Source organism: Stegodyphus dumicola, chromosome 8 (assembly GCF_044657685.1).
Source record: "Stegodyphus dumicola isolate Sdum_Otavi_A_Nest chromosome 8, ASM4465768v1".
NCBI classification, from domain to species: Eukaryota; Metazoa; Arthropoda; class Arachnida; order Araneae; family Eresidae; genus Stegodyphus; species Stegodyphus dumicola.
In genome coordinates, this window is record NC_140775.1 from 155,023,335 (window position 1) to 155,515,779 (window position 492,445).

The 492,445-nt window shown below is 32.8% G+C and overlaps 3 protein-coding genes and 1 long non-coding RNA gene across 5 annotated transcripts in view; 3 read left to right on the plus strand and 1 right to left on the minus strand.

The window, feature by feature from the left end:
* LOC146996006 (uncharacterized) overlaps positions 1-7,029 on the plus strand; it is a 10,165-nt gene extending 3,136 nt beyond the window's left edge. The window contains exon 2 of the mRNA XM_035358033.2: positions 5,636-7,029. Within this exon, the coding sequence (XP_035213924.1) occupies positions 5,657-6,736 (1,080 nt within the window). The 5' untranslated portion in view covers positions 5,636-5,656 and the 3' untranslated portion in view covers positions 6,737-7,029. The remainder of the gene's footprint in view (positions 1-5,635) is intronic.
* Positions 7,030-15,458: 8,429 nt separating this feature from the next.
* LOC118187759 (uncharacterized) lies at positions 15,459-22,427 on the plus strand. 2 transcript variants are annotated; one of them, XM_035358032.2, is made up of 2 exons: positions 15,459-15,561; positions 20,281-22,427. In XM_035358032.2, the coding sequence occupies exon 2, from the start codon at positions 20,303-20,305 to the stop codon at positions 21,380-21,382; it is 1,080 nt and encodes a 359-aa protein (XP_035213923.1). In that variant the 5' UTR covers positions 15,459-15,561; positions 20,281-20,302; the 3' UTR covers positions 21,383-22,427. The 2 variants fall into 2 exon arrangements, with proteins under 2 accessions (XP_035213923.1, XP_035213925.1); XM_035358034.2 differs by lacking the exon at positions 15,459-15,561 and adding an exon at positions 15,896-16,340.
* A 66,923-nt stretch (positions 22,428-89,350) lies between these two features.
* On the minus strand, positions 89,351-369,843 carry LOC118187761 (dual oxidase-like). Its single transcript, XM_085822620.1, has 30 exons — positions 369,441-369,843; positions 181,111-181,206; positions 168,259-168,420; positions 167,192-167,379; positions 160,051-160,255; positions 154,826-154,992; positions 145,465-145,525; positions 141,328-141,424; positions 140,178-140,347; positions 136,492-136,664; positions 133,641-133,819; positions 131,732-131,850; positions 128,296-128,433; positions 124,047-124,151; positions 119,589-119,794; positions 116,662-116,847; positions 115,125-115,347; positions 111,523-111,795; positions 109,441-109,483; positions 109,162-109,325; positions 107,401-107,631; positions 103,426-103,519; positions 103,284-103,333; positions 102,803-102,963; positions 100,933-101,053; positions 100,572-100,801; positions 98,347-98,523; positions 97,538-97,693; positions 94,887-95,015; positions 89,351-92,594 (listed from the first exon to the last, which is right to left on the minus strand). Exons 1-30 carry the CDS (start codon positions 369,520-369,522, stop codon positions 92,469-92,471), a joined length of 4,512 nt encoding a protein of 1,503 aa, XP_085678746.1. The 5' UTR covers positions 369,523-369,843; the 3' UTR covers positions 89,351-92,468.
* Positions 308,599-383,966, plus strand: LOC118190976 (uncharacterized). Its single transcript, XR_015042770.1, has 3 exons — positions 308,599-308,736; positions 361,112-361,202; positions 382,907-383,966. It is a non-coding gene; the product is annotated as an uncharacterized LOC118190976 (long non-coding RNA).
* Positions 383,967-492,445: the final 108,479 nt, after the last annotated feature.

Below are 492,445 nucleotides of genomic sequence, written 5' to 3' on the forward strand. Positions count from 1 at the left end.
CACTATCCAATTAATTGAGGTTGTTATCAAATTCCGTTATGTCGAATAATTCAGGTTAATTTACAATTTTCAGCAGTCTCTCAACTCTTTTGAAATCTTTGATTCTGTTTCAAAATTGTTCTTTAATAAAACAAAAAAATTTTGAAATAGTTGAGTAGTTGACAGTAGTTTTTTTCAAAAATGGTGTTTTATCTAAAAAAAAAAAAAAAGTTCAAATTTTTAAAGATTTTTCACATTCAGTATCTGTAGAAAAATATCTAATTAACATTAAAACCATACACAACCTCAAACGCTTTTCTATGGCTTTGCAATTTTTTATTAAGTTTATTTAAATGTAATGTTATTTTCGTGAAAAGCAATAATTTTGTCAAATATTCTGTATTATACATTTTTTAAAATCATCCTTTATTTAATCAAACCATCTTAAAAAAAAAAAAAAAAAAAAAAAAAAAAAGGGCGTATTTTTTCTCGGCAATTCACAAATATTTCTAAGGATGTAGCTCGGCTTAGCCAACACATGTTATTTATTACACATTTAGCGAGTTTCATATTCGAAGTCAACATTATATAAAAGTGTTTTTAATTGCCTTTTATGCATGACACGTTCAACTATAAAATTTATGATTTGATTATTTCTTCCTGATATTTCTTTGAAATCGCTAGTTCTGAATTTTTTTACACAGCATTTGTTGGTAAATAAATGCAATGAAAGTCTGTTATTGTATGATCAACATCACAAATCTTTCTAAATTCGATTCATAAATTCAACAGTTCACTTCACAAATGTTTCCAAAGATATGGCTCGGATTAGCCAAGGCACGCTATTACACATTAAAAAAAAAAGCATTCTGATCCCCTTCAACATCATTTAAAAGCTTTTTTAAATGATGTTGTCTTTCATGCATGTCACGTGAAACTGCAAAATTTATTTTTTGATTAACTTTTCCTGACATTTCTTTGAAATCACTAGTTCTAAGTTTTGCATACGGCACTTGTTGGTGAATAATGATATGAAAGCATATTAATGGATGACGAACTTATTTTGAAATCAGTTAACAAAATCTATCTTTGGTCCAGTAATATTAAGAGTTCCATATATTGTAATGGAAGTAATTTTAAGAAATCCATTTTGAATATTTTTTATTCCTTGACTGCAACTTCAAAAACATCCTGCCGTTCTTTCTCGCATATTTGCTAATTTTGAAATTTCCTGGTATACTTCTTTCTGCTTCGCCAAATGTGAAATAATTACTAATCTGGTAAATGACTTAATGTGAGTTGTTTCATCGAGACAAATTGAGATATAGTCATAGCTACTAATATTTTTGTAAAGTTAATAAGAAATATTAGCACTCATTTTTAAAATCCTATCTTTAACAGTATTTCTACTTAGTTGTAATTCTTGAATTCTTTGAATAATCTTTTCTTTATTGTTGAAATCTTGAAACAAACTATGGGTAGCTTTTATATCAGCAATCTCTTTGAGTTCCAAAATATCGCTTGACAGATGCAGTGCAGGATTTGCGTATAGATTACACAAGCAATAGCTTAGGGCCCCCGCTTTCTTAGCCAACCCCAAACCCTCTAGGTGTCCGAAAATAATATTTGGCACTGACATGTAATATCGAGAACTACTCACTATATCTCAAGTAGCTTACGATCTTATCAATTGTAAATCCTGCCGTGGATATATGACGTTCAGCATACAATAATTTCGAACACCGCAATGGCTATATATCTCCATGTTTAATAAAGCCGTATTCAAGAGTTCAAGCAGTTACAAAGTTCCGTACTTATTGCACGTTCTGCATTTTAATCGAGCGAATATTAAATTTTTAGCCAAAAAGGGCTATTAGTCTCGAAATGCGATTTTACGTTGTTTCTGTTCAAGTCGCTCATTCAAATCTGTTACTATTCGGCAAAATGTAAGATATTTTTTATCGTCCAAATATAATCTGTCTGCTACTGATGAACGAACTATGCTATTTAAAAGCAAAATAGATGCCTTTCTTAAGAATATTATTTCTTTGTTTTTGAGACAGATTCGGTTAAATATAAATACGCTTAATTCATGATAAAGCTAATTAACAGCATTAAATATTTAAAAAAAGTTACGTTATATATTTTTTTTTCCTTAGTCCAAGAGGTTATTAGTCTCGAAACACGATTTTGCGTCGTTTAACTTTTTACTACTGTTGCCATTCGTCAAAATGTAAGACTTTTTTTTTTTTTTTTTTTTTTTAGCCCAAAGGGGCAATTTTCCCAGAAGAGCTATCAATTTTGTTTCGGCATTTTGCGTCGTCTACTATAAAACGGCGTTTTACTTTTCAAATTGTTGCCACCAAATGTTAGAGCCCTGCATTATATTTAAAGAAATTAAACAATGAAGAACCTGCATGAATATACCTGCATTTGATTAAGAAACTCAATGATTTCAAAGCGAGCAATGGCAACACTGTAAGGGGGGGACAAAAAGACATTTTTATCTCCAGCGCGCGAGACTGTGTATCGGAAATTCCAAAGATATGCTCTTTTAAATGTTTTGTGATATTACTGTTGAATTTTATGGTTTAAGCGCGAAGAACATGATATTTACTAAATAAAGGTAAAACACAAAATGTTAAAAAAGTGCCCCTTTGGGCATAATATAAAATCTGAAAGATTTAAGATTTTTTTGTTTATTTTATAATAATTTGATCCTATTAGCAGCATTGTCTTTCAAATTTAATCTGTCTGTTATTGATTAACAGATTAGGTCTTTAAACACAATACATGTGTTCTTAAGAATATTACTTTTTGTTCTTTTTTAATTTGATTGATTTAAATAAAAATGTATTTTATTTCATGTTGTATCTAATTAAACTTATTAAATATCTTTTAAGAATTTCGTTATAGATTTTTTCATTTTACAAATATTAAGAAAATATTTAGCGTTCCCATGTTATTATCAATGCATTTTCATCTGGTAGCCTGTAAAAATGATTCTCTTTTACACCTGGGCAATCTCAGTTGATAATCTATACTAATAAACAATGTTAAACTTTAAAAGAACCTTTTTGGGCAACCGTTAAAATCTGAACCCTTTCAGATTATTTCCTGCGTATGTTTTTCTTTAATATTTAAATTCAAACACAGACTTTATAGTATGCATTAGTAAAATTCCATTTCAGCACATACACAGTGCCCTAAATAAACAAAACATAACATAGCTGCAGCAGCCTGAATAGAAATAGTGTTATATAATGTTTCCAGATCTACTAAACCCAGCTTCGTACAGATTTGGCAAAAACCCGAAGTGAGTAAATATGCTACTCAATGAAATTTATGCTACTAAATCACCATAACATCATTTCGTGACAGAAAAAGAATATTAACCGAATTACTTTTTTTGTTTATTTGGCATTTTTTTATTGATATTTTTAATTTTTTTGGCATTTTGCGGAAAATGCAGGGAAGTACCATGTAATTGTCATCTCTGCTTTAAGGCTATATTTACGTACACTGGTTATCATTAAGGAAAAATCCCAAAAATGACAATCACTTGAAAATTTACATGTAGAATTTAATGAAACTGAACCATGGTATGTTGGAACTATATGTTGTATATAGTAAGGTATAAAATTACATGAAAAGAAATTATAGTGTTAAAGAAATTAGGATATGTATAAAATGAAGAAATCACCTGTGTCAGTTTGGTATAGGAAAATTACCTTCATTATGGAGTTTGATCTCCCCTAGACGCAATACAACATATTCAGCGATGTATGATGCTGTTAATTATACGATCCATCAGTTCATAGGAAGTGAGAGCCATTGTTCTTGAAAAGCAACTGCAAGCGTGTCAGAGAGGATTGAAAGCAGCTGTATGTCTTCCTAAAGCATCCGAAGCATGCTTGATAGGATTCAGGTATTTGCGATCAAGCTGCCCACTCCATGCGCTGAATTGTTTACTGATGAAGATAATCCTCCACTATGCGAGCCCTGTGTGGTCTAGCGTTGTCGTTCTGTAGCAGGAAATCATGATCTATTGACCCGGCATAAGAGGGCATATAAACGTCAAAGATGTCATGTCTATAGGCCTGAGCATTCATGGTTCCACATGGAAAGACATGGAAGTCTGTACGTCTTCTTATAGAGATACCACCCAAAACACAGACACTGCCTCTTCCGTATGCATCTCTTTCACGGATATTTGGTGGTTGATAATGGGTTCTATTTCGTCTCCAAATCAAATATCATCTACTATCGCTTTGGAGGACAAACCTGAACTCATCCGTAAAGAGAACAACCCTCCACTAATCAGCGGTTCAGTGGATATGTTGATGTGACCACCTCAAACGTTTGTTTCTATGATATAACGTGAGCGGCACACAAATGGCTGGTCCCCCTCGCGTACATCCCATTCATTGATCACGACCAGAAAAGGTGCACCGTTCGTTCTTCCAAATAAATTTAGCAAAGTGCGTAAAGCACGTTTGTCATTATTATCGCTTATAACAAACATGCCAAATTTCAAAACGTATATAAATGCACGTATATCTTTTGACATTTTGAATAAAATCTGTAATTTTTTGCCTGGTAATACATCTATCTGCTTTAAGGTGATGGAAAAATTTTATAGGTTATAATTCAAAACATTTTTCGAAAAATTTATAAAAATAAAATAAAAAGTATAAATTTAAAAAATAAATCGGAAAATATCTGCGAATTTTATTGAATTCAAATTTCAAACTGTGAAAGTACGTTTAATAAAAAAGAGATATTAATAAATATATATCAAATTGGAGGAGCTAAAATTTTGAGGGCTAATTTTTTAAAAACAACTCGTGCGACTTTTACAAAATTCATTTTACCATAATTTGAGTCGTAGAATTGAAATATGGAAAAAAAATGTATGTTATTTTAGACAAAATAGAATTTTATGTCAGAATACCTATGTTAGAACAACACAGTTTATAAATATAATAAATAACTTAAGTCGCGCTTTCGAAGCATGAAAAACACAAATTAAATTTCGTCAATCGTCCAGTAGAACGAGAGATATAGAATTGTCCCCCCCCTTTTTACTGTGAAAAGTGTACGTAAACATTTTGTTTTTCCTGTGATGTAAACAGTTTTTGTAAATTCATTTCATAGTTTTTAATGTTAACAAACTAAATAATTATTGTCTATTCTTTTCGTAATTCAAAATCTTTCGTTTATATTGAATTTCTAAATATATTTCTTTCTTTGCTCATAGCATGAATGTAATTATTTTTACCAGCCCACTGTGAATACATAATCAAAATTATTTTATAGACAACGTACTTCAGTTGCATTCATACTATAACCTTTTGATATTATGCTATGAAATTATTATCTAAGGAATGCTTGTTGTCACATTTATTAGAAACCAATTTTGTATGGATTTGGAATTTTGAAACCCATCGTTTTTCATTATCGTGCAATTCAAAGCTCCAAATCAAAGCTTAAAACTATATAGTTCTTCTCTAATAATATCTCTAATAATCTCTAATAATATGGTTTTGAATGACAGAAATATATACTACAGAAATATATGCTACAAATATATGCAACAGAATTATCTTTCTAATGAATATATGTGTCTTATTTTATCTATTTTTTTCTTCCATAGGTTCTTGAACAAGCACCGGCAATGCCTAAAATTTCTATCCGTAATGCTGACATCTCAGATATTCCAGGTATCCTTGAGTTAGTTCGAATCATTGGTCGTTATGTAAGCTTTGAGGATGAACTTTTTTCCTGGATGGCATTAGACCCTCAAGCTGTAGTTATTGCCGAGAGCAGCCAACCTAAACAGATTGTTGGTGCATGTTCAGGTATGGCCTATGGACCAGGTCGTGGTTTTATGGGACTTTACATGGTGAGAGAAGAATACAGAGGTCTCGGAATCGGGTCACAGTTATGGAATAAAGCCATGAAACATTTAGAAGGACGTAATATCGGCGTTCGAGGCAAAGAATTTATGTTCAGTGAGTATAGAGATAAACGTGGATTCGTCCATCAACCGAACTATGTCATGTGCTTCTACAAATGTTCTGAAAGTTCGCTAGTTTTACCAAAACTGAATATTGATGGACTTGGAATCGTTTCATTGACAGGTAAGGGAGTGTGGCCAAGAAAACCTGAACTGATGGCAAATATTCAGGATGTGAAAAGTAGTCTTGCACAAAACACAAGTGAGTATGCTTTGAAAGACATGACAATTTCTTATCTAGACACAGTTGAAAATATAATAGTTCAAGAATGGAAAGATACCACGAAATATAGAACATCCGTTGAAAATTTACTAACTGAAGTGGTAAATTATGACAGATTGTTACATGGCTATGATAGGTCTTTTATAGTTGCACAGACTCTATCCTGGCGTTCCTGCAAAACGAAAATCGCAATAATTAATGAAAAAGTCGTAGGTTACATATGTTTAAGACCAACGGTTGTAGGATTTTGGATGATTTCTCCATTCTATGCTGACTCAGAAGATATTGCAGAATTATTATTAGTTTCTTTACTGTCCGATGTGAACTTTTCGGAAATAACTGACGGAATTCAAATTCGAGTTCCTGATAAAAATCCTTACTGCCTGAAGCTTATTCAAAAATATGGATTTCGGGACCAAAACCTTCGAATTTCTACGGGGTATAACAAATCCTGTATCGATATTGATGTCTCAAGATTTTATTCCTTCCATTCTACAATATTTTGCACTGAATGATTTTAAATCGCGCCAGACTCCTTTTACATCAAATGACAATATATGCTATTTTTCTTTAAAAATTTTTTAAAGACAGTTATAAAATTTATAAAATACTTGTTGGTAAAAGTTTCTTTAATTGCTTATCGTGAAAAAAGTATTTTTGTATAAGATTGTTATAAATTCTTGTGCAGATTTGAAAAATAACAGTTTTATTTCTATGCGCGATTAAATCTGTTTGTCAGGATTAGGTAGGACTAGTATTCATGTAGTTTATTGAAAATGAGAGTAAATATACAATTTATTAAATTTTAGTTATTCGTTATTTTTTCATTAATATATTAATTTATTCGGTACTTTTTTTTTAGAATTATAATCGAAGTTTTCCAGTGGATGGTAAATTAAATACTGAGCAATACATTTGAAAATCTTTCATCGTTGATTGAACTTTTTACAGTGGAGTTGTTCATCTAATTAATTATGAAAGTTTTTGTTTGTATTCATCCAATTATTATAATTCCAAATTTTTTTCGGATTTCAAATAATGGGGTTTAATTTGGATGTCGTCAATGTTACAGTACACATAAAAAAAAAGCTAATTATGAAAATTTCGTTTTCACATTATACTTGTAAAGTTTAAAACTATTAACAGTTTAAGTGACTAAATATTTGTAAGTAGTTAATGTTTTAAAGGAACAGAGGACTCGGAGAAACATATAAAATGATTTTTAGTAAGCACTATTAATAGGAGTACTATTGTGAGTATGGAGCTGGGGTGAAACTACTTGCATAGCAAATATAAAAGATTCATGAAAGATCACTGGAAGTATCAAGGGGGAAATAGCAGTATTGAAAAAATAAATAAATGACGCACCGTTACGATAAAATATTCTATCGTATTCCAAGCATGTCTTTCTGAATTCACACCAGTTTTTCATTATCTATGCATATAATAAAAAAAGTTAAATTTCAGAAGTATCATTTGAAATTCCTGTTTAGATGTTAATATCAGTGTAAAATGAAATACAAATTTAAGGTTTATTTTAATACCTAATCCCTGTTTCTGTACTTAATTCTTTCAGGTTTATTTCCATAGATACGTTTAGTTTTTTTAGTCCCGAATTGGATATTAGTCTCGAAACGGCATTTTGCGTTGAATCACTATTAACGGCGTAACACTTTTCAAATTGTTGCCATCAAATGATATCGACCTGTACTATATTTAAAGGAATCTGTATGAATGTATGTATGCTTCTGGCATTGTGAAAAAACAACGGTACTTAGAGCCATCCAGTTTTTAATAATGCAGTTGCCCACCCGAACATGGGCACCGGGAAGCTCGAATTTTGGATTTCGAATTTCTTTTATTATGTTTTATATTTTATAAAACTTTAAGGAATTTTCGATAATTTCAAAGCGAGCAACGGCAACACTGTACGGAGTAAAACATTTTTTTTCCTCCAGCTTCGAGACTGTCTTTCAGAAATTCTAAAGATAAGAATCAAAATTATAAATCTTTTATAATTTTTGCATTTGAAGCGAATTTTATGTGGCGTAAACTCCAAGAATGGGATATTTAATAAATAAACACACAAAGCGTTAATATTAAAAAGACAAAAAAAAAAAAAGAAAACTTTTGAAAAGCCATTTTAGAAAGAAAACTGAGCATTCATGTGATGAATTGAAAAAAGACTGCAAAACACTGAAAAATGTTATTTTAGCATTTAACACTGCATCGTGAATTTTAAACGTATACTGCTCTGCTGCTTTTAAAATTTTTGTAATTTTTGTTGTTGAATTGTACATGGCGTAAGTGCGAAGAAAATTATTCTTATTAATAAACGTTAAAAGACGAAAAAAAAAAAAAAAAAAAAAGGGTTAGTAGGAGTGAGTGGAATAGCAGAGGGTAAAATTGCGAGCTCAGCGAGAGCGTGAAAAACCTTAACAAAACCCCTTGGACGACCGTTAGATCTGAAACCCTTAAGATATCCCCCTCTTTTTTTTGTACGGGCACGATATAAATTAATTATTCCCTTACCGGGAGCTGAACACGGATCTTCCAACTGCCAACTGGGCGCGCTAATCTCTTATATCAGAAAATGTGGAATATCTCACAAGGAAATCTAGTAATTCCGCATATATTCCCCCCATTTCAAAGACGACTGGAAAAAAGCATGAAATCCAGTCGACAAATCCCAGATGACGAACATTAAACCACATTTCTTATTTCGAGCACCACTGTAAATACTATTAGACATTTCAAAAACTCGCCGAGTTTGGAACCTACTATCTGAATATAAGAGTGTGCATTAGGAATTGCAATAAATCCTTATAAACTTGATCGATATATACACTAAATGGCAGAAGAATAGCATGTCAAATTTTATAGTAAGTAATTTTTAGTATAAATTTATGTTTTTTTCCTTATCCTTCTAATATGTACGTTTAAACGGAAGTAAATAAAATAGCGAAAAGAAATGAAATCAATAAAAGAATTCAATGCTAAATATGAACTAAAAGGCCATTAAACAATTTTTAACAAAAATATAAAAATAGTATTCCGTCTATTTATATGAGGTTTTTTAATGTGCTATGTTCCTAAGTCTTCAAAAATGGTGCACTTCTGTCATTTTAAAAGAAGTAAAATTAGTAAAAAAAAAAAAAAAGTGAGGATATATGAATATATACGTATGTATAATAATAAAATTAAGTCAATTTTTAAAGGGAAATGTTGTGAAAAATATATATAATTTTATAAAATGGTAAAAGAACAGAATTTAATTAATAATAGATTTCATCGGAAATAGTTCTATTTGCCAATAGTTCTTACGTTTGCATTATACATCAAATTGTAAAAAAAAAAAAAAAAAAAAAAAAAATATAACAAGAAGTATAAGTAATTCGGGTTTGATGGCTCTTAGTCTTAAAAATGGAGAGAGGTTGATAGCACTATTGTAGTGTTTCTATGGCGAAATTCGTTTATGATAAAAATACTACTGCCGAGTGAAAAACCTTCCAAGAGATTATAATTTATGAAGTGTTATTAAGCCTAGTTTTACATCATATGTTGTTTACAAATCTAGGAATATGATATTTTTTGGTAATTTCTGCGCAAAAATAAGAACTATTCAGAATAATTTTAATAAAAATAAATGACATTGTACTTTTCTAGATAGAAACTGGAGTCATTTTTAATCTTAATACTTTGTTTCTTTGAAACCTTTAGCGACTACATTTCAGAAGATGCCAATAATATATTTTATGAAATTCTTCTTTTTCAATATGTCATGATTGTTAAATTTGCTTAAAATATCTTCTGACGTAAGGTCCACACAGATACGAAACTGTGACTTTTACATTTATATTGAAGTATTGTTATCTTCTTAGGCAAGAATAACTTAAATCTGAATTGTGCGCATAAAAATTTCGACTATGAAAACTCTGGCAGTCTTCTGCCTCAAAGAATTAAACACTTGGAGTGATAAAACATTCCGCGTATGAATTTTGGATCACTTTTTTACATTTTAAAGTAGGTGAAATTTTAACTACTCTTTATAACTCTGGCTCGAGCTGCAATTAAATTATATAGTTTTGTGTATGCTACAGTAAAATCTTACATTCAAAAACCGCTATGAATAATTAAAAAGTTTGAAACATTTAAATATTACATTTTAAATTTAAAATGCCGTGCATTGTAAATAAATAATTACTTCATCACACTGTGCGTATTGTTTTCTAAGACTTGTGAGGATGAAACTACTAGATCTTTATATGGGTGGGTCAACATGTGACTGACCCTCTGAGGACTCCTCGAGAAGTAAAAGCCAAAATTTTGCATTGAAGAGGCTGCATGAAACGAAGAGTCATGTTAGAATCTTAGAAAAGGAATTTCTATTCGCTTTGCAAATTTCTTAGTAGGCAGAACTGAACTAAAACGACAGTTTTCTTTTTAATAGTGGAATCTGTAGTCTGTGAATTTTCCCGGTAATCCATCTGACTGTTACAAAACCCATTTCATCCTTGTTAAAGTAACATAGACAAGCCCCTATCGGAACACAACTGCAAGATGGGATATTAGGTAGGAAAAATCTGTTTTCCAGCTTTTGCTGCAAGTTCAGTCATTATCGAATGGAATTATTTAGTGTTGGTTTATTCCTGGCGCCTTAGATGCAGTGATAGTTCTTAAGTAAGTGACTTTATAAAGGGTGTCCCAAAATTAACGCAAGATTTGAATTCAATATAAAAGAGAGTTTTTAGTCTTTAGATATTTATTTTTTAAGTGAATTATAACGTACATAGGATAGGTTATTTATGGAATAACACATCGAGCAAATGGCCTCCACGGCTTTGCTGGCACCCTTCCGTCGAAATTTTTCATGACCTTTCTGCATAATTGCTGCTAATGCAATTGATGCAGCGTTTAATTTCCTTTTGTAATGCACGTGTAGTTGTGGGATTGTTGACCTTTGACTTCAAATAACCCCATAAGAAGAAATCTAATGGTGTTAAATCACATGATCTAGGGGGCCAATTCTGATCACCGAAACGAGAGATTACAAAGATCAGGAAATGTCTCATGCAGTAATTAAATTGTTTCTTTGGCTGTATGGCATGTGGCAGTGAGAATGAGCAGCCTCATTCTCAAAAAAGTATGGTCCAGTGATGCCTCCTGCCCAAAATCCGCACCAAACAATGATACGTTGTAGGTGCATTTGTTTTTCGCTAATCAGACGTAGGTTCACCAAACCCCAAACACGGCAATTTTGGCGATTAACAAAGCCATCGTGGTGAAAATGTGCTTCATCGCTTAGGATTATTTTGCTCGAAAAAACAGCATCCACTTTTTGATGATTAATAATCCATTCCACGAACTCTCTTCGATGTTCAAGGTCATTAGGCTTCAGTTGTTGTGTTAATTGTGTGTGTGTGTGATTATGGCAAAGCCTCGAGGGCTATCTGCCTAAGGGGAGGGATGCCTTCGTGGAGGACTTTCTAAGGGAAACTGGCTCGTATACACGTTACACATGGGGAAAACCACGAAAACACCCATGCAGCCAGCCCGTTCGCGGGATTCGAACCTCGGACCGAACTACCAGTGTTCAGCGACTTTACCGCTCAGCCGCTGGTGGGCTGTTGTGTTAATTGAATTTTGTAAGCATGAAGACAGAGATCTTTTGTGAGTATATGCTGTAGAGAGCTTCTTGAAATATGCAATTCTTGTCCACGACGCTGAATTGATGTTCCTGGGTTTTCGCCAACAGTCTCACGCACTGCTTCAATATTGACATTTGAACGGCTTGTTTTTGGACGACCGGTGTCTTTAGCGTCTCCAACTGATCCAGTCTCCACGAATTTTTCAATTAATCTTTTCACAGTTGACGACGTTAAAACACTATTTTTACCATATTTTGTATAAAAATTTCGAACTGCGGTCGCCAAACTTTCAATATTTTAAAAATATTGTTTAATAATGAAGGCACGTTTCAGAACGCTCCATTTTCACTAACCCTAAACTCTCGGCTTTCAAACTGTTCTTTTTTCAGGGTTGCCAACAACTTAATGCAAAAATGACGCCGAATTCAAATCTTGCGTTAATTTTGAGACACCCTTTACATCCCAGGCAGGACGCATTCGTAAACTGCACGCGAAATGTCCCTTGGTACAAAAAAGCGTACATGTTGAACGTAAAAATATACATAAAAAGATGTCCGGGAAAAAATAACAGTTACTTACGTATATTTTTATGTTACAATATACGTAAGATATACGTCAAATTTAGGGACATTCATGTGAATGCGCTTTATTCACAGCTTTTTCACAAAATATGCGCAAATTTCAAGGATTTACTTATATCTTTTTCAAAAAAGTTATGTATATTTATGCATATACGTAAAACTTCCCAATTGTTTGCTTCGTATATTTTTAATGAAAATTTGCGTAAATATGCGCAATATTTTTACTTAGCATAGAAATTTGCGTTTCTATGCTAAGTAATATATGCTATTTCTATTTTCCATATAATTTTGGAAAAACTTCAGGTAAATCCTCTGTACTTTTTAATACGTTTTAACGCGTTTTTAGGAAAAATAAATAAATAAATAAATAAATAAAAAATTTTTAAAAAAAGTAAATCAACTACATTATTATTAAATGTACTACTGCGTTTACAGGAGCATTTTTGGTAAAATCTGCATATATTTAGTATCATATTTCTTCTAATGTTTGTAAATTACGAACGTAAAAAAATGGTTTGCTTGAAGGATTTCCATTGACCGTATCTCATTACTGCAATTTTGCATAAATAACATTGTTAAAGATTGGATGGGTAAGGCACAAAAAGACATATTAAGGTGAGTCTTCAAAAAGGCAGAAAGGTAAGAAGATGAGGTTTAGTATTATAATAGTATATAGTTTCCCTGAGATTATCTATGAGGTCTGAGAGACTCCCTCATTATGGGCTTTTTAGATTTCATCAAGTCTTCCAATGTCACTAGAAAGCAAAGCGAACAAGTAATAAGTCGTTTCTTCAACATCGTAAACGCATTTAAGCCGAAAGAGATAGAAGCATTTCTGAAGGACATTACCACACGTTCTTGTAACGCGTTCAAATTTGGAAGAAATGGGGTTCGGATCCATTCAGTAGCATGTTTGGTAGAGCGAAGAGGTGTAAATTTTGTTTCGGTAAGCACATCTTCCATTGTCATGGTCTTTCAAGAAGAATACAGCGAGAGAAGCAGAAGATTACATATATATATATAAATAAAAAAATAAAATATCGGAATGAAAAAGAATGAAATTTCGTACTTAAAATTTATTAGGTCCAACCTAATTTCTGCGGGTTACATTATAAACTGGTAGAACGCAAATTGAAGAAAATGACAAAAATGGAATCATAAAATGTACATTTCAAGGAGAAAAATCATTTAAAATACAGGAAATTTATATAGATATAAATGGATGATTTTCAAAATATGTTGATGTCTTATCGAGTCGGCTGGAAACTCTCTCCGAGTCTTAGAGAGAATCTCACTGAGAAAGTTAAAAAGAAAAAAAAAAGAAAAAGAAAAAAAAATCTTCCTTGTTCTTTCTTTTGAACGATGTCCTTTAGGGCATTATTCATAAAGGAACTCTTTACCTTTAGAATCTTGCTACCTTCCATTGGAAGAATACCAGTTCTTAGAATAGAGTCTATCCAATTCTTAGACTAGATCGTATCCAAACTCTAAAGGTAGAGAGTTCCATTTGAATGATGCCTCACAGGGCATCGTTCAAAGAAGAGAAAGAAAAAAAAAAAAAAAAAAAAAAAAAAATTAATTTCTCACTGAGATTTTTTCTGAGACTCTGATAGAGTTCCAGCTCGCTCGATCGACGCTAAGAATCTTTTTAGAATGAGCTGTTACATATCTTTAGATGTAATCTTCTTCAAAGTCAATCTCTGTAGAATTTTGTAGAGCAATATTAATAAAAAAGTGCTTCTATGTGACAATAAAAAGCACCCAAGATCTAAAAATGAATACCTTGCATTCAAATTATTTTACTGTACTTCAACGGAAAAGGAATGACGTAATTTTATAAACTTCTAGAATATCATCGACAATCTAAGAGAAATCAAGCAAAATAGTATTTAAGAATTTTTGGAACTAAAATTGTACTTCAAAAATAAACACAGATCTTTTATTTATTTTATATTTATGGCGTTTTGCTATTTCATAGATTTTTTTTTTTTTTTTTGTATGTGTACTGAGAAGGGTAGTAAACGGACAGTGTCCAGCAGGAAAATCTCTAGACAAGCCACTGAGGTCTCAATTATTTGCCATTATTAATGATTATGCCACTTAATATTTTGAAAATGGTTTCCATAGATGGCGATTATTAATGATCATGCATTTAATATTTTCGCATTGGATTCCATAGATTCGCAGTATCATGCGTAAATGGTGACACTTTTAGAGGCGAGGCTTCGAAAGAGCAACGTTTATCGATTCAAGCAGAAAAGAACAAAAAACAAACAAACAAAAAATATTATCGAACAAAAAAGAATACCTGTTGACTGATGCATATGTTCATTGCTTTAAATAAGGTTTCGCTTAATTGTTTTATTAAAGCAAAGAACACATATATTCAATTTTTTAATATATATCCCCTCTTTTTCTAATTAGTAGTTTTGAGAACGCGAAATACAAATTAGCAAAAGCTTCCAGCCCTCTTTCACAAACACACCCTACTTAAATCGTTCCCTAGTTGTGAACAGGCCTTCTGCCCCCCAAAAAATTTCGAATTTAATATTAAATAGAAAATCCGCGATCTATAGCCAACGTAAAGTTCACGTGAGAACACTAGATGATATGGAATGCCTTACGAAAGTAGTAATAATTTAAATACACATAAGCAATATTTAGAATTGATAAAAATGAAGAAAAGTAATCTTTTTTACAACAGATGGCCGTTGATAAAGAAAAAAAGAACCTTTTCTACTATAGCTAGTCTTCGGTAAAGAATATTAAACTTCTTATTAAAGCCTTTATATTTTATTTACAATTATTATTTTCTTCTGCGAAGGAAATATTCTATAATTTTAGGCCTGAATGAAAAGTAAAAGCAATAAAATAAACATTTATTTAAACACGAATAATTTAGAAAACAAATTTCCTAACAAAAACCTTAAAAATAACGATTATTTTCAAATAATAAAAATTGCACGTAACAGATGGAGCCACATCATTAGAATTTTCACTGCGTGGTACGAAGTTCATGTAGTTCAAGTTTGATAAAATAGGTAAGATTTGTAAAATCATATCTTAAGAGAGTTTTCGATCAAGTCTCGATAGCTGATTACTGTTTTAAAGGTAAAATGTTATTTGATCTCTTGATTGTATTTAAAGGTCTCTTTAATTTAATATTTCTTAATATTTTTGTTAAAATGTAATCTCGATGCCATTATTTCAAAAAATGATAAAATGTTATTTTAGCTTTTATCATTGTGCTTGATTCCGATATCATGGTGATAAAACAAGCCTATTATATGCGGTTTATCGCTTTCAGAAGGGTTTTAGAGGTAATGGAATCTTTCATTCAGTGGATTTACAGCCCCTCCATTATCTTATGTAGCCTGCTGTTACAGATACTATCATATTTACGGTCAAGTATGGAAGCGATTTTGTAGTGAAACTAATTTTGTTTGGAAAACTAATGAGAACCCTTTCAGAGTTTACAGCATGTGAGACAGTCTGTAGTTTTAATGCCGTTTCCCACTTTTGATTTTCCTGTAAGATTTTACTAAATAATCCTCAATTTCATATAGATTCCCATGCGAGCTTGGTTTTGGCTCTTTTGTTAAGCGGGAGACACCTTTTGCGCAGAACTAAAGTCAGAACAGAGGCAGATGCAATAAAAACTGATACATGAAAAGAAAGGAAATTCAAATTTTACATCCACTTTACAAATGCTTTATGTATACCTCGTTACTAAGATAACACACTTCTAAGATGTAGTCGACTTCAGTCTATACCTTTTGTAAAATATCTCTCCACCTCAGCTCTCAAGAACTAATGCTATGTAACTTCTTTCTTTGAGGATACTTTAGGGGGGATGACAAAGAGGATTTTACCAAAGTACCAAAATTAAAGTAAGTTAGAATGAAATTTTGTTCAAGTGCCTGTATCTCATGTTTCTATGCCATGTCTTTATAATATGAATTTTATTGTGATAAATAATAAACATATATTAAATGCAAAAAAGTTACAAAAATAATTACACTTTAATAAATAATTTTAATTGATATAAACTATTCTTACTATTTGTTAGAAGTTTTATACTTCATATTCCTTGCAAGATTTTTAATATTAGGCTGCTACGTTGTAGACTGCAAGATAATATATGTCGATGAATCTTCCTCTGTCAACTTCTTGAAAGTCTATGATTTAGATCAGAAAAAGACTTTCACAACAGTAAGCGGACAAAAGAATCCTTATCCAGACGGTATAGTGGTTAGGGAAGATACTGCGATACCGAAAAACTCAGGTTCGAATACCGGAGAAGGCATGGATGTTTGTAAACCTATAATGTCTATGTGGCATATCTATGTGGCAAATCTCTCTATGCGGCGAGCCAAAATTCCTCTCGAGAGGTTAATTTACCATTAACCTCTCGAGAGGAATTTTCGAGAGGAAGAGGGGTGGGAGAACCTTGGACACGCCCCCTACAAAATTGGGGCGGACCTGAGTGAAGTCGTACTGGCATTTGTATGCATGGACCTTATAAGATATACCTTTCTTATAAGGTCCATGTTTGTATGGTGCAAACGACAGGCGCAATCTTGCTTTCTTTACTACGAGGGATGTATTGAGTTTAATTCGATAACGCTCCAATTTTTCGATGTATTTTCACATATCTTCAAATTTTTGTGTACGGATAGGCTTACATTGCCAGATAGGCTACAGTCTGCATTTCTAAATTTTCTAATTCCGTCTAATTAATAAGGTTGTTATCGAAATCCTTTATGTCGAATAGGTCCGGATAATCTACAGTTTTCAGTAGCTTTTCAATCCTTTTCTAATCTTGAAATCTGTTTGAAAATGTTTTCTTTAATAGAATACAGACTTTTTAAAAGTTCGTATTTAAAATTCCATTCAGTTTTTTTGAAGACCGTTATTTCATCCAAATAAGGTTTTAAGTATTGAAAGATGATAAGTTTTTTAGATTCACTATCTGTAGAAAAATATCTAATTACTAGTCCAAACATAATCGCAGTTGTTTTTCCACGGCCTTGTAAATCTGTATGAAATTCATTTAAATGTAATGTTATAATCCGTGAAAAACATAATTTTGTTAAGTATTCTGCATTAAACAGTTCTTTAAAATCATCTTTGTTCAAACCATCTAAAAAAATCTGATGTGTGCACCACATGACTTCTTTGTACGGAATATTAAATTGTACGCATTTTTTTTTTTCATTTTTTTTATTGGATTTCATTTAAACTTATTAGATTGAATTAAATCTACCTTGTCGATACCGCATAAACCACAATAGAATAAATGAACTCTTTAAAATTCACTATATTTGTTTACCATAGCGACACTCTGGCCCTTGGTTCACTTAACAGCGTTACATTTCATTCATAACTAATGTAATCTAATCTAATGATGCTGGCTTGGGCAGCCTTTAGTCGGTCTCCGACTTTTACTGTCTATCTTGGATATTGCCCATAGGGCTTGGCAAACAAAAATACGAAGGAGATACATCCACACCTAAAAAGGTGAAGCTGGTACTTGTACTTTTGGTACGATACTTGGAAAGATGTAAAATTTAGAAAGCAACTGGGCTGCGCGGAAAAGTGAGGTGGACGGAGTTAGCCGACGAGCGGTCGAGTGATGGTGAAAAGATGCGATTCTTTGAGGCCAGTCACATGGGTGGTCACCCTCCCAAGTACTGACCCCGTTAGATGCTGCTTGAAAACTGAGTTAAAGATGAGAATGAAAAAGAATTCTTCTGGATAAGTCCCTTAATCCTGAATTTCGGCAATTTCCATCAGATACTGTATAGCAGAATTCATTTTAAATTAGTTTTACAATTTTTTTTGGGGGGGGAAGAGTCCTTTATTCTGTCCTTACGTACAGATATCAGGCAAAATGATCGTTAAATTGCTTTTGATAGCGGTGAAAATTAATATTTGCGTTGAAATATGATGCCCGAAATTTTTCGCCGTTACAATACTTCCATTTTACTTCGTACAAAAAAGGCCGTATTTCTTCAGTAAAAAAGGCCGTATTTCTTCCATGCATATCGCAAATGTTTCTAAAGATATAATCTGGCTTAGTAAGGCACGTTATGATTCATTAATAGATTATCGTATTCACAGTTAGCATCATTTAAAAGTTTTTTGATCATTTAAAATATCATTAAAAGTGTTTTATGCATGTCACGTGCAACTATAAAATTTATGATTCGATTAAGTCTTCCTGATATTTCTTTGAAATCGCTAGTTCCGAGTTTAGCACATAGCACTTGCTGGTGAATAATGCAATAATAACTAAAAATTGCAATTGAATAACTTTATTTTGAAATTATTAAACAAAACCTATCTCTGGCCCAATCATACCAAGAGCTCTTTTCTTTCCTAATGACAATATTTTTTTAAAATCTCTATTAAATATTTTTAGTTCATTGACTGCAATTTCATAAATATAAATACTTTTCGTTCTTTCCGGTATATTTGCTAATTTTAAGTTCCTCGTACATTACATTCTCTTTCAGGAAACGTGAAATAGTTACTAATCTGGTAAATGACTTTACGTGAGTTGTTTCATTGAGACAAATTGAGATATAGTCATAGCTATTAATATCGCTCTAAAGTTAATGGGAAATATTAGAACTCATTTTTAAAGTCGTATATTTAACATTACGAGGTATTTCTCCCGCCTTTTAATTGGGATTGCACGATGTACCATAACAAGTAAAATCTAGATCCTTCGAAAAGCTTCAATTGCGCCTTAAATCCTTAACCTTTCTTTATAAATTCTTATAAAGCTTGCAGTTTATTATTATTATTTTTTTAATGGTTAGTTAGTATGGAAAGGCACTGCCAGTTGAACTAGGGTACATTGCTGGTGTTCCCCATACCTATAATATTACTTAATGCTAGATATTACTTACCTATACCTATACCATTACTTAATGATACGTTATGTTAAGTTAAACTACTACGTGCCTATAATTCTTTCGCTTGGTAAGCTTTGCCACGACACAAAATATAAGGCCTTTAATTTATCTGCTAAGCGACCTCACACTTAATAGGTTCTGTTTATTTATAACCGTTCACACAATATTGCCATTCATCAAAAGGTAAGATATTTGATTTACCTTTCAAATTTAAAAAATATGTAAATGCCTAAGAAACTGAGCAATTTAGGAGCAATAACTGCATTTCTTATTAATTTAGCTATTTATTTTATATTTTATATCGAACTGCTATATTACTGAAATACTTACAGCGTTATTTTTATTTCTACAAGATGTTTCTAACGCTGTATATACTAAGTACTGGTGCATAATCCTTTGGTCTTTTCTGTGATGTAGAGAGTTTTTCTAAATTCAGTTGATAGTTTTTAATGAAAACTAATTATTCTTATCTATTCTTTTCCTAATTCAAAATCTCTCGTTTATGTTTGATTTTTACTTACATTTCTTTCTTTGTTCATATCATGAATGTAATTCTTTTATCAGTCCACAATGAATACGATTAAGCATACGTAGTCATAACTATTTTTCAGATAACATATTTGATTTGCTTTCATAATATAATCTTTTAACATTACGTTATGAAACGTTACGTAAAGAATACTTGTTGTTACATATATTGGAAAAAAAATTATAATGGATTTGGAATTTTGATTGTTACTGCTCTCATTACCGGGCTTTTCAAAATTCCTAATAGCTTAAAACTATGTAATTCTTTAATCTCGAATAATAAGGTTTTGAAAGACGCAAAACCAGTTAAATATATACTAGAGAATGATCTTTCTAATAAATATATGTATCTTATTTTATCTACTTTTTTCTTCCATAGGTTCTTGAAACAAGCAATCGCAATGCCTGAAATTTCTGTCCGTAATGCTGACTTCTCAGATATTCCAAGTATCCTTGAGCTAGTTCGAATCATTGGTCGCTACGTAAGCTTTGAGGATGAACTTTTTTCCTGGATGGCATTAGACCCTCAAGCTGTAGTTATTGCCGAGAGCAGCCAATCTAAACAGATTGTTGGTGCGTGTTCAGGTATGGCCTATGGGCCAGGTCGTGGTTTTATGGGACTTTACATGGTGAGAGAAGAATACAGAGGTCGCGGAATCGGGACACAGTTATGGAATAAGGCCATGAAACATTTAGAAGATCGAAATATAGGCGTTCGAGGCTTGGAGAGTATGTTCAGTGAGTACAGAGATAAACGCGGTTTCCTCCACCAACCAGATTATGTCATTTGCTACTACAAGTGTTCTGAAAGTTCGCTGATATCACCAAAACTGAATCTTGATAGCTTTGGAATCGTTTCATTGGTGGGTAAAGGAGTATGGCCAGGGAAACCTGAACTGGTGGCAAACATTCGGGATCTGAAAAGTAATCTTGCAGAAAGCACAACTGAGTGTACTTTGAGAGACATCAAAATTTCTTATCTAGACACTGTTGAAAATATAATAGTTCAAGAAAGGAAAGATACCATGGAATCTGGAAGATCCGTTGAAAATTTACTAACTGAAGTGGTAAGTTATGACAGATTGTTGCATGGCTACGATAGGTCTTTTATAGTTGCACAGACTCTATCTTGGCGTTCCTGCAAAACGAAAATCGCAATAATTAACGAGAAAGTCGTAGGTTACATATGCTTGAGACCAACAGTGGTAGGATTTTGGATGATTTCCCCATTCTACGCTGACTCAGAAGATATTGCAGAATTATTATTGTTTTCTGTACTATCCGATGTGAACTTTTCGGAAATAACTGATGGAATTGAAATTCGATTTCCCGATAAAAATCCTTACTGTCTGAAGCTTATTCAAAAATATGGATTTCGGGATGAAAGTCTTCCAATTTCTACCGGTTATAACAAAACCTGTATTGAGGTTGATGTCTCAAGAATATATTCCTTCCACGCTACAATATTTTGCACTGAATGATTTTAAATCGCCCCAAACTCATTTTACACTAAATAATAATATGTGTTATTTTTCTTTGAAAAATGTTTAAAGATCGTTATAAAATTTATAAAGTGCTTTTTTGTAATTGTTTTGTTGTTTATCAGGAAAAAAGTTTTTTTTTTATTAGATAATTTTAAATCCTTGTGCAGATTTGTATAATCATTGTTTTATTTCTATGCATGATTAAATCTATCTGTCAGGATTACGCAGAAGTAGACTTAATGTATTTTATTGATATGACAATAAATTTGCAATTTATTAAATTTTAGTTTTTCATTAATTTTAAAATAATATATTTATTTGTTCGCTACGTAGATTTTAGAATTAGTGGATTAGTAGTTTTTAGTAAATGGGAACGTAAATACTGAGTGATCAAAATAAAAATCTCTTGTCGTTGAATGAACTTTTTTCAGTGCATCTGTTCATTCCATTAATTATGAAATTGTTGTATGCTTGTATGCATCTGTATTATAATTCCAATTTTTTTTTCGTATTTTAAATTATGGGGTTAATTTGACTAACTTCAAGATACAGTACATATAAAAAAAGCAAAAAGCTTATTATGAAAATTTCGTTTTCACATTATACTTCTAAAGTTTAAAATTATTAACAGTTTAAGTGACTAAATATTTGTAAGTAGTTAATGTTTTAAAGGTACAGAGGACTCAATGAATCAAGTAAAAGTTAATATTGCAGGTAATCTCACAACTAACGTGATTTCAAACAGGATTCGATTAATGATGATCATTTTCACACATTATCAGTCTAACAGTTCTACGGGCACGTCTGCCCTAATATGGCTAACTCGATGTAAGCATCTTGGAGGGTTTGCAGGCCGTCTGCCTTCTTTCATTCCTTTCGCATCTTGAAACTGTCCGCCTCTGTGCGTGGAGCACGTCTTCTTCTCAGCACTTCCAATTGTCGTCTGCCGCTCTGCAAGCTGTGATGACGTCATGCCTTGCTGGGTAGAAGTAGAAGTAGTCGAAGAATATGCCTCCACATCTATGCATATTTATAAGACCTGGAGAATTTTGAACATCCAGATTTAATGGCTATTAGAAATGGAGCAGCAAATTATGAGATAATTAACAATATTTTGTTTTATACTAAAAACCAAATGAGCATAATGAATTAAGACCTGTCATCATAGCCAGTTTAAGGCTCAGCATTTTGAGAGAATTACATGACATACCTATCTTAGCAGGCTATTTTGGCTTCAGAAAATCGGTGCAAAGAGTCCGTAAGGCAGTTTATTTTCTGCAACTTCAAAAATTTGTTATGGAATATGTTGACATGCTTGTCAACTAGTTAACGATACAAATTACAACCCGACCGGGCACATAAATAGAAGCTACTTTTCCAAATGAATTAATAAGAATTCTAGGTTCATACCCACACAGTGACATTATAAAAACAGATACTTGAGAGGTATTGTCTATAATTTTTCGAAGCGGGTAGAAATAGCTCACCTTACAAGAGCCTCAGCTGTTTTCTAAATGAATACATCTATGTGCAGGGCTTGGATTACGCCAGTTAAATATATTGCCTTATCGGTCACGATCAAAAATTGAGCAGTGCGTGACCAGTCATATAGTTAAAATTATTCGTAGCTATGTTAAAGGTTATCACCGCTGCTGGGATGGCTGCATCAACGAATTAGCTTTTGCCCTAAAACAGCCAAACATGACATTACCGAAAAAACGCTAGCAGAATTATTTTTGGGGAGGAAGATAATTATCCCCTTTGATAAATTGTTCTTCTCTTGTTGTTATTGTTGAGGTAAAATTTAAACTCCCAGATGTTCAGAAACTGATTAACAAGACGGTGATAAATTCACACATGGCAAGAGCAAGGTGAAAATTATATTATAATAAAAAAGGAAAGATTTCAGTCTTAAATTCGGAAGACAAAGTGTTAAAGATTAGACATTCGTTGTTTTGTGCCCCTCGAGATAGAACTGAAAAATTCTGCCCAAAATTTAAAGGCCATTCGCTACACAAAGGAATTTTAGATCTGTTTGTTACTTAGAAGGACATAACGGGGTGATTAGTACTGCCAACATGGATCAAGTTAAAAATTATTACGACCACGCTGATATGATAGTCTTTCAAGATATTTTGCAGGAATCACTTATGGCAGAAGGAAAGCACCAGCTCCAAGGACAAGAGAGAGGCCTCCGGCTTTAGAAATAATAGTTCTAGAAGAGAAAAAAAAGGAGATCAGAGTGGGCGAAATAGAAGTTAAAAGACACAAGCATGAAGAGCCAAAAGGAAACATCGCGGTAAAACTGGGTCCAGCACATAAGAGTAGCAATTCGGTGAGAAAAGGAGGCAGCCGGAGACCGCATATGAGATTCAGCAAGCGGCTAATGGAAAAGCAATGCAGCTAAGGAAACAGCGATCCAGATTTCAAATGACGAGGAAGAAGGTCACTGATCGCACGCCTACGCAAATTCTACGCCCGAAAGGAGCGTTCGAAAAACTTCTCCAGAGGAAGAAACTCCTCAGCAACCAGCGGACTCCACCGATTGACCAAGTCAGCATTCCCGGACCAGAGCAAGGAACCCTGACGGCTAGATCCCACAAGCCACCAGGAGCTCCAGACTTTGGTCAACGTTGAAAAGGTTTTCAAGGGAAAAAGAAGCGGCGTACAAGTGGAAAACAACGATGGGGATGGACGACAATAGCAGAACGCATCGACGGTTGAGGGTCCAGCAGATAGCCTAATTGCCTTACTTGAATGAATTCGTCGAACGGAGGATATTGGACTTCAACAAATGAAAAAAAAATCTGATGTCTACACCACATGACTTCCTTGTATTGGAATATTAAATTATACGCATTTTTTCTTGCATTTCATTTAAACTTATTGGATTGAATTAAAACTACTTCGCCGACAGCGCATAAACCACAATAGAATAAATGCATTCTTTAAAATTCACTCTAGCATTTTTTACCATAGCGACACTTTGGCGCTAGATTCACTTAACAGTATTAATAATTATATAACAGTTAACTTATATAATAATTATATAACGGAAACTAAGTTAACTGTTATATAATCCAATAATTATATAACAGTTCGTTCATATTATAACTCAAAATGCACAAAATTTATATCATTTAAAGAATAGAATTATCTAATCGTTGCCACATGTTCTATTCAAATACTATAATAAAGTTAGAATGATGTATAAAAGAAATTAAACAAAACAAAAAAAAAAAAAAAAAAAAGAAACTGTTTTTCACAGACGATTGAGTATTTCTCATTTAATTAATTCAGTTCTCACTTCGCGAGAAGGCAAAAATACATAAAAACTCAAAATATCTATATTAAAAATTACGAAGTAAATCTTAAGCACTTATTTCCTCGAAAAAATTCTAGAAAGAATTAAGCATGATTTAATTGGCAATAATAAATGAATGCGTTATCTTTGTTGTTGCGAAGCTAAGTTTCTCTAGACTGGCAACAAATCCACTAGTCTCCTGTTTCAAATGTAAACATGAATGGCCGCCATTAAAAAAAAGGCTTAGCGGCACTTAGACAACTTTAAAATTGTTGATAATTCTAAAAATATTGCACACAGATTTACTAAAGGCATAAAAACCTTAACCGGAAGATAAAAACAACATAATACAATCATTTTAAAGCAAAAAATGTACAATTTACAAACATATAAGAGTAAAGAAACTGAGATCACTGAACCGGGTAATAGAGTGGATATATATATAAATATATTTATATACGTTTGGTGCGGCCGATTGCAACCAAAATACGAGTTGCACATTTACATGTTATAGCAGTCCTATATACAAAATTTCAACGTTCTGAGGCTACTCGTTTTTCAGTTATGCGAGATACGTACGTACATACGTTCGTACAGACGCCACGAAAAATTCTCTTCAGAATTAATTTTAAAGCAGTTTTATAATTTTTTTGAAGGAAAAGAGTATTTTATTCTGTCCTTACCTACAGATATCATGCAAAAACATCGTTAAATTGCATTCGATAGCGGTCAAAATGGATATTTTCGTTGAAATATGCTGCCTGAAACTTTTCGCGATTACAATACTTCCTTTTTACTTCGTACAAGGAAGTAATAAGTAAGAATTACTTTTATCAAGTATTCAGTTTTACGACTGAAAGAAAATGTTTCAGCAAATTTCATACTTAAAACTAAGTATTTAGTTTTACTTAATTTTAAGTATGAAATTTGCTGAAAAATTTTCTTTCAGTCGTACTTAAAACTAAGTATTCAGTTTTACTTACACTGGTGTGCAAAAATTAAGGATGAGACGGTTTTTTCAATATAACTTTGTACAAAAGCTTTCCAAATGAACACATTTAATACCGTAAGATCCCCAATACGTAAGGACATGAGTAATGTAAGCAACACTTACTAAAAGAGAAATCAGAGGGATAAAAGAAGCTTTCTTGAAAAAGTAGCATGGAGCGCAATGCGACTGAAGGCCGAAACATCCCTGTGATGGGTGTCCAGCAAGAAACATCCGGTCTTTAATAGGGGATATGATTTCCCCTGACTGCTAGGCAGGTTTCACAGCGTCTGCCCATGCTGAGAATGAGGGTGTCAATGAGTTGTTGAGACATTGCTGCCCATTCGTCTTGCAGTGCCAATCGAAGCTCCGGAATCGTTACTGGTGGTAAGGTACGAGCTGCCAAGCGTCTGCCTCGATGGGATTGAGATCCGGAGATCGTGCCGGCCAATCCATACGTTCAATATCCTCACTCTCTAAGAGCTGTTCGGCAGCTACTGTGCGATGACATGGTGCATTGTCGTCCATGAAAAGGAACTGCGACCCATAGTGCCTCTAGAAAGACGCACGTATGGAAGAAGAATCTCGTTACAATAACGGGTCCCGTTGACTGAACCTGCGTCGAAGATGTGAAGGTCTGTACGACTACCAAGCATGATGCCTCCCCAAACGAGAACACCGCTACCTCCATACCTGTCCCTTTCAATGATGTTCGAGGGATGATTGCGGCTGCCCCGCTCTCTCCAGATGAGTATGCGATGAGAATCGCTACTCAGATTGAATCTGCTCTCATCTGTAAAGAGTACTCGTCCCCATTCATTGTCTCTCCAATTCCGGTGTTCCCGGCACCACAGAGAACGCCTTCTCAGATGGGCAGGCGTTAGAGGTACACACCGCACAGGGCGTCGTGCAAACAGACCACCACCGTGCAGTCTTCTGGCCACGGTAAAACGCGATATCGGTCGTCCAGTCGCCTGTGTCGTGTGTCTAGTGATTTCTCCCGCTGTCTGCCGCCTGTTTCTTCTAGCCTGTAAGGCAATATACCGATCATCTGAGGGTGTGGTTCCTCGTGGACGACCATTACTAAACCCCCGGATAGCTGTTCCTGTAGTTTGAAATTGTCTCTAAAGTCGTGAAAAGATGCTGTGAGCAATTCCGAACTCTGCAGCCCCACTTGTCACGCTGCGGCCTTCCTCCAACTTCCCAATGATTCGACCGCTGGTAAAAGCATCCAGATGTCGTCTGACAGATTGATTATTCGCCATTTCTCGCTGAGGCAGCAACTCGGTGTGATTTTAACTGCTATACGGCGTGCAATCTCTTTGCCAGAAATACTGATCTTACACCGACAACATGCTTTATACTACTCAGACACTTCCCCATTACGTCTACTTGCATATCTGTGCATGTGCTACCGTACATCACCTTACTTAATCTCCTGAATCGTCTTTCTGTTCGCTCTGCCTCTTCGTTCAGCTGATATGCTAATTTTTCGACTTCGTCCTTAATTTTTGCACACCAGTGTATATATAATTATATTTATATACGTTTGGTGCGGCCGATTGCAACCAAAATACGAGGTTCACATCTACATGTTATAGCAGTCCTATATACAAAATTTCAACGTTCTGAGGCTACTCGTTTTTAAGTTATGCGAGATACGTACGTACATACGTTCGTACAGACGCCACGAAAAATTCTCTTCAGAAGTAATTTTAAAGCAGTTTTATAATTTTTTTGAAGGAAAAGAGTATTTTATTCTGTCCTTACGTACAGATATCACGCAAAAACATCGTTGAATTGCATTCGATAGCGGTCAAAATGGATATTTTCGTTGAAATATGCTGCCTGAAACTTTTCGCGATTACAATACTTCCTTTTTACTTCGTACAAGGAAGTAATAAGTAAGAATTACTCTTTTTAAGTATTCAGTTTTACGACTACTTACTAAGTAAAACTGAATACTTAGTTTTAAGTATGAAATTTGCTGAAAAATTTTCTTTCAGTCGTTGCCTCGATCGAGGGCAGTTTTTATTTTAGAACTGTACCGAGCAAGGCACTTTTTAATTTAGTTATTTAGTAATTATCAGAATATTTTAAGTTTACAATGAGAACGAGATGTTCATTTTTAGTCTGAGAGACTGTGTTTAGGAAACTTGGGCGTATTTTTCAATTGAGTGAAGCAATATTCGTGATTCCATAAACTAAAACATTTTGCTGAATATAAATGACTTGAAACTATTTTCAGGATTCTCAAGTAAAGTAATTGTAAATCTAAAAATATTTGTTTGTGTTAAAACTAAAAGTAATTTTGTGCATGCTTGTAAAACGAAAAATAGGTGTATGTATGAAAGAGTTAAAACCAAGCTATGTTATGTTAAAAGTGAAAACTAACTTGAGAATGCAGGCAATTTAAAGTTAGGCTCTCCAGTAAATGCCAAGTTAATTTTTTTTTTACTAAGTTAAATTTTTCACTTAAATTAGCACCTCAGGGTTTAGTATTTTTGTAGGGTATTTTTCTGAGGTCTTGTTCATGAAAATTTTAACTTGCATGCTGTCAGTTAGGCGGTAGTTTTAACATTTTTTACATGAGCACACGCTTTCATTTCGGTACAGCTCGCTAGGGAGCAGAGGGGAGATTTAAAAGTGGGAAAGATTTTTACGAATAAAAGTTCCACCATATGATTTCAAATGAAAATAAATCTACTTTTGTAAAACCCTTGAAAGTTAAGTGAATATGTTAATTACATGAAGCTTGTTCCAAATTATTTTATTTTCTTTCCAGATATTGGAAGGAGACAAGATGAAAACGTACTAAGAAGAATGCTGAGTTTGTTATGGAAGTGGTAAGTTATTTCGTCTGTGAAAACTAGTTTAAGAAATTTTAAGACTTAAAGGTTTTTTTAAGGACTTAAAGGAAATTTTAAGACTTTTAAGACAGTGTTGGAGTTAGAATTTAATTATCTTTATCAAGGTCATTAAAGCTCTGTTATTGACGATAGGTAATTTCAGGCGGGGAAAGATGTGATGATGTGTATTATTTTTGCTAATAGTTATTTTAATTTGCTAGCGTTTTCTGTCATTTTTTGATTCTCTCACGTTTCCTCCCAGGATGTAAATGAGTTACGGTAAACGAGAGTGTACTTAAATATCAAAGTAGCGAAAAGGTTAGACAAAGCTTGTTTGGCTACTGAGTACGCACGCTGTTGTTTTTACCAGCTGTTTGAATTCTGAATCTCGGCCTTGCATTCTTGCCGCTGACGTTTAATATCACGCCGGTGTAGGTTTCTGAGTCAACCTGCTAGGTTAAATCAATCTGTGTAGTCTTGAACTAATAGCTTATCTTTAGTTTAGTTTACCTTTATCTTAAGGTTTATCGCCACAAGTGTATGGTGAATTCGTAAGCACAAAGCCTGTGCCGTCTGTATATTTGAGTTCAATAAAAGGGTCTTTCACACACTTTCCCTGTTCTATTCATATTCTAGTATTAGCTGTATACCCCAAAAACCAGATCTTACAAGTTTAAAATTAAATTTTACGAAATTTAACATAATTCAGAGCAAATACTCTATTAATTATTGGTCTCGCTAATAAATTTTACAAAAGTTAGTTTCATATTCATTTTAAGCATTTAAAGCATTTTATAAGAATTTGAATTCTGTTGAGAAATTCACTCTTTCCTGGAATCACTCTTCCCCCGATATTCGAATATTTAAATAATTCCATTTAATTTAATACTGTAACAGACCTATTTAAGTGTAATTGAACTATTTTATTCACGCCATGAACTCATGAACTGTAACCGAACTATTTTATTTAAACGCCATCTCGTGGCGATATGAAAAAACGTCAGTCGACCTCCAGCCGCCATGATGATAGCTTACTATGTTATGTTATTCTCAATGTTTGATGTTCCATTTTGTTTATGTTTCATTTTTATATATATTTCTTTTGTTTGTAACCGTTCCTGTGTGCTCTGTTAATAAATCCTTTTAAAGCTAGCCGGCATTTGTGTCTATTGAGGAACGGCTACATCACATTGGCGCCCAATTAAATTTGAATCCAAAATGGCGCAACAAAATGTTTAGAATTTCTGTTTGGCTTTAACAAGCTCTTACTCCCGAATTTAACTTTTAGTTGCTGGAGATCGGCTCAGTTTCTTTTCAGGTGTGGACTACTGGTCAAATATTCTGGAAACCAATTCTGGAATTAAAATTGTCATACCGTGCTGCTAGCACATCGAATCATCAACTGGACAATTTCAACGGAAAAGATAAGTTTCGTTTACATTATCGTTTAATCTGAGTTTAAAGTTCTTTTAAACTGATTATTTATTATAAGCTGCTTCTTAAAGCAAATGTAAATTCTTTACTGAAATCTCATTTATTGATACTACATAAGAGTATTAAACGAAAGCAAACAGCTTTCTGTTAACCAAACGTTATTTCTTGAATTGTAATTTGTTATTTTAAAATGTTAATTCGTATAGTAAATTAATTTGTGAATAATATTGTTTCACTGAATACATGTTTTGATGTTAAAGTTTGAATATATTCATGGACGTTGTTCATTAGAATTTATTAGTTTCGCTTCTGCATACAGCAGCAGATGTTTTCCCCCCCGCGGAAATGTTTAGACTAGCGATGATTTATGATGTGTTTACGTCAAATCTTTTATTATTTTTATTTCCTTTGAGTGCTGTTGTTCCTTATTAAATGTTTTATTCTACATAAAATAAAATATTCTACTTGTTGATTTATCTTTCGACGAACATTTTGAGAAGATGATTATAGTATAAAACTTTAAGAAAATACGATTGTTTTCCTTTAATGAATGCATGTCTTAAAAAAATATTTCTTGAAGCGAAAGAAAATAATTATGAATAAAATCGAATGACTGTTTAAATAAAGTAAAAGAGTTACTAAGTGTGTGTTGCTTAATCAGCTTAATATTTTGTTAAGATTAAGATTTCGAAGAATTCAGCTTAAATATAAAAGCTTATGGTAAGACATTTATGTATGTTTTGTATGTTTTGCTAACTAGTAAACAATTTTTGAGCAATTTATTATATGTTATTTTCTTGATACAAGTTGAATTTATGAGGGCATTTTATGATATTTTTACGACTTCGAAATAATAAACTTTGTGAGTATTATTGTTTACATTTATAAATACTGTTTAATAGTGGTATATAAATGTACGAGTAACATTGTTTACATTCATACATGCTGTTTAATAGGGGTATATACATTTTACTTAAAGGTATAATTATTAATTCTAAAATACTGTATTGTGAATAAAATCGAAATAACAACAAATTCAACTTCATCTTTACCCTCCCCCCTGACCTCTCATATAATTATGGCTTACCTTGCCAAAGCACGAAAAGAGGATTTAAAAACTCTCGCTGCAGAACTGGGTTTCACTGTAAACGACACTATGCGAGTAATAGATCTTAAAGATCTTATTGTCAATTCTGACACTTATGATGAGGCTTTTACCAGGAATCTTCTGGAAACTTTAATCAAAACTAGACAACAAAAACAACGTGAAAGCAACGATCTAGAGACACGTCAAAGAAAAGAACAAGAACTTTTATTAGAATTGGAACGTTTAAAATTAAACCTGGCAGCTGCTAGCTCAAACCCTAACTATGCCGCCTTTGCTTCAAATGCAGCTATTGGAACAAATATTCAACACCTAATCCCTAAATTTACAGGAACTTCTGACATTGCAACCTACCTGCAAATTTTTGAAAGACAATGTGAGAAAGTTAATATAAAACAAATAGATTACATCACTCATCTCCTACCTCTTCTGCCTATAGACATTTCGCAAATTATTTTAAGAGAACCAAAAGACAAATTAGAAGGTTATTCTTACATCAAGAAGATTCTGCTACAAAGATTCAAATTAAATGCTGAATCATTTCGAATTAAACTTACTACACACCAAAAACACCCTGGGTCTTTATGGAAAGATTTTACTTACGAATTAAACAATTATCTGGAAGAGTGGCTCCATAGTCTCGATGTTACAGACTTTGAATCACTCAAAGACTTGGTCCTGACGGATCAGCTTAAAAGAAGAGTCAGTAGTGACGTTAAGGAGCATTTTATTGATACTTGGGGAAAAATAAAGAGTTCATCTGAATTAGTACAGAAATTGGATGATTATGAAGCTGTACGTGTTAAAAATACGAACTATAAAACTCAACTTCCTAGCAGGCGAAACTATTCTTACAAACCGACTAATCCATCCAAACACAAAGTAGAAAATCGAAAAGGTGACATACAAGAAACTCATAAAACCTTTTCAAATCGTGTTCAGCAACAAACAGAGGAAAAGCGACCTCCTTTAACATGCTATGGGTGCGGAAAAACTGGTTTTATCAAGTCTAAATGTCCAGACTGTAACCCCCCAAAGACTTCAAATTCATCAAATTTTGGCACTATCCAAATCCGATCCTGTTTATCTTCTACTCGGACTGCTGTATTTCCAATTAGTATTGGTGGTGTTTCCGGTACAGCTTTCGCCGACACTGGTGCTAGTCACTCAATTGCAAATGAATCCCTCTATCATATTCTGCAAAAACAAGATGCAGTATTTGAAAAGATAACACTACAGGTGTCTTTCGCTGATGGTTTGGTATCTGAAAAAGAGGTATTTCGCACCGAACAAATCATTCTTCTCGAAGGCAGAGAGTTAAAACTCCCCTTCTTGTGTTGCCTGATGCCAAAAATAACTCGACTCTGTTAGGAACTGACTTTCTTCAAAAAGCTAAAATTGTTTTAAATCTTGCTGAAAATAAGTGGAACTTTTCTGATGAACCTCGAAGAAAATATAGCTTCGTGAAACCTCATCAATCCCAAGTACTGGAAGAAACCCCAGTTGTTGTAAACAACTGCCGACTACGAGAAAATGAAGGACAGCAATTAACTACAGCCGAATGGCTTGCAACTGATGCATTGCTTAACAAATATCACACTGTCTTCAAAGTAGGGGGAGAAACCACTAATCAAAAGCCATCTGGCTTACTTTAAATTCCAGTCTATGCTCAACGTTTTGAAACCTTGTCAATTGATCTTTTCGGTCCCCTTCCTGACACACCGTCTGGTGAAAAATGGATTTTTATTGTGCAGGACTGTGCTACGAAGTGGACAGAACTATTTGCTTTAAAGGAAGCCACGGCCAGAGAATGTGCCACTATTCTTTTGGAGGAAGTCGCCCTTCGATTTGGGTTACCCAGGAAAATAATAAGTGATAATGGTACCCAGTTTACTAGTGCTGTTATGCAACAACTATACTATATCTTGAACATTGATCAAAGTCTTACTCCTGTCTATCACCCACAATCTAACCCAGTTGAAAGGAAGAATAGAGATCTGAAACCACGTTTAGCAATACTTGTTGGTAACGACCATCAGTCATGGAAGGATAAACTGCCATTAATAAGGTTTGCTTTGAATACAGCCAAATGTGATTCAACTGGACATTCTGCTTCTTTTCTTCAATTTGCACGAGAGTTACAAACCTTAGATGATGTAAAGCATGATATAAAAGCCGTAATTGAGAACGATAATTTTGTTCCCGAAATTACTCCATATTTGAAACGTTTTGCAAGAAATGTACAACAGGTACGAGAAAGAGTCGAAATGCATCAAGATAAGCAGAAACGATATGCTGACAAAAAACGAAGAGAAACACCGAAATTCGTTCCTGGAGATAAAGTTTGGGTCACCCTCCACCCAATCAGCAAAGGTCCATTGAAGAAAACTGCTAAATTCATGCCGAAGAGAGATGGTCCTTATGTGATAGTGACTACAAGATCTCCAACCACTTATGATATTGCCGATCCTCATGAACCAGACAAAATTCTCGGCAAGTATCATGTTTCAGCCTTGAAACCTTATCAAGATCGAAATAAGCAAAACTGAGCTCGTGTAATTCCAGTGGTTCCCTTAAAGAAAAGAGGACGCCCGAAACGTGTAATACCATCCGAATCTGCACCTGTTGCACAAGTTGCTGGTGACGCAAAATCTACTCCTCGTCAAACTGGAGCCCGTCCATCTGATTCTCCGCCCGCTGCACAAAGTAGACAAATGTCAGTTCCTGACTTCTTGCCGAGACGTCTACGAAGTCAGAGGGGGAGGATGTAACAGACCTATTTAAGTGTAATTGAACTATTTTATTCACGCCATGAACTCATGAACTGTAACCGAACTATTTTATTTAAACGCCATCTCGTGGCGATATGAAAAAACGTCAGTCGACCTCCAGCCGCCATGATGATAGCTTACTATGTTATGTTATTCTCAATGTTTGATGTTCCATTTTGTTTATGTTTCATTTTTATATATATTTCTTTTGTTTGTAACCGTTCCTGTGTGCTCTGTTAATAAATCCTTTTAAAGCTAGCCGGCATTTGTGTCTATTGAGGAACGGCTACATCACAATACTTAAATAATTCCATTTAATTACCTAGTATGAGCTGCTCATGAATATTAAAATACGTATTACTCAGAAGAGCTTTACCATATAATAGCGTAGTTAAATTTCCTGTAAAGCAATACTTCGTATATGCCCATCCATACAGACTCTCAAAACCCAGCTGCATCAGAGGAGGATTGGTAACATACAGTGTCTGAAAAGAAAATTTATGGCCTGGTCTCTCTTAAAATTCGTGGTAGGCGGAACTAAACTATAAACTAAAACGGCAGTTTTCTTTTTGAATCTGTAATCTATGGATCTGTAACCTATGGATTTCCCCCGTAATCCATCTGACCGTTGCGAAGTCCAGTTCATCCTTGTTAAAGTAACACCAGATGAGCACCTGTGGGAAGACAGCTGCAAGATGGGATGTAAGGCAGGAAAAATCTGTTGTCCAGCTTTTGCTGCATGTTCAACTATTATCGAATGGAATTATTGAACGTTGGTATAGTTGCTGCGCCTTAGATAACAGTGTTAGTTCGCAAGTAAGTACGCTTCACACATCCCAGGTAGCATGCATTCGTAAACTATACATGAAAAATACGTATGTGCAATTTACGAATGTCTCATCAACGAATCTCTTACGAATGTTCAAAATGTAAGTATAAAAAACGTATATGTTGAACGTAGAAATATCATAAAAAGTGTCCGAAAAAAATAACAGTTATTTACATAGATTTTAAGCTTATTTTACGTAAGATATACATCAAATTTAGATAATCATTCATAATAAAATAATAATAATAATAGTAAGCTAATTCATGAGAAAGATTGCGCTTTATTCGTAGCTTTTACGTATAATATATGCAAATTGCAAGGATTTATTTATATTTTTAAACAATTTAAGTCTATTTGTCGTTATATAGGTACATCTTCCCGTTTGTGTATTTTGTATATTTTGAGTGAAAATTTACGTAAATCTGCGTAATATATCTACTTAGCATAGAAATTTACTTTTTTTTACTTCGCATATAATTTTGGTAAAAACTCAGGTGTTCATGAGATTGTTTATACTTTAGGAATTGTTCTCCTGAAGAATGATATTCTTCTGTGTTACCGACGAATTACTGTTACCCTGGCTTTCCCGGTGTGAGGTATATAATACGATACTACTAGACTCCCATCTTTGATAAATTTTATTGCAAAGTTTCATAAAATAATTTTTCAGATGTGTTTCAGTTGAGTTCATTGAAATTACTGTAATTGGCAGGTATTAGAACGAGAAATCTAATCAGCCATTTTCTTTGTTTTTCTGTCGGGTCCTTATATGCTTTTTCATGTTGGCGGTTCAGCGACTTCGTAACCTGCACGGAAGCCACGAAACCTTATTCTTAACAATGTGGTGTGTTTCCATACGAGAAACAAAATTTCGATTGGAAAAACCTATTTACTGAAGACATATAGAGAAGATACTTTATTATTGCTGATTAATTTTCTTCCTATAGTAAATTTTATTTTACAGTGTGATCTTAAATGTTTTCAAATAGTCAATTATATCAGTGGTTTCAAACACTCAGCCTGCGAGCCTCACGCAGCCCCGAAGCAATTTTATGCGACTTGCAAATACATTTTAATTATGTATTTTTTGAAAATACGTGCTTATAGTTTTAGAGACATAAGGCTATGGTGAGTTTATGTGCACGACTGCTGTGAAAAAAAAAAGTTAGAATGAGCAGAAGGGGGCTTTATTACTGTCTTGTACGGGAGGTCAGGCGACTGGGATAAGGTAGAAATTCCCATGTTGAAACAGTCATAAAATTCAGCTGATTGTGAATTCAGCTGATTGTGATTCAGCATGAAGCGTCACCAGCTGACAGCTGGTGACGCTTCATAATTGTGAAATTTCTGGTTAACGTGAAAGTATGTTATTAAGTGATGAATTCCGCATATTAGAATCACCAGAAATAAATACAGTCTGCAGTTCAATATTTAAGTTATAAAAGGGTTTGAATTATTTATTAAGTATAATCAACAGAAATTTCTCGCTGGTCAACCTTCAGACATCAGGTAGATAATTAATGCAAATTAATTGTTGTTAATGTATGGTTTGATAAATATTCGTTGAGTACAAAATTTCTTTATTTTTAGCCCAAAGGGCGTTGTCCAGAAGGGCTATTAATTTTGTTTTGTCATTTTACGTCGAAAACTTTAAAAAGGTGTATCACATTTCAAACTGCTGCCGCCAAATATTATCGTCCTGTGTTACATTTAAAGAAATTAAATAATGAAGAATCTGCATAAATGTATGTATGTTTCTTGCATTGTAATAAAACAAAGGTAAGTAGAGCCGTCAAATTTTTAATAACGTAATCCTCCTCCGGATATGGGCATCTGGAAGCCCTATTTTATAATTTGTTTTATTATCAATTTCATATTTTGTAACACTTTAACGAATTTCTGACTAACAAATTTAACGATTTCAAAGCGTGCAATGGCAACACTGTACGAAAAAAAAAAAACATTTTTATCTCAAGCGCGCGAGACTGTGTGTCAGAAATTCTAAAGGTATGCTCTTTTTAAATTATTTTGTGATATTGCTGTTGAACTGAATTTTATGGTTTAAGTGCGAAGAACATGATATTTAATAAATAAAGGTAACATACAAAATGTTAAAAAAAAAAAGGCACCTTTGGGCGTAAGTAAAATCTGATAATTTTCAGATTTTTTTCTATAGTTTTCTTTTCTTTCTTTCTTTTTTTTTTTTTAATAATTATTTCTTTTCTTTTTCTTTTCTTTCCTTTATGCTTTGTTTTATTAAAAATGTTTTAAATTGTGTTAAAATGTGTTCTGGTTCGTGAGTTTTTTGATTAACAAACTCAACGATTATAAAGCGAGCAACGACAACGAGGGGGGGGGCCTTTTTTTCTCCAAATATGTATCGGCAATTCTAAAGATATGCACATTTTAAAATTATTTTGCGACATTTCTGTTGAACTGAATTTTATGGTTTAAGTGCAAAGAACATGATATTTAATAAATAAATGTAACACAAAAACGTTAAAAAAAACGCCCCTTTGGACGTAATTTAATATCTAAAACCTTTCAGATATTATTTATTTATTTATTTGTTTTTTCATATCACGCATTCGCTGTGCGTGCAATTTCGGTGTACTACCAGTAAATTGCGTGATACGAAAATAATTGAATGATTAAAGATACTTTCGAGTCAAAAGCTTTAAAGTACTTCGCATACAATGAATGATGTAAAACTCTCATTTTAGAGATCGGAGTAAGAAGGCATCTAATTTTAGCATAAGCATAGCTCTCTCGCAGTACTAACTTACAGAATCAGGACTGATCTATCATCAGAAGAAAAATACCTCATCGATAACGAAATAAAATTACATTTCCAATAGTCTTAATTTAGTGCTGTAAAATTATAAGTTTTATTTGATTTGCCTTATCGTAACGTGAATAATGTTGATATGCAAAATTATACTTTCGGATATTTCAGTGCAATATTTCAATTTTTTAAAAAATCACTTTCTATGCGGATTACTCGTAAATGTTTGTTCAATATAAAATTTTTTCGTTGATTGGAGCATAGACAGATTTTCTTCTTAACAGTTCTGCTCAGGAATGAACATTTTATATGTTTTCACCTTTTATGATTTGTTTATTTATTAAATAATTATTTATTCTAACAAGCTTTCCTAAATATTCTTAAGTTATCGAAAATAATGCGATTATCGATATGTTTGAGAAAGACAAGAGAAATGTTTGCACTGACATTTATTTTTCACATAAAACAGTACTAAAACCTCAATTATCGGAACTAATTAAAACACAGAAGGATTTTGGATAATTGAGATTTTAAAAAATGATCCCACGAGTGTCCCATTGTGAAATTGTTAACAGTACTTTTATTGTCTGATAATAATTAAGTATCGGACAAGACATCCAATCACATTTTTAAATCAATTTAGTAAAAATAATATAAATTAGTATAGGAAGTTTAAAATAGGAGTTTATGCAGTTCTGTTTGACTTTGTTTAGCATTTGGTAAGGCGAATGTTTTTAAATTTGGATCAAAATCGGCTTGCTCTTCGTAACATTCCATGTAAATATAGTGAAGTGCATCGTAAGTTTCAGAACAGATAATGCAATTGCAGTTTCTTCTTCTTCTCCATCATCTTCATTATCACCAGGATCTTCCTAAATGTAATCCTGATATTTCCAACAACTTGATTATGGGTCAGAACATAGAACCTAACATCTATAACTTTAAATCATTCACCATTCTGCAATAACTTCTAAGTTATAGCCTTCACACACACACACACAAAGACCGAACCCGAAGACCGCATTAAAAGTTAGATTTCTTAATTTGTTTAAATAATTACTTTTTTTATTTGACTTTACCAAAACATGAATCGGAATGTATATGACTATGGTGAGCGCACGCAGAATTTCGTTTCGGTTAGGGATACGAGGTCGGATATTCTAGAAGGGGAGGAATATAAAAAAAAATATTAAAAAAAATATGAAAGTTTTCGGATTATATATTACACCCAAGGTTTTTTTTTTTAACAGTTCTTGTGTTATCTTTATTTATTAAATATCATGTTCTTCCCACTTAAATTATAAAATTCAATTCAACAGCAGTATCGCAAAATAACTTTAGAATGAGCATATCTTTAAAATTTGCGATACACAGTCTCGAGCGTTGGAGATAATTTTGTTTTGTACAGTGTTGCCATTGCTCGCTTTGAAATCATGGACTTTGTTAGTCAAAAATTCGTTAAAGTTTTACAAAATATGAAATCGATAGTAAAACAAATTCCAGATTTCAAATTTGGGCTTTCAGATGCCCATATTCGCAGTAGGATTACGTCATTCAAAATTTTATGGCTCTAGGTACCGTTGTTTTATCACAATGAGAGAAAATATATACATTTATGCAGATTCCTCATTATTTAATTTCTTTAACTGTAACACAGGGCGATAATATGTGGTGGGAACAGTTTGAAAAGTGATACGAACATTTAGAACGAATGGTCGCAAAATGCCAAAACGAAATTAATTAAATAATAAACGAATTATTTTCAGCTAACGTTCCTTTGGGCTAAAAATAGACTTATTTTATATAAGATTTCAGTAAATGTTTATGAATATGAATAAATGTGCAGACACCTGAACCTTTCTCTCCTTGCATAAGGCTTTGCTGTTGAAATTAATACTCTTTTTCGATATGCTGTTTAATATGTAAGTTACATACACTTGTTTTATAAAATTTTCTTTGTATTTTTTTCGGTGGGTGACAAAAGCCGCCTTAATTTTGAAAACTCTAATGATTTCAACATGGTAAACAGATCAATAGAATATGTAAGAATGTTAAATGTTATTTAAAAATTTATCCATTCGAGTTTGTTGCATATTTCTTGTTAGCAGCTTTTCAAAGGTGGTCTCCAAGACACGACATTGCTTGTAACTTTCCGTATCTCCACCTTTAAATTCGAGCGTTCTTCTAAAAAATTTTAATGCTTCTCGAGACTCTGCTGCTTCTGGTACAGGATCAGGAATTTTATCTTGGGAATCATTTTCATTAATCCCTTTGTTTTCTCTGATATCATTTTCTCTTCTTCGCTCTTATCGTGGTAATTCTGGATAATTTTATCTATTACAAATATTAGAGGAAAGTCTCATCATGCATTTCTTCATCATCACCCTTGTCTTCTGGCACATCTTGAGAGTTTCCAGAAATTTGCTTTGAACGGAAGCCGGTTTTTTTAAAGCAGTATGAAATCGTTTCCGAAGTTACTTCATCGCACGCATTTAAAATAACATTCATGGCATCAAAAAGAGAAATCGACTTAACAGTTCCCCTAGAAGAACAAACTACGTCATTCGCATTAGTTTCATTAATAACATTTTGAACCACTTGCTTCCTGTAATGACTCTTAAATGCTTTTATATAACCAACACTTTTGTGATTTCTGTTGCCTTTTTGATACGGGATTTCTCGGGATATTGCGGGCATTCTTGTTTCTGGTATTTGGAAACCACTTCAAGAGAGCAGTTTCTACATCGGTACACTTTCCACTTCGCTTCCGCTTATGTGCGACATTTGCATTTGCCATCAATTCATCCAAAGTTCGCTCCCTTCTTACCCCATAAGGCAGATTGTGAAATTCCGAGTTGTACAGATGCTTCCCGTTGGCTGCATTTTGGTAAAGCATCATATTGCTTCGGTTTATGCGTTTGGGCATTTTGAAACACGACCAAACAACAAAAGCACGATGTAGATGGGTGAACTGAACGGAACTGTGTGAGCAAAATAAGACAATTTATATACAGATTCTCCTTTACGTTTTTTTCTAGCATTTGCACCTGTGCGTGCGAAAATGAACTGATTTGAACGAAATCACAAAACATAAAACACAAACTTGGGGTTTTGACTTAACGATTTTAAAAGCTATTTGATTTTGATAAGCGGTAGCGTTGATTTTATTAAACTATTATTTTATAATGATATTGTATTCATTTGAATTCGTTGTTTCGGTTTTGATAAACGGTTGATTTTATTAAGGGAGGTACACAGCTAGATGCTATAGCAGTCCAATGTACATAATTTCAACATTCTACGGTGTTTCTGAGTTAGGTACATAGGTACGTATGTACGTACGCAAAGTTCGTCAAGCTAATTTTCATGATTCTGTCACTTCAATTTTCCTCAATTTTTCCTGATGAAGTATTACTTTCTGAATCCTTTTTGGAAAAAAAAATCCCTTTATTTTGTGAGTACGTACAGACGTCACGCAAAAAATATCATCCAAATGGATTCAGGAACGGTCAAAATAGATATTTCCGTTGAAATATGATACCCTAATTTTTTCGCGATAACATTACCTCCTTTACTTTGTACAAGGAGGTAAAAAGAAAAATTTCAATATTTTAATGACAATTTTAAAGTTCTTTTAATTTCATGACGAAATAGCTTTAAAATCAGCAAAACAAGAACTCTTTTTCGACAGAAATTTGTTGATTTCGCAAAATAATAAAATATTTTGAAATTTTTTCTCTGGAGATTTAAACATTTGACTTTTCAGAAATTGTAAAATTTTTGTATAGAAATTTCGTTAATGAGATGTTCGCTTCTTCGTTAGTGAGAATAAGTATTTTTAACCTTTTCTGTATAACTTGACGCTGATCGAAGAAGAGGTTTTTAAATCTTGGATCCAAAATTCAGTGAACTCTTTCTAGGGCGGCCACCCACGTTGCTAGGTTAACATTGCTAGGTTTTCTCTTTTCCCGCGAGCGGGTAGACATTAATTGTTACTCATTAATTAGTACTGATCGTTAATTTTAACATAATTTTGTATGCAACTTGATTAAAATAAACTGTACAATCGGCAACTAGGTAACCGAACATACATAAGAATAAATCAGTTTACACAAAAGAGAATAGCAGAAAGTGTTCCTAATATTTATGATATGTAGATACATAAATCAAATAATCATTATCATCTATTAATCCGTCATCATATATTGGTGTTCAAATTAAGAAAATCTTAACATTTGGTTCATTATCTTCAAAACTGATGGACAGTTTATTGAAATTAGTATGGACACTCGTCAACCATCTCGTTTATTTGCATTTCTTTCATTTCTGCCGACAAGAAACATTAGCGTTAACGCAAAGAATATTGACTTTGGACCAAAGATAAGTGGGAAAGCACGCTCGTGAGTGCTAATTTTGCCTAATCACAGTGTAGAAACATAAGATTATTTCGAAGCAGGAGAGATGAAAAATGAGCAATGCCCTCGCCGGCACTCGAACCATGGACGTCTCGAATACGCGCCGAAAGTGCTGACCACTACACCAAAGACATGCAAAGACGGCGGGAGAAATAGCACATAACAGAATTCTGCCGTTTTGGAAGTAGGTCTCTACAGAGAACCAGAGACCGACTTCCTATCTCCCCCCACACCCAAGAAAGATGTTTGGTTTAGTTTATGTGATTACGGCAAAGCCTCGAGCCTGTCTAAGGAAAGGGATGCTTTCGCGGAGGACTTACGAAGGAAAACTGACTCGTATACATGTTACACGTGGAGCAAATGCCTATGCAGCCACCCCGTTTGCGGGATTCGAAGCTCGGACCGAACTATCAGTGTTCAGCGACTTAACGCTTTTCTCGTGGGTAACCCCGAGAAAGGAGTGAGCCTGGCAGTAGATGTTTAAGCCGACATTATGTTTCAATAACGTTCGGCCTTTCAGTTCTTTGAATAGGGGCTTTCTGAGGGTTATAAGGTAAAGTGGTCAGTATATACGGGACATTCCTCGTATTTCCCTATGTAGTCCCGTATAATTATTTGTCCCATTTGCGACCCGTTTACGGAGTGGATATGTTGCTGTAGTTGACAAAAACTTATTATCCTGCGTTGGGAATAGATGGGTATTGCCTTTATACGCAATCGAAGGACTGTTTTTAACTATGGCAATCCATTAAAAGATACCTTCGCCAGCGAAGTGAGCCCGCCAAAAGTTATTAAAGGTTTTTTGGATGATCCAATGATAAGGCTTATCATTGTTCCACATATATCAATAAGTTTGAATCTCAAATTAAGAAAATAGAAAATCAAGCACCGCAGTTCTGGAAAAAAAAGGTCTGTATTATTGGAAACAAAATAGAATATGATAGAAAGAAAAAAAAGCCCAGTTTGTTTGGAATGGTAATGTATGGTCTTGAATCTCTTAAAGCTTAATTCCAAAAGCAGCACCAAAGACTATCGATTTCTTTAATAATATTGGGAAATATATGGATCACAATCACTCCAAACTTTTCAATGCGTTCAAATGGAGAACTTTCAAAAAGTTCCTGAATGGGAAGAAACACAACGTGCTATTACGTAATTACAACTAAGAAGCATCAATATTGGCAATACTGGAGATTCTATTCAACCAATCTGTATATCTAAGAAAATATTTAGAGATAAACAATATCAACAAAAACTGAGAAGCATTTGTGAGATTGGGCTGAAGTTATTTTCAAATACAAAGTATATTGATCAGAAGACATGCACAATAAAGCTGTAAGAATCCATATTTGCCATTTCAGCCCACAATACAGATGTGGAGAGAATATATTCTTTAATGTCAATTCAATGGCCAGAATAAAAAATCGAGTTTTTAATGTAAACACCTGAAGTAGTTTTGATTTGTCATTATAATTTTAAAATGACTTGCAAGCAATTTGCAGTTTTATAATTATGTAAAAGAAGAAAATGATACAATTATGTAATCAGTAAAATCGATTTGACTGGGCTAGAAAGACTTCGAATAGCAAATATTTTTTTATTCTACGTGTTAATTTCATTAGATTGCTTTGTTAATTTTTTATCGAAGTAAAGTAAACCTGTACTTACATACGTTTTTCATGTTTTATTTACTCAGCGTTTAAGAGTCCCATATCAGTGCTTGGCAACTTTGGCAACTTTACAGTAGGAAAGATCATGGAGCTCTATGTTCGCCTTATCAGGGGTTTGATTGACCCCCAGTTGATTTTATAGACGGCAAGGCTCGTGAATATAGAGCGAATCTAGTAGATTATTTTTTGGAAAGTGAGGATATTAACCGGATGGATCGACAAGCCGGATCTCCAAGCCTAAACCTTATAGACTATGTCTGGGACGCTTGTAGGTCTCTTGCTTCTTCCCAGAACACTTTAACCCTTCGTTTTCTTGGTTTAAATTATTTAAGTATTTCCTCTTTTGATGACAGATATATCTTTAAAATAATTTTTGCGCAGTTTTTGTACCATATCCTCATTATGTTAAGCTATGCTACTATGTACATAATATCCTTTTGTTTAATTTAGAAGTCAAACAACAAAAATAAGCGTGATATTTGAAATTTTCACAGCACTAGTTTCGATGGTTTTGCAGCTACAAAAGCAGTCAGCTGCAAAAGTGCGTTTGAGCTTTTGCAGCTGAGGATGATGGTTCGGTAAAATCATCGAAACTAGTCCTGTGAAAATTTGAAAATATAACGCTGATTTTTGTCGTTTGACTTCTAAGTTAATATTTGTTCGGCGTATTATTATGTAATTTTTGTTTAGTTAAATTTTGTCACAAAGAAAAACATGCGGTTTTTAATTTACTGGTTAATCGCCATACTCTTAACCACTTTTCATAGTAATGCCATTTAGGAAAAGCTAAGATGTTTGATTTACTTTTCAAATTTAATTAATGAATATTTGCTTAAGAAAGTGGCATTTCTTATTAATTTTGCTATTTATTTTATGTTATGTATCTAATTGCTGTATATTAAAATGCTTGCAACGTTATTGTTTTTATTAAAACGTGTCTATATTGTTACGTTTTTCCTTTTCTGACACCAGTTGTTACTTTATTTTCTTCGTTCACGTTCGTACGGGGTTTGTGGATTTGGAGAGAATAACGACGACACTTGATGAAGTATCGAAACACACTTCATTTAGCCAATGTTAATCAGGCAGCTTCAATAATAGTTTTTACAGTCGTCGGAGATCTACTATAAACACGTTGGAACAATCAGTGACACAGCCTTCACACTGTCAGGCAATAACGGTGGAGACAGCTTCACTGCAAAGCACCCGAGTGCAGCTCCCTGCTTGGTTGTTCTCAGAACTCCACGTACTCTCGAGACTCTCCACACGATGCATTCGATGATACACAAGAGTATAGCTCTCGACTCAGCACTGTCTAAGACAAAACTCGACGATGTACTAATTTGCGATACACTAAAATACTCTCTCGATGCACTCGACGACCACCTCGGTGCTGGACTTCGAGACACTCGCTCAATGACTGACTATCAGCTCGCTAGACGAGGCACACACACTGAGACACACCAACTGACTGAGGACCAGCAGGGTTTATATAGCTTTCGGTCTGTGTTCGAGAACATTCTGTGCTAAACCGGTAAGAATTCCTTCCAGAAGGTTCTCCAACCGTCCATTGTATATCGCCAATTTTGTCACCAAATGGGCGACATAATCGTTTGGATTTTGCTGTGTTATCGACAGTTTTTCTTTTCTAAATCTCACTTTATAGTTTTTAATGAAAACGAATTCTTATCACATGTGCTGGCTTTAATTCAGCATCTTTTGTTTATATTCAATTTTTAGATATTCTTTCTTTGTTGATATCATGAATGTAATTCTTCGTCCTAGTCCACTGTGAATACGATTAAGAATACATAAAAGTATTTCGAAATAACATATCTCAGATGCATTCACACTATAATATTTTAATATTACGCTATGAAATTATTAGTCAAGAATGCTTGTTGTCCCACTTATTGGAAACAAATTTTGTATGGATTTGGAATTTTGAATTCTAGGGTTTTCAATGCCTTGCACTTCAAAGCTCCAAATCTTACCTCAACGCTACCTAATTCTTTAATCTCGAATAATATAATTTTGAATAACATAAAACAAAATAGAATATGATAGAAAACTCTCTGAACTTTATATGTACAAGAAAATTATCTTTATAATGAATACCTATATCTTATTTCATATATATATATATATATATATATTTTTTATTTCTCGTAGATTCTTGAAGCAAACAACGGCAATGTCTCAGATTTCCATCCGTAATGCTATCCTCACAGATGTTCCAGGTATCCTTGAGCTAGCTCGAATCATTGGTCGTTACGTAACGTTTGAAGATGAACTTTTTTCTTGGATGACATTGGACTCTCAAGCTATAGTTGTTGCTGAGAACATCCAGCTTAAGCAGATTGTTGGTACATGTTCAGGTATGGCTTATGGACCAGGTCGTGGTTTTATGGGATTCTACATGGTGAGAGAAGAATACAGAGGTCGCGGAATCGGAACACAGTTATGGAATAAGGCCATGAAACATCTAGAAGGTCGAAATATCGGCGTTCGAGGATTAGAGAATATGTTTAGTCTGTATACAGATAAGCGGGGCTTCGTCCGCCAACCAAACTATGTCATTTGCTTCTACAAATGTTCTGGAAGTTCTCTAATTTTACCCAAACTGAATCTTGATAGTATTGGAATCGTTTCATTGATGGGTAAAGGAGTACGGCTAAGAAACGCTGAACTGCTAGCAGTCATTCGTGATTTGAAACGTAATCTTGCACAAAACTCAAGTCAGCATGCTTCGAAAGACCCGGAAATTTCTTATATAGACACTGTTGAAAATATTATAGTTGAAGAATGGAAAAATACCCCGAAATTTGGAAGATCCATCGAAAATTTACTAAATAAAGTAGTAAATTATGACCGCCTGTTTCATGGTTATGATAGGTCTTTTATAGTTGCTCAGACTCTGTCCTGGCGTTCCTGCAAGACGAAAATCGCAGTAATTAACGAAAGAGTTGTAGGTTATTTATGTTTAAGACCAACCGTGTTAGGAGTTTGGATGATTTCTCCATTCTACGCTGACTCAGAATATATTGCAGAGTTGTTATTAGTTTCTTTACTGTCCGATGTAAAATTTTCGGAAATAACTGATGGAATTCAAATTCAATTTCCCGATAAAAATCCTTATTGTCTGAAGCTTATTCAAAAATATGAGTTTCGGGAGGAAGGTCTTCGAATTTCTACTGGTTATAACAGGACCTGTACCGAGGTTGATGTCTCAAGATTATATTCCTTCCACTCTACAATGTTCTGCACTGAATGACATTAAATTACACCAGACGTACTTTACACTAAATGGTAATATATGTTACTTTTCTTTCAAAAAATATTAAGGCCTTTATGAAATCGACAAAATACATTTTAATAATTTTTATTGGTCTAAGGAAAAAAGCGTTTTTATCAGATTATAATTGATCCTTGTGTAGGTTCAAATATACTCAGTTTTATTTATGTGATTAATCTATCCGTTAAAGTTGCACAGTAATTGTATTCATGTATTTTATTGAGACTGAGTAATAAATCTGGAATATATTTAATTTGATGTTTTTTAATTATAAATTTTTATTTAATTGGTTCTATTATTCTAGCATGTTGTTCTGTAAAAATCACTGAACGATTATTTGCAGTAGCTTTAGATGTTGACAGCAAATTACATTTTAATTCCGGAACACATAACACATTTTTGAGCGTAAGTTTAATTGTCTTATTTCCGTTAGGTACTGTTATAAGGACAGTTCCAATTCCTGTAATTTTTGCTGTTTTGTCAACTGCTAACTTTATGGTTGAATTCGTTCGAGGGTGAAATTCTGAAAATAACATTCTGTCATTGCACATGTGAGATGTACAGCCACTATCTAAGCACCATGAAGAGGTCTTCTGATAAGCATTGTTTACTGCTAAACTAATCTGCTCTTCATAATTAGAAGCCATCATAGAACCTTGATTTCCCTTATTTGATTGCGCATATTTTCTATCAGCTATTTTCTTTCTGCATTCAGATGCCTTGTGCCCAATTTTCGAACAGTAATTACACTTCAAATTTCGAAAATTTCTTGCAAGAAAATTTTTGTTTGAATTTACCTTCCATTTTTCATTTTTCTTCTATTCTTGGTTTCGTCTTTTATAATCAGTATAGTATGCATTCTGTGAATCTTGAGATGATTTCCCTTTTCTTGCTTCCCATTCTTCTAACATTTTGATTTTCAAAGATTCGGGACTAGGTAACTGATCTCTTGATTCGATGGCGCATCTAAAATTTTCAAAATTTTCTGGAATACTATACTATAGAGCAGAAGAATCGATAATAAATCATCAGCTTTGTGAATTTCCATTTGTTTAAGCTTATCAACTATTTCGAAGAAATTATTCAAATGTTCAGACATCGTTTCGCTTTCCACCATTTTTCTAAATAAAAGCTGTTTTAATAATGTAGCCTTCTTCGCAGGTCCTTTCGATTCATATACGGATTTGACTTTATTCCACACAGCATTTGATGTCACACAATGCTTTATATGACACAGTTCGCTAGGATTAATAGCAAGAATTATATCTGCGCGAGGTTTTTGATCAGCTTGGAGCCATTTCTTTTCGTCTTCGGTTCCTTCAGCAGGTTTTAGCGCTTTACCGGTTACATAATCCCAATGGTCGTTTTTAATCAATACTGCTTCTATTTGTAATTTCCAACTGTCAAAATTATCTTTTCCGAGCTTTTCTATAGTAGTCAAATGCGACATAATGTAATACAGTCTCTCACAGCCAAAAACCAAGATTGAGCGCTATAAAAATAGTCTTAACTGAACGCTGATCAGTTCTTACCGTTGATTAGACGTAACAGTTCTTGCACTGAATTAGGCTTAAGAGTTCAATGCTCGAAAACTTCAAAATGTTCATTCTAAAATAAGTATTTTGCTAATTAGGCACAGTTGAAACGTTCCTGGGCCCATAACCATTGAAGAAATAAATAAGCCTAAATAGATTGTAATATCAATGAACATTTTTAATGACAAAAATTAACTTAAACATAGTTGCGTACAGCAGAGAAAAAAGGCGAAGAAGTAAGAATGATATACATATACATACATACGTAATAAACAGTTACGTCATCATCACCGCGCGGATAAACGCGAACGGCGCATGCGTCAGGAGAAGCTCTCTTAAGCTAAACGTCGTATTATAATTTATGATACAACAAACATCAAATGAAATTCTCGGTGTAGCATTGTTATTACATTCAATATTCGAAACTGAATTTCAAAGTGATTCCTTCCTTCTCTGAATGACGTTCAATTATTTTTCTTTACAGTCAAAAGTCGTTAATCCGGACTCGTCGGGACTTGGCGATTCCGGATTATCGATTTTTCCGGATTATAGATCATCAGTTTAAATCTGGTAAGATGGCATGCAGAAATTATAAAATTAAAAATATGAAACCGTAATTTATGAAATAAAGAACAATTATGATCTAAAGGGTATCAAAATTTACAAAAAAAAAAAAAAAAAAAAAAAAAAAAGCTTAATATTTATTTGTTTACTTTATTAAACATTTCTTCCAATGTAAGTTGTTTAAGTTGCTTCGTTTTTTATGTGATAATACATTCTCTTTAATTCTTTAAACAGACATAATTTCTTGTTCAGTTACAAAGTTTCGCTGTTCAAGTTCTATAATTGTTGTGTCGAGAATACCGACTAATTTGTCTTTCGTTTTCAATAACCTCTGTCACTTTCTTCGCTATCAGAAGCGAATTATAATGACGAGGAATTTGATTTAAATCAAAGATGGAGTACATCGAGATGAAATACTACATTTAATAAGGAATTATAAGCCAAATAAAATAAAAACATCTGCCCTGAAAATAAAATTTCAGGGCACATCAACTTCCAATTCACATCAACTTCCAATTCATTGCGCGGCGCCGCGGCGTTAAAGAAGTTTATCTTTAACTTTTAATTCTTACCATTAAACCACATGATAAATTATTTTTCTGATTTTAATGCATAAGTTATCAGATGTATTTTAAATAAAAGCTTATTGTCTAAAAGCCTTTTTTATAATTATATTTTTCTTGAAATAATGTATTCATTTGTTCACTACTTTGTTTTCAGAATTACATTGGAATCTCTTCCAGTGGATGCGATAGTAAACATTGTGAGACCCAATTAAAAATCTATCATCGTTGATTTAACCTGTAACAGGCCAGATTTCATCAGGAATAATTTTTAGTGTAAATTTGTGCTGTTTTCTTAAGCTTCTACTCATATGAATACTTAAATGAAAGTAAAAAATACAACGAAAAAAATGATATTCTTAAAAAGAAATGAATACAAGATGTGAAGTAAAAGATATGTAATGTTACTGCATATACCCGCATATTTCCCCTCTTTGTATATCCGCAGTGCTTTAAGCTTATTTGTGTATCCGCAGTGCTTTCAGCTTTAGAATTTAAAACAACTTAAAATATACACGCAGATACGAATGTGCGATGTGTAAACCATAGGTTCACAAACTTTTCCATGTGCCGCACCTGTAGAAAATTTTAACACATTCTTACGCTCCCTAAAGCAGTTTTTTCTAAAAAAAAAAAAAAAAAAAAAAAAAAAAGAGAGAGAATAGAAAGTTGTATAATCAAATTTTAATAATAAACAAAGCATAGAAACATGGAAATAACAAAATAATTACTAAAATTAACATTTGCATAAATCTTTCAAAATAAATTAATGACTTATTTATGGGATAAGAAATTGTGAAATTATGGTAATTTGCGGTTAATAGAAATTCTCGTATCTGCTTGGGCATCGAAGTGATTTCTGAATTTTGTTTTGATTGACAAAAGGACATTAAATATAGACTCGCATAAGTATGTGTCATGGGATGAGCACAATTACTGCTTTTTCACTACGTTTTGAGAACATATTCATTGCCGTACACTAGTATTGTTTTCAAATTCAAACTGAACACGATTTGTGAGCAGTTTTGAAAGACCTTTTGTCAGACCTTCATTATAAAAACTAACTGGACACAAGACCTAACAGGCAGGTGACAGGTGAAAGCGGGTCCTGACACCCGGGCAGCTTATATAGATTAATCGGGTATTGTTCGGATCCCGCAGCTTTTTAGTGCAACATCCCCGGCGCCAATCACTGAATTTTTTTTTTCCTTTGTTCATCAATGAAATATTGAAATCATTGAAATATTTTCCTTTGTTGAATTGGGCGTGGCCTGTTATGATCATGAGATAAACTTGTTTGGTTAGGTGGGTCGAGCCAACACCTCCTAACAGAAGAGGTGTCGGTCGAGCCTGCACCAACTTTTGATAATCTCGGAGCCCCACAAGGAACGCAGATAGAGCTAACTGACAGGAGGACATTTAACTTCTCTCGATGCCGTCAAGGTAATTAACCACTACAGGCAGAGCAATGACGTATTTTCTGACGGCGCATGGCCCTTTTGCAGCCTATCTGTTTCGCTTCGGGTTGCACTACACAGATTTATGCATACGCGGCTCAACAGGTACCATCGATCTCTACATGTTCGAGTGCGAAGTAACCAAAGACCTACATTTCTGACCGTATACAGCTGAAAATGTTCAGGTATGGCTGAAACAACCCCAAAAGTGTAAACCACCACGGAAACAAATTTAAAGCTATCATAGACTGCCTAGCAATGAACTGCGAAAATCTAAAAGCAATCTATAATTGAAAAAAAAAGAAAAAATAAAACTTTCAGCACAGATCTAGTGGCTGAGTGGTAGTATATTGAACTTAATATTTTCTAGTTCCATTTTCAAATGTTCTGTACGAGGAACCTGTACAAAATGCCAAGCACATATAAAATGGTGCTCTGTGTATATGTGAACCGCACATGTTTCTTCAATGAACATGTGAATTTTCTACTTTACACACTGATTTGTATTTCTCAGCGTCACCTTTAGTTATTAGGCAGACTATATGTAAGTGAATTGTAAGAGAACTGTAAATAAGCGAATAACACAAATGACTACTATGAATGTGACAAGCAAATATTACTCAGGAACTCTGCAAATATGTGAACAACACATATGATGTACATTAATATGCCCAGTTGATATTGTTCAGTATAAATGCATTTGAATAACTTCTTATATCCAAGTTACCACTGATTTCTAGAGAAAACATTCCCTGTAAACTCAGAATCACAATGCATAAAACATTGCTAAAATCCTCATTCAGCACAGTCAAAGTCTTGACAGGGTCTCTTTAATAACCACAGGTCACAGTTACCGATAAATAACCACATGTCACAAATACCGATAATTTATAAATTCCGCTACAAATTTTAATATTCTGAAGAGACTTTTGGCTGGGTCTAGCGACAATAGAGTGCTCCATCAATTGAGTACAAATGCTGATAGTCATATAACAGGCGGTTTAGCAACTTGGCTGGTGGTAAGTAAGTCCTTCATTATCCGACATATTGTCCAACTTAAACGGATAGAGGCAGTTAAATACGGATTTATAAATAATATTTCTGAATCTCCGAGTTCTCCTTTTTTAAAATACCTATAAAATACCCTTTGTTAATATTTTCAAATGATCTACAATTTCTCCATACTTGGAATAAGAGAATTATTGGTATCAATTATTTCTTCGAGTGATAGAAAATTACAAAGATTCCCTGTTCTAATTTGTCGACACAAAAGTGTCAACTTTTCTTTTTAACCTTTTCGCACTACGTTGAAACCTTCTCGCACGTTCTCTCACACCATGTCCGTTAATTATTTCATGAGTTTCAAATCGATATTAATTTGATAAAACATATTTTCACATTTTTACATTTATCTTTTCATTTTAATGGCACATTAGCAATCATGTTATTGAAAAAAAAATCATTTTTTCAACAGTAAACAATTTCTAATAAATCTGTTACATCAAATGATTAAAAAAGACAATCCAGTTTGTCGAAAAATTAGAAATTACGTTAGAAATTTCATTTAAACTTATTTTAACAGATTTTTTCCCTTTTATTGGGGTAGAATTCAGCAAATTCTGAAAGTTTTAGTTTGTTCCTCAAATAAAAATATAGGCGAAAAAATGTTTTAACTTTCAGTTTTAAAAAACCTAAATCAAATTTAGAAAACATATCTCTTCACCACATTATATTGTCATCTGCAATAAGTATGTGTGCAAAATGTCAGATCGTAAGATTATTAGGGAAGAGTTTAAAAAGGAATGACGAAATTTTTTACCATAGTGAAAAAAATAAGCAAGTTAAATCAAAGCTTATTAAGAACGCTGGTAGTTTAATAAAATTCTAGAAACTTACCTAATTAATAATTTTTCTTTCTGGTTTTAAAGAAAGGTGAGGAGTTTCTTTCATAACTTTTGGAAATTCTAAACTTCTGACGCAGGTATATTTTTGGCTGTTAGGATTTTAACATCTCATAAAAGAATACAATATTAAGTACTGCAATAAATGCTGACAAATAAAATGCTGACAAAAGTGTACATAAACTTTTTTACGAAGTAGAATATCTGAAATGAAAAAAATTAAGAAAACTAGGTTTCATTATGACGCAGTCAAAAAAAAAAATCTTAACCTTGAAAGTATTTTTTACAGAAGTCTCGAAAAAGCCCTTTTACTGCTGATTACAAAAATGTAATCAGTCGCTCCAGCTTAACAATTCTGGTTTTTAGACGCAACGGAAAGTAAACAGTGAGTCGTATTGAATGCTACAGCGCACTGTGTAATTTCTTTAAAAATATTACTTTTAATTTTATTCCAAAGAGATCTGGAACGAAAAAAAAAAAAAAAAATGTTGTTGCATATGGCTTCATTGGAAAGATCAATCCAAACATATAAAACAGCTCAAGTATCACACAAGAAAAATTATAAATAATGAAAAAGTACAAACATTTATAATCTCCAACGCTCTCCAACGTTTTAAAACGTGCGCCGTTAACTACCTGAGCCAACTTAAGTAGTCTATTTTATTCGTAGTCTCAGACTACGTTAACGAATTGGAATTCCAGTTTCCGTTATGTTAACCTAAATACCCTTCAGTTTCCGTTATGCTAATATAAATACCTTTCAGTTTCCGTTATGCTAATATAAATACTGCAAATCGCATATGTTCGTCTGTTGCACAAGCTGTGCCTTTTTGTTCATTTAAGAATTAAAAAATAAAGGTTGTTTTAACCTTCTTTTAGACTTTGTGATTTGTATCAGACTAAGTGACATTTCGCAGTCTCTCTAGTAGGGTCTGCAGGACTTTGACACAAGCTTCTAGATAAAGCAGGACTCTTTAAATTAAACATAGAAGAATTAAATATAGCTCAGATTGTATTTCACTTCTTCATTATTCATTTTAATCTGTATTTATATATATCTTCTGATCTATATTTATATTATTTTTGGTATAATTTTCTATTTTTTAGCATGTAATAGCAGTGTTGATGGTAACTTAAATATCGGTTATTTCACTTTTTTTTTTTTTTTTTTGGTTTTGTTTTTACTGAAGGATTAATGATAGGAAACATGAAAGTCTTTCTATAGCAGATTTCATTTACATTCTATCCGGGGCAGAATTGCTTTTTTCCCCTCTTTTCCTATGCGACGAAGATGATGAAGCTTACTAAGTGCACACCGAAATATATCAAGAAAGTAGCTTGAAGATAATATCAAAAGATACAGGATAGACTGAACCTACTAAACATGACGGATTCTGAAGAATTTCCACACGAATTATTAACACTGGTTCAGCTAGATAACACAATTGCATCCGAAGACTTCGGATTGCAGAAGGTGTTTACACATTTTTAGAAGAATTTCGATAAAAGAAAAAAAATGTTTTGCTATAAACGTTTCTGGCAACAGCCTTTTACTAAAAATGAAATTGTGTGCTACTTTTAAATTAATTCTTCTTTCAAAATCTCGCTTGTAAATAAGTTGGGGCTGGAAGATTTTTTTTTTCGTGCTTTCCGAGCAAAAATATTCCTATTCCATAATTTAAAAGCATTGGGAAATGCATGGTATTAATATTTCTCAACGCATAAGGAGCAACATTATTAACCGGAAAGGGGGAAAACCGTCAATTATTACTTTTACGTGGAAAGAAGATTCCAAAAAATAACCTAAGAAAGGTACGTACTGTTTCTAATGTTTCCAAAGTTAAACCATTGCTACGCAAAGAAAATCCGCCGACGCAGAAAAAAAAGCAAAGTCTTTAAATGAGCAACAATAAATGAAATAAAAAAGTAAGATTTAAAACGTGGAAATGTTCACCAACATTTCTCGAACAATTGTCAGGAGCCTGTATAGAAACTATTTAGCAAGAGATAAGTGGCAATACGTTGCGATCCTTCATAAAGCATAGGTTTACCTTACTGTTTGCAACAAAACAACAACAAACAAAAGGTTTATTACAGAAAACGAAGAGAAAAATATGTACATACTTGGATGCATCAGTGCAAAGAAAGTTTTGCTGAGGGATTTATAATTGTCGCAGAATTCGGTACCATTGGGAAATTAAAAGCAAGAAGACCGAAGAAACGTCTTAAAATTAGTCAACGAAACTATTGGGAACTTTTCCGTCGGGTATTTGCAGAAATCGTTATATTTCTTTATCTGAGTGATTTTCAAAGAGAGAAATTTCAAAGCAAATCAACAAGTCTTACTTCGGAAAGTATTATTGCATTCATTCAAAAATGAAGCCTGAAATATGTATTGCATGTATACCTCTTAAATGTATTCTTATGAAGCTTCGTAACTTTATAATGATACTTCATAAGAATACTTTTGATAGGTATATAGGTCCATAGGCGAAGTTTAACCTATGAACTATTATGCGTTTAGTCTTTTGAAAAGAGCTTTTCCTAAGTAGAAACCTACCACCAATTCATGTGCTCTGGTAAGTAGAGAAAGAAGAATGAAAATCAATATCTCTGGAAATTTTACTGAAAGCCTATCTATCATGGAAATTACGACGCAAACGTATAGTCCAGAAAAAAGGCAACCAGATCGCATATTTAAAAAAAAAATGCGTTTTAAACAATAAACCTTTAAAAGTCTTTACGTTTTAAATATTAATTAAACGGCTAAGAAATCGTTTTAAAAATTTCATTTAATGAAAAATTTCTTTATTAGTCCAAAGGGACTTGAGTCCCGAAGGACTATTACTTTCGTTTTGTCATTTTGCGTCGGACGGATAAATGTCGGTTCACTTTTCAAACTGTTGTCATAAAATGTTAGAGTCCTGCATTATATTTGAAGAAATTAAATAATGAAAATCTGCGTAAATGTATGTATATTTCTCACATTGTCATAAAATAACGGTACATAGAGTCATCGAATTTTGAATAACGTAATCCTCCAACGAATATGAGCATGTGGAAGACCAAATTTGAAATTTGAAATTTGTTTTATGAGCGATTTCCTATTTTTTAAAACTTTGACGAATTTTTGATTAACAAACTCAAGGATTTCAAAGCGAGCAATGGCAACGTTGTGCAGAAAAAACATTTTTATCTCCAGCGCGTGAGTCTCTGTATCGGAAATTCTAAAGATATGCTCGTTTTAAAACTATTTTGTGATATTGCTGTTGCACTGGATCTTATGGTTTAAGTGCGAGGAGCATGATATTTAATAAAGAAAGGTAACACACAAAATGTTAAAAAACGCCCCTTTGGACGTAATTTAAAATCTGAAACATTTCAGATTTTTTTTTTTTTATTTATTCTTTTTTTATTTTTAAGTCTTTAAATTTTAGCAAATAAAATCAAAGAATCATCAAACGTTTTTCAGCCGAGTCTATTGAAGTTACTATAATTGGCATATATTAGAACCAGAAGTCTAATCTGCCATTTCCTTTTCTTTACTATCAGGTCCTTTCAGGATTCTTCATGTCGGCAGTTCAGCTACTTTTTAATCAGCTGAAGATGTGAAAACTCATTCTTAATATCGTGATCTGCTTCCATTCAGTACTAGAACAAAGTCGCCCAACCGGCGTAGTAGTGGGCGACGCTGGCTGTCGCATCGAAGGGCTCGGGTTCGAATTCTGGAGATAACATGAATGTTTCTCAATGAATATCATCTGTGTGGCAAGCAAGTCCTCTGGAGAGGTTGGCGGTAGGGAAAGAGGGGAGGGGTGGGAGATTCTCAGAGCTTTCTCCATCAAAATTGGGGGAGGAACTGAGCAAAGTCCTTACTGTCACCAGTATGGAGCTGAAGGCTCTTGCCAACGACAGGTGAAGTCTTGTACTCCTTGCATCGATGCATTTCGTGGGCTTATTCTGATGTTACCGTGAGACAAGTGATGTAAGTCACAACGAGAACAACGCTTCGACTGGAAAATTCTTGTAATCCCATAGTTTTTCCTCGATTAAAACTTTAAACCTATGCAATTAATTTTGATATTTACTCAAGACATGTAGACAAGATTCTTTGTTATTGGAGGTTCATTTTCATCTTATTATAAATTTTATTTTACAGCGTAAAATTAATTGTTTTCAAATAGTCAATTGCACCAGTGGTCTCAAACACGTCGCTTGCCGCTCCGAAACAGCATCATGCTGCCACACGAATATATTTCAATGATGTATATGTCGCAAATATCGTGCTTATAGTTTTAGAGACATAAAGCTATGGAGAGCTTAATGTGCGGGACTGCTGAAGAAAAAAAGACAGAATGATTAGAATGTATCCTTGCCACTGTATGTTTGTACATCAGGCCAGGTGATTAACATATTCTAATTACTCAGCCGACAGCTCGTGACGCTTCACTACTGTAGAATCTTCGATTAAGGTAAAAGTTCGTCATTTAGCTATGAGATCAAGATATAAAATCACCTAAAATAAATGTTGGTCTAAAATTTATATTTAACTGTTAGTGGGTTTGGATAATTAAGTATAACCAATAAAAATTTCTCGCAGATATCAACCATCCGGCCTCAGGTAGAAAATGGATGTAAATTTTCATTTTTAATTTTTGTTGTTATTATTGTTGTTTATGTATGTTTCGATACAAATTCAGTAAGTTAAATTTAAAATTTCTTTTCTTTTTTATTATTGCTTATCTTTTTTTTTAATTATATTTTGTTAAAAATTATTTAAAATTTTGTTAAAAATTCTATCTGGTCCATCAGCTTCTTAGATCGAGCATTCGACCCACATGCACTTTTATGTTTGAGACCACCGAATTATGTGATACGAAACTAGATGAATAATTAAAGACACTTTCGAGTCCCGAGTTCAAAGTTTTAAAGCGCTTACTTATCAGTTACAATGAATAATGTAAAACTCTCATTTTAGTGATCAGAGCGAGCATATCTCTAATTTTAGCTTTCTTTCTTAACAATTTAGCCTAGGAATAAACTGTAATATTTCATACTTTTTTTATAGTTTTTTTACTTCTTAAATAATAATTTAAGCAAAATGCACTTCTAGCAACCCTTCCTAAATATTCTTAAGCGTTCGCAAATAGTGTCATTATCGATATGTTTGAGAAAGACAAGGGAAATCTTTGCATTCGCAATTATTTTTTACATGATACAATAATAAAACCTCGATTATCCGAACTAATTAAAAGCGAGGATTGCTTCTGATAATTGAGATTTTGAAAAACTAAAAAAAAATTTCCTTACGAATACTCCTTGTAATGACAATAGTTTTAATTGACTGGTTTTATTATTAATCGTATTTATACAGTCTGAGAACAATTAAGGATCGGTATAAGCAATCAATCACATTTTCAATTATATTTGTAAAAATAATATAAATTAGTATGAAGTTTAACTACTAACGGGATATTTATGTCTCACTAAAAGTTTAGAAATTTCTGCTGGGTTTAAAAGTACTTAAAATCTCCTGAATTTTGGGGACCATATTCCAATAGTTGGAAAATCAAGATGCTGCTGTTGTCGTTGTACACAAATGAATATAGAAAAAAGAACAAATAAGAGTTGCCCAATGTGTAATGTTGGGTTACGCAAAGAATACTTTTACCCTGTATCATACGATATAAATTCTGTTTCATATAATAACGTTTTCCAGAACAATAGGGTTTGCCTATATTACGTCGATCGCTATGTGTGGACATTTGTATCCTACCATTAACTATATCTGGGACATATGTGTCCCAGCCTCTGGCTTGAAAACCATATGTCAAAAAAATCCCAAATGCTATATTTACCTTATTTATGATATATTTTGTTCACCTGGATAGAAATTAGGGTAAAATATTTTTAAAAAAAACTTCGTAATCAAAGTATTAAAATAAGAGCTTATGCAGGATTTGTTGGACTGAGTTTTCGCGTTTGGTAATGGCGAATGGTTGTAGATTTGGATGACAATCGGGTTGTTTTCTATAATATTCCATATAAACAGCCTGAAGTGCATCGTAAGCTTCTGAAGAGATTGTAAGGATTATGTTAATTTCATTAACAGTTAAATTTTAAGTTCCTTTCCTGTCGATTCTTAACTTCAACTTTCTACTTCCGGCCAAAACGTAGTTTTAGAATCACATCTGAATACATAATGAGGAAGAATACATAATTTAATAAATTACATAAACTAATCTGAATACATAATTTAACCGCGAAGTTCTTACTTGCTGAGTTAGAGAGAATCAGAGTTTCTGATTAGCGCGCGTTTACCTTTTGGGCTACTCTCTCTCAAAGCTGTTATTACGCTCGGGCGTACTCAGGCACTCGACAGCTTCGCAGTCAATTAAAGTTAAGGGCCAACTCGGTTAGAATCTTTATAGCTTCAGCTATATATCTTTAGTTTAAATTAGTTTTAGTTTACTTCTTTGCCTCTTAAGTTCAAGTCCAAGTGTTGGCTTTTATTGTACACTTCAAGACGGAGTTCTGGAGTTCTGTTAAATCTTATTTGAATAATAAAGGGTATTTACAATTCCATCTTTTTGTTTCTAGCCACAAGAACTCAAGCGATTATTCGCTTAACTGTTCTTAAGATTCTTCACGTTCAAAAATAACTTACCATTTACAAAGGGAGGAACCCCTTAAGATAATGCAGTTTCACTTGCCTCTTCTTCTTCATCATCTTCATTATCACTAGCATTTGCATAAATATAATCCTGATAATTCAGCAATTCAATTCTCAGCCAGAAAATACGACCTGACATCGATAACCTTAAATCCTAAACCATTCTACAATAACTTCCAAGCCGCAGTTTTCACAAAAATATCTGGTGCAGATTTTTTTTTTTCCTTTTAAAGAAAACAGACCTATGTCTTTATAGTTAGAGTCCTCAAAATAGCTACCCTCAAAATAGTTAGCGTTTGTTAAAATCTACGCCAAATTAAGGTTGTTATTTTACTCAGTTTTATATTTAAGACTTAATAAAGTGTAGTTTTGATCGTAAATTACAAACCGCCTACACGTTAAGCGTGTAGATTTGCTATATGTGTGCTATATGTAGCTTGTGTGTTGTGGCTGTCTGGTTAAGAGGGGAGACATCAGTGAAAGATTTTCTAAGGAAGTATGACTCGTATCTATATTACATGCGAGGAAACCAAACCAGTCGTGCAGCCAACTTGTTCGCCTAAGTTCGTACCCGAGGCGAAATCCCAGTATTTAGCAGCCTTAGCCTCTCGAGCATTGGTAAGAATTTTGCCCAGAGATTTGAAACTCCAGGTATCACTATTTCGATCCACTTCTAAATTTTGAGTCACTGCCATAACTTTTTTGCCCAAATTTTTTGACTTTGACACTTAAACTCACTGCCTAAATTTTGCGTCATTAAAACTTCGTGGTGTGGTGGTCTGCACGCTGGGCGCGTATTCCAGAGGTTCGCGGTTAGATTCCCGGCGAAAACGTTCCTCAATTTTCATCTTGCCTGCTTCCGAATTACCTTATGTCCCTACAATGGCGCCCGAACTAAAAGGGTTGTGGATGATTATTCTCCTCACCCAAGATTTTCCGACTGGGTCTCCTATAAACACCAGTCGTCCTTTAAAAGGGGGGAGGTATTTCTCCCGCCTTCTCGGCATGCCTTCGTGGTGTGGTGGTCTGCATGCAGAGGTCCGCGGTTCGATTCGCGACGAAGGCGGTTGCTCATTTTTCATCTTGCCTGCTTCCAAATTACCTAATGTGTCTACAATAGAAACAAATTTTTCTCTCTCATTTGAAACAAGAGGGATAAAAATATACTAATTGAACGTTTTTCTCTCTCTATATTTTTTAATTTGTTGCAGCCCGAAGCAGACTGCGATAACAGAGTTTTGAGTTTGCCATCTTAACGCAATGACGAATTGGAAGTATTGGTTTTATCTTCAAATAAAATGCTCGTTGCAACGTTGTTATTGCATGCAATTTTCGAAAGAATTTCAGTGATTTCTTCATTCCCTAAAGGGTCTTCAGTTATTTTTTTTATTTCAAAATTTTCTATAATTTATTTCTTGTGTTTTATCATTGACTAAAAATTTCATTATTGACAACATGTTATTAAGACTAAAAAACCGAAAATAAAATAGTCAAAAAGGTTTTTAGACAATAAGCTTTTATTTAAAATAGATGTGATAATTAATGCACTAAAAAGAGAAAAATAATATGTCATATATTTTAATGGGTTTAATATATTAAATAATAATTCTTACAGAATTCATCTACGATTTTATACGAAAAAGGGGCTTCCAAAGCATGAAATCCATTAATTGAACTGCACTGTCAAATGTATAAGCCATCGTCTTTTTTAATTTATCATGAGATCCCCATGAATTTATTCTTCGCAATATAAAATTATACATAAATTATGTAAATAGAGTTCTGTAACTTATTATTTCAATTATACTATATTTACCATATAGTATTAATTTTCATCTTTTAGTGCATAAATTATTATATCCATTTAAAAAACAGCTTATTGTATAGAAACTATATATACCAGATATAAACTACATACTAGATATAAAAGAGTGTTGAAAGATTCATGGAATTATCAGGGGCGAAATAGCAATATTTAAAAAATAATAATCCACTCACAATAACAACGAAATACATGATGCTATTTTGTAGACAAAGCAGATTTTTCTGAAATCGCACCAATTTGTTCATTACGTAGTTTAAACACGTGTTTAAATAAATTAAATCTGAAATCTGTCATTTGAAATGCTCGTTTCTGATTTTAATATCAGTGTAAAATGAAGTAAAATTTTATGTTTCATTTTAATATCTAATTACATCTTCTTTAGTTACTTTTTCGCCTCTACGTCCCTCGATATGTGTAAAGATATTTATTTTATTAACCCAAAAGAGCGTTAGCTCAGAAGGGCTCTCAGTCTCTAAACGGCATTTTGCGTCGGTTCGTTATAAATGTCCGTTCCAGTTTTCAAATTTTCGCTACCAAATATGATCGCCCTGTATTATATTTAAAGCATTTAAATAATGAAGAATATGCATGTTTTTCGCTTTTTAAAAAATCACCGGTACTTAGAGCCATAAAATTCTGAATAACGTGGCCCTCCATCCGAATGTGGGCACCTGGAAGCCCGACATTATAATTAGTTTTATTGTTCGCCAAACTTCATGTCAGTAAGAGCCGCACGTTTGAATTCAGGAATGTTCGAGACTCACATCTAGATTTTCTAAAAGCCACAAGTTCATATTTACATCATTAAAGAAGTAGTGGAGGAGGTTTTAAACAGAAAGAAATCCCTGATAAATTTGTAGAAAGAGTCTACTCTAATTAGCTACTTCCTTTTGGACACTGAATATTTTCAGTTTACCATATTTCATACATATATTTTATATGCATGAGCCGCACAAATTGCCTGCGAGAGCCGTATTAGCAGTAACAAAAATCAGCGTTATATTTTCAAATTTTCACAGGACTAGTTTCGATGGTTTTACCGAACCATTATCCTCAGCTTTTGTAGCTGAGGATGATGGTTTGCCACAGTTTTGCCATGTCTAGTATAGCCATGAAGATGACAGCCGTAGTTTGGCCATGTCTGGCATATACTCTCATATTTCTCCGTTTCACGTATCCGCAGCGTTTTTAGCAAATGACATAACGTTTTCACGTGCCGCACCCATGGAAGGTTTTAATACATTCTTGCACAAAGCAGTTTCTAAAAAGAAAAGAATAGAAAGCCATACAATCAAATTTTAATAATAAACAAAACATGGAAACATAGAAATTGGAAAATATTGAACATTATTAAACGTTTTAAAATAAATTAATGACTTATATATTGGATAATAGATTTTTCAAATCGTGGTACTTTACAACTAATAGCAATTCTCATATCTGCTTGTTTATCGAAGCGATTTCTGAATTTTGTTTTGATTGTCAAAAGGACATTAAGTCCAAACTCGCACAAGTACATTATCGCAAATGGGAAGAGTATAGTTAGTACCTTTTCGCAAAGTTTTGAGAACATATTCATTGCCGCATTTCAATATTGTTCCAAAGTATTTCTTTCAAACTACATTTTAAGAATACGATCTGTGTACAGGAGTGAAAGATCTTCCTTTATTATCCGACATATTATCCAAATGAAAGGATATGGGTTTATAAACCATGTGTAAAGAATATTTTAATTTTATAACAGTTATTTTAATTTTAGGGTCCCTTTCCTATCAATTCTTGTTTTTACTTACAGCTCATAACGAGAAGGAGTTTTTAGAATCGCGTTGAATGCAAATGAGTTAGAAGAAGTATTTAAGGAAGGTTGAACTTACTTCGTGAGAGTCTCCTTTCGGATGTACCTCTGCCTGAGAAAATCACTCTACGGAATCACAATCACCAGGTTCAACTTGGGATACATCAAGGAACTGGCAAGAGCAGGCTAATATATCGCTTGCTGAAAACCAGTATAGCTCCAAAGTTCCGAAGTTTCTTCGTGATAGAGAGCTAGTAGCAATCCTGAGTAGGGCGTTCCCAACTTGCCTTCGGGCTAAATCTCTGATGCTGTTACTCTCGGCCGTATTATTACTTGCCTTTTATATTCGCCGGCTAGTCTAGATTAAAGGCCAACTACGTTAGATACTTGTGTTTAGCTTCGGCTAAGTTTCCGTTAGTTGGTTATAGTTTAGTATTCTTATTTTTTATTCTGAGTTAAAGCCCGAGTAGAGGCTTTGTTGTAAGTGCAAGAAAGAAGCCAACTGTTATTTGAGGAAATAAAGTGTAGTTTAACTCTTTTTGAGTCTACATCTTTTAGTTATTTGAACTCAGCGATAAGTCTCGAAACAGTTCACTATGTTCCTCAACGTTGATCTTAGCCAAAAAGAGGAAGGAACCCTACACCTGTTTCCAAAATTTTCAGTTTTTTAAAATACTCCTAAAGTGTCTTTGCTACCGTCTTTTTCTGAAAATAAGACATCCTCCAAAAATAAGTGCTATCGTGATTTTCGGAACTTTTTGTAAAATAAGACATCCACCGAAAATAATCGCTAGTTAAAATAATGTGACAAAAAGGATTCGTTAAAAAATGCTGTTGATTTATTAAGTATAAGTAATAATATGTTTAGCTTTCCTAATACTCGTATTTCAGAGAAACGTTTGAAACAAAATATTCCGAGAAATTGTTTACCTCTACAGTTCGTTTCAAATTAATTCTTGGAATTTATCTTAATCAGTTCACCGTTTGTCCCCAGAGAGATACGTTCACAGGAAAGGCATCGTCATCCGTCAGACTCTCGTCGGCGTGAAATTTGGGCTGAACCGTAACCCCCGAGACACATACGACGCAGCGACCTTTTTCCAACCCCCACAGAATGAGTCGAAAATCAAAAGGGGTGTTTGATGGGTAAAAAAATTCATGGGACAAAATAACTGATAGTGATGTTTCCAATGCACTACGAACAGGCTACTTAGACAAAAAGTATTCATTTAACGATAGCTATATCGCGAGACATGAGAGATTTGGACCAATGATTCAACAGGAAATGGATTTGGAAGAAAATCAGAATATAATTCAGAATGTTATTTATGACGATGTTCCAGAAGAAGATGACATGACTGTAATTGAATAAATTAAAATTTCTGTATTCTATGTAAAATAAATATTAAATAAAAATATATAAATATACTTTTATTTTTGCCCTTCCCCGAAAATAAGCCCTAGCGCGTATTTTGGACAAAAAAAAAAAAAAAAAAAAAAATTAAGACAGTGTCCTATTTTCGGAAAAAGACGGTAATTTTTCCAAATGATTCACACTTTCTTCACACATGAAATTAGAGAATGAATTATTTCTTCGGGTGATGGGAAATTAGAAACATTCTCTCTTCTAACTTGTTGACACACAGGTTGTTAACTTTTCTTTGAAACCTTTTGTCAGCATGTCAGTATATTTGCGTTTTCTTCTTGGATAGATGCATTAAGGTCATTCATACCAGTGAAAGTATCACTCAAACAGGCTGAAATTTGGTTGAGATTTTGTGATTTCATTTCTCCAACTCCCGTTTCTCCCCTCATCAATCATTATTCCACTTTCTTATCTCTGACATCATGAACGTTAATAATCATTTAAGAAATATACTCTAAATATATATATCAATCTTATTAAAGGGAAAATAACAATATGTATGTAATAGAACAGGGGTGGCCATACCGAAGCTCGCGGACCGCGTGCGGCCCTGGTAGGCGATTGGTACGGCATTTATGCAAATAACTTACGTGTATGAAATACGGGAAAATAAAACTTTTCAATGTCCAAAAGAAAGAAATTAATTTATTTCATTTCTTTTTACAAAGTCATAAAAAGTTGCTTTCCATTTGAAATCTGTCTCAATAGCTTTAAAATTATGGATTCGTAGCTTTAAGAAAATTTAGTTACTGCTCTCGAACTTTCTTGAATTCCAACAGGCGACTCTTTACGGCAGCGGCAACATGTGGTGGCATGGGGAACTTTGTAACCTAACGTAAGTATAGTTTATGATTGGTTTATTAGATTACGGCAAAGCACTCGAGTGCTACACTGACTACCAATAAGTATTTGGACACCTGTGATAGAAAAGAAAAACTAATTTTATTCAAAATCAATAGTCGGTAGAGCCTCTACAAGAGGTAATTACAGCGTGGACCCTCCGGGATATACTTTCCACAAGTCTTTGTATGACAGCTAGTGGTATTTTCTTCCACTCGGCTTGGAGAAGACATAGAAGTTCCTTCACTGATTTTGCACGGGTAGTGCACCCCTGAATTCGGCGATGCAACTCGTCCCAGAGGTTCTCGATAGGGTTCAGGTCTGGACTCTGGGAACGCCAGTCCATTCGATGAACTCTATTGGCACGATACCAAGCCTTGGTTAACGTCGAAACATGACAACTGGCATTGTCGTGCTGAAAGTAACAGGGGTCCAACCCGTAAAACTGCCACAACGTAGGAAGCACATTGTCATCCAAAATAGTGCAGTAGGCATCGGAGTTGAGCTTACCATGAATGGGGGCCAAGGATCCCAGCCCATACCAGGAGAAACACCCCCAGACCATAATTCCACCTTCGCCGAACTTGACTGTTGGCACAATGCATTCTGGCAGGAGACGTTCTCCAGGTAGACGTCAGACCCAGACCCTGCCATCCGAACGGTAAAGGGTGAACCTTGATTCGTCACTCCAAAGAACCCGTTTCCACTGATCTACGGTCCAATTTCGATGTGCTTTGCACCACATTAACCGAGCAGCGTGGTTGGACTTTGTGATAAAGGCTTATGGGCACCAGCACGACCATGAAAACCAAGCAGATGTGCTTCCTTATGAATGGTATTCGTTGAAACAATACTCCCGGATGCCTGTTGAAACTCCTCGCGGATGAGGGCCATCGGTTGGGTGCGGTTCTTCCGAATTTCTCTGGACAGCACTCGTCGGTCTCTATCTCCCAATTTCGTTGGTCTGCCGACTCGGGGCACATTCCGACAATCACCACTCCCCTTCCATTTCTTAATCACATAGGCCACTGTCGATTTTGTGTACTTCAGATCTCTAGATATGTCCCTTAAGGATCGGCCACATTTGTGAAACCCGATAATTATACCTTTCTCGAAATCAGAGAACTCCGAACTGCGAGGCATCTTGCATGCCACTAAAGCCGATGTTGTTTCCTACACGATATATACCGGCGGAGTACGTGACGTACTTTAGGATCGCAGATATCGTCATTTGCATAGGTGTCCAAATACTTATTGGTAGTCGGTGTATCTGCCTTAAGGGAGCAGTGCCTTCGTGAAGGACTATTTAAGGGAAACTGGCTCATATACACGTTACACATGGGAAAAACCACGAAAACACCCATGCAGCCAGCCAGCCCGTTCGCGGGATTCGAACCTCGAACCGAAGTACCAGTGTAACGTAAGTATAACAACTAGTTAGCAGAGAGAGAGAGAGAAGATTACTAAGCTTAATAAAAAGAAATCTATACTAAATGTGAATTAAAAGGCAAATAATTTTGTTGGATGTACTCGCATACTTCTCTAATTCGCATATCCCCACCGTTTTCAGCGTATCATTTAGAAACTTCTGATTTAAGATAACAACATGAAACATATGCGCAGATGCGAACATCCATTGTATAAATGAAAAGAATACTATTCATTCGGAGCGGGGACACGGTGGATGAAGGTTCGCCGTCAGAGGTTGTGTCTGCCACCCAGATCCGGTTCAGCAAGTACGTCCGTTTCGCGTGGTTTGCCTGAGCGACCACGTGCAATTGGAAATTCGACTGCATCAGCTTTTTTAATGCTGTTTTGTGGTTTGTATGATTTGTGAGATGCTGATACGCTTTCGCTATTTAATTATTTTCAATTATTTTTGGATTATTGAGTATATTAATGAAATTAATTACCGCGTGTCTTGCAAAATAGCCTGATTGCTGGTTGGTGATTATTTCTGCCATTTTACATTAAATTACACATAACTGCGCGATTTAAGCAATTAATTAGATAAACTAAAATATTTATTTTGCGCGTCTGACATCGGATTATTGGATTTGATAACGCACGAAGTTACCGCCAAGCTTTCACTTCAGGTGACTGTCAGAGGCCTCGTGTGTTCTTCGCCTGCACATCCGTCTGTGGAGAAGACTGTCGACCCAGGGCTCCATTCCGGGATGCAGGACCTTTATGGGCGCTGGATTTCTGGATTTTTTTGCGTTTTGCTTTTGCTTAGCGTGACCATGGAGTGGCTCGTAGAAAGCTACAAGTTACAAATACAGCAGTTGGAGCAACTCAAATTAGATAAAGGTGAACTAACGGAAATTGAAGTTAAATTCTTAAATTTTTTGTTAAGTTCATTAGAAATTGTCAATGCATAATTAATCAAAGTAAAACCGACACAGTTTTAAATCAGAACATAGCACAACCACAAATTCAGTCAACTAGTAAAAGTTATGAAGACGATGAGAGGGCAAGAAGCCCAATTAGTTTACATGGTAGCGCAACTATCACAGATGATGAAAAAACTTTAGATAAGGATTCTAGCTCAGAAGACGACTTCCCACAACGTTTTGGAGACAAAACAGTCCGAAAAAAATCCCAGACAGGTGTAAAGAAGATTAAATTAGATAATTATACACAAATCATTTATCCAGTCATAATTAATAAGGATAATAATGGTACTACTGTGTGGCAGGAAAACACACAAAATACCAACCAAGAGTCAGTTATTCCTGAACAACACACTACCTCTGATAATAATGATATGGATCGCACTAATGCTGAGGATCAGCAAAGTATCGAATGATAAAAATGCACAGGTTAATACACCTAAAAAAATAAATTACCCCCGATAATTCTCAAAGAAACACAATTCAAATATAAGGCGTTAACAGGGTTATTCCATCAACATAAGTATAAGTTTATAGGAGAGAACATAAAAGATGGAATAAAAGTTATAACATCACATCTGGAAAGCTATAAAGGGATTGTTAGGATTTTGAAAGAGATGAAAGTGAAGCATCATTCATACATTCTGCCGTAGGATAAGAATCTGAAGGTGGTAATTAATGGACTACTACTCACGACTGAAATTGATGAAATTAAGGAAAATTTAACAGAATTAAACTATCAGGTTCTCGAAATCAAGCAAATGTCACGACGTAGGGGCGGGGAAGTTCAGAGACTCCCATTATACCTTGTTATCTTAACTTAGAATGATAAATCAAAACAAATTTATAACGAACACTATTTATTCGACCTCAAAGTTAAAATTGTAGAATACAGAGGCCGACAAGGGCCATTACAATGTTTTAGATGCCAGGGTTTTGGCCATACTCAGGCGGGCTGTAATTACGAACCAAAATGCGTCAGATGCAGTAAAAATCATTACATAAAAGATTGTCCTGACAAGAATAATAAAGATGTTCCATTAGTTTGTGTAAATTGCGTTATCAACCCCACATCGAGTTTCAAAGGGTGTGAAAAATTCCCCAAAAATAAGACAGAAAATCCTAAAACTTATTCTAGTAGAATAGTTGAAGGAAAATCATTTGCTGCAGCACTTTCAACAGGTATCTACACAGATACAATTAACGAGGCCAAAAATGTTTGCACAGATTTAGCTGAATTTGTTTCAGTAATAAAATCTGCTGGTTTTTTCAGCTCACACAACAAGTTAAGGACATGAACAAAAACAATCAAAAAAGCACTCAACCCAACAATACAGATAATGGGCCCACCCAAAATGAATAAAGCGCCTATCCAGATCATGATATGGAATGCGCGTAGCATTCTTAATAAATTCCAGGAATTTCATAATTTCTTACTCACATATGATATTGATGTTGCATTAGTTACAGAAACGTTTGCGAGTCCATGTTTCAATATTAAGATCGCAATCTACAATTGTTACAGGTGCGACAGATTGAGTCACCGACGGGGGGGGTCGCTATTTACGTAAAGCACTCTTTACAGTCTTGTCTGATAAGCGAAGACAGAGAAAATAGCTATGAAGCTGTCACAGCTTCAGCTTGTTACCACACTACGGTATAGTTTATTTTATTGCATTGTAGAATCCTCCACAATCTCGATGAGCATAAACTCGCACAGTTATTGCCTAATACTGAAGACATTATTCTAGCTGGCGACCTGAACGCAAAGAATGCAGAATGAGGGTGCAGACGCACCAATAGAAACGGAGAAATCGTATTTGATATCATAATTAATTATCTCATCTATTTCTATGCTCCAACAGAATATTCTTATCTCCCTGACGATCCGAGAAAAGGAGACATCTTTCTCGGATCATCAGGCATTCTGGTCATTTCCACGTAATCTTCGTGGCAAGAAGCCTAATAATAAACCGATTTATGGGGACAATAATATTGCTGTCACGAATAAAGACAAAGCTAATGTAATGGCTGAGTACTTAGAAAAACAATTTGTTCCGAATCAGGATCCGAGCGACCCTTTATTTTCATATGACATGAGGTACTTCATACAAGATTGGAGGAACGGCCCGGGTGCCAAAAATAAAACTAACTATACATCACCCAAGGAAGTTAAAGATATTATTACAAGAATGAAAAAGAGAAAAGCTCCCGGTTTGATAATATTACCGATGTCGCTATCAAAAACATGCCATTAAACGTTATTACTAGGTATGTTAGCATTTTAAATGCATGCTGGAACGCAACTACTTTCCTGACAAACGGAAAATTGCTAAAGTGATTTTGTTACCTAAGCCAGGAAAATATGCTACTTTCCCAGAGGGTTACAGGCCTATAAGCTTACTGCTTGGCTTGGGCAAAATTTTTGAGCGCGTCAGTTATAAAAGAATTGAGACCTACATGGAAAAATTTCCTCCTGAACAGTTCGGTTTTCGAAAATATATGTCTACGACTAAGCAACTTGTTAGGCTATGTGAATATATCGGCTCTGCCCTCTTTAAACATCAGAGTGTCGCCTTACTCATGCTAGACGTGGCGAAAGCTTTCCACCGCGTCTGGCATTGAAGGGCCGATTTTCAAGCTAATCTCCCTGAACTTCGACAGAGACTTGATTTTGTTCAAGTCTCTGTCTTCTATTCGTTCATCAAAAACAGAAAATTTTTGTTAATATAGGAAATGATAACTCTGATCCAAGAAGACGTAACGCTGGAGTAGCACAGGGATCAATTTTAGGGGCCATCTTATATTTATTTTATGTTGCGGACTTTCCAAAAATCTGCACAGACTCAAATTTTTTTATTTAGGATGCTACGCCGATGACACGGCTCTTGCATATAAGTCACACGACCAAGAACTTGCCATTTCCAAACTTCAAGAGAAAGTACCAGAAATTGAGCACTGGTGTACGAAGTGGCGTATTGCCATGAATGCGCAACAATCTCAGTTATTCATAGTAGTGAAAAACATTCTAGAAGTCCTTTCGAAAACAAACTGAAAATTTTTAATGTGGAAGTGCCGGTAGTAAAAAAGGCTACTTATCTGGGAGTAGTTTTAAATAATACATTTGCATGGAAAGATCACATTAATAAGGCCAGGACTGCGGCTGCTATGAGAGATCTCATTCCAGTGATTGGGAAAAATTCGAAACTTGATTTAAGGAAAAAAAGGCGTATTTATACAGCTAATAGGTAAGACCAATTTTTTCTTACGCGTCTCCAGCTTGGGCGACATACTCAAAAAATGACGTCAAGAAATTGCAGATTGCACAAAATAAATTTTTAATCCTTATCACGAATGCCTATTTTTACGTATCTAATGACACACTTCACAGGGTTTTGAAATGCCGAGAAGTTCCTTCACAATGCAAATCGTAAATTTTTTGATAAAGCAAGAAACTGCTCGCACTTTTCTTGAGGATGCTAAGATCAGACCATTAGCGAGCTTCCTCACTCGGGACTCTACACTGGTGTGCAAAAATTAAGGACGAGACAGTTTTTTCAATATAACTTTGTACAAAAGCTTTCCAAATCAACACATTTAATACCGTAAGATCCCCAATACGTAAGGACATGAGTAATGTAAGCAACACTTACTAAAAGAGAAATCAGAGGGATAAAAAGAAGCTTTATTGAAAAAGTAGCATGGAGCGCAATGCGACTGAAGGCCGAAACATCCCTGTGATGGGTGTCCAGCAAGAAACATCCGGTCTTTAATACGGGATATGATCTCCCCTGACTGCTAGGCAGGTTTCACAGCGTCTGCCCATGCTGAGAATGAGGGTGTCAATGAGTTGTTGAGACATTGCTGACCATTCGTCTTGCAGTGCCAATCGAAGCTCCGGAATCGTTACTGGTGGTAAGGTACGAGCTGCCAAGCGTCTGCCTAGAAAATCCCATACATGCTCGATGGGATTGAGATCTGGAGATCTTGCCGGCCAATCCATACGTTCAATATCCTCACTCTCTAAGAGCTGTTCGGCAGCTACTGTGCGATGACATGGTGCATTGTCGTCCATGAAAAGGAACTGCGGACCGATAGCACCTCTAAAAAGACGCACATATGGAAGAAGAATCTCGTTACAATAACGGGTCCCGTTGACTGAACCTGCGTCGAAGATGTGAAGGTCTGTACGACTACCAAGCATGATGCCTCCCCAAACGAGAACACCGCCACCTCCATACCTGTCCCTTTCAATGATGTTCGAAGAATGATTGCGGCTTTCCCGCTCTCTCCAGATGAGTATGCGATGGGAATCAGACTGAATCTGCTCTCATCTGAAAAGAGTACTCATCCCCATTCATTGTCTCTCCAATTCCGGTGTTCCCGGCACCACAGAGAACGCCTTCTCCGATGGGCAGGCGTTAGAGGTACACACTGTACAGGGCGTCGTGCAAACAGACCACCACCGTGCAGTCTTCTGGCCACGGTAAAACGCGATGTCGGTCGTCCAGTCGCCTGTTTGCTTTAAAATGCCTTTTTTGCTTTAAAAATGATTGTATTATGTTGTTTTTATCTTCGGGTTAAGGGTTTTATGTCTTTAGTAGATCTGTATGCAATATTTTTAGAATTATCAACAATTTTAAAGTTGTCTATGTGCCGCTAAGACTTTTTTTTTTATGGCGGCCATTGATGTTTACATTTGAAACAGGAGACTAGTGGAATCCCAATCTATAGAAACTTAGCTTCGCAACAACAAAGATAACGCATTCATTTATTATTGCGAATTAAATCATGCTTAATTCTTTCTGGAATTTTTTCTAGGAAATAAGTGTTTAAGATTTACTTCGTAAATTTAATATAGATATTTTGAGTTTTTATGTATTTTTGACTTTTCGCGAAGTGCGAAATGAATTAAATAATACTCAATCGTCTGTGAAAAAGTGTTTCTTTTTTGTTTTGTTTGCTTAATTTCTTTTATACATCATTCTAGCTTTATTATAGTATTTGAATAGGACATGTGGCAACGATTAGATAATTCTATTCTTTAAATGATATAAATTTTGTGTATTATGAGTTATAATATGAACGAAATATATAAGTTAACCGTTATATAATTATTAATACTGTTTAGTGAATCTAGCGCCAGAGTGTCGCTATGGTAAACAAATACTAGAGTAAATTTTAAAGAATGCATTTATTCTATTGTGATTTATGCGCTGTCGGCGAAGTAGATTTTATTCAATCCAATAACTTTAAATGAAATGCAAGAAAAAATGCGTATAATTTAATATTCCGTACAAGGAAGTCATGTGGTGTACATATCTGATTTTTTTATAATTCGTTTTCAAAAATAAGAAATTATTCAGAATAACTTTAATCAAAATAAATGAACGGTTACCTTTTCTAGATAGAAATTAAAGCCATTTGCAGCCAGAACCCTTAAAAGTTTCGAAAATCCTTCATTTGGATGAATATTTCTCTGTGTATCACATTATATAAATAATTTAACGATAATTAATTAATCTGAAAGTTTAATAAGGATTTTTGAGAAAAATCCAGTACCAGATTAAAAAGCATCTATGCGGAAATTTAAAAAACAATTCTCTGGAATATTGCATTGCGGTCGAAAACAGGTAAAATCGGGTATAGAGAAGATAAATCTATTATTTACATTTCAAATTAAAATTAATTAAAAAAATTATCTCACACAAACGGAATAGAAGTTAAGTAGAACTATATGACAATAATATAGCTGTGAAAATTTTAAAAGAGGAGTCCTCAAATGAAAATCCAGCGATAAAAATAGGGTTTTTCCAGCGTTATTGACAGTTCTTATTTTTCTAAATTTCACTTTACAGTTTTTATTGAAAACAAATTCTTATCTCATATTCTTTTCTTATTTCAAAATCTTTTCTACCTTTCTTTTATGCCGAAATCTCAAATACATTTGTTTCTTTAAACCATGCATTTCTTTTCCTTTCCTTTTTTGTTTATCATGAATGTAATTTTTCATATTAGTCCATTGTGAATACGTTTAAGAATCCATAATCAAAGTCATTTTCCAGATAACATATTTCAGTTCATTTCATGTTATAATGTTTTACCTTTGCGCTCTGAAATTATTAGTGAAGAATGCTTGTTGTACACTTACTGGAAGCCAAAATATATGGGTTTGAAGTTTTGAATTCTATTGCTTAGAATACGTCGCAGTTCAAAACTCCAAATCATAACTTAAAGCTACATAATTCTTTAATCTCGAATAATATGGTTTTGAATGATGTAAAAACCAACTGATGTATATTACAAAGATATTTTTTCTAATCAATATATGTATCTTATTTCATATATCTTTTTTTTTTTTTTTTTCTTTTTTTTCCATAGATTCCTGAAATAAGTAGCGACAATGTCTGAAATTTCTATCCGGCAAGCTGTCTTCTCAGATATTCCAGATATCCTTGAGCTAGTTCGAATCATTGGTCGTCGTGTAAGCTTTGAGGACGAAATTTTCTCTTGGATGATATTAGACCCTGAAGCTATATTTATTGCCGAGAGCATTCAGCCTAAGCAGATTGTTGGTGCATGCTCAGCTATGGCTTATGGGCCAGGTCGGGGTTTCATAGGCCTTTATATGGTGTGAGAAGAATACAGAGGTCGTGGAATCGGAACACAGTTATGGAATAAGACCATGAAGCATTTAAAAGGACGCAATATCGGCGTTCTAAGCAAAGAGAGTATGTTCAGTCTGTTTAGAAATAAACGTGTATTCGTCCATCAACCGAACTATGTCATTTGCTTCTACAGATGTTATGAAAGTTCGCTGGTTTTACCAAAACTGAATATTGATGGCCTTGGAATGGTTTCATTGACAGGTAAGGGAGTATGGCCAAGAAATCCTGAACTGGTGGCAAATATTCGGTATCTGAAAAGTAATCTTGCACAAAATGCAAGTGAGTATGCTTTGAAAACATGAAAATTTCTTATCTAGACACTGTTGAAAATATAATAGTTCACGAATGGGAAGATAGCACGAAATTTGGAAGATCCGTTGAAAATTTACTAACTGAAGTGGTAAGTTATGACAGATTGTTGCATGGCTACGATAGGTCTTTTATAGTTGCACAGACTCTATCCTGGCGTTCCTGCAAAACTAAAATCGCAATAATTAGCAAGAAAGTCGTAGGTTACATATGTTTAAGACCAACGGTTGCAGAGGATTGGCTGATTTCTCGATTCTACGCTGACTCGGAAGATATTGCAGAATTATTATTATTTTCTTTACTGTCCGAGGTGAACTTTTCGGAATTAACTGATGGAATTCAAATTCGAGTTCCCGATAAAAATCCTTACTGTCTGAAGCTTATTCCAAAATATGGATTTCGGAAGGAAAGCCTTCGAATTTCTACGCGTTATAACAAAACCTGCATCGAGATTGATGTCTCAAGATTATATTCCTTCCACTCTGGAACATTTTGCACTGAATGACCTTAAATCGCGCCAGAATCAGACAGTAAATGGCAACACGTGTTATATTTCTGTTAAGAATTTTAAGGGCCTTGATAAAATTCACAAAATGCTTTCTGATAAAATTTTTATTTCTGTGTCAGGAAATAATGTTTTTATATTATTATAAATCTTTGTACAAATTTAAATAATTACAGTTTTACTTTTACACGCAATTAAATCAATGTATCAAGTTTATATTTTAGTGGTTTTTATCTATTTTATTGAAGAATTTAGTGGTTTTTATCTATTTTATTGAAGATTTTTATCTATTCTATTTTATTTACTCAATAAAACTGCAATTTATAAAGTTTTATTTATTTCGTTTTAATTGTAAGTTTTTATTTAGTTGGTTGGAGAAGGGTCTGCGGGTAAAATTTGAAAACAGTATTTTAACCTTCTTCCTAATTAGCTATCGAGTTCAGATTCTGTAGACACTTTGTTTATTGATGACAATGCAATACAGAGAAGCTATTTTTTCAAAATTCGATTTAAATTTTAAAAATAAATATTTACTTAATAAATGTTATCAACTAAAATATATCAGATATGAATCTTTGAAATTTTCAAAGATAATGAAACAAATGTTTCGAACTCTTTTAAAACAAGATAAAAATATATTAATTGAGCGATTTTCTACATTTTTTTAGAAAATGTGTTGCAGCCCGAAGCAGATGGCGATAGCAGCGTTTTCAGTTTGCCATATTGACGCACGTAACGTCGAATTGGAGATATTTTATTCAACATTTTCTTTACTTAAACGTAGTTATGAAGTGGTAACGTGCTTAGCCTTCATTAAAGTTCTGTACCCGTTTCTCCAGCAACTTCCGACATTGTGAACTTAAGTTTATTCGGTGTCTGCCAAAAACATAGCGGCAAACTCATCGCGGATGAAAACGTTGTGGAGAAAACAACGGGAGGCAAACCGTCATTATGGAAACCCCCGTGGGAAAAAACAACCGCTCAATTCTAAAAAAAACTTCTGTCTGTAAAAAACATCGTCATCGGAAATAAAGCAGTTAAAAAAATTTGGAGTTTAAAATCATCCTCGTCGAAGATATCGAGGGAAAAAATAAGGCACCTACAAATCACATAACATCGTAGGTATGCCCTTTTTCAGGAGCGCAGGAATATTTTTAATTTTATAATTCATATTTTTTGCATTAACTAAAACATTTTTGTTGAAAAATAACAAGGAAATTCAAAAACAGAAAATGTGTTGAAAAATAATGCTAGTATAACAGTTAATACAATTTCAAACTTATATATTTAACTAATGTGTGCCATTAATTAATGAATGAATCTCTTTTATAAAGTTTTACTGGCAATTTTTCATGCAAAATAAATCTTAAAAAGATTAGAAAAGGAAGATGAGTAACTACAGGACAGAAACAAGTACAGGGGTAACCATATCATCACTATAAGCAAAAATGGTATTCCTCCGGTGTACTAAATGAGTAACTACATGTAGTTACATTTGTTAAAATTATTTATAAGGTATTTCTCCGACCTTCTTAGCATGCTTTCGTGATGTAGTGGTCAGCACACTTGGCGTATATTCGAGAGGTCTGAGGCTGGAGTCCCGGCGAGAGCATTGCTTATTTCTTCAGTTTCGTGATTCGAAAAAAAAAACCTAATGTCTCTACAGTAGTGCCAAAACTAAAAAAAAGGTGATGGATAATGATTCTCCACCACCACCGATTGGGTCCCTAAACCCCAGTCGCCATTTAAAAGGGGGAATATATAAGGTATTTCTTCCACCTTCTTAGCCAGCCTTCGTGGTGTAACGGTCAGCACACTCAGTGTGTATTTGAGAGGTCCGAGGTTCGAGTCCCCGCAAGGGCATTGCACATTTTTCATGTCTCCTGCTTCTAAATAACTTAATGTCTGTACCTATTTAATAAATCATCAAGTTACAAAATGCTATTGCTTGGTATAAGCACGCTTTTTCCTCATGGGAAAAGCCAGTTTAGGGACTTGAGAGTTATCCCACAAGATGTTTCCGGGTTAAATAATTTTTCCTACATTTGCTGAAACTCTGCACAAAACTCATCACATACATTGCGACTGAGAAATGAAATGGGAATGACAATGGACTACAACTATTGCGTAAAATATGCAAGTAAAAATTTAGAAAAATAAGTAGAAATTCTCACTGGAACATTACTTTAATTTCTCGAAATCAAAATTGTCAATCGCTAAAACCACGACGACTTAGCTACTCGCAGTTTCCTTGCTAGTTAGTATTCCAGTAACAACTGTTGTCCTTTCTGTCGGTCTGGGATACATTTGTTTATTTATTTTGAACACTAGGAGGACGTTTCAGGTAATTTCCAGAGTCGTAAACAGAAGAATGGGTATATATGGCCGCAGATGGACCCGCTTGAGGAGAAGCTCTCAAGTGTCCTATTTTAATTTCCAATGAAATATCCATTACGAAAAGAAAGGGGGGAATTTCACTCTTTTGAGATAAGAGCTGTGTGTTTCAGTCAAAAACAACCATCTTGGAATATAATAGCTTTGCATGTATGTTTTATTTCTTCAGAGCTAGTTAAAAAAACCGGAATCCTTTCAAAACCAAGGAATTCTTTGTTCTAAATCGGAACCATGATCGAACATGATAGTCGGTACCATAATAGAGAGTTTCATTAATTGGCAGTCTGGCTAGATGGGTGCTATATGAAAACTTGTATTTTTTTATATACACAACCAGTATGCAAAAAACGTTTTCCCATAATTATGTGTCTTTTTTGAGATATTTTGTAATTGGATATATAATGCTAGAGTTTATCTTTAGGAACATAAACTAATAGAGTCCTTTTATCGAGGACACTTCATTAAAAAAAAATTCAAATTAAGTTTCATTCTTTTCAAATATTCATACAAAACTCTCGAACGAAATGATAATTTATACTAAGTTTACTTTCAAGATTGCCATAATTCATAATAGATATATGTGAAAAACGTTTTTCTTATGAAAATTAGATACATGCAAAAAAGAATAAACATCTATGCCTTCAAGTTTTTGTTTATCTGAAATGGAGCGTACGATATAATTAGGAATTTTCAGAACAGAAGTTTAATTGGCCTGCCATCAATAGTTATGCTACTACTAGTTTATAAATTACATGATTTGAACAAAACATTTCGCTTAATATTAATTTATGTTAAATTTTATCCAGTCTTGTCACTATTACGCACTGAAATTCAGAAGAAATCTCATTCAAAGATTTGAACACACGGATTTTATAAACTTTTATTTTCACTTGTCGAAAAGTAAATACACGCAGTCACGAAATTTTGCACAAGAATAATCGTTTTGTTTGCAAATGCATTAATGTATTAATAGCCTCTTTTTCACAGTTAAAAACTAATAAAAAATTCTAAGGACTGATGAAAATCAACAATGCATGACGAAGAAAACTTATAGTAATTTCTCCCCAGGGATGCAGTCTTCAGAATCGAAATGCCATCAACTGTCACGTTGTACGAAGAAACAGAGAAATTTATAATTATTTGCATAATAAAAGGTGTGCTTTCATTTATGCATGGAACAAAAATTTAGTAAATAATAAATATGGAAATCCTGTTGACAAATGTGTTTATAAAACTATTTAACAGAGCTTAAATTGCGCCGGGGCCCAGCTCCGATACTTCTTAGTTTTGGGGACATATTCTAATTCTAGCCGGAGCGCACCGGAGCCCTAAATAGGAAAGCTCCGGCACTTTTTTTATGTAACTGAACAATTAATTGTATTTCGGTAGAAATTTGGTCTTGAAAATTTTATTTTTGGCAATATTATTAAATTTTATCTCTTTACATTTGACTTAATTGTAATTATTTTATTACTTTATTCTTTAATTATTTTAATAAATAATAACAAATTAATTATTAATTAATTAAATAATGATTATAAATTAAATAATAACTAATTAATTTGATACTCATTAACTATTTAATTTTAAAATTAACTCAGTGGCGTAACAACCCTAATGGCCCAAGGCCTGCAGAGCCGAAATCTGCTTTCTTGACCGTGGGCCCTAGGGTGAGTAAGCATACGTCCTGAACAAGAGGTCAGCTTGTCGCAGGACCCCCAGTGTTTAGTCCCCAAGCGAACATGGTACTCATTTTATCCACCCAAGTGATAATTTCAAAATTACTATTGATTTTAATAGTCAATTTATTTATTTATTTACTCCAGTTACGCTTCTCTGACGGTCTTCCATAGGGTTCCGGCACTCAATCAGCAACCTAAAAAAACTTGTGACGTCATTGGCCTAGCCTCTGGAGTGATGTCATTGATGACGTTGCACAATGCACCTGACCCACTGACCCTCTGATGCAAAACTCTCATTACAATATTACTAGTATATTTCTGTGACGAGGAGATCTTTTTGATTGTACAAACTATTTTACATTTATATGCGCCGAATAAGTTTATTCGGTATTTTATGTAATTCTGCAATAATTTGTAATTCTTATATTTTTGTAAGTATAAATTTAAATTTAATTTTTTAAAGATTAAATTTATTTTTTAATGATTATTGTTTTAAAGATTTAATTGAATTATTTTAAATATTAAATGTAACATTTTTTAAAGATTAAATTAAACTTTTTTAAAAGATGATTTTATTAGTCAGATTAATTTCACTAACACTATTTCGAACTGTCTATATTTTGTAAGTACAAATGGATGATTTCTATGTTATTATCATAAGTAGAAAGCGAACTTTATTTGAAATCATACAACAATTTACTTGAGAAAAAGCTTTCTCACAATCTTTCCTTTCGTGGGTGCAATCACCAGGTGGTTCTGCGTCGCCGTTGCTGAAGCAGGGGCGGGGGGATCAATCTTCATTTATATTAGATTTCTAGCAGACAGCAAAAAGGACGACTTTCACTGTCCAGAGAATCATAGAAACCGGAATAAATGTTACAGTCAGAATACCTTTTGAAAGACAGGAAGGTCAATTGAACAAAGGAAAACATGCTTAACAATTGAAGATGCTTAAAGAGCATGATACGGGTAAGTCAACAAAACAAGAACATTAAAACTCAGTTTCAGGTGCGTCAACTGCATTCCAAAGCGCAAAACTTTTGGAATGTATATTCTTTTGCTGTTCAAGTTCCTTCCTGAGAGAGATTTAATAGCAAGATGAGCACGCTACATTTAAAGTAATAAGTTTTTAAAAGCACCATGAAATTTTCCCTGCATTTAAGAGGCGTTCGTAACATTTTCCTTAACCTAAACAGAGATTTTACTGCATTTAAAACTGTGGCTTCTGTAAAATGTTTTTGCAGTGTAAACGTTATCGATTCGAATGTTTATTTCGAAAATTTAATACACGTAGTTTGTATTTAACAATGTTTGATTAAAATCCTTAAAATAAAAATCATTTAGGATCTGATGAGAAAGATTATTTGTCTAATTTGGCAAAGGGAAGTTACTTGGTCTTTGATATTTTTAAAACACAAAGCCAGCAGTAATCAATCGAACATATCAAAATCTATAATTTCTATTATTTCTATAAAATTCATGGATATTTTATTAAAATAAAATTTTCTCCTTTTATTTTATGCGGATTTTTACCTAATTAGATTATATATAATATAAGACCTAGAATTTAAGCTCCGCAAGGTGTACAACAAAATCTAAATTTCTATTACTTATAATAAAAATTGCGAAGCAAAATTTATCTTTCAAGTAAAGGCAGAAGAAATTTCAATACACTTTCATTTCAACATCCAACAGATTTATAAAATATTCGATAAAGATTAAAAAAAATAATAAATAAATAAAAAAAAATAAATAAATAAAAAAAAAAAATCTGAAATGTTTCAGATTTTAAATTACGTCCAAATTGGCGTTTTTCTAACATTTTGTGTGTTACCTTTCTTTATTAAATATCATGTTCCTCGCACTTAAACCATAAGATCCAGTGCAACAGCAATATCGCAAAATAGTTTTAAAACGAGCATATCTTTAGAATTTCCGATACAGAGACTCACGCGCTGGAGATAAAAATGTTTTTTCTGCACAACGTTGCCATTGCTCGCTTTGAAATCCTTGAGTTTGTTAATCAAAAATTCGTCAAAGTTTTAAAAAATAGGAAATCGCTCATAAAACAAATTTCAAATTTCAAATTTGGTCTTCCACATGCTCATATTCGTTGGAGGATTACGTTATTCAAAATTCGATGACTCTATGTACCGTTGTTTTATCACAATACGAGAAATATACATACATTTATGCAGATTTTTCATTATTTAATTTCTTCAAATATAATGCAGGACTCTAACATTTTGTGGCAACAGTTTGAAAAGTGAACCGACATTTATGAGTCCGACGCAAAATGCCAAAACGAAACTAATAGTCCTTCGGGATTCAAATCCCTTTGGACTAAAAATTGTCGACAAAGATCATAAAAATAAAATCGTCAGCACGTGCCTTAAAGTTAAAATATTCGTTAAATTGAAATGTCATAAGCTTAATTTTCCGCGATTTCAGTCCTTCGATTTCTTACTGTAGATCCGTGCAAGAAATTATTCTGTACGAAAGTACGTCGTGTAAGATACTAAGAATATATTTTAATAACTACAATAATTATGCAAATGTTATGAAAACTATGAGTTAAATATTTCGGAAATTACATAAATCAGATACATAATGAACTGCAGCGACTAAAATATTTCATTGTAAATGAAATAAGGATGTAGTGAATAATTTGCAAACTATGAACAATATGATTCAGGGTATTATACATTGTACAATTTTAATTTGGAAGACAAATTACAGATCGTATGTCATATCCATTGACAACAATGCAAAAAAGTGTCCTGCTTGAATCGATGATAAATACTTCAGACACGTAACGGAATTTGACGTAATATGACACCTAAAACAAAAAGGATAAAATAAGTGTTTCTAGCATCAATATTTATTATTCGCATTAAGCCATCCTTCTATTTTTAGATAATAATAAAATCTCTGCATGCTACCTATGCGGACCAAAATCAAGTATGCCTTTCTCATTCTTGTGGCCATCCGAAAGTATCAGCATATTATTAAAAAGTATATATCGTTTTAAAAGTTAACATGATTTAAATTTATCATTAAAAATGATATTCTGTTAGATCTAACTATGTTATTAACACATCTGACCTCAGTGGGGTGGGGGAAATGTCCAGTCACCGGGATTATGTAAAGTCGGCGTGCTGTGGTTTCATTTGATTCAGATAACTTTAGTTCTTCCGTATGGCGTAAATTTAGAATAAAAAAAAAAAAAAAAAAAAAAAAAAAAAAAAAAAAAAAAAAAAAAAAAAATCTTTATTGTATTTTTAATAACATTTCTGAATGATTTACTTTCAAAATCTGACGGGTTGATTGCACGGTTCGGTTTCCCCGGGTGTAACGTGAATCCTACATAACTTCCCCTAGGAACTGTTCCACGAATACACATTCTTTATGCAGATAGTCTGCATGTGCTTACCTTAATTCGTTATTAATATTATTCTAACACTATATATATTGTATGTCGGGGCCAGAATAAGTAATAGCCTGATGCCTAGCATAACATTTACTAAATTGACAAATGTTTTTATTTTATTATCATCAAAAACTCCATCAAATCTAATATTATACATGAAAGAATGTTGTCTGTTTAATTTTTGTGTGGTAAGAATTACCGCGTATTTTTAGAACTCATAAATCAAGGAAACAGAAGCTGACTTTACTGAAATCTCAGAACAACCAAAATCCGCACCACCCAATATTTCCATTAAAAGCTAAAATGACGAAATATTTTAAACTAAGTCTGATCACAATATAAAAAAAATGTTTGACACATGCACACACACATATATATATATATAATTGAATTTTCATCACGTATAGGAGGCTAAATCAAAACATACGAATTACACAAAATAATTCGATGTTTTTAAAATAATAATTCGGCACATGCACGAAAAATCGCCTACCCCAAATCGCGGACTCTTATCTTAATTGTGAAGCTAAATGATGAATTACCAGTAACTTAAAATGGCAATAAAAGATATTCACAGGATTTCTAAGCACTAAACGTGTAATTAGGCATGTGGAATTAGAGTGATATATAATGTATTTTAAAGTTTTATCGTATATATAATGATTTTGATTAAATGCAAATAAGTGGAAATAATAAAATAGTTGAAAAATGGCGGAACATAGCAACATCTTTTCCTGACAAGATATGCTTTTGATCGCAAAACAAAGCTTCTGATTCCCTCATGAGCTTAAAGAAATGTTGAAAAGATTGCGTTAATGGGCGAAAGTAAGTCTTTTGATGAGACACAATAGCATTCTAAGGTGACCTGAAAGCTGATCTCTTCTGATAAATAAACTCACCCACCCCAGGCACAAAGGAACAATCTTTGCTGTGGATTCCTTTCATTGGAGGGCCCACCAGCGGCCGAGCGGTAAAGTCGCTGAACACTGGTAGTTCGGTCCGAGGTTCGAATCCCGCGAACGGGCTGGCTGCATGGGCGTTTTCGTGGTTTTCCCCATGTGTAACGTGTATACGAGCCAGTTTCCCTTAGAAAGTCCTCCACGAAAGGCATCCCTCCCCTTAGGCAGATAGCCCTAGTGTGCTTTGCCATAATTGAATACACCACCTTTCATTGGCAAGCAAATTTCTCAGAAAGCTGTTCCATTAAAATTGTTAACTGTATTTCAGTGGTATTTCAGTGGTATTCCACTGTGTATTTCAGTGGTAATAATTAACAAAGTGAAATCCAACCCCGTCTTGCTTTCTTCCTATTGGGGAACTAAGTCGGCTTCATGTGACTCCTACGTGCATGGTCAAAGTACTGGCGAGGTGCAAACGGCAGCGGCACAGCGGCAGTTAAACACATTATCGGATTTTTAAAAATCGTTACACGTGTCTTCTCTAGGATTTCTTTAACTTTTTATAAATAGGATCTGTAACTGTTCCTTCAGTTTAGGAATTTTACACGTGCATTTCCAAAATGTTTTTTTGGTTGACTGAAACATCATCGTTGTCTCGCTTAGACATATGTGTTTCTGAGGTTCGTGAGAAAAAATTAACAGATTTGCTTACCGTTCTGGATTTGGCTGAAGTACGAGATAGATCTGCTACTTTCTTCTTTCCTTCTAATGTTAAATATGCGCGAATATTAAGATCATCAGAAGAAATGAGTTGCGCTAAATCGGCTGCGTCAACTACATTTTTCATGGATTATCAAAGAATTTCGTTGGAAAAGTTAGAGCAAAAGATGGATAGGAAAAGAATGAGACGTTTCTTAAAGCACCTCCGAAATTATATTTATTATGTAAAAAAATATTTTCATCCTGTCTATTATTCGGAGGTGTCTGGAGCTTTATACAATGTTGACGACACTGTTGAAGTTGTACTTGAGTTTCAAGAGTGGCTAATGTTAGGAATAGCCTGCAAGTTAATTAAAATACTCTACGATAATAGATATCCAGACTCTAGCCTAGTGGCTGAAGCTTTTCATACGGTCTGCGTCTCATGGAAAGTCGAAGCAAAATTGTTACTTTGTATTGAATCAGAAATAACCGAATACCTTTTGCTTCATCTTAAAAAAGCTGGGTATAATGCTACAAACTACTGGATGTGTCACCTCTTTCCTAGACTTGAAGTACAACATTTAATACGGCGGAGACTGCACAATTTGTTAGTGTTATTGAATTACGGATTAACGGATATTTACATAGCTATCGGAGACTTATGGCTCCTAGGGTATACATATTGGATATCTGTGAATGATGATGGAAATGCTCATCCGTACAGCGGGTAAGTTTTAATTTTGTTTCCTTCTCCATCATTTTAATACAGGTTTATAATGAGCACGTTTTTAATTTGTAACTGAAAAAAAAAACCCACTTAAAAATAGATTTCATGATAAATTAAGGAGTAAGATATTGCAGTTACCTATATAAATATTATTTGTAAAGTAATTATTGTAATTACAAACTGCCATGAAATTAACATTAAGCGGAGTTTAGTTGTTTCTAATTTTAAGATCATAGGTATCATATCTAAAGAATTTTTATTTATTTTTAAGAATAAGTAAATTCTTATTTTTACTTTCAGTTACAACACTGATATTTTTTTAATAGCTGCATATCAACAGTATCACAGGTCTTTTAATTAAATAAATGTCTGCGCCTAAATACATGATATAATTTTATTATTCAAATGCATACTTATATATTATTCTGCATGTTTACATTATTTGTACTAATTATCACTTTTTGTGCATTTTTATGAGCACTTTGTTCTATTTAGTGTATTTTATACGAGTGGATTTCGAATTCTTTTATGTTAGCTACCTTACAGTTTCAGAATACATATGCAGTGTCGTATGAACCAATAGACAAATGAGATAAATGGCTTGTATCCATAATGTCTAGGGGTTAACCTCCAGTACAGCGGGAAGGGGGAGGAGGAAATAATAATATTAATCTCTGCTATAAGGTAATAGAGAATAAATTATGTTTGTTTGTTCGTTCCTCGAGCTGCGGAAAATTTCTCTGTGTATCAGATTCTATACACAAATGCACACGAATATGTGCACCTCGAAGGCCAGCATTTTGAATTTCGAATTTGTTTTTGGTTTTTATTATATTTTATGCGAACTTAAAGAATTTTTGATTAAAATACTGAGCAGTCTGAAAGCCAGGAGTGGTGACATGTTCGAAATGAAGCATATTTATCGCTAAATCTCGAGACTATTGCTATTTCGTAAAATGCAGTATGTTAATGTTTCAGATTTCTTTTACATATATATAACAAAGGATAGCTGTGTAGCCCAGGAACTAGAATCTACTCACGCGTTCACATATATATATATATATATATATATATATATATATATATATATATATATATTCTGGTTCCTGGGCTACACAGAGCTATCCTTTCTTGAAAACGTATAAGATGTAAGCGTTTTCAATTACTAACACTGTTTTGTTAGTGAAGATGGAACAGGCCGAAGCCTAATCCCGAGCAATAAGTGAGTAAAATTTTAAAGTCACATGTGAGGTCGCCTTTAAAAATTCACATGTTTCTTACAGTGTTCTCGTTTGCGGAATGCATGAGATAAAGGTCCTTGTAATTTTTTTTCCGATTCGGGGGAAAAAAAAACAATTTCCATTTTATTCAACAAACTCAGCTATTCAAAAGTAATGTATAGCCCTTGTCTAAAATTAAATTCTGTCAACTTCCTCACTCCAGCCTTTTTTCATTCAATAAAGGAGGAGTATTTAATTTTATATTTATTCAGTCTGATAATCAATAACCAACTACGAGATTTCAAAGCAAAAAACACAGTTTTTAAGAATATTTTTTTCTGCTTTCTAGCCTGATTGGTTTTGAATAAAAAATGCATTCAAATAATGAGAGACATTATTGCAAATTAAAGTATTTTTATAAAATTACTCTAGTTGAACTCAATACAATTATACTTTTTTTCCTTCTTTATGACTATCTTAGGCGCTCTCAGCTATAGTATTTTAAAAATAATAATAAATATAAGGATTAAAAACTAATAAATTGCTAAAATAATAAGGATTAAAAATTCGTTTCACAAATACATCACAGTTTTATACCTCGGATAATAAAACCGTGGGGCGTCTTTGATAAATTAATAAGGATGATGGCTTATATATTTCAAAATGCTTTCAATTATTCGATTTCGTTTTTCATAAATGACTATTCGGAATAGTAAATTCTAGGTGAATTTTGTAAAGAAAATTATTTAATCTCTTGTTAAAATTAAACTGTACGATAAATTATATTTATCCTTTTAGTTCATTAATTATTTAAGGAGTTTTAAATAGAAATTTGTTTTGTAAAACCATTCTTTTTTACTTCTTTATTCTTATCTTTTTATCTTAATGTCACGTCAGCAGTCTAATTATTGAAATGAAAAGTTATTTTTACAACAGTAAACAGTTTGCAACAATTCTCTTATGTCAAATGTCTAAAACGTTAAACAAGTTTGCCGAAAAAAATTGGAGATTTTGTTAAAAATGTCGTTTAAACTTCATTTAAAACATTTATTTTTGCTCTGTGAGATAGTAAAAACAAACAAACGAAAAAAAAAAAAAAAATTCTGGGAGTTTTGTTTTGCACTTCAAATAAAAATACAGATGAAAATTGCTTCAACATTCAATATTAAAAGAACCTCTTAACCATATTCTAGTCACATTGGCAATGAGTGAGTGTGGAAAATGCGGGGTCGATATAGTTCTTCCGGCAGCAGTTTGAGTAGCAATAGCAAAGTTTCAACCATAGTGAATTCATAAGCATAAAAATATTTCTAAGCATCATGCTTCGTATCTTGTGATATTCTGTAAATCTGCACTTTTATTCAGCAAGGTTTCTCACTTAGTGTGACACCAAAGTGTGTAACAATGTTGATACAGATATCGTCTTTGTACTCTGAGTGTTTCGCACAATTAATATTTTACAAAAACTAAAAGATGATACTTACTTATTTTAACTACGGCTTTGTTGCAATCGCAAGTCACCAGCTCGACACTTTTAATCTTACGATTTAATTCTCGTGCCGGAATTGAATTTTTTCTTGTAAAATTATCTTTTTTGCTTTTTCTTAAAACACATTTCTTAGATACCGAAAAGAGTTGCTGTTGTGAGGTGATCCGGAAATAAGAATCTTTGTTCGATTTGGGGTGCTGGCTTGTAGCCCAGATACCCAATTGCGTACAAAACTTCACTAAATGAAATTAAATCATTTGTGAGTTAGGAAATAGTAGTGAGGAGCTATAATAGCGGGCGAGATTCAAGCAACAGGAAGTGGAAATGAAGATATCTTGTTAGATATCGGTAGTGCTACTTTTAATATATATTCATATTGGAATGTAGATATCGTTTGAATAGATAATATTCCGACAGTTAAGAATAGTTTGCAAATTAATACTTTTCATTTGTTATGGTTTTATTGTGACCGCATCCTTCGCAAATTAAATTAACTGCGTAATTATTCTCTCCCGATTTTCAGAAAAAATTAGCGCAAAAGGGGGAAAATATGCAAATAAATCCAATGCATGCTTTTTTAATGCTATTCATTCTTCTACTCTTCAAATCAAAATACAAATAACTTGACTGCTAACACAATTATTTATTCTTAATATATTTATTTATTCTTGTCTAAATCAATATTTCTTTTCAGGGTAATACGCCATCCTCTTCTTCCACAAGTGCGGAACAATCATACACAACGAGATCTCTTCATTCTGGAAGTATTTGAAAGGTTCTTTGAGGTCATCAGTGGACATTACGTTTAATCCGGAGACCCTACGGATTCTGTGGAGATCCATTCCGGATGCCTACATTTCATTTGACGAGATGCGAAATGTTTTGCTCCAAGAAACCAGGAGTAGAGAATTCGTGGAAATTATTTGCGACCAATTTGAGGAATATGAACATGAAGGATTCCAGGCCATTCCAGAACCCAGAAGTCTACAGCATTTATCCCGTTGTGCTATAAGAAGTGCTCTGATTTCCAGTTCCCAGCTGCCGGATGGTATTGGACTTTTAGGTCTTCCCAACCGACTACAGAGATATTTGAGACTGGAATTTTAATTTTGTTTTTATATGTAAAGATATATTGTGCATGCTTTCATAAACACGCATAAGGGGAGTGCTTTTTCTGTATATAATGTAAAATATGTTTTAAATCCTTAGAGATAAAAATAAACCATTTTTAGTAGATAATTTTTTGTTTTTTGCCAAAATGCACTAAAGCAGAGTTTTTAATTTGAAATATTATTGATAAACGCTTCATTTCAAATTTGCAGATAATGACCTTATTTATCTTTAGTGTCAAAATAGTTAGAAAACTGTATTGCAGTGAACTCTGTGGTGATAATTATAGTAAATTACAAAATTTGATAATTACTTACATTGTAAAATATAATAGATATTTTAATATATTTGAATAGACGTATAATTTGAAGAGTGAGAAGCATGAGTGAGAGTAATAATACAGAAGTAGGCACTTTGGCTGTAAAATTTCATTTATTTATACACTGGCTGTCATTCATTTAACTATTTGTTCATATAAATATACAATAAAATGTGTTAACATTCGAATTACTTTTTTAGCAGCTTTTCACAAAGAATGCATCTAGGAAAAAAAAACCTGCACATTTGTTTCCTTTTCATTACTAGAATGATAATATAAGATCAACTCTCATACATTCTGCGCGGTATTTACAAACATCGTTTAAAAGAAAAAGGTGAATGGGGCAGACTTCATTTTGAGGAAGTGTGTAATAGTTCGGACTCGTTTCGAAAGCTCTCATTTTTCTCTTTTATGGCTAGGAGTAAAAAACATAATTTTCTTTGTGTGTTACTCGTGTTTCAATTATGATAAAATTAAAGGAGTGTTATATATTTCCGAGGGAAAAGCTTTCATATTCTTCTTATAAGGAATGAAAAAAACTAAAATTTAAAAACCATTATGGATAGATGGAAGATCTTAAGAAATATTTCTGGAAAGCTATAAAAAGTAAAATCGTATTTTCCCCCGGTTTGTTGAAGACATAAAGAAACAAATTTAAAAACTTAAAAACAAGCCAGTTAGAAGTAGTTTGTTCGTTTGCTCAAAAGGGCTAAAGATTAAAACATGATTTTACGTTTTTTCACTTTTCATTTGAGCCTGCTGCCATTTGGAAAAAGGTAAGATATTATTCTTTCATATGTAATCTGACTGATATTAAATTACAAATTAAACCATTTAAAAGTTATGCATTAAGTTCTTTAAATTATTAGTTTTAAATTTCTAATCTGATTGATTTATATTCACGATGTGTTATTTTTAAAACATCGAATATTTTCATGGAATTACATTACGTTTTTTTTTCACGTTTCAAATGGACAGAAAATATATGACGTTCTTATGTTAGTCTAAAGCATATTCTTCTAATATCCTATAAATACAAGAAAAGGAGGATTTAACTTGAGCCATATCTATTGGCAATCTCTATGGATAGACTGCATTAAACTTTAAAAGAGCCCTTTTAGGAGATCGTTAAAATCTCAACTCTTCCAGAATAATTTATTTATTTATTTACTTTTTTTTGAAGGCGGAGGTAAAGGGAAAAAATACTATTTATCAGAACTGTTTCAGACGCCTGCCATTTAACTTTGTAAGTTATCTTTCCATTAGTAATAACATACATTAGTAATATATGTCAGTATTTCGTAATATAAATTTAAAAAAAGTAATATTAAAAGTTAATTTTGTTATTTTGCATAGAAAAATTGACGCTTCAATTCGTTGCCATTTTTTTTTTTAAATTTTTGTTTTTTGTAATGGCAAAATTTTGTCTATTCTTTTCAGTTCTTGTCATTTTTCTCTCTTGTAAATAAGTCCATTGTTTCGGCATGCAGAAAGTACATATCGTTCCAATTTTTATATTTATGAGACGAATCGGAAACCTGAGATCATATACCAGATATCACCTACACAAAGTTGCAAAACCAAGAAAATAAGGGGAACTAACTGATGGTATACTTATAAATGCAGATATTTTATTAGCCTAGGAAAGATGGCAATTTTTTCTTTAAGAGTGTTGAAGCTGTTCCGAGGGGAGAAAAAGCATATTCAAAGAATATTAAGTAACTTTCCAAAGCTATACACTGACTAGAAAACGATTTATAATATGAACTATGAAATTTTGGTCAACTCTTGAAAATGCACAAAAATTTTGTTTTGTTTCGTATGTTTTGAAAACTATATCCTCCACTTTGGAAATAACTTTCTAATTAATTTTTAACAGTATTCATGAATATAAGGCCCTTTAAACACACGTTAAGCTTTTAAATTTTGAGCAAAAGTAAAATTTCTTTCTATAATTAAGTCAAATTGTGTCTGACTAAAGTATATCTGAAAAGAGGCAGACAAAGGTGCTCATCCCGAAGAAGTTAACAGTAACATTATAATAAGCAAATAACTTTTTAATAAAATTCTTTTTTATGGAAACGATAGTACATACTAAACAATGCTATTGAACATTCAGAAAAACATTTTTCTCTATTGCGCATTCTTTGTGATAAGGAACGTATTCTAAAACGTTCTTCTTAGGAGTATTAATTGATTCCTCTCTAGTTTGAAACTGCTGGGTGATACCAATAAAATAGTCGATAGTATTTTCCAACAGAAACAATTTATAGCACATATTATATATAGAGCTCTTTAAAATTTGCTTATATAGCTTGACTCATCATTATAATGTTCTATTCTTGCTTCAGTGTTGAAGCAAAACTCTTAAAGCCTATATCGCACACTGAAGTACTCGAACAACGAACGACATACAAGTGCTCATGTGTTATTAGGTTGAGGAACACAAATATTGCATAGTTCCTAAAAGTGAACCTTACTTAACGGGATAATTTTCAGTTATTATAACTGACTGATGGAAGACTTTACGGTTTACATTTTCCGAATTACTGCAAGTATGGTTCTTTATTTTTAATTTCAAGATTATAGGCTGCACGAAAGAGAATTGGTTATTCCATAATGCTTCATCGTGCAATAAAGGCTTTAAAGCTTAATGCAATTTCGATTATTTCGTGAAACGTCTTTGCACAGAGGCTTTCTTAACTTTGCTTTCGAAACCTGGAGGGATGTAATAATGGTCCTCCTTTTTTTCCTTCTCTTAATTCCAAATATTTGGCGATCATAAATAACAGAAATAGTGTACGCAAGTTTTCCTTTTTGTCACAAGTGTCACGGATATTTTTCATCACTAGTAGTTCAGAACCAGAAGTTAAGCAAATGAATAAATAATAATAAAGTTACAATACTAACATAAAGTACAAAATGCGAATATGCACAATAAATATGCACATCTAACCCTTATTAAAATTTCTCATCGGTAGTAAAAGTTTGTTGAAGATATCAAGTTCATATAAGTTCATCAGCTATACTGAACTGAATATCACAGCGAAAGCAACAATTTTCCGACCAGAGTTCAACTCGAAATGCGCCGGAGGAAGGCATCCGACTGTAAATTCTTTTTTTTCTGGAACTGAAATTGCTTTCTAGGACCTTCGTGGCACTATCATGTTCTAAGGCACAAGTAACTAGCCTGCAGAAAAGGCCAGTTTTTATTAAAAGTTCTCATAGTGGTGGATGAAATACGGCAGCTTCCTGTGGTTGTTGACTGTTTCGCATGAGACGCTGATGCTCTTCGTGAGAGCTGATGGACCACAGCTAAAAACTCCAACTTTGCTCACCTGCAGGACAGAGAAAAATATTTGTGAGAGTAGAAATTGAATAAAATAAAGCTGTAAATATCATGTCAAATAAAAGAAATTCTATTCATTTCTAATTTGTATGATGCATTTGCAACGTTTTATTATTTGATTAAGAGGTGACTATTTGCTTTCCTTCCTTTTTATTGATGACTTCCTTTATCATTACAGAAATAGGTATTTGAAAAGTTAAATGTAACAGTATATAAAAAGACGAGGGTGTAGTATAAGCTGATTCCAATCAGATTCTCAGCCGATATCTCTCAGGAAACGAGTGATGCTTTTCTTACACATATAGAGGTAGAAACTGATAAAAGCGTAAACAATGTACAATGAGAAAAAAAGTTTAGCTACACTAATTAAATAATAAATTAAAATTTTACAGGTAATTTTATAGGACCTTCCGCTGCAATTTCGATTTTATTCAAAGCATGAAAAGCGCAAAAGCCGAGATTAGGCTGCATTTAAGCCCTGTACTGTGTAGTCGAGAAACACTGCTACAAGGATTGCTTCCTTAAATATTGATTCTAGACTTGTGACTTCAATTACGAAGTTTTTCACAACAGTTTACTTTCACAAAAACGTTCTGGATTTAATTTAAGTAAAACATTTAACTTCTTACACTGCATTTGCAAATCAAAAATGTCGTAAAATAATAACCGTTGTTTGAGGAATTACACATAAAATGTTTCATATGCTGAAACACGGAATTCGCAGAGAGATTAGTGAAAGAACTGGCTCACTGAAATCTTAACCCTTATTCGATAACTATAGGAAAATTTATTATTGAAAGTCTTTAAACTCTTTCATATTTGACTCGTTGCTTTGATATATGTTTCTGATTTACAAAACGGCAAACGGGGCATCCGCCCCCTTGCTGCACACTCAGGGGCTCCAAATCATTCTCTGATATTTTAATATTTTAAAATAAAAAATATAAAATTAGAAGCAGAAAAATTTAAACTTGGTATTTCTTTGTACCAATATATACCTTTATACCTCAATTCAAAAAATAAGACACTGGATCTATTTGACGATTTTTATTTGTTTTTTTAAAGCCTCAACTTATAAACTAGCTGCTCTAACTTGCAGACCCAATATCTTCTATTTATGACCATCACATTTGAAATTCATAGTATCATGTGAAGGGTGGGCGCTGAAAACTGTAGTTTGGTTCAGTGCTTGAATCCCGCGAGCGGGCTGATAATATTATTGTTTTTGTGGTTTTCCCTATGTGTTACGTGTATACTAACCAGTTTCTCTTAAAAAGTCCTCTACGAAGGCATACCTCCACTTAGGCAGATAGCCTTCGAGTGCTTTGTCATTATTAAATAAAACCAAACCAAAATATCACGTGAACGTGAAGGAAGCGAGAAGGTCTTTTAATCACTGTAAGCTTGATGAACTACTTTATCCTTTAAGTTGATACATTATTGGTTTAAATTATTTTGGTCATGTATCTAATCTATATTATTTGGTTATTTAATTAATTAAACTGTAGGGAACCGCTCACTCACTAAACTGAAAACTGGATTTCTAGTGAGATATGCAGGCAACCGTTCCCCCTCGTTTACTAAAACTACTCCAAACAGAAGAGGGATTAAGTAATCTTTTTATAAAACTTTAAAATTAGCAGTTTGCTTCGGTTGTGCTTACAATTTAATCTCCACTATTTCACGGAATTTAAGCTAACATAAAATGCAAATTCAAAGTTAAAGTAATTATTTCTGAAATTTTGCAAACCAAAATCCTAACAAGCTTAGGCTTAGATTTTTCTAATCACAGGAAAAAACTCGGCAAGCAAAAGGCCAACGCCGGTCTGTTGATTTGCTATTGATAGAAGCTGACTATAGTACAGACAAATTAATTAGATAATGAGTTAATAAATAGACACCTTACAAAATTCTGTAATGTTATCAAGACGAATAAGACGACTTTTCAGACGAATCTTTTCAAGCAAAAGCAACATCTAGTTTAAAATGTATTTGCTTAAATCACTTTGAATAAAAATTGATAAATTACCAAATTATTTCATGAAACACTTCGCATAATTCACATCAGAGATATGTACTATTGTTAGAGGAGAAACGGCCTGCATAAGATGCTTTACCGCAGGCTTTTTTAACGATAACTTGCACAAATGGTCGGATTAAAAAGTGTTCTCTGAATTTTTTTCAAGTACAAGATAAATGCATGGAATATGAGGATAATTTTCACATTTCATACCTCTATCGAAATATCTAAATATTCACAGACATGGAAAACGATACTTACGTAAGAGTGTTGGTGCTGTACAAATTTTAGAAAAGACGTCATATCAGGTCTTCCAAAGTGATTGACGGCTTTGAGGCCAGTGAACATGCTCCTGTTGGAGATCCTCTGGAAGTGATTCTCACATATATACTGGAAAAAAAATCATAATTAATTAATGATGCACAAAAAAACTAGTTTAATTTTTGAAGTTGGAATATATAAAAGATCCCATATCAGATATTAACATTTCAGGAAATTATACGGTTCCTTAACAATACGATTTAACGCCATCCAGTCTAATTAAGAGAGCTTTAAAATTTTGCATTATGTAAAAAAGCTGATGTGTACACCACATGACTTCATTGTGCGCAATATTAAATCATACGCATTTTTTCCTGAATTTGATTTAAACTTATTTCGTCGAATTTCATTAGGAACACATTTCTCATTCAATTAGTTCATTTCTTACTTCGCGGCAAGGCAAAAATACTTAAAAACTCAAAATACCTTCATTAAAAACTGAAAGATATAGAAAAAACATAAAACATCAAATACAGTTAAAAGAATAATAATAATAATAAATTAAAATGAAAGTTTCTACGCAAAAACAAGCAATTTGACCGGAGGGGAAGAAAGCAGATTTTCGGTGCACAAAACTAAAAATTTCCTTTTGGCCCCACTCGGCAAAAAGAAACTGAAGCTGTAGAAAGAATTACTAAACTATTTTGCTAAGTTTCAAACGTAAACAAATATGTCTGCTATGGTAAAATAATTATTAGGTTTAGCAGCACTTAAGCAACTTTTAAACTGTTGATAATTCTACAAATATTGCATGCAGAGTAACTAAAGGCATAAAAATCTTAACCGGAAGATAAAAACAACATAATTCAATCATTTTTAAAGCAAAATATGCACGAATAAAAAACCTGAGTTCACTGAGCAGAGTAACAAAGTGGCTAAATACCCACTCTGCCGCACAAATCGGCCGCACCAAAAGTATATATATATATATATTTGGTACTGCCGATTGCCACCAAAATCGGAGGTTCACAACTACATGCTATAGCAGACCTATATACAAAATTTCAACGTTCTGATGCTAATCATTTTTGAGTTATGAGAGGTACATACATACATATATACGTACGTATAGACGCCAAAAAATTCTCTTCGGAATCCGTTTTAAATCAGTTTTATGATTCGCTTGGGGAAAGAGTCCTTTATCCTGCCCTTAAGTACAGATGTCACGCAAAAATATCGTTAAATTGCGTTTGATAGCGGTCAAAATGGATATTTTCGTTGAAATATCATACCCGGAATTTTTCGTGATTACAATACTGCCTTTACTTCGTACAGGAAGTAATGATATGAATCTTTTGTCCTAAGGATTCGTGTTATTTGGGGCAAAATAAAGGTCCGAAAACTAGAATTTGATAAGTTTTTATTAATGATAAGAATAATATTCTTTCTTTAACCAATTTGTTAATATTTGTGCTGCTAAAATTATCTCAAAGAACTCTTCAGTTTGTGAAGTGGGACATTTACTTGGAGTCTTCAGCGTTCATAATAATTCGAGTCACATTTTATTACTGATTTTAATTTCGAATATTTTTTTTTCCAAAAATGTTCGAAATCTTGTCATTTGAATTTTTTTAAAAATTTTATTTATTTATTTATTCTTTTATTTATGTTTTGTGAATAGATACCAGTGCGTTCACCGACAAACGGTATGTCGTGAAATTTAGACAGCTCTTTTCTAAAATTAATTAGCTCTATTTATTGCTTTTCTATTTTCATTGATTTGTCTAGCCCTTTCAGATAGGCAGGTTTTAAGTAACTCCTCCTTCCACAAAATAATTTGAATTATACATGTTCATGTTGACGCAGTAATTTCAGGCTAATTATCACCTTATCTTAGCGAATAAAGCTGTAAAGTGTTAAAAATACAATTGTTTTCAAACAAACCTCAAAAGTACTTTAAATTCTTTCTAAGTGGGTTATTGTTTAAGATATTAAGATTATCCATTATTTACTTATTTATGGGCTTATTTGGGAAAAACCTGTATGTAGTGAATTTAATGCAAAAGCATTTTATAAGGTATTTCTCCTGCCTTCTTAGCATGCCTTCGAGGTGCAATGGTCAGCACACTCGACGCGTATGCGAGTGGTTCGAGTCCCAGCGAGGGCATTTGCTCATTTTTCATGTTTAATGCTTCTCTACAATTGTAGCAAATAAATGTGAAATAACGTAACTGCAACGTCATAATTTAAGGACAGAAATTTTGAGAATGATTGCATGCAACAAAGCAGAATCCTTCAAACATAGCAAGTCTTTGCATTTTGGAATTCTTTTATTTGAGATATTAAATTGCCATCACTACATGTTATCCATTCATATTTAACATAAGCGAAAATGACAGTATGCACATCAGTTAAGTAAGTGTCTGGTCATTGGAGGAGAAAATTTAACTGTTAGTAGCGAAGCAGAAATTGTGTGAAGTTAGGCATAAAATATAGCACTAAGAGGAACATGAAAAACAATAAAAACCTAGTCAAAAAATTAAATCGTTCTTAGTATTGATATATTGGTAAATATGAGTGCTATATACATTCCCGCATTTTTCTCTTGAACTCATATGAGATCAGTTTTATGAGCAAAGAAAAATTCTTACGAGCATGGTCGTCCTCAGGTCAAACTTATGGAAGAACTGCGTGATGAAAATGTGAACTTCTAGGACGTTAGTAACGTCTTTTCTCTCGACGTCCCTAAGTACGTCGATGAACCACTCGAAGTGCCGGTGAGATGGACAGATCCACAAAAAGTAGACCTGAAATGAGAAAAGAATCTTAGTTTAACTAAGCAGATGCTAATGATCTTCTTAATGAAAAATTTCCAAACAGTCTGTCAATAACAGAAAGAGAATTACTGCCAAGGTGTACAACTCGAAATACATTTAATACAATAATTTATGATTGCATTAGTTAAGGAAAGCTTCCATCCCAAAAGTAGGAAACCAAATTGTCCTTGGACCAGACAGATTTCTGAGGGTATGCAATTTTTGTTTAAAAGTTATAATTAATAGAAAAATAACAAAATACAAAAATAAAATTTACCTTTCATTAGATGTTTAAAATTATCTTAACTCTCTTTTGTTTAAATTATGTAATAATATTTTTATCATAAACTTATCTTTAAACTTTGTTCCACTTGTCTGTTAATGCATTTACTAGAAAATTATGTTATGATTATTAAGAATACAGCAAAACAAAAAATTTTTAATAATTTATTTTAAAGTTTAATTTTCGTACCCATTTATGACTTTAATTAGTTCGGATGAAAGAAATTCCACTACACATACTTAAAACGATGATATTAAATTCTACTGTTCAAAAATTTTTTGATTATTTCATTATTTAGAATTAGAAATTAAGAAAGGTTTTAAGAATTAAGAAAAACATTTGCTGACTAGGAAATACTTACTTTTTTACAAGCCACCCCCGAATATCTGTTAGTGGAGGTGCCGAAAACGAGATCGTTGAGAATGGAGGCATAAGGTGTGACGCCAATTCCTCCTCCTACCATCACAGCTACCTCAAACTTGTACCAGTCTTGGTTACCCCCTCCATAAGGGCCTTCTAACCGTACTTTATGAGGTATCTAAAATAAAAGAAATACAAACTTAAAATGCTGATACACAACGTAACACAGTTATCCCAGTGTTACGTTGTGTATCAGCATTTTATTATCAGTTATTTTTTATTATCAGTTACTCGCAGAAATTTTTTTAGTCGGAAGTATTTAACATTGTAATTATTTGTATTCAGTTAATCAATCAAACAACCTGTTAAATAATTATAAGCTGACACAGCTTAGTGGCTATAAATAAATAATCATCCATTACTTTTTTTCGATAATTATTCAGTTGTTAGCACAATGAAAATTAACGATCTACCTGATGGTGAATAAAGAATACAAATGAATTGTTTTATAACTTTAAGCTAGGAACTAACAGTATAATGATTCCGTCTTTCTTTACATATAAAATTGTATAAAAATTCACCTGCTGGTTAAATATAATCTTCAACAGCAGCTGTCGTTTGATGAAATTCCTCACCTTCACATTAGTGAAAAGTCGAATAACGTGAACGCGTAGTAAAAGAACCTGTATAAATAAATCATTTCGCAAAACAAATAAAACAAGGCCTGAATAGCTAGATTGTAAGAAATTCTTCTTTCGTACGAGACTAGTTCGTCTTACAGCATGCTCTTATCAAACATGGGATGGAGCATTAGAAAAAATTGCTACTGCGTTTTTTTCGCGAACTTATAACAGACATCAAATGCAGTTGATTTTCATTCAGTAGTTATCATGGATTTCGAAAGGCATACTAGTTAATTAACAGAATGTTTCTTAGATTAAAAATCTTTTGATTGGCACTCGAAAATTTATTTTATTCTGACTCACCGTGTGTATTAATAAATATGCAAATTTTAAAAGTTGTTATGGGCATCTATATAAAGAAACTTCATTATTTATATTTCAGTTGAAAGGTTAGTCTTCTGCAGAAACCAAAAATTATATATTTCCGAAATGAAGTTATAAGGTATATTTCCCATCTTCTTAGCATGTCTTCGTGGTGCAATGCTTAGCACGCTCGGCGCGTATTCGACAGGTCCGTGGTTTACGTTCCGGTGAAGAAACTGTTAACGTCTTTTGCTTGGAAAATTGCCTAATGTCTCTACAAAGTGACTAGCAAAATAAAAATTGATGTAAATAAGGAAGATCGTTTGCACTTTATTTAAAGGATTTTGATAATTAATTTTATACATAAAGGGCATATATTTCGTACCGATTTGCTTTCCTGGTTAATGCTCTAGCTCAAATTATGTGTAAAAGTAAATTTTTCGTAGCATCCTCACGTCAGTTTCATCCTATTCCTCTCGGATCGTTTTCCAAAGTCTATCCAGTATGCTTGGATGCCATTTACCTAAGATTAATTTAACAAACCGAAAGTGCTTAAGTTCACAAGGGAAGCATCAAGTGATTTTACGGACATTTAGTTCTTTTTCTGGTTCTTTATTTGTAAAAAAGATGCAGATGATTTAGAAGTGTGATTAGAAGTTTTGCCCATATGAATCTCATCTTTATTGATGTCCTTTCCATAAAAGGCTGGAATTTCTGCGTCGAAAATTGGTTCTAGGATATTTTGCCGATAATACAGTGAATTGAATTCAGCCTTACTTGACATTCTTTTGAGTTTTAATTTACCTCTGCAACAAAATTGTTGAGAACGAAACGTCAAAATTAGTTCTTGGGTTAGCATGCACTTCGTATTTGAAAGCCAGAAGTGGCTATATTATACGGGAGAAATCTTTTTTTATCTCCAGGACGCGAGGTCTATTGGAAATTCTAAAAATAAATACTGTTTTTAATATTTTCTGATTTTGCTGTTGAGAGACGAGTATATTGAAAATGCCACATCTTTACCTCAGAATGTTTCCGAAAGAAAACATTTAAATAGAAAATTATTTCCAAAAGTGCAAACACCTTCTGTGTATTTTTCTTACATTACTATTTTTTACACATAGAGCATTTTTAGAAATAGTTTATAAATGTTAAATACTTTAATAACTGCAATTTATTACTTAGAATATGATAGCAAAACTGAAATAAAGACGACAGGATGATTTCATTTTTGTCTAACCTTTGGCACTTCATTGATCTGCATGTTGTTAGGATCGAAGAAATTTCTCAGTTTCCATGTCCACGGTCCTTGTGCCTTCACGTGTACGGATAAGTAGTTTTCATGCGGGGCAGAAGTTAGCGTCAGGGAGTGGTACTCGTTAGGTTGGAAAGCGGTGAATCCCAGTCGTACCCATTGGCCGGATAGGTACTTGAAATTTGGTGGACGAGAGAACTTTACTTTCGTGACATCTGGAAATGAAGAATGATATGTTGAATTTGCATAGCTATTCTGTTTACAAAAATGCTGAATTTGAATGTTTTAACTTTGGTACTAAATGCACCTGTTCTTTGGAAAAGAAGCAAATAATTCTGCAACTTACCTGAAGGTAAAAGTTCAGTGTCAAGAATATCTAGTTCAACAAATTTAGTTTGAAGACTAACAACTTTATCCAATGCAAAGATGATAGCTGGTCCGACAAAAAAGATCCAAAATCGAGGCGTCTGAAAGAATTTTAAGGCTAAATTAGGAAAGACATCCTAGCATTATATTTTAAATTTACATTTAACGCTTGGGATTAATAATTAGCGTATATCTGTCAGTGAATTTGGAATCAAATACATTACATATTTATCTATATAAATACACATATAAAAATGTTCCTTATAAATATGTATATGAATGTTTTAAAGAGTAAAATAGTTCTTCCTTAAATGTTCAACAGATATGACTTGTCATTCATTAAACTGTTTGGTTGAGGAACATACGTGTACAATTTCACAAAATCAAGTAACTGAAGCAGAAGGTTCAAAATCACTGTACTGAGGACAAAAGTAATAAGTGTTGGAAAGTTTTAATTTGGCTATCTTCATTTGCTTACATAAAGACAATTTCCCTTACAAACATATGACATTGCCACCTAAAATCTATAATCATTTTCAAATGATTATAAAATTGAGAATTAGAGAGCAGCAAATTTTGAAGAATTCAAAAATAGCTGCCAATGAATAGTAGGGAGTTTCTACACACATGCTTAAAAATGAAGCACGACGAATATTATTTTTTATTTTAATACATTCGGGCTTAGAAAGGGTATCTTCGTACAATATGTTCTAAGAGAAAATGGTTTATATATATGCTATGCACAAAGTTACCATAAAAATACACACGATTAAGCCAGGAACTGAAGACCAGGATACAAATACTAGTGCCCAGTTCTTCAAATCAATCAGCCAATGCTAGACAGAAATGATTGCGTAAATGAGAGTACGTACGAAGAAAAGTCTGTCATCCTCAGAGATTTCGCCTAAGGGACAGGATTACTTATTTGTTAGCACCGAAGGTTATCGCTGTTAGGGTGATACGATCATGGAGAGTTTTCTAAGGAAAACAACATGTATTCTTGTTGCACATGGAAAAAAAAATCAAGAAGAGCTCATGCAGTCAGCTTATTTATCTGAAAATTTAGCCCAGCACGAAATGTCGAAATGTTGCTCAGTTTTCCAATAAAGTGGTTGCATGTGTTCTGTTCAGCTACATGATACCCAATTTGTTTAGCTTAACGACTTATCCACTAGTGGGTTTTGTTTGGGGAAGAAGCAGGGAAGAAAAAATATTTAAAATTTATTTTGTAAAGCAATAAATACACCCAGATAAAAGCGAGGGAAAAAATATTTAGCAAAAATGCCAAAGCAATTAAAATTATGATTAATCATGTAGTATGTGATATAGTGCTTTTAGTTATTTCTTGCTTGGAAAGTGCTTATAATGCGTGAAAGACCTTTTACGCTTTCAATCATTCTCGCCATAGCCGAATCACAAAGTGCGATAACTTACAAAGTATGAGATATTTAATTTATGTTTTAAAATCAGATTGTTTTTAATTAAAAAGCCGAACGATTTAAAAACAATAAATGCCCTTCTTAATAACTGATATTTTATTTTTTAATCATGTAGCTGATTGACGTAAATTAAAATACAATATAATAAATATAGCTAGCTATTAAAAATTTTTATGAACATTTGTGGCTTTGTTGTGATTAGTGAACTAAGTTTCTTACCTGATACTCAGGCTTTATTATTTTTATTTTACATTTTTTTATTTATATATATTTTTAAATAAAAATAATTTAATAGTAAATTACTTTTTGAGATGTTAGGGTGTAATCTGAAGCTTTAGGACTGGATTCATTTTATTATTTTTTATAGTTGTTTGTTTACATTGAGGAACGGTTATTAATATCCTTACTCACCCCAGTAATTTTTGCCAGACCATGAACAAGGCACAAAATATATAGCAGAATGTACAGACTATGAGTTGACCAAAAGTATTTGTATGCTTTTTGGCGGATTCTGGGATGTGCAAATATGAAGATGATACACATGATTGCATATAGTAAGATTCCAGATACTCCTAAGAAAAAGAAAGATTTATTATTAACTTTCGGACACCTATAATTAAATATTTACAAGTTTACAGAGCATATTGTAATACCTATTCTTAAAAAAAGTTTACTCCTCAGTAATGATATCATTAAAGTATAATAAATAAACATAATTCTCTGCAGAGAATGTTTTTTAGCATTTAGTATCCCCAATTTAAGAACTTTTCTATGCATAGCAAATTCATGCACAGATGACTGAATTTTAGTTTTCCCCGATAACTAACCACGCATGTAATCCACTCTAAATATAAATTTAGAAAGAATATTAACGAAAGTGCGTTTAACTTACCAGTGACAGTTTGGAAAAGCCAATATGAGATCGTTGGTTTGAAATCAGAACTAGAAAATAAAAACATAAATTAATTCGTTTCCCGAGACTACAAATATTTTAAATGAATTGTAGGAGAAAGAAATATATATGCAAAGCTTACTCAAAATGCACTTCTTTGGTTAGACAACGTAGATTGTCAATCGGTTGAGTAGACACGTGATAGAAGTTGATACAATGCCCTATTGTGTGAATCACTGGAAAAGAACGTTTTTAAAAATTAATCGTTTAAATTCTATAAATGATACTCAGTGCACTTACAGAGTTTCAAAGTTACAGAGCGAATTATTAGAAAATAGCTTCCAATTCTATTAATGTGAAATTATAATTAATTAATAATAATTTCGAGGTAATTATCAGATTCACAAAATTAGTTAAAATTTGTAATTTGTAAGCAAAGCTCAGGATATTGCTAGAAAATAAGAAATGCCTTCACGTTGGGCTTCTGCAGAGAATTGCGTAAGGTTTTATGGAAGAAATTAGGTTTGTATTAACATTACGCAGAAAAAACAACAAGAATTCTGTATAATCGATTCATTTAATACTGAGCACAAATTCGCAATGTTGAGTGGTTTTGCCCACTCCATATTGCGATCGACTGATCGATTGATATTTGTAAGACCGAACAAAGTTAAGTGGAAATGTTCTCATTTGTTGACGAAGAATATCTTAGAAGTCGCGTGATTGTTATCTTTAGCCAAAAGTCCCAGGTGACTTGAGCTCCCGACCCGCCTAACCAAACAAGTTGGTCTTATGGTCATGACAGGCCACGCCATTTCAACAAAGAAATAAATGAAGCGGTTATAAGGTATTTTCTCCTTTCTTCCAGCATGCCTTTATGGTGTAACGGTTGCACACTTGGTGCGTATTCGAGAGGTCCATGTTTGAGTTCTGGCGGGACCATTGCACATTCTTTACGTCTCCAGCATTAAAAAAACTAAAGACCATATAGTGGCACACGAACTAAAAGGCGGTGGACAATAATTCGCAATCACCAGGATTTGGCGATTGGGTCCTCTAATCCCCATTTGCCCTTTAAAAAGGGAAGTATATAAGGTAACGAAATGTACTCTCTTCTTCCAGAAAGCACATTTTGTGCAAAGGTCTTATGGTACACTCGGCGCGTATTCAGAGGTCTAGGTTCGAGCCCAGGCGAGGCAATGCTTATTTTTCACGTCTCCAGCAACAATAAGCCTAATGACAGTACACCGTCATATACACCAGCTTGAGAGGTGCCCCACAAGATGGTTCCGAGTTAAATGATTTTTCATATATTTACTGAAAATCTGCACAATACTCATCAAATACATTGCGACTTAGAAATGAAATGGGAATGACAATGGACTAGAACCACTGCAAAATAAACAGCACTGCCACCAGATATAGAACGCGGCATCTTCGTTACGTCAGACTGATAGGCTGGACTGATGAAGATATATAAATTTATTAGACAAATTGTCATGATCAATGTTCGATATTTTATATTTCTGTTCCATGTTTGGTATGGAACATGTGCCACCAAGGCATTAGGCAGGAGGAATTTCAGCCTCCTAACGGAACAATTTCATAGTTTCAAGAATGATTTGCTTAACTTAATTCAAATTGTAAATAATTAAAAGCTCACGATAGAAATCAATGAAAAAGCTGTTGAAATCACGTGATAAAAAGAGGTAGAAAGTTACTCGCAGGTCTTACGAAAGCGTAGAAAAAACAAGAATTCCTCCTTATTTATATTTCATAAATGTAATAACACTATATATTAATAAATGACAAGTATATATTGTGTAAGATTACGTGTCTTACCAGAGCTTAAGTCGTACTTTTAAGTAGTAGGCGTAATATTACGCCAACTGCGCCTATTTCGGAAAAACGAGTTTTATTCTTTAGGTTAACCTTATTGCTTCACGCCGTGTTCGTCTCCCTGTTATATTTGTGAGAAAGACCGCAAAGAGAATATTATTCAGTGCCTAAAATGCAAAGGATGGGTACCACTTATATGCTGGAGTTGACAAGAAAATGAAAAATTATCTTTATGATCAATGCTGCAATTAGTTGTATAAATAAAATAATTGAGAAAAAGAAAGTTTTATTATGATTGCCTAATTTTAAACGTAGTACGACTTAGACTACTCGTTGTCTAAGTCGTATTAAGTTCCTGTTCAGAAATGTTATTTATTTTATCCAAGATATTAGACTAATATTAGACGGAATTTTATTGGAGAAAATATCAGCAACAACAAAACAAAATATTACAACACATAATTATTATTTTTTTCATAGATCTTACCATTTAAACCTATTACTTCCTTGTACGAAGTAAAAAGGAAGTATTGTAATCGCGAAAAGCTTCAGGCAGCATATTTCAACAAAAATATCCACTTTGACCGCTTTCGAATGCAATTTAACGATGTTTTTGCGTGATATCTGTACGTAAGGACAGAATAAAAGACTCTTTTCCTCCCCAAAAAAAAAAAAAAAAAACTAAAAAACTGCTTTAAAATGAATTCTGAAGAGAATTTTTCGTGGCGTCTGTACGAACGTATATACGTACGTGCGTTCGTACGCACGTACGTATCTCGCATAACTCAAAAATGAGTAGCCTCAGAACGTTGAAATTTTGTATATAGGACTAGTATAACATGTAGATGTGCACCTCGTATTTTGGTTTCAATCGGCCATGCTAAACATATATAAATATATTTATAAATATATCCACTCTGTTACCCGGCTCAGTAATCTCAGTTTCTTTACTCTTATATGTTTGTAAATTGTAAATTTTTTTCTTTAAAAATGATTGAATTATGTTGTTTTTATCTTCCGGTTAAGGGTTTTATGCCTTTAGTAAATCTGTACGCAATATGCTTAGAATTATCAACAATTTAAAAGTTGTTTAAGTGTCGCTAAGCCTGTTTTGATGGCGGCCATTGCTTGTTTACATTTGAAACAGCTGAGAAGTGAATTTGTTGCCAATCTAGAGAAACGTAGCTTCGCAACAACAAAGATAAACGCCTTATTTATTATTGCGATTTAAATCATACTTAATCCTCTCTGGAATTTTTTCGAGGAAATAAGTGTTTAAGATTTACTTAATTTTTAATAATTTAATTTTTAATAATTAGTAATTTTTAGTAGAGATATTTTGAGTTTTTATGTATTTTTGCCTTGTCGCGAAGTGAGAACTGAATTAATTGAATGAGAAATATTAAATCGTCTGTGAAAAACTGTTTCTTTTTTTATTTTGTTTGCTTAATTTCTTTTATACATCGTTCTAGATTTATTATAGTACTTGAATAGAACATGTGGCAACGATTAGATAATTCTTTAAATGATACAAATTTTGTGCATTCTGAGTTATAATATGAACGAAATATAATACTGTTAAGTGAACCTAGCGCCAGAGTGTCGCTATGGTAAACAAATAGAGTGAATTTTAAAGAATGCACTTATTCTATTGTGGTTTATGCGGGGAGGTAGATATAATTAAATCCAATGAGTTTAGACAAAATGCAAGAAAAAATGCGTATAATTTAATATTTCGTACAAAGAAGTCATGTGGTGTACGCATCAGATTTTTTTTTCTTAAGGGATACGACTTACGCAAAATTACCCTACAGCTAACCTTTCACAATAAACATTTCTCTAATATGACCATTCTGAAAAATATAGTATGAGTGGAAACTTATTTAAATAACAGTTAACACCAAGAGTTACGTTCTCTAAGGCGACAACCAGCATAGAAAACTAAAATTATCTGGAATCATAGCTCGAGGAATTTTTAAGTCTTAAATTTGTGTTTAAGTTTTATATATCTAAAAGTACTTTATTTTCAATTTTATTTGTAAGGCATCATTTGAATAAAAGCACTGTTACTAGAGAATAGAGTCTGATACATTGCAAAGAGCGGGGGGGGGCGGCAAGAAATAGAAAACTTTAGTAGCTATTGCTTTCTTCTATGAGAGACGAAATGATGCCGTTTAGGTGCTACAGGCGATCTTTCAGTATTTCTGATTTAAAGTTTGCTTCAGTAATAGATTAGCGAACTATACTGTTTGAATCACTGAAACAAACAGATACTCACTTGAAAAGAAAAGAGCTGTCAGGGCCACTACCTTGTGGAACTGGACATGGGAGTCCAAGGGAATATACTGATGAATAGGCAGCTCTCGCAGCTTCGTGATGAGGTTCCTGCACATAGTTAGTAGAAGCAAGGAGTAGCAGAAGGAGAGTGCAGCCGCTGATCCTCTCGTTACAGCAATCCCAAGTCCCATCACATGACGCAGATCAGTGTGCTCCGCAAAATAGGAGTAAACTGTAAAGAACGCATCATTAAATTCCATTTTTTTTTGCAATAACATTCAAAATAAACAACACAGAAACTTTAGCAGTCATAGTAGGTAAATAAATAATTTAGAAAATAAAAGTGGCAATTAAAAAATATGTTAATCGTTTTCGTATTTTCTTTAATTTTACTATTCAAAAATAGAGAAAGGTAAGTAATTGGCATAAATGAGTTCTGAGAGATATGCTAAAAGAAAAGCTTATGTGACTTAAAATCGCATATGAATTAGGTATATTATCAATTATTACTTCAATATATTTTATTGTTGTACAGTATGTTGTTAACAGTACCTTGGACAATGGTTAAAAAAAGTAACCTTCCTAATTTAAATCTGAAGACTCAAATTACCGATAAAAGCTTACAACAATAAATATTAATGGGATGCAAAGAATGAGAGAACAACTGAATGTATCTTCAGTACCCATACCATCTATTATAATGTGGACCGCAGAAAGAAGGGCAATAAGTTGTCATTCCACTGTTGCAACTACTTTATTTTTTTCGGAAAAGAACACATTAAATATATTAATATGTAATATGATTTATGAGGATATATGAACTCAGGCAAAATATCATGAGCAACGTTCGATATTTTGGACAAACCATCTCTTCGATATTTTGTATCTACTCCTGTCGAGTGTAAAGATATGTATTTTCCGATCTCCTTGTTTTCCAAGGATTAAATTTTTGAGAGTTGTATCTTTATAATCTATGATATTTTTCTTTCCTTCTCTACATGTCCACCAGAAGGAAGGATAAATATTTCTTGACTAGAATTGTGTACTGTTCAATGAATGGCCTCGGAATTCGTGTACAAGAAACAACACACACAGAAATTTCAGGGAGCTAGTTCATTTTGTATAGATGTTCACTCCATGAATTTAGGGAGTAAGAGGGAATATGTTAACGAATCAGAGTTCTATATTACACTTTAAAAGTGCTTGTGTTAAAATTAATACTGAGAGGAAGTATAGGAGTAAAATGGTATACCAAAACATAAATTCCTGTCATTATCAGAGAAAAGAATTTGCATACATTTTCAATTAGAAATTTGGTTACAATTACATATTTGTAATCATTACCTTTTCCTGGAAGCAGCATTTAATACCTTTAGTTTTACTCAATAACTTTCGTTGGAAATAACCTTTTTTAATGTATTCACATATTTTTACTCAATAACGTTTCTGAAAAGCAACATTCAATAACTTTTTAAAAAATCCTTCTCTGATTAAATTTTTCGAAGTGTTGCAAGTTACCTAATTGAGACCAATTTGGAATAGCATTCGTTTCCATTAAACTTTCAATCATAACTTAAAACAACTTAGCATAATATTTGGTTCTAGTCACATAATTTTTCTAAAACCAATCATTTGTAATTTCACTCTAATGTTAAAGAAAAACATTTCAGCGTAGAAAGATATTGAGTTGAATCGAATAATATTTGATTAGTAAACATAAAGTACAAGATTTAAAGTAAAATAAGATTTTAGATGTACTCACAGACAAATCGTTCTAAAAATAAGACGCAAGTAATGACGTAGAATACGAATAAATAAAAGATATGTTGTCTGTATTCTTCTAAGAAAGTAGCCAAGTGGTTCCATTTTTTCTTCCAGTACCCAGGAGGATCTTCGGGAGGTCGACTAATCTGAAAACTTGTCATTCTAAAATACAGAAAACAGGGAACCATCAGCACTAAGAACATAAATTGGCAGATCCTCAAGCAGTCCGAAAAAGAAAAGAAAATTTAATGAGTAGAATATTTATGTGATTTCTTACCTCGCAACATTAGTTGACGTATCTAGAAAGTTTTGCTTAGCCCCTGCAAGCAGAAAGAAACAACATTAAACCATCTGTTATTGGTCACAAAACTATTTAGCGATTAATTTCAGTGCATTTAAAAAGAATCTGAAAGTAAATATGAAAGAGAAAAGAAAATTATCATACAAAATCTTTCTTACGTTTTATTTACACTTAGTATTACTATAAATTTACATATAGTATTTGAGTACATTTATTTTCATTTGTACATTAGTTTTTATTTATTTAATGTCACTGAGTATTTTTTTTTTTATTTATTTTGTTTTATTGCATTTAAGTTATATCTTTGCACAATTTTGACTAAATTTAAATTTGCGGGCATTTATTGTACATTTTTTATCCGTGTAATGGGTTTATGATACAATATTTGTAAGTCTGTGTGAAATATATAGTATTTATGAGTCAGACTGTATAAATAGCTTGAATAGAACGAATGAGTACCCTTTTTTTGGTGTCAAAAATATTTTAATAATTTAGAAAGCCTAAGGAATATTTTTCTAGAATATTCTAAGGATGCAATTGTCCTTCGCCTCCTCTGCTTTGGCAAGAACATTCCTTAACCCTTTGCGGATACTGAATTTAAAAAAAATTCCTTCTGTACGCACACAAAAATTAAATGAAAAAGGATTTATAGGTTATTATACTCTGAATCTTCTTTATTTATAGTAGATGGCAGGTCAACACAAAACAATCCATATATTTTAGCCATGTTTAGTTTTAAGACTCTCATTTTTCAAAGAAACCTTCCATATTTTTTAAGGTATAAAGGGAATTGTTTGAAAAGAAATTTCTATGTTATTTTTTTGGCTGTATGCTAATCTTCTTATTCTATATTAGTTTTAAATTTTTACCTTGAAATCTTGCCTAAAATCAAACGGCGAACCCTAGGTGTGCCCAGACCGGGCTCACTGATAATCTAGAACAACTGAGAGTCTGTATTCTTTGTTTATTTGCATCTCATCGGTCAGTTCATTGACAACAATGCTCGTTTCAGCACTCTTTTCGAAGCTCTATTCAATCAGTGTGCCCACTTTGGGCACAACACAGAATTAAAAGATAAGTGCTATCTTCACAAAATTTTACTTGTGTACTCCTCTAGGCCTATCTTTTTTTTTTAATCTAAATTCCAACTTTAAAAGCTAGCGTGCCGGAAAGAGTTAAATGTATATAAATAATTTGAGTTACTCAATGATTTTTGTACTCAATGATTTTTATCTGTTGCTCAATGAATCAATAGCAGTTGTTTGTCTTTTATTCAGAAATTATGGATGTTTTTATCACTGTTATTATGAATTTTTAAGATAGAATGTGTGATATTCATTTCTTGTTAAAAAGACTTTGAACAATATCTTAAAATTCTGAGTGAGCTATTTGTAAAGTCATTAGGTTTATTGATGCAGAAGACGTGAAAAATGTGCAGTGCCCCGCCGGGAGAAAATACGTTGTATATACTCTTCCTTTTAAAGGGCGACTGGGAATGGGCACTACTCGTAGATTCTTTCAGAATTCTTCGATGTCAGGAAACTGAAGAAATCCGCAATGACCTCACCGGAATTCGAACTCTACTCCTGATAACACACTGGGCATACTATCCAGTTACACCACGAAGACACGTGGAAAGAAGGGAGGAAATACTTCATAATCTCAGCTGGTTTAGTTATTTGTAAAAATAAGCTTACCTTTTCCTTTGACCTGATTTTCCTGATTATTCAGGAGATATAAATAATCTGTTGACCTGCAATAATATATTTGAGGTTTGAGAAATTAGATTTTATTTTAAAATCACAATTTTTATGAACTTCTAAATTCTTGCATGAACTGAAATTCGTATGCGAAAAAATGGATTTTTTTTCGGATTATAAACAAACACATACTTCCAATGGCAAGAATTACAAAAGCTAGGAAAATTAAATGTAAAAAATCAGTGTTCAAAAGAGTTTTAGAAAAGTGTGGTAAGGCTTGGGAATATTAAAGTTACACATTTATTTATAACAGAGTGGCGAATCATTACGAATGAATTTCTTTGGCATTTCAAGTTACCTTTGCAGTCCAGTCCAATTGCTATAAAATCGCCTTTGTATTCTTTCATCATCAGTTTGAAGTCATCGTAGTTAAGCTCTTCCTTGTCGTGAAGTCCCGAAGCGGCAAACATTCCATGAATGAGTTCCATGACTTGAGCTTCATCCATGGAATTGGTCTTCGCAATGTCGACCAAAGAGCGGAGCATCTTCGTCAATTCTTGCTTATCGATGACGCCATTGCCATCATCATCGCACATGTCAAACACGATGCGGAGTTTGTCTTCCGTCTTACCTATCATGAGAAAACATACGGTTACTATGTAAAAAAATGGAATTATGAAGTAAATTGCTATGTGGCAACACGAACGTTTGATGTGCTATCACTTTAAAATGCAAGACACCATTACTTGATCTACTAACTACTTGTGAGAAAGTTCTGCGTATAGAAAAGCTTCATAGAAAATACTGCATAATTTTTCATTCGAAAGCAAGTGATTGATTGAATGAAAGTTTTTTTTTAAATTTCCTTCTGATGATAATAACTGAAAGTAGTACTCGATTGTTATTAAGGGTTAAGATTGTATACCCCAGCGTCTGCAATTATCAGACTTGCTACTTTAATTTTGACTGAGAGTCGAAAATCTTTTAGCCTTCGTCTCTTGCCACCAGTCACAGGAAAATAACAAGCGATGTACTTAAGCACACAAAGGCCTCCTACAAAGCTTGGCTGCACTCAGGTACAGCCAGATCTCGCTTTACTCCAGTGTTACGTTTTTATTGTTAAAGCATAAAAAATCTAGTAAAAGAATAATTGCATAATATAAATGTAGAAATACGTTCTATACATCTAAAATCGCATTTTTATAAAATTAAACGATGTTAACATGAATTTTTAAATTTCATTAATTAATGTAAAACATGATAAATAACAATTATTATTAATTTTACTTGCATTTCAAATATACTCTTCAGTTGAAGCATTGTCACATATATAGCAAATTTTTAAGTTCTCATTATTATCGTGATTCCCTCAGTTCATCTACTAAAACTGGTTGTATTCATGGTTCAGCACTCAATAATGCTTAAAATTTTTGTCTTTACTTTTCTTATCTTTAAATTTTTTAAATATATTTAATTAATTTCCACCTGATTTTGAAATTATTTTGGCCTGAACTGTCGTATAAGGAAGTTTAGCTACATTTGCCACGTAGAAACGAGGATAAAATTCGAAGCCATGTCAGGCCATCATAGGCACTACAGCCACTGAATTTTTTGTGACTTAATCATGCTGCAATATTTATATTAAATTGAAAAATTATTTATTGCTTTAGCAGATAACAAATCTCTGTCAAAGTAGAGAAGTAGAAACAAATTTGCTGAATATGCTTTCTCCTGACGAAAAGGAATGTTAATACCATCGGTGACTCAAAAATCTACTCCAGAATAATTTTTTGAAGGGGGGGGATTTTGCACCAAAATGTTTTTCTTAATACTTGTTTATCAAAGAAAATTATCTGTTTTTAAAAAGACATTATTATACTTTTTATACTATGCATATTTCTTTTATTATTGGGATTTTCATAATGAAGTAAATGCACAATTTTTGTTTCTCATTGTGTAACTCTATATGTTTCAATATCCATTGATTTAAAGAATAAATTCGATTTAGAGAGTTATACTGCCAATCATGGAAAACATTCGTAACTGAGTTTCGTTCGCATTCACGCAATATCAAAATACAAAATAATTCAAATAATGATTATATATTTAAACCAGAGGCAGATTTATGAGGTCGCGAATAGTTCGACGTTCCAAAGAGCCTCTAAATCATTCTTTTTTTTTTTTTTTTTTTTTTTTTTTTTTTTTTTTAATAGTAAACCTATTTTGTCTGTCAAGAAGATGGACTCCCAAAAATTCAGGCAAGATGGGCCTCTTCTTTTATAAACCGACCCTTGATCTAGTATGTACCTTAGTTAGAAATGATAATATTATATTGCAGAGGACAATTTAAGAAATATATTCAGAAGGATTTAGTAATTTGAGATCCATTTTTACTTCCTTGTACGAAGTAAAAAGGAAGTATTGTAATCGCAAAAAATTTCAGGTATCATATTTCAACGAAAATATCCATTTCACCGCTATCGAATGCAATTTAACGATGTTTTTATGTGACATATGTAAACATATGTTTTATGTGACACATGACATATTATGGTTGCAATCGGCCGCATATATATATATTATAGCAATCCCATATAAAATTTCAACTTTCTGAGGCTACCCGTTTATGAGTTATGCGAGATACGTATGTGCGTACGCACAAACGCCACGAAACGTTATTTTCAGAATTCATTTTAAATCAGTTTTATAATTTTTTTGGAGAAAAGAATCCTTTATTCTGTCCTTATGTACAGATGTCACGTAAAAACATCGTTAAATTGCATTCGATAGCGGCGAAAACGGATATTTTCGTTGAAATATGATACCTGAAAATTTTCGCGATTACAATATTTCCTTTTTACTTCGTACAAGTAATATAGAGTGGATAGCCACTCTGTTACTCGGCTCAGTAATCTCAGTTTCTTTATTCCTTTATGTTTGTAAATTGTGCATTTTTTGCTTTAAAAATGATTAAATTATATTGTTCATATCTTCCGGTTAAGCTTTTTATGTCTAAATCTGCATGCAATATTTTTAGAATTATCAATAATTTAAAAGTTATTTAAGTGCGGCTAAGCCTAATTATTTTTGCCGTGGTGGCCCTGTTTGTTTACATTTGAAGCAGCAAATTAGTATATTTTTTTCCAATCTAGAGAAAGTAAGCTTCGCAATAACAAAGATAACGCCTTCTTTTATTATTGCGAATTAAATCATGCTTAATCTATTCTGGAATTTATTCGAGGAAGTAAGTGTTTAAGATATACTTCATAATTTTCAATGCAGATATCTTGAGTTTTTATGTATTTTTGCCTTGTCGCGAAGTGAAATCTGAAATAATTGAATGAAAAATATTGAATTGTCTGCAAAAAACTGCTGTTTCCTTCTTTTTCTTTTCTTTCTTTTTCTTTTTTCTTTCTTTTTTTTTTTTTTTTTTTTTTGGTTGTTGTTTGCTTAATTTCTTTTATGCATCTTTTTAGATTTATTAAAGTATTTGAATAGAACATGTGGCAATGATTAGATAATTCTTAAGATGATATAAATTTTGTGCATTCTGAGTTAAAAAATGAATGAAATATAACGCTGTGAAGTGAACCTAGAGAATGTCGCCTTGGTAAACAAATATAGTGAATTTTACAGAGTGCATTTATTCTATTGTGGTTTATGCGCTATCGACGAAGTAAATTTAATTCAATAAGTTTAAATGAAATTCAAGAAAAATGCGTATAATTTAATATTACGTACAAGGAAGTCATGTGGTGCACACATCAGATTTTTTTTTTAAGTCTTGAAAAGTGCCTTTTTTTAGGTATTTTTTATCACTTTACATTTACGATTTAAAGACCACTGCTATATAAAAGTCTTAACATATCAATAACTGTAGTGTTTGTGAATTATGGTGCATATAAAGGCGCCAAAATTCTTTGAAAATTTTTATAAACTGTAAATATAAAGGCAACCGACCTCTTGAAAAGAGCACAACCGTATCCAGAAATTCTTGAAAACTAATTCTTCCATCCTTATCTTTGTCCACGCAATTGAACATTTGCTTCACGAATAAAGATTCTGGCCTCATACCCAAGGCTTCAGCAAACTCTTTCTTTGATAGGGAAGTTCTCATGACCATGATGACGTCGCTGCTTACGTCTTCCAAGTGCCTCTTCTCACCTGGTCGAAGACCGAAAGTCTGAAAAAATGAGTATATTTTGAGAATGGCTTTAGCCTTTTGACTACTGCTGTTGTATTATTATTGCAAACGATTTTCTTTGATTAAAATATAATAATAATCTGCTTAGTCATGGCTCCAAAAAAATTTAAACCAGCTGAAGTTAAACTGGCTTTATTTCATTTTATTGCTGGATTATTTTATAGTAATGCATTATTATACAACCATTATAAAGTGCAGCCATAATTCTCTTTTAGATGGATCTTTTTTTTTTTTTTTTTTTTTTTTTTCTGACAAATATTTTATTTCGGTACAACTCAAAATAAATTTTAAGAAACATTGATAGACCGGTAAAATTTAATTAAAATTTGAGGGTAATCGAAACTTACGTTATGTTAAATTACGATTATGCACCTAAGTGATCATAAATTAAAACTTCCTCAATTTTACAGGAGAAACTAGAGTCTAAAGATAACCAAATTTTTAGAAATTACCAGAATTTCAGTACTCCGAGGGATGCCTAATTGACTATTAAAAGCAGATTAATTAAGATTTAATGATCGATCAAACTGTAGATGTAGACCATTAAGATTTTTTGGTGCTGGGAACGTGAAAAATGTGCCATGCCCTCGCCGGGACTGTAACTCTGGACCTCTCGAATACTCACTGAGTCTGCTATCGTTACATCAGGAAGACATGCTCGAAATAAAACTAATTATTATTATTATTATTATTATTATATATTAGCAGTTATTTGAACAACATTGGTCAATGTGTCTGTGAATATTACTTCACACGTTGCTGTGCATTCTTGACGAAGGACTTCTGGCACAAATGATTTTCCTTCCTACAGGAGGTCTTTCAACGTCCTCAAAGCCGCCAGTTTGATTCATTATCATACGTCATATGTCCCATATTACCATCATGAAAGTACCAACATATATCGAGTAAATACTGTACTATATATTGTGATGGTAATTCAATTTAAGTTCGAAACCAATACCATCTGTTAAGTGTTTACTGACGAATACATTATATCAATAAATTTTGCGATCTTAGATGAAATAATCTATGCAAGAACAATTAAAATTTAACGTTTAATGTCATTGTACACAATAGTGTAGGAAAAATCGATTAGAATAACTGTTCCTTTCTTAGCTAGTTTCTTAGGATGTCATTTAAGTACTATTTTATATAAAGTTGAGAATACATATTTAGCATTTAAGTACATCTAGAGTGAAACAATTAAAAAAAGACTAGCAGGATGCCTAAATAACAACAGCAATTTTCATTGTAATATCCAGTTTCTTATCACGAGTAAGAAAATACAAATACCAAAGCATATGCTTCTCGGAAGAAATGTTCTAGTCTCTTCTGCCTTTTTTCTTTGGTCTCTGCATTCGCCAGCATGACATCTCGGTATGTGGGAAGAATATCCAAACTTTTCTTACTGCTGGTGAGGAACGACTCCAGCTTGCTCAAGAACTTCTTGCGAGATGGCTCATTGCTAAATTGAAGTACCTAAAAAGAAAACAGATACTTTTGAAAGTGCTAAAAGAAGCTACTATTTAAGAAAATGTTCTCTGAACTGTTTTTTAAATGTGATTGTAACAGTCATTGGACGAGACAGACTTATAAGCTCTTTGTAATAACATTGTGTTAAATGAAGAACACGTTAGCACTTTCATTTTTCACCGGCCTCATCCATCACCGAATACATCAAAATGTAAACTCTGAAATTTGCATTAGAATATTAGAACGTACCTAACATACGTTTCCTTCTTTCGCATCATGTTTTGTTGGGACAACAAATCGCAGTTAACTTCTTCATCAGTCAAGTGACTTAGAAAACCAATAATTCAAATTGGTAGTTCTGAAAACTATTGCCATCCCATACGGCATAAGTTTTTTGTTTGATTTTGTTTTAAAGTACAATACAGCATTGCTTATAGCAAGTTTTGTGACATAAAAACTATACACATACATTTCAACAATATTATTAACGTTTATATCATTGATACAATCAAGAAAAATGCTTATAATTCGAGAACTGCATGAAAGAAATTTATAAATTTTACGTTCTTTTATGTAACGCTTTCAATTTCAGGACATGGTTTAACAATTTTCCTTTAACCTTGCAGATATGTACACATCATTAAGTTAAATTAAACAATGGAGAATAATTCATGCCATAAATTTTGAGCAAATAAAATTTGAATATAATCATAATTTTATTTTATTTATGATTGTCTGGCTGTCTAGAGATATTGTTTCAGCAAAGAATAGAAAATATCCTTGAAACACAAAACACAATTTGAAGCAGCTATTAATGACAGTAATATAGAAAAAGTAGCCTAATTTATTATTTTACGGTTTAACTAATTTAAATTAAATGTATTATATTCGAAAATTGCAATGTATTAAATTTAAAATCAGAATAATTAGGTAGAAATTATTTTTAAAATGTAAAATTATGGAACTAAATTAGTCACGGTTTTATTTAAATAATAATTAGCATTTTGGTATTAGATTAATTAATAGATTCTGTTGGGTAAATAACTCATTAATAAGTAATTTTGAATGCATCAGGTTGAAATCAAAAATGCTTTATTCTGAGTTCTTCATTACTAAATGTTTTACCTCAGTAATGAGAAGATCATTCTTAATACGCGTAATGAGCCTAAATCTTGACTATAGGATCGTAATTCACAGCTGTTATTTCTTTTCCACACCTAACATTACATCATTGTTTTTCATTTCTTGATGATATCGTAATCATAGCTCCAGGGCTGTGTATCCAGCTGGGAACTAACTGACTAGGCATCTGAAATCTCCTTATAGCAAAGCCGTCAAATGCTGTTTCACAATAAGTGAAACACGTTGGAAGGATTTTCATCACTTTCCTTTTCATGACTTTGACTGGGTGAGTTACGACACGATTATTAGCAAAGAATGATGTTACGCGAAGAACTGAAATCAGCAGTTCCCTCTCCCTCTTCATTTCAGACAGAAAAGTAATATATTCGAAATTATATCATCAGGCTAAGTATCACAGGCATTTCGAATTTCCTAATTGTCAGCTATCTGTGGCATGCTCGCAGAACAGAAAACTAGTAAAATATGAATATTACGAAAACTTCTACTCACTACAAGCGGAGACTGCATATCGATATAAATACATCTCAGGCTTTTTTAATCATTAAAATATTAATTTTTCTAAATCAACATCATAAGAAGAGCATCATTTTATTAAATAAAAGTATATTAGTTAAAAAATCACGAGGCTTTTAATCTTGAGACATTCAAATCACGGGTTCAAATCCTATATTAGGAAACATTACGATTTTTTTATGAATGAAACCTGAAATTTCTTACTAGCTAGATCGCTGCAGGTTTCCGTAAATTTCACTAAAGTCTTTCATTTTAGATTTTCAGTCTAGGATTCGCGTGTATTCTTGCTGCATGAAGTTGCCTCTGATATTGTGATGAATACGGTAAATTCTTCGATAACATAAATATAGAGAATCCATACTTTAAAGAATATTCGCATAGGAATTCTGATGCGCCATCGAGAAGACAATATGCGCGCAGATGTAAGCCAAGCTTGAAAGCCAAGTAAAGTGTGGATGAGAGGTTTCTATGGTCAAGTAAGTTATTTTAGTTCTTACAACGTCAAAGACAAACCCACGAAGCAAGAGGAACCTATAGAAAATTGATGCCCAGGTTGAAGATTCATATCTGAAGTTGTCAGAGTAATTTATTTAAATTCCATCACTCAGGCAACACGATGTACCAAATTTTAATCCGCTAGCGAAGAAGTAATAAAACATGACTTCAAGAATTATTTAAGTATTTAATTTGGTTTTAAGAAGAGGATAAATATTTAATTGAGCAATAACTACCTAAATTCGTAATTCGCTTAAGAAAATTTTCTCGGCATTTGCTAGTGTAACAGATGATTGCCATTTCATGGACAGCTATTACCATAATATTCATTATTGGGGGAGGGGAGACAAGGCGTTGAAAAATGATAAAAAAATTGACAAATCAAATATATTCTCACAGCCTAATTATAAATGATGGTAAACCGACTAATTTGCTAGTCAGTTAGATCTTTTAAAGCTCAATTGCTGTTCGATAACTTGATCAACATGATATGCGAAACTTGACAACCATCTCAGTTTAATAATTTGTGGCTTAGAGTTTTCCTTTTAGCAGAGCGTAATGGATTTTAATGAGCTCCTTGCCATTAAATAACTTACCAGGTCATGATCCCTAGGTGATCGTACTAGAACCATGGGCTTTTTGTTGAGATCTTCGGTAACTTCGACGACGACATTAGTCGAAGATTGAAAGTCCACTTTCCGAAGCACTTCCCCTTTTCGATTTAGGGTGCAGATAGAATCATCTGGTCCTATCTTTACTTTAACACAGCGCTTGTGATTGTTGTGAAGCCACTCTTTTACATCTGAATGAAAAGTTTATAAATATTGTTAGTCGAAAAATATAATTAGAAAATTAACATGTATGGTGATCATTTCAGTAGCGCATTACAGGCAGACAGTATAGGTTTGGGAAAAGACTATTTTTCTGTAATTGAGAAATTATTTAAAAAAAAAGTTTATGCTATATATATACATAAATTGGTTTAAGAGTTAAGTTTTCTGAAATTTTTAATTTGAATTTCAATGGGTAGGGAAAGTAAAGAAAAAAAAACTTCTATAAATAGAAGCGGAAAATTATTGAATATCGCGTAATTATTTGAAAACATATTAATTACTATAAAATAATGTTATTTTAATTACACTATTACTAAACTACATTGTTTGCTATTATCGCTACGCTTTAAAACGTTACATTATGAAATTTAACTACAGTAGATTTTTAAGGCTGGAATTACATGCATTAAGAACAAGCCACATCGATAAGCTCTGGCTCTTTCAGTAAATATTCCTGTGTGTTATCGGGAACACAATCATAAAAGTAAAACTTTACAAGCTGCAAATCCGAGGCAGAATAAGACTAATACTAACAGCGAGATTAGAAATGTTTGGGTATATATAGAAGCGGAAACTAAAAAATATAGCTCATAATATAGTCAGTCTAGATATAGAATATTAGTGCAAAAATCGTTCACACAGACGTTGTAAATTCCGAGTTTCTGAAGCTTTTGATTCAAGTTCAATAAATTATGAGTAAGAAAAAGCAATCATTTTTCTTTTTTATTTTATGTGTTATTTTGTGTGTCAAACAGGAAGAAATGCTCTGAAGATTATTTCTAAGCTCTTAAAAATATCCAAAAGATTATTTTCCGAACAACTACCACTATATAATCAACTGTTTCCATTATATAACGAAAACAAGAGTCCTTCTCTCAAATAATTTTCACGAGCTATTTGGACTATTTTTCACAAACATTTTACACCAGTCCTTCATTCAACTTATTTTTCGACTGACGGCAAAAGAAAAGGAAGCGGATTAATCTTCTCGATTCCTTCAGAAGAAAGTTGTCGTCTTTTATTTCACCAACCGTACATTATTGCAAGGAATGATGGTTACATAACTGAATACAGCTGGTGAATATTTGAATATAAGCAGCTGACAGCCGTCAAACACATTTTTCAAAAGAAGCGCGAAAATGAAGGACAAACGCAATGAGGATAGCTAAGATCGTTTTAACGACTTGACCTCGAATCTAGCTGGCATTCGAAGCATGCTGCCTATTCCGAACACCATTGCTTCAAAAAACGTGTCTTCATTATCGCCTTAAATTCTTTGGAACAAAGTTTTGGTGAATTTGTATCCCTTAATCCTGTCCTGCTTTTATGAGAGAAGACTGCGCAAATTACTGGTAGACAGCGATTTAGGAATTAGACAAGGAATTCAAAATATTTTCAACGCTAAAACTGGTCGCACCAAACATGCATAATTAGGCAGTAATTTGCTGAAAATGCAATAAAGTTAAATTCTACAGTTAGATGAAAAAAAAAAAAAGGACATTAGTTATATGCCCTGTAGTACATGCATTAATTGCTACATTGCATAAATTGATTTGGAAATGAGAATGCATCCATTTTCTCGAAAGATGTTTATTATCGACTGATATTTATGACATTCCGTAATATCGGTAACATTGTTTTAGGGCTCAGTAGTGACAGGTAATACTGTAATTAAAAATTGTGTGTAATTAAAAAGGTTTATATGCATGAGAGCAGTAAGTAGTCACACTACGGTATAGAAAATGGAAAAAGACAAACAAATTAAGATTTCCACAACACGTTTTTACTACTTTTAGAATGATGTCTGTCTCTCTGCGAATTACTATTTTTTCGTTTACTATAACTCTTATATGAAACTTCCAAAAATTTCTATTTTTAGTGTTTAAGCTACATGCGCATTGATTGGATTTTGGGTAAAATTGGACAACCGAAAGTAGTACTGCACTTGAAGCCCATAAAGGTCTATTTACGCAAGCGCATGGGTTCTCAACTAGAGAGGAATTCCCCCGGGGGGGATTTCATACTTTCAAGGGGGAATGAGGTCAACCTTTTCTGCACCTATTAACTATTTAGTTTAAACTTATTGAAAACTATTTTTGAATATTTTCCATATCTTCTCGTTTAATTCATACATATAGATAAGGAATGTAATATTTTCGGTGATTTTTCTTGGAAGATTTTTTTATACAAAAGTACATTACAATACAATCCTAAACTTTTCAGTTTTATTATTCAAGACTTTTATATCAATGGCAGCAATATATTATATTTTGCCTAATTTTGATAAACCGAAAGTGATATTTTACTTGAAGCTCTGAAGAGACATTCGTAAAAAACGTATATAATGAGAAACTCCCAAACTTTTAAATTTTGCTATTTAAAATAGGTATGTGATTGAGAACAGCATATTACATTTATAAGCATGAAACGTATTCCTAAAGTTATGCTAAATGAGACAATAAGTTCATTACGTACACGATCACGATCTCTCGTTATAAAGTAATTAAATGGATTAGTTTTCAATGCATATATATCCTAGTGCCCAATTTTATGTTCATTTTTCAAATAAAAGGATGTTGACATCAAATGTTATCGTTAATTATTGTTTTTAAAGAAATAACACAGAAACTATGAATAGTATAGTGAAAATATGTATAATATAAAAATATATGGCAATACTTTGTCCAAAATTATAAAGATATCCTTTTAAAATTTTTGTGATTGTTACGTCATTGATTCGAGAATCCGAAATATTATATGCCCAGATGATGTACTATGATCGACGCAATGTTTTTAAATCAAAGCATGAGAACTGATGTTTACAAGAGCATCTATTGTTATCAATATCCATTATAAAGAATGGAATAAACGATGGAAAGAACAGAATGGAGAGAATAAAATGAAGAGAAATGAAAATGGGAAAATAGAATAAAAAATGAATAGTGTTTATAATTAACACTGATTCATAAGAATTAGATTTTATTTACAAAGAGTCCACCGCCGATGATAGTTTACATCAAGTCCGTTGTTATTCCGCCATTTTGGCTTAACATGGATCATGTGCTGGCCCCATCAAATTTTTTGTGAAGTTATTCAGAATATCAGCAATCAAATTAAGCAAGTTTTACGTTCTACGTCAAGCTTTATTTACAAATCAACTTCCCGTATTCCATCGCAGCGTGTTTTAATGTACCTCACCTCATGATCTGCGTGATCAGTTAGGCGAAGGGACCACACTCTGTTAAAGAAGACAAACTATTTGAAGTCTTTCAAATTACAATCAGCTGTTTATAATTTTATAGTTATGAAATAACATGTGACGGTACTCTTGTTTACTATCTTATACTTTGACGTCATATTTTGTGTTAAAAAATCTCATAAATTACTATATCTGTCAATGTTCGTATCATATAGTGAATCAGGTAACAGAAAAGAAAAATTGTCCGGACTTTAATTACAATGTGATTTTGCATTAATTTTTTGCTACTGATTTTCTCTCTTTTTTAAAGAAAAAGTTTCGTAGCGTGACGCTTTGTTAAAATGAAAGTGGTAAATTCATAATATTGGGCCAGATCATTGAAGAAGAATGCCAGGTTATAAAAATATTAGAAAACAGTGGACATATCGTAATGATTCAAGCAACATATTGAAAAGAAATGTTTTAACAGGTGTGGGGTAAAGACTGAGTAATTCCTTCAGATGTTAGACTAAAGTTCTGAGACTGAGAGTTCTAAAGACTTAAACTAGGTTAGACTGGGGTAAAGACTGAAGAGGTTCTTCAGAGGTAATCCAGAGGTTAGCTCATTTGACCTTCACGATTTTCCTCTAATCTTCAGGACACTACACAATAAGGTTTGAAGAAGCCATGACATTTATAACTAAATAATTCACAGGATTTGAAAAGAAAGGAATTCTAGTTTTCAAAGTCTAGTTGTGTCGAATTCACTAAGGCAAACTGTTAGTAGTTACAATAGTGGGTAGAGAAAACTATTGCAATAAAATGAAAACTTTAGGCATTTATTGACATTTGAACATTCGCATCATTGCGATATGTTTAACAATTTTTTGATAACATATTTTTGTAGTCTCGGTCTTTCTTCTTATATCGAAAATTATATACGTTTCAATCATGCACAGAGTATATAATTCACAAAATTTGGCCATACAAATCTCTGTATTAACTGCACCGTTATTTAATTCCTGAAAATAGATCGCACTTACCAAGTTTCTCACAGTGCTTTCCTATGATCATTTCTTGCCTCAGTTTAATTTTCCTTCTTCTGCTGTTTTGCAGTTTGATAACTCCATAACCCAAGCCCGCACAGACTGGAAGAAAAAAGAGCATGTTAACTATAATATACTTGAATATTTTTTTAAAGCAAACAGTAGCAACTGTAGTAACGTTAAAACCATGCTACCATTAATCAAGGCTATACGAAATGCCAGTTCACTATATAGAGTTCGAATCCCAGAACAATTTTTTGTTATCTGTATACTTACATGGAAACATATCAGGAAAATGAATACGTGTATCAGGAAACATAGCTTTCTACTGTATACTAGACATTACAGAGACCATTTACTGCATTAATTTCTAAACTGTTATATGATAACGCTAATTACTTTTCCATTGAGATAAAAGAATGTCCATTATACAGAGCAAGGATTCCTAACCATTTTCTTGCATTGCACCATTTCAAAGAATGGTTTTCGTCAAAGACCGCTTACATTTTCCTTTTACAATATACAACATAATAATAGTGCAAACAAATGCATATAAATAGCCTGAAGATAGCAGTTAGATTAAAAATGTGAGTACAAGTTTTGAGAAAAATTGCTGTTTAGATTTATGCATTATTAGTTTTTTGCATTATTACAATTTTTAATTTTACAAAGATATATAAGTTTTCAGAAAGAAAAATCACAGATTTTAATTGCACAAAAGTTCACTTTTAATTAATGTGATTTGCGAGCTTGATGTAGTGATGCAATTTTATTTTAATATTTAGCACAAAATGATTTAACTTATTTTTTAAATCACATCGTTAAAACCGTTTCTTGTTTTTTTTTCTTTCTTTTTTAAGGGGAGGGGGTATGTTTGCTTGCGTTCTTGCGTTTTGCAATTATTTTATTGAACTTATTCGACGCAAAATCGAATAAATAAATAACGTTTTAAAATATTTATATATTTATATAACGTTTTAAAAGTCTAGTGGATTTTTAAATGTATCAAATAATTTCAGTGTATTTTTCCCTTGCATTTATTTTATATAATTTCTTCCTTAAGCATGATGTAGTACTACATCAATAAACAATTAATTATTAGTCCAAACGGGCTTTGCCGCTGAGAGACAATTGTTTTCGTTTTGCGATTTTGCGTCGAATCACTCTTGTCCGTTTCACTTTTCAAACTGTTGCCACCAAATAGTATAATCCTGCACTATATTTGAATATAATAATAATGAAGAATCTGCATAAATGTATTTATGTTTCTCGCATTGTGATAAAGCAACGGTACCTAGAGCCATCAAATTTTAAATGACGTAAATGTACTGCGAATATGGGCATCTGGAAGCCCAAATTTGAAATATGGAATTTGTTTTATTATTGATTTCATATTTTGTAAAACTTAACGAGTTTTTGATTAACAAACTCAAGGATTTCAAAGCGAGCAATGCAATGGCAACGTTGCAGGGAAAGAAACATTTTTATCTCCAGTGCGTGAGACTGTGTATCGGAAATTCTAAAGTTTCGCTCAATTTAAAATTACTTCGCAATATTGCTCTCGAACTGAATTTTATAGTTTAAGTGCGAAGAATATAATATTGAATAAATAGAGGTAACACACAAAATGTTAAAAAACGCCCTTTGGACGTAATTTAATTTCTGAAACCTTTCAGATTTTACTTTTGTTCTTAATTTTTAGTTTTATTATTATTATTATTATTATTATTATTATTTTTGTAATTAATTGGATCAAGATGATCAGTTGCCAGCGAAAATTCGGCCGTCATCATTTACCTTCTTTAAAATGTTATCGACCCAAAAGGGCTCAATACCGACCCCGCTGGGAATCGCTGATTTAAACTAAGACATGAAAATATCGATAGGGGAATGATACAAGACTGTGAGGAAAAAGAACTATTTGTGTTTCATTTCGCTAATTGTAACTTATAACAATAGTTTTTGGTCAAATGAGTACTGATATACCACATCATTTCTTTGAGTAGTAGAATCTCGGATACTTTGAAATGTAAATTTCAATGGTATTTGGTTTTAATAATGTTTGTAACTTTATTAAAGGTTTTTAATAACAATTATTGAATTACAAATACCATTTTAATCAAACTTAATTAAAGTAAGCATTTATAAGTTTTCCATTCCTCCGAATTCACCAGAGTTATTTTAATTATACAATTGGTAGAAATTCAGCTTTTTCTACGTATTAAATCTTGGTTTCACTTCTGAACTAATGCGAGGATTTCACACCAACTTGCATGTTAAATAATTAAAAAAGGAAAAGAAATAAAAAGTATTCTTTGCTTCTTTTATAGAAACATTTTCCTTTTTCTTTAAAAATCTTAAACATTATATAATAGAAATGTATTATAATATCTGTTAAAAGATTTTAATTGCTTACTAATGAAGAATATGGATTTCTCTTACTGATTTTCTCTCTTCTTATTTTGCTCAACGGAGGGCGCTATGTATCTGGATTGAAAAACATGATTGACCATATTTACTGCTTCTTCGGAATAAAAATTCGTTTCCTGAACAGAAATTTCAAATTTTTCTTACTCATTATAGTTTCTTAGCATGAAATTCGTCGTTCGGCTCTTAAAAACTGTATATTACATTTTAAGTTTTAGTGAATGTAATCGTAACTCTGACTGCCGGAGTTTCATTATATTTTAAGTTTTAGTGAATGTAATCGTAACCCCTGACTGCCGGAGTTTTTATGAAAAGCAGAAATAACGTAATCAATACTGAGCAATTAAAATTAGACAAAATAATGAGCAATTAAAATTAGACAAAGAAAGTAAAAACTGATACATAATTAATAAACAATAAGTCAAATTAATGAAAATAGTGAAATTTAAAATCAAAACACCAGAGCTCATTTTATCTTAGGCTCCGACTTGAATTACAATTTCGCTCAAAAACTGAGAAGCGCCTCATCCGGGGTCAGATGTGTTGAGTTAAAAACCTTGACCCTTATGATTTAATACCTTATGTCAACAAAAACAGAAGCTTGGTGCAGCCACATTTGTTTTGCTTGCACAAATGCCCGAAAATAATACCTACAAATAATTATAATTTATTTATTCTAAAACTGAAAAAAAAAAAAAAAATATGATTACGAGGCTACTTATTCTGTAGTATATTTCCTTTGTAAAAGGAAATGTCCCGGTGTACGCCTTCGAAATTTCGAAAACGCTTTGGAGCTGAACTTTTGGCCGCAAATGAAATGCATTATACTAAAAATTATCATTATATAATTTTTTTATTATTATTATGTTCATATCCACAATTTTTTCTTTGCTAAAATTTGGAATGAAAAGTCAGCTTAAAATAAAATGAAAATACCTGAAAAGAAGTAAAAAATTATTGTCATCTAAAACCAAAATCCAATAAACAAATAAACAATTAATTTTAAAAATCCTCGTTACAATTTGCTACGTCTCCTTCCTGGAATCTAAACTGCGTCACTTGAAAATTAATCCGCATTATGTGATTTTTAATCCTACAATGCGGTTAGCTCTTGTCCAATCACCGTTCAAAATTTTTACAAAGGATTCCATTCTATAAATACGCTTTGCAAAAATGTGCGGCCACGCTGACAAACAACGATTATTACAAAGCGGCGATAAATGCAGTACTCAGGGCCGGATTTACGTATAAGCTACACAAGCTATAGCTTAGGGCCCCCACTTTATTGAGAGCCCTCCCCCAAAATTTAAATATAGTATAAATAGTATTAAAATATATTATAAAGAGCTCCATATCTCCAATAGCTTAGGGCCTTATGATGTCTAAATCTGGCTCTGCCAGTACTTCATTAGAGCTGATAACGTCGAGCTTAGAGCGATAAGTTAGTCATAATTGAGTATCGGTACCGGTTGCGAGCTCACCTTTTCTCTGCCTTCCTCTCCCTACGATGTACTGTTCCATTGCTTTGTTCTCTATGTTGTCCGTTGTCTGAAAACTGTGATATGTTACCAAAAACTATGGGGTGCTTATCGCACTCATAGTGATGTGTAAACGAGAATATGTGTGCTCAGAATTAGTCACCAAGAAATAAAATTATATAGCTAATTTTTATCTCCAAATAATACATATGATTAAAACAACAAAATATTCCTGATATGCGAGAAAAATCTAATTCAAGGAATATTTCTTGAATTAGACCGTCTTCATCACCGTCTTCATATTGATTCTTGGAAAAGTGGGCGTAAATCGATGAACTTACCAATGGGTATGAATGCAAGCACTATGCAGGAGTAGATGTACGTCACTTCGTTGCCATGGAAATAGTCGTACCCACTCAGCATAACACATGGTTCCAGATCTCTGCTGACGAGTTGCTGCGGCTGCGGACAAGGATCTCCTGCGAAAAGAGAAGAAAAACAATAAATAAATAAATAAGATATATATTTTTGAAAAATTACAGAAGTCTGCTCATTTATATTAATTTATCTCTCATTACTTTTTCTAAATAATTACTGTCCTACTATTCCGCAAAATTTTTCCGCAGCATGTCACTTGAAATATTCAAAATGTTCTTGGAAGGGTCGATAATAGCATATAATTAAACATGCTCAGCAATATTAGAGTGAATTGTTGATAATTAGACGGTTTAATGAGAGCACTAACAAAAGAGTTCGAAAATGAGATACGTAACCTAATTACATACCTTTGTCGAAAGCGCTCCATGAAATCAAATATCTTTTGCAATTTCTAGCACATTTTTTTTTTATTCTTAGAGTACAGTGAACAAAAATACAAATAATGATCTGAATTAATTTACAGATTACAAAAACTACTAAATAATAATAAAATTAAGATTTTATTCATTTGTACAAACATTCTAAACTTAAGTATAATTATTTACTTATTATTATTTATTTTTATTTGATGCTGATAGATTTGCTGCCACGGACTTTGCCTGTTACTTATAGTAATAATAATAATAAAAATAAAAATAAAAATCTGAAATATTTCAGATTTTAAATTATGTCCAAAGAGGCGTTTTTAGAAAGTATAAAGTAGTCCAAAGTATAGAAAATGTTGATTAATACCACAGTTTGAATAAAAAAAGTTTTTTCTAATCATAAAAACTTTAATAAAAGTCTGACCGCATCCCCTTAAAACTATGAAATTCCCCCCTCCCCGGTTGAACCCCGTGCCTTAGATGCATGCATCTTTTACTAGGAAAAGCGAAAAGCAAAGATTTTCATGATTAAATATTTCAGGTGGAGAGGACAAATATTCTATTTTACTCATAAAAACGAGAATAAAACAGGAAATGCAATTTTGTTATCAGCAGCAGCCAAACTATGATAACAAATAGGATTCACGCATAATGATGATATTCTATAATGAAAAATGAAACTTCAAGGACTCGCGCTTACAAACATCGCATTGAAAGAGTTTTATGCATAATGCTTTTTCTGATATTATAAGTCAACAATTGATGATGATTTCATACATGTGAGAAAGACTGCTCGTTTTCTATCAGTCTAAACTTTATACTAGTCTAAACTGGTATTTGTTAAACTATACGTGATTTATGGAGAGAGCTTAAATTGCGCCGGAGCCCAACGGAGCTTGTCTCCGGTACATTTTAGTTGAGATAAATCGTAATTTTAGCCTCAGTGCATCGGAGCTCTAAACGAAAGGGCACCGTTCCTTCTTTTCTGTAAAATAACCCCATTTTCCACAGGCAAATTTAATTTTAATAATAATATGTCTTAAAAATCTATTCTAACATCTGAATGTAAGCCTGCCCTTCCCTCAGACATAAACCTTGGAGAGGCTGAATCTTTTAAGGAATGAAACACCCCGCCCACGTGTCAAAGGCTTATATCTCCAGGAAAGTGCAAAGAATTTATGAGAGTGAGTCAATTTTTCGTTCCTGAAAAACTGAAAGTGATGCTCTGATCATGCACGCGCACGCTAGTGATTTCCTACTGCAGACTTTTTAAATAATGTAATTCAACGCAAGGATCACTACTGTCCTTGTACAGAGGAGTCTTACATTTATTCTCTCGAATCGTATTCAGGGAAAATTCCGCTTGATGGCTAGAATTATATTGACAGCGTATATAATTCTAGCCATCAAGCGGTTGCCATCAGTCTTGCTCTTCACTCTTAATTTCCAAAGCTACATTTTCCATTAAAATTTTCTTCCATAGTCAAATACTCTTTTTAGAATTCACTATTCTTCTTAGAGACGCTTTAACGGTTGTTTCTTTTTTCATTTATGTGCTGCAAAAAAAGAGTAATTTTTGTATTTATCATCTCTTTAAATAGGACATTGTATGTTTAAGGAGGGCTTAAATGGAGATTTGTTGCACTACTTCTTACCTTCTGACAGGAATTGTAATTACAACCGGAGCGCCAAATTAGCCGAAGCCCGATAATTTATTTTTTTATTTAATTATTTGTAATTAATTTAATAATTTATTAAATTTATATTTATCTCTTTACATTTCTTTTTAATTTGGTTGAATTATTTAGTTATTTTAATTTTTAATTGTTGCCACCAAATGTTAGAGATCTGTATTATATTTAATGAAATTAAGTAATGAAGAATCTGCACAAATAAATGTACGTTTCTCGCACTTTGATAAAACAATGGTGACTAGAGCCAATTTTATCAGTTTTAAATTTTGAATAACGTACGTCTCCACCCGAATATGGGCAGCCGGAAGCCCAGATTTGGAATATGTTTTATCATATATTTCATATTTTGTGAAGCATTTATGAGCTTTTGATTAAAAAACTCAATGATTTCAAAGTGAGCAAAGGCAACACTGTACGGATTTTTTTTTTTTTTTTTAAATCTCCAACGCGCGAGATTGTGTATCGTAAATTCTAAAGATATGCTCTTTTAAATATTTTGTGATATTGCTGTTGAAACGAATTTCATGGTTTAAGTGGAAAGAACATGATATTTAATAGATAAAGATAACACACAAAACGTTAAAACACACCCTATTAATTTCGTTTTGGCATTTTGCGTCAATTCACTACAAGCGTTGTTTCACTTTCAAATTGTTGCCACCAAATATTATCGTCTTGTATTATATTTAAAAAATAAAATAATGAAGAATCTGCGTAAATGTATGTATGTTTCTCGCATTGTGATAAAATAACTGTATCTAGAGAGTGGACCTAGAGAACGGTTATTTTGAATAACGTAATTCTCCTTCGAGTATGGGCATCTGGAAGCTCAAATTTGAAATTTGGAATTTGTTTTATTATCGATTTCATATTTTGTAAAACTTAAAGAATTTTTGATTAACAAACTTAACGATTTCAAAGCGAAGAGTGGCAACACTGTACGAGAAAAAAAAAAATTATCTCCAGCGCGCGAGACTCTGTATCGGAAATTCTAAAGATATGTTCATTTTAAAATTATTTTGCAATATTGCTGTTGAACTGAATTTTATGGTTTGATTACGTAGAACATGATATTTAATAAATAAAGGTAGCACGCAAAACGTTAAAAAAACTCCCCTTTGAACGTAATTTAAAATCTGAAACCTTTCAGATTTTTTTTAATGTATTTTATTTCTTTACTTATTATTTCTTTTTTCTTTCCTGAGAGTTTTCCATAGGGCTCCGGCACTTCTAATTTTAGAAATTAAGCCCTGTGTATGGCAGAACAATAATTTACATACCTTCCTTCCATATGAAAACTGATTTCTGAATAGCGTCAGGATCTATGTCCGTTGTATTGACCAATATATCCCACAGTGTGATTTTCCTAATTTCTTCAATTTCTTCTTCTGTAAAAATACTGCATAGGAGGAGGAAAAGGAATCATCAGACAAAAGGGAGGTTTGTAAACAAAGTAAAGAAACAAAAAAGGAGAATGCATTCTGAATTCTATTTTAACACCTAAAACAAATCACTGACGTGGAGCCTTACAGTGGACCATCAAAAAACTGCATCCCATCTCTCCCTTCATTTATTTATTTATTTATTTTAATAATGAAGATTGATTGTTTTATATTCGTACAATGTGTAAACTGAAAAAAAAAAAAAAAAAAAAAATCGAAATCAATTTTTGTTGAAGAAATACTGAACTTATGCAGTCATAATACTTAAAGAGGGGGAAAGAATCCTAAATTTTCTCAATTTCGAATTCTGAAAGGCCCTCGAGCCTTAATACATTGATAATAAACAAATAAAAATATAAAATATTTAATATCAAAATTAATGTAAAATGTTTTAAATAAAATCCAAAATCCGAAATCTGCTTTTAATTAAAAACAACTTTAAAAACGGTTTTCAAAATGCGTCTTTAGTTATTAAGCGGATGCAAATGAAATTTCATTTTAAATCGAAGCAAATGCAGAAAAAGGGGAACGGTTATTTCAAGAGTTAACATGTATAAAACACTGCTGCTGTTGAGACTTATTTCACTTGTCCTACAATAACATAGTCCAGGTTAACATAGTCTACAGAGTTAACATAGTCTACAGAACAAGTCCAGTAATTTTAACGTGGCAAGGAGTATCTCTGCTGTAGGCATGGACCTTATGAATTTTGTAGGTGGTAGTATGTCTTTAATCGACAGTCCAGACGGGAAAGTGGTTAGTGACTCTGACTGCTATAACGAAGGGCCAGGGTTCGATTCCATTAGAAGGTATGGATGTAAATTATCTGCTCTTTCTTAAGAGGAAACGGTGGTCCCCATATCAGGTGCCCCCATAATAAAGTGACCACCGCTTACCCCATAATAAAGTGACGGCCCTAGTAGTGCTCCTATAATGGCTGGTGTCCACTACTGAAAAAAAAAAAAAAAAAAAATGTCTTTAACCAGCAGCGTTCCAGTTTTGAGGGGCACAGATCCTAGGATCTCCCGGACCATTTTCCTATACCACCAAGCCCAAAAGTTTCGACTCGCCTCACACACTCTGTGCCGCACACTCGCCTCACACTCTGTGCGCAAACACACTGTATTCTTACAAATATCCAAGCCTTTTCCGGGCCCATCGATGCAACTGCCTACATCGCAACCACTATACCGACTAATGCGGTACAGATAAAACATCAAACATGAAACACTAAACATGAAACACTAAACATGAAATGCAAAATTCTCTGCTGAAAATTAAGAAAAAATCAAAAATGTTTTTATTCTAAAAGTCCATAACAGTGCTCTTGCATTACAATACACATTGTACATAGTATAATAATAGGTAGTGTTTGTATTTGATTTTTAAAGCAAGGAATTATTTTGAAAGAAATATCATGGTAGTCGTATTATGATATGATTGATAAGAATTCAGAGTTAATTCTTGAATTTTGGAAACAGGCTTCAAATACTAAATCCAAAATTAAATCTTCATTATTAACAATAAATTTATACTTCTTTTTATTTTTTTCGCAACTGTTTTATGAAATCTTTTACATTTGCTGAGTAAACGAGTTCAAAGAACATAGTCATCTGCACAAACTTCAGTACCATACTCGAATCACATATATCGGTATGAATCATATCACACTGATAAATTAAATTCTCCTTTATTTAATAAAAAATAGCATATAGAAACTTATTAAATTAACAACATGCTTTCTTACCCGTTTTGTGGATTTTCAAACCAAAACCTATCAGCGTCTCGAATCCTTTCGAATTGTTGCCGAATGATTTTCCTGAAAAGTTCGCCCGGACGACCTTGTACGTCTGTTTCGAGCATACCTCCGATGTAAAGGTCGACATTATCCAAGTTTCCGTACAGATCGCTCATTAGCTGGAACAGCTAGGAAAAAAAAAGAGGCCATTTTTAATAACGATTTGCTTGAATTATTGTAAGGTCTCACTCCTCTTTAATGACTCAAGTAATCAGAACTATAGGAATATCAATTAGTATTCAGCGCAAGAACAGTTTCCTTGTCTCCACTTATGAAGCTCGATAGGATGCAGCTGAGAATCATGGCCATTAAACGAATCATGCTTTAGGTTGCGAGACGTAACACACTTATCATGCAAAATGGTCTCTGAAAACGCAAAAGAAGAAATCTAAATGATTCTCCGAGGAAATTTGACTTCAATTCTCGGTTGCTGAGAACACGTTATCCTAATGGGATTCTCCAAACCGGAATTTTAAAGTTTTATATCATTATTTTAGAGATAAAAATCTAACACATGTTTTGATGAAAAAATTAGGCAAAATTCTAATTTTTAAGTAGAGTTAGCTTTAGAGATAATTCTATCGAATTCGAGGGAGACAAGAAACGACGTTTAGTCTCTTCAAGAACCAAAAGTAATTTCATTTTACTACTGTAAATTTTATAATTACAAGCATTTATATTCCAGTATGTCTTTAATCAACCAGATAATTTAAATTTTGGTAATGCGAAATCGCTCCCGCCTTTTTTTGGTACTTGGAGAATCAATCGCAGTAATTATGCCTTTTAAAAGAAAGTTAGGCAACGAAACTTAAAGCACAATCAGTAATTTAATAGGTAAATTAAGTTTACGCAACTCAAATCAAAGTAATGATAATAATAATAACAAAGATTTTGACTGCAACTTTCTAACTAAAATTTATTTCAAATGCTAAATAACGCATCTAATTAGAGGTACAGAATGTAACTTAAAATTTACCAGCAATGACTACGATGCTGTTATTGAAATATTGCAATGTCGATTCATGCGTAGTGACCACGATACTAATGTTGAGATTCTAATTTGTTCTCTTCTACTGAAATTCAAATTATTAGGCTTATTTCTCTAACGTGTCAGTGGGATGCGTTTGCAAAAGCTCAATACATACTATAAAGCGAAGCAATCCCCAAACTTGTCTTGTTCAGCTTTGGCTGGGAATTTCGTTTTGATACTGTGAAGTTTCGCAAAGAGAATTATAAGGTAACACTTGACCCGGAAGTATATATAAATGCCACAAAAGCACACTGCACGTAACTTACTAACTAAAATTTTATTTAGTTAACGATTTAAATTTTTTCGAAATACCAGTCACGCAATCACTGCCTTTATTATGTGATTATATCTCTCCCAAGTGAAGTTCAAGGTCAGGAGTCTGATATACACGTGCCAGACTGGAAGACAAGGAAGTATTTGTGAACATTTTTGCTGGTTTTCGACGTATTGCATCCGAAAATGCAACTTATGAGCATACATTACGCATACCTTTATGATTTAGTTCCTTTTTCGTGATAAAGACAGGCTGTATTCTTTAATTTTTTATTTCATACAAAGCCGAGATTTATTTTTCCCCCTCAATTGGCAGAACAATTAACGACTGGTGACTGAAAACAACTTGAATGGAAACGTCTTTTGTTATATAACGCGAACCATTTCTTAAAACTTTCTAACAAGAAGTCTTCTAAAAGGATTAAATTTTCTTGAAACAGATCTTATTTTTGGTTTTGAAGCGAAAACGTAGATTTAGTGTTTTTAGAAATATAATAATCTTATGTACAGTACTAAATTTTTATACTCAACTAACATTTTCTGACTAAAAGCTGATGCTGATTTAGTACACACTTAAATCCAAGAACCTTTATAGTAAATTATATTCAGTGTTTAGAAATATTTGTATTGTAATTAACTTCATCACTGCCACTATCAACAGAAATTTTTGTTTCAGATTCGATAAAGAAACTGCTATTGATGATGGAAGTGATGAAGTTAATTTAGATATTTCTTGGCTAGTGCCCACAATTAAAAAAAGTTTCAAATTTAATTTCACTTTCACTATCAGTTGAGAATTCAACACCTAAAAATTCACCAAGTCAAGTTGTTGAAACCGCTGAACAATGTCAATTCGACTTAGATTCAAACTCTGAAGGCTACATAGGCACTTTTATAAATTTCCTTATGCGTAACGTGCATACCAGCTATTTTTCCTTGAAAAGTTCTTCATGAAAGCATTCTTGTCTTATGTACATAGCCTTAACGGCCTTTACCATAATCCAATAAATTCGAAACTAATAGATCAAAGAATTTTTCCCCTCTAGAAATTTACTATTCTTCCACTTTAGAGTTAGGTTAGCCAAACTGAAGTTCATCGTAACTAACAACTGCATCATATAACGATATTTTCTATTTTCCTGTTATGGACAAAAAAGAGTTTTATAGCATAAATTTAATCCATACTGAAACTTTATGAAACTAATAATCTTATAAGTTTGCATAAGTTTTCAAGTTCCTAATCTTGCTTGCATAAGTCTGCTGGGGAAAGCGCAGTTGTATGAATACATAATGTATGAGATCAAAGCTCTTATAACGATTTTTTCAACAAAGTGGGTAGTTTTTGATGAATTGGTTAATATGTGAACTAAAGACGCGCGTCTATTTTTGGAATTTTACCCCTGAACTGTATTTCGTACATATATTAGAAAATGTAAGAACTCATATAGTAGTAGAGCAAACAAGAGGAAACAAGTCCGTAAGTGACGTCATACATACTTCTGGCTTCCTCTGGAACAGTTCGGGATTAATTTGAGACCAGTTCCGTATTTCTGGTAGCTGGAAATACCTCCGTACTGTATTGTAATCGGGCAATCCGTTATCTCGCCCTCGCATGATATTCAGAGCAGCCAAATCTCGACGGGAGAATTCCATCGGACCGAATAATTTATCTGAAATATGAACACCAGCATTACTACAAATAAAGTTAAAAATACTGTAGAAATATAAGCAGATTACGATCGTTAAAAAATCAGTTTTAATAGCTTAGCACGTTTTTCAAGAAAAATTTAATTGAAGTCTAATACAAAATGCATAATCTGTCTTTATATGCTTAAGTTATGAAGCTTATCGTTTTAAATGAGCAGGAACATTATAATACTGACAAGGGGGAAAAAAGGAAAGCTTTTGTTCTTAAAATACTCAACCTTTTCTGTTACCATTCTTTGAACCGTTGCGTACCTTGTTTTACATATTATACCAATCTAAAATACCAAGACTTTAAGTACTAAGGTTTTTCTTCTAATAGCAGGAAAAATAATAAGAATAATCTACATCTCGAACTTGTGTTTATGGTTTTTAAATAATTCTGTTGCATAAAAACACGCGAATATCAAACACACGCAATATAATGAATTCCTTCTATCAAACATACGCAATATAATGAATTCCTATGTGTCATTCTCGATACTCTAAATGTTTTTAAATCTATAGAAGGACTTCTCTTTCTAGGCTTTTAATGGTTTCAATAAGAAGATTTAGCGTCCTGATAAAATAAAAGGTATGGCCACTTAAGGAAAATACAGTGGTACCTTGATATACATCCGTTCTGAAATACTACCAACTTAGCTCCCAACTTAGCATATGTCCGGTTTACATGCGAAAATTTGTATTTAGTGTAAACATTTGTCTAGAATACGATTCGAGTGCGATGAGTCCTTACATTTGTTTAACTGTTTCGAGACAATGCTCCGAACGTCCGCCCCCCGGGGTCGACGCAGGTAAAACCTATGATGAAGCTACTAGTTATGATCTGCAACTAGGTAGTCTCGGCCACGAAGGCATAAAATCAGTCTTCACATTACTAGCGCTGGCGATGGATCAGGCTCGGTCCTGAGCTGCGTGTCTGGATGCTTGCTTGGCGATCTTCGGTGTTTGGTTCCATTCAGTTCTCTCACTGTGGGAGTGTGAGTATCTGTGAATATTCACTTTTTATCTATGAATTTTGCGAATGGAATGGTAACTCGTGTCGCAAGGTGGCCTAGCATTCCAGATATATTGACAAGACGAGGTAGTCAACTGCGAAGACTGCGCCCATGGGGATTGCCTTTCGGGGGTTGTGCAGTATTCATATAAAGGGCGGAATGCCTAGGAAATGATTCCTCCCCGTGAGTTTTAATAATGTTACGAATGCCCTTGAATGTGAATATGCCTGTTGTATTTAGTAAACAATATTTAGTAAACAACTCGTGCTGTAGCCGTGAATTTTCAAGTGACGTTTTTTTTCACGTAATTTTTTTTGTTTTTTTGTTTTTTTGTTTTGTTAATTCATCAACAATGTGTTTTAATGAGAAGAGTTGAGCTACGAAGAAAATAGGTAGGATCACGATGATGGGGAAAAAAAAAAGAGATTGTTGAGAAGTATTAAGATGGCATGTCTATCCGGGGCTTAGCAATTTCATACTGTGTACCGAGTACCATGATGTCTATGATTGTGAAAAACAAAGGCGCTATTAAAGCAGTTAAAGCTGCGAAGAAGGCTGAAATCTATTTCAAAAGAAAAAAATTGCTTTTGATCTGTATAGCAGAAAAACATTTATGTACAGTATCACGTGTAGTGTTTCATTTATGCATAGGTGTATATTTCACGCACTAAATTTATATTTTAGTATTAAACAATGTTATAGTAGTAACAACTTAATTTTTATAAGAACGGACTTATTATTTTCCTTTATTTCTAATTAGGAAAAAAATGTTTGTTATAATTCGAAGGATCTGGAATGGATTAATGACGTATGCCAAGGTACCACTGTACTTATCGCAAGCCGTACACACAAGCGATTTAGTGAAATACATGTAAACTGCATCTTGAATAATTGAATCATCTGTTTTAAATTATCTTGTAAATCTCTATGCAGTGATAGATGATGATGGAATAATATCTCAGTAAGTTTATTTTTTCCTACTACTTGTCTTTGCTATTTTTGTATGTGATTTAAATATATGATTTTACGTCTATATTTCGGAAGGGTTAATTTCATTAATTTAAAGAAGCTAATCGAAACTGTTTAGTTTGAAAATGTTTTAGGCGTTAAACTGGAATCAGGCGAACCAAAGTCAGTTGGCAATTGCTTTTTAATTTTATAATTTTTATATTTCTTAAATTAAAAAAAAAATTTTTGAAGATTGTCATTTAATTTTTCCCCTTTAAAAATTGGTATTAACAAAAACTAGATGAATAAATTGATTTAATCACAGCGAAAATAAGAACTTCCAGGTTTCAGCATGACATGCTAACTATTCGCAAGAAACTATAAACACATTCATCGCGCTCCAGGATATTTTTAACTAAAAGAAAAGTTCTTAGCTAAGTGTTTCAAAAGTCACAAAAGGTCTGAAAGAATGAAACGATTTCCGAACTTCTTAAGAAAAGTGAAGCAGCTTCCATCTGCTGCACTTAAATTTCAATCATTCAAAAGGCACCTCTTCTCTTTCGAAAGAAATCAAAAATACGTTTTTTATAAGTACTTGTAAAAGGTAACGATTAAATCCAGCATTTATCAAAAAGACGTTTGCTGAAAAAAATATATCATGACACTCGAAATATCGGAAGTTTTACCCATAAGAACTATTTATATTCTCTTTAGTATAGAACGGATCCCGAGGACTCGGATCTTAAGTAAACCTGCTGAATGAAAGACCAGAGAATAAAGCACACTTCCCTTTCTGGTGACTTAAGAGAAAAAATGAAAACAACCGTGCATATTTTGTGCTATGGGTTATAGCTCAATATAGTTCGAGAAAAGAAAAGACATTCTTAAGTTTGTTAGTATGATCATTCTTATGATGCAGCTGTATGAAGCTAGCAATATGAATGATAACAATCATTTCAAAAGTCGTATACAAGGAAATATGAAACTACTAAAAAACGTATTATATCTAAATTAAAAAGAAGAGTTAAAAACAAAATAAATATTCGTATGCATGATCAGTTTATAAATATTTATAAATGATCGATATTAAGTTAAATGACTGATAATGTGAATGACCAGTTTCATGACGATTGTCATCGATAACTTTCCTTGCGAGCACATAAACCAGTAGATAGCAATTTAGCTATCTACTGGTTAAATCTTAAACGTTTAAAAAAATTGTCCCATATAAATTACTGATAGGATTTTCTTCGCTTCATGTCATTTTGGCACATAAAATCCCTCTTTTCCAAACCACCACACACATGAATGCTATACTTTCATAAAGCGAGGGAAAACGTGATGACTTTTTTGGAAATTATTAATTACGTAATAAAGATTATTTTGAAATATTTCACTGTGTTAAAAACCAACGGCTCCCGTGGAATTGAAAAAGGCTTAATATAATGAAAAATTAAAATGATATTTTGTGAATGACGCAGGAAAAGAGTTTTGAATGATAAAATGTTTACATTATAGATCGAATAATCTTACCTCTCACATCCGAACAAAGGACATTATCTTCCCTCTCTGCAATCTGGGAAGACATACCCATCAAAAGCTCTTCAATGCCGGGCTCGATCTCCTCTGAATCCCACCAAGAAGAGCACAAGCGAATTGCTGGATATCCAGTAACAGTTTTGCGGAATTCACATTGGGCATTCCTGAATGAAGAACCAATGATTTTAAGTGTCTTGTATTTATATTGTATAAACTAATATAGGAGGAACATGAATCAATAAGTTCAATATTTATTACAGAAGTTTAAATTAGACTTTGATTCTAATACTATTACTTAGATTTAGAAAGACACCTAACTGTGAAAAGCTATGCTTCCAGGAAGTCTTCACACTTGATCATCATACGGAGCTGCTATGAGTTTAAACACTTTTTGTGTTTCATTCATTCTCATGGAAAGATAGGCTATTATTTTAGAAAAATTATACCACTTTAATATATATTTTTAGTAAACAGAAGTAATTTGATTGCATTTGCAGAAATAATATGAGATGTTCGGAAGAGGATGTTATATGATGGCTACCAAACTGATAGATTTCCTTAATGTTTAATATTAGCTAAATACATTTAATGAAAATTGACTTCGCGGTTGAGTACAGCCAATGTTTTTGCTAGATGCGTTGTAGAATTGGATTACTCGGTTAAAGCACATCATATTTGTCTACGAGGAGCTATATCTTCGCGGGGAGATTCCTAAGTCAGAAGTTGCCAAACTTAGGAGGACTTTTGAGTCATTACTCTATCTACTACCAGTTTGCGATAACTAAAATGGATGCAAACATTTTCTATGTGTGTGGAGCATTAAAAAGTTTGTGAACCACAATTTAAAAAAAAATGGTTCTCATATTTGTGTTCATATGAAAAAAAAATTGACTCTCATAAAACTAACCCACTCAGTTGCCAAGAATAGACTTGGAGAGAACTGCCAATGCTACACAAATGCAGGATTGTTCACTGTGACACAAACACACATTTATTGTATCACAATTCTGTAGATCAGTTGTGATACATTAATGCATATTTGTGTGTGATATATGATATTTAAAAACTTATTTCTGCACAATATTTTATTTTTGAATATAAGATCATTCAAAAACATTTTGAATATTTCTGAAATGATCTTTACCTTCTATAAAGACCAGGAGGAATCATAGTATGTCCGAAACGAAATGCAGCAGACTGAAAGACGTGGCAGACACCTGGATGGAGATCAGGTTGGTAACCTAGAAGAAAATTAGGTTTATTTTAAGCTACAAGATTAATTAAGATTTCTAATAATTTCGCAAGCACAATAAAAGCTTGCATTTTTTATGCAGTTTATTAGTAATGTAAAAGTAAGTGGCAATACAAATTCAATACTTGTGATATATGCAATACTGGATGAAAACAGGTTTGATTTTTTTTTGGGGGGGAGCATTCTTGATACTGTTTTCTAGCATCGTACCAGATAAAAAGCATTCTCAAATTAATTTTCAAAGCATTTTTAATTTTTATCAGCATTAAGTTTATCACGTGCGCTGAGCTTCCGTAATCTGAAGTTGAATTTGAAAAATGATGGCATACTTGTGGAAATACTTCTCTTGTTTCTTTCTTCATTGAGTGAGTATTAAAATAGTTGTCAATGAATGACCCAATAATCAGGTCTGTATCCAGGCATATAAAAGCAGATTTCAAAGCCACATAAATTCTTCTTTAACTTCTCGTAGTCTTGTTCTACGCTCATGGAAACTAGCAATGTAGGCATTGGGGGGTACCTACAGAATAATGTGCCTAGGGCTTCACAATTTTCTCAAACCTTTCTACTTGAATAGCTGTTAAATTCACAAAACACATAAGGAATTTTAAAACAGACTACTACCTGGAAATTAACTACTAGCATTTTTAAGGCTTAGCTTTGGTAAGTGATCTCGATGCATATGAATCTTCTGCGTTCTGCCATAATATTAAACAGAATTTTTGCGTTTTATCGTTCAGTACGTCTTCGCGAATATTGCTCCATTTTTATTGCTTATATTTATATTATTTTTTTGTTCTTTCAGTAGGAATTTTCCATAAGATTTTTCTTAGCCTACTCTTTGGTATCTTTGCCGCAGTTAACATTTTATAACATAATTATTGATGCTTTCATAATTTTTAACAGTTCTTATGCATGAATTTAAACCTTAAATAGCAAGAATATGGTTGCCTTCGGCTTTGTTTTGGCAACCCTATGTTTTGAAACTTAGGAACACATCAGTGGTCATTATAGCACTGTTATATGAATCTTTGTGTGCCTGAAAATACGAAAATTTAGCTTCCTGACATACAAGATACGCAATAGCACTTTATAGAGTAATTTTTAAAGTATTTCACACAACGCAAATGTTATTCAAAGAAGTTAGAAATCATTAAAATTTAGTACTTATAACACTACTTGAAACGAACACATGAAACTTTAACTATCGTAACTTTACTATGTTTTTTCGCAAATTTATGAAATGTTTGCTCGTTCAAATCAGTCACCTAAATGAAATAACAAGAGTGACTATTAAATAGAGATTATCTAGAACATATTTTCTGGCCGGAATTTCAACGTAGGGCCTTCCTATTCATAAGCAGATGCTCTTACATTCCAATAGAGAACAGGATTTATGAACGGAATGGAAAGATTTTAAAGATTCTGATTTATCATATCAGGACACTGGTCTATCAGATTCAAGGACTATTGCCGAAACTCTGAGCCACTGGTAACATTTTCTAGTATCCCTTTTATGCAATTTAATTATCATCTTAAATGGATGTCTTGAGTTGGATATCAACCAGAAATTTATCACTGCTTTCTGTAGAGAAAGAGCATACTATCATCCTTAATCTTTTATCTGATTGGCAAAGTTACAACCAACACTATGCTCGGGCAAAACTTTGAATCTGCGAATAAAACATTTTTAAAAATCAGTCATCCAAAATGGTTTTACAAGAGTGAGAGTGTAGGAAATATCTCTGACTCAGCAACAATACTTCAGGCTGTTCAGAAGTAAAGAAAAAAATTGAACAAGGCCTCTAAAATTTTGAGTTCCGAATACAGGGACTGATAAACACGTTCAACAAAACTAACATAAAAGCATGGATACAAACGAGATATTTTGATTTAGAAAGCATTTTCGTCTTTACTAATGCTTATTAATTGGATGATTTCTTTTTAAAAATTTATGTTTAACTCTGCAATGCTTGAAGAATAATCTTAAGAAAGAAAGACTTTTTTTTGTAAATATGCAGTTAAAAAATGAATTTCTAACCACCATTTTCAGGCGCATCATAGTGGGCCCACCAGCGGCCGAGCGGTAAAGTCGCTGAACACTGGTAGTTCGGTCTGAAGCTCGAATCCCGCGAACGGGCTGGCTGCATGGGCGTTTTCGTGGTTTTCCCCATGTGTAACGTGTATACGAGCCAGTTTCCCTTAGAAAGTCCTCCACGAAGGCATCCCTCCCCTTAGGCAAATAGCCCTTGTGTGCTTTGCCGTAATTAAATACACACACACAGGCGCATCATATAAAATATGCATGGAAACTTTTCAACAATCACTTACTTACCAATCTTTGTGTTTATGTAATAGAATTTTCTGAATAAATATGCTCCAGTCTCTTTTCTTTCCGCAAAGAATTTTATGCTTTCGAAATGCTGTAGTGAACCTAGTTTAAAATTCCGCAATTTTCCTAAACTATATTTTGCTAATAATGATAGCATTTAACACTGTATTTCTTTCTGATTTCGAGGAAAGTAGCAAACAAACAACATCAGAAATAAATTAAAGACTATACTTAGAGTAGAATAATACTGCGAAATTTGTTTAGAGAACGTAATAATGGCTATTTAATTGTTAATGAAATAGTTTTAAACAATCAACATTAGAAATAAAAAATTTCTAACGACGTCGTTTAGAAACAGAATTAATTTGGAAAATAATGCAAAAACGAATGAACAACAGCATTACTCAGCCTGAGAAATATTTGTTATCCAGTTTAATAGCAAAACATCCTGTTAGACAGCTGGAGAAGCTTGATTATTTTTTACGCAGTGTTGAAAACTTTTAAGAAAATTAAAATGAACTAGAAATTAAGAAATAGGTTTTTAAGACAACCATAGATTATCAAAGCCGCAGGAAAGACACAGGATGTAGACTCTTCATTCGTTTGTGCATCTGACGTATATTTTCATTTAATCAAAGGTAGCCACCTTTTATACGCGTTTATTTCGTGCATTGTGTTACAAATCTTGTAATTCTGAATTGATCATTTTTTTTTAAAATTTTGATTGAAAGATAGCTCATTTAGAGCTTGAGATATGGGTAGAAACCCTCCATATGAGTTTAGCGACTATACGGATATTTGGTAATTTTTGGCCAACTTGAAGACATTCTGGAAGTTTTTTGAAAACTTCATTTTTGATGTAACAATGATTGTTCTTAAAGCTTCCAGAATTGCTTAGGCAACCCTATATATAATATACTATATATATATACCGATTAACCCTCTGAACGGCCAGGGTTTTCGCTAAGAAAGCACAAATTTCCCAAAACTACTATGAGAACAAATTATTTTTTTTTATTTTAAAGTAAAAGCTCTGCTGGTTTTTCATACCTGTATTTGTTTTCTTTTGATATATCGCCTTAATTTCTTTGACATATTTTAATATACACGTATATATACGTTCTTACGGATATCACAAAAAATATTCTAGGCCGTATATATATACGGCCTAGAATATTTTTTGTATATATATAAAATTGTAAAATATTCTGGCCAATATTTACAATAACATAATTATTGATTATGTTAATATTATAATAATAATATTTACAAATATTTACAATATATAATAATAATATTTACAAATATTTACAATATATAATATTGTAAAATATTCTAGGCCTAGAATATTTTGGCCTAGAATATTTACGGACTTGCCGCTTAGAAGGTTTTAATAATCATGTGACAGTATTGAACTCCTACTAGATGCTTACTAGTTTAGACTTAGAGGGTCGTTTTGGTGATCTGTAATATACTTTGTGCGCTAAGGAGAATTTGCGTTATTTATCACTGTTTATCTTGCTGTATTAGCTATTATTTATTTCAATAATGTGTCAATTTCTTCCTGTTCATTTGGTACATTCATTTGGTTCATTTGTTAATAAGTTCTCTACAAATTTGTAGGATGCCAAAACTTTTTTTAAAACTTTTGTTTTATATTTTAGATGTAAAGGAAAAGAAGCTTTAAAATATCTTACCTTGATAGGGCGTTATTTCTTCCATTAAAAGAATCGGCAAATATTCGTATAAAATGATATTCTGAAAAAGAAAAAGATAAAATTCAATAATCCAGATTTTAACAGAATTTAGATCTTTTTTTGGGGGGGGGGAGGTGGAAGGAGAAGAAAAGAAAAGAATGTATACGGGAAACTGTTACACATTTTAGCAAATAAATAACATTTGCTGTTTTCAACATGAATACACTAAGTTAAACTGCTTTTTAACAAAACAATCGTCTTTAGTCTTTTGTTTCTTGACTGAAATTTTCCTCAGCCGAAACAAGAGATTTTCACGGCATGAAATTCCTTCCAATTTGCTTTGCCCATATAAACCCGATTTAACTTGGCTTTAAATGGCTCCGTGAAATTTAGCACAATAACATGTTTACTTTTATATTCTTCGATACTCTTACTAGATTCAGATTGAACACTAATTACGAAATTCCTAAAAACTAGCATGAATAAACTGAATTAAGATCTCTTGATGACACCCTAAATAAAATCTATATTACTTACAAAAAATGCCTATTAGAGATTTTATGTGAATGAGGGCACTTCTCAAAAACTGAAGGGGGATGAGTGATTGTTTCTTTTTTAATTATTATTATAAATTATAGTGACTAAGTTAAGTGAGATATTTATTTAAATTCGAGATGGACTCGTTTTTATAAGAACCAAAACACTTTCAATATTCACACGCGCCACAATGTCATTTTTTCATATAAAATGTCTGATGTTCCCCATAGAAAATGTAAGATTAAAGAGCTAAATGGGGTTTCTCGTTATTAAAGTGTTAAGATAAAGTATTACTACCAGTTGAAGATAATAACTGATATATGCGAATCATTAACTATATAAAGAATTATTTCCTTCTTTGAAATAAAATATGCTGCATTATTCTTAAAAATAGGCCAAAATGTAAATAATGAAATAATAGATAGTTTTATTATATCATTGAGAGCAGAATATCCATTTTTCGTCCTCGCAACAATCATATACATTCGTGTAATATTTGGTATAAATTAAATTCTATATAAATAACTCATTTATTTTCTATTTATCGCACTCATAATTTATTTCTTTGAACTGCGTTTTTACGCATTAAACGTTTGTGAATCACGCTCCTGGCGTCACATTTCTTGCATGGAACTTTTGAAAAAAGCTTTGTGTTAATTATTTGTGAACTTGCTTCTGTGCGAAGAATAAATCTGGCTACGCAATTATGCAGTAACTCTACCCAAGTGGCTTTCAGCTTGACGTCTGTGTTAGCCTAATTTTCGAATGCTATTTCTTTGTTAGTTGCATTAAATTATTTTTGTTAGTTTTCGTCTGCTTATTCTTGCTGGTTTTCAGGGATTTCAGAGTTAATTATGGGATTATCACATCCAGCGATGCGTGATCGTAGAAGAAACTTCTCCGAAAATAGTGTTCTTCTACCATTGGAAGATCCTAACAGAAACAGCCTTGCTGCAACCGATGTCTCGGCTATGTTTGCGGGACATTTTACGACTGAGATGAAAGTGTTTTGCTTGCAGATCTGTCCCGCCTAGGTATTCCCAAAAGAACAGGATTTCTGTATCAAGTCAGCCAATCAGATGTCCCAAAAGCGGAGATTCCTGAAAATGCGTCTTGCGACGCGCTGTCAAGGATAGCTTTCAGGTCTAATAACGGTTTTAGGTTTCAGGGTTCAATCAACACAGAACAGGAGGAAGACCATAAAAATGAATAAGAGAATATGGCGAGCTTCAAAAGACTGACAAAACTTTACAAAATATTAAAGGGTCCTTTTTATGTGCGAAGCGCATTTTGTAAACATTTCAGGCTTCTAGAAGTTGTGTTTTTATTTGAGACAAATCCAGTTGAAATGCAAAGAACAATGCACAACTTTTTTTGTATACAAGTAGTTCCTTTTTATTACAGTGTATTCATATTAAATGTAATAAACAATATATTTTTTAAATGCTACTTATTTATAAACTGTAGCAGTTTCCCATTTCAATAATTTTTCCTTGCATTCATCGATTTTTCGTTCCCTTCCATTTATTGAAAAACTTTCTATCGTTGTTCTACTGTACATCAAACCAGTAGACGGCCATATATACCAGATTTACAGCATGCCATCTTATTTGTTGAATTAACTGCCATTACTCACTAATAAAAAATACAAACCCAGGGAAAATCATGCATTTCAAATATATTTATAGATGATTTATAGAAAATGAAAGGTCGCTTCTTTTTCATATTTTGAACCTGTTTCCCGACCTTAAAAAACGTTGATGGGCTGTCGTGATTTCTCTGAACGAAAGCAATTCAGTTGGTTTCACATTTCATTTAGAAGTTCGGTCATGAAGAATCATTATTATTTTATTTATTTATTTATTCCCTTCGCAGCCGTTTAATTCATTTTTTTTTCTCGTTTTGTAACCAAAACGTCATTCTTTTTACAACCGAAGCCACCTTACAGGTTAAAGACATTTTGAAGTGGGCACTTTTCAAGGCTACAACACGCGGTGGTTTTTCCTCTTCTAAATGTCCATTGAGGGAGAGGGAACACAAAGCCACAGATAAAAAAAAAGTAGAGGAGAAGAAGAAAGCAGTAACAATAAAACTTTTTTTCCAACAGAAATACTTAAGTGTATTTTTTCCAGAGCAAAATCAACAACAATCAAGGATGAATGCTGAAGAGCTCTTGCAGACTCGTGAATGATATTCTAGATAATTCCACTTGCGCATAAATTCTAGGATTAATCCTTCGGTGTCACAATATAATTCAATATAAACAAAAGCTAGCTTAATAGCATATAGTATTTTAATTAAAATGATATTTATAATTGAACTTCTGGAAACAATAATTCAGTTAAATGATTGCCAGTTAGCTTAGATACAGGAACACGTGCACATATTTTATTCAGCTCCTATAAATTATATCCAGTAATATGTTTTTACTTGACACGAGAAAAACATAAAAAGAAAATTGATACAGAAATGAAAGGTGGTTTTTATAATGCCAGTGAGTTAGTTTTTTTTTAATTCAAATGCTGGAGATCAAAGCACTCAGGGCTGTAACTGAAAGCAAAAGTTGAACTTTTCTATATATAATTTTTCTGTATTTTGACCAAGAATAAGGGTATTTTGTTCTTGAATAATTCACCTCAATATTCCAAATCACGGTGAAAAATTCAGAGCAAAGAGTAGACACTAATAAAATATCTTAATCTGTGTAATTTAGTTTTCCATTTGCTACGAAATCCTTTATCAATAAAACAAAACTTGCATTTTGATATAATAATGTACACGATAATATCTTTTGATATATTTGATGTCATTTTTACCTCAAAGGAGCGTTAACCAGAAGGGTTATTAGTCTCGAAACGGCATTTTGCGTCGGTTCACAATAAACGGCATATAACTGTTGAAACTGTTTCCACCAAATATTATCGCCCTGTATTATATTTAAAGAAATTAAATAGTGAAGAATCTGCATAAATTTGTGTATGCTTCTCGCATTGTGAAAAAATGACAGTACCTAGAGCCATCAAATTTTGAATAACGTAATCTTCCACAAGAACATGGGCAATTGGAAGCCCATATTTTGAATTTCGAATTTGCTTTATCATCTATTTCAGATTTTGTACAACTTAAAACAAATTTTTGAATAACAAACTCAACGATTTCAAAGCGAGCAATTTCAATACTGTATGGGAACCTGTAGCGGGCGGAACTGTCTATCAGAAATTATAAATATATGCTGTTTATCATTTTTTTATACTGCTGTTGAATTGAATTTTATGTGGTTTAAGCGAGACGACTATGATATTTAATAAATAAAAGTAACACACAAAACGTTAAGTTTCAGATTACGCCCCCTGGGTGTAATATAAGATCTAATTAGCTTTCCGATTTTTTTTTTTTTTTTTTTTTTTTTTAAAGCCCAAAGGGTTGTTAGTCTCAAAGCAGTATTTTGCGTCGTTTCACTGTCCGCGTTGATTCACTTTTCAAACTCTTGCCACCAAATATTTTTCGTATATTATATTTAAAGAAACTAAATAATGATGAATCTACATGAATGCATGAATATAATATCTCAAAAAAAAAAATGATGGTACTTAGAGCCATCAAAAACGTAGTCCTCCAAACGAACATGGGCACTTGGAAGCCCGAATTCTGAATTTCGAATTAGTTTTATTATCTAATTAAAATTTTATAAAACATTAACGAATTTTTGATTAACAAACTCAGATTTCAGAGCGAGCAATAGCAATAGTGTAAGGAAAAAAAAAAAAAAAAAAAAATTCTATCTTCAGAGGGCGAGACTGTGAATCGGAAATTCTAAAGATATGCTGTTTTGCTGTTTTTAAATATTTTGTGATATTTGTATTGAATTCAATTTTATGTGGGTGAAGTGCGAAGAGCATTAAAAAAAGGTAAAAAAATATATAATATTAATACCATATAATACCATAAATAAAGGTAACAAACCAAACTTTAAAAAAACACCCCTTTTAGGCGTAATATAAAATCTGAAAGTTTTCAGATTTTTATTTATTTATTTATTTATTTATTTATTTGGCTGATTTAATTTTACATAGTAGGTGTAAAATATTCCGGCAGCTAATATCGAAATGAACCTTGGTACTCACAAATATTCGAATTAACTCGTTATTTCGAACATTAAATCACTTAGTTATAACTAAAAACCTATAACAGTTTTTTTTTTTTAACTTGCTCAAATGTTACAATGAAACTGTCCAAATTGATTTTACAGTTCGACACCTTTTGATTAGAATGTTTTTAGGAATTTCTCAGATGATTTTACTCTCTGTTTTCCAAGTACGAAACGCCACTGGAATAGAAATATGGACATTCTTTCTCAAACCGGTCTTCCTGTAGATCTCATAAGATCCTTGCAGAGATAAGAATTACTTGAATATTGATTACATTTCTGACCTTACAAAAACATTTCTTGATCATGTGTCACTAACAAAATTCATAGCAGTTAAGTCTTACATTAAGCCTTAAGTTATATTAAGTCCTTTCCTTAGATAGATAACCCTCGAGTGCTTTGCCATAATTAAATAAACGAATTTATTTGTCCGGAAAGGAACCTCTAACAGTAGAATATTCTATCTACTAATTCACTGGTAAGCACATGGCAGAAGATTTGAAAACATCTTACTATTCCAATTACATAACTCAGAATATTCTCAAAACCTTTATTCACAGAACGTATTTTGAAGCGGGATACTGCGTTTATGTGCTAGATTATAATCCTCAGTCTGAGATATCTGGTCACATTATCTTGACTGTATATACTTCTTCATGAGTTTTTAACATTCGTTAATGATAAGCTGTTCATTTTCGTTTTATTAATGAAAATCATTTTAAAGAATGTTTGCTTAAAAAGGGTCTTGCAACAATAAGAGGAAAATAACTAAGAGATAAGTGTGCTGTTGTTAATATTTTGAAGCTATGTGAGATATGTCATTAAGTATATTTCTTGCATTTTGCAACTAAATGAACTATCCGGAAAAATCTCTCAGTGCTAAATTTGGTGAATTCCCAATTCTTATGTCTCTTTATTTTTGGCATTAAAATATCTGTAACTTACTCGTCCCATTTTTTGAATTATGCGACTTTAACTTACCTTAGTTACGCCCTGACATCATTAATCATCTACGCGGCTATTTCTGAGAGCTCTTGCCTTCACAGAGGATATAAGATCTTTAATTTATTCAGTGCACTGCGTTTGAGGTTAACAAAATAAGCGATTTAAAAAATCGCTCGTACTTTTTAATATTTTCTTTTCTTTATTTATTTTTATCTTTAAAATTGTTATGAGTTTGTTATGTTATTGTTATGAGTTTGTTATGTTATTGTTATGAGTTTGTTATGTCTTTAAATCGTTATGTTATTGTTTTATCTTTAAATTTATTATATCTTTAAAATATTTATGAGTGTAAAAATGAGTTACTTTATATGTGTTTCTTAATATTAGTAAAGATGAGTATTTATATATTGGTAAAGATTTGTATAAATATATTAGTGAAGAAGTATTTACAAATAAATATAAATATTTTTGAAGTATTTACAAATGTTAGTATAAATATTAGTAAAGAAGTATTTACAAATATTAGAATAAATGTTAGTAAAGAAGTATTTACAAATTAGTAAAGAAGTATTTATAAATAATAATAAGCGGCCTTCAACCACTTGGCTTCCTCGAAAGATTTTTCATCACTCGAACCCTAATATCGCTTCCTTTTTAAGCGAAGGCTTCACACGTAACCAAAATATTGAGTGCTATAAATAACAAGAAACCACTGCACAGAAGTTACTGTTCAAATGAAAAAATATTTTTATTGCCACTGAGAAATATCAAAATATTATCAAGAAACATAATGGCAGCACTAATAAACGATATGCTGTTGCAATTTGAAAGATACATTAATGTTGTTACGTGATTTACAATGAATCATCAATACTCCGGGGTTATTATTTATTTATTTACTTATTAAAGTAATTAAAGACTTTTCGTAGCTGCATACTCAAGTACCGAAGATCGTATTCTTGTATGAATAGTGCATATATAAATCATGTTCTGTTGTTTCCGCGGGATCAAGCAAATAGTTGATACTGTTAATAAGAACTCCGCTTAGTTTTACCGACCCTTTTGTCTTGCAGTGTTAACTGACTTCGTTTATTGATAGGTACTGCGTTTTTAATGAAGGGATTAAAGCTATTTCTGCTTTCGCTCTGGATCTGAAATCATTGATCTCACTGTTCTGGAATGAAAGCTATTTCATGGTCACCGCCCATCATATCTACGTGTGAAGCGAAATGAAGTGACTTCTACAAGGACAAAGCACAGTGAAAAAAACCTACTCTGTGGCAGATGATATAATTGCGCTAGGCTTCCAAAATGTAGTTTTTTTTTCCCCTTCTGGTCTGTATTCCAGTTATTTGATCAATGTGTCTTTGGAAATTCCCTACCCATTTCAAGGTGGAACGGGTAATCAGTCCAATCAATATTAATGAAAGAACTAATTCAATGACTAGTTGTTTATGCTGCTTTTTTTTTGGAAGAGGATGAAGGAATGTTGCTGGTGATAAAACTTGCCATTTTTATCTTTTGATAAATAAAACACAAGGATAAGCTTATTTGATCAAAATTTGTGCGATTATGATAAGGTAATTTGTGAAGAAAGAATAGATGAATGAAAGTTAAAATTGAATTCATTGTTTAGCATAATTTCAAGTTAAAATCTGTTGAAAAACGAAGCCTGCACGTTTTGCGTACTCTATTTACGTATACTCTTATAATGCAAATATATGTATTTATTATACCAAAATTAGTGGCATAACTCAATAATAAGACTGTAAATTTTAAAGTTTAACTAAAGTATTGAAAAAACGTTAATATATTTTAAACAATAAACAACAGCCTGTACTCTAATCTAAAATTTCGCCGCGTTATTACTGCAAAAAAATTCGAGTACTGCATCAAAATGCATAGCATTTGTGAAGAACTTTCTAGGGGAAACTGATACCGACAACTCAAGGAAAACTGTAAAAATCCATAAGCAGATCGATAACTTTGGTGAATTTCGTTTGTAAACCAGTTAAATTATAATTCAATAAAAATTAATCACCTACGAATCTCAGACTGGATTTTATTGTCAAAGTATTGAGCCGAAATCTGTTCTGAATTAGATCTATTGTAATTCTTTACATCAAGATGTATTTAGATCTATAGTACAAAAGTCAGATCATAATATAGAATTATTAGATTTTTTTTCGTAGGCAGGAATCTTGAAAATTATCAGACATGCTATTGCCGGGAATCCACATAGAGATCTTTAAATTTCTAGCAAGGTGTCCTAACTACTACATTACAAAGACATACGGAAGAATTCTTTCAATTCATTGCAAATCTACTTCTATAGTTGAAATTGCAAGACATTGATCTTTGCAATATTTGTTTCTGTCTATCCATTTAGCTAATAAACTGCAAGTTCTTTTATAACTTTATTTCTCATGTATCTATGCTATCAAGTTTTCCTTTCCTATCACAGGACAATTTTTTTATGTGGTAATTTCGCTAAGTTAGATTTTTTAACATTTAGTTTAACGTTAAGTTAACGTTAATTTAGCATTTAGTTTAAAGTTAACCTTAACTTAATGTTTAGTTTAAAGTTAAGTTAACGTTAATTTAACTTTTAGTTTAACGTAACGTTAAATCTTTGGTAACTTATCCGTAATTTTGGTCACATCAAACTGACTTTATTTTAAAACCCAGACAAGATGTTAAAAAATTTATATCAAATAACAGATTTTGGAACCGCATTTTATAGAATGTGCTTTTTACATTAGCTGGTAAAATTAAAGCTGGGTAAACACATGGATAGTGAGTTCTCAAGAGTTCTCATGGGGATATATATAGATCGAATAATTTCATATAAACTTACTACTTTGAAATATTGTTTAAAGGCAGAAACTACTATGCACATCGAAAGCCTCAAAACTATGTAGAAATATAAATGGGTATAATATAAGGTATTTCTCCCACATTCCTAGCATGCCTTCGTGGTGTGGTGGTCTGCATGCTGGGTGCGTATTCCAGAGGTCCGTGGTTTCCTTCCCGGCGAATGCGTTGCTCATTTTTCATCTTTCCTGCTTTCAAAAATTACCTAATGTGTCTGCAATAGTACTGAAGAAAAGTAGCCAGAAGGACCCCAATTTAAAAAGGAGTTAAATTTTTTAAAGAAAGTTATTAAAATTGATGATATTAATTCCAGTCTAGTCCTTGAATGCTTTCGACATACTGCTACTTAAGTCTTTCACTTTTCACGGTTACTTTCCTTGTTATATGGAGTTACGTTCGCGTTCGCTTTCACCATCCCGCTAATTTCTGTATAAAAAAAAGATGGTCGCTCCTCCTATTTTTCAAAACATTTTATACTTCTAAAGAAGAGGAAACTGTGTCTAATCGCCCTCCAAATCGTAGAGCTCAGTTCAAAAGTTATGACAAATTAAGACAGCATTTTTTGCGTGATTTAAAATTTTATATTATCGCGTTTCTTTCCAATTTATCTTGAGTTTATATTCATTTCATCGAACACAATTATAGTTATTAGGTTCATCTTTATTTGTTTTACTTCTATCTGTATCCATTTATATTTGTATCGTGCTACTATGAACTATAGTTTATACTATAAATTATACTTTATAGTAGTAATTTCTAATCACACGCTATGTAAATTTGCGAGGTAAAAATGCTACTGGTATTAAATGTGATGCGCAATTCTACGCACATTTAGGTATAAATAAAAATTCACCATACCTGAAGACTGGCAATGACCCATCGTCTGGCTCTCTGGAAAATATCTTCATCGGACCAATCCGGATGCTGAGCTTGAACACGCTCAGCCATCACATTATGCCACTTGTAGAAAAGAACCCCTAGTGATAGAAGAGCTGGATTCTGGTTGATTCTGGGATCGCCCAAAACTGAGAGAAAGAAATACACAAGTTTAAATTAATACCACAAAATAAAAAAATTCTTGTTTAGTAGTCTGTTACAATACACTCAGAAATTTTTTTTATCTTACTTTACCATACCAGCTAAAGATCGAATGGGGAAAGCCTACCTAAACTAAAAGAATTCTAAATATTTTAGCATTTCCTCCCTCCCCATTTCAGTTTTATTTCAACTCTCAGCAATAATAATTTCTTTCTAGAATCGTGTTCATCAGCAAAACAAAATACACTGCAATGCATAATATTATTTTGATCTTTCGGCGGTTGTGAGATTAAGCAAGCCTTTCTTCCCAAGTACACGCGATATCTATCAATCGTAAATTTGTAATGCGAATTGTGGTCGTTTGCGTCCAGTGCGATGCGTAACTGGAATGCAAGTTGAACTTGCTGATGACGATCTAAAGGTTAAGCGTTGTTAGAACTCAAATGAAATGCAACAATACTGTATGAATCATATACTTGTCAAAACGATTGCATTATAATTTAAATGCTTCAGTACTAAAATGACAGTAATGATATACATATTTCATCCTTTTATGCTGTTCATTGATTTAAAAACTATCGGATTAAATTACCCACAGAAATCTCAGATTTTAAAAGGACCAATGTCATTATGTAATTGTTACATCAACAGAATATATGCTACTAGCTTATAAGTTCTAAAAAGCGTTTTCAGGAAAACTGATATTTCTTGAAGTTTCTCTAAAGTAACATTGCATTCTTCTATACAAAATTTATTTTGAAAATAGCATCTCTTTGAGAGAAGATTTGCCCGTTTCATTACTAAGATGATAAGTTGAAGCATGTTATTTATTCTAACAAGAGCTTTCCTGCTATAGTAGTTTAAAGACCCAATTCCGTGTCGAAGAAACATTTTAATGTTTGGATTTAAATGTCACGACAGAATTTGAAAATGTATTTAGTTTAGAGTTTATTATCAGATTAGGAAATACTGAAAAGAAATGAAGTTTTGTGCAAAATAGAACTGAACAACTGTGTATAAAAATGCGAAATCTAAAACAATTACGTTCAATCAATATTAGATTCGGATTAATTTTAAAGAAGTTGTTTATGCACTTAGAAACAATCTTTAACAGGCTTCTTTCCTCCAAGGAAAGAAATTATTCTATCGAATCGCTATAATTTGAAGGTAACAATGATAATGCACAGCACATCATACTGGCAATAATGATTCTGGCAATGAAATTCCAAATGTATTAACAAAATAAATTTACGACGAGCAATCAAATGAAGGATGACACATTTAAAGGATGACAAGGATTCAAGGATGACACATTTAAATCTAAATGAATTATTTAAATAATACCAAGAAACTAATTAATTAAGAGAGCATTTTGGGCCCAATTTCAACAAGGAAATTCAGTGACATACAATAATTTTCAGAACTGCTTTTATGTTGTTTCAAGAAGATTGTACTAAATTATTTCATAGAAAACAAACCTACATTTGAAACAATTATTTCCTGTATTAGTACTGAAGCGCAAGAAAATTGGGACTAGTTTAACATTAAAAGCTTTCATTACTAAATGCTTATTTCATTTTCTGCTACAGAAACTGACTAAGCAAATCTTGCAACAGTTCTCGAAAAAAGATGCTTTGCTCTTTAACTTGTTCTAAACCAGCGGTCGCCAACCAGTGGTCCGTGATAACTTTTTGCTGGTCCGCAGAAAAATGGGGACATTATTTATATTTTTATGAAGATTCAGTTTAAAAAATGACGACTAACAAAATCTATTATAGAATATGGATTATACTTTTTTTAAATTTTAGCCACTGCGACATTTTAGCTACTTTTGCAGATACACCTAGCGACATTTGAAAGTGAGAGTTGGCATCCATGGATATGCTGCTGTTATTAATATTAGCGCGAACTGGAATTCTCTTTCCTTTTGAATTACACACATATGCTATTGTAGTCGTTAATAACACAGTTTTACTCTGCGTCAATAGGCAACTTGATGGATTTTTATGAGAACCAACTGCATTCTTGTTTATCCATCACTGGAAGTTTCCGTTTTTGTTTTGTCTAACTGTTGATAGATGGTGCCATTGCTGAGTAAGCGATGATTTATTATTATGTTTACAATAATTCAAAATTGGGGGCATAATTGATATTGCTTTGTGTTTGCCGATTTGTTCTTGGTTTTCGTGAAGTTCCTTTTCAGAGATAAGAAACATGTGTAGTTTGCTGATTATTATATCGTATAAATGTATTTACCTTTTTTTAATTCATATTAGTGGTTCGCCAAATATAATATTATATATATAGTGGTCCGTGAAGTTCTAAGGGTTCGACCGCTGTTCTAAACTGTCTAGAAATGCACTGAGAATTCGTTCTACAATAAAGCCAATCTTATATTGTATTTTCCTAATTAAAAAAATGGTTATTGTTTTTTTAGATTACAGAATAAGGCAAATGATACACAAAACGCAATAAAATTGATTATTAACTTGCAAAGGCAACCAATTTCTCTTCGTAATTGCAACAATGCGTCTTCCAAGTCAGAATTTCTATTTAAACATGTGCTTGAGAGTAAATTGCTGTCATTGACTCAATAAAAGCGTGATCAACGTGTTCAGAAAAACATATGAGTTTGTAATTAATAGCTCCGTCTAACAACTGATGTCATCATCACTCGACCTCTAATAAACTCCTTGCTAAGCCAGTTAGTGCTCCAGCAAACCTTTTGGAAAGGCGTTGGAAGTCAAGTAAATAATCTGTCAAATCGAGCATTTGCAACAGTAATTAATGCTTAGGTTCCCAAGGTTGATAGCAATATTGGTGTCATTCATCAAAAACTTGAAAGGGGTAGATTTTGTTTGTCCGCACTTGAATACGAGCATGATGTTCAAGATGAGCACGAGAATCTTCTTGAAAGGTGAATTAATTCACACAATACGTTTTGCCTTGTGCAGTGTAAATGAATCTCCAGAAAGCGGGAAATTCTTTATTGGTTTTTAAGCGCTCTTTTCCTTTCATGAAGGCTGTTCGATGGGTTAATTAATTTCCAAAGATGAAGAAATACAAAGCGGTTATACCAGAATATCTAAACGGTTGTTATTAGCATCATGGAGAAATTTCCCAATTATTATTATTTTAACATACGCACTTACTTCTTGATGTTCGAAAAAAATATATACAAGCTGATGAATGTTTAATGCTTGAACACAATATAGCCCAAGTTATTTTCGACATAAATAGGATGAAATGCTGGCTGGGTTAGACAACCAGATATGTCGGATAATAGAGTATGGCAGAAAGAATAATTATTAAAATAAAGTTGCTGAACAAATGAATATTTTATTACAAACTTAGAGCAATAAAAGACAAATAAAATTATTAATCAATAAAATCGCTACGTAATATTATTATTTTTATGCCTTAAAAATGAAAGCAAATTCGTTGAAAGAAGTATGGTCATTATGATGAGTAGCGCATAGCATAAAAATACTTAGCATAATAGGAAAAAAATACAAAATTATCAGTGTTAAAGGAAATTAAAATCAATAAGTTATTTTATGTTTGTTTATTTTACAAAATGCTACTTAACTTGGTTTATTTTTCTATATTATTACTTTTATTAATGACATAAGTATTAATTTCTAGTATGACTTCTGCTTTTATGGTGTGTTTTATAAAATGAAATGACGAATAACCGAACCCTGGAGAAGAGAGACTATACTGTAATTCTACATTTTTTTTTTTACTACAACGTACAAAACCATCTCAGCAAATCATTTTTCTAATGAACTTGATATTTTCTTTCCTAAATCCTTAAAAATAAATAGAATTGCAACACTTTTTAAAATCTATGATATTTTTATTTGTTAAATTTAAATTCAATATTTTAAACATATTCACCCAAATAAACAAAAACTTTTAATTTTAACAAGCAGTAGATGAAACACGTTTGCAATTTATTTTCCAGCTAACACATTTTAAATGTATAATTAAAAGCATAATTAAACTGTAACGCCAGAAATTGAATTGCAGTATTTAATTTATCCCAACAAGGCAACAAACTTTATCAGAATCGAAACGCCGTCAAATGTCAAGCTATAGCAAGAAATAAAGACATTTATAATCATTTACATACAAATATATGTATTTTCATTTATGCATCGAAAAAAATGAAAAAACTAAGAGAAAAAACACTAAAATTATTAATTTTTACTCTCAAGTTTTGAACCACATGGAAAATTTACTCTGAAAAATTAGAAAAGTTTTCATGATTTGTTTATTTTTAGTTTAAATTAAAGTAAGTTATTGAATAATTAATTAAACTTGTTGGAATTATTTGAAAGAACTGTCAGCATAAGAATTTAATATTTAGCTGTCAAGATATATTAATTACAAACTGTAACAAACAAAAATGTCTTAAAGCTACCAAACTCCAGATTTCAGATAGAAAATAAATATGAATTTGATTTTTTTTCTTTTGAGATATTTTTATCATTGTTTATATATGTTCTGTTATATATTTAGCAAGCGAAATTTTAAATTTACTTGAAATATTTTTTAGTTTATCAATAAACTTTTACATTTTGTTAAAAATAAATTTAAAAACATCTGACCCATCAGCTGTTTTCAGATCGAGCATTCCGCTCTGAAGTCTGAGACCACTGGTTTAAACCTTTTTCTGTGCACATTTATTTTTATAAGATGAGGCGATAAATCTCCGACTGTCGTACACGGAACTGAGATTAGTTGAGTGAGTGAATGGTTGGTTCTCTACGAAATGACAGCGCCATTGTATTTTTTTCTTCCCTTCTCCCCATAAAAGAATAATTCTCTTTTTAATGTCCGAAGATTTAATATAGATCCTTAAGCCACATTTTCTTGTTTAAACGTTTATCTTAAAAAAACTCATCAGCATGATAAGTCATTTTGAGCATTTCGATACAAACCTATGCTGCCATTTCATTATGAATGATTTAATTCAACAGTATTGAGGCATTATTATTCGCTTATTTCCATACAATATAAAGAAATTCTTTGAAACTTACGATACATCCTTTCAGGATTCAGCATGCCCAGGTACTTAGCTGGAGGATAATTGATGAGAGGCACACGATCGTGGTTCTTTGGAGGGAATTTGCCTCCAGGGGCTGTTCTGAAGGTCCCATTCTCGAATGTTCTCATGCTATTTACCCAGGCTTCACTGGTGCTATATACGAAACTGCCATCGATCCAACTAGTCATCTGGTTTAGCTGCAAAAGAAAGGAACTTTACAGATATGCTCATAATAAGTAAAAGACTGAGAATATGCTTAGGTTTGTATGAAGTCGTAAGTCAATGAAAGCTTTGAAGTATTAAAGGATGTGGCAACAATTAGAAGTATTTAAGCGTAGTAATTCAAATGGTTTTGGTAAATCTAATAGAAGTACACTTGATAAGTTGTGGCTGTAGTTGTGCTTTCATCTTGTTAATAATGTATATTTGATGTTAAATTATAATGATGAAAATTTTGCATTTTGGAGGATTTTCGCCACAAACATTTATATAGCATTTTGCTAGTAAAACTTCTTTTTATTTGTATTCCATGACAACTGCTTTTTTTAAAAGTCTCAAATGGTTTTCTAGCGCTCAAACGATAAATTACTTTTGTGTAAAATCGTAATCGTATATTTTAGTCGTAGAACACGACTTAATTTCCAATATACCTAAAAATGCATGAATTATAGTTATGTATAAATGAGTAGTATGAATAGATATGAGTAGGATATGCATGAATTATAATTCCGAATCATAAATAAGCATAACTATTTTATAAACTTCTTTTACATTTTGTATATATGTGTGCCCAGATACATATGTTATATGTGTTTTACACGTAATAAAAAGTATAAATATAAGAATATAAGGATGTATAGGTAAATTCAGTGAGAAATTCTCCACTCTAAACATGCATCTGTTGCATAGTTAAGTTTTTTTCTTGTAGTTGGTTTGAGTTTGTCTTTTAGTTTAGAAGCTAATTTCTGATTTTTTATTTAGTTTATATTTAAAATACTATTTAAGAAAGGACGAGAAAAGCTTGGAAAGACAGAGTACGTTCACTGTCTTGAAGAAAATGAAATGAAATTTTGGTATAAATTTTCACAATTCTGAAAATATGCAAGCCTACAGTAACCTAAAAAATGGTGAAAAAGAGAGAAAATAAATGAAAATCATACACAGGTTTTTCTACCAGCTTCAAGTCAATGGAAATTGAAACGCATTCAAAAAAGGGGTCAAATATTTGAAAGAAAGAGTTGATTATGATTTCTGTATTTCCAAGTTCAGGAGAAGCTGTGAACTGTCATTAGCAAACAAATTAATAAACATAGTTTTTTTCTTTTTTTCATCTCGAAGTTCAAAGCCCTTTTCTACATCAGAACCGGATTTCAAATGAGTACGAATTCCTATGCATTTTCACTTTTTTAGAATCGAGTTAACATTTAGCCTAAAGACACTCGATTATCTCGAAGTCGCACAATAATGAAGCATTTGTATTCTACTAACCTTTTCATGGCTTTTGTAATTTATCGGAATTCCCTTGCTGCATTACAGCTTCATTGCATTAGTGTTGTTGAGTTGCTGGCAGAATATGGAATGTAAGTACCATAAACATAAACCACAAGCAAAGGTATCTGAGGTATTTGAAAGAAACAGCAAAAGAAGTTACTCGGAGTTATAACTTCCAACTGCATGTGGTATTGTGCCAGCACTTTAAAGCATTCGGATATGCATAATGCGATTGCTAATAAATTAATAAAAGAGTAATAGCTTGAAGCACATTCCATCCTCTGTATTTTCAGCACAAGAAAGATAACAGATTAATTGGCAAGCTAATGTCTACGAGTTCTATCCTAGGTGCAACTCTAAAGAGGGCACCATTTTGATATGTATAAAAAAATTACTTTTTTTTTAGGAAGCGGTGGTCATTTTATTATGGACTCACTTAATAGGCAGCCACCGTTACCTCCTAGGAAGGGACAGCCAACATACATACACGCGTTCTCCGGGATTCGAACCCGGGTCTTTGGTACCGTAGCAGCCTTCCCTAATCATTATATCGTCTGGGTGGCCAAAGAATTACATTACTTAATAGATAATTTGTTATACATTCCTATTGTTTTTTCCTCCTCCAATTTATAGCTTGAAATGCTGTAAAGGAACTGTAGATATTTTCCTACTCTTATAGTAGTATCTGCACTGAATAAGAGAGTTACATAGTTATAGCTGCTTAGTCATGCCTGCATAGTTTATATAGACAGTGAAAATCATACAATTGTTTACATAAAAATGTACTATCTCGCAGAAAGAAGCTTGTTCTAAAAATACCTATACATTTTATGTTTCAAAAACAATTTTTTAAACATTTTCTGGGTACAGTTTAACAATGATATCTATGATATATACACGTATATCCTCTCCGATTAATCACAAAAATCTTCATTTACATTTTTATATTGCATGTAAATACTACTACTTCGAATTCAGAAAAACTTAAATTTTCATAATGATTATACACACGAACATACACTGTGTACACTCACAAACGTACATTGTGTACACATAAAATATGAACACTGTGTAATATATAAAATATGAAAAAAAGCTGTTAATTTTAATTTAGCAATACTCCTTTTTATTCCTCATTTTAATTTGGCTATCTCCTTTTTCTGGTCTAAAAATAGAAATTAAGACGTTTCGTGCTTTCTTATGTCATCTTATGAATCCTAAAATACGCTCAGCTCTTGTTCAATCATCGTTCAAAATTTAACTAAAGAAATCAACTTTTAAAAAGCATGCCTCTGCTGAAATACGCACTCACTTGCCTGCTTTCCTCTCGCTGTGCTAAAGTGTACTGCTTATTTCTCCGCTTCGTCCACTGTCCCGAGTTGTGAATAAAATTGTGGAAGTGCTTCCCGGACCCATAAATGATGATGTGTGAGTCTATTTATGTCTATCAACGCTTGCTCTGTCATGAAACTAAAACTATTTTGAATCAACGGCCAAATATGGACGCTTTTCTTCTCCGTTATGTTATCTCAGGTATACAGGCAGCTGCTTTTTTAACCTCAAGATATCTACAGAATTATATATATATATATATATATGTGTGTGTGTGTGTGTGTTTGTGTATATATATATTTATCATATATGTGTATATATATACTTCTTAATATATGTGTGTATATATATGTATATGTAAGATATAACAAAATATGACAGCTGTTTCAAAAAATAATTGGCGACCTCAAAATTAACATTCTAAATTTGGTGATCTGCCCCTAAATTAATCTCTTCTTACAGGTTCCAGATTATTCTAATTTACGTAACGTTTTAATGCAGTTACCTCTTGTTCAATCAAATTAATTGTAAACCAAAACTCTGAACTGAAACGTTTCCGCTTCCCAACCTTCTTCCTCTGAAGTGCTGTGACACTCTTCCCTTTTCCGCATAAGCTTTCCTGCCGGCAAGACGCTTTTCATGTATGCATGCTTAAGATGACGTCGTACTTCAAATTGGAACTTACTGTATTCATATATAACTAGGAAACATCTTATCTGCAAAAGGATGGTTTGATATACGTAAAAAAAATAAAGATTGGGATTTTTCAAGATCCGTTGTGCTAACTTGCGTCATCATGCTTTTCCACTCTTCCATCTTCAAGCCACTACGGTCTTCTCGGTCATCAAAGCAGTTATCGTAAGCTGTTAAAGTTCCAGCGCCTTCATCTACACATTTTAAAATCAATTCATATATATACACATATTAAGAAATAAAGTCTGTTTCCTATCTAAGATATCTAAGCTACGTTCTTTTCTCAAGATAGTGATTCGTGATTTTCTAAATGGCAAAAAATATTTACATTTCGAATTCGTGTCATTAAAATATTTTTTTTTATTTTCCTTTTTCCCTGGTGTTGCTTGCACAAATATGGCTCTGTTTAATTGGAAAAACCAGTTAATTCATTATTCCGCTCCATGCTTATAAAGTGATATCATGTGTAGATTTATTATGGAAAAAAAAGGTTGCAGTTCTTAAAGGACAGAAAGGACAACAAAAACCACTCAGCGACATTTCCGGTGATGTCATACCGAAGGGACCATGGACCTTATAAGAAATAGACTAACCCAGTGGGCGGGGCGCGCGTCACCGACATGTTCGCAAGAAAGAGTAGGGACGATCTGGTTTACTTTAACATTGAAACCTATGGCGTTTGTTCACATAGCTGTTTTTAATTATTAAATGTAATACATAAAAATTGCAAGAGAAAATTGCTTGTTTGAAATTTTCTATTAGTTCAGATTTAAAATATTATTTTCTAAAAGAAGTAGTTACAAATTGCCTTACAGCATAGGAAAAGCTAAAATAATATCCAGCCCTGAAAGCATGCAATAGCTTTATAATTATTTGGAACGCTAATTATGCTTGATAAATATGATAAATTTTTAAAAATCAATCTCAGTTCAAAAGTAAAAATATGGAGAAATTCTGATTTGTGAAATAGGGCGCTATAACCAGAATTTTCTTAACAATTATACTCGCTGCAATACGCAACCACTGTTAAATTTCTGCAAGTCGTCCCTACTCCTCCGGATTTGATCAAGGTGACAGCCGGGAACGCGTCAGACAAGGGAGAAAACCCGTTTGGGTTGGTCTGTTTCTTATAAGGCCTATGGAAGGGACGCGGCTTGTGGTTCTGAAATCACATTGTGAAATTGCTGCAATTATTATTTAAAATATACTACTATTTAAATATTATATACTACTATTTAAAATGTTAAAAATTATAGCTTCTTTGTTGTAATATTTAGGACAATCTGGATTACATTTTCACGGCTGTCCTGTAACCAAATCTTACGTTGTATTCTTTAGAGCACGGATATTCAACCTGAGGGGGTTATTTAAGCCGATTTAATGGTGGATGGTAGAGGCTTTTGTCTATCCCCATGAAGTCCACTCTCCTGTGCACAGCTCTCTCCTGTTCCCATATATTTATAAGGCTTTGCCACGTCTCTTAGGTGTTGTTCTGTGGCTCTATTGTGCATAATGGGATTATCCCATCTTTTGACAAACCGTGAGGTTAGGAGAAATTTTTCCGAGAAATTAACTTTTCTTTCACGAAATAATTTCTTTCAATAATTTGAAGCATGTCATCGCTGCATCTCGGTTTACATTTTACTGATCGATTGAACTGGCAGGATTTTTTATTGAAAACCCTCTATTTTGAACTCCTTTTTATGATACCAGAAGTTAGATAATAACTTCTACAACATTTAATGAATGGCGTACTATGTTAATAACACCTAAAATATTTAAAAATAGACATATCAAGCAATACATCCTTCTAAATGCACTATATGATATAGAAGCCGTTTTTATATATGCATACAAATTATACACTATGCACTAATAAAGCAAATTATGCACTAATAATGAAAACGATTTCTTTTAGATTTTTATTTACGTTTTTAACCATACAAATAAGTTGCGCATGTTTACATACACTGTATTTAATTTACTATGACGTAATACAATACTGTGATTATTTCTTTGAATGCAGGATTTCTATGCAAGTATTTTGTGAATTTAATATTCATGCTTGATTACCTGGAATGTTCAAAAAAGAAAGAATAATAAATTTGTATTTTGAAAATTTACCTACAAAACCAGTATTTAGAGAAACTGATTTTAAATTTTTCGATGACATTGTGGATAACGTGTAATGTTTTATTCAAACAATAGCTCGAGCTTTTTGCAACTACCAACCATCTACATGGCGATATGTATCGAATCTGTATGCAGAAGGTTAAACTTTGAAGGATTGTTCTTATCATAAAGACAACAGTTAGACCGTGAAAAGTCTTCGCTTTTCCTACAAAATACCTAAAACTGTGAAATGAAACATTAAACATTCTGTTTCGTTAAAAATAATGATTTACACTTATTAGTTTTTATTCCACATGAAAAATTGGGCGCTGCTTTCGTCGTTAAATTTTGCCATTTGAAATCTCGTTCTTTGACATTTAAGTAAAGCATGATGAAAGGACATTTCAATATTTTTGAATTTAACTTTTAACTCGTCTCTGAAGAAAATTATTACAGTTTTGGAAAAGAAGAAAAAGGTTTGCATCAACCTATTTTTTTTTGTACGTATATAAGACTAAAGACAAATTTGGAAAGATCTTTCAGAAGGCATTAGGTTTCATGCAGGAACGGGAAGTGCCCAATCCCGGCGAACCGGCTGGCTGAATGGGCGTTTTCGTGGTTTTCCCATGGGTAACGTGTATACCAGCAAGTTTCTCTTAAAAAGTCCTCCACAAAGGCATCTCACTTCTTGAGCAGACGCTCTCGAGTGCTTTGTCGTAATTAAATAAACCAACCAGAAGTGTCTATGTTTCTACATAAACTTAATGAATAATTAAGTCACCTAGGTGGTGGCCCATAGGATCCACATCTATTTGCATCCTCATACTGGATATGCAGATTTATATATCTTCAAGTTCTTTGAATATTCTTTTGCAGCTTTCTTGCCAGAGATCTTCCGTACTACATGTTACATTTGAATGAGACGGTTCCATTTGAATAATTCCATATCAACAAGGGGGTAATGTGTTTTATTTTGGAGCCTCTGGATATTGCATGGCACATAGCAATGCTTCGAGAAGTGTTTAACGTGCTTCAAAATGTCGTTACATACCATTATGTGATAATGCATTCTCGAAAGTTCAGGGGGAGGGGTCCTGCTGCAGAAATAAATCCTTTGTCATTCAGTACTACATAGCTGTTCCTGACACATCGCCTAACCATTTGCAAATGGACCTCAGTGGGTATTGTTTGTTCAACTACTGCAAATTGCTTTAAAGCGTCACATCTTGTGAAAATGTAGATGAAAAACTAGGACTTCCTAGTTGCGCTGTAATTCATACTTAATTACAAGAGATAAGCTCTTCAACTCAAACACTGAATACAACACGCAAACTATATGTCAGAGAATTGCTAATTCAGGTAAAATTTAACTTTAATTTGATTTTGGTCTTGTATACGTGGCAACGTATTTGTCTCAACAAAAATTTCGAGTTGATTTGCCCAGATAGAGTGACAAAATCATAAACATTTGCATTGAAAACTGAAGGACACATGGATGTTCTTACCTGTTCTCTAGGACTGTTGGGTGACTGTCCAGTCTTTGAGTCATAAAGTGCCCTGTGAAAGGGCATCATTTTGGTACCTTTGCATTCTTTGTCATACGCGTCATCACATTCCTGTACTTCTATCTTATGTACCTCAATGGGACATCCAGACTCACTAGCCATCAGGATTTCTGAAGCAGCTACTTGGCCTAAATAAGGATCGAAGGTAATCAACAAGAGAAGAAAATAAGAATAGATTTATATTAGAAGATACGGAAATTCATAAATGTATGTTTAGGGCTGAAAGCGGTTAAAAAACTCCTATCAAGTTGCGTACAAGGCCCGCTAGCGGCCGAGCGATCAGAGCCGCTAAACACAGATAGTTCGATTCGGGCTCGAGACCCTGCAAGCACGGGCTGGCTGCATGGGCGTTTTTGTGATTTTTCCCATGTATAAACAGGATACGAGCCAATTTTCCTTAAAATGTCCTCCACAGTGCATCTCTCCTTTACGTGAAGTACCTAATGACGAAGTATGTAATAAAGGGAAAAAAAGTTTTGTACTATATATAGAGCATATTTTGTAAAGTATTTTCCATTTTAAATATTGACATTCCTGAAGGGGATTATATTTCCAGGAAACTTGCACGGCTTCATGCCAAGAATAAAGAATTATGTGTTTTACTGCTACGTTGATTTTTTTTACTTGATTAAAACTATGTAATAATTATCTATTACCTCTTTAAAAGAAGTAAATTACTATTCAAGAGTTACACAAGACAATTCTGTTAAGCATTTCTCCTTTAAAAGTTGAAAACTGCAGGAGTAAATCAGCATTTTGCAGTCTGCTTTTTTCTCATATATTACACACACACTGCATGGAGAAACATGGTACTCAGTGAGCACGTATCCTTCACCACAGATTTTTCATATTTTCCATCATCATTTAATTCAATGATTATGCAAGCGCTAACAATTTATTATTGTACATTTTCTAATATATACAATTACAAACGTATGTTACGTTGCATTAATAAAACTAGATATAGTTCTTTTATGGAGAATACAAGAAATAGGCAAATACCTTACCGAAAAACGTGAAGAGCACTGTGAGGTTTCTGACAGAAGAAAGGCCATCTGCACCTTTCATAAGAGCTTGACTGAGCGCTCGTGCACTGGGCCTGTCCATACCGGCCATCTGGTAAACACCATCTGCGTAAGATGGCGGTGCTTTTCTTGTTAACTGGCTATCTATATATGAAAAGAGAAAAAAAGAATACATTTTTACTTTTGGATATTTGAAACCACTTTCTGTATTTTTCCGAACAATAAACGCCCTTTTTTTTCTAATGTCCGAATTGTGTGACAACAATATTTTATCCCGCTTAGCCTTCACCCTCTCATAACTGCAATTTGACATCCGCCTTTAGCAGTGGTACAGCAGTGACCATATGCGGAGTATTGAAATCCAGATTATAGAAAACTGTTGCATTTGCAGTACGTAATAATGCAGTTTAGTACTTTTTTCTGCAGTTAATTCTACCTTTTAAAATTGAAAATACGTACCTACTTAGTAAATTTTTATGGATTATTATATACATTTGCAACTTTTATCTTTTAAAACTCTTGGTGATTTTTAAGTTGTTTCATTAACATTCTTTAAACTTTCCTTCTCAATAACGCTTCTAGCTTAAGTCTCTAACAGCCTAATACCAAGACTTTAAAAAATATTTTTATAGGGTCTACTGCGTTGATTAATTAAAAAAGCAGAATTTGCAAAATGAGTAAATAATAATATAATTTTTGATTAATAGTTTATAGAAAATATTTTTTGTATAAACTTCTGATTAAAAGCTTCGAACAATTGATCTTAGCATTGAAAACATATATGATCCAATTTACTGAAACGCCGAAACGAAGAGTAATTTTTCTCTTATTTTTATTAAGCTCTATAAAAGCTTAAGAACATTTAACGCATTAAAATACATTCATGCTTCATAACTTACTTAATAACTGAAAAATGCATATTTTCTGTTATATTAATACATTATATTAATGATTTTTCAGCAATCAAAGAGATATTTGGTTAGTCTTACCATTATTCAACATATCTGTTTGTTTATTATGCGAAATGAATTCTTTAGTTGAATGTTAATAATATAGTTAAAGTTATTCTGCAATTTAAATACAAGTGGTTAAAATAGAAACCATTAATCCTAAGGCAAGTTAATTGATATCAGGTGAAGATTGGATCATTGCTGCTCTAAATCGTTCTCTGGAATCGAACAGCGTGCCCTTCCATGGCAGCCTCATAAATAAGTGAAATTTCATAATTCTAGTTCCATTCATTAGAGCAAAGCATAGAAAGCAGCAACAAGTACAGGTAAAAGTGAGCGAGACGCCAGAAATTCACCGTTGGTCGTAGATGTATAATCGTCTACATTAAAGTGTGCTCATACAATCAGTATTACCATGATTGGTAGAAATCACAGATTTGGATAACCAGGATCAATAATAAAATGTGCTATCATTCTTGTTTTTGTTAGAGATGGAAGCATTAATTTTACCTTATAATCTATAAATGGGCTAGCACATTCTTAACGTTTTTAAAGAAAATATTGCTGTATAAAGACCATTTCGAGAGTCCTTTCTAGCATTCGAGGTTTCATGTACATCTGGATATTGGGTAAAATTCCAGTTTTTATTAATATATTATAATCACATACTTTTGGTTTTCTTTGGATGAACCGAGAGCCGCAGAAAAATAAGTCAAGATTCGCGCGTTTCACATGCTAGCTCTAAAGGATTGCGGATGAATTCGAAATTAATCTCAAATATCTTTTATTTTGTAAACTGTAAATTGCGTATCACTCTGCATTGGTAAACTTCCAGAAAAAATGTAGACTTCTAAACCTGGATGAATCATTTTGAGCAACAATTAAAAACCAACTAAGACACTTCAACGAGTAATTGATTTTTTAACCCTTCATTTAATATAATCGTAATTAATGTAAGATGTCTTCCCTTTCGGGGAATTAAAAAAGAAAACCACAACATTTGCTAAAAAGCATTCATTTTGCATTCTAGGTTTACCAAAACAAAAGGTTTAGAAATAAAAGAACATGATGATATACTTGCCACTCTTCTCGAAGATTAAGCGACCTTGGAGAGGCGGAAGTTCTGAAATAATTTACTCTTGCAAGGGAGTAGTGGGATTTAATAGGAAAATCTATACACAGCCAATGCTCTCAGTCGCCTTTCATCTAATCCAGAATAGGGCTTAAGTAGTGATCAAGTAGAAGCTAGTAGAAATGTGTGTAGTTCCTAATTTTAGACATTACTTAATTATACTGTATTTTAAAATACAGATTTGTATTTTGAGCGAGCTGTTTACACTAATTTTAAATTTTAACTGAAATATTTATTTTTGTTCATGCAAATTTTAAATTAGATCAGATGAAATTCAGATATGTCTTAAGGTATTCCATGTCAGGTACTGGTTATTAAGATTTAAACTGAACAGAACAATAACAAAGTTAGCTATGTATATTTTTTGGTTCATATTGCAATTATGTTTTAATTGCTCATACTGTAGAACAGTACTTCCCGTTTTTTTCCGGCCATACATCACAAGCATAAATAATATCACAACACTCTGAAGAGAGTTTTTTTTATTAACATGGTTATTTTCTTCTGCTTCATTCTAGGGATACGATTCATAAGATCTTTTTACAAATATTTATGAATAAGCATTCCAGTTAGATCGTTTTAGATAAGTCCCCTTATGCAGCCTCAAGCACGAAATAACTGAAATAAAAGGATGAAAATACTTCTAACTATACATCGTCATTGACTGATCTTTGAGATTGTTTTTATATCGCATATATGAAATAAAATATCAGATTTGGCTGAACGATTCTGTAATTATGTACTTAAAACACTTATTTGATAAAATTATGATTTGAAAATATAATAATAAATAAGTAAAATTTTTCTTACAGAAAACAGTTACTGATTATACAAAAAACAATAATTTTAATGGACTGCTCAGACAGGAATGAGGTTAGTGACTGTGACTGTCGTACCGAAGGACTCGACATCGAATGCCAGAGAAGGCATGGATGTAAATTGTCTGTCTCTTCGTAGAAAACAATCGACGTAGAAGGTGGCCACCTCCATATTAAAGCCACCACAGCACCGCTTCCGGCTTCAGTAGTGGCTGCCCGCCATTGAAAAAAAAATAACTTAATTGCAAAAATAAATAAATATTATTATAAATATTGTAGAATCGGTACTTACTGTCTAGGAATATGATGTTCGTAAACTTACATCCGATGTGGCTGTCTAGGGGCTAATAAACTAGTCCGATTTATGTAAAACTTGAATATTTAATGAAACATGAATAGTTGCTACAAACTACAAAGTAATTACATACGTAGAAGGAAATAGATGAGATTATTTACAAACGAAGAGAAGGAATCGTATTTTATAAGCAAACATCTTTGAATCGCGTCATCGTCTTAATGGCGGAATCGTCTGACTTCTATTATCGGAAAAGTAAAAGATTTATTCTCACAGCTTGTCGCGTCATCTGATTATAATGAACGATGCCATCCCACAACTGCTCGTCCATCCTGATGGAATGCGGCCTCGCATTCTCGTAGCACCACCATCTCATCTAGGGATTTCTCTTCTTTTGTAATATTCATAATGCTTCTTCCTAGGCTCATACCGGCCTGAGCGCCCAAATCTGTAGAATCGGTACTTACTGTCTAGGAATATGATGTTCGTAAACTTACATCCGATGTGGCTGTCTAGGGGCTAATAAACTAGTCCGATTTATGTAAAACTTGAATATTTAATGAAACATGAATAGTTGCTACAAACTACAAAGTAATTACATACGTAGAAGGAAATAGATGAGATTATTTACAAACGAAGAGAAGGAATCATCTTTACATTCAAACATCTTTGAATCGCGTCATCGTCTTAATGGCGGAATCGTCTGACTTCTATTATCGGAAAAGTAAAAGATTTATTCTCACAGCTTGTCGCGTCATCTGATTATAATGAACGATGCCATCCCACAATATTTACATTTTTTGGGCCCTGGTAATACATATATTAATTCTTATTGCGATGAGATATGTGGGCTTGTTTCTGTAATACATTTTTTTATATTTATGTCTATGGGCGAAAAAGCTACACATAGTTCATTTCAAAGATAATTTATATAAGTTCTTAATAGTGGGCATAAAAGAATTTGTTCACAGATATATATTATTTCAAATGGAGAAATTTATAGCTTTTCTCCGAGGAATGCAAAGTACATTTTTGAAGTTACTCAAACTTTAGGTAATGGAAATCCTTAAATTCAACCTCAAGGATACGCGATCACTTTTTGAGTCTCATTAAGCCCTCATTTTTTCACACCCTGTGATATTTTTAGATGCAAATGAGATGAAATGTTTTTTCAAGTACCCACATAAGTTGATCTACAAGCTATTTTTTAAGATTCGAAATACAACATCAACTACATATTTCAAAGGAACCATTTTTCATCACAATTTTTAAAGCTGATTTTTTAATTTGAATACATTAATATTGTTTCATTCTCAAGTTTTGCTTTTTTAAAATTAATTTAGGTATTCAAATATGTAAACTAAACAGGTTATTTTTTGCAATCAGTAATTTTCTTCTAGCTTAGCTGAACCAGCTTAATAACATTTCTGATGTTAGCTCTGATGCCGAGGGTTCCCCTCAAAAATACTTTTAATTTTTCTTTCAACTTGCGAACACTGTAGGAAATGCAATCTCTCGACAATCAACGAACTTCAGTATGGGAAAACAAAGCTCTGATATCATTTCATCATATAAAATTGAAGAAAGATTGGATTGAAGTCGCCTACTTTTATCACATTCACCATACCTTTATAATGTTAATAAATGTAGACTTTAATTCTAGAGGTAAGGATCTAGACTTCAATTCTAGAGGATCTGGAGAATAAGCGAATTTTGCGCTATCAAGTAGTTGACAAAATTCCGCAAATCATCCAGTGTAATAGTGCCACAAACCTTCGTTTCGTAGAAAAATGGAACAAAATTTGATGTACCTGTATTAATACTTTGAAACTCAGGATAAAAAATAAAGAAAATTTCAATACGCATTTTTTAAAATCACTATCTGTTAACGATGAACAGAAATGATCATTTGGCAATTTGCTGAATTATTGAAGTGATAAGCGAATTATTTTGTTATTACAACCAAGAAAAGGGTACGATGTGACTTTGATACACTTCCAATGTTGTATATATAGTGTGTGTGAAATCCACTACAAAAATGAACCGATAAAAAAGGCTTTTTAAAGCCACCTAGCATGGTAATTTAAATAAAATTAATAAAGAGCATAGTTTAATTCATTCGCAAATAATGACCTATTGTCTTCATCCTTCTTCCCTGTTTTGTTAGACAATTTTGACGAATATGTAAATTATTTTAATATTTAAAGGTTTTTCGAACTTTTTAGTAATGCAAAAATGCTTGCTACATCTAAAATTGCTACAAATGTTTGTTTTATGGACAACAACGGCAGTTTAAGCTTCAGCGTCCAATCTTCCACGTGATTAATTCGCTTGTGTACCTTTTGTTGTTTCCAGAATTTTCTCCTTTTGTATGTTAAGCAGTTCCTTTTTGGAGAAGGTAAACAACAACATTCAGCGTAATATCTGTAAATTCTCCAGAGTAGTTTCGATGGTTTTACTATAGTAAGCATCTGTCTCGGCTGTCTAAATGCAAGTGCCAGCTGCCTAAGTGCCATTTGCACTTAGACAGCAGAGGAAAATAGTTTTATAGCTAAACCATCGAAACTAGACCTACAAAATTTACAAATATTATGCTGATTCTTGTTATTTGACTTCTCCAATAATTATTATTCGGCTTGTTATTTTAATCTAAATTTTAAACAGGTGTTATTATCTATCATATAAATAATTTTGCATGACCATAACATAAATTACAAGTGGTATGCGTATTTTTTTTTTACTTGCTTATATTATTTTGATATTAAGAAATGTTCTACCATTTTAAAGAAACCTCTTGTGAAAACAAAATAGCTCTTGTTTTACATATTTACCATTTTTACATATTTACATATTTGTATTCCTGATTTAATTAGCTCGCAAAACAAAAATTGCTATTTACAATTTTCAGTTACTTTCGGAAAAAGGGTTTAAGGAAAACATTATATTAAACAACTAAATTTCTGAATAATACATTGTTAAAGAAAATGAAGAGCAATTATAGCGATTTTAAGTTAAGAATAAATAATAAATGTTTTGGTAAAAATATTTCCATATATTTAGACAATCTTCAATAAGCAGTTTCGGCTTTTGATATTGCTAGTTCCAGCTTATGGGCATTGGATGCAAAAGCTGCTTTCTTTGCAATCCTCTTAGAGGCAATATTTAATTTTATAATTATTTTTAAGGACCGTTTTAATTTCTCAACACAGTTTAAAATTTATCACTTAAAGAGGATTATGTTTTGAAAAGTGTTATTTTTCTATCAATTATTTCTGCACTATAACTGTCAAGGTTGCTTTGGTTGACTGATTAATTACATCAAAGGGGGTGAGGATTTTTCAAGAACAAAAACATGTCAAGAACAAGATGCCAAAAAGAATTTTTTCGTGAAAAATCAAATGTAGACACTGTCGCATTTACTTTACTTTAAAGAAAAACCAAGAAAAGTCTGTAGCAATGGCTGTTACAGTTTTTGGTAGATTGGGCGGTTTGGATCTGCAATTTCGAGAGATACTTTTTACACTAAAATTCATTTCTTTATTCAGAAGAATTTTCAAGACAAGAGCTTTTCCTCCAGAATATTAGAATCGAAATCCAAGACAAGAAAATTTAAGGTTTTCTACAACTGCAACCAATAATTTAACTTCAAAGGAAATTCCTTTTTTACTGACTATACTGTAAGACTAGATGATTTTTTTTTCATTTATGCTTTATCACAAATATTGTTAAACAAACATATTTCTTAACTTTCGCATATGGCATAATATTTCGTTTCCAACTTAACATTTTCTTTCGGTCTCAGTGAAGTTTCTCTTCAAAATGACAGTATATTCAAATCATAACCGTAATTAGGTACAATGTCCAAACAATAGACGTGTATTAGATACAGTGAGATCTCTCATAATGAAACCCTGGAAAATAATAATTTTAAACATCACCTGTCGAAGACGATCACCTATATAGAAGACCAAAATTGTTTGAAGTCATCGGTGTTCATCTTAATGAGATTTCACGGTTGCTCTACCCCAGTGGTTTAAATAATCTGATTGTTGTTTAAATAGAATTTTCCCCTTCATATTTGCCTGTTTTTTCCTCCTTCCCCCGGCAAAAAAGCTATCTTTCTGTTAGGTACTATCGTTTTTCAGGTATAGAAAAGGTAGTATCTTTTCTGTAAAACATTCCAAACAGTGTTTTATGGCTAGTCTATTTTGTGCCTATTACGAATAAAAATATCATGAGAATTAATAGCAAAATGTTTTTAATTTTAGAAAAATTTAACGTCAGTTTAAAAAAATATCATTTAAATTATACTTCAAATGAGATTCTTATGTAAGAAGAATCAATTTTGCGAATGAGTTATGAAAGTATGAACCATGATTAAGAAATAATACCTTCTATCGAAAGCAAATGGTTCAGGTACCATTTTGTTTCATACGATTGTATGTCAATCATATTCTTCAGAATTGCGAAAGAACGATTAGTTTCATTGATAACAAGTTTAAAAAATGTCACTTTAAATGCTAGAAAATTTGTTTAAATATGTGTTATACTGGCCAGAGCATAAGAAGACTCGAGCTTTCTGAGGCAACAAGATCTTTATCAAAAAGGAAGAAATCAGTAAAAGGAGAAAAAATTTTCTAAGGAAAAGAAAGATAAATTTTAAAACGGAAAAGTGAAAAAAATCTTTAATTATGCAAACAAAAACCGCACTGAAAGTTTAAATCTGAAAGGAAATAAACATATTAAACAACTAACAAATCCTGGTCAGCTATGAAGAATTCCGCTAAGGCTTAGCTCGGAAGAAACAATGTGAACAAAGCAAGGATCAAAGAAAAAATGTACGTCTCAATTAGGAAAACCCACAAAAGAGAATACTTTGAGAAAATCGAGGGAAAAACTTATAACGACGTGCGAGAAACCCTGAAGTTTTAATCTTAAAGAAATAAAAGTGAAACAACGGAAAAAATCATGGTCAGATAAGAAAAATTTCCTGCAAGCTTAATTCAGAGAGAACAGTGTGAACAAAAAAGGGACAAAACGGGAGAAATAATCCCTTAAAATCTCTAAATCAGTGTCAGATATATTTCAGAATTTTTTTCTTTCTCCATCATGTCTATATTGTTTTAAGATAATATGTAGAAAATACACTTTTATCTTAAAGGAAATATAAACAATGAAAGAACATGGTCACTCGGATTTGAAATGTTCAATTAATTTTCAAAGATTTTCAGTCGTCTAATAACGAACAGTATAATTTAAAATGACTACATATTTATTTTTGAGTAAAATATGTTTTTCTTATAATTCTATTAAACAAATTACAAATAGTAAGAAAAAACTAGGTCAGAGATAATGTTAAATTGTCACAGGTATTGATTCGTTAATTAGGCATTACTAGTGAATTGCCTTCCCGAAGGCCGCTTAAACGGCGAAAAGTAATTCGAAATTCCCGCTCAAGAGCTCAAGGAAGAAAATGTTATTTATTTGGGTTTATGAAAAAATCGACCTCTCCTTTTACAGTGGAACATAATTTGCTAAAATATTTAAGGTTTCATAAATTTGAACCTTAATGTGTCATTTGCACTTAGCAAATTTTGTGGAAATAACAAGAAGAGAAATATTATTTAGTAAAGTTATTTATCATCGCTATTATTTAAGATAATTTATAACTTTGCGTACACACCGAATAAATATCTGGCGCATTATTTTGTAATTTTGAAATCATTATTTTTGAATTGTTCTAAAGTAAGAGTTATCGTTTTCGTCAACATTTTTTTCCAAAGTCTCCAAATCATCTTCTGAATGGGGTTTAAAGTTTAATTGTTCTTTTTTTTAATCGTTTCGAGTTGATTTTAAACGTAAGTACTTCATTCAGACATAATGAATGAAAACTTTTACTGCAGAAGTTTTGAGTTGTGTTCAAAATTCCCAGAATAAATTATATATTATTACTACTTTTGTTTTAAAACACTTGTAGAGACATTAGGTATTTTTTTTGGAAGCAGGAGAAGTGAAAAATGAGCAACGTCTTCGCCGGGAATCGAACCACGGACATCTAGAATACGCGCCCAGTGTGCAGGCCACCGCAATACGAAGGCGTTAGAAATACCTAATATACTTCCTCTTTTAAAGGGCGACTGGAGTTTTTAGGGGACCCAGTCGCCAAATTCTGGGTGTGGAGAATCATCATCCACCACCCTTTTAGTTCGGGCGCCACTGTAGAGACATTAGGTATTTTGGAAGAGGAAAGATGAAAAATGAGCAACGCCTTCGTCGAGAATCGAAACATGGACCTCTGGAATACACGTCCAGCGTGCAAACCACAACACCATGAAGGCACGCTAAGAAAGCGTGAGAAATACCTTATACACTGCTGTATGTGCAGTCTTTAAAGTTGGAAATTTTTTTCCTGTGAAGGATAAATTAATTGCTATTAATCAATTGTTCATTTACATACAGTTTGCTGGCTTTATACCCAGATTGCGAAATTACCCTATATTTGTGAACTACGACTCAACATCAATTTGGGAAGAAGCATCGTACGTCCTTTATGCAGAGAAATTATTTGCATGAGTTTTTCCTGCGAATTTAAATACTTCAGTTGAATAAAATATGCGCACTAGCTTCCAAATAAAACAAAATTCAATATTTTCTTAGAGTTTTGGAGCACTCAACTAATAAAGCAATTAAAAATAAGTGATAAAACCAAAAGCTTCTGTACGAAGTACGCAAAATATGACATTAGAAACGTCTTTTATTAGTTACAATTAAGTACTTTAATTGACATCAGCTACATATGTTGTTAAAAATAAAACAAAGATTTAAACTATTCAGAAATGGGTTTATTGGTTTTAAATCGCTTACCTTGTTAAGAATTACAAACTGAGTAAATTAAAAAGATAAATTAAAGATCTTAACTTTTGCCGAATGGTAATAGTTTCAGATCTGGTTATGCTCTAGGTGGTTGTAAGACAAATTTAATATGGTATGCTTCACATAGTGTTAACACTTGGCAAGAGAAAAGAACGAATTGTCCATGGTAGCGCAATGCAACATAAAACAGCATTCAAACAATTAGGAAAGATTCCACTAAATATGTTTTTAACGTCAAAAATGAACGATCATGCAGTCACGAACCCACAGGAAGAAAGAATTTCTGCATCTGCTATTTCAGAAAAAGTTATTTATTTAGATACATGTGAGTGTGAATGAAATTTTAAAAATTCTGTTTTTTCAAAACATACCTAGTGTTTAAATTCAGCGATAGGTTTACTAGAAAACATTTTAAAATTTTTAAATATTGTAACGTTTATTTTATGTTGTTAAACATTCCTTTATTGACTGTTAGATCCTTTAAGATTTAATAATCCTTTTTAAATACACCATTTTTAAATACACAAAAGTACCTTTTTAAATACCCCCACCACCGAAGTAACTGCATTTCCTTGAAATAGAAAAAAGGAACATTTTTCATTTTAGCTAATTAATTTACACAATCTACACATGTGTTGGTAAAGTGCAATCAACAATTTATGCACCATCCTTGCAAGTATGCTCAAAAGAAAAAGAATTTATAATTCAGTGAGTAGTAAATGTGTAGCTATTTCATAGTTGGAGAACTATGCAGTATTATTCTCAAATCCTCATAATTATCAGTAGATTACGTTTCTAAGTACGAATATGGTGTAGTTGTGGTTTAGTTTACTATTGATAAATGCATAATTTTTTGTAGCCATTGAGTTTCTCGTAACACTGTACTCGTTTCTCAATAAATGAATATTCACTTCAACTACCTTAATGCGTTATCTGAATTTATTAGCAATGACTTGCGGCAATTTCCAAAACAAGGAGAATCCGATTATTTAAAAGAAATTTAGGTGAGGAGGTTTCTTCACCAGTCGTTGTAGATTTATTATTTTAAGAGTGCGAGGTATTGCGAATGTTTAGTTTCTAGGTGCTACTTTGGTAGACGGTTGCACGGATTTTGGCGATTTTTTGGCGATTTTTTTGGCGAGCGATGCGACTTATGGTAAACCCATTGCTGGACAAGTTATTTATGGTAACCGATACTTTGTTGTCATTTTATTTAAAAGATAATGCTTTTAATTATGCATAAATTCCGTGTTTTAAATATTATTTATGACTTCAAAATAATAAAAATGAATTTAATTTTGCATTTTTATTTGAAATAAAAATTTTATTGTTTATGATATTTTATGGAATTTTATGTTGTGAATGATGTAATGAATGACGTCACATTATTTTAAAAGTAATTGGTTTTAATATCTATAAATTTAATCTAATGTTTTAAACATTACTTATGGCTGTTAAATATTAAAATACAATTTAATTTTGCAATTTTTTAAATATGATTTTATTATGAATGATTATTTAAATAATTTTAATTCTATGCGTGATGTAATCAGCTCCCTGATTGGTTACTGAATATTTGTGCATTACCGCGCAATTTTAAAATTTTATTATTCATCTCTTCGAATTCCTCAGATTTCAAAGCGAATGGATGTCTCCGTTTCGAAGATAAATGTTGTTATTGGTAATTACCAAGAATTATTGGTATCGGCATAAAAAATTGCCTCTTGAGACCTTATTTTGGTCAACCTGGATTTCCTAATCAAAGATTTATTTATTGTTACAAGGGTCAGAGAAAATTTATTAAAATTTTTTGGAGGAAACCTCGCTAATTGCTTCTTCAATGAAGTGCGAGAGATGGGGATAACAGATGAAGATCGTTTTTTTTCTGGTACTTATCAATATACTTAAGGTAAAATGCTTAAAAAAATGTAAGTACATATTTTTCTTTTACTTTATTATTGTATACTTCAATTTTTATTAAAAAATTAATACACTTTTTTTTTCGGGCCCACCAGCGGCCGAGCGGTAAAGTCACTGAACACTGGTAGTTCGGTCCGAGGTTCGAATCCCGCGAACGGGCTGGCTGCATGGGCGTTTTCGTGGTTTTCCCCATGTGTAACGTGTATACGAGCCAGTTTCCCTTAGAAAGTCCTCCACGAAGGCATCCCTCCCCTTAGGCAGATAGCCCTCGAGGCTTTGCCATAATCACACACACACATAATACACTTTTTTCAAAAATTTCTGAGATATTTATTGCCACATATGTTTTAATGTTAAATAATTATATCCTATAAAACTTATTTTAAAGTATTTGAATTTAACTAATATTTTAATTCTTTTAAACGTTGGTATGATGTTTTTAATTCAATATTCAATTTAAGTAATATTTTATTCCAATTAAATGTTGGCGCGATGTTTTTATAGCGGTGTTTTTATTCTATTATATGAAAGTAATAATTTAACTTTACTTTAGCATTTTATACTCTTAGTAAATGTATTTATTTACATTTACCAGCCATCTTAAAAAAACGTTTTCAACAAAAAATTAATCCATTATTTTTAACGATATTTATTTTTTAAAGTTTCGAATACTTTACTATGCGTGAAATACCTAAAAACAGCATTTTTCAAGATGGCTGACGACTGTAAAAACCGCGCCAATAATTGAGCCAATGTAAATCGCCAAAAATCCGTGCAACCGTCTACTAAAGTAGTACCAGTTTCTAAATTCCTATTATCATAATCATAATGAGGGAGTTTTCTTACCGATGGATCCCCAGTCCGGGTGTGCAAGATTGTTGTACCATCCATCGTACCTCTGCTTCTCCGTCTGTGTGAACATACGCAACCTTTCATCGCCACCTGAAAAACAGAAAATTAATGAGAACACCGCAATAAATGTGTAATAAATTTTATTAAAAGTTTTCTGAACATTATAAACTTATAAAATTAGAATATAAAACATTATAACACTTATAAAATTAGGATTATAGTAGAAATGTAAGCTCTTTGAATATATTTTCAAAAATCAAGACTTCCGTATTTGGTTAGTTGGACTACTACGGATCTGCCAAAGCTTATAACCGGCGTCTGATAACTTCTTGAAGTGATAATGTCAATCTATGAGGTATTATCCTCGATCCTGTATTTGACCAGGCCCACCAGCGGCCGAGCGGTAAAGACGCTGAACACTGGTAGTTCGGTCTGAGGTTCGAATCCCGCGAACGGGCTGGCTGCATGGGCGTTTTCGTGGTTTTCCCCATGTGTAACGTGTATACGAGCCAGTTTCCCTTAGAAAGTCCTCCACGAAAGGCATCCCTCCCTTTAGGCAGATAGCCCTCGTGTGCTTTGCCATAACTGAATAATCCAATCCAATCCAATCCTGTATTTGACCATAGCCTAACCGGATATGCTCTTAACATAAAAGCGTGATCTTTATGTAAAAGCATAATGTGTTTTTCACATAAAAGCAGTTGGCTTATACATTATTAGTCCAAAGGAGCTTTGTTCCTGAAACACTATTGTTTTCGTTTTGCGATTTTGCGTTGGTTCACTATAAATGTCCGTTTCACTTTTCAAACTGTTGCCACCAAATGTTAGAGTCCTGCATTATATTTGAAGAAATTAAATAATGAAAAACTGCATAAACCTATGTATATTTCTCGCATTGTGATAAAACAACGTAGAGCCATCTAATTTTGAATGATGTAATCCTACTGCGAATATGGCATGTGGAAGCCCAAATTTGAAATTTGTTTTATAATCGATTTCATATTTCGTAAAACTTTAACGAATTTTTAGTCCAAAGGGATTTGAATCCCGAAGGACTATTAGTTTCGTTTTGGCATTTTGCGTCGGACTCATAAATGTCGGTTCACTTTTCAAACTGTTGCCACAAAATGTTAGAGTCCTGCATTATATTTGAAGAAATTAAATAATGAAAAATCTGCATAAATGTATGTATATTTCTCGTATTGTGATAAAACAACGGTACATAGAGTCATCGAATTTTGAATAACGTAATCCTCCAACGAATATGAGCATGTGGAAGACCAAATTTGAAATTTGAAATTTGTTTTATGATCGATTTCCTATTTTTTAAAACTTTGACGAATTTTTGATTAACAAACTCAAGGATTTCAAAGCGAGCAATGGCAACGTTGTGCAGAAAAAACATTTTTATCTCCAGCGCGTGAGTCTCTGTATCGGAAATTCTAAAGATATGCTCGTTTTAAAACTATTTTGCGATATTGCTGTTGCACTGGATCTTATGGTTTAAGTGCGAAGAACATGATATTTAATAAAGAAAGGTAACACACAAAATGTTAAAAAACGCCCCTTTGGACGTAATTTAAAATCTGAAACATTTCAGATTTTTTTTTTTAAAAAATTTTTTTATTAATAAAATCAAGGATTTCAAAGCGAGCGATGGTAACGCTGTACAGAAAAAACATTTCTATCTCCAGCTCGTGAGACTGCATATCGGAAATTCTAAAGATATGCTCAATTTAAAACTATTTTGCGATATCGCTCTTGAACTGAATTTTATGGTTTAAGTGGGAAGAACGTGATATTTAATAAATAAAGGTAACAGACAAAATGTTAAAAAAATACCCCTTGGGACGTAATTTAAAATCTGAAACCTTTCATATTTTTTTTTGTTTTGTTTTTAAAGTATTTTGTTAATTGTTTTTAATTGTTCATAGCCTGTGAGCTAGCTACACAAGCAGCCGCTGATTATTGTTTCGGTGGATGACGTTCATACCTTAGATTTTTAAAATGTACGTATATTATCCTTTTTCTCTCAAAAACAAGGAACGTAGGTCCTCAAAAGTACATTGTGCTTAAGATCTCATACCAAAAGTCGAGCCTTGGGCATATATGTGTTCATACGCTAAAAGAATAAATCCTTTTTAATGAAGATAGGCGTCCTTTTTTAAAACATATATTAGGATTGAAGGATAGTTTAACAGGATTGAACTCAATGTTAAATTATCATCAGATTTCCTTTACCCAACAGGAAGACTTGAAAACCATGTATGGATTTCACAGAGTCCATATAATCCAGGCCAAAATATCCCGTTTAAACAGGCTATTTGTTATCAGTATTCACTGTGATATTAATAAAAACTATTGTAATATTTTTACAGGAATTTAAACAAAGCTTTAAACAGTTTCTTTTTCATAAAGAACTCAGAAATACTTATAGATGATTTTTCATTGCTCACAGAAACGAAACTTTTCTCGTCAAATGATATGATAAAAATAAACGACTAGACTATATTATTTAATAATTCGAGCAATTAAATGAGTACCAAAGAAAAAGAAGCAAAATTTAAAATATGACATATCAATTAAACATTTAGGTAATCAGCGTAATGTGTCTATAACTTATCTAAGTCAACCAGACATGTCCAGGAGACATACCTTTCTTTTCCAATTACTCCAATCATCGATAAGAGACATTCCATGGAACAATGAAGTTTGAGCAGTATAATCTCAAATACAATCTCTTTCTGTCCAATTAGACAACCCAGGCATTTGATTCTGGAGTCACTTAATTGCGCTTTTATCGGATCATTAACGATCCGTGACATAAGTTCTCGATTTCAATCTAACGATTAATGTATAAAAACACGGCACTTCTAACAGGAAATGCAGTGAAATATGTTTAGCTAGCCTTGATCTTTATTTCATATTTAGTATAGCAATTGAGAACAATTTTGTTTGCATAGATATAGATTAGATGGAAACACCTGCAACAAAAGCTTCTTAATTCAAAATCCCTTATTTCAACACATTAGTTTTATCTTCTTTACATAATTCTTCTTCACATAAATATGAAAAAATATGTAGGGTTTTGGAATTCGGCAAATGATTGTGTATTCTTTTCATTGATGAAATAAAAGGTACACGTATTCTTGTGATGTCTAGATTAAACGCTGTAAAATTTAGATTTAGTAGAACCACATGATATGGGAAATTAATACAGAATGCTGTACTGTTTGCTTGCATTTAAAATATTAACTATTGCTAGCAATGGGACATTCGAATCGTTGAATCCTATAAAGCATGAGTGTAACTAAATTAATTTTCTTTCAAATTTACATCATTTTCTTAATTATAAACTTTGGCGTTGCCATTATGTATAGTATATAGTATTTCCAACTGATGTACTTTGAAACAACATCTTGGCTCCTGAACTTTATTATTCAAGTTGCTGGTTCCGTAATTCCAATTTCTACCAAGAATTATAGATAAATTACAAGAGAAAAAACTGTGTTTATTAACATGCTTTCGAAGCTGCTGTAACAATCAATAATATTCTACGGTAGGGTAATTATGTTTTCTACATTTAATAGAACTTCATAACAAAGAACTTGCTGTAGAAAATCATTAAATTCAAATATAAACTCGAACATCGCAGTACTGCAATTTGAAAATATGTAAACAAATAAAATTTAATCCGTTCCTCACTGCAGATATTTCAATTTTTGTTTAAACTATGTGATGATGCCTTCTTTGACTCAGCATTCTTGCTTAAAGCTGAATCTAGTTTAAATGTGATTTAAATATTCCTCCTTTATTAAGTTTTTTATTTTTTAGCCCAAAGGGACAATTTACCCAGAAGGGATATTAATTTCGTTTTGGCATTTTGCGTCGTCCATTTTAAAACGGCGAAATACCTTTTTAAATTGTTGCCACAAAATATTAGAGCTTTGCTTTATATTTAAATAAATTAAATAATGAAGAATCTGCATGAATGTGTATATGCTTCTCGCACTGTTAAAAAACAACGGTACCTAGAGACATCAAATTTTGAATAACGTAATCCTTCACTTGAATGTGGGCCTCTGGGAACCCCAAATTTAGAATTTGTTTTATTATCTATTTCATATTTGGCAAAACTCTGGCAAATTTTTAATTAAAAAATTCAACGATTTCAAAGCGAGCAGTGGCAACACTGTAGGGGGGGATATTTTTGTCTCCCTCGCGCGGGACTGTGTATCGGAAATTCTAAAGATATACTTTTTTTAAAAATATTTTGTGATATTGCTGTTGAAATGGATTTTATGGTTTATGTGCGAAGAAAATTATATGTAATTAATAAAAGTAACACACGAAATGTTCAAAAAAACGCTCCTATGGGGGTAATATAAAAGTTGAAAGCTTTTTTTCTTTTATTTTCATGATCTTAAGATATTTTTTTTTCTGTTATTTTCAAATTTAATTCTGTGCCCCATTTATCCTCAATGAACTCCCCGTCTCTCATAATATTTTCAAACTTACTATATTAAATATAAATACAAATAAAATATTGAATATATTAAACGCAATAGATGCAAGATGTCGGCAGAATACATTGATTGTTTTTTTTTCAGTTCCTTCAAAGTAAATTCTTTGTGTCTATAACATGCATGTAATCTTCTAAATACAAATATGTATCATGATAGAGCATGGTACGGGTGTGGTAAACGGATCACATTTTTCGAGGTCACTTTAAAACAGATGAACACACCTCTCTGCTGAATCTTTTTGTTCCATCCACCTGACTCTGCAAGGTCGCAAAACAGCAAGTAATCTCGCAAGAAATAAAGTTCTTTATTATAGTTGTTTGATAGTTCTTAGTTTTTAAAAACTAAGCGTGCTTGGAAAATGACTAGATATGAGATGAATTTTCTTACTTAATGCTCTTAATGATTTTTGTTTATCATCGTAGGCGCGTTTTCTCAGTTTTGAATGTAATTTTTGAATAACCGATAGCGAAATTTTTCAGCATTTTCGAGGAAACAGTACTGCGTACTGTCACGTATAGGAATGAGAGGTAAAAGTCGTATAAAGCTATAAAACTATGAAATCTGAGAATCGTAATAAAACTGCTGTTTACTTTAATTCTCCGCTTTATATCATTTTAGTGGAAAGAAACATCCAAATATATAGTGGCTCACCTTTGTTTCCGGATACTTGTATTTTTGCAATTTATCTACGTAAATCTTGTATTAAATATTGAGACTTAAACTTCAATTCACTTTCTAGTATATAATTTCTTCTTTATTTTAAGCCTTGCTTGTTGCAAAATAAATATCATCAAAATATTCTGAGCAATAAAATAATTTTATCAAAACGTGTTAATTAGTAACTCACATAATAATTCAGACACTCGAAATTTTCTTGAGGTAATTTGGAACACGATGTTTCTTATTTTAATTTTTTTAAATCCTTGTACGAAGTAAATGAAGTATTGATATCGCGAAAGATTTCAGGTATCATACTTCAAGGAAATGTCCATTTTGACCGCTTGCAATTGAATCCGTTTGAACTATGATTTTGCGTGACTTCTGCGCGTAAGAACAGAGTAAGTTTCTTTTTTATCAAAAGGGATTGTAAAAAGGATTTAAAATGGATTCAGAAAAGATTTTTTTCGTGACATCTATACGTATATATCTAACATAACTCAAAAACTAGTAATTTCAGAAAGTTGAAATTTTGTGTACTTAACATGTAGGTGTGCACCTTACTTCTAGGTTGCAACAGGCTGCACCAAACACACACACACACACATATATATATATATATATATATATATATATATATATATATACATATTCTACATCCCACCTCGGTGAGCGCAGTACTTTTAGTCTTATATTTTGGCAAACTGTGAATTTTTTGCTTTTAAAGTGACTGAATTATGTTTTTCTTATGTTCCGGTTAAGGTTTTTATGCTTTTAGTTAATCTGCATTCAATAGTTATAGAATTATTAACAATTTAAAAGTGATGCTAAGCCTAACGAGGCTGCCATTTGTTTACATTTGAAACTCTTAGTAGAATAGTGAATTAAGTCAGTTTGTGCACTAAGTTCAGTGTCTTTTTGCAGAGTGAGACCTTAACTTAAAGTTAACTTTCTGTTTTATACACCGAAAAATCTGTCTTAATGCCGGCTGAAGAATTTGCTCGTTTTCGCATAGAAATCTAATTTTAATTGTAAAAATTATTTTTGTAACTGTTTTTAACTGTATTCAGTGTTTTATGTTTTTCTATATTTTATAATATTTAGTGAAGATGCTTTGAGATTTATGTATTTTTGCCTTGAAGCGAAGTGAGAAATGAATTAATTGAATGAGAAGTATATCTCTAATGAAATTCAAGGAAACAAGTTTAAATGAAAAATGTATATAATTTAAATATTTTAATATTAAATTAAAATATTTAATTTAATGTTAAGGCCTTACAAGGAAGTCTTGTGGTACCTACATTAGATGATTTATTTTAAATGAAATTACATTATAAGAGGTATGGTTTGCATTTAAAAATTGTTACTTGTTTAGCAGAATATATTAACATCTGAAGTGAACATGGCAAAATGCTACAAAGTAATGAAAAATTTGTTAGGAATTAAAACTATTTATAGTTTAATTTCATTTTAAAAACATTCTAAATGTACAAAATATTCTTGGCATAGTGTGCGCGCGTAACTATATTTGATGTTATTAAAACGAATTATCAGTTGCAGAAACAATATGGAATTGCCCAAAATGCACCGAAGTTTGAAGCACATTCCAAAATAACCCCAAGGAATTGGAGATTTATCCTATGAAAATTCAAACAAAATCCTAAAATTAGTACTGTAAAACTTTCAGGGGATTTATAAGAACTGTTTTCAATAAGAGTTAACTCTGCAACTAACAGGGATGTCAAACTCATAGGTACACTTAGGCCAAACAAACAAGGTTTAACTTTAGGCGGGCCGCAAAAAAAAAAAATCAATATTCATAGAAACGTAGATTTATTTCGAATAATACAATAATAAACATATATATATATATATTTATATAGAAAAGAACAAGAAAAATTTAATGTTTACGTCCTAATACTTGACATCTCTTCTTTGCTATTATCTGAACTATTTCGGGAGAAATTTTGTTTGCAGTGATAACTTTCAACGCTGACCCAAGGTGAGCATCATTAATACGGTTTCTAATAGGAGACTTATTACCTTTCATGACTGAAAATAACTGCTCGCATCGATAAGTGCTACCAAACATGGAAATAATTTCATATCCGAATTATGAAGAATTATGGCCGGGCCGCAAAAATATTTGTTGTGGGCCGCATGCGGCCCGCGGGCCGCAAGTTTGACATCCTTGCTTTAGAACGTTCTTTCATTGACGGAACAGCTGGCTCCCTGGGTTAGGTGCTTTAACTATAGAACTCTTTGAAGAGTTAATAGAGCAAATGGATGCAATGGGCGATCTGCAAGAATGAAATCCATCGTCAACAAGAAAACAAGGAAAGTACACCTGGCCTTCGCAAAATACACAGTAAGCAAATATTTATCATATCGAGAAAATGTTATGTTTGCAAACGAGCCAAAATTTAGTATATCTGGATCGAATGGACGAATTTTTATAGGACGAAACCCAACCGAAGACTTGAATCCGAACTATTGCTAAGCAGGGAGACGGAGATCGAATGGTTTGGGAAAGTTTCACTGTCCCTTGTATGGAAGATTTTTGTTCTCATAGAACATAATACTACGCTTCATATTCTTCTGAAAGCATCTACTAGAAAAACTAAAATGCAAAATACATTCAAGTTCTATCGGGATAACGTTCGAAAAATACAGTTGTAAATGTTCACTTGGGGTTATCTTACGATTGTGCTAAAATAATCAAATCGCCTCTATGTTTGTTCTCCGTGCTTTTAAATCCTATCGAACATGTACGGAGTGAGTTAGAGAGAATGATAAGGAAACACGATTTCTTCGAAATGTATGCTAAAAGTAATTCTTAGGAGAAATGAAAAAAATGAAACTTTCTTACACGGACAAGTTTAGTCGAATTCTTGCCAAAACGAGTGAAAAGCGTAATTTTAGCTAAAATATTATCCAATGAAATACCAAATGCCTTGTTACTTTCATATTTTTATTAAATATAAACTGTTTGCTCAAAGTTGCTGGATACTTATGCAAGTTACTTTTCAGACTTTCTGAATAAATTATATTTTTTACCCAAAATTGTACTGAAAACATTTTTTCAAAACAAGCAGGTTTTAAAAAAGATGAAAACAAAAGTACATGAGAGAGAAAAATAAAGCAAATTCACTAACAAAAACAAATTTGAGCCATTATGTATCTGATCGAAGTTCTATTTTTATATATCTCTACAATGCTGGGAAAATATATTGTTTTTAATAATACCGTTCATTTCTCTTAAAAGGTATAAACAAGTATAATATTCTCAACAAATGGTGTAAGTACGCTTTAAATGTTTACAATAGACTGAAGATAATATCAGTTACATTATTTAGAGATATTTTTAATGCTAACAAATGTTATTTTTTTCCAAACCTGAATTACTTAATTATAATATATTTTAGAAATACAAATAAACCGAATAATATCTTAAAAATACAAATTATGATCGAAGGGAAATATGTCAAATGTATTGAAAATTCATTTGACATATTTTCCTTCGATCATTATTTGTATTTCTAAGATATTACCAGCAGATACAATATACTATACAAATGTCAAACTTCTAAGAGACAGTTCAATAGCGGCAAGTACACAAAAGAGACTATTAAAGCATGGAAAAGGGAATTCTAGCTTGGGAAGAAAATAAAATTACCTTTCCCCTCTTTTTTTGCTTTGGAATTTTAAATTTTCTTTAGGTTAACTCTACAGTATTAACCATTCGTTAAAATAATGCATACCAAAGTAACAATATACTACGTCTTTTTCATTTAAGTGACATGTAAATTTGTATATGAAATTTTTAATTAAAATATTTCATTGTTTTCGTGTAAGATAAAAAGATGTTGCGTAGTATAAAAAAATTAAAAAATGATTGGTTAACTGAATATAACAAAGTAGTCTGGTGTTAAGGGAAACTGGCTCGTACTTGCGTTTTGGGGGTAGGGTGATTTTGAAAATATCCTACAACCTATTGGTCAGTATTTGAACTCAAACGAACTATGATTTAAAAATTCCATCTTATCCATTTAAAAATGCAATGAGGTTATTTACTTTGGATATAAAGATTTATGAGAAGTTAAAATTAATAGTCTCAAATTGTGCTATTGCTTTAAGGTTAATTATGAAAAATCCTTTTCATATGATAAAATCTCACAATATTTTATCGATAGGACATTTTTGTAGTGTTATCGGATCTGTTTAATAGTCGTATATATTTAGGACAGTTATGGTCAACGGCTATTACGCAAACTACCGTATACTTTCTAGATCAGTGCATTGATGCGTCTTCAAACGAAAACCAAATCTCTTTTATTGTTCACACAGGGATGCGTGATTATTTCGCACAGGACACATTTATTACAAATACTGCAAATTAATAGACTCGTTGACGTGCTAAATCATAGTTTTAAAATGTTGATGAACAATCGGATCAGAAATACGGATGTAAGAAATCTCAGCAATGACAAATTAAGGCTCAGTTTTACTTATTTTTAAAGCCGATCGTAATTTTCAATATCCCTGATGAGAAAAGACTGATGCCTTTCACAGCTTGTGAACCGTATAGTACGTTTGTGAACCATATACTATGCTTTTTCACTATTACGGCTGATTTTTAGATTAGAATGAATGATATAGCACCTTCTGAATGGTTAGTTCTGAGGTAAAGGAGAAAGTTGTCCAACTCTTAAAACAAAAGTATAAACTTCTTTCAACTGATAAAGTGTGGAATATTCTTCTATTTTCTCATATTCCAATGGATATGCCCCGTGCAGGTTTTAAGGCAAATTTTTAACTGTGGACAGGACATGACTTTCTATATAAACACTTTCACTGCATTGGTGTAGCTGCTGATGATGTCTGTCCTCTTTGTCTGTCGGGTGAAAAAAAGGACTTTCTTCCTTTGTTAACTTGCATTGCACTTGATTTTATGACTTTTAATTTTGACAACTTTACCAAGGCTACATTTTATTGGGCTGCCAGAAGTTTCATGGCAGATATCGCTACAGACTGACGTACGGGGGTGCGACTTTCAACTAAAATTTTTTACAGCAGTTAATTTTCATATCTAAGATGCTATCATTAGATACAATGCATAGTACAGCTGCCAGTGGTTTTGACTTCGACCTAAAAGTCAAAGTTACATACACATAAATGAAGAATGTACAGTAGTTTTCGGATCCTTATTCTGGAGCAACTGCGGCTACTTTTCATTTAAAAATACTGACTACAGTAAAGGTTTAAAAATTAGGATATTACGGATAGATGTAGCAATTATGCTGCGGAAAAATGCTCGCTAGTATGTATTTATGTATTTAACGGATAAGATGCAGGGGAATTTACTGGAGGAAAAATGCTTTAAAAATAGGTTAAGCTAAAACACACAGAAGTAAGGTTGATTTATTTTGTTTTAAAAATCTGATACACAATTTACTGGTGATATTAAAAAAACAATGTATAAGAAGAGTTGAAATACGTAAGCGTTTTCAAAAATTTTTTATCACAAATATTAATTTAATTTAAAATTAAATACATTCATTGCCCTCCCTTCCCCGAAAAATCAGTTTATTTAATTTTCGCAGAGCAAATAACTTAAAAAAGCAAAAATATTTGTGAATCATATTTTAATATTTAAAAATAATTATCATTCTTTGAACACTTTTGAAGAAGTCGTGCAATTATTTCAATAAAAATGCATTTTGAAGGTAAATTACAATGCTCATGGAAAACTTCGATCAACATTTTTATTCAAATAATTTTATTTAACATCAATTATTATGGTGTTTCGTGGTGGATTTGAGAAAAAGCTATTAAGTTCAAAATTGCACAACTTAGAAATTCTCTTTAAGAAAAAGTTTTATTCAAAGAGTCATAAAAGGAAATAGATTTCCTTTGTTATATTTTTTTACAAAAGGTAAAATTATCCAGATGTGAGTATTATTTAGCTTTTGATAACTCTCTGAGAGTCATAAAAAGGAACAATGGAAATAGCCCAGAGTGTTTATATATTTCTTTTTATTTTGAGTTTAAACTAAAGTCATGCTCTATTATTTAAACCAAATTTTATCAACTAGGACTCTAAGGAATTCTGAAATTCGGTAAGAGTTCAACAGAGGTTTAGTAAAAGAATGTGACATTGAAAATAAATCATCTTTTCTGAGCTTACTTCTATGACACATGGTTTTTCAATTTTAGCTTCACGTTGGGCTAGCATAATAGCAATCCTTCTGATCAAGTGGCAATTCTGAGAGATGATATTCTTGATCCCAAAGAGTTTTAACTTATTTTTCAAATTATAATCATAATAGCAATCCTTCTGATAAAATGGCAATTCTGAGAGATGATATTCTTGATGCCAAAGATTTTTAACTTATTTTTAGTCCAAAGGGGCTTTGTCCCTGAAGGACTATTGTTTTCGTTTTGCGATTTTGCGTCGGACTCATAAACGTCGGTTCACTTTTCAAACTGTTGCCACAAAATGTTAGAGTCCTGCATTATATTTGAAGAAATTAAATAATGAAAAATCTGCATAAATGATTGTCTATTTCTCGCATTGTGATAAAACAATGGTACATAGAGCCATCGAATTTTGAATGACGAAATCCTACTGCGAATATGGGCATCTGAAATCCCAAATTTGGAATTTGTTTTATTATAGATTTTATATTTTGTAAAACTTTAACGAATTTTTGATTTACAAACTCAATGCTTTAAAAGCGAGAAATGGCAACGTTATATAGAAAAAAAAATACTTTTACTTCCAGCTCGCGAGACTGTGTATATCGGAAATTCTAAAGATATGCTTAATTTAACATTATTTTGCGATATTGCTCTTGAACTGAATTTTATGGTTTAAGTGCAAAGAACATGATATTTAATAAATAAAGGCAACACTCAAAACGTTAAAAAAACGCCCCTTTGGACGTAATTTAAAATCTGAAACATTTCAGATTTTTTTTTTTTTTTTTTCAAATTATAATCATAATAGCAATCCTTCTAACAAAGTGGTAATTCTGAGAGATGATATCCTTGCGGAAGATTTTTAACTTATTTTTCAAATTATAAAAGTGTATTCATATATTAATGGAGAAAAATGTATACTTAGCTCTTAATAATTTTACCTTTAGCTTATTTTTAATGCATGTCTAATTAATAATTTATCTAAACATTTTCACTTTTCAAATAACATTTAAAAGACGTTTTACTCATTACACATCTCGGTTACAAAATAACCGTTTTTAATGGAATAATACGTTGCCAAAAGAATAGTAGTATAAATATCGCAAATGCTTTGCCAAATGAAAATAAGTTATATAAATATAGCAAATGCGCCACGAAATAAAAATACGACAAATGCGTTGCCAAATGAATTGGCAACGCATTTGTTATATTTTCCATTTGGCAACGTATTTGCTATATTTATATTACTATATGTGTATTCAATATGTCATACATTAAATAATCCACAGTAGGACTTTATAAGCTATTGTCAACATTTTTAAACATTAATTATTAAAATATTGCTGTAAATACGTTCTGTCTGGCGAGATTTATGAATACTTAACAAAAATATACTTCGAGAATGACAAAACTTTCTTCTAAATAAAAATAATTTCAATTACGCTTTTATCATGCAATTGAGACGAAATGAAACGCACAGAATGGAGGGGAAATCCCAGAAGGCATAAAAAAAAAGTCGCAAGTCTGTAATGAATAACAAACGGTAAATCTGAATTAAGGACGAAAACTCAAACGACTTACATATCATGAATAATTTTCACATGGGTTTCTGCTTGGGATATTAAAAAAAAAACTAGGATTCAAGGTAATCTAGGAAATAGCAAGCCGCATCAGACACACCCAAAATCCTTCAAACCTCACTTTCGACAGTATTTAGTTTATACGAGACATCGCAAAAAATGTTACTGTTTCTAGACAAGAAGAAACAGTTGTGCTCTATATTTTGACATGGAAGTATAAAGGTCGATTAACCTTTTGAAAAAGAAAAAAATAAGCAACTAATTTTCAAAGATGGATAAAAACCATTCAGGCGTTTCTTTTAATACTCATTTGGAGAATTTCTATGAATTTTTAGTTATCTCTTATTTACTTCAGATTATATACTGCAGTTTTGACTTAACAGAAATGCCCTCAACAGAATCCTTCTAAAATGTTTGGATTGCTGCATTCGTTATATTATGCTATCCTGTAAAACCATACGATAGTTAAAATTTCGATAAACAGTTCTGTTAATTCCATTGCAGGTTTAGAAGAGTTAGGTGAAATTGTTAGCAGTACGATGTCTGTGAAGAATATTTAAATTTTTCTCTCTGAGAAATATGGTAAGGTGTCGCGTTAAAATGACAATGATTGTTGTAAAAGAAGATTATTTGGTTAAGTATATATACTTTTCTTGTCGTCATAGTTTTTGGTTTTGAACTGAAATTACAGTGATTGGTGAAGTTAAAATTATAGTAAAAATTATACGCAGCTTTGATAGTACATTTCCTAAGGCTTTCGAATTTTACATTGTATAATGCGTCAGACCTTAAAAACCAAACAATGTCAGCTATTTCTCTAAGAACTTTATTTTGAAGAGTTTTTACGTGTACTATATATATATGTTTTTTTTAGGGGATAAAGCCCCTTTGGGCTAAAACCTTTCACTGGAAAGATTATTTCTCTTTTCGGAGTGAGAAAAATCTTTGAAAATGAAGTAATCAAATAATAATAATAATCGTGATTATTTTTGATGACCGGAATGTTATGTAAATTTACTTTTTTTCGCAATTTCCACATTATAGTCTATATTCTTTAGTTAAAGGATAATCAAGATCTACCCCTTAGTTTTCTTATCTAATACTTGATAATACTCAGATCTGCAAAACCTCAGGAAACGGAACTTTCTAAAAAAATATATTAAAGCCCCGGTTTTGTAGGTTCTGCATTACATAAGGAAATACAATTATTGTTACAGCAATACTTTTTCATGTAATGTGTAAACGCATTACTGTGGTACTGCACTAAATACGTAGAAAAACCACTGCAGATTTTCTTCATGAATAGTCTAAACTCAATGAAAATAACGCTTTCGTAGAATTTCTTTGTTATTCTCTAATATCAGTGAAAGTATTCTAAAAATGTCATATCTGGTTCCTGATTTTTGATAAAACTTACAATCGTAAATTAACTAATCGTAAATTGTTTTTATTGCAAACGTCTTTTAGTTGGTTTAACCAGTACAAGTCACTGGCCTTATCAAATGGATTCAAACATTATTCTAATGGTTTAAATACTCTGTTACCAATAAAAGGCCATTAAAGAAGTATCGTGACTGAAATCTTATTACATATTAAAATGTGATACCTATATATACCAGTTTTCTAGAGCTCATTAAGTTGATGAACCTTATTGGGGGAAGATAAACAGACCTATTTCACGTCCTAAGTAGTAAAACATGTCAAGACTTTCTTTTTTCGCCAAATTTACCAGATGAGGCCCCTACTACCCTTACAGTGACCCATATTCATGCCAGGATAGCTTTCTAACCCCATATTATATGCGTAACTGAATGCAACATATTAAAAGGTCTGTTCTAAAAGTGGGTGCGCCTAGGAAATCAAACAAAAGGATCTGCAAAATTGCAAACCACAGAGACGGCGCTTAAGTACCACTCACGCTGAATATCCATCATCCAGAAAGAATGCCAACGAAACGGGGTAAAATTAAGTTTTGAGCTGGCAATATAATACTCTTTATAAAGAAGAAAGCTATATACTTCTTTTTCTATTTTACTCCTATTTGTTTCGTGTAATCTCATAAACGAAAACTTCATGGAACATTGCTCAGTTCCTTGTATGAAAGGGCATTGTGCCAGTAATGGGAACAGCCGTAAAATGAAAAATAACTTTCCTTTTTGTCTTATTTTTGACCTGTTACATAAAAAGATGTACAACCTGTGGATTATCTAATATACCTTTTGTTTTTGTAAGGACGTGATACAGTTTCAATGTAAAAGAAGGACTAAAAAGGTGAAACAGATTTTGTTTACATGCTTTAAGTTTTTCACCAAGAAATTATTTTTAATTAATCATTTCAAAAATTAAAGTTTATTCTCTGTCACATCGAATATATAATTTTTCTAAAATTTTCATAAATCAATTTTATTTGTACCCAAATGTTATTGGCATAGCATACTCAGATTTTTAATAGTTTAGTTGTGGCAATAATCGTTTTGGTTGCACTGTAAATGAAAATTCAAATTTCAGTGGCTTTTCATATTTTAAGTATTTTGAAATAGAATGTTTTTTTATATGTAAGGGAAATCCTTTTCAAAGGAGCCGCTAGTAATTTCTTTACCATTATTTAAGGGTCTAATTGAAAATGTAAGGATAAAAGTACGAAGAGTTTTGATAAAACATGACAGCGTAATTCATTTTCGAAAGATGATTCTATTGAAAAATAATTGAATAGCAAACAAGCATAGTCACATGAAATAAATTTATATTTCCTATGAATTAGGAACTTCTGTTGGATTTGAATTGCAGAATGCATGGCTGTTTTAACCGAAATTTAAATCAACCATTTTTCAGTGCGGGATGCTTTTCAAGGTAAAAAATACGCAGAACATAAAAGGGAATTTACAACACAGAAACATAATAGCATGTTATTCCATATGAAAGGAAAGATTAAGGGGTATTGTTTAATTCGGAGAACAAATTTATTCATGCAAAAAAGAAAGAAAAAATTGGGCTTCAACTATATGCAATTAGAAAGAGGTTTTCCCCCTCCCCCTCAAGTGCACTAAGCAGAAAAATAACATGAGAGAAAAGATATTAATGTTAAAAAGTAAATACATTTTTTTAAGGTAGCCAGCTTTTAACCTTCAATAACATTTGGATCATTTAACAGTATCTACAACCAACCTTGATGCTCAACAGAGTATCAGTAACTTCATTACGAATTGGCAATTTAAAAAAAAGACAGGAAAAACATAGGGTATTAATTACTCTTTTGTCCCTGTCCTTTTTCTTTCTTATTTTATGTTTAGAGACTTTCAGTGAACTACGAAGTGATTTCGAAATGTTCAAATCCAATTAATGTGCCGCTGAAAGTTCCCCAAATTCAAATTTTGTGGGATGTACAAGCTACGTCATGTTTTTAAATTTAACGATACCATATTTAGAACTGTAACATTATGTTTTACCACCTCCAGAAAAAGTGTTGTAAGTGATAAATTTAAAAGAAATCAGAAGTATCAAACAACTCTTAAAACTTCAACTATGAGATCGTTATCAGTCGTTATCGTTACAATTTTGCTTAGAATATAAGAATCGCCAGAATATAAGAACATATTTTATTGTGTTCTTATAGTCTGATTATTGTTTTCTTGAGATATAATGGTTACTGTTTTCCTTGAGAGAGCTAATGAAGGTATGGGGTGTAAGAGCGCCATTGAAGATCGGGCTTCTGTTTCTGTTTTAAGACGAACTACTTGAGATTTAAGATGGTCAGGATTCCTGAAATTTCCGGCTTTTCAGCGAAAGCTCAAATTTCACATTTTTAAAAGACTGAACTCAAAGAAAACAAATAAATCAGGATAATTCATTTATTGCAGAAAAGCATGAAATTATTCGTAGATGACCCTTCCCCCCACCAGATGTATAAGGGCTTTATTATCTTAAATACTGATTCTAGGCATATGCAATGGAATATTTAACTTTCTGAAGTCGCCCAGACAGTATAGTGGTTAAGGAAGCCTGACTGCGATAACAAAGGGCCCGGGTTCGAATCCCAGAACAAGCATGGATGCAAAATTGTATATTCCTTCATACTGGCTACGAGGAAAACAGATCCCACCACACTGTCTGGTCGGTGGCGGTCGCTATAGCAAAAGGGCTAGTATATTTAAAAAAAGGGCGAAGCAAGGGTTGCCAGTTCATCTTTAAATGCGCCGAGATAACTGAAACTGAAAAGTAAATCTTCAAGACACCCCTACGGAAAATGGGCTCGTTTCTACGGCAACAGACAGCTGCAGACTAACTGGAGAGAGCTTTTCTTATGGTAGACAGACTGTAGCGGCGGCCGCCTGTTAGCTGCTTCCACAATAACATGGCCACCTCTTCCGGCTTTATTATTTATTCACTTCATTATTACCAAAATGCTGAGGTATTGACAAATACTGAGATATAGCCAAAATGCTGAAGCATGAGACACAAATAAAAATAAAATGTTCAAATCGATACCCATTAAAATCATAGATGCTCAATCAATATGTTATAAATGATAAACAACCACATTGTTCGCTATATAACGATGCAATAAAATGTTTTTTGTCGACCTATTTTGCGTAAAAATAATGAATCAATAAAGAAAATTCTAACTCTATTAAAATCTACTGTATTCTGCAAAAGAATAAAAAATTTCATTTCATTGCCTTTTCATTTTTTGTTCTAATTAATTTTGTATAATGCGATGCCAAATACAAAATCACAAAGTATTTATCTGTCTAAATTTATCCTTTCAACTTCTGCTCTTACCGGTTGAAAAAATTTCCAAAATACATTTGAAAGATACAGTTCTTTCTTTCCCATTCTAACGGTATTACTTTTATTTCGCCTTTTTCTCTCTTTGCCCTTTTTTTTAGTTTTGTAAGGATACAAAGCTATCAGATATAAAATGCCTTAAAAGTAAATTTCAAAACAAATCTTAGTTGTTGACATACTTAACGCGCCACAAAAGTAGTGACTTCTCTGAAAAAGACCCTTTCATTCTTCGAGAGAGGAACGTCAGTGACTCGATTGTTTCTGAATTTCTCATTCTCTTCAAAGACGGAAGAAGAAAAGACTTTGAGAATGCTAACAAGCTGTTACTTTCTCCTTCTGAGAAGAGTTTAGAGTGAGGCTACTAAATCTTCGCCGCTTGAAATGGATTTGTCTGTATCCATTCTGTTGACAGCGAGTATTTTAAAACCGTTCAAATGCTAGTTGAATCAGTTTAATCATTATAGAGGTTTTTTACGTCTATTGTTAATGTTTCATGTTGTCAAATAACACTGCATTTCAGTTTGAATCACAGGGAGCTGACTTGCAAATCATTAATTCAGTTTAGGTTAGTTTTAAGTCTGAGTCAAGAGTTTAGAGTGTGAATGAAAATTAAAAAGAGATAGTGCCGAACTTGAAGAGCTTTGCAAAAGCTTAAAACGTGTTTCTGTACTCAAACCGGATGCAAATGGAACCTTTTAAGTCTCGAAAAATATAATTTTTAATTGAAATAAAATTCAATCAAGAAGTAAGAGATAAAATTCACTACTTGATCTAAAACGCAATCATAACCCGCATCCGCAGATTCGGGGTCTTCACTGCCAACAATTTATGATTTAACGTGTCCCAAAGCAATTTTTTAAAATAACAGACATAAACGGTCATAAATTAAAGAAACGAGAACAGACGTAATGTGATGAAATACATCGGTCCAAATGTGAATAATGTTAACCATAAATGCAAATGAGTATGCTCGACTCGATGTTTTATTGTTCAACTAGTTCTTTGAAGAACAGCTTTGTTTTTACTCCTCTTCCTTAAAAGTCAATATTACACCAGAAATTCCTTATTTTCGTACATACCCATGAAACGAATTACGTGATAATACTGTACATATGCTGAACTCCCATAATTTCATACATACAACAGAAAGAGAGAATGAGACTGTATATTAAAATGTAGAATGCAAAGTACATTGCTATGCAACTGCACTTGGTAGTCTTTTGCATAAGTTACATAAAAATGGTGACACTTATAGTAGAATCAGCTATTCTACGTAACACCACATTATATCTCGGAATCTAATACCTGCGGATATGAGGGTGCTACAATACCTCAGAGAAATTAGTTTTTTTGTTTTGTTTTTGTGAGTTTTGATGAGTTATTACTTTTCTTAATCATCAGTTTCGGTTAAACAGCTATTATTCATAATTTATCATATTAATATCTTTAATTTTAACTTGAAAATATTTCATGGCAGCACGTTTGGTATAAATCATTTTTCTAATTTCTTTGAGCTGCTCCTGAGTTGATTTATTCATTGCTTTTCATGAACAACTCAATAGCGACACTATCTTTCATCGATGTATGCCCTTTTGCAGGCCATACGCAATCACTTTCCCCTCTTTGATACCTATCAGGAATTTTCATGCTCCTTCGTTCCTCGAAATAATTGTTCATTTTACTTCATTCTTCTTTTCGTCTCGCTTACTGAGAGAGGGTCAAGAACGTAGATAAGATAATCCAAGGTCGGATGAAGTGCAAAAAATTATGCAGTCTCCCTGTAGAAGATCTGGTCACGCGTGCGAGCTTGATTGCCTTTCTTACCCGTTCCGAACGATTTGTTATCCAATTTTGTTTTATGAGCTGAAAGCAAAAGAGATTATCCTTCGCAAAATGTAATTATTTTAATAATGATGCGTGACATTTCGAAAAGTGTTGCCAAAATCATCTGCCAGAAACTGGTAAAACTGCAAAACCAAAAGTAATCCTGAAAAGCTGCGAATTCGTATTGGTTATTGCTTTGTCGCCACTGCCGAGGCAAATTAAACTTATCTAACCAAGGAAATAATAACTGGTTAACTTTTATTAACTACAATAAGACCCAGCTTAACTGAAATTCAAGTTTACGTGGAGAAAAATAATATTGATTCAGCGAAGCGGAAGATTCCAATTTTTTTTAACCAGCTTTATCTTTTCACAATTTTATTTTTTAGTGGTAAAAAATTTTTTTTGAGTAAAAACAAACGATCTTAATGTGTTACATGTAAAAGTAATGACTGGGACATCAATTCATGTTCAAGAAGTAAAATCAAGAATCTCACAATTCCAATAAATGACATATTAAACGAAATTTATAAAATAAAAACAATAAGAAAACTTATAGTAAATTCTCATGTCAAAGTTTAAAAATTTCAAATGAATTGGTAAATTCATTTGCTATTATCAAAAGTTACTTCTTTTGGAATTCGAATTCTAAGTGAAATTTGTAAATATTGCCAATTTTTTTTTACGGAAATTCATGTTAGCATTATGAATTCTTAATATTAGCATGTTTCTAGAAAATAATTTCTGAAACTGGAAGCTTTGGCTTATCTACTTCCTACATTGTTTGTTTTTCCTCTCTCTCTCTCCCTTTTTCATATTTTTTGTAAATTGCATTACTTTTGTAAATACTACATTTAAATTGCTGAACTTTTAACTTCCATAATGTGTTTGCCAATTTCATTCATGGGCATTGATTCATTAATTTAAAATTAATAAAATTGAAAAAAAGTACCAGTTGGACGCACTTTTTTGTACTTAATGACATTAGTTATTTTCATTTTGTAATTTAATTGACATTAGCGAAAATATATGGTAATGAAACTGACATCGAATTAGTATATACAGGTGAAAACACTTCCATAATACTTCATTTAAATGTCCTGTGTTTGGAATGAGAAACATTTTATTACAGACCTGAAAATTCTGTAGCAACAAAACAAACTTCGTTGCTTCAACGTTCCAAGAAATCAGTCCTAAAACAAAGCCCCGTAAGTTGATACAATCAACTTACGACGAGGAGTAAATTATCGTAAGCATTGTTGGGGGGGGGGAAGAAAGTTCTAAAAGACATGTTATTTAGTTTCTTACTTTTAATTAACAACATGTTTGTTTCTCTTTCTACTATTTTTATGAGAAAAGTGAATCATTTAGCTAATAAATTTTTCCCCGGTTAAATTTCTCGAGAAAGAAAGAACATTTTCTCACTCTGGGGGATGCAATTTTTAATCAATTAGTTAGCAGAATTTCATGAGCTTAATAGCACCCGTTGCAGAAACAATAGTTTAATTTTGAAAACCATGTTACAGGTTTTTTATCATCTTATACAGATATATTTATCATCTTATACAGATATATCTCATTATCATCTTATACAGATATAATCTATTTTCATTTATACATCATTTATACAGATATAATCCATTTTCATTTTATACAGATATAATCCATTTTCATCTTATGCAGATATAATCCATTTTCACTGCAGATGCCTGATTCTATAGTTTTTCTTTTTATCCAAGAGATTAAAGTAGGCCTGTCGAAAAAATTGATTTCTGCCATTACTAGCAACATTTGCTGGTTTCATTTGTCCGTGTCAGTTTCTTGTTAAGTTTTGAATGAAAAAAAAAATGTCATGCCACTAAACCCACAAATGATAAGAAAGCGAGCTATTAAAGTTATTTTATTATCATTACTGTAAACAGCAGAAATATTTTTGAGTATCCCAAAAAGAAAATTCATATTGGTTTGCTGTAACGCACATATGTACGAACGTTGATTAAAACAGATTAAACACGACAAAGAAATAATTAATGGCTGAATGTTAAGCGTCGTAGGTGCAAATAAACGAGACAATCACGAAACGGAAAATCTGGGGGGGGGGAAAGATGACAATTTTTTTCCCTTAGAGCTCGTTAGAGCGTAATGTTTGTTCACTTTTTTCTATCGTTTTTTGCTTCAGTAGTCTGGTATCATTTCAAGAGTGAAGCTGTTTTGTTTTGCTCGGGAAACACAATACTCGTGAACGCTACGTTCTCAACATTCATTTGAATAGTATATTTACTATGATTTGCATTGTGATGTTAAGAAATAGATATTTTTTCGCAAATATGTCGCACGAATGGAAAAGAGTTATTTATACGTATTGTGTAATTGTTGAGTATATTTAAATTTTATTTTGCAAGAAATATAAAACCCCTGAAAAAATATTTCTTTTTTGAGAAAAACAATGGCAATCTTAATACATCGATTATATAGATACCAATAGCGCTATTCAGTGTTTTTCAACCTATCGAACGCTTACCTTTACGGCATGTATAAAATTTTATGGTTTAAGCTGGGAAAGTCAAGCGTCGATAAATCTGTTATAAAGTCTCTCAGATTGACAGCGCTAGTATTGATTAATTTCTGAAGCTGTTTTCTATCTTTACCTGATTTAACCGAGCAATTAAATGAAGAGTGGAAGAGCATAGATAATGATATGTCTTTGCCAGCTTTGCGTTAACAAAATAACTTCACTGCCTAAACAAATTATAAATCATCATGAATTGTGCAAACAAGTACACTTTTTGTATTTATGGAAAAATATCATTTTGTATGTTTACATTATCTATGAATACAAAATTTAATGTACATTTATTATATGTGTGTTTTACTTTCCCCGTTGTTATGTTATTAACTATAATTTTATCTACCTAGACAAGCAGTGCTCCAATTATACAACTATTCCTGAGGAGACGTGAAGCATTGACAGTTTGAAACTATTGATCTAATTGTTTTTAAATCGTGGAAGAAAATCAGACAAAGGTTTAATATTTAACCAACGAATTCAGACACAATTATAGTTTTGCTATTTTTTAATACTAAGAGGAGAGCATTTTAAACAAGTGAATTTCTTGTGTTAACAAAATAAAATTAAAATCTACAAATCTTCATGTGACATTAATTTATAAAGAAAGAAGACCATATCACTTTATTATTTTCAACAGTTTATTTAAATACAGGATATTTTTATGTTCCTACAGATTTAATTTTTGTGAATTCAGTCAGTAGGATTAACATAACTGCTTAATTTAAATTGTTTTAGGTGTTAAACTGAAACCTACACCTCAAAATCAGATCGCAATATCTTTATAATCTTATGAGTTCTATAAATACTGGTTGTGGTAAGAAGGGAAGCAGCAACAGCGATCTGGAAAACGAATGCGGCGTGTCCAAGATGCAATCTTGATTTACAATGATTTAGTTTTGGTTTAGCTTCTTTTGATTAACTAAGTAATAACTTTCTAAAATTATTGTTGGCTGAAAGCTTAGGTAAGCTTCTGCGTCATTAGCATTATGCAAGGAACATAGGCAAGATTAATTTTGAAAGTTCGCAATTTAGAGAGATTTATAATAATCATTTTCAGAATATAAAGGGAATCAGTTAAATTAAAATCGGGAATTAAAGTGAGCATTGCGAAATTAAGGTTAGAATTCTGAATTTTGCTTTAAATATTTTTTTGTCTTACATATATGCAAGTAATAGTTCTGCAGCTATCTAGGAATTCGAAGGTAGCTGGGTAGATACACAAGATATCATAACGTAGAAGAAAAACATTCAGACGTGGCCGCTGATTCAATATACCTTTATTTCGTAATAAAGCAAGTCCGGATAAGTATAAACAGGTTCACACGTCATCATTATGGATCCGCTATATACATCAAAACTTTATAGCTAATTGCATCGATGAAAAAGATAAAATGTTGAGAGCTTAGAATGACTTTAAAAATATCCCTAAAAAAACCCGAAATTGCTTTTGTAGATAAAGATACATTTAACTTGCTCAGTATTTGATCGAACAACAGATCTTCCTGTGGCTAAGTATTTTAGGTTTTTTTTTTAATGTTGCAGAGCAAAAGGTATTTCTGATAAAGATAAACTAACCATATTTTCAGATATTTTAAAAGACGAAATATTGTCATTTTATATCCGCGAATGCATTCAAATTGAGGATTGTAATGTGTTAAGCGAAAATTTTTTAACTTACATTTCCAGTTCCTATAACATTACATTTGATGGTTTTGTTTCGGTCACGTACAACAAATTTAAACGTATTGATAAGTATCTCCGTCAAAAATTAAAATTAGGTTCTGCATTACATTTAAATGATAATATTCTCATTTAGTCTTTAACAGAAGGTTTTCCAGAGCAATATCTTATGTTACTATCTGTTCAAAATTGGATTTCCTTCGAAAGAAAGTTATTTCCAACTTCAAGTTCACCTTAGCAACCAGAAAGTGCTAGTAATGTGCCGCGACTTACTATCCCTAGGCAGAATCCTCCTCCTCATTTTAACTACCCAACGTATAATAGTCTATCAAGGACTATTGTACCCTAGATCTAAGACTATTCTACTCTAGATCTTATTTGCCTCAAAATCCGGTCTGGAAAAATGTTCAGCCATTCCCATTGAGATATCTAAATTCACAATATCCAGCACTGAATTATAATTCACCTCCATTCCATCAGAGTCAAACTTTACTTAATAAATGACAATGCTTTAAGTTGAATGTTAAGGTAGGGAACAATAACTTTTCCGCTAGATACAGGTAGACATGTTAATATAATATGATAATTTTGAAACTCGAAAATGGAACTTCAAGGAAATTATTGTATTTATCTGGAGCTCTTCCTGTTACTAAATTAATTAAATGGTCATGTAAAATTGGATAATGAGTAAAAATGTCGTATTTTCTGTTGCAAATTCTCAATTAAATAATTTATTATTCTTTTCATCTTGTGTTTCTTTGTTTAAGTTGCAAAGAAACTTTTCTAATTATGAGGTGTATCAATTTAAAGGGATTATAAGTAAAGGCGTACAACTAAATAGTCAAGAGCAATTTCTTACATTTATGTCAAAATATTGAAAATGAAAAAGGCTGTCTTAATAATGTCGAAAATAATGAGTGTGAAAATTCTGGTGTAAGTAATCAATTGGAATAATTATTAAATAATTATAGTCATATACTCGTATTTACAAAACGTAAATATGATGTGGGTTGTGTTCATATTGAACCTCCAAAAGTAATATTCATATAAGACACTATAGAGTACTCCTTGAAGAAAATAATGAAATCAAAAAACAAATAGAAGAATAATTAAATGCAGGGACCATAAAGCCATCATCTAGCCCTGTAACTTTAACCTGTAAAGAGAGATCAAAATGCAAAAAATAGACTATGTATTGATTAAAAGAAACTTAACCTAATTACTAAAATAGATTCCGAATGCAGAAGTGTTTTTTACATCAGATTTAGCATCTGTTTATTGGCATATAAAATTAAATGAAAAAGATACTGAAAATTAGCGAATTTTGGCCTTTATGAATTCTACAGATTAACTTCTGCTTAGAAAATTTCAAGTTATCTCAATTCTCAAAAGAATTCTCAAGTTATCTGCAGAATTATTACTGTAAACAGAAGTAATTGTGACACAGATAAACACCTCATCTTTTAACCGCTACGTCTCCAATAATATTATTATATACATATATATATGTACAATCTCTCTCTAGATATATATATGAATGAATGAAACGGGATTACTCCTATCAAAAATACTAGTTAAGTAAAAACTAGGAAGTACACTCTAGGAATACGATTTAACAATAATACTAAGTCAAATTTCGAATTCTTTATACATATTTAAAAAAAATAAAATAATAGGAAATTCAACCCCATAGTTTTAACTAATTGATAAAAAATTTTCTCCCTCCTTTTCGCTTGCTTTTGGAGTATAACTGAAAGCACTCTGGACGCATACTATTCGGAGGGTCTGGAATTCGAATCTCAGCAAAAAGCACTGCGGAATTTCTTCAATTTTCTGACTTCGAAAAATTCTAAAGCATTTCGCAAGTGCCGCCCGAACTAAAAGTGATAGGCAATAAGTCATCACAACCGGGATTTGGCGACTGGATCCTCTCATCCTCTATCACCCTTTAAAAGGGGGATGATATATAGTTTATTTTCTCCTTTCTTTTTGCTGAAAGGTGCCTTCATGGAGTACCTGGGAGCACGCTCAGTGGGTATTCGTGAGGTCGGGAATTTCAATCTCGGCGAAGGGATTGCATATTTTTCAGTTTCCTGGCTTCGATATAACTTGAAGTCTCTACACATTTATTTATTTATAGCCTACATAAATAAGTAATGAAGTTTTTAGTTTCATAATTACACACATACTTTTTATGATTATGGATCAAAAAAGGGTTTTTCCAACGTCTTTTCTCAAGCCATTTTTATCATTACCTTTGAAGGGTAGTAGTTGTCAAGGATACCTGCAACGTGGGCATGCTCAATCATTGCAGTTTACTTTGATTCCTAGCATTCTTTTTCTTTTTTTTTTTTGGAAGAATGTGACATCCTGAACAAATCTGCGGCACTGACACATCTTTGACATCTTTTGATCTTACTACAGGGCGTTCCAGTGTTGCGTCAACTTTGCCCGACGCATGATTTCACCCTGACATATCTGCCAGGACCACTCCTCCTTTGACCGAATTATGCATATGGTGATCCCTAATGCAGAAATTATTGGGAAATCAGCGCTTTTGTAATTTCGAAAAAATAACGCATTTTTAGCTTAGCTATTCTGCAAGAATAAGATTAATAATATCATTCAATTTCCGGTTAAATTTATCCGGCTCTTATCTTTGTAGTGCCGGATTAAGAACAGCACTTTTTCGGAAGACCATAATATTATTTTCCAAAGATTATGGAGATGTATAAGATGACATGTAAGGACCCCCATAAAATGAGAACTTTAGCCTATGCCTCTAAGCAATAATAAGGCCCCGGAGTAAGTTTTAAGAGTGAGTGATTTCAATACTCGTGTTTCATACAGTTTCGAAACTTCTGTTGTTAAAAGTCGAAATTATTTCTTATTTCAGGTAGTTGGCTTCCACAAATATTAAAATGATAGGAAATTAAGCAAATAAAGTCTAAAACCTAAATATGTTTGCTGATAACGATAAACATAAGTCACATATGAATATTAGTGACTTGCTGTGTCATAATGTACATTAAATTAGATCACGGGAAAGAACTCGAGGGCTATTTCACTAAAGGAGAAGGATGCGTTTGAGAAGGAGGTTTTAAAAGCAAATTGGGAGGGGGGGGCTCGTCATCAACGTTGCAATGGGAAACCATGCAAACTCCGGTAGAGTTAACCGGTTTGCTGGAATTTGTTGAAATTCTAATAATGTCTATAATTTAATTTCATTAAAAACAGATTCCGAAAATAGAAGTCTTCCCCCTTCAGATTCCAACTTGCAACCAGTTTACTCCTTTTTTAATTTCTTTTTCCCTGTTTTTAATTTTTTTAAAATCTTTATTTCATTGCAAAGGCTTAAAAATCTGAAAAACTGAAAAATTATAATGAAAACAAAAATACTTTTTAATCATCCGAAATGCGTTTAAAGTTAAGTGATTTTGTAACTCATATATCTTGCTAATTTATTGCTCTAAACAGTTGCTCAGCATGTTGCTATAAATTTAATTGTTGCATTTAAAGATGTTAAGTTTGATTTAAATCTCATTCTACGGTCTTTCCTTTTCTAGATCTTTTATAATTACAAGAATTTTTCGCATATCTTTTTGTGTTTCAAAATTTTAGTAATTTATTAAATCAAACATAATACTGACGTTCGAAATGCTTATAGTAAAATATTCCATTCATGGAGCGGTTACATTATATTTTAAGGCATTTATCAGCCACGCGATCAAACATTTGTTGCCCTTGCGGTAGACGTAAGAACTTTAATTTAATTTCCAAGCTTTCTAACAAACAGCCGACTTTAAAAACAAATATACTTTTTAATAATTTATACCTTTATTTTTAATGTGATATCTGTAATTTATAAAATACAGAACTTGAAACTTTTGCAGAAGCTCGCACAATTACAGTGAACAGCACTTTGGAGAAGGAAAATCATTTTTAATATGTATCTTATATAATAAATGCGGGAAAAGCAAAGCATTTCATTATGACCCATAAACATTAGAATAATTTAAAGTACGAGTCTTCAATGTTTCACGCCTGACGGCCACATCGATAAATTCATAAAGATCCACGGGCCACATTTCTGTGAAAAAAATATTGTAGTCTGAAAATTTATAAAAGAAAAAAAAAAAAAAAAGGTTTCTTTTGTAAGACTACAATTGATTCTAGACGAAGAGATAGTGTTACAGATTTGTATATACGTATATATATATATATATATATATACATATATTGGTTCCAAAAAGTCAAATGGAAATCGAATTAAAATGTTTTGCAACGTTTTTTTAACTATGAAAAAAAAAAGCGTAAAGATGATCGTACAGAACGATGTTACAAAATGCATTTACAAAAAAAAAAAAAAAAAAAAAAAAAAAACTTACGTTACTGGCGGGATATGGTAGTTACTTTAGTTTTAATGTGAAATTTGACATTGGATTTGCTTGATTAAAGATTCAATATCCAGTTTAATCTGTGTTGCCGTAATTCGTAAAGTTTCCTCCAAATGTCTGTCTGTCAGCCGCGTCAACGAAAAAAGGTTCACATGGCAAATTTTCTTGAAATCAAAATTTCTTAGATTTCTTCAATTTTTCTTCAAATTCAAATGTGGGGCCACTAAAATTAGCGCTATATTTTCAAATTTTCACAGGACTAGTTTCGATGGTTTTACCAAACCATCATCCGCAGCTGCCAAAGCGCAAATGGCATCCATTTCCAGATACTTTTTTGTAAAGCAGTCTGTTTATGGACCTTGTGATCAGAGCTGTAACTAGGGTTCCAGTGTCCGGGGACAAATGAAGATCTCGCGCCCCTCTTGTTTGCCAAAAATGGAAAGCATTTCAATCTAAAAATTCGTACTCTCAGTTTGGCGCCCCCTGGATGCTGCGCCCGGGGACAGATGTTCCCCTTTCCTCCTTCTAACTATGCCCCTGGTTGTGTGTTCTCTAAAACTTACATAGAGAGCACGATTATTAAGTTACCAAACATATATTTGATTGTACAAAAACGTCTTAATGACCGTCTGAAGTAGCGCTAACAAAATTAATGTCGTCTTCATTTATAAAATCAGACTACGCGGGATATTATCAGGGACATCTTGCAACGGGTTGCTGCATTAAAAAGCAGAACTGGCTTTCGCATTTCGGTCATCTGATCACTTTAGTATAATCAGAAGTGAAATTCTTTTTTATCGCTCAAATAAATATGTCTGGCCCCTCTGTTATTTTTTTCTTTTTTGGTTCAAAACAATTTAAAAGTCCTTCATAAGTCACAGAAAAACCAACCGAAGGTTTTAATAGAACAAAAATTTGGGTTAGTAACCTAAATTTTGTTGTTTTGATTGCTAAACGCATTTTTATCCAGAGTGCCAAATGCTTAAGTTACAATGGGATAAACGGCACCTCGATAACCCCATTTGATTCCTCCTGTAATCACCCTATTCAATAACAAGAGCGGAATGCAAATAAATATATATATTCCGAACATTATGTCACGAACTGTTTTTTAATGCTTTTCTGTTCCATTTAGAGGTTTTTCAGCATACCGAAAGCAGTTCATCATGAACCACTTAAAAAGTGAGTTCTGTAGAAATAGAATTGTAAGAATTTGATTAAGGGCAACGCCTTAAGTATAACAAGATTATTTATATTGAGTCACAGCCAAATTTATAATTTTCTTCTTTATAAATCAGCGTACATATCACTAAGTGACACGCAATGTTACATGGTGACAAATAACGTGAAATTTGTTGACTCACATTAGCAATTAAAAGGCACATAATCTTAAGCCTTTTATTTAGGTTAATCTGCAATGTATCTTAAGAAGGATTTGAATGTTAAATTTTGGTTAACAGGAGGAAAAAAAATCAGTCCTAAACAGGATCTCTTTTATGACATATGGAAGAATTCTTTCTGCCATTTTTAAAATGAAGATTGCTGAGATTTATTATAATTCTAAACTCTTCTGCTTCTAAAAGCTGAATAAATCTGCAAATTTCAGTACAATTTTTTAAGGTCAGTACTGACACCAAATTAATCTTACGTGAGCTTGTAATATTCAGCAGCATGAGCTAAATTCCTCTGCGCCTTTATTGAGGTACTGCCGGTATAAAGTTTAAATAATGGAAACGGTTGTATTTTCCCGAAGTAACAGTTTAATAAATTCAACTAATAGCATGATCTCCAGTGATAATGAGGGTAATGATTTAGCATCTACATTACAAAAATGCATAAGATAATCAGTTATTAAATTTAATGGAAATCATGAAGTATCAATAATTTCTTAGAAATTGAATACGGTAGGAATGAAATAAAACAATAGAAATATGGTAAAAGTAAATACATTTATACACTGAAAACTGATATAGATGTACGTATGTAAAAAGCACAGGTATGGAACCAATCACAGTAAAGCGTAGTGGTTGGCAGAGCCTATATCAAACAACAAATATCTGGTAAAGTTGTTAGATCGGTTACTTCTGCTACAATGGCAGATTATCAAGATTTAAGTGAGTTTGAGCATGGTGTTGCAATCGGCGCTCGAGATATGAGGCATAGCATCTCCAAGGTAACGATAAAATTTGGATCTTCGCGTATGATCATTTCACGAGTGTACCGCGAACATCGGGAATCCTGTAAAACATCAAATCTCTGACATCGCTGAGATCGGAAAAAGCTCGTGAAAGAACGGAACCAACGACCGCTGACGAGAATCATTAAACATGATAGACGTGACACTTCCTCAAATTGCTGCATAAAGGCATCAACAAGTGCACCGTGCGAACTATTCAACGGAAAATCATTGACATGGGCTTTCGGAGATGAAGGCCCTCTCGTGTGCCGTTGTTGACCGGCACGACACAAAGCTTTACACCTCGCCTGCGTCCGCCAACACCGCCATTAGACTGTTGATGACTGGAAACGCTTTGCCTGGTCTAATAAGTCTTATTTAAAATTGTATCGGGTGGATGGACATGCGGGTATGGAGACAACCTCATGATTCCATGGACCCTGCATGTCAATAGAAGACTGTTGTAGCTGGTACAGGCTCTATCATGATATCGGGCGTGTGCAGTTGGCATGATATGGAACCCCTGATTAAGTCTAGATGTGACTCTGTCAGGTAACAGATACATAGCCATCCTATCCGATCACCTGCACCCATTAATATCCATTGTGTTTTCCGACGGATTTGAACATTTTCAGCAGAATAGTGCGACACCTCCCACGTCGAAAGTTGCTATCGAGTGGTTTCAAGAACACTCTTCTGGCTTTAGACACGTCAATTGGCCACCTAGATCCCAAGATAGGAACATTATTAAGCATATCTGGGATGCCTTACAACATGCTGTTCAGAAGAAATCTCCACCACCCCACACTTCTATGGATTTGTGATTGCTCTGCCAGGATTCATGGTATGAATTACCTCCAGCACACCTTCAGACATTAGTCCAGTCCATGCCATGTCGTGTGGCGGCGCTTTTGCATGCTAGCGAGGGGCCCTGCATGATATTAGGCAGGTGCACCATTCTTCTTTCCTCTTCAATGTATAACTTATGTAAAAAGTAAAACTTTAGATGCATAGTTGATCTAGTGTACCAGTTTTGTTTTAAGAAATACTTTAACCGCAAATTAGGGAACACAGTTTTTAGTGAAACCAGTCTTTGAACACATTGAAGTCATATATAGGAAAAGGAAGATAAGGTATACTTTACGTCATATTACAATGCCACACAACAAATGCATTCCATCCGGAGATTAGCTGTACAGATAATATTTAGAAGAAAATATTCTTATACAACATACAAGGCTGTCATAAATTTCAAGATTTTTACATTTTCTAAACGATACTAGTCCAAAAAAAGAAAGAATAAGCTGCTTAAAAGTAAGTACTAATGTTAGGAACGAAAAATTGACAGAAATTTATACCACATTTGAGAAAATTCTCAATCGACGATCTCTTATGAAATCTAAAACATGCTTAATATCATTAGTAGTGCAATGTATTTAAAATGCTTAGATTATATAAAAATAAATAAATTGTAAGAGATATTAAACAGAATTCTTTGACTTTTGACAATCCTGACTGAGGAGCATTTTTTCAATAGTGCGAAAGAAACTCTAAATTTACAAATTAAGGTTATAAATGGAAGAAAAAAAAAAGAGAATCACCACACATTAATGTAATTCTAAAAAGAAAAACATTTAACACTATTATAGCCATTTTAGAAGTCCAACAGACCTTTTAATGTAGAACAGCAGCTAATAATAGGTGATTTTCATTCTGAAACTGTTTGAAAAATGTAGAAAATGAAAAAAGATTTTTAATTCATTAACACTCGTGCAAGGTGACGAAGCTGCAAATATGTAAAAATAGAATAGCACAGAATATATGGAAAACTTATCCCAGAAAATAGATTCTATTAAATTAAATATAAAATACAACTTAAATATTTAAAAAATTACAAAAAGCTAAAATTTCTTAACACAAAAATAAAGAAAGAAACATTGCAGTACCAGAATAAAGGAAATAGTATCTGAAAAACAGATATTCGAATGATACTGTAAGTTTGTTCCGCAATAAAAATATTAATAATTTCATTCCATCTGCACAAATCTTCTGATCACTATTTCAGCGCATACTTTCTACAGCTATTTCTGCCCCAGTGGCCGAGCGTTTGAGACCGCTGAATATTGGAAGTTTGATCTGGGTTCGATCCCAGGCGAACTGGCAGGATGGTTAGTTTTTTTGGTTTCTTTCTCTGTGAAATTTGAAGAAACTGCCTTAGGCAGATAGTTCTCGTATGTTTTGTCATACGGAAAATAGCCTAAGACGACCTTTAGAGATACAGCTCTAAAGGACTACATGCTTCATTTCCATATGCAGTTTTATATAATATTACAGACGAGTCGGTAATTGGAAAAGCTTGTTGATCTATCTATCTACTCTGCAAAATTTACTAAACTTGCTATAAGACTCCATTATGTGAACTTGGAGACTGATGTTTATTTTAGTAAAATACTAGTTACAAACCAGCAAATATTATTCCAGGTTCCATTTAATATTTCTCATATTACGTTTGTAGAGACATTAGATATTCTTGGAAACAGGCAAGATGAAAAATTATCAACGCTTTCGCCGGGAATCGAAAGGCGACCTCTGGAATACGCGCCCAGCATGCAGATCACCACACCAAAAAGGCGGGAGAAATACCTTATACGTTAAGTTTTGAAAAAGTATTAGTTCTGCAAGGGCAGCCATAACTATGTTCTTCAATAAGCAAACGTCAGCGTAAAGCAGCTGTGCTTGATATGACACCACACGGGAAATAAAATATTAGTAGACGCATGATTCAAATGAGGAAGAGTGCTCTGACTTTGAAGAGCCTCATATTCTTAACAAACTACCTTCGCAATATTTAGAATGGCATGCATTTGGTATTGTTCTCTGACAGCTTCTTCTGGGTCATCTTTAGCGAAACGGAAATTAATGAGAGTGAGATTTAATAAACAATAAATCCATAGCATTGGAAACAGTAAACGGGCAATTCCCAAGCATCCACATCTCAGTCTTCGAACAAAGAGAGCCCCTTATGGATGGAATAGCCTGCGGCTTATTGAGCACAATTAGGAATCCTCTTCTTGCGACACCGTGAGTTAACTGACCTCTTTCGGGGTCCAGCTGGATTTGTGCAGAGCATCTCTCCCAAAAAGCGCTTGATAATTGCTCACCCCCGTTCATCCATTCTTTGGAGCGGGGTCATGAGCTGTTGAGAAACTTGGACAAATGCGAGTAATTGTCCCTCGGGAATAATGGGCGATTCGTTTAAATATTCTTTTTACTTTTATGCTCGTTTTTATTTATCTCAATGATAATAACCCCTTGTTTGCCTTTCAGGAGATAATGCGAACAGGGTCAGATTAGTTTTAATGGAGGTATAAACAGCTGGCCAGCTTGCAAATGATGTCGAAAATGGCCAGTAATTGAGAAATTTGTATTGGGTGGGAAAGAACTCTCATTGAAATATCCTTCGTCGCTGGCACAACTCAAAAATAATTAGTTATCATTTTGTTGGTGATGAAACCCAAATGGTAGCTTTAAGTCTTGCGTAACATCTGAAGGAACTAAAGGCGATTATTAATGTGTGCACCTAAGCACTTTACATTGCTAAAGATGAAAATACAGCTACCTATTGTAAATTCATTAAATTTAGAAATTGTAAGTTCGTCATAAGCTAAAAATACCCAGTGTTTAATGGCATCAACGAATATTTCTCAACTCAAAAGTTTTGATTTTTCGAGACAAATTTACGTTTTTAGGAGAGCACAAATTTCTCACGGGAAACAAAATTTCGAATTCTAAGTACTGATCAAAACTATTTTGCTGCAAATGTTAAAAAAAAAAAAAAAAAAAAAATATATATATATATATATATCTTACAGCCAATTGTTACATCCTTATATAGCATGCATGTCGAGTATATTTATATGATTAGTTCCCCTTTTATTTTCTAATTCGTTGATTCCCTCAACATTCGCCATAATATAAGATTTCGCTATTCAAAAAAAAAAAAAAAAAAAAAAAAAAAAAAATAATTTCCCTACAATAACTCTATAAATTGAACACACGGCGTAGAAATAGTTTTTATTTCGAATTCTTCACAAGAATGAATAGAAATTCCTATAGTATTGTAAAAATTTAAAAAAAACTTTGACTTTATTTTAAAATATTTTAAGATATATAGCGATATATGAAAAATGAAATCTATATTTCCATGATTAAATTTATATCAATAACTGTACAGTTAAATACTAAAATTTAAAATATTACCGCAACAAAAATTATAGTTCTTTTAATATTGGAAATGTACGATTTATACATATTAAAATGCTAGAACAAGAATTTAAATTGTACTCTAGCCTACCGCATTCGGAAAAGCTGGCTTAAAAATTTTTGTTGTGAAAATTCTGTAGAAGAAAGGTTTTTAGTAAAAAGTAAATTGCATAAATAGTTAAGAGTAGGCTAAAAATGATTATGAACAATAAAATAATATTGGATAATATTAATTTATTACTATTTATTTATTATGAGTAATTTCATATAAGTTACTAAACATTATTTTTAAAGCATTTTGAAAAATGTATCTTCTGATTAATCTTTCCTTCGTAGAGCTAAACAGCCTCTGAGGTACTTTACAAAAATTACGTTTCACTTTCTCTACTTTCAGGATTGAACTACTGTTCAAGAAGAACGATCATCTGTAGCTGGACGTGTAATAAGATAATCAGAAACCCACTCATTCGCATCAGTTTTAGCTATACTCTGACGAGTCCGAGATTATAAGGCGATACATCTTAACTGGATCATTTTCTGCTTTAATAAGTATTTTAATGGTCCTTAATTGCTGAATGACTTAACAAAAACCATTCAAGAGCTAAATTCTATTGATTTGTTTCACTTTTGATATCATGAAGATATTTCATGCTCATCAGCCCATAGCTAAAGGGAATAGCTAAATAAAATTTCCGTAAATAACATTTATTCTTAACATATAAAGCAAGTTTAAAAAACACGAATCTACTACTATTATTACAATATTATTAAAATACCTAATGTGGGCATTTCCTTGTACAGCCAATTAAATTATACACGTTTTTTGCTGCGTTTCATTTAAACTTATTTCCTCGAATTGCATGAGATATATATTTCGCATTAAATTAATTCAGTTCTCATTTCGCGGCAAGGAAAAAATACATAAAATTTGAAGACATTTTCACTAAAAATTACAGTTAAAAAATGTTACAATTAAAATTAGTTTCTATGCAAAAACAAGCAATTCGGCCAGCGAGCAGAAAGACAGATTTTTCGGTGCACAAAATTGAAAGTTAACTTTGGCCAACTAAAAAACACTAAAGTTGGTGCACCAAATGACTTAATTCACTATTCCAGTAAGAGTTTCAAATGTAAACAAGTGACGGCTTCGTTAGGCTTAGCTGCACGTAAACTTTTAAATTGTTGATAATTCTACAACTATTGCATTCATATTAACCAAAGACATAAAACTCTTAACCGGAACACAAGAGCAACATAATCAATCACTTTTAAGGAAAAAGTGCAGAGTATAAGAATAAAAAACTGAGTTCACCAAGTCGGGTAACAGAGTAAGTATATGGGGTGTATATTTGTATGTATATATATTTATGTACATTTGGTGCGGCTAATTGCAACCAAAAAGAGAAATCCACAACTACATGTTATAGCAGTTTCATACACAAAGATTCAACGTTCTACGTCTACTCATTTTTGAGTTATTCGAGATATATACATTAAGTATAACATACATAAGTATAAAAAAGATGTATACATTGAGATTTTAAATTCTTAGTCTTTTATATGATTTTATTTAACTTGGTTTAGCTGTTTGTATATTACTGCTTTGTTTCGCCGTCTGTTTGTATCAAATCTTGAAATTAATTTTTAACATATTTTCATTATTTTAATTTTTAACAATTTTCTACCTACTCGAGTTTCTTGAAATTTGCACACACATGTTCTTGTGATGACATTATAAAATTATTTAGAGATTATTTCAAAATTCGATATAGATATCCTTAGTGTTACATTTTTCTCATAAATCCTTTTGACAGTATCTAACACGCAGTTGCTAACTGTGTTCGATTTTAAACTCAAAAGATTAAACTTTTCATTTTAAGCAGCCACATGTCTTAGTAAAGATGATATGGAAGATGTGAAGATGGTATCGGATTTTTTATAAAAATTATAAAATAAAATACACAACAAACCATTTTAAGTTGCATATTTTTAGTTTAACGTAAAAAATTATATTATAATATTTTTAGTTTAACGTCTACAACGTAAAAAATATTTTTATTAGCTGTGCTGATAGTCTTGGACATATGTTCCAATACAGTTATGGAGCCAGCGCCAATCCTCACGGGGGGGAGGGAGTCAACATGGTGCACAGAACGTCGGCGGCCAAATTTAAGGGCTGTGAAGTAGTTATCAAACATACTATATTCCTATAAAAATGGGCGGCCAGTTTTAATTTGCACTTGGGCAGCCAACGGTCTAGGCACGGTACTACATGGAACTGCTAACAACGGTGGAGTTTTAAATTAACATTATCAAGGAGAAAGTAAGCGAACTCAAGCAAGTTACTTTTATAAGTGCCATTTTTATATTGTTGCTTTAATGTTTCTTGAAATTTTAATAATTTTTTTAATTAAATTCGTGCATGGTAGCTCCACTATTTTATTTTTAGCCACATATGATCAAAAATATATTATACCTAATTATATTTTAAGGCCTATTTTACGAGCAAGAGTTTCTTTCTGTCAAACAGACAAATGTAAACTATATATGCTTTACATAAAATATACGTTTTCTCTTCACAATATACAGGATGTGTCATAATCATACAATCACCTCATTAAAACTTTTTAATATTATACATTGAATGTTAAAATGCGTATTCGGGTGCTTTTGATCATGGAACATTCGGTAGATATCATGAGAAGTCAGTATCGGTCACTATTAGTAAGGACATTGTGCCTGGAAAATAACGTCTCTCTGTGGCAAAAGACATTGTACCACACAGACTATGAGAAGCGCAAGCCGATCATGCTTGGACACCCTGCAGATACAGATTTATCTCACACAATACACATGCCATACACCCCGCCAAATGAGAAAGCATTAGCTATTTATACAGATGGTTCAAAGACGGAGAAAGGCACTGTCTGCACCTACTGTGTACTCCAAGAAGGAGAAGTAGTTAAAACTTGGGAAAGACGACTGGCAGACAAAAATACCGTCTTTCAGGCAGAGCTTCTTGTATTAAAAGCAGCCAACAATTTGGCAAAATATCAATTAGGAAGAAAGGTCAACATATGTAGACTCTGCTTCAAGTTTGGAGTCCATCCGAGGGCACAAGACAAGGAGTCCTTTGGTGCAAGATATTCAGAAAATTCTTCTAAGTATCCCACCAGATGACAGACCTATCCTGATCTGGGTTCCAGCTCATGTGGGTATTGCTGGCAACGAAGCGGAGGACGTGCTTGCGAAATCTGCAGGCAATGACTCCAGTAGACTGGAAAACGCAGTAAGTGTTCCGCAATCCTATTAAAAAAATCACGTTCAATAAATAGCCTTTTACAAGAATGGCAGAAAAGATGGGAAAGAGAACGCACAGGGAGGAATACCTACAAGTTCTTTCCGATAGTTACATGCTCAATTAATACATACAGCGGAGCATAAACTCAATTCTACACTGGCCATGAACCCTTCCCACATTACCTTAAGAGATTCGGCAAACGAGCATCAGAATTGTGTGAATGTGGTGCCGTAGGCGATGCAGATCACTTTTTCTTCAACTTCCCACAAACTGATAAACTGCACTTAAAAAATGCCAAGCAGTGAATACTGGTCGCAATGGGCGGAAATACCTTCGGCAACAAGCAGACGAAAACTAAAATAGAGGAGGTAATCAGGCTGTGCTCAGCAAGGTACTAAGGAATTCTCCCCCTCCCTTGAGAATTGCATCTTCGCAGTATAATTTTAATAGCAATTCAAAATATTACAACAATTGAAAATCAACACTAGGAAACTAGCTCACCCCGTAGAATAGTAACAGGACTGTAAGAGCAAAACTATTGTAATGTAAGCATATTACCATCCAGTTTCTATGTATTCGATAAAAATAATATTGTAAAGCAGTTTAAATGATTTTGAAAATCCAGTCAATGTGTAAATGAATTATAAGTTTACTTCGACTATCTCAGTAAAAGTATTGTAAATATGAATTCAGATAATGTTTAAATGTACACATAACTGTCATGATTTTATGCAACTATCACATGTAACTTATACAAGACAATGTTTGTAATCAACATGTCTATGCTTATACACAGGCCTTGTATGCCCATGTAATATTTATATTTATATTTTTACACTGAGGAAATATTCCTTTCTGCCAGGATGACTAATAACACTGTAAGACTTTTACAACAAAGTCAGGTCAGTGGTTATCTCAGGCGGCGCTCAGTATCGGTCTGTTATTTGCCTCGAAACAGCAGTTTCAGAGATGGTGGATAACGACGGGTTGAATGTTGAAACAGAAAATGAAAGTTGTAATACTTTTTGGAGAAACGAAGAATTTAAAAAAATTAAATTCAAAATTTTTAATTTTATATATTGAATGTTAAAAATGCGTATCCGGGTGCTTTTGATCATAGAAAATTCGGTAGACATTCGGTAGAGTCAGTATCGGACAGTTATTTGCCTCGAAATAGGACTTTCAGAGATGGCGGATAAAGACGGGTTGAATTGAATTGAATGTTAAACAGAAAGTGAAAGTTGTAATAATTTTTGAAGAAACGAAGGATTTAGTGGCGCGACAAAGATATTTTTGTGCCTGCTTTGCTTAAAGATCGGTTCCTTGCAAACAAACCATTCACGGATTATATTAGCAATCGGATTCCGCTTCCTCGGTATTGGAGAAGAATGGATAGCACCCGTTAGTTGTTCGCACACATGAAAATGATCCCTTTACACACTCAGCGGTTCATTCCATATGGAAACCACCCACACACTGCAAATATTCTCGATTTCCTATATAAGATATTTAATACGATTGTAATGTTATATCGGTCTCCCGAATGTTACGAAGGTAGAAGACAGTAGCTCCCCCATAGCCCGAATGTCAATCAATGTGATTTCTCGTTATGGTATTTTTGAAAGCTAAGGTATTCACAAAGAAAGCTGCAAATGTATATTTATTCAAGGCTTTTATCGTGTATATACGCCATACAGTTTCGGATGTATGCCGAAAGTCTGTGACAAATACAAAAGTTCGCTTGCAAGAAGGTATGAAACAAAATGGTGGATGCATTGAACACATTCTGCATTAATCCCACTTTCCATGATCGGATAATTAATTATACTTTAATTTTGTAACATTTCAATGATAATAAATGTGTAATGAATAAAACAAAGGCTGTGACAAAAGACATTTTTATGTCCCTCTGTATATTCCCAGCACGAAAAAAAATAAGCATAAATCTTTCGGTGATTAAAATAAATGCATAAGAGGACTTAAATATTACTAGTTATGATAATTAACCATACAAGTAAAATCACCATACAATGTTAAAATATATATGAACGTAGAAGTATGATAATATTAGTTACAAAAGCTAAAGTGAAGTCATTATTTCGCTTTGCAGTATTCTTTTATTTTTACTGTTCATTTATTTAAATTAGCTATTAATATAGCCTATTATTTCTAATTGTTCATTACCTGATAGCAGATTTATATGCGAACTAAAATAAAAGATTTTATATTAATTACACAGTTGGTGATAATCATTTCGATTCTAGCCACTGAAACTCACCATATTCTAGTAAAAAATATTCGAAACTTACTAAAACACTTATAAAATAGAAATAAGGCTTTCATGAACAACTATTTCAGTAAAATAAGTTTTCAATAAAGTTTCATGATGTCTTACAGGCCGGTTTTTTTCACTCACACATAATCAGAATATATGTTTCAATAAAAATTGATTGGATGTATAAAATTGCTCATCATAGTGGTTCTTTCTTTCCTACATAATGGAAACATGATTAACAGTTGCCTAAAATGGGCTCAAGGGAAATTAATAATTGTAAAATTACTCATTCTGATATTCATTGACCACCTGTCTGAAGAAACTGAAAAAAAGTCTGTCTACGACGATTGCTACACGTTGCTTTTCTTCAAGTTGGCCCATTATCAGTGGGGTCAATGGTGGTGAATTCCCTTCGTCCAAGATCACCTTCTTTCCGTTTCGCAATTATATCAGCAAAAAGAAAATCGATACAAATTTCGGCCAATGGCCGGTCAGGGTTACTTTACCGTTCCAGTAAGTTACCTTGAACATTCGATGAAGTCTCGTACTTCCTAGAAAAAACTTACTTTTCTTAATTTACTTTTTTCCCTTTTGATCACGCCAGACACAAACGTCAAAAGGATTGATTCCCTCCTCTTCTCTCGTTTGGGAAGTCTGAGATTTCCAAGGGCATTTATGCAGATTACATTTTACTGAATCTGGATTCCAGTTTCGGAGCGGACTTTCCATGGCACGCTTGACCATGACGGCAATAACTTGGAAAGTCAAATTTAAATACATTGTTTCATGCTCCTGAAAAACTAGAATATTTAATAACAATGTGCAGCCACTGATGGCCTCGACTATTAGACGCGTCTTAAGAAAGTGATATTACGCATGACACCTTAATCCTAATTATGGTTCATATTATGATGGATCTAATACAAGAAAGTTGATGCCAGAAGGCAAATTTCAGATTAGCTCTATCATTGTTGAGAATTAATTTTTTGTTTAACATGTTTTCAATTGCGCAAAAGCAAGGACATAAACAGAATTTATCTTAAATATAGATATAGTGTTAAGAAGAATTCGTAACCTCTGGTTAGTTCAGTGAACTACATCGACCTAGTTAAATATCTCTATTTTTGCCCTTCGAAGAACACAGAATTTTGTGCATGCTTATTACAAATAGCAGCAGTTTATGCTAATGAGAGACTTCATTTATGGCCTTCGATTGGTAGAAACAGAACTGAAGGTCTGCGTTAATAACATAAATTAACTTAAACGTGCATAGTCATTACTTACAGAATTGACTGATATGCGAATAGGTGAAATATTAAAAAATATATTTGATAATTTTAATCACTTTATTTTTTAATTGGGGGGAAATTTTAAGTACACAAGGAAATATTTTTAAAAACATGCTTTGAGTTCTGCTAAAGCAATGTGTTATAACATTAGTAAGTTAAGGCTGCAAGAAATAAATGATTTAGTTATAAACTCATGTTTTAAAAAGGTTTACTATTTCTTTTATTTCTTCATTTACGAAGCCTCAATGAACCTGTTGTTCTACTTTTTTAGTTAAAAATGTATCGACAATGAGAATAAACCTCTTATAATCAACAATGAAAGTGATAATGCATAAAACTGATTGGTGATCTTATAGCAAGAAGATGCATTTAAATGTTAGAATAAATTAGTGTTCAGTAGTGATTGAGAGTTGCCGACAGGAGGCGCTGCTAGCGCGTTATACTCTCGACCTACGTAATTGGAATTGAGTATTCTTTTCTTTTGTGTACTTGCTGTAACAGATCTTACAGCTTTGTGATTGAGAATTTAAAATGTTTTGGAGCCAGATCGCTCCTCTACAACAACAAAATGATTAATAAATACATAATAAAGTAAATATCTTTGTGATGATAATCTTTGTTATTAAATACAAAGTCAACCAGCTCCTGAGTACAGTTCAATTAGTGTCACTTTTGCGTAATGAAACGGCAACTCGGCAACATCAAAAACAAACGAACGCCAAACGATATATTGGCGAAAGAGGATTCTACCTATGTTTTTAGATGCAGAAATCTTAAGAAAAAGATTTTACCTTCTTTTATGGAATATACTCCTGATAATATTGCTTAATGCGTAAGCTTGAAGCTATTTAAAACTTATAAATGCATCTCCTGTAAGTTTATTTTGCCATTACTTCCATTTAGATGTTTGTAAAGACTTTACTTTATGTTCTATATGCGTTAAGCAAACTCTCTAACTTGTTAAATAAAGATTTGATACTAACAGCCCAAGGCATGCAGTGCCCGAAATCTGTTTTCTTGACCGTAGGCCCGGGCTGCGTAAGCCTATGCCCTGAACAAGTGGTAAGCTTGTCGCAGAATCCCCAGTGTTTAGTCCCTAAGGAACTTGGTACTCATTTTATCGACCCAAGTGTTGTAAATCAAGCGATGAAAGGCTGAGTCGACCTTGCCCAGCCCTGGAATCGAACCCTGAACTTGTGGTGCTGCTGCGCGATGCGCTAGCCACTGCGCCACCGGGCCTCATAGTTATTCTAATTTCATAGTTCAAAGATTTCACAGTTATTCTAATTGATTATTCTTTAATATAATTGCATTGAATAGAGGATAGTGTACTCAAATGTCTTAAGTGTATTAAATGCACAACATATCATTAAATTATGAAATACAGAGCTCTTTCTGAAAGATAAGTTAATTTCTTTATTTTCCTGCATGTGAAATCCGCTTGAAACGTGTTTCACTTCTAAAAGTGTGTTGAAGTTTTTAATAAAACTATACTTTACTCCACTCCATTTCATTGCATCGCTAAATACATATCTCCATGCATAATATTTTGTATTAATATACTTTCATTTTACAATTTTTATTGAAGGAAAAATATTTCTATTTCAAACCTATCCTATTAATTAGAAGAAAAGACATTCTTATGAAAAGGCTATCTTATTAGAAGAGAAGCTATTTATCTTAAAATCTATCTAATTTACTTAATACTTCCAAGTAATGAGTAGATAAACATCAAAATTCTTAGTAGAACAGTACTCTGTTATTCGATAATATAGATGATGTACTTTTATCAGCTTAAATGCACTATTGGCTAGAAATTTGCATTTTTCATCTCTCTTAACTTAAAGCCTTTCATCTCTCTTAACTCTCTCAGCTTTTTGCAATCTTTGCTTTGGAATTTAAGTAAAAGATATTTTGCATCAGTCACGAAATCAATTATTTCCAGTTTTTTTCTTTCTTTAGAAATAAAGGTATAGTTTATGATGGGAAAAAAAAATTTCTGTATGTTGTAAACAAAAATAATGAGTTAAAAATCTCGGTTCATTTGATGAAGACATCACGTGCAAGAGAAAATTTATAAGTTCTTCCGTTCGTTAATCGATTTTTGTCAATGAAGTTTACATTGCACGAAAATAGCCCTTGAAAATGGCTAAATAAATAATATAAAAGAAACAACAGTTATCAATCATTTCAATAAATTTCGAAAAAAACACATGAAAGCATTGCTAAATAAAAAAATCCATCCTATTTACCTCAGTTGAAAATCTATTCATATTTGCTTTAGTAGTTTATATGCGTATATATATGTATATATGATTTTATTTTATATGCATTTGTATAACTGTATATAACTGCATTGCTGAATTCTAGCTTAGAACATTTTACGTATGCGTCCATAACATGCCAATTGTCCTAACAGAACTAAAGATGTCGGTTTAGGAAAATTGAGAAAATAATACCCAAACAAACTCTCTTAGCATTTCGAATCTTCAGCAAAGTAGCTGTAGAGCAAAAAAACGAAGCCGCGAGAAAAATCTGAATATTTTCTGCACTGTCACTTTCTATAAAGAGATTCGATGCACTTTTGAACGAGTTTTGAACGATAGCTAGATGAACGTTTCTGCTTTTTGGCATTGACTATGATGACAGTTTTCAATATGCTTTTCTTTTACTGTGTTTAATTCTGAAGCATATTTTAAATAGAAAATTACAAAATGATTCTTCTTTTATTATATTTCTGACGGTATCTTCAAATATACTGGCAATACCACTATTCTCGCACCGATTGTACTGATTGTAAGTTTTCGGAAATTGAATAAAGGTCAAGTTTTTCAGGTCATTGGACCTTCATCCAGATGATCATGCAAGAACCGACTGAGAACGTAGCAATATGTTATGAACAAGAGAACTGCAAAACTAATAGCCATATTTAGTTTCCAAAGTTATGCTCTAGTGATTTTCACAATGACATACAGTAGTTTTCACTGTCTGGCAGTGTGTAATTTAAACGCGATTAGTAAGCATAATTCCATAATATCGTGTTTTAAGTTATCGAAATGACAGAAAGTAGTTCCGAGTGAATGAGTAATGGGAGAAATGACGTATTTTTATTGGAACAAGCATTCTTTCTCATTGCAAGTATTTCGTAATTAGTTTGAGAAGGAAGTTTGAGCCAAATACACACAGCGGGATCTGGAAGTTTATTGAATTGCATTTTGATTACTTTAATTGTCTACTCGTACTACCACACACCGTAGAGGAAATTAATGGCAAATTTTTATACGGTAAAATCATTTTTAATCTTGTGCAACTTATGCAATTTTATTAATTTAATTTCGTGTATTTTTTGTGCTAATAGTGTTTCACTTCTTAAAACTTAAATATTTCCTTCTCTTAGCCGCTACAATTAAAAATTGCAGCAGGAAAAAACCTACACTGCATTAATTAATCCAGAAATCCTTCATTTCTATTTGTTTAAATCAATACATTTCGTTGCTATCATTTAGCGCATTTCATAGCGTAGGTTTATTCCTGATTCCGTAAAACCACTTTTGAAAAATATGTAACAAATAACCTACACAACCGATATAAAATTTTATTACATTGAAATAAAAACATACTTACCCCATTTTTACATTTTTGCTGATTAAATGCTAATTGTGCCCACCTTTGCTGATAGGGTAGATATCTATTTGCTAATCCGTTTCGTCTAGAAATATCAGTCATAACTGATCAGAAATACAAAATCGGTGGTATGGCTATGAAAATCCTGGAGATAAGCGAGAAAGACGGAATAAAGACAGTTACAATTAACAAACCCCGCAAGAAAAGTCAAATGGGATTAAGTCTGGACATAATTAATTGTTACTGCTTTAATGTGTCCCATCCTATGAGTTTTATTTATATTTGCGGCTAATTTTGATGGAGACACTATAGCAAGTGGTCTCGATAATGGTACAATGAAGTAATTACCGCCTTTTTTATTCAAATGTGGCATCAGTCAGGCTACCGCCCAAGCAAATTCTACAAGTCGTCCGTAGATGTTTGCCGCATTGGTAAAGATGAACACACTCAGCGCTTCTGAAATCTGCAGTAATGAGCTTAGCTCTATTTCAGTACAATAAAATTGGTGTCTGTTGCATAGTTAGTTCATTGAATTTTTTAAAAATCACCAAATTATGAAATCATTATATAAAAAAGTGAGCTCAGCATGTTGTATTCAAATTAAGAGATGTATAGTTAATATTTTTTGGGGATGGCCAAGTATCTGCATTTATCGATTTATCGGTTCAATATTCCCATTAAAATTTGTGTTTGTACTGAGAATTCTTTGAAAACAAACGCAATTATAAAAAGAGAAACATCAAAGATGTAAATAAACTTGAAAAAAACTTTTTCAAGTTTATTTACATCTTTTCAAGTTTATTTCCATGTATTTCATTTAAATTTTTGCCATTCTATGAGAAAATTGATCAGTGGACAAACGTTGATACTGATAACATTTTAGCGTAGTACTATTTCTGAAATAAGAGAGCTATTAGAAATTATGAATATTTTCATCTCTGTGTCTTTTATGAGTGACATTTTTGTAAATACTCATGTTTTTAAGCTACAATACCAGTCATTTTCACACCCCTCCTTTTTTTTTTTTTTTTTTTTTTTTTCCAGAATCATGCATTAGGCATTGGTTTTGGTAAGTTAAAATGATATTCGTAAAAAAAAATTCTATTTAAAAAAAAAAAAAAAAAAAAAAAAAAAAAAAATGAAAAATCTGAAAGCTTTTCAGATTTTACCGTTTTGTGTGTTGTCTTTATTTATCAAATATCATGTTCTTCATACTTAAACCATAAAATTCAATTCAACGGCAATATCGCAAAAGAATTTTAAAATGAGCATATCTTTAGAATTTCTGATATACTGTCTCACGCGCTGGAGATAAAATGTTTTTTTTTTGGGGGGGGGGACAGTGTTGCCATTTCTCGCTTTGAAATCGTTGAGTTTGTTAATCAAAAATTCGTTAAAGTGTTACAAAATATGAAATCGATAACAAAACAAATTCCGAATTTTAAATTAGGTCTTCCAGATGCCCATATTCTGTGGAGGACTACGTTATTATAAATTTGATGGCTCGTTATTATAATTTGAGGTATCTTTGTTTTATCACAATGCGAAAAACATACATACATTTATGCAGATTCTTCATTATTTAATTTCTTTAAATATAACACAGGGCGATAATATTTGGTGGCAACAACTCAAAAAGTGAAAACGGATATTTTAAGGTTTCAACACAAAATGCAAAAACGAAATTAATAGCCCTTCTAAACTAACGCCCATTGGGCTAAAAATATATTGATAATTAAATTATTTTCATTTCTTACTTTTAGTAGCTTCTTTCATACTATTTAAATGAGAATAATACTTTATGCTATTAAAATGGAAAATTTAGCTTTACTTACGGAAAATGTATTAAAAATAATAATTCTTGAAAATAATGTGTTAATAACAACTAACGATTAAATGATAAAGAGCAAATTATAAATCTTGTCCTACGTACATCATGCATAGCACAAGAACGAATTTTTATTAATCACGGTGGTTATAAACATGCTCATTTCATTAAAAATTATTGATTTGCATATTATAAATTATACCTCTTAAATATATTATTTTAAATTGTGTCAGATAATTTAGTACAAAAAATTAAGGTATATAGAGATATTTTTAAGAAATATACTCCTTTGATTTTTAATTCATTTAGCTTGTTAAATTACTGCAGTATAAAACCGAAAGGTAAATTAAAAAATTTATACTAATGCACGCTAATTTGGCGAAGCTCCGAAAACTGGCTATTTGCCAAGTCACATTGAATTAAATTAATGATGTTGCATTTTTTGGAATGGCCAAACTCGTCAGTCTTCGTGGATGGTAAACTCTGCGATAATAATACGTCGGCTTAAAAAAAACTGTAAAGGCTGCAAATGCTCCTAACGTTCGAAACTAATAATTTCTAATTTTTTATACGAAGCTGAATTCGATTTAAATTGCCAGCGAAATAAGTTTTTTTAATGGATCTGCCTCAATTAATTAAGAGAACCAAGGTTACCCTGCATACGAAAATATTACTTTGCATTTGAAACTTCATATATGTATTCTTCAGCTTAAAGCATCTACTACAACGATTATAATGACTAATAAAAATAACCACTTCCGAGTTCGCGGTCTTCTTAGAGTAAATAGCTTTAATACTTGAAATTTAATCATGCTGTCTTGAATAGCAATTTGTTTTGGCCAAACTCCAATGATTCACTCACGCTTTATTCCCTCTTTCCTCCCCCCTTTCGGAGACGATTCCGCACCTTACCTGCTTTTCGCAAAATCGGTCACACACGATACGAACAAGCAGAAAGGTTAACTAGCCCAGCATGGCAATGTAAAAAGAAAGGAATACGACGAAAGTAATAAAATTCTTCGTAGACATACAGGAAAACCATTAGAATCCATGTCAGTAAATTTTTATTATTTTGCTTTCTTACTTGTTGTTTTGTTTTGTTTTGTTTAACTTTAAAAACAATATTGTTTTCATGCAAAGAAAGAAGGATCTGTTTCAAAGGCCTTGCTGGGGATAACGAACAAAATCCTGCGCATTTTCATTCCAATAAAACGAAATGAAGAAATGCGAATTTTTCGAACTGCTATAACAATGAAACTTACAATAAAAAATTTAACTGATGCTTAAGATTCAGTTTTTATACGATTATATCACATTTTTCTGTCAATATTTTCGGGTTTAAATGAATGAAACTAAGATGAAAGATAATAATTGAAATGTGTCATAAAATATCATCCTTGTAGCACGAATCTTTTCAGACCATCAGATACCAATGTAAAGTACTCATGTTGAAATCATTTTTTAATTAAATAACGGTGGTTGTTAGGTCCAGAAGAGAAAGTGACAACTCATTTCTACTCTCTGTATTTAACAGAATATTTTAGGATTTTGTTTTTAGTTTCGTTTAGCAGTTAAAGCGATGACTTACGTTCTTTAAAGCAATGACTTATTTTCCGTCCTTTTATTTGCACATTTTTCTGCGTTACATTACAAAAGTACGCAAAATGTAGCAATATAAAATCAATGAAAATGAAAGGAAGTTCAGTAAAAAAAAAGAGACAGAAATTTATTGCTGTATCTAACTTTACTGCAATTAATTAGATATCTTTCCCAGCCATTGCTGGGATTAAGCAAAATATAGTGGAGACCTGTGGACCTGTTTGCAAATCGATGTTTAACTTAACCCTTTGGAGGTTAAAAGTTAATCAAAGTTGAAATTTTTGGTTATTTTATCAGAATCAAGGGCGGCCTTAGGAGTGGCTAATGCTGAAATAAATAATAATAAGGCAAATACCCCTCCACTGGAAAAAAAAATTTACATATAATTACTCTATGATAATCATTTTTTATGCGGGTACTTGTCTCCTGCAGATAATAAAAGTTTTAACTTATAAACAATTTGAGTTTATGTAAGCCCTGGAAATAAGACAGGACAAATAGAGGTGAACTTAATAAAATTCATCAGTAACTTAAAATAAATTTTGCAACATAATACTCGAAAGTTTAGTGTTTTTATGCATTTGGATTTGGTTACGTAAACTATCTATTGCCTGAGATGAGATGATAGAGATTACGACAAGATCCTTGATAAGGAAAATGAAAAAAGTGCGCAAAATATCAAAGCATTGTAAAGGCTACTGCCGGAATATCACGAATGATTATTGAACAAATATCACGTCTGCATACAGTAGCACATGGCTCACTCAACCCTGCACGTCAACATATTTTTTCTCTCTTTCTTCCAAAAGGCTACTGGCATCTCCAAAAACAATACGATGAGTGACGTGTTTATTTCATCGCACGACCTTTGCAGAATTTTTGCTTATATTATTATGAACTGAAGGACGTCATTGTCTCCCAGTTACCTTTATGGGTACTTACGCTTCGTTTGTGTAAGGAAAACACTTGTTCTGCATGACTGAGGTCATAGTAACCAAAGGGGCGATTGGTCCGCCCTACTGCATATAAAATTAGCATACGAAATTATATGTGAGATCATATACCAAGCATGTGAACTTTCTGTTATTAAGAACTGAGGTTTTAATTTAGCTACCAGAAGTTGCCATATTATATACAAAATCTCTTATGTGATCGGTGGATTTGTTTTTTAATTCAAAAACATTTTCTGATGGATTTATAGAAGACAAAATAAAAGCAAAAACACAAATAGTAGCAATTATCTAAGAATAATGTATCCTTTCTGCATGCCTTCGTGGTGTAATGCTAGCATATTCGGCGCGTATTCAAGAGGTCCAGGTTCGAGTCCTGAGGACTACTCATTTTTCATGTATTCTTGCTTCAAAAATACACAATGATTCTACAGTGGCGCCCGAACTAAAATGTGGTAGATGATTATTCTTCCCCACCAGGATTTCGCGTCTGGGTCCCTTGATTCTCAGTTGCCGTTTAAAAGGGATTTTCTCCCTCATTTCTGCATGCCTTCGTGGTGTAACAGTTAGCACACTCGGCGCATATTCGAGAGGTCCAGGTTGGAGTACCGGCTAGGGTATTGCTTGTTTTTCATGTACTTCTACTTCAAAAATACTTAGTGTCTCTACAGTACGATGAAGAAAACTAAGTAATATATACGTCAAATAAATATATTTATATTGCATGCAATAAGAGTAAACAAATAATACTAATATGCGGAAATGCAAATAAAAATAAATGCTTGAGATTTAAAGCAATTGTGAAAAACGCAAGCAAAATACTAATGATAAATAAATTTGACGTAAATGTATTCAGTGCAAGCCGCAAGAATATTTAATCAATGCAAACAATCAAAAACCAACATGTGTGAGAATGAGAATACCAAATGAAAAAATGTATGCCATAAAAACAAAAGCAAGAAATATAATGTACACACTATTTAGAACATAGCTAGTATTTAGTAGTCTTGTCAGAACCTTCAATCATACGCTTCAAGAATCAAAATTGCTCAATTTACTACAGATTTGACCCTTTGATCTCTTACAATGACATCACAATGGGCGAAGTTTTGAATGAATTAATGTAATTTTCGAATTTAAATGCTCATCTCGTACATTTCAAAGATAATAATGGAAAAAGAGAAAATATATACAAAAAGGAATTGCTAAAATTTTTAATAACAGAATTTCATCAAAAATGCAGTTATAGATTAGCAAATAGAAAACTTCTTGAATGTTTGATTGAGCTTTGCATAACATATTTGTTGTGCAGCTTAAAAATACATAATAAAACAGATATGAACATGACAAAACAGTTTTACCACATTATGCAAGTAAGCACAAATTACTTTTATTAAAGTCACAGGTTTTGGCTTAACTTTTAGCTGTCATGGCCTTTTTCTCTATTTTACGACTTTGCTCAATTAACGATAATTGTATGTATACAATAAATATTCATATTTGATTAGAAAGGCTGTTAAAAGATCGATGTTACTTATCGATAAAAATTTATCGAAAATTTTATCCTGAATTCTTTTGTTATAGATATGACATTTATTTCTAATTATCTATTATACGTATCCCCTTGATTTAATAAATGCTAATTACGATTGATACACTAATTCTAGTTATGAATATCTTATTGTAACTAAAACCTTCTTTCTGCATAACAGAAACAAGTATCTATTACAACTAAATTCTGCTGATATGACAAAGCGTCTATGACAGAATTTAGGAAGTTAAGTTTAATATAATAAATTATGAAAGATTGTGCTAAGGTTAGGAAAGTAAACTACTAGCATCGCTAAAGTTACGCCGGGGAAGATTTAAGAATCTCAAGTTCCTCAACAAACTAGAAACTATCCAAAGCTGACTGTCATAGTTCAGTGTGACTTGATAATATGAAGCGAATGTACTGACTCAAACCACAGGTGGAGTCCAAAAAATTATTACTGTTATGCCTAGTGCCAACACCTTCTTAAATAAGTGCCAACACCTTCTGTTTAAGAAGGTGTTGCTAGTGCCCAATTAAAGAAGCTTTGGGGGGGTACGGAAAATCATCTATTGCCGCGTTGCATTAGGTCAACAAAGGAGAAAAATTAGAAGGGCTGCAAAAGAAGGATAGTCCGGTTACGAACAAAGTGTTGATTAATTAGTCCAAATGGCGTTAGCCAAGAAGGGTTATTAGTTTTAAAACGGTATTTTGCGTAGAATCACTATAAAAGTCTGAATCACTTTTCAAATTGTTGCCACAAAATATTATGGAAAAGTATTATACTGAAAGAAATTAAATAAAAAGAGTCTGCATGAACGTATGTATGTTTCTCGCAATGTGAAAAAACAATGGTACCTATAATCATAAAATTTTGAATAACGTAGCTCTCCTCCCGAATACGAGCACCGGGAATTTCAAATTTGTTTTATTGTTTATTTCATATTTTGTAAAACTTTAATGAAGTTTTGATTAAAATCTCAACGATTTCCAAGCGAGCAGTAGCAACACTGTAAGAAATAACAAAATTTTATCTCCAGCGCGCGAGACTGTCTATCGGAAATTCCAAAGATAAGCTGATTTTAAATATTTTGAACCCTTTTTGAACATTTCTGTAAATGAAATGAACTTTGAACAATGAAAAAAATTTTTTAACATTGAAAACATTCTGAACATTTCTGTAAATGAAACAAACGCCCATTTGTGCGTAATATAAAATCTAAAATTTTTCAAATTTTTTTTTAAAGTTATATCATTAAATTAAATTTTATGAGTCTCACGCTAAAATTGAAAATAAGCGAATCGTGTAATCGATTTAGATAGGCTCAATAACTTAACTACTAGGATAAGATTTCTTTTCTTTAAATCTCAACCGAAGTGCGAGTTATTAAATATATTCTGAAAATTTATTTAAACAAATCTAAAATACAATTACCTAATTAATATCATACATTATTTCATAGTATCAAAATATGATAGTTCTAATTTTAATCTTCCTCACATATCTGATTTACAGATTTCTTCTTGATTTCTTCCTTTTTCATGTGTAAAAATTAGAGAAAGAGAAAGAAATATTTTTATACCAGTAAAAGTAATGAATGTTGATTCGCTACCAGCAGAATTAACAATAGAACAATTTCAAATTTGAAGATGCTTAAATTTAAATCCCCATATATAAGAACATAAGCAACAACCTTTCCCATTTTGCGAGCACACAAGTGTGATCTAAATCTAATTAATCATTACTTTAGTTATTATTATTAAATTGATACTTGGGTGATGAAAAGTTCGAAGTGTAAACAATTAGAATTTTTAGATATTTAAAGTTAATGACTCTTTAGTTTTTATAAATGCTTGTTGAAAATAATTACCTTGCAAATACTGAAGTTATAACAAAGTTGTCTATTTAATACTGAAGCTACTAATATTGACACAACTCTGAATTATGCCTTTTTCGAAATGGAATTAAAAGTATTGTATTAAGATGTGTGGCTTCAAGAGAGAAGTTCAAAGAAATCTAAATCGATCTTTAAGCTTTTCTGAACAAATTCATAATTTATTTTAGAGAAAACAAGACATATTTTATTTAGTTACATTATACTTTATTTATTTTAAAATATCTGTCAAATCAAATTTATGTTTTCTCCAGTATTAAAATTAAATCTTTTCTCAGAACTCATGAATACGTTATAATCCATCCATGAAATATGTCTCTTTAATGCATGATGAAGATAGTTTGCGGCTTCGATGAAACATTTTTTTCACAATGACAATGAAATGTGACTGCGTATAATAAGCAGTACAAGCAGATAAGCCCCACCAGCGGCAGAGCGGCAAAATCGCTGAACGGTAGTAGTTCTGACCAGGGTTTTATTCCAGGCGAACGGGCTGTCAGCATGGGCATTTTCGAGGTTTTCTCCGTGTTTAACGAGTATATGAGCCAGTTTCTCTTAGAAAGTCCTCCACGAAGGTATTCCTCCCGTTAGGCAGAGAGCTCTAGTGTACTTTGCCATAATCAACTAAACCAAACCACACCAACCTATCAGATAAAGTCTTTCGACATTTATCAATGCTGTAACGAGTAGCACATGTAAATATTACGATAATTTTTATTATATACATTTGTCACATTTATACAAAAATGTACATTCTTGAAAATTAAGTGAAATTTTTGGAACTTTCGGCGTTATGCTGCAAGGAAATATATAATTTATTTATATTTTTATTTATTATTTAGATATATTATTTACATTACAGTAAAATAGTTTTGAAGTTGGCCGATGTCCTTGTATCAGTATAAAGCGTGCTAATGATAAAAAGCTATTTCTTCGTATAGCGATATTTGTCAAAATAAAGTGTTTGCCTAACCGTCACCTTCTAGGTCATGGGAAAAATGGTTGACAGACTATAGAAGATTTTGAAATTATTAGAAAGGAGTTGTCACGAGGAAGCGTCAATCACTAAGCGTCCTTACCAAAAGTGATCTCCTCCCGCCGTGGTCCAGTTCTGTCAAAGATCTTAGGCGTATAATAGATGATGGTATAGATTTGTGTTCATTGATTTACACTACTTCACCCCATAATAAATCATTATTGCCAGATGAAAAAATTCCTTCTATGAAGTTCAACAGTAAGTATTTTCCAATTTACAAACCTTTCAAATTAAGTATGTTCGGAAGGTATATTAAATTACTTTCTTCAATATATAAGATCCAGGGCTATAACTCTTAACATCTTAAAACTTATGTAGAAAACGAGGTCTGGATATGTATCGTTACTAGATTTCATTTCTCGATTTATACGTACATGCATACATACAGAGCTGTGATTTTAATTTTTTTAATTAATTTTTTAAATATACTTAAAAATAACTTAAACCATAAATATATTTTATGCTATTTTTTTTTTTTTTTTAGATTTAAGTTAAATATTAAAAAACTTCCTATGTGCATGATACTACATGCGTACATATATTTAACGAAAAGGTTGTTTCCACTGATTGACACTTGCTATAATGCATTAATGTTACAGATCAATAAAAATCCAAGCTTTGAAGGAATGCTTGCAAAAACTCTAGAGGTTAAGAAAATTAGCAATATATTATTATGGAAGGAAACCTATAATAAATAAATGCTTTAACTACAATTATAAACCATAAACCTTCCACAGAAAATATGCATTAAATATAAAGGCAAAATAAAAGGAGAACTATTTTTCAAATTTATTACTTCATTAGGGGGAGTAGAAGCATCTAAGAGTGTGAATTTAATCGTGCTTTGATTACGAAGTTGTCATAATAAAGGCTACATTCGACTGTAGTTAAAATGAAGGAATACGAAAACTAGAGAAAAATAATGCAAGTAAAACGAAATGATTGCAGAATTGCACAATAATGTTTTAAAACTTATATTGAAACTACTGCGGCTTGTAATTAGACTACATTTTATGCACGTTCAACTATCTGGGCTTAAATTTCAGACAGCAGCTAAGTTCAAATCATCAACAGCCTACCGGGACAAGCTCACTAAGCAGAGTCTATTCAGAATACAGTAAAACAATCATACTCGTTCTCTATTCCTGTCTACTTAATCATTAATTTAGACGTAGCTGAAGCCAGTGGGCGTAAGCAAAAGAAGCAGACTGAAACGTTAACGGCTGAGCAAAATAGAAAAAGTACTATTTCCAATTCCGCTAATATCAGTTCTCCATTCCGAAAATAAGAGTATGCAGTTTGACAACAGCAATTAATTAAAAAAATTAATTAAAAATAAAAAAAAATTAAGGCTCTCAGATTTTACATTACGCCCAAAGAGTTAACGTTTTATCTCTTACCTTTATTTATTAAATATCATGGTCTTCGCAATTAAACCATAAAATTCAGTTCAACAGCAATATCACAAAATAATTTTAAAATGAGCATATCCTTTAGAATTTCCCGATACACGATAGAGAATTTTTTTCCCCTACAGTATTGCCATTGCTCGCTTTGAAATCGTTGAGTTTGTTATTCGAAAATTCGTTAAAGTTTTACAAAGTATGAAATAGATAATAAAACAATTCAAAACTTGGGCTTCCAGATGCCCATATTCGGGTGGAAACGTACGTTATTCAAAATTGGATGGTTCTAGGTACCGTCGTTTATCACAATGCGAGAAACCTACATACATTTATGCAGATTATTCATTATTTAATTTCTTTAAATATAATAACGGGCTGTAATATTTGGTGGCAACAGTTTAAAAAGTGAGACGACATTTATCGTGAATCAACGCAAAATGCCAAAATGAAATTAATAGCTCTTCTGGGCTAACGTCCTTTGGGCTTAAAAAGAAAAAAAATGAAAGGTTTCAGATTTTAAATTACGTCTAAAGTGGCGTTTTCTTAACATTTTGTGTGTTACCTTTATTTATTAAATATCATGTTCTACGTACTCAAACCATAAAATTCAGTTCAATAGCAATATTCCACAATAATTTTAAAATGAGCATATCTTTAGAATTTCGGATACTCGCGCGCTGGAGATAATTTTTTTTCCGTACAGTGTTGCCATTGCTCGCTTTAAAATCCTTTATTTTTTTAATCAAAAATTCGTTGAAGTTTTACAAAATATAAAATCGATAATAAAACAAATTTCAAATTCAAATTAGGGTTTCCACATGCCCATATTCCATGGAAGATTACGTTATTCAAATTTTGATGGCTCTAGGTACATTTTTTTTTATCACAATGCGAGAAACATACATACATTCATGCAGATTCTTAATTATTTAATTTCTTTAAGATACAGGTCGATAATATTTGGTGGCAACAATTTGAAAAGTGATTCGCCGTTTATAGTTTTCAATGCAGAATGCCAAAACGAAATTAATAGTCCTTCAGGACAAATTGCTCCTTTGGACTAAAAATGAAAATACATTGCAATATTGATCGACGTATGAGAAGTAAAACATGTCAGCTTTAAAATTCGGTAAAACTCACTTTTTGGTAGCCGATAATTTTAATTAAACTGGTAAGCTTCCATTTCTCTAACAAACAGAATACTATTTTAAATTTAAAATGATCTACTAACGTGCTGTGTGCTGTAAAACGTTCCTTGCTTCCGATCTTGATATATCTGTCTCGAATAATTTGTTAGATATGTTAGTATTGATGCTGACTCGTCGACCACACGAAAAGAACTAAACTTTTTTGACTGCTTAATGATGTCTCTCAGATTGCTTTTGATTACTCTTATTTTCGAAAACACTACTTGTAAACATAAACATTGATCAACTGAATGCATTTGTAAGGGTTTAAAATCAAAATATCAATTTATTTCCATTTTTTACGTACATACGCATATTTTAAACCATATTTTATGTTTGTATTTTTAGCCCAAAGGGGGTTAGCCAAAAAGGGCTATTAATTTCGTTTGGGCATTTTGCGTCGAAAACTTTAAATATCCGTTTCACTTTTCAAATCGTTGCCACCAAATACTATCGCCCTGTATTATATTTAAAGAAATTAAATAATGACGAATCTGCATGAATGTGGATATGTTTCTCGCACTGCGATAAAACAACGGTATCTAGAACCATCAAATTTTGAATAACTTAATCCTCCACCGAATATAGGTCTCTAATTTATATTTTAGAATTTGTTTTATCATCATTTCATATTTTGTAAAACTTTAACGAATTTTTGATTAACAAACTCAACGGTTTCAAACCGAGCAATGGCAACACTGTGCGAAAAAAAAAAAAAAAAAAAAAAAAAAAAAAAACAATTTTATCTCTAGCGCGCGAGACTGTATATCGGAAATTCTAAAGATATATTCATTTTAAAATATTTTGCGATTGAATTTTATAGTTTAATTGCGAAGAACATGATATTTAATAAATAAAGGTAACACACTAAAAGTTAAAAAGCCGCCCCTTATGTAAAATCAAGCTTTCAGACTTTTATTTTTATTTATATATTTATTTTATACAATTTTGCACTCTGAAATTCAATTTAAATTCGGACGTAATTCAGCATCAAATGTAGATTTTAGCTCAATAATATGAAACGGCTACAATTTCTTCTGAATGGCAAAGTCCGCTTAACGCAGTTTGTTGGTTGAAACATCTTCTAATTGAAAATTTTTGCCACTTTTTCGTTTTCTCAATGTAATGCAATACTTTCAACAAGATTCAGCCTCCGAATTTAAGGGAATTGCCTGGACTTTCTCTGCGTTAAATATAGGGTTAAAACGTTTAGACCAGCCACCACCACCACCACCACCAAAAAAGAGAAAAAAAAAAAAAAAAAGAAAAGGTAGAAATCAGTATTCTACATTTTGCAAGTTTCAGCAGTTCTTAAATCATGCATTCTGTTAGGTGGCCTTGCATTATTTAAAAATGATTGACGATGTCACAAACGGAGCAAATGTTTGCAACAGAATGATATATGAATATTGAATGAATGTTCCTAATTTGGTCGAGATTGAAAAAAAAAAAAACTTCTGTTCTCTACCTATTCTGACATCCATAAAAGGTTCTTTCCTCCTAAAATGCATTCTATGTTTTTGTTTTGAAAAAATAGCATCATTAGTAATTTGTTCAACATAAAAAATTAATTATCTTTTTCTTTTAAATTACTAGTATTTTTAATTAGGATGTAAAGGACACACTAAGTCATATTAGGGTCGAATAAACAAGGATCAGTCAAGGATCAGCCAAAAAACAGCCAGTCAGGTTTTATAGTTAAAACAGAAATTATCTCTAGCTGATTATCTATCTGCTCTCGATAGCCTGGATGGTAAAAACAGCCACCCTGGCGAGAAGAAAGGTAATGGGTTTGAATTCCAGTTAAGATCATGTCGTTACAAGGAAGGTTATAGTTTGTTATTTTGTTAAACAACCATACGCGAGAGCAACAAAAATAATTGCAAAGATTATGTTCGTTTTATCATGGATTTAATTACATCGTAATTTATATGATTTAATATACCATAATTTACATGGTTTATAAAAAGTGTTTTAAGTTACCTGATTTAAGTTAAAGACACTAAAAAGTTTGAAATAATTCTTTTGCCTATCATAATATTCTTAATATTGTGGGACAAAATTATAGGGCGCTTATATATGAATTGTGTTAAGATAATTTAAAAGATCAATACATAGTATAGGCGCAGTGGCTAGCGCATCGCGCAGCAGTACCACAAATCCGGGGTTCGATTCCCGGGCTGGGCAAAGTCGACTCAGCCCTTCATCCCTTGATTTCCATCACTTGGGTCGATAAAATGAGTACCAAGTTCGCTTGGGGACTAAACACTGGGGGTCCTGCAACAAGTCGACCACTTTTTCAGGGCATATGCTTACGCACCCGGGGCCCACGGTCAAAAAAGCAGATTTCGGGCACTGCAGGCCTTGGCCCATTAGGGCTGTTACGCCACTGAGTTTAGTTTTTATACATAGTATAGAAATGGTGCGTATAATAGAAGATTCACATAAATTTCTCCTTGGAAATTTTGATTTGAAATCTGCCATTATAAGCAGGCCAAAGAATCTTTTTAATCTTACATGCCTAAGAATACTGTAATAAGTAAAAAAAAAATGCTTTCTACTTTTTAGAGCATTTAATTAAAATAGAGTAATGTTAAACATTACGCATATGTTTTCTTATAAAAATAAAATACTGATAGCTTCGGTCGGATTTTTAAAATTCCCTCTACGTCACATAGGGTTAACAAGTAACCTACATAAATGCCCTTTTTAAGACCAAGCTTACATTGTTAGTCCAAAAGGACTATTAATTTCAAAACGGTATTTTGCGTCGATTCACTTTACAAACTGTTGCCACAAAATATTATCGTCATGTATTATACTTAAAGAAATTAAATAATGAAGAATTTAAATGAATGTCTGGATTTTTCAAGCACTGTGAAGAAACAACGGTACCTAGAGCCATCAAATTTTGAATAACGTAGTCCTCAAACCGAACAGGGGCACTTGAAAGCCCTAATTTAGAATTTAGAATTTTTTTTATTGTTTGTTTAACATTTTGTAAAATTCTGAGGAATTTTTGATTAACAAACTCATCGATTTCAAAGCGAGTAACGGCAACATTGTACGAAAATAAAAATTATCTCCTGGTCGCGAGATTGTATTCCAAAGATATTCTAAAGATTTGCTGCTTTTAAATATTTTGTGATATTGTTGTTGAATTGAATTTTATGTGTTTTAAGTGCGAAGAACGTGATATTTAATAAATAAAGCTAACATACAAAATGTTACAAAAAAAAAAAAAAAAAAAAAAAACTCCTTTAGGCGTAATATATAATCGGAAAGCTTTAATTAATTTTAATTAATTAATTACTTTTTTTAAAGTTTGCCAAAGATATCTGAAGAAATTTTTTGTTTTTATGATGAAAGGTGAAAAGCGGAAACACTGTTCAACATTTTCAATGTGTAGTGACTGAAGAAAAATATTATTATAATTAAGAAGGAATTTGAAGTTTGTGAACAGTATTTTAATTGCCTAACTATACAATTGAGAAAATTTGCCAGTGCATAAAGTCCATCATACTATAGTATGTCATAGAGTAACTAACGCAAAACCATGGTTTTCATCACAGGTACATGGAAACACAGAACCTGCAGACAATGTTGACTAACGCATGTAAGCGAAAAACCCGATGAAATGCTATTAATAGAAAGATCTTCATCTTCTTTCTTTTACGCCTTAGTCTTCCGTATCTCAACTACTGAATATCTAATTATTCACTTCAATGCACATTAATTTTAGAAGATAAAACTATATTGCAGACTTGTTATTTTAAATTATATGAGTTGTCCGATTCTTATAGAATAGTGTTGCACTAGAGTACCCGTGCGTAACGCACTGACGCTATGAAAGATTTCTGATTTGAGAAATACTAACTTGTAAAGGCTTCTCATAGTAACTTGTAAAGGCATGTAAATTACCAAAAATCCATACAGTCATACAGTAGCTACGTAAATTTTACAGAAAGACTTCTAAGCTCTTCTAACCAGTATTAAAATGAGTCCTGAAATCATTTTATAAACGTAAATAAGTCGAATTGAGAAATAACAGAATATAGCAAGGAAATGCGAACTTAAATCTTGATGTAAGGAATTAACTTGGACACAAAGAATTCTCTGATTGCAAACTGTAGGTCTTGCCTCGTTGTCGAAGAATTTTTCCATGGAGCTAGTTATCCAGGGAATAGAACAAGCGGTAATTTATGGATGCTTGATAAGTGACCACAATGTCTCCCAGCCATATCACTGAATGGTATTACTGCTTGTTCTTGCTAAGCGTGGTCTCACATGGTTGTGGAGGTGCAGCACACTTTTGCTATTAACCAAAGCTAGTTCCTTCTGCTGCAATGCATGTTGCACCCGTTTGCAACTGCTGCGAGCACACGTCATCAATGATGGTGTAGCGTGGTGAAAGAAGCCCCTTGGCGACTAGTCAAACAGATATAGAACATGATCTTCCATGAATGTAGAGGTAGTCTTAAGCTGTGAGGCATAGGATCACGTGATGATAATCAATGTCTCGTACTCTTGGTAGTGTCATACTGCACCCATTTTTCGACACTCGTGGGCACTCGATCAAATATGGATGTCTTGCATTGTCGGCATAACAACAACAAACATACTGTCCCTTGCTGTTCCTTATTGGCTGCTGACAATGTGTGCGGTACCCATTTGCTCAATTCTTTCTCCTTCCCTATGTAGAATAGGTGAAATCTGATTGTCTCCTCGCAAACCTGGAAGCGTTTGGCAAATTCACCTCAGGTTTGACTATTATCCTCCTCTGTGCATGTTTCCGGGGCCTCGTCATTTGACACATGTGGTCATTCACTGCTAGGTTCATCCCGAAGGTCTCCAAACCTTAAATTCAGGAACCAATGCCTTTGTTAACGGTATCCTTCCCGAATGCCTGAAATTCTCGACGGCTTGATGTGGCTACTGACAGGTCCACCTTAAAGTCATATAGCAAACAAATGCCAGTAAGAAGTTGTTTTCGATACTAGACGATCCGTGATTGCTGTATGTGCGTAACGTGTCTGTATTTAGTCAATGGCTACACAATATCACTTTTCTGGTGAGTGAATTATTTCGTTTCCGCTCGGTGAACACGTCATCCAATTGGAAGTCGGCAAGAACGTTTTTGGCTACCACTTGCTATGATATCATCTCCACATGGAGATTTGTACATTAATTTAGCAAAGAAAGGCCTTAAGACTCAAGATGTAGCTGTATATTAATTTCACCGGATGGCTTGTGTGCAAGGCTTGAAACTAATTTTTGCCAAAATACGTCGGCTTTAGTTTAACGCTAAGTATCAAATAGCTGTTCGTAATCCTTCACGTTAAATTACACTGCATGGGCAGAAAATTAAAAGGATTAATTTTCAGCATAATTAAAATTATTTTACACAGAGAATTTGTATGAAACTGAGAGATCTTTGCAGAAACTTTGCGAAATCTTCCACTAAATGAGAAAGATATAGCTGTGTCAAGACCTGTATTTTACATTTGCAAAGTAAAATTTAGTTAGTTTCAGAACTCCGAAAGCATCTACTTACACGTGAAGTATCAACTTATCTGCTTTCCAAGTATGCAGTAAATTATATGTAACTGAAATTTAGTCCTTATCATAAAATGTCGTATCTGTTATCACTGAATAAGATTTCCAAAGAAAATAACTGGGATGCTTTCAGGAAAGACAAGTCAGTACAGGGATGAAAGTTCAGATTTCATGCGAAATTTCTCACCATTTTCATGCCAGAGGCATGAGCAGTACAGTATTAGAAAAGGAGGATGAATGGAACAGCGGCGATTGTTCTCCGAAGTAGGTTATTTAGATTTTCTCGATTAAAGTGCAACAAATTGCGCCGATCATTTCTGTCAGTAAAAGAATTTGCGTTGCTGAGATGGAAGTTGAGATAGCTTACCTGCGAAACATGGAAGAAAGATGTGTCGTATTTTATTCCACTTTTGATTCAAGTAGATTAGGTGTAAGATGCGGACCAGAATGAAGATTTTTATCGCTGTAATTCGCATGATGAAGAATTGTTCCCTTGTATTCCTTTTTCCATTAGTAGTCTAGAAATAATTTCAATTTCATTTTTTCCGCCTGTTAAATTTTATTCTCCCCTCCGCCATGTTCGAATTTTTTCCCTTACAACAGTACTAATGGAACAGCGTGTTACAATAATCAGAAAGGATGTCTTACTTTCAGCGTTTAAAAAAAATCATGTTTATAATTTTGTACTTTGTATTTTCATCAGATGAAAATGATATTTCTAATTTTTTCTCAACCAATAGCATTTAATTTTTCGTTCTTTGTCAACTCCACCCTACTGCAGAAGACATTTCCTTTTCGAAAACGCAAATTTATGCAAATTAGAAATCAAAGTAGTGAAAAAAGCGCGAATAGGTTGATTTGACTTTCAGTTCTTTAGCAATCCATTTCTCCCTTATTATGGTAGACAAAAAATGTATGCTTACAGATTATGGCGTTTTATGTCCGTGGACTTTCACGGCTTCATTTCTCAACATTGTCTGAAAAATTTATTTGCAAATAGAATTTCCATGGGGCATTTATTCCTTCTCTAAGTGTCTAATAAATTCAGCAGCAGTACATATAGATATAAGACTAATAAGTAATCGGTTTTAGATAGGGTCATAGAAGAGTCCTGTATAATGTAACAAGTATTTATTAACTAATTTAAGTTACACACAGACATTACATTTAACTTTAAGAAAATTACAGAGCAAGAGTCTGACGCAACATATCAAGTGGGACACTTGGCTTTTATTAAGTCCTTCTCTGGCTACTCACCAGAGGGCACCCTTCTTGTCACAGTTAGTCTAACATTTTATGTTAAAGAATTGGTTACAATTTTAATATCATCAATGAAACAGAAGTCTTCACAATAATGTGTAATAATGTATTGTAATATTCTCAATGCCCCTTCTATGCTGAGTAATATCCTCGTGCGACGGGCATCAAGTGTGACTGGCAGGTAGCAGATCATAGACAACGCATAGTGTCTATGATCTGCTACCTGCCAGTCACACTTGCTGCCCCGTCGCATAGCAGATCATAGTGTCGCAAAAGCGATGCGTCTCTCTCTGTTAGGTGCGATGGCAGGGGTTGAACCCCTGTCTCTCGTTCGGCGGGGCGAGGGACCTTTTAGTGTCATTTAGTTGACGGAAAGACGGATGCCCATAATTATGTTATGTTATACATTTATGTACGTATGAAAAAATAAGTGACTTAACGAATAATGCCATTCTCGTAAGAAACATGTTATATACAATACGACCAAAAATATGGTAGCAAATATATTCACAACTCAACATAATGTTTTGGGCATTAATTTATAACATGCTTGGAATTAAAAAAATATTATTGGATTTTATATTCAGTATTTGTTTCATAACAAATTAAAATTTAATTCTAAAACTTCGGTTGATCCATCATTATTAATTACAATATTTTGCAATCATTTTAATATGCAGATAGATCGATGGAACATCTCATAAAAATGCTCAATGATAATATGATGTATGATGTGTGAGTATCATCCATGATATTAAAAATTCATGCAGAACGATAAGAATTGTTAATTTAACATTTGACTGACATAGTGTTAACGCATAACGCTTATTTTCAGCAAGCTAATTCGTTGTAAAAGTCATTTATCCCTGAAATTGAAAATGTCTACCCACTAATCTGGATGAAATTACAAAGCTTTGGGTTTGAAGTGCAAATGGTAGCAAAAGTACATTCTATCCGTAAATGCTCAAATATAAGTACTAACTACTAAAAACTAAGTACTATATACTGCAGATTAAGACGATTATTTTCAAGAAATCAGTTTATCATTTTTAAATAAAATTGTGCTACAGTTTAAGAAATGCTAAATATGGAAAGTTTTTTTAAGGAAAGCGCATGAGTGTTTTTTTGGAGGACAGTGTCAAGAGAAGATTTATTGCCTTTCAGTTATGAAAGGTTCAAATGTTGAAAGCAAAGAAAAAATGCAGTTCCAAGTGCTACACAGGTCTCAAATGTTGCAACAAAAAGGCTTTATTACTTAATTGGAATGAGAAAATTTTTTATTTGAAGATGCTCCTTTATAATTACCATATAAGGTATTTCTTCTTCTTTCCTAGCGTGTCTTCGTGGTGTAGTGGTTCTGTACTCTGGGCCGGTATTCCAGAGGTCCGTGGTTCGATTCCCGGCGAAGGCGATTGCTCATTTTCATCTTGCCTGCCTCCAAATAACCTAATGTCTCTACAGTGGCGCCCGAACTAAAAGGGTGTTGGATGAGGATTTTCTACACCCAGGATTTGGCCCAAGTCGCCCTTTAAGAAGGGGAGTATATAAGGTATTTCTCCCTCTTTTCTAGCGTGCCTTCGTGGTGTAGTGGTTCTGCACGCTGGGCCGGTATTCCAGAGGTCCGTGGTTCGATTCCCGGCGAAGGTGATTGCTCATTTTCATCTTCCCTGCCTCTAAATTACCTAATGTCTCTACAACCATGTAACAAATGAATGTTGAGTAAAACTACCTAATTCTTTGATAACAATAACCTAAATTTTAGTGATAATTTAATATTGCTTTTTGCCAAAATGGTTAAGTAGAATTAATTTTAGTAGCGTATCTTCGTTGTTCAAAGAAATATGTACATACTTAAAGTGAATAAAGTATCTGTAGAGGAAATTTAATTTTTATCTGTTAAAGAAAAGATTGAACATCGATTTAGATCCAATTAAAGCTACTTTTAATTTTAAAAAAAACTTTTTAGACAACAACTGAGGAAACGTTCTCTGGAAAGCATGAAGCACTATGTGTACTGCTTAACCAAAGAAATAAATTAGTTATTAATCTAATTGAAGTATTCTGACCATTGTGATTAATGATCATTCATTATATATTAAGCTTCTCATCTACACATACAAATTAAAGTTGACAGTAAGCCTTACAATTCTCGCAATGTAACACATGACTCAAACTAGAATGTGATAGGACAGGCGCTGTTCGTCTTTACATTGATAACCCTAATAAAACTGCAGAATTTATTCATTCATAAAGCAGGAATATTCATTAACTGATATATAACATTCAATTCATGTAGTAATCCTCCCTCTGTCGATATCCTTACTATCCCAAATATTTTGATATATTTCTGCCAACTGCCATTTTTGTGCGAGTTCTTCTAGAAAGGCGACGAAAAGGAATCTAGGATGAAAGCTAAATTCATAAGTATCAAAGATTTAAATAATCAAAAAACAGAAAATAAACGTTCCCTCATGTGATCTGAAGACAAACTGGAAAAGAATTTTGTTTCTAATGTGTAGTATATAAATCTCGTTTACGAAGAAGTCTACGTTATTAACATTACATTTGCTTGACATAAGATCATTTCGCTTGAAGGTCCTCTATGATGTAAATGTAACACTAAATTTTCTCAGCAAAATATTACAAGATTTATAAAATTTCATTCATGCTCTCTACTTCTATTATAGTTATAAGTGACTACCAAAATATGACGTATTGAACTCATAAAAGTTTTAGCAGACTATCGCACTGATCTCTACCATATAATAAAAGAAAGAGTCTGTTTGTGTGTGTGTGTCTTTCGTTCGCGCTGCGCGTAAGCTAATAGACCCACGGCTACGAAATTTGGTAAATAGGTGGATCTAGATAAGAGGCAATGCACCTCGAAGCTATTTTTTCGAAGTTCGAATTAGAATTTTTTTATTTTATGTTTTTTGACGAAATCGCGTCATTTTGAGATATAATGGGCGATAGGAAAGCGAGATTTTACTCTACACACTCCATTTTCACATCGTCATGAAACGTAGGTACTTAGCTATTTTACGAACTTAAAATAAATTTGGTGTTTTAATAAATCGATTAAATACGAATTTATTTAACAAAGTGAGCTTAACACTTTTTCAACGGGATTTTTTCTAAAAACGTTTATGTTTAAAAATGTACAGTTTTTTTTTTTCTTTGATTTTTGGACACGTTAAACTTTCATCCTTCCGACTGCTTTTACAAAAAGAATTTTGGAAAAATGATAATAATTTGTACTTTTAAATTTTTTTTTAAATGAAGCTTCCGAGTACACTTCTCACATCTCACAACTTTAAAAATGTGATTTTGGCAACAATTTTTTTTTCTTATTGTTGCTGACAGATTTTTGATGAAATCGCGTCATTTTGAATAGTTTCATTCTTTTAGAAATATGGATTTGGCAACAGTTTTTCATCATATTTCTTACGTCACTGTTTTTAAGAGATTGGCATATTTCATTGCCAATTTTTTACATATATAAAATTTTTTAAATGAAGCTTCCGAGTACACTTCTACATCTCACATCTTTAAAAATGTGATTTTGGCAACAATTTTCCTTTCTTATTGTTGTTGATAGATTTTTGATGAAATCGCGTCATTTTGAATAGTTTCATTCTTTTAGAAATATGGGTTTAGCAACAGTTTTTCATCGTATTTCGTACGTCACTGTTTTTAAGAAATTAGCATATTTCATTGCCATTTCTTTATATATATAATATATTTTTATTGATTTTTTTTTTTTTTTTGATAAAGCTGTTCTGCAAAGTAAAATTCTGTGCGGAATTTTTTTGTTTGAGTTTCTTTCATGTTATGTTTTGCTTAAGATATTGAAAAGTTTTGCATGATTTTTGTTTTCTTCAACGGAAATTTGGTTAATTTTTTATTAAGATAATTAATATTTGTATTAAGGGATATAGCTTATTTCATTGTAATTTTTTTCTCTTGAAAATATAAGATAAAATATCATTAATTATACTTTGTTTTTCAGAATTTTTTGTTTTTTGTATTCTTTTATGTTATTTCTTGCTCATTTCACTGTTTTTGAGATACTGGAGTGATTTTTTTAGGAAACAAAGTTCTTAACCTCCTTTATACCATTTGATTTCTTAAGATTTTGCAAAGGGAAGTTGGTTAATTTATTTATTAGGATAATTAATATTTGTATTAATGGATATTGTTTATTTCATTGTAATTTTGTTATACGTATTAACTTTTTTTTTTATGAAGTTGTTCTGCAGAGTAAAATTCTACGCAGTTTTTAAATTTAACGTTTGGTGTTCCCTTCAGCCATTTTTCCGGTACATTTAAAAGCCAGACGAAGGCTGGCAGCGAAGCTGCTAGTTTGTAATAAAAGTACAGTACAATGTAAAAAAAACGAGCTATTACAAATTTCAACGAATTCACACCGTTTAATTCACAGTAAATTGTATCGTAATTTTAAATTTACTACCTAATGAATAGCTAGCTATAAATATCATTCTCTTAATTTGCGTTAGCTTTACTTGAGCAATAATGTAATACAACCATTAACTTTAGACTGGAACTGTTGATACCGGAAGAAATGTGTCGACAACACTCTTAAGAACTGTCATTACCGTAAATCATGTTCTACATGCTATTAAGAAAAATGAAAAGCCAGAAGCACTTAATTTTGAGCGATGCCGTTGGCAAAGCAACTGTTATTTTTTTAAGCCATTTTTTTAATCCTCTCCATCTCATGCTTTATAATCAGCAGCATGGTTCTTTTCTGCCAGCAATAAGAAGATATATATCGAGGTTAGAATCACGTCCATTGGGTTTTACCGAATCTGCTTTTACTGAAGACCGCAGGCCAGACATGCAAGAACGTCAAGTTTGTTCTGTTAACAGTGAACAATCTGATCTCTGAAGGTATTAAAAACAGCGAGAAAAGTACTAATCCCTTTCCAAGGGAAAATGCAGGTGGGAAATGCAATAAAAAGGGCAGAACATTACTTTTATTCCCAAGAGAACAACACGTAAATACTTTCAAAGATTTTATCATACGTTTCCGTGAATAAAAATGTTGCCATTTTTAAAATTTTGGTCTTGTCCATAGAAATACTAGTCCATAGAAAATTTCTCTGTTATTATAAATTTGTTTTCCGTTCTTACAGCAAGTATAAAAAATTATAAAGACACAGATAAAATATTCCATGTGGGATAATGTGCAAGTGAAACAAAAGAACTCTATTTTATATATAAACTGTACTACATGGTAATATAAAAAATTTTGCAAGGAATATCCTGAAAGCAATTTTAACCACGTTGCATCTAGCAATTAAGATGGACACAAGCATGTATAAATGGACCCAACATACAACCTAAATACGGATACGCTTTTAAATTCGCTATTATGTACTAGTTTCTGCAGAAAATTAGTAGAGGCCTTCAGATGTTTATAGGCTTTTGTAATATATATATATATATATATATACACGTAATAACAGTAAAAAAGCCATAGATATTCATTTTCAGGAACCCGAAATTTTGAGTTGGACTTTTATGCAGAATTCATCGCTTTCAAATTCCTTCAATCTTCATGAAAGCGATTATCATTACTTTTTTAATTTCTGCATCAATTACACTACACTTTACAAACATCGATGAGCAAAGTGCGTCAGATGATCCACTTAGTTTATATACCAATAATTAGCCCAAAAGGGAAAATGTGATTTTGCGTTAAATCACTATAAAAGTCTGAATCCCTTTACAAATTGTTGCCACCAAATATTATCGCACTGCATTATATTTAAAGAAATTAAATCATGAAAGATTTGCATGAATGTAAGCATGTTTTCGTATTGTGAAAAAATAACAGTATCTAGAGCCATCAAATTTTGAATAATAGTCCTCTATCCGAATATGGACAACTGGAAATGTGAATCCAGAATTTCGAATTTGTTCTATTGTGTAATTCAGATTTTGTAATAATTTAACGAATTTTTGATTAACAAACTCAACGATTTCAAAGCGTGCAATGGCAACACTGTAACTAATAATAATAATAATCTCAAGCGTGCAAGACTGCCTATCGTAACTTCTAAAGATATGCTGTTTTTAAATATTTTTCGCCCAAAGGAACATTAGCCCAAATGCTCTCGAAACATATATGTGTACGTAAATGACAAAACGCCTCTTTGGGCGTAATATAAAATCTGAAATCTTCCAGAATTTTATTTTTATTTTAATAATTTATTTATTTATAATTCTTACAGCACAGATGCGCTTTATGTGCTTCATTTTTATATCTGTAAACAAAATGAACGAAATTTTTCTAATGCCTATTCTCTCCTTTTGAAAGCCTAGTATCATATTTTTCTTTCTTTGATATCTAGTGACCCTTTTCGAATAAAAATACTTTGTAGAGGGAAAGTCGGACCTTCCTTTTCTTCAATGGTGTCATGGTCAGCGTCCTTGTCGAAAATGTCAACCATCAGCCACCATGTCGTTATAAAAACGAAGGGATTTCTGATTGGAAGCACTGACGCGCTTTGTGGTTGCAGTAAGGTCGCGAAATTTCCTTTTCAACCTAAACCACAAATAATTTTATCGCATCTATAAAATCTTCCCTCACATTCATGTTTTCCTCCTTTATCTTCAAAAATTCTCTGCAATTACACAACGCATTATTTATCAATCGCGCGTTTACGTGCTTAGAATATATGCAGTTACTTCGAAAGTGTTAAATAACAACAGTGTGTAAGATTCACGGTTCTCCTTGTTTTTAGAACATAAAAGATTTGTTTTCATCAACTTTGTGTTTGTCCTATTTTCTCTGAACTTCGTCATGGGTGAAGAGAGGAGAGAGATTTTCATCGATTTGTATCTGAACTGTTTTCGAATTCCAGGCACTTTTCTAAGCGGTCTTCTGCTTGACCATAAAAACGTTACTATTTATTCATGCCAGTTAGTTTAGGATTTAATTAATCTTTATTAAAGCTTAATGAAAGGAGACACAAGATAAATGAACGAACATCTGAAGTTTAGTAGGTGTAATTATTTGAAACTCTCTTGAAGTTTTAAAGACTTTCAAAGCTGCATTACTTGCACTTTCCTTTTGTATTCTATTTAATATGTACGTTTACTATCTGCTATCTTATTATTATGATGCTATTTGAAAAACATTTTATTTAATCATAAATATGTCCTAAGTTTGAAATTTTATTTGAGTTCCTTTTAATTCCGATTTTTAAGAATATAAATCGTGATAGCTGCACAGTTTACTGCATTTAATGAATTTTTTCTTAAACCTAAATGCCTAGATTTTACGATTTCACAAAGAAACCTATGAGTTATGTCCTGTTTACATGGAGGACAATGTTGAAATATTTAACTGGATTGAAAAAATAAACCCTAAATTGGCTATCTTGATTCACTGGATGGCTATTTCAAAATCAATTTTCTCAAAGTTTACGGAAAATGGAGGGAAAAGAGCTATACTCTTCCGTGTTATTAGTATTAGCAGTTTATGGACATTCAAGGAAATCCAGCGTAGAAAATGCTTTATTTCTTTGATCATGAATGTTGTCAGAAAATTTTTGTAGTATTCATCCATTGCAGTTTTTAAAATATAGATGGGTTATTCGAATCCTCAAATCCATTTTGAAAATTCTAGATTTTAAAACGGTTATCTTCGAATTTTTTCGTCATTTGAATCTTTTAAATTTTAGCTTAAAAAGTTGATAAATGCTTTAACCAAAATTTTCAAAGTATATTAGTTTTATTGAAACTCATCAGAATTAAATTAACTAAACAGAGAACACGATTTTTGCAATTTCAGTGCACTTGGGTTATCAATATTACTTCGTGGAGACCTCTATTAACTTAATTTTAATTTCCTGGGGAGAATTCTGTGTTCCATTTTTATTTACTTTGCACCTTCAAATACTTCTCTCCCCATGCATGCTTTGATGATGTCACATACATGCTTATTTCTTGTTAATTAATCTCAAAATTCAAAAGCTATTAGACGTATTTTTAAAATTTTATTCTTAAAGTTTGCTTTTCATTAAAAACAGGTTACAAGTTTTGCCTTTAATTAAAAAATTTTATATCACTTAATAAGAGCTTTTTTTCCTTTGCTGGGCCCAAAGGGTCGTTATACCAAACGTCATTTTTGTTGATCCACTAAAAGCGTCGTATCACTTATCCAGTTGTTGCCACCAAATACTATCGTCCGTATTATATTAAAGAAATTAAATAATGAAGAATCTGCCTGAATGTATGTATGTTTCTCGCATTGTGAAAAACCAACGGAACCTAGAACCATCAATTTAGAATGACGTAGTCCTCCAACCGAATGAACCCCTGGAAGCCCGAGTTTGTTGTGTACTGTCTATTTCATATTTTTTAAAAGTTTAACGAATTTTTTATTCAGAATCTGAACGATTTCAAAGACAGCAATGGCAACACTGCACGAAAGAAAATAAAAACATTTTTGTATCCCGCGCGCGAGACTGTGTATCGGAAATTCTAAAGATCTGCTGTTTTTAAAAATTAGCCCAAATGCTCTCGAAATATGTATGTGTGTGTAAATGAAAAAAAAAAAAAGTAACTTTGGGCGGAATATAAAATCTAAAAGCTTTTAAGTTTTTTTAATTAATTTTTTTTTTATTTTTGTACTTATATGGAGGATTCGAGATATTCTAGAGTCTTTTAAACTACAGATACAGAAACGTAAAAATTTAAGATCTATCCTATATAAGATATTATTCTACTGCAGATCCTGCAATAATAAGCTTAAATGCAAATAAGAAATATCTGACTTTAAAAATTATTAAAATTTCCGAAAATATAAAGTAATGTACAATATTTACTTGCGAATTTTCCCCCTGGTTTTTATAATTTTGCTTCTTAAAAATCAAAAAAGAAAGACTGCAGATTGTTCACCATTGCCGAAGTTAAAGTTACAGGAAAACCATAACAGATTAAAAAATGAAAATGAAATAGATGTACTAATATTGGTGTCTTCTTTATTTTAGAGAATTTAGTTAGTTTTTATTTTTAATTTTATATTTTTAACTACATATTATCTTTTGCTATCTGTCCATATCTTTTACGTAGCTTGCATCAATTAGATATTTCTTAATCATATACTGAGAAAATGAATAAATACAATACGCAAGGGGGAATATGTAAGTGAATATGACATTCTGGAAAAGAAACCAAACGTAATTTACTGCTTTATATCTATATCAAGGGGTTCTGAAGAAGTTGATACTTTTGTGGTTCATTGTTAAGAATAAAGCTATGGATCGAGATAGTTTCGAACTTGAGACAGCCTTTTCAACATCCGTAATACAAAAACATAAAGTGCTTAATGCACAAAAGCATATTAATTACTGATGCTTCAAAACTTTAAAAAAATGCATCGCATATAAATGTGAATTAACCAAATTTTACAGACAGTTCAAAAGCAGAACTTTGAAAACATTAGCAACAATTCGGAAAATCTGAAAATTATCGATTTGTAGGGACATTATGCTATTTTGAAGCAGGAGAGATGAAAACTGAGCAATACCCTCGTCAGGGCTCCAACCACGGACCTCTCGAATACGCGCCGTGTCTGCTGACCACTACACCACGAAGGCATGCTAAGAAGGCAGGAGAAATGAATTAAAAGAACATATTTATCGTTTGATTAATTGCTATGTGGCACAAAAATAATAAATATTTCTGGAACAAAAGAATTTCCTTACATTTTTGTGCGAATTTCTCCAAACTGAATTACCTTTGTATAAGGGACAATTAATAAATGAGCATTAAGATTGAAAATGGCTTTTTGTTGCACAGCAGAATATCTTACGCAATAGTAGACAAAGAAAATAGTTTGAACGACTTCACTTATTTAATCTCTAAGAGATCTTACCATTGTAATTTTTTTCTTAAGGCTTAAATGTCCGAATACATTTTTATAGTCAACTAATGTATTATTTTCCTCCAACAAGTATTTAAAGTATTTGAATAAAAAAAAACTTTTCGTTTGAAGTTGTGAAATAAGTTATAAAAATGTAATAATAATTGGAAAAAAAAAAGAGTAAGAGAGAGAATTTAAGCTTTTCTAAATGATATCAATCAAAAGGAAAACCATGGTAATAGAAATGACACAAGAAACCGCTTAAACTTACTACTATTCTTTATGAGGTTTAGAACCGCTACAAAACTACATAGAAGTTCTACATAAAACCAGTTTATAATGACACATATTTACAGATACAATACAATAAAAATGCAAACAATCAAAGGTGCTCAGTAAATATTAGGATTAAAAACTGATTGTTGAGATTAGAACGTAAACAACGTTAATATTTAGAAGCATGTAGTGCAGAGATCAGGCTCGATATTGCATGTATATTCCAAGATTCCTAAACACCTTAAGATAAACTTGAAACAAAACACCTTTAGAAATATTAACAGAAAAGCTTTAATATTTTTTATGAAAATATATAAAACTGTTGTAACATTTTAACTATAGTTTACAATACGCAAGGAATTAATTTATTAAAGTGGACAAATATAATTACTAAATAAACTAAATAAATTTCGGGTAATGCATATGCTGTAAATGCTATAACTGCTCTCACAAGTAGTAAAAAATGTTTGCTAGTTTAATATTTTTCATACATTTATAGTTAATGAACAATTAATAATACTTCTAAAATTTAGTCCTTTCATTGCCTTTAAACATGATCAAAAGAATATGAGTAATTTCTGTATTATTTTTATTTCTTATTCATATTTTTAATTTAAAACTTTTATTAGCGAAGTAATATTTATTTAGAATAACTGGTGTCTGATCAATGCAGTCCCCCCCCGATTTATAACGCTTTCTTCATGAACGCTTTGATTGCTTTCTCGTTTAAAAGTCTGTTGCAATATAAAATATTTTGATACCAAAAATATGTTATACCTTTACTTAAATCTACAGTAGTTTCTTAAATTTTGATTTGTAAAATTTACATATTATTACCCAAAGGGCAATTTACCAAGAAGGGCTATTAATTTCGTTTTGGCATTTTGCTTTCGTTTACTGTATAAACGGCGTTTCACTTTTCAAATTGTTGCCACCAAACTTTAGCCTTGGATAATATTTAAAGAAATTAGATAATGAAGAATCTGCATGAACCACATGTTTCTCTCACTGTGAAAAAAGGACGGTACTTAGAGACATCAAATTCTGAATAACGTAGTCTTCCACTCGAATATGAGCATATGGAAGCTAAATTTGGAATTTGTTTTTATCATCTATTTCATACTTTGTAACACTTTACCGAAATTTTGATTAAGAGACTCAACGATTTCAAAGCAAGCAATGGCAACATTGTTAAAAAAAAAAATATCTCCAACGCGCGAGACTGTGTATCGGAAATTCTAAAGATATGTTCTTTTTATATTATTTTATGATATTGCTGTTGAATTGAATTTTATGATTTAAGTACGAAGAACGTGGTATTTAATAAATAAAGATGACACAGTAAACGTTAAAAAAATATAAAATATAAAATCGTAATATAAAATTGACGATGAAATAAATGGACGTAATATAAAATCTGAAAGTTCTCAGATTTTTTTTAACTTATTTTTGAATATTAAAGATATAGTAATCAAATTTTTGGACCAATAATAAAATATCCATTTGCTTCTAAAAAGTATATCAGTTAAAAAAGATTGTTTTTTTAGGTGTATTAGAGATGAATCGTTTCAAGTTCAGTGACTAAATGCTATTTTTTTAGCTATTTCCGTTAAATCTAGCTGCTATAAGCAAAGTTCAGGTATTGCCTTTTTATTGTAATTAATTTCTTATTTAATCTTCTTTTTTCTATCAGATTTCTATTTTAGTTTCATGAAATTTTACTCATTGCTCAAAATTTTTTTCAAAAAAACTTTTAATTTAGTTTCTCTACAACAGCCTACTTTCATCAAACTGGAAAAGACACACTCCAGAGTACAAAATTAGGTAAAAAAAAACGCAACTTTATTTAATATTTAATAAAGTGTTTAATAATAATTTTTTGTCTGGTAGAAGAGGGAACTGCGTCTGATCATCTTTGAGACTGATGCAATTTTATTCAAAATCTACGCCAAATTAAGATCCTTTTTTATTGCCCAATTTTAAAGCCTATTTTCATCCTGTAAATTACCGTAATATATGCGCAGTCCCTCACTTTCTGTTTTCTTATCAAACGCACATTTGTCAAAACCGCACGCCACCTAGAGTCACACCCGCACCCAAGTGAAAGTAAGAAAGTGTAGGCTTTGGAAGAGAGAGGAGGGAAATAATGATAAAAATAATAAGAAAGGTACGAAAAAAAGCAACAAAAACGAGCCAAGACGGCCTTAAGATCAGAGGGAGGGAGAAAGGCAGAATGGCCCGAGGCCACAACTCCGATTTAAAGGCTGAATATCGAGGCCATCATCATCATCAAGCCTGGGCTCACAGCGATATTATGATGCAACAATTGCTGCTCGCAGGGATGGCAACTGTTCTCGAACGAATCTCAAAAGCCGGCGTCAACAATGAGTTCCCACCGAGATTTGTTGGATTACAAAGATCTTTTGCCACTTTTTGATGACACCATAGTTGGTAAACATACATTTTACGACCTGTTGACACCAGTTTTCTCACTATTAATTTTTTTATCAAAGACTTCTTCAGTTGCACATTTTAACCCTACTAAAGAGGAGAAAATAGATAAACTTTAGAAGAAAGGCGCAAAATGTAATTCTCAGCGTTTGCAAAATGCTTTTTTGAAACGGTTGTGTAACCAGAATTGAAAGTCTTAAAGAAAATTACAATAGAACGTCACTTATCCGAAGTTCGAGTTTTTTATTATTATTATTATTATTTGTTTTATTGTTTATGCTTTTTTAAGCTAAGTGAAATTAAATTTGCTCTTCATTTGTTTGCGTGTTTTTTTTTTTTTTTTTTTTTTTTTTTTTGGAGTTGATCTAAAATATCTTTTCTATTTATTTACTTTTACAATACAAACAGGAACAAGATTATGTGCTTAGATTTGACGCCTATCTAATTAAAAATTAATTTGATTGATTTATTTTTTCCCCTGAAATAAAAATGCGTTGCTTGCTTAGGGATATAAAAATCTAACGAACAATTCAGACATCAACAGTTTGATTTCTTTTGTATTTAAATCAAATCTTTTACCTGTTTTCAATGCATGTCTTCAGATTTAAAATTATTAATATGTTTTCGGCCTGTAAAGGAATCTTAGCAACAATTTATCACGAAATGGGCAAGAATTTCGTTGTTAAATTTTATCACGAAAAATGTACTTTTTTGTGTGTGTTCACGACATTAAAAATGTGTCCTTAATTGTCTTAGCTTTAAAGTAAAATGCAAAAATTGAAAAGATAAAATTCTATTGCTTGCATTACAGCAAAGAAGTGTCTGGTTTATTTTTAAAAAAAAATAAACAAAATAAACACTTTATTTTAGTTTTTTCATATACAAAAAGGTTGTGAGTAATCTCAGTTAGCGCAGATATTTTGAAGATCCACATTTTGATGCATGCAAAATTATTGAAAAATGATTTAAATATTTTTAAGCTATTATTTTACTCATATTAATTCACTCCTTCCTACTTTCCTCAATATCATCAGTTTATTCGTTTTTATAAACATGTCAGATCTGTAGGTGTAAGTGTAAAAGTGTGATTTTCAAATTTAAGACAAGATTCTGATGCACGATTATGCTTCACTAGTCCTCAGCCAGACTAATATGGGGATTGGCGACCATGCATTTTTCTACACATGAATGTTGTGACTTGCGCTGGTATCTGTGCGTAATATACTTACTTAAAATGCATAATAATGTCTGCCTTGCCCCTCGACATATTAGTGGAGAGGGAAGAGGTATGCGAGGCCCAAATTTCATCTTCCATGGGTTACGGCATGACTTTCGTGTGCTTTGCTATATTCAAATAACATTAACCTAACTTAATCCCTCTTTCAATGTATTCTCCTTTAAAACTTGAATGGAGCTCAGCAACGCCTTATTATCAATATTAAGTGACCAAGTTCTACAGGTTTGCAAAATTGAAAATACATGCTGTTCCTCTATTACTTTTAATGGTCTTGTCCACATTTAAAAAACCTGAATAACCTTCAGTAACTACTACATACATTATCTAATGTTATTAAATAATAAAACATCAGTATGAAATAATAATAATATATAAATAATAATAATTTTTAACGGTGGTTACTAGCCATTTTTAGGATTTTCGCACTAATGCCAGAAGTGGTGGACCTTTTAGTACGGAGGCACTTAACGGGCGACCATCGTTACCTCCTATGAGAAGACAGACAGCTTACATATATGTCTTCTCTAGGATTCGAGCCCGAGCCCCCAATAGAGAAGCCGACTGAAAACGCAATCGGCTTCTCTAACCATCATACCGTGTGGGCGCCGTTATTAAGTAATCAAAACCTGTCCCTTTAAATGTCAGTCAATTTTTGCTAGGAAACTTTAATAGATGATACATTAAAATATCCTCCGAAGAAAAACGATTCTTGCTACAATAAATGCTTTAATATTTCTGTGAGACATTAACTAAATTGCCCACGTGACTAAATATATCAATCAAATTAAGCAATTTGAACAAATTGTTAAAATATATAGGATAAAGCACTAGAAGTGCCTTTTTACTTACTTCAAGCTAGATGGGACGAAATAACTCTTAAGTAAATACCTTAACGAATAAGATAGATATTTTACAGTTAATAAACTGAAAAAAAAATTCAGTTCTCGAGCTCACATATGGCGTTTTTGCTCATTTCTTTGTAGGTAGGAGAGAAACCGCAAGGTTTCTGTCACGCTTTTGTTGAGGATGTTGCAACAAAAATAGATTACAACATAGAGGCCTATTTATGGGCTATAAATAAGGATATGAAAAGTTTCCTGTTACTGCCTAAAGGCTGAGATTTCTTTAATATCTAGTTGGGGAATGAGAGGAAACTATCATACTTTCATTCAACACTCAGAAACTGTTCACGAAGCTTATGATGAAATTTTACTTCAATGCAGTTGATACTAAGCAATATGAGATTCAGTCATGTTCTTCCTTAAGTCTGTTATTTAATTTCACGGAAATATTCTTTTGGATTCATTAACAAAGAGCTAGTTTTACACAGATTTGACACAGGTTTGAAAGCACTTTGAAGTAAGAGAAATAAACAAAAAGCGAAGTATAATAATTTCATTATTCTACTAATCTATCAACATTTAGGAAACTGAATAAGGATTGGTTGGTCAACAGATACATATATCTATATCTCATGGCGCAAATAGCTTATTAAAGAAATAATTTTATATCTAAAACAAAACCTGTTTAATATTTATATTAAACAATTTTTTTAAAAAAAAAAAAGTCAGAACTTCAGATTACAATCTAAAACTTCAAATCTTTTATCATTAAAACTGCAAAACGTTAAATATTAATTCAGAAGTCAAACAACAAAAATCAGCGTTATACCTACAAAATTTTCACAGGACTAGTTTCGATGGTTTTACCGAACCATCATCTTCAGCTGCAAAACCGCAAATGAACAAGATAGGAAATAATGATTAGATAAGATAAGAAAGCCTGAACAAGAATAAGCAAGTGGCGCCATCTGTTGGCGAAACCAGAACTAAAACATAATTTCTCTAAAAGCCGAAGGCAAATTTGGATTGGAATTAGGATCGTTAACTAGAACAGAAAGATTTTTATGAATGTGAAATGCCTCTAGAAAATCCAGTTCTCCAATGGAAGATGTTTTTTGAATAATTTTGGCAGCAGAAAAATTGAAAGTGTGATTTTCGGACCAGCAATGTTGAGCAACAGAAGACTTCTGCGTTTCCTTTTTTCTAACATATGCCTCATGTTCTTTGACGCGAAATTTTAAGGCTCTCTTAGTTTGGCCAATGTAAATTAAACCACACTGGCAAGGAATCCTATAAATACCCCAGGAATTCATATCCGGAATGGGGTCCTTGAGTATAGAAGTTGGAATTTTATTGATGGGAGAATAAACAACCCGAAAGTTAAATTTCTGCAAAATATGTGCAACTTTATAGCTAATTGATGGAAAGAAGGGAATGACAACAGAATTTTTATAATCTCCTAAAATAAGAGTGTGGCTTTTAGTGTGTTCAGATGAGACTTTTTTAACTGCTTGATTAATAATGTTGGGTGAAAAGCCCCTGTCAATAGCTATTGCTTTTAAATAATTTAGTTCTTCATCAAGGGCTAGTTTGGAGGAGCAAACTTGAAGAGCACGGAAAACATAGGAATAAAATGAAGCTAACTTTTGTTTAGTCGGATGACATGATTTAAAGTGTGGTGGAAGGCAAACCGATGAAGGTTTACGGTAAACTGTAGTACTGAAGTTGGATGTGTTACGTGTGACCAGAATGTCGAGAAACGGAAGAGAATTGCAAGTCTCAAGTTCAAAAGTGAACTGAATAGCAGGATCAATAGAATTCATTGTTGAAAGAACTTTATTTAAATCATCTTTATTACCTTCAAACAGGGTAAAAGTATCGTCTACGTAGCGGAACCATGCCGGGAAGTTTAAAGTTTCAAACAATTTTGATTCATAATAATGCATGTAGATATCAGCCAGGATGGGACTGAGGGGGCTTCCCATGGCTAATCCCTCAGTTTGCTTGTAATATTTATTTTGGAAAACAAAATGTGTTTGTTTCAAACAGAGTTGAGTGAGAGAAATTAGCTCCTCAATTTCGATGCAAGAGAAATGAAATTCGCGAAGTCTGGTTTCTAGACATCTTAATGCACCCTCCACTGGGACATTGGTGAATAATGATTTTACATCAAAAGAAACCATGAGTAAATTACTAGGAGAAATGTTTTTAATCTTTTTTACAAACTCTATTGAATTTTTTATGGTGTAAATGTTATTGTCTAATAGAGTTGAAAATCTAGAAACTAAATATTTAGCTAAAGGATACGAGGCAGTACCTAAATTTGATACAATAGGGCGGAAAGGAATACCACTTTTATGAATTTTGGGAAGAGCATATAATCTGGCACAATTCGCAACAGATGGGATAAGCGAATGTTTTAAGTTGCTTGAAATGATTTGCGAAGATTTGATCGCAGTTTTTATTTTGGATAAGTCCGAAGGTGAAGGATCTTTAGGGATCGGATTATATGGTCCTTCGTTTAAGAGTTTAGTGACACCATCGATGTAAGTGTTCTTATCCATGACGACTATCTGGCCACCTTTGTCGGCCTTTGAAATGATAATATCCGGGTTAGAATGAATTTCGCGCATTGTAGCTCTTTCTCTCGCAGTTAGATTTGGTTTCAAAGGTTTATTATTGAATTTCACATTATGAGCGATAAGATGCCTAATCATTTCTTTCTGTGAATCTGAAACTTTACTGAACTTGAAAGCTTTTTCGATAGGAGCCAAAATCTTTGGAATCGAGGGTTTACAGGTTTGTGAGAAGTTAAAATTATATTTTAGAATTCTCTCTTGTTCTTCTGAAAGACTAACATTAGAAATATTAACTATTGGCTTGATGTTTACAATGGGAGGTGGAGGGTGCATTAAGATGTCTAGAAACCAGACTTCGCGAATTTCATTTCTCTTGCATCGAAATTGAGGAGCTAATTTCTCTCACTCAACTCTGTTTGAAACAAACACATTTTGTTTTCCAAAATAAATATTACAAGCAAACTGAGGGATTAGCCATGGGAAGCCCCCTCAGTCCCATCCTGGCTGATATCTACATGCATTATTATGAATCAAAATTGTTTGAAACTTTAAACTTCCCGGCATGGTTCCGCTACGTAGACGATACTTTTACCCTGTTTGAAGGTAATAAAGATGATTTAAATAAAGTTCTTTCAACAATGAATTCTATTGATCCTGCTATTCAGTTCACTTTTGAACTTGAGACTTGCAATTCTCTTCCGTTTCTCGACATTCTGGTCACACGTAACACATCCAACTTCAGTACTACAGTTTACCGTAAACCTTCATCGGTTTGCCTTCCACCACACTTTAAATCATGTCATCCGACTAAACAAAAGTTAGCTTCATTTTATTCCTATGTTTTCCGTGCTCTTCAAGTTTGCTCCTCCAAACTAGCCCTTGATGAAGAACTAAATTATTTAAAAGCAATAGCTATTGACAGGGGCTTTTCACCCAACATTATTAATCAAGCAGTTAAAAAAGTCTCATCTGAACACACTAAAAGCCACACTCTTATTTTAGGAGATTATAAAAATTCTGTTGTCATTCCCTTCTTTCCATCAATTAGCTATAAAGTTGCACATATTTTGCAGAAATTTAACTTTCGGGTTGTTTATTCTCCCATCAATAAAATTCCAACTTCTATACTCAAGGACCCCATTCCGGATATGAATTCCTGGGGTATTTATAGGATTCCTTGCCAGTGTGGTTTAATTTACATTGGCCAAACTAAGAGAGCCTTAAAATTTCGCGTCAAAGAACATGAGGCATATGTTAGAAAAAAGGAAACGCAGAAGTCTTCTGTTGCTCAACATTGCTGGTCCGAAAATCACACTTTCAATTTTTCTGCTGCCAAAATTATTCAAAAAACATCTTCCATTGGAGAACTGGATTTTCTAGAGGCATTTCACATTCATAAAAATCTTTCTGTTCTAGTTAACGATCCTAATTCCAATCCAAATTTGCCTTCGGCTTTTAGAGAAATTATGTTTTAGTTCTGGTTTCGCCAACAGATGGCGCCACTTGCTTATTCTTGTTCAGGCTTTCTTATCTTATCTAATCATTATTTCCTATCTTGTTCATTTGCGGTTTTGCAGCTGAAGATGATGGTTCGGTAAAACCATCGAAACTAGTCCTGTGAAAATTTTGTAGGTATAACGCTGATTTTTGTTGTTTGACTTCTGAATTAGTATTTATTCGGCGTGTTATTGTGTCTTAATTATAGAAGCCCCAAACAGGCTTACATTTTGCTTTCTTTTTTGCACGTGGTGTGGCCGCCATTTTGTGATTGTAGGAGTTTCGGTGAGTACATTTTTGCACTTTTCAATTTATGTTTATGTTTTGTACATTTGGATATTGTGCTTTGCCTGTCTGATTTCATGCATTTTGCTTACAAACGTTTTGTTTTCTATTCATTTCACTGAGGGATTTTTCTGCTGTTTCGTGTGTACATTATTATTGCTCAGTTAATTTAGTTTGATTTTCTGCATTGTTTATCATGCCTTCATCCGTTAATCGTTTCACTAAATTACGCCTGAAACGGCAAAAATTCCTGAATCATCTTGACTTTTTACTTAAATGTAAATGTAAAAAATTGATCCCCAATTTTATTCAAATCAAATCTAATCAAAAACCTTCGAGTCGCGTTTCAAGAATTCTGTTAAATTGCAAGCTTGCCTTACTTCGGTCCGTGATAAGGGATACACGTCAACAATTGTCCAAAATTGAACATGAACTCTATAAGCTCCATCTGGAACTCGCTAAATCATATCCAAAATTCACTGCCCTTGAACAAAAGTCTTGGTCTAGAACGGAGAATGCAGTTAACCGTCATAAAAACACCCTTGCAGTTAAATTCGAAAAACTTCTTTTACAGTCTTCCAGTTCAAGTAGTTCAAAAAATCTTCCCATTGTAAACATCAAACCAATAGTTAATATTTCTAATGTTAGTCTTTCAGAAGAACAAGAGAGAATTCTAAAATATAATTTTAACTTCTCACAAACCTGTAAACCCTCGATTCCAAAGATTTTGGCTCCTATCGAAAAAGCTTTCAAGTTCAGTAAAGTTTCAGATTCACAGAAAGAAATGATTAGGCATCTTATCGCTCATAATGTGAAATTCAATAATAAACCTTTGAAACCAAATCTAACTGCGAGAGAAAGAGCTACAATGCGCGAAATTCATTCTAACCCGGATATTATCATTTCAAAGGCCGACAAAGGTGGCCAGATAGTCGTCATGGATAAGAACACTTACATCGATGGTGTCACTAAACTCTTAAACGAAGGACCATATAATCCGATCCCTAAAGATCCTTCACCTTCGGACTTATCCAAAATAAAAACTGCGATCAAATCTTCGCAAATCATTTCAAGCAACTTAAAACATTCGCTTATCCCATCTGTTGCGAATTGTGCCAGATTATATGCTCTTCCCAAAATTCATAAAAGTGGTATTCCTTTCCGCCCTATTGTATCAAATTTAGGTACTGCCTCGTATCCTTTAGCTAAATATTTAGTTTCTAGATTTTCAACTCTATTAGACAATAACATTTACACCATAAAAAATTCAATAGAGTTTGTAAAAAAGATTAAAAACATTTCTCCTAGTAATTTACTCATGGTTTCTTTTGATGTAAAATCATTATTCACCAATGTCCCAGTGGAGGGTGCATTAAGATGTCTAGAAACCAGACTTCGCGAATTTCATTTCTCTTGCATCGAAATTGAGAAGCTAATTTCTCTCACTCAACTCTGTTTGAAACAAACACATTTTGTTTTCCAAAATAAATATTACAAGCAAACTGAGGGATTAGCCATGGGAAGCCCCCTCAGTCCCATCCTGGCTGATATCTACATGCATTATTATGAATCAAAATTGTTTGAAACTTTAAACTTCCCGGCATGGTTCCGCTACGTAGACGATACTTTTACCCTGTTTGAAGGTAATAAAGATGATTTAAATAAAGTTCTTTCAACAATGAATTCTATTGATCCTGCTATTCAGTTCACTTTTGAACTTGAGACTTGCAATTCTCTTCCGTTTCTCGACATTCTGGTCACACGTAACACATCCAACTTCAGTACTACAGTTTACCGTAAACCTTCATCGGTTTGCCTTCCACCACACTTTAAATCATGTCATCCGACTAAACAAAAGTTAGCTTCATTTTATTCCTATGTTTTCCGTGCTCTTCAAGTTTGCTCCTCTAAACTAGCCCTTGATGAAGAACTAAATTATTTAAAAGCAATAGCTATTGACAGGGGCTTTTCACCCAACATTATTAATCAAGCAGTTAAAAAAGTCTCATCTGAACACACTAAAAGCCACACTCTTATTTTAGGAGATTATAAAAATTCTGTTGTCATTCCCTTCTTTCCATCAATTAGCTATAAAGTTGCACATATTTTGCAGAAATTTAACTTTCGGGTTGTTTATTCTCCCATCAATAAAATTCCAACTTCTATACTCAAGGACCCCATTCCGGATATGAATTCCTGGGGTATTTATAGGATTCCTTGCTAGTGTGGTTTAATTTACATTGGCCAAACTAAGAGAGCCTTAAAATTTCGCGTCAAAGAACATGAGGCATATGTTAGAAAAAAGGAAACGCAGAAGTCTTCTGTTGCTCAACATTGCTGGTCCGAAAATCACACTTTCAATTTTTCTGCTGCCAAAATTATTCAAAAAACATCTTCCATTGGAAAACTGGATTTTCTAGAGGCATTTCACATTCATAAAAATCTTTCTGTTCTAGTTAACGATCCTAATTCCAATCCAAATTTGCCTTCGGCTTTTAGAGAAATTATGTTTTAGTTCTGGTTTCGCCAACAGATGGCGCCACTTGCTTATTCTTGTTCAGGCTTTCTTATCTTATCTAATCATTATTTCCTATCTTGTTCATTTGCGGTTTTGCAGCTGAAGATGATGGTTCGGTAAAACCATCGAAACTAGTCCTGTGAAAATTTTGTAGGTATAACGCTGATTTTTGTTGTTTGACTTCTGAATTAGTATTTATTCGGCGTGTTATTGTGTCTTAATTACGTTAAATATTATTTAAGAATTTTAAAACTGCAGATTAGAATATATAAGATTTAAAAGAAATTGCATTCTGATCTGAATATGCAGTTTTTAGTTTAACATATGAAAGAATTTTAAGCTAAGCATAACAAGAAACCTACTAGTTTAGAAATTAGCACCCCAAAAGTTTTACTTATAGACTATACAATCTCATATTTAAAATGAGTTGTTCAAACTGGCAAACAAAATGGTAGCGAAAAAAAAAATGCTATGACATTATTTCACTGTAAATTAACCCCATATGCAGCATATGTTTAAAAGGAAAGGATACGGTTAAACAAATGCACAGCTACATCTGTTCAATACGCAGCTGTACATTTATTCATTTATTTTACTAGATCGCTAGCGCACGAGGCTCTCGACAAGTATTATGGTCTTTAAGTTCCTATTTTGCCTGAACGGAAAATCTTCGAAAATAAATCCCTCGTACAGATTGTATTTCTTTTAAGGTGTTAAAAAATAAAGTGAATAAAAAATAAAATCACCTTTTTCTGTTAGCCTGTTTTGATGAGAATTGAATTAAAATGCAACTACAGCTTCAGTGGTTTTTATCAGCTCTGCGGCTGGTCAGTCTTGAAATAGCAGAATTCTTTTAAACAGTATTATCGCATAAATTATGTCTATTATAGTAATGAAGCTTTCTAATAACTGACTGAGCAGTAGTTTTAAGAAAAACCAATTACACATGTTTTTCAACAAATTTAGTTTAACAGTTTTCGCTTTTAAAGACATTTTTCTCCCAAACGGCTGTTTAGATGCATTGCTAGACTGCATTTCTCAAATTTCATTTGAAGGAAGATTTAATCTCACATTTTTAATTCTAATAAGAAATTTGAATTAGAAAAAAAAAAAAAAATTAAATTTTAAGCAAAAATTATTAAAAATCTAGAATTATGGCAAAAGCCTTCTTCTATACAAAATTCTTTGTTTCCCGAATATATCGTGGGATGTGAATCTCCACGCAATTATAAGAAGCTATGGGAATTATTATCCATACGCAATTATAGGAAACTCTGAGAATCCATACGCAAATATGGGAAGTAATTATGGGAAACACAAACGCATAAAAACCTGGCGATTTACAACTGAAATAATATTTCAGCTATTTCGCTGTTGAAAGAAGATTGACTAATGTATAATAAGAACACACATAGGAAAATCTCTAAAAAATTTAGACCTCCAAACCAACGAATTCCCAAAGGTATATGAATGATGTAATCATTGAAAATACATAAATATGAAATCGTAATCAAATATTTGCGAATCTGATTAGTAAGAAGTAATAGATTTTATTTTGATTTTTCTTAATGTTTCACGAAAGGAACTGAAAAAGTAATGTAAAGACGTCATTTTTGCTAAGAAGACTGTCCAAAATAGAGGGCTCTTTTTTTTTAAAAAAAAAATAAGAATTAAAGATCCTCTTTTAGAAACCAGCTAAGCTAATTTTTTTATTGTATGAAGAGCAAAAACATTCCAAATATTCATCTTAAACTTTTCTTTTGTTACAGAACTAATGTTTACTTCTTTACATAACTCATATATAATAATGTAGTGCATACATAACACTAGGATAGACCATATCCATGAGTCCAAGCTGTCAATAAATCCAAAATGAAAGTAGGTCTTTTCAATACGTTTTCTTTTACAATCCTTTAACAGGTGAAAAGATGTTCAGGTGTGAAATGATCAGTATTACATTTCCTACAGATGGGGTGGGACTTTTCCCGATTAAATTTAAGGAATTTTAGGTGTCTAGTTAGGAACTCCATAAAAGAGTCTGTTGAGCCCGATTACCCCTAAAAGCAATAGTATCTCCCGGTTGCCTGCCAAAATACCAGTCATGTGGCAGAGGATAATGCCAGGAAGAGGCAATAGTAGATTTAACTCTAGATCTCCAAAATGAGCATGGTGCCAATGGTCAGAGTCACTAAAATACCTTCTTTAGTTACGGGTCAGTCATTTCATTACCACTCAGGCCAATATGTGAAGGGATCCATTGCAGATGTACATTATGACGGGAAGAGAGTTTTTGTAGCAAAGCCCAAAACGAGTGAAGTCTTCTCACCAATACGAGGCCAATTTTGCAGATACTGAATAGACTGTCAGTCAAAATCCAGACATCTTTGTATGCAGCATTAAGCTAAAATTCTTTCACGCACAGATGGACTTCATTTAATAATGTGTACTTTCTAAAATGATTCATCATCATGCTCCGACTTACTCGTACACTACGTGACCTTAACATCAGCTCCAATGCTGCCCTCGCAGGCACGAAATTTTGCCCATATATACCCATCTAAACGAATCCTTTTCGGGATACATTGGTCACCCTGCCCATATTTTAAGGAAGCAGCAGTTTATGCAACATCTGCAGCTTGGTAAGTCAGATTTAAACTTCTACTATTCCAAAGTTTGGATCAGCGAAAGCATTTAGATTGCGCTGTTCCTTTCACTTCAGGCTAAAGTTTTAAAATCTGCGCTTTTGAAAGGAGATTAAACTTTGATCTTAGTCTGTCTTACAAGTTGCAAGGATCTTGTGAATTCTCTCAGCTTGTAACTATACAAGCAACATATCTGAGATAGTGAATCTCTCTTTCGCAGTTAATGGTATGGGTGAAAGCTCGTATAAGAGTTTACCAGAAGTAAACAAGCTGTAATTTAAAATTAGATTGAGAAAGCTAAAGAGTCTACAAGCGTAACCTTAACCTTTACCTACTGCTCGACATACGACGCGCCACTACTTCAAAAGAAACTAAAAACACTCGAGCGGTTAGAATTGCTGACCCGACGGAAACAGGTTAAGGACTTATTAAACGCAGTTTAGCTCCTGATATTTTGCTACAAACATGCCAAGGTGCGTAGTTATCACAACGACCTTTATATGAAATAAGATAAAATAAATTTTAATTAAAATTTTTTTGAACACTAATATGTTACTAATATACTGTACATCATAGAAATTCATCGTGATCAAGTAAAGCAAACTAATACTGTTCGTAAATTCTTTAAAAATAAATAAATAAAATGATATAAACAAGGAATTTAACATATCGAAGAATTAACGCAATAAAGTTTCAATAAGTGTTTAGAAAGCTAAAAAATGTAAAAATTATAAAATAAAAAAAATTACAATCCGATGATCTGATCTCGGTATGCAGATTTCCTTTTACTACCGGCAACAATTTTAAGCTAAACATTTACTATAGGTCTACTAGTTTAAGAATTCATTTCAAAAGAATTAAGATGTAGAATACAAAATCTTATATTTAAATTGCATTGTGAAAAATAACAAATTCAAAAGATGAAAAAAAAAAATATTATGACATCATTTTTACATAATTTAATTCTATATGGAAATTTGTGCATTTATTTAGTATAGAAAAACTTAATTGGTAAAGACGTGCTTTTATTAGCATTTCACTGGATCGCTTGCTGATGCGAGGATTGCAACAAGTATTACCCTAATGTGACAATGCTTTCTATATAACCAAGACATGAAATCAGCAAACTTCCAAGGTGTTCATGTGTTAAAAAAAAAAAATAATAAATAAAAAAAATGGAGAAAGACATGAAGGAAAGCAGCCTTTTCTTTATACTCTTGTAAGTCTATAATTACATCTTAATTAAATGCATTATTTATTTTTTCTTTCACAGTAATTACTAATTGGGACTGAAAAGCTCTTTTTTTTTTTTTTTTTTTTTTTTTTTTTTTAAATTTTGCTGGCTTATACTTGTAAATTTACATAGTTACATTTGAGTGCCTTTATTGCGTTATTTTTATGTGAAGATAGAGCCTTTTACATGGATTACAGCATGGACAAAGGTTAATTACCATTTATAGATTTATATAGAACTCGAATTATTTTATAAACCATTTCCTCTGCCATGTCATTTCACTTTATTTAAGCTCAATTGTAAAATGTTTTACTATTTGACAAAATTTCGTAACATTCTCAAACAAAGAATCATGAAAGTTTTCAAGAATTTACCTCTGCCCACCATTATTTTGCTCAGTGATTTGGAGAAAAACGAGAAAAAATCATGATTTAATCTCGCCGATATCACTCTTTATACGAAAAAAATAATAAAATTTCTTTTAAGTTTGATAAATTAGATACATGTACTGAAGTGTACTGCAAGCGTGCAAGCAATTGTACATTACTTTTTAAATTAATTGCATTTCCTAGAAGCAAGCAGCAAACTTCTCACGAGTGGGCAACCAGAAATCAGGTAAACATCATGAAATTTCTTACCTGTAAACAAATAAAAAAAAAAGTTAAAATTAGGAAACAGCCACATCTTAAAATAATAAAAATTAAAAAAATTTCACTCTTTTTCTTTTATTTTTTAAATCAAATTTTATGTAAAAACTAAGAAAATTATTCGTATTCCTGAAATAGCAAAGATATGTATGAGATACATTTTGTTCTCTAAAGACTTTTACTGCGGTAATGAATTCGATTCCCCTTTCCCTCGTTCTTGAGCTTATTTATATTTCTGTATTACTATGCAAATATCCTTGTACTGTACAATTATTGTACAAGTATACTTGCATTGCTGTATTACTATATAAGTACGGCCGAACGTATATTTCGTAAGGGCACATCTGTATCCCCACCGAAAGAGCGGCTTCTAAAATGGACCAGTGGGCTTCCAGTAAAATATTTGCCATTTCATATGACCTTTTGTTGAGCTTTAAGTAAGGTAGTTGAAAATGTTTTGCCACGCAATTTTTCTGCACAAAAGAATTAAATCATCGGGCATTTCTCGTGAAAATTTTCAGTGCCGAATTATATCAAATATAAGCGTAAATATATGTGTAAATAGTAAAATATATATATAATAGTAAGAAGTCTTAGCATTTTTATTGCAGTCTATATGAAGAAGACTTTCTATAACAATAGCCAATACACAGCTTTATTCAACGTCAAGATTCCTAATTTGCATTTCTACACATTTAGTGTGTTTAAATTTCACATTAATAACTATCCATTATTAAATGTATTGTCTGCGCAAGAAATACTCTTAAAACAATATAAACTTACTTACATTATTCATAACGAATAAATTTAATTTATTCATATATTACTTCTGCTATTAACAATAGGTATAATCAGATAATTCACAATATATATTTTGAATCTTACACACTAAAAATCAAAGGAATCCAAGCATTGAGATCACTAGATTTATTGCAACACTTCCAGTTATTCTCAGCTCAGTAAAAAATTATGCACTTGAATTCTGTTAATCCACAGGTGTTAGTAAACGCATAAGATTCGAGTCTAATTGTAGCTGTCATTTTCATTACCTGAAGTGCGATAATATGCCACAAACATTAATCCGAATATCCAGCGATAAGTTTCACGAAAGTGAAATGTTGACGATTAAATAAGTTTATAAATGAAATCACTACTAGATTTTCTACTAAATTGACAGCAGCATTTATACGTCATACACCAGCAAATGTAAAATAAAACATAAACAACAATATGCGCTCATAAGCAAGTTTCAAAGATTCAGCGTCACAAGAGCTGATTGGTCCATTTTTGAAATCCCTCCCTCAGTGGCGATACTAATGTGCACTTGTGAGTCAAGATGACCGTACATGTATTCATAATATATAGCTACAGTTCTTAAAGTAAGGTACTTAAGAATACGTCAGAGTGCCCAAGGATGCTTTCGTGGAGGTCCTTCTCAAAGAAACCAGCTTATATTCCATTACACTTGCGAAAATCCCCAAAACATTATTTAGAGCAGCGGTTCTCAAACAGTGGTACGCAAGAGAAAAATAGGTGGTACGCAAAAGAAACAAAGTATTTTTAACAAATAAATTCAAAAATCTCTTGAAGAAAAAGAACAGTTGATAGAAATTCTCTGTGATTGATTTCTAACTGAAAATTTCAAAATAACACATTCGTTAACTTTTGGCTGAACCGAAAAAAAGAATTGAAAAGTGTTTCAAATAAAGCTATCAAATTTTTATTGCTTTCTTGAACAAGTTATTCGTGTGAACAAGGATTTTTTTCCCCATGTTATATTTGAAAAATCAATACAGAACAAATTTAACAGCGGATCCTAATTTACGGTTAAAGCTAAGTAAAATAACATCAGACATAAAGAAATCGATCTCTCTTAAACAGCCTCAAATTTCACACTAAATTTTAGAACTATTCCCACTAAAATTCTACTCATAATTAAATAATTATCCCGCTAAAATTCACACTAAATTTTAGAATAACTTAAATTTTATAATTAAAAATATTTTAATATGTGCGTATTTAATACAATTAGCCAATAGGTTGTGAAGACGAAAGATAGTCATTCCAAAAATGTGGTGGAGGTGGTAAAGTTTTTCAATTTGTGTTTAGATGGTACGCGCTAGTCAAAAGGTTGAGAAGCGCTGATTTAGAGCAATCAATTGCATCTTCTCAAATAACAGTGTTCACTGATTTTTATCCCCTCCCTCAACCTCGGACTTCCATTATCTTAGAATTTAATTTTCCTACGCATAAGATAATAAGTACATTATTCTTCCTTCTAATAAAGAATTGTTATTCTGCTTACTTTACTAGCTTTGCTTGTTCTGTTATGACATATGAAGCTTGTTTGGTATGTATTCAATAATATCATAAATCAAATACTGTATTTTATTAAGCTAATTATCTCGTAACGGAATTAAAATAATCTGTATCGTACAGTTGAATATACTAAAGACAACGTTGATTAAGGTAGATTTTGACTAGCAAAAAGCACTTCTAGCGATTCTGCAGTATTTCCTTCAGCAGCAATTAAACAGCAGTATAGCATCATACGAACTCTTCAGCTGTGCAGTGCTGAATCGCTGAGAACTTTTTTTTTTGTTAAAATAAAATTTACGTCAATCAAACGCTGTTTTACTTGGGTTGTCAGTCTTCTTTTCCAAGAATGTATTACAGTAATTACGCTGTTTTACTTGGGTTGTCAGTCTTCTTTTCCAAGAATGTATTACAGTAATTACGCTGTTTTACTTGGGTTGTCAGTCTTCTTTTCCAAGAATGTATTACAGTAATTACGCTGTTTTACTTGGGTTGTCAGTCTTCTTTTCCAAGAATGTATTACAGTAATCGGAGTGATGTATTTGAAGGCTCTTGCTTCGTGACGTTTTTAATAATATGCGCGTATAAACAACCGTAAACATATATCTTAAACAAAACAGTACTGTGGTAACTATTGATCTGCAGAAAAAATATTGGGCCAAAAACTGCAACTGTAGTTTAAATGCAAACAAGATGCATGATATGCTACTATCATTCAAATAGTGCATATATATATTCAACAATAGTTGTCTCAGTAATGGTAAGCATATATATTCATATCTTCAACAATAGTTGCCACAGTAACATTAAGCAAGCACATTCATACGATATATATTATAATATATTCATACTATAGCATTGTAGAGACATTAAGTTATTTTTAGGAAGCGGGCAAGATGAAAAATTAGCTACGCCTTCGGCGGAAATCGAACCGCGGACCTCTCAATTACGCCTGAGTCTGCTTACCACTACACCACGAAGGCTCCCTAAGAAGGCGGGAGAAATACCTTATAACATATACTTGAAATATGCTCTTTCCGAAAGGGCAGCTTATATGCTAAGGAAAAGGACCCAAATATAAAGCAGGATTTTATAGCTCTAAGCAGAGCCGTGCCAAGATACATTTTTACCTGAGGCAAAAAAAATGAATACGCGCCCCTATCAAAATAGCTATGTTTGTGTTACACAAAAGCGACTGTATTAAATCAGAACATCATAATTCTTATACCATACTTTTATCTTAGTTCTTAAAATATTTTTAATCGTGACTTTATAAATTCAGAAAACTAATATAGCCAATTATTTACAACTTTCAAACGAAAATGTTAAAAATTCCTCTTTTGATAAACAAGAAATAACATCGAAATACACATTGCATTAATTTCCAGGTTTTCTAGCAGTTGTTCCTATTCTTTTATTAATTTATATTTGCCGAAGCTTATTTTCCCTAATAATAACTGAAAAATTTAAAAACATAATTAATTTTCGAATTCGCATAGCCAATTTGGCGCCCCTTCTAGTTATTCACCTGAGGCAAATCCCTCACTTGCTTCATCCTTGTCCCGGCACTGACTCTAAGTAATAAAAAATGTCCTTTTCATGGCTTTTCGTGCATTTAGGGGTTTTTAGAGATAAAGACTTAAACGATTGGAAGGTTAACAATAGGTATCCGCGACAAGGAATACTACTCATGGCAGCTACTGGAAAGCACAGCGGGCATAAATTTGTGCTTGGGTTCGTTGTGTTCCGCTGTGGTAATCTAAGATCTGTTTATGTCTCGCACATTATTTTGTTCTTTTATGTACGGCTGTAAATCTTGTTTGGTAAAATCCAGACAACAGTCATTCCCAAACACAACTTCCTCGAACCTAGCAGAGTGCTATTTCGCTACCTTTTGGTGTTAGAACACGTATGCTTTCAGAAAACTGCTAGCGTTACAATGGCAAACATTTGCATATTTCAGGAACGTTATATTGCTTTCAGATTTTCGGTTATATATTAATACTGCAATCCTATAAATTTCATTGTTCCAGGTGATGCTGGTTCTAAAATTGGTCAAAGTTGTCAAAATATTTACTTTGTCTCACTCTAATATCTTAATAAAGTTCCGGAAAGTGACGGGCAGATGGACTTTCTTGGTCAACAGGTTATTGATCAGCATCTCCCAGCTGATACAATGCTCCAAGATCATAATTCTTAAACAATTTTCTAATTACTGCTATTCGGGTTAGATGCTTTTTATGTCGGTTTTGTAAAAATTTTTTCTCTTTAAACTAACTGCATACGACTGTTAAATGTTTTTGCTTTCTCCATAAAGTGTTTTCATTTCTCATATTTAAAAGTACTAAATATTGCTTTTATGATCCTCAGTTCTCGTATTTGTATTTCAAATATAACAGATGCAAATTTTTCGTGTGTAAGCATAAATAATTTCAACGTTAAAATTAGAAAATATGAAATAAATATATAAAGCATATTGAGAGAAATCTTACTGAAGAATAAAATTGTACAGTTTAACTTTATTTAAAATTCTATTTCTGTTGTTGAGTTTCAGTCCCTCTCCCTCCCTCTTCTGGAATACAATTCCTCTCCGAGGCATTGAAAAATAGAGTCCAATTTTTCCTTTTGAATGAGCTATTAGCAAAATAAAGTAAACACATAACAAATAAATATGAGTGAATTTAAAGATACATAACTTAACTATAATTGCTTCCTGTTGGGCGTGAGGGCACGCGTAATATCTCTGGTGGCTCCTTTTGGCCATTGTTGAGCTCATCATAGAAAATCTAATAAGGTGTCAGCTGTAAATAGGCTGATTAGCTCTCTTGTAATACATCAGAATCATGACTCGAAACTCAACAAGTTTCGTCCTTCGCATTGAATAATAGCCTTTTTGAAGACAAAGAAACTCTTCCTGCAAACTAATTATGGGTCATCAAAGTCGCAAGGCGTAGGGAGGAGAACTACTAAAGAAGATGGTAGCATCGTCATCTTATGCAATGACTGCCTACAGCAAGATGCTGAACATGCTTATAACCCCTCCAATAAAGAAGAAAATGCGAAACAAATGGAAGAAACAATATTCCTAAATCTTCCTAAACTGCTGACGCTTTACTCTCGCTGCTGTCGAGCGCGCTTTCGCGCGCACCCTTCATTGCGCAGACGGACAACGACAAACGTATCCTAGTTGCAAGAGTAGGCCGGTTTAAAAAGAACGTGAAGAATGTAGGTCATAAGGCCCCCAGGCTGTCCAAACCCGCTTCCTTAGCGTGGTCATCATATGAGAAATCTTCTTCCGGGCTTCCCCCGCTGGTGGAGGAACCATCCTTTCGCTGCGCGATTGACATACTTGCCAATTTATGGCCACTTTTGGCCTTTTATACACTCTTGTATTACTTCTTTGGGACTGTTTGTTGCATTCATCAGGATTTGTTTGTGCCCTGAGGTTTGAGGATCTTGCAAGATACACGATACGTAGGTCGAAGAGATGGCGTCTAGGGTCACAAAATAAATGTATTATATGCTTATTTTAAATGAGTTTTTGAAACTCCTTGACCGCTCCTTTTATTATCCTATGTTCTGCATACATTACATAGCATGGGACTGAGTACTCTTATTCTTAACATTATTTTGCAATAACATGTAAACTAGCAGGCCTAGTGCGATGAATAAAAATTGAATCATTATCTAATCCTAAGTATGAGCACCAATAAAACAAAAGCAGCGATTTTAGTTTTGCTGCGTACCTATGCAGAATTAATGCAACAAAAGTATAACTTCGTATTGCATTACAGCAATAAGAAACGAAGAAGTGTCAGCAACCTTGAACTGGAAGATGGTACAATAAATATTACAGAAGCAACACAAATAAATGTTCCTACAACACTATCATATCCTTTATATTTCCAGTTGAAAAATCATATAAATTAATATTTTTGACTCTTGATTTTTACTTATTTCAGTAACAGAAGGAAACGCCGCCCAGACGAGACAGTGGTTAGGGGAACCGACTGCTGTATCAAAAGGCCAGGGTTCGAATGCCGGAGAAGGCGTTGTTGTATTTGTCCGTCCCCTCGTAGAAGGGCAAAGGTGGCCCACTTATTAGAAGCCTGCATACTAAAGTGACCACCGCCTCTGCCCTTAGTAGTTGCCAACGTCTGTGGATGGTTTGGACCCGCCATTGGGAAAAAAGTAACAGAAGAAATTTAATTTCTGAGTAACCCTGACGATTTCGTTTGTTGATTAAAGCGATTTATATGCTGTTATAGTAATTCTAAATTCAGTTTCTTTTCCAAATTCTATTCATGTTAAGAGTAACTGATACATTTACTTTTCTCATGTTTATAATTCATTCATGATATCAGTGAAAATTATAATGATTATTTCTAGATTACTTATCCCTTTCTTAAAAACAAAGGTACTGAAACAATTGTCTTTACAAATTCCTGAAGAGAGCTGTATGTTACACTTTCCAAATCATTCTTAATTGAATATGAAGTGAACTGCCATAGGGTATAATCAATATGGACAGAAGTAGTTAACTGCGCATATTATCGAGAACATCATCATACGTATAAGTCCATCCAGAAATACACAAATAAATAAAAGAAAAGAAATAAGAAAAAGACGCTCAATTCCAAAAATATTGGTAAATTTGTTGCCACATAAGCGCATTAAAGTGTAGTAAAGTATTTAGTAGTTCATATTGCTTTTAAATGTTTCACTTTGTTACAATGCATAAGCAATTTAATATTAAAATTTAGAAAATAAATGTAAAATTTAATATCCCAGGTATATAAGCAGCAGCTTCCTATTTTACTTCCATGCTATTTTCTTTGCAAAGGGAAAATAATACCTCCTTTACGTATTATAATACAAAATATAGAGCTAATCACAAATTCAAAGATAAGCTGTATTTTAACTAATTCTCAAATGATATTCCTATATCCAGGAAGTAAGGATTTAAATTTGTAAATCAGAATACAAGCAATAGCATTTATACAGAAAAACAGCAAAGAAGATTTAAAATTTTTTTTTTTAATTTGCTCTGTCATCTGCTTCTTGTTTTCTACTCATTTCCGCAGATGCAAATTAATTCCTGCTAAAGACCGCGTAGTTCGCATTTATAATTAGAAAGAATATTACGTTTTAATAAATTAATTATTATTAATAATTATTAATTTATTAATTATTCTTATGCGCTAATAATTAGGAAGGCTTTATCTGTGGTCGATTACAAATGGAAAAGTTTAAATTCATTTCGATAGATAAACTCTAGTTATTTTCCCTTAAGGACCAAATTATCCTGACTCTGGAGAAAAAAGACTTCATTGCTTGTACTTGTTGAAAAGCATTCAACAATTTTTATCCGCAATCAAATGATTATAAATTTTTTTTAGTCCAAAGGGGATTTTGTCCCTGAGGGACTATTGTTTCCGTTTTGCGATTTTGCTCACTCTGAATGTCCGTTTCACTTTTCAAACTGTTGCCACCAAATAATATTATTGCCCTGTATTATAGTTGAAGAAATTAAATAATGAAGAATCTGCATAAATGTATGTATGTTTTTCGCATTGTGATAAAACAACGGTACCTAGAGCCATCCAATTTTGAATGACGTAATCCTACTGCGAATATGGGCATCTAGAAGCCCAAATTTGAAATTTGGAATTTGTTTTATTATCGATTTCATAATTTGTAAAACTTTAATGAATTTTTGATTAACAAACTCGAGGATTTCAAAGAGCAATGGCAACGTTGGACAGAAAAAATGCTATTCTTATCTCCAGCGCGTTAGAGTGTGTATCGGAAATTCTAAAGATATGGCCAATTTAAAATTATTTTGCGATATTGCTCTTGAACTGAATTTTATGGTTTAAGTGCGAAGAACATGATATTTAATAAATAAATGTAACACACAAAATGTTAAAAAAACGCCCCTTTGGACGTAATTTGAAATCTGAAAAATCTTTCAGATTTTCTTTTTTTCTTAATTATGAAGTTTTTAAATAGCACATTAATCTACACTTGAAACTAATCAAAATTCATTTTAACCTAAACAATAATTGAGTACAGTTATGTTTTTAAAATACGAAAAGATAAGACTTAAAGGGCACACAAAAATAGTGTTTGCGTCCTACAAAATCAGCAACTACTTGATAGCATACGTGTTAATACTGAAAATGAAATAAAATTTCATTAGCCAGACTACACCACACGTGATTGCTCGTTTCCTTACTTTTTAAGTAAAGATTTTAATTCACAATAGCAAACATATATTTAATTAAAAGCCAACTTTCTTAATAAATAGAGCATGAAGCTCGTCTGGAAGTATTACAATAATGTACGTGCCATTATGATGAATATATCGTTTTAAATACATCATTAATCACTTTTATTTGAATGAGTTTAATTAACTAAAATTCAAATCTCTTGAATCTATTAATGCTAATTTCTTTAATTTTTTTTTGATTAAAATAATCAAATTTCTTTATAATCCTAGAAGAAGTCAAGGTAGAATGCATTCAGCCTGATTACAGAATGGGCTTATCATATCCATTTCCATTTTACCAGGAGGAGCCTTTAAGACAAGCTTTAAAGAAAGCGTACGTTAATAGTATTAAATTAATAGTTTAAAGACGCCTATGAATAAAAATAAATTTTACATGATTTCAATTTACAGTTAATGTTTGATGAAAAGTTACAAGGAATTCATGGCATAATTGGCTTCATCAATTAAATTATACTTTTATTAGTCAAAGAATTGAGCTTAATACCCAGCTTAATGTTTCTGCATTATAGTTGATTAGATATAAAGCTTTTAAAGATTTTTTGTTAGGCTCTAAAGTCTCTTACAGAAGCATAAAAAGGTATGTAAATGTATGATAATTCTTTTTAATGCAGTTATACTTTCTGATCTCCAAAAGTCTCATGTCTGATTCTTTATCACTGAACAGATTCATCACTATCAACGCGAAACGTTTCGACTACACATAAATGCAAATGAAACTTTTGACCCTATCGAATGTTTTCTTTTTATCCAACTATTGAATATTTTCTAAACTAGTTCTTCAAAATGTACTAGTTCTTCAAAATGTGCTATCCAGACCCCTGGAATTCCAGAAACTCCTCTAGAAGTTCTTCAAGTCAAAATTAAATTTCGAAAGAAGTTTTTAATAGTGTGTGAACTAAAAAACAAGAATCTAATTTACTATTCTATACTAATTTACTATTTGGTACTATTCTACTTCGTGTTTAAGCTGCGGTAAGATTTTAAAAAAGGAAATTTAGAGAAAATAATATTTTTTGCGATTAAAATTATAATAAAACAATGATTTTGTTTTCATTTGCCACATAAAATGTCCACAATCCATTTTTTTTATCTTTCTAAACATCCATATTTTTCTGAAAATGGCAGAAACTCCACACACACACACACACGAAAAAAGAAGAAAAAAGTCTGAAGGGTTTCAGATTTTAAATTACGTCCAAAGGGACGTATTTTCAACATTTTGTGTGGAACCTTTATTTATCAAATATTATACACTTTGCTTCAGCTCAAGAGCAATATCGCAAAATAATTTTAAAATGAGCATATATTTAGATTTTCCGATACGCAGTCTCGCGCGCTGGAGATAAAAATGTTTTTCCTGTACAACGTTGCCATCGCTCGCTTTGAAATCCTTGCGTTTGTTAATCAAAAATTCTTTTTTAATATTTTGTAAAAAAAAAAGTTTTACAAAATATGAAATCGATAATAAAACAAATTCTAAATTTTAAATTTGAGCTTCCAGATCCCCATATTCGCAGGAGGATTGCGTTATTCAAAATTGGATGGCGCTAGGCACCGTTGTTTTATTACAATGCGAGAAACGTAGATACATGTATGCAGATTCTTCATTATTTAATTTCTTTAAATATAAAATAGGAATATTTGGTGGCAACAGTTTGAAAAGTGAAACAACACTTGTAGTGAATCGACGCAAAATGCCAAAACGAAATTAATAGTCCTTCTGGGCAAATTGCTTTTTTGAACAAAAAAGAAAAAAAGAGAGAGAGAGAAAGAAAGAAGGAAAATTATAGATATTTGATATCTTCGAGTTGAAAAAGTGTGTGGGTACGAAATTTCAACTCAATAGTTTATCAGAAAATAGCTTAAAAACTGATGACAAACTTCCAGTCATAGCAACAAACACCATAAATGAACTAAATAAAAGCTTATGAGAATAGAATGTTGACTTAAAACTATAACGGAAGTCGCTGGGAATGAAAGAGGAAAAAGAATTTAATTTTTTTTCAATGCTTAGCCGTCTGCTTTTAGAACTGCTTTTTAGAAAAATTAACAGTAAAACGAAATGAAAGGTGAGGCAAATGAGACTTTAAATGAACAGTTAGAAGGAATACCAAATTAGCAACAAACATTTTAAATTGGAAGAGAAACGTGGAAAAACTAGTTTCAAAATAAGATTTAAAATTAAAGAAAAAGCACTCTTAGTTTGGAATATCTTTTGAATACTATCATTTCGAGGGAGATCAAACAGAAAAACCGTTTTACTCCTAAAGAAGAATATCCTATGCCTCATGACCCTCAAAATTGGCAAAATTTTGTTTAACACTACATTGAACTGAGATGGTTTTTTTGTCTAGTTCTTATATAGTTAGAAAAGTTTATAAATACATTTTGAAAAAAATAATAATATTGCTAACTTTAGACTTCGAAACATATCAAGAAGTACAGTTTTAAATTATTCGATTTAAAGTAGTAAAACTTTATTAGCACTCTTGTCAATAATTTAAAAGTCTTTATATTCTTTATACTGCTTTTTTTCTTGATTGACTGTCCGATTATCGTCAATCCTCCTACAAGGCCACGTTCTCTGTCAAAACGGTGCGTCTTAGACTAAGTTTGGCAAGGCGTAGTGTAAAAGCAGCAAAATTATTTAGAAATGAATAAACTTGTATGATATATTTTATCAACTCATTAATCTTTAATTGAGATATATTTATTGCATTCATACAAGCAGATTTCCTTTTCTAGTTCTTATATAGTATTATAAAATGTCTATAATGAATCTATATGTATATAAATGAATCTATATTGTATTATAAAATGATCTCTCTGAATTAAGAGAGCAACTGACAATGTATATAAACTGAAGACGCTTTTTTCTCATAACTGCTACGATTTCACATTAATGTACACGCTGTTTTCTAGCATTAAACTTAATTGTTGAATTAAAAGACTGATGCTGATTTATGTTTATGGTAACAGAATGGAGAACACGGAATGAACTTGACCAGGAAACATTATGCCGCTTGCTTCTATAATTCTGTATTACTCTCCCATCATTCTGAATTACAGATTTTACTGCAGTTTTCATTGCAAAAAATTTCCTGAAAGTTTAGAGTTGTTGAATATTTCTATAACGAGCTTTCCAAAGTCCAGAACTGAACTTGAAAGGCACAGTATTGCTAAGAGTTTATGTACAAATTGTTAAAAGTTTATGTTTATGTAAGCAGACAAAAGTGTATTACAATGGTATGAAAAGATTAAGCAAAGATGTTTGAAAATGAAATACACTATATTATGAATTTATTGTTCCTTTTCCATTATAAAGTCAGATTTAATTTCCCTTAGAAAGATAAAAATAATTTCATCTACGGTCGAATTACATAAACTGGCACTTCAGTTTAATTTGTGGCCTGGTCTGGAATTAAGACTGGAATATAATGATACAGCAAGACATGTCTTCTCTTATTTAACAGTCATTTTCAAATCGTTGAATTGAGGCAAACCATTCCGCCTAATTGAAATGTAATTCATATTGGATATTACAAAAGTACTCATTTCCATCAACAATAAAAACAATAATAATAAAATGATAAATACAACTTTTTAAAAAATGTAACTGTTTAAAATAAAATAAAAGTTCTGAGGAGAATTTTATTATTCCTTTCTTTCATTAATTTGTTGAATACTCGTATTAATTACTTATTGTTAGAGGTTCAGCTAGATTCTTACTTTATCCTTCAGATAGTTGAATGATTGCTTGGTTACAAAAACAGATATAAAGGCTAAGAGTTTAAGGAAAAAGATGTCTCTATGCGAGATTTTCGAAGAGTCATACATGGAAATGGCAATGAAAATTGTAAATCCTTTCCTTTTAAACGCTGAGTGAGGGGTTTTCTGCTTTAGTTACTCTATTTTGGTGGGTCATTATTTAAATAGCATAGTTTAATGAAATTTTTTTCATCCTAAACAATTATAATTTTATGCATTACGCTAATAATTCGCCATGTTAAATATATTTTAAACCCAAACTTAAAATTTATATCTGTGGCACGACATGAGGCTTTAGCTTCAAGTATTCAAAGAATCTGCATAAATAGTAATCCCACAATTCAAACGGAGCATTCATTCTTCATCAAGCTTAAATCAAAGACAGGACTATAATGCAAGCTAACTTAAAATGAATCGGTGCATCATAAAAAGACTTCAAAATCATTATCAGAAGGATCGGTCGGACAGTTTCCTGAAGATACGAATCTGGATGTTCGAGAACAATATCCATCACAAAGGACCTATTTTTGTGTTAAACTGAAAGGTATCTTAGGTCACAGAGAGTAAGACAGCTGGCTTAGGATACCTGTTTGTTCAAAACAGACAATCCGAAAGAAGATTAACATCTTTGCAAGGTATGGCTTAAGTTTTCCCAGTATGAAATTACATGCAACGAGACCAGTTATTTGAGTCCATCTGGTATGCAGTCCTACCCAAGTCTGGTTGAGCGAGACTCATAAAGAGATCATCCGCGAGTTAAATCAACAAAATCAAGTTTGCTTTCTGATGCATTACAACCGAGTCTTCAAAATTATCCTTAACAACTTTTACTATAGAGAAGCCAGGACCATCTGTTCCGTAAAAGACACATTCTGGAAAATTACAGCAATACAGATGATGAGGGAATTTGCTGCCATATGGGAATATAAGCATAAGAAAACTATACTGAATTTTATGTGCTTTGAAAGAAAATCAGTTAATACCATTCGATACTGAGGCGAAATTCTATCTATATTTCCATCCATTTATCGCTGCACAGGGAAGAGATTCATAATTTATGGAAGATAATATTCATCTTTTCAGATCTCATTTGGCTGAGACCACTTGCAGAATGAAATAACTCAGACGTGATAACTTGCTAGATTAATCACAACTCAATTCCATTAAGTATTCATGGGATATCCTGGAATTCTGCGTCGTACTCTTTGTAAACTTCTAACTAATTTTGTTCAAAAATGAGGATTACTCCTACAGTGTTAATTAATAGTTCCATTTCAAATATAGACAACCATAAATGTGGAGCTTATATTGTTAGCTGATGCCTTACCTATTTCCAGAGAAATTTCCCTACTGAGGGGGCAAAAATGTCGCTTTTGGCCTATCAAAGTTCAAACATTACTTTTTCCTTCCTATCATTCCTTTTGTGATGTTTGTCACAGTTTTCTTACAAAACCCTTATAATGAGTATTTTGATTCATATGTATCGAAAAGTTTTGTTTTGAATATGTAACTTTTTGAGCATATTTGTAGCTTATGATTAAATTTGCATAGGTTTTAGTTAATTAAGCAAAATTCAGATTATCGGGGATGACTCTTTGTAAGCATATTTTGTATTTTTAAATGGAATTTCAAACATTAATGTACCTCTCAATTGAAAGCATTAACTTGAAATTATATTAAACTCGATATTAAACAATTTAAAATCGTACACTTTAAGAATTTCCTTTGGAATACAAGTAGGTAAATACAAATTTCATTTTACAACAAAATTATTGATGATGGATTACCAATTTCTGCCACTCCATCATCACACTCTGACCTTCATTGAAAAGTTCTAAAAGCTACTGGCTTAGAATGAATTATGACATACACAACAAAGCCTTTACTTCAGAGTTTTCTACGACCTTTGCACTCTCATAAAATTGGGCTCTGTTATTCCAAACTTTGAAAGCAATTAGATGTACTAGTAAACATCAGAACAAAGCCAGTGTTTCTACACGATACAAGCCACCTCTAAACAGTTTTTGTTTGCATTCATATTTTGTATTTGAAGTTAGAAGAAATAAGGTTACGACTGAGAGCAGAGTAAAGAAATATTCATATTTTAAGCAGTCGCGTGATTAGTGAATCACGAAGTAATTTTGAATCAGGAAAGAAATTTTGAGTTCCAGCTTTGTTAATGGACAGTTCTGAAAACTAAAGAAATAACCTTCACATTATAGAATTTCTAAATGGAGAGATGAAATGTTAATGCAATATGGTTTTGACAAGCATTAGAATTGAAAAAATAATGTAATAAAATAAACAAAAAAGCGTTTATCATTTTAGCGCCTTCTTCATAATTTGTTTCTAGATTTGAGAAGGATGCAACCACTTTAAGTAGATGAGCGTGTTGCATTGCAGAATTATTTTATCTTTGCCGTGTTCTTAAGAAATGCTTTTGATAAGAGACAAGATAAAATATTTAGCTTCAAAGCAGTTATTACGATAAAATAGCCAGTAAGTAACTTGAAAGGAATTTATGGTATAAAATGAATACCTGTCATGAAATCATATGCCATCCATATCATGAAAATCCATCGTATAATTTATAAATTTTACAATACTTCGTAAGGGAATGCTGACTACTCTCAAAGCTCAACGGATCTTGCTAGACTGAAAAATGTTTGAAAAATATCCGTTTACATCAGTTCAGATTGAGATAAAATGCTTTCAAGTAACTGGTATTTCTGGATTTCGATAAGAGCAATTCATCTGGATTTCGATAATGAACATCTCAAGTTAGACAGCTATGTTAGACGCATGTACTTTCAAAATATAATGGAGAACAGCTGTAACATGAAATTCAAAAATATTAGTTGATTTATATTTATCATTGGCCAATAAATTAAGGAAGCATCAAGTACCACAGTGTGTAAGAATCTGTTAAGTGAAAAATTATATTCACATGTAAATGAGGATCGTCACTACAGTATAAGAGGTGATCAAAACGTTTCTATTCCAAGAAATCTTAATTAGTGTTATAATAGCCTCATTGCCATGCCAGATTAAAGATATTTTTTGGTAAAAATATGTTTTGCTGTTTAACTAGGTTCTTTTAAAGAAGTTATCCATTTTAACCAAGCTCCACTCGGAAGTCCACGCAAAGAACTTTGTGACGTACTGTCTAGTATCTTAGGCATTCTCGGCCACAGGGGTAAGTGATAAGTGATGAATGACGGGGGACGTTTGCTCGGCCAGGATATGCTTTGAGACAAAACTTCACTGGCCTAGTTGGATGGGCTGGCGTAAGTCGTAGAATAAATGGTTCTGTAGCTAGGTGTGGGACGGTATCGAGTTTGCTAGGTATTGTCCTGATGTGACGCTTTATCCGCGTAGTACTGGCAGGTAGCATCTTTAAAGGCCAGTCAGATCACCAGGCGTACATGTTCCCCGCCACTGTGAAACCTAAGAACTCGGAGTGCTGACCCCGTGGGCCCAGGAGGTAGCAGTGGTTATAGAGAAAATTTTTAAAGTCTGCCACCTCGGACTGAAAGCCCAGGGTGGTAGCATGATTAGAGTACATTTACTCTTTTGGGGAACCAGGGCTGGCAATCCAACGCCTTGTCTAATATGAGGGTTTCTCAGCTTTGGCCAGTTCGTGTAGTGTCTTAGACACGGATCACGTATACAGATATTATTATTGCAACTGAAACCCTTCAAAGATCTTTTGAAGAGACAAAGGACGAAAAATTTAATGAAGAGACATTAGGATTCCCAAAGTTAGGACCTCAAAAAGTCACTCAATTTCTCTATGAACTTGGCAACACTGGAGTCCCGTGCAGAAGGATAATCTTATAGCGTAAGTTATTTAGAATTTTCACCCTTATTGTAAGTGTAAAAGGGAAGACAAATAGGTTTAAGTCCTTGTGTTATTCCTTCTAACAAACATACAGATCTGCTCTGTATCTCTTCTATCTTATCGCGTTTGTACCCAGGGTCTAATTACTAATTACTAACAATATCTGGGCTCTCCAATTTCAACTCCCGTTGTATGCTCTGATTAGTATGATTCAATTCATGCTGTGTTCCGGTTATCAGAACATAGTGTACCACTGATGGGCACTTCAAGTAGTATGAGTGCAGAACAATGGATCCAGGATACAGTGGAGTAGATGGACAAGGGGCCTGACCATATGCCTGGGTCTAAACATTTAAGATTCAAAGGGCTCTAATTCATCTTGTAACTGAACACAAGTTTGTTTTTCGCTTGTTAAAACAAAGAAAATAAGTAATAAGGACCCCTGTAAAGAGAAGGCTTGGGTTCCAGACTGTCTTAATTGGGTTCTGCAACGAATATGTTTCTAATCACATGATTTGATCACTACTTTTATATTAGTTCGCCCGAGGCAAGGTTCATATCATAAGTCTTTAAACTATAAATTCTACTTCTTTAAGAAAAGAGAACGAAAATTAATCTTCTTTATAAAGACTAAGGGTCATTCACTTGTTAGCAGGCGAATTAAAAAATACGATTAAAAGTTTCAAAACGTAACTAGTGATAATTTTCACTTTCACACCAATTTGGGGGAAAAAAAAAGTTATTTTAACATTTATTTATTAGGTGCGTCTTTCATAAACAATAGATCCATTTGATTGTGAAATATTAAGTCAACAAACATGTTGCCTTACATTATTGTTCCATTTACATCATTAACAGTTGTTATTATTTTTATATTATTTTATATTGTTACTAAATTACTCTCCCTTTCACTTACATTTCTGATTTTCTGCATTCTTTTAAAGTTGGGTCAGAGATGGGCCCCCTGCCGACCATTGTTCGTTGTCGGCACCATTTGAGGGTAATTATCCACATTGCAGGAATATTTCAGAATATTGAAGGTCATTTAGATAAGGAATCGGTCTTTGGCAATCTCCCTGTTGGGTGGGAGAAAAGAGGGGTGAGGTCGACGATCAGTCGTGCAAACAAAAAGCGCCGACCTTGGTGCAAGCAAAACGCGGTCAGCGGGTCAGTGCTGGAAAATCAATTGCTGTGACGTAGGACCCTTACCCGGGCCGATCCCTAAAAGTAGATCTATATCCGAGCAGCCTCACATCGAAATCTAGAATCCGAAATAACCCCCTCAAATTCCCATAGCTTAAAAGAAAATAATAATAATAAATAAATAAAAATAAACAGGGAAAATATATGGCAGATTTCTTAATTCAATAAAAGCTCTGACATATTGCCTCTGATCATATTATTAAATAAAAGGATTTTTAAAGCAGAGATTTCTAGATGAGGTTTCAGAGAATCATAGAATTTCTAAGAGTCTTTTCTTCCTCTAAAGGTTCAAAGAGAGAATCATATTGCTCTTATTTTTAAGCAAATTATTCATTTGATATGTCCTGTATATTGGTAACCTTATATAAAAAAAGTAAAAAAAAAAAATAATTTTGGGTAAACAATACAAACTTGATTACATTTCCACGTTTAAATATCATATTTCTTGGATTCTAAGATACGACTCTTTCCCCGCAGATATGCCACTTAAAAGTGAACAGATTCGACAGCGTCTTAAAATCAGAGATTTTTTTCGCGTAACTAATTATATTGAAAAAATAAATATTTCCGAATTACTAATTTAATCAGCATATTATTTCTGTTAAAAATCGAAATCAATTGCTTGAAAAAATATTTAACTTATTTTAGCATTTTTTTTTTTTTTTTTTTTTTTTTTTTCAGTTTTATTTTCTTAAGAATAAAGTTTATTCCCTCTTCTCTCTGCTGGGTTATACCGAAATCATGGGTGTTCTTAAAATCGAAGACTTTTTAGAATCGAATAAATATATACTTAACGCATGATTAGTATTAATTTTAACAACACAAATGATCAGTGCGATGAAATAATGTCGATACTAATGTTGAGAGAACAGATATTCCCATGAAACAAGTGCTAACCTTTTTCTTTAACTAAAAGTGAAATTAATGAATATTACAGCTTTTCTAAACGTCAGTCTACAGCTACGTATAGTAATATGTTGCCTTAAACTACATTTCTGAGATTCCAAGAAAGATTTTCTTTAGTTCCAAGAATGACAAAGAGGTATTGTTTACTATTTTAAACCGTCAGTGCCAGAATGAAGAATTGCTTAAAACAGTGGTCTCAAACTCAGATTGTATGAGAACCCAAAACCTATTTTTTTGTAACCAATGTAAAAAAATAGTTTTTTTAAATAAAACATTTTTTACTTAAATTAAATTACCTAAAACTTTCTTTACGGAAACTCTCTTTATCCTGAATTGTAAATGCCCATCGGTCAATCTGGTTATTGTTTTAGCTGTATTAATTTTGAGTGTCGGGGAAAACATCTCCTCACGTATAAATGTATTCCCAAACAAAGTGATTATTCTTACTGCAAAAATTAATAACAAAGAGTATTTATCTATTGACAAGTACAAAAAAATGGTTAATCAAATTTGCGCTTCAAATCTTTGAACAAGATTTATATTATAATGCAAATTAATTGCAGATTGTAAAAACCGCGATTTATTGCCCATTTGCAGATTGTTTGGATCGTTTTTCACGTTTGTTTTTTTATGGTGACCAAAATAATGCAGAATTGGACTCAAAATCATTTAAACTCTTATGCCTTTCTTTAAATTCTTCATGTTTTATTAATGTGATTTAATTTGCGGGAAATGTATTCAGCGGCTACATAAAATTGCTTTGAAGGCCGCATGTGGCCAGCTGACGTCCAGTTTGAGACCGCTGACTTAAAACATTGCAAGTTTTTGAAGGCAGATGTGGCAACTTTCTTTTTTTTTTTCTACAGACAAAGCAGCAAATTGATGTTACGTAAGTGAATAGGTGAACAGTGTACAATCCCTAGAAACTTAAACTAACATTTGGCGCAATTTCCGAGAAGTATTCCTTTCTCTTTCGTCACTTTTCACGTCTAATGAATCAGAACTTCCTTTTAGTTACGGCAACATGTTTACATATTTTCTTCTTCCGTTGGCGAATAGATTTATTTATAAGCGGTAAATTTTGACAAAAATAAAGTATATTTGATTGTTTCATAAAATGCAATAAAATAACTTAGAAAGCATTCAGTACGCAGATAGAAACAGAATTACTCAAGCTAGGATACGAGCTATGAAAGAAGAGAAAAATTCATAATCCTAGTTACTTATCGCAACAGACAAATGCTAATATATTTAAACTTCAGATGTCCGGACTGATGAGACTACAATCTATTCGGATATTAGAATTATCCGAATAACCGAGTTGTCTTCTTACTGGAAGCAAAACACATATGACCGTAATATAAGTGTGGAAATTGAATATTTTTCTTTTATTGCATTATGCTCATATAAAAGTTTTAAAAAAATCTGAAAGCTTTCAGATTTAATATTACGCTTAAAGGGGCGATTTTTTTAACGTTTTGTGTGTTACTTTTTTTTTATTAAATATAATGTTTTTCTCACTTAAACCATAAAATTCAATTCAACAGCAATATCAGAGAATAATTCAAAAAGAGCATATCTTTAGAATTTCCACAGTCTCGCGCACTGGAGATAATTTCTCCTCTTTTTTTTTTCTTTTTGCAATACAATGTTGCCATTGCTCTCTTTGAAATCGTGGATTCTGTTAAGCAAACACTCGCTAAAGTTTTACAAAATATGAAATAGATAATAAAACAAATTCGAAATTCCAAATCTGGACCAAATCCAGATGCCTATACTCGAGTGGAGGACTACGTTATTCAAAATCTGACGTCTCTAGGTACAGCTGTTTTTTGCAGTGCGAGAAACATACATACCTTCATGCACATTCTTCATTGTTTAATTTCTTTAAATATAATGCAGTGTTTTAATACTTGGTGGTAACAATTTGAAAAGTGAAACGCCGTTTATAGTGAACCTGTAGAGACACTAGATATTTTTTTTAAAGCAGGAGTGGTGAAAAATGAGCAACGCCTTCGCCGGGAATCGAACCACGGACCTCTGGAATACGTACCCAGCGTGCAGATCACTACACTACGAAGGCATGCTAAGAAGGCGGGGAGAAATACCTTACATAATCCCCCTTTTAAAGGGCGATGGGGTTTAGGGAACCCAATCGCCAAATCCTGGGTGTGGAGGATCATCATCCAAACAATTTTAGTTTGGGCGCCACTGTAGAGACATTAGGCATTTGAAGCAGGAAGAATTGAAAAATGAGCAACGCCTTCGACGGGAATCGAACCACGGACCTCTGGAATACGTGCCCAGTGTGCAGACCACTACACTACGAAGGCATGCTAAAAAGGCGGGAGAAATACCTTATAAACCAACACAAAATGCCAAAACGAAATGAATAGCCCTTCTTGGCAAATTGCCCGTTGGGGTTAAAAATGTTTTAACTTCCGTCTAACGAATACAGAGCACGTTTTTCAGACAAAATTAAACAATGTAATATATTTTTTTTTTATTTCTCAAAACACACAATCTATCCTCCGTCGCCTGAAATAAGATAATGGAATTTGTTTTCACTTAAGTAGCCTCAAAAACTAGATGTATTCTTACTGTACTACAATTAAATTAATAAACTGTTTTCGTGTCTAACGTAACAGAAATAAACTATTTCTATTGAATCAAAATTAAATTAAACAGTATATTTTATTTGTTTAAAATAATACATTTTACAATGCAGTACCTATTGTTATCAAATGCTTTTATTCACAGTTAACAATAAATTTCATTCAAAATGGGATATATGTTTTGCTGCGGAAATGCGTTCCTCAAGAATCAAGTCGTTTAATTGTATCGTTTGTTTTATCTTTTGCATTTTTAAAATCAGTCGAAAAAATTACAGCTACATAAAGTAATAGAAAATGTAATTCCATATGGCCAAAATACGGTATTACACGATATCTGAGAATTCGCACAAAAGGGAATTATCTTGTAAACCAATCGTTTGACATATAGAACGAATGATAGCGACACTAATAAGATGCTTACTTGTTACAACATCGCAACCAGATAGTTTCTTTCAGTTTTTAGTATCACGTGATCGTTTTTATTTCTGTTCGTCCATCACCGAGAGTAGAGACGAAAGGTTAAGTTGTTTATTGTGAAGAAGAAACATTACACTCATGTCAATGCCCAAAGAGAAATCTTATTTATTTTAAAGAACTAGTGGATTATTTTAAATCAAAACTTTCTTTAAAAATGCTTTTTATTTGTTTGTTTTTAATATCGCTTCCTCTTCTTTCTTTCATAACGTTTTGGCATTCACCCCTTCATCAAAACGTCACCAGATGTAGTCCATTTTGCTGTCCAATATGCCTATATGCTGTATTAACTGCATTAATACCATCTGCACACACACAAAATCTTGTGTTCATTTTCTGCGATTTTACCATAATAACACTTACAACAGAGCTTAATGAATTATAAGAACACTATAATTACAGTTGCAGAGTCTCTTTTTATAAACGCAGAACTTCAGTTAATCGGATCTTGGAAAATTGGGTATTAGGAAAATTAAGTAGCTACATTGTTGCTTGATAAATGGAGAATAAAATCTCTAGTGGGGAAATTAAGAGGAATGATGAATTAACTTGTTGCAACTAGGTTGCAACAATTATAGCCGATTACAGTGATATTTCTCTAATTCTTTGATTCTTATTAAGAATTAGAGAAATGATTCATTAATTTATTATTATTGATTTAATTTCTCTAATTCTTTGATTTGTTAATTAACTAGCAAAAGATCGTGAAAATTAACAAAAGAAAAATAAATGAGTTAATTTTTAATTTAAAGTTAAACATTTGATTGAGATCCAAGTTTACAAAAACAAGTATTAAGCAAAGATGATTAATTAGTAATTGATTTCCTTATCAGTTAGTGGTGATAAATAATTGCTTTCTCGAGCTTTCAGCGGACATTTTTTTTTACTACGATTAACATCAAACAAAATTTATTTAACATCATCAGTCATGTTTTAAAAGTGGCTCATGTTTGGTCATAACTAGATTCTTAACCTTAGTCTAGCCTGAATTATTAAATTAGAATCAATTAGATTTCAATGAAACTAAACTTTGTTAAGTTCTGATGTGAAATGTTTAATGGTTTTTTATTAGAATTAGTAGTCTGAATGACTAACAATGCATGAGGAATCGAGTTTTTAGATATCGAACCTTTTAACGAACATTTAGATGTTCCATCACCTCTTCAACTAACATCTTTTCGCTCGCCCAACGATAACTGATTGTTTGAATCCGAGTTAAGCGGGATTTTCTCATATATCTAACAAGAGGATTTTAAGCAGGTTGGTTGATTAACTTTCTACTTTTGAAATGATAGCTTCGAGAAAGACTTCGTACGGGAAACATATTATACATGAGGTGAATTACGAAATTCCCAAGCATCTTGTTCGTTCATGATGCAGTCTAACCCGGTAGCATATAAACAAACTGTACCTTGTTAGGTCAACCACTTGAATTTGATCAACGGTAGTCCAGATTAACATCAACACTAAGTACGCCAATCCTTAATTAATGAGCCATTAATTGTCATGATGTCACAAGGCCTGAAATTTATTTACTTGCAGATATTACTAGAATTACTTTTAAATGCTATTGCGAAGAAACTGCATTTATGATACACATTATAATTCAAACAAAATTTTAGATAAATTATGCATCTTATATTACAATAACTGAAATAATTTTGGGCTAGCTGATTCATAGCATATTCCACCGATATACTTTTAAACCTATAAACAGAAGAGACTTCCTGCAAAATGACATCATCATTTTGGCGGAGTTAAGAGTGATACTTATCTGGTTTGTCACTAGCAAATCTCAAGAGGTTGTTCTAGCAATGTACAGTTTGCTTATACGAAACTAGGTATAAACAATCGTGTACAGCGGTTTTATCATTATGCCCCCGGATTTAGGAGAGGGAAATCTTGAAAAATTAGCTGGGTCGAAGATAGAATCTCAAGTCTGCGAATTGATGACCTGTTGTTGTCTTGTCTAAGTATTTCGAGGAAAAGTGGTTGCCAGAACCTCAAGGTGGTCGGACTTCTACTTCCAGCTCAGTTTTGAGGGAAAACACCTCGGTGGGGTAATCCAAAGGTCTCCCTTCCCTCTCCCCTACCACCAAACCATGGAGGTAGGAAGTAAGTTCTTTCTTACCTCCATGCACCAAACCACAAGACAGGGCTTTAAACTCGTTATATATTTTGAGTGTCCCCATTCGTCAATGACACTATATATTTACTCAATGCCTTCCTATTCGAACCCGTGCCCTTCGGTACCGCAGTAGGCTCCCCTAAACACTGTACCGTCTGGGTGGCTTTTGATGAACTGATAATTGCAATAAATGGTTTAGTAAGAATGTCTTTAATCTCTAAATGCTCATCTAATTTCGAGAAAAACAAGCAAAACTAATTGTTTCTTTTAATTTGAAATAATTCAAATTCGAATATTTCTTGCTTTAAAAGTCTTGACAAATACATTAAAATGTTTAACTGTTGTCCCAGAAGTTCACATTCACATATATTTTAGTAGCGCAAATTATAAAGTCATTCTAGTCGAGCACTTGGACATTAGTGCTAAGATCTTAATTCCTTAGAACATTTTCAATTGATATTCTAAAATTTTTTTCAATAGATGTTCTAAGATTTTCTAAGCACTTCGAAGCGAGTTTTTCATACACACAATTTACAACGATCCACGAAAATTCCATTACATGCTATAAAAGAGATATTTCCGAAAATACCAAAAACTAGCTGCAAGTTGATAGAAAACGATGAAATCCGATAATAGCTAAATGAGAAGTAATTTTAACTCTGGGAACAAAAGTGATAGGTCATTGTTCTCCCTTTAAGGTAGAAATTCCCTTTAGTTTAATCGTAGAATTTCTGTTAAATTATTTAGAAAGGTTGTTCTTATATAACGGTCAACAAACGCCTTTAGCGTTATATAACGGAGGTAAACAAGATCAGGCCAATTATAGCGAAGGTGAGGCTGTGATCAGAATAAATTAGAGTTTGATTCAGACGTGAATGGACGCTAATCCCTGTAAATATCACCTCTATCATTTGCTCGAAGGTTATGTTTAAAGCCTGGTCGAGGTTTCACGGTCAGCGGCTTTCTCAGACTAACTTTATATTCTCAGTTTTCCTTAAAATGCTGAAACAAAGAGCAATAACATTAATTCGTACTTTATATTTTGTGGACAACTAATAGTTAGCTTGTTTATATACTTATTCAAGTAGATTCTAACGAATTCGTAAAAAAACCCGAATGCTAAATTTTATATCAAATGATTAATAAAAGATTGTAATGTAATTTTTCCATTTTGTTGTAGAATAAAGCCATGTTATTGCTGAATTCTTTTTTATTTTTCTTAAAATTTGGAATTTCCGTAGAATTTGTAAAAATAATTGAGATACCTGTTAACTTATTTCTTTTAAACTTCAGTTAGTGTATAGTATTCAATTAGTATTATTTTTTTAAACTTCAATCACTGCTTTTAATGCAATTATCATCAAACTTTATACTTTTATAGAGGAAGTAAATCTATTCTTCATAATACTTGTGAACTTATATTATCTGCTACCCTAAATGATGCCATTTCGATTCTCATGTATTTTGCCTTCAGTTTTTATAAATAGAAAAAAAAAAAAAAATCAGCAGGTGCAGTATTTTAAGAGAATACTGTGGGATGGCATCGTTCATTATAATCGGATGACGCGACAAGCTGTGAGAATAAATCTTTTACTTTCTCGATGATGGAAGTCAGACGATTCCGCCATTAAGACGATGACGCGATTAAAAGATGTTTGAATGTAAAAGACGATTCCTTCTCTTCATCTGTAAATAATCTCATCTATTTCCTTCTACGTATGTAATTACTTTGTAGTTTGTTGCAACTATTCATGTTTCATTAAATATTAAAGTTATACATAAATCGGACTAGTTTATTAGCCCCTAGACAACCACCTAAGAAGTAAGTTTACAGACATCATATTCCTAGACAGTAAGTACCGATTCTACAATACAATGCATCTTGAATGATTTCCAGAAATCAGAGAATAGAATAATCTTGTTCATGACCATAATGAAGAATGAATTCCTCTTCTAAAGAAGCGAATTGGCAATATGCTGAAAAGTGTTAAATATGCAAAATTAACAATAGCTAGCTATGTAATATACTTTTGCGCAAGAAAATGGACATTTCGCCGTGCCACTTCTTCGCGTCTTCACTAACGCCACTGGATAAACATTAAAGAATCACATTACTAAAAATATTTGTGCATATGTGCAAACAGAAATTATATGGCAAAAAATGAAGTGTTATTTGTGTTCAGAATTTTATATTTATATATTTACAATGCAAGAAAGTTTTTTTCTTCTTTTTTTTTAGCCTTTAAAGGCTATTAATTTCGTTTTGGTATTTTGCGTCGATTCACTTTCTGCGTTGATTCACTTTTCAGACTGTTGCCACCAACTATTACAGCCCTCTATTATATTTAAAGAAATTAAATAATGAAGAATCTACATAAATATATGTATGTTTCTTGTATTGTGATAAAACAACGGTATCTAGAGCCATCAAATTTTAAATACCGTAAGCCTCCACCGAATATGAGCATCTGGAAGTCCAAATTTGGAATTTTGAATTTGTTTTATGATCTATTATGCTCATTTAAAAATTATTTTGCGATATTGTTATTGAACTGAATTTTATGGTTTACGTACGAAGAACATAATATTTAATAAATAAAGGCAACATAAAAAAATGTTAAAAATCGCCCCTTTGGGCGTAATGTAAAATCTGAAAGTCTTTAGAATTTTTAAAATTATTATTTTATTTATTTATTTTTTAAAATTTTTATTTATTTATATGGCTTATGTAACTTGACCAATTTCACCGCTGTTCCTTTGGAAAACAGCTTATACTGCTGTTTATAGCTATATGCTATATGCAATTTCACTGCTGTTCCTTTGGAAAACAGCTTATACTGCTGTTTTCCAAAGGAACAGCAGTGAAATTGTATAAAAAAAGGAAGGAAGAGAGGGAAAAAAACGTAATTTCAGATTATATTTCAAAAAGTATTCCAGGCACAGAACTTTGGGAAGAACCATTCGAAAACTTTTGTTAAAAATAAATATGCATTCATTTCAGTTATTTTATTAAATGAAATAACTGATCTGAAATTTGGAATGTAGTGATGTACAATGAACAAAAAAATATGAGAACGAGATACTTATATCTTCTTGATTATATTGGGCATGTCTTTATATTTTTTAAATCGAAAATTTATCTCCAAATTTTTCGTCTAGATCAGCGGTTCTCAACCTTTTGACTAATGCGTACCATCTAAACAAAAATTGAAAACCTTTAGTACCACCACTACAAAGTACTATTACCACCACCACTCTTGAACAAAGCTCAGATGGCATAAATTTATGAGTGTTAGAGGAAAACTCAATCAGGATGTTGGGTTTTAATTTTTGAATTTAATAGTTAAAAATTCTTTGCTTCTTTGAGTACCACATTTTTCCTTTACGTACCACCGCCTGAGAACCCATAGTCTAAACTTTTGTAACAAAAATTCACAAGAAACCGTGTCTTATAAATGGAAACTGTAATGTTGTAACAAATGCGATTAGGTCTTTGTTTTCTTTGATAGAATGCAATGAAATGGGATTGACATTTTTCATCTCTCTTTTTCATGTGGAACAGGTATTCCCACATTGTCATTTCCTACTCAGCACTGGAAATACCTTATAAACTGTGTAACAGTATCTGTAAGGGTTGTCTTCGAGATATCTATAGGAGATCAGGAAAATTTTGACTGACGTTGGAACTTACTCTGACGTTGGAACAGCCAAAGTCACGTATCCAAGGAGAGAGGGTCGTCTGTGTATGAATTCAAAATTTCATGTAGAAGTGTTAACTGAATCACCAGAAGTGTTGATAGAATGGGTAGCTGGAATAATGGAATAAATTTCAACAAGTCAAATATGCAAACTTTTATGACAATTGAGAGGAAAATGTTTAAGATTTGTATTTTAGAGCGATTTAATCCATTCCTCTCTTCTTAGACATGTTTTCTAATGACAATCTAAAATTCAATTGAATAATTCAAATTTGATGCAGATGAAGCATGAAAGTTTCATTTTTACCTGTTGCATATTTTCGATATTTGCGGAAACATACGTAGCATGTAGTTTTGAAGTTTTTTTTTTTTTTTTCCCAATCTATCGGAGGATAAAACGGCGAGATTAATAAACAAAGCAAAATATATCAGACAGCAGATTGGAACACGTTGTAGATAACTTCAATTAAATAATAACTTCATGCACTTAAAATTAAAACATCCGCAAAAAAATGAAGTTTACTAATTTTTTAAAATGAAATTACAGCAATAAACAGTTAGATATACTAATTCTTCACAATAAGGAGAGATTAGACAGATGGATTAATTAAACCGGCCACCGATTCATCCATCTGGGAAGGTAAAATGCCTGGGAAGGCAATTACCCTAAGCAAAATTCCTTCTGTCATAAGCCTGGCTATACAATCTAAACCAGAGCCATCACTAACTTAATGACCTTGACATCAACAAAAATGCGATTTAGTAATAAAGCTTCCTCGTTGAGCATGCGATTTAATTACTGCGACAAAATAAAATTCGATACCTTGGACAATCTAATAAATGACCTTGACACATATGAAGTGCTAAATCGTGAATGTGTGAAGAAGGCTTTAAAGCTTGTATGCTGCCATTTCTCTGGCCAGTGAAGCTTGAATAAAATAGCTGACTCACCATATTGTAGGATATTTCAAAAATATATTCTTTTATATCGATATTTTGCTCGGATTAAGTATTTTTTCCTAAACACCTGCTTAATTTCCGGTGGAAAAAATTCAAATCATAAAAAAAAACTGTTTATAAATAAAAACTGTTTATTAAGTTTATAATGTAAAAAAACTGGTATACTCTAAATAATAACGAAAACATCGAAAACCGATTTTTTTAGAAATATAATCCAAATTTATTTACTAATTCTTTTATATGTAATATACATTAAGTAACACGGTTTTGGCCGTATTATTTAGCGCTATTTTCCAAGAACTCATGTAATAGCAATAGGTTATTTAGCGCTATTTTCCAAGAACTCATGCACTTTTAAAATGTGGAGTATAATTAGTTTCTTTCTGTGTTTTGTTTTAAGATCAATAGCCCCTTTTTATTGTTAATTTCTCATTTTTGAAATATCCTCTCGCTGCAGCAATGCAGAAATCTGATGATTCTCAGTTGATAGAAAAGTAGGATCCTGAAACTGTAGGTGTTTATCACCAGAAAAATTCATTTCATTTCGAACAACCTACGAGAGAAGTGTAACATTTTTTAGAGAAAGATATCTCCTCGACATTGTAAGCATTCAAAAGATGCCTATCGTTACGTCTACAGCAGTTTATCAAGAATAACAGAATACGTGGTGGAAATACCTTATAAAATCCGTAATAATATCTGTACGGATCGACTTCGAGATATTTGTAGGAGATCAAGACAAATTTTGCGTCATACTTTTTATGTGAGCATTCATTTGGAGCAGCCAAAATTTGCAGAGTGCCTGATCTGTACGAGTTTAAAATATCAAGCAAGAGTGTTGACTGAACCAACAGAAGTACTGATGCCACAATCAGACTGGGGTAATTAAGCCATCGGAGCTATAAATACAAAATTAGTAGATTCACAAATATCCAAGATTTCTTCTCTTGCGGGAAAGTATAAAGCAGGAATTTATGTTGAACCTAACATAAATAAAGGCAAAGAGTTACCCTGAGGAAAACACTGGGGGAACCTTTCATGCCTCGTTAATCATTCTTTTTAGTAATTGCAAGACCATTGACTATATGGAACGTTTTGAAAAATTAAATAAAATTACTGCAAAATCGGTTACAGAATGTCCCCCAAAGAGAGACAAAACAGCAAGCTCTAACTCGAGGTTTCCTGTTAAGGGTTTAGTATTCGGAAACGCTGGTACTACTAAAGGCGTTGTGAAATTACCCTTGATTCTAAGATTTAATTAGGAGAAAGAATATGTAATGGAAGCTTATGCGTTAAGTAAATTAACTTGCTCCTTTTATCGAATTATTTAATCCTCTTACCGAATGTAATACTGTGCCGTTTATAGATTCTGTTACGTTAGCTAATCCTTAGTTTGATAAGAACCAACAAATTGACAATTCACATTATTATTGGTGCTGATTATTTCTTTTCCCTTTTGTTGCCAGGCATAATTCAAGACCCAGTAAAAGATCAAAACACGTATTATGGAAGGATTCTCTCAGGAAGTGTTGATCTGATAATCAACCAGCAGTTGCATTACATAGTTTTTGTGCTGAGCTAAACATTAATGAAACTGAAGAATTACGTCGAAGGATTACTGAGTTAACAGATACAGAGGAATATTGTGAAAAGCCTTTTCAAGAAAATTACCAGGTCACTTATAACGGTCGATTCTTCGCCAGACTTCTATTTCAAGATTCCACTGAAGAACTTGGGGACACAAGAGAGGTGGCTGTTTCCCGTCTATTTACCATGGAACGCAAATTTAAGCAAAAATCCTTGCTTGGAAAAGGGTTGCAAGGAATTTATAGCCGACTATGAAGAGCTCGGTCATATGAGTCTAGTTAAACAGTATCTGTAAGGGTTGTCTTCGAGATATCTATAGGAGATCAGGAAAATTTTGACTGACGTTGGAACTTACTCTGACGTTGGAACAGCCAAACGTATCCAAGGAGAGAGGGTCGTCTGTGTATGAATTCAAAATTTCACGTAGAAGTGTTAACTGAATCACCAGAAGAATTTAGAAAAAGAAGAGTTAACTGAATCACCAGAAGAAAATGGTGTGGAAGGTAGCATGCATTTTTAGAAAAAAATCAGAATTTTTTTCTAAAAATGCATGCTACCTTCCACACCATTTTGCATTTAAGCCACATAGAGCTGCTACAAAACCGCGTGTGTTGTTTGATGCTTTCCGTAAATCTACTAACGAAAAGTTCCTAAATTCTATATTATGTGCAGGTGCAACTATCTAACATGATGTACAGTCGGTACTTACAAATTTTAGGATGCATTTCGCAGCATTTACGGCTGATTGGAAAGATAAAATTCGCGAGTATCAATTAAGCACAATAACTTATGGTATGGCTCCTTCTTCGTTTTTCTCAACGAGATTTTAAAACAAGTCGCCGTGGAGTGTGAAAATGACTCGCGCGTATATCTGAGGTAATAAGAAATGATTTCTACATGGAAAATGACCTTTTATCTGGTTCGAAATGTGCTGAAGAGATTTTTGATATTTGTATCAGTTACGTGAGACATTAGAAGCTAGAGGTTTTAAATTAAGGCAGTGGTGAACCAATTGCCTTTCTTTAAGCCAATATTTGTTGAACTAAGGAATTGGTTCACCTGATCGGGAACCTAAATCTAATTAATGTTCTAAGACAAACAAAAATACAGTTGAAAGATTAAAACAAAAGATTAAAGCACAATAAAGAATCTAAAGTAATAGATTAAAACAAAAATTCAGTTAAAAATATCAAATCAAAATTCCCTGTATAATTCTGTTGCCATTTATATAGTTCATCAAATCCTTTGCAAATCTAAACTCTTTATTGCGGCAGCAGAATTCCTTTATGTTACCATGTTTTTCTCTAACATGTCCGCAATCATACGCAGTCTTCGACGAAATGTCGTGCATTGCCTTCAGCACTAGAAAAACTACCAGACTATTATTTTGTAAATTAAATCTTTTCAGATACGCCGGAAAGCGCCCGTGTTCAGTAATTATTTGACTAGTCAAAATCGATAACTATTACTATTACTACAAAGACTATTATTTGGTTGCAATCAATAATAAAGCATCTGGAAGATAAATCAAAATAGTATAGTTTAAAAAGCACAGACTTAAAATAAAATTTTGAAATCCTTTTATCAGTGTAAAATGCTAACGCCAAAATATATGCCTTTAAAATTTTTTCTTCTAAATTTTTTAATATGTTGCCTGTACCTATCTTATTACAACGTATATTTTACAGGCACTCTGGGCTAAAAAAAGGGGGACAGTTCTATATCTCCCGTTCTACTGGACCGATTGACGAAATTCAACTTGCATTTTTCATGCCTCGAAAGCGCAACTTAGGATATGTATTAGATTTATATATAACATTGTTCTAATATAGGTATTTTGACACAAAAATCGGACCTTTTTCTGAAATGGAATGCCAATTTTTTTTCCATATTTCCATTCTACGACTCAAATTATGCCAAACTGCCAAGTTTTGTAAAAGTCGGAAGAGTAGTTTTTAAAAAATTAGCTTTCAAAATTTTAGAGCTCCTCAATGTTAATTGAATTTTATATACATTTATTAATATCTCTTTTTTTATCAAACTTACTTGAGTCGTTCTTCCAGAATTCCAAATTTTGGTTCATTCCAAATAAAATTCACCTATTTTTTATGATTTATTTTTAAAAATTGTATTTTTAAATAATTTTTATAGATTTTTCTAAAAGAATTTTGAATTATAACCTATAAAATTTTTACCATCATCTTATAGTAGATGTATTTCTAAGCATACCTGCAAAAAATTAGTGTTTTTTATTCGAAATTTTCGAAGGTATACGTGAATATATATACTGGCGCATTCTGAAATTCGACATATTTGTTGAAAGCTTTAATAACATCAAATTTGGTTTACGCACTTTGTTAAAATTATTTGAAAGTAAGAACGATGTGGCCTATTTTGTTATTCTCGACGCAAACTAAAAAAATGCGCCAAGATAAATTTTTGAATTTCTCCTTAAATTTTGCGAAATTTAATATTTAAGCATAATTTGAGTCATAAAATCGAAATATGGAAAAAGATTGGCATGTCATTCCAGAAAAAGTCCGATTTTGTGTCAAAAATACCTATGTTAGAACAATGCTGTATATAAATCTAATACATATTCTAAATCGCGCTTTCGAGATATGAAAAAAGCAAGTTAAATTTCGTCAAACGTCCCAGTAGAACAGGAGATATAGAGCTGTCCCTTTTTTTTTTCTTTCTTTTTCTCCCCCCCCCCCGCAGTGTACATACCAATACCAAATATTTTTTACAATATTAAACAAGAATGAAACCTCACAAACTCTTATGGAGCTTAGGGGTTGCAGAAAATTCGGGTGAAAAATCCTGATCTACATTAATCGGAGAAGAAATCTTGATCTACGTTCGGGGGAAGAGTCTTAGTAAAATGGAAAGATTTACAAGAATAGGCTGCACCTTTAGTTGTCTTCATAGCACGTTATAAAAAGGTTAAACAAAATTCATAAACTGCCATGATAATTTTATTTAAACTTGCTTGCTTAAAAAAAAATAATGATTGAACTCATAAGTTTAGAGAATTCACGCAGAAAGATCTTGCAAACGAGCAGAAATCGATTCCGTCAGCTAATAAACACTTTTAGGTTCAATTCTAGTTGAAAGAAACTCTTTTCGACACTTCATTGTTCGAAAACAAAAACATGTTTGACTCGTAACGATAATGCAGTTTCGCTTATGGCCCAGTCATCTTCTGTAATATTTTCGTAAAAATGAATGTATGTAACTATTCATATGTTCTTTCAGTATTTCCCAAAATGTCTAATAACGAAAACGTTTATAAAAGAAATTATGAACCACAGAACTATGATTCAACGTAACTGAATCTAACGTAGTAGATTACTTCAGATTGCGATGAATGCAATGATACTCCCAATTTAGAAGAATTATCATCTGACTTAAATTCTTTCTTAATCATATTCTATGCTGTCGACATCAGATATGGAAGACATCCAGAAAGTATAAATAATTGGAAACAGTAAACGATACAATTTCTGTGCACTGAATAGACCTTGACATCTTTATGTATTAAGAAATGACCTCAAACTGCAAGAACGGCTTTGTAATTTTCTCGCTGCTTTGAGATGACTTAATTAAGGGAAATATTTCCGTTAAAGAAAGAGGCTTTGAAATTGCCGCTTAGAATCGATTAGGTTCGAAATTAGATCACGGTAAAAATTCAAGCCTGTACAAAATATTTTTTATAAGAAAGAAATTAGCGGATTCCGAATATGCATTTGCTCTTTATCCTGTAAGCTGAAACTGGTCAATAATACTCGAAGCGTTAAGATTCCATTAAGCAATAAAAGAATTATTATTTTTGTCTGGATAACTATGTAGAATTATTTTTTAAATTTATATACCATTTGTACAACTAATAAAGACATAAAATTATCACGAGATTCAGTTTTAAAATTTATTCTATTCATTTGAGATATAACCAACTTCCTGTTTTCTGATGAGGCCCTTATTTGCTACGCCATTTTATGATTTATTATTTATTCGTCCTCCACAAGCCACACTATATTACATAAATTGAGTTACAAAGTAATGTAAAAGTAATAAAAAATGCAAGATACTCATTCAATAGCTGTTAAATGATTTAGAATTTTAACCAGTAAAACAGTTTGTTATGGACACGTCTGCAGGAAAATAGCTACATACAAAGTGAGCAGGATTCAGTTAAAATCCACCGCCTTAAATTTAAGTTATACAAATGGTAAAGTAACAGGTTAGGGGAAATGTATGCTTTTGGTTGGATCTCTTGGGCAACAGTTATCATATTTATGTATTCTATTTTTTAGTTATGAAATTAGTGTTTCTTCTAATAAGTATATGTTGTCTTAGATGCAGCGTACGAAGTGGAGATTCAACTATGAAAATTACTGTTTAATAAATCAATAATTTAGGTGTTCCTTAAATTCACTTCAGAGGGCCTTTATTTGTAGATATATAAGGTTTAAAATCTATATACTTATAAAGCAGAATGTCTGTGTGATTGTTTGTTAGCGATTAACTCGGTCGCTACTAAAGCTATCGTCACCAAACTTTATATAATTCTTTTCCGGATTCTGGAAAAGGTCGACATCCACTTTCCTCCTCCAAAAAAGCTAAAATCCGAAATATAAATTAAAAATTCTGAAAACGCTAATTTTTGCCATCAGTTTTCCGAGTGGCAACCGTCTTGCACGCTGGAGATAAAAATCTGCTTTATTTCGAGAAGTGTTGCCACTGCCCGCTTTCAAATAGTAGAGATTGTTAATAAAACATTTCTAAGCATTACGATAAAATAAAAAGAGCATTGCCAAACATTAAATACCTTATTTTCGATTCCAAAAATACATGGGAAGCCATTTCAACTATTCCCATCTTCGTATGACTTCAGCCGAAATATTAATTAAAAACTCTGAAAGCGCTAATTTTCGCAGTCTCGCGCGTTGGAAATAAAAATGCTTTATTCGAAAGTGTTGCAGCTACTCGCTTTCAAATAGTAGAGTTTGTTAATCAAAAATTTGTAAGTTTTAAAAAAATTATATATGTCTGCTTGTGCGTTTGTTTGTTTGTTCGCGTTATTCATTTCTGATCAATTATGATCAATTTCTTGCCACATTTAATGTACTAAAATTGAATATAGGTGAAATATTGGATGGGAATTGAGCTTTTACGACCATTTGATTAGAAAGACGAAAATCATTAAAAACTGAGTGCCATTTTTGCTGATATAATGAGAAAGAATTAGTTTATTTTTCTATTGAAAAATTTTATATGGGTTCCACATCGCATCAGACTGAAAAATGTATGACTATGAATCGTATTTTTTGCATCGTTATTAGAGAGGGATTACAGCGTTATCGTTCTCTCTGTTGTTAGATACATTACTCTCAAGCTAAATTAACTGGCATCAAGTACTTCTGCTAGTAGATGATTGAAAACGTAATTGTTAGCAATTATCATTAGGCAGTCACGAATTTGTTTTAATGGTTTCGAAACTTCTAGTAAACTGTGACATCTGGCGATGATTTTGAGCTTTTACTGTAATAAAAGTAAGTCTGCATACATTTTACAGCGTTTGGGCAATTTAATTTCCAATTTGGTATTCAAATATGCATTTTATATGTTTCCATGGGTCAAATTTGTTTACTAGAAGCATTCCACTGCCTTATTAGTGGTGTTTGGTAAGAACTGCTTGAAAATTATTCCACAAATAACTACTACAAACCATCGAACAGTTTCAAAGGCATGCTGCCTCCTAGTCCTACAACCGATAACAGTTTAAGAAAATTGTATTATTATCAGGACAGTTTTGTCACTATGCCTGTTTATTGATGTCTAATGAGGCATGGCTGACTGATTATACCAAATTTCGAAGTTGATATTGGTTTCATTTTCACGTCTCATCGAACACGTCTGCACAGAAATTAGTTTCATACTAGAAGATTATCTATGCCTATGCAACAGTCATCTGCATTAGGAGCATACCAGGGCGAAACAATTTTAGAAAATAATTAGTTTCGAATATTTTCTACGACATTTTGTTTCCTCACTGACCAAATTGTTTACACTTACTATTCGTAATTTTTGAATACTTAATTCCTCTTTTTATTGACTGCTAGACCGCGTATCACTGTCATTTAATAAAGGACAAAAAACTGATGCGTACACCACATGACTTCCTTGTACGGAATATTAAATCATACGCATTTTTTGCTGCATTTCATTTCAAATTATTTCCTCGAATTTCATTAGAGATATATTTCTCATTCAATTAATTCAGTTCTCACTTCGTGACAAGGCAAAAATACATAAAACTTCAAAATATCTTTACTAAAAATTGAAAAAATATATAAAAATATAAAAAGAAAAAAATCTGAAAGTTTTTAGATTTTATACTATTACGCCCAAAGGGGCCTTTTTTTTTAACGTTTTGTGCGTTACCTTATTATTTATTAAATATCATGTTCTTCGCACTTGACCATAAAATTCAATTCATTAGCAATATCACCAAAAAAATAATTTTATATCATACTAAAGAATAAACGTGATTCTCGCATGAAGACTATGCTGTCCAAGTTTTTCTTATTTTTATTCACAATACATCTCATACATAAACATATTAGACTCAGATATAATCCATGTATAATTAATCAAGTAATCGGAGAAAAAGAATAACGAATAAACTAACCTAATAAACAAAAAATATCCTTTTACATTCCGAATTTTAAATATTTGTTTACATAAACATTAATCGCAAGGGAGACAGATATCAGACGATTGCAAACGCGCGATCGCCAGAGAACACATGATTATTTTATTTTCAACAATTTCAAAAGTAAATCGAAGCAAAAGGACAAAACGAAATTAATACCCCTTCTGGGAAAATTGCCGCTTTGGGCTAACGCAGAAAACCGCAATTAGGCCAGCGGGCAAGAAGGTAAATTTTTCGGTGCACAAAACTAAAAGTTTCCTTTTGGTCCCACTCGGCAAAAAGACACTGTAGGTAGTGAAGATTAAATTCACTATTCTGCTAAGTTTCAGCTGTAAACAAATATGGCTGCTATGGTAAAAAAAAAAAAAAAAAAAAAAAAAAAATTAGGCTTAGCACCACTTAAAGAAATTTTAAATTGTTCATAATTCTACAACTATTGTGTGCACATTAACTAAAGGCATAAAAACCTTAACCGGAAGATAAGAACAACATAACTCTTTCATTTTGAAAGCAAAAAATGCACAATTGAAAAATATATAAGAATAAAAAGAATTTACCTCACTGGAGGCGAGTAAGAGAGTGGGTATATATATATATATATACTTTTGGTGCTGCGATTGCAACCAAAAAGGGAGTTGCACAACTGCATGTTATAGCAGTAACATACACAAAATTTTAACGTTCTGAGGCTACTCGTTTTTGAGTTATGCGAGATAGATAGATGCATACGTACGTACGTACGCACAGACGCCACGAAAATTCTCTTCTGAATCCATTTTAAATAAGTTTTTTAATTCGTTTTGGGGAAAAAAGTCCTTTATTCTGTCTCTACGTTCAGATGTCACGCAAAAACATCATTAAAGTGCATTTGATAGCGGTCAAAATGGGTATTTTCTTTGAAATATGATACCCGGAATTTTTCATGATTACAATACTTCCTTTACTTCTTATAAAGAAGGAAAAAATCTTTTTGAAGGCCGGGAAGCAATCAAAGGCATTAATTAGAGTGATATCAAAAGATTTACGCTGTTTTATGAAATTTTTTTTAAAAAAACTTCAAATTTAAACCATTTTCTATGTTTCTTAAAAACTGTACCTTACGAAAAATTTCTGCTGTTTTTTTTTTTTTTTTTTTTTTTTTTTTTTACAAAGCATTGCTCTTTACTGAAGATCACATATTTCATTAAGTGATCTAGTTCATTTAAAATGTTCTGTTTTATAAGCTGGCAGTGAAATCAAATATGCAATCCTTTTCACTCGCAATTTTTTTTTTTTTTTATAGATGTGTCATAGTAAACCAAACCACAAACCTTCAAGATAAACATCTACAGCTTTCTCAACATAAGCAGTAGTAAAATCGAAAATGGTTCAAGGAACGGAAGAGAAGAGGGGAGGGGGGTAAAGAGCGGAAAATTCAGAACTCGTCAGCAGATACTCGATCCTTATTTTGCGGGAAGTATCATTTTATTTTTTAACCTTCGGTTCGATGTGACCGTCGGGCTTCCTTAGACAAGGTTGCCATTGCCACTGAAGAAAAGACGGGCTGCTAGAAAACCTTGAATGACAGTCTACGGCAGAGTTCCTTTGCAAATCGTATCATAAAAGAATAAGAGGTAAAAAGCGAAAAAATAAAAATCATTCATTCTTTTATTTAATTATCCCGCCATTTAAAATAATTGTATCGTACGAAGAATAAACGTGTTTCATGAGAAATAATTAATTCCGTTAGAATAACGCACTTAGGTCAGAAAACTTGACCAAGCAATTCTATGTGAACTGAAAAAAGTATTAAGCATCGTATTTTTTGCATTTATTTTTATTGTTAAATGCGTCATTTTGATGTTAATAGATAAAGGCCTTTACATATTGTTCAAATAATTATTCAATTGATTGTTCAAATTGATACGGTTCGTCAATATTAAAAATGAAAGTCATTGAATCAGATTCTGTAAGACTCAAAATTTCGTCACGGGAAATATTCAAATCCTTCAATCTTAATTTTGAAATCTAAGCATATAAAAAAGTACCATTTCTGCAGTATAATGTAGTTCATATTACGAATGCTGTAATTTTTTATACAGGAATGTAAAGTTTTTTATTTTCAATTACAAAAGTAATATAGCAGGTACAATTAAAGGCATTAAAATTTATTACAATAGGCATTAAAATTTATTATACGAAATGCCCAAACTAGTATTCTTGAAGCGAATTATTGAACAAAATATCTGCACAGGTATTCCTAAATTGCTGTTTTGTTAAATTCATGCTCAAATCAAACAATTTTTTTTTTTTTTTTTAATTCTGCTCTATTTAGGTTTTTAAATGTAAATGTTGAAATTGTAAGTAGTGTAAACATTAAGCTTAAAGGTAAATGGTGAAATGATAAATGAATTTCGTCTTAGTAACTAATGTCTTCCAACAGTGCAAAATTAATAAAACTACATATTTCGCAGATATTGCCAGGGATGTATCACTTCAGTTAAAAAATATCATTCGTAAATTCTACGAGTTATACATTTCATGCAATCTCACCTAAATAGATTTTGTCCACATTGCTCAAATATAGTTTAGTCAGTGTCACTGAAAGATGCTGAGTGAATAACATAGTTTTTTCAATATAATTCCCAAATTATAGCTAGATTTAGATTTCAAGATGACAAAATCAAAAAAAAAAAAAAAAAAAAAAGAAAGAAAGAAAGCAAAGTAATAAAAGATAACATACTCAAATATTTCTGTCCAAAATGGATTAGATGTTTTAAAACTATTTCAGAAAATTAGTTACGGGCTTTATTTCTTTAAATTTTGATTCTAGAGGAACCGCAGGGAAATATATTTTTAATCACAAAATTTTTCAGATGCAAAGAATTTTATGAGATGATTGTCAGCATTGTAAATTAGAAAGTTTTATAAATCAAAAATTCCAGTTCCTTAAATGGTTCCCATACAACAATAATTTCAGTTAATAAAATTTTCTATGTTTCTTAATAAGCCAACTTTATAATAACTTATATCTATTGCCTTTCGAAATTTCTTATTTGTCAGTGAGTACGCCAAAACGGAAATTTTTTTCATTTGCAGACACATACACATTCTACAGTGTGGCATTTGGGCTAATGCCACACTGGGCTAAAAATTTTTAAAAATAGCATATCTTTAAAATTTCCGATAGACAGCCTCGCGCGCTGGGGATAAAAATGTTTTATTCGCTCCAGAGTTGCCACTGCTCGCTTTGCAATTGTTGAGTTTTTTAAATCAAAAATTTGTTGAAGTTTTACAAAATATGAAATAGACATTAAAGCAGTTTCGAAATTCCAAATTCGGGCTTCCAGGTGCCCATGTTCGGGTGGAGGACAATGTTATTCAAAATTTGATGACTGTAGATACCATTGTTTTTCACAATGTGGGAAACATGTATACATTTATGTGGATTCTTCATTATATAGTTTCTTTAAATATAACACAGGAGGAAATATTTGGATTCAATTGTTTGAAAAGTGATACTGCCGTTTATAGTAATTTGACGCAAAATGCCGTTTCGAGACTAATATCCCATATGGGTTAACGCACATTTGGGTTAAAACATGGAAGATACGATCGTTTTGGGCAATGAAAGAAATGAAGATCTTTTTGAAGATTTTTCTGGTCAAACAAGTATCCAATAGAACGCGAGCAAAGTGCTCAATAACATTCAAGGAATATTCTGAAAGCATTTTCGGGCCTATTCTTAGAAATGGTAACACCTTATAAATCAATATGTAGTTACATAATGGTGGTTTTTTGGAAGCAAAGGAGGCACCCTCTCATGTACGGTTCTATATGCGAAGTTTTAATCAATCCTCTTTCTTATTTAAGCGCTTTGGTGTACTAACACCCAGGGCCGTTGCTAAGCTTCTTGCCGGAATATGCCATTTCTGTAACTCCAAAATTATCTGCTCAGGACAACCCGAAATTTTAAAAAATTTCCCGCCCCTAAAATCTGCAGCGCGGTGCGGCTGCATGTGTTCCCAAGGCTGTCCCTGTTAACACTTTTAGGCATAATTTAAAATGCCCAAGTTTACAGTGCCATTCAGCTTAAGGTATTATAATTCCACTTTATACAAGTTGCCTGCAATTACAATTCCTTGTAATTGTAACTATTTCACATTAAACACGGAACCTTCACTATTCATTCATAATGCAATTTTTCCCATGAACGGTTGGATGCCTTCATTTTAAATGAATTTCTCATATTCCATTTTACTGATCTCATTCATCTACATGCTACATGCTCGAGTTACAGTAGTAACCTTTGTATCCAAGGACATCTAATTTCCGAGAACTCGAATACATCAGCATTTATTTCATTAACGTTTGATAAATGAAGTCGACCTTGGGTCCGAAATTTTAATTACGCTGTAATTATATTTCTTTCACGATCTATTAAAAAATTAGATTAAGCAGCCAAAATGTGGTGCAGCTGTATTTTTAAAAAAGTTCCTAGAGGGCTAGTACAGGAAAAATTGAAAAGAAGCTAAGCTAATATTGAGGAAGATCAGAATTTCTGTGTGCTTTAAAACATTCGATTAAGAGCATAACGATTCCTAACACACTGTAATAAACTTTTTATCTCTTCTCAGTTATTATCCTGTAAGTTAGCGCGTGTGTGGTTATTTATTTTAATTTGGGAACTAATTCCAGTCTACATTCCAGTATTATTAACTAGACCAGAAACACCAAAGTCAATATCTATCTAATATATTTTATTTATATCATTTCTCACAGAATTACAAGAACTGTGATTCCAAGATTTCCACTACAATTATACAATACATAGTCATAATCTAAGGCGGGGGTCCTCAATCTTTTTGTCCCTAAGAGCACATTCTAGAATATCTGTTGGATGGAAAGGCAACATTTACTTTTTCAATGTGAATTTATAGTTGGATAGAGTTTGTAGAGACATTAGGTATTTTTTGAAGCAGGCAAGATGAAAAATGAGCAACCGCCTTCGCCGGGAATCGAACCACGGACCTCTGGAATACCGGCCCAGCGTGCAGAACCACTACACCACAAAGGCACGCTAGGAAGGTGGGAGAAATACCTTATATACTCCCCCTTTCAAAGGGAGACTGGGGTTATTACGGGACCTAATTGCCAAATCCTGGGTGAGAAGAATTATCATACAACACCCTTTTAGTTCGGGCGCCACTGTAGAGACATTTGGTATTTTTTGAAGCAGGCAAGATGAAAAATGAGCAATCGCCTTCGCCGGGAATCGAACCACGGACCTCTGGAATACCGGCCTAGCGTGCAGAAACACTACATCACGAAGGCACGTTAGGAAGGCGGGAGAAATACCTTATAAGTTAATAAATTATACAGTTAGTTAATAAATAATACACGCAAATAAAAAATGCATGCAACAGAGTTAATAAATAATGTAGTTACTTATTAACTCTATTGCACGCCTAATAGAGTTAATAAATAATACATGCAAATAAAAAAAGAAGAGATCGACCGCATTTCGCTTTGTGCTAATATCTGTCTTGGACGCAGTTTCTATTTCATTAAAAATGAAAAAACTTTTACATAGAATTTTATTGAAAATTAAAACATTTTTATTGTGATCGCACAGCGGCGGGCACACATTAAACGACCGGCGGGCGCCATGGTGCCCGCGGTCATAGAGATAGAAACCCTGGTCTAAGGTAATAAAAGCAAATTATAGAAATGAAAGGAACGACACGACTATTTAACTACAATCCCATCAACTCTACCTTAATGACAAAGAATTTAAATAAACTGCAAATAAATTAAAATCTTTCCTCTATAATATGCTTTTATGATGCACTGTTCAGGAATCTAAGAATGGGTTAGGTTCCGGGAGTGAATGTTTTAAGAGATCGCTTATAATGTCTGTAATTTTATCAAAATTATCTTCAGATTCGAGTAGTGAATGTTTTAAGAGCTCGCTCATAATGTCTGTAATTTATTTTATTTATATTTTATGCCTTTGTTAAGCACAAACGCGGTTTGTTTACATACAGTCAATAAAAGAGACATAAACATTTCACCTAATATTTCCTACAATAATACCTATCAGCTGTTAGCTAAACTTTCTTTCAAGTTTTGAGTTATAATGAGAAGAACAGCTTAAACGAGAATTACTTCAGTAAACTAAAATATTAAATTTCTAAAGACAGTGTAGGTAAATAATCCAATTTATGTTGAAGTTTATCTATTTTTTGTTCTAACTGATAAGAAGATAATGTGAAGAATGATCATCAATTACAGAGAAAGATTTAGCCGATTAATTGATAACTTACAGGCAAAGATAAGAATTAATGTGTCCAGTCTTTTAAAATTCTTTAACGCTGGAAAACATACTGATATATCAGAATATAAGATTGGTTCATTTTTGACAAATGAGGAGGTAGTTTGTAATTTTAAATTTTATCAGAATCGATAGATTTAGAATTGTATTATACAATTTTATAGATTCTAGTATGATCATTGAAAGACGATCACAATTTCTATAAATATGAATTGTGAATTTAGTCTACTTATGGCATGCATCGCTTGATAAAATGATTTTAGCACAAATACTGCAACGAAGCTAATGCTTTGACCTACTGTCATACATACGACTGTAGCAAATTATAGTAAAAATCTCTGACTAGAAGAACCTTGTTTAGGGTGTCATTTAAGAATATGCGGTCAAGCGTTGATAACATCTTTGTATATGTCGCCTCCAGACAGCAGATTTTTCTTCTTTAATGCGTATTGTTCCTTACTTTGCCATGCACGACACATTAAAAAAACACCAAAATCAAACTTTTTAATTAAATAAGGTAAGGTCAATGATCTCATGACTGTTTCAATGAAATCTGATTAGATGTCGACTGCCGATATATGCACTAGGTGTTTGTATTTTTTAGAAAGCTTTTGGTGCTGTTTAATAAATGGTTAAAATGTTAAGAGTATTTTTTAAATGTTCGATCGGATAGCCTGTATTCTGGACTATATGTCTGTCTCGTGATTTCCATGATAGAAGGACTTTTCGTTTAACTTCCAAGGACAATGATATCCATTCTTCTTCTACTACTTTCCCGAGTGCATGAGTAGTGGCGAGTTAGCGCTCAGAAAGATAATTTTTCAAGACACCAGTTGCCGATTGTCCATAAGTGAAACATTAAGAGAATTTGTAGGAATTCATTGAAAAGATATATATGCAATACCTGTATCAGTCTTCATTTTTTTAAGGAATACAGCGGCATCTTTTGAAGTATGATTTGTTGCATCGTTTTGATGAAGTTTCGCTCTTTGAAAGTCCTCGGGATAAAGAAATGGAATTTCTCCTATAAACATCACACGGGAAACTTTCTTTTAATAGTGCGCGAGTTGATTTTTAACGCTTTTGCCCATTTTTCTAATTTTGAATTTTCAACTGTAAGAGAATCCTGTGACAATCATAAAACCCTTACTGAAACTTTCTGTGCATTGACCGAACCAGTTTTGTACATTTTTTTCCTCCGTTTTCAATAATAAAGAGACCTTTTGTTGTTACAATCATTTAGATAAAAACATGCTTCATCAAGAGTCATAATATATTTATATTTATCTCCTGCTAAATAGTTTTCATACAGGATTCTACAAATAATTCTGGGATGAGCCACATACCTCGGCAAAAGTGGTGAATATTATGTTCTCTAGCACGTTAAAGCTGCAAATCTTGCCTTGTTATTTTATTTATTGTTGGTACAGATGCATTTAAAAACTCTGATTTGTGCGTCGGCTGATTTTTCCTTGTTACCAACGATTTAACTTTAAGAACGTTAGAAACAGTACATTCCTTTTTTGAGTATTGGTTTGGAGACCTCTTTCTATGTAAAGTAATGATTAACAGTTTTTCCCTTTTAGATTAATAACGTTGCTTATTTTACACTTAGAAATTTTAATACCATGCATTTTGCTACGTTTTTGAGTTATGAAATAGTAATATTTCTTTTCGGAAAGCTCAAAAACTTATTCTTCAATCCACAGCTTGTTTACATGTAACATTTTGAAAGAAGAATAAATTTAAAAGTAGCAGACGATATTTCTCATTTCATACAATAAGCTGTTACCAAAAATGTCCAAATTTGTATTTAATTCTTTATCGAAATCGTTTTAAAATGTGCAAACACCCACTATAAAGTCGTTTTAAAAATATTAGCCAAAATATTTCAAGATTGTAAAGAAACAAGTTCATAATGCTCTTAAAATATCAAATAATTGTATATCTTGCGGTGGAAAAAAAAGAGTTAGGCAAAGATTGCGCAAAATTAAATTATATCTAAGATACACTGTCACGTTTTAAAATTGCCGTGTTTATTTGTACCAGAGATGTTTCCAAAATAACACTCAGAAGCGTCAATAAGTTTCTTATTTTAATTTTATGGGATACATTTCATAAGAAGTTATCAATTAGCGAATTTTAAGTACAAGACTATTAGAGATATTAAATACAAACGGTTGCAGCAGCCACACATAAAATATAACGATTTCAGCAGCTACACATCTTAAGCGTACTAAACATAAAAAACAATCATTTTCCATTACTCTTACATAAATTTAATGATTAAATTAAATATTACGTAACAATATAAAAAACGAAAATAATAAAACAAAAAATAAGTAAATAGATAGGACACTTTTCTTTCCAATGCTTCAAAACATCAAAGAAAAAGAAAAATGAAAAATCTTACTAACCTCTACAGTTAATATTATATCTTGGTGTCTATTGAAAATTTTCACCATACTCGAGTCAGACACTTTGAAGATGAGATAATTTACCACCGACTTGCGATCTTTTTCTTATTTACCAACATGTAATTGATATATTGCGTATACGTCCGTTTTCCAATTTCATTCACAGAATTCTTCTCCATTTCCAGAACTGCCTTCGTCAGGCAGGATAAGGAACGTCTTGTTCCAAATTTTTATAACCGATGTGGCAGTTTTTATGAAAATCCATTTTTTTTTATTTTCGTTTCCTAAAACAAAATCCATCATCATCGTACTCAATCTTCCCCTTCATTGTTTCCCTTCACTATGCAAATTATTTTATTCTTATATCAGTCAATTACATTTTTCAGTCGATATTATAACTTATTTCTTCATGCTTTACTTGTGAATCCTAACATTTATAAGAACTTGAATCTAGTTAAAAATTACAATTTTTAATAATTGCAGGAGGTCAGCCTCAAGCAAAACTGTACCGGAGTAGACCCAACGGTGGATCTACAATTACCAGACCATAGCAAAATCGAGTCATTGGGGTTACCATTGCATTCAGGCAGGCTTTTCTCTCCAGAATTCTTGGTGTATTAGATACAAGATTTATGGACACCAGGTTACCAGATCTGTTCAAATATCGAGTTTGGGAAGTCGGACAAAAAATTACTGCCACACATGCAGTCCGACTTTCATGATTAACATCTGCTATAATGTTACAAAAACTGTTAATTTGCTTAAATGCAAATAATTCTTCATTTAATAATAATACGACGAAGCCTTCTCCATCTTCAAAGCCTCTCGACAGCTAACGAATAAAGCCACTGGATATGGCAGTTATTTTCTTAGATTGTGATATATTGGGTTAGTTGCTACGGTATCCTTCACACGCATCATTAATTTGAGAGGACTTCGCCTAGGAAGTCTACTATAAAACCTGCTCTACCTGTAAGCGAATAAAGAGCCTTTCAGTTATTGATTCATTTGTTCTTTAGCACGATAAATGCGCGAAAGAATGACTAAAGAGTTGCTTGACCAACAGGAAAATAGCCTTCACTGATGTTTTGCTATAGTTCATTAACTGAATCTTATGCGTCTTTGTTGATTTGTTAAACTTCATTAATAAAAAGTCAATACGATAGACTACGACACGAAACACAACATTCTTCAGGGGACTGACACTCGCTTTCTTTCTCTTTATGACAGAGAATAATTATAAGATAATTTTGGAACCATCGAAAATCTGGGGTTTGTGGGTCTTCGTTACAGTTAGAGTTCGAACATAGTTCTCGAGGCTCAGCATCAATATCTTTGTTATGTGAATGAATTCAATTCAATTAAAATTTTTTTGAATTAAATTACAGTTTATTTTCTACCCTTAGCCCACAGCACTAGGTAGTGAGGTGATTATCTACTGATAATCTCGTATTGTAATTCTCGTCTGTAACAAGCTATCCTTAAGATCTACAATAGTAATTATTACAATCAGACAGCAATTATTCCTCAATATCTGCTTTCCGCAAAGATTAAAACGGAAAGTAGAAAACTCTGGAAAGCATATATCAACTTTTGTAATAAAATATTGTACGAAACCAAATACATATTTATAAGCACGTACTCTCAACACATTATCTTATTGCTTAGCACAGTTTTAATCAATTGAAAAGTACAAACTGGTAAACTATACTATGTATTTATCATCAATGTTTTACCTGTTTTTTTCCTTTATTTTTTCTTTCTTTTTTGTTTAAAAGGGGTGCCAAATGGGCTATTTATCTCAAAAAAGAATTTTGCGTTGGATCACTATGAATGGATGTATCACCTTTTGAAATCGTTGCCACCATGTCCCTGTATTATTTTTTAAAAAAATAAATAAGAATATTCTGCATGAACATATGCATGTTTTCTACATTGTAAAAAAAATGACGATACTTAATTCGATCAAATTTTGAGTAACGTAGGTCTCAACCCGAATATGTACACCTTGAAGCTTGAAATTTTGAGTTTGTTTTTTTAGCTATTTCATATTTTGTAAAATTTTAATGAATATTTGATTATGAACTCAATGATTTGAAAGCGACAATGGCAACACTTTGTGGAATGAAAATTTTTATCTCCAGCGGGCGAAAGTCTATCAGAAACTCTACAGATATACTGATTTAAAATATTTTGTGATTTTGCTATTGAATTAAATTTTATCTAACATAAGTGCGAAGAACGTGATATTTAATTAATAAAGTTAACATAGAAAACGTTAATAATAAAAAAAACAAAGAAAAAAGTTTTGCTAGCAATATCAATAAAAACAGCACTGATATGATGAAATGAGAAAATAGTGAAAATATAGAAAAATGTATGATAACAATTAACGCTGCACCGAGAATTCTAAACATGCTCTGCTATGTTACTTTTAAAATTTTTGCAATTTTGTGGTTGATCTGCAAATGGTTTAAATGTGAAGAAAATTATGCTTAATAATAAAGCTAAAAAGACAAAAAAAAAAATGGGTTAGCAGGAGTGAATGCAACGGAGACTGGTAAACTAGAAGCTCAATGAGAGCTATAAAAAATCTTCACAACCTTTTGGGCGACCGTTAAAATCTGAAACCTTTCAGGTTATTTTGATTTTACCCCTTCTCTCTTTCTTTTTTTTTCTTTTTATTTTTTTATTTTTCGCCCATTCGGCAGCGAACAGAAATTTGAAACTCCTTCTTAATTCTATTTGTTTTATTTGGAGTTAATTGATTTTATTGTTGTAACAGAAATAGCATGAAAGGCAGTTAAATCCAAACAAAAGTATTTTTTAAATGTGCCGCTTGTAGAGAAACTGGAAAATGCACTGTAATTTAAAAGCTCAGCTAGAACTTGTGAGGGAACTAAAAGCTTCCTTCGAGTTCTATGACTGAAGTATAGTATTTCACTTAAGGTGATGGGAATCTAAACAAGGAGAAAATAACTAAATTAAACTCTAGGAATTTGATGTTAGAATAAATTGAAATAACTTATTGCTACAGTACGGCCTCAATTTCGATCTTTGGCTATTAATTAAATCCATTAATAGCGAAAAGACGGAGATAGAAATGGTCATGAGAATTCGCACAGTTTGGTAATACTTTTCATTATGTGCTATAAAACTGCATCTTGATTCCTGCAGTACCTACTCAAATACTAATTAAATGTCCAAGAAGCAGGGCTGAGCTGAAGAAGGGGAGCAAAGGAAAGGTGAACATTAAGCTCTGAAAATTAAAAATCCTGGTAAAAGCATTTTGAAAATTTGGATACCTTTTTTGTGGGTGCATATTAAGCAAAAAATTCAACGAGCATTAACGCTGACCAGTTGAGTCGATACAAGAACCGGAGTTTTCACATTTCTGTAGGAATATCGTTAGTTCTCATAAACTTTTCGAGATGAGAAAACCAACTAAATCATCATTTGATCTACATTGTGACACATTTCTCTAATCACCGTCCGAGTGACAGGACCCTGTCTGACAAAGCTGATCCACCTTCGCAATCTCGAAAGCGAGCGCCAGTGACCTTATTATTTCCCCGTTTCATAACCGATCCCTTTCTGGGGCTGGGTCACCCGCCTCTCGAGTGAAATTAAACTTCATCCAAGCTTGAAGAAGAAATTTTAAAATCCTTTGTAACCGTAACGAATGTCTCGCCGTGTTGCTACAACACCCCAGGCTTCTCTCTCTTGTTGCTTTTTCTTCGGAACCCATTTTCTTGAGTAAAAAATAATCGATGGCGAAAGATAAAAGAAACCGTAAATTGTTTTGTTCTCAACATACTTGTCTTATCCAACAGTTCTTTATACAAGGATAATGGGCTATTATTGGCTGTCGGATAATTGATTATCCTGCGTCTGGAAACCACGCGTGCATTATTTTTATGACTCCAGTCTATCACAATAAAGCAATTCGCCCATCAATTAATTACTCCAAAGTCCTTTGGTTTCTTTCTAGTTTTTAAAATATTAAAGAATTTTTATATATCAGTTTCTCTAGAAAATAAAATATCCGAATATAAGTTCATCCGCATAGAAATATATTGTCATTTGCTACTAAATATTATGATATGAAGTAGAAAAAATTTTCGCTTTGTTAATTAAAATTCTTTACTTCTTCTAGCAATTATAATCAACAAACATACTGGTTTCAAGTTATATTTCTTTCTGCATACTGGTTCTTAAATTGGTGCTTTTTTTTAGAGCCGACTTTGAAAATGAAAAATTTTTTACAATTTTTTACTTAAATAAATGAGATTAGTTTATTATTCCTTTTTAACTTCTTTCAGTGTGTCAATTTAAAATTAACCGTCCATTACTCAAAAAATCCCGAGTTGGAACATTTATTAAACAATTATTTAATTTTATTTAATTTTGCACAGCAACTCAATTAACTAAAATAAATTTATTTCGATTACAAATTTGAGTCATTATTTTAAATAATAGTTAAAAGAAGTACAAAAACAATTGTTTCTGTAAATGTATTTCGTCATAGAAATTAATCAATTGTTCAAAATTTTGTACTTGATCCAATTTGAAAAGCAAAGCAAAATTTAATTAAAAATAATTAAACGAATATTGCAATTTAACAAGCAATAAGATTCCAACCTGATAACTAAAAGCTGACGTAAACTTCTAAAGCTAGAGTCTTAAACAGGTGATCGAACAAAACATGAATTTTTTTCAATAAATAGATATATTTTCTGTTACATGCATACAATACGTAAAAAAAAAAAAAAAAAAAAAAAAAAAAAGGAGAAAGAAAACACAGGATCTAAAAACTTCAGACTTATCATATGAAAAAAGGCTTACTTTTAAAAAATATTTAAAATATAAAAAATAGATAAGAAGCAAATTAAAACTTACACAAATATTTCTCTTCTTTTTTAAATAAAACTAATGTTTATTATTGCCAATTCATAAAATTAAAATTTTATCTTTAAAAAAAATGAAAGATGAACTCAAAAAGAATTCCTATTTTAAAAGTTCTGGCATTTGTTACCCTAGTATTACTTTCTTAACCATGGAACTGTATAAACCAAGCAAAATTAAGAAGTACGATAACATTATCATAAATGTTTTTAATTTTAACAACACATGTATAATATGTTAATTTTTGAATAAAACTAAAAAAAAACAAAAAACAAAAAATAAATAAATAAATAAATAAATAAATAAAAAACAAAATCTGAAATGTTTCAGATTTTAAATTACGTCCAAAGGGGCGTTTTTTAACATTTTGTGTGTTACCTTTCTTTATTAAATATCATGTTCCTCGCACTTAAACCATAAGATCCAGTGCAACAGCAATATCGCAAAATAGTTTTAAAACGAGCATATCTTTAGAATTTCCGATACAGAGATTCACGCGCTGGAGATAAAAATGTTTTTTCTGCATAACGTTGCCATTGCTCGCTTTGAAATCCTTGAGTTTGTTAATCAAAAATTCGTCAAAGTTTTAAAAAATAGGAAATCGATCATAAAACAAATTTCAAATTTCAAATTTGGTCTTCCACATGCTCATATTCGTTGGAGGATTACGTTATTCAAAATTCGATGACTCTATGTACCGTTGTTTTATCACAATACGAGATATCACAATACGTCAGCAGCGCTAATTTTCCTTGCCTATGCTTTCGAGTTATCACGTGACTGCTAAGTGCTAAAATCAGCAAGTTACGTATTTCTTCTACTGCGTATATTTTAATTATGCAAATCATAATAGCATAAATTTTGCAGCGATAACTTTATGTAAGGTTTTTATTGTTAATTTTCGGTCTTATGTATAGCTGAGCGCTATGATCTTGAACATATATTTGAGCATAGATGAATGTACAACAAGTAATTATTCAAATTTTTATTTTGAATATTTATTAATTTTATTTAACATAGGAGATCAATCGTCATATTTACATGTATAATTACTTTCAGTATTTCTGTACTGTGTTCCTACTGTTTTCGTATATTTTTTTGTAATAAACGCTATTTGGCTGGGTATCCCAACCCTTAAACCCTTAAACCCTTAGTGGATTTTGAGAATTTCAGGTAATAATGTACCGATTATACACAGTAGCTGTTTGAAAAAGCTGTATGCTTACTACGTCCAGTTGTACTATAACCAGTAAACACCACGGATGTGAAAATACAAGTAGGTAGCATATTAGTCCATAATCATCTCAAACAAAATTTATCAATTTTCCATGTGCCATCTACATGGTTTTACTTTGAGTCCCAAGCACTGTAACTAGCGCTGAGACATGGACAAAAAAAAAAAAAAAAAAACTGAAATGTTTCAGATTTTAAATTACGTCCAAAGGGGCGTTTTTAACATTTTGTGTGTTACCTTTCTTTATTAAATATCATGTTCCTCGCACTTAAACCATAAGATCCAGTGCAACAGCAATATCGCAAAATAGTTTTAAAACGAGCATATCTTTAGAATTTCCGATACAGAGACTCATGCGCTGGAGATAAAAATGTTTTTTCTGCACAACGTTGCCATTGCTCGCTTTGAAATCCTTGAGTCTGTTAATCAAAAATTCGTCAAAGTTTTAAAAAATAGGAAATCGATCATAAAACAAATTTCAAATTTCAAATTTGGTCTTCCACATGCTCATATTCGTTGGAGGATTACGTTATTCAAAATTCGATGACTCTATGTACCGTTGTTTTATCACAATACGAGAAATATACATACATTTATGCAGATTTTTCATTATTTAATTTCTTCAAATATAATGCAGGACTCTAACATTTTGTGGCAACAGTTTGAAAAGTGAACCGACATTTATGAGTCCGACGCAAAATGCCAAAACGAAACTAATAGTCCTTCGGGATTCAAATCCCTTTGGACTAAAAAAAGAAAGAAAGAAAGGAAAAAAAGAAAGAAAGAAAAAGGAAACACATAGAAAGGGCTTGCAATCTATTCGCTATTGCAAAATTTCATCGCAACCATTTCATTTCATTTTGGATGCAAACGAAAGGAACTCAAATTAGAAAATATGCGATTAACCTTTTACGGATAGTGGAAAGTCATTAATTTATGACAAAGGCATTAAACGGTTTAAAACAAAATATTTGAAAAAATATTATAAAGAACTTCGGATAAAATTACTTTCTAAATGAATAATTTGTAGAGATATTAATTTCCCTCTTCATCCGGAGCAGAAAACACTTAAAAAATTAGGGGCGCCCTCGCTAAATTCGGATCACATAATCGCTAGCTCTGGACGTACTTACATCTTATACCATGAAAATATGCTCGAGGACATGCAATAATTCCTTATATTCACCCTCAATTAAAGAAAAACCGAGGAACGACACGAGACTCAGACTTTTAAATTAGAAATGAGGAACGGCACAAGACCTGCAAAATGTGCTATGCCCTCACCGAGACTCGAACCCTGGACTTCTCAAATACGCACCGAGAATGCTTCCAATTACACCACGGAGGCATGCGGAAAGGAGGGAGAAAGTATTTTATAGACGAAGCACATGTAATAATTCTTCGGGTATCAGAGTGTATATATATATAAAGAAGTTATAATGACTATATCTTACACACAGGTCATTCTGGCTTCTTTACTTAAACTGCGCTTTTAATAATCAAAAAAATAATTAAGATTAAAAAAATTTTTTTTAGCATCAAATATTTTTTCTCTTTTTCTCTTTCTTAGGCGGTTTCTTTTTCCGGCGTTTTTTTTTTTTTTTTTTTTAATTGTTCCTAATTCAATTCAACAGTGTAAGTAGAAGAAATCTGAGTTTGCTTATCTAGCATGACATCTTTTTAATATTTTTTTTATTTATTTAAATAGGTCTTAAAAGTTTTAACACATACTCGATGTTAATGACTGATAGAATCCAACAGCAAAGTTTTTCTTTATTAAAACTAAAAACGAACATTATAACTGATTTTACTTGCTTAAAAATGCATTGAGAAGAGTAACTACCCTTATGAAAGAAATCTCTTTTCTCTACTTTTTCGAAATTTTGAAAAATTTTAATATAAATCTAATAAGACTACATTAAATTGCTTAAGCTAAAATACTGTTTAAGTAACAGTAATACCGAAAAATGTAGGTTGAAGAAGTATTTTAAAAGCCAACATCTTTGAGACGGCAAAAATTGTTGGAAGGGCTTCTGTCAAGTTGCCCCGTCATGAAGATGAGTACCTTAAAACCAAGTCGGCCACAGGTCGCCGAGGTAGAAATTTTCATAAAGAGGACCTCCGCGTAAAGTTATCCGTACCCTTATGAAGAGTACCCTTATTTTTATTATTACCTGTACCATTATTATTCTGCTGACACGTTGGACAAAGATGCAATTTCCAACCCGACAGCCCAACCTATCACCGTACCTGCGCCCTCCTCTTATCTAAAGTGCCTCCTACGAGAGCAAGGAATGCACTAATGGCAACAAGAGTGGACCGAATGCGAGACATGCAGACGAACTTTCACCGACCTCCCGAAAGTTTCCACCGACGGACTCTTTGCCGTAGCACCTCTCACCTACTTCATCACGGGTCACGGCCCGTTTCCAAGTTACTACAATCGCCATGGCATCTCAAATACTAATATCTGTGTCTGCGGATCAGATGGGTCACCAGACCATTACATATTTTAATGTCCTTTGACGGCTGCACACCATCTTCCGCTACCTACAAATAATAGGAACGCCTATCACCGGTTCCTTATAACGCATAAAGGAGCGTTATAAGGAATCAATCTCCAGCATCATGAATACCATCGCGGCATTGGACACAGACCTTTGCCTACCGTTCTAAAAGACGCTCTGGTCTACGGATGATATAAGCTTTAAGACTAGTCCAATGGATTTTGCAATAACTGGGCTTCACCACAACTGTGCGTTTAAGCTCCCATGCCCACCAATCTAAAGTGGCAATACTAACAATTCGCAAGTACAGTTAGTGAGATGTGTTGTGCCTCCTTAATGATATATGCGTAATCCCTTCAACAGCATGTGAACAAGCATCTTCTTGTGCAGTGTTAGTGAACGCTTGTGTGCCTCACAGTGCAACAATTGCTGGGGCACTGCCCAATAATTAGTGCTTCAACATCCTCGTGCTATTTTAATCAGTGTTTTTTTATCTATGTTCTTAGCGACGCTACAATAATCAACGCCTTAGCAATATAACTGAACTCTTCTACACACATGAGTATTCATGAACTCATGATTTATCATTCAAGATGTACCTGTATTTATATACAACAGAAATGCCCAACACTAACCTTGTGCTTCAGCTTTCATGTGACTTCATGTACTCCATTTGTCTTTTTGTGCCTTAAGTGACTATGTGTATGTACCTGTTTTATGTGCTCTCTTTTTATGCATTTTACGCATTGTGTTTTGTGTATTGTTTGCCTATGTGTATTTATGTTTATTTAGTTGCACGTCTTACGGTATTTTTAGTTTAACTACCTACCATCTGTTACACCACAGCTTGCCTCTTCAATCTGTAATACAATCCTTAATGCCCTTGTAAGGCCATGCACTTCCCTTTGACAACCTCAATAATCTCCTGGTGCAGCCTCGTGTGGCTCCAGGGAGCTTTTGCTGTAGTTAGAGGAGGGCGTGGAACACATGCCTGTTTACCTCTGTTAGACACCAGGAGTTCCAGTCCTCCGTAACCTATCTACCTACCTACCATTATTATTATTTTTAACCAGAAGCACATTAATATTAAAGCACAGAATATTATTATAATAATTAATATTAAAGCACAGAATATTATTATAATAATTAATATTAAAGCACAGAATATTAAAGTGCATTAAAGCACTTTAATATTCTGGGACCACTTAATCTTATGTTGCATTACAAAAGAAATTATTATGACAAGAATTACATGGATAAATTCCTTTTTACGTTTTTACATGTGCCCTTCTGCGTCCTAAGGACAACTTTTAATGACTTCTATCAGGGCCGGGACGGGCCTGAGGCACTTTCCTCAGGTAAACAAATAAAAGGGGCACCAAATTAGTTATTCGATCAAAAATTGAGAAATTTATTTTTAAAAACTTATGATTTTTAACTTTTAATTTCGAAATACATCAACGAATATTAAAAGAATTTTATGTTATAAACAATCCAGATAAAAAAAAAAGAAAAAGAAAAACTAATAGCATTAATTTATTCTCAAGAGACATGAGCTTTCCCAGTAGTAAATATAATATTTTCTAACAATAAAATTAGTGAATATAATATTTTCTAACAATAAAATTTGAGAAGTAATAGCAGTTTGTGTAACGAATTGTATAGACTAAACTTTCATAGAAAATATTATACTCCCGAAATTAGTTGTTCTTTGCTGTCCCTCATTAGTTTGACTTAAGCTCCTTACTTAGTCATCAAAACTTGCCAAAGTCCACTAACTGCACATAAATAGCGACGTCTTCTGGAAAAACATCCGAAGAATAAACAAGGGTGATTGAAAATGAAATGTACAACATTACAAGTTATTGTACTTCCCCCCTTTTTTACTTCCTTGTACGAAGTAAAAAGGAAGTATTGTAATCGCGAAAAGCTTCAGGCAGCATATTTCAACGAAAATATCCACTTTGACCGCTTTCGAATGCAATTTAATGATATTTTTGCGTAATATCTATACGTAAGGACAGAATAGTAAGGCTCTTTTCCTCAAAAAAAAAAAAAAAAAAAAAAAAAAAAAAAACTAAAAAACTGCTTTAAAATGAATTCTGAAGAGAATTTTTCGTGGTGTCTGTACGAACGTATGTACATACGTGCGTACGAACGTATCTCGCATAACTCAAAATCGAGTAGCCTCAGAACGTTGAAATTTTGTATATAGGACTGCTATAACATGTAGATGTGCAACTCGTATTTTGGTTGCAATCGGCCGCACCAAACGTATATAAATATATTTATAAATATATCCACTCTGTTACCCGGCTCAGTGATCTCAGTTTCTTTACTCTTATATGTTTGTAAACTGTACATTTTTTGCTTTAAAAATGATTGAATTATGTTGTTTTTATCTTCCGGTTAAAGTTTTTATGCCTTTCGTAATTCTGGAAGCAATATTTGTACAATTATCAACAATTTAAAAGCTGTTTAAGTGCGGTTAAGTTTTAAATAACATGGTGGACATATTTGCTTACATTTGAAACAGCAGAGTTGCAGATTTGTTGCCAATATATAGACACTAAGCTTCGCAACGCAAAAATAACGCCTTCATTTATTATTGCAAATTAAATCATGCTTAATCCTTTCTGGAATTTTTTCGAGGTGGTGTGGTGTAGTGGTGGTGTATTTAATTATGGCAAAGCACACTAGGGCTATCTGCCTAAGAGGAGGGATGCCTTTCGTGGAGGACTTTCTAAGGGAAACTGGCTCGTATACACGTTACACAAGGGGAAAACCACGAAAACGCCCATGCAGCCAGCCCGTTCGCGGGATTCGAACCTCGGACCGAACTACCAGTGTTCAGCGACTTTACCACTCGGCCGCTGGTGGGCGAATTTTTTCGAGGAAATAAGCGTTTAAGATTTACTTCGTAATTTTTAACACAGATATTTTGAGTTTTTATGTATTTTTGCCTTGTCATGAAGTGAAAACTGAATTAATTGAATGAGAAATACTCAATCGTCTGTGAAAAACCGTTTCTTTTTCGTTTTGTTTGCTTAATTTCTTTTATACATCGTTCTAGCTTTGTTACAGTATTTGAATAGAACATGTGGCAACGATTAGATAATTCTTTAAATGATATAAAATTTGTGCATTCTGAATTATAATATGAACGAAATATAATACTGTTAAGTAAACCTAGCGCCAGAGTGTCGCTATGGTAAACAAAGTGAATTTTAAAGAATGCATTTATTCTATTATAGGGTTAGTTTATGCGCTGTCGGCGAAGGTAGGTTTAATTCAATCTAATAAGTTAAATGAAATGCAAGAAAAAATGCGCATAATTTAATATTCCGTACATGTGGTGTACACATCAGATTTTTAATATATATATATATATATATATATATAATTATATATATATATATATAATTTTCCAATAAACGAGGCGAATGCATCGAAGCAGATAAGTTCGTTTTAGCACTTATGCCTTTTATAAACATTCGCCTTATATTTTATTAAAAAAAAAATAAATACTAGAGCAAAAGCGTGTCTAGCTATCGTCAGCTGATAAATGAATGTCATATGACAGTCCTTATATCCAACACACAGAACTAAAGATTTCCTGTATAATTGTATGCTTTTGTTTAGCATCCTTAGTTGTTTACCTGAATTTTCATTTGAGTGCCTTATTCACTAATCTTAAACCCGGCTTTGAGCTGGAGTAAGAAATTTTCATAGATGGAATTTTATTACTCCAGTATCATTCCAAAGATTTAATTATTCAAGTACAGGCATAAAAATGAGTCATGTTATAGATCCACGAAAAATTACGAAAGAAAATTTTGCACTTAACCAAACAAAAACCAAAATTTCGTTCAAAAGTGTAACGACAATATCTTCTTATGACTTGGCAACAAATAAATAAAGTTAAAAATTAACAGAGGAAATTATTGGTCTTGTTTTCTGTCTTGAAGAAGAAAAAAAATTAGCGAAGAAGGTTTATTCGTTTTGTATTCTTTCTTGAAGGAGAAACAAGTGCGTATTCGTCTTTGCGTCCATTCTTTTAGTCAGGTTGCGCAATACCTGATTTAAAATATTATCAGTTCCGTCTTCCATATGCGTTTCTATACCACTTATTACTCAGCGAAACATCACCCGACAATGCAATCGTGATTCAGGAATGACTCATTATTCGTTCAGCAAAATGCGATTTTCACGACGGATTTTGTTCTGTTTTCAAGAATATCTTGCTTTCAGCAGAAAAAAAAAATTAGCATTTTCGTGACTCTTCCTTTGTAAGCAATTTGAAAGTAAGCAAAGCGAATAACCCGCAAATTCGTCATGGAATTAAATTCTAGCACGGCCATTAAGAAAAGATGATTATTCCACAGGAATCGCTGATGAAATTTTGAAATTCTAAAACCTTACCTGCTAATGTAATCAGTTTTCCTGACAATGCTTTAGTTGTTAGTTATATTCAGTAATGAGTTAATGGACTTAACATTAGAAGGAAGTACATTTATGACTTAATGTACTTCCTTTTTTGGTCGCCATTATGCTAGAATTATCTACGCGGTCTGAAAAATTGCCACTTTCCAAAGAAGTTGCCTTTCGATATTCGAAAAGGTCTTTAATTTATCTGTCAGAATAAGAGAGTAAGGTATTTAACTAAAAAAGTGATTTAAAAGCAATATAAGCATTTGTTATGATAATAAATACAATAGACCTATTCAATAAGCGTACTTTTTAATAATTTTTAATCTTTATTTCGTTCGTTTTTATAACATCTTTCATTTCATATAATTTATAACGTATGGAACTGAAAACTTTAATAAATATTTGCATTGCACTTTTAAATAATAAAATAGCCTTCGAATCTCCATATATTACATACCTAGATATAGCCTTATTGTCTGCGAGCCGCTTCATATGTGTGTTTTCAAAACAGCTTGTACTTTTTTAAAACTAAATAAATCTCTAGCAGCTAAACGTCTAAACATCGCGTGCTTTGTCGCAATCAATTAAGTAAAACAACAATTTTATTTCTCTCTGATTTAATTTTAATTCTAATTCATTCATTTTTTTTCTCTTTTTCCGTTTATATATTGTAACTGAATTAAACATTTAAAAATTCTATTGTTTCAGTGCCATCATAAAGTAAAAGGAATCATAACCAGTTTACGGATGTCCTACAAAACTGAATAATTTTATTACTTTTTTGTTCATGTAGGCCAAATACGAGTTTACTGTCATGTAAATAATAGAAATTTTTGTTTGTCTAGTATATTTAATTTAAAAAAAGAGTTAACAGTTAAAAAGACCCTTTTTGAGCAAATGCAGAATAGACTTATCTCGATAAAATTATATGAATAAAAAAAACACTCTTGAAAAGAACACTGCACACCAAAATGCGATCATGATATAACTAATTGTAGTTACGTTGCATATTTTAAAATAAAAATTCCTTGCACGAAGAAGGAATAGACGTAATGTCATCGTGCTTATTTACTCTGTTTTTCGAAAGCTTCTTCTCGAAAGTACTTCTTATAACTAAATTTTTCCCTCGATGAACAAAGAACGGCATGTCTACACATACAATCTAATTGCTTTCTATAAGTATTTATTTACTTTAACGTTTATAATATCTGCCAAATGCACTGCGCCAAACTATATTTCGTACACATTTATCTAACGTACAGTCGTTCGGATAACGGGATTTTAGATGTCTTGAATCCAGGCACTGGAGTAGCGCTGTATTGTCAGAAACTTTTTAAACAGGTCATTATTCATTAAAAAAAGTGTCAGCTTGCCTATTGCCTATGTGGATTATTTCTAAGGTAAACTGTTTCATCTTCTTGTTACATGTGGACAAAAGTAAGGATCCATACAGGTGCCTATGAGTGGCTAAATGGATAAGTTAATTGGATACTGGTAGTTCACCTAGTTCTGTTGCCAGTGCCTGTATGTACTATCTGCATTAAATAATCTTGGCTGAAAAACTTTTGGTAATATGGTGAAAAATCGCCAAAGCATTTAGTATTGTTGTTATCGTATCTCATTTGTTTGGCATTTTCAGAAAAAAACACACAAATAATGCTGTAACAAGAAATGCAATTTTTGGGCTTCTCGTGTGCCATGAGCCTTGATGCGCAGTTCAGCCCCGCTACCGGAAGAGTACTGGGAGAGAGAAATTTTGAGAGAGATTTTGTCCCTCGCGTGAAGTGTCTTAATGTTTCCCCTCCCTCTCTCGCTACCACTAAAGCACACGAGAGGACTTTCGGAGAGCCAAAAATTTTAAATGCCCCATGTCGCAAAGACATTATCCGTTTACAATATCTATGCCTTCAAACACGTGCCCTTCAGTACGGTAGTCAAAGTCACTAACCACTATCCTGTTGGGCGGCAGTAGATTTCAGATGAAAAGGTTCATAACATTTCAAAAGATCCGAAATGCATCTTTCTTTATCAGGATCAAATGTTCCACACGTGCACTCTACTTAAACTACCTTTATTTTAAAAAGATTATTAAACTACACCTATTAGCTAAAACTCACAGCCTGAGTAACACATTTATGAGACTAGGTGTGTAAGTGCTCCTAAAAGTGACTTTTAAATTAAATTTTGATAGTTAACAGAATTAAATATAAAGTTAAATTTACAGATGATTAATTATTTTATTGAAAATTACTATTTTAAGGTGATATATTGTGCTTATGTGGAATTAAAGTTCATTGATTTTTGAAGAGCACGGAAGTCAGCCAGTGAAGATTTGTTTAATAATATTAACAGGAAAATATGTTGGAAGAAGAAATGAAAGGCAACAATGATTAGACTGGAAGATTAACAAGCTTTTCATTTTCATTTCCTGACATGAGATTATAATTCAGAGTTTCTTCATATGAATTTTTAAAGTCTTTTCACTTTTATTGATGGACAGCAAGACTCAAAGAAATCAGACGTAGTATAGTACTTATGGGGACTGATGGAAAAACATGAAAATTAATTAGAGTAAACTTTGAAGCTAATAGAGAAGAAAAATAGAATGACAACAAGATATCTGCAAATACTATTTTTTTACAGCAGAATATATCCATAGTAATAAGAAAAATATCTTTTAACTTTTTTAGTCCAAAGGGACTTGAGTCCCGAAGAATTCTTTCGTTTTGGCATTTTGCGTCGGAAGGATAAATGTCGGTTCACTTTTCAAACTGTTGCCATAAAATGTTAGAGTCCTGCATTATATTTGAAGAAATTAAATAATGAAAATCTGCGTAAATGTATGTATATTTCTCACATTGTCATAAAACAACGGTACATAGAGTCATCGAATTTTGAATAACGTAATCCTCCAACGAATATGAGCATGTGGAAGACCAAATTTGAAATTTGAAATTTGTTTTATGATCGATTTCCTATTTTTTAAAACTTTGACGAATTTTTGATTAACAAACTCAAGGATTTCAAAGCGAGCAATGGCAACGTTGTGCAGAAAAAACATTTTTATCTCCAGCGCGTGAGTCTCTGTATCGGAAATTCTAAAGATATGCTCGTTTTAAAACTATTTTGCGATATTGCTGTTGCACTGGATCTTATGGTTTAAGTGCGAGGAACATGATATTTAATAAAGAAAGGTAACACACAAAATGTTAAAAAACGCCCCTTTGGACGTAATTTAAAATCTGAAACATTTCAGATTTTTTTTTTTTTTTTTTTTACGCATCCGAATGCATTTTGTGTCTCGCATATGCTCATTACAACCAAGTTAGAAGTTAAGTGAATACTTCCTGAAATACTGTATATTTCATTTCGGAAAGTATCTTCATTTTGAATCTTTTGAATCCTCTAATGTTTCTTTTTTCTTGATTCTAAGTAAATTTTGTGCATAAAATGTTCAGTTTCGATGGAATTTATTTGAGGATGACTATGATGTTATCGTGTTTCCATAAACCTTTTGAAAACTTTGAGTATTACCAATTTTCAACGTTACGGCTACTGCAAATCATTGGATTTTCAAATATTTTCTTATTTATCGTTTAGAATGCCTCCTAAAGTCTTGGGAACAAATTTTTATTAAATAGTTATATTATTTGATTTAATAACGTTTTGCACGTTTGGAAGATTTAACTTCAATAACACTACCACACCGAATCAGAAATTAAGAAAAGAACTAGAAATTTTATCTTAGTACACTATGGGAATAGAGACTGTTAACCCAGCTCATACTGAATATTTGCTCGAAGTTACCAAGAATCACTGACTTGCATTGTCATAGATTTTTCTCATGAAGTTCATTTCTTTCTTAAAAGAAGTTTATATAGTAATTTCATTAGAAACATGTCTAAGAAAATATCTGACATTCATGAGAAGCATCAGCGCTTTGATTTAAATTAGTATTAAAATAAGAACCATCGTTTTGTAAATATGTTTCTCTTTGACTCAAAAGCTTCGAAATGAATAATTAATTGTACATAACTAATATATTGTATTGATGAACTAAAGTTATATTTTCACTTACTGCATTACATTTCAAGTGAACGTGTATATTGCATCTTTGAATAAAATCTCAAAGGCTGAAATGAGTGATTCATTTCCAAATTTGTACTCTCCGACTTCATTCTACTGAAACGAAAATATTCATAAGTTATTGGGAAGAAACATTTGTACATGTAGTACTTTTTGATTAATTTTTATACCACATGATTATCTTTGAAAATTTGTTTCCTAGTCTAGTACTAATATATTGCTAATTTTTGCTTTTTCAGTGCCTTTCGTATGTGACAAAAAACTCAGTTTACAACCTTTTCTTACTTAACACCTTACATTGCATTGCTGAACCGGGTCCATGCTTTCATTTTTATTACATATCATGCGAATGCTATAAAAAAGGCACATTTTTTCCTTCTGTTAGCACAATTTGAACAAGCATTTTACTATTACAGAGACTTCTTTCGTAAAATCTCAACGTTAAACTGAACGTTTTATTACTAAATTTGAAGATTCTGGATATATCCTACTTAAACGTTCATAACTGGTTAGCAAAATAGTTTATACATGTACTCCGCTCTACTCTTGGTTAATTTTAAATTGCTTTTCATCTATAGCACTTGATTTCTAATGAAGTATCGAAATGATTATAAACTATCTGCTTTTTGCAAAGAATTTCGTAGACACATTTGTTGAATACAGAAAAATTTTCTAACTTATCAGTATTATTACCAAAATAGAATGCTAAATTTCCATAAAAATGTATACATTTATTTCTTTAAAAACACGTACAGAATACCCACATTTAATAATTTAATGAGTATTTTCCTGTATCAGAACGAAAATTTTTAAATAATGTCATGTTCCATAAAATTTATGAATTTGTGATGTTAATGCCTTTTGCAAACGCTTTGAGAGAGTGTGCTTTCGGTACTCTTTTAAACACCTCGAAACTGTTTTCTCTTTGCTATTGGAAACTATTTTATCTTTGCTGTTGAAATATGCCAAAGAATTCTCGATACTTTTTCTCTTGGTTTATCTTCAGCTTAGGAGTTATTTAATTAGTTAAAAATATATTTGTAGATCATTTAGGTTGATACTTGTGATAGATTTCTTGGATGTATTTTTGGAAAATGTATTTTTTTTTTTTTTTTGAAGTTTTAGCAAAAATAAAAGTAGAAAAGCATTTGCTGTTAGCAATAAGTCTTAAATAATTAAATTTTGGAATAACTTTAGACTGTGATAAACAAACATTTAAGGTGCCCGATAAACATAAGAGCAGAAAAAAAAGCATATTTATTTTTCAGCATATTTATCCAATTTTAAATAACGGAATCCTCCACCTGAATATGGGTACACGGAAGCCCAAATTTTAAATTTCGAACCTGTTTTATTGTCTATTTCATATTTTGCAAAACTTTAACAAATTTTTTATTAACAAAGTCGGCGATTTCAAAGCGAGCAGTGGCAACATTGTATGAAATGAAACATTATTTCCAGCGCTCGAGACTCTTAATCGGAAATTCTAAACATATGCTTTTGTTAAATACTTTGTCTTAAAAAAAAGTGTGATTACGATTTTGCCGTTGAATCTAATTTTATGTGGCGTAAGCCCCAAGAACGTGATATTTAATAATAAAGTAAACACACAAAACGTTCATGATAAAAGATAAAAAGATTTTGGAGGAAGATGACAAGCAGAAAATGATTTCTGATAAACTGTAAGGCAGCAATAAATAAAATTATGATAATTCGAGAAAGACCTACACACGATTTAAATCAAAAACTTTTTGCAATTTAAAAAATAGCCTAATAAGAATGTCCTTCCATCCAGAAAAGAATTCTACCTCAATTTTCTGTTTATTAATTATCGTTTCCTCCATGCGTGCTTTCGTGAAGTAAATAGTTAAATGCAACTAGCACCTCAGAAATCCGTAATTCGAAACCTGGCGGCGTTGGTATTTAATGCTTTTTTGTTTTTAAAAATCTTAACAAACCATTCAAAGTCTCCTGATGACCAGTCTTGCTGATTTTCTTTTACGTAAAAAATGGGTTTGGTTTGCTCTTTTGGTTCTTACATATTTAAGAGTCATTACATATTTACGAGTTCTTACGTTTTATGAGTCAGAATTTAAAACGTCTTTAGATAGCAATTTACAAGTTGCAGAGTGCTAATTTTACGATGTGTTATGAAAGAATAATGCGCTTGGAAAATAATTAGCTTCGCCACATTACATATTAGACTGTAAGTTTCAACTGTTAGTAGCAAAAAGAGAAACAAGTATGGCTGCATAATTTTGATTAATATAGAGGGAAATACGAATTAATTAATCAGCAATTAATTTTTTTACTGCGTGTTTACTTTATTTTTCACATTACTTATTGGTAAATGGGGCTGGAGGAGATTTACCGAGCAGAAACTCTGACTTGCGCACCCAAATGTGAATCATCCAACGAAAAGATTAATTGCTTTAATTTTATCCTCATTTCACCACTAATAAATTTTCAGTAACAGGCAGGATAAACAAGCAAATTGTGTCTCATAAATTAGAACGCTTAATTAATTAGCAAATGATGAAACAAAAAGCTTAATGAACCTTTTCCTGCTTCACAGCGTGATTAATGAATTTTCTGCAGCATATTCAATCATTAAGAAAAAACAACTTTTCTGAAAAAGAATATTATTTGGAGATTGAAAACTATGAGTTCGACACGTAGGACTGATAGCAAAAATGTGATTCAAGTGCACCTCTGTCTCTGTAGAGAGGCATGGAGTCGTAGATCGTCCACGAGCAAAAAATCTGCATTTAAAAATCTAACGTTCCGAAAATTAATACTTTGTTTTTGTTGTTCTTGACTAATGCTCACTTGTCTGACCTATAGTCAGCCTAAGCCCAAGAAATTCTTCGTGGCAAGGACCGCAAGATACTCCTGTCGCTGGCAACAGCACTGGCTTGAGCATTTTACAGGCGACACTGCGATTTAGCTTGGTTCCGCTCCCAATTTTGCCGGAGAGCACCGAGGAGGGGCGGGTCCGAGGGTCTTCCACTCCTCTACCCCACCACCAACTTCTCGAGAGTGCTTTGGGCTCGCCGCATATTTGCCCATATGCCGCATGGACACTAAACATTTAGAAACATCCATGCCTTCTCCAGGATTCGAACCCGGACCCTTCAGCACTGCAGCCAGCGACGCTAACTACTATACCGGTTGGGAGGCAAACTGATACTAGCCAAAACTCTCACCCCTTCGCGCATGGTTACCACATAGTGTTTAGTTTTCTAGATGTATTATATACTGCATTCTTCTAATACAATAGCTAAATAATGCTGTAGCTTCTAATCTAATGTTAACAGAATATTTCAATGTATATATTGCTAAATATTTCATTATTAGTACCAGATTTGATTTTTGATGCAGATAATTGTGTGTGCGAGAACTAGAATTTCACATTTTGCAACTGATAAGTTGCAACTGTAAAGTTCTAGAAGAATATTTTATTTATAATCTCTAACGGTAGAAAATAATACTTTTAAATCATTCAGTTTGTTACTCTGATGAATAGCACATATTTATAAAAAGGAAATTAAGCTCTTAGAATTCATTAATTGCCATTTTTTTCAATTTTTAGCAAGCAAAACTAATTAGAAATAATAACACCCCTCCGAAGTAAAGATTATATATTTAATATTCTCTAGTTACATCTGATCTCTTACGTTTCTGCAATGGCTGGTTCCTCATGCTTAATAACAGTGTCTATTCGGAAATTTTCTGCTAGAGTAATGGTGTAATAAGAAATATTTATGAAATCCATACATTTTAGTAACTCGCTGCTTGTGGATGGATGCTTTGTGCTTGCCATTTAAGGAAAATACTACTTTCTAAAGATATTACTTGCGTCACGCTCTTGTGGATTAACTCGAAATAGGGCAAACAACACTTTCAGCCAGCATGTATAAAGTAATTATTTGAAGAGTCGAAACGAAAAGCAGCCAAGTGGAAACTGAAAACACCGCAATTTACAGACAACTTACAAGTAACACAATGTCTTAAAGACCTAAAGAATGCTACTTCCTAGTCATTTGTTTCTTTCACTTTCATGCGTTTTATTACACAACGTTTAGTAAAATTCAAAAATAACATGGGAAGAGATGAATTAGTTACAAAACAAAGTATAAAGGTAGTATATAAATAACAATGAAGCATGAAGATAGTATATAAATAATATAAAATCAATAGGCTTAAAATACGCGATGGCTGAAAATTCATAGGGAAGTATAGTTCCTTATAAATGAAGACTATATAAGAAAAAAAAAATTCACTAAATTTACTTTAAACTTTGACTAAACGTTAATTTGGCATTGACTTGATAAAAAAAAAGGATCCATGAGACTCAATTTAAGTCTGAAAAAGAAGATGAAATCTTTCATTGATAGATTTCTCAATTATTTTTCCAGTTTCCTTTTCATAAAATTATTCAGAAAATAATGTGTTTTGATCAGTTCGCTAGTTGATGAAAACTCTTTTTATATTCAACAAGATCTGCCAACTTATGTTAATGATAAAACTGAAATTTTATTTTCATTTTCCAAGACACTTCTTTTAATGTTTCAAGGTTTCTTTATGCACTTAACCCTTGTCTTATTCCGCAATAAGCCTGATCTAGAAAGCACGAGATTAATCAAGGCAATCTTTTCCATTTCCAGCCTGCGTGAAAGAGCATGTTGCTATGTCAAGAAGTCCCACAAGACGTGTCGCAGAAATTTCAAATTTAAACAGACGCTTCATTATAATAATCTGCATCCGAAACCCTCTTTTGTCTTTATTAGGAAGACATCAATGTATAAAATTTTGAGACAGCCTTCGCCAAACTGTCAACACCTACATCAATATTTATTCTTACCATTTACCAGTAAAATAGAATGATTCCAAAAGGTCGATACTTCTAATACTTCTTCTTCTGCCGAAGGAGACTTTATAATGAAATTTTGCAATGAAAAAATGAATTTCTAGACACTTCAGCACCATCATTTAGATTTATAAGTGATGTGTGTAAGTTGTAACTGCAAAAATGTTTCACAGAGACCGAAAATTGAAATTCTTAAATAATATATTTCAAATAAGTTTCAAATAAGTTAAAAGCAAGTTTCTTCAAACAATCAATACTCCATTTCGAAAAATCAATGAAATTTAAAGAAAATGAACTATGTAGAAGAGGAATACAATCAACCTTAATGCCACTTCGTCAAGATGAGTAACACTGCATATATAGCTACTCTAAAAATAGCTATATATATAGCTATTTATATATAGAGAGAGAGCTGCTCTAAAAATAGTAATTACATATAATAAACCTCTTTAGACTGCATCATATCGAAAGTAATCGATGTCATATAGTTCTTGCAATAATGCTAATAAGCAGGTACACTTAAATAAGCTCTTCTAGTCAATAATAATTTTAGAAAATAATTATTAAAAGAAATTAAATCAGAACCGAAACCAGATCATTCTGAACCAGAATTTTACCTTAGATACGTCTCATTTTGCTTCCCCACTTCGCTTCTAACAACCGAGTTGCTGTTTTCTTTTGTTCCCTTCTTCAAAAATTGTAGAAGAAAGAGTGCTAACTGCACCAGTTTATCAGTATTGATTGTTTATCGAATTGGAGTAGTGATTGTTTGAAGAAACTTGCTTTTAACATTTTTAAATTCTTTAATGCATTTATGTAAGTTATTTGAAATATATTATTTAAGAATTTCAATTTTCGGTCTCTGTGAAACATTTATTCGAAATGCTTGTCAAAGAGAATAAAATGGAATATTAAATTTGAACATGACTCTAAGCTTCTTTTTTATCGCATTTATATAACTTCCCAAAATATTTTATATATATGGGCGTATATATAATATTGGATATATAGTATATAAAGAGAGACTAGTGCATCTTGAAAAAGATTTGCGTGATTTTGTGTCATCCAAACGCCCCCATCATAACAAATTTAATGGAGATACTAATACCAGGCAGATTTCACATTAATAGGCAAATGGTTAATCTTAATTAACAGGCAAATATTCGGTTATCCCATAAATAATACAGTTGTTTTTCACCTGAACTAAAAGTTGAAAGGGAATAGGACACACTACCTGCATTAACTTGCTATAAAAGCAGGAAGTAATTTTACCTTAGGACAAGTTCTGAAGACTGCTATTATTTTTTAAAGCTAAATAAATATGTCAAAGAAGTATATTTGGCTTGTTAATATATTTGCTTTATACTTTCAATTAAATAATAATTAGAAGGAATATTAATGCAGTATCTAGGAATCTAACAGTAAGCGTAATCCAGTGACAGGAGGGGGTGGTTTAGAAATTCCCAGCCGGAAACTTGAGCGTAGAAGACGAGTCTCTTTCTGGAAGATAACTAAAGCTCGACGTGAACGTTCTACAAATCTTGATGGGCAAAAAATCTCATCCTATATAATGAGAACTACCAAAGGATGAAGGGTAGCACATTTTAGATTAAAAATGAATTTTTTTTATCTTAAATTTCGAAAAATAAAGAAGTGAAAAGAAACCTCATTATCAGAATACGAATAATAATAATATTTCAGATCATTGCTTTCTGAAAACTGTTTAGTTAGTTAAATATGTCATCAATTGGAAAAGGTTAAGAACCACTGCTTACATTAGTGAGAGTTTTCTTGATCTTATAATTGTAGCCATAGCTAAATATTCCAGGCTAACTAAACACTTACATAAAAAACTTGCTTGTAATTTTAAATTTATTTTAATTAAGGATCCAGGTAGGCGTTTCTTGCAGTTTTAGTTCAGTTTTATTCATTACTGCTCTAGAGTCATTAAGTGTTTTTGAAGTAGAAGAAGGCGAAAAATGTGCAGTGCCTTCGCCGAGACTCGAGCCTTGGACCTCTCGAATACGCGCCGAGTGTGCTTCCAGTTACACTACGAAGGTATGCGGAAAGGAGGAAATACCTTATATTACAAATACTTATTAAAATTATTGTTGCGTTATTAGTCTGCAAGAAGTAGCTGTTATGTGTAAACTGAACTGGACTTTTGGGTCTTAGTGAGTTTAGTTTGTTTGATTTTAGAACTGTGATTTTATTAAAAAATTTTCAGATATAAATTTGGAAATTATTTTTACTGCCTTAGGCGGTAACTCGGGAAAGAGGAATTTCAAAAACTTTGTTACAGATAGAAATCTTAAAAATTTAAGTTTAGAAATTACTCGCTTTTACTGGTCATTCCCTTTCTTCCGATTATTTTCAATAGTAACAGTATATGAGCGTATATTAAAGGACTGAATTAAAGCGCATGTCCAAGACAACTTACTGGAGGAAGGAGGATCTCGTGAAACTATCTTTAGAAAGGCATTGACTCATTTAATTTGAAATAAAGCCGAATACAAAATACTAACCATTTTTAAAACATCTAATCACATACGGTATCTAATTTGCGCTAACCATTTTCGAATGGTGAGCCATTTTTAGCATGTGTAGGTTTATCTTGTTGCATACTTTCGCTGTATCACTCTGGCCCGCAACTTTAGTTTAGATTTTAGAAATTAATTAAAGTATTAATTTATACTTTAATTGATAATTTCTAGGATATCTTTCTCTTCACTCTTCCATCATTGCTAAAACATTGCATAAATCATTGAAATTACCATGGTTTTAGAAGACACTTTGGAAGATACACAAAAAAATCCATTTCTAAATCTTGAAAAGATTTCAAATAAGGGAACTTTCGTTTCTTTAACAGAAAAAATGTGCGTTTTCAAAATGACATTTAACATTCGCCACTTAAAATTCTTTCACGTACGCAATGAACCGTGAAAGATTTCGAAAGGCAGATCCATTTAAAACTAGGTCTTGGATGGACTTCAGAGTGGCGCGGTGCCAAGGTGGCCAATGCATCTTCAAATAAATAAATAAATAAATAAATAAAAGTAAGAAAATAATCGATGACGAGGAAGTAGAAATGTATTGAATATGGCTCACACAAACATAGTAAGTTACGTGTTTACTCTATGATTCGAAAAAAGCGAAGCCGTACATGTTTTGAAATCTAAGTGACCTCAAAAATTGCAGGTAAGCTCAGGTAAACTCTGAAAATGTGTCCTCGTTTTTCCTTATCTTAATATAATATAAACAACGATTTCCAAAAGCATTTTTAATTAGAGTGCCTCCTTATATAACAAGTTTTTAAGAAATTTTTTTTAATAGTGGATATAAATTGTTTTGAACTCCATTAAGAAAATTCGAAACTGAATTCGAACACAATAATGCTCTGCTTTAATTAGATGTTTCAGTAATTACGTACCATTATTACCTATTCACTTTAATAAAAACAAATTTAGAGTAACTCCACTTTACTATAAAAAAAGACTTTTATTATTTAAAAAAAGCACTTTTTGTGACTTTATTACTTTTATTACTTTTTATTTATTTATTACTTTTATTTTTATTACATTTTATTACTTTAAAAAAGATCCAGTAAATAGAAATGTATTCCAGAAATAAACATTACTCGCGCCCTCATTTGGAATTTAACAGAGAAATTTCTCGATGTAATATTTCAAATTTTGCAGTCGTAACTAAAAACTTCTCTAATTCGGTTTTCACTCATCATATAGAGCACATCACTATATATAGTAAGTACAACTCTGCTGTTTTTTCTTATAACTGAACAATGCAGAAACAGGGTTCTCAGAAATATCATTATTTGTTGAAAATATGTAAAGTCTCATCTCATTGTTTTTGGGGTGAGTTCACCAGCGGCCGAACGGTAAAGTCGCTTATACTGGTAGTTCGGTCCGAGGTTCGAATTCCGGTGAACGGGCTGACTGCATGGCCATTTTTGTGGTTTTTCCTATGTGTTTCCTTTAGAAGCAAGTTTCCTTTAGAAAGTCCCCCCACGAAGTCCCCCCTTCCCTTATGAAGATAGCCCTTGAATGCTTTGCCATAGTTAAATAAACCAGTCATTGTTTGGATTGTTATGAATGTTTTGTATGTTGCAGTACTTAAGTGAATGGCCTGCGGATGAAGTAAAAGCACCTCAGCCAGTTCAAAAACATCAGTGCACTTCCACGTGTGTGCGCACTTTTATGGTGCCATGCGTGCTTTAAAAAACAATTATTTCAAAATTTTAAAGGCAAAACAGAAAGTCAAATACCAAAACAAAAGAGAGAGCATAAAAAAGAAAGAATCATCAGATGAGGCTCGATTAATGAAGCATTAACATCAGTTTTATTATGCGACTTTTTCGGAAACTTTGAAAAATTGAAGAACTTAAAAGTATTTAAATTCGCAAATGCTTTTCTTATAAGGTTCACCTGTTTCTAAAGCTCACTTTTCAGTTATCGTAGTTTTAAGTAACTGTTGGTTTTAAAAGATGTTACTTACTGAATTTAAACTAATATAGTTGCAATAAATTACAGTTCTATGCCGATGGAAATCAAACTAAATATTTGTAATAATAAAAGTATTTATAAACGCGCTATGCCACAATTATAGTGAAATGAAAATGCACAAAGAATTTTTCTAAAGGACTAGTGGAAGTGTTGTAGAGTTATTAGGTTATTTTGAAACAGGAGACGGGAAAAATGAGCAATGACCTCGCCGGGACTCGAACCTGGACCTCTCGAATACGCTCTGAGTGCGCTACCGTTACACCACGAAGGCATGCAGAAAGGAGAGAGAACATGCCTTATATACTCCCCCTTTTAAAAGGCGAGTGTGGGGTTTAGAGGACCTACTCGCTAAATCCTGATGGTGGTGAATCATCATCCACCACCATTTAGTTCGGGCGCCACTGAAAAGACATTAGGTTATGGCCTGGCCGGGACTTGAACCTCGACCTCTCGTATACGCGCCGAGTGTGCTACCTTTACACCTGGAAGGCATGAAGAAAGAAGGGAGGAAATACCTTACCTGTTGTGATAATAATGTTGCATCTGCAGCATGTTAATGCTGTTATGATTTTTCTGCTGCGGTATTTATGACAAAATTAGCGATTCACATGTGAAATTATATTTTTTATTAAAATCTTTGATCTCAGGAATGCTATTTACAGTTTCTCTTTCTCTAACATAATTTCGACAGTGGTGACAAAGAAATAATCCAATGCCTTTTGTGTAAATGTTACAGCGAACCACTTAGGGGCTATACAGTTAAAAGAAGAGGTGCTTTCATGGAAGGATTTCTAAAGGAACTAATTCGCATTTACCTTACACAAAATCCTCATATATTCACTCTCGACTACCAAAACATGCTAGCAGTATTCTACATTTTAGCCGCTCGCCTATTTATTCGCCTGTAAAGAGTCATATTTGGAATGAAAGTCTAAATCTTAATGTACAAACCTCAAGTCTTCTTAGAGTACAAATATGAGCTCTAATTATAATAAGTTGTTGAGTGCTCTATTTATATGCCACTTCTTATTTGTAGATGACGGGATACGCCTAAAAGCCTTCAAAGTGTTGTAGTTAATGCTACAATTTAGAATTTAAAACATTACTCGTTGTTAAAAAATATAAAACATTATTTCTAAAATTAAAGCAATCACTGTGTCTCGGACAAAAGGTTTTTTTTAACGTTATAGTTCATATGTCAGTGGTCTCTGGGGAAGCTATGAATTTCTTAAACTCAAAACTTCTTAAATTAAATAGGATTCGATTAAGAACATCCACTTTAAAGATTTGAAAATCAACTGTTTGATCCCATAGACTTGGGCAAAGCAAAAAAGAAGCAACTGAATTATTTATTAAACAGAAGGCGGGAAAGTGGCATGACATGTAAAACTGATAGCTGATTGATGTTATGATTTACTCTATATGCATAGTTTCTAAATGATAAACACAATTGTCATGCATCTCTGCGTCAAAAGAATGAGTGAGTGGAAAAAAAAAAAAAAAGAAAAGAAAAGAAAAGAATTGCAAAAAAGAGGTCTGAAAGCTTTCAGATTTTATATTACATCCAAAGCTGCGTTTTTTCATTTACACACACATACACGTTTCAAAAGCTATTTTGAGAGCATCTGGGCTAATAATATTTAAATACAACATATGTTTATCATTTCAAATAGACAGTCTCGTGCGCTGGAATTTTTTTTTTTTTTTAATTCTGTACGGTATTGCCACTACTCGCTTTGAATCATTGAGTGTTTTAATCACAAATTTGTTAAAGTTTTGCAAAATAAGAGACAGGTAATAAAACAAATTCAAAATTCGCGCTTCCAGGTGCCCATATTCGGGACTACGTTATTCAAAATTTGATGGCTTTAGGTTCCGTAGTTTTTCACAATGCTAGAAACATACATACATATACTCATGCAGATTCTTCATTATTTAATTCGTAATCACGCTGATACCATCTTAGCTACCACCGGCTAGCTGTAATAACATTTTTATTATCATAAAGTCATTATTCGATTTCAAGCGTGCTGATAAAATTATACGGCCTATAATGACACTTAGATTGTAATGATGCACTTAGCATGCATATGAGTTATTCCAGACATTTTCGAAACAAAATGCGTATTCTCGAAAGCAAAAATTTTTATTTAGCTCTTAAGAATTAATATTTTTAACCCTTGGAGTATAAAATTTGACATATCCAGCGACCGAAAATCCCAATTTCATATCCGGGCAAGGCTAAGTGCAAATTTACCTAATAACACACTTCAAATTTAATCTTCCCTACGCGAAAACGATAAAAATATAGCTCTTTAATCTCACAAAAATCAGTGCTCATAATTTTTCCGATAGGTTTTCGTAATACTAATAAAAGCAGTTGGGTTTATGAGATTATGTGCAGCGAATGTAAAAGGTACACTGATAAGATTGGTTATCAGAAAAAGAAGTAATTTAAGCTTTTAAATATTAAGCATAAGTAATCCACTCGTAAGAAGATTTTGACGGAAGATCAATTTATAATGTTATAAAATATGTAAGTATTAAAGAAACAAATCTTTAATATTTCAGATTAATCTACAGAGATAAACAATTGATCATAATGCAGCAATTTTAAGCAACACAAAAATAGGATAGCCTGAAAAGAAATAGCACTTTTATGACATTTCGAGAAATGAAAGAAGCTTAACGATGGTGTTGGGATACTGCCAGCCATGGCTCTCTAAGGGCTGTTTGTGCCGTTGAATTTAGGTTAGTTTTAGTAGAGATATATCCGAGGTGATGGAATTCCATTTTAGTGGTGCTGTTAGCCAAGATATTTTGCAAACAGATGATTATACTCGTTGACATCGAGCATCTCGTGTGTCGGAATGCTTAGAGATAGAAGATACCATTCGAACAGACAGACCAGCTTTACTCACCAGACTTGAATCCGGCTGAGCATGTGTGGATCTTGAATGGCAGCAAGACAAACATCTTTCGGACTCTCCAGGTTCTAAAACGTGCATTTTCAGAAGGCTGGCGTGTAATTCCATAAGACTTGATCAAAAGTTTGGTAAAATCTATGAAATCAAGGTATGATATTTGCATTTCTGTCAGAGATGAAGACATAATATTAAAAAAAAGATTCTTGCAAAATAGGGGGATATCATCGCATCAGTTTAAAATTCTCATTAATTTAATTCAATATCACTGATGTTTTTAGAAGACGTTATTCGATGATGTACGTCAATAATCTTTATTGAAATAACCCTTGAAATTTTTTATGGAATTACCTGAATTCATACAGATACAGGGATATAGAAATCGCTCATTATCTTTGGCAGTGTTAAAAGGTGTTATTAACGACACAAATCAATGATCTCCTAAAGAAACACTCTCTTGTGCCAGAAAGAATGAAGTCACATTCAACAGTTATTTCAGCTATTTTTGGATCTGTTAGAAATGACGTGGTATCGAGTGGAGATAAGTACAATTAAAAATTTTGCATGACCAAAATCTCTGAAAACGTTTTTCCAAATTGTTATGCAATTCTGTGTAAATTTTTAATTATGCATAACGATTTCATTGAAACGCAGTTTCTGAAATATTTAATGATATTGTCATCCTTTAAATACCTTACTTGGCAAGAAAAGAAAGAGGAAGAAGTGCAGATAATGGACAAAAAGCGAACTTTGGTTATTTTTTATTCCAGACGATAAAAAAGAACATAGTAGCTTTTCCGTAAACAATTCATATGTGTGTTTACCGAAAGACGCTTCACTTAGCGACAATTGTTCTCCAAGCGTCGGCGACTTTTTCCTTATACGAGTATTAACTTCCTGCCTCGATGTGTGGAGTACTCTCTGTTTGGAAACGTGGTCTGAATAAATCGAACAGGTTCGTAGAGTTTCCTCACAAAGACCTCAGTGATTCAAGCTGCTCGGCTACTTCTCGTTTCCGCTTTTCTGTAACTTTTCTTCGTGATGATCATCAGACGTTTCTGAACAAAGTGTCACTTGGTACGTTAATGTTTGATTTGGTGAAAAGGAAGGAAAGTTTTATACCCGAGGGCTAAATGTGATTGCGTGTGCACCCATTATCTTTACCAGTAACTGGAAACGTTTTCATTCTCGAAACCTTGAAGGCATATGGAACTTGAGACAGATTGCTACACGATACTGAATCACGTAATTATAATGACTTCAAACTATTAACTTAACTATTGATCAATTAATAATTTTTATAGAAATCCACTTCGAGCTCCTCCACCCCAGATGAGCAAAGACTTTGTCCAAAACATTAGTTGGGAATAGCCTGATCGCATTAGTCATTTAGCCATCTCGTTTTACAGAACGCTGCTCGGGTCTTCATAGACGCTGAGTGAAAAAAAAAAAAAAAAAAAAAAGGCCTACATTATTTAGCATTGATTTGATATTCTATCATCTTCCATTATTCTTTATCTGGAATTAAATTGAACCAGTCTAAATGGATGGTACGTCTGGCATTTTTCATTACTTAAAAAGTGTTCAAAGCTTGTGTTAATCTCAGGTTTATTTTTAATTTTATTTCTATTTCTTGATAACTTTTGTACGTTTTCTTACTGTGCACGCACTTGGTGCAGTCAGTAATTGAATAAAAGTTTTAATGTGGACACCACATGACTTACTGGCACGGCCTATCAAATTATAAAAATTTTTTGCTACGTTTCATTTAAACTTATTTCCTCGAATTTCATTACAGATACATTTCTCATTCAATCAATGCACTTCTCACTTCGTGGCAAGGCAAAAATACATAAAAGCTCAAAACATCTTCACTACGAGTTGTAAAATGCAGAACAACATAATACACCAAATACAGTTAAAAATAGTGAAATGTTTTTTTTTTTTTTTTTCAATTACAATTAGAGTTTCTGCAATTAGATTTACAATTAGAGTTTCTACACGAGAGCAAGCAATTCAGCGGGCAGAAAGCGAGATCTTACGGTGCAAAAAAAAAAACTGAAAGTTTACTTTTGGTCTCACTCGGCAAAAAGATACTGATTTTGGTGCACAAACTGACTTAATTCACTATTCTACTAAGAGTTTCGAATGTAAACAAATGACAGCTTCGCTAGGCTTAGTAGCACCTTAACAACTTTTAAATTCTTAATACATATATATGTATGCATACTTTTGGTGCAGGCCGTTCGCAACCAAACAGAAAGGTGCACATCTGCATGTTATAGTAGTTCCACATACAAAATTTTCCCTTCTAAAGCTACTCATTTTTGAGTTATGCGAGATACATACATACGTACGCACGTACAGACGTCACCAAAAAATCTCTTCTGAATCCATTTTAGATGCATTTTACAATCAGTTTGGGGGGAAAAAGTCCTTTATTATATCCTTACGTACAGATGTCACGTAAAAATATCGTTCATGTGGATTCGAGAGCGGTCAAAATGGATATTTTCGTTGAAATATGATACCCGAAATTTCTCGCGATTACATACTTCCTTTACTTCGTACAAGGAAAAAAAAAAGATACTTATAAGAGTATCTTTTATCTTGTATGAGTGGACAGATTTTAGAAGCTTAATGATAGAGTCTTACGAACAATCGTAGACGGCTCAAAATAATTTTATCTTCTATAATATCTTTGAAATGTCATTGTCAGTTGCTGGAATAAATAACAGTTGTCAGCCTTGTGATATAGCATGACAGTATTCTCTGTCTTAATTAGGTATCTTCAGAGCAGTGCTTTCAAAAAGAAACTAGAAACTATCTTCTGTTTATGTTACATGTGTGAGAAAATAATCAAATATCAAAATACTCATAGAGTATTTTATTCTAGAATGTATCAAATCCAACGCAATTTGCAGTTATCAATGCTTTGTAGTTTTACCCACTTGCTGCTTTTGAGCTCCACTTCAGAAAAAACCCAGAAAATCCATTTCAGCCAACTTCTTACTAACTTCCTCCCCCCCACACACATACACCAAATTAAGATATCCATGTTCTCAAACTCTACCACGTATTTACAGATGAGTCATATTACTGTTTTAAAGGCCTAAAATTAACGTCTCATTCTATTATCTTGCTTTCGTTTTTATTTCATTCATTTGCATTGATTCTTTCTAGTAAAAAAATCATACTAGTGTATGTTGTTTGAAAGCTGAGAATTTGGACTAAACAAATATTTAATATTAAGTTTTAAGTTAAATTTTTCATTACATTTAAAATTGAGCGGGAGAAAATAAGTAAGTTGAAAAAAATTAAATGTTTCCCGTTTCACTTCATTTTTGTGTCTTTCGGAGACATAAGCTATCTTCTCTTTCAGAAAGATCTTTTCCTCATGTTATATGATTAATTTCTTGCTGGAAATTTTTAGGCAAGGTTATAACGTTTTAAATTTTTTTTTTGATTTGTAATTAAAATATATTGTTGGTGATTTTTATTAGAATGTAACAAATTTTATTAAGTCTCTTGCTTCATTCATTTTTAATTATAATTTTTAATTGAAAGAAATTTTAATTGAAATATATAATTTTTAACTGAAATAAATTTTAATTGAAATATATAATTTTTAATTGAAATAAATAATTAATTGAAATAAAGTATCTAAGTTTGATACTTTATTTCTGAAATGACGAACTTTACCAATCTTAATATACAGTTTTAATTTTAAATACTGGAAATAACCTATGCTGAATACTGTAACAAATGTAACCTTGCTTCACAAATTTATTTCTATAATGTTGCGAATTTGACAACTGCAAGGAAGTTGTGTCGATAGCATTATTAATAACTACATAATTACTGATAAAACAAAAACACGTCACTCTGAACTTCAAAATTTAGCAAAATTGAAATTTTAGATTGAAGTTAGTTTTATAGAAAATCTCTTCGCATTTCATGAGAAATCTGACGCGCATCGGCTTACTTCAAGATACGAGAAATTTCTTCTGAAATTTTGCACCTGGAAACGAATGGATTCTGTGTTGCATTAGAAATAAAAATTATGTTATGTCATTCTGTCATATTACGGAAAAAATAATACAAACATTAATTTTATAAGCATATTTATTGCTTCTAAGTGGTATGCTTCTTATGCAGTCACTTAAATCTGAAAGATAAACAAAAATCCTAAAACAAAAATTTGTTGCAAATAATTAAACTTTCTTAACATACGGATAAATATTTCACATTTCTATCGGAAAACTATTGCACATAATGAGCTTTTCCTCCCTTACTAGGAGTACACATAAAGGCATGCTGTTGTGTAACCAATCATTCATTTAATTTCCTGTACCAATTTTTGTTATAATACCTTCTGAAATATTTTTTTTCTCCAGAGTTGAATTCAAGGACAGTTTGCCGTCCGATTTTTACTGCCACCTTCATACTGAAGATTAAAGCAAAACGAGTGCTTGAGCGAAGGTCAGCAAATCATGTCCGATCGGAAGTCAAGAATACAAAGGCGTGCGACGTCACTAGCGAAGAAAGGTTGATTATGTAATGGCGGCTACCATACCTGTACTTTTTTAATTGAAAGGTAGTAGGGAAGTAGGGAACGTATTTTTGGTTTCTTATCGCCCTCAGATCTATATGGGGAGGAGATAGAAACGATTAAAAATCCATTCTTAACCATGAAGTTTGGCAACAGATAAAATACTACTCAAATGATGATCACGATTTTTTCTGGACTGGAACCACTGAAGATTAAGCTCTGATGCAGTAAACAAGCTTCTGAGACTTAATTGACAACAACTAATGTAGTAAAATAATTATGAATAATTCTGATCTAATAGTGATATGGTCTAATGGTCTATATGAATAATTTCTGATTTAATGGTTAATAATCGGATAAATATTTTTTTATGTAATATATTTTTCATTTTGACAAATTTGCGTTGAAAATTTTTCCTTTTGACAAATTTTCAATCCCCGTAAAGCTTTTTCAAAGAATAATGCAGTTTAAGCTCGTCATTGCTACTCGTATTCAAGCTGCCATTCCAGAACTATGAATGGAAGAATTCCGCTATTAATCGAAGATTCTTGCGCACCACTAGTGACAAATACAAGTAGGAGCTAGGCCACCACCTTTGTAGTGCCACAGGTTATTGAGGTATTTCTGTACCTAGCTAACTCATAAGCTTCCGCCCCATGCCTAATCATTGGAATTTCGAGGTGGAACACCCCTGGGGGACGGTCAAAGAGGTCTCTCACCCTTCTTCCCGTACCACCAAATTATCTACAGGATTTCGGTTTACCGTGTTTTGAGCGCTCTCTTGCAGCGCAGGCATTATATGCTTACAAACATCCCCTCCTTCTCCAGGATTCGAACCCAGCTTTTCTTTATGACAGTCAGCGACAGAAAGAGTAGCAAACACCCTAATCAAGATTACCTTTCACAAGCACCGAGACTTGACATTTTAGCGTTTACCTCACTTTACTACCGGAACTAAGACTGCGGAAGTGACTCTGTTCTGGTAATAGTGGAGAACTCCCACATAGCAATCATCGTATAGGCCAATCTGCCTTGCTGCCCGGTTTAGAAAAACTGATGGAAAGAATGAAACTTGAAAAGTTAATGTATGATATCAACATCTTTCAGGGTATTCACCAAATTCAGTTCGGTTTCAAAACATGCTATTCCACGGAGCATGCCTTAATCAGTCTGATGCATTTTGTAGGCGCAAACAGAGGAGAGGAGAAGCACATCGTGGCTGATATCAAGGGTGCCTTCGACTCCTTCTGGTGGCGGAACATAATGAAACGCCAGAATGCCTGTCCAAGCTCAATACTGCGCATGCTCAAGAGCTATCTGATAGATCGCAGTGTGCAAATCAAGTTAGACAGTGAAATAACGCGTAAAAAGCTCACGATCTCATGTTTACAGGGCTCGTACTTAGGACCGACTCTGTGGAAACTAGTAACAAATTCAGTCTTTCGTATGTTTGAGAACATGGCAGGAATGACTTTACTTACATATTCAAATGATTTCCTGTCAACGGTATTGGGCCGAAGTGATATGGAGAGTCCAACGGTACCAAGACAAAATTTTAGTGACTCAGGTTCCAATCTGGCTGCGATAGTGCGGCAGATCTCTCGCAACCCTACAGTAAGGAGAATCAAAAATATAATGTCACAATTTCCGGAAGTTCACAAGCCTTTACTCACATGGGTCCATACAGGCATAATTGGTAACGAACAAGCGGATTAGGCTGTCAAAGATGAAGCAAATACCAGTAACCTAAGAGAGGCCCCCTACCCTTAAACTGTGACATACTTAAAAAGGCATAGCCTACAACAAATAATGGACAGGTGACGAGCAGAATGGGATTCGTCTACAACAGGTCTTCGGGTGTATAGCTTCATTTCGAAGGTCTCGTTACAGGCCCAGACATCGAATAACTTCCTTAGGCATTACCTTACAAGGCATGGGCCTTTCCCATCCTACCTGAGTAGGTTTGAACTCAGAGTGAACGAAAACTGCGAGTGTGGGAAGGAAGACGACTCTGACTACCTGGTGGTTTCCGGCCCGCAACTTTTGGATGCAATATTTCCAAAGTTTAAAATGGAATCAAATCGTATAAAGAAAATTAAAAACTATCTGGAAGATTATGTGGAAAGTATGTCAAGAGCCGATAATGTAATTAATTTATTAATTAAGCATAGCTTATGCAAGTTAGTTTAAATGAGGCTAATACTGCTTCTAGATTTCACACTATAATGAGCAAAAGTGTGACCATGACAGAGTATAGAAAGACACTATAAAGAGCAAATGTTACCGTAATGTATGAGTTAACTCGGTGATTTTAACAGTGCATTTTATGATACTCACAGATTTGCACTAAGAATTTGAATCCGGAGAACTGCAAACCGGTTTAACTACTTAGTGCCTTCAGTTTTTATAGCGATGGTATGCAATGCATTTAAGTAGTAATATTTTGTAAATTATGTAAATTAATTATAGTAGTCATATTAAATATTACATTTTACTGTATGCATTATGTTGTAAATTGTGTAAATCGTAGTAAAGCATTATATAATATTTTACTATATGGACTTTACGGGAATTTTAATTTGTATTTGTAAGAATGCATTTAAATTGCTTGCAAGCCCGTCATACTGGCAGAATAATGATTTAATCCAATGTCATATTTCCTGACATAGTGTACCTTTGTACGCTTTTGGTTTGGTTTATTTAATTACGGCAAAGCACGCAAAGGCTCTCTGCCAACTATAATGTCGGACATTGTATAGTAATTGAAATAAGATGTACCCTTGAAGTTAACTGCATATCAGTAAATTCTCTGAGTTTTTAATTTCTCTGTGTGTAACTGTTAGATCTTGTTGTCAAAAGTATTCTTCACAAATTCTGCAGATCATGAAAAATGATATTATAGATCAAGGTTTCTTTATTTAACAACTCGAAGAAAATTTCTTCCGGGTGCTTAATGATTAATGATAACTGGTCATTTGGTGTTTTAGTATCTTCAGTTTGGTGGCTTAGTAAAAAAGAAGTTATTGCCACGACGGAAATATTTACGGCAAGTCTCGTGTACATCCAATCCAGTGAAATAAATGCACGAATACTTATCGATTAATGAAGTCTCTTCTTTATTAAATAAATTGACAAGTCTCCAATTTCATTTAATTTAAGGTACTGTAATAATTTGCAATGAGATAGTACTGTATAAATAGACAAATACCAGTGATGTTTAGAAGCATGATTTCTTCGTTTAATTTCTCGATCTGCGATTGGTCATGAGCTGTCGCTGAGCGGGAAAATTACATAAGCAACATGAATGGAAAAGGATAGTCCAGAAAAATTATTTTAAGCAAATTATAACAGAAAGAGGAGGTAGCCTAATTAAAATGAAGAATTAAAAGGACTGTTGCCAAATTAATAATTTTAAGTTGCCAAAGTTAATAATTTTGAGTTGCATTTTTTATATCTTACATATAATCTTTTTTTAAATCTGTTAAAACTTTACTTAACTCTTCGAGGAGTTAGACTCTAAAATGAAGTTTCAAACTAAAGCTTTTTTTATAATTTTTATTTTTGTTTCAATTTTTACGTGGTATAGGCTCTACTAAAATAAGAACGTGAATGTTAAATGCAGTAAATTTACAATATAAACGCTGAATATCAAGCTATCAAATATGAATGTTTTAATAGAATTTGATGGGGAACTTACACTTCTATTTTAATTAAATAACGAAACCGGCTCAGTTATTTTAAAACTATATTACAAAAAAGTCTCCTTGAAAAAGCCATCGATCCTTAAAAGGTTTCTTTATTCTTTAGAGGTTTTGAAAATAAGCAAGGAATAGAAAGGTCCCCCCTCAACAGTTTCGTCTGGAATGAATGTAGCCAACTACGTCTAGAACAAAATAGGAAGCTGTTCCCAATCCAAATGGCATTTATCTTTCAGATCCTAACAATACACGCATCTTTCATGCATCTAATAAAGCGAACCATTTAAAAACAATGGGTAATTCTTGACAGCATTTTTTGAAGGCAGTAAGCGATGTGCCATGAGTATAACTAAAGAAAAATGCTCCTAAAGCTATATATTATATATCCATTTTGCAGAAATTCAATTTTTCTCTCCCAATTATGCTCTATTCTAAAATCAAAACCGCGTGAAAATATTGTAATTACATCAAAATATGTGTCTCTCTCTCCTTTCTCTCTCTCTCTATATATGTATATATATTAATTGAACTGTATTATTACCTTTATAGATAAATACATGTAAACAATGTATATTTATAGTTGATAAATTTCACAACATTGACAAATATTGTTTGTAGCTGTCTACATGTATAACTTAGACTACAAAAGAGAGTTTGACCGGGAAAAAAAATTTTCTTTATTAGACGGCAACCGTGGTTTTATTATCATTTAGAAACAAGCGGAATGAATGATAATCAACGTGATATCTTATGCTCTGCCAACCGTCGGAAGATCTAATAGCTTGAAATTTTGCAGGTGTGCGTCATGTCATCGACGATGGTATACTGAGATCGAATTGAAATATCATGAGATAAAAAATTCTGCCACTTGTTCTTGGAATGAATTAAGGAAAAAGCCTCAAATATTTAATATTATAATATAATCAAATATTTAAAAATTTGGTACTTTTCAAATGCCACCATTCAGCTCCTTGTGCTTTGATATGAAACAATCATTTCAACGAGTTCTGAACTGGTCTCCCCTATGGTGCACCCTGGCCAACATTTTCAATGATGAGACGGCTAGATGACAGATATGTTCAGAATTTCTCCAGAAATGCTTAACTAACAGTTCACGAACATGAATAAATAAATAAATAAATCTGAAAGCTTTCAGATTTTATATTATGCCCAAAGGTGCGTTTTTTAACGTTTTGTGTGTTACCTTTATCATGTTCTCCGCATTTAAACCACATAAAATTCAATTCAACAGCAATATAAAAAATATTTAAAAAAAAGCATATCTTTAGAATTCCCGATACATAGTCTCGTGCGCTGGAGATGATTTTTTTTTTCGTACAGTGTTGAAATTGCTCGCTTTGAAATCGTTGAGTTCGTTAAAGTGTTAAAAAATATGTAATAGATAATAAAACAAATTCCAGATTCCAAATCTGGGCTTCCAAATGCCCATATTCGAGTGCAGGACTACGTTATTCAAAATTTTATGTGTCTAGGTACTGTTGTTTTTCCACAGTGCGAGAAATACACATACATTCATGCAGATTCTTCATTATTCAGTTTCGTTAAATATAATGCAGGGCTCTCTTATTTGGTAGCAACAATTTGAAAAGTGAAAAGCCGTTTCATAGTGGACGATGCAAAATGCCAAAACGAAAAAATTGCTCTTCTGGGCAAATTATTTTTGGAGGTAATAAATTTTAAATTATATCGTGCTTTATTATATATTAAACATTTCCATCAGTTTTGGAATTCAGTTCTTTAATGCACCTTTCGGATTCTGAGGACACAGCAAAAATCTTTGAAGTTTAAAATACACAGGATTTGCATTGTATACAATAAAAAATTATCATTGTTGAAATAGCATCATCTGAAAATACTAATTTAAATAAATCATTTCACGTTAAGTAAATTTGACACAGATTGGATGCATAAGTAATTTCTTCTGCAATGTGCGGTTAGAAGACGCAAATACTGCAAACTATCAGAATTCGAATGGTGCATTAAAAAACTATAATCCAAAACTGATAAAAATGTTTAATATATAATTCAAATAAACTTTCGTCAGGATTTTTTAAAGGAAAATAAATATTGAAAATGTGGAGTTATTTCAACCTAATTCAGAGTAAGAAACAAGTGGAATTCATGCTAATTTGATTACCCTACTAGGAAATAGTAACAATATTAATAACAAAGATTTTTCTAAAAAAACTTCCACATGGAAGCTATTATTAGGAAACATAAAAAGAAATCTCTGGAACTTCATCGTACTAAATACTCCAAAATAGCGAAATTTCGAACGATGTTAAAATGCTAGTTTTTATTATTGTTTAGATTTTCCTTAAAGGTTTCGTATACTACAAAATGGAGATGAAATTCAAATAAGAAATTTGAATACAATAAATAGGTTTTCCATATGAAAAGAGTTTAATAGTCAAGCAAATTTCATAAATTTTATTAAAACAGAATAGCAGTTTTAAAAACGATTGAATGTTTTTGTCTCGAACTGGCATTGCATCTACTGAAACAAACTTCCTTATCATTCTCAGAAGACAGTTCCGCGTAATAATAAATTATTAATTCAATAAAATAAAACTTTTTAAGTGAAATGCTTGTTTTATGAATACACGTTCATGATTTTAAAGAAAACTGCACAGCTGTTTCCATTCTCAATGTCTGCTGTCCAAATATTTGGCTGGCAAACATTATGACGGATTAAAAATTTGTTAGAGTAGCTGCCTATTGACTTTTGAACCAGTTGTTTACATTTTAATGATTTTCTTTCAGTTACGCTTTAGGAAAAGTCGATCAGCATAATTCGACACCGTTAGGAGTCTCGTTTAGTTTAAATATCTTAATTTAAAGTAAATAAGTTTCCCTCTTTTCAATTTTATTAAAAAGACTTATTAAATAGCAACATATGGCATTATTCTTATTTATTAATAGAAGCGAAATACGTATCAATAAAATGTGTAAAATGCTGAAATTTTTTTAATTCTTGTAATTATTTATAATATAGATATTCACATTATCTGTCAAACTGAACAATTCTTAGAGATGCTTCTGCTGGATTTCGTGTAGTATCTTTAATTTATCTTTCAAATTAAAACCGTTTATATCTTAAATGATTGACTACAGAAGTTCGTAATTCTTAATAATTTATTTTTATTTTATACTCTAATAATACCTTCCATTGACGCAATTTATTATACATCTACTTTACATGCTTTTCAATACAGCTAACTAATAGTTTTATAAATATTTTCAGCCTTATTATAGTTATTAATACATAATTAATGCCATATATTTATTACATGTTGGTACGGAAAAAATATTTTTAGGCAACCTAATAGTAAAGTGTTTTTAACAGTCATTTTTCAGGCACGTTCTTACGGCAAAAATATATCCATGATTTCAAAACGAAAAATGCATTTTAATATATGTATTATAATACATATTATTATAATTATATATATTATATAAATTTTATTATATATATATATAATACATTTTAGAAGCTCATAAACACATTTTCTACTCAAAAAGAAAAGGGAAAAAAATAAGACGATTTGCAGCTATGGTGTTGCAATCGATGTAATGGATTTTTTGAATTAAACAAGAATTACAGAAGATTTTTAAAGCTAAAGAATTTTAATCAATCCATTTATCCTATTTAAGTCTTTATTTGCGTATACGCAATGATTTGTGCATTAGGGCGCAAGCATTGAACTTAGCCTAGAAAGAATAGAGTGAATGTCCTTCACCGTTAAGCGTGAAAACGTGATTTAGTGTTTATACGGATTTACGCAAATATGGAAACAATGAAAATTCTGTCAGCTTACTTTGTTTTGATTATTATCACAATTATCTTTGCAAGATCGAAATATTATAAACAAAAATGGCTACCATGTTAATATTTCAGCTTAAGGTGTGAGTATACAGCAGCAATAATTACCACAGATCTTAAACTGCAATGAAAATTTTTATTCAATACAGAAGCCTATTTGGCGTTATAAATGTCTATAATCCAGTATTTTCAGTTTTCTGTTACGGTCAATTTATATTAGGCTATCGAAGCATTTATTACCAACGCAGCCTGCAAATAGCAATTTCCAGACCGTTCCCATTCGACATGACTTAAGATCTTTAATTTACCTCCCAAATGAGAACAATTTATTAACTGGAAAGTTTTATTGTTAATGTAAATATATCTTAATATTTGATACGTTTATTTTATTTTTAATAATGTCTCTAGATGAGGTAGTACATTAAGCGACTGATTCATGTGTTTTATAATATTTAACTGATAAATTTTATAACATTTCTGTATTTCAATTCATAAAATACATTTCTGACGCCTTAATTTCTAGTGCTGCACGAAATAAACGTCTGAAAACCGACTACCAAAACAAAAATAATTAATAAACCTAACAAAAAGTTTTATTATTATTTTTCTTCGTCTGACAATGACAGAGTGTATAAGATCGCTGAAAACCAGTAGTTCGCCCAGGGTTCATATTTCTGTGTGATCCAGCTTCATAGGAATGTTGGTGGTTTTTTCCATGTGCAGTTTTCTTGAATTCAAGCCAATGTCATTTAAGATAGCTACCACGAGAGCCTTTCTTCATGAAAACATGTTTTAATCGATTAAACAAAAAAGGTCATTACCATTGGTATAAACATTTAATTAATTATATTTGCATAATGCTCAGGTTTTTCATTTTGGGATGTAATTTACAACAAAATTTGAGAAACTTTTGAAACTTTGTTTCATGTTCAGTGATATTGAAAACTAATTCATTTCTTTTGAGCTGTAATGTGTTTTCAGGTTTGAAACCACTTAAAGAAACTCTATTCATGCTTAGTTCAGGATGTCTAGGCGTGAATATAAGACTGAATAAGTGAAATTAATTTTCTCTTATTTCAGAAGGTAACTCGCATTCTTTTAATTTCGTTTTTACTTGAATTTTGGAATTGTCGGGAAAGGTAAAAAGGAATTTTGCCGCTAATTAAAACCTGATAAGTTTTTAATAAAGCTTATATACAAAATATATTAATACCTAAAAATAAACCCGACATTAGTCTGCTCATCAAAAAGAGCAGGGTTTCATTCAATTTATTCAAAAACGCCGACTTATGAATCACAAATATCAACAATAGCCCACATTTCTTCGATACAGATATTCGTTTAAACGCATTTTTATAATATCCAAAAAATGAAAATAATAATAATAAAAAAACCTGAAGGCTTTCAGATTTTATATTACACCCAAAGAGGCGTTTTTTAACGTTTTGTGTGTTATTTATTTATTAAATATCATGTTCTTCACATTTAAACCATAAAATTATATCACAATATCACAAAGTATTTAAAATGCATATCTTTAGATTTTGCGATACACTGTCTCGCTCGCTGGTATTTTTATTTTCCCCGTATAGTGTGGCCATTGCTCGCTTTGAAATCGTTGAGTTTCTGAATCAAAAAGTCATAAATGCTTTACAAAATATGAAATCGATAATAAAACATATTCGGGTGGAGATGTACGTTATTCAGAATTTGATGGCTCTAAGTACCGTTGTTTTATTACCCCATACATACATTTACGCAGATTCTTCATTATTTAATTTCTTAAATATAATATAGGGCTCTAATATTTGGTGGTAACAATTTAAAAAGTGATTCGCCGTTTTTAGTGAATTAGCGCAAATGCCAAAACGAAATTAATTTACCTTCTGGGCTAACGATCGTTTTGAGCTAATAAATAAATTTATCATTATAAACTGGCAATAAAACATCAATGTGCCTATATTTGCAGAGGGGAAAAATTAGAGAGAGTTAAGTTTTCAAATGAAATATGCCATTATTAATTTTGTTAATTTGGGGACAATATTATGATAAAATCGAGGGATACCAAATTTGGAACTCACCTTACATTTTAGAGAATAATAATAAAAACACACATAGAGAATGTGAAGTTTTTATAATCGCGTTAACATCATCATTGTTTTCCGATAGACCAGGCTTGACCATGAAGAGGAAAAATTTATAATCATTTAGCTACTATTTCGATTAAAAAAAGGAATTTATTCTTTTAGAGTTAAATCGGAATGAATATTAAATTGTACATGAGTTAGATTTTTAAAAATAACTGCATTTTGGTTAACTTCACGTAATTTAAATCTTTAAAACTAAACCCAACTGGTTAACTTTACGTAATTAAATATTAAAAAATAAGTACCATTGTTTTGTTTTACTTCACGTAACTTCTAAGCCTGGAATATGTTTTGTGAAGCATGGAATTTTTATTCATAATGACATATACTTCCTCTTTCTTCATTAATACAGCGTCCCTATGTTACAAAATTCAATACAAATTACAAAATCGCCTTTCTCTTTGCGTTTTTGTAATATTATTTTGTAATGTAAAGATTCGATTTTCACTGATCACCTACAAAACTAAGAACATGTGAAAATTCTTTGTTAACTATCGATAAAAACCTCATGTTAATTCATGTTATTAACATGAAGTCATTACCATAAGGTTATTAACATCTATTATTTATGTATAAAAGAGATTACCTTTTAACATCATTCTTATATCAGCCAAAACTCTATAAATGTTTTCGGATATATTTTATTTATTATCTGCAAAATATATTGCATTATTTTTTAATCATTACTTAAAAAAATATGTTTATGACTAATATTCATACATCCTGTCTTCTATAAAAAAAAGATTACTTTATAAAAAAATTACAAATTAATTATTTTTACGACTTTAATAACTACTGAATAAAAATAGTGTGCATATCATGTAAAAATGATTCAAATATTGTGCTTATAAATTTAAGCATGGATATATAACTGATGGTAAGAAAAATGCGGGAAGGGGGGATTTTGGGGGTAGCCGGTAACAATGCTCATCATCTTTTTCCATATAAAATATAAGATGTTAGATCATTGAAAAGTGTGCCGCAGTTTTAGAAAATTATAGGGAACACATCACAGTGATCTGTTGCTTGAATTTGCTGACCAGTTTTGATAAACTATTAGCGTTAGTGTAATTAATTGCTCCCGCGTCGAATATTAAGTCTACATGAAAAGACATATGGTACCATAAAATGAAAAATTAAACAAACTTTGGAGTAGCTCTTACATGAATCTTTAGTAACAGAGGTAAGGTACCTTCCTCTAACTTAAAATATATATATATATATATATATTCTTGTTTTTTTATCTTAATTTTAAAGGACTATATTATTTAAAGCAACTTAATATTCATAAAAATAAGGTTTCTTTTATCCTTTGTATGTTAGCATGGCCAGTTTTAGCCAATTAAATTTAGTTTTATGATAGTTTATCTCTGCGAACTCAAAATGGTTTGATGACGAATAGGCATGAACTCAATGTTACGTAACATTCTCATTCCAAAGCCATTTTTTATTGTCGTCTACGCCCAGAAAGCCTGGATTTTAAGAAGCTTTAAACTTAATTTAGTTACAATTCCTCACAATTTTGTTTTCCCCTTTATAGAAACAAATGCATTAAGAAGACTCTTGAAAGAACGCTGATTGTTGAAGCAGGAGTATTATAGCCGGGCTCTGCCCAACCCTTTAAAATGAAGGTTAGTAGCACTGTTATTATTTTTTTCATAAAATAGATTTGATTATCGTCTTGTTTTGTTCTCGATGCCGAGAATCTACAAAAGAGGAAAAGATAACAATTCTTATAAACAAAAATTTTTGAAGAGTACGTTGAAAAAAATGTGTTGTTGTTGCTGTGACTTATCTCACTTGTCTGACAGTAATATCAGAACAAGCCCACGAAATTCATCGGGGCAAGGAGAGCAAGCTTGTGCCTGACGTTGGCAAGAACTTTCAGCACCATATAGGTGAGAGTACGACTTTGCTCAGTTAGGCCACCAATTTTGATGCAGAGCACCCCGGGAGAGGACAGGTTCGAGGGTTTCCCACCCCTCTTCGCCTCCCACCAGCAACTCGAGAGGACTTTTAGCTCCCCGAGTATTCAGTGCCCACTATGCCGCACAGACACTGTACATTTACAGACACCCATGCCTTCTCCGAGATACAAGGATGTACAAGACCCGGATGTACCGACATACGTACTTCGGTACGGTAGTCAGCGCTGCTAACCACTTAACCCGTTGGGAGGCTGAAAAAATTTTTAATCTAAGAAGCAAATAAAAGAAAAAGAAATGGCTTTTAGAATATCAAAATTTATCATAAAGAGGACAAAGGCATTTTTTTCCATTCCTCCTTTATTAACTTTCCGATTATTTATCCATGCTCAGTTTTATTCGAAAGGGTAAGGAACTGTGACCAAATAACTAATTTCAGGTTAATTTATTTTTCCTTTTTAACTCTGTTTTTCTCAATTTGCCATAATGCTTAAGTTGTTTTTATTTAAAAATAAGGCATTCATGTCGATACAGGACTATATTTTTAATTGCATTTATTATATATAAATGTTTTCTATTTCTTGGTACACTTTTAATACAACACTCTTTTGGCAAAGAAAACAAAATTCAAATTTGCAGCTGTTAATTGTATTAAGATGAAATTAACTAAGCATTTTTTACAACTGTGCCTTTAACTAATAAGTACCTTTTTAATGAAAAAACTATTTCAAGATAAATAAATAACATGCAAGGAAGTAAAAAAAAATGGCTCAAAATATAGCATCATTCTTCTGATAAATAACGCTTGATTTCTAATGGAACCTTACAAGTTGACCCTCAAAAGAGGAGAAAGAGCTTTTCATTTTCAATTCGGAAAAAAAAGAAAAAAAGAACAAGAACAAGGGAAAAAAACAAAACAAGAAAATCAAGATTTGCGTATTACTTTTCCTTTCATTTTCAAACTGCAAAAAATCCTTCATTTATCTTGCGTTTATTATCTTTAGTATGCAGTCTGCAGTGAACGATTTTGTTCATAACTATTTCACGAAACTAGGGTTCGTTTTCAGAAGTTCTTCAAATGAAAATAAATTTTCAGTTTATGTAAGTAATTTTTCTCAACCATTCTGACCTTCTCTATTCCTCAACTTCCTGTTGATCTACGTTTTAATTAAACTAAATATATCCTTTTATGTGCTGTAAAGATACATTAAATTTTCCTAAGAACTAACTGATGAATCTTCAATCATTTTCGTCCTTTCTGAGATAGTAAATTAAACTAACGTAATTTTCAGATAAAAAATAACTGGATTCCAGTTATACAAAGTGTTCTTATTTTAATTACCGGAAAACAAAATAAAATTGAAACGTAATTTTGCAAAATAACTGGACATAATTTATATCGATATAATTTTTATGTCAAGAAATTTCACTTGTTTTAATTTTTGCGAATGACAACAGGAAGCTTATCTTAGAAGACAAGCAACAAAAATCAGCATTATATTTATAAATTTTCTAGGACTAGTTTCGATGCTTTAACTAAAGAACCATTTGAATCAGCTGCCAAAGTGCAAAATGCAAAACACCCCAAGTTTTTGCACTTTGGCAGCTGAGGAAATTGGTTCGGTAGCTAAATCATCGAAACTACTCGTGGAAAATTTGCAAATATACTGATTTTTATTGTTTGACTTCTAAAACAATCGTTGTTCGGCGTGTAACCTAAATAGAAAGCTTGTTTGTTTACAGACAAAATGGCATCATGTAGTAAAAACGCAATATGCGTTCTTTGGTTACGGGGAAATGAAATCTTTGAAAAAGTTCCGAGGCGATTCGACATGAATTTAATAAAGCAGCACCAACGGAACAATCAATTAAAAGATAATTAAAACAGTTTCGAGGGAACGCACATGTTTTGTATTAAGGAAATGCAGGTAGACCAAGAATCAGTGATGAAAATGCTTCCGCCATTTGAGATATTTGTGCATAATCCAAGAATATCCATTTGCCTTACCAGCCTACGAATAGGAATTCACAGGAAGACTTTAAAATTTTCTTGAATGGTTGAAACTGACATCGTATAAATTGCAGATTTGTCAACATATCAAACCTAATGCTGCAGTTGTTCGTAAGAAATTTTCGATAGGCATTCTTTACCCTATTAGCAATGACGATCAGTTCCTTCAGAAAATCGTGTACAAGGACAAAGCGACGTTGCATACTTCAGGAGAGGTTAGTCGACTTAATTTCAAGATTTCAGCATAAAAAAACCCGCATTGTATAAGGGGAAATGAACGAGGTAGCAATGAAATTAACTTTTGATGTGCACTAACTCGTAACAAAGTAATTGGTTCCTTTTTCTCCGAGTCATCAATTTATTCCGGCATTTATTTTGATTTGTTGAGACTGTTTGATGCACCGCAATTAGAAGAAATGCACCCATTTTTTTTTTTTTTCCAACAGAATGGGAACCCTGTCATTCGGCTACTAATGTGTGTGAGCTCTTTTATGAAACATCCCCAGATCGTTGGATTGGTAGAGGTGGACCAATTTTATACCAAACCGTTTTCCGGATGTCATATTGCTTGACTTCTTTCTTTCGAGATAAGTGAAGAACCGAATTTATATTGCAGTAGCTTCGAAGATTCGTTATCTCGATTCGTGATTCGCTGCATCGAAAAGTTAATAAATCGAATCACCAGAGAAACAACTACCGTGAGTTCGTAAATGCTTAATAACTTCAGGAGAGGGATCGAGAACAGACTTGATATACTCTGAGCAGGCCCACCAGCGGTCGAGCGATAAACACTGGTAAAAAGTCGCTGAACACTGGTAGTTCGGTTCGAGGTTCGAATCCCGCGAACGGGCTGGCTGCATGGGCGTTTTCGTGGTTTTCCCCATGCGTAACGTGTATACCAGCCAGTTACCCTTAGGAAGTCCTCCACGAAGGCATCCCTCCCCTTAGGCAGATAGCCCTCGAGGCTTTGCCATAATCACACACACACATTCTCTGAGCAACTAATGGTGCTCATGTTTTGAAGTGTAGTATTATAAAATTACTTGGAGTGCTGAACAAAAGTCGGTCAGTCTTTTTACTGTACCTCTTGTTATGTATTATTTAAAACGTATCTTTATCCAGTAAATAAATTATAGACACCTAGTATATCCTCGAGAAAGCTCTCTGAGAGATTCTGGATGAAAATAAAAATTCAAGACAAGTTTAAAAATGAGAACTAATAAAAACAAAATTAAAAACAAAAATGTCCTTAAAATTTTTTTAACGGCAGTTTGGTCTCAGAACGTAATAAATAAGAAATTTCGTCACCCAAATTCTTTTAAAAATAACGTTTTTAGCGTGTAATACCCGTAGTGAAAGTAAGCGTCGCGCGTTTTAATTAGTTCCTTGCTACAGAATATCTATGCCTAAGGCTATAATAGCGAACGTAAATGAAACAGGCGCGTTACTTGTGAAACGGTACACCAGTTGCGCTATCTGTTGGGATAAAGCCAAGTGATTATTCTCTTTTACGAAATCATCTTTCCAGTTTCTGTTTGAAAAGCATGAAATGAAATGCGGACGCAAGAGAGAAACCTATTGGCAAATATAAACTCCTATTCCTTGGAAACGCTCAGTGAGATTCACGAATTCTTCGACAACGGAATAAATAATTTTGTAGAATATTTCTAATATTACAATTATCTATTCTCTAAATTCTTTATTTATTTATCGCGTGAACGTAAACAACATCTTATGCGAGAGAAATTTCTAACAATGACATGAAGATTTTAAAGTAAACAGAAACCAAAGATATGAATTTCCTAGGAAACGTTTTAAAGAGCAGCATAAAATAAAAGCAGAAACTTGAGAAACAAACAAAATTAAGCAGCAGTAATGAGAAAAATAACTAAAAGCGCCGTAAAATCTTAATCTAAATAACGATACTCTACTATTCAAATAAAAACATAAATAACAGTTAGTGCACGGTTTAAAAAGAGACAGTATAACTAATAAAATGGCGAAACATGAAAAAATTTAAATGATAATGAAGAAACTGAAAATTACGGCATTGTATTTTTATTATAAGGATTATATATGGTCCGGTCATCAGCTATAATAAATCAGAAAAAAAAATAGTCCCTTAGGAACAAAGTAGTTTTGGATTAAATAAAAACATTATAAGCTTGCAATGCCAAAAATAGGAAACTTCATTTTTTCCTATCCCCTCCCTCCCTTATTCCTATATCCATTAGCTTTTTTCCTAATTCTTTGTTCCAGACTAATAGGGAAACAGATGTATATTATTTGAGATCTACCAGAAAAATAATTGTTATGTGAAAATTATGACAGGTATATTTATTATTAGAGATATAAGGAATATATATGGTCCCGAGCCAGTCATCAGCCATACTAAATCGGGGGGGGGGAAATGAAACATATAAGCGTGCAATGCCAAAAATAGGAATCTTCACTTGTTTCCTCCCCTCTCCCTCACTTATTTCTATATACATTCGACAGTTTCCTGATTCTTTGCTCTAGACCAGGGCTTCTTAAACTTTTTTCAGTCGCGACCCCTTTTTATCACTGAGATTTTTTTTTTTTTTTTTTTTTTTTTTTTTTTGTGACTCCAGGACCCCATAGTATTTACGAAAATTTTGGAGGACCCCCATAAGCATTGCGCAAATCCGACATAGGCGTTAGTGAAACTGTCAATTTTTTTAAAATTGTATTGTAATATATGTACTATTGCAGCACTTTAACATATTATTGCAGGTCATTAAGTTCTAATTTTAAGACGTAGAACAATGTGAAAATTTTAAATACGTAACAAACGAACAGCGTCACGCGCAAATCAAGTAAAATGAATGTTTATATTATAAAGCTTCGAAACTGCTTCGTTTTTTTCTTTGTCAGTATTGCCTTATTTTTATTTTCAGATGCATTGTGTAAAAATATTCGGTAATTATAAAATTATTATAATAAGATAAAGAAATATCAAAACCACTAAATTTTTCGCGACCTCTTGCTGCAGGTCCAGCGACCTCCACGCGGTTCGTGACCCACAGTTTAAGAAACTCTGCTCTAGACTAATAGAGAAACATATGTATATTATTTGATATCTACCAAAAAATTGTTATGTGAAATTCAATACTTGACTTTTCTCAAAATGGCAACCCTTTAAATACACTTATACCGTAATTTTGCAGATTTGTGGTTTTGGCGTTGTGCCGAAGATTTGTATAAAAAAATTTTCCAAGAAGCAAATTTGATTAGTTTTTGTCCTTCTTTATTTCACTTTTATCGCAATGAAAAAAATAAATCAGATTTGGGAGAACGAATGGAATCCAAGATAGAAGAATAGATGAATTAAGTAATGTAATAAACGGCAAAGATATCTCATTATCCTCCGTTTAAATTAATGCATTTCGCACCTTATTACTAAGAGATATATAGCTGTTCTTCAGACAACTAGGTTTGCGGTGAAAGCGACAAACGACAGCACTGCATTTTTTCATGTTCGTTAACGCAAGCAGCAGTAGACTGCTAGACAAACTATAAACGAGCTAGAGTTCCGAAAATTTTATAAACACTCCCAAGCTCTGTTATAAGATCAATAATATTGTCAAATACCTTTCGGAACAAGGCTAAGACATTTGTGATTGATAGCTGTTACAAAACAAGTCTTTATCTTAGGTCACATCCCTTTCAAAATAATAACTATATTGTTACTGTTTTGAAAGATAGCAATGAGCCCACTAGGACGTTCCAGTGGGACATTCTCTGGAGCATCGCGAGCAGTAGCTTTATCCCATATGGTAAAGTCCTGCAGTAGCGTATGGTTTTTCTTATCCTACCCTGAGATACAAATTCAAAAGGACATTATTTAGGATAACGACGTAAATTACTTTCAGAAAACATTTTTATTGGATTTTCAGCTAGAAATGCATCTGTTACTCAATTAAAGAACATTCTAATTAGTACCTTTAAATTAAAATACTCTTTCAAAATAAGTATATAACATGCAAATAAGTAAAAAATTAGTCCACGGTTTTTTGACAAAAAGCGCTCGGTTTCTAGGAACCTTTGTAAAGTGACCTTCAAAATACTGTAAGAAAAAGCTTTTTTACTTTCAACTCGAAATTTAAAAAAACAACAAGAAAATATATTTGCATATTACTTTCCCTTTCATTTTCTAACTGCAACAAAAACAAAAAAAATCTTTCATTTGATTTGCATTTATTATCTTCATAAAAGCATTCTACAATGAACTATTTGGTTTTTAACTGCTTCACGAAATTATGACTTGTTTTCAGAATTTCATCGAATGCAGCTAAACTAATTGAATTTTTTGTGCGTTTCATTTAATTACATTAAATTTACCAAAGAACTTACTTCTGAATTTCCGGAATTACGTCATCATCCTCTCGAAAGAATAAATTTTAATAATAGTAAAGCAGGGTGCTAAAATATTAGTCAATTTCCCATCTTCTATATAATTTTCACTCTAATATAAAATTTTGGGGGAAATTTAGAGAGGACATCGGAATGACGACATTTGTAAACTATAAATAAAATGAAAATAATCAGACCCACATTTTTTTTTATCTTTTCCACACTTTGAATGTTAAGTATCTTTCGTGTGGGATTTCTTCAGAACTAAAATTCCCGATGCAGAGTACATTGAAATGAATAGTCTAGTAACATTTTTCATAGAACTCTTAGACTACTGTATTAATATAGTTTTTTTCAGTTGTTTATTCTTTCAAATGAACGAGAGAAACAAACAACATTCTAGGAAGAAAAGAAGCATATGGGGAAAAAAGTTAAGTAAACGCTATTTCTTAATATAAAGAGAAGAAAATATTCTTTGGCTTGACTAGAGGAAGTAAATACGTAAAAAATAAATAAGCGCGACATACGGTCCTGCACGTTTAGCAAACCTACAGCTATATTTAAATTACTTTTCGGAATACTAGTTACTATAGTTTTTTTTTTTTTTTTTTTTTGATGATCTTTTATATACATCTTCATTAAAATGCAAAATTAAGTATTTATTGCCTTCCTTCTATATCAGTATATAATTCAAGAACTATTTCCTACTCAGTAAATAAAATCATCTCAGATATATGACTAAATCCTTCCACCCTAAAGAAACAGGAAACTTATGAGTCATCTACATGTGGTTCACGAGGCATCCAAAGTATTAAGCAATGACTAGGGAAGCCAAAGTCGAGTTTTAATATTTTAAGATAAATTCGAAATGTTTGTAAAATGTTATACCTATTTGGATAACCTACTGCATTATGCATAGGATGGTATATCAGAAAACAATATATCGTACAATAAGTATTTCAAATTAAATTTTGTGTTGCATTAATAGTTGTTACTCAAAGAATAGCTGTCTTTAGAGCAGTGTAAATTAAGAAATGTGATGAAATTTAAACGTATTACCTTTTAAAACGGTAATATAAATTAAATTGTAATAATTTATATTATCGTCACTATTTGCTATATATTAATTATATATTGTTATACGTTAATTATATATTGTAATAGTTAAAATAAATTCCTTAATGAACAAGATTTTTTAAATACGTTTTGTATTTTAATTTCAGAATTAACGAATAAAGATAGAATATTTAAAATAGGCATTAAATTTTAAAAACTGAAATTTTATCATACTGAAAAGTTTCGAAATTAATTCCAAACTTTAAAGTTTTACGGCAAAGAATGTTCTCTAGTTGTTTTGATTCTTGGCGATTGTCGTGTTTTAGAAGACTTAATTGATAGTGTGTTTTCGAGAAAAAAAAAAATATCGTTACTCAAAACATGTGCACAGACCATTCACGAAAAAAAAAAAAAAAAAAAAAAAAAAAAAAGCGCTTCTTACAAGGGAACAGCTGTAGAAACAATTCACACTCAAAAAGCAAAGAAAGAACAAAAGGACTCACCTGTGAATCTAGACGACACAACAAAGAAGATGAGAATCCCAAGAGTCACACCTAAACGAGGGCAACGAAGTCCAATTCCCATCACATAGAATCCAAGTCACAGTTCTCAACACACAAACACGGAAACAATCCACCACTTTCTTTTTACTTTTCACCCTTTCTCTTAGACTTTGCCTCGTTACCGAACACGGACCAAAAGGCTCTGGCTATTCTTTCTCATACGCGCGGAGATACGAAATAGTGGTCCGCACCTGTGGGAGATGAAACTGCTTCTGTCGACGGCCTAAGCAACTTCTCGTATGACCTACACAAGCATTCAGCCTTGTCGTCTTATAAACCGGTGGATTAACCACTTTGACGTCTACCTGGGGGAAACGCACATGCGCAAAAAGTGATTAGACTTCTTTTTTTATCCCCCCATATCTACTATATAATTTTCCAACTTTGATGCATCTTGCTGCGCATCCAATCTTAGCTGTATTATAGAACAAAGTAAGTAGTCTGACTTTTTAAAGAAATTTTCGACAGTTTTGCAAATTATTCTAAAGCTTTTCGTAGATTGTATCCTGCCGATATGAGTAAATATGAGTGAACCCGTAAAATATTACAAAAGACATTTATAATTATCTCCCACCTCTTTGTTGTAGTCGTAAATCTATTTTAAAAGAATATTTAAATTAAAGTAAATAGCGTCTCGAATGGAGGCAAATTTGAGATTTTTTTAAACAATGTTATTCAAGTAAAATTAAAATTTCTATCATGGCACGACATTTTTTTAAAACCAATGGGTGTTAGCGCAGGAAGGCTATAAATTTCGTTTTGGCATTTTGTGACGCTTCACTTCTTAAATTGTCGCCACCAAATATTATCGCCCTGTATTATATTTAAAGGAATTAAATAATGAAGAACACGCATAAATGTATGCATGTTCTCGTACTATGATAAAACAACGATACCTAGAGCCATCAAATTTTGAGTAACATACGTCTCCACCCGAATATGGGGCAGCCGGAATTTGTTTATTATCTAAAGCCTAAATCTGGAATTTGTTTTATTATTTATTTCATATTTTGTAAAACGTTAACGAAATTTTGATTAAAAAACTCAACGATTTCAAAGCAAGCAATAGCAACACCGCAAACTCAGGAAAAAAAAAAAAAAAAAAAAAAAAAAAAAAAAAGAACATTTCTATCTCCAACGCACGAGGCTCTGTATTGGAAATGCTAAAGATATGCTCATTCTAAAGTTATTTTGCGATACTGCTGTTGAATTGAATTTTATGATTTAAGTGCGAAGAAAATAATATTTAATAAATAAAGGTAACACACAAAACTTTAATAAAAAGCCTCTTTGGGCGTAATATAAAAATCTGAAAACTTTCAGATATTTTTTTTTTCTTTTTGGAGCATATTTGAATTGCTGGGTATATACCTTTTTGGCATGTCTTAGGAATATCTGCTCCAGCTCTCTTCATGTATGCTACTACTGTTTCCATGAAATTTTGATAATCCGAAGTAAATTCCTTTTTATTGACTCACGTTTTTAGGCTCCTTTTCCTTCGTATTGCTTTTAATAACGCTTAAAAAATCGATACCTGTAGCTTGGAGTACGCTGGAGGTGTAATTCGATTTAAATGCAAAATTAGCTGTCTTGTAATTTAATTAGTTGGCAACATCTTTCATAAAGGCTGGAAGCTAACAAAATATCTCCAATGTCTGATGAAAGGAATCAAACATTTTTCAGGGCGCTAATCTTAATAAATGAAGTCATTTACAGTCCCTGAAAAAAAAAAAAAAAAAAAAAAAAAAAAAAAAAGACTGATTTGGAAACATTGCTGTCGTCCTCTATGGGATATCATACCTTCATTTTCCATAAGAATATTTTATTCAAACATTCTTAGGGAATGTTGAATGATACTATTTAAGCTCACCACTCAGATTAGGATCAGCTATAAACTATGAATCATCATCTATGATGAGCTTCCACTTAGTTACGAATGAAATCAATAAGTTATAAATTTTAATGCGATTTTTTTTACATGAAATTCGTGATCTTTTTTTTTTTTTTTTTTTTTTCTTTTTTTTTTTTTTATTTATTTATTTATTTTTATTTTATTTTTGAAGCCATTGTTTTAATATAAGGTTTTAAGCCCAGATCTTCTCTTAATTCGAGATAACAGAAAATTTTGACGTCTTCAACTTCTGATTACTTTCGACGAATAGAAATGCATAGCTCCTTGAATAACTTCCGTTTGACTACTTTCGGGATTTGTTTGCTGCTTTTTCTCTTTTCCAAAATTTTAATTAATATCAAATCGTCCTTTCTCTTCATACTATTTCGAAGCTCGAGAGATCATCGCTTTTGATATTTGATGATTTTTATAGCGAATTTACTTCTTTGGGCATCTCCATTATAAAAGATAAATATTTTGTTCTTAATTGCTTTAGTTAAATGAGATACCATTTTAAAAACTTTAATAGCATTTAACAAAAACTGTTATTGTTTTGAAGAAATGAATCACCGTTACCATGACAACTTTAAAGTTTTGTATATTTATCTTTATTATTTCATGCATAACCAATATAGTTATTTCGTTTTTACCCGGTACGAAATTCATCCCAAATCAATTTAATAATCTTATTTTTACCATATTAATTTTACCCTTTTTTTTAAAGTGTTATGTTCAATAAATGAAATATAATATAATGTAATATTTTAATCGAAATGACCGTAAGAGAATGTTAAATAGCATCTTTAGTAATTTTTTAAGAAAGAAAAAACTGCAAACATAAATTTTACTAATCAAACTCTTTAATCTTATTTTGGATGTTAAAGCATTTGTTGATATCTATGTAAAGTTAAACATAGGAACTTCAGTCCTACAAGAGGGTTATCGCTATGTCTGAAAATATCATATTAGAGACTTGCAAAGGTTTAAAAAAAAACCTTTATTTATTAAACTGAACTGTTAGCAAAACAAGGCATGTCTCGCGCTACAGACAGCCACCTCTTGTGCCGATGCGAATTAAATAATAACAGTCAAATAAATTTAAACGTTGATCAGCAGTCTAAGACTATAAGAAAGTTAAATAACTAAGCCATTAATTGGTTCAAATTAATTTACTGTCGCGTGAGCTTAAAGTATCGGCTGCGAGAGGAAGCAAAGCCGAGATAATTACATTTAGCTAGAACTGGCAGAACCTAACAACACAAGTGCGGAAACTCTCTTTCTACACTCAAAATTTCTCTGCTTAAATAGTCTTAAAACTAATTTGCATTTTGTTGTTGTGACTAATCTCGCTTGTTCAACATCAAAACAAACTCACAAAATTCACTGTTGCAAGTAGTGCAAGATTACGCCTGTCGTTAGCAAGAGCCTTGAGCCCCATAAATGTGACAGTATGATTTTGTCCATTTCCACCACAATTTTGTGGAGTGGGTCCAAGAGTCTCCTACCCATCTTTCTGTACCAGAAATCCCCACGAGAGAACTTTCGGCTCGCCATATATTTAGAGTGCCCCCATGCCGCAAAGATACTATACAAATATCCATGCCTTCTCCGGGATTCGAACCCGGGCTCTTCGTATATAGTCACAGTCACTAACCACTATCCCGTTTAATCGGCAGTTTGAATCCTGGTGAGGAATTGGGAAAGAAGAAGTTAAGATCAAAATCATAAACTAAACTCAGTGGCGTAACAGCCCTAATGGGACAAGGCCTACAATGCCCGAAAATCTGCTTTCTTGATCGTGGGCCGCGGGGTGCGTAAGCATATGCCCTGAACAAGTAATCAGCTTGTCGCAGGACCCCTCCCAGTATTTAGTCTCCAAGTAAACTTGGTATTCATTTTATCGACCCAAGTGATGGAAATCAAGGGATGAAAGGCTGAGTCGGCCTTGCCCAGCCCGGGAATCGAACCCCGGACCTGTGATGCTGCTGCGCGATGCGCTAGTCACTGCGCCACCGGGCCTTGATCAAAATCATAAATCTGGTTAATTTAGTATAAGAACCTTACATCTATTATAATGAATCCTCAAACTTCTTTTTCTAAAAGAATGTGCTTGTATGTCTTGATAGAGATTTTTTATATTTCATTTTCCAATTCCATCTTTCTAGTGCAGGTTTAGCTCCATAATTGACCTGTTGTCATACTTATTACTGCCCTGATCGGTATAGTGTTTAGCGAAGCTGGCTGCCGTACCAATGGCTGCCAGCCCGAATCCCAGAGAAGGCATAGATATTTGTGAGTGTGTAGTGTCTGTGAGGCATAGAGAGTCTAAAAATACGGGCGAGTCGAAAGTCCTCTCACAGGGTTTGGTGCTAGGAAAGGAGGGATGAGAAACCCCATACTCTGGCCCAGGGACAACACTTCATCAAAACTGTCCTTGTAATTAAAACTGAACAGTTAGCGCGGAAAGACTATACATGTACGACTAACGGAGAAATTTTGACGTTCCTGCCTCTTGTACACATAATGCTTATTTTTTATGTATATCATGTATGAATAATTAACAATAATAACATACTTATAACTTCCTACACAAATAATGCTTTGGAGAAAATCATAAATTTAAGAGCAGTGTTTAAGTAAGTACAGTAAGAGCAGTTACCACAGTTTGAGAGTAACTAGTTCATCATAATTCCATAACTGGAGAAAAATGAACAGCTAATCATTCAACAATGTGAAGGTAAGAGGCGTCAATCGACGAAGAGTTCAAGAATCTTCGCTCATCGAAAACTTCTCCAAACAGTAAAATAAATAAATAAATAACAGATTAGCAAATATTTTTATGCTATAATGTAAAATACACTTCTCTGTTTTCGGTCAGTCAGATGTATCTTCATCAAAACGCTTCCACATAACTCAGAGTTCATTTGCCTAGTTTGGGTTTGGTTGCAGCTGGATGAGATATCGCATTGAAATTCCAGCCAAAACCACGATGCTACAACCTCTGAATGCGTGATGTCCTAGGCTTGATTCCATGTACCTTGGTCTCTGACCTTACACGCTTGTCATCTGATAGCAGGGTAAATCTAAATTCGTCCGTGGACTGGACCAAAGTGAGAATCTTGCTGTTCTGAATTAGGTGGTTAGTGGAACACAAATACTTGGTGCTCGAGAGCACATTCACTTTACGCGAAGCCTTCAGGGCATAACTAGCACATATGTAACCACGCATATAGCAACCACATATAGCAACCACAGATGTAACAGTTCTGGAGGTCACTCATCAATTCCGCTTAGCTGCTATAGCAGAATGCCGATCTTCATAAGGAGTGGTAACCCTTGCATAACCAGCACTCACCATCTGTCTGCCAAGCTTTCTGTGCGAAAAGTTATAAACACTTAATATGAGCATTTAAACGAACCTTCTCAAATCATTCAGAATGCTGGCGTCTTAAACGACTGCCTAATTAGCATATCTTCTGACAGTCAGTCAATCATGATTGGCTGTAACATATGATATTTGCAGAATGCCATCTGCGCCCGCAGATATTTCTTGTCACTGAAATTCAACTACGCTTTCGAAAATTGCTAATTTGCATTGCGAGCTTAACTTCTGGAAGCCAGTGTACAATGATGTCTTTTTTTCCTTTATGCGATATCATCAGTTTTTATTTTATTAATGTGAATATCTTATTAAAATTGTTTATTGCAATGAAAAATGTAATTTTTTCTTATTACTTCCATTGCTCACAAAACATCAGTAGACTAATTTCACTTCTTTAAAGTAAAAGCTTCCCTTAAAGAGCATTTCCAAGAAACGTCACAGGAGAAAAAAAGGAATAATCTCATACTCGACCCCTAACAAACTATCTTTACCAGCATGATATTAAAAGAGAACAGGCCAAACAGTGATAAAATTGTTTCTTTCTAAATTATTATTCCTTTTTAAAAGCATTTAGTTCTTAAAACAACTCTCTAAAAGCAGTGAGTATTATTGGTTTTCTTGAAGGTGAAATTGTTGAAATTTTTGATGAATAAACGCACGTATGTCAAAAGGAGAAAATATAGCACTGGTTTATTTTTCACGGAATCCTTAAGTTAAAATTTTTTTAGAAAAACTTAACTTCGGTAACGGGAAAAATAGCAAAATTATTTATATAACTCATGTCCTTTATTTGCGGAAGACCAAAAAGTAGTCATAATCTCTACCTTTAAAAAACATTTGTCAAATTTCAAAGTTTTTAGACCAAAGGGCATTAGACCAGGAAGGCTTATTAATTTCGTTTTGTCATTTTGCGTTGAAACCTTTAAGTATCCGTTTCACTTTTCAAGTTGTTGCCACCAAATATTATCGCCCTGTGCTATATTTAAAGAAATTTAATAATGCAGAAAAAATCTGTATATATATATATATGTGTGTGTGTGTGTGTGTGTTTTGCACTGTGCTAAAACAAAGGTACCTCAAGCCACCAAATTTTGAATAATATAATCTTCCACTGAATATGGGCATCTGGAAGCCCAAATTTGAAATTTATTATCGATTTCATATTCTGTAACACTTTAACGAATTTTTGATTAACAAACTCAACAATTTCGTAGCGAGTAATGGCAATACTAGAAAAGAAAAAGGGGAAAAAAAAGGGAAAGGAAAAAAAGAAAAACATTTTTATCTCCAGCGCACGAAACTGTGTATCGGAAATTCTAAAGATATGCTCATGCGATATTGCTGTTGAACTGAATTTTATGGTTTAAGATGATATTGAACATGATATTGAATAAATAAAGATACCACACAAAAAGTAAAAACGCGCCTTTGCACGTAATTAATTTTGTCATACTACAAAAATATACGTTTTGCTTTGTTTTTTAATTACGAATTTCGCTAATATCTAACAATTCGCTAATTTCTTAAAAGTGTTTTTTATAATCATTAATTTCATATTAGCTGAGATCTCGTGGTCATAATCAGTTGCACAATATGAACATTCGAATTCATTCATAAACCTCAAAATTTATCATAAAAAATTAAATTGTATGATTGGAATAACGATTCCGATGCCAACGGGGAAACAGAGATGAGGCTTGAACATTTAAAAATGTGAGATTATGTCCATCTTTAAATCTACTAAGGAAACTTTTAATACTTAGAAAGAATTAAATTATGAGAAATTTCAAAACAACGTTTACGGTTTTTAAAATCCAGAATTATTTCCTAGTCCATTACAGGCATTTATTTTACAATTACAGAAGACTCTATTTAATAATTAAACAAATATTTTATGATTTTAATTTCTATAATAGTTTAACCTTGAATATTTTGAAAAGATTCAATTAAAACTATCTTATAATTTTTTATAGAATTTCTAATTATGACATTATAGGGAGTCACAGTATTTATTTACAAATTGAGGAGAAAGGAAATTTCGACATTTTCCGATGTAAATTCTGTTTTAAATCCATGTAAAATATCCCTTTAATTATTTCATTTCCCTTCCCTTTTGTACTTTCTCTTAACTCTTCAGTTAAAATTTATATGATTCCACTCGATCTTATAATTTTATTTTTTTATTTTCATTTCATTTTATCCACATATTTATGAATTTTAATTCGCAAATGTATGCTTTCTTTCACAAAATAGTGGCAGATCCCATTTTATCGTTAGGATATAACTGCAATATAACATCAAAATGCAGCTTACCCACTCGATAGGAGAGCCTACCAGCGACCGAACGATAAAGCCGCTAAACAATGGTAGTTCCAACCTGAGTTCTATTTCAGGCTAACGGGCTAGCTGCATGGGCGGTTTCGCGGTTTTCTCCATGTGTAACGTGTATACGAGCCAGCTTCATTTAGAAGGTCCTCCACGAAGGCATCCCTTCCCTTAAGCTCAAGTGTATTTTTCGTAATCAAATAAACCGAAACCCTCGATAGGAAATCTTTCCTGTTAATTTTATTACTAAATGCCGATATTTTAGGCGGCTGACTCAGATTATTAATTACACTTTTGTGTAATGTAAATTCGAGCCAGTTTTCTTAGAAACTCATCTTGAAGGCATCTTTCCATCTTTTAATCATGGCAAAGCGAGTGGATAGGGCACGTTTGCTTGACCACAATTCAGAGCTGGACAGCATTTGTGCATAGGTTACATATATGCGTCGAAAGAAAGAACTGACAGCACATTATATTTCGACAAATTTCATATGTTCTGCTTTTCTTTAATAAAAAGGTTTCGCTAGTTAATAATACCGACAGTTCGTTAAAGAATATTCATACTTAATAGTGAATATTAAAACAATTTTTAAAAACAGAGATGGTTATATTGCAGGAATTTGCCACGATATTAAGCTTTATGCTAGAGAGCATGATAATAATTCTGTTAAAATGTTCATGAAATGAAAAACGATATATTTCTGTTTCACCGGTGACCAAAACCGCAGAGAATAAACACCCGGATTCAACATGCTTCCAAATTGTTATCTTCCCTTTCAATTTTAATTTTGAGCAAATAGAAAAATATTGGGTTCATTAGGTGGCAAAAATAAATGTTATTTTTGTTAAAAAAAAAAAAAAAAAAGCAAGTTTAATTTTGTATCACGTATATGTTGAAGCAATCCTATTGTAATTATATATCGATTATTTTAGTTAAATTTATGTATCGAACTGAAATACTGTTTGTTTGTGTTAGTAGTGTACTGTGGTATATTGATTATAATGCGGTTTTTTTTGGGGGGGAGGGGGTTCCATACTTGTTTTTATTTGCTTATTTACTTATTTTTACTTTATTTAATATATATTTTATGGTAATATTATATTTATTTATAAAGTATTTTTAATCGTTAGTCTGCCACGTTTAGTGCATTTTTGGAAGTCAGTTATTACTTTGAAGTACTCTTTTCGTCCCCCTTCATCGTCGTTGATAAAATATTAATTGATAAATTGTTTCTTATGTAAAGGGTTCGGGCTGTTGAATTCTACCACTGAAATAAACTGAATTTAGAGATAAAGTTGTACGAGGTGCATTTAAGCAAACTGTGCCGCTCCGCGAAACACAAGGAGAAATTCTTCCTCGTTAGTCACAACGGAAGTGAGATTTGGACGGTAAATCTGGTATCAGACCTTCTAACTATCTGCACCTGAGCGTTAAAAAGGTATTTCCAGGATTTTTCGCTTTCAGGATATCGTATTAGTTAAATTACACGAAAGAGAGCTAGTTACAAGCGGAATATTTTCCCTGATCTTATAAAATGTTTTGGGTACATACCTGCAATTAATCGTCAAAGGTATGTTTCGCCTAGGAATTTCGCTCTTAAAATATTGCTGGGAGAAATCCATTTGTAGGTAAAGCTTCTTGTAATGCTGTGTTTCGCGTATAGAACGCTACAACTTAAGCCGCTGTGAATGCTAATTGTATCTTGTTTATTGCCATATTTAATTTTCAAACTTCAATATTGAGCAATAATTTTTACTATTTGCAAAAATTGTTTTCATCTCATGTTTTCTGAATTACATCTGCGTTGTAGTATAGATCTATAAACTCATCAAATAATAAAAAAATAATTATATAACCTTTAATGTGAAAACCTGCAATTCCTTAAGAGTTCACTTGCTGGAAATCTTACTATGATCTCCGACTAAACTCGTCAGGATTCATATTTACGGAATTACATATGCAAATTACATATGTAGGGATACTGCTGTTGAGACTATGGGGAAAATACTTATAGTTTATCTTGAACGCACGTAAGCTTGTATTATCTGCAGTGAAGCAGTGACAAACGAAAAAGCTCTATTGTACTCATTGACTTTATCTGGTTTAGTTTACACAAATTTATAACGTACATTCACAGATATGCAATTAAATTTAATGAAAAATATAGATGCTAATTTACAGTAAGATTTGCAGATCTGTAATATTTTACATTATTCTACTAATGCAATACCTATTTTAGGCATTCATCACTGTTACAGTATGTCTTTGACGTATAGATACAGATAAATCAGTACGAATATTATACATTGGAATTATGAAGCAAAAATTGTAATAAAAAGTAATGGCAACACGTCGATGGCTTGGAAAAAAATTTCCTATAGTAAGTAAAAGCACTTATGTCATTAAATGTTATCGCCTGCTGTGCTTGCCATTTTCTGACCAAATTACTGAAAGCCATCACGTACCCATCAGCACGTTCACTTCTTTGGATGCCCCAGCGTCGACTTCAACGGAATACAGCTAAGGTAGGTATTACTTTTGTTTGTTTAAATACGCATCTTAGTAATAAAAGATATCTATCATTGTCAGAAAACACTATTGTTTTGCCTAAGTATTTTGGATATTTTCTTTCACTATCGGGATACTAATGGATCTTTCGCAGCGGTTCTTTCCTTTTAGCGAAGAGATCATAGTCACCCGGACTAGTATTGGAAGAGTATGGGGTGTGTTTTAGTTTCCCCATCACAAGAGATCCCAACTGATTTTAAAGATAACAACACTTCAGTTTCTGAAAGCTTCCGAATCTGAAGTCTAACAAAAATCCATTTTACTTTCGCGAATTTCTGTGGAACTCAATCCACTTCATAATTTGTTCAGAAATACTTTCAGTATTTGATGTCACGTAATATGCGAAAAGCATTCTTAGCTTTAACGGCTAAAAGTATTATCAGAATTTTATTACCGCTGACTTTTAGAAATAATTTCAATGTCTAACTTCCTTCATGTAAAAAGTATTTCAAGTAGCTATTTACTTCTATTTTACTAACAAGATCAAGATAAATTCATTCCGTTTCCTTTTCACTGTAGAGACATTAAGTATACTTTTCGAAGCAGGAAAGATGAAAAACAGCAACCGCCTTCTCCGGAAATCGAACCACGGACCCCTGGAATACCGGCCCAGCGTGCAGAACCACTACACCACGAAGGCACGCTAGGAAAGTGGGAGAAATACCTTATGCCACAAGCATATACACTGCCAAGAACATCTACATTACTCAACTCTATTTTCTAGTTTGGAATATCTTAAAAAGAATACACAGTGTAATGCTCAAGAATATATCCCAAATTCTTTGTTTTACCACCCAAAACAACTCTCTTACATTCTTTATAACTTATAATGAAATCTTTCACGAACATTCCGTGAAGTTGCCCATATTTTAGGCAATGATCTAATAATTTCCTCAAGTGTCGATTTTTTTAAATCACATCCCTTTATTTCCTTAGGTCGCCTTATTTTCCTTTTTCACCTTAAATTTTCTTCTGCAGTTCTTGTATTTTTATGCCTCCAAAAGTTCTTAACTAAATTTTTCACGTACGCTTAAGTTTCTCAATGTCGGATTTCAGCTCAATAAATTAAATGAAACTAGAAACTCAGTTTATTATTCTTTTAAATTATACAGCCAGATTGTAGAGGTCAATCTTTACCCCTTAATCCAAGAATGTTATTTTCTCAGCTATAAAATTGTCAATTATACCCAACTTTTATACTTAAATATGAATAATATGTAATTATAACAAATTTCAAACAATGATAACATTATTCTTATCAGTAATAAAATTATTATATCAGAACTCTACAGTTATGGCCGTTGCCAATAACACTATCTTGGGGCTAATAACACTAAATACTTATACATCATAATTCCTCTTCATAGCAGTTGTAATCTTGTTTTTTATAACTCTGAAAATTTATGCAAAATAATTCACAATTATAACCCTGATCATATTTTTAATAGCACTAAAATTAATTCACGGTACTTTCAAATTGTAACAAGTCCTCACAGTATTATAATAGCAGTATATAAATAACACAAATTGTAATTGCACGGGTTTTATAAAACAAATATTTATTCGGCAGTATAAATAACATCGATGTCAATTTTACAGCAATAGCGCTTAGAAATAAAAATTCTACAACTGCGATGATGACCATATTATTTCTTACACTATTCAAATTTAGTGCAAATACTTCTTGATCTTGTATTGTACTATTCCATACAAGTATTTAAAAATCAGTATAACATAATACTACGAATAGAATAAGTATAAATCTTATAAGCTACAGTAAAATGACACTCAATAATTCCGCTTTGGTAATAAAGTTAATCTTATTTCCACAGTATTAAAATTTGGTGCAGAACAACTCCATAAACATACCTCATTTTAGCAGTTATTCGTAAATGTATTACGATTTCATAACTGTGATATATTCTATTAAAATTATTTTAGTATAACGTTACGTTGTGAGAAAACGCGTCAGACTTTTATATAATCAGTAAACCTTCTTTTGGCGACCACTTCCCTAAGACGATTATTTCTGAAAGTGAGCAATATTTTTGAGAACATTAACACACACCAGTACTGAAATTATTTCCATAAGACGACTAACTATGCGGAAAACTAAAATCATCTGAAACCCAAGTGTCGTCTTACAGAGCGTTTGCTGTGTATTTTTAAAACTTAGAATATGTTGCTACTTTAGTGTACAAGTCGAGATACTTGAACTATCCAATAAATTTCACGTTAGACGAAACCTCAACGCACTACGTTATATGCTGCAAACATAGACACAGCTAAAGTCTTCAGAATAAGATGATTCCCATAAAACACTAATAAATGTTTGTAATATAATGAAAATATTACTCACTATAAGATCTCAAAAACCAGGATGATTTCTATCCGATGAATGTCTTCAGAATCAGAAATGATTCCCAAATATCTGCGACATCTTCAGAATCAGGAAGATTCTTTGCAAAATCAGAATTCTGGAGTTAATATAATTCAGCAGAATTTCAAAACTTCAGAATGTATATTCTTCAGTATATTCGCACAATTACCTTTTCACACTTTTAAGCGAACACGATATTAAAAAAAAAAGTTTTATTATATGATTTAGTGTAGTAGAATAGATTTCAAACAACTCTTCCCTAGAAATTCGAATAACATTTGATTCTTACAAAATATTCTAGTAAGAAAATGGTTTTTTTTAATCTACATTTACAATAAAGAAGGCATCTACGATCAAATTTCCTGGAGTCATTTTGATTTCTTAAAACACAAAATTTTAGTAATTTCTTAATTCGGTTTTTATTCCTAAAAACAGAAATTCTAGAAAGAATGCAATTACAAGATTTATTTGCTCTTAATATGCAAAGTAGACAAGACAGGAAAAAAAAAAAAAAGATTAGCATTTCAATCGCATCATTCTATAAGTTCCAGAGTAATGTTTCTAAATCTCAAAATTCTTATATAAATTAACCCTGATTCTTTTCTAAGCGAGTACTGGCTCAATAAGAAAGTTAATCATCGTTAATTACAATTTTAGTCATTTAGTCAATTTAATTTTTATAAATTCTTCAATTATGAATAAAGATGCTTCTACACTATGTAAGATAATCGTATCCAAGATCCGCCCAACAAATCCAACTTCTAAAACCTCTGGATTACGACACCACACCGATGGCGCTCACATCCGCGCTTTTGACAAAATAATACAGTTTTGGCTTCACACAATTCTTTCTTTCCAGGATATTCTCAGGTAAGCTGGGTTGAATTTTTTTATGATTGAAAGATTATGCACAGACTGGTTGGAAGAAGAACGTAAGGCACGAAGAGAAGGTTTTGGACGCCGAAACGCAGCTAAAGCCTAGAGAAGACCATCATCTCATCAGAATGTCTCGGGCCAAGTGCTCTGCGTCACAAACAATATTGTGCAGAATGGCGAACGGCTGCAAATTCGCCAATATCATCTAGCAAAACATGTCGTTTACTGTGCTCTGGATTGCAGATGCATCAGTTGCTTTCCATTTTATTTATGACAACTCAGCAATGAAGTCAGACTGTAACTGGGGGATCAAAGGTCCCGCATGGCAGATTGAGTGGCATGAAATCCTTTTCTCCGATGTATCACGATTTTGTTTAAGCGAAAAAGAAAATTGCATATGTATGTCCAATATCAATGGCTGAAGTACATCAAGAAGACTGCATTTGTACCTGGCATACCGTATCATATCGGATTACTACTTGTATGAGATGTAATTAAACTAAGATCACCCTTCGTAAACGTTCAAGCCATCATAACGAATTTCAGTACGCTAACTGCATTCTGCAATCAGTCGCACTTCCGTACTTGTAAAGCCTACCTCGGATAACGTTTCAGCAAGATAATGCCATTACTACTACTGCAGTAACAACGTAAGCCTTCTTCAGATTTAACAATGACCAGTCGCACTTTTGTACTTGAAAAGTTTCCTTGGGGTAATTTTCTCGCAAGACAATGCCAATTCTACGATTGCAGTAAAAACGCAAGCCTTTTTCATAGTTATCAATAGCCCAGTTTTTCACTGATTGCCTAGATATGTGCTTAAAAGGAAAATGTGTGGAATTTACTCAGATGAAATGTGATGCATTAGTGAAGTTTGGTTATTCCACACGATGCCATTAAAATTTTGTTTAATTCACTGCCAAATTATATAGAGCAAACAGTACAGGCCAGATGTGAACAAGAAGATACTAAGTTTGATTACGAACATAATGCTTATCGTTTTGGAATATTAATCATAATGTGTTCAAAAATAAAAAAATTTAGCTACATTTCTTCTGTGTGTTCTGTTACTGAAAACAGTAGTATATATTAAAACATATATCTTAATTTTTTTTTAATTTTATCATGCATATCATCTTATAAGAACGAATTAAATTAATCTTTATAAGATATAACAGTATAGAATAACACAATGATAAAGAAAATGTTTAAATAAATTGACAATCACAAGTCTCATATAGTAACTGTTTTGATCTATTTTTTTAAAGTTTGATTGAGAATTTTTTAATTATTGAACCTAGATTTCACAAAATTCCAGTAAAATAGATTTAAACCATACTTGGAAAAAAATATAAGAACTGTTGTGTTATATAGAAGTATTCGATGTTGATTATGCTGCATACAGACAGAAATAAATCACTACGGTATTATTAATATGCCAATTAATTACAGGTATTTCTTAGTCGAATGTGGTGAGCGCACTCCTTGTATGCATTAATTTGCACGTAATTACGATAATTATATATCATTATCGAACATCGTAAATTACAGATCTTATCGCTATTCTAATTCTGCGTCGAAATATATAGATTTCAAATAGCTCTTCTTATATCTTATTTTTTTTTATGCTGATAGAAATAATTTACAGCACTTATGAGCATATTTGAGAAAAGAAATTTTTGTCGATAGAATTAAATTACACCCTTTTTAGGAAAATTAAACTAAGTTTACTAGGAATCTTATTCTAGTAATATTCTAGTCTACTGTATTAAACTAAGTTTACGAGGAAGATTTCTATTTCAGTTTGTTCTAGCTTTTAACAAATAACACTGATAAGTCCAAATTTTTGATAAATCAAACGAAGAGTCAAAACGCAAAATTCCAATTTAAAAATTTAATATAGACTTTCAATAAAGCGTGTTATTAATGTTATTATTATCATTTGAAATGTTTTCGATTGAATTAATAACACATTTCATGCATTTTAGATTGCACAGACTATTAGGCATTTTATTTTAGAACAGAAAACACGAAAAATGGACAAAACCCTCGCCACGATGTGACTTCCAGATCTTCGGATTACTAGCGCTGGAAGTGCTTCCAATTTCACCACAAACGCACCCAGCAAGCAGGGAGAAAACACCTTATCTTCTCCTCCATTTAAAGAGTGTGGGGGAGAGACTCAATCACAAAATCCTAATGGCGACGAATTACCTTTTTAATTCTGATGCCATTGTTGACACCATTAAGCATTTTATCTTGCAGCAAGAAACGTGAAAAGCGTGCAGTGCCCTTGCTGGGATTTGAGCTATGGACCTTGCAGTTGATAACCGACGTTCTATCAGTTACATTTCGAATGAAGTTATAAGAAAGAACATAATACTTTACAAATTTAATAAAATGTTTCGCAGAGCTATTAAATCTATCTTCCTTGAATTTGTATTAAAAAAAGGATAAAGAAAGAAAAATATGAGAATTAACAGCAGTAGAAACAAAAAGAGCTTTTTACTTTTGAGTCAAAAGTAAAAGAAATAACGAATTTCAGAGAAAAAATTTCGAAAAACTTTAAAATGTCAGGAAAAATTCTTTACTCTTAAATTTTAATTTTTATATTTATGGGGTTTTCTTTGATCTGGTAGAAGTTAATTCTTTCAAAACCCCTAAAAGACGTGAAGCGAATTACCGCTACTTCTGAAGTAACTACAAACGTTTCGAACTGTTTAAATAAACCATTTTATTTAAACATAACTTCGAATTTAAAACTTAGAGCTTGTTAACAATAGCAACCACAACTCTTGGTGAAACAATTAAACAGAAACACTCAAATTCAAGTTCATCGTGAACAATTTTAAATCTACTCTAAGTTGGCTCAATAACTCTGCCGGCGTGTCAAATTCAAATGTAGGCAACGATATAACACAAAGCCAAATAGTTATAGATTACCAGAATTGGCAGGAGCGTAGCTTGCAACACGTTCTGTTTTACAACGGATACGGAACTGAATTAGGAAGTTGCTTTATGTGGCCCTAGGAGGAGCCTTAATAAACTATATAAGAAAATCAGGCCCCTTCCTAATTCTGTTGATTGCCTCGTCGTATCGAGAGTATGACTCGATACGACGAGAATAGGTGAAAGTATATCCGTATTTTACTTCTGGTATTGTCACCCAAGGCGTAAAGGCCATTGCTTTTGCCTATCTAAAATCAACAGATAAATGAAAGGGAAAAATGTAAAATAAAAATGCAGTGTACTTCTGGTACGGCCAACCAAGGCGTAAAGGCCCAGCTAAATGAGCTACGTCAGTGGTTTATCACTCGATGCTCTTGTCCCTTGACTAACAGAAGCTGCATATTCCCTCCGTCTCATGAATGCGTTGACTCAAGATTTTGATGTTGCATCGTCCGTGGTTCTGGATCAGTCAGGAAAACGCTCGAGTTTTAGGCAGAAGGCGTTGTTCGAAAATTAAGTTAGAGGCGCACATATTTCTAAACTAAACTCAGTGGCGCAACAGCCCTAGTGGGCCATTGCCTGCAGTGCCGCAGTATCGCTACCTTGATCGTGAGCATATGCCCTGGACAAGTGGTCAACATGTCGCAGAACCCCACTTCCCAGTGTTTAGTCTCCAAGCGTACTTATTTTATTGACCCACTCAAGAGATGAAAGGCTGAGTCAACTTTGCCCAGCCCGTGAATCGAACCCTGGACCTCTGGTGCTGCTACACAATGAGCTAGCTACTGCGCCACTGGGCCTTTTTATGTAATAATAATGTCACCAGACCCACATATTTCGAAGACCCTAAAAATTTTACCATGCAACATCAATAGATTGAATATTAAGGCAACCAGGGTTAAACTTGAGAAACTTCTAGAAATTGCAGAAATGAATAACATTCAAGTGATTGCTTTTCAGGAAACGAAGTTAAATAAAAATGTTGCTGTAAAAGCTACTACAGTGTAGACAAAGCATCCAGGAGTAGAGAAAATTTGGCCTTCTTCTTAAGGGACGTCAAATACCAAAATATTGACATATCGGTAGATTAGGCTTCGGTCCTCGAATCCATCATAAAGATTCATCATCGAGCATCAAGATATTAATAAATTCCAAACCAACTACTGGAAGGTACAGTCTCGCAATGAGATCAGTTACCGACACTTTAGAGCCGTCATAGTTTCTTCGGGTAAAGAAGTGCAGACTATTGAGATAGCTAAAAAAAAATTCCAGCCCAAAATATTACGCTGCCAACATGAAGTCATACTATATAATACTACTAGTCTTGTTCTATGTTTCTTCTGTCCAGAACCACACATGCTTATTGGATTCTAAAACAAATCTCGAATCATTTGTGAAAAGTCCGTTGGATCATTCAGTTGGTTTTCGATTTGCATTCTGACGATTCCACTTTCGTGTTCCGTTGGTGCTTACAGAGACATAAACTACTGGTAACCGCACATACAATTTATATAGTCTTTTATGTGCAGAGTAGTTTCAGATATTGTTTTTTTTTTTCAGTTGTTATAGCGGCCACTGCTTTTTGGAGTTAATTCAGACATTCCTCTACTCCGCTTGGTTAAGCCCATATATATGGCCAAAATAATTTACTTAACATATGAGTACTTATATGACAATAAAAAGTCTCCGGATAATTTACTGAAAAATTATGGACGAAATTGTTTCTATAGGCAATAAATTTACAGTATAGCCGAAATTAAAGAAAATAACATCGTTGATAGACTAATCTGCTTCAAGCTAAATGACAGAAGGCCAGTGTTGAGAATCATCCATCGTCTTCTTTGAGCCATTATTTATCTTATTTAATCAAAACCGTAACCATAATACTCCTCCAAAACTTCTGTGTCAGCAATTAAATTCATCTGCTCAAACGCTTCGCAAAGGCGGAGTCTTCAATCAATGCCTAATTTTAATCTCCGCAGTAAAAAATTTATAATTGATCACATTATATGATATTTACATATTCTCGTTTACAGCCACAGCGAGTTTCATCTGCTGTTGTATAGCGTACTTAACTTTTGGTAAGCTTATAGTTTTTCTGGACAAGTTCAATTTTCAGAAAGACCTATTTTTAGCTCGCACTTACTTCTTGCCCTATCGAACCCATTTCCAACTACCATTCATAATTTCTAAATAGCGTGTTTTCTGTATTTATTTCCTATATACGAAATACGGTTTTCTACTGAAATTCCAGTTTCTTCTATGCTTTCTATTTAAATGCTACATTTCTCCTTTTAATTATGAAATTGTTTCTGTGATATTCTCATTGGTGATACGCAATTTTAACTCCCATAAAAAAATCCATTTATTTACAAAATACGGTTTTACGTCTAAATATGGTTCTCCTTTTAAATATCCGCTACTTAAATGCCGTGTTCTGAGTGCTTATTATGTAATTTTTAAGCCATGTTCCGATTTGAGAACATCCATTTTTAGGTTGCATTTTTAGCATATTCATAGATATAATCTTTAAGGACAAAAGTTACTGAAGATACCTGATCCCTGAGTAAAAATTATACAGAAGATGGTTAAGGTTTGAAATCTTGTAACAATATATAATGTTGCATCTTTTTACAGAAACTACCAGCATATAACCCTGTTCAGTTGTTTATTTTACCATTAGAAGTAATTTTCTAAAGACTATCTAATAAAATTCAATCCGATAATTACCCAAATTTTCTGCTAAACTATCTACCTCTGGGACCCAGGCTCTACAAGCTTTTAATAAAGAAACATTACATATCAAATATTCTCAAATAAAGACGATTTTATTTACGACATTATAGCATAATTCTTCCAAGCAAGTCGAGAAATCTCGCATTCTCATATATAAATTTAAAGAATATTCTTTCTAGAACATCAATAAACAGAAAACAAATATTTTTTTAACTTCAATATATAAATTCCGTTCAGTCTCGCAATAAGATCAATTACCGATACTTTAAAGCCGTCACAGTACCTTCTGTAAAGGAATGCAGATTATTGAAATCGATCAAAGATAATCCAACCCAAAATATTACTTTGCCAACATAAAGTCATGGTATTCAATGATATTATTACGCTTGTTCACTGTTCCTTCTGTGCAAAGCTTCACGCGCTTATAGGATTCAAACGCAAACACACACAAATTATATTAAAAGGTTATCGTTTGTATTTACGTAAAGCTAACGCGGTTGTATTAAAATAAATTAAATAAGTACTTAACGAGCAGATGACAACACAGATGATAACATCCTTCTACCTTCTGATTATACATTATAATTAGAACATTGTACATTATGTTTTTAAATCACGTTGAAAACAAATGTACAGTTTATGGTAATATATATTTAAAAAATGACAGCAATGATAAATAATCCGAAGTCTATCTATGAAATATCTAAAAGATATTGCAATTGGACGAAGTGATTTCGAATGAGATGTTTGCATTTTTACAAGTCCACGTCCATCCTTTACAGGAATTCTAATTACAGGTAAAAGCTCTGTTATTATTCCCACTGACCAGTTGACCCTTTACTGTTGTCTGTTCCAGTTAATACTTTATCTCCAATATATGTTTTAAGAGCATCTTTACTTTGCACTCTTTGAACAAAAAAACCCTAGGTATTCACTTCTGAATCGGTTTTTCAAATCTCTTCGGAGATTTTGTCTATGTTTGATCCTTCTATTTAAACATCGACACATCAACATCCAGCGTATTCCACTCCTTGATGCCTTTCAGAAAACTTAAAAGTGATATAGGAACTAGTTGGTCTTCATATTGGTAGGTGCGAGGCTCAGAGTTCATTAATGCTTCACAGTCACAAAGGAGTGTCACAGTTTTTTCACAAAGCAATTCTGGTCAACCTAAGCAATTCTGCTCTGACCTAAGACACTTTCTAAGAGCTGTTTCATCATTCGATCCAGCTGCTACCACCAGGCTGCATTTAACGGGCTAAATTTCCAGTCAATCGTGTTCATATTGTCATGACTTATATTTGTATGTTTTATCCCAATGCAAGAAAAGTAGATTAGCACCAACAACAAAACTGGTGAAGTTTTCACAATAAATAGTGAAGAATCTTCCTTGTCTGGCAATAAATCTACGAAAAGCTATAAAAAATGTTTCAGTAGATAAATTGGTGACAAGTTCTAGATGTACTGCTCCGTCAAAGGCGAACGTGAATATAAAGAAAAAAAAAAAAGGTTTTGTAAACCATCTTACTAAGAAAAAGAACACTGATACGATGAACTGAGGAAGAGAAAATGCCCACTCTTAACACTGTATCGGGAATTCTAAACATATGCTGCTTTTAAAATTTTTGTGATTTTGCTATTGAATTGTATATGGCAGTGCAAAGATAACAATAATAAAGCCAAAAAAAAAAAAAAAAGAATAAGTTAGCAACAGTTAGTACAGTAGAAGACTGGTAGTCTTCAAGTCAGCAAGAATACAGAAAAACCTTAACAAATCCGTTTGGGCGATAGTTAATCTGCAACCTTTTCGATTCTTTTTGGTAAATTGATACTTCTGGGATGTGTTGTCCAGTGTGGCAAAATGTTTATAATAAATCTTTCAGATTGCAACAGTACATTCCTCATAAAACGTTCTTCTTTACCGCTTATACAATTATTACAATTAATAAATCATGTTTATAAAACTACAGATTACGTATATCAACTAAACAATTTGGCTTTTGAGTTTTCCTAGTTGAGACACTGCAGATTAGAGATTCATTTCTAAATTTTTCATATGTGTTACGATAAAGTATATTTGGTGATATGTAATTTTCATTCATATTTATTTTTTTTTAAAAATCTAACTGAAATGGAATTTCATTATTTCCGTCGGCGAATAATCTATTAAATTAGGGTTTAAATATCTGCGATAATATTTCTGTTTAATTCCCTCTGAGAAATAGAACAGTTTCATCCAATTCGAAGAGTGGGTTGGGGTAAACTAGTTTGAACGCGAGGGGTTAATATTGCATCTTACTGAAACAACTCTTAACCCTGACTACACCCCCTTTTTAGGGTGACCTCTTGAAAGCCAGGCATAGAAATATTGACCTGATTTTTTTTCCCCTCAATAGGGAAAAAATATCAGCGTAATTAATGTGTTTCCATGGTACTGAGATCCTTGAATCCGAAAGCTGTGCGACGAGACGGGTGCGGTCTTGGGAGGGAGATCGTCGGGGTAAAGCCCCAAGGCCCATCTGTCAGATTCTGCGAGATTGGTTCGTTTTTTCCGGCCACTGAAATGTCAGAGCTCAAACAGCAGTAGCCGAATTTCATGTCAGCAGATAATCCCTTCAGATTACAAAGGTTCCACCCCCTCATTAAAGTAGCAACTTTGGTAAGGATGCATTCAAGTACAGTCAGAAGGACATTGTACTTGGCTTTAAATTACAGTTTTTTTATTTCTGAATATTATTTCCTATTTTTTAGAAGCAATATTGGAAGTTTTAAGCAAAACATGCGAGAAGTGGAAAGATTACACGGGGTCTTTCAAGAAGATTCCAAGGTTAAGCATTTCTAAAGGACACTCTGTGGTATATTTTCGATAATTATTCCTTTATTATTAAAAAAAAATTAAAAACTATTGTGGATTTTTAATTTTTGATACAGCTTTTATAAGATGATAAGCTAATAAAAAAGTAATAATAAGTAATTTTCTTATGTTGATTTAATAAAAAAGAACTGTTGAGCTGAGGAGTGGATAATTTAACTTTATCTCAACAAAGCAATTCTGAAGCACTGGAAAATTAATCTTACTGAAACCTCTTTTATACGAATTCATGATTATTTAATTATTGGAAAGTTAACTATGAAAAATAACTGAGTTTTTTTTTTTTTTTTTTTTTTAATTTTTAAAAATTATGTGTAAATTATCCAGATGGTACCATTCTGAAGGGGGAAAATGGTTATTTCACAAAAACGTGTAAAAACTGAATGGTGAGGAAAATTTAAAAAAAAAAAAAAAAAAAAAACTGATTAATATAGCCCCTATATGTCGCTCTTTCCTTGGATAGGAAAAATTTCGTAATTCACATCATAGCATCAACTTTAAATAGAGTTATGTCTGGAAACTCAATCCGGAAATTTGAATGGATCAGAGAGCCCTAGAGATTTTAGGTTCAATGGTCATGTACGCCATATGGTGTCCTAATATATGCTTATTGTATCCTCATTCTTCTAGAGCTGAGTGTTACACCATTTTAGCCTTTATTTAGAATATGGAGAAAAGTGAGGATGAAAATAAACGGAAAATAACGTAAAGGTGTATTTTTTTATGGATGGAATATCCTAAACGTAGATGTTTTTTAACGCTTAGTAACTTTCTTCGTTGAAACTTGCAGAAATTCTAGAAAAAGTATGAAAATTGCAAAAGAGGTTTCGATCGGACATGCCCATACGGTTCCTTATTCCACACAAGGAGCGAGGTCCGACTGTATTTGCAAATAGCTTCTGAAAACTTATAACTAAATTTTTATCATGAAATACAGTTTCAGAAACTTTTAATTTTCGAAGGAAATATCTTGTTTCTATTTTCATTTTCAGCGAAAATAATATTATTCATGAATCATTACTTTTCCTCCAAAACATACCTTCAACATTGTTCTTTTTCAAGTTCAATAATTTGTGCAATAATTGTTTTTATTTCTAATATTTTTTATTTCGCCTGTTTCTAATGAGACTGTATAGCACAAGTCATTTCTACGAAAATTATGGAATTAACTGGAGTATTATTTAGTTCTAATGAGACTGTATAACACAAGTCATTTCTACGAAAATTATGGAATTAACTGGAGTATTATTTAGTTCTAATGAGACTGTATAGCACAAGTCATTTCTACGAAAATTATGGAATTAACTGGAGTATTATTTAGTTCTAATGAGACTGTATAACACATGTCATTTCTACGAAAATTATGGAATTAACTGGAGTATTATTTAGTTCTAATGAGACTGTATAGCACAAGTCATTTCTACGAAAATTATGGAATTAACTGGAGTATTATTTAGTTCTAATGAGACTGTATAGCACAAGTCATTTCTACGAAAATTATGGAATTAACTGGAGTATTATTTAGTTCTAATGAGACTGTATAGCACAAGTCATTTCTACGAAAATTATGGAATTAACTGGAGTATTATTTAGTTCTAATGAGACTGTATAGCACAAGTCTGTATAGCACTACGAAAATTATGGAATTAACTGGAGTATTATTTAGTTCCGAGGGACATACGAACGATCATTCTTTGGATTGTATATAGTGTAATTACTCAATTGTATATATTGTAAAAAGCTAATTGTCTTCAGACATATACTGTTACTATACTGTTACTAAAAAAATGGGCCTATTTCCTGCCTTTAGACTGTCTATTAGCTCTTGGACAGCGAAAATGCTTTTTTCCTTTCTTAAATTCTTAATCATTGCGACACGACAATTAGCCAGAAATTAATTAATTTCCATTCACTAGTATTTTCTAAAAAATCTTAACAGACGGTCTCTCTCAGATAAGAACTCCACAAAATACATCCCTCAAGAATTCCAAGTCCCACCCAGTACCATAAATTACTTCACCCAAGTCTTACCGACTGATAGTATTCAAAGCCCCTACTGCCGCTAAGAATTTTCGGACACCCTACACTTATGAGTCAGACACGAAGAGAACACTTTGCCAACTCCCCCACTAGAAAGAATGTAAGTTACTTAATACCTTTCTGGCCTTTATATCTTCATGTACATTCACTATCTTATTTATATTATTTTCTATATTATTTTTATGTTTTCTTTGATTTGTTTTTACAAAGTTTGCATTATTTATCTTTTTTATAATCTTCTATGTTTATTTCAACTTTACTTTGAATTCGATTTCATAATGACAATTTCCAATGTTTAATTTCTACTACTAATAATAATATAGTACTCAAATACATAAAGATGATAGTGTCGGGGACGGTTACTCGAGTTTTACAGGATTTCTCTACAGTAATTAATTTTTACTCCAAATTGAATTGACTAAAATGCTTCATGAGAATAAGTTCTTTGATATTCGCGGAAATATTTGGCCTGACTAGAATTGCCGATTTGGCTTTAACTTATAACTCGAGTAAAGACGAAACACTTTCATATTTACGTATTTTTATCAATTATTGTTCATTGAACGGGAGTTGGTTTGTTCCCCTTAAAAAGTCAACTAATTTCCGATCAATGATAATAATTACATGTTTTAATTTTTCCTTTTACAATTGAAATATTATTCTTCGTGATGATTTAACTCCAGTCCCCGTTAAAACATTATTAACATTTTGCTTTCAAATTACTTCAAAACATCTTTCAAAATCTAACTTACCAGTATGGATGCACACTTTTAAAATAATTCTACTTTAATTAAACTTAGGAGATAATATAATCAATTAATCAATACTGTTTAGGAAATAAATTATTATATATAATATAAATATATTCACGCTCACGCTAGCAAATTATATCCATTCGCTATTAGAAACGGTAAGTAACGAATACTTCACCATAAAATCCCATTATCTTATCTCATCCCTTAGACGCAAATTACTACAGTCGAACTCGCTTATAACGAGCGTGATATTTCTTCTTTATAACCGAGTGTTCATAAAAAAGGGGTTAGTAAAAAAATCATTAAAATGCATACATATATTATATTATATATATATACTTAATTTATTTTTTAATTTCTGTACAGTACAAAACTAGTTGTTTAATTTGATTCGAATTGCCTTATTATCTCTTTTTCGTATTATTGTTCTTTGGAGAAGACTCACGGCCCGAAAAGCATAGTAATTCGTACCCCTGGCTTCGAAAAATATTTGAAGTTTTTCTGCGCAGTCAAAAGTCATTGGGTATGCGTAGGGGCGGTTCAGATTGAAATTCTTCATATTCTTCGTTATCGTCTTCGGTTTCATTATTTTTTTCATCTGCTTGAACCTTTAGCTCGAATTTCAGCTACAATATTCTCAGGAGTATGTATCTCTGAAGTGATAACATTGGCGTCAACAGATACATAATTTTAAACTCTACCCATTTCCAAATTTTCCAAGACGTCTTCTTTATCCACAGTGATTTACCTTTCTTGAGAAATGTCCAATCCAGCTTTACGGAAGCATATGCATGTTGATGTAACGTGTTCCCATGCATTGTTCATTAAACGTATCGTTTCGAATACGTTAGCATTTGAGGTTGTTTAAATTTTTTCTTTTCTCTCTACACGCATCAAAATCAAGTGCTTAGAAAGGTTTGATTTAAAAGTTCTGATGATTGCTTGGTCAGTCTTGTATTCCCGGGCATTTGTTGCTAAGGACTTTTGTTGTTCCATTAGAATAAATAACATGTCAATGTAGGTTGGAACTGTGATCTGTTCTGTATCAACCGCCATCATTACTACTTGTACTACATATTATGAGGATTACAAGCTATCTACCTAATTCTGCAACGTACGTAATCTGGAGGTTAGTGTCCACAATATTATACTTATTATTGGTAGAACAAACCCGTATTCCTCTGCTTAAGTATAGCCATTGCCTTACGAAATAGATATAATCTGCCTTTACCACAGAACAACGTCGTAATTCAGAGATACCAGTCCAGATTTGCCAGCCCAAGGCCTTTAATTTGTCGGTCCAGGACTCTGTAATTTTATCCTCCCTGGTTGTGGGAGTTTGCGAAGTTACAGACCTTTTTGCTTCATTGTCATAATCTAATAACTCCTAAACTTTTCGCACTAGTCTCATTGTCTGGAGGTCCTGTTGTCTGCTTTGGTTTATTTGATCACGGCAAAGCACTCAAGAGCTATCTGCCTTAGGGAAGGGATGCCTTCGTGGAGCCCTTTCTAAGGAGAAACAGCCTCTTGTATACGTTAAACATATGGGAAACAACGTAAACTCTTATGCAGCCAGCCCGTTCTTCGGGATTCTAACCCCGTGACTAGTATTCAACAACTTACCGTTGGTGGGCAAATGTACAATGCCCTCGCCAAGATTCGGGCTCCGGACCTCCTGGCGGGTTCGCTTCCATTTACATCCTGAAGGCGCCGGGAGTTTTCATTGTAAGTAACGTGAGTACTAATTTATGTAATGCGAGTACGTAGTGCGAAAAGAACTGTTTGCTCAAGAACTAACTATACCTTTCTCTTTTTTACACCAATGCTCAATCGTCTATGGTCATTGACAGACAGATGCCAAGAATCACTTGCTTAGTTAACATGTTAGTCGATCATTTGGTCCAAGAGAAGGGAACAAAGGTTGTTTTTCAAGCTCCACCTCCTTATCCTGGAATTTCATTTGTCAGAGAATGATCATGATAATGATCAAAAATTCTTGCAGGGATAATTCATTATTCATTTTTGTTATGTTCACCAATTAAGTTCCAGCTCAGTATTTTTCTTTTATTTTGAACAGCTTTAGTATTTTACTAAAGAGTTGTCTTGAAATATATAATTCTTTTCAATAATCACCTTTCGTGATCACTATCTAAATAAATGACTTTCCTTGTTGCCTTTAATAAGTGTAAGAATTGCTACTACCATTATACTTTACCCCCCCCCCAAAAAAATCTGAAAGCTTTCAGATTTTATATTGCGCCCAAAAGGGCGGGTTTTTTTTTTTTTTTTTTTTTTTTTTTAAGGTTTTGTGTGTTACCTTTATTTATTAAATATCATGATTTGCATCTAATGGTTCTGTGAGACTAAAGGTGCATCCAAGAGATAATAAGAGGTTTTGTAAACAATAACTATCAGGTTCAATGCTCCTTCTAACCTTCTTCGGGAACATACAAGGACCTGACTCGGAACAGAGAGCTTACTAAAGCTATGTTCACTAATTGTGGTAAGTAGACAGGATACAGACGAAGTGTATACAAAACCCTTTATTTTTCTCTATATACAATAACTTCCGTACTTCGGAATACACTGACCCTCCACTCGGGGTCTAACGTAAAAAAAGTATAAAAAAATAAAACTAAACTCTAATTTAACTTTAGAATAATACACGTGGAAGATTGGCCTTATAATAACAGGAAGCGTATGTAGCACAGAGACTGTGAACACTACAATACGTTTAATTTATCAAGAGGATTAAAACCTCTGGCCTGGAAGGCAAATAGCAACTGCGCAACTTCTAAGGTAAGCGGCCTGCTTCGAACTCACTGCTTCCTCTCTTTCTTGCTTGGCAAAAAGCCACAACTTAAGTACTTGGCGTTCGCCAGACAAACTTTGCATAAAAACCTTCACGCTTATAATTCTGGCCGGAAGTAGAAAATAAGAAGTGATAGTAAAGATTTAAAATAAAATAAACGTTAGTAAAACTTAAGATCCTTACATACTTCCCGCCAGAGTTAATTAGTTTGAAACTGAGGTCTAAAACGACCTTGTTGAAAACTTTTAGCTCTAGAAACTAACGCGAGGCCAATCTTTTACAACATAACCTCTCTAGAAACTAGAAAATTTAAAAGAAAGAAATTTGTTACAACAGCAGCTCCCAGGATATACAACAATCTTTTTTTTTCATCTGTACTGCATCTAAACAGGAGCTTTATTCAATTCTGGTTCCTTCCAGAGATCTGGAAGGAAAACTAGTTTAATGAAATGTTACACAATGACATTGCAAATAACATATAGAATATACTTCTCTTAACATTCTTATTTCATTCATGACTATTTTAATTATCTCTCCCCGTGCTCTCTGACATGTGTTGTAAAAGAACACCAAACACGAATGTGTTTCTGTCTACGTGTGCCACACTTCCTCCTACAATCAAAAAACATAACGTGTTAAAATTCAACATAACGAGACCTCTTAACACACCCTACTTTCAACTCTAAACCCTGAGGTACTATTCTAAAAGTGGCTAACTCTAAAGTGTAGCGTCAGAGAGCCTAACTACATCATTCAACCTTTACCACATATTCGCCATGATTTAATCTTTACAGTCACACGAATAACAAATTTTTAACATTACTTTCACTTTTACCATATCACGGTATTTCTTAACATTTAAAATAACAGTTCACATGTATATAAGAACATATCAACATGCCGTTAATTTTACACATTTGAAAACATACATTAGTACTACATTGTTAACTTCTATTCTTTTCAAAGCAAGTGCCAATTCTTTCTACATTGAAATAATACTACATTTCAAAAAGTCTTTCAGACTAAAACTTCTTTCTTGCTAGAATGTTTTAAATAAAATTTATACAATAACTTTTTACAATATTTAAGTCTTTACACAACGCTATTATACATCAACTTTAGTTTTACGCACGAGTAATTAAAAAACATAATAAGAAAATCGGTCACAACTCATTTCTCGCCCTTTTGGCGATAAAGGTAGACCTCGCATGAGGTAAAACTTCTTGAAATCTGCCACTTGCAGTAAGAATGAAAGATTAACTTAAGTTTGCAAAGTAACATAAAATTTTACTTATCTTTGTAATATTCGGACATCCTTTTCTGGGCCCAGTCTTTAAAGGTACTGCAAATAGTAGCTTGGTTTATCCTCCTTCTTGTACGGGCTCGCCCTTCAGTGCTTTCCTCTGGAAGCTTCCTTTTTTCACCAGTACGGCCACCCTTGAATACTTTCCTTTTTTCCTCTGCTTGTGGTCTTTGCCGTTTGATGGCAGCTGGTCTGGGCGGAACCGGGAAACTTCTGTCGTGATCCTGCTTGGACCTCGTTGTTGGCCGTTCAAATTTTTCTTGTACTTTTTCCTCCGCCGCTGATGGCCCTTCCGCAGTTCGGCGACTTTTGCTGCGGAGAGTTCTGTCGGATGAGTAGATCTTCCGTTTTAAAGCCGGGTTATGGTTGCCGTCATTTCTCCTGGTCCTCTTCACATACGTCGTCCTTCTCCCTTCTTCATTCTGGGGGTGTTCGTGAACTCTGTTTTCTGGACGGTGGAACGGCTTCTTTTTCTTCTTACCTTCCATTTTTCCGCGGGGCAATTTTCTTTTCACTTGCTTCTGTCTTTCATTGGCTTGCCCTTGTACTTGTCGTTTTTTCGCCTCTGGAACTTGTACCTGCGGTGTCTGCCGTGCCGGATCCTGCAAAAGATCTGAAAAGATTTGCATTTTATTACGATCGAAGTAGGGCTTGATTTGATCAATGTTTGCGGAACAGGTTTCACCATTTCTGGCTTTTAACACTACAACAGCGTGAGTTATTTTTTCTATAACATATGGTCCTTCAAATCGTGGAAAAAATTTGGCAGTTTTATCTTCTGGTGCTGAAGAAAGTGAATGCTTAATTTTTAAAACTTCATCCCCTACTTTATAAGTTACTCCCCGTCGTTTCAAATCATAATATAATTTCTGTTTTCTTTGTGCTATTTCCGTATTCTTTTTTGCTTCTTTTATTAGTTTTTCTATATCACCTATTTTAAATTCTGGGGCTCTTTGTTGCACATAAAATAGTTTATCTAACGGTGTTATAATCTTTCTGCCTAGAAATAACTCAGCAGGAGTTTTGCCCGTTGTATCATGTTTTGCGGTCCTAAGGGCGAAGGCAAATTCATTGACATAGTTATCCCAGCTTTTATGAAAATTTTTAACATAACTACGGATAATTTTCACTATATTTCTGTTGACCCGTTCCGCTATATTTGATTGCGGCCGATACGGGACCATTTTTAAATGACGTATGCCCAGTTTTTGGCACATGTCTTCAAATATATTACTTACAAATTGAGGACCATTATCCGATATAACTTTTAGGGGCGCCCCGTATTTTAAAATATATTTATTTAAAATAGAATCGGTAACCAATTTCGCGGAGGCTCGTTTTAAGGGAACAATTTCGGTCCATTTACTAAAATGATCAACCATAACAAGGAGATAGCGACTTTTATTTAACTGACTTTTTGGGAAAGGGCCCAATAAATCGATGCCAATTATTTCATTTGGAAATTCGGATTTAATACTATTTAGAAACCCGGCCGGGCGGAAATTAATATAATTAACGGCTTGACATGTTGGGCAGGACTGGACATACGCGCTTGTTAACTTTTGCAGTTCAGGAAAGTAGACTGCCTCGCGTACGCGTTGGATAGTTTTTCGAATACCAGCATGAGAAGCTAAAGGGCTGTCATGGAGCTCATGCAGGATATTTAATCTAAGACTAGCTGGGATAACAGGTCGAAATTCGTTGTTGGAATTCGTAGTTTTTGTGTAGAATAATAGACCATCTATTAGTTCGTAATGGGCCGCCCTATTTCTTATCGCCACAATATCTTGGTGGCTAAAATTTTCAGGATCCTTCAAATACTCATAAATACTTCCAAACTCAGGATCCTTACCCAGTTCTGTTATTACAGTTTCTCGGGAATTTATTGTACACGCTGTAAGCATTGCAACTTTTACGGTATTACCCTGTTCGTCTAATTTAATTCGTGATAGGGCATCTGCTACGATATTTTCCTTTCCGGGGGTATGCTTGATTACCAGATTATATTCTTGCAGCTTGAGTGCCCATCTTATTAACCTTGGGGATAAATTTTTCCCTGAGTTCAATCTAGTTACCGCCGCATGATCAGAGTATACTGTTATCGGCGCCTTTCCAAAATAGACTCGGAACTTTTGCACTGCTAACAGAACTGCAAGTGCCTCTCTCTCGGTCGCGGAATAGTTTCTTTGTGTTTGATTTAAAGTTCGGCTAAAAAATGCCACGGGCTGCTGATTTTGCGAAAGTACCGCTCCTACCGCATAATCCGAAGCATCCGCTGAAATTTCTAAATTTTCATCCTTTTCAGGAAATTTTAACACAGGGGCTTGCGTTAATGTTTGTTTTAATTTTTCGAAAGCACTATTGGCTTCGGCCGTCCACAAGAATCTTGCCTTTTTCCTTTTTAATTTTAACAATGGCTCAGCGATAGCCGCAAAATCTTTTATAAAGGACCTATAATATGAACAAAGTCCTAGAAAAGAAGAGAGCTTCTTTGCCGTGTTTGGAGTCGGATACTTTTGTACAGCGATTATTTTTGATTCATCTGTCTCGATCCCTTTTTGCGATATTTTGTAACCTAAATATTTTAATTCAGGGGCTGCAAATTTGCACTTTTCGACATTAACTTTTAGACCGGCCTCATTTAATAAAGAAAACACCTGTCTTAAATCCTGTATATGTTGGTCGAGATTATCACTAGTAATAATGATATCGTCTAAATAGATAAATGTGGACTTTCCAAGAACAGGTCTTAACACAATGTCCATGCATCGCTGAAATGTTGCCGGGGCGCCTGAAAGGCCAAACGGCATACGCAAAAATGCATAAGTGCCAGACTTGGTTATAAAAGCAGTCTTAGGCACGTCCTCAGGCCTCACCCCTATTTGAAAATAACCAGTCGTTAAGTCTAAAGTCGTCATAAATTTGGTTGATTTTATGTTCCTTAAAATTTCTTCTATGATCGGCAACGGATATACCGGATATTTCGTTATGGAATTTAATTTACGGTAATCAATAGCGAATCTCCACCTTTTTGGATGCTCCAAAGGATAATCATTATTTTTCTTACATAAAACCACCGGGCTAGCATAACTACTTGAGATGGGCGTTATGATCTTTTTACGTAGCATATCGGTAATATGCCATTCTATAATTTTTGTCCTTATTCTTATCATACCGGTATGGTTTTTGACGAACTGGCAATGCATCTCCGGTGTCAATACTATGGTTAGTAACCTGAGTAAATCCTGGAATATCACTAAATAACGAAGCAAATTCACTTACCACTTGTCGGATTCTATCTTGCTCGTCATTAGGCAGGTGGTCAAGATTTAACCTTGGCGGTTCAACCTTTTCTACACGCACTGGTTTCATTGTCAGCTTAAGGGACGCTTCATTAAAATCCAGTGTAGCTTGTGCGCCTGAAAGAAAGTCTATTCCTAAGATCAAATGTGCTTGCAAATTCTTTACTATAAAAAACATCACCTTTACTTGTTCGTCCTTGATACGGATATACAAAGGTACTTTACCTACGCACTTACATTGTTCTGCTTGCGCCGCTAATACTGTCGTATTATCCGCATTATATATGCGGTATTTGCGAAAATACTTTCTAAAAAAGACTTCTGCCACACAGGAACACTGCGCGCCGGTATCCAGGAGTGCGGTGGCCGGGATATTATTCACCAAGACTTCAATCTTCGGAAGAGTCAAATTTTTCACCATTACTGTATTTATCTTGTAGGAAGAGGGGTTTTCGTGGCCTTCGGATTTCCGCACCCTCTCGTCAGCAGAAATCCGTTTTAGTTTAAATTATTTTTCCTTTCCGTGCTTTCCTTCTTTTTTCCCTGGCCTTGAGACTTTTTTCCTGGGTTGCTATTGAACTGTCGACGTTCGCCGGCTGTTTTTGAATGCTCGGGTTTCCTTGCCCACTGATTCGCTTTTTCTCCGTAGCCGTATGCTTGAGTTTGCTGTAGTCTTGGCGTACCAAATTGGTTTCGCTGTTGATATTGGCGTCTTCTTTCGACGTCCGCCGTTCTTCTACTTTCAAACTGGATTGCTAGCTCAAATAACTTTTCCAGTGTAGTCGGATTTCTTAATTCAATAAAGTCTTGCACTTGGGGCAGTAACCTCGGCAAAATCACTTGAATTATTTCAGGATCTGGACGGTTTCCATACAAGAGCTTGAAAACGTGAATTTTTCTTAAAATAAAGCTCGAGAGGTTTTCGATTCTTTGTTGATATATACTAAAAAGTTCCGTTTCTAATTTCGCACGATCCCTTACAACAGGGAAGGCTTTTAGTAGGGCAGTCTTGAAATTTTCGTAAGTATAGGTGGGACTTCCTGCTTGACCCAAGAGACTTCTGCCGATACATTTGAACCAGTTAAGCGCTTGGCCCCTCAAAGCGCTGGTACCTAAGGTAACTTTTTGAAACTCGTGCACTAGGTAGAGCATGAAGTGGTCATCCAATTTTTCCAAAAAAACTGGTTACCGGTGAGTTTCCGTTAAATGTTGCTTCTGGTTTCATCGAAGCGCGCATGGTCTGGACGATGTAACCGAATCCTTCCAGGGCGGCAGCTGGCATTTCTGGATTCTGAGCCGTTTCTGCAGGCAGCACAGCTTCTTCTTGAAACTCGGCCATGGTTATTCTTCTTCGTTGGGCGCACAGAGACTGTGAACACTACAATACGTTTAATTTATCAAGAGGATTAAAACCTCTGGCCTGGAAGGCAAATAGCAACTGCGTAACTTCTAAGGTAAGCGGCCTGCTTCGAACTCACTGCTTCCTCTCTTTCTTGCTTGGCAAAAAGCCACAACTTAAGTACTTGGCGTTCGCCAGACAAACTTTGCATAAAAACCTTCACGCTTATAATTCTGGCCGGAAGTAGAAAATAAGAAGTGATAGTAAAGATTGAAAATAAAATAAACGTTAGTAAAACTTAAGATCCTTACATAACAACATTTATTTACAAGAAAAGTTACGAAAATTTCACTCAATTAGAGATATATTATTAGGCATCCCTGCCTTCCATGTCCTACACCTTTAGTATCCTGCCTGCCACTGACTATTGGGACGAACACAGCGCCCTCTAGCCAGAATGACGCTGGAAATATGTAATATCATGTTCTTCGCACTTAAACCACATAAAATTCAATTCAACAGCAATATCAAAAAGTATTTAAAAACAGCATTTAGAATTTCCGATACACAGTCTCGCACGCTGGAGGTAAAAATGTTTTTTGTTTTTCGTACAGTGTTGCCATCGTTCGCTTTGTGATTGTTAATCAAAAGTTCTTTTACAAGTTTTGCAAAATTTGAAATAGAAAATAAAACAAATTCAAAACTCGGGCTTCCAAGTACCCATGTTCGGTTGGAGGACTGCGTTATTCAAAATTTGATGGCTCTAGGTACCATTGTTTTTTCACAATGCCAGAAACACTCATGCATTCTTGCAGATTCTTTATTTTTTAATTTCTTAAAATATAATACATGGCGATAATATTTGGTGGCAACAGTTTGAAAAGTGAATCAACGAAGAAAGTGAAACAACGCAAAATGCCGTTTTGAGACTAACAGCCCTTTGGGTTTTCAGATTTTAATGGTTTGTTGCACTCGCTGAACTCACAGTCATTTCCACTAATCCATTTCCTAACTTTCTTTTAAAAATTTTATTATTTATCATTTTCTTCGCATTTGCGCCACATACAGTTCAACAAGCAAAATCGCAAAAGTTTTAAAAGTTGCATAGCAGCCAGTTTTAAGTGTTGGCACATATTTTTATAGTTTTTTCACTCTTTTCTCAGTTTATCATATCTATATTCAGTTTTCTTAGTAAAGATGGCTGATAAAATTTTTCTTTTATCTTTTTATTACTAATTTTTATGTGTTAACTTTATTTATTAAATAACAAGTTCTTCGCACTTATATCATGTAAAATTTAGTTCAACAGCAAAATCATTAAATATTCAAAAACGAAATTATTTTTATCTTTAGAATTCTTGATATAGCTGTTGGATTTCAAATGAATGTAGTTTTCATTTTATGCGTGCTTCAATTTTACTTACTTTCCTTTAATTTTTTTATTTAATGTCGTTTGGCCACTAATAACTATTGCTAGTTTAGTTACTTAGAAGCGGCAACAAAACAATTTATAGAATTATGAAAATATTTTTCAGCAGTTAGGCTTATTTAAAGAAAACTGACATGTTATGTACATGAGTGGTGTTTTACTTACGTTAATAAACAAATACTTTTAGAATATTTTTAGCAGTCTCGTGATACGCTTCTAGCGTAATAGTTTATTTTGACGCATAAGCGAAAATCATATTCTCAGTTTATCATATCTATTAAAATTTTTCTTTTATCTTTTTATTACTAATTTTTATGTGTTAACTTTACTTATAAAATATCACGTTCTTCGCACTTATATCAAGTGAAATTTAATTCAACAGCAAAATCACTAAATATTTTAAAACGAAATTATTTTTATCTTCAGAATTCTTGATACAGTGTTAGAGTTTGCTATACATATTTTTATATTCACTGCGTTATTTCTTTAAAAATTAGCCGCTGGCGTGGCCAGCAGCATAAAATAGTTATCATAATAAAGAAAAAGTATGCAATAATTTTAATGAGCCATGCAAGCGTAATTTCAGAAAAAATCATAATATTGAATACTTCTAAGTAGGCATCAAATAGTTTTAATACATATTTATTTAAATCAGTCGCGCTTAAATAGAAAAATATATTATTAAGAACTGTGTTTATTGCTTTTAAATCGTTTAGTTCATTACTCAGTAACCTTCCAGAATAAATTTGAAAGCATCTTAGGCTTTACTAAATGGCACAACGTTGGTGCGTAGAAGATAAATGTATTTTATTTCCAAGCATGGAAACACATTGCTTTGGCAAAGCCGAGTTTGTTAATTAAAACGAAAAGATAAATATCTTATATTTTTTCGAATGGTAACAGTCTTGCGGACTGGAGATAAAAATAATTTATTTTGGACAGTGTTTGCACTACTTGCTTCCAAATCGTTGAGTTTGCTAATCAAAAATTCATTTATGTTTTATAAAATGGGAAATAAATAGCACAATAAATTCAAAATTCAGGCTTCCAGGTGCGCATGTTCAGGGAAGCACTACGTTATTCAAAATCTGATGGCTCTATATACTGTTTTTTGTTTACAATGCGAAGAGTATATATATATATATAAATTAAAACGGAAAATTATATATATACTCATTTGTATGCATGTATGTATGTATGTATAATATATATATATATATATGTAATGTTTTGTTTTCAGTTATTCCAACACATCGTGGGCGAATGGTGAGGCTATTCCATTACACGTTCTGGCAGATAGTTAACGAAGCTGGGGTGATTGAAACACGGAGTAAAATGACGACTCAGGACTTTTCACTTTTAACAGCAAGCATATCTTTATTTTAATTTATAGCAGATGACTTTTTCCAGATGAAGTTAATCAAATAACTTATTCAGTAATTGAACTATTAGATACGACTGACTTTAAACTTTAATACCTCATAACGTTCTAACAAAGAAAGAGGAGCATAGCGGAAGCGTTAGCAGGACGAAGGCGAGAAGGCATCTGTCTAGGAGAACTTATGACTCAGCATTTATATGAATAGTTATGTAACAGAGTAGCTTCTAGAAAAATGTAGAAAACTTATGACGCAGCATTTATATGAGGAGGTTATGTAATAGGCGTGAATGTTCTAGCAGGTACTGGGTTAGGGAACGATCCTGAATTGCAGAAAATTAATTAAAGGTTGCTGGTTCGCAAAGAGCAAAGCCATCGTATTTTTTTTTACATATATATATATATATATATATATATAATTTATTCCCTAAACAATATTGATTAATTGATTATATTATCTCCTAAGTTTAATTAAGGTATATATATATATATATATATGTAGAATTCTCTTTTAAAATCAGAGCATAAGAACACGTAGCATTTTAAATATGCTTTATTTTAATAATAAGAAATAAAAGTAATAAAGATAAATTAAGTAAAGATGAAGTTAACAGTACGCAGGATTAATTAACAGTCCACCGGATTCATATAATGATACACAGACAGTCTGGGTAGCTTTAAATAATATAATCAGCTAAAGGCATAACAGCTAAGGGGGAAACATCAAAAGAAGAATAAAAACTCCATAAACTCTTGAAGGCCGTCTGCTCGCGTCTACCCTCCACTCTCGACCACGTCTGGACGCTATCTCATGCTGTCTGGAATGATTCGCGCTGAGCTATGCTGATGACGTCAGCTGGTACTTCGTTAAGTCGGCATCGGGCGTTGATGACTCCCACAGCTTCGGCCAGCCTGAAGAGGCATCGTCCTCGATGTCTGTTGAGTGGACATCACCATCATGTACCTTCAAAGATAATAAATAATAATAATAATAAAAAAAGAGTATCAGGTCCTTAGGTTTTGAGCTGATACAAACATCAAATCAATTTGACCATGGCTTCATATGGTCAGCCGCAGTAGATGTCAAATTCGGCATCCTACTTTTTCGACTTCATATCTGTCATTTGGTCTTACAGCTATGATTTTATACGGTCCATGAAACTTTGGTCGTAGTTTCAAACCAGTCCCATACTGAGTTCTCTGTATGCCTACCAAGTCGCCAACCTTGTACAGTTTCGGTTTCTTACGTTTTTTGTTGATTGTTTTCGATTCTCTTCTTGAATCTTCAAAATGTTTTTCGCATCTTCTCTTATTTCATCACGTTCTTGTATCAATTGTTTTAGATATTCTTCATTCAATATCTCGCTAATTCTCAAATCTTCTTTGTTCTTCATTTTCGTGCCTATGAGAAGCTCAAACGGTGAATATTTCGTACTTCTCGTGGTTGTACTGTTGATTATCCTCTGGACATCTGAAACATACTTAAAACATTTCGTTGAATCCTCGTGTGATAATTTTCACAAAACAGGAATCAAAATTCTATGAATTCGCTCAATCTGTCCGTTACCTCTTGGAATACCGGTAATAATATTGACATGTTCAATACATTCTTCAGTACAATACGCTGAAAATTCTTTCGATGTAAAGGCACTACCTCGATCTGAAATGATTCTGGCTGGATTTCCAAATACAGTCTGTTGTTGCTTCAATTTTGAAATGACTTCTTGCGTAGTTGGTGATTTCACTGGATAGAACGAAGTAAATTTCGTAAAAGCATCGACCACAGTTAGAATGTGTTGGTATCTCTTGTTCGTCGATGGAAGAGGTCCAATAAAGTCGATATGATACGTACTCAAGGGACGTTTTCTTTCGGTACAGGATGAAGAAATCCTTCTGCTTTTCCTAGCTTCTTGTTGTACAGTATACATTCTATACAGTTAGCAATTACTTTTTCAACTTTGCATTTCAGTCTGGGAATATAGAATTCTTGCTCTACGGCATGCACAGTTTTATCTACGGCAAAGTGACCTTTTTTTATGTACCTTCTGTATGATTTCATTCTGTAAGGATTCTGGCACTACTAGCAGATCTTTACTATTTTCAAATTTGTACAAAATATCATTTCTCACGAAGAATCCATTTTCTTCTCCCTTCTCAACTAAATTCTTTATCAATTTCACATGTTCATCTTCATTCTGTTGTTGTGCTAACCGAATCTTCTCAGTTACATCGGATGTGTATGATGTTAAAATTAAAGCATTTCTACTTAAAGCATCAGCATGTTTCATTTGGCTTCCTGAACGATGTACAATTTCGTAATCGAATTCTTCAATGAACATTGCTTATCTTGCAATCTTGGGAGTTAAATCTTTCTTATCTAAAGTTTTCTGAAAAGCGCTACAATCAGTTACAATTTTGAATTTAGTCCCTAACAAATAGTTTCGAAATTTCTTCAGAGCTTCTATAACTGCATGGGCTTCTAACTCATAACTACAAAGTTTCTCTTGCTGCGGTGAAGTCTTCTTACTCATATACTGAATTGGGTGATAATTACCATCATCAGACAATTGGAGTAATACCGCACCAAAGCCTTGACTACTAGCATCAGTATGAAGTTCTAATGGATATCCTTGCCTAAATATGTGTAGAACGGGTGCTTGAGAGAGAATTTCTTTTAATCTGCAAAAAGCTTCTAGTTGTTCAAAATCGAACTTAAAACCAATACCTTTATAAGCAAGTCACTAAGAGGTTTAGCTATTTTAGCATACTGAGGAATGAATTTACGAAAATATCCCGTTAGTCCTAAAAAGCTTTGTAGTTGTTTACAGTTACGCGGTTGTGGAAAGTTTCGAACAGAAACAGTTTTGGAAGGTGATGGTCGAATAGTTCCGTTTTTAATTACATGTCCTAAAAATTCAATTTTACGTTTTAAGAATTGGCACTTTTTGAAAATTATTTGTAATCCATATTCCGAAGCAGTTTTGAATACTCTTTCTAATTTGTCTAAACATTCAACTTCATCATTAGCCGGTATGACTATATCATCTATATAAATAATTAGTATACCTTCATTTAGCAAGTCACGAAATACTGAATAAAGAAAAACATTTGGACTAATACATAAACCAAAAGGAGCTTTTAAGAAATTCGTAGATACCATTATGTGTTACAAATGCGGTATATTTAGTGCAATTTTCGTCTATGTCTACATGGGAAAAGCCATTTTTCAAATCTAGTGTCGTGAAGACTTTTGACTGTTCTAAACGGTCAAGTATTTCCGGAATTAAAGGCAGTGGAAATTTGTCTTTAATAATCTTCTTATTTAATTTCGATAGTCGATGCATAATCTTTTAGAATTATCACGCTTATTACACAAAACAATAGGAGCTGCGTAGTTAGAGTTGCTAGGCTTTATTATGCCCTCTTTCAACCATTCCTTAATTTGATCGTCAACAAATTTTTGTTCCGCGAAAGACATGTATCTTCTATTTTGACAGACAGGAATATCATCGCATAAATTTATTTGCATCTTAAAGTCAGATTGTCTATTTTTCCGAGGCTGGTACGAATTAATTAAATTACACAGTCTTTCTTTATGTTTTGCATTTGAAATGTGCGATAAATCAATCTCGTTGACAGAAATAGCATTCACCAGATGTGGGGGGAAAGGTAATTAAACGTCAATCCACTGCCGCTTTCGGGGCTTTTGTTTACATTAACGGAGACGCCAGACGACTGAGAAAGATCATAAACATTCTTCGATGACACAGCAATATTCAAATTTCCCATAACGTAACGAACGTTAGAATTTCGAGATGACTCAGCAGTTATCAAGTTTACATTACTTTTATTCCGATGAGAAATTATTTGAAGGCCATTCTCGGTAAAAGAGAAGTTAAACTGATTCAAGACATCCAAACCTAATACAATTTGATTACATAACGACTTAACAACATAAATTTTCGTACGAAGTAAAATACTATCAATTGAAATATCAGAAATATAAAAGCCGATGGGGTACGTTTGCTTTGATTCAATTCCGTTTAATGTGATATCGCTACGATTAAAATTAGGAGAACCAATCTGCTTGTGTAACTCCACGCTGCATATCGTTACATCCGAACCAGTGTCAACTAGACTATCAACTAAATGATTATTTATTTCTACAGTCTTCATAAATCTGTCCTTGTCAGAAATTCGTTGCATTAAAGCTTGTTTCTCGGGGGTCTGCTCTGGACAATCAGTTGATTTATGCCCAAAAATTTTACATTTAACACATTTTATATCCTTCGATTTGTTTACACAGTGCGATGTTCGTTGGACAAATTCCTGGCAATTAAAACATTTGACCTTATTAACGTTAGATTGATTTCGGTTTGATGACACAAGCTTACTTCTCTATCTTTAACTTGAGTGTCTACTTTCGGTTTCGGATTTTTAAACTTATCATTGTCCGATCTCATTCTATAATAAATTTTAAGCCTTTGTTTAAATTCAGTTATTGTTTCGCAACCATATAATATAGTTTTCCTCACCACCGAATCGGGAATACCATCTATGACATATTTAATTAATGAAGCATCTTCAATTACCTTGCGAACACATTTCTTTCATTTTCAAAAAATACTCATTTAAAGATTCATTAGGCATTAATATACGTTTACATAACATTTCATGCAATTCAGCAGAATTAAAAGCTTTACCGTATTCAGATTTCAAAAGCTTTTTTAACTTACACCAGTCATTAACTTTAGGTTCACTTTGACTAAATAGTTTCGCTTTACCTTTTAATGATCTTTTAGCAAAAACCAATTTATGCAAATCACTCAATTTCAAAGAATTTATGTAGAATTTGACTTAATTCACAGCATGAGAGCACGAAGTAATATTTAAATGGTTTATTTAATAGGAAGAAATAAAAGTAATTAAGAAAAGTATATAAAGATGAAGTTAACGGTATGCAGGATTAACATAATAATGTAAAGGCATAACATCGAAAGCACAATTTGAGTTCATAAACTCTTGAAGACGTGTGAGCCGTCTGCTCACGTCTGCCCTCCACTCTCGACCAGGTCTCAGCGCTGTCTGGGATGATTCTTACTGCGCTGGGTGATGCTATACTGATGACGTCATAATCCTGGTATTCTAATTCAGCATTGGACGTTGATGACTCCCACAGCTTCGGCCAGCCTGAAGAGGCATCGTCCTCGATGTCTGTTGAATGGACATCACTATCATGTACCTGCAAAGATAATAAAAAAAAAGAAAAAAGAGAGAGTATCAGGTCCTTAGGTTTTGAGCTGATACAAGCATTAAATCAATTTGACCATGGCTTCATATGGTCAGCCGCAGTAGATGTCAAATTTGGTCCTTCATGGCATCCTACTTTCTCGACTTCATATCTGTCATTTAATCGAACAGCTATGATTTTATACGGTCCATGAAATTTAGGTCGTAGTTTCAAACCAGTCCCATATGACCAATGGATACCAAGTCGCCAATCTTGTATAGTTTCGGTTTCTTACGTTTCTTGTTGAATTGTTTTCGATTCTCTTCTTGAATCTTCAAAATGTTGTTTTTAGCATCTTCTCTCATTTCATCACGTTCTTGTATCAATTGTTTTAGATATTCTTCATTCAATATCTCACTAATTCTCAAATCTTCTTTGTTCTTCATTTTCGTGCCTATGAGAAGCCCAAACGTTGAATATTTCGTACTTCTCGTAGTTGTACTGTTGATTATTCTCTGAACATCTGGAACATACTTAAACCATTTCGTTGAATCTTCATGTGATAATTTTGACAAAACAGGAATAAAAATTCTATGTATTTGCTCAATTTTTCCGTTACCTCTTGGAATACCGGTAGTAATTTTGACATGTTCTATTCCTTCTTCAGTGCAATAAGCTGAAAATTCTTTCGATGTAAAGGCACTACCTCGATCTGAAATGATTCTAGTTGGATTTCCAAATACAGTCTGTTGTTACTTCAATTTTGAAATAACTTCTTGCGTAGTTGGTGATTTCACTGGATAGAACCAAGTAAATTTCGTAAAAACGTCGACAACAGTTAGAATGTGGTGGTATCTCTTGTTCGTTGATGGAAGAGGTCCAATAAAGTCGATATGATACGTACTCAAGGGAACGTTTTCTTTCGGTACAGGATGAGGAAATCCTTCTGCTTTTCCTTGTTTCTTGTTGTACAGTATACATTCTATACAGTTAGCAATTACTTTTTCAACTTTACATTTCAGTCTGGGAATATAGAATTCTTGCTCGACAGCATTAACAGTTTTATCTACAGCAAAGTGACCTTTTTATGTACCTTCTGTATGATTTCATTCTGTAAGGATTCTGGCATTACTAGAAGATTTTTATCATTTTCAAATTTGTACAAAATATCATTTCTCACGAAGAATCCATTTTCTTCTCCCTTCTCAACTAAATTCTTTATCAATTTCACATGTTCATCTTCATTCTGTTGTTGTGCTAACCGAATCTTCTCAGTTACATCGGATGTGTATGATGTTAAAATTAAAGCATTTCTACTTAAAGCATCAGCATGTTTCATTTGGCTTCCTGAACGATGTACAATTTCGTAATCGAATTCTTCAATGAACATTGCTTATCTTGCAATCTTGGGAGTTAAATCTTTCTTATCTAAAGTTTTCTGAAAAGCGCTACAATCAGTTACAATTTTGAATTTAGTCCCTAACAAATAGTTTCGAAATTTCTTCAGAGCTTCTATAACTGCATGGGCTTCTAACTCATAACTACAAAGTTTCTCTTGCTGCGGTGAAGTCTTCTTACTCATATACTGGATTGGGTGATAATTACCATCATCAGACAATTGGAGTAATACCGCACCAAAGCCTTGACTACTAGCATCAGTATGAAGTTCTAATGGATATCCTTGCCTAAATATGTGTAGAACAGGTGCCTGAGAGAGAATTTCTTTTAATCTGCAAAAAGCTTCCTGTTGTTCGGAATCGAACTTAAAACCAATACCTTTTCTAAGTAAGTCACTAAGAGATTTAGCTATTTTAGCATACTGAGGAATGAATTTACGAAAATATCCCGTTAGTCCTAAAAAGCTTTGTAGTTGTTTACATTTACGCGGTTGTGGAAAGTTTCGAACAGCAACAGTTTTGGAAGGCGATGGTCGAATAGTTCCGTTTTCAATTACATGTCCCAAAAATTCAATTTTACGTTTTAAGAATTGGCACTTTTTGAAATTTATTTGTAACCCATACTCCGAAGCAGTTCTGAATACTCTTTCTAATTTGTCTAAACATTCAACTTCATCATTAGCCGGTATGACTATATCATCCATATAAATAATTAGTACACCTTCATTTAGCAAGTCACGAAATACTGAATAAATATACCTCTGAAAAACATTTGGACTAATACATAAACCAAAAGGAGCTTTAAGAAATTCGTAGATACCATTATGTGTTACAAATGCGGTATACTTGGTGCAATTTTCATCTATGTCTACATGGAAAAAGCCATTTTTCAAATCTAGTGTCGTGAAAACTTTTGACTGTTCTAAGCGATCAAGTACTTCCGGAATTAAAGGCAGTGGAAATTTGTCTTTAATAATCTTCTTATTTAATTTCCGATAATCTATACATAAACGTTTCGAATTATTACGCTTGTTACACAAAACAATAGGCGCCGAATAATTAGAATTGCTAGGCTTTATTATGCCCTCTTTCAACCATTCCTTAATTTGATCGTCAACAAATTTTTGTTCCGCGAAAGACATGTATCTTCTATTTTGACAGACAGGAATATCATCGCATAAATTTATTTGCATCTTGAAGTCAGATTGTCTATTTTTCCGAGGCTGGTACGAATTAATTAAATTACACAGTCTTTCTTTATGTTCTGCATTCGAAATATGCGATAAATCAATCTCGTTGACAGAAATAGCATTCACCAGATGTGAAAGGTAATTAAACGTCGAGCTACTTCCGCTTTCGGGACTTTTGTTTACATTAACAGAGACGCCAGACGATTGCGAAGGATCATAAACATTCTTCAATGAGACAGCAATATTCAAATTTCCCATAACGCAATGAACGTTAGAATTTCGAGATGACTCAGCAGTTATCAAGTTTACATTACTTTTATTCCGATGAGAAATTATTTGAAGGCCATTCTCGGTAAAAGAGAAGTTAAACTGACTCAATACATCCAAACCTAATACAATTTGATTACATAATGACTTAACAACATAAATTTTCGTACGAAGTAAAAAAACCATCAATTGAAATATCAGAAATGAAAAAGCCGATGGGGTACGTTTGCTTTGATTCAATTCCGTTTAATGTGATATCGCTACAATTTAAATTAGGAGAACCAATCTGCTTGTGTAACTCTACGCTGCATATCGTTACATCTGAACCAGTGTCAACTAAACTATCAACTAAATGATTATTTATTTCTACAGTCTTCATAATTCTATCCTTGTCACAAATTCGTTGTAATAAAGCTGCTTGTTGTGTCTCGGGGGTCTGCTCTGGACAGTTCGTTGAATAATGCCCGAACTTCTTACATTTTATACATTTTACACCCTTTGATTTGTTTACACAATGCTTAGAATAATGCCCAAATTCCTGGCAATTAAAACACTTGACCTTATTAACGTTAGATTGATTTCGGTTAGATGAGGCAGGCTTACTTCTATCTTTAACTTGAGTGTCTACTTTCGGTTTCAGATTTTTAAACTTATCATTGTCCGATCTCATTTTATCATAAATTTTAAGTCTTTGTTTAAATTCAGCTATTGTTTCGCAACCATATAGTATAGTTTTCCTCACTACAGAATCGGGAATACCATCAATAACATATTTAATTAACGAAGCATCTTCAATGTTACCTCGCGAACACATTTCTTTCATTTTCAAAAAATACTCATCTAAAGATTCATTAGGCATTAATTTACGCTTACATAACATTTCATGCAACTCAGCAGAATTAAAAGCTTTACCATATTCAGATTTCAAAAGCTTTTTTAACTTACACCAGTCATTAACTTTAGGTTCACTCTGAATAAATAGTTTCGCTTTACCTTTTAATGATCTTTTAACAAAAACTAATTTATGCAAATCACTCAATTTCAAAGAATTTATAACGTCTTCAAATTCATCAATCCATTTATCAACATTTTCATATGCATTACCAGAAAAAAGGATTAACAATACTTTCAATATCAGAAAAACTAAGATGAGGTTTAAAATGATCTTGAATTGGAAGCTGCATACTGTTGTTTACTTGAGACTCGGTAAAACCAGGATTGTCTCTTTGATTATCATCAAGCATTACTTCAGAAATTTTATTAATAGTTTCATCTTCAATATCCCTAATTTCTTCATGCAAGATATTTTCAAATAATACAGATAAATCACATAGGAAAGAGACAATTCGGGTTACGACTTCCGTTTTTGAACCTTCTGAATTTATGCACAATACATTGCAAACTTTAATTAACTCATTCAAAGTAAAACTATTCTGCACTGTATCTATTTTCTTATTAAATTCTTCAGAATCTGGTTTAACTATAAAGCCAGAAAATTCACGTAATCTTTTCCGGTTATTTCGATCTCCATCAGTATTAAAAATAAGCTTATGCAAACTTTTGATTTCAGAACTTTCACTGTTCTTTAAAGCTGCTTCCAACTCTGGAATTTCTACTAACTTCATATTGGAAAGAAAGTTTTGTACTCACCCGACAGATGATCGTCGTCAATAAGGGTAATCCACACTTTATACGAGTAATCCAATAAATTGTGACAACAGTTCACTCAGTCAGTTCAAAGCATAGTTCATAATATCACTCGCACACTTTCGAGTTTGAGGCCGCACGGTTGGTCGCCATGTTCTGTAGAATTTTCTTTTAAAATCAGAGCACGTAGCATTTTAAATATGCTTTATTTTAATAATAAGAAATAAAAGTAATAAAGATAAATTAAGTAAAGATGAAGTTAACAGTAAGCAGGATTAATTAACAGTCCACCGGATTCATATAATGATGCACAGACAGTCTAGGTAGCTTTAAATAATAATATAGTCAGCTAAAGGCATAACAGCTATGGGGGAAACATCAAAAGAAGAATCAAAACTCCATAAACTCTTGAAGGCATACGAGCCGTCTGCTCGCGTCTACCCTCCACTCTCGACCACATTTGGACGCTATCTCGTGCTGTCTGGAATGATTCGCGCTGAGCTATGCTGATGACGTCAGCTGGTACTTCGCTAAGTCGGCATCGGCCGTTGATGACTCCCACATATATATATATATGTATGTATGTATAATATATATATATATATACATATATATCTTGTATACGTGTATTTTGAGTTTGAGATATACATTAGAAACTCTCTTAACCAGGCAGTAACGGGACTTCACCAATTTCGGATAAGAGATTTTTCCAGATAATTGAAAATAATTCTAAAACTTACCTGTTACTGTATTTGATGACATTTACAGAAACTGGAAGCATGCAAACGCCCTTGGTCGTATTTTTCGATCTATATCGGACACTATTAAATAAATAATGTTGAAAATTGTTCAGTTTATTTAAAATTAAAATACATATACTATATTTTAGATTTCAAAAAAAAAAAAAAAAAAAAATAAAACTAAACGACAATTTAAAATCACCAAATACATTCGTAAAACACCACTAATAAACATCACCAGTACTCATTCAGTTATTACTAAACTGCGAGTTATTTACACAGATAACACAAATAATATAAAAAACAATTTTTTAAGTCAATTCCTACTACAGGACAACAAAGAAAAAAATAATATTTTAGTAACTACTTATTAACATTATTAACATTTTTTCATTTCTAATTTATGAATTAAATTAAACTAAAAATTAAACTAAAATTAATTTCAATAAAATAAAATTAAACTAAATTTAATTCCAATTTTTATGTGAAAAAACTGGCTTAACGTCAAGTGTTATCCACTACAAGTTTAAAAAACGTATTTGAACTTGAGTGGATAAATAAAAAGTATTTTTTTAACGATTGAAAATTTGAATAATATATAGGAAATGAACAAAATATAAAAATGATAATGAAAAATAATAATAATAATAATAATCAACGCAGCAAATCAAATGTCTACGTCGGTCATCGTCCGCATTTTCATCTGCGTATTTATCTAGATGGCGCTCTACGGGTAACGTAATATACAAGTGTGCTGCAACCCTCTTGGCCGATAATAATCGGGATCATGGTTAACGCAGCGCACCCAACGCAGATTAAAACAAAAATACAGTTAAAAACATCACACCAAAATTCCCTACACGTAGAAAAGGCCAAATTTTGACCAAAAATGGTAGTGTTCTTTTATTCATTTTATTTGATAGATTGTTTATTTAACTTTCCGAAACAGGTCTGCTTTTGTTTCTACGTTAATTAGGAACTGAGATATTAAAGATTTCATAAAGATGTCCCCTGAAATATAATTTAAAAGAGAGGGAGTTAAGTACCTATAAACTGCGCGACAACATGAAAATACTTCAACTAGAATGCAATATTTATATTATTTACATGTTAAAAGCGTATGTGTCTCGCTAACGTATGAGTTTGAATTTGATTTGAAACATTATGTATTGCAATTAGATTTATCTTTGATTATTTTTAATAACACTTGCGTTAAAAGTATAGTGAGGAGTGATAGAAAAAGTCGAAGCCGTATTTGTAAAGACAAATGTGCAAGGAACAAATTTATGAAACGAGTTGCAAAGAAAGTCATAATGTTAAAAAAGCAATTTCCATCTCGTGAATCAAAACTAAAATGTTGCTCATCACCAGGAGATGATTTTGAAAGTGATTTGAGATGTGAAAAATATTTATGTTTAAATAGTGTCACCAAGTATGAATGAGCTACGAGACAGTTAATTGTCAAGACATTTTGTCAAAAGGACAATAAGCCGACAGTGATGTTTAGCTGACGCGTACCCAATAATTATTTAAATTTACAATCAATTACAAAATATCTCGACTTCTCCATAAGTTCAATATCTAAGTTACTTTTTTCACCTATCAGTAAAATTCAGTTTTCGATTCTTGAAGATCTCATACGTGCTTTTAATTTATTGTTTTAATTTAGCATTGTTTGATATGTATCGTGCTGTTTGGTGTATATTGGCCAAATTGAGAAAGCGCTGAAATTTCTCGTTAGGGAATATGAATTAAATTTCGAAAGGAAAAAGAATTTTTTTAGGTAAGTACAGCGGTCACTTAATTACATTTTAATATGGGATCTTCAAAAATTATCCGTAAAGCTTCTGTTATTTAATCAACTTTCACATCATTAATAACTTTTCTTGTTTACTTAATGATATTAATTTTCCAATCTCGCTCGTCCAAATGCTTTTAAATTTCTAATATCTTTACGTTGCATTACTATTTTGCTCATCACATCGTGTTACATTCCTTCCCTTAAAAAATCGTTTGGCTGCTCCCACTAATGAAATTTCCTTTCCCTGTCATGAAAAATCTGAATAATACAATAAAAATTACTGTCATTCTTGAATTATACTTTTTTATGGAAACATACAGCAGTGAGGGTTAGTTTAGCAAATATATTTTATTTTGTTATTAAAAACAATTAAAAAAGTGAATTTTTAAGACCAGCAAAGGTATAAATTATTTGCGACCTCTATAATTAGCAGTTCATGCCATCATCCTCAAAACTCATAAATTTTGTGCATTCTGAGTTATAATACGTCGAATAGTTGTTGCTGTTGATGATTAGAGAAATTGTTCTTTCTGTCTACGGCGTTGCTTTATTCCTGCGATTTTGTGAAGAAAGGGAAAAAGACATTGCTCTTACTGCTGAAGCTGATCCTGAGTTGCTGTCGTCTCTTCTTGATGTTCATGATAAGTATGTTTTCATTATTCTTATTGCCATTAGGTTAAAAGTTAGGATTCATGCATATCATGGACAAGGAGGCGATCGAAAACCGTATCAAATCTGTGTGTAATCACAGAAATCTGGAAGTTACCAGCGATAACTTAGAAAAACTTAAGCAACTTATGCTTTCTGAGTTTCATGCTTATCAAAATTCATTTAATCCAAATAATGTGACTGAAGTTCACTTAGCTCTCGTCAATGCTATGGAAAAGGATATACAAATCTTAGACTTATACATTAATGAAATGAAACAAAAAGAAACCCTAAATAATCCAACATAGGAAACAAGTCAATCTGATATTACTGCTGGTCAAAAATCTAGAATCAAAAAGAAAAACACAATAGATAAATAAGGATACATAACCCCTAGAATAACTCATAAGAGAACTCTATCAAATTCCCAAATAGAAAAACCAGCTCAAAAAAAAAGTAAATTCGAGGAACTAAACCCTGAAGACAATATGGAAGCAGAGGAAGGTGAATTTATTACAATCAACAAAAAGCAGGACACAATCCCCTTATAGTGTTAGCAGACTTCACGGGGGATTGGGATAAGATGAAAGAAGAATTTGAAGAGTAATTAAATATCAAAACATATCCTGGAAATCTAAGTAGAGGTACACTGACCATAAGAGTTTATGACTCAGACCACTACCGCACGGTTATTGAATACCTAACTAAACTACATATCGTTTTTCATAACAATAACTTTTATTGCATTATTCAGATTTTTCAGAACGGTCTACTCCTACTACGCTGAAGACAGCAGCCAGTTCAGTCTAGCCTACGATGTCTCTCCAGTAACTGCGCTTCGTAAAGCGAAATGAATGATCCCACCTCACTGCGGATTCTCGCACAATATTCCTACAAGCAAGTTATGCCTATACAGTATCCGCCAAATCACGATAATTGCTTCCTACGAATATAATTGCTCATCACCTCCTACTTCGATAAAATGGTATCTGAATGCTTCGCATTCAAATCTTCTGAACTTCTGTGCTAGCACAGAAAAAGGTTATGCTCAGTAATTTCACTTGCTATATACATGGTAAGACAATGGCTGGATACCTACATGTGTGTGTCGGCTAAATGTCTTGTCGGCTAAGTGTCCTGTCGGCTAACTGTCCGTGTCGGCTAAATGTCCTGTCGGCTAACTGTCCGTGTCGGCTAAATGTCCTGTCGGCTAACTGTCCAAGTCGGCTAAATGTCCTGTCGGCTAAGTGTCCGTGTCAGCTAAATGACCTGTCGGCTAAGTGTCCTTGTCGGCTAAATGTCCTGTCGGCTAAATGTCCGTGTAGGCTAAGTATTCGTGTCGGCTAACTGGTGTCGGTTAAGTGTCCCGTCGGCTAAGTGTCCGCGACCTGTCCTTTAAAGCACAATGACGGCCTGCAGTTACGTGGACGACATTCTAACGTCGGTTGTACTGCCTGTTCTATCAAATCGCCCAGGTTCCAATTATCAACAAGACAACTTTCGTCCGCATACTGCGCGACTCTCCCAACAATGTCTTCAAGTATATAACGTATTCCTGGGACCTACCAGGTCACCAGACCTCTCACAAATAGAGCATGTCTGGGCTCTATTGGTGACCTGGTAGAGCATGTCTGGGGCTTGCCTGGAAGGCAACTGCAGTCGTCCCAGAATACTGGTGAATTAACTGCCTAGTTACAAAGATTATGGCATGATTTACCGGAGGGTGTCATAGGTGATCCACTTGATTCGATGCCACGCCATGTTTCGGCTTTTATAGCTGCCAGAGGTGGCTGTGCTACTTACTGATTTGTAACATTTTTCATGCCATAACATCTTAAGAAAACGATCTTTTGTTCTGAATTTAAATTCATTTGTTTATCTCCTCATACACTACGTGCATATTAAGTTTCGTGATAGTAATTCGTTTCCTTATGGGTGCTTTTTGTGTGTGTGTGACAGAGTGTATTAATACTTCGTTGATGTGTTAAATTAATAATTTGCTGAACTTCAACAAAGTGTGGATATACCATTTTGTAGGATGCTGAATCGATAATTTGGAAAGATCAGAAATTATGATAGAATTCAATCTCTCAACTTGTCCATTGACACGAGGCACTCCTGCAGTAATTCGAATATAGTGGATATTGTGGGTTGAGCAATAACCTTCAAAATCTTTAGAAGTAAATGCTGAACCTGCATCGGAAATTATACACGAAAGATTTCCAAAGACAAATTTTTGATTTCCCAATTTAGATATTACGTCAGCGCTATCAGTAAATTTTGTAGGGTAAAGCCAAACAAATTTTTTGAATGAGTCATTAACTGCAAATATTTACTTATAGTTTTTATGAGTACTTTCAAATGGTTCACAGTGATCAATGTGATGTATGAAGTGGTATGTTTTGTTTGGGTATAAGAATGCAACATACCTTCTTGTTTTCCACCCTTATGATTACGCATAATTAATATGCAAGGAATACAATTTGCAATAAAATTACCAATTTTGTCTTTTAATCTATGTATATAAAATTCATATTTGATGAGTTCATTGGTTTGTTTAGAAGCGAAATGTCCACGAAGATGTGCGTCCTTCATTCCACCGGTTTGCATAGATTCTGGAACAACAAGTAATACATTACCGTCTACAAATCAGTATATTAATTAGTATATTGGCTTTAACGCCTTACTCATCAGAATTTAACTTTAAGGACATCTTTGATAGCTCCAATGTGATCTTCTTGCTGAGCATTCCGTATTTTCAAAATGACGCTATCTTGATCGATGAGCATAATAGATCTGTTCAATGCGTTAACGTGTGTCATTCGTTTCCCGATCGATATTCTATTTTGTAATCGAAATCATCTGAAATCAGTGCCCAACGTTCTGTTCGTGTATTTAAGGGTTTTTTTTTTTTTTTGTCATGGTCATTTTTAAGACATTAGAGTCAGTAATAATTTTGAAGTGTTTGTCTAAGAGATAAACTCTAAATTTTAGCCTTGGGTTGGAGATACTGAATTAAAATCTAAAATTTTCTTACAACTAACTAGCTTCCTTATTTCAGAAATTCCTTTTAAGATAAAAAATATAGGGAAACACGAAGGTAATAAAACTCAAGGACATGAAGAATTCAGCCACAAGAAAAATCATGGCTACACGAAGACACTGCGTTCCTCTAACAACACCAAAAACATTCTTGTTTGAAATAAAGGTTTTCCATGTATCTCTTCAACTCCCCCTATTCTTTTTTTGCGCACCGAAGTTAGCTGACAGACTGTTTAAAGTCAAGGCTTTGTTTTCTTTTCTCTCTTACATTTCATTTTTATTCCATTTGGATTCCCTCCTGCACTTATCCCACTTGCATCTACGACCAAAAAGGTGGTTTGCTTGGTGATTTGACTGAAAAACTTAACCGGATGTTTTTAAGGACATTTCAAATACATAAGTATCTCTGTGTCAAGTTAGATCATAGCCCCTTGATGCTATTGAAAGGAAATAGAATTCCGACCATTTAATTTGCATGCAAAATCCAAGAAAAAGAAATTGCAAGCTACGTTTGATTGAGAAGGATTTCATTTTCATGAACTGATGAAGTAGACTGCGATAACTGCCCATTTGCCCATAGGTTGAAAAATTATATTTTTATTTTATTCTTCTTGAAACCCTAAATTTGAATTAGTTTTGAACTAATATAAAATTGCTTTTTATATACTTCGTTTGAATTCTTTTTTCTTGAATTTTAATCAAATGATGTGATCAGAGCTTTATATGCTTCGATCTTTTATCTGTCACCATAATCGTTTATACTGCTGTAATGGTGGTATTACTATTATTTCATAATGTAACGTAATACACATAATTTGCATCAACACATGGAAGTATTACGTAAGAATAAACTTCGGGCAGTTGATATGATACTACAAAAATTATTTATGCTATTGTATTGTTTAAAAAAGTAAGAGTATTTTTAATATGATTGTTGAAATTAGAGTAAAGTTACTAGCAATCATATTTAAATTGAAATTGTAACAACTGTAAATAAACTTGAACGATTTCTTAAAAAAATTTTATCTTACCAAGTTAATAATGGAAAACGTACCATAAAATATGCATCGAATATTTATAAGTTTAATAAAATAATTAATATTATAATTAAATTTTTTCAACTCTTGCTAATGCCTAAGTTGCTAATGATCAAGTTCATAGCTAGTAAATTTCTTTTCGGCACCTTTTCTTTTTTGCTTATGTAATAAACAGGGTGTAGGCAATTACCTGGCATGGATCGTTACGTGAGAATACAACCATTATCAGGTTCTGTGTTCCTCCTTACTTTTTTTTGGGAACATTAACTGTCCTGACTCGGAACAGGGAGCTTACTAAAGCTATGTTCAATAAATTTGGGAAGTAGACAATACACACAGGAAGGGTATACGAAACCCTTTATTTTTCTCTCTTTACAATGATTTCCGGAACTTCGGAATACAGAGACCAACCACTTGTGGTCTGAACGTAAGAATATAAAAAATATTAACTAAAAATCTAACTAAACTAACTTTGGATTAATAAACAAGTGCCTAACTCCAAGATTGGCCGTATATTAACAAAAAGCCGTATATAGTACAGAGAACTGCTAACACTACGATACGTTTAAAATTATTAAGAGGATTAAACCTCTGGCCTTGAAGGCAACCAGCAACCGAGTAAAACTACTATGGCAAGCGGCCTGCTTCTACTAACTCCTCCTCTCTCTTGCTTGGCAAAAAGCCACAACTTAAGTACTTGGCGTTAGCAAGACAAATTTGCATAAATAAGTCAAAACTTTTAATTCTGGCCGGAAGTAGAAAATAAGAAGTGATAGTAAAGATTTAAAATAAAATAAACGTTAGTAAAACTTAGGATCCTTACACCATAACCATCAAAATTGGCATCTGTAGGTATTTCAGTATCACTGCGCTGATTATGGATGCTAAGTACAGGTTTTACACACAAACGCTGTTTCAAAAGATTGAAAGCTTTTCTTTCAATGTCACCAAAGTGGAAGTCATTTCTTTTCTTAAGGAGATCAGTTAATGGTTGAGCAATTATAGAAAAAAATTTACGAAAATATCCGGCAGTACCAAGAAACCTTTTGGCTTTTAAGGTCAGGATAATAAATAACAGCAGCTGTTTTAAGAGGACATGAGAAAAATTTGCCATTTTCGATGACATGTCCATAAACTTCAGTTCTACGATTTAAGAATTTAGATTTCTTAAAATTAATTTCAAGTCCATAATCAGAAGCAATTGAGTAAACGAACTTCAAACGATTTATACCTTCATCTAAATTTTTAGCAGGAATTATGATATCTTCTAAATACAGTAAAATATAACCTTGCAAGATTAGAATCTTGAAAACTAAATTCACAAATCTTTGGAATACAGAAGGCGAGGTACAGAGACCGAAAGGTACACGTAGAAACTGATACTGTCCATTGTATGTGGCAAGATGTGTTATGTCGACTGTTTTTGTTGACACTAACATGGAAGAAAACAGTTTTTAAATCGATTTTAGTGAACATAAAGACATAAAGCTATAAGGTATTTCTCCCGCCTTCCTAGAGTGCCTTCGTGGTGTGGAGGTCTGCACGCTGGGCTGGTATTCCAGAGTTCCGTGGTTCGATTCCCGGCGAAGGTGTTTGCTAATTTTTCATCTTGCCTGCTTTCAAAAATACCTAATGTCTCTACAAAGCATCTTGTAGTTTATCCAGCAAATCTTCTACTAGCGGTAAAGAATACAGATCTTTTACTACCTTTTTGTTTAATTTGCAATAGTCTATGCATACTATAGAGCTAACATCAGTCGTCTTTACTACTACAACTTGACTAGAATATTCGGAAGGACATGGTTTAATTATGCCATCGGCTAACAAAGTTCGTAGCGACAAAAGGTAGCTGGAAGTTTGGCTTTCTATCCAGGGATTGTACTGCCCGAGACGTGCAGCCCTTGAGCAGTGTTACGGATTTTATATTTACTTTGTTATTTTTAGTAGAATTATAATTAAAATTGTGTTATATCCCCGTTCAACACAGCACGAGACTTATTTTGAGAGAAAGCTATGCCGGAAAATTAAATATACAGGAGTACGCGCATTTAACATTTAATAAATAGATATCTCGTAACCGTACACTTATGCTTTCCAGAAATCTCGAGATGAAATGAGAAATTAAAAGAAACCTTCTCGTGACCGATTAAAAAGTTTTAAAATGCCGGAGAGAAATATCTCAGTTCAGTTGTTTTAGTGAGTTGTTGTTTACTTAGCTGCTGCAATTTTGATCGCATTAGCTTTCTTTGCGCTTTGGATTGCGTTCTGTTTTAGTAGTTTAAAATATAATTACTGTGTGATATTGTGACATTGTACGAATATTGTTTCAAAATATTCTAAGACTGCTATAAATTGACATCAATCACTTTAAAATGTAACTTTTAACATGTACAATATTTACAGATCACTAATCAAAACATGGTGGTTCAGTTGGCAAACAAATCTATATGCTTTCATAATCGAAATCTTTCAAATAGGAACCGAAGTGTTCCTAATCAAATAGTGTGCGAAGCATCAAACATCCATCTATCGAACTGCCGGTGGAGCGTCTATGGAAATTCAGAAGGCACGTCGCGTCGCGTTAACACGCAACGCTAGCGCCATCTATCAATTAATCAAAATAATTTCCACACACTCCCCACCTGAACTCTGTCAAGAGTTCACATTAATCTAACAACAATCAAATTTATATCAATAAGTATGTTAACATATAATTATAAAACAATTGATAAGTATATTAAATGAATAGAAAATATATTCAAATTATAATCACTATACTAAATTCTAAAAAAGGTATGTTATCATCAAATATAATTTGACACTACTTCAGTAAATCTAAACTATTCTTAATCTAATCATATGAAATTAAATTAGCAAAATAAACAATTGCATAAAAAACTTATTCAATCATATTCATATTATTAAACGATAAAAAAATGTTTTTAAAGTTCCAAAGGATATAATAAGGATATAATAATTGAACTGGTCGTTTTATTATTGTTCCATCAGCAGTTTTTAGTTCACAAGAACGAACTTTGTTATCATGACCAAGGAAAACGTTTATCACTCTACCACAATTCCACAAAAGTTTGCACTTATTGTTGCCTTCAAGATCATCAACTTTTAGATCATCATAAACGTTAGGATTTTTTAATTGATGAGCTGTCCGAAGATCAATCAAATATTGTTTTTTCCATTTAGTCCACAATTGCCTAACCAATAAATCTTGGTAAATCTTTCTTTTGGTCAGAAAGGACTTGGTAGAGCCATCTTTAACAATGGAATTAAAGTTTATAGATAATGTAGAATCTTTGTTTCCAAAAATAAAAAAAATTGACTGGCTTCAGTGGCAACGGTTCCTTGTGGTCATTGTACACATATGTCAAAGGACGAGAATTCAAAACAGCTTCCACTTGAGCTAAAGCCGTTGACAATTCTTGAAACGTTAGTAAAGCTTTACCGAGAATTTTTCTTAAGCACTCTTTTACTGATTTTACTAATCTCTCGTAGAAGCCTTCCCACCAAGCCGCTCGTTCTATTATAAACTCCCAACTGATTCTTTCATTCGACAGAAAATCTTGGAATTTCTCATTCGACAATAGTTTAGAGAAATGTTCGAGTTCCTTTTTTCCCATTTTAAAAGTTTTCGCGTTGTCCGAATAAATTACTGGACAATTGTCTCTCCTAGATGTGAATCTTTTGAATGCCATCAAGAAAGAATCTGTAGAGAGATTCCTTACACGTTCCAGATGTATGGCTCTAGTGATAGCACATGTAAATAATGTTATATAGGCTTTTTGGCTTCCTTCGAAGTTTTTTACGTAAATCGGTCCAGCAAAATCGATACCAGACACGTAGAATGGTGGTGTCTCATTGATTCTGTCTTCTGGAAGTTGAGAAGTGGTCTGGTCAGCAGACTTCAATGAATATCTTTTACAAATAAGACACTTGTTTATTTTCTTGACAAATTGACGTCCTTTTGGGATCCAAAAGCGACTTCGAATTTCAGCTAAGGTCATTGCTATTCCTCCATGCATCGTTTTAACATGTGCACTTTCTACTGTCAAATTCGTTAGCCAGGAGTCTCTTGAAAGAATTGCCGGATGTTTTTCATCATGTGACAAACTATAATGTTCTAATCTTCCACCCGCTCTTAGTATCCCGTTTTGGTCTAAAAATGAGTTAAAAGATTATAAAGATGATTTCTTTTCGACTTTATTCGCTCTCTTCAGAGACTCGATTTCTTTGGGATAAAAACGTTCTTGTTCAGATCGAATCCAATAATTTTCAGGATCTACTATTTCTTCAGTCGTTAATGGACCTGTCAAATGGTTTGTTTTCCTAATTTTACCAATGAATCGCTTCATCCAACCAGTTATTCTCAACAATTTTCTTAAATTACTATATTTTAAGATGTCTATTACCCTTTCTTCAACTGCCGTACACACAAATTCATAAATATCATTAATGTTCTTGCGGTATTCTAATTCTTCTTCAGTGACAGGTTTCTCTTCCTTCTGTCGTGGCCACAATTCAGATGACCTTCTAAGCCATTCTGATCCTTGAAACCAGATAGGATTGTTATCAACTCATGAAGATTAGCTCTTCTCGAAGCCAAGTCAGCGGGATTACATTTACCGGGGCAATAATGCCGATTTTCTGGGGATGTTAAATTTTGTATTTCCTGAATACGATTTTTAACGAAAAGCTTAAATTTCTTTGCGCAGTCTTTTATCCAGAAAAGTGTGATTTTCGAATCAGTCCAGAAAAAACAAGAAAGTTGTAACTTCAAAACTTTAGTGATGCTAGTGCCCAGTTTAGCGGATAAAAGAGCTCCCATTAGTTCCAACCTAGGTAAGGTGAGCGGTTTTAAAGGCGCTACTCTAGTCTTTGAAGCAACAAAAACCGTAAATATTTGTTCATTGCTAGAAATTATACGCAGATACGCTACTGCACCATACGCCTTTTTGCTAGCGTCAGAAAAACAGTGCAGTTCAATCCTTTCCACATCACTATTACCGATTGCAGAAAAATAATATCGTGGAATACCGATTTCGTCCAAATTGGAAACTTCTTTGCACCATGTTTTCCATACAGAACATAAATTTTCTGGTAGTTCATCATCCCAATCTAAAGCAAGTGTCCAAATTTGCTGCAATATGATTTTGACTCCAAGTACAAACGGTGATAATAGACCTGCAGGATCAAAAATTCGTACTATTGCTTGTAGGACAAAACGTTTAGTATTAACTTGTTTTGATAGAAATGTTATCAAATTTTTTACATCAAACTAAATTATGTCACTTTTATTGTCCCAGGCGACTCCTAACACTTTCAATGGAGGATTTCTAGCTTCCGAAACATGACTAGATTCCTCGGATTCAATACCTTCTTTAAACCATAATTCGCGCAGTTCTTGAGAATTGGTGTGCCATTTATGTAGAATCATACTAGCATCTCTAAAAATACTGATGCACTCTAAACTGGTATTGAAAGTAAGTTCAACGTTTTGGTGTCCTCCAATGATGTCATCTATATAAATGTGATCATTTAGAAATTCGCAAGTGGCAGGGTAGGTTTTCTCATATTGTTTCAAATGGTGTTTAATGGTTGCAGCCAGTAAAAATGGACTGCTATTTATGCCAAATAACACACGTGTGAACAGATATAAAATTTTGTGGATCATCGAATGGTTTTTTAGTAAACAGAAAACGCGTTACATCTCTGTCCTTCTCATCTACTTCTATCTGAAGAAACGCCTGCTTTATGTCACTTGTAAATGCTACAGGATGAAGCCTGAAGGCCAACAGAAGTTCAAAAATGTCAGGACACAAATTTGAACCAATATGCAAGCAGTCATTTAACGAGATTTCGCCAGGTCCATGTGAAGACGCATCGAATACGATACGTAGTTTACTAGTAGTTCGATCACTACGAACGATTTCTCTGTGAGGCAAACAAAATGTGATTTGAGATTCACTATCAACAATGTCTGTAACTGGTTCAATGATGTTTTGTTGTAAATAATCATGTAGAACTGTTTGGTACGAATAAAAGAGTTCAGGGTTATTCTGAAATCGTTTTACAAGGTTTTCAAATCGTTTCAGCGCAATCGCTTTATTGTCATGTAACTCATATTGTCTATTAGACTTCCATAGCAGCCTAACCTTGTAACGAGAATTTTTGTATAAAATTTCCGGTTCGAATTTTTCCATTATAGTATTGTCTAATGGGTCAGATGATTCATTTTCAGGTTTTATACCTAAACTTTCAAGCTCCCAAAATTTCTTTATCTGATCAGATATTATATCTTCCTCAACTACGATATTAAAGGCTGTGGAATTATACGTTGTACCTTTGCTGTAATCTAGCAGAGACCAACCGAATAACGTTTCAGCAGCTACTAAATGTTTGTCAATACGCTTAAGTTTCCCAGTCACTATATCATAATAATGATCAGCTCCTATCAAAAGACTAATTTTTTCTTTGCAATCCCAAGAGTCTTCGAGTTGTAAACCTTCTAACTGTTTGCCTAAAATGTGTCTATCCAGATTAGGAGGTGGTAAATCAGAACTTGAAATTTGTTCAGTCACAAGAGTTTCAATTTCGATTTTCAAATTCGGTGTTTCCTTGTTCTGTAATTTTATCTTAACAATGCCAAATGTTTTTCTAATGGGTGTTTTATTTCCAAACGTAAATACCGAAAGAGTCTCTGTTCGAATAACAGGAAGCTTCAATTTAACCGCGATTTCTTTGCTTAGGAAGGAACGCATGCTACCTGAATCCAGTAGAGCTCTAATTAAAACCGACTGCGTATTCGTTCGAAGTGTTACGCATTACGTTTGAAGCGAAATAGTTTTAATTTTGCGAGAGAATGCTGAAAGAACATTCGAATCTTATATACTTTTATTTTTTTCATTTCGTTCTTCCTCAGCGCGAAAGCATATTGAACGGTTATGTCGACCTTTGCACTTGGAGCAGACGAGATCGCTTCGACATTGCTTTACGCAGTGGTTTGATTTCAGACAAAGGTAACACTTGGCATGTTTACGTAAAAAATTTCTCTTCTCATCAACTGTCAGTGATTCACAGTATTCAGTAACATGTTTGGATGTATTACAAAACAGACACCAAATAGTAGTTTTGTTTTATTTAACCGGCGCCAGCAGCTGCTGAGCGGACTGAACGATACTCCCTTTCCCACCCTTCTCTTTATAAACACAGGAAGTGCTTTCTGATTTATGAGTGGAGAGCAAAAGATAGCTTCTCTCGCGACTTTCCAATTCTGAACGAACAAACTGCAATAATTCGTCAACATTAAAAAAAGATGACGAATCGGTTTTACGATTGAATTCTAAGGTTATATCAGACGGCAGAGTTTTCATTATGGCTGGAATCAACATATAACTGTATTTATCTGGTGTGACTTCTAATGATTTCAAGCTGCGTATTTAAGTTTCTATAGTGTCACAAAGTTTGCTAAGTGTCACTGGATTTGGTTACTGGAATAAGATTCAGAAGTTTTTGCATGTGTGAGTTTATAATTATATCTTTCCTGCCAAACCTGTTTTTAAGTATTTCGACAACTTCATCGTAATTTGGTTCCGAATGCAAAAACCTTCTATCGCGTTTGCAGCGTTGCCGAATAAGAATTTTTCGATCTTTGTTAAAGATTCATTATCGTGGATTGCTACCTTGAAAGAGTTCCAAAAACTTGTTCACTGGGTAAAATCTCCATAGAATTTAGCGATGGTTAATTCTGGCAGACGCGTACATTTATTGCTTTCGATTTTAGAATTAGTTTTGTTAAGAGAGTTTTCATTGTCCGAATTTGTTACTTTATTTAATTCTTTCAATTTTTTATTTGCTCTGAATTGCCATAACTGAATTTTCTCTTCGTATTCAATACAAGATACAATTTCTGTTTCGAACTCTTCCGCCTCTGATTTAAAGTCACGCTCTATCTGAGCACCAAATTCACTCAGAGTTTTCGGTTTTATGATTAATTGATCTAAATTTTCTTCTAATATACTTGTATGAATTTCTTCTTTATTTAACTCGATTCGATTTTTTTTAGAATCTTGGACACGGTGGTCCTGATAACTTTTCGATTTTAATTTAGCAACAGAAGCTTCCGCCATAGTTAATCTACAAATTAGAAAATTTAGTCTTACCTTTTGCTGACTTCGCACACTTGCAATGTGCTAAATCCAATTCTTTACGGCCTTATGCACCAGCTGTTTCAAAATATTCTAAGACTGCTATAAATCGACATCAATCACTTTAAAATATAACTTTTAACATGTACAATATTTACAGATCATTAATCAAAACATGGTGGTTCAGTTGGCAAACAAATCTATATGCTTTCATAATCGAAATCTTTCAAATAGGAACCGAAGTGTTCCTAATCAAATAGCGTGCGAAGCATCAAACATTCATCTACCGAACTGCCGGTGAAGCGTCTATGGAAATTCAGAAGGCACGTCGCGTCGCGTTAACACGCAACGCTAGCGCCATCTATCAATCAATCAAAATAATTTCCACAAATATCTTTAAGGAAAACCCAGCGTTTTGTTGTATTTCTTAAGAATAAATTTTATTAATTTTTATCAGACTTCTGCATTCAATCTATTACGAACCCGTACACACGCAACAATATTATTGATGTTCAGATTTTCCGGTTCAATTTGTTTAACAACATATTTAGAAATGCCAAAACCATCTTTGTTTATATTAACTTAACCTTGTTTAATGCCAATTATAGCACTGAATGTCATTATCTTACTGTCTACGACATGAATATAAGTCGTAAATAATTTCGTATCTATTTAAATGTCACTTGTAAAGTAAACAATTGAATTAAATTTGGTCATTACCGAAGCCAGTCAACGCATTATGAAAAACACTTAAAGAAGGATTTCTTATTTGTTTACAAACATTGTTAGAGAAAACTAGTTAGTAAACATTGTTAGAGAAAACTAGTTAGTAAACATTGTTAGAGAAAACTAGTTAGTAAACATTGTTAGAGAAAACTTCTAGTATCAACGAGAGCTGTAAGTAATATATCATTAATTTTGATTACTTTATGGTGTAAGTTTGTCGCATTAAATTTCAATAATGTGACAGTGTTCATTTTTCCAGATGTTTTCTTTCCACTATTTTGCTTCTTTAAGTGAGAGATTTATGACCGAAATCGTTATGTAAAACTAAAATTGTTGATTTATGACACTCAATCTCGCATTTTAAAAAAGAAAGATCGAAATTGTAATATTACACTTCGAATTTTTTGTTGTACATCGCTTAAAATCTAAGACAAGATTTTCTGGCAATAAATTTAGGACTATTGAAATCAAAAGTAAACCATAGGGTTTTTAATCCTCTTTCATTGAATCCAGATTTCGTAAGCGATATCGAGCTCATCAATAACTTTCTCAAAGCTGGAACTTTTGAAGAACTTTTAACTCTTCGAATGTTTAATTTTACTCAAAAAAATTTAACGATCTTTAAGTAACTTTAACAGTCGCCATAAATTTTACCAGTTAATTGAAACCAGATACTACATTTAGCGTCCTCCAATCAATTATGTTTTCTAATACGAAAATTTTCCACTTTCGAAAGTGAATCATTTCGATAGTGCTTTCAAATGAACTCCAAAATTAGTTCCAATATATTTCGGATCTTCTGAATACAGTTTGATTATTATTTGGTGGTTGCATTTATGTTGCACAATACAATTAAAGGAAACAAGAGTACAGATTTCAACTATAACAAAAGGATATATTAAGTACTAAATTACAATCGAAAATACATTAAAACTGAAGTAAAGCTTGGGACACAGTTCATAGCACCGTTGCGGATGATTTCCATAAATAAGAATTCCGCGTGACCGCTGACGTTACTTCACTGTTCTTGATTACGAACTGGGTTTGATTTGTGGCGCCATCTCTTGAATAGAAGTACCTGCGAGAAGGCCACAATTAGCTTAAGTTTAATTAAAGAGGTAGATTTAAGCTACCAAATACCAAGTACTTACGTTTCGAATGTCGAAGAATTTGCAAAATTTTCTTTCCTTTTCAATAAACGTTTAAGCTTATGGTAATCAGTATGAGTACTTCTTCCTCAATTAATTTCACATCGATTACATATTTAGTTTGAATATGTAAGATTTTTTTTTTTTTCTACAAATTGCAGGCACTTGCCTATAACGACATTGTGTCACTACTAAGGCCAGAAGGGCTAGCCATTTTATTGTGGAGGCACCTAATAGGCGGCCACCGTTACCTCCTATGAAGGGACAGATAACTTTACATCCATGCCTTCTCTGGTATTCGAACCCAGGCTCTTTGGTATCGCATTCAGGCTCACCTAACCACTATACCGTCTGGGCGGCACATTTCATTCAACTAAATCTTCTAGATATTCCTATATTATATCACATGCAACATATTCATCTGCTAACGCAACGTCAATTCTTGAAATGAGTTTAGTAGTATTTGTTCTTTCAACACTGCCTCTTCATTTTAATTTTTCGAAATTTCCTCAGAAGCCACGTTTATATTTTAATGAAAGTTATACTTGTTTTGGTCCTTTTAAGAGGCACCAGAACACCACATTAAATTTTTCCTAGCAACCTAATCTAACTCAAATAAGATAGCAGTGCGCTGTGTTTGAAAACTGAAAATACGCCGTGTTGACAACTGGTGAATGTCAGGAGTAATATTAAATAAAAACATACAATTAATTAGTTCAATGAAACATGACATTTATTTATAAAGAGAAATCATGTAAATTCAAAATCATTAAAATGATACGGAAAAAAAAATCTTCAATAATAAAAAGGTATTTTTACTCGGGTGAAATTAAAAAAAAAAACATAGGGATAAAAAAATATTATTGTGATTTCACCTTATATTTCTATTTAGTTAAAATTTGCACCAAAATCTATTATTCCTTCTTAATCAATTACATAAATTGTTTTCATAAAAGATATTTGATAACGTTTAGAAGAACAAATTGAATTTCAGCAATAATGCACATAGTGAAAACATTTTTACCAATAAAAGAACAACCTTAAAATTTCTAGGAGGATGCAATAATTTTAATTTTCCAGTAACTTTGCCTTACCAACGATGCTAGAAAAGCAAATTTCTCAATTTCCTGACCCTTAACAAATCAATTAATCTTAACTAACTATTCAAAATTTTTCTAAAATAACTTCAGTTACGACTCAATTAAAGCTTCCAAGTATTCTCGCATAGTTAAACTATTATTTTCTTGACAGATTACTTAATCAAATTTTCAGCTTAATCAAAACTAAAGGCTAGCCAAGATGACAGAGAACTGAGGTTAAAAAAAATAATCAAAAAAATGAAACTGCACTTATCTGGAGAACTGGTGAGCGAAAACACGGCCATACAGTAGCGAAAGACTAACTGGTCACTGATGTTAAAGTCCTGTTGAATAATCAGCTGTAACAGGAATTAGATGGTAAACTGGTATTCATAGATGGGCGTCCTCTCACGGAGGGAATGCACATTCCGTTCCCGCAGACGAACAGGGAGGCATTCAACAGATTTATGGTCAAGCAGCGACACCAGACCAACAAAATTACTCATATACTTGATAAGCTAATGGACATGGGTCCAGACTTATGCCATGTGTAAATATAACTGGTCAGTATGTCAGCAAATTTCAATGTAAATCAGTATCATTCAAGCATAAGTAATCTAGGTATGTCTGCGATGTGTGTATATAGTGTGGGCAAGCGTGTCCTAATGTATGTTATTATTATTATTATTATTATTATTATTATTATTATTATTATTGTGCTAAGTGTATATACTAGCTCTGTCTTATTATTCCAAAGCAAATTAAGGTAATGTCATGTAGGTATTTAGAAAGTATATGTATGTAACAGTGCTGGATTGCATGTCAGCAAATATGTATTAACAGAAGCATGTAAATAACTACTAATGTATATCTGCCCTTGTTTAGCCATGTACAATGCTATTCTTGAAGATTCAAAATCACTGGACCTGAGCACTTTGGACGGGTGTCTACCCGGTGGCATTTGGTTCGCGGAACTGCCAACCGGATGGTCCAGGCGTTGGGTTTGGGCGCCTTGTGCAAGCCTCCCATGTGGCCTCTCTGGCTTTACTCTGTATAAGGGCGGACGTGGCCCTATATGCTAATTAACTTAATAGTAAAGGGGTGGTGGCCACGTCCTCCGTCACTATCACTATTCATAGATGGGCTAAGGTGTGCTCGAAGAGGATGGGACATGAGCTAATAGATGAAGAATGAAGTGTCTCTTAACTTCCTGCAGCTAAAGATGTAGTTGTAGCCGGAACCATCAGCACGCCAGTTGAAGAAACAGGAGACATTATCACCGCCAGTTGACGAGACTGGAGAGGAGGCATGTGAATTCAGAAAAATAAAATCAACAGATATGGGTGGTTGGAATACTCTTAAGAAAAAAAAAATCGATGCATCATCCAAAGTAGATGAAGTTTGAAGCCAGATGTGGAGTCCAAATAATTAAGGAGAGTAGATTCATAGTTTACAGTTATTGAAGCTTGCGAAGCCTGATATGGAGTCCAAATAATTAAGGAGAGTAAATTCATAATTTACAGTTGTTGAAGCTTGCGAAGCCTGATATAGAGTCCAAATAATTCAGGAGAGTAGATTCATAGTCATCTTAGAAACAGTTACAGGAAACTTATAGAAACAAACGGTTCTTGTATTAAAGCCACGAGAATACAGCAAGCCGGCAACATCCTGAGGGCCTCAAGCAAACGGAGGCGAACGACGACCCTAAACGAGATGGCAAGCAGAAGTCACAAGAGAACGAAATCCAGAAAATGCAGCTCCCTATAGATGTAACAGACTGCCATATAGGCTAACACACGCCCGAAATTGTGAAAAAACTAGATGTTAAAATAACCGCTTTGCGCTATGTAAATTTTCTTCTTTTTCCGCGGCGTTGAACTAAACTCAAACTTAAATCTCGCCAAGTTCACGCCAAACCTTGAGCAGGTGCAAAGCAGAGCTGGCAAACCTAAATTCTCCCCTCCGGAAATCGTGGGTAAGGAACCAGAAATCTAGTTAAAACCAGGACTTAGAAGAGAAGGGCTAGCTCATAGAGCTTTTCCCCCTGAAGCAGAAAGTGAAAAGTGATGACGTAGCCATGATGACACTGAGCGCGCCAATATAATTCACAGCTTGGAAATTAGCGTTTTTGAACCAGCGTTTAAAATGAGCTGTGTGTGAAAGATAGCTATAATTTGGAAGAAGCAATGTTACTGCTTTATGCATTTTAGACTGAACTATTAAAAAATTTAATAATGCTTACTCAATTTTAAAATAATAGATAAAATGTGCTACTCTTTTAACATAAAGTTCCGTGGTTTTTTTTAATTTTTATTTGCAGGTTTTTTTTTTTTTAATTTAATGCACGTTTATTTCTAATCATTTCTTTATTTGCATGCTAACTGAGAGAATTTTTATACTGCTTCTAAGATAACTATAATAGCAGCTATTTAAATTTATTCAAAAAACAACTTTACATTCACATAAGTTTAAACATATATCACATATATGGCAACATTTCTGCTAACCTACGTTTGATTTTTTGCCTAATTGTAAATTTTACACTGTTATAATTCTCTTCCGATTCAATATAATAGATATTTTTTAAATAATTTTGTAATTTATACTTATATCTATATTACAATTAAATAAATGTATATAATATTGTTACCTTAATTTTGACAAAATAGCTTTATTCAGTGTACCTAAAACAGTTATTTAATTTTTCAAAAGTGTGAGTAAAGGAAGCAGGTCTTTTTATGCCAATTACTTTGATGTTTAATACTATTATACTTTATCTAGAATGCTAATCTAGCACAAAATCTAATCAATAATTAGTTACAAAGGATGCAATAAGAATAACTTAAACAAGTACTTAACAAAATTAGTTTGTTAAATACTTGTTATTCTTGTTGGTACTATTCATAATACCGAAGATATTATCGATTAACTCATAGAAGTCAGATGCTTTCTGATTTCCTGTGCGGTAGAGTATACCTTTTGCGGTACTTTTTGAAAATAACGTTTTCTCTGGAGCGACTTTTTGTCTCTCGTTTCCCTTGACCATTAAATAATTTGGTTTTAGTTTGTGACACAATTTGATTTCTTCTCAATCTCTATTTAAAACCTCTTTAATAATATCAAAATTTAAAACAGTTACATCTTCTAAAACAAATCCTCTATCTAAAACGCGGTTTCTCAGTAATTTGAGGCAGAGCGTGAAATGAGACCTCTGATTAAAACAAACTGCACATTTTGAAAAGAACCAACTTAGTCCAGTTTAGAGTCATAGCAGAGTTTTCAATCTATATGCATTTCGTCGAAACTGAGAACGTATATTTTTTCTACAGAATACAAATATTCGCCTCTTTCCTTCTTTAGAGTAAGAACATTACTTTGAATTCTTGGACTACACTAAAATTTAGAAAACACTAAAAAATAAAATAAACACCATTTCTTTAATTCGATAATACTAGGTAAAGATATTCCAATTTTTTTCTTAATTTTTTTTCTTTCCAAAAATCATAGCTTTAAGATGACAGAGCTCTTATGACGATTCAACGTGAAATATTTTCACTAGTCCACCTGATTTTTTTCTTCTTTTTCAGTAATGCATTAATCTGCGTCTTTATAAAAATAGGCTTTAGATATTTTTCCAAATTCTCCGATTTGTGCTCCCCCCCCCCGAAATTTCGCTATTTGAGATTTTAATTTCTGATACCAATTTCTGTCTAGATGTCGTCCACCCTCTTTGTCGCTGAACAAACATTCTCAAATTTTTCTTTTCTCTATTTTTCAATACTTTAATACAATTTAATACAATTTTCTAAGGATATTATTTTGTTCTTCAAATTATCAATGCATTCTTGTTTATCCTTAAACATTCAGGATGATCTACATTTTCATTTGTGAGTTTTATTTCAAAATCATTAAAATTTGATTTATTATTGTCATCATCAATTTCGATTTATTATTGTCATCATAATTTACTTTCGGCACAGCATTCCAATTCAACAGTTTCTTTTTGTGGCTATCCAAACAAGCGATTTTTCATATCATCTTCATAAATACTGCATAGAAAATGTTCGCTGCAGATTTTTCCGCTCTTCACATTAATAGAATCTTCTCTTTGACATTTGTGTATCCATTCTTTCGTCAAAAGCAAACTCTCATTTGGATCCTTTGGTCCCATGAAATAAAATATCTCATCCTTTCATACTTCTGTAAGTGCTACGGCACGTTACTGCAGCGCAAAAAGCCATATTACGTAAACGGTACTTTAGAATATAGAATTTAAAATAAAAACTGACTAAAATTACATATATATAAATTATTTTAAATATATACATTATTAGAAAACAGATATATATATTATTAAATTAATTTGGGATATGTAACCTCTAGAAAATCGTCGCAGCTCAATGAAACTACTGTTTTAAACGCGGGAAATCAGGACAGGTGGCATCACAGTGACGTCAGATTATTGCCTGTTACGTCCCCCCATTAGGCTCGCGTCGGCGAGGAGTCGAACAAAGAAATGAGCTAGCCCTTCTATTTATCCCTGGTTAAAACTGCGTTTTCTAAGGCTGCCTCCCCCATTATTTTTCAGACAATAGAAATTGTAAATTTTCGTTAAATAAATTGCTATAACTTAAAATCTATTAAAGCTAGAATCTTGCAAGTGATCTTACATTAAGGTGCTAATTTTTCTGCTTCTATCGATATTAAATAATAATGGTTAAACTTAATTTAAGTCATATAAAATCAAGTTTATTACTCATCCGATTCCATTGTGTGTTTCAGCGCGTTAACAAGTAACGAGTGAAAAAAGCTTACCAAATCATTCGTACAAAAATCCCAATTAAAATTAAACAAAAGCAGTACAAATATTAATTAAAATAGACGTTCTGTAGCATGAATTTAGAATATTAATGAATTAAATTTGTAATAAGCTGTAATTAAAATAATTAAGAGAATTTGCTACACAACACATTCAGAGCGAAAGTTAGAAATGTAAAACTCTTACCTGTAATCCTTTTGAAAATGGTTGGATGTTGCTAATCCAAATACGATGGTAATAAGATCCGTTCCGTTGATACATACTTCTATCCAGATCTGATCCAGATCCGTTGATAATAAGAACGTTACACTAACCATACATAATCTATGAAATCGAAAGGAACTTTGCTAGTTTGTAAAACTAATGTTAATACTTCCGGCATCAAATTTATATAGAATGCAGCAATCACGTGCTGCGAGAGACCTCGGGATTCGATTCTGGGTATGTTACATGGCAGTTGAATATCACACTGCTGTTGCAAAAGAGCTCTCATCCGACAGATTCTGATATTCGACCTACTTTGTAATGCGAGCATTTGATCAGCTCTCGAGATCGCTACATATTCCCTTTAAAGCATTTCTAATGCGACATGAGGAGATACGACGGATCGGTATGATTAAGACCGGTTTGTATTTGCGGTGTGCTCAGCTAGACCTGTTGATGTATGTCAGAGCATGGTTAAGAGAATCTGCTTTGTTGGCATGTGTGTCGCCGTCAGGTTTTAGTTGAGATTAGAGTGACGTAGTGCGTCATTTGTCCTCAGTAGGGGGAAAGAAGTATGTATAATTCTCCGGGTACCACTGTGGCTTAGAGGCGACCCAAACAAGATCATAAGAACTATTTTTTAGACCAGGTGGATTGGGTCGTATTCCTCTCATTTATATCGCGTGGTACGAGAAATTTCGAGATTTAGTCCTGCGTCTGTTATTTGGCAGTCGAATGCCAAACCGCTGTTGCAAAAGAACTCCCATGCGACAGATTCTGAAATTCGAAATTCTTTGTAATGCGAGCTCTTGAAATCACTACAAGGAAAAACAAACACCACTAATAAATATCTCTAATACTCATCGAGTTTTTAGTAAACTACGATTTATTTACAAAATTAAAAAATATATATATAAGAAAAGAAGAAGAATCATCGCAGCATCACACGCTTATGTTGGTCATCGTCTGCGTTTTCATCTGCTCGCTCATCTAGATGGCGCTTTAGCATTACATAATTCAGTTATATTCACAGTTAAATGGCCATTTCCACATATGTAGTATTATATGAAAGTACAGATCTTTAGTGCGATGACATTGTCGATGAACTCAGGGTCTCCTTCGATGTAGTGCTCTTGGTAAGATAACGGCATGCAATGGATTTTTGATTTCTCTGCTGTAAGCCGTAGCAGGTCGCGTAGATTCACTTGTTGCGCCTGCGTCTATTCAGGCACTTTTCTAGAAACTCCACAACATTAACTTTTGAGTAACTCTTTCATTAGATCGCTTCTCTCAATTTTAAATTTTCAGCGCTCTGTTTGCAAATAGCACGTTACATGAGATGATGGGCTCGTGAATTATTTAGGAAACTATTTCTGGATAAATGTGACTGCATTTTAAAGAATATTACCTGCTGGAAATCTCTTTTTTTTTCCATCGAAGCTATGATCATTACAGACAAATAACTATGAATGTCCGTCTACTTGGGAGATTGTTGCCGGAGTTTAAAATTTCGCTTTGTATAAACGAACCTTCATGTAGGTAGGTTACGGGTTACGGAGGACGGGGACGCATGGTGTGTCCCACGCCCTTCTCTAACTACAGCAATAGAAGCTTCATGTACTGGCATAGATAAACATTGGAAACTCCAAAAGCAAGGGAAAAGGAAAAGAAACTCAAAATGATTCTCTTGTTTTGAAACACGTCCAGAGAAGCTTAGTGTTAGTGATGAGGAGATGCAAAGCTTGGACAAATGTAGACAGTTCTGTTTCCTTTGAATTCTCCGTTGTCACTATAGATAATGGCATCTTCCGTTGTCACTATAGATAATGGCATCTTCCGTTGTCACTATAGATAATGGCAAAGTAATCGGACAGCTACTGGAAAAGGAGAAGGATTATGAAGATAGACATCACGCGGAATGAGAGAGTTACGTCGAAGATAGCAGACGAAGGATTGCAGACTTTCGTAAGATTTTCCTAGCAGTGTCCGAACATGATCATAGACCATAATTTACAACAACAGCAAAGCACTCTTCTTTATAACTTATATGTCCCAGCAGACTCGAAGTAACTACGGCGTTTTTCACTGTGAATTGTTTCTAACCATCACGAGCTCTGCCTTAACCTTATGAAGACGGGATGGCTCTTATAGTGGCCTTAGAGTCCTCTCTTTGAAAAGACGGGGTTGTCCACTTTAGTGGTCATGTCTTTTTCCCCCATTTTCCAGGTTGAAAAGTGGGGTGAAATGTCAAATTTGACGTAACTGGGGCTTTTAACCCCTTATCTCTTTCAAAGGTCTTCGTTTTGCGACATAGTCCACCCCTCTGAGAATCCATTAAGCTACACACAAGAATCTTTATTGCAAATAATAGGTGATTTCGGAAAGGGGGGAAGCATTCGGTTCAAGATTCCCCGTCCTTTGGTAGCTTTTACTGCTACCAAAGTCCCGGCATCCAGATGTAACGAAAATTTATCAAAATACCAAAAATATCAGAACTACGTCGAGACAACCCGTCAACGATTGGTCTGCACATACTTCTTGCCAAATAACAATTTTATTAATACTTGACATCAGCAGTTTCACAGTTTCCTTGAATTAAAGCATAAATAGTCTACTAGGATATTATTCAATAAACAGAACAAAAATACGATACATAAATTCAATTCAATTCATATCAACATTAAATTCATAGAACGCTTATATCACTAAGCAAACACGAATCAGAACGTGCATGTCAACGCCGAAAACTGATGCCACCCACAAAAAGGATACATAAAACTCGTCTCATTAAAATATTAACACATTAAAAGTCTCGTGTTCATTCATAAAACAACGTCTCGTGGATATCTCCCGAAGTTTATTGATGGTATTACGTAACATTCTCCCACCTTGATTTTCCACCTTCGAGGTAAAATCAACAAAGTTCGAAAGTTCAACAGCCCAGTCTCTTCGGTATCTTGATCACTCTACCGCTTCTTGACGTCCGAGGAGCCGCTGAAACATCCTTCCGAATTGGACTGTCATTCTGTGATGTTGCTGGTAGGTCATTAGTACGATGCTGATCTGGTATAATAGGATCCCCATACGAATTAACTTCTAGAGGGTAAAGCTTTTGGACTGGAAGAACGAGATGACCAAGTGGAGTTTTGACTTTGACGACTCTCACATGATCGTCTCTATCTGGATTCATTTCTTCAATCACTGCAAGTGGTCAATTAAGTCTCTTCTGGTTTTCAGAACCAACAAGGACCACTTCTCCAACTTTGAAAATTTTGTCACGTGTACCAGCTTTTTGCACCAACTGACCTAAGTATTCTTTCCGGAATCGTCGTCTGAATTGTTCACGTATTTCTTGGCAATAACGTTTTCTCTTTACCAGTTCATTCCTATCCAAGTGCTCAAGATCAGCCGCTCCAATCTCTTTTACATCTTGGAGAAAGTTGGATGGTGTTAGAGGTCTCAACTCATCTGCGTCGTTGGAGACGTATATAAACGGGCGGTTGTTAACGATGACTTCTGCGTCGCAAAGAACTGTGAGCAGTTCCTCATACGTAACAGACGACTTACCAATAACTCGAACTAGTAGATTTTTCACTATGCGAATTAGTCTCTCCCACCAACCGTCCCACCATGCTGCGGTTGGGGAATGAATTTCCAGTTAACTGGATTTAGAGTTTCAAGAGCAGCTATCTTTTGACACTCAATTTGGTTCAATGCACCAGAGACACCGGTAAAGTTCGTGCCGTTGTCACTATAGATAACTGTTTGACGGCCTCGTCGAGCGATGAATCTCTTCAACGCGAGTGTACAGCAATCTGCTGCACTTAAGAATGTCACAATTTTTAAATGTATTGCTCTGTAGACTGCGCATGCAAACAGCACCACCCAGACTTTAGTCTTTTTCTTAAAAATAAAGGGACTACACAAGTCAATTCCGGTGACTTCGAAAGTTCGAGCGTCCCGTACTCTGTCTAAAGGTAAATGAATAGGTATGGTTGAAGGTGACTTTGTTGTGAATCTCTTGTAGGTAATGCATTTTTTTTATCATTGACCTAATTACCTGTCTCGCTGAAATAATCCAGTATTCTTCTCTAATCATTGACATGAGCATTTGAACACCGGCATGTGAATTTCTTTTATGGAATTAGAGCACTAGACTTTGCACAGTATGATGCTTTGACGAAAGTAGAATTCGATATTTAAATTCAAATTCATCACCTCTTGCGAAAATCTTTGTTTTCACTCTTATCAGTCCTATTTCATCTCTGACAACTGAGAGACCATTTATTACATGTCCAGTCTGAGAAAAACTTTCACGCTGAACTAGTAGACTCAAAGTGTTTTTTTACTCCTTTAACGCGGCTGCAGACAAGAATTTTACTCTATTTTAGAGATTTCGCCTGACAGTTTCCAATGAATCTTAGAACCCATGCTAAAATTCTTACAATTCCAGAAAATTTAGAATATTTTTCATACCACTTCTTAGGACCCATGCTAAAATTTTTACAATTGCGGAAAATTTAGAATATTTTTCATACACACTCATTTAGAATATTTTTCATACTACTCACACTAACGTTTAATACTACAGCTTTCTTTCTGATTTCTGAAGAAATTAATGCCTCGTTGGGTTAAATTTCAAGGCGTGGCCAACTATCCTTCGGATTCTTTAACCAGTTAGAACCCTCCCACCGTGAATTCTTAAAATTTGATGAGGGGTACAACTGCGAGATGGTATATCAGCTGGATTTAACTGGCTTGTCATGTAAGACCACTGATTTCGCTCTGAAAGTGCACAAATCTCTCTCTGGCACGATTTCCTACAAAAGTTCCCCATTGATCATTGCGCATGACAGAGCTGTGGTGGAATCAGAACAGTATCCAACTTTTCAATTAATAAATAAACAATTAACGTGTCAGAAAAAAAAATTGTTCCACCTTTTGCTGTAATGCTTCCTAGGATCGTAAACATTTATGCGCCTTATCGATAAATTTTAAAAGCGATGAAGTAGAATTACTCGTTTGAGGTATAGAAATTAACTTCTTTATGATAGAATTGATCAAATCTTTTTTGTTGCAATAGCGCTCAACTAACAGATTCCATGCTATGTCATAATTTAAATGGGAAATGGGAAATTGGAATGGAATGAATAATATTTAGCGCATCTGCTTTACACGAACTCTTTAAATATTGCAAGTTTTGCGCATTAGTTGATTTGCTTTTTGCACAGCTGCGGAAAATAGATCCTCAAATGCAATCTATTCTTCGATTTTCCCACTAAATATAGGAAGAGACTACTTAGGGGCAATTTTATATCCGAAACAATTATGTCTTTACTGTACGGTGACCAGATTTTAAGATTGGTAAAGCGGGGCAGCATTGACCGGGGAGGTAGATTCTTGATTAAAAATTTGGTCTATATGGAGCAACACAAATTTTCATAGAACGCAAAAATAGTATTTTAATATATTGTTGCGTTTTTCTCTTCTTTCTTCTGACACCAGCTGTTACGTTATTTTCTTTTCCTTCACATTCGTACGAGGTTCGTATGGATTTGGAGTGAATAATGACGACACTACTTAATGAAGTATCGAAACACACTTTTATTAGCCAATATTAATCAGGACTGTTCCAATAACACTTTTTACAGTCGTCGAAGATCTACTATAAACACGCTGGAACAATCAGCGACACAGCCTCCACACTGTCAGGGAATAACGGTGGAGACAATTTCACTGCAATGCTCCCGACTCTGCTCGGTCGTTCTCGGAACTCCACGTACTCTCGAGACTCGCGATGCACTCGACGACACACGAGCACAGCTCCCGACTTTTCGGTTCAGTCGTTCCCGGAGCTCAACACGCTCTCTAGACGATGCACTAACCGCGATATACTACGAGACTCTTGCGGTGCACTCGACGACCCAGTCGGTGCTCGCTGCCCGGCTATCAACTCGATCCACTCCGCAGGGACTGACTCACTAGACGAGACACACACACACTGACTGACTGCGGACCAGCAGGGTTTATATAGCTTTCGGCTTGTGTTCGAGAACATTCTGGGCTAAACCAGTAAGAATTCGTTCCAGAAGGTTCTCCATTCGTCCATGGTATATTGCCAATTTTGTCGAAAAATGGGCTATTTCTCGCCAAATGTGGCAACCCTGCCTTCCTTTGCCAATTTTATGGGAACCCTAAAACTGCTTTGCGGGGAAGCCATCTTACCGCGCCTGTACATTTCGTAACAATATATTTTTTAATTTCAACATAGGTACAAATTACAAATATAATACATTAAAGAATTAGGTATAGTATTATTTTATTCTTTGGCATATTTCTCATTTGTGTTACTTCTTTTAGTAGATTGCTGTCTCTTTTTTTTTTTTTTTTTTTTTTTTTTGTTGAATAACTTTTTTGGACGATTTGTGATGTACAAGATCTGAGGGAATGATTGTGATTATTAGCATGAAAAGACATAACTCCTTCTGCTAATGCTAATTTCTTTTCTTCGTCGCCATAAATTGTTTTCCGAAAGAATTTCTGCATTTTGGAGGAAGATGCATTAGTATTTAAATATCTTTTATGTTTCTGTATCCCCGAGAGCTTTGAAATATCATTCTTCCAGCCGGGCGAAACAGAAAATTCACCGTTACATTTCTCACATTTTACCATGTAATCGCTTTTGTTTTTTTTTAACAAATTCACTTCTCAAATTCACTTCTTAGATCATCTTTGAATTTGCATCTTCTGTTCTTACTCATTATGTTAAAAATCTAAAGAAGTAATTTGTTATAAATTTATAAATTGTGTTATAAATTTATAAATTGTATTATAAATTTTTCTCTATATATATTGCTTAAAAACACAGTAAGTAGGTACATAATTACATGAACATATTTTATTGTTAGTTTAAAAATTAAATTAATTTGTTTGTTATAAAGTAACTATATTTAAAAAATTATTTAAATTTTAATCCTATAATTCTTTCTAAATAATAACAGTATTAACTTGTATTATCTTTCTAAACAGTGATGTTTGTTGACATCACTTGTTTAACTAGCACCAGCACGTAGTACGATGTGTATCGTCTGAGAGACATTTACAAAATGTTTTCGGCAATGCCAATGCCATTAAGTCCAAACAACGGTGGTTGAATTCTAACAACTGATTAACAATGCGAACTTTGATAAGCAGTTCTCGATAATCAGTTGTCAATAATTACTTGTTATTATTAAAATTTAACATTACAAAATTAACCAAAAGCATATAAGACACATATCCTGGCGAAGTTAACCACATGGCCGCCTAAAACCGTATTCTGCCGCCGTTCCCTAGCTTATCTTGCATTCTTTCCAAAAATCGGTACTTTTTTAAAACGTCGCGGGACAGATTGTTAAAAATCGGGACTGGCCCGCCAAAAGAGAGACGTCTGGTCACTTTACTGGAACCGTTTTCATTTGAACAACTATTCCTTTGAGAACTCATCTAAAAAATTTTTCTTTTAATTTTCAAATAAATTTCATTGAGACTACTATATTTTCCTTAATGGGTAAAAGTTTACAATTGGGTGCCCCTTGTTTTTTGGCGCCTCTTTTTTGACGCCAAGATCGGCGCCAGATGGCCGCTACACAAAACCAAAATAAGGAGTCAAAGAATTGCGCAAACTCTGTGTCCATGTACACATCGATCTGTTTTCACTTAAAAACCATTCTAGAATTGCACAAACTAGGCATTGCGCACTGCCTTAAATTTGTCCATGTACACATCAATCTATTTTCATTTAAATAAAATGAGGAAGCTAAAACTATCATGGTAATCAAAAGTGAGGTTTCATCGCCAAAATTTAAAAAAAAATTGTCGCTAATCGAAGGGGAACCCAATTCTACACTAGAGCCCCTTAATGAATTCGTTAGTGTCCTTTTTCTCATAATGTGCAAATAAAAAATGTTATGAATTCCTTTTTAAATTCTAATATTTTTTATTCGTATAACTCAATCATCCACTGTTGAATTTACCTTATTTTCAAACTTTATGATATTACCTTTTAAGCTCCTTTTCTGAGCTTTAATCGATTTCAGTTCACTCATCATGAAAAAATAAATAATTTCTCACTAACCGTGATTGCAGACTTCTCGACAGCACACAAAAAGTGAACGATGACACAGTTTCCAACCTTAATTGCTTAATCCAAACAAAAACGAAAGCATTCCAGATATCTTATGTGAGTTTATGCTTAATGCAAACAAAACGAAAGTGTTCCAAATTTTCTAAACTTTAAATATTCCTGATTTCTCGATTGCCACATGCAAGAAACAAAACTAAAATAATAATAATAATGAAAATAATAATTAACTAAATAAAATTAAATGAAAACATTCATAAATTAGAAGCTTCACGTCATCTGAAATCCAACATTCTCCCACCAACAACAGCTTAACCTTCTGCAAATATTTATATAAATATAATATTAAACATATATATATATATATATATATATATATATATATAATTCCATAGTCAAGAATACACTTAAAATTCTAACTGTATGTTCTTTTCATTTTTAATGGCGACGTTCTCTCATTTGAAAGTACGTGGAATTAAATCCACAGCCCCGTAGTCAAGTATTTGTTTTTCCCGCCTTTTCTACACGTACAGTTATAGAATGTTCTGGAAATATTTAAAGCGAACTGGATTGGCTGACGAGGCTGACGTCATTTCTTGGAAGCTCCGCCTTTCCAGAGGCTATAAAAGGACTCGCAAAAGAATATCGGGGGCTTTTCCTTAAATGTCACAATGCAGTAAACTTCATACAAAAAGTTATTATTTACGCCGGAAATATGATTTTGTAACTGCTATTTCTCCTGACCAATAATAAATGGATCCTGTTTTTTAAACTTAGCGTCTGATAATTTAAGCTACGACTACATTTATGATTCTTCAGCATTCTATTTATTCCGGGCAAAAGCTGGTACATAATTTAAATGTAAGTTAAGTGGTATATAATTTAAAGTAAAGTAGAAAGAACAAATGATAAAAGACATATATATATATATATATGAGTACTAGCTTTTGTCCGGAATAAAATAGATTGGTGAAGAATCATAGACGTAGTCGAACCTCAAAGTATCAGACGATAAGTTTAAAAAACAGGATCCATTTATTATTATTCAGGAGAAATAGCAGTTACAAAAATCAGATCTCCGGAGTAAATAAAAAAGCACTACTAATAACTTTTTGTATGAAGTTTACTGCATCGTTACATTAAAGAAAAAGACCCCGATATTCCTTTGCGAGTTTTTTTATAGCCTCTGGAAAGGCGGAGCTTCCAAGAAATGACGTCAGCCTCGTCAGCCCATGGACCTTAGAAGAGATAGACTAACCCAGCAGGAGGGGCGCGCGTCACCGACATGTCATCAAGAAAGAGTAGGGACGATCTGATTTACTTTAACACTGAAACCTATGGCGTTTCTATCACATAACTCTTTTTAATTATTAAATATGATACGTTGTATAGTGATGAGATTATGAAAGCCACAGTTTTTTCCAAATAGAATTTAATATATCTCATTAAAGCACTTTTTACTGCATTTCGCGCATTTCTTTCACCCATAATTCTTGTACAAACATCTTTACTTTGGTTAAACGGTAAATATTCTAAGCATAACATTTATGAACTTAATTTTGCATACAAATAACGTAAAATTAAATAAGATTGATAGTACGTGATGTTTTGAAATAAATCAGGTAAAATTAAACAATATCTGATAATTTTTTTTAAAATTTAATGGCGATTTTCAGGCAGTGATTTTCAAAACTATAAGAACATTCCAAAACAATCATTTATTTGATTATATCATCATTAACTTAATAACATTAAAGTGGAATATTTATTTTAGTAATTTATAAAATTCGCAGAATAAAATTTTCTGATTGTAATGAAGGGGGAAAAAGGTAAAATAAAATCTAGGAGCATTCAGATTTTATATTACGTCCAAAAGGAACCTTTTTTTTAACGTTTTGTGTGTTACCTATATTTATTGAATATCATGTTCTTTGCCCGTAAACCACATACACTTGAAAACAGCTATCTTTAGAATTTCCGCACTGGAGATAAAACTGTTATTTTCCGTACAATACTCGCTCTGAACTCGTTCAGTTTGTTAATCAAAAATTCGTTAATGTTTTACAAAATCTCTACATATAATAAAACAAAGAGTCTGTCTGTCTGTGTGTGTGTGTGTCTTTCGTTCGCGCTGCGCGTAAGCTAATAGACCCACGGCTACGAAATTTGGTACATAGGTGCATCTAGACAAAAGCCAGTTCACCTCAAAGCGATTTTTTCGAAATTCGAATTCGAATTTTTTAGTCCAAAGGGATTTGAATCCCGAAGGACTATTAGTTTCGTTTTGGCATTTTGCGTCGGACTCATAAATGTCGGTTCACTTTTCAAACCGTTGCCACAAAATGTTAGAGTCCTGCATTATATTTGAAGAAATTAAATAATGAAAAATCTGCATAAATGTATGTATATTTCTCGTATTGTGATGAAACAACGGTACATAGAGTCATCGAATTTTGAATAACGTAATCCTCCAACGAATATGAGCATGTGGAAGACCAAATTTGAAATTTGAAATTTGTTTTATGATCGATTTCCTATTTTTTAAAACTTTGACGAATTTTTGATTAACAAACTCAAGGATTTCAAAGCGAGCAATGGCAACGTTGTGCAGAAAAGACATTTTTATCTCCAGCGCGTGAGTCTCTGTATCGGAAATTCTAAAGATATGCTCGTTTTAAAACTATTTTGCGATATTGCTGTTGCACTGGATCTTATGGTTTAAGTGCGAGGAACATGATATTTAATAAAGAAAGGTAACACGCAAAATGTTAAAAAACGCCCCTTTGGACGTAATTTAAAATCTGAAACATTTCAGTTTTTTTTTTTTTTTATTTTTTTTATTTTTTTATTTTATGCTTTGTGACGAAATCGCGTCATTTTGAGACATAATGGGCTATAGGAAAGCGAGATTTTACTCTACACACTCCACATCGTGATGAAACGTAGGCACTTAGCTATTTTACGAACTTAAAATAAATTTGGTGTTTCAATAAATCGATTAAATACGAATTTATTTAACAAAGTGAGCTTAACACCTTTTCAACGGGATTTTTTCTAAAAAAGTTTATGTTTAAAAATGTACAGTTTTTTTTTTTTTTTTTTTTTTTTTCTTTCATTTTTGGACACGTTAAACTTTTATCCTTCCGACTGCTTTTACAAAACGAATTTTGCAAAAATGATAATATTTTGTATTTTTAAAACATTTTTTAAATGAAGCTTCCGAGTACACTTCTCACATCTTTAAAAATGTGATTTTGGCAACAATTTTCCTTTCTTATTGTTGTTGATAGATTTTTGATGAAATCGCATCATTTTGAATAGTTTCATTCTTTTAGAAATATGGGTTTGGCAACAATTTTTCATCGTATTCTTATGTCACTGTTTTTAAGAGATTGGCATATTTCATTATCATTTATATATATATATATATAATACATTTTTATTGATGTTTTTTATAAAGTTGTTCTGCAGAGTAAAATTGTGCGCGGAATTTTTTGTTTTTTGAGTTTCTTTCATGTTATCTTTTGTTTATTTCACTGTTTGTAAGATATTGAAAAGTTTTGCATGAGCTTTTTTCTTCAACGGAAAGTTGGTTAACTTTTTAATTAGGATAATTAATATTTGTACTAAGGGATATAGCTTATTTCATTGTAATTTCTGGTGCTACTTTGGTAGACGGTTGTACAGATTTTGGCGATTTTTCTTTTGGCGAGTAATACGACTTATGGTAAATCCATTGCTGGATAAGTTATTTATGATAACATATACTTTGTTGTTATTTTATTTAAAAAATAATGCGTTTTATTATGCATAAATTCCGTGTTTTAAATATTAAAAATCAATTTAATTTTGCATTTTTATTTGAAATAAAAATTTTGTAGTTTAAATATTTTATATAATTTTATGTTGTGGATGATGTAATCAATGACGTCACCTTACTTCAAACGTAATTGGTTTTATTAATATCTATAAATTTAATCTAATGTTTTAAACATTATTTATGGCTGTTAAATATTAAAATACAATTTAATTTTGCATTTGTTTTAAAAATGAATTTATTATGAATGATTATTTAAATAATTTTAATTCTACGCGTGATTTAATCAGCTCCCTGATTGGTTACTGAATATTTGTGCATTACCGCGCCATTTTAAAATTTTATTATTCATCTCTTCGAATTCGTCAGATTTCAAATGGAATGAATATGTCCGTTTCGAAGATGAATGTTGTTATTGGTAATAACCAAGAATTATTGGTATCGGAATTAAAAAATTGCCGTTTGTGACCTTATTTTGGCCAACCTGGCTCTCCCAGGTTGGCCAAAATAAGATTTATTTATAAATTGTTAATAGCGTCAGAGGAAATTTATTTTAAATTTTTGGAGAAAACCTCGCTAATTGCTTCTTCAATGAAGTGCGAGAGATGTGGATCACAGATGAAGATCGTTAGAAGACTTTTTTTTTTGTGGTACTTATCAATATACGACAGGTAAAATACTTTAAAAAATGTAAGCACATAATTTTCTTTTACTTTATAATTGTATACTTCAACTTTTATTAAAAAATTAATACAATGTTTTCAAAAATTCCTGAGATATTTATTGCCACATATATTTTAATGTTAAATAATTAAATCCTATAAAACTTATTTTAAAGTAGTTAATTAATATTTTAATTCTTTTAAACGTTGGTATGATGTTTTTAATTCGATATTCAATTTAAGTAATATTTTAATCCAATTAAATGTTGGCGCAATGTTTTTATAGCGGTGTTTTTATTCTATTATATGAAAGTAATAATTTAACCTTACTTTAGCATTTTATACTCTTAGTAAATGTATTTATTTACATTTGCCAGCCATCTTAAAAAACAACGTTTTCAACAAAAAATTAATCCATTAGTTTTAACGATATTTATTTTTTTTAATTTCTAATACTTTACTATATACGTAAAATACGTAAAAACAGCAGTTTTCAAGATGGCTGATGACTGTAAAAACCGCGCCAACAATTGCGCCAATGTAAATCGCCAAAAATCCGTGCAACCCTCTACCAAAGTAGCACCTAATTTTTTTTCTTGAAAATATAAGATAAAATATCATTAATTATACTTTGCTTTTCAGAATTTTTTGTTTTTTGTATTCTTTTATGTTATTTATTGCTCATTTCACTGTTTTTAAGATATTGAAAAGTTTTGAGTGATTTTTTTTAGGGAACAAAGTTCTTAACCTCCTTTATACCATTTGAGTTCTTAAGATTTTGCAAGGGGAAGTTGGTTAATTTATTTATTAGGATAATTAATATTTATATTAAGGGATATTGCTTTTTTCATTGTAATTTTGTTATACGTAATAACTTTTTTTATGAAGTTTTTCTGCAGAGTAAAATTCTATGCAGTTTTTAAATTTAACGTTTGGTGTTCCTTTCAGCTATTTTTCCGGTACATTTAAACGCCAGACGAAGGCTGGCAGCGAAGCTGCTAGTATGAAATAGGTTAAAACAAATTCGGTCGTCCAGATGCCCATGTTCTGGTGGAGGATTTACATTATTCAAAATTTGATGGCTCTAGATACTGTCGTTTTTGTCACAGTGCGAGAAACATACACATATTCCTGCAGATTCTTCATTATTGTATTTCTTTAAATATAATACAGGGTGATAATATTTGGTAACAACAATTTGCAAGGAGACACGGACATTTATAGTAAAACAGCGCAAAATGCCGCTTTGAAACTAACAGCCTTTCTAGTCTACCGCCCCTTTAATTAAATTAACAGTAAATTTAAAAAAAAAAAATCTTATGCAGAACTAAAAATAAATTTTAAGAAATAATCACTATGAAATACAAGCAAAATTAATTATTATGGTTAAATACAATTTTAATATTAGAGTTAAATGTATAAAAATTTTTAAGGAATCAAAAGTGTTTATCACTATGATGTATTATGAAATGTAATTGAAATAAAATTCCTTTATAGAAATTGTGCTATAAAAAAAGCAACACAATTTAGAATTTTAAATAAAACTCTCAAAAATTCGTTTTTAAATATTTTAGTATTTTTTTACTTATTTCCACCAATAAAAAGCATAAAAATTGCAAGAGAAAATTCCTTGTTTGAAATTTTCTATTAGTTAAAATTTAAAATATTATTTTCTAAAAGAAGTAGTTACAAATTTCCTTACAGCATAGGAAAAGCTAAAAAAATATCCAGCCCTGAAAGCATACAATAGCTTTATAATTATTTGGAACGTTAATTATGCTTGATAAATATGTTAAACTTTTTAAAATCAATCTCAATTTCAAAAATAAAAATATGTAGAAATTCTAATTTGTGAAATGACGCGCTACAATCAGCTTTTTCTTGACAATTATACACGCTGCAATAGGCAACCACTGTTAAATTTTTGCTAGTCGTCCCTACTCCTCCGGATGTGATCAAGGTGACAGCCGGGAACGCCTCAGACGAGGGAGAAAACCCATTTGGGTTAGTCTATTTCTTATAAGGTCCATGCGTCAGCCATTCCATTTCGCTTTAAATATCTCCAGAACATTCTATAACTATACGTGTAGAAAAGGCGAGAAAAAACAACTTGACTACGGGGCTGTGGATTTAATTCCACGTACTTTCAAATAAGAGACCGTCGCCATTAAAAATGAAAAGAACATACAGTTAGAATTTTAAGTGTATTTTTGACTATGGAATTTTATTATTACACACACACATATATAAATATTTAAATTTAAACAAATTTAATAATAGTTTTGTTTTTATTTTAAACTCGCTCTCTAAATAATTGGTTAACTCTAAATATTGGTTAATTAGCAATTTACTAAGAGGTTTTTGATACTTGAAAGCTGGTGAGATCTGTGCTTTGGTAGCTGGAAAAAGTTGTTGACTTTTTCTGAAAATTTTGCTAAACTGAATATGATCATAGTTAGTATGAAGGGAATTGATTTTGCAGTAATATTTATTGTATTTGTTATTTGTAGAGAACTTATAATTGCAAAAGTCAATAATAAGGTCTTTGATAATATTGTGCCCTGTAAAATGCTGTTTTACAAATTTTATTAGTAATTTTAAGAAATTGTGCTTACAAGTATGCAACCAAGTAATTATATTTTTAGTGAAATTATCAGTAAGAAAGTAATTATTTATATTATCGTTTAACTTTTTTGTATCTATTGTTGAAAGAAGTTTATTTTTATGTTTATTACCTGCTCTGGTTCCTCGTAATGTTTTTTTACTGAATAATTTAAAATGGCTGTAAGTTGGAATTTCAGAATTTAATTTAATGTGTTGGTTGAATGTATTGAGTCCATAAGGGTAAAGTGTTTTGAATTTAAGCATGTAGAGTGACTCTTGAAATAATCTAACTTTGTATTCAGGTACAATGTCCAAAATTTGAATATTAATTTTTTTGAAATCATGTATTTGAAAATGTTCTAATTCAGCTGTATTAAGTGTGCTAAAATTAGTAGTTGCAAATTTTTTAATGTGTGCTCTGTGGTTGTTAATTCTAATATTAAGACTATTTTTGGTTTGTCCAACATATTTAAGATTTCATGTGTTACAAGTGATGAGATAAATGCAATGATAAGTTTTTCAAAATGGGAGTTGTTTAGTGGCTGTGATTTTCATAATATGAAAATTTTTTTATGTCTCATTAATTAATACTGAACTCAATAATGCCATTACTTACAAACTCACCAATCTACAAGAAAATGTTATTGCAAAAAAGCTAAAAGCATTTCATAAGACACTGCAAATTTCACAACCATCTAACTATAGATTTGCAGATCTATATGCTCTCCCAAAATTTCATAAATCACCACTCAAATTTATATTTATTGCTAATGGTACAAATAATTATAAAAAGAATATAGATTACATATTTGCAATTATACTTAAAAAAATCTGTAATTTAATCCAACATCTCGTTAACAAACAACACAATTATAGTTGAATTATTTATAATAATGCTCCAGTTCTCAGCAGTTTTAAAAGTTTAACAATCAAGAACATTAACTGCTATGACTTTGAAAACCTTTATACTTCTCTACCATTAGAAGAAATTTTTACTAGTTTAATGCAACTCCCACAACTTTTTCCTGACATACTTGACATCCTTTGTATTGAAAGATGGAATACTTATCTGAATTGTGCATTATTTAATAACTACATTAAATACAATAATAAGATATTTCAGCAAGTTAGAGGAATTCCTATGGGAGCAAACAGTTCTACACAATTTTGTAACCTATTTCTTTTTACATTTGAATATAAATTCCAACTCACTTTAAATAAAAATGAATTAAAGCTATTTGCTCATACTTTTAGATACATAGATGATATTATAACTTTCAATAATAATTCTACTTTTGAGCAATTCAAAATTTACCCAAATAGTTTAACACTTAATAAAACGAATACGAATCAAGATACTATTGAATTCCTAGACCTGCAAATTATTAAACACAACAAAATTAAATTATTTGATAAAAGAAGGAATTTCCATTTTCCTACTATTAAACTAATTAATTGGAACTCTAATATCTCTAGAAAAGTAATAGAAAACACGTTTCATGGGCAAATTATCAGAATAAAAAATATATGTACTGAAAATGACGATTTAAAGGAAGAAATCATAAAACTAATTAATGTATAAGTTGATAACCAAGTACCACCAAAATTTATTAATTTATATATTAAAAAGGCAGGCCTTAACTTTACTTTATAATTTTTTGGTTCTTTTGGATATGATAACATTACCTTAAACCTTAACTGGAGGGTAATGAAGGATATAAAAGAGTAGAGAAATTATTGTCAATTTTTATTGTAAATATTTTGTAAATATGTATATTTAATCAATACTGGATTCTTTCCTTTTACTAATAAAGGGCCAACTCTTTTCAAAAGTCTCAATTATAGCCCGAATTGAGTGAAGATTTTAATCTTCTTCTTCTAATTTTCCATACTTTAGCCAGTATTTAGTTAAGTTTTGATATACCAATTAAATCAAGTTCATTAAACTTTTAATATTTTCTTTCATCAAATTTAAGTTTTATTTAACTTCCTAAAGGAATTTTTGAGAAATTTCTGGGAATTTTTAGAGGTTTTTTAAGGACTTCATTTTAAAAAAATTTGGGGAAATTTTACTTTAAAACTTTAATATTAAAACATTTCAGTTTTTCTTAATTACTTTAATTTTTTGCAATTTTTACACAAAATATCTCTCACTTAATTTTTTTAACAATTTTCACAATTTTTCAACAGAACACACATTTCAAATTACATACAGTTTACATTTTTTTCACATACCACTTCACTTTAATTTTTTTCACATACCACATCACTTTAATTTCCTTCAAGTAAACATACATCTCTTGATTGGCTCAGTTACTTAACTTCCTAAATAATTAATATTACTACCTTTAGGATTTTTAATTTAATTTAATTTAATTAATATTAATATTTACAAAAAATTTTTACTATGACAAAGATAACAACTTGACACTCAACTTTGCCTACATGGGCGCCATCTATATAATTTGAAGAACACACTTGCTTCTCTTTCACAACACTTTTGTAGACCCCAACGCTCATATAGTGGGTAAGTTAGAATTAAAACTTACTATTTACTTGCTTTAAGTATTTTTTAAAAAAAATTTTTATGTAGTATTTAAGTATTTTCTAAACATGAAATTATATTTTTAAATATATATTTATTTTAAAAATTGTGAATTAGTTCTTTTTGTTTCTTATTGGTTTATATGGATTATGTATAGTTCTTTTATAGTTTCTTTTTATTGATATGCATATTCGTGTAGGGGAAGTTTCTGCAGACAAGGATTTCTAAAATACATTGGTTTCTAAATTTTTTTTATTATTTTATAAAAAAATTAATTTTTAAAAAATTTAATTTTTTAAGAAAAAGTTTAATTCTTGACTTTACTTGCTTGTTTTTCAGGGGACTTAATTAGTGTTTTCCTTTCTAACTTTAATTCTTGAATGTTAATACTTAAATGTTGGTTTCTTGGGGTGCCACTTTGTTGGAATTACTTTTGGTTTTGACTTTTGCCCTTGCCTGCATGAATGACGAAACACGAATTGAATGATTGGAGAGTTAGGTTTGGAGGCAACTTCCCTTTGATAAGTCTGTCTCCTGCCTACTCTACGATCATTCACATATGCATTTTTTTAAAAAATTGTTTAATTTAATTTTAATTTATTAAATTAGTAGATTTATTTTCATGGATAGATTTTACACTTGATTTGCTTATGCTTCTGAATTTAAATGATATTGTAGATTAGTTCGAGAATTAAATCTTTTACATGTTTGCATATTTTTAAATTATATTAAATTATTTTGGCTTTTTTCCTTTTTTTAGAATTTAAATTTGCTTTTCTACTTTTTTACTTTTATACGTATTTGCTTAGAATTTAAATTTGTTTAAATTTATGTTTAATTAAATATGTATTTAAATTTAATTTTTTAAATTAAACTCAATTTATTCTTTTGAAACAATATATATATATATATATATATATATATTGGCTATATATATATATATATATATATTGGCTAAATCGGAGAATACTTTGCATTAGTCGATGCGGTGTTTACTTGTCTTATGCTTGGACACGCCTTTTTATGACGTAATATTGGTTACACCTCTTCTTAAAAACAAGTTTTAAGTATGCCATAGCTTCTTCTTATCTGAAGACAACTTAAATTATACGTTGGTACTACTTTGGTAGATGGTAGTACGGATTTTTGGCGATTTACATTGGCGCAATTGTTGGAGCTGTTTTTATAGTCGTCAGCCATCTTGAAAAATGCTGTTTTTATGTATTTTACGCATAGTAAAGTATTCGAAACTTTAAAAAAATAAATATCGTTAAAAATAATGGATTAATTTTTTTGTTGAAAACGTTTTTTAAGATGACTGGCAAATGTAAATAAATACAGTTACTAAGAGTATAAAATGCTAAAGTAAGGTTAAATTATTACTTTCATATAATAGAATAAAAACACCGCTATAAAAACATTGCTATAAAAACATTGCGCCAACATTTAATTCGATTAAAATATTACTTAAATTGAATATCGAATTAAAAACATCATACCAACGTTTAAAAGAATTAAAATATTAGTTAAATTCAAGTACTTTAAAATAGGTTTTATAGGATATAATTATTTAACATTAAAACATATGTGGCAATATATATCTCAGGAATTTTTGAAAACAATTTTTTAATAAAAATTGAAGTATACAATTATAAAGTAAGATAAAAATATGTACTTATATTATTTTAAAGTATTTTACCTGTCGTATTTTGATAAGTACCACAAAAAAAAAATCTTCATCTCACATCCACATCTCTCGCACTTCATTGAAGAAGCAATTAGCAAAGTTTCCTCCAAAAATTTAAAATAAATTTCCTCTGATTCTTTGTTACAATTTATAAATAAATCTTTGATTAGGAAAGACAGGTTGGCCAAAATAAGGTCTCAAAGGGCAATTTTTTTATTCCGATACCAATAATTCTTGGTTATTACCAATAACAACATTCATCTTCGAAACGGACATATCCATTCCATTTGAAATCTGAGGAATTCGAAGAGATGAATAATAAAATTTTAAAATGGCACGGTAATGCATTCAGTAACCAATCAGGGAGCTGATTACATCACGCGTAGAATTAAAATTTTTTAAATAATCATTCATAATAAATTCATTTTTAAAACAAATGCAAAATTAAATTGTATTTTAATATTTAACAGCTATAAATAATGTTTAAAACATTAGATTAAATTGATATATATTAAAAGTAATTACTTTTAAAATAAGGTGACGTCATTGATTACATCCTCCACAAAATAAAATTTCATAAAATATCATAAACAATAAAATTTTTATTTCAAATAAAAATGCAAAATTAAATTGATTTTTAATATTTAGAAGCCATTAATAATATTTAAAACACGGAATTTATGCATAATAAAACGCATTATTTTTCTTAATAAAATGACAACAAAGTATTGGTTACCATAAATAACTTATCCAGCAATGGGTTTACTATAAGTCGTATTACTTGCCGAAATCCGTGCAACCGTCTACCAAAGTACTAGCACCGAAACGTTTGATTGCAAGATCGTATAAATGCCCAATTTGTGAAACTTATCTGAAACTAGTAGAGCGAAAGAACTGTATAGATGGTGAACAATATTTTGACTCTAATATTTTTGTTTATATTTTTTTTTTGTACCTGCAGCTTCTGAGTAATATTGCACGAGCTTCAAGCAGATGTAATCGTTTTCTTTACTCTATAGGTTTTTTAATTCATTATCTATTCATATTATTTTTATCTATGTTTTGTAACAGTTTATGTTTCAGAGAATGGCAACATGCTATGACGTTGTTCTTTTTAGAGAGTTAAGTGTAACTTTTGTTTTCATCATTTGAGAATATGAATAAAAGAACTATTTAATTATTGTAGAGTCTTAAATAACTAAAGAGGTATAGATAGTTTTATTTTCTAGTAATAAATAGTTCTTGAGGTAACAAATTTGGTGAGAATTTTTTGAACATTTGGCGTCCGCTGACTGGACTGTTATCTGTAAGCAGAATTCTTTCGTTTATTTATAATGGATGTTTTGAAGTGCAAACGATCTCAATTTAGGAGATTGTTTACAAAAGCTTTAAATGATTTTGAGAAGAATGAAAATGATTTATCTTTAGACGGAAAAATTTTGAAACTTAAATTAGTTGAGGACAAAGCAAAACCTATGATCGAAATAGAACAGACTTATAGAGAAGAATTGATTAAAATTGAAAAAGATGAAATTTTGATAAGTCGGAATGCTATATTGATAAGTGGAGAATGGTAGAAAGTAAATTAGTTTCGCTTTTAGCTGAAAAGGAAAACGGTTCTGTTGTTAATGGAAGCTTAACTCAAAATGCTACTATACGTTATCCTAAGCTTAAACTTCCGATTTTCGATGGGAATATTAAAAGCTGGTTAGGATTTTGGGGCCAGTTTAAAAAGATAGATAATGATCCCAATTCAGATGATCATGATAAATTTGCATATTTATTGCAGTCTATGGAAAAAGGGTCATCTGCTGAAGAGTTAATCAAAAGCTTTCCGCCCTGTGGCGAAAGTTATAGTAAAGCTTTAGAACAACTACAATCGCGTTTTGGGAAAGAAGACCTTCTTATAGAAGTCTATGTTAGAGATCTACTTTAGTTAGTATTGTTAAAAAACTCTCAGCAGAAATTTTCATTACAAAAACTCTATGATAACTTAGAATCGAAACTAAGATCGTTAGAAGTTCTGGGTGTTGCTAGAGATAAATATGCGGCGATGTTATATCCTCTAGTCGAATCGTCATTGCCGGATGATACATTAAGAGCATGGCAAAGATTCCGAGTTATTAATAGCAGTCAGAGAGAATCTGAAAGTAGTGAGCAAAAAGAGAAAAATGCGTCAACACTTCGCATGGATTTAGATGGTTTGCTTTCATTTTTGCTCGATGAAATTGAAGGTGAAGAGAGAGTATCTATAGTTACTCAGTGCTTTACTAAATATCAGACTATAATCAGACACCTAAGCCTGGGAATGCTAAACACTTTGGTTTCAAAAACCGTGGAGAATTTTCCAAAACACCTTCTGACTCTAATAGCAACATCTGAACAAAATTCAACTGGATGTATTTTTTGTGCTGGAAATCATGCATCTGGTGATTGCTTTAAAGCAAGAAAGATGACGTCTGAGGAAAGGCAAAAAGCAGTTCTAAATAGTCGCAGTTGCTTTTTATGTTTAGACAGAAAACATGTAATAGCTAAATGTAAAAAACGAACATCGTGTGTGATTTGTGGGAAGAAACACCACATACTTTTATGTAGAAATATCCAAGCTGAACCAAAATCTCTAGTTCCTGTTAGCACGAATAAATATGAAAATACAGATGCAGTACCTGAACGAGATGAAACCCTCGCCAATTTGGCGAGAACAACAAATGTGTTTTTGCAAACTTTAACGGTTATATTGAAAGGGCGAGATAGAAAGCGCCAGGCCCGTGCTATTATCGATTCAGCTTCACAGAGATCTTATATTTTAAAAAGCTCTGCAGATGAAATGAAATTTGAGAGTACATCTAAAGAAAGATTGAGCCATTCATTATTTAGCGGGTCATGTACTGATGTCATAAACCACGATGTTTTTACAGTGTTCTTGTCTAAACTTATCATTGTAACTTCAAAGCTCTTAGCCAAGATATTATTTGTGGAAGTATACCACCAATCGCTAATGGCGAGTGGATTCAAGAGCTTAAAGAGAACAATATATCCGTATGCGACGATAGTAATGGACCAATAGAAATACTTATTGGCGCTGACATTGCAGGCAAGTTGATGACCGGAGGATTTAAATTGCTTACTTCAGGCCTTGCTGCTATAGAAACAATACTTGGTTGGACTCTTTTCGGGAAAAATGGTATGCATGAGATGTCGGACAATTCCGCACTGCTCGTCACATCCATGTTCAATAAGGAAATATTGATATCCGATCTATGGTCTCTAGATTCACTTGGAATTCTAGATCCATCAGAGAAGAAAAGTAAACTGGAACTTCAAGAAAAAGCAAGAAATCATTTCTTGTCCACTGTAAAGGTGAACGAAGAGCGGCGTTTTCAAGTCAGCTTGCCATGGCTTGATAACCATCTACCGTTAAAAGATAACTATGACTTAGCTGTAAAGAGATTAGCTTCTACAGTAAAACGACTAAAAGCTGAGAAACTTTATGATGCTTATGGAGACGTTTTTAGTAAATGGGAACAAGAAGGCATCACAGAAGAAGTACCAAAAAGCGAAATTGATGTAACATGCCATTATCTGCCACATCGACACATAGTAAAAGAAAACAGTACTACACGAATCAGGCCAGTGTTTGATGCCTCGGCCAAACAAAAAGGATCCCCTAGTCTCAATAATTGTCTAGAAAAAGGTCAGAAACTTATCGAACTGATTCCTTCAATTCTTCATAGATTCCGAATGAACAGAATAGGAGTTTCTGCAGATATACGAAAAGCATTCTTACAAATAAGTCTCAACCCTAAGGATAAAGACTATCTAAGATTCTTATGGTATAGAACTGATGGAAAACTGAAGTATTACAGGAATTGTAGGGTAGTATTTGGAGTTACAAGCAGCCCTTTCTTGCTAGTTTCTGTAATTCACCATCTTCTAGAATCCACTTTGAAACAACTAAATGGAAACCCAAAGTATAAAGTGGATATTATTGAGCAATTGAAGAAGAGTTTTTATGTAGATAATTGTTTAGCGAGTGTGAAAAATGATTTAGAATTGCAACAATTCATACAAGTTGCTTCAGATACTTTAGCTACAAGAAAGCTAGAATTACGTGATTGGGAATATAGTGACCCAACAAATAATTCCTCTAGTACCACAAATGTATTAGGCATGATTTGGGAACGATGTGAAGATTACCTTTGCCTTAATATTACTAACATCACCTACTGTCTACCAGAAATTTTGTCTAAAAGAGAGATTTTAGCTACTACACACAAAATATTCGACCCTTTAGGAATAGCTTGCCCCGTAACTCTTGTGCCGAAACTTTTACTTCAGCACCTATGGGAAGTTAAGTTATCTTGGGACCAAGAAGTTGATTCAAATTCAAAATCACAATTTTGTAAATGGTTGAATGATTTGCAGTGTCTGGAAAAAATGAGAATACCAAGATGGTTAAACTGTGATCGTGAGATTGAAAATATCTCACTTCATTTCTTCAGTGATGCGAGCAAACTTGCATATTCAGCTGTGTCTTTTGTTCGAGTACAAACAAGAGATTCGGTTCAAGTTCATTTGGTGCAAGCTAAAGCGAGAGTTGTACCCAGCGGAAGGAAAAAGACAACAATAGCTCGACTGGAACTTCTTGGAGCTACAATATGTACATGTTTAGCATCCAGCATAATACCTGAATTTCAAGCTGATGATATTTATTATTGGACAGATTCGTCTTCTGTGCTAGCTTGGATACAGAGAAATGAAGTATGGGACGTATTTGTTCACAACAGAATTAAGGAAATAAAGCGACTGACTTCTATTGAATCTTGGAGGCATGTACCAGGATTACTGAATCCTGCTGATTTGCACAGTAGAGGATGCTCTGCTTCTTATTTAATTAAATCTAGATGGTGGGAAGGCTTTTAATGGCTATATTTATCACCAGAAAAATGGCAAAAGAAGATTTTAATGCTGATGAAGAAGAAATAGCTCTTGAGAAAAGGATTATTTCGTCCTTATTAAATCTTAATGCTAGTGAAATAGTTGCTACTAGATTCTCAAGTTATCGTAAGACAATCAAACTGGTAGCGTGGATGTGTCGTTTTGTTTACAACTGTAAACATCAAAACAAGAAAAAGGATGAACTTACTGTATCTGAGTTAAATGAAGTAGAGAATATCTTGATTCGTTTAATACAAAATGAGTCCTTTAATGGAACAGAAGATAAACTGATTTTAAGTCTTAATCCATTCATTGATTGTGGGATCATCAGAACTAAAACAGCAATATTTCAAAGAGAAGATACATCTGTTAGCAATTAATTAGTTCCTTTATTAAAAACACATTCCGTCAAAACATTAATTGTTCAATACTTGCTTTATTCAGAAACATTACCATCAACATTACTGCTCAAAAACTTACAGTTCAAATTATTATCGTTCTGAAAAAAACTGTTGTTGCCAATCGGGAAAATACATTTTAAATAAAATTAATACGTTGCGTTTACATTCGGGCATCCTGACTTAGTTACGACCTCGGAACATTAAGAACTTATATTTAAAAAATTAAATCTGTAATATTAATGTTTATAGTTCGAAAGTCTTTAGCTGTCATATAGATTCACCGTCGCTTTCTATTCTTTTTCCGTGTCCTAGTTTTAGTAATATGCGGCGTGTTGTTATCGTTATCCTCAGTAACACTAATGTCATCACCATCATCATCGTCTTCTTCTGATTCAGCTTGACACTGCCATGACTTTAATTGGCTCACATGAGCTGTCGTACTAAAGAAATGTCCTTTCACCTTCTCTTGAGTCACTCTATAGGCATCACTTGGTAAAACTTCTGTAACTACCAAGGGTCCTCGATACTTTTGTTGTGTTTTGGTTGATTCTCCAGTTGATTTAGGTACTCTTCTCATAACTACTATTTCTCCTCGTTCGAATGTTAAAGAATTGCTTTTCTTCTTGTCATAATTTGCTTTCATTTTCATCTGCATATCTTCAATTCTCTTTCTAGCTTCATTCTGTAAGATTACTGGATTCTCCCATTCATCTGCGTCTTCATCTGTAATCATCCTCATCAATCCGTCGTTAAATTTTGGTGAATAACCGTGAAGCATTTCGAAAGGAGTTTTATTTGTAGTCTTATTTATCATATTGTTTAGATTTCTTTCGCATTCCTTAATCTTTCTGTCCCAGTCTCTCTGATTCGGATTTTCCATACTCGTTTTAATCGTAGCCAAAATTGTTCGATTTGCTCTTTCCACCATTCCATTACCACTTGGATGCTGAGTTGAATTGAGTGTATGACTGATTCCATTATTTTGACAGTACTCTCGAAATTCCTTCGCTGTGAAACATGTTCCTCTATCGCTGATAATTTTTTCTGGTAACCCAAAATCATCTACAAAACTCTTCAATGCAACTAACACATACTTGGTTGCAGTACTTTTACTTTTCATAGGATATAAGCGTGTAAATCTCGTAAAATTATCAATTATTACAAATAATTCTGTATTTCCTCTTGAACTTTTTACGAATGGTCCTAAATGATCTATATGTATAATTGCAAAAGGTCTTCTACTAGGTCTAATTGGATGCAGTACTCCTTGTTTCTTATCACTAGGCATTTTATTTACTAGGCATTCGAAACACATCGAAATGTGACGCATAACATATCGTTTCATTCCTTTAAACCAGTATGATTCCTTGATTTTGGCAACAGTTCTGTCTGCTGAAAAATGTCCCAAAAGATCGTGAAATTTTACTACAATACCTTTTCTCATAGATTTAGGTATGACATATAACAATTTCTCCTTTTCCTGATCTTTCACTTTACGAAACAATCGATTATTCTTCAAGACGTAATTTTCAGTTACATATTTCTCTGCATTCGTTCTATCATTTATCTTTTTCTTTAAAATGTCTATTAATTTGCGTAATTCTGGATCTGAATGCTGAATCATAAGAATTTGTTCATCTATCGTTAGCGTTAAAGAAACTTCCAAGTTGTTTTCAATTATAGAGTCTAAAGTTTCTCCTGGCTGATCAACTGGCGATCGGCTCAATGCATCTATGTGACTCATTCTTTTGCCTTGCCTGTGCTTTATTTCAAGATTGTATTCCTGGATCAGATTACTCCACCTTGTTATCTGAGGATTTGAAATGTTCTTCGCGTTTAAATAAACTAAAGCTTGGCAGTCTGTAATTACCGTAAATCGGATTCCAATTAAAAGTTGTCGAAGTCGTGTCAAAGTCCAAACTATAGCCATTAATTCTAATTTGCTTGAATGATAATTCTTTTCTGTTTCTGTTGTCCCTTTACTTACACAATAAACTAAATGCCACTTTCTATTTTCACCTCTTTGCAACAGCATTCCTGCCAGCCCTTTGTTCTCGCGTCTGTGTGTACTTCAGTCTCTGCTTCGGGATTATATAATGCTAGTATTGGTTCATTAGTTAAATGATCCTTTAAAGTACTGAATGCTTCTTGCTGATCTTCGTTCCAACGAAATGTTTCATCCTTCCTCGTCAGTCTCGTTAGCGGCTCAGCTTTCTCTGCGTATTTCGGTACAAACCTTCTAAAGAAACTTGTAAGACCTAAAAATTGTTTAACTTCATGTTCATTGGTTGGTTTAGGAAAGTTTAATATGGCTCGTACTTTTCTTGGTCCAGGTTGCATACCATTTTATTTTATTAGAAATCCCAAATACTCAACTTCATCTTTTCCAAATTCGCATTTTGTCAGTTTCAATGTCAGCATTGCTTCTCTCAATCTATCAAACACTTTCCTAAGTTTTTCCATCATTTCTTCCCAACATTTAGCCGGAATTAATATGTCGTCCAAATAGCACAATACTTCTTTATTAAGCAATGGACCTAAAACTTGATTCATAAGTCTCTGAAATTCTGCAGGTGCATTAGCTAACCCAAAGATCATACGTTCAAATTGACCAGTATCATCTGGAGTGATGAAAGCTGTTTTCAGTTTCGCTTCTTCAGTTAAAGGAATCTGCAAATATCCATGAGCTAAGTCCAATGTAGTGAAAACTTTACACTCACTAAGGCATTCAAGGAGATCATCTATCCTAGGGAGTGAAAATTTATCTTTAACAGTTTGCGAATTCAACTTTCTATAATCTATCACTAATCGTAATTCACCTGTTTTTTTCTTTACGAGTAAAACTGGACTAGCATACGGAGATCTTGTTTCAGTAACAATTCCATATTTCTTCCATTCATTTATTATCTTCTATATAGCACGCTCTTCGGCATTGGTTTTATACGAGTTCATGCAAATAGGCTTACTCTCTTCAATTTCTTTAATATCCATTTTTGTTAAGTTTGTACACCCTAATTCCTCCATATTTAATGCAAAACAATCTCGATACTCATTTATCAAATGTAAAACTTCCTGTTTTCTTTCTGGCGTAGTATTGTTATTAACTTTAATTTCTTCTAAAGTAATCGGTCTCCTAAACTTCTTAATTTCATTTATTATCAGTATTTCCTTTTGACTTGAATTTTCAGTTTTCTGATCTGAACTTGGTTCAACTAATTCTACTACTTCCGCTCTACCGATACATTGATTCTCTTTCAAAATTAGTTTTCGATCGCTGTAGTTAGTGACTGGTATCACTGTTTCTCCCTATATTACTTCCAATAATGAGCCCAACTCATCTTCCGATCCACTTATTAAAACATAACCGTTATTTATTTCATCAGTTTTAACTTTCACGAAATTAACCGTATTACTTTCGATTTGAGTTTCTTGGGAAACCTTCAGTTTAATTCGCGGAGTATTGCTATCATTTTGCAACTGTGAAAATGGGCAGTCATTAGCATAGCGTATGTGCAAGGTATTTCCTATCTTGGCGTATGCAATATGCGGTAAATCAATCCATGTTCGACCAACTAATAAGTCGCATGGTTGCGTTTCATCTCCTACAATTAGAACTGTAATGTCCTTTCCTTCCACATTATCAATCTCTAAGTTAACAGTTACCTTACCCAATGTTCTAGCGGCTGGTTTATTCTGGTTCCCAAAGCCAAACAATTCCTCTACATCAGGTTTTACAATAAGATTCAGTCTCTTAGCCGCAGACTGTTTCAATAAACACGAACTAGAACCCGTATCTATGATTGCAGTAATTTCTTCCCCATTATTGATGCGAGCATACTTTAAATATACAGCTGGTGAAACAGCTGAATTCTGGTCCACGGATAAATTATTTTTAACATTTGTCAAGTCTGGATTCTTAGACGTACACTTTTTAAAAGTATGACCCTTTTCATTACATTTCCTGCAAATAATTTCTTTTTTAGGCTGAGGACAATCCGTCGCTATATGTCCATAATCATTACAATTGAAGCATTTAGGCTCACCCTTTTCATTGCGGATGCCAGAATTATATTCCCTTTTCCTTTCGTCTGTTTTATAAAACTTATCTCTCAGATTGTATTTATTATCAAAACTGTTTTTAAAACCCACTTTGAAATTACCATCTGTCTGCATGGAATCGTTAACATTTCTTTGTTTTGAATACTGATTATAGGATCCTTCATAAAATTTAGAACCAGATTTGGGCTTAGAATTATGCCTAAAAGTTTTATTTTCTACTTGAAGTACTTTTATCCCTGCCCGAATATTTTCATATTCATCTAGTTTTTCAGCCAACTCTTCAGGATTAATGAATTTAGACCAATCATCAATGAAATGGTCTCGGATAGCAGCGGGGACCCTCTTCTTTAATTGATCAGTAATAATAAGTTGTTTTAAAGAGTCAAAATCTGTTACATTTAATCCAGCAAACCACTCTTCAAAATAATTTTTTAATTCAAACGTGAAGTCCTTCCACGTATTACGCAACGTTTTAATATAATCAACGAACTTTTGCCGAAACTGTTCAGGGCTTAACTTAAATTTTCTCAGTAGCAGTTGCTTAACGTGCTTATAGTCGTTAGCTTTCTCTTCTGATTCCCGGGCAATTAATTGAGTTATTTCATAAGGCAATAGACCCAACAGCTGAGAAACCCAGTTTTGTTCTTCTAACCCAATACGTCGTGCCTGTCTCTCAAATAAAACTAGATAAAAACTTATATCACCTTCATTCAAATCATACTTATGCATTAATTTACTCATATCACAAATATTACTTCTACTAACATTAGAAGGAACAGAATCATTTACATTACTACTTCTGATTTCCGCTTCTATTTTCAATTTTTCAAGTTCAAAAGTTCTTTGCTTATCTTTTTCTTCCATTTCAAATGCTCTTTGCTTATCTTTTTCTTTCATTTCAAATGCTCTTTGCTTATCTTTTTCTAAAATTTCCATTTCAAATGCTCTTTGCTTATCTTTTTCTTTTTCTAAAATTTCTAACTTTTCCCTGTCTAAACGATCATTTATAATTCTATCTAGCATTTGTTTAGTAAAGTCTTCGTTATAATTCTTACTATTCAAAATCATATCTCTTAAGCCTACAATTTTAATATTAGAAGGGACATCTACATCAAGTTCCAAAGCAAGTTCTTTTAAATCACATTTTTTGCCTCTTGCCAAATAAGCCATCTTAGACTTCAATTTTCAAATACTAATACAATAATTATACTTAAGTTCTTTCCGTTTAATACTTAGACATAACATAAACAGTTTATAAATTCACGTACCTTTCTACTTTCAGTTTTGGCGAGCTTCCGCATTCAGTTTAGGCTTACCGTACGTTAAGGCAATACGTTGTTAAATCTAGATAATAATTCTAGTTTATCCCACTTCTGAAATGTTAGCAATTAATTAATTCCTTTATTTAAAACACATTCCGTCAAAACATTAATTGTTAAATACTTGCTTTATTCAGAAACATTACCGTCAATATTACTGCTCAAAAACTTACAGTTCAAATTATTATCGTTCTGAAAAAAACTATTGTTGCCAATCGGGAAAATACATTTTAAATAAAATTAATACGTTGCGTTTACACATCTGAGTTCAGAACGCCTGCTATTTTGCCAAGTGATCATCCTCTTATAAGAAGTGCAAAATGGAGAAGTCATAAGAGCTGTACAAAATCTTTATCCTTTGGAATTATCGACTGCCGAGGAACTTCCATCGAAATTCAGCGGAAGTCAACCATGCGAAAATATTTCGGTACAGCAAACTCCTGTGATGTACCTGTAGAAACAAATAGAATAATTCATACTCATTTAAAATCGCCCACGATAGCCAAATCAGAAATTAGAGTTCCTCATCGATTGGACTTGTGAGAATAATGTTTAATTTTTTATTATTTTGCAATACTCAATCCCGAATTTCATATTGTAAGGTGGGAGGATGAACAATATTTTGACTCTAATATTTTTGTTTATATGTATATATATATATATATATATATATATATATATTTTTTTTTTTTTTTTTTTTTTTTTTTTGTAACTGCAGCTTCTGAGTAATATTGCACGAGCTTCAAGTAATCGTTTTCTTTACTCTATAGGTTTTCTTATTCATTATCTATTCATATTATTTTTATCTATGTTTTGTAACAGTTTATGTTTCAGAGAATGGCAACATGCTATGACATTGTTCTTTTTAGAGAGTTAAGTGTGACTTTTGTTCTCATCATTTGAGAGTATGAATAAAAGAACTATTTAATTATTGTAGAGTTTTAAATAACTAAAGTGATATAGATAGTTATTTTCGAGTAATAAATAGTTCTTGAGGTAACAAATTTGGTGAGAATTTTTTGAACAGATGGTTTTGAGTGACTATGTATCGTTTGCGTATTTTAAATTTGTATTGTGTTAATTGTAAATCCTATTTGAGACATTATTTTTGTTATTTAAATTGTATTTTTAATTGTTTGGTTTTGATACTATGTTGATAATGCTTTCCGACTTACGGTAAATATCGATAGTCCGACGATTTACTCAACAGGAGCAAAATTGTAAACTTTGACTCTATAAGTAACGTTTACCTCATTATTTTAACATGTAGTGTTTGGTATCGTAATTGCACTTGATAATATGAATTCATTGATAATATGTGTGCGTATGCGAAGCATTGCTTAGTGTTCCAAATTTGTAGTATTTATTTTTTTATATTGATTTCTTTTCATTGTGAGAAATTAGTTTTTTTTTATTTATTTATTTATTTATTTATTTATTTATTAATGCGTAGACTTCTAGTATGCCTACAGAGAATATGGCGTGATTTAGGAATTTTAGAAACTGATAAGAAAGCTGTGTGATGATGTTCATATGCAATAAAAAATATTCTGCAATGTAAAGCTAAAAATGCAAGTTTGTGCAATTCTGGGATTCTTTTTTAAGTGAAAATAGGTCGACGTGTACATGGATAAAGATAAAAGAGTGCGCAATGCCATTTTTGTGCAATTCGGGCATTTTTTTTTAAGTGAAAGTAGGTCGGCGTGTACATGGCTAAAGTCAAAGGAGTGCGCAATGCCATTATTGTGCAATTCGGGGATTTTTTTTTTTTTTTTAAGTGCAGATAAATCGATGTGTACATGGATACCGAGTTTGTACAGTTTCTCTTGCTATTTAAGCTTTGTGTAGCGGCGCAAAAATCGCCGCTTCGCAAACCAAAATAACGAGTCAAAAAATTGCACAAAATCGATATCCATGTACCGCAAAAAATCGCCAAGTTTCGCCAAGGGGTACCCTAAACTATACTTTTACCAAAATATTCTTCTTTTTTATGAATGTAAAGTTTAAAATTTTTAGAAAATAATGAAAATTGTCTAATTACTGGTATGTAAGGAATTATGTCGTTATGTAAGCAATACGGTAATTTGTAAAAATGATAAAATTAAAATGTTTTACAATATGAATTTAAATTTTAAAAAATCGTTATTTGTATAAATGCTAAAGCTTAAAAATCTTTGAAAATATTGAAGCTGTATGAAGCACAAGTATGAGAGACTACGTTTTATCGTTTTAATAACTGGCAGAATTCACTCACTGTATCATGGTAATTTTAATTATAAACAATTTATTATACTTATTTATATTAAAGCCTAAGCTTAAATGTTATAAATGTAAATTAAAAGTAAAGAATTTGATACTAATTTACAATAATAAACAATTCATTATTGTTATTTTTAAGAGAAAAATAAAAAGTACGCGTAGCGTAAATGCGATAAAACCATAGACCTTATAAGAAATAGACTAACCCAGACGGGTTTTCTCCCTCGTCTGAGGCGTTGCCGGCTGTCACCTTGATCACATCCGGAGGAGTAGGGACGACTTGCAGAAATTTAACATTGGTTGCCTATTGCAGCGTATATAATTGTCAAGAAAAAGCTGGTTGTAGCGCATCATTTCACAAATTAGAATTTATACATATTTTTATTTTTGAAATTGAGATTGATTTTAAAAATTTAGCATATTTATCAAGCATAATTAACGTTCCAAATAATTATAAAGCTATTGCATGCTTTCAGGGCTGGATATTTTTTTAGCTTTCCCTATGCTGTAAGGAAATTTGTAACTACTTCTTTTAGAAAATAATATTTTTAATCTGAACTAATAGAAAATTTCAAACAAGCAATTTTTATGCTCTTTATTGGTGTAAATAAGTAAAAAATACTAAAATATTTAAAAACGAATTTTTGAAATATTTGTTTTAAATTCTAAGTTGTGCTGCTTTTTTAAAATTATAGATAAGTATTATAGCACAATTTCTATAAAGGAATTTTATTTCAATTATATTTCATAATAAATAGTAGTGATAAACACTTTTGACTCCTTAAAAATTTTTATACATTTAATTCTAATATTAAAATTGTATTTAACCGTAATAATTCATTTTGCTTGTATTTTATAGTGATTATTTTTTTTAATTTATTTTTAGTTCTGCATAAAAATTTTTTTATTTACTGTTAATTTAATTTATTAGCCCAAAGCGGCGGTAGCCTAGAAAGGCTGTTAGTTTCGAAGCGGCATTTTGCGCTGTTTTACTATAAATGCCCGTGTCTCCTTGCAAATTGTTGTTATCAAATATTATCGCCCTGTATTATATATGAAGAAATTAAATAATGAAGAATCTGCATGAATACATGTATGTTTCTCGCACTGTGACAAAAACGACATTATCTAGAGCCAACAAATTTTGAATAATGTAATCCTCCACCCGAACATGGGCATCTAGACGGCCGAATTTCGAATTTGTTTTAATCTATTTCATATTTTGTAAAACTTTAACGAATTTTTGATTAACAAACTCAACGAGTTCAGAGCGAGCACTGTACGGAAAATAACAGTTTTATCTCCAGTGCGGAAATTCTAAAGATATGCTGTTTTCAAATGTATGTGGTTTACGGGGGAAGAACATGATATTCATTAAATATACGTAACACAAAAAACTTTAAAAAAACGTTCCTTTTGGGCGTAATATAAAATCTGAGTGCTTCTAGATTTTATTTTATCTTTTTTCTTTCCTTTAATTACGCTCAGAAAATTTTATTCTCCGAAATTTATGAATTATTAAAATAACTAATCCACTTTAATGTTAATAATTTAATGATCATATAATCAAATAAATATGATCGTTTTATAATGTTATTATAGTTTGAAAAATTACTGTCTGAAAATGTTCATTAAATTTTTTGAAAAAATTATCAGATCTTGTTTAATTTTACCTTATTTATTTCAAAGCATCACGTACTATCAATCTTATTTAATTTTACTTTATTTTTACGCAAAATTAAGTTCATAAATTTTGTGCTTAGAGTTTTACCGTTTTACCAAAGTAAAGATGTTTTTACATGAATTACGCGTGAAAAAAATGCGTGAAAGCAGTAAAAAGTGCTTTAATGAGACATATTAATCCTATTTGGGAAAAACTGTGGCTTTCATAATCTCATCACTATACAACGTATCACATTTAATAATTAAAAAGAGTTATGTGATACAAACGCCATAGGTTTCAGTGTTAAAGTAAACCAGATCGTCCCTACTCTTTCTCGCCGACATGTCGGTGACGCGCGCCCCGCCCACTGGGTTAGTCTATCTCTTATAAGGTTCATGGATAAAACATTGTAACGTCACAAGCTTAGTCACACCCATTTATGGACGTCACACAGCTCCGCCTTCTCAATTTTGTTAATGCAGCCTATTCTGCGCTTTTACAACGATATTAAAAAGTAAAGCTTTTAAAAACAAACACAGTATTTCAAAATTAAATTTAAAAAAAAATCTTCTAGCTACGCTAAATTCGGACTCTTACAATTATCGACATAAAACGCTAGGTTTGCCACAAGAAAACATACAGAATCAATCGGCAGATCGGTGGATCACGCGCTGCAGCACTACGAAAAATAATAGCAAATAACAGAAGAAATAACCAGCATAGTCTCATTATCTCTGTGGACATACAGGGCGCCTTCGACTCGGTGGCCCGACGTATTGAAGAGATGACAGGACATGAGTTGCCCTAAGATCCTCTTTGACCTTATTTACAGCTATCTAAGTGATCGCCGCTTACAAGCCACGACGGACGCAGGAGTGCACTCACGTTCCATCAATAGAGGCTGTCCTCAAGGATCCTGTCTGGGTCCACTGCTTTGGAATCTTGTAGCCGACACAGCGCTGACTCTCTTTAACACAGATCTTCACACGGAAATACTGGCTTATGCCGATGACTTTTTGCTGGTAACCAAAGGGCACAGCCGCGACGCATATGAGACTAGGGCGCAACAAGCTTTGGACAATGGGCCAATAACCATAAGTTAATTATTACCAACTCAAAAACCCAAGATATGCTTATTTGCCCAGGTAAGCGCCATCGAAGAACCCCGTGCATCAATCTTCATGGCAAAAATATTAAAATAGTCAGAAACTTGAGGTACCTTGGAGTTATAATTGACGACACATTCACTTGCATGCCACATTTAAAGGAGGTTAAGGCACGACTTCACACGATATTTCATTCCATGCTCAGAACAGCAGCACCAACATGGGGAGTTTCTTCGAGGATGCTTAAGACGTGGTACTCTGTAGTTGCTGAACGTATTGCACTGTATGGCGCCTCCATGTGGGCATAATGATCACTACTAAAATGGAGAATCTGCTACGCTTAGCACAAAGACCATTCCTCCTAAGTATTACCCGAGGATATAAATCCTCGCCCGCTAATGCTCTAAACGTGATTTCAGGACTGCCGCCTCTGCATCTCTTAGCTCAGCGCGAGAGCGCTATAGTGCGAGTGCTGCGACTCAAAGAGACAATAAGTTTATGGGACAGGACTTATGTTTATACTGACTATGAGCAAAGCATTCCCGAGCCACCTTGCCACCCGACCGAATTCAACATCTTGATTAACTGCAGGTCACCAACGTTGTTCAAAGCCACTGCAATCTACACCGATGGTTCCAAAGGAGAATGTGGCACCGGTAGCGGATACTGTGTTCTAATGAGAACGAGATCTTTAAGACCTGGGAAACTAGGAAAGAAAGCTTAAGCACCACAACTCAGTTTTTCAGGCTGAACTGATTGCATTAAAAGCTGAACTTGTCTATGCACTGGAAAATAACTATTCCAGTATATATTCAGACTCAGCCTCTAGCCTTTAAACAATCCAAGGCACATGTAAAAATCCACTCGTCAGGGCCTCACAAAAACTCTTACTAAGAACACCAAAATACTACAGGCCTGAACTCCAGTGGGTACCTGCCCACACCGGAATACTGGGTAATGAAATTGCAGATGCAATAGCCAAAAGAGCAGCAACTGACTCCCCACGTTCGCACACTTGACGTGCCTCTCCCGGGCTCGTTCTTAAAAGCTGAGCTCGAGAGAGAATTACTCAAACGTGGCAACATCTGTGGGAGACAGAGACCACCGGCAGAAGAGTTCACAGATTTTTTTCCAAAAGTCTGCCAGCTTCTAAAAAGTGGCTCGTCTCACTTCACTCAGTTTCTAATAGGACATGGTCTCTTCATGACTTACCTGCATCGCTTCAGACGACACGAAAACGACCATTGCTCATGCGGGATAGCAGAAGATCCGGACCACTATCTGTTCCGCTTGTAGAGAGACTGCCAAACATCATCTTAGGCCACCAGTAGCAAACCATATCCATGCATGGGCCGAAGCAACTTCGAAAAATCGCAATGCATTGAAACGCATATGCGATTGCATAAATATTGCACGCAAAATCTCAGACAGGCTGGAGTAATTCTTAGCTGCCATCCTCGTTACCAGCACAGCCCCTATATGCTATGTGCCTGTAATGAATTAATTTTTATCATAAGTTAGCTTATTCGGCTTTTCTTATTCCCTGTATATACTTATCTCCTTGAACGGTAAACCCTGAATTATGAACCTTGAATTATGTATTTCGCCTTATTTTATGTATTGTTTTCACTGTCTTTTTTATTCTATGTATTATTTCGCTTTTTAGTATTTTACTTCTTATTATTTTTGGTATTGCTATTTAGTATTTAGCCTTATTTTAGATATTACTTGTACTGTTTTATAAGTCTGTTAATTGCTCATATATTGCACTGTACTCATTTATTGTTCACGCTGTGTATGTCTTTTGTAACCACCTATCCATAACTCTGTAAATATGTAACTGAAATTGTTCTTCTCACCCGCAATGCACCCTTCTTCCATCACTGCACTATCGTCTCGTCCAGCATTTGTTTGCACTACCCCCAGCACTCGTCTTGAGCACAATATGTATATATAAGTGTGTTATGTTGATTAAGTTATTTCCGTCAGCAGGGCTGCCTGGCCGATATGCTAACTACCAGTGGACCGGCTGCCTCGCTGTCGGTGGAAAGAAAGAAAGAAAGATAGACAGCAATTGAAATTTGAATAGTGATGATAAGTTTGCATATTTATTACAATCTATGGAAAAAGGATCACCTGCCGAAGAGTTAATTAAAAGTTTCCCCCCAGGGGGTGATAGTTACAACAAAGCTTTGCAACAACATCAGTTACGTTTGGGTAGCGAAGGCATTCTTATAGAAGTTTATGTGAGGGATCTTCTCTCTTTAGTGCTTCAAAAGAATTCGAATCACAAATTTTGTTTGAGAAAATTGTACGATATTTAGAATCGAAACTTCGCACGTTAGAGGTTCTTGGTGTTGCCAGAGATAAAATATGATGTTATACCCACTTGTAGAATCGTCATTACCTGATGATACTCTTCGTGCGTGGCAGAGATTTAGATCAGTGTACCCGTAGCTAGCAAATGCTTTGTCAAAGATCAGTCTTCCAGACAGTGGAATACAAAACGTTCTCGTTTTAAAAATCGCCCACCAGCGGCCGAGTGGTAAAGTCGCTGAACACTGGTAGTTCGGTCCGAGGTTCGAATCCCACGAACGGGCTGTCTACATCGGCGTTTTCGTGGTTTTCCCCCATGTGTAATGTGTATACGAGCCAGTTTCCCTTAGAAAGTCCTCCACGAAGGCATCCCTCCCCTTAGGCAGATAGCCCTCGAGGCTTTGCCATAATCACACTCACTCGTTTTAAAAATCATGGCCAATCTCCACCTATATCATCGGCCTTCACCTTAATAAAGATGAAAAAAGAAAATCAAAATTTGTGCATATTTTTCTTCTGGACGTCATGAATCCAGAGAATGTTGCAAAGCTAGAAAGAATTCAGTAGAAGAAGGACTAGGCGTAGAACAAAACAGTCGTAGCTATTTCTTGTGTTTGGATAGGGGACGTAGAATAGCTAAATGTCGGGAAACAAATTTCGCAGCAATATCAGAGATGATAAACAGATACCAAAACATGACTAGACACTCGCAAATTTGTCGAGAACTCCTAACGTCTTATTGCAAACTTTGATGGTTAATTTGAAAGGGGAAAATAAAAAAAAGGCAAGCAAGAGCTATCATTGACTCAGCGTCACATTGGTCCTATGTTTTGAAGAATATCGCTGATGAAATGCAATTTCCGAGCACATGCAAAGAAAAACTACAGCATTCGTTATTTGGAGGGACAACCACTGAAATTATAGATCACGACGTTTTTATCGAAAACAGATGGTAATTATTTATGTAATTTTAAGGTTCTTAGACAAGAAGTAATTTGTGGTATACCACCAGTAGGAAGAGGTGACTTGATAAATGAACTTAGGGAAAATAATATTTATCTGAATGATCAAAATGATAGACCGATAGAAATATTAATTGGTGCAGATATTTGTGGAAAATTGATGACCATGGGCTTTACACTACTTCCCTCAGGTATTGCGGCATTGAGATCAAATTAGTATGGACAGTTATAGACAAAAACTCAATGTATAAAACTTCAAATATTTCTACTTTTCTTGTCACTTCGAAGGTCAATAAAGAGACATTCGTATCCGATTTGTGGGCTCTTGATACGCTGGGACTTGTAGACCCTTTAGAAAAGAAAAATAAATTAGAACTTCAAGAAGAAGCAAGGAAACATTTCTTATCTATAGAATAACTATATATTGTATAGTTAGAATAAATGAAGGAGGTCGTTTTCAAGTATGCTTACCGTGGTTAATGATCATCCTCCCTTGCCAGAAAATTTTAATTTGCCTATTAAAAGATTAGATTCGACTATTAAACGATTGAAAGCTGATAATCTTTATGAAGAATATGGGAAAGTTTTCTGTGAGGGGGAACGAGAAGGAGTAATAGAATCTGTAACGGAAAATGAAATTGAGTTAACTTGTCATTACTTACCTCATCGTCATGTAGTCAAAGTAAACAGTACAACAAAGGTTAGATCAGTATTTGACACTTCAACAAAACAGAAAGGAACACCACTCTAAATGACTGTCTTGAAAAGGGGTTGAATTTTATTGAACTCATTCCTTCAGTTCTCTATCGATTCCGGATGAACAAAATAGGAGTTACACGAGACATACGAAATGTTCTTTTGCAAATCAGCCGTAATCGCAAAGACAAGGATTTGTTGAGATTCTTACGGTATCAAGCCGATGGCAAACTTAAATATTACAGACACTGTAGAGTTGTGTTTGATGTTTCCAGTAGTCCTTTTTCATCCGGTTCTGTTATTCAATATAACTTAGATTCCATTTTGAAAGATGCTCTCGAAGGAAAATTAAAATATTAAGCAAAAATTGTTGAAAAGTTGAAGAACAGTTTTTATGTCGATAACTGTACAAGCAGCGTCAAAAATTATCAAGAATTATATTGCTTCATACAGATGGCTACAGACATTTTAGCTGGAAGGAAACACGAATTACATGAATGGGAACAAATGATACATCAGACAATTCCTTAAACACTACTAATGTGTTAGGAATGCAATGGGAACGTAATAGCGATACACTAAGCTTGAATATTATTAATGAATTGCTCGAAAAGGTAACTAAAAGAACAAGCTTAGCAACTGCTCATAAAGTATTTGATCCTCTGGGAATATTATCTCCTAAAACCTTGCTTCCTAAGTTTATGCTTCAGAGCCTGTAGAAATCTGTAACAGAACTATTTAAGTGTAATTGAACTATTTTATTCAACGCCATGAACTCACGAACTGTAACCGAACTATTTTATTTAACGCCATCTAGTGGCGATATGAAAAAAAGTCAGTCGACCTCCAGCCGCCATGATGATAGTTTACTGTGTTATTCTAATGTTTGATGTTCCATTTGGTATATGTTTCATTTTTATGTATCTTTCTTTTGCTTGTAACCGTTCCTGTGTGCTCTGTTAACAAATCCTTTTAAAGCTAGCCGACATTAGTGTATATTGATGAACGGCTATATCACATTGGCGCCCAACTAAATTTGAATCCAAAATGGCGCAACAAAATGTTTAGAATTTCTGTTTGGTTTTAACAAGCCCTTACTCCCGAATTTAACTTTTAGGTTGCTGGAGATCGGCTCAGTTTCTTTTCAGGTGTGGACTGCTGGTCAAAAATTCTGGAAACCAATTCTGGAATTAAAATTGTTATGCCGTGCTGCTAGCACATCGAATCATCAACTGGACACTTTCAACGGAAAAGATAAGTGTCGTTTACATTATCGCTTAATCTGAGTTTAAAGTCATTTTAAACTGATTATTTATTATAAGCTGCTTCTTAAAGCAAATGTAAATTCCTTACTGAAATCTGATTTATTGATATTACATAAGAGTATTAAACGAAAGCAAACGGCTTTCTGTTAACCAAACGTTGTTTCTTGAATTGTAATTTGTCATTTTAAAATGTTAATGCGCATATTAAATTAATTTGTGGATAATATTGTTTCACTGAATACATGTTTTGATGTTAAAGTTTGAATATATTCATGGACGTTGTTCATTAGAATTTATTAGTTTCGATTCTGACTTGCAGCAGCAGATGTTTTTCCCCCGCGGTTTAGACTAGTGATGATTTATGATGTGTTTACGTCAAATCTTTTATTATTTTTATTTCCTTTGAGTGCTGTTGTTCCTCATTAAATGTTTTATTTTACATAAAATAAAATATTGTACTTGTTAATTTATCTTTCAACAAACATTTTGAGAAAATGATTATAGTATAATACTTTAAGAAAATACGATTGTTTTCCTTTAATGAATACATGTCTTGAAAAATATTTCTTGAAGCGAAAGAAATAATTATGAATAAAATCGAATGACTATTTAATTAAAATAAAAAAGTTACTAAGTGTGTGTTGCTTAATTAGCTTAATATTTTGTTAAGATTAAGATTTCGAGGAACTCAGCTTAAACATAAAAGTTTATGGTAAGACATTTATGTATGTTTTGTTAAGTAGTAAACAATTTTTGAGCAATTTATTATATGTTATTTTCTGGAGACAAGTTGAATTTATGACGACATTTTATGATATTTTTACGACTCAGAAATAATAAACTTTGGGAGTATTATTGTTTACATTTATAAATACTGTTTAATAGTGGTATATAAATGTACGAGTAACACTGTTTACATTTATACATGCTGTTTAATAGGGGTATAAACATTTTACTTAAACGTACAATTATTAATTCTAAAATACTGTATTGTGAATAAAATCGAAATAACAACAAATTCAACTTCATCTTTTCTCTCCCCCCTGACCTCTCATATAATTCTGGCTTAACTTGCCAAAGCACGAAAACAGAATTTAAAAACTCTCGCTACAGAACTGGGTTTCACTGTAAACGACACTATGCGAGTAATAGATCTTAAAGATCTTATCGTCAATTCTTTCACTTATGATGAGGTTTTTACCAGGAATCTTCTGGAAACTTTAATCGAAACTAGACAACAAAAACAATGTGAAAGCTACGATCTAGAGACACGTCAAAGAAAAGAACAAGAACTTTAATAGAATTGGAACGTTTAAAATTAAACCTGGCAGCTGCTAGCTCAAATCCTAACTATGCCGCCTTTGCTTCAAATGCAGGTATTGAAACAAATATTCAACACCTAATCCCTAAATTTACAGGAACTTCTGACATTGCAACCTATCTGCAAATTTTTAAAGACAATGTGAGAAAGTTAATATAAAACAAATAGATTACATCACTTACCTCCTACCTCTTCTGCCTATAGACATTTCGCAAATTATTTTAAAAGAACCAAAAGACAAATTAGAAGATTATTCTTACATCAAGAAGATTATGCTACAAAGATTCAAATTAAATGCTGAATCATTTCGAATTAAACTTACTACACACCAAAAGCACCTGGGTCCTTATGGAAAGATTTTGCTTACGAATTAAACAATTATCTCGAAGAGTGGCTTCATAGTCTCGATGTTACAGACTTTGAATCACTCAAAGACTTGGTCCTGACGGATCAGCTTAAAATAAGAGTCAGTAGTGACGTTAAGGAGCATTTTATTGATACTTGGGGGAAAATAAAGAGTTCATCTGAATTAGTACAGAAATTGGATGATTATGAAGCTGTACGTGTTAAAAATACGAACTATAAAACTCAACTTCCTGGCAGGCGGAACTATTCTTACAAACGGACTAATCCATCCAAATTCAAAGTAAAGAATCGAACAAGTGACATACAGGGAACTCATAAAACCTTTTCAAATAGTGGTCAGCAACAAACAGAAGAAAAGCGACCTCCTTTAACATGCTATGGGTGCGGAAAAACTGATTTTATCAAGTCTAAATGTCCAGACTGTAACCCCTCAAAGACTTCAAATTCATCAAATTTTGGCACTATCCAAATCCGATCCTGTTTATCTTCCACTCAGACTGCTGTATTTCGAATTAGTATTGGTCATGTTTCCGGTACAGCTTTCGCCGACAGTGGTGCTAGTCACTCAATCGCAAGTGAATCTATCATATTCTGCAGAAACAAGATGCAGTATTTGAAAAGACAACACTACAGGTGTCTTTCGCTGATGGTTTGGTATCTGAAAAAGAGGTACTTCGCACCGAACAAATTATTCTTCTCAAAGGCAGAGAGTTCAAAACTCCGCTCCTTGTGTTGCCTGATGCCAAAAATAACTCGACTCTGTTAGGAATTGACTTTATTCAAAAAGCTAAAATTGTTTTAAATCTTGCTGAAAATAAGTGGAACTTTTCTGATGAACCTCGAAGAAAATATAGCTTCGTGAAACCTCATCAATCCCAAGACTGGAAGAAACCCCAGTCGTTGTAAACAACTGCCGACTACGCGAAAATGAAGAACAGCAATTAACTACAGCCCAACAGCTTGCAGCTGATGCATTGCTTAACAAATATCACACTGTCTTCAAAGTAGGGGGAGAAGCCACTCCATTCATTGAACATCATATTAACACAAGAAATAGCCCCCTGTTTCAGTCCCTCCATATCGGATGAGCCCAAGTAAGAAAGAACTGTTGAAAAAGGAACTTTATTCCCTTCTAAAACAAGGTATCATAAAAGAATGTGAAAGCCCCTGTGCCTCTCCTGTGGTTCTGATTCCCAAGGCGGTGGAAAAGTACGGTTATGCATTGATTATCGTAAACTAAATGCTCAGACCGTTCCAGACACTTATCCTTTGCCACGTATAGATGATTTTTTGAGTGAAGCAAAACCGACACCTTATATGCCAACTATTGACTTGAGATCCGGTTATCATCAGGTGAGAGTAGCTGAAGAAGATCAAAATAAGACTGCTTTTGTTTGCCCTTTTGGTATATATAAATTTACCCGAATGCCCTTCGGATTGAGAAACGCTTCTGCCACTTTTTCTAGATTGATAGATAAGTTCCGTTCTGGACTTAATAACGTGTTTGTCATATTTAGATGATGTCATCGTGCTGTCATCTAGCTTCGAAAAGCACCTTTCTGACTTAGAACAAGTTTTCCAAAGTCTATCGTTATTCAAGCTCAATGCTAACCGTGAGAAGTGCCACTTCTGTTGTGAAAACGTGAAATATTTAGGCCATTACATTACTAAGCATGGTAAAGCTGTTGATCCACACAAGACTGCTGCCACTGCAGAAATGCCATCGCCGAAAACTGTTAAGCAAGTGCAATCGTTCGTACAAACGTGTTCCTGGTATCGTCAATATATTCCAAATTTTTCTCAAATAGCCAAACCGTTAACGGATTTAAGAAAGAAGAAAGTACTGTGGAAGTGAAGCACAACAAGAAAATGTTTTCCAAGAGCTGAAATCCAAATTAATTAGCCCACCGATTCTTAAGCAAGCTGATGGCACGAAGCCTTTTATCATTCGCACAGATGCTAGCAATGTAGCCATTGGAGCAGTGTTGCTACAAGGGGAGAAAAATGAAGAACACCCTTTAGAATATGCCAGCCGCTTGCTGACCGCATCAGAACGAAACTATTCCACCATAGTAAAAGAAGCCTTAGCAGTAGTATGGGCACTCAACAAATTTAGAGGATATGTTGAAAGCCAGTCTATCACAATCACCTCTGACCACCAACCATTGAAGTGGCTGATGTCTTTAAAGTCCCCAACTGGTAGGCTCGCAAGATGGGCTTTACAAATCCAATCCTACAGTCTGACTATCAATTACATTACTGAACGATTGAACTTTATTGCTGATCTATTATCTCGTCATATTTGTGAGCACTCAAGTACAGATTCTTGTCAAGTCTGTGCTGTTTCTGTCGAAATCCCTACTATTAGCCCTGCAGAATTACGACAATCACAGCTAGAAGATGATGATCTTCGGAAGATCATCGAAACTTTTGAGAGTCCAGAGAAAGAAGCAGCCTGTGCAACTTGAATTGGAAGAGGCTACGTTATGAACAGAGGAGTCTTGTACCGATATTCCCCTGATTCGGAAGAGGAAGAAGCTCAACTAGTTATACCTCAAAAAAGAAAAGCAGAAATCTTGAAAGAATATCATGATATCAAGAATATCATGGCCGGTCACTATGGATGTAAAGGAACATTTCATCAAATAGCAAAAAGATACTACTAGGTTGGAATGAGAAAGGATATAGCAGAATATGTCAAAAGCTGTCGTTATAAAGCCACTAATCAAAAGCCATCTGGCTTACTTCAAACTCCAGTCGATGCTCAACGTTTTGATACCTTGTCAATTGATCTTTTCGGTCCCCTTCCTGAAACACCGTCTGGTGAAAAATAAATTTTTATTGTGCAGGACTGTGCCACGAAGTGGACAGAACTATTTGCTTTAAAGGAAGCCACGGCCAGAGAATGTGCCACTATTATTCTTTTGGAGGAAGTCACCCTTCGATTTGGGTTACCCAGGAAAATAATAAGTGATAATGGTACCCAGTTTACTAGTGCTGTTATGCAACAACTATGCTATATCTTGAACATTGATCAAAGTCTTACTCCTGTCTATCACCCACAATCTAACCCAGTTGAAAGGAAGAATACAGATCTAAAACCACGTTTAGCAATACTTGTTGGTAACGACCATCAGTCATGGAAGGATAAACTGCCATTAATAAGGTTTGCTTTGAATACAGCCAAATGTGATTCAACTGGACATTCCGCTGCTTTTCTTCAATTTGCACGAGAGTTACGAACCTTAGATGATGTAAAGCATGATATAAAATCCGTATTTGAGAACGATAATTTTGTTCCCGAAATTACTCCATCTTTGAAAAGTTTTGCAAGAAATGTACAAGAGGTACGAGAAAGAGTGGAATTGCATCAAGATAAACAGAAACGTTATGCTGACAAAAAACGAAGAGAAACAGCGAAATTCGTTCCTGGAGATAAAGTTTGGGTCACCCGCCACCCAATCAGCAAAGGTCCACTGAAGAAAACTGCTAAATTCGTGCCCAAGAGAGATGGTCCTTATGTGATAGTGACTACAAGATCTCCAGCCACTTATGATATTGCCAATCCTCACGACCCAGATAAAATTCTCGGCAAGTATCATGTTTCAGCCTCGAAACCATATCAAGATCGAAATAAGTTTCAGAACTCAGCTCGTGTAACTCCAGTGTTTCCCTTAAAGAAAAGAGGACGCCCAAAACGTGTAATACCACCCGAATCTGCACCTGTTGCACAAGATGCTGGTGACGCTAAATCTACTGCTCGTCAAACTGGAGCACATTCATCTGATTCTCTGCCTGCTGCACAAAGTAGGCAAATGTCAGTTCCTGACTTCTTGCCGAGACGTCTACGAAGTCAGAGGGGGAGGATGTAACAGAACTATTTAAATGTATTTGCACTATTTTATTCAACGCCATGCACTCATGAACTGTAACCGAACTATTTTATTTAAACGCCCTCTAGTGGCGATACGAAAAAAAATCAGTCCACCTCCAGCCGCCATGATGATAGTTTACTATGTCTCTGTTATTCTAATGTTTGATGTTCCATTTGGTATATGTTTCATTTTTATGTATCTTTCTTTTGCTTGTAACCGTTCCTGTGTGCTCTGTTAATAAATCCTTTTAAAGCTAGCCGGCATTAGTGTATATTGAGGAACGGATACATTACAAATCTACATTGTCTTGGGATCATGAAGTTGATTCTGTAACCAAGTCAGAATTTTATGAGTGGATGAATGATTTGAATTACTTGAAAGGTTTGAATGTACACTGCGAAAAAAAAGCGGAGACAGTTCATATCTCCCGTTCTACTGTGCCGATTGACAAAATTCAAATTACGTTTTTCATGCCTAGAAAGCGTGACTTAGGATATATATTATATATATATATATATATATACAGCACTGTTCTAGCATAGGTATTTCGACACAAAAGCGGACTTTTTCTGAAATAACATACCACTTTTTTACCATATTTCGATTCTACGGCTCATATTATGCCCAGATATTAAATTTTGTAAAATGTGTTGCGAAATTTATGGAGAAACTCGAAAATTTATCTTGGCGAAATTTTTTTAAGTTTGGCCAAGAATAATTCACTTCGCGAACTTTTTAATATATGGCAACCAATTGTCCCTTCAATTATGCCGAAGCAGAAAAAATGGCACCTCGTTCCTACTACATTGTACATGAGCCAAAAAAAACATATCGTTCCTACTTCCAAATAATTTTAGCAGCGTGTTTAAACCACATCTGATGTTTTATCGCTTTCAACAAATATGCCACCTTTCAAAACATGCCAATATATAAATTCACGTATATCTTCGGAAATTTTGAATAAAAAATAATTGTAATTTTTTGCAGGTATGCTTAGAAATACGTCTACTTTAAGATGATGGTAAAAATTTTATAGCTTATAATTCAAATTTTTTGAAAAAATTATTTAAAAATTAAAAAATTAAATAAATCATAAGAAATGGGTGAATTTTATTTGGAATGAACCTGAATTTCGAAATGTGAAAGGAGGAATCAAATAAGCTTAATAAAAAAAAAAAAAAAAAAAAAAAAAAAAAAAGAGTTAATCAATATATATATACCAAACTCAATTTACATTGAGGAGCTAAAATTTTGAGAGCTAATTTTTTAAAAACTACTCATGCGATTTTTACAAAACTTGGTAATTTGGCGTAATTTGAGCGGTAGAATTGAAATATGGAAAAAAAATCGGTATGTTATTTCAGAAAAAGTCCGAATTTGTGTCAAAATACCGATATCAGAACAATGCTATACATAAATCTAATACATATCCTAAGTCGCACTTTCGAGACATGAAAAACGTAAGATGAATTTCGCGTCAATCGGTCCAGTAGAACCAAAGATATAACTGTCCCCCCGCTTTTTTTTTTTTCGCAGTGAACCAAGGTATCTGTATTGTGAGTATGAAATAATATCACTTAATTTCTTTTGCGATGCAAGTAAATTGGCATATTCGACTGCAGCTTTCATTCGTGCTGAAAGCGGAGACTCCGTGAAAGTTAATTTGCTGCAAGCTAAAACAAGAGTTTGCTCCCACTGGGAAGAGAGATTTTGCTTGCCCGATTATAACTCTTGGGCGCTACTATTTGTGCTCGTCTAGCTTCGCCCATTTTAAGAGTTTAAATTACACAACGTTTGTTTTTTGACTGATTCTTCAACTGTACTGGCCTGGATACAAATATATGTAGCATGATATGTTGACAACAGAGTTATGGAAATAAGACAGCTTACTCCAAAGAATGGCTGGAGGCACATCCCAGGAACAATGAACTTCCAGGCCATTTGCCCAGTAGATGATGTTCTGCCCGCTATTCAGTCGCGTGCCATTGGTGGGAGGGGCTGGAGTGGCTATATTCAGCGCGAGAAAACTAGCTAAGCAACGACTTCATTGTAAGCACAGAAGTAGCCAAGGAGAAGAAAATGAAATTGTATCATTTTTGTTTAACACAAATTCCATTGGTCTAATAAATACTCCGGTTCTCAACTTACCGCGGGACTATTAGAATGATGGCTTGGATTAGTCGTTTCATTCACAACTATAAGAATGAGAAGAAAAGGAAAGGTGAACTTACGCGTTCCTGAACTTAATGAAGTTGAGAAAGTGCTCATTCGTTTAATGCAAACTGAACCTTTTTGCTGGAGTTGAGTTTAGTATTAGTGATATTAAACTTTTCACGTCTTAAATTCTCTACGAGAAAGACTCTGGTTACTATGTGGACGAAGAACTGTTTCATCCATCTTCAGATCTTGCATTATTTCTAAAAGATATTCCAGCAAAGGGGTCAATCCTCCAGCCTCACTATTGCCCTGTGTTCCAGATTACCAACATTGATTTTGCAGGACCTTTGATACTTATGGATAAAAGAAAGACAATCTGTAATGAAAGCACCTCAACAGAGAAACATACCCGTTTCAAATGGAGAATCTCGTATTACGATACACGGAAGGACTGTCAAGCTGGATTCAAGTAAACACAGAGATTAGATTTATGATTAAGAATGTTGCAATGTTCAATTCCTTATTACTCATTGCAAGTTGGGAGGATGACTCCATGAAATATGAACGAAAAGTAATTTTATAAACTTTTAATGATTAGGTTTTTTTTAGGTTGTTGTTGTTTTTGTGTGGCAATGTTATTTGTATTCCATGAATTCGTTTTGAGTTGTAGCGTACGTTTTGGTTTCAGATGTAAACACTAATAAATTTGAATTTAAATGAGAGATTTGGAATCTTCTTTTTAGAGTTTGACATATGCCTCAGTTCCGGGCAGGAAATATTTATATTTAGAGTCTACTGTACTCTTTCCTTTCTTTTTTTTGGGGGGGGGACATGTTTCTCAGCATAAGACTATGGTGCAGATTGCTGTGTGAAAATTATGTGAAAAATGGAAATACATATTTACAATTGATGAGGCTTGGATATATTTATCTGATTGAAATAGAAAAAGATCAATTTACTACCGAAAAAGAGGAGAAAAGTCTTGAATGAGTTGGTTCAGAGAGAGCAAGGAAAGTTTTTCTAAAGGTTTTATGGTTATTGCTTGATTCTCTTATAACGGAAAACGTAAAATAAGGAAAGGAGAAAAAAATGTCAAAATTAATTCGGATTATTATCAGATATATGTTTTAATACCTATTTTTAAAGAAGAAATCCCTTCTCTTTATCCAAACAATCTTCACTATGTTAAGTTTGCAGCGGCAGTGCCAAACAGGCGATACAAACTCAAAAACTATAGAGAAAACAGCCAATTGGCGAAAGACAGTACACATGTATGAGAACCTGATGCAGTTTTCTCCAGCAGTCTGTGTTATACTTCAGTCTTTTGCTTCATCGGGATAAGTAAACTTCGGTGCCCGTGTCGAGTTCCCGCTCTTTCTTAAGCTATTATAATGTATCCTACTATGTTACATTTCCTTATTAAATTTCATTATTAATTGTATTTTCTATCTCAATTAAGATTTCTGTTTTTCTAGGTATTTTTATCAATACTCTTGTAGGTACATGTTACTCACGCGTACCTCAAGTTCCATCAGGATAAGGCTCCAAGCCATACCTCTAAATATACTGTTCTATGTTTTGAAAAAAAAAAAAAAATGAGAAATGAAACCGGGATAGAAGCTATTTCCTTTAAATGCATCCCACCCAGATGCAGTCCCCTGATGTGTTGCCTATGTATTTTTAAAACAAGCTCTTTCTACGTGGCATCCCAAAACATTGGATGGACTCTGGAAGATTGTGAAGGGGGAGTGGAATAATCAAGATGTAATATGACAGTTCAACAAAAGGGCTATCAGACTGAACATATTAGAAAATAAAATTCTAAGGGTTGTTTTTATATATATAAATCTTTGCAAAAATGTGTAAACACCCACTGTAAATAGTATACTAAGATCGTAGTAATATTTGTAAATGTATGCATTTATTTATTATGTTATTTATTGAAATTATTGTTTTAGTACTGCATTTATTTTATTTAAAGTAAGCATGGCTTCCTGCTTAGAGAATGCACTGTCCGGGACGTGAAGTCTTTGAGAAGGGAGCAATGTTACAAATTTTGTAAATGTCTAAATAATTTTAGTGAAACTGTAGTTCCCCCCCCCCCAAATAATGTAACATGAAATGTTTATAAGAGACAATGTTCTGACATGAAAATAATATTACAGGAGGCAAATCTATTTAACATTGAATTAATCGCTATCTTGCTAAATGACGAGATATCACCAGTTTAGCTATCATTTGTTTCTGTTCTTCTATTACTGTAATTGGTATTGTAATTGAATAAATACAACTGATCACCATATGTAGTTGTAAGCATATCCGTCTCTTATATGCCTTCCAGTAATTTCGAGAAGTTGAAAGTACTAGATTTCTTGACGACCAGAAGAAAACTACATAACACCAAATCTTAATTGTTATTTCGGACCTGAATTCGGAGTACTGACATATCTGCAAAAGCTTTGCTTTCTAGACGTGCTTTGCATTGCATTATATTTAAAATGCTTAGTAGTTTGAAGTGTAACAGGGTTGCCACTCAAACAGGAGAATGAAATTCCCTGACTTTTCCAGGTATGTTTCGAGAAAATTCCAGTCTATTCTCGTAATGTACGTTGGCTGTGCTAAGAGGTATATTAATTATGGTATTACGTGTACTGTGTAGCAAATTCACTTAATTATTCAATAAATCTCAGAGGACATTTATTCTTAATTATTCTTGGTACACTTTGTTTACTTTTCCACTTAAGAAACTTAATAAAATTTAAGATACAGTCAAAAGTCGTTAATCCGGACTCGTCGGGACTTCGGCGATTCCGGATTATAGATCATCAGTTTAAATCTCGTAAGATGGCATGCAGAAATTCTAAAATTAAAAATATGAAACCGTAATTTATGAAATAAAGAACAATTATGATCTAAAGGGTATCAAAATTTGCAAAAAGAAAAAGCTTAATATTTATTTGTTTACTTTATTAAACATTTCTTTCAATGTAAGTTGTTTAAGTTTTGCTTCGTTTCATGTGATAATACTTTCTCTTTAATTCTATTAAACAGACATAATTTCTTGTTCAGTTACAAAGTTCCGCCGTTCAAGTCCTATAATTGCTGTGTCAAGAACACCGACTAATTTGTCAATCGAAATTTTTTTGTTTTCAATAACCTCTGTCACTTTTCTTCGCTATCCGAAGCGAATTATAATGACGAGGAACTCGTTTTAAATCATATCAAAGATGGAGCATATCGAGATGAAATACTACATTTGGTAAGGAATTATAAGCCAAATAAAATAAAAACATCTGCGCTGAAGATAAGGATAGTGCTGACAAATCAACTTCCAATTCATTAGGCTCCCGCCGCCGAGCAGCGTGAAATTGATAAACAGATTTCGGATTTCAAAACATACTTTCGCTTTAGATCCTTTACATATTAACAAATATATATCGGAAATTCTATTTGATATAATCGAAAGTTTAAGCTTACTCTTATAAAATTGCTCTTACAGTCTGCAAAAAATAATAAGCCGGATGCAATTCGAAAATTAAGGAACAACGCAATCATCAACATTAACTGAAATAGATAATTAGATAATTTTAGCTTATACGTCCATTATACATAAAATGCGCACGTGAAAACGTATTCTGCACTTGCGCACACTCATATGCGCAGTCGTAAAAGGTCTTACGCGCACGCGTGAACGCCTCTGCGCATGTGTCAACGTGGCGCATGCGCAGAAAGTTTTTAGTTTTGATGTCCGGATTATAGATCATTCCGAATTATGGGTGTCCGAATTAACGACTTTTGACATATATACATTGGATAACAATTGTACGTTTTATTTAATTATTACTCATGATCATCACCAGTTCAACACGAGGCTAATCCGGTTCTTATAAATCACAACGCAATGAATTTGTGTGAGGTGTCTTCTTAAAAGGCACCTTAACACTTGAAAACACAAATATAATTATAATAGGAGTTGTTTTCTCCATTGAAGAGTGAGATTTAGAATTTGCCCAATCTGAAATAAAATAAGGTTTTTTTGCAGACATTCTGCAGCTAAACGAAAGAAAGAAATCTATTGAATGATATTTTTTTTAATAAATTGAGGTATTTTATATTTATTTCGCAGCATGTATAAGGAAAAAATATGTGCATTAAATTTCGTGATGGTATGTCATCATACTGCTAGAATTAATGTCAGGATTATGCCAGAGAAAATTTCCTGAAATTTGGAAATATTATTTACTAATGATAAATAAATTTAGAGGGAAAAGCAACATTAAATGATATGAATAACATACACATAAAGATAATTACTTAAAAATTGAATTAGAATAATCAACGATATTTTAGCGAATACAGTTATATTACATGGTTAGCCTAGATGACTGATTACTACTTTTTTTTATTTTACTGCAAAATGACAAGTTATTTATTAAAAAGAAAAGGTTTAAAAAAGATTTTGTGGTAAAATCCTAGTATACGGTACGGCCTTCGAACGATTTTGAAAATTGTCTCCAAATCCCGCTATACCATACATGGAGATTATTCTAACCAAAGAACGTCTATGTAAAGAAGAAAAGGTTCCATACACGTAAATGCTATTACGCCGCTAGAAAGCAGAGGGAAAATTTGCCAAGGGATTTGGCGACGGAACCTGGCGGCCAGAATTTCCCTCTCCGCGATGTGTACAGGAAATTGAGAAACACGTATTAAGAAGAAACGTTCTTTGACAAAAAAGAAAACTACGAAAATCCGTTTTTAAATTATTGCGAAAAATCCAAGAAGAAATGTTTTATCAAAGAACGTTTTTTCCCCCCTCAAAATAACTAATCCATGAATTAATTTACTTTCGCCAAAAAATATTTTCTTTTCCTTAAGAGTTTAAAGAAATTTTAAACGATATTCATTTTATGAATTCTTGATAACGTGACCTTCGAACTTCGACACCGGTTTCGAGCTTTGGCGACATATATATCGCGCACGCACAGCTGTTTCCCTCTATGATGGAATGGAGCCACGTCTGTTGCAAAGAGGGTTTTTTTTTTTTTTTTTTTTTTTTTTTTTACAATACATATTTTTTGATTCTAACCTTCATGGTACCGTATACTAGGATTAAACCCATTTTGTTTTATACGAGAACAGGTACTTTCTTTAGTTCATGCACTGCACATGCGATTCTCGAGGTTACTAGAAACCAAAAGTTGCGGGAAACTTGATTTGCCTTTCTAAAAGATAATCAAATTGGAGCTGCGAAAATTGGCTCTATGCCAGCTGCCCGAATGACACTCACGTGATACACAATTCGCCAAAAAAGTTACCTCTTCCGACGTCGG

Bases quoted from the DNA above. Each gene is read 5' to 3' on its own strand.
- LOC118187759 (XM_035358032.2), top strand. From the start codon at position 20,303: ATGCCTGAAATTTCTGTCCGTAATGCTGACTTCTCAGATATTCCAAGT.
- LOC118187761 (XM_085822620.1), bottom strand. From the start codon at position 369,522: ATGGGAATTGGACTTCGTTGCCCTCGTTTAGGTGTGACTCTTGGGATT. The intron at 181,207-369,440 runs GTGAGTCCTTTT...TCTGTTTTTCAG, and splicing joins TGTGTCGTCTAGATTCACAG to GTGGCGATGAAAGGTTGCGT. The intron at 145,526-154,825 runs GTATGGTGAATT...TTTCTTTTTCAG, and splicing joins GGGTCATTGCCAGTCTTCAG to AATATCATTTTATACGAATA.